The sequence below is a fragment of the Kogia breviceps genome, chromosome 19 (genome assembly GCF_026419965.1).
Source record: "Kogia breviceps isolate mKogBre1 chromosome 19, mKogBre1 haplotype 1, whole genome shotgun sequence".
Classification (NCBI taxonomy): domain Eukaryota; kingdom Metazoa; phylum Chordata; class Mammalia; order Artiodactyla; family Physeteridae; genus Kogia; species Kogia breviceps.
The window spans coordinates 45773263-46286051 of record NC_081328.1 but is presented as its reverse complement, the minus strand read 5'-3'; the positions used below and the strand labels follow the sequence as shown (position 1 = coordinate 46286051).

General features: G+C 54.9%; 30 protein-coding genes, 3 long non-coding RNA genes, 2 other non-coding genes and 1 pseudogene across 76 annotated transcripts; 13 read left to right on the top strand and 23 right to left on the bottom strand.

Annotated features, from left to right (window-relative positions):
- Positions 1-11290: 11290 nt before the first annotated feature.
- On the top strand, positions 11291-21891 carry GCGR (glucagon receptor). 3 transcript variants are annotated; one of them, XM_067020527.1, is made up of 15 exons: positions 11291-11465; positions 12708-12826; positions 15584-15753; positions 15849-15951; positions 16694-16801; positions 16884-17005; positions 17091-17197; positions 17271-17427; positions 17515-17674; positions 17747-17807; positions 18093-18162; positions 18491-18579; positions 18728-18866; positions 18945-18986; positions 19350-21891. In XM_067020527.1, the coding sequence occupies exons 3-15, from the start codon at positions 15694-15696 to the stop codon at positions 19569-19571; spliced, it is 1440 nt and encodes a 479-aa protein (XP_066876628.1). In that variant the 5' UTR covers positions 11291-11465; positions 12708-12826; positions 15584-15693; the 3' UTR covers positions 19572-21891. The 3 variants fall into 3 exon arrangements, with proteins under 3 accessions (XP_066876628.1, XP_058903602.1, XP_058903601.1); XM_059047619.2 differs by lacking the exon at positions 12708-12826; XM_059047618.2 differs by having other exon boundaries at positions 11292-11465; positions 17271-17674; positions 19350-19858.
- Positions 21892-25020: 3129 nt separating this feature from the next.
- MCRIP1 (MAPK regulated corepressor interacting protein 1) lies at positions 25021-33134 on the bottom strand. 3 transcript variants are annotated; one of them, XM_059047652.2, is made up of 6 exons: positions 32681-32793; positions 32549-32576; positions 27074-27129; positions 26876-26994; positions 26122-26223; positions 25021-25927 (listed from the first exon to the last, which is right to left on the bottom strand). In XM_059047652.2, exons 1-6 carry the CDS (start codon positions 32689-32691, stop codon positions 25863-25865), a joined length of 381 nt encoding a protein of 126 aa, XP_058903635.1. In that variant the 5' UTR covers positions 32692-32793; the 3' UTR covers positions 25021-25862. The 3 variants fall into 3 exon arrangements, with proteins under 3 accessions (XP_058903635.1, XP_058903637.1, XP_066877799.1); XM_059047654.2 differs by lacking the exons at positions 32549-32576; positions 32681-32793 and adding an exon at positions 33055-33134; XM_067021698.1 differs by lacking the exon at positions 32549-32576 and having other exon boundaries at positions 32681-32917.
- Positions 33135-33497: 363 nt separating this feature from the next.
- Positions 33498-34799, bottom strand: PPP1R27 (protein phosphatase 1 regulatory subunit 27). Its single transcript, XM_059047641.1, has 3 exons — positions 34340-34799; positions 34110-34260; positions 33498-33844 (listed from the first exon to the last, which is right to left on the bottom strand). Exons 1-3 carry the CDS (start codon positions 34782-34784, stop codon positions 33721-33723), a joined length of 720 nt encoding a protein of 239 aa, XP_058903624.1. The 5' UTR covers positions 34785-34799; the 3' UTR covers positions 33498-33720.
- A 4568-nt stretch (positions 34800-39367) lies between these two features.
- P4HB (prolyl 4-hydroxylase subunit beta) lies at positions 39368-50355 on the bottom strand. Its single transcript, XM_059047617.2, has 11 exons — positions 49735-50355; positions 48446-48652; positions 46456-46589; positions 46184-46321; positions 42459-42563; positions 42137-42262; positions 41756-41956; positions 41466-41586; positions 41202-41383; positions 41017-41103; positions 39368-40263 (listed from the first exon to the last, which is right to left on the bottom strand). The coding sequence occupies exons 1-11, from the start codon at positions 50048-50050 to the stop codon at positions 40183-40185; spliced, it is 1698 nt and encodes a 565-aa protein (XP_058903600.2). The 5' UTR covers positions 50051-50355; the 3' UTR covers positions 39368-40182.
- Positions 50356-51197: 842 nt separating this feature from the next.
- ARHGDIA (Rho GDP dissociation inhibitor alpha) lies at positions 51198-59370 on the bottom strand. Of its 4 annotated transcripts, none has more exons than XM_067021383.1 (7): positions 59281-59369; positions 57540-57756; positions 57354-57437; positions 57009-57085; positions 56865-56928; positions 56524-56737; positions 51198-51397 (listed from the first exon to the last, which is right to left on the bottom strand). In XM_067021383.1, the coding sequence occupies exons 2-6, from the start codon at positions 57727-57729 to the stop codon at positions 56538-56540; spliced, it is 615 nt and encodes a 204-aa protein (XP_066877484.1). In that variant the 5' UTR covers positions 57730-57756; positions 59281-59369; the 3' UTR covers positions 51198-51397; positions 56524-56537. The 4 variants fall into 4 exon arrangements, with proteins under 4 accessions (XP_066877484.1, XP_066877483.1, XP_066877481.1 ...); XM_067021382.1 differs by lacking the exon at positions 51198-51397 and adding an exon at positions 55376-55569; XM_067021380.1 differs by lacking the exon at positions 51198-51397 and having other exon boundaries at positions 55376-56737; positions 59250-59370.
- Positions 59371-75854: 16484 nt separating this feature from the next.
- Positions 75855-79500, bottom strand: ALYREF (Aly/REF export factor). The gene is made up of 6 exons (XM_059047651.2): positions 79219-79500; positions 78628-78759; positions 77009-77156; positions 76373-76436; positions 76100-76277; positions 75855-76006 (listed from the first exon to the last, which is right to left on the bottom strand). The coding sequence occupies exons 1-6, from the start codon at positions 79453-79455 to the stop codon at positions 75992-75994; spliced, it is 774 nt and encodes a 257-aa protein (XP_058903634.1). The 5' UTR covers positions 79456-79500; the 3' UTR covers positions 75855-75991.
- A 66-nt stretch (positions 79501-79566) lies between these two features.
- Positions 79567-83954, top strand: ANAPC11 (anaphase promoting complex subunit 11). Of its 4 annotated transcripts, none has more exons than XM_059047657.2 (3): positions 79567-79712; positions 80234-80354; positions 83585-83954. In XM_059047657.2, the coding sequence occupies exons 2-3, from the start codon at positions 80246-80248 to the stop codon at positions 83728-83730; spliced, it is 255 nt and encodes an 84-aa protein (XP_058903640.1). In that variant the 5' UTR covers positions 79567-79712; positions 80234-80245; the 3' UTR covers positions 83731-83954. The 4 variants fall into 4 exon arrangements, with proteins under 4 accessions (XP_058903640.1, XP_058903639.1, XP_066876632.1 ...); XM_059047656.2 differs by having other exon boundaries at positions 79588-79736; XM_067020531.1 differs by having other exon boundaries at positions 79600-79746.
- A 1237-nt stretch (positions 83955-85191) lies between these two features.
- NPB (neuropeptide B) lies at positions 85192-86657 on the top strand. Its single transcript, XM_059047476.2, is given in 4 exon segments — positions 85192-85254; positions 86060-86415; positions 86417-86450; positions 86507-86657. Coding segments are annotated over 4 exon segments (582 nt in total). The 3' UTR covers positions 86636-86657.
- Positions 86658-88966: 2309 nt separating this feature from the next.
- PCYT2 (phosphate cytidylyltransferase 2, ethanolamine) lies at positions 88967-96621 on the bottom strand. 4 transcript variants are annotated; one of them, XM_059047621.2, is made up of 14 exons: positions 96413-96594; positions 94445-94533; positions 93722-93883; positions 93398-93464; positions 92431-92515; positions 92217-92261; positions 91927-91980; positions 91327-91465; positions 90992-91074; positions 90665-90742; positions 90421-90486; positions 90190-90255; positions 89828-89916; positions 88967-89743 (listed from the first exon to the last, which is right to left on the bottom strand). In XM_059047621.2, exons 1-14 carry the CDS (start codon positions 96499-96501, stop codon positions 89632-89634), a joined length of 1224 nt encoding a protein of 407 aa, XP_058903604.1. In that variant the 5' UTR covers positions 96502-96594; the 3' UTR covers positions 88967-89631. The 4 variants fall into 4 exon arrangements, with proteins under 4 accessions (XP_058903604.1, XP_058903606.1, XP_066876629.1 ...); XM_059047623.2 differs by lacking the exon at positions 91927-91980 and having other exon boundaries at positions 96413-96621; XM_067020528.1 differs by lacking the exon at positions 91927-91980 and having other exon boundaries at positions 94445-94701; positions 96413-96565.
- Positions 96622-96860: 239 nt separating this feature from the next.
- Positions 96861-103423, bottom strand: SIRT7 (sirtuin 7). 4 transcript variants are annotated; one of them, XR_010838372.1, is made up of 11 exons: positions 103278-103405; positions 103070-103207; positions 102884-102988; positions 101131-101201; positions 100969-101041; positions 99490-99588; positions 99179-99415; positions 98967-99096; positions 98681-98787; positions 98149-98234; positions 96861-97562 (listed from the first exon to the last, which is right to left on the bottom strand). XR_010838372.1 is itself a non-coding variant. In XM_059047624.2 (10 exons), exons 1-10 carry the CDS (start codon positions 103368-103370, stop codon positions 97364-97366), a joined length of 1203 nt encoding a protein of 400 aa, XP_058903607.1. In that variant the 5' UTR covers positions 103371-103423; the 3' UTR covers positions 96861-97363. The 4 variants fall into 4 exon arrangements, 1 of the variants encoding a protein (XP_058903607.1); XR_009332561.2 differs by having other exon boundaries at positions 98967-99047; XR_010838371.1 differs by lacking the exon at positions 98149-98234.
- A 3453-nt stretch (positions 103424-106876) lies between these two features.
- MAFG (MAF bZIP transcription factor G) lies at positions 106877-112609 on the bottom strand. 3 transcript variants are annotated; one of them, XM_059047637.2, is made up of 3 exons: positions 111903-112236; positions 108442-108504; positions 106877-108344 (listed from the first exon to the last, which is right to left on the bottom strand). In XM_059047637.2, exons 1-3 carry the CDS (start codon positions 111960-111962, stop codon positions 107892-107894), a joined length of 576 nt encoding a protein of 191 aa, XP_058903620.1. In that variant the 5' UTR covers positions 111963-112236; the 3' UTR covers positions 106877-107891. The 3 variants fall into 3 exon arrangements, with proteins under 3 accessions (XP_058903620.1, XP_058903622.1, XP_058903621.1); XM_059047639.2 differs by lacking the exon at positions 111903-112236 and adding an exon at positions 108654-108877; XM_059047638.2 differs by lacking the exon at positions 111903-112236 and adding an exon at positions 112549-112609 and having other exon boundaries at positions 107113-108344.
- A 337-nt stretch (positions 112610-112946) lies between these two features.
- On the top strand, positions 112947-115151 carry LOC136793164 (uncharacterized). The gene is made up of 3 exons (XR_010838050.1): positions 112947-113388; positions 113463-113653; positions 114878-115151. It is a non-coding gene; the product is annotated as an uncharacterized lncRNA (long non-coding RNA).
- Positions 115152-116094: 943 nt separating this feature from the next.
- On the bottom strand, positions 116095-124936 carry PYCR1 (pyrroline-5-carboxylate reductase 1). Of its 6 annotated transcripts, none has more exons than XM_067021302.1 (8): positions 124877-124936; positions 120029-120153; positions 119706-119776; positions 118803-118982; positions 118342-118563; positions 118070-118162; positions 117751-117914; positions 116095-116924 (listed from the first exon to the last, which is right to left on the bottom strand). In XM_067021302.1, the coding sequence occupies exons 2-8, from the start codon at positions 120093-120095 to the stop codon at positions 116759-116761; spliced, it is 963 nt and encodes a 320-aa protein (XP_066877403.1). In that variant the 5' UTR covers positions 120096-120153; positions 124877-124936; the 3' UTR covers positions 116095-116758. The 6 variants fall into 6 exon arrangements, with proteins under 6 accessions (XP_066877403.1, XP_066877401.1, XP_066877402.1 ...); XM_067021300.1 differs by lacking the exon at positions 124877-124936 and adding an exon at positions 120543-120724; XM_067021301.1 differs by lacking the exon at positions 124877-124936 and adding an exon at positions 120299-120582.
- On the bottom strand, positions 121855-125036 carry MYADML2 (myeloid associated differentiation marker like 2). The gene is made up of 2 exons (XM_059047632.2): positions 123917-125036; positions 121855-123614 (listed from the first exon to the last, which is right to left on the bottom strand). The coding sequence occupies exon 1, from the start codon at positions 124902-124904 to the stop codon at positions 123981-123983; it is 924 nt and encodes a 307-aa protein (XP_058903615.1). The 5' UTR covers positions 124905-125036; the 3' UTR covers positions 121855-123614; positions 123917-123980.
- Positions 123872-131212, top strand: LOC131745911 (uncharacterized). Its single transcript, XR_009332476.2, has 3 exons — positions 123872-125224; positions 129470-129625; positions 130374-131212. It is a non-coding gene; the product is annotated as an uncharacterized lncRNA (long non-coding RNA).
- A 57-nt stretch (positions 131213-131269) lies between these two features.
- On the bottom strand, positions 131270-138009 carry NOTUM (notum, palmitoleoyl-protein carboxylesterase). The gene is made up of 11 exons (XM_059046852.2): positions 137678-138009; positions 136500-136552; positions 136324-136419; positions 135751-135811; positions 135443-135501; positions 134917-135019; positions 134059-134250; positions 133844-133944; positions 133156-133303; positions 132123-132170; positions 131270-131892 (listed from the first exon to the last, which is right to left on the bottom strand). Exons 1-11 carry the CDS (start codon positions 138007-138009, stop codon positions 131586-131588), a joined length of 1500 nt encoding a protein of 499 aa, XP_058902835.1. The 3' UTR covers positions 131270-131585.
- A 3203-nt stretch (positions 138010-141212) lies between these two features.
- On the top strand, positions 141213-141285 carry TRNAE-UUC (transfer RNA glutamic acid (anticodon UUC)). The gene has a single exon. It is a non-coding gene; the product is annotated as a tRNA-Glu (tRNA).
- A 733-nt stretch (positions 141286-142018) lies between these two features.
- On the top strand, positions 142019-142091 carry TRNAG-UCC (transfer RNA glycine (anticodon UCC)). The gene has a single exon. It is a non-coding gene; the product is annotated as a tRNA-Gly (tRNA).
- A 9801-nt stretch (positions 142092-151892) lies between these two features.
- ASPSCR1 (ASPSCR1 tether for SLC2A4, UBX domain containing) lies at positions 151893-182109 on the top strand. Of its 3 annotated transcripts, none has more exons than XM_059047049.2 (16): positions 151913-152147; positions 153044-153099; positions 156058-156172; positions 157452-157552; positions 165235-165292; positions 166240-166313; positions 166669-167104; positions 175929-176068; positions 176307-176388; positions 176752-176818; positions 177264-177326; positions 177883-177935; positions 181326-181377; positions 181604-181673; positions 181749-181924; positions 182009-182109. In XM_059047049.2, exons 1-16 carry the CDS (start codon positions 152046-152048, stop codon positions 182020-182022), a joined length of 1659 nt encoding a protein of 552 aa, XP_058903032.1. In that variant the 5' UTR covers positions 151913-152045; the 3' UTR covers positions 182023-182109. The 3 variants fall into 3 exon arrangements, with proteins under 3 accessions (XP_066877396.1, XP_058903032.1, XP_066877397.1); XM_067021296.1 differs by lacking the exon at positions 151913-152147 and adding an exon at positions 152304-152912; XM_067021295.1 differs by lacking the exon at positions 153044-153099 and having other exon boundaries at positions 151893-152147.
- Positions 182110-183280: 1171 nt separating this feature from the next.
- Positions 183281-187259, bottom strand: CENPX (centromere protein X). Of its 3 annotated transcripts, none has more exons than XM_059047028.2 (5): positions 187195-187259; positions 184548-184599; positions 184279-184332; positions 183894-183982; positions 183281-183792 (listed from the first exon to the last, which is right to left on the bottom strand). In XM_059047028.2, exons 1-5 carry the CDS (start codon positions 187222-187224, stop codon positions 183778-183780), a joined length of 240 nt encoding a protein of 79 aa, XP_058903011.1. In that variant the 5' UTR covers positions 187225-187259; the 3' UTR covers positions 183281-183777. The 3 variants fall into 3 exon arrangements, with proteins under 3 accessions (XP_058903011.1, XP_058903010.1, XP_066876923.1); XM_059047027.2 differs by lacking the exon at positions 187195-187259 and adding an exon at positions 186890-187089; XM_067020822.1 differs by lacking the exon at positions 184548-184599 and having other exon boundaries at positions 187195-187226.
- Positions 187260-187457: 198 nt separating this feature from the next.
- On the top strand, positions 187458-195296 carry LRRC45 (leucine rich repeat containing 45). Of its 2 annotated transcripts, XM_059046916.2 has the most exons (17): positions 187458-188135; positions 188616-188677; positions 189050-189120; positions 189397-189575; positions 189857-189985; positions 190822-190934; positions 191305-191363; positions 191655-191732; positions 192004-192139; positions 192241-192318; positions 192416-192527; positions 192614-192684; positions 193109-193201; positions 193312-193404; positions 193954-194127; positions 194210-194357; positions 194632-195296. In XM_059046916.2, the coding sequence occupies exons 1-17, from the start codon at positions 187916-187918 to the stop codon at positions 194826-194828; spliced, it is 2013 nt and encodes a 670-aa protein (XP_058902899.1). In that variant the 5' UTR covers positions 187458-187915; the 3' UTR covers positions 194829-195296. The 2 variants fall into 2 exon arrangements, with proteins under 2 accessions (XP_058902899.1, XP_066876922.1); XM_067020821.1 differs by lacking the exon at positions 194210-194357 and having other exon boundaries at positions 194632-194717.
- A 484-nt stretch (positions 195297-195780) lies between these two features.
- Positions 195781-198444, top strand: RAC3 (Rac family small GTPase 3). 2 transcript variants are annotated; one of them, XM_059047019.2, is made up of 6 exons: positions 195781-195979; positions 196556-196627; positions 196832-196949; positions 197167-197229; positions 197659-197818; positions 197923-198444. In XM_059047019.2, exons 1-6 carry the CDS (start codon positions 195945-195947, stop codon positions 198051-198053), a joined length of 579 nt encoding a protein of 192 aa, XP_058903002.1. In that variant the 5' UTR covers positions 195781-195944; the 3' UTR covers positions 198054-198444. The 2 variants fall into 2 exon arrangements, with proteins under 2 accessions (XP_058903002.1, XP_058903003.1); XM_059047020.2 differs by having other exon boundaries at positions 195869-195979; positions 197659-197822; positions 197923-198076.
- A 1340-nt stretch (positions 198445-199784) lies between these two features.
- LOC131746061 (L-xylulose reductase) lies at positions 199785-201785 on the bottom strand. Its single transcript, XM_059047012.2, has 8 exons — positions 201657-201785; positions 201476-201573; positions 200802-200956; positions 200661-200703; positions 200485-200584; positions 200314-200378; positions 200104-200221; positions 199785-199984 (listed from the first exon to the last, which is right to left on the bottom strand). The coding sequence occupies exons 1-8, from the start codon at positions 201706-201708 to the stop codon at positions 199881-199883; spliced, it is 735 nt and encodes a 244-aa protein (XP_058902995.1). The 5' UTR covers positions 201709-201785; the 3' UTR covers positions 199785-199880.
- A 2249-nt stretch (positions 201786-204034) lies between these two features.
- On the top strand, positions 204035-229512 carry GPS1 (G protein pathway suppressor 1). 6 transcript variants are annotated; one of them, XM_067021459.1, is made up of 16 exons: positions 204035-204110; positions 219871-219960; positions 222540-222714; positions 225189-225281; positions 225790-225971; positions 226411-226575; positions 226747-226882; positions 226984-227061; positions 227241-227301; positions 227746-227831; positions 228046-228140; positions 228249-228354; positions 228434-228514; positions 228598-228735; positions 228807-228941; positions 229024-229512. In XM_067021459.1, the coding sequence occupies exons 4-16, from the start codon at positions 225204-225206 to the stop codon at positions 229096-229098; spliced, it is 1416 nt and encodes a 471-aa protein (XP_066877560.1). In that variant the 5' UTR covers positions 204035-204110; positions 219871-219960; positions 222540-222714; positions 225189-225203; the 3' UTR covers positions 229099-229512. The 6 variants fall into 6 exon arrangements, with proteins under 6 accessions (XP_066877560.1, XP_066877561.1, XP_058902910.1 ...); XM_067021460.1 differs by having other exon boundaries at positions 204049-204110; positions 227244-227301; XM_059046926.2 differs by lacking the exons at positions 204035-204110; positions 219871-219960; positions 222540-222714 and adding exons at positions 224264-224311; positions 224488-224691 and having other exon boundaries at positions 227244-227301.
- Positions 204234-206153, bottom strand: LOC131746060 (carbonyl reductase [NADPH] 2-like). Its single transcript, XM_059047011.1, is given in 9 exon segments — positions 204234-204337; positions 204434-204551; positions 204777-204841; positions 204964-205063; positions 205153-205174; positions 205176-205193; positions 205278-205432; positions 205537-205632; positions 206097-206153. Coding segments are annotated over 9 exon segments (735 nt in total).
- On the bottom strand, positions 219839-224151 carry RFNG (RFNG O-fucosylpeptide 3-beta-N-acetylglucosaminyltransferase). The gene is made up of 8 exons (XM_059046994.2): positions 223864-224151; positions 223156-223204; positions 222492-222594; positions 222206-222359; positions 221793-221881; positions 221538-221703; positions 220887-220972; positions 219839-220814 (listed from the first exon to the last, which is right to left on the bottom strand). Exons 1-8 carry the CDS (start codon positions 224137-224139, stop codon positions 220733-220735), a joined length of 1005 nt encoding a protein of 334 aa, XP_058902977.1. The 5' UTR covers positions 224140-224151; the 3' UTR covers positions 219839-220732.
- Positions 229513-229752: 240 nt separating the features above from the next.
- On the bottom strand, positions 229753-237082 carry DUS1L (dihydrouridine synthase 1 like). Of its 4 annotated transcripts, none has more exons than XM_067021463.1 (14): positions 236841-237082; positions 235696-235776; positions 235120-235228; positions 234554-234604; positions 234027-234139; positions 233456-233538; positions 233147-233250; positions 232775-232919; positions 231851-231947; positions 231683-231771; positions 231088-231233; positions 230566-230603; positions 230237-230312; positions 229753-230135 (listed from the first exon to the last, which is right to left on the bottom strand). In XM_067021463.1, exons 3-14 carry the CDS (start codon positions 235133-235135, stop codon positions 229996-229998), a joined length of 1098 nt encoding a protein of 365 aa, XP_066877564.1. In that variant the 5' UTR covers positions 235136-235228; positions 235696-235776; positions 236841-237082; the 3' UTR covers positions 229753-229995. The 4 variants fall into 4 exon arrangements, with proteins under 4 accessions (XP_066877564.1, XP_058902928.1, XP_066877563.1 ...); XM_059046945.2 differs by having other exon boundaries at positions 235696-235942; positions 236841-237072; XM_067021462.1 differs by having other exon boundaries at positions 234027-234079; positions 235696-235942; positions 236841-237071.
- Positions 237083-242015: 4933 nt separating this feature from the next.
- LOC131747087 (large ribosomal subunit protein uL11-like) lies at positions 242016-242616 on the top strand (annotated as a pseudogene).
- A 9864-nt stretch (positions 242617-252480) lies between these two features.
- Positions 252481-271454, bottom strand: FASN (fatty acid synthase). Its single transcript, XM_059046884.2, has 42 exons — positions 271184-271454; positions 269095-269232; positions 268162-268314; positions 266765-266938; positions 266349-266549; positions 266112-266234; positions 265912-266027; positions 265686-265820; positions 264568-265030; positions 264295-264482; positions 264002-264191; positions 263243-263337; positions 262976-263110; positions 262668-262871; positions 262406-262521; positions 261984-262156; positions 261713-261904; positions 261551-261631; positions 261249-261434; positions 260884-261063; positions 260604-260807; positions 259673-259977; positions 258969-259361; positions 258722-258886; positions 258507-258625; positions 258269-258423; positions 257911-258114; positions 257581-257731; positions 257316-257494; positions 257111-257230; positions 256789-256911; positions 256455-256678; positions 256175-256376; positions 255888-256039; positions 255683-255774; positions 255323-255474; positions 254984-255229; positions 254548-254736; positions 254038-254268; positions 253705-253925; positions 253519-253617; positions 252481-253429 (listed from the first exon to the last, which is right to left on the bottom strand). The coding sequence occupies exons 2-42, from the start codon at positions 269219-269221 to the stop codon at positions 253040-253042; spliced, it is 7548 nt and encodes a 2515-aa protein (XP_058902867.1). The 5' UTR covers positions 269222-269232; positions 271184-271454; the 3' UTR covers positions 252481-253039.
- A 3594-nt stretch (positions 271455-275048) lies between these two features.
- On the bottom strand, positions 275049-384137 carry CCDC57 (coiled-coil domain containing 57). The gene is made up of 21 exons (XM_067021008.1): positions 383877-384137; positions 383631-383746; positions 382539-382664; positions 371409-371823; positions 370126-370234; positions 361964-362065; positions 360383-360540; positions 360144-360218; positions 358641-358841; positions 351419-351577; positions 349259-349421; positions 348725-348859; positions 342574-342796; positions 341780-341932; positions 336327-336430; positions 333154-333354; positions 327494-327680; positions 310554-310654; positions 303937-304056; positions 303303-303519; positions 275049-275642 (listed from the first exon to the last, which is right to left on the bottom strand). Exons 4-21 carry the CDS (start codon positions 371813-371815, stop codon positions 275440-275442), a joined length of 3018 nt encoding a protein of 1005 aa, XP_066877109.1. The 5' UTR covers positions 371816-371823; positions 382539-382664; positions 383631-383746; positions 383877-384137; the 3' UTR covers positions 275049-275439.
- Positions 384138-397044: 12907 nt separating this feature from the next.
- On the top strand, positions 397045-409108 carry SLC16A3 (solute carrier family 16 member 3). 2 transcript variants are annotated; one of them, XM_059046946.2, is made up of 6 exons: positions 397045-397324; positions 403944-404081; positions 405185-405432; positions 405900-406043; positions 406335-407099; positions 408022-409108. In XM_059046946.2, the coding sequence occupies exons 3-6, from the start codon at positions 405210-405212 to the stop codon at positions 408273-408275; spliced, it is 1386 nt and encodes a 461-aa protein (XP_058902929.1). In that variant the 5' UTR covers positions 397045-397324; positions 403944-404081; positions 405185-405209; the 3' UTR covers positions 408276-409108. The 2 variants fall into 2 exon arrangements, with proteins under 2 accessions (XP_058902929.1, XP_058902930.1); XM_059046947.2 differs by lacking the exon at positions 397045-397324 and having other exon boundaries at positions 403828-404081.
- Positions 408314-446178, bottom strand: CSNK1D (casein kinase 1 delta). 4 transcript variants are annotated; one of them, XM_059046970.2, is made up of 10 exons: positions 445736-446141; positions 439264-439374; positions 423006-423154; positions 422508-422736; positions 422015-422185; positions 421393-421541; positions 419222-419393; positions 418508-418647; positions 409234-409387; positions 408314-408464 (listed from the first exon to the last, which is right to left on the bottom strand). In XM_059046970.2, exons 1-9 carry the CDS (start codon positions 445809-445811, stop codon positions 409298-409300), a joined length of 1287 nt encoding a protein of 428 aa, XP_058902953.1. In that variant the 5' UTR covers positions 445812-446141; the 3' UTR covers positions 408314-408464; positions 409234-409297. The 4 variants fall into 4 exon arrangements, with proteins under 4 accessions (XP_058902953.1, XP_058902955.1, XP_058902954.1 ...); XM_059046972.2 differs by lacking the exons at positions 408314-408464; positions 409234-409387 and adding exons at positions 412138-414277; positions 415413-415477 and having other exon boundaries at positions 445736-446178; XM_059046971.2 differs by lacking the exons at positions 408314-408464; positions 409234-409387 and adding an exon at positions 412138-414277 and having other exon boundaries at positions 445736-446167.
- Positions 446179-458970: 12792 nt separating this feature from the next.
- Positions 458971-461119, bottom strand: LOC131746075 (uncharacterized). The gene is made up of 3 exons (XR_010838224.1): positions 460968-461119; positions 460534-460653; positions 458971-459118 (listed from the first exon to the last, which is right to left on the bottom strand). It is a non-coding gene; the product is annotated as an uncharacterized lncRNA (long non-coding RNA).
- Positions 461120-481401: 20282 nt separating this feature from the next.
- Positions 481402-484788, bottom strand: CD7 (CD7 molecule). Its single transcript, XM_059047018.2, has 4 exons — positions 484586-484788; positions 483031-483345; positions 482660-482793; positions 481402-481863 (listed from the first exon to the last, which is right to left on the bottom strand). The coding sequence occupies exons 1-4, from the start codon at positions 484653-484655 to the stop codon at positions 481756-481758; spliced, it is 627 nt and encodes a 208-aa protein (XP_058903001.1). The 5' UTR covers positions 484656-484788; the 3' UTR covers positions 481402-481755.
- Positions 484789-486923: 2135 nt separating this feature from the next.
- On the bottom strand, positions 486924-499726 carry SECTM1 (secreted and transmembrane 1). Its single transcript, XM_067020745.1, has 5 exons — positions 499644-499726; positions 490054-490207; positions 489554-489868; positions 488946-488978; positions 486924-488693 (listed from the first exon to the last, which is right to left on the bottom strand). The coding sequence occupies exons 2-5, from the start codon at positions 490103-490105 to the stop codon at positions 488473-488475; spliced, it is 621 nt and encodes a 206-aa protein (XP_066876846.1). The 5' UTR covers positions 490106-490207; positions 499644-499726; the 3' UTR covers positions 486924-488472.
- Positions 499727-507962: 8236 nt separating this feature from the next.
- TEX19 (testis expressed 19) lies at positions 507963-508541 on the bottom strand. Its single transcript, XM_059048993.1, has one exon. The coding sequence runs from the start codon at positions 508539-508541 to the stop codon at positions 507963-507965; it is 579 nt and encodes a 192-aa protein (XP_058904976.1).
- Between the last annotated feature and the right edge of the window lie 4248 nt (positions 508542-512789).

Genomic DNA, 512789 nt, shown 5'->3' with positions numbered 1-512789 from the left:
AAAGAAAATACTGGCAGTTCCCTGGTGGCCTAGTAGTTAGGATACCAGGTTTTCATGGCTGTAGCTTGGGTTCAATCCCTGGTCAGGGAACTGAGATCCCGAAAGGGTAGAGTCCTAACCACTAGACCACCAGGGAATTCCCGCAGCAGAAAACCTTAAATCCTGCTACTGGTACTAAAAATCGGCAAAATAATTTCAAATAGCAATGGGCCAATATCTAGGGAAATAGCACTATGTCTATTTTAAAAATTGAATGTGTAGTTAAAAGTCTTCCTACAAAAAGACAGCTCCAGGCCCAGATGCTTCACCAGTGAATTCCACCAACATCTAAGGAAGTAATAATGCCAATTCTATACAGACTTCCAGAAAACAGAAGAGGAAGGAGTCCTTTCCAGCTCATTTTATGAGGCCAGTATCATCCTGATACCAAAGCCAGACAACTTTCTTATTACAAGAAAATAAAATTACTCACTAAAATCCTTAATGAACACAGATGCAAAAATCCTTAATAAAATGTTAGCAAATCTAACCCAGAAATATATAAAAAGGATAATATTTTTGACCAACTGAAATGCATCCCAGGAATGCAAGGTTGGTAAACATTTGAAAATCAGTATAATTCAGCAGAGCAATAGACTAAGAAAGACAAATCAAAAGATAATCTAAAAAATAAAAAATAAAAAAGATAATCTAATAAAAAAGAAAAGACATCTGATAAAATTCAACATCCATTCATGATTTTAAAAAAGACTCAGCAAACTAGGAGTTGATGGAAACATTCTCAGATTGATAAAAAGCAACTCTGAAAAACCTGTGAACATCATACTTACTGGTGGGAAGTTGAATGCTTTTCCCCCAAAGATTGGGAATAAGGCAAGAATATGAGCTCTGGCCACTTATACTGAATGTTGTACTACAGGTCACGGCCCATACAATAAGTTACCAAAAAATAAATAAAAGGCACACAGATTATAAAGGAAGAAAACGTCCTTTCTCACAGACTGCACAGTCATCTCCATAGAAAAACCCAAGGAATCCACACACACCAGTAGAACTAATAAGTGAGTTTAGCAAGGTCGTAGGATACAAAATCACCATACAAAAAATCAATTGTATTTCTATATACTAGCAATGAGCAACTGGAAATGGAAATTTTACAAAATCACCATTGACTATAGCATCAAAAATAATGAAATACTTCCCTAACAAAAAAAATATATATATAAGATCTGGGTACTGGAAATGACCAAACATTGCTGAGAGAAGTTAAAGAAGACCCAAATAAACGAAGAGATACAAATTGTTCATGGATGAGAAGATGCAGTGTTAAGATGTCCTTTCTCCCCAAATTAATGCATAGATTCAAATGAATCTCAATCAAAATCTTAGTAAGCTTTTTTGTAGCAACTGACAACCTGATTTTATATTATTTTTTTAATATTTATTTTTATTTATTTGACTGTGCCGGGTCTTAGTTTTGGCACGCAGGATCTTTTAGCTGCAACACGCAAACTCTTAGTTGAGGCCTGTGGGTTCTAATTCCCTGACCAGGGATCGAACCCGGGCCCCCTGTATTGGGAGCACAGAGTCTTAGCCATGGGACCACCGGGGAAGTCCCGACAACCTGATTTTAATATTCAAATGAAAACGCAATGAACCTGTATTACCAAAACATCTTTGAAAAGATGAATAGTGGGATAGGGACGGTGGGAGGGAGGGAGACGCAAGAGGGAAGAGATATGGGAACATATGTATATGTATAAATGATTCACTTTGTTGTAAAGCAGAAACTAACACACCACTGTAAAACAGTTATACTCCAATAAAGATGTTATTAAAAAACTTTTTTAAAAAAGACTAATTTTAAAAATAATCTCAAGAAATGGTAAAGTTAATTTTCCTCTACAACTTTAAAGAGAGCTTAAAGTTTTATATTATCTTGGTAGCTGCCTATACATTAAGACACTGAAAAAAAAAAAAAAGACACAGAAAAATAATGCATATCACCTTCTATTTGTTGTAACTCTTTTTCTTCCTTTTTGTCAAAATAAAAAGCCTTCCATATACAAAATGAGTGACTATTCATTTAGCACTTATCATAGACTAGGGTGTTTGAAAATATTACATCAAAATGACCACGGTCCTGGGGCTTCCCTGGTGGCGCAGTGGTTGAGAGTCCGCCTGCCGATGCAGGGGACGCGGGTTCGTGCTCTGGTCCGGGAGGATCCCATGTGCCGCGGAGCGGCTGGGCCCGTGAGCCGTGGCCGCTGGGCCTGCGCGTCCGGAGCCTGCGCTCCGCAACGGGAGAGGCCACAACAGTGAGAGGCCCGTGTACCACAAAAAAAAAAAAAGAAAAAAATGACCACGGTCCTATAAGGTGAGAATTATGATGTCTATTTCACAGATGAGGAGCATTTTATAGTTAGCTGCCTAAGGTCACACAACTAGGAGCTGGCTGAGCCAAAACATGAAACGACGTCTTTGTGCTTAAAGAGCCTGTGCCTTTTCCATACTCCCAAGAGCCAGAGTTCCTCTGTTTTTGCTGTGGAACTGGTTCAATTCTATACACGGTAACAGCGAGCATCCTTCTGTGGGGAGAAGCCTGGGAAAGTCCAGGAGAATTTCCATGGCGACTCTCAATTAGACACGGCCTGGAACTGTGTCTGACCTCCTGGATCACAGTGAGTCAAGCCAGCATTGGTCTCATGAAAAATTCACAATAAATTAAGTTTATGAAAAAAAAAAGAAAAGATGAATAAAGTTGGAGAAGTCACAGTACGCAGTTTCAAGACATGCTACAAAGCTATGGTAACGAAGAGAGTGTAGTATTGACATAAACATGGACATACGTATCAATGAAATAGAAGAGAGAGGTCCAGAAAGAGACCCACAACAATGGCCAAGAGATTCTCCACAAAGGTGCCGAGGTAACTCAGTGAAGAAAGGATACTCTTTTCAGTAAATGGTGTTGGAGCAACTGGATGTATCTGCCAAACAAATAAACAAACTCACATTGTGCCACACGCCAGATTAGCCCGTCGTAAATCATAGACCGAAGTGTTAAGAGCTGAAACGACAAAACTTGAAGAGAAAACCTAGGAGAAAGTCTTAGCCACCTTGGATTAGGCAAAGATGTCGCAGACGGGGCACAAAAAGCACAAGTCCTGAAACAAAAATGTGATATTTGGATTTCATCAAAATTCAAAACTTCTGATCTCTGAAAAACTAATAAGAAAGTAGGAGAGTGACTTCCCTGGTGGCGCAGTGGTTAAGAATCTGCCTGCCAATGCAGGGGACACGGGTTCAAGCCCTGGTCCAGGAAGATCCCACATGCCGCGGAGCAACTAAGCCCATACACCACAACTACTGAGCCTGCGCTCTAGAGCCCGTGAGCCACAACTACTGAGCCCACGTGCCACAACTACTGAGCCTGCGTGCCTAGAGCCCGTGCTCTGCAACAAGAGAAGCCACCGCAATGAGAAGCCCGCGCACTGCAATGAGTAGCCCCCGCTCGCCACAACTAGAGAAAGCCCACGCACAGCAGCAAAGACCCAACACAGCCAAATATAAATAAATAAATAAATTTATAAAATTAAAAAAAAAAAAGAAAGTAGGAGAGCAAGCCATTGAAAGGGAGAAAATGTTTACAAAACATGTATCTGGTGAAGGTCTTGTATTGGAATGTATAAGTAATTTCTTAAAAAGCTTATTTCTAATCAGCAATAGATTTGAACAGGTGATTCATAAAAGAAGACACATAGACAGCAAAGAACCACATGAAGAGATGCTGACCATCATTAGTTGTTGGAGAAATGCAAACCAAAACCACAATGAGATCCCACTATATACGTAGTGGAATGGCTAAAAAATCAGAATCAACAACCAAAACTCCTGAAGATCCCGAGAGAGCTGAGGGGCTGGGGTGGGGAGGGGGGACACAGGACGGTGCAGCTGCTCAGAACAAGGGCTTGGCGGTTTCTTATAAAGTTAGTCAAGGTCCTGGGAACCACAGCCCCACTCTGAGGTGTTTCCTCAGGAGAAAGGAAAACACGTGTCCACACAAAGTTCTGCACACAACCGTTCAGAGCAGCAGAATTCACAACGCCAGAAACTGGGAACAACCCAAATGTCCACCAACTGGACGAATAACCAAACCTCGGGCCACCCATCTGGTGGAGCAGGACTCAGCAATGAACAGAAGGAGCCATTATTACAAGCTGCATCATGGCTGGATCTCAGAAGCTTTGCAATAAGTGAGAAGCCAGGTTCAAAAGGCTACATAATCCATTTATATGTATTCTTGGAAAGGCAGATCTATGGGCAGAGAAATCAGGTGGCTGATGGCCAGGGGCCTGCGGGGGGGGGGGACGGACTACAGGGGGTCCTGAGGGAATGTGGGGGTAACAAAAATGTTCTATATCTTGACTGTGGTGGTCACATGACTATATATTTGTCAAAATTCATTCAACTGTACATTTTTCAAGAGTGTATTATGTCTCAATAAACCTGACTTTTTTTTTTTTTTTTGCAGTACGGGGGCCTCTCACTGTTGTGGCCTCTCCCGTTGCAGAGCACAGGCTCCGGACGCGCAGGCTCAGCGGCCATGGCTCACGGGCCCAGCCGCTCCACGGCACGTGGGATCCTCCCCGACCGGGGCACGAACCCGTGTCCCCTGCATCGACAGGCGGACTCCCAACCACTGCGCCACCAGGGAAGCCCAATAAACCTGACTTTTAACACATGCTATGAAATTAATACATATGTGTATTTGAAAATAAAATACGGTGTTAGTGAGTGTATGTACGGGAACTCTTAAACCCTGCTGGTGGGACCGTGAATGGGCTCATCATTTCCAAAAACAATTGGTCAATATCTAGTGAGGCTGAAGACGTGAAGATGTGCACCCCCTGATAGCACAGCAGTTCACAGTCCCCCACCCCGGGAGAGACCCTGCCCCCTGCATACACCAAAGGCTTGTCCTGCAATGTTCCTTGCAGCTCTATTGTCATGGTCAAAAAAAGAAAGGAAAAGAGGGACAGGGAGGACGAAAGCCAAATGTCCTCCAACAGAAACATGAACAAAGCAGGTGGGTTTTCCCTAGACGCTGGAATATCATGCAGTTAAATAATCAAAGAAGCAGGGTGGTGAGGGATAAATTTAGGAGTTTGGGATCAACAGTACTACATATGGAAAAGATACTATATATAAAAAAGATAAACTATATATTAAAAAGATAAACAATGAGGGCCTACTGTATAGCACAGGGAGCTATATTCAGTATCTTGTGATAACTGACAATGGAAAAGAATCTGAAAAAGAATACAGATATAGATATAACTGAATCACTTTGCTGTATACCTGAAACTAGCACAACATTGTAAACCAACTATACTTCAAAAAAACTTTTTTTTTAAATCAACAAACCAGAGCCACCTGGGTCAGCATAAACGCAGCCCGAAAGCATATTGCTGAGCAGAAGAGCAGATATATCAGACCTGGCGCTTTAAGAACATGCCACGGAATTGTAAACCAACTACACTTCAATTAAAAAAGGAAAAAAAAGAACATGCCATGGATATCATGAATCATTCCTATATTCGTGTAACAGAAGTATGAAAAACTGAGAGCGAAACACCCAATTCAGAGCAGTGGGAGTTTTGCGGGGAGGGTTGGGCAAGGCCTTGGAACATCCGGGACTTTAAGAAGAAAATGTCTACAGTAGCCACATTCTTCACTCTATCTCCTCACCTGCTGTATTTTCTTCACAGCCCTTATCAGAACCTCACATTGCAGTAGGAATACACCGATCTGTCGGGTTGTGTTTCGTCTGCCTTCTTCTGCTAAGATGTCAGCTGCCCTCTGTCTCCCAGCATCCAGAACAGTGCCTGTCACATTGCAGGGGCTCAGTCGATGTTTGAATCAGTCTTTTTTGTTTGTTTGTTTGTTTGTTTTGGGCGCTGGCCTCTCACTGTCGCGGCCTCTCTTGTTGCGGAGCACAGGCTCCGGACGCGCAGGCTCAGTAGTTGTGGCTCACGGGCCTAGTTGCTCTGCGGCATGTGGGATCTTCCCAGACCAGGGCTCGAACCCGTGTTCCCTGCATTGGCAGGCAGATTCTCAATCACTAGCACCACCAGGGAAGCCCCTGAATCAGTCTTGATTTGCACTGTTCAGCATTATCCCAACTTCCTGGTACCCCAACCAGAGAAGGGCCCTCCCACCTGCTTCTGACCCCTTCCTCCCCCCTTCAATCCAGAGGCATAATGATCTGCATTCACACCGCAACTGTGTAAATTTTGTTGGTGGAAGGGTCGGTGGGCAGCCTGGGGAAGGGGGGTTGGGGACTATTATTACATTTCCTTCTTTATACAGTCTCTTGGCGCTTTTAGAGGGCGCCGCCCAACAGAAATATTACGCAGCACAACTGTGAACCAACGAGCCATTTCAAATATTTTGTATCCACATTTAAAAAGGAAAGGGGGGACTTCTCTGGTGGCACAGTGGTTAAGAATCCACCTGCCAATGTAGGGGACACGAGTTTGAGCCCTGGCCCGGGAAGATCCCGCATGCCGTGGAGCAAGTAAGCCCAGGTTCCACAACTACTGAGGCTGCGCTCTAGAGCCCACAAGCCACAATTACTGAGCCCATGTGCCACAACTACTGAAGCCTGCGTGCCTAGAGCCCGTGCTCCACAACAAGAGAAGCCACCGCAGTGAGAAGCCCACGCACCGCAACAAAGAGTAGCCCCTGCTCACCGCAACTAGAGAAAGCCCAAGCGCAGCAATGAAGACCCAATGTAGCCAAAAATAAATAAATAAAATAAATTATTTTTAAAAAGGAAAAGGAACAGGTGAAATTAACTTTAGTAATACCTTTTATTTAAACCAATTTGTCAGGAAGAGGATCCCTTCAACATGTGACCAGCACATACAATTCATGATACTTTACGTTCTGTTTTTGTACTAAGCCTTCAAAATCCAGTATCTTCTTGACTGGCATGGCACCCCGCTCCATGCTGGGTGGCTCAACCTCAGAGCTTCTTAAGAAGAGCTGCGTGGGAAGTAAGAGTCCTCTGGTGTCTGGAAATGTCCTATTCTGCCCTAGCACCTGCAGCACGACCTGGAGGATGGTGGGCCTGGAGAGAGGATGTGAGGTGAGAAGTCCTGTCCCTGGGAACGTGTCTCGCTTGGCTGCTGGCGACAGGTCTTATGCCACGCTGAGCAGTGCCCTCTCCGGGAGACCTACGTTCACACTCTAGAAACTTACAATATCTTCTCTTTATTCTGATGACTTTGAAACTTCATGATGATGCAACGTGGTGGAGTTTTTGAATCCGTTAGCTGGTTTGCTGTTTTTACTGTGCTGGCCGCTTGGCGGCTTTTCCGCTACAGAGGTTCTGGGAAGAGCTTTGTATTATTTGTTCACAGTTGTCTCCTCCTCCTCTGATCTCGTTTTGGAAACTCTGTCCCGCAAGTGCTAGACTTTCTGCATAGATCCTCCACCATCTCTTATCTTCTCTTTCCTAGTTTCTGTCTCTCAGATGTTTGTTCTTTCTTCTGTGAGATTTCCTCAACTCATTCTTTCAATCCTTCTATTAAATTTTTAAGTTTTTAGATTCTTTTTTGTCATTTCACAAGGTCTCTTTCTTGTTCTCTGCCTGTTTTCCAAAGTGCCCTGTCCTAGTCGCAGGGGTGCCTTGTCTTTTCCTATCTGAGGATGATCACCTAAAGTTTTCTTCTGGTCTCTGCATTAGCTCTGTTTCATCCAGTGTCCTCTTTTCCATTGGTTCTCAGTCTCTCAAGAATGTCTGAGCGAGGCACCAGGATGCAGCTTAGCGCCCATTCGCTGGGGCTTTGGGTTGTTCCCTTTTCTGATTCCTATAGCCTGTGAATGGTTGAGTAAAGTCTGACAGATCCACACAATAGAATGCCAAGTGCCCAAGTACCATCGTGTTGAGAAGGCCTCTTATTAAGATGGGGAAATGCTTATGTTACCAGCTATGCTGGGAAAGCTGGATACAAAATTCTATCAAAAGCAACAGTAGGGTACTTCCCTGGTGGCGCAGTGGTTAAGAATAGACCTGCCAACGCAGGATACATGGGTTCGAGCCCTGGTCCAGGAAAATCCCACATGCTGCGCAGCAACTAAGCCTGTGTGCCACAACTACTGAGCCTGCTCTCTAAAGCCCACGAGCCACAACTACTGAAGCCCATGCGCCTAGAGCCCATGCTCCGCAAAAAGACAAGCCACTGCAATGAGAAGCCTGTGCACCGCAACAAAGAGTAGCCCCAGCTCTCAGCAACTAGAGAAAACCTGTGTGCAGCAGCGAAGACCTAATGCAGCCAAAAACTAAATAAATGAATAAAAAATAAAATAAAATAAAGAATCTGCCTGCCAGTGCAGGCGACACGGGTTCGAGCCCTGGTCCAGGAAGATCCCACGTGCCATGGAGCAAATAAGCCTATGCGCCACAACTACTGAAGCCCTCGCACCTAGAGCCCGTGCTCCGCAACAAGAGAAGCCACCGCAATAAGAAGCCTGCGCACCGCAACGAAGAGTAGCCCCCGCTCACCACAACTTGAGAAAGCACACACGCAGCAACGAAGACCCAACGCAGACAAAAACAATTGATTAATTAATTATTTTTTTTAAAAAAGCAACAGTAAGAGACCTGAAAGGAACCACCCTGTGACATTAACAGCAGCTCTGTCTAGGGACACCATCTCTTTTCCCCCCGCATCCTTTCCTGCAGCTCCACATTTTCTGGGTCCTGATGAGCTGGGGGGTCCCTCTGCCCTGGGTTTCTGCCCAGCACCACCCAATCTGGCCACCTCTTTCTTGGCCACTTATCATCATCTCCCACCCAGAACTCGATGATGGGGTGTCTGGTTCTCCCTGCCAGGCTTTGTGGGCAGTACCAGTTCACAACATTCAGCCAAATGCCTGAATTGAGCTCTGCTGGTGTACTCTCCGGAGCCCACAGCAAAGACAGACGGAACAGCACTCCTGTGGCTGTGGAGGGCAGCCCCCAACCCCGGCCTGCCCTGGCACACTGGAGCCAGCACACCTCCAGGGTGCCACCCCCATCGGGACCCTCAGGGACTCAGTGATGGACAGACCCCTTCCTCACTCCCCAGGCCTCCAATGCTCCCTGGGAAGGCCCAGCCCCCTTCATTCCCAGTTTCTGCTCTATTTATGTCTTATGAATTCTGTTACGTAAATAAAGGTGGCCCAGCCCAGGAAGGCACCCCCTCCCCCATCTCTTCCCTCTCCCTCCCCCTTCTGCTCCCCACTGTGTCCACACATTTCAGGTATGCCCCCCCATTTCATACATTTATGAATAAACTCTACATTTATTCTTTCACACCTCTTCCTGCTAGAACCCAACTCAGGCCACCCAGCCCCTCCCCCAGACTGCTGGGCCTCCACCCAACCAGAATTTCCTCAGGAAAATAAGTTCCAGAGAGGAAAGGGCCTCTCTGAAGGTCACACAGCAGGGATGACCTTCCCAGCTCCTCAGATTTATCCCACCTCCAGGGAGAACCTGTAGCTTCTCCCCTGAGCCTCACAGCCACCCAGAGTGGTGCCAGTGACCCTGCTCACAGGCAGGAGCCCACCAAGATCACAAGCAAGATCCCAAGATCACAGCTGTAGGGAGACGAGGGGGCACCTACGCAGATCTCTGTTGCCCGCGCAGGCGCCCTGCCCCAAGACAAGTGGAAGGAGAATTGGAAGAGGGGTGCAAAGGGAGAGGAGGATGGGGGGTGGGGGTTTGGGGGCACCGATCTCAGAAAGCTCCTCTCCCCCAGCACCTGCATCCAGCACTTGCACATTCAGCCCTATGCAAGCAGAGCCAGACTTTCTGACCTTTGCCTCTGACCTTTGCCTTCTGGCCACTGCCTGAACCAAAACAGGCTGCTCTGGGGACAGGGTTCCAGGTGAGCTGGTAAGAATGGGGGTCTGGAGGGCACCCCCAGAAATGCCCCTCCTCCTGAGCCTTCAGACAGTGGCAGGGCAGGTGTGTGGAGGTCAGGTTACCAAGCACCAGCTACCTGTGGGTATGTCACAGGGCGCTGGGACCAGCTTCAGCTCTGCTCTGGGGGCTGGAAGGAGGGGGGAGCCAGGGGTAGGGGAGAACCACGGGTTCCAGTGTCCCCCAAAACAGAAGTAGGGATAAGGGCCCCAAAGACAAAAGACACCATCTAACAAAAGAGCTGACCCAGTGGGCCAGGGAGGGCATCCCAGGGTGATGGTGGCCAGACAGTGGTTGACAGTGGAGAGGCAGCCCAGACAGATTCCAGAGAAATGCGAGAGGGAGAATCAGGATTTGGTGATGCACTGGAGACCTCAGGATCCCTGCCAGGAGTCCAGCAGGTGGGTGGGCAGAGGAAGTACATTCAGGAGATGGGAGCGGGTCAGGGGAGAGGGGTTCTGGTGGGGTCCTGGGCATCTGGCAGTGGGAACATTAGGAAGTGTCCAAGGGAAGGTGGAGGGGAATGCAGAGAGAAGGAGGTGGGAACGCCAGCCTGGAAGCCAGAGCCATGGGAGAACTTTCCAGAAGGAGGGCATGACCGTCAATATCCCCAGATACTGAAAGGCCAGGAAAGAGGAGGCCCCAAAGTGTGCATGGGGTTTGGTGACCCGGCGGTCACTGGGGGCTGACTGCTGGGGTTGGGGGTGCCCGGAGGGAGGGGTTGTGCTGTTGGATGAACGGTGCTGGAGGGTGCTTAAGGGACATGGCACAGGACCCTTGGGCTTAAAGAGGCACCCCAGGGGCCGCCCTTCCCCGCCTTGGCCCCCCACTGCAGTCCCGCCTGGTCTGGGCGCGGTGGGAGGGCCGCCTAGGAGCCACGGTGCGGGGTAAGTGGGGGGGTCAGTTCTTTCGACAGTCAGTACCCGGGAAAGAAGCTGTGAGGGCCCGGGAACGCGGAGGAGAAGAGAGGAAGGGGCTTGAAGTCACAGCCCCCACCCCCGGCCGCGCGCCCGCCACACACCGCACCTGTCCATCCACCGCTGCTGTCCCCGCGGGGAGCTGCCGTCTGCCGGCCCGGGTCGCCCGGGTGGGGGTCTGCCGAGTGAGCTCTGGGTTGGGGGTTCTGCGGGGAAGGCCTCGTGAGGTAGGAGTGCGCAAGGCAGGAGTCGGGCACAGGCGCGCGGGGAGGGGTCTGCGGGCAGGGGCTCCCGGGCCCGCAGTCGCTCTCCGAAGCGCGGCAGGAGGGCGGAGGCGCGGGCGGGGACCCTCGGGCCGCTCCCGCCCCCGCCCCCGCCCCCGCCCCCGCCCACTCCTCCTCTCAGTCCGCCGCCGCCGAGCGTAGCCGCCGGAAAGTTTGCTAGTGGCTGGCGCGAGGCGCGGGCGCGGAACCGGCGCCGACCCTAATCTGCAGCGCCGTGGAGAGGAGCGGCGGCCGGCGCCTGAACAGTGCGCGCGGAGGGCTGCGGGGATCGCCGAGCGGCCGGAGCGGCGCGCGGTGAGCACCTGGGCCAGGCTCGAGGACACGTTCCCGGCCAGGGGCCGAAGGCGGGAGCGCGGGACTGGCCGGCGCAAACCCCTATCTTAGGTGGGAGGTTTCGGGCCCCAGGTGTCGCTGTCCTCATCCCCGTCAGACACCCCGTTCCCAACCCCAGGATGCGTCCTTCCAGCTCGGACGGTCAACCTGGTTCCGCACTATCGAGAAGGTTGGGGGTCTCAGCGCTTCCCCCGTCCTCTCCTCCCTGGGGAGCGCGTCTCGGGGGGGAAAAGGGTGGGGTGTCTGTGAGCACCAGGCGCTCTGTCCTGCTGCCCCTCTCCGCTCCCGACTCCTCCCTCCAGCACCCCCGCTTCCCCGCCACCCCCCCGCCCCGCGCATACACGGAACCTCGGAGACACCCCCAGAGGCGCGAGGGGCAGCCCGGCTTCCCTTCAGCGGGCCCCTGCTTCCCAAAGCTCCCCAGCAGTATCTTGGTTACCCGGGTTTTCCCGAGGGGCCAAGGGGCGTCATCCGCGGAGCCTACACTTGTCACTTTGATCCGCAGGGAGGGCAGGTCACTGGCCTGACTGACTGCTCCTTCCTCTCCGGCGGCCCCCACTCACACTTCTGGGCCGCAGGATTTCTGCCCCCACCAGAAACGGACTGACTCCTGAGGTCTGGGCGCCCGCATCCTCCGAGGACCTGTCCGGGCTGTTTTCGGCCCTTCTGTGCTGGGGGATGAGGGTTGGTGGGGGAGTAGCACCCTGGCCCACATCCAGGCCCGCCCTGCCCCCACAGAGTGGGAGGAGGACGCAGGAATCGGGCTTTGTCAACAACCTGTGGCCCCTGATCCCGCCCTGGGGCCATGACCCTCCGCTACTTGCTCTGGTTTCACAAACACCCCCCACCCCCATACCCATCAGAGGCTGGCAGGCCTCAACCACACCCATTCAGATCCTGGGAGGAGCTGGGGTGACCAGCACCCCACTCTCCATGGAGATCCACCCATCCTGGGCGCCCCTCCCCCAGCTGCAGGTCTGGGAGTCCTGGGGCATCCCCAGGGGGAAACTGGGGAAACAGCTGAGCTTTGAGCACCCAGGAGTGGTGCGTTCTGCCAGGCGGGGAGACAGAACACTGGCCAGCCAGCCCGTGGTGTAGAGAGGGGGCTGGGAAAGAGAGGAGGGGGTGAGCTGGGGCCGGGAGAAAGCTGGCCCTCCTTCCCACTCCACCAGTCTCTGATCCTGAGCTATCTGTGCTGGGCAGGTGCAGTCCAGGGCCGGAGAGGGAGCGAAGCCTCCAGGTCCATGAAGGGAGGAGACTTGGTCCCTGACCGGTAGTCCCCCGCCTCCACCGGCCACCGGCTCCCGTGCTGTGCCAGGAGGGTAATAAGGTGGAAAACAGCAGCCCCGACGCCAAGGCCAGTGGGAGGCTTGGAGCGGCACCTGCACATCCCAGTCTCGGCCCCCATTCATTCAACAAATATTTATCCCTGGGGCTGGCAGGCTGCCTCTGGGGTTGCAGTGTCCCCCACGGAAGGGAGGGGGCCTGCACGTGCTAATCTGTCCTTCCCTTCAAGTGGCAAATCTCATTGCCCTCCACGGTGTTGAGGAGGCAGGGACTTTCCAAGTAGGGAAACTGAGGCTCTGAGAAGTTGAATTATTTACCTTGGTCCCGGGACCAGAACCGGGCCTTGCAATGTCACCCTCTCCTGTGGCGGCAGCCTCACACCTGGGTGCTCAGGGCAGGAACCTCAGACCCTCAGCCTTAAACAGCTGAAAGTCGTTACACAGCCCCACACTGCCCAGTCCTCATTCAGAGAAGCGTCTAGATATCTTGCCCATATTCCCTTGACAGGCAAGGGAGCCTCATCCACTTCTGCCCGTTCTTGTGTTTCTATCAGAGACTTAGTGAGAGGTATCATCCTCTGCCTCTTGTATTGGTGGGGGGGTGCTGAGGCCCTGATCCCTAGGGACGTGGGGCCACCGGTGCTCTGAGCTGGGGTACCAGCCTGTGATCTGTAGGTGCTGAACCGTGTGGGGTGAATCTTCAAGGATTCCCAGCCCCACACACCAGACCAGGGATGGGAGTAGGGGTTATGGAAAGGCCTCCCTACTCCTCTGCTCTGGCTGCCATTGGAGGGGCAGTGAAGGAGGAGCCCCAGGGCAGCCCATCCCTCTCTCCCCTCTACCCCGGGGCTCAGCTCCTCTCTGTGGTTCCCAGACTAACTGATCCCTAGCTGGAAGGCAGGCTGCCTGGGTGTGGCCCCGCCTACCTTGGGTTCTCCTAACAGCCCTGGGAGGTCAGCAAGGTGAACTCCCACTTTTCAGATGGGAAAGTTGAGGCACAGCCTGGCCACCGCACCCCAGCTGGACTCTGAGGGGCCGACATTTTGCCTTGGAACTCCTCACTGGACTATCCCCGCAGCTTCATCCTCCCTTCACCACCGGCTGCAGGGCCTCTGGGCAGGGGGCAGTATCCTTCCTCCCCATGTTCCCTGCCTGCATCTCCACTGTCTACTCCACCCCAGCCATCCCTTGTCACTCTCCCCTTGCCCTGCCCCCAGAGCCTCTAGCCGTTCAGGCGGCCCCTGTCTCCCTGAGCCTTCCCAGCCACCTCCCCTCCTCCAGCAGCCGGTCGCAGTGCCCCTCACCCACCTGGCTCCGTGGCCTCGGTGGGCAAGGGCAGAAGACTGGGCTGTTTGATAAGAATCAGGAGATAAGGCCCCTCGGGCTGGGGACACCTGAACTGCCCCTTGCCCTCCACCCGCCTGGGGGCTGCTCCCCTGAGAAGGCCCGCTGCTCTGGCTCCTCCACCTGGGCCAGGGCCTGGGGACCAGCGACTCCTGGGCCCTGCCTCACCAGGCCTGACCTGCGCTGGTGGCCCAAGGGCCAGGGCGAGGAGCCCCACGGCAGGCTATGGTCCGGGCGCCCACCCCGTGGGGTGGCATCTCAGGGTCCCGTTAGGGGTGCAGAGTGAATCACAGAGGATCCCACGTGAGTTGGCCCCGTGAGGGCCCATCTGGACTCTGATGGCAGGAGGCTGAGATCCAGAGTTGTCCAGGAACCCTCCACCTTCAGTCACAGCCTGTATCCCTCCTCCCCACCTTCTCCCTGGCTTCTCCCAGGCACTGCCTTCCAGCCAGCCAGTTTCGTCCATCTGTCCATCCATCGGTCCATCACATGCTCACTCTGTGGCAGGACGCCATCCACAGCCCTAAGGGGGCTTGCATGAGCAGTTCCTAGGGGCCCCACCCCTAGGCCCAAAGGGAAGCCCCTCCCTACTGCCCTTGTGGAATTCAGTGGATCAGAAGACGGGCTCTGGAAGCAGTGACACGATGACCTACGGGGCTGCTGATGCCCCAAATGCAGGCTCTGGAGAGGACCAGGAACCTCAGGTCCCCCCTGCAGGCACCACGAGGGCAGGGGTCCTGTGTCTGAGCCCCTGGCAGCTGGCAGTGCTAATCTCAAAGGAATGCGCTGCAGCTGCCTGTGTGCTATGGCCCACGGGACCCAGGAAGCCCGGCCGGAGTCTTGGGCGGGGCCCAAGGGAGCACCTAGACACCCCAGTCCTGGGCAAGGGGGCATGAATGTGACAGGGACCACCCTAAGCATATGCTTGGCACTCCTGGCCCCTGCCGAGTCTGGGAGCTGGCCCAGGGCCACCTTGATAGCCATGCCCCTGGGGACCACGTGATGGATGGTCCTGGTACCCTGCCCCAGCCTGCCGTGCGGACTTTCCCAGGAGCTAAGAATAGGTGGGAAAAATAGCCAGAGCCCAAGGGAGGAGTTGGGCAGCTAGGGAGGCTGCTCCCTCCTCTGACATCTTGGTACCAGGCAGGACTGGGGCCGCTTAACCAACATGTAGGAGAGGGGCTCTGGGACTGTCAGAGCCGTCACACAGACAGTCACGGGCTGTGAGATGGAGCAGCCCCCAGGACCCTGAGCAGAACCCCCAGGCGCAGGGCCAGACCCCCAACCTGCCACTGGCAGAGTGACCACTTCTGGCATCCCCTCCCTCCCAGCTCCCACTTCGTTAGTAGGGTTCGGGGACTCAGAGGGATGGTTTTAGGGGAGCAGGACACCCTGCTGATCACAACGGAGACCAGCTGGGCCTCTTCACTCCTGGGTGTCCCTGCACAGACGCTGCTGCTCTGATACTCAGCAGCCCCCAGAGGAGAGTGCACCCACGAGGACCTCTTTGCCCCAGCCGTGCAACCCCAGCCAGATGTGGGGGGCAGCTGCCCAGAGGCATGCCCCCCATCCTGCCGCGCTGCCCCCACCTCCTCCTGCTTCTGCTGCTGGGCTGCCAGGTGAGCGCTGCTGCCAGTCCCCCTGTCCCACCAGCCTGCCTGCCCCTCATGCAGACGCCAGCCTCTCCCCTCCGTCCGTCCATCTGTACCCCCAGCCGCAGGCCCCCTCCGCTCAGGTGATGGACTTCCTGTTTGAGAAGTGGAAGCTCTATGGCGACCAGTGTCTCCACAACCTGAGCCTGCTGCCCCCCCCAACTGGTGAGCCCCGCCTTCGGCCTGAGTCCAGTCCCCCCAACCCCCACAGGTGAGGAACTTGAGCCGTAGAGAAGCTGGTGACTAGCCCAGGGCCACAGACCAGGACGTTTAAGAAATGGTAGAACTGCCCCCGAACTGGGGTGTTTCGTGACCCTCCCCTGCTGCTGGGCACCCCTCAGGCCCAGGCCCTGGACACCGTCTTTCCTCCCACGGAGCAAAGCCTCGTGGCCCAGGAGGCAGACAGTGTGTGGGGGAGGTGGACCGAGAGGGGCAGGCAGAGGGCACCAGGGCTGGTGAGCGGGAAGGAGATGGGCCATTATCTGGAGTGCTCAGGCAGACTTGGGTACAGCGTTCTGGACAAGTTTTGAAGATCACTCAGGTGCAAAGAGAGAGACTGGGGCGGGAGGAGCTGCCTGGGAGGCCGAGCCATTGTTTGGGGGAGGGAGGGGGCCGGTGCTGGGTCCAGAAGGATGCCAACAGAATTGGGGTTCAGCCTCCAGAGATGGAAGTGCTGCTAGAAGGGCACTAGGAAGAGGGAAGACCCTGGGTGGAGATGCGGAGTATCTGAGGGGAGGTGGCTGGGCAGAGCTGGAGCTCAGGACCAGGCTGGACAGAGGCGTCCAGGGCAGGCAGGATGGTCAGGGAGACTTGGGAGGCTGCCTCCGGGGTGGGGGAAGAGAGCGTGCAACAGGGGGCTGTGCAGGCCAGGCCCTGCTGAGGAGCAACCCTGTCCCCGCCTCTGCAGAGCTGGTCTGTAATAGAACCTTTGACAAATATTCCTGCTGGCCGGACACCCCTCCCAACACCACAGCCAACATCTCCTGCCCCTGGTACCTGCCCTGGCACCACAAAGGTAACCACAGCAGGGATGTGGGGGGTTTGGCAGAGCGGGCCCAGCCCAGGGGCGGGGCGCTGACCAGAGCCTGCCCCCGCAGTGCAACACCGCCTCGTCTTCAAGAGGTGTGGGCCTGATGGGCAGTGGGTACGTGGGCCGCGGGGGCAGCCGTGGCGAAATGCCTCCCAGTGCCAGATGGACGACAAGGAGCTTGAGGTCCAGGTCAGCCCATGGCAGGTGCAGTGGGGGCTTGTGGGGAGGGGCAAGATGGCCCTCTCCAGCCCTGACTGGCCACTGCGATTTGCAGAAGGAGGTGGCCAAGATGTACAGCAGCTTCCAGGTGATGTACACTGTGGGCTACTCCCTGTCCCTGGGGGCCCTGCTCCTGGCCCTGACCATCCTGCTGGGCCTCAGGTATGCCGACCGCCCTGCTCGTGGGGGGCCCCAGTGGGCGGGGAGGGTGGGGACTGACTCGCTGTCGCCACAGCAAGCTGCACTGCACCCGAAACTACATCCACGTGAACCTGTTCGCGTCCTTCGTGCTCAAGGCCAGCTCTGTGCTGGTGATCGACACGCTGCTCAAGACCCGCTACAGCCAGAGGATTGGGGACGACTTCAGCGTGAGCGTCTGGCTGAGTGACGGGGTGAGCTCCCAGATCCGGCCTCTTGGCCTCCGGGCCCTGGGCGGCAGGCAGCTGGGAGGCCCGCACTCATGCTGCCCCCGCGGCCAGGCAGTGGCCGGCTGCCGGGTGGCCGCGGTGTTCATGCAGTACGGTGTTGTGGCCAACTACTGCTGGCTGCTGGTGGAGGGCGTGTACTTGCACAGCCTGCTGAGCTTCGCCACCATCCCTGAAAGGAGCTGCTTCCCCCTCTACCTGGGCATCGGCTGGGGTGAGTGGGCCGGTGCGCGGGGGGCCGGCGGGCTGGCCGGGGCCACGGGACCACAACTGTTCTCCCCCACAGGGGCCCCCATGCTGTTTGTCACCCCCTGGGTGGTGGTCAAGTGTCTGTTTGAGAACATCCAGTGAGTATCTGACTGGAGGGTGCGCCAGCAGGGGGCTTCGCCTCTCCTGGCCGGGAGGTGCTGGGCTGGCCCTGTGGGGAAGGGCCATGTGGTTCAGAGTGTGGGAGTGGCTCAGGGGCTCTCTGGCCAGAGGCAGTGGGGGGCACTAAGCAAACCTGGTTCCCCGGGGGCGGAGGTCATTGGTAATTATCTCCCTTCTTTTCCTGAGGCACTAATTAGATCCCAAGGAATCAGGGGGAGGGGGGCTGCGAGGCTGCCAGGACACAAGCAGGACCCACCCTGCAGGTGCTGGACCAGCAATGACAACATGGGCTTCTGGTGGATCCTGCGCTTCCCCGTCTTCCTGGCCATCCTGGTGAGGAAATGAGGCACCTGCTGGCACCGCAGGGAGGGCTGGGAGGCTGCTGGACTTGGCCCCCCAGCCCCTTCCTTCCTCATCGGCCCGCAGCAGCCCGAAGAGACAGACAGCATCCTGCCTGGGTGGACAGGGAGGGAGGCCTGGCACTCACCCAGGACACTGGCTGGTGCCCTGGGCCTTGGGCCAGGTTGTCCATCCTTGACTGGGTGCCCACAGCCCCAGGGCCCCAGGAGCCAGAGTCTGTCTGGCTGCTAGGCCCACATCCAGGAGGGACAGGTGGGGGCCAAGAGCTGCCCTGAGCTGTGTCCCCCCCCCACACACACAGATCAACTTCTTCATCTTCATCCGCATCCTTCTCCTCCTGGTGGCCAAGCTGCGAGCCCACCAGATGCGCTATACTGACTACAAATTCCGGTGGGTGTGGGCGTTGAGAGTGGAGGGCGCCAGCCGGCTTGCGGACCTGCACACCCCCTGGGGGCCAGAGGGAGTGTAGGTGGGGGTGGGGGCACCGGACCCCCCGGGGGGCGGGGCTGGGCCGGTGGCTCAGTCTCTGCCCCCGCAGGCTGGCCAAGTCCACGCTGACCCTCATCCCCCTGTTGGGGGTCCACGAGGTGGTGTTTGCCTTTGTGACTGATGAGCATGCCCAGGGAACCCTGCGCTCCGCCAAGCTCTTCTTCGACCTCTTCCTCAGCTCCTTCCAGGTGCCTGCCCACCCCTTAACCAACCGCCCAACCCCCAGGCCAGCCTGGGTGCAGCCCTGACCTCCCCCATCTCTCCAGGGACTGCTGGTGGCTATTCTCTACTGTTTCCTCAACAAGGAGGTAGGTGGGGGGGGGGGTGTCTGGAACCAGCCCTGGGGTTGGGGTCAGGGGGAGTGTAGACACCCCGGCCCCACCCCTCAGGGGTGTGAGCCCTTTGTGTACACCTGCACTTACCGGGCTGTTTCCAGGACACTGGGTATCAGGCCTGCTGAGATGGGTCAGCCTCAGCCCGTCCTCAGGGAGTGCACCTGAGGGTGAGGGGGTCCGCAGGTGTTCCCAGACCCCAGCGTTCTGTGGTGACAGAGCCTTGCCTGGCTCCACACCCAGGGCGCCACACAGCCCTTGAAGGCCAGGGGGTTGGGGATCCTGAGAGGGTGGCACGGGCAGGCCCTGGGACTGGCCCGACCCGCCTGCCCACCCCAGGTGCAGTCGGAGTTGCTACGGCGCTGGCACCGCTGGCGTGAGGGCAAAGCACTGCAGGAGGAGCGTCATGTCGGCAGCCACAGAGCCAGGCCCACTGGTGGCCCCCCCAGTGAGAAGCTGCTGCTCTCAAGGGGCGGTGGCAGCAACAGGACTAGCCAGGACCCCTCTGTGGAGACCAACTGGGCTGGCGGCCTCCCTGGATTGGCTGAGAACCCCTTCTGAAGCCCCCCGAACTCCAGCTGTGGCTGGAATCAGGTGCCCAGAGAGGGCATCACTGGACAGTCCATAACCGATGCCCAACAGAGGCGAGAGCGTGGGAGCCAGACAGTGCCCCGCTGTCCACGTGTTCCCCAGTGTGGTGGTCTGAGGGGCACCTGCTCTGTGCCGAGGGGTGGGGGAGGGGGTGTGGCGGGGAAGCTGTTCTGTGAATGCATGCCCGTGTGTCCCCGTGTGTGTCAGTGTGTCTGAGAGAAAACATGTGTCCTCCAACAATAAAGAGCTCTGTGCTCACCATGGGTGGAGAGCTGGGCTGGAGGAGAGGGGCCGGCTGGGCCCAGGGCCTCCCCGTGAGAAGGGAGCAGCCGTGGACGGCCCGTGCTGGCTTGCTCCTTCTAGACTTCTCCTTGTTGCCCCATCATACAGGTGAATTGGAGCTGGAACCCGAGGGTGTGCGTGAGTGGTGGCTGGTGGTACCCCACCAGCACGTGCCGTCCCCAGCCCAGTTCAGGTGGGCTCACCCCCACCCCAGGCCAGAGTGGACGAGCCCCACTCAGTCTTGGCCCCTCAACCCCCGAAGTGTCACCATTCACCCGCAGAGGGGCATGAAGGGCGTCAATGGCCGAAGGAAGCCACCGACATCGCAGCCCTTCTACCAACCCCACTTGAACAGCCCTGGCTCCCTGCTAGAGCCGAAGCCGGGGCTGGACTCAGGCCCAGCAAGGGCATCAATGGATAATCCAGAACTAGATAATCCAGAACTGGATGTCCTCTACTGGCCTCTGCTTCATCCCAACTCTAGCCACCCCACCAATCGCAGCCCTTGTAGCCGACTGAAGCGGGGAGAGATGGACCCCCCAAATCGAGACTGTCCAAGTGCAGATGCAGCAGTTTTCCAAAGACTGCGGCACAGCCCAACACAGCCACTTCACAGAGAATCACTGCAGTCCTTGCTGCTCCAAGCGCATGCGGAAGGGCAGCCGTGTGTGAGGGTGCTGCCCATTGCCTGGTGGGTGGGTACCCTGCTTGGCAGTCAACGAGGGCTGGCACTCACGCAGGAAGAGCCAGGTGGTGCGCCCTGAGTCCAAGCTGCCCCCCGGGGCGCGGTGCATCTGATGCAGAGGGTGGAGGCAAGTGCAGGAGCAGTGCGAGGACTGTAGTCACCCCTCAAGAGCGCCCCTTGTGTCCGGTGCCATGATGCCTGTTGGGGGGTGTGCGTGGAGCGGGGGAGGAGCAGGGGCTCTGTCAAAAGAGGAAGGGGACACGGAAGCCAAGAGCACAAGCCAAATGGGCGAGCCAGGTGGCCCTCATCCTAGGAGCTGGTGGGGGGTGACAGCCGGGACCTGTGGGGGCGGGAGTGTCCATAGTCCCTGCCCAGCCATGTGGGCTGGAGCTGCTCAGGCAGAGCTGAGCTAATTGCAGCAAATGAAAGGACAGGAGGCCTCTCAGGAAAGGTAAATAGAATTACTCACCTGCCAGGCACTGGGGCCCTCCTGAGGGGGTCCTCACCTCGTGCCACCGGATATGGCAGGGAGGGAGGGGCAGGAGGTGAGTTAAGGTAGATTGGGCTCTCCTGCGGCCCAGGTGGGATGCGATGTTACTATGATCCGTGGGGACTGCAGGGCAGGGAGGCAGTGTGGCTGGCTGCACCTTTGAGGACCTGAGACCCCTGACCTTGAGGCTTCAGGTCACTTCTCATCTCAGGCTCCCCAAGCCCTAGTGCTCCTTTGAGCCCCTGCCCACAGGGACACCCCTGCCAGACCTCCATGCCCAGAAGCCGCACAGGGAGGGCACAAGTTCTCCTTCACACCGGCTGAGCTTGGGGTTGGTGACTGCCCTGCAGGTGTGCCGCTCACCTAGGGGCCTCCTGACAGCCCTCCCCAACCTGACTCCCTCTGCCCTTGTCCTCTTTCACCCTGTCCCTGTCCCCAAGGGAACTGGAACAGGCCGGTGGAGTCAGGAGTGGAGGTGGAGGCCTGGAAGGGGCTGGGCTCATCCAGCCAATAAACACTGGCTCTGACCAGGCTGTCCTGCAGGTGGGATGGTGGGGAACCTGACTTTCTAACGCAGGACTCAGCACCCACACAGCATCACCCTCCATTCAGGAAGACGAACACTCCAGGCCCTCTAACCCTTCCCCATCTCTACTTCCCTTCCCACTTCCACCCCAGTCCAAATCTCAGGCCCTTCCCCTAAAAGAATGCATGGGAACCACCCAGCACGTACGTGTGTGTGTGTGTGTGTGTCCCCACATGCATGCTACTAAAATGAGTGTGAAGACCAAGAAAGAGGAAAACATGGACTACAATAAACACTGATGAAACCTAGGAGAGTTGAGGGGCATCCCCAGGATGGCAGCTGTGTGCCAGGCAGAGTGGGTCACTGCGGGGAGGGAGCCTCAAGCAGGCCAAAAGTACAGGAGAGACACCCTCAAGGGGATCAAAGTGACTGAACACATTGAGAGGAGATTTAGATGACCTGGTGAAGAGTTCAGGACTTAGTACATAGAAAACAGCAAATGAAAAAAGAACACAATAACTTCAAGGAAAACAAAAAGTTGGGCAGAAAAAAAAAAAATCACAATTTACCACAAGGCTCATCTCTAAATATATAGACATCATAATGTAAATACTCAACACTGATGTAACCAAAGTTATGAGAGAAAAATCTAGGGAGGATAGCGGATGGTAAGATCACGTGTGTAGTGGGAGTGGGGGACAGAATGAAATGGGAAAACCAAGAAGTAACAGTACATGTATGCTATTTAGAAATAGAAATAAAAACGAAAGAATCAGCAGAAAAGTTGAAAATGGCTGCCTCTAGGTGAGAGGGTGGGAGGAGAAGTCTTGAGGGCTGCAACTAGCCAGAACTCTGACTGCCTCGGCCTCCTCCTGGACACTATGGCAGCCTTCAGCCCCAGGTCGTCCCCCACCTAACCTTTCTCTGACTTTGCTCTCTACTGCTCTCAGTACCTGGTCCTGCTTCCTCCTCCTCTCCCTGAGTGCAGTGCCCAGGAATCAGGTCCCACCCTCCTCCCTTCTTTATCAACCTTAAAAAAAACACCAATATTCAAAGTACTCCCAAACTATATCTCCAACCTCTGTGGCCCTCCCAAATCCACTCTAGACTCAGCTTCCCTCTTGGCACCTCCACTCAGACATCCAATGGCAACTTAAATTCCACAGTCCATATCCAACTCCTTACCTGCCCCCTCACCCAGCTTCTTCCTCCCACGATTCACTTGAGGTGGCCCTCCTGAAAGGTCTCCCCGCTTCTACCCTGAACCCTGCAGCCTATTCTCAACACAGCAACCAGAGCAATCCCTTTACATCCAAAGTTTCCTCCAGTGAATCCCACAAGCATCCACATCTCACCTCAGTTTACAGAAATGCAGGGGACAAAGGAGTCTGTTAACACTACAAAGATGCAACCGGTGAAAAACAGAGTTTGGGAAGCTCCAACATCAAGTATCCAGCAGGTCTTCAATCATAAACGGGGGGAAATGTGGGAGAAGGTACTGTGACTAAGAAAGACTTAAAGGACATATCAAGCAGAATCAGCCGATGCACTTGGCCTTTCTATTCTGAGTCTATAACCCATGTGGAATATATTATTTTAGATACTAGGAGACTATGGACTGGGTTAGATGACATTAGGGAATTGTTGTTCATGCTTAATATACATGAACATGCTCAGGAAGTATTTACTAAATTCAGATTTTGACAACAGTAAAAGCTTAAAAATCAGATTAAGGCCAATCTCCTATAAGAGGTCACCATTTCCACATATGTAAGATCAGTAATAAAATCTACTCTCCGCCCCCCGCGTTGTCAGCACTAAATGAAAGCAGACAGTAATATGAGCGCCACCAAGGGTAGAACATGATGGAGGACTGGGCACTCCTGTTCCACCAGGAAGCTCCCCTCATCTCCTCTACCCTCACTGTCTGAGAGGGAAAGAGTTGTCTCCAGCCACTCATGGTCAGCCAGGCAGCCCACTGTGCTGGTGAGGGTTCCGTCTCCAGTGCCCCCATCCGAGTTCCTCACCCCCAACCCCAGCACAGTCTGTTAACCACATTCCCACCTCCAAGGTGTTCTTGGCAAAGACGCCAAGTCCAGGGCCTCTGTTTCAGAAAATCTAAGTTGGCGGGGAAAGCGGGAATGAAAAGGCCTTGAGGGGTGTCCCATGGGCCCATCCACACAGGGGCAAGGTACCACTGCTAGCGGGAGGGTGGCTGTGGGCAGGGGAGACCCAGATGCTGGGACCCAGTGTGGCCCCATTCCCACCTTCCAGCCCCACAGGAGGGAGGAATGACCTAGAGAGGGCTGGGAGCAAAGTTAAGTCAATTTTTAACCAACACAGCAAGAATACTAGACATTCCCCGGTGTGCTGCCAGAGGGCTCCAGCACCCCTTCGGAGAGAGGCCTTTGAACCACCACAGCCATACCCTCACTTTACATGGGGAAACTGAGGTGGGACAGGAGAGTGACATGCCCCTGGGCTCACAGCAAGGCCATGACTACAGTCGCCAGAATGCAGATGTCCAGGCCCTGCTGAAGTCTCGTGACTGAGTGCCCTGTCAAGTGCATCCACAAGGTGACTAACAGTGACAGCAAGCACTAGCACTGGGCAGCACCCAGGAGGCAGGTGCTGACCTCCACTTGAGGAAACGGATGCTTGCAGACTCAGCAACTTGCCCAATGCCACAAGTGCAGCAGTGGCCTGGCTGGACATCACCCCATCCTTCGTGGTCTAGGACACGCTGGGTGGAGGGCATGTGTGCCTGTGTGCCCTCAGCCTCTGGCCACAGGTCCCTGCACCCCAGCCAGGCCACGCCCACCCCCTTCCAGCCACAGACGGGGGTGCTGCTTGGGTAACCCAGCCCAGCAGGCAAACCCTTGGCAGGATGCCCCACAGGTCCCTGGGGAGCAGACAGGCCAGTGCGGTTACAGAAACTTGGCTCAGGGCCTGGCACCAGCCAGCACCCACTGGCAGCAAGCCGTGGCTGCTGCTTATTCCATGAACCATCCTTCCTGCACCCCCACCCCTGGGGAATTCCCCCCAGGAAAAGAAACCTCCCAGAGCCACCTGTGGGGCTGCTGGAGCCCCAGAATACTCTAACAGGAAAGGGTGTTCCCGAAATAAATTCCGGTTTGTCTTGTCTGCCTGGGCTATGTCCAGGTTTGAAGGCTGAGTGCACTTGGGGCGCTCTGAGCCCAGCAGCCACTCCTCCATCCAGACAGCAGAGGAGCCGCTCCCCAAGGAGCTAGTGCCGCGGAAGGATGTGGGATGTGTTACCTTCCAGGGCCCCCACCTCCACCTCCCACTGCCCCCCAGGAGGCCCAAGCCCCCTGGTGGAGCCCAGGGATCAGACAGAACTTCTGGGCCTGGACCATGACCTTGGATTCCCAGCCCTGTGTGGGCAGCCGAGACAGGGGCCTCACAGACCAAGTGGTCAAGCCAATGCCACCCCGCCTTTATTCACTCATCCTCAGGTTCCAGTCAGACACTTGGATTTGGAGGGCACAAGAAGAAAAAATGGCCCTGAAGACCCTCCCAACTCACTGCACAGGGCAGGACCCACTGGACAGCCTCACCAGCTCAGGCCAGCCCCGTGCCCCATCCCAAGGGGGGGCCAGGCCTGGTTGCCCAAGACCCTTGGAGGGGGCACCCAGCAGTGTCCCAGGCCCAGACAGCTGGTGCCATCCTGAAGCTGACACAGGGAAGGAAGGGGCCAGGTTGGAGAGTGGGGTAAGGGGTCAGACACTCCCTGTGTTCAGGCCAGAGACGCAGCAGGGGTCGGTGGGGGACCCGTGCTGGGCATGGGTGGGCTCACCCTTGTCCTGCCTCCTGGCCACCTCCGGAGCTAACCCAGCCCAATCCCACCAGCACAGGAGACAACAAAGGCCCCCTCGTCTCCCTCCTGATCCTGGAAGTGGCCGGGGGTAGGGGGGGTGGGGGCAGAGGAAAGTGAAGGGAGTTAGGGTCAAGGCGCTGGGGAGCAGGCAGGGCCAGGCAGCTCGAAAGAGCCACCTAGGCCCACGGGAGGGCAGGGGCTGGCAGGGCCCAAGCCCTCCTAGTGTCGGGGGTAGCTTGAGATCCCCCAAGAGGAAAGGAGGGGGCTCAGGGAGAAGGGGCAGGCCTCGGCCATCAATCATGTCCTGGTTCTGGGGTTTTCAGCCTACTGGAAGCAAGGCCCCCTCGCCCTCCCAGGAGGTGGGCCCACAGGAGAGGAGGAGGCCAGCAGCAGGCTGCACCCAGATCTCCCAGAGGCCAAGGGAGGGGCACCGGCGCGCCTTAGGACTTCTTGGCGTCCTGCGTGTTCCGGCGTTTCAGGTCGCTTAGGTCGATGGGCTTGAAGGCTGCCAGGGGACAGAGCGGTCAGCGGTGGGCGCAGGTGGAGAGGCAGGGTCTGTCCCTCGTCCTGCCCGTCTCTGAAAGCCCTGGGACCCAGCCCACCCTGCCAGGCTGTCTTGGAAGCAGGAAGCAGGTGGGCCTTCCTGCCCCCAGCTCAACCCCCTGGCTGGCCCCTCCCTCCCAGGCCAGCCCCACTCACTCTTCAGGCTGGGGTTAGGGACCTTCTCCACATACTCCTCCACCAGGCCCCGCTCGCTGCCCGACATCTGGCTGCGCAGGTCCCGTTCCACGCCCTGCCAGGCTGCAGGAAGCAGGGGTGGTCAGGGGCTCTAGACCCCCAGGCCTGCAGCATCAGGCAGTCTGGCCCAGTCAGTGTCCAAGCTGGAGGACACCCTCTCCTGACCTTTCTCCCCCAATCAGAGTGGCCCCGCAGGGCCCCTGCCCCCAACTCCCAATTCACAGCTTTTGGCCCCTTGGCCTAGCCTGCTCTTGACTTGACGTTGTCCCCAACACATCCTCATTCCCTTGGGGAGCCCTGCCCAGACCATGCCCCTTTCAGCCTCATGGTACCATGACCAGAGCTGCAGTCACAGAGGCATATGAGACCCACTGGGGTACAGCATTTCCTCCAGGCAGGCCCCCCATCTTTCCCGCCTCCTCCATCCCCCACCTCCTGGCACAAATGTTGTGCACACACGCTCACACACCCCCTGCCACACCACTTCCAGGATGCCTCAGGTTCCCCAGGGTGCACTGTCTTCCACGGCACCCCTCTCCTCGAGCAAACACCACTGGCTCCAAATACTGCCTCTTCTGGGGTGCTCCCTGTCAGGAACACCATAGCGCTGACCACCTCCCGTGACCAGAGCTGGGTCCTCCCACCTGCCTGGGGCGGAGTGAGGGTACAGGGGCAGGAGGGGCTCAGGGGACCTGGCTGGGGGCACCCCGTGTACCTTCGTAAATGAAGCGCACATTCTCCTCGTGGGCCGGGGTGAAGATCTCGCTGCTGTTAGGGGGAGAGCGGGGGCTACTGTTCCTCTTGCCGTTGTAGACGACTCTGGAGACAGGGGAACTGGGGGAGCCCGGCCAGTGAGGAGGGGCTGGGGGCAGGCCCCTCCCACCTGGAGGCCACTCCACTGCCCAAGACCCACCTGGTCATCGCTAGGGCGTGTGGTCCTCGCACTCCGTTGCCCGATCCCCTCGGCCTCTGGAAGGGAAGCCCACGACACAGGAATGGGATGGAGACCACCCTCTCCAGAAGGGCTCCAGAGATGGGAAGGGCGTGGGGTGCATCTGCCTCTTCCCTTTAGCTGTGGCCTCCCTGCCTTCCAGGAGACAGGGTGTAGCCACAATCCAGCTGACTAAGGGTGCGGCAGGGTCAGCCAGATGGGGCTGGGCCGGCGACATGCACGAGTCAGGGCAGCATGAGTTCCGAGTGGCCCCGGCACTTGGACCACTGCTGCCTGGGAGCACCCTCCCCAGAGTCAGGCAGCTCTGTTGACATTCCCAGTTCACGTCTCAGAACACCAGTGCCGGCAGAGTGTGGGTCTGTGGGGAAAGCCTGCGGTTGTCCCAGTGCCCTCACTGCCTGCAGGGCCTAGTGTGTCATTTCTGCTGAGCCTCAGTTTCCCATCTGTAAAATGGGGATGTGCTTCCCAATGGTGAGAAGCCCAGCAGAGGCTGCCCAGCTTCCTGGTCCCTGGGGTGTGACGGGAGGGCTGTGAGCCTGGAGGAAGTCGCCAGGCCCAACCTAGTGACTGAGACGCTGGGGTGTGTGCTGTTTACAGCCTCTGTCTCAGCCCAGGGGACTACACAGCCCTGGATGGGGGTCTGTTTTTAGGCTCACTCTCAAACCGGCCAGTTGGATAATGTGCTCTCTCTGGCTGAGGACACACACCACAGGGTGAGGAAGCTGGCTGCACAGGGCCAGTCCCAGGCCTGGCCTTGCCCCAGAGCAGGGCAACCCCAGGTGCTGGGGCTGTGGGGGGAAGCCTGGGAAGGGCCTTTGAGAACAAGTGCCTCCCCCACCCACCCCTGGAGCTGAGGGGCCCCAGAATGCTTAGAGCATGTAGCCACAGCCCCTCCTGAAGGGCCAGGAGGATGAGACATGGTGGGTACTTCTTCTCTGGCTCCCTTGGCCTTTAAACACCCGCACAGGGGGACTTCCCTAGCAGTCCAGTGGTTCAGACACTGTGCTTCCACTGCAGGGGCCTCAGGTTCAATTCCTGGTCGGGGAACTAAGATCACACATGCTGCACAGTGCGGCCGGAAAAAACAAACAAAACACCTGCACAGGTAAACACAGCCCAAAGGATGAGGCAACAACAACAACAACAAAAGCATAAAGCCAGTTTCCGGGGGGGGTGGGCACGTGGAACCCTGTGCCCTCCCAGGGGAGAGGCCCAGCTCCTCACAAAGTGACTTCTTTCTTGGACTCGGGGTATCTCGCTGCCCATGGTTCTCCTGCCCAGGCGCCAGCCCCATGAACACCAGAGCACAGAGGGAAAGCCCTCTCTGGCCTGAGGGTGCCGTGGGGACACTCAAAGGGCTCAAGAACACTCAAGTCCCAAGGGGCTGTCGGCAGCAGGATGAGGTGGGAGGCTCCAATTATGCAACAGGAGGGAGGTGCCTGAAGGATCAGCCAGCCCCTGACCACTCTAGGCTGGCCCCTCCTGCCCAGGCCCCCTCAGCCCTCCTGCAGTCTGTCCTCTCGGACCTGAGTGGCCACTTCTTCAGGGTACCTGCCTTCCCAGCCTTGCCCATCCCTGGGGCCTCTCCTTCCAGGGCGGCCTCGGCCTCTTCTGGTCACAGCCTCTGGGGGCTGCCGGGCCTTTATGGGCACATGCCTTTGGCCTAGGGCCCCCTGGCTCAGTCTCAGGCCTAACTCAGCTCACAGCTCCTGTCGCCCTGCCTGCACACATGCACGTGCACGCGTGGCTCTGGGGTTCTCTGGGCATCTACCTGCTCCCCTTGGTCACTGAAGTCCCGAGGCCTGTGCCCCGGACCCCTGGAGCATTCACTCTCCACAGTGGGCACCCACCCCTCGCTGCCGCCACTGGCTGGGCTTCCCGACCAGAGGCTAGTGTCCCCCATAAACCATGGAGCTGTGCACCTGTCACTGGGCGCCTGCCCACACAGATGTGCTACTTGAGTTACAAGGTTTCTGGTGCCCTGGACAGAGTGGCCCGGAAGCACCTCGGCCAGGTGCTGGACACCCTCTCACATCCTTGGGACTTGAAGGACGAGTAAAATGACTCTTTAAAAAGGAGTCATCGTCTGCCTCCTCTCAATGGGGGAGGTCACACCTAACCAGGTCCATCTTTAATGGCCTATGTCCTACCAGCTGGCCTTCCTAGATGTGAGGAGCCCTTGAGTCCTCCGTCTTCTCCCAGCAGTTCAGCATCCCTCCAGGGGCCTTTCTCCTCAGAACCTGTGCTGGCCCTACCCTGCCCCCGCTGAGATCCTGCCACCTGGCGGGACGCAGAGACACCAAGGCTTCTCCCGAGTGTACCAGCAGCTTCCCGAGAGGCCAGGTCCCTGCTGCTCCCCTGAAGACAGAGGGACAGTGAGCTGCATTCGCTCACCTTCATCACCTCCTGGGGCTCCTCCAGGGAGCTGGGCCCCCATGCTGACCCCAAAGGAAATTTCCATGAAAAGCCTAACAAATATGCACGTCCCATGACAGCTATTCCAGTCCTAAATGTGTATCCAAGGGAAAGGGCCACGTGGCCGCTGAGAGGTGCACCGGAGTGACCAGAGAAGCCGTACTTGTCAGCGCCCAGAGGGAAGAGCCACTGAAAGGGACCAATATACACGGGGCCTGTTTCCACTACAGAAGGTGACAGCCGCAAGCACGAGCCACAGCAACAGTGGGCAAATCATACCACTGATGTCAAAGACAGAAGCCTGGGGACACACAGCTGCTCCAACAGAGAGGGCTGAGCCGCAAAGGCATGGATGGGGGAGGGAGAACAAGATCAGGCAAGAGATGACCAACAGGGCAGCTGGACTCAAGCAAGACCTGGACAAAGAGGTCACCGCTGGACCAGCATGACAAAATCTCCATCGACCTAGTACAAAGGGTCTCAGTGGAGCGAGGGGAGGAAGTGGGACCATCAGCCAAGACTGCCTGTCCCTGGCTGTGAAAGGAGGTGCGAGGCCTGGGCTGACAGTGGCGTGTGGGGTGAACCCGAGCACGTTTACCGCCCAGGGAAAGTGCTGAGCAGGGCCACTACAGAGGTCGGTATGGAGGGGCCAGGTGACCAGCAGGCTGGGGAGAATGGCATGCCTGGAAAAGTGCCAGGGACACCTAAACAGGCCCAGCAGGTCACAAGAGTCCCACTGAGGTTGGAGCCTCAAGTCCATCTGGCCAGCAGGGAGGGAGCATCCACTTCCGCAAACATCTCCCTCCCTTTGTTTTCTTTCCGACTTTTGCTCACAGTGATTATCAGGCACAATTATTTCCTCAAGACTGGAGCTCAAAACCTCATCACATTTCCTATATCCCATCAACTCTGAGAAACTTTTTTTCCTATTTTAATAGCTTTGAAATTGGGCTGCCTCTGGCAATCACCAGCACAAAGGTTAGCAGCATTTTTCCATTCTCAGTGGACCACTGAGGCCCAGCTCACACCACTGAGGTCTTAGATCTGATGATGCAGCGAGTCTCTCCTTGGCCCACAGATCTCAAGCCTCCACCCATGTGCTCTTCAGTTACTTCTTCCCATTCCCACCCACCCCTGGTCCAACATCCACTGCTCACCCTCCAACCCCTGTGTCGGGACAGTATCTTGCACTATTCTTCTCCATCCCTGGTACACGCCATGCCAGCACGATCTTCCCAAGACCCACCCTGCCAAGTCACTCCCCACCTGGACACTACCACGGTCTTCTACTGCCATCAAGCCCTCAGTCTGGCCACAATCTATCTCATCAGGTGTCAACAGCTACTGGGCCCCCCCTCAAACACAGTCTGTGCCTCAGAGCCACCTCTGCTGCTGCCGGCGCCACGGAGAACCATACACTGCCCCCCAGTATGCTCTGCAGGCCTGGACTGTTGTCCACGGCTGACTAGCCCATAGCGGCCAGCGGGCTGCATGCTCGGCACCAGGCAGGGTCCAGAACCACTCTGTGAGTGGCGGTTGTCCATCCCTGCTCTGTTGCCCCTGGGCAAATCTCTTCCCTCTATGGGCCTCAGAATCCCCATCTCAGCCAAAATATTCCCAAGACTGTTCACCAGGCCTTCCTGCTCAACAGGGACCCAAGTATAGCCACACGAAGCTACCATCTCAAACAAGATCTCCGTGACTGCTTATCCAATATGATGGTGGACAGGGCAATCACAGAAGGAATGTATTGTCCAGCTGGGCACTTCTGAGAGTAAAAGGGCTGCTGTTGATTACGAAGCGTGAGCCAGGATACCCCTGAGCAAACTGAATGCAGAGACAGCCCACTCAGGCGTGGCGGAGACCCACAAACGTAGAGCACACTGTGAAGGGGCAGCAGCGCCGCTGGCCACAGCAAACATTTGCCAAGGGCTGATTGTAGGGCAGCCACTGCACTGAGCGAGGTAGGACCCAGATAACCCCCATTTTGTAGGTCTGACAGGTGAAGCAACCTTCCACCCAGCAGAATGGGGTCTGGACCCCAAGGGCCTCCCAACCTCTGGGCCTCCAGGGCCACAGCAGTCAGGGCTAGGTCAAGATGGCTCAGCTGGCTTGAGCACCTGAGAGCCTGCCCCCACCCCTGCCTGTACTCCTGGCAGGTTCCTGACCCCTGGCACTGATGTGGTTCTGCTCAGAGACAGGGAGGGAGTCCTTCTGGATGGATCTATGTAGCACCTTGCTCTTCCATGGGAACAAAGGGCTTCAGAGACCTCCTGGGAGGAGGCATGGGGGGTGGGGGGTGCCAAAGCCCAGTCTCCAGGCCCCCAGTCTTGAACTCCACCCCCCCCACAGCCATCTGCCTAAGGACGGGGCGAGATGACACTCTGTAGTCTGGGAAAGTGACAGTGGACATTCTAGAATTAGAATCAATGATGCAATTGCAGCCACTCTGTGTTCCTTTAGAATTTTTGATAGGTACTCTAATTTTCTCAGACTCCACTTCCCCTTTATATTCGGTGTCTTTAGGGCTCTCAACAGCCCAGTTTCTACCAATGAGACTTCTAGAAAACCATCTACCACCCAAGCAAGTGCCAGCAGGACACTGTCGTATTAGATGCCAAATGGGCCTGGCAGTCTTTTGAAGTCCCCCAGGCAAAGCCTCTAAGCACTGCACCACCCCTCCCCGACTTTCCTGGTTGTCAACAGCAGCTTCCCTCCCGAGCAACAAACCCCAGTGTGTGCATCCCCCTCCCTCCTCACGTGGAAATCTCGCTAGCCCTTCCACTCACCCCAAATCAAGCCTCCTCCTTCAGGACTCAGCTCCTGCCCCCTTCCCTCCCCACCTGCACGCCTCTCTAAAAGCTCTGGACACTCCCCACTGACATCTCAAAGCCTTTGCTCAAAATGTCCTGCCTACCCAAAACTATCGCGCTGGTCCCTGGGGGCCCGGCTAACGACCACCTTCTCTGGGAAGTCTCCCTGGGACAGGTCAGGGACATGACTTGTGCGCCTCCACGTTACCTGAAGTTTCTCACAACCTGGGCTGCTTCTGTAATTGGAAATCTGATGTCTGCGGCCTCCCCGCTGCGGCTCCAGCCCACCCCGGCAGCCCCCGGGGCCCGGTGAGCTCCCCGACAGCGGGCAGCCTCTTACCCCCTTCCCATCCCGCACCCGGCACCGCCCCTCCTGGCTCAGAGGCCAGGAGCTTGGGACAGGCTGGACGGCGGCGGAAGGCGAACCGCGGGAGCCCGGCCAGCCGCGCTCAGGGGTCAGGAAGCATCATCAGGGCTGCTCCCCGGCGACAGGTCGGCTGCAGCTTCAGGGGCGGAAAAGGGCGGCCCGCTGCCCCCTCTGAGCCCCGTGCCCGGCGGGCCCTCCCCGCCCCACCGCGCCCCTCCCTATCCTCCGCCATGGCGGGCCGGGCGCCCCACGACCCCGCCCGGGGCCCTCCCCTAGCGGCCGCCGCGCCAGGGCGGGTCCCGGCCGCGCCCGCCCCGCCCCCGCCCCCGTCGCCGCCGCCGCCTCACCTCGCCCTCTCGGCCGCCGCCACAGCTGCCAGGGGCCCGGCCGGAAGTGACGCGCGCCGCCGCGCACGCGCACGCGCGAGGGCGCCGGGCACGTGACCGCCGGCGCGCGGGGTAGGGGCGGAGCCTGAGGGGCTGGTGTCTGTTGGGTGTGGAGTTGGCGGCCGCGGGGGACGGGGGATGGTGGGGTCGGGCTGTCGAGGCAGCGGGATTCTGGGGGGTCCGGGCCGTCGGGGTCGGGGTCCTGGGACAGATAGGGCCGGGGGGCAGCAGGGTCGACGAACTGCAGGGACTGGCGGTCGGGAGTCGCGGGGCTCTGGTTCCTTGCTCCGGTACTGCCGGACCCCTAGACCAGAGTGGAGGGCGGGGTCCGCTGACCACCGGAGCAGCCGGAGCCGAAGGACTGGGACGGGCCGGTCCCCAGTAATCAGGCCATCACCACGGGCTTGGGAATCAGGTTTATTGAAAAAGTAGAAAGTGTCGCAATAAAAAATTCACCTGGAGGAAAAGCCAGGCCGGGGTCGGTGGGCGAGGGTTGTGCCCAAGTATGGGGTCCTGGCCAGCCTGGGCGGCCCCCAGCCCGGCTGGTGGGGCACTCCTGGCACTTGGGGGAGGTGGGCACCTGACGTCTCCAGGGAAGGCTAGAGCCCTAGGAGGGCGGGGCTGGACTCAGTCCATCTTAGTCCCTTTGAATAACTCCACCAAGTCCTTGAAGTCAGGGTCAATGAGGTCCGAGGGCAGATCACCATCGTCGTTGGCTGCTTCTCTGTCTGCCCCCAGGGAAATGAGGTACCTGGGGTGCAAAGGGCAGCCCTGGTTGAGGAAGGGAGGTGGCCTGCAGGATGCTCACCCCTGCCCCAGGGTAGCACCTGTTTTTTATTTTTCCAGGTGAGGTGAGGAGGAAGAAACCAGACCCTTTGGAAACTACGGCTGACATTTGCAGTTTTCTCTTGAGAGGGCAACAGGGCAGAAAGGAGATTCCAGAAGCCCTTAGGGTTCTAAGCTACACCAGCAGGGCCACCTTTTGGGGGACCACATCCTGGAGGCTACCCTCTCACCTGGCTATGTCAGGGTACCCATCGCTGCAAGCGATGTGCAGGGGTGTCCAGCCTGTCTCATCTCGCTGATGAATGTCCGCCCCGTATTTGACTAGCAGCTTCACGCACTCCAGGTTTCCAGAAAGCACTGCTTCGTGAAGGGCAGCCAGACCTGGACAGGACAGGAGGGGTCAAGGCTCAGGTCTTCCCCTGTCGCCCCACAGACCCTCACTGGCCCCACAGGCACTCACCTGAGGGGTGGATGGTGTCCAGGGAGACTTTCCGAGCCCGGATGAAGCGCCCCACCTGCTCCAGGTCGCCCTGGCGGATGTGGTCCAAGAACAGGACATCGTTAGGGAAGCGCACACTGCGATCAGCCAGTAGCCTCCGGCGCCGCTGCCTCGGGCTGTAGCGGGCATAGCGGACTGTTCTGCTGGGCATCCTGGCAGCTATGGTGTGGGCCACCCCTGTGGGGACCCTACTGCTTGGGGGAGGAAGGTGCCCAGACCAGAGTGGCGTGCAGGCTCTTCTGGCTGATGATAACCTCCAGTACAGCCACCTCAGTGTTCTCCGTGCTTCCGCTGGCCAGGGCACCTCCTGCTTATATAGGGCCCGCAGAGCTATATAAAGCTGCGCAGTCATGCTTACACCCGAGGGGCTGAAACTGAGCCGCTCCAGCCGTGCCCTGAGGATCATGTTTAGTGGTTCATCTTTCAGCCCACCTGTCACTGTTCCTGGCCAAAGGGGTCAGATCCTTTCTGGCCACTGCTCCCTGCCCCTCAGCTGGACCTCGAAGGTGCCTGACAGAGGGCAGGAGAAGGGCTAGAAGGGCAGGGCCCATAAGGAAGGCAAACAGGCACCAAGGTCAGGGTCTCCTACAGTCCCGGAAACTTGGGGAGAAGGGCATGATGTGTGGTGAGCACAGCTGCCTCTGCCTCCTGGGAAGGCAAGGGGGCCACCCACACCTGAGGAAGCACAGGACAGGGTCCTGCTGTGGAGAAGGCCCATCCCTACTCATCTCCCTGTCACTTGTCACCTTCCATCATGGGTTGTATCACTCTCAGGGCAGTTTTCCCAAAACATGGGCTTCAGTGGCACTGCCCTTCTGCTTGGAAACCTCCCAAATTAGAATCTAAGTGCCTCAGCTCCCACTCAACCCATCTGACCTTACTTTGGGACCCCCCAGCCCCCTCCACCCCCAGGTCCTCATTCCCCTCCTTCCCATTCCCCTACATTCCTCCTGGTTCCAGGCTCCTGCTGCTTCCTGCCAAGAACACAGGTGCTCACACTTAACATGGTATCTAGTCTGCTACACAGGGACCGTGATGCCATAGCTGTCACGTCCTTGTCGGTGTGTGCACCTGACCTAGAGCATACTTACCTGTAGGAGTACAACCAGTGGAATTGTGAGATATCCCAGCAGGCTGGGCCAGCACTGGCTGCCTTCAGTGTGGCGGCCAAGGTCCGAGGTGGGGCTTAGGCTTCAGTTCGAGACAAGATCCAATGGATGGACGTGCACAGGGGACACCCTGGGAGCAGAGCTGGGCCTGTGGGGTTCACACAGTCCCCACAGCATCTGAAGCTGGCTGTATTGCTCTTCCAGGGCTGCTGTAACGAAGTACCAGACTGGGAGTCAACAGTTCTGGAGATCAAGATCAAGGTGCTGGCAGGGCTGTTTCCTTCCCAGGGAGAATCTGCTCCAGGCCTATCTCCTGGCTTCTGGTGGCAAGTCCTTAATGTTCACTGGCCTGTAGATGTATCACCCGTCTCCACCTTCGTGTTCACATGGTGCTGTCCCTGAGTAGGTGTCTATGTCCAAATTTCCCCTTTTAATGAGATCAGCCATTGGATTAGGGCCCACTCTAGTGTGACCTCATCTTAAGCAGTTATATCTGCAACAACTCCACTTCCAAATAAGGTCACACACTGGGGTATTGGGGGTTAACACTTCAAAACATGAATATTGGAGGGTGCGGTTCAGCCCCTAACATTGGCAAGATCCTCTGGGCAGTCACTGAAGGCCTGGATGCTGACAGAACCACGGTTAGTCAGCGCTCTGTAGGGGGCAGGGACTTGGGCACCAGAAGTCCTTGTATCACCAGGCTGATCTTGATCCAACAAAATCAAATCAACAAATGCATCAGCACCCTAGGTGCAAAGCCTTGGGCCAAATGCTGCAGAGTATAGGCCACTGCCCACGGTGGGCTCCCTGCCCTGACAGGGTTTCTGTGCCTGCCTTGTTGCCACTAATGTTCCATGGGAAACTCCACCCGACTCAGGCCCTGCAGGGGCCCTGAAGGAGGGGTGGTTCCCAGTGCTCCTGCATTTAGGGCTCAGAGTATGGTGCTGGGTGGTCCTAACTCTTGGTCACTTGGGAGGAACTGGGTACAGTTTCTTCCGGCTTGTTTACACGAAGCCCAGAGACAAAGTCCTATGCTGTACACAGAGACAGAACTTTCCTTTGATGTGAAGATTGCCTTTTCTGATGTTGTGGAAAGTTCTTTCTGCCTGCCCTCCTCAGAGGATCAAATGAAAGAACTCCGATGAAGCTGCCACTAACAGCATGTTTTTTCCCACCAGTGACAGGCCTCAGGCCAGGTGGGGCAAACCGTCAGGGTGGGTCTATTGGTGACCCCAAGAGTGACCCTCCCGCTCTATCCTGCTAGAGGCAAGCTGAGAGAGCTCAGGATCTGGGCTTTGGGGTTTCTGTTTGGATATTTGGATCAAAGAAGGGACAGATGCCTGAAAGTCATTCTGTTCAGGACATGGGCAGCACATCCTCAAAGCCATGGACACGGCCTGCAGCAAGTCACTCAGAAGCCTTTCGGCAGAAGCCAGCGGTGAGCTGTCTAACCTGCTCTTCACACAACCACACCAGCACCAAACCTGTATTTACACAGCTTTGCCCCTGAGCCTCTGCCCGTGTGAACTTGTCAAGTGACCTGGTTTGCACAATTTTAAGGTTCTGCCTTCTGGAGAACTAAAGCAAGTGAAACATTCAGGGCAAAACTCTTACTTTGAAAAGTCCGAGGAAACTCAACTAGCAAAGCTTTGCATCCAGCAGAAAACAAGCCAGGGTCCTGGAGGGGAGTCTGTGCAGGGCCCACTCAGCTGCCTCCTGGCAGGTGCAGAAGCCAGACCTCGAGGGTCCAGTACACAGGCCCAGCAGTTGCTTTTTAGTTCCAGGCCAATAGCTTCCTACCAGCTGGACAGAGGAAGAGAGAGATTGGGACACCCCAGGCTGTTAAGCCTTGACTGCCTACCCCATAGCCTGCAAAGTTACTTTGCTAATCCACCAGCGCTGCCGGGTTTGGGACTCCAACCACCACGTCCGAGCAAACCCAGACCCAGGAATGTGCTAATCAGCTGCCTGGGCAAAAGGGGAAAGGTATCGGTGACTCACTCCCCCTCCCAGGAGCACATGACGGCCCTGTTCCGGGCAGCGATACCTGGTCCCAAGCTTTCTATGCGGAGGGCCAGGCTCCACACAGCTGGTCTGCAGGGTCACCCACGCCTGTCACGGGGCATAGCCCACCCCTCGCAGCTGTGACTCCTGACAGCCCTGCTCTCAGCGCACCCTGGGTTCCCTCCTCTGGAAACCACACGCATACCTCTGGGGAACCCGCGAGCTCACTCTTTCACGGATACACGTCTCATTGTGTCAGCACAGCCGAGGCACAACACACACAGACCCTGGAGCAGCCCTGGCACAGACCTGAGAACCAGGGAAGGGAGTCCGGCCATGGGCTGAGCTGGGGAGCGGTACCTGGATGCCAGAGCATGTGGACAAGCCGGGGCTTGGTTGGTGCTGCCTAGGGCACTAACACCAGGTTCTCCGTGGACACCAGCTGTATACCACACGCCCAGGTGAGAGGCAGGAGCAGTCCTGGGGTTTGTGAGGGCAAGAGCAGATACCTGGGCCTCTGGCTGGAGCATAGCTGTGGTCATAGGGGAAATGACACACCCACCTCCCCATGGGCCGAGACCACCAAGGGAACCGCATTCATAGCAAGTCTCATGGTCACGTCTGCTGGACCTGCCCCTGCCACCTCCAAGGTCCCAGCAGCATCAGAGCTGGGGGCTGGGAATCAGGTAATGCATGCACACTTCCTACTCCAGGCAGCAAGTTGGAGGGACTGATGGAGCATGTGGAGTGACAGGCCGGGCTCCTCGGGGACCTAGGCACATTTGGTCTGTCCTTGACCCCCCAAAGTGGACTGGATCTCCACCTGTTCCCTCCAATAACGTCATCAACAGCCCTGCTGTCCTACCTGTGGCTACAGATGTGTGCACAGAGCAACAGACAGGAAGCCCCAGGCTGGGCAGGGCTGTCCTGGCCAGGGACGGACACCCACCTGAGCCCGGCTGGACCCCTGTGGGTCTCCCACTCAGAGCTCTCTCCAAGGCCCAAGAGGTGCCATCAGCCCAACACTGCAGCCAGGCTGGCAGCTTTGAGTTTGTGGGGAAAAATATCAATCGAAATACTCTTCCCTATGTAAACTATGAGTAAGCAGAGGTTCTAGAAGTCAAATTACATTTTAAAAACTAGAGATTTGCTACCTTAACTCCAGATTCTTTTTTACATGAAGGTTTGGTGATGAGCACAGCATTCTTTTTTTTTTTTTTTTTTTTTTGCGTCACGCAGGCCTCTCACTGTTGTGGCCTCTCCCATTTCAGAGCACAGATTCCGGACGCGCAGGCTCAGCGGCCATGGCTCATGGGCCCAGCAGCTCCACGGCATGTGGGATCTTCCCAGACCGGGGCACGAACCCGTGTCCCCTGCATCGGCAGGTGGATTCTCAACCACTGCGCCACCAGGGAAGCCCATACAGCATTCTTGAAGTCTGAACGCCCCTGATTTCTCATCAGAAGCTGCAGTGGTTCCAGGCAGTGGTGGGGAGGGGCCACTCCCCACCCTAGGGTTAAGGTTAGAGCCACGCATCCCTGACCATCATGTCCTGACATGGCACATGGGCAGAATCCATGTTGTGACCACTGGATGCCCACGGCGGGTAAAGGCACCGAACTGCATCACAGGTGAGCCAGCCTGACGGCACAGGAACAGGACCAAGAGGCAACCCTCACCCGCAGTCGTGACGGTGACAGCTCCGCACACTGTGCCCACAGGATTTGTGCACGCTTCTGCATCTCTGCTGCATTCCACGAATGAGATGTCTCAACAGCGGCCCCCACCAAGACCACCTCCTCTCCCGAGAAACTTGGAATTCCAGCCCCACTCCCCGTGCCTGGAGGTTGTAAGGCAGAGGCGACAACAGGCAGAAAATTTCAACTTTATTTGGCCAATGTGTCCAATTCCAATATTGTGGTAGAAATGCCTGAAGAACTGTCAACATGTGATTCGGCTCAAGCAAGCATCCTTGGCCGTCTCCCAGCCTGGAAACGGAGGGTCCTGGTTCTGCCTGGTGCAGGCCTCAGGCCACCCTGGAAGTCACAGAGCAACGAGGACCCTGGCTTGGGGAAGGAGGGGACTGCAGCTGCACCCTCCAGTCTTGGGGGGGGCCCTGTGACAGAAACCTGAAGTCACCACTTAACCAAATGATGCAGGAGCCACGCTCCACCATGGCAACACCGCATGAGGTGAGGGACCTGTCCAGACCGGCCTGGTCCTGCCCCACACAGGGGACAGGAGTCCCAGGAAGGCCTGGCCAAGGTGGAACAAACACCCTGACTTCCAAAAACACCTAAAAATCCCACAGATGGAATTTGTTTTTTTAAGTAATAGTATAAACCTAACAGGAATGAGACATTGCCAGCGTGAGATTCCAAAACATTTTAGCGAGCACTCTGGACAGAATCATGTACAAAAAAGTACATCACAATTTAAAAAAAAAGGCCCACCAAGATGGGCTGGGCTGGCCTGGAAATAAACCCCTTTCCAAAAGTTGAAAAGCAAAGGAAGACGGGTTTAGATTTACACGTGTGTTAGAGTGAAGTGTGGCTTCAAAAAAGTTCCCTGCATTTCTGATCGACGCTCCCTCTCCGGGAGGGTCTGCAGACATCCAGAGGCTGTGCTGTTGGGTGTGCAGCCCACTGGGAGGTGCCGGGTTTGGGTGCCCAGGTCTGGTTTTCTGTGTTACAGTTCATCTTTCACAGCTTTTTGATCATCGTCTTCCTCCAGATCAGGCTCTTCTGCTTCTTCAAGATCTTCTAGATCCTGGGACGGAGGATGAAAAGGAAGGGAAATGAGAGGTCCAGGCCAAGCTAGCATGCTGAGGCCCCCACACCCATGCCAAGTACGCCAGGGACCAGCTGGCCACTCGGACACGAGCAGCCAACTTTGGTGTCTGTGAGCAGATGTATGTATATGTGGGGTGGGCTTCCCGAGGAGAGCGAGGCATGGGGACTTCTGCCCACGAGACAGGGTGGAAGCAGAGCTGGTGCTGTGGGAGCCCAGCCCACGCCCTCCAGCAGGTGAGCGCAGGGGCCGCGCCAGCACGAAGACCAAGCAGGGAACTGCTGGTGTGTAACATCCACCCCTGTAGCCCTGGAGTTTGAGAGGCCAGTGACAGCCCCTCAACCACAGCAGCACAAACGGCCCTGGCACCCCTCACCTGCCCCGTCCCCCCGCAAGGACGTCTGCCCCCTTGTCCTACATCCCCGCACTTCCAGGCAGGCCCTGCGGCCTCAGCTGACCATTCCCTCCACCACGCCCACCCTGCCACACCCTCTTGGCCTGGCACTTCTGACGTCCCCTCCACTACCCCCAGCTGACCCTAGCTGACGTGGACAGGCCTGAGCTCACACCCAGCAGAGCACCTCAGCGCGACAGGGAACGTGCCAGACGAGCCTGAGAGGATTCCTCAGCAAACACCGGCACCGAGAAACCCTTCCAACACCCCCAGGTAGCGCTGCTCGGCAGCACTGAGAAAGCACGTCCCGTGGGCCGCGGGGTCCGGTGACCACCTACATCGTCATCCCCGGCTCCGTCCTGGCCGCCGCTCTCCAGGAACTTTTTAAAACCGTCCAGTGTCCGCTCCCCGTTGTAGTCGATGACCTGTGGGGAGGGGGATGAGATGCGGGAAGCGGTGCTACCTGACAGCCCCCCACTGCCCCTGCACACCCTTCCCACCCAGCCCTCGATGGCGGGCGCACCATCCTGTCGGCGCTGGCGGGGAAGAACTTGAGCGTGGGGAAGCTGTGCACTTTCACCGCCTCCACCTCGTTGGCTGTGGAGTCCATCTTGGCAATGACGACGTTCTCGTGGTCCTTATACGTCTCGCCCAGCTTATCCCAGATGGGGGCCAGCTGCTTGCAGTGACCGCACCACGGGGCGTCTGAAAGAGAGCCGTTGAGTCTTGCTCGGCCGGAAAGTGCCCTGCCCCACCGAGCCCCGAGGAGCTAGAGGGCCTCACTTACAGAACTCCACAAAGACGTTCTTTTTCTCATCAAAAGCGACCTCTTCGAAGTTCTTCCCGACAAGCACTTTGACAGGCTGCTTGTCCCAGTCATCAGGCAGCTCCTGGCTCATCAGGTGGGGCTAGAGGGCAGGTAGAGCAGGGTCAGGCATGCGCGGTCACCCAGGGACCCCTCCGCTGCCTAGCTGCTTCCAGAGCCTCGGGAGGAGGTGAGCCTGTGAGGCCGGGCTGCTCCACGCGCCACCAGGATCCTCAGCAGTACCCCAACCCAGCCCCAGACACGGCCTGTACCTTGATCTTGCCTTCCAAGAAGCGGTGGCAGAACTCGGTGATCTTCTCTGCCGTCAGCTCGTCCGACTCTGGCTTGTACTTGGTCATCTCCTCCTCCAGCGTGATGAGGCGCACGGCCGGGCACTCTTCCTTCTTCAGGCCGAAGAACTCCAGGATGCGCTGGTTGTCGGCGTGGTCGCTGTCGATGAAGATAAACAGGATCTTGGGGGAGAAAAGGCACGTTGATGGCACTGCAGGACGAGGGCTCCCTCTGCCTCCCTGCTGCCCACTGCCAACAGCTGGGACCCTGAGGCTAAACAGGCTGTCTTGAGGCAGGAAGAACACTCTGGACCAGCCTTCAACCTGGGGCCGAGCCGCCCGCAGCCGCCCGGGAGTGCTCACCTTGCCCTTGAGGCTCTCGGCAGCTTTTTTGAAGTTGCTCAGCTTGCCCTCGTAGTCAGACACGCTCTTCGGCAGGAACAGCAGGATGTGAGTCTTGATTTCCCCCCCGAAGATCTTCGGGGCTGTCTGTGTTAGAAACGCAAGTTACTTGGTCTGAGTCACAAACCAAACTGTTGACACAGGCTATTCTCTCAATGGCCCCAATGCCACCACATGCCTGGACAACAGCACGGGCTCTGCAAGTGGGGGTCCCCATGACCGAACATCATGACCCCCTGAACCTCCCCCCACCAGGGGCAGGACCAGCAGCACAGAGCCACACCTGCTCAGTGAACTCGATGACCAGGGGTAACTGGTTGTGCTTGACGAAGTCCAGAAGTTTCTCCTTGGTGACCTCCCCCACAAAGTTGTTCCGGCCTTCGTCAAACTGCGGAGAGAGAAAGGTGTGGATGCCGAGGCTCTCCACAAAGCCCCCTATGGCTCCCGCTGGCCAGACTTGGCCAGAACACGGTCTGCAGCATTTTCCTGTCTGGGTTTTGAGCACAACTGGGGGCAGGACCCACGTGCCTCCGTCCAAAGCAAAACCAGGTGACGGCTACAGGGACATATCCTCTGGGCACCAGGCAACAGTGAGGTCACTAGGAGCACACGCAGGCTCCCCACGAACACCAGCAGGCAGCCTCCCACGTGCCAGGATGGCGGCAGCTGACCCAGACCCTGCCCGACATGTTCCTGACGAGCCACAAGAACCCCACATCCTGGGTGCCAGGGGACTTCCTCATTGCCAAGTCCCTAAAACTGCAGCTCTCCAAGTTCAGGCCTCACCCCTGTGGGTCCAAGGCCCTCCCAGGGTGGATGCAAGGTCAGAGTGATTTTCACAATCATGCTCAGACGGCAGGTGCCTTGTCACCCTTTCCCCCCGGGGTGTGCAGTACGGCGTGAGATTACGTCAGACTAAAGGCAAACAGGAGAACCCAGCTGTCTTCTGTTTGGGCAGACATTAGAGACCAGCAGAAATCTAAAATACCATTCTTACCCCTAAAATGTTGTTGCCTGGGAAAAATTAATTTTCACAAAAATATCTTTTTTTTTTTGGTCACACCATCTAGCTTGTGGGATCTTAGTTCCCCAACCAGAGATTGAACCCAGGCCCTCTGCAGTGAAAGTGCAAATTCCTAACCACTAGACCGCCAGGGAATTCCCCCCAAATGTCGTTATTGATAACATGTAACATTTATTATTGTTACTTCAGAATGAACAAGTTATTTGGTTTTTTTTAAATTTCTCAGTTCTAACTTCTAACACTTCTAACACAATAAAAATAGATAGGTGTAATCCACAAAAACAAAAGCTCTTTGGGAACTCCAGTAGTTTCAAAGTCCTGGGGCCACGAAGGGCGAGGGAGCCAAGAGGTGCGGCCCTGCTCTGGATGGGGATGGCAGACACAGCTCCTTGTGAGGAAGGATGAGCTGTACCTTGGCCTGTCCAGCAGGTCAGTGAGCCTCCCATCACCCCTGTGAACTCAAACAGGACTTGGAGAGAAAAACCACTCACCTTCCCTTCCTGGTCATTTCCCTCTACGTTTTCCTAAAGTAACTTCCAGAAAAGCAGGTGGCCACTTCCCACTCCCACCGCACTTATGTAGAGCCTGACACATGGCTTGATCACAACATGTGCTGCTATGTAGGACCACATGGAGGGCCAGGCCAAGGGAGCTGAAGCCTGCTCTGCTCTGCCTTCCCCACACCCGCAAAGGGAAGGTGCAGAGAAATAGGAAGGAAATGGAGGCGAGAGGCTGGCCTGGCCATAGCTGGGCACCATCAGGCATAATGCGGAGCCCCCATTAGAGGCAAGTAGGCCGCCATCCCCACTCCTCCACAACTGCCGTGCCTCTGTCGGGACACAGTCTTCGAGGTAATGTTGCCATGTTACACTATGTTCGGTGTCTGCTTTGGTAAAAACCAAACAGCCAGCCCTCGTTTATGTGGGGATAGCTGCAGGAGGCCTGGGGTCCTGGGCAAAGGCCACCCCTCCAGACCACAATGAGAATGTCACAAAAAGGCCCCACACCCACTCTTAAGCCCCCAGCTTCAAAGATGAAAAAGAAAAACAAAGTAAACACCAAACAAAGACACAGGATGATCAGCTCTCAAACCAGTGGTCCAAGTTCCAACGACCTGGAACCCAGCTGACCTGGGACCCAAGTTCTGCTGGAGCCCCACCCTCGCCATCCTCCCTCTCAAGTGGCAGCTGGCCGTTCCTGGGAGCCCCGTCCCACTCTTGAGGCTGCCCACTTGAAGACCCAGCTAACTTTGAGGAACTAGGCGGCGAACAGCCTGAAGGAAGGGGAACAAGTAAAGGCGGAGAATGGGGACCACAGGCCGGGCGGGAATCTGCATCTTCTTCCTCTCATCCGTGGAGCTCTCTGACTGCAGTTGTGACCCCTACTGACCGCCCAACACAAAGCCTGTGGGCTCTGCCAGGCTCTTGCTCACAGCTGCCCAAGGAAGCCATGCCATTCCAGCACAGTCACCGGAAGCAAACGAGTGGAAGAGGGGAGGCCCCGCCCACTGGCACCAGACCTGAGGGGGTCGGCTGTGCCCAGCCTGCGTGAACACAAAAGACTCGAGGCCAAGAACAGATGAGCTACCGTGACTACAGTCTTTGCAGAACAAGGAACAATCGTGCTAACCTTCAAGGACATATGATCACCAAAACCATCGATCCAGTGTGACAAATGCCACTCCAGATCTCAAGGATGATGGAAAAGAACTGTGTGGCCCAAGCTCACGAAAGGGGATTTGCAAGCTCCACAGGCCTGAGTCTCCCAGTCCCTCACCCAGAACTGCAGGGTGAGCCCAGGACCTTCGTTCCACTCAATTCCATCCAACTCGGCAGGGTTTTTTCCTAATCAGCTGTTAATTACAGTTTCCTGGGCACTTTTGGGAAGACAACTGACTAATTTAGCAATTCTTTTCCCTTTAGGGAACATCACGAGGATGTCTACTAAGGAAAGAGAGTATACATAATGCCTTGAATTCTTTCGAAGAAGGGGCTTCAGATAGAGCTGAAAGCAAGCTGCCCCAAAACCCTGTGCAGCTGGGAGGCCTGCCCCCGCCCCATGCTACCCACCCCCAGGTGCTAGAGGCTCAGCAGTGCCCCACCGGGAGTGCACACACAGGGGGGATCGGCCCCCCAAAACACTGCGTCCTTTCTAACCACTCGATTTACAACTTTGCTGTAACACTACTTCTAACTACCTTCTAACCCTGGGGACAAAACAGGACAGGAGTCAAAGGCCTAGCCCCACCCCCTGAAGACATGCCTCCAGTCCCAGCCCTTCCCCGACAGCCTTCCCTCCTCCTCCATCAGCACCCAATGCAGGGACAGCTGTGTCCCAAGAGCATGGGTGCTCAGCCGGCCCCAGGCCCACTGTCTGCTGGCTAAGATGAAAGAGAGACCCCCATCGCCCACTTGGGTAATGCCATGCACACACCAATCTCCGCTGTGTCCTAGCAAGAGCACAGAGTGGTTAAAAGACACACGGAAGGAATAACAGACACGGGGCCGGGCGAGCCTGGAGGAGCCCGAGGGAGCCCTGGGGCCAGGCTCTACCAACAGGGTGGGAACACATGCCACTAATACTCCAGAGTGGAAACCAACAGGAGTGACAGCTGCACAACATCACAAATGTAATTAATGCCGCTGAATCCTATACTTAAAAGTGGTTAAAATGCCAAGCTTTGTTACACGTCTCACCACAGCTTTCCTTTAACAAGCTAACACTCCGAAGCTGCCTGGCTTCCACAGAACACTGCACCAGAGCCACCACAGAAGCTGGAACAAAGGGCCCACAGCTGAAGGGCTGAAGGCCACTGTCTAAGAGGCTCCTACAATCTGACGTTGCAAAATGGGCCCTGATAACAGGTGGGCCTGTTGCCAGCGCCGCCCGGGCAAGGTCCTTGAAGGCGACACCAGCCCTGCGGCACAGCTCCGCAACTACCCCCCCGGGATGGGGGGTGGGGGGCTGCCCCGAGGGCCACTCACCTTCTTAAAGAGGACAACCCCGTCCTCGTCCAGCTGGTATTGGGAGAACATGTCACTGTTGGATGTGATCCCGAAGGGGATGTCATCAGTGGCCTCTGCTGCCAGCAAGAACTGCTTGGCAGAGTCTGACTCCACGTCCTGGAGAGGAGAACCAGAGGTGGCCGCCGCCGCAACACTGAGAACCCCTGCCCTGGACAGCAGCAGGGCAGAATGCGGTGCCCAGGCCACGGCAGGAGGAAGGAAGACCCGGGATGAAGTTCCAAAGCCTCTACCTTGAAGAAGCCGATGACTGCCACCTCGCTGGACTCCACCAAGGCCTCCGCGGCAGCGCCGTCAGGCAGCGTGCTGGCGGCAGGACCTGTGCGCTTCTTCAGCCAGTTCACGATATCGTCGGCTTCTCTGCCAGCTGCACCCAAACACACGCAGGGTCCACTTGAAACCAGGGGCGCGCCCACCCTCCCCACCCATCCTTATCCGACCTCTCTGCCAAAACCAGAGCAAAACATCCTCTTGCCACAGAAAAGGCATCTTGTCTACATACCTGCCCAAATTCCAGGGCTAAAAAGGGTTTTCTGGGTGACTATGGTTGTGTTTAAAGGAGGGAAAGGCAGTGGTTACCTCTGGGTAATAGATTACAAGTCATTTTTTCCCCACTAATTCATTAAACACACGTGCACTTTCCCCCCAGTGGTCTCACACTAGGCTTCGTCTTAATCAGAGGTGTGGCAGGATTGGAAGAAAGGGCTGGTTAGCAAGTCAGCCTCAAGGCCAGCTTTCCCCTGCGAAAGCGGGCTGGGCTCTACCACCTCGTGCGCCAAGGCTGGTCAGGTATCCTCGCCCCACATGCCTCCTGGACTGGCAGGAGGAAGAGATCAGCCCATGCACGCCACCCAAACAGATAAAATGAAAAGGAAGAAAACTGCTCCTCCTGAGACTGAGGCTAGTTACCCTTTTTCCCCTCATAGGATGCGACTACCTAGTCCAACCTGGAAAGGGTTGCCAAATCTCATGTTTAAAAGGACTCTGCCTTAGAGACTTCCCTAGTGGTCCAATGGGTAAAACTCCACGCTCCCAACGCAGGGGGCCCGAGTTCGATCCCAGGTCAGGGAACTGGTTCCCGCATGCCACAGCGAAGATCCCGCGTGTCACAACTAAGACCCGGCACAGCCAAAATAGATAAATATATTTTTTAAAAATAGCTTTAGGACTTCCCTGGTGGCGCAGTGTTTAAGAATCTGCCTGCTGATGCAGGGGACATGGGTTTGATCCCTGGTCCGGGAAGATACCACATGCCGTGGAGCCACTAAGCCCACGAGCCACAACTACTAAAGCCCGTGTGCCTAGAGCCCGTGCTCCACAACAAGAACCATGAGAAGCCTGCGCACTGCAACGAAGAGTAGCCCCCACTTGCTGCAACTAGAGAAAGCCCATACACAGCAACGAACACCCAACGCAGCCACAAATAAATAATAAATAAATAAATAAATAAATAACCAAAAACAAACAGGAAAAAAAAAACACTTAGGATAAATCTTTTTTAAAAATAGCTTAAAAAAAAAAAAAGCATTCTGCAGACAGTTACTGAAAGCTGTGCTGTCAGTTACAGGTGGAATCAGGAAGAGTTGTCTCATCTACAAAGCCTCAGTGTTAGTGACAGGATCATGGTAACTCTGCACTAGGCACTTCCATTCCAAAAGTGAACATAAGTAAAAGTGGGAGCAATAAAAGAGCAGCCTACTGAGAAGACCAGAGCTGCTGTCATCAGAACAAGATGGGCTGCTCTAAAGGATTCTAGCAGATAAGCCATGGAACCTGTTTCTCCGCTGTCACTGGTACCAACCAGGCTACACAGGGGAGGCGGCCGAGCAGCGACTGAGGGCCTGTGCCGCAGACGAAGCCGGGCATGGATTCAAGCTCTGCCACGACCGGCACCCACTGATCTCCACTTGCCCCTCCTCTGTGAAAGGCCCTTGCGCCCGCCTTGGTGGCAGGCACACCAGAGAGCTAGCAAAGACTGACGTGTTGCTCCGTTTGCTCAGTCTCCCTCCCCTTACTGGTCAACGTTAGGACAAGCCTCAGCCTACTAGCCACGCCCCTGGGATGACCCTCTCCACTTGAGAGGTTCAGGAATGAGAGAATGTTCCCCACACAACCCTCAGAGTCTGAACTAGACCTAGAACCCAGTCCAAGAATGGGTTCTCCTCCACGCCTCTGTTATCTTCAAGAACTGCAGGCAATGAAAAGACAGTGCCGCGGTCACACCTGTGTACTCTTTGGGGGAAGCCGTGTCTCCGTTCTTGAAGAACTTGATGGTAGGATAGCCACGGACGCCATACTGCTGGGCCAAGTCAGACTCTTCAGTGGCATCCACCTTGGCCAGTCTGATCTCGGAACCTTCTGCCTTCAGCTTCCCAGCTGCTTTGGCATACTCCGGGGCCAGAGCCTTGCAGTGGCCACACCATGGGGCATCTGGGAGAGAAAGCAAGACCTAGAAGGCAGCACCGACCCACTCCACTGCCTCCCTTTCTCCTTTGGTACTTCCCTCCATAAAATCCTTATCTTTGCACCACGATTACCCCTCTGAACCAACGCATAGGTTGAGCTAATAGCTTGGTTCTCTTGGGCAATATCGGATAGAGGCCATGAATGACAAACCACCAGCCCCACTCTGCTTTGTCTTCAATGATTAGTAACTTCCTACTACCTGCAGGCGATCAGGGCAGTTGAGTCCCTGTAATTTCCCTTTAGGAACCAAAGAAGTTAGGCAGCTAAAGCCACAGCAGCCGTATACTCAGTGAGACAAATCATGAGTACAAGACTCACTCATATCTAACACGAGTTCTTTAGACTCTCTCTGGACTCAGGTTAGCAGCTGTGTTGGGCCTAAGATTTCCCCCTGAGATAATCAGGGCTCAAACACTTATGGACAAACAAAGGTTTTGGATTCTGGTTGGCAACACTGTTAATCAGAAGACAGCTGTTCCTGGTGGAAGGTGGTGTGGGCAGGGGCAGTGTTCTCTGGGAACTGGTCCAGGCGAGCAATTAGGGGACTGGACCCTGCGTGGTCTTTCGTGTTTGTAGCAGCTTACACAGTCGACCCTGTTTTACTTAGGTTAACAGAGACATCCTGCTATGTGGACCTCAGGCATAAAAGCACATCCAAGCTGTCTGCTCTTGGTCACCCTCAGGGTCCAGCTGGGCAGGAGGGATGCCCCCAGGACACGGGCAGCGCACGGACGCTGACAGCAGGTCTGTGAGCTGTTTCCGCTTAAGGATGCGCCTCTCCAGGGGCTAGGAGTCAGCGCATCCATGGGGTGGCCGGAAAGCTGACAGCTCTTTAGACCCCCAACCCACCTCTGGCGGGGCCGGGGGAGGGAGGGTGGGGAGGGGCGCCCAGGACCCCAGCGCCTCCCCACCCTCCAGCCCCCCTCCGTCCCTCTGTCCCCCCGGTGCTCCTGCACCCCTGGCCCCTCCTCTGTCCCCGCTCCGTCCCCACGCCGCGGTGACGGCGAGGCCCGGCCCGGACGAACGATCGAGCAGGCGGCACTCACAGAACTCCACCAGCAGGTACTTGTGGGCCGCCAGCGCCTCGTCGAAGTTGCCCTTATGGAGCACCAGGACGTGGTCCTCCTCGTCGGGGGCGCCGGCGCCCGCGCGGACTAGCGCGGCCAGGGCCAGGCAGAGCAGAGCACGGCGTAGCATGTCGGTACGGTCTCGGCGCTCCTGTAGGCGCCGCCAGGACAGCAGGCCACGAGAGCGCGCGCTGCCCGCCCCGCCCTTATAACTCAGGTCGCCGAGCGCGCGCCCGCCCGCGCCCACCTCCGATTGGCCAGTGGGCTCAAGGGCCCGCCTCCGCCGCTCCCGCATTGGGCGTCCACACAGGCCACGGCCCCGGATTCGGAATCGCTACGGGCACCTCCCACTCCCTCGTCCAGGATTGGCCGAGGAGCTCGCGCTCGCACTCTTTCCCGGCCTCTCATTGGCTCCTGGAGGAGAACTTTCTCTCCCTGGCCTTGTGACTGGTGGCTTTCTTCTACACCTTCAGCGGGTCTGGAATGGCGGCTACCTTCGGGGGCCTGGGCTCTGCGACTCCTGATTGGCCGAGACATGCGCGCACCCCGCGCGATCCTTCGTCGAACGTGGCAGTGGGGCGGAGTCCCCAGCTGAGGGGCGGAGCCGCGCATGCGCCTCCGAAACCCCTCGTGTTGCTTTCTGACTGGACCGCGTATCCCCAATTGACACCGCCCCCTAGCTCTGCAGGGTGGAAACTGAGCTGACGCGCTTCCGGCGCGCGTGAGGCCCGTGCGGCCCCTGCAGTGGCGGTGGGGCTGTGGCACGGGCGTCGCCCCGGGGGCCTTGGCGGGCGGCTAGGGCGCTCCCGGTGGCGGCGTAGCGAGGCGTAGGGGCAGCGCGCGGGGGGCGCGGGGAGGACCGAGGCGGGTCGCGATGGGGCTGGCAAGACTTGGCTGGGCCCGGAATGGGGCCGCCCGCCCGGTGAGAGGGTCAGGGCCGGCCCCGTCTCTTGCGGCACCTTCCCTCCCTCCCACCGGCTGCCAGTCCCACGAAGCAGCCTCTGGGTCGCTTTCAGGCGCCCGGGTAGACCCGCGCCGTCCACCAGGGGGGTCGCTAGCGGCCACCGAGTTCTAAAATGCGTCCGGGCAGCGTGACTGGGAGTGAACGTAACACGCACCGGACGTCAAGACTGAGGACGGGAGGGGAGTGTACGATATTCCCTTGATGCCTTTTTATATTGACATGTTGGGATATTTTGTATACGATGACTTAAGTAAAAGTATCAAAGCTTTTTTTCCCCAGTTTTTTTCTTTAACGTGGCTTTAGAACATTTAAAATAACATGCGTGGCCCAAATGTTGCTCCTGTCGGGCGGCGCAGCTCTGGACGGAGCAGCTCCTTTTCTTTCACAGCTCAAAGCCTAACTCTAACCCCACCCCCGTCTACACTCCCTTCGTTTGTGTTCACTTCCTCCGTTGTGAAATGCCAACCCCACTGATTTTCACTCATCATCGATTTAATAACTTGACAGGAAAAAGGAGGACACTCCCACATAAAATGTACACGTTGGCTATATAATAAGATCCTGATCTCGGAAATGGTAAAACAGAAAAAATGATGTTTTTGTACTTCTGAGAGTTTGCATTTATTGACACGTAGCTCCTGAGGGCCTGTCTTCTCATCTCTTGTGGTACTTCCTCACCTAGAATATAAATTCCTGAAGGTCAAGACCAGGTTCTCTGTGCCCCTCCCCCAGGGCCAGTAGAACAAAGAGACAGAGGTGGTTGTAGCTCCTGAGATGCCTGTCTACCTCACAGCAGGCACTGTACAGGAGCTGGGCCTCAGGCAACGAAAGGCTATGAACGTGTCTGCAGCTGCGGCCTCCACCCCAGTTCAGTGGGGTCCTGGCCCGGGTGCTGGCCTGCTGAGCGGCAGGGCTTCAAAATAAGCCATCACAGGCACCCTCTGCTCTCTGGGAAAGGGTGGGAATTGCCTCATACCTCCTGCCCTGTCTCCCAACATTTTTGTGATTGCCATGACCGCGATTTACAGACCACAATTTGGGTCTGAGACAAGGGACATTTGTACCAAGTCTAGATTTCAGAGGCACCCATGAAATCAGAGTTTAGATGCCTAAATTTTTGGACTTTGGTTTTTTCATCTGATAGGGACAGAGTGAAGAGATACCAAGGTGTTGATTAGTTTGTGACGGTTTGGCGGCAGCTTAGCCTCACAGCATACGGTAAAGTAGTTACAAAAGATTAGAATACTGGGACCAAGGGGAGAACAGACCAGACGCAGAACAGCAACGATCTGAGTTGCTGGCTGTGGTTCACTCACTCTGGTTCAGTCTGGGCCTCCATGGCCAAAGCCAAGGGTAATTGGGACACACGTTGATGCAGGTGATGACAGGCCACTGTTCTGCAGCCCAGGTGGACCCAGCCAAGGCATCGTTCTGTGAAAACCAGGGCTCTGGCCTGGACAGGGCATGGTATTTTCATGCCTTGCCTGCATTGATGCACCTTCTCAAAGCACGTCCGCAGGGAAGTGGGGTTCCCAGAAAGCTGGAGGGAGGCCAGGTTTGGGGATGCCCCAGGTCTCCAGTCTCTGGGGTTGGTCAGTAGTTGGGTGAGGTGCAGGGGTGCATGCTTCCCCCCAGGACACAGGCCAGGTTCACTGTACACCTCTGCAGGCCTTGGCCCTGAGGGGAGGGCCAGCATCTGTCTTTTTCCTAAGGCCACTCACATGCCTTTCATGGGCAACTCTAGGAAGAGGCGATGGAGCCGTGTTCACTCTCATACCAGTGCCCGGAACTGGAGTGCACCTTTGGAGGACACAGCCCCAGTGGCTGTGGCTCTGGCATCTCTCTGAACCCAGCACAGCTGCTTCAGGATGTCCTCCAGGGATCTCTCATGCCCAGAGAAGGTGCTCATTAAACACTGGTTGAACAACTGAGTGATAAAACATTTTGATAAAGACTACTCTCAAAAATAGAGTTCTTGGCGACTTCCCTGGTGGTGCAGTGTTTAAGAATCCACCTGCCAATGCAGGGGACACGGGTTCGAGCCCTGGTGCAGGAAGAACCCACATGCCGTGGAGCAACTAAGCCCGCGAGCCACAACTACTGAGCCAGCGCTCTACAGCCTACGAGCCACTACTACTGAAGCCCGTGCGCCTAGAGCCCGTGCTCTGCAACAAGAGGAGCTACCCAATGAGATGCCTGCGCACTGCAACGAAGAGTAGCTGCCGCTCGCCGCAACTCAAGAAAGCCTGCGCCGCAGCAACGAAGACCCAATGCAGCCCCCAAACTTAATTAATTAAATTAATTTTTAAAAAAAGATTCCACGCTTCCACGGCAGGGGGTGCGGGTTTGATCCCTGGTCAGGGAACTAAGATCCTGCCTCCCGCCTGGTGTGGCCAAAAATTAAAAAAAAATGTTCTCAGAATAAAACAACTCCCTTTCAACCCAATTGGAGGCATTGAGGGAGTTAACAGCAGGCTCGTGGACACCCAGGAAGTCCTCGACTGCAGGTTTCCACTGTGGAGCAGCAGCAGGGGAGCGAGGGCTGTGCCATGGGCCACACAGCCCTGCACATGGGTGAGTTGGGAAGGAGGTGCAGTGGTGAGTGTGGCCCTGGTGGACTGAAGTGGATGCTGATTGTAAAGCATGACAGTGCCAGGCATGGAGAAGGTTCTAGCAAACTACAATAACTGGTGAGTAGTCACAATAAAGGTGCTGACCTGGTGTCCACTGCCACTCTCCTCAGTGGAAGAAGGGTCCACCTAGGGGATGGCTGAGGAGGCAGAAGCTTGGGGATGACTAGGGCCATGGACAGAGGGAGGGAGTGGAGAAGAAAGGTCACAGGCACTGGCTCACTGGGGCAGGGAGCCCAGGCCCAGCAGCACTGAGCTGTACAGACAGGTTTGGGTTTGGGGTGGAACCAGAAGGATCAGGTTAGACTTGGGACCTGAGAGACACGTCATGCAGGTCCTGCAGGTGCCACCTCATGTAATCCTTCACCAGAGGAGGAACCAGAACAAAGTCCTGGCTGTTGGCAGTGTGTCTGTACTACTTAGCACTTGGGGTCTGAGTTCACATATCAAAGCAAAGCTTGGAAAATCCAAGAGCAAAAATAGTAGGCCTTCTGGCTTGCCGGAGCCTCAGAAGGCCCTTGCCCAATAAATCAAACTGCTGCCAGCACAGGCTGACCCTAGGTTTGAAGATTTTTCACCGGACCTCTTAGGAGATGGACAGGGAGAGCTAGAGCGGCTGTGGCTGGCCTGCAGACTGAAACCTGTAGCCACCACCTGGGAGCCTTTCCCCTCCAAAGGTAGAGCTGTTTCAGAGGTAGCTGTGTCCGAGTTTAGTGGGAAAAGCCTTGGGCCTCGGAACCCAGAGCTGTGCAGTCTCACTGCCTCCTCCTGCCTCCAGCAGGCAGTCCTGGGAAAGGCTGGTTAGGGTCCTTGACCCCAGTGAATTCCAGAGCTGGGGGCTATGGCTCTTGGATTTATGTCTGGGCCAGCTGCTGCACGATGTGGCATTTTATCCCATTACCCAGCCCAGCTCTCAGACTCCAGAATTCCACCAGGGCCCTAGTAAGGCAGGCCAGGAGACAACCAGCCCTGTGGGTGCCATCCTGGCATGACATGTGGTCATGACCTGCGGGTGGAGGTGAAAGGGTACCTCCGAGTCCACCCCAGCTGGTGATAAGGTCCTGGGAGGGCTCGCCCGACTGATAAGCACTGGGAAGAGTGGCAAGCTCTGGGAGGTGCAGCCAAGGCGGTTCAGGGAAGCAGCTGCCTAGGTGTGACACATACCACTCTTCTCACCAACTCAGAGCACAAAGGGAGATTTTGCAACCAGCAGTGAGCCATAAAAGGGAGTTTCTGGAACTGACACTCTGGAGCTGGGGATTCCTAGCTGCCCTTTCCTGACTCAGGGCTGGTAAAGTGCATCTTAGGTACTGGGTGCCCTTGGGGGTGATGCTCTGAGGCAGCATAGTCCCTGCTACCCCAAGGTCCTAAGGAGACCCTGATGCTCAGCAGGACTGGCTGTGGAGCATGCATGCCCCTTGGCAGTCCTTCAGGGCTCCCTAGGTGCTCTTTTGTACCTCCATGCAGCGAGGGTCCCCATCTCCCATTCACCCCACCTCACCAATCCCACCTTTGGACCTCTGGCCCTGCCTGGCCCTACAGGGCACAGGGGCTTGGCCAGCCTTCCATGTCACCCTCCATTGGCCCTGCTGCCCATGGTGCCAACTTCTCCACCCTCCTACCTAGCTTGGAGTCCTCAGCCCAAGTCCCTTGTGACCCAGTTATCCCATTTGTTCCCAAGTCCTCAGAAAGATTGCTCTTCTCTAAGGCTGAAAGCGTTCCCTTCCAGAGGCTCAGACAGGGCCCATGAGTGGGGTGCGGGAGCCACTCTGGACACCCCATCGGGCCCAGGGCCTGACGGTGCCCCACCCTTTCCCTGCAGGACCCACAAGAGCCAAAAGGGTAGCACTGGCCTCGCAGGCTGACATGACTAAGAAAGGGCTTTAAACCCATTCTCCTTCAATAGCCACAGGAGCAGTGGCGACTGCACCTGGCCCCTGGCCTGGCTCTGGGTGCCCTGGGGTAGCAGAGGAATGGGGCCCCACTTCCCCTTTCCCACCAGGAGACGACCAGCAGACACCCTGGCTCCTTAGGGGGAGTTTATTTCCCGGTCAGAAAAGGAGAAGCAGGACAGGCTCTTGTGCGTTCTAGGCCCGGGTCTGACCGGGGAGGGGCAGGGTGGGGTGGGGGGCACAGGGGACGGCTCCAGCTGTGCAAGCTTGGTCCCACAGTTGTCCTGGCTGGGTCCTGGTCGGCCTGCTGGGGATGGTGGAACCGAGCCTGGGGGCAGAGGCAGCAGGCCAGTGGGCCCAGAGGACGGCACATATGGAGGCAATAAATACTGACAGGCCAGGCACATGACTCCAGGCCGGCAGGCCCAGGCGGGACAGGTAAGGCTTGGCCACTGGTTTTGTCTGCTGAGGGCTCTCTCTTGGGGCCGTGGGCTCTAGGCACTGCCCACCGGGACAGAGAAGGCAGAGGTGTGAGGACACCCAGCCTCCCAGATGGGACTGGAGGCCGCTCAAGGTTTGGCATTTGGCTTTCCCAAGCCCCTGGAGCCGTCCCCGCAGCCCTGGCCAGGGGGAGGGGGACTGGCCAGGCCCAGGCAAACTGGGGAGCAGCAGCAGCACATCCCACACACCTTCTCGGGCCACTGGGATCACAGATGGGGCAGGGACTGGGGGAGACCACATGCTCATGCAGACACGGGGTTAGGAGATTAGTGACGCCCCCTCAGCACACGTTCCACATGTTAAGGCATCATGGTTAGACGGTTACTGACAGTGATGGATGGACTGACCAGGGAGAAGTGAAAGCTGGAGGACGACCGGCCCAACGAGGCCCCACATGGTACACCCCACCCCCACCAGGAGGGCGTGCCAGACATGAGGTGGGGCAACAGAGAAGGCCCAGCGTACCTGAGCCCCTCTGCAATGCCTGGCTCCCTTGCCAGGACTTCAGGTCGGGTTAGGACGGTGGGGGAACCTCAAGGGATACAGAAGGGGAGGTGTAGACCTCCCTCCCCACAGCACAGGCGGAAGCAGCAACAACACTAGACCACCGAGGAGGCTGGGGCCAGCAGGCTGGAAGGGTGGAGGAGGGACAGACAGGCCTGCCAGGAGGCAGGCCAGGGGCAGTGGCGGCAGCGTGGGCGGGCCCTGTCAGCACTTTGGTCTGGGGGCGGGAGGGGTGGGGAGGGGCATGTCCGTCCTTCCGTCCGCCCGCCCTGCCCACCTCCCAGCCACGGCTCAGTCCTTCCACTCCTTCTTGATGGTGAGGTTCCACTCCCAGGACAGGTGGTCAGTCCTGTCGTCGTCTGTGAAGCGGGACTTGATGTTGTAGCTGCCTCGAGCCAGCATGCCCTTGGGGGCCTCCTCCATGGGGGTTAGGAACTCGTATTCCTCTGCCCGAGGCCCATAGCTCCCCACCATGTAGTCAGTCTTGTCAACTGCGATGCAGAAACGGTGTCGGTCAGGGAGCAGAGCTGGGCATTTCCTCTCTCCCTCCCGATCCCTGAGCCCCTGGGTGGCCACCTCCCTCCTGGGAGCTCGGGCCTGGCGCCCACCCCCACTCACTCTTAACGCCTTTCCTGTATGTGTGCTGGATGTACTTCATGCCGGACACGATCTCTCGGTTCACCTACAAGGAGGCACCCCAAGCAGGGCTCAGCCAGGATCCCCAGTCCCAGCCCCTGGCACCTCCCTGAGCCTCCTCCTTACCCGGAAGGAGATTTTTATCCTGTATTCCACACCCTCCTTCAGCACAAAAGACTGCTTCTTAAAGCTCTCCAGATCACCTGCATTTGAGAAGAATGCCACACTAGGAGGTTCAGCCAGCCAGAGGAAGCCTCTGGCCCTGGTGGGGTGCCCCTTCCACCTGCCCCCCCCAACATAACCCTTGGCAACCCAGACCAAGACAACACCAAAACCAGAGCCTTTTAAGACCACTTGGCTACACTTCTTGTGCTGCCCACAAGAGGGCGCCAACACCCCAACAAACTATCTTTAGGGGAAGCAGCAGGGTGCCAGGCAGCCCCAGCCAGGAACCTCAGAGATACCACTCACCTGTCAGGTCCAGCTCCAAGGGGCCCGGGGCCGTGCTACAAACCAGGATCAGTCGGGTCACCACAACATTGGGGACGTTGGGGTCTGCAAAGTGACAGCAAATTAGAGTTTCACCAGTGGGGGAAACAGTAGCAAACATCCAGAAAAGCGACAGGTGTCCACACCCACCCACCAGGGCCCACTCACCGGCAGACACGGCCACACGGCCCAGCAGGGCCTCCTTGTACTTGCGCAGACTCTCGTCGTCCTTGTCCAGCTCCTGGATCTCCTGGATGCTCTTCTGGGCCGGGGGCTTGTAGTTGACGGAGTGCTCATCCTCCTCGTTCTCAGCTGCAATCTGTGCCAACTGCTCGGCTGTGGGCTCCTGCTCAGCCATGCTCACCTCTAGCTAGATCTGGGACACCTGTGGACAGGGTAGCATGGGCTGTGGCATCTCGGAGGGACCCAGTGTTCCCCCTCCTGCCCCTTTGCAGGTCCCCCAGGTGATCTGCGTCAGATCTCTGCAGGTGGCCAAGCCCCCACCTGGGCCCAAGAAGAGGTGTATCTTCTGTAACAGGAAAGCAACGACAATCAGAACTTTGAAAAGGACCCAGACACTGGCTCCTGAGGCCCAGAGGGGCCACACTCACCTCCTTGCCCTGCCCACCTCAGGGGACCCCACCCCAGGTCCAGCACCCAGAGCTAAGTGGAATCTGCACCCTGCTCCTAGGGGAGACCAGGCACACAGCTCCCTTGCTGCCCAGGAAGCAGCAGCAACCTGGTCCCACCAGGCAACATCAGGACCAAGTCCTGCTGCTTTTTCTGAACTTTCCAGGCCCTTGCCTCAAGGGACCCCTCCTGCTGGGTCCTCTCTAACCACAGGGTTCCTTCGGACACGTCCTAGCTGCAAACCAAAGCCTTCGTGCAAGACACGACTCAGTTCTCTCTCACCCTTCAAACACAGGACTCTCCTAAGGCTCAGATAACAGGGCCAACCTCAGTCTCACAGGTTAAGTCCTAAAATGGCATGAGAGGCCCTAAGTGTCTGCCAATCATATCTCCAATTGTGAGGGTCTGCGACCTAGAATTTGCGAACCACTGCAAACATGTGGTAGTCAGGACCCTCCTTCCGCACCCTGCCCCAGAAGAGCCCACAGCAGTGCTGACAAAGCGAGGAGCAGCGATGGGGCAGCCACTGGGCTTCCTTCGCTGAGGATGACCGTCGCACCCCCTAGAATCCCTGAGAAATATCTGAAACCCACTCAGATCTGACCTGGCGGTGCAGGAGATGGGTCAGGGCCACCAGCTGCCAGTAAAGATAGCCAAGGCCGGGACCCGCGCGAGGATCAGATCTTACAAAGGGCCGCTAGGGACGCGGAACCGCCCGGTCGCCGCAGGCGGGGTGGGGCCGTCCCGCTTTTCCAGACCTTCTTGCTGCTTCCTCTGGAATTCCTCTAGAAGACTCACGCCCTAACGCCACTCAATCTCGGCCGCAGGCAACAAAATCCTTTAAGTGCGAAAGCGCGGCCCGCACTTCCGCAGGGCCTGCAATCTGGGCCGGGCCCCGCCCGGCGCGTGAGGTGGGGCGCGGGGACCTCACCGCCCAAGGGAAGGGGCGTCCGGCCTGGCCCGGGCCCGCGCACACCAGCGGGGAGGGGGCCCTGGGCACGAGCGGCGACCACAAAAGAGGCCTGCACAGCCCCCGGATCCCGCCCCCAGCACCCAAGCCCCCGCCTCCAGATCCCAGCGCCCCCGACCCGCACGTGGGCCCGCCCTACGCCTGGACCACCGCCCGCTGTCAATGCGGCCCCCGCCCGGCGCAGACCCCTCGGCGGGGCTAGCGGGCGGGGCGGGCGGCGAGAACAAAGGCGCGGCCCCGGCCTCCTCCCCCGCGGCCGCCCCGCCTGCCGCACCCACCGCGCTTGCCAGCCCCGCCGCCGGCGCTCACCAGAGGATCGTCTTCGCAGTTCTTGCGCGCCCTCAGGCACAGAATGACGAACCTTTGCCGCCCCGCCCGCGCGCGCCCGCCCGGCCACTTCCGGGGCACGCGACTTCCGCTCGCGACGGGAGGGCTGCGGAGAGCGCATGCGCGCGGGGCCTGGCGTCAGCGCGCCGCCGCCATCTTCTGGGCACGGCCTCGTGGGCGCATCCAGCGTGGGCGGTGCGACGGTGGGGACGTTTGCGGAGGCTTATCCCGTTGGGGGTTCTGCGCCCTTTCCCCCAGGTATTTTTTGGACCCGGGCATCCCCAGGGGTCAGCCCGCAAACTGAAGGGGCGGGGCAGTGTCACAGTCTCGCTGATCCCCACGCGGAACGTGGGCGCGGCGTGGCATTTCCGCGAGGTGCTGGAACGCGCGTCTGTCAGTCAACGGGCGCGTCTCCCTCCACGGCCACGCCTCCCTCTGTGGGTACGCAGCCGTCATTCTGCGAGGCCCGGCCAGTCCCCTCTAGGAGCCGGGGTCAGCGGATGGCCGCCGTCCAGCCTGAGGCGGCCTTCGCGCCCAGTCGCCGCTGTTCGGCCTCCTGGAAGTTACCGCCGGAAGTTCAACCGCGGGTGTCGGCCTCGCGCTCCCTTCCCGGAGAGGGGTCGGTGCTCCTGTCGAGCCTTTCGCTCCTTCCAGACCAAGTCAACATGTGGTCGCCCTGCCAAGAGCTCCTGGCCCAGACGCCACGGCCGACCCGGGTTCTCCAGCCGCGTGGCGAGTGTCGGACACTTGCCCATGCGCTCAACCCGGGAGCATTTTGCAGCTCCAGGCGGGGCCCATGATTTGTGACCAATGTGGCGGGACTGGCGGAGCTTGCGCCGCCAGTGCCCGCCAAGCACCCCGCTTCCTCCTCCTCCTCGCGGGGTCTGAGCCCCCAAATGCTCAACACCAGAATCATCACAAACACACACCCCTAGATTGCGCGTAGGAGGGCCTTTTAGGCCATAGAACTTAATGCGAAATACTGACCTTTGGTATCTTTTCGAAATGTCTTTAACTTTTGAGGAGTATTTGCGAGTTTTCTGTATCTAAGAGTCTCACTGTCCCCTTTACGTGTAGGAAGTTGAGTTGGCCAAAGACAGAGCATTCCAGTATGGTATTTATTCGGTGTGTGCTTCTGAGGCTTCCTGCCACTGAAAACCGCGATGCTACAGCCAGCCGTCCTGCTGCACTGCTGAATCGCTGGTTGAGCAAGTTTGCTTTCCCATAACCCAAGTGCTTTTTGAAAAATACCAGACTTGTTATGTTAGTTACCTATTGCTGGATAAAAACGTATCCTGGAATTTAGCAGCTTAAAACGACCAACATTTACTATCTTGAACGAGGATCAGGGAGCTGCTCTGCGGGGTGATTCCGGCTCCAATCTTGTGAGGTTGTGGTCAACTGTGAGCGTGGGGCCTGGTCTCAAGGATCTGCAGTGGGTTGTTGGCTGGAGGGTTTAGTTCCCCGCTGCCAACAGCTTCTGGCCTCTCTATAAGGCAGTTGGCGGCCCCCAAGTGAGGCCTCAGAAACAGAAACAGAGGGCCTTCCCTGGTGGTCCAGTGGGCAAGACTGCACTCCCAATGCAGGGGGCCAGGGTTCAATCCCTGGTTGGGGAACTAGATCCTGCATGCCACAACTAAGAGTCCACATGCAGCAACGAAGATCCTGCATGCAGCAAGAGAACGCAAGCCAGGGAAACAGCAAGTGCCAAAAACAAAGCTGCAGTGTCCCTCATAACCTAGTGTCAGAAGTGCCATCGCTTCTGCTCTCTTCTGCTGGTCACACGGACCTTCCCCAGAACAGCGCCGGAGGAGAGCACAGGAGCATGAGGACAAGGAGGCGGCCCACCACATGGACCAAGGTAGAAAGAATGGGATTATGAAGCCCAGGGGACCGATCACCAGCTTCAACAGGTACCCACCAGCTCGTGTCCAATCCTGTGTCACATGTGCCCTCATTTCCTTAACACATGCAGCAAGTTTGAAGCAAACGTCAAATATCATAAATATTTCAGCGTGTATTTATTTCTAAGAAAAAGGATCCAGACTTCCCTGGCAGCACAGTGGTTAAGAATCTGCCTGCCAATGCAGGGGATATGGGTTCGATCCCTGATCTGGGAAGATCCCACATGCTGCGGAGCAACTAAGCCTGTGTGCCACAATTACTGAGCCTGTGCTCCTAGAGCCCATGCTCTACAATAAGAGAAGACTACGATGCGGTGAGAAGCCCGCACACCGTGACGAAGAGTAGCCCCTACTCGCGACAGCTAGAGAAAGCTCGCGCACAGCAACGAAGACCCAACGCAGCCAAAATAAATTAATTAATTATATTTTAAAAAGAAAAAAAAGGATCCTTTGGGAGTAAATAATAGCAGTACAGTCATCCCACAAACCACTCCAGGACTTCCCTGAAGGTCCAGTGGTTAAGACTTTGTGCTTCCACTGCATGGGACATGGGTTCAATCCCTGGTCGGGGAACTAAGATCCCATATTCCCACATGCCACATGGTGCAGCCTAAAAACAGACAAACCACTCCAAACCTAGTGGCCTGGAGCAGCGGTTTATGGTTCTCTCCTATTCTGTGGGCTGAGAGCTGGGCTTTTTTTCATGCAGTTGTAATCATTTCGGTCGTGCTGCAGCCACAAAGACTGGCCATCAAGATGGCCCCATTTCAACAGCCTGGGCTGTTGGCCCGAGGACCACCCATACAACTCCCATGGGATTTTGGCCGCTGGACTCCAAGAGCAAATGTTCGAAGAGGCCTGTCTACTGTGAAGGAAGGGCACGGCCTAGCAGTAAGGGCAGGTGAGAATCAGGAATGGAGATGTAGGGAACAGTAGTCAACATTCAATTCACGAATCGCTCAGTTTATTACACACGGTTACAAAGTAGGGAAAAGGGGGTAATGAACCACTCCAAGGAGAAGTCTGAGAAGGAGGCGTCTCAGCACGAGCAGCATCTCTGGTCTGGCCACAGGTCTTGAGACAGGTGTGAGTGGGAAGTTGCCTTCTGCTCTGACAGGGCCTCTGGCAACGTTCAAAAAGCTGGAACAGCTCTCAGCAACGTGGAGTCGCGTCCTTCAGGGAAGAGTCTTCAAGTCACTGGGCTTGGTGGTCTCTTCTTAAGGAGCAACAGTTACCCTCTGGGGGAGGGGTCTTCACTCTATCAGTTGTTCCTTCTCTTCCAGTGACATATATCCATCAAACTTCTTATCTAAAGTAACACTCTTAGTTTATCACTTAAGATACTCCCAGTGCTACAACAGACATTTCAAAACAACTAACATGGACGTTCAGGTTGGCCAGTGTGACTCCATTTTGAACTACATAACATGTCTTAACATAGCTTAAATCCTACAAGTTTCACACAGATGAGTAGGAATCATAACAGAAAAGAACTCACATCATAACAGAGCTAGATTCCACCTCTCAACGGGAATAGAAGCAAATGATGTGTGACCCTCTCGTGTAATACACACTCTCTGCCTCCCAGGACCCCCAGAAGTCTCATCCCATCATGGCTTCTGATCAAGACTGGTGAGGGTGAGGCTGGGGTGTGTGGCTTCTCTTAATCTGAAAATTGGGGCTGAGGACCCAGAAGACCTGTTTTGTGGCACCAGACGAAACAACTGTCTCACTCCCTGACCTTCAGAATCTGTGACCATAGTAAAATGTGTTTGTTTCACACCACATTTTGGAGTAATTTAAAGAGCAGTAGCGACCTGGAATACCAACCAAGAAAATATAACAAATTCTTAAATATCATTAAAGATCTAGCCAATAGTTTCCTTGATTGTACTGAGTTCTTTTTGTTAGAGCTTCATACATTGCATTAGTTGTGTTAGGGTCTTCTTTAATAGGATCATCCTCTCTGCTCTGTGCAGTGTCCTGTTGAAGGACCAGGATCACTGGTCCTAGGAGTCTCCCACAACTGGGACTGGCTGGCAACACCATACCCAGTGCTGACATTGTGTCCCTGCCCTTCATCCTTTCCATAGGTGCAGGTTGGACCTGCAGGAGCTGGACCCCTTGGAATGTGACATGTTTCTGCACCATCACAAGAGAGGAATGACGCTGTTTGGAACCTTCTATCAAATTAGCAAAGAACCTAAGAGATGTGACATGCGTGGCTACACCCGGAACGCCCAGCGGGGCTGGGGAGGGCTATGAAAGTACACCTTGAACCTTAACAGTATTCTGAGGAAAGAACTATGGCTGTGTGCAAAGGTTTAGTTGCAAGGACATTTATTTCGGTACTTTTACAACATCAAACATTTTCATTAACAGGGATCTGAAGAGCAGAGCAGATCACTGAGCAGCCCCAGAACATCTACACTGTAGTAAATATTAATATATATTAATTTAAAAACCCTGTGATTAATTAAAACTTTTTACATTATTCAAATAAAAATATTTAATGACATAGAAAGGCAGCTTTACTGAGGTATAATTTACAAAATCCACCCATTGAAAGTTTACAATACAAGAATTTTTTAGTGAATTTGTAGAGGTGCATAATCCTCATGCCAAGAAAGTTTCCCTTGAGCTATTCGTAGTTGATGCCCACTCTAGCCCCCCTTCTCCCCCAGACCCTGGCAACCACTGTTCTGCTTTGTGCATCTGTAAAGTTGTCTTTCCTGGACATTTCTTGTAAGTGGAATCACACAATATATAGTCTTCTGGTGTCTTGTGATTTCACCTAATGTTTTGCAGGCCATCTACAGCGTAGAATGCACATTTTTGTCCTCTTTATTGTATAAGTATAGCATATTCTGTTTGTATTCACTTGTCAGTTGATGCACTTTTGGTTTCCTTTTTGTCTGTTGTGAACATATGCTGTCTTTGCATGAACGTTTGTTCATTTGTCTTGGGTAGATTGCCAAGTGTGAAATTCCCAAGTTTTCCAAGGTGGGGATGTACCTTTTCACATTTCAGCAATGTGAAAAGGTTCCAGTTGGGCACACCCTGCCAACATTTGGCATTGTCTTTTTTTTGGCTACATTGGGTCTTCATTGCTGCACGCGGGCTTTCTCTATTTGCGGCGAGCGGTGGCTACTCTTCGTTGCGGCAGGTGGGCTTTTCATTGCGGTGGCTTCTCTTGTTGTGGAGCACGGGCTCTAGGCGTGCAGGCTTCAGTAGTTGTGGCACGTGCGCTCCGTAGTCTCAGTAGTTGTGGCGCACGGGCTTACTTGCTCCACGGCATGTGGGATCTTCCTGGACCGGGGCTCGAACCTGTGTCCCCTGCATTGGCAGGTGGATTCTTAGCTACTGCGCCACCAGGGAAATCCCTGTCTTTTTGATTAAAGCTGTCCTAGTGGATGTGACATGGTGTCTCTTTGTGGCTTTGATTTGCTTTTCCCTGTTGAAGAGTCCTCTTTGGTAAAACATCTATTCAAGTTTTTTGTCCACTTTTAAGTTTGGTTGTTCTATTCAGTTGTAAGACTATTGATGGGTCCTGGATGGGAGTCCTTTGTCAGATATATTTTCTGTGACTTTGTTTTTCTTAATGATGTCTTTTGAAGGGCAAAACCTTTTAAGTGAATTCTAACATCAATTTTTTTTTTCATGACTCATGCTTTTGATGTTGTGTCTAAGAACTCTTTGCATAAGCCAAAGTTGTAAAGATTTTCTCCTATATTTTCTTCTGTTATGTGTATAATTTCAGCTTCCATTTAGGTCTGCACTCCATTTTGAGTTAACTTTTGTGTATAACACGAGTCAAAAGTTGAAAAGACTAATAATTTTCCCCACTGAACTGTCTTTGCACGTTTGTTGAAATTTTATTCACCATAAACTTAAGGGTTTATTTATAGACTCAATTCTGTTCCTTAATCTATATGCCACAACCTCTTGATTGCTGTAGCTTTGTAGTAAGTTTTGAAATTTGGTAGTGTAGGTTCTCCAACTTTATTATTCTTTTCAGAATTGTTTTGGCTATTCTAGGTCCTTTGAATTTCCATATAAATCTTAAAAATTTGTTCTCAATTTCTACAAAAGCACCTATTGATAGGGATTACATTGACTCTATAGAGCAATCTGGGGAGAACTGCCATTTTAACAATATTGAATGTTCCAACCCAAAGCATGAGATTTCTACGCATCTATCTATTTATTAAAAAAAAATTGGGGGACTTCCCTGGTGGCACAGTGGTTGAGAGTCCGCCTGCCGATGCAGGGGATACGGGTTCGTGCCCCGGTCTGGGAGGATCCCACAGGCCGCGGAGCAGCTGGGCCCGTGAGCCATGACCGCTAAGCCTGCACGTCCGGAGCCTGTGCTCCGCAACGGGAGAGGCCACAACAGTGAGAGGCCCGCGTACTGCAAAAAAAAAAGAAAAAAAAAAATTTTTGACCATGCCTGGCAGCATGTGGGATCTTAGTTCCCTGACCAGGGATTGAACCCGTGCCCCCTGCAGTGGAAGCAGGGAGTCTTAACCATTGGACCACCATGGAAGTCCTTTTTAAATTGAAGTATAGTTGATTTACAATGTGTTTATTTCTGCTGTACAACACAGTGACTCAGTTATACACATATATACATTCTTTTTAATATACTTTTCTATTAAGGTTTATCCCAGGATATTGAATATACTTCCCTGTGCTATGCAGTAGGACCTAGTTTATCCATTCTGTAAGTTAACCCCAAACTCCCAGTCTGTCCCTTCTCCACCCCCACACATCTATTTAATCTTTAGTTTCTCTCAGCAGTATTTCATAGTTCTCAGTGTGCAGGTCTGGCACTTCTGTTGTTAAACTTGTTCCTTTTTTTTTTTTTTTTAGCTACATGGAGTGGCATGTGGGATCTTAGTTCCCTGACCAGGGATTGAACCCATGCCTCCTGCATTGGCAGCAGTCTTAACCACTGGACCGCCAGGGAAGTCCCAATTTTATTCTTTTTTGTATTGACATAAATAGAATTTTAATTTCATTTTTGAATTGTTGATTTTTGTGTATTGATGTTATATTCTTATATTCTGCAACCTTACTAAGCTCATTTACTAGTTCTTTTTTCAAAAATTAATTAATTTGTTTATGGCTGCATTGGGTCTTCGTTGCTGTGTGCAGGCTTCCCATTGTGGTGGCTTCTTGTGTTGCACAGCACGGGCTTTAGGCATGCAGGCTTCAGTAGATGTGGCTTGAAGGCTCTAGAGCTCAGACTCAGTAGTGTGGCGCACGGGCTTAGTTGCTCCGCGGCACGTGGGATCTTCCTGGACCAGGGCTCGAACCCGTGTCCCTTGCATTGGCACCGTGTCCCTTGCATTGGCAGGCGGATTCTTAACCACTGCGCCACCAGGGAAGCCCTCATTTACTAGTTCTTAAAGTTTGTGTAATTCCTTAAGATTTTGTACCTGTAGGATCATGTCATCTCTATGAAAATCCCTGGTTTTACCCTTCCCCAGAAAAGCTTGTGTTAATCTTTTAAAAGAACATATCTTTGCCAATTTGATGTCCTAAAATGATGGCATCATATAGTTTTTTTTGGCTGCCTTCGGGTCTTCATTGCTGTGTGCAGGCTTTCTCTAGTTGCAGCGAGCGGGCGCTACTCTTCGTTGCAGTGCATGGGGCTTCTTATTGCAGTGGCTTCTCTTACTGTGGAGCACGGGCTCTAGGCGAGAGGGCTTCAGTAGTTGCAGCACGCAGGCTCAGTAGTTGTGGCTCTCGGGTTCCAGAGTGCAGGCTCAGTAGTTGTGACGCACAGGCTTAGTTGCTCCATGGCATGTGGGATCTTCCTGGACCAGGGCTCAAACCGTGTCCCCTGCATTGGCAGGTGGATTCTTATATTAAATAACTGAATGTTGGTGATTAACTCAATCTCCAGCCCCTCTCCCCTCCCCAGAGGTCACGGGATAGTGAGTGGGTGGGGCTGAGAGTTCCAACCCAATAATCAAGTCTTGGTCTTTCTGGTGACCAGCATCCAGCCTGAAACTATCCAGGGGCCCACCAAGTCATTCATTAACATAAATTGAAAGGGCCTTGTTATGAATAACAAATGATCCTATCATTCAGGAAATTCCAAGGGATTTAGGAGCTCTGTCCCAGGAACCAGGGACAAAGATCAATTTACTACATATTTATTATACCACAGTCACTTTTGACTCCTTTTCTATGCTTGTGGCACTTAGGTGGGGAGGAAGCCAGGACACCTGTGGTGAGAACTTCCCGTGGGCACTTCTGGATTTGCTAGGTGAATCCTCTAGGTGTGGTGTAGTGTGGTGTGGTCTTCTATTCCCCTTACACCTCAGGGAGGATGAGCCCCAAGTCAATTTCAGGAGGTGCTGTGGGCTTCCCAATGCTTCATCTCAGGGGACTCTCTGCTGGCCCCACCTGCAGGGAGGTGCAGTAGGCTCCAGGAGCTGCCTGGCCCACCATCAGCCAGCACCACATCAGCTGCTGAGGACTCTTCCCAACATGCATCATTTTATCAGGCATCACAAAATGGTGATTTTTCTAACATTTCTGCATTTCTTAGCTGGAATTCTTTTAAAAGAACCTCCAGTCATCAGCTATTTAATCCCTTCAAATTACAGTTTGTATAGAAAAAAACAGATTACATGTTTGTTCCTTTGCATTTATTTGCCAATTTTTAGAATGAATTAGTGCCCAAGTAATCTCCAAAGGTGAACATTAGATTTTTTTTTAAGTATCATCATCAACTCTTGGATGTTTATATATTTGACAAGGACCAAAGAAAAGAAAACAACCCAGAAAGAAATATTAACTCTATGAAATCATTAATGGTAACTTGAATGGCTTGTTTATGATGGCTTTGTACATTTAAAATAACTTGAATGCTCACATTGATTTTTATATACAGATATTAATTTACAATTAATTAACGTGCTAAAACATTTTATAAGTTGTTTGTACAACCCACATAGATAACATAAAAATTAACTCTGGCCTAGCTTAGACAAGCTGATGTATTTAAAACTAATGAGAACTGGGCTTCGCTGGTGGTGCAGTGGTTAAGAATCCACCTGCCAATGCAGGGAACATGGGTTTGAGTCCTGGTCCCGGAAGATCCCACATGCTGCGAGCAACTAAGCCCATGCGTCACAACCACTGAGCCTGCGCTCTAGAGCCCGAGAGCCACAACTACTGAGTCTGTGTGCCACAACTACTGAAGCCTGCACGCCTAGAGCCCATGCTCCACAAGAGAAACCACCGCAAAGAGAAGCCCGTGCACTGCAACAAAGTAGCCCCCGCTCGCCGCAACTAGAGATAGCCTGCGAGCAGCAACAAAGATCCAATGCAGCCAAAAATAAATAAAATAAATTTAAAAATAACAATCAATTTAAAAAATAAAATTAATGAGATTACCTTCTGGTACTTTGATGGTTTGTTTTTATATTAAAATGTTTAAGGATGTATATTATTTATTGCTATTTTCCCCTAAATGGTCAGTTGATCCTAGGGTGACTCACTAATAACAGCTGGCCTTCCCTGGTGGCGCAGTGGTTGAGAGTCCGCCTGCTGATGCAGGGGACATGGGTTCGTGCCCCGGTCCGGGAAGATCCCACATGCCGTGGAGCGGCTGGGCCCATGAGCCATGGCCGCTGAGCCTGCGCGTCTGGAGCCTGTGCTCTGCAACAGGAGAGGCCACAACAGTGAGAGGCCCGCGTACCGAAAAAAAACAAAAACAAAATCAAAAAACAGCTAATTAATGTAAGCCATATAAACATTTATGAAAATTATACAATCACATGTAATTCCATAAACAAGTAATATATGTAAATTACCAAAAAAAAAAAATCAACAAGGGTATGTGAGGAAGCCACAATGGAATGCAAAGTGTAACAAAAGAAACTAACTACAGTACAAATTACACTGAAGGGGGTGGAAGAGAAGGACTCGCATAAGCAACTTTGGAAACCAGTACTTTCATTGGATACTCTTCTATGCGTTGAGCTCAACTCACAGAACCCAATTCTGTACCCTAGTTAGTAAATGCTTCTCACAGGGCTATATGTTAGAGTTCGAAAATCAGGTTAGGTGGACACTTAAAGGATTTACATTATATAAGCAAATATGTTGATAATGAGAGCCAGGTTTCTGTCAGGGAAAGAATTTACGAATAAGGGGAGGTGAGAAGGAATCCTATGGAATTGGGTTGGAATCAAGAGATATCAGTATGAACTCATGGTTTTAAAAAATGCATATATACAGCTAAATAGATACAGAAATGAATATAGATGTGTATGCAAGAATTAGTATATACAGTTCCTAGCTCCGTCCTGAGAGGGCTCAGAAGCAACTGCTCAGTAGCAATGAGCACACCCAATATCCAGATCTTGGTTGCTAAATACCAGTCTCCATGAAAGGAGCCAGGGACTAGAAGGTGAGCCTGGAGCCTCTCCTGGGGCCAGAAAGTCAGGAAGTGTTTTAAAAAGGACATGGCGGGGCTTCCCTGGTGGCACAGTGGTTGAGAGTCCGCCTGCCGATGCAGGGGACGCGGGTTCGTGCCCCGGTCCGGGAAGATCCCACGTGCCGCGGAGCGGCTGGGCCCGTGAGCCGTGGCTGCTGAGCCTGCGCATAAAAAATAAAAATAAAATAAAAAAAAATAAAAAGGACATGGCGGTCTTGCCTGGCAGTGCAGCGGTTAAGACTCTGCACTTCCACTGCAAGGGGGTACAGGTTCGATCCCTGGTTGGGGAACTAAGATCCCACATGCTGCGTATAACGCAGCCAAAAAAAAAAAAAAAAGGACATGGCATGTCAAAAGGGCACAGGACGAATCCTAACAGTCTGAGCAACAGAGTTAACAGTTACCAGATTATGACTCATAGAATCAAATAAATACCCTCAAGTCCATACTGATATATATAAGCGAATAAATGGTGAAGGGACTGCTCTTTCTTAGAAAAGAATTCCAATTAATGTTGAAAGAATGGGAAATGTAAAAAACTCACCATTAAACACCGTAATAATAATTATTGCATCATAGGATGCTAAAATCAGCAGGCAAAATGAGGTGAGAAACAAGTATTCATTTAGTCTCAAAGTTCTCCTCCAATAAATTTATAGATTATAAAGGAGAGAAGGATAACGCTACAGTCCAGAAACCCGGCAGCTCCTACTGAAGCACACAAGCAAGGTCATAGCATGGGTAATGAGACAGACAGACCACCATGCTGTACCCCATGGGAAACCCTTTCAGTGGTATTCTTGTCTGGAATACATCACCCTGGACTAATCATAACGAAGCAGAACAATCCCCAATGAGACTGATCTTCAAAAAGCGTCAAGGTCGTGAAAGACACAAAAAGGCTAAGTACTACCAGTTACAGACGACTACAGACATCTTTAGCTCAAGGCAGTGGCCCAGGCATTCCTCTTCCATGTGAAACAGGGAAAGCATTTACAACAGAGGCTATGAGGTCAGCTGGCTAAACTTGAATAAGGTCTGTGGTTCAGATAATGGTATTGCTATCAAGTGTTAAGATCTGATTATGTAAGATGATGTCCTTGTTTTTAAAGACAGACACGTGGAAGGATTTAGGAGTATAGTGGCATCACACTGCAACTTACTCTCCATCAGTTAAGAAAATAACAGAGAATGAAAAGGAACGGGGTTCCACCTGGGGGTCTGGGTAAGGATCCAGGAATTCTTTGTATGATTCTCACTTCTTTTCTATAAATCTGAATATCAAAATTACAAAATGACACTTAAGAACATGCACAGTTAAATGGAGAAATAGGCTGACTTTAATAGAAATGATTAGGGAAGACGCTATGTCAATTTCAAGAAGATCGCATCATTTCTGATTGAGCACTTCTATAAAATCTAAAGAATACAGATAATATAGAGATCTTTGTATTCATCTTTGTAAAACTGGAGTACAGGCACTCATCGTGTTCAACTAAATCAACCTTTTACGATTTTATTTGTTGAATGTGATGGATGTTGGTGATAATAACAGGACATTCAATTCCATTTAGGCTATGAGTGTTTGCAAGGAAAGGCCTCCAAATTGTCCAGGGAGGAACGTGTTATCCATGATAACTATTATTCAATCCAGACATTTAAAAAAGAAAGATTATAAAGAAAAGAAACTGCAAATCAAAACCACAATGAGATCCCACTTCACACCCTATAGATGGTTAAAATTTAAAAAAATAGACAGCAACTACTGGCAAGGAAGTGGGGAAATTGGAGCCCTGATCTCTGCTGTCTGGAATGGAAGATGGTGCAGCTGCTGTGGAAAGATCCACGACTCCTCATAAAGTTAAACTTAGTTGCTTTATGACCCAGCAATTCCACTCCATAGGAACTGAAAACTACCTCCACATGAAAATATGTACATAGATGCTCACAGCAGCATTATTTCAATAGCGAAAAAGTAGATACAACCCAAATATCTATCAACTGATGAATGGATAAAATAAAATGTGAAATAACCATAGGATATTTGGCAAGAAAAAGAACTGGATACTAACACAGGTTATAACAAGGATGAACCTCAAAGACATTATGCTGAGTAAAGAAGCCAGACACTGAGGTCACATATTGTATAAAAAATGCATTTGTATGAAATGTCCAGAACAGGCAAATCCACAGAGATGAAAAGTGGACAAGTGGAGGCTGAGAGGGGAACTGAGGCATGACTGACAGCTAATGGTTTTCTTTTTGGGGTAATGAGAATATTCTGTAATTTGAATGTGGTGGTGGATTTGTGACTCTGTGAATGTAGTAAAATTACTGTAAATGGGTTAACTCTATGGTATGTCAATTACATGTTAATAAAGCTCTCATTAAAAAAAAAAATCCTGCAGTAACAAGGGTCTTGTCTGGACAATGCTGGGAAGGTGACTGTTTACATCATTACCTTTTTGTACTGACTGAATGTGTTATTTTTTCAGTTAAAAAACTACTGCTCTTAAGAGTACTTCACATTCCATACCCATTGAAACAAAAACACAAAAGCCCACTCCATCATCTCTGCTTTTTCAGTCATTGTCTATGGAAATCACCCATGTCAGTCTCCAAATGCTAGGCCCTGGCAGCCCCTCCCCAGGCCAGGCTGCACCTCTGGTAGATGCCCCCACAGGGGTACTTCCTTCAAAGCCCAGCACAGAAGCCAGTAGTGAGGCCCCACGACCTCTGCCCCCTCCACCCAGCCATGCTTAGGCTCTGGCTTGTCCTGGCGTTCTCACCCCAGGACCTTTGCACTTGCTCTTCTCTCTGCCAGCAAGGCTCCCCTCCAAAAATCCAGGTGCTCACACCTCCACCTCATCAGCAAAGGTCTCTCCCTACTCCTTACCACCCTCTACTCTGTTTTCCTACACAGCCTTGTCACCGCCTGACATCCTGTATTTCACTTTTCCCACTTTTCCTCCATTGGAATGTACGTTCCAGCAGAACAGAAATGCTCTATGTTCTGCTTCACTTATTTCTATTGTAGTTGTTAGACTACTGTAATTTCTCGTTTTTGTTTCCTGTATTAGAGCCTCAGCTCCCTGCATGCAAGAACAAAACCCTTGTTTAGAGAACTGTTGCTGAGCACAGACACAGCAACGTTCCTCTTCTGGTATTTCAAATCATGTATGAGTGTGACAGCCATTCAACGACTCTGGCACCTTGGCTCCTGCTGGGTCTCACATCACCTGCCAAGGGACAGGGCTGTTCCTTCTTATCCACATTGCTCTGTAAACCACATGTATCTTTTCTCAACTAAGCAAACGTCAGGAACGCACCCAGGAGCTGAGTGGCTCCTCTCCACCTGAGCGTCCCATCAGAGCCCAGAAGCCCCAGTCCCTGTGGGTGTGCCATCCTACCTGGCGCTGGCTTTCTTCTCAACACCTTTGAAAATCCTGAAGACTAACTGACCAGCCAAGCGAGGCATGTTGCCACTCCTGGACCAATCACTGAGCTTTCCACTCAGACCACATGGTGGGAGGTGGCCTGGGGCGCATCCCAGTGGGGGCCTGACCCAGCAAGAGGGGCAGCCCAATCCACCCGGTCTGCGAGACTGCAGTCCAGCGTCTGAGCAAAGAACGTGAAGGAGAAAACGTGCAAGAGCACCAAGTCTATTTCATCCTTTCACTCATTCGACCGGTATTTTCAGGGATGAAGTGCTAGCTATCACAGGACACCCAGCACTGCCCTTAGGTGACAGAAGCCTGATTTGCCTTGGAGCACAGAAGCTGGCCATGCACACTCACCAGTCCCTTCTTTCCAAGAGTATTCCTACGTGAACAGCAAAGCACATGGTCCTCCAGCCCTTGAAGTAATGTGAGGTTTCCCATCTCACAAATCAAAAGACAGGATTAAAGTGATGGGGAGGCTTCTCTCAGCTCCCTGCCAAAACACAGGGTTGTTTTTTTGTTTGTTTGTTTGTTTGTGGTACGCGGGCCTCTCACTGTTGTGGCCCCTCCCGTTGTGGAGCACAGGCTCCGGACACGCAGGCCCAGTGGCCACGGCCCAGGCGCCCAGCCGCTCCGCGGCATGCGGGATCCTCACAGACCAGGGCACGAACCCGCGTCCCCTGCATCGGCAGGCAGACTCTCAACCACTGCGCCACCAGCGAAGCCCCAACACAGGCTTTTTTTTGACTCAGTCGCCTCCCCACCACAGGCCTCCAGCAACCATAATGTCACCCCCTCCCTACTCCTGTCGCCTCCAGCTAGTGTCCCCAAGCCAACTTCCAGGTCAGAGACATCCAGCTCAAAGCAACCCTCATTTGGGTCCACATCTGGACACCTACCCACATCTGGTGTTTCTGCCCACCTGGACCCCCCACTGAGCACAGCCCCTGTCCTTGGCCTGCTTTCTTCCTGGAACTTTCTCTTCACTAACAACATCCTCCTCCAATGCAACACCCCTTGGCCACTCCTCACGATGCCCCACAAGCCCCTAAATCCTGGCCATCACTAGCTCCAAACACCTGAGCCAACAGGCCGCAGCTCCCCATCCCAGAGGCCACTAGTCCCACCATTTACAGCCTCTGGCCTGGGCCCAGCCCACCCCTCAATCGGGTGCTCTTCAGCTTCCAGGCGGGGCAGAGCAAGATGTCCTACTGCCTCTCCCAACATCCAGAAAGCAGTCTCCTTGCCTGGAACGTGCCTGCTTAGCCCAAGGCCACCTCCTCAGGGATGCTGTCCAGCTCTGCCCACATGCTCCGACCTCTACCACACCCACCCCTCACGACCACGGCTACTAAAGCCAGGCCCTGGATGATCCCTTTCCATTAGACTCGGCTCCTCTGAGGGCAGGGATGAGTCACCTCATCCATCTTTCCATTCAGTGCCTGACATGGCTCAGGCAGCTCAAGTGGCAGCCACTAGCTCTGCAGTGACAGCTTAGTAACTGACAGTTAAAGGGCCACCCCTTAATCACACCCCTTCCTCGTGACTCCAGCCCCATCCCAAACATGGAAGCCTGGAAGCCTCCTGAGCTGCGGGCCATGGCAGCTGCCTCCGGAAGAGCCAATGGTTGCCATAAGGCTGCGGTGACTCTGAGCTCCATTCTGCAGGCCCCCACACCCATCCCTCCCCACAGTCTCTATTCTCAAAAAGCTGTCACATGTTCTAACCAACCCAGCATCAGGTGATAAAGGATCCCCCTCCCAGGCCACCCTGGAATGTACCTGTGAGCCACAAAACCAGGACCCTGTGAGTAGCTCACAGACATGCCCTCAGGAGAGGGGGCACAAAGGGGTGTCCGTGCCCTGCATCCCACAGGGATCTCGGCCCGTCCTGAACCACAGAAACTGCATGGCAGGTCACTGGTGTTCGAGTGTGTGACATCACTGTCCAGCTCTCTATTCTGTCCCAGGAGTGGTCCAGATGGGCACCCATGTCTGCCAGCCCCTCCAGTTCTCTGCAGATCAAATTATATTCTTCCGCAGCTCCCACTAGCTACATCACCAAGTACGTAACTAAAAAAACACCCTAACACAGTGCTCCTTCCTTGACGACACAAAAGACAAGAAACACGAGGGGATTATGTTGCAAAGTCAGAACTGCTAAATCACATTTCTGAGAACCAGAGCATCAGAAAAAAAGGAACAGTTCAAGCCAGAAGCCATCTGAAATCTGGCAGAAACACAGGACACCCCACCCCACCCCACCCCACCCCTCACCTGGCAGTGCAGGCAGTGCAGAGGCAGCTGCAGGCGGAGGACCACTGCTCCACATCCTCCCACCTACCAGGGCTGGGGGTGGAGAGAAAGGAGTTCGGATCTGCGGGAACAGAGATGGGAGAGTGGCAGCCACCATCCTCCTGCAGGACTAACTCTCCAACTTGCAGGCCAAGTGCCATGTGCCTGGCAGGCCTGCCCCATTTCCTCCTCAGATCCTGTGTCCCTCCTGTCCGCCAGACCACACCAGAGTTCTGGCCCAGGTGAGGACTCCAAGAGTGAGATAAATTAAGCAGTTCCAGTTCTACACACATTTCTATTTTATTATGGCAAAGGTGAAAACACCACCTTCTCCACAACAGCAACCAGTAAAATTTATCCCAAAAATAACTCAGTACAAAACAGGTCTGTTTCAGAATTTAAAAAAAAAAAAAAAAAAAAAAAAAAAGGGAAAAAAAAAAAAAAAAAGAAACCTTTACATGAATTTTAAATCCTATTTTAAACCATAAAAGAAACAAATCCATCATTGGCCACACAGCCCCAGTCTGTCACCCCTCCCACCAGGGAGCACGGACGAGACTTCCGGGTCCTGGTCCACGCACGGATTTGCCGGTCTGTTTAACTGGTGTCCATCTGAAACAGAGGAAGTGAGGTTCTCACTCAAAATGAGGTCCTCATCCAGTTGGTCTTTGACTGGCCCCCACCCAGTCTTCCTCTGGGACTTACTCTTGCATTATAAGCATCCAGCTGGGCGTCCAATTCCTCTGCAGAAAGCTGCTGCTTTGAACTCCTGCCAGTTCCTCTGCCTCTGCCCCGGCTGCCTCCACGGGTGCCTCTCCGGGTGCCACCGCCACCACCAAAACCTCCCGAACCACGGTTTCTAGTCATCCCGCCTCTGTTTACACTAGCAAAAAAAGGGAACTTGCTCACGTGCCTGGAAAGGCCTGTGGGGTGAGTGGACACCCACAGGCCACCTCTGCCCAGAGGCCCCAAACTCACCTCTGTGCAGGTCTCCGCTGTGTGTCAATCTGTGAGGTGACGAGCTGAATGTTCATGGGGCGGCCTGTGGCAGAGAACACAAGAGGGCCAGCTCCTGTTAGAGGGCTCTGAGGCCTGCTGGCGGCACACACCCTGGCCTCCTTGAAAGCACTAGAAAGGGGCGCTGTGCATCTCAATGCTCCCAACAAGAGCAAGAGCCTGGAGATGCTGGTGGGAGAACAGAATGTTGGCAACAACAGCCCCACCAGAGCCTCCTTGCTCCTTCTCACCCAGTGTAGGTGGGTGTTTGTCAGGTGTCTGGGGTGCTCACAAGCGGAAAAGTACCTTTGTCTTTATGACTACAGCCCCATACTCAGAAGTGTACTATGGTGGTTCTGAGAAAGCTTCACAGAAGTGAATCTTCTGGAAGGAGCTGAAGGAGGGGAGGGATGTAGCTTGCTGGATGGGGGTTCACAAGAGGTTGGTCCAGATGTACGGGGCAGCATGAGAAATGGCAGAATGGAAGAGAGAGACAAAGGGGCAAATGCAAAGTGTCCTCAGGTAGAGGGGGTCCTACTCCTGCAGGGCTGGGGCCAGCCCCAGGCTCCACAAACTGGCTACAGTGTTGTAGCCTTTCTGGGCCAACCCCAAACGCACCATCCAAAGGGACACCGTTGTACTGTTTCATAGCTTTTAGTGCATCTGCCTTCCGCTCAAAGTGCACATCAGCTGTTCCTAAACTGCGGCCGGATCGGTCGTAGTGCACAGCTGCCTTCTTCAGAGTTCCAAATTCAGCAAAGAGTTCCTGAGAGTCAGAAAGAGCAGTTGTCAGCAAAGCAGTTTTTCTTCTGGCGCCCGAGGGACACTCCCTGGAAGTATGAACTGCTTTGGGGTTATTTCCCTGGGAGGCAGACATACATGTTGGGGGTAGGGCAGTGGTAGTGGGATCTGGGGTATGGGATGGGACAGGTGGGACAACAATTTCCAAGAGCAGCTGGGCCCGAGGGCTCCTGCCCACTTGGGGACCTGACATCTGCACCACGATGCAGGTAAAGGATCACAAAGCCCACCAGTGAAGGGCACAAGATTAAGTCGCTATCTTCTTCAACAAAGGAAAATTTACAACACACCCAAGGACTGTGCCAAGAAGCAGCAAAGGTCAAGATCACAGAGCAAGGGGCTCTATCCACTTGTGGACCAGCTCCAAGGACCCGCTGACTGGGAGCCCTGACCCAGCCCCTCCCCCAGGGCAGATTCTGGCTCACCTTTCCCTCTCCTCCTACTCAAGCCTGCCGCAAAGCCTGAAGTCAAGCGCTGCCATGGAAACTGCCCTGACCTCAGGCAGGCTGGGAGTTGGAGAGGGAACCCAGAGTGTGGGGCTACTCCGGCCGCAGGCACACAGCGGGAAGTGGAGTTCACCAAAAGCGGTTTCCAGTGGATGCCAGAAACCACCTTAAAAAAAGTGTTGAGACACTGTGAGTGCTCACCGGCCTTGCTCTGTCCTCCCACGGTAAAGTAAAGTGGCTGGGCTCTGGGAAATTGAACCCAGGAAGGCCCAGTACCCTGACCCAGCCATGTCCTGGACTGACCCCCACGATGTCCTTATAGAAAGCAAATTTAAATGCTTTTGGAATTCAATCAAAGAAAAAAAGAAAGAAAGAAAAAGAAAAGAAAAAGGAAATAGAGACTTCAACCACAGATGAGTTCGAGAATCATGCCACTAACAAAACCCAGGGGGTGAAAGTTAAGTGAGAATAAGACAGGGAACAAAATTCCATATAAGACATAGGCCTTAAAGCAAATGGAGCCAGAGTGACGCTGGCACCATCCTGCTTCTGTGATTTGTCAGTTCTACAAACGAAAAGCTTTCTCCTCCCAACAAACCGTTAAAACAGGCACAAAGTAGAGAAAGCAAATAGCCTCGTTTTTTCAATAACACAGAAACGACACACATTCAACCAAGCTTCTGTTAGAAAAGCTCAGGCAAAGGGCCTTCATCCACATAACACGTTTTAGTAACGAAGAGCAGCAGCTCCTCAGAGTAAGCTGGGGACCTGTCTTACAGCACAAACTGACACACTAGTCAGACTTTCAAATCTAACTTGACCTCTGCTCTGCATTCCTGAAGCCCCTTCCAGGGGACAGTGGCTACTAGCCCTTGGGTGCCTGGGAGGGCTCACTGTCCTAAGGTAGATGGTGATTCAAGGCTACGTCCCAAACACCACAATCAATTCCGTGCGGAGTGACCTGCCCACCGAGAAGCTCCAGTCCCTTACCTGAATATCAGCGTCAGACACTCCAAAATCCAGATTTGACACCAGCAGTTTCCCACCGGTCTCCACGCCGGCACCACCCCCAAAACCGCTATCGAAAAGATCATGTTGCCATTTGTCAGGAAGTTGTTTCGGCTAAAGAAAAAGGAAACACAAGAACAGAAAGAGACCCGTGAGTCTCACTCCACGGCTGGCCCTCGACCTCACGGTTATAGCAAGACCCTCCCCCATCACGGCAGAGAGAAAAGCGCGTAGAGGGACCCGCAGCCCCCGCTTCCCGCCCACTCCAGGCCGCGGCCGACCGTCGGGGCCACACGTCCCGCAACTTCTCGCTTCCCTCCACCTAACTTCCCGTCTCCCGGGCGGTCGCGCCAACGGCCCTTCGGCCCCCGGCGCCATGAGGCCAGGCGCCCAGCCAAGACAAAGGCCGCCAGGGTCTCCACCTTGGAGCCCGGCCGGCGCGCGACCTCCCCGTCCGCTCGGCCGGCCGGCGCCCGCGCCCCCCAGCCCGGTTAGCCGGCTGGTCGCCCGCCCCTGCGCCGCGCCGCTGGCCCGTTTCCCTGCCGCAGCCCGCCGCCCGGCCTCCGCACTCACCCTGCTGTAGGGCGCCGGCCGGTTTCTGCCGCCGCCGCCCGCCGCGCCGCGGGCGATGGCCGGCCGGTTCCGAATGGGTCCGCCGCCTCGGTTCACTCGCGCGGCGGCCTGCGCCCCGCCTCCGCGGCCGCCCTGGGAGCCGGCCCGGCCGCGGCCCCTGCCCCCGCCGCGGCCGCCTCGCTGGCTCCGGTTCAGTTTAATGATGTCGTCCAGAGACATATCCATTTTGTCGGCCATGGCGGGCGCGGAATCGGCCTCGGCTGGAGCCCGCGCGTCAGCACGTCGGCGCGTCACTTCCTGCGCCGCGCGGGGTTTTCCGGTGCCGCGTCCTCGGAGCGGCCGTGGATTGGCTGTGGGTCGGTGGCGTCGGCGAGGGGCGAGGCGGCGCGTGCGCGCTGGGCCAAGGGGCTCGGCGGGCACCGCTGAGAATTGCCGGGCCGCGGCCGCAGTCGTTTACATACCTTCCCGCGCGGCGCCGGCGCTGCCAACTGAAGGCGGGTGGGGCAGCGCGCGATTAGGTCGGCGGGGGTGAGGCCGTTGGGGCGGGGCCGGGCGTGTCGACCCTCCCTTGGTCCTCCCTTGCCCCTCCCCCACCTCACCCAGACCCTGCACCACAGTCCCGCGGCGCGGAGGGGATGCGGCTCGCGCGACCTGGCCCGGGGTTGTTCCGGCGTGACCTCGTAGGGAGGTGGCGTGGTTCCTCATCTCTCATCCCGTCAGTCGTGTCCCTTTCAGAAGTTGCGCAGAGCACGTTTTTGCAATTGTTAACGGAATCCGACGCGCCTTTCTCTGGACGCCCGCGCAGAAGTGGGGTGTTGGCAGACGCCTTGAGCGTCCCGGTCTCCCGAGGAGTCGGTCCCAGCCCCAGCCTCCTTGTAGACAGCTTGTGCTGCCCTTCGGCGGCGACTCTTGCCTGCGCTGACCCTGTGGCTCGGGGCGGCACTTCTTCTTTGGCTCCCAAGTGCTGTAGCTCTGCAGATTCAACGGAGCCTGGTGGTCTCTTTCCTCCCCGCAGGCTTCCCGCGCCATGAAGGTAAAGATCAAGTGCTGGAACGGCGTGGCCACTTGGCTCTGGGTGGCCAACGACGAGAACTGCGGCATCTGCCGGATGGCCTTCAATGGCTGTTGCCCGGACTGTGAGTGCCCCCTGCCCGCTCTCTCTCGAGCTTTGCCTACCATCTGGCCTTGGCGTGTCCCCAGAAATACCTGCACAGCATCCCTGGGGTTTGGTTTCCTTTCCCCAGGAAAAGTTAACAGAGAAAAGCCAGGCTATTTGGGCCCATATTTGTACAAAGACCCCGTCAAAAGTTTTGTTTGTTTGTTTGTTTTTTTCTTTGCGGTACGCGGGCCTCTCACGTTGCGGAGCACAGGCTCCGGATGCGCAGGCCCAGCGGCCATGGCTCACGCGCCTAGCCGCTCCGTGGCATGTGGGATCTTCCCGGACCCGGGGCACGAACCCGCGTCCCCTGCATCGGCAGGCGGACTCTCAACCACTGCGCCACCAGGGGAGCCCCCGTCAAAAGTTTTGTAAGAAAAAGAGCACAGCTTTCTATCCTAATGAAAGTCGCTATAAGACACGTGGAACAAAAAGATGTGTTAGGGGGCTTCCCTGGTGGCGCAGTGGTTGAGAATCCGCCTGCCGATGCAGGAGACACGGGTTCGTGCCCTGGTCCGGGAAGATCCCACATGCCGCGGAGCAACTAAGCCCGTGAGCCATGGCCGCTGAGCCTGTGCGTCCGGAGCCTGTGCTCCGCAACGGGAGAGGCCACAACAGTGAGAGGCCCGCATACCGCAAAAAGAAAAAAAAAAAAAAAAAAAAAAAAAAAAGATGTGTTAGGGCTTTTAACACAAACTCCTGAGAGATTAACCCAGGGGCTGATCTATCCTGATTTAATCAAACAGGTGGGAGATAATCTTAGGAAATCAGTGATTGGCTCTACTTGATGAGGTTTTACGTAACAGGAAAGGAAAGTAGAAGCACAAGGTCTGGCTTGGTTTAATCCATTTAAAACCACCCTTCCTAAGGGTACAGCACAGGCTGTGGGTAGGTACTTGCAACTTTCTCAGCAGCAGATTGTGGCCTCTGAACAGAAAAGTCCTCGGAAGCGTTTATGTGGCCATGCCCTTGGCCTAATGTGGGCCAGTGAGCCTTTGTGTCAGAGATGGCACCAGGGGCCGCATCCCAGTGTGCGGTGCTTGCTCACGAGTGCTGGCTGCTTGGAAGAGGGGGTTTAGAGTATGAAATTTGGACCTGCTGGTTATGAGGTTAGAGTGAGCTAGTTGTAATGAGCAAAGTGTTTGGCTAGCCCAGGGCGCTTTCTATACAAATCAAGTAACGCTGGGTTTCTCTGCTGAAATGGAACTCCTATAGAGAATCCCGAGTGACTCAGGCTGTCATAAATCTGCTCCTTGTCCCTGGGCTTTGGGAGTGAAAGTCTTGTTAAGATTCCACCGGCACTGGTATGAGTCACTGTCGGCTTGCACTTGTGCTGTCAGATGCCCCGGCGGGCTGCCTACAGGAGCCCTGCCTCAAACGGAGAGGATGGCTGGGTACCCCCACCAATGGGCTGGCTGGCCCCTGCTCACCCTCTTCCACACTCTGTTTGTAAGGACTCTAATGTGTTAGGGGTGATTCCAAGCATAGTTCTGCTGAGGTTGGAAAGACCCTGGGTGGGTGAGAACCAATATAAATCAGGTGTCACACCCTGTGGGCTCCTGGCACAGAGTCCTACTCACCCCACACCCCTGGTCTGGGAAGCAGAGTGAGTTAGATCGTTTTGTATTTGCCAAGTAAATTATTTTCTGGTTGTTTTGTCATAAAAGTTTCAGAAAGGGCCTGGCGTTTCGTCATTGAAAGGATTTTTTTAAAAGATTGAGGAACACTACCCCAAACAAAAGAGTAGAAAGATGGAAGTGCTCATCCCTTCTGACTCCATGGGGTGTAGGTACCACTGTGGGGCAGGGGCTGCTTGGGAATTCGGAAGGAGCTGCATGTTTTCAGCAGACATTGAAGGATACTTAAGACCTGGCACCCATACCAGCCTCCTGGTCGGCCTGCTCCCTTCAGGCAGTGGCATCTGCCTTCATGAGTCGTGTGGCTCTGGCCTCCTGTCTGTTAGGTCGGGTGACGGAGGCTGCGGAGGCACTGTGAGGTTGGATGAGAGCACAGGCCAGGTTCCCAGCCCCTTGTGCAGCTCCGAGCAGGTGCTACATGAGGTTTTGAGAGCATTGTCATGTGGCTCAGCCGTAGTGTTATCTCTTTAACGCATTGTATAGTCAACCGTCCCTGTGTTTGGTGTCAAGAGTGAGGACCAGGACCACAGGTGACCAGCCCAGCCCTGTGGTAACAGGGGTTCAGACCTGCACTTAGGAACCACTTCGTGGACAAGATGTACCCTGTTCACCCTGGCTTGTCTGGCTGGTCCACTGTGTTTATGCACTAGTGACATCTGGATACAGCTCGTGCTTGATAGGCGTGAAGGGCCCCCAGGGCAATGGTTTGGGGGAATGAAACCCCTAAGAGAGGGTGGAGGAAGCAAGCTGTAGCTCCTCAATGCCCGTGGGGACCTGACTCGAGGCTGGGGGAGGTCATTGTGCTCTGCTGGCACCAGCTGCATGATGGGGTTTTCTAGATTCTTGAAAATCAGAGAGAGGCTAGTTTCTCTTGATGACAGGCAGTGTAGCGTGTTCTCTCTGTGCCAGGCCCTCTCCACGGAGGTAGCATTTCCAGCTGTGTGGGGTGGAGTGCCAGCAGCAGGTACTCTGGGCCTTGGAGGTAGGAGCGTTCTAGGCTAGAAATGGAAAGGAAATGGAAGGTAGTGCTTTGTCACTCCCAGCTGCCACCAGCCTGGGCCATAAGCACCTCAGTGTCCCCAGCCCACTCCCTGGTACTGCACTGGGTCCCTGCCGCCTAGGGAAGGAGCCGTCTAGGTCACAAGGCCCCAGCCCACCTCACCTTGATCAAGAGGAATAGTTCACCGCTCAGAGGCGGGTCACCTCTGCGGGCTCCTTGACACACTGATGTAACCTTCTTGGCATCACAGTTGCCAGGTGATAGTGGCAGGGCTGTGGTGTGTCTGCAGATGGGCCCAGCCCCTGGGAGGCCAGCGGGTGGGGATGTGGGCCAGGCCAGAGCTCTTCCTGCTGCTGAGCTCCCTGAGCTGCTCCCCCTTGGGAGGGGAGAGTGGAAACAGGAGCAGCCTGGGTGGGTTTTGCAGATGTTTACCTGGGGCAGCTGCACGGCAGAATCCGTGCTTTCACTCCTGAAACCTGTCCTCTCTGAGACACAAGGCCACCCTGGGTGCACATCCCCCACCTGGCTTGTCCCTAACTCTGTGACTCACTGGTCCTCTCATCCCTCCCGCAGGCAAGGTGCCAGGTGACGACTGCCCACTGGTGTGGGGCCAGTGCTCGCACTGCTTCCACATGCACTGCATCCTCAAGTGGCTGAATGCGCAGCAGGTGCAGCAGCACTGCCCCATGTGCCGCCAGGAGTGGAAGTTCAAGGAGTGAGGCTGCACTGCCCTACTCCCCCCTCGCCCTGAGATGGCCCCACCCCCACAGTGGCTCTGGTTGGCCATGGTCTCCACTGGGACAGTCCCCTTTGGGCTGTGACAGGGTTGAAACGAGGACTGAAGCTGTTTTGTTTGTTTTTGTTTTTTTGTTTTTGTTGTTTTCCATCACAACATTGACACTTTAATCCAATAAGTAAAACTCATTAAACCACCTGAGCCTGGCCGGAGTCCTCCCGTTGCTTGTTTTCTTGGTGCTGAGGCTGCCTTGGTGTGCGCGGAAATGAAAACTCTCCTGAATGAACATCTCGATGTGTTTCCACAAGGCCCTGAGTCACTTCCCCTGGAGGAGAAGGAGCTTGGGATCAGCCGGAGGAGCCGGGGCAGGAGGGACGGGCTCAGGGGCTTGAAGAGCCTAGCTGTGCGGAGGCCTGGGGACCACTCTTCAGGCTGGTCGTTAGGACCCTGGCTGGACACAGCTTGTGGCCACTGCTTTGGTTCCTCCCACCGGTGGGCTGTCCCTGAGCAGGTGCTGGTGGTGCTGAACCGGCTCTGCCAAGGCAGTTTTGATGAGTTGTCTTGATCCCTTTCTCCCCTGCTCCAACTGAAGGCCAGCTCCTTGTCAGGGCTGATGTCCTTGACATTAGGATGTGTGTCCACAGGTGTCTGAGGGTCTCCCTTCCTAGGGAAGGACAGCCCTTGGGACATCTTTGAGCACTTCTGTTCCACCACAGCTCCCATGAGGTGGTGGCCCCTGGGGTGTGGCAGTCCCAGACCTAATGGTCTTGTGCAGCCTCTGGATGGAGACCACTGCAGGCTGCATGTCTTGTGAGCACTGGCTCCTTCCAGTCTATTCTCGATGACCTCCCCCCTTGGGGCCACTGTCCTGTAGCTGGTTGCTGAGCATGTTTATACTACTCTACCTGTCCCCAGTCCCCAGGCGAGAAGACTGGGCAGTGCAGGTCACCCATGTGGTACCACGCTTCCCATCTGAACGTTGTGCCCAGAGGAAAGGAAGCCCTCACAGAACCTGGAGGTCATGTGCTCCTTGCCCAGAAGCCCAACTGCCAGGGCCCTTGTGCTGGTGTCTGTCCTGGGAAAGCACGTGGCCAGGATGTTTGGGAAGTGTGAGCAGGAGGATGGGCGGCTGAGCAGGCTTAACGGCTGACATCACCTGCCATGTGACCTCCATCTTGGACCCTTGGGCTCAGCCTCCTGGGTGCTCCTATTTAGCTGCCAGGTTCTAGGCAGCAACTCTACTCTAGGGGTCTGTCTACACTGTATCTGGATCCAGGGTCACCAAGGAGTTCACAGACCAGTAGGAAGACCAGCCCTCACTGGGAAGTGGGCTGTGGCAACTGTAGAGGATCCCACTGGGAGGCCTGGCCTACCCCAGTCTGCCTCCCCTCCCTGGAGTTCTTCCTTCCCTGGGGAATGTTCTCCTGTGACAGGAAGTACCCACATGACTGGGGTGCCAGACCCTGAGCCCAGCCTCCAGGCTTTTAGCCTTCGTGCACTGGGACAGGTGCACTCACCCCAGAGGGGTCCACAGCTTGCCACAGGTCACATGGTCCTCCTGGCAGGCCACTGCCACTTCCCTGCCAGGTGGCCTCCTCTCCACTCTTTCCTGGGTTCCAGCCCAGTCCTCCCAGGGCCTGTGTGGTCCCGTTGAGCTGGACGTACAGCTGCCTGCCAGGCCCTGCACACACCCAGAGTCCAGCCATCTGCCCCCTCCCGGTAAGCTCAGGGGCCACACCAGGTCCTCTCAGGATCTCATAACCTCAGCTCTCTCTCCACCATGGTAGCACAGGATCACAGCACCTGCCTTTGCAAATGCTCTCCCCTGGCTTCCTCTCCTCATCTCTCCTGTGAACCATTCTGTCTGTCCTGCCATCAGCTCTACGGACCAGACCAGTTGTTGAAACTGACTTCTGCCCCCAGGCCCTCCCAGACTTCCATGCCTCCTCAAGAAGCCCTTGTTCTCTGGTCAGTTCCCCTTTAGGGTGGGAATTGCTCGTTTGTCCCCTGGGCACAGTGCAGTCAGTGGCTCTCTCTCCAGCCTCATGAGTGCTGGGGACCTCCGGGGGTGACTCGGGGCTGGGGCGCCATCGGACTGGTTGAGGGTTCAGTGCAGCACTGCTGCCCCTGCTCCCACCGAGGCCAGACCCAGGAGGGACCAAGGTTGGTGGGAGTGGCCTGGGGGCCGCCTCCCAGTAAGAGCAGGCAGGGTCAGAAACGGGGAGGTGGGCCGGGGTGGGGGAGAAGGGGGCGTCTCATCACCAACAAGCTCTCGACCATCTGTTCCTCCAGCGCGCCTCTGTGCCCAATAGGCGCTGACCCCATGGGGCTTCTCCCTCTGGGATGGGGAGGCCCCTGCGTCCCGGCGTCTGCCCTCGCGCCTCGCCCCGCCCGGCCGCAGATATAAGGCGCCGGTGCTGCTGTTTCGCGCCCCGCCGCCCGCCGCCATCCGCGTCCCTAGGGCCGGGCTCGCGATGCTGGTGGCCGCCGCCCTGGCGCTGTGCCTGCTGCTGGAGCCCCCCGGCCTCGCTTGGTACAAGCAGGCGGCGGGGCCGGGCTACTACCCTGTGGGCCACGCCGCGGAGCTGTTGTCCGGCTTCCCCAGGTCGCCGTACGCGCGGCGCCCCGAGCCCCTCGTGGGCAGGGGACCCCCCGGAACGGGCCGGCACCTTCCTGGAGCTGTGCCCCAGCCTGCGGAGCGTCGTGAGTACTGGGCGCTGGAGGGTGCGGGCGCCCCCTCATCCTCCCCCCGCCCCCAGGCCGTGTGCGTCGAGGACGTCACCCCGAACCTACAGAGCTGCGAGCGGCTCCCCGACGGCCGCGCCATCTTCCAGTGCAAGGCCGACGTCTTCCTGTCACTCCGCGCCGCGGACTGTCGCAGCACGTGAACCCCCGACCCCGGAACGTGGACCTGGCCTGGCTCCCGCGGGCACACCCTTGCCCTGGCGCCAGATGGCACCCAGTACCGGCCACCCGTCCCCATAGTAAATGGCTTAATGAATAAATGAGACTCGCAGCCTCTGGGGGTGGGGGGTGGGCCCAGCAGACGGAGTGGGCAAGTACCTGTGAATCTCCAAACCCGGACTCTGGCCACCTAGGAGCACAGACAGCAACTAGGGCCCTTAGGCCAACAGGCTTCACCCAAACACCTGCACAGGAGCTCCCAAACCCCACTGCTGTCAAAATGCTGCTGGGCCTCCAGCTGTATCGGCCCCAGACATCTTCTGGAGCCCCACATCTGGCTCTGCAAGGCTTCTCTCCATGTCCCCCACGTCCAGTCCCTGCCCGACACCTCCCTGCCTTTGTCCACGCAGCTCCTGGATCCTCCTGGCAGGTGATGCCTGGGTCGCCCACTAGCCATCAGTCTAGCTCAAATGTCCTGCCTTATAAGAGCTTCCCCTGAACACTCCACACCGGGAGGCCCTCCTGCCTCAAATCCTGTTTCTTGAGACCAAAGATCTCCCTTACCATAGGGGCGCCTCTGGGGTCACTCTTCTTGGAGCCTCCCAAAATTCCTCAAAGTACACAGCACGGGACAATACTTGTGCCAAGTGAATTAATGAACAGGCTGGGCCCAGGAGTGGGAAGGCAGCCAGATGTGCAGCTCCAGGACCAGGAGGGGCTGCACCAGGGGGATGACAAAGCTGGGCCCCACCCCAGCTGAATCCTGAATCTGATGTCAGGCAGCTGGCTCCTCCCAGGCCTGGGAGCTCTTTGTTCAGCCCTCCCTAGACCCACAGGGAAGCAGATAACCCCAAAGCGATGGGTGCTGCCCCACCTTGAGGAGGGAGGGGCTGTGTAGGGCCAAATCTCCTGAGCACAGCTGCCTTGTGCCAACCTCCCCCCACCTCCCCCCACCCCACACTCAGGCTAATTCCCTAATTCACTTGTGGGGATCTTAGCAGATTAATTTGCCCTCCCCACCCCCAATGAAGTTGACTTGAGTCCTTGGCCTGAGCCCTGGTCCCAGAGGTCTGCAGCCTGTCTCAGTGGTGTCCCCCACTCCCTGGGGCCTTGCCAGCTGGGCCTCAGGGGGCCCAAGGGAGCTGGACCCACCGGCCCTCCACTTAGGCTGGGGGTGGGACCCTCAATCCTGCTGCACCTGGGTGGACCAGTCTCGGGAGGCGCCCACCTCCTGGACCCCCAGGCCCTGAATCTCCTCCAACCGTGGCTCATCTGGGGCTTCCTGACTGCTGCTGTGGACTGTCCCCCAGTCCTCACTTTTCAGTGCCACCCAGCAGGGGGTTCTCAGCAGGCCTGTGGCTGACTCATCTCAAGAGGAGGAACCCTTCGGCTGCTCCTGTGTCCCACCCTCACATCAGAGTCTACAGGGGACTGGCTGATCCCTGCCGCCCAGGGATCTGAGCGTGGGAAGGTCTGGCATCACCAGGCTCCTGAAATTGGGGGCCCAGGTGGGGCGGGGATGCAGGGAGGGCCCTGTGCCTCTCACAGCTTAGTGAGCTCCCCGCACTCGAGGAGGGAAAAAAGGAAGTAGGGCAGCAGCTGCCCGGACAGGGTGCGTGCACCACAGTCCCCCACTGCAGCTTCCTGCACGGGTTCTAGGCTGGACCTTAAGGACCAAAAGAAAGGACAGGTCCACCTTCCAGAAGGAGTGAATGCTGGCCAGGGGCTCCCATGGGGCCAGGCCACAGGGTACTCCAGCCCCATCTGGCTCAGCAGCTGCAGGGCAGAGGCCATTCTGGAGGAAACTGGCAGTGGACTGAAAAAACATCACAGTCCTCACTCTTGAACCATAAACAGAACCAACTCACAGAACCATAAACCACTGCTACTGTTCCCCCACCACCACCCCATCAAGAGGTGACCGGGGTCAGCACCCTGTAGCCAATGCACTACTCCAAGTGTACCCTGACTTGGGTGCAGAAGACCCTGAGATTCTGTGGATTGGGCCAGGGAGCAGCCCCTAATTCCTTCATGGATCAGGTAGCCCTATGTGGGCTGCGGGGTGTCAGCCTCTCATTTTCCCCATGACAAACCCTGGGGCCAAAGGTACTCTGTTGGTCCTTGCCTCCCTCCCCTCTTTTTTTGTCACCTGCCATGTGGGAAACAGCTGGAGGTGTCTGGGGGCCCAGATCTGGGGGGTTCCTTGCTGCCGTCATGCTGCCTGCTGCCCCCGTCGCTGGGTGGGCAGCGGGGAGCAGGGCCAAGGTGGTAGGTTTCCTGGTCCTGCCCTGCAGGGTGGAGAGCCTGAGGCAGAGCACCTCCCAGCAGGTTTATTCGGTTGCACACCAGCTGGTCAGGTACAAAACCAAGAACAGTCTGTGGGGAGGCTGGCCCGGGAAGCAGGGGGCGCAGCGTCTGGGCATCAGGCCCCGGGGCACCAGGGCAGGGACACACTGCAGGGCAGAGGCCGCTCACATGGGAGGCGGCATGGTGTGCACTCTGAGGAGGAAAGGGGCTGGGCCCCTGGGTCATTGCTCCCTGAAGCTGGCTCCCACGGAGGCCGGGCTGGCAGGAAGGCCACCGCCTCGAGCTGGGCAGTGGGGGGCATCCAGGGTCTGCAGGAGCTTCCTGGGGGCAGAATGGGGAGCAGCAGCAGAGCCGGAAGGATGGAAACTGGGCCTTCCCTGGCGCGCAGGGTGGCACCCCTCTGTTGAAGGTGCCCCCTGCTCATCCTGCCTGTTAGGCTGCTCCACTGTGCTGGATCCCCTCACTGTGCAGCTCGGCAGGAAGGGCAGGAGGGCCTGCTGCAAGACGGACACCTCACGGGCAGGGTGAAAGGCAGTGTCCTCCACACCAGCCCTTCCACAGCCGGGTGGTTGGAAAGGGCACCGCAGCTTTGTTAAAAACCGAGCCAAGCTCTCGAGGCAGGGCTGGGACAGGGCAAGCACTCGGTGGGCCCTTGGCGACCTCTCCCCTCTGGTCAGAAGTCACAGGCTCTCTCCCTCTCGGGCCGCGCCTCCTGCTGCCTCATGGCCTCCAGGAAGGCCAGCTCCTTGGCCTCCTTCTTCTGGTTCCGGGCCTCATACTCCAGCCTGGGGGCCAGGTGGGGGTGAGTGGTGCACCCAGACCCAGGGCTCAGTGGCTCCCCGTGCCCCAGCAGCCTGGCTGAGACTCACCTGTTCTTGATGATACGCTGGACAATGAGATCCGTGGTGAGGTCATTCCCACTGTCGATCTGACAGAAAATACCCCTTCTTTTGGGCTCCTGGAGGCCAGGAGGAGGAGGAGGTGAGAGCCCTCCTTTGGACCCCAAGGAGACTGCCCTGCTGCCCCGGCTCAGAGTCCCCACCCCACTATGGTGGGGGCAGTTATTCTCATCTGTTAGCAACCTGCCTCCTTAAGCCATGAGGCCGTCAGCGTGGCAGCTGTCACCCCGCCCATTTCCCAGACAGGCATGATGAGGTGTGGGGGTGTTAGGTGGCTGGGAAGCATCAGACAGTGGCCACCTCATGTCTGTCGAGGGCCCAGCATGACCCACCTCATACGGGTCGGAGCCATCCTTGTCAGGCACGATTTCCGTCTTCCCATGACACACCAGGTCCACCTGGGGAGGAGGCGAAGGTCAGGGCGCCCTCCCAGCATCTCCCCACATGGTCCCCTGCCCCCAGAAGGCCCTCTCCAGGGAAGCAGCCTGGGCTCAGAGAGCTGGCCTGGCCCCACTCAGTCAAGACCCTCCCTGGAAGCCGCCTGCCAGGAGCCCCGTCCTCACCTTGAAGTGATCCAGGAGCTCTGCTGTGACCGAGTACGGGGCCCCAATCACCACTTCGGACACATACTGGGCAGAAAGGGAGCACAGCTGGTTAGATGGGCCTCACCAGGCTGCAGGGTAGGGGCTGAGAGGCAGCATGGTGAAGCCCCGGACTCCTGTACCCCAGGGAGAGTCCTGGGGAGGAGCAGCTCCAGCTTGGGAAGGAGACACCACTGGGCCTGCCCATCTGCCCGCCTGCACTCACCCGGCAGGCCAGCACGCTCAGGGTCCGCTCATGCAGGTTCATGATGGGGTAGTTCTTCCCCTTGTAGTGGTTGACCTCCTAGAGCCAGAGCAAGGCTGGGTCAGCTGGTGACCTCGGGGGTGGGCTGGGGTGGGAGTGAGGCTGTGCTCCCTCCCAACAATCCCTCGTGGGGCATCTGCCAGTGTGGGGAAGCCCTGGATGGGAGGCTCTCCCTGGGCTCCTCCCTGGGAAGAGGCCCAAGTTTGCCACCTCTGACTCGCCTGTGCCCAACCCCAACCCTAGGAGCCCCTCCACAGCCCCCATGCTACCAGCTGCCAGGGGTGAGACCTGGTCAAAGTGCAAGCCAGCGATGACGTAGGGCCTCTCCGCCAGGCCATGTACCTTCTCCAGGAAGTCCACGTGCCCGATGTCTGCACCCAGGTTAAGGACCGAGGAAGCAACGAGGAGCGGCCGCCCACAGAAGCAGGGGCTGACAGGTACCTTCCCACCCACCTGCTCATGCCTCTCCACGCTGATAGCAGTGCCCCTGCACCCCACCCCAATCCTGGGCCTCCGAGAGTCAGGGAGGCCCCTCTAGCCCCCACAGCCCACTGGGGCAGATGTGGAAACGCACAGAAAAGGCCTGGGGCAGGGACAACCCCCCAGCCAGTCCCAAAGGATACGGAACAAGTCAAAAGCACCAGCCACGTAAATGACCGTCTCCCCTGGCTGGGGCTCCTTCCCCGAAGCAAACTGGATGATCTTCTGGGATGTCTGTAAAAACTGGGACACCCCTGTCCAAGGGTTCCGCCCCCCAGGACACTGTAAGCCGAGAACAATCTGGTCAGCAACAGAGGCCTCGCAGGCACGTCCATTGCCTGTGCCCATCCTTGGGCCTGCCCGTGCCCATCCTTGGGCCTGCCCGCATCCGCCTGTCAGTCTGCTCTGGGAGGCACAGGTGTGAGATGGCGGGGGCAGGTATGGGGGCTATAGGCTGGGACTCCAAAGCCCTAGCCACAGCCTGCCACTCGCTTGTCGCTCTGCTGTAGTTTCCAGGCAGACATCTCAGGCAGGGATGCTGAGGGCTGGCTGGCAGGTGCCTGGTTCACACCACGACCAGGCTGGGCGGGGCCGCTATGGCCGGTGGGACTGGGGTTCTGCCCCATGGCCACAGCAGGCGCTGCAGCCAACACCACCTTGGCCTTGCAACGAACCCGCTAGGAAGAGGCCAGCGGACACGGCCCTCGTGGGGACCTGGCACCCTGAGGCCACCGTCTGGTCACCTGGGAGGAGCCTCCTGAGGAAAGTGTCTCCCTGGAGGGTGTCGGGTGAGAGAGCTACAGAGGGAGAGAGAACCAGGCCACCTGGTTAGAGACCCCTCGTTCGCGGGCAGTCCTCACTCCTCCTCCACGCAGTGGCTGCTGGGACCAGCCAGCCAGCAAGACTGGTGGTCAGTACCCAGTCAGTGTCCAGAAAGCAGGGAGCAGGGTAGAGGGCAAGGCTCCAGGCCAGCCTTTCCCCAGGGGTGGCCTGGGGGTTGGGCAGCAGCCCGGACAGCACAGGCGACACTCACCTTGCCAAAGCTGTCTGCATACTCCCGGTACTCGGAGGACATCTCCTGCACGGAAGGGCAGGGGGTTGAGGGGCCTTGCCCTCCAGACGCAACCAACCCCAGGACACCGAAGCTTGCTGTCCTAGTGCCCACTGAGGGGCAAGGGTGGGGTAGGCGACCCCTCCCTCCCAGCCCTGGGACCTCGGGGATTCTGCTCTGGCCCCCAAAGACACACCTGGCTGCTGTGATGGGCCTTGGTCACGAGCAGCATGCGGCCAACGAGGTCTGTGGTGGACACCCCCTGGGTGCGCTTGCATTCTCTGGGAAAAGAGGTGGGGTTGGGGCTCTCATCCTGGGACACACCTGCAAGGCTGCACCTCCTACGGGCACCTAAGTTGCCCCACCTAAGGGCAACTCTGTTTGTGGCTGAGTCTACCGTGGTCCAGCCCCCAGCCATGCTGTGCACAGACCCGGGTGTCTCCTTGCCACTCTCAGCCACAACAAAAAACCAAGACCAGGTGAGTGGAGGGACCACCGAAATTTTATCAACCAAAGGAAATGACTGGACAGAAGAACGCTGTCACCAAGCCCCAAGTTCGCAGTGTCGGGGTGAGCAGGCCATAAAGGGGTGGCTCTGGTCCTGTTCTGTCCACTGATGCCCAGGTCCTGCCTCACCGCACACTCCCTGCCAAGGGAACCCCAGGCTTCACTGCCCCACTCGAGCCGCTGGCCACACTGGCCTTTTCAATTAAAGTAACTCAAATAGGGCTTCCCTGGTGGCGCAGTGGTTGAGTCCGCCTGCCGATGCAGGGGACGCGGGTTCGTGCCCCGGTCCGGGAGGATCCCACATGCCGCGGAGCGGCTGGGCCCGTGAGCCGTGGCCGCTGAGCCTGCGCGTCTGGAGCCTGTGCTCCGCGACAGGAGAGGCCACAGCAGGCAGAGGCTCGCGTACCGCAAAAAAAAGTAACTCAAATAAAAGCCAGTTCCCCAGTCATACCCCATGTTTCTCCTGCTTAGCAGCCGCCCGTAACCAGTGACTACCGTACTGGGTGGTGCAGATGTATGGCACCCGCCCCCAGCTCCAGTCCAGGCCACGAGAAAAAGGCCAAGGCCCGGACGCTGCCCTCACAGGCAGAAGGGGCTTGATGGGAGCTGGGAGCCCCGCTCCTCGAAAAGTGGGGCACTCGGCAAGTAGAGCTTACCTATACCTCCCAGCCTGCTTCACTTCCTCGTAGGTGTCCCGGCCATCTACAGTCAGTGTGATGTCATCTAAGGGGTGACACGCACACGAGAACAAGGATCTTAATCCAAAGCCATGAAGACCTCCAGGCTCACACCCCAGCTCCAGGCCTGCCCTGATGTGCGTGCACTCCTCTCTGGGGAAGGACCCAGAGCTTCCTCAGACCCTCAAAGGGCTCTGTGCTCCCCAAAGTGTGAGGAGGCCGGCACCTCTGGATGCCCCTCTGATGGTCAGGTCTGGAGCTGCCCAAGTCCCTTGCCCCGGGGGCTCTGCCCTGCCGACTCACTGCCGTGGACACAGAAGTCGCAGCTGTACTTGTCCAGCGTCTCCAGCGTGGTGACATAGGGGGCTGCTGGTACCACCTCGTCCACCCACTTGATGGCCTGCACCATCTTGTATCTTTCCTCCTGAGTGAACACTGGGGGCCCCTTGTGCTTGGCGATCTCCTCTAGGGCAAGAGAAGAGGGCAAAGGACAAGGTGGGTGACCCCTGGAAGGCTGGCCACAGGCTCACTGGCTCTTCCTCATAAGTCCCTTCCCAGAATTGAGCAGGGTCTGCGGCCACATGAGGGCTCACGGCGGGAGGCTGTCTCTCATGGGGCCCTCAGCCCACGAGGCAGGAGCACAAGGAGCAGCCCTGCTCTGTCCTCTGTGAGCCGGTCAGTACAGGCGCTGCGGATGCACTTCCTGGGTAACTGCACGTCCCTCACCCCCAGCCAACCAGAGTTCCAGGTACGGTCCGGGGTTCCCTTTGATGGCTGGGTGCTCTGTCCTCAAAGGCCTTGCGAACCAGGAAGGGGGTAGGAAGTGGGCAGCATACCTGAACTGATCCACTGGACCACCTCTGCCCCCCAAGCTCATGACAGGATGCAAGACGGCCTGGGGTTGGGGCGAGCCTGTGGAGCTGCACTTCTGGGGAGGACGGCTGGGCCTGGCCCTACCCACCACGGGGACCTGTGGCGTCTGTCATGGGCGTCGGGGAGGATGGTGGGCCTGGCAGCCCGACTTACCGTCCGTGTGTACCCCCACGATGAGGTGGTCACCCATGGCCCGTGCCTGGCGCAGCTGGTTGGAGTGGCCATAATGGACCATGTCATAGCTGTGGAGAGGGCGGGGCCATCATCCCAGTGTTGGGGGTGCAGTCTTGCTCCTCTGCAGTGTCCTTAGGAAGCCCTCTGAGAAGCCACCATGGGGAACTGCTCCCAGGGTCCAGTTGGGCCTGGGCTTTCAGAAGGGCGGGGTGCTCAGCTCTCCACATTACTGGTCCCTGGGCTCAAGGTCAGACTGAGTGAGCATGGCTGTGCCCGGGGGGCGGACCTGAGGGCTGATGAGTGCACAGAACAGTCCCTGCTCCCCACACCTGGGACAGCACTCTGCTCTCAGCCCCTCCCCTTCCCAAATGCAATCTGTCACGGGCAGTCCCTTTGAGATGTAATAGAAACCAATGTTAGTTCAGGGATGGACTGGGCTCTGTACTACTGTGAAACAGCCAGACAGTCCCAGGGGCCAACACGAAACAAAGTCCAGCCAATGAACAAGGGCAGTCAGTGGCTTTAGAAATCCTGCCTGCTCCCCAAGCCCTCTGGAGTTTCCAGAGGGCTTGGGGAGCAGGCAGGATTTGCTCTCTGGGGCCAACAACCACCTCCCTATCGCCTGGTTCTAGAGCTTTCATCCTCAAATCCAGGCCTGGTTAAGGGTGAACTCTCAGCTGAAGGCCACACACAGCACCACAGCTCCACTCGGGTTGCCACGTGGTGTGACGGAGGGGCCCTCCACTTCTCTGTGGGCCCTGAGGGGGGCCCTCATGCTCACTCTGCTTCTTCCCAGCCTTGTATTGCTCTCTGAGTAGGTGGAGCTGTCCCTGCTTCTCCAGGTGACCCAGGTGTACAAAACCATTCTACGCAGCGCCACCTGCTAGCCCCACCCCAGCACATCAGGCCCCAGCAGACAAGCCTGTGGGGCACAGGGCTCTGGTCCTGGGCTAAGGGAAGAGGGAAGTCCAAATTCAGGAGCCTGGCAGGCCCTTGTGCCCACTGGGCAGACTGGGCAGAAGGAGGGTGCACGGCACAGAATGCAGGGTGGATCTGGGTCCAGGCTGTATCCCTGTCACTGTGGCCTGTGGCTGTGGCCTGCTGGGGCAGGGGCCAGGCCTGGTCAGGGCCAAGGTCAGAGTCAACGGACAGGAAGCCACGCCCCCTCCACAAGGTGACTCAGGTGCAGGCCCAAGAGTATGGCAGCCCCGCTTGCTGGACGCTGAAGCCCTGGGCTAGCCAGATGTTTTTCTTCCTCTGCTTCCATCAAATACGGTCTGAGGAAGCATCCAAGACGTCAAGTTACCACTAGAGGTTCACTTTCCTCCTGTCTGCTGACAACCTCAAACCTATCTCAACACCACTCCAGCTGTCTGGCTTGCCAGAAGAGAGAACAGTTGGGCACTGTAGGAGCCAGTGCTGGACCGTGGAGCCTGGGGGCTTCACTAGGGTCTTACGTAGATCGGGCAATGCCTGCGCTGACGCTTGTCCAGGTACCTAGGAGAACCTTCCTGGTTTTGTGCCGGCAAGCTGGGAGCCGGACAGAGAGAACTCTGGGAAGACATTTTGGGTGCACGGCTCCTTCGGAGAAAGAGAGCTCCTATGGCACTGAAATGATTAAACTCATCAAGGTTAGACACGCAACTTTGGCCACTATCGTGCACGAGTTAGGCAGGTGGGACCGCCTGGCTGTTCTCCGGCTTAAAAGCAAACGTGAGAGAAGGAGCGTCCGGGGAAGGCGCTCATGTAGGGATCCGCAGAGATTCCTCCAACCCTCCCTCAGCCGCGCTGCCCGCGCCGACGCGGTGGCCCGGGTTCCAGGCGTCCTACGCGGCCGAGACGCCGCCCGCCCCGCGCTAGCCGGCCGTCCGACCCCGGCCAAGGCGACCAGAGCTGTCACCGCGGTCCCGCCCGCGGCCCCCGACCCCCGACCCCCGCCGCGCTCACCAGCCGTCGCACCACACCCGCACGGCGCGCCTGCCCCCTGGGCCCGGCCGCTCGGCGCCGCCTGCCTCCCCGTGCCCGTTCCGGATCATGGCCCCGAAACCGCGGCGCGGCACAACCGGCTCCCCACTCCCAGTCGCCGCAGCTCGCGCACGCACGCGCCGTCACGCGGGCCTCACCCGCCTCTCACGGCCAATGCCGAGCGCCGCCCCGCCCCGCGCGCGGAGCCCCGCCCCCTCACCTCCCTCGCGCGGCCAATGGCGAGCCCAGGCCGGGCAGGGCCCCGCCCCTCCGCCCCGGCCAATGGCCTGCGCCCACCAGCCCTCAGCTCCCACCTGGAGCGGCGGTTGGGGCGGGACCACGTGGGGCGCACCCGCCCCTCCAGGAGTCTCGCCAGGCGCCCGCTCCCACCCACCGCTTCAGAAATGCAGTCACTCGGTGACACGAGGAAGACAGTGCAGAGATGTTTAATAACAATAAAAAGGCTTGCTGAGAGCCAAGGCTCAAAAACCACTCCTTTGCAGCATACCCAATACAGAAAAAGGCTTCTATAAATTTAACATTTTTAGTAAGAAGTGGTAGAAATAGAGTTGAGGCCCCTGAGACTAGCCTAGTGAATGAGGTAAGGCAGCCGTGTGCTTCCTCTTAGCTGGCCAGGTGTGAAATAACCCGAGTCCTGTTTTCACAGAGGGTGTGGCTGCCACCTCTTTAGAAGAGGCTGCTTGGGCGAGGTGTCTTCCATCATTAGGCCCATGCGGGGGGGGGGGGGGGGGGGGGCAACCACAGCAGTGCAAGGGAGCTTTCCACAAGGACAAATGGCTAAACATGTCAGGGTGAAAATGTCACCCCCAGAGAATTCCAGGGGCAGTCCTGGCCTTAACAGTGCCACTTGCCCCTGAACAAGAGTCCCGGCCATTTGCAAAGTGCCATCATTGTTCTCGGTCAAGCACCAGGTTAAGTTACTTTCTTCCTTTTTGTGCGCTTGGTGCAGCCCCTGCCAAACCAGCCGCCCAGGACAGGGGCTGAGCTAAGTGGTGCACCCCGGTCCCCAGGCCCAGGTTCTTCTCGACTTCTGCACAGCGACTTCCGACTGTGGCTGCCTTCTTCACCCGCACGCAGGGGAGTGGCCAGCGAGAAGATGGGGTCCTGCCACCTACGCAAAGGGAAAGCTGGGTCAGGCGTGCCTGGGAGCCCCTCACAATCACAACCCGCCCCAGGACGGGAAAGCTGACTGAGGTCACCCTGCGTCCCTCCCACGTCTTAACCATAGCTGGGCTTTGCTCAGTGGTAGCTCCAGAACATCTGCGAGAGGGGTAAGCTCCGCGAGTAACTCAAAGGCCAGCACCCAGGCTAGCCCAGCCTCTGCAGAACTCAGTCCTCGTCGGTGATTGAGGGGGCTGTGCACACATGGGGTAGGGTGGCAGTAGCCCCAGGAGGGGTGAGTCACTAGCCAACTCTGGGCCCCACCTTTCACTTGTACGGCCAGGGACAGGTACACCAGACCCTCTTCCCCTTCCCAGACTGCAGGACTTGACTGGAGGGAAGCTGACTAGGGAGGCGTGGCCTAAACACTACACCGTGAAGAGATCATGTGTCTGACTGAGATGTAGAACCACATATCATAAACTTAATATACAGATAAGCACTGATAAAGCAAATGAGCTAAGTTAATGTGAAAAAAAAAAAAAAGTACAGTACACAATAGGCCCACATTACAGAACACCACAAACATAACATACAAGAATTGCCAGGCCCAGAAGGTGAAGGGATCCTTAATTCTCCAACCCTTTGATTAAAAGAAGTTATTGATTTCCCCTATAAGACCCTGAAAATTCACAGAGAAAGAAAGTGTAAACTTTTCACTCAATACACACACCACATCTAAATTATCACAAATTCTGTATTAAGGCACAATTTGTTTAAGCTTCCCCAAAGTATTCCAGCTCCCCAAGCCAAGTGCACCCAGATCCTGATGAGCAGAGTTGCTGAGAGCACATCCCTTCAAGGCACCTTCCCGTCCAGGCTGCCTGAGGTGAAGGGGGACATCCAGGCGTACCCTGGCAGATTCCCTCTCCCCGCAGGATCACGCCAGCCAGGACACCTCAGCCAATGCTGGGGCTGGTCCCTGCAGAGGCCACCACACTGCAGTCACGCCTCAGATGCCATCTGCCACAGCTCAGAGCTTTCTCTACACTCAGCTCACAAAAGACAACAGACACAACCCATCCACACAGGGGCAGGGAAGTGGGGGATGTGCCTGTGCCCCCTCACCTGCTGTAGCGGGGGATCTCCAGGCCCAGCTCATCCATGAGGAGCCGCATGACGTCATCACACTTTCCGTGCAGCTTCAGGGCAGCCCAGTCATCCTTCGGGGTCCACTGGGGACAGGAGAAGGTTAAGTGAGGACAACACCTCACTCCTTCCCAATGGCCTGCTGGCCTTGGCCCCTACTCAGCCAGACCTCCATGGTGCATTGGTGTGGGACATAAATGTCCCAGGGATTGCTGGCTCTCCTAAGGCCCAGGTCTAAGGAGGCACCTCTGAGCACCTGAGTTACCTGCAAGTTCACAATGTAGAGCTTGGGCCGCCGGCTGGGGGGCTTGGTCATGCACCAGAGGTGTGGATACTTCTTTAGAACCTGCAGGAATGGACGGATGGACAGACAGACCACACACCAGGGAAGGAGGCTACAGGAAGCTGGGGTCTAAGGCTGAGCTGGCCAGCTGTGGGCTGGTTCACCCGTTCCCATCCACGGTGCCATTCGCATACCTTTAAGCTGGAGCCTAAGCACAGGATTGTGTCTGCTCTGCTGGCAGCCTGGGTGGCCGCCTCCCAATTCAGAGGCTGTCCCAGTGTCCCCCTCTCCCCAAAGTGCACGATGGTGTCCCGGAGCTGGGCCCCGCACTTATGGCAGGTGCGGCCAGTCTGGTGTCGGTGTAGGGCGGTGCGCTCCGTCACATCAAACACCCGCACATACTCCCTGTTGGGAGTGCAGGCTGTGCAGACCTGAGGAGAGTAGCGCCCTGTGAGCAGGAGCCACTGGCCTGCCCAGGCCCCCGAGTCCCAGAGGGACCGCTCACTTCGATATACATGTTCCCGTGGAGCTCCGACATGGCTGTGCGAGGCAGCCCGCTCCGCAGGTGGAGCCCGTCACAGTTCTGAGACACCACGTGCTGCACCTGGAAGGGCGACAGTGGCAGTCAGCAGGAGGAAGGAGGAGGGAAGCAGTACTCAGGAGTGAAACCATACCGAGCCCTGCCCGCCCCAGAGCCCCCAAACCAGCGGCAACTCCGACCCTGCACAAAGCATCGAAGGCAAACCCAGGGCAGCAGGCTGGTCCCAGCAGGACTCAGGAGGCTCCGGTGGGGAGGGCACTGGGCCCGCCCCCAACGACTCAGAAGCCCTAGGAGCCCCCAGCAGGGCAAATGTTTGCACCGCCCCCTCTTGGCTGGAAAGTAGCTTGGGGCCCAAACTGATGCTCTCTTGGGTCATCATGCTTCAGGTCCTTGAAGGCCCAGGAGGCTCGACCCCTTCCCCACTCGGTTGCAGGTGCTTAGCAGAGGATCTCCAGGTTTCCTACTAGCCTCCCCTGTATCTAGGTGGCTCCTGAGGTCTGTGGGAAAAATGCAAGAGAAACACAAGGGGAAGGGGCTACCCTCATGAGCTCTGGGCCCGTGTGGACCCTCTATGTGATGATTCAGTGGAGAGGCTGCCCTCTACTCTTGGAGAGGAAACACAGAAGGAGTAGAGGAAGGCTCAAACCAGGAATCTAAACTGCTTGGTGGACACTCATCACAGGGTCCACTGGCTGATGGAAGTAGGATGCAGTTATCACCTGGGCACCAAGGTGGCCCTCCCGGTCCTCGCTGTGGACCCAGTGAGTACAATCAGCCCTCTGTATCCGACGGTTCTACTTCCGCAGATTTAACCAACCAAAGATCAAAAATATTCAGGGAAAAAAAAAATCCAGCAAGTTCCAAAAAGCAAAACTTAAATTTGCTACATGCTGGCAACTACCTGTGTAGCATTTACACTGTATTTATACTGGTTTAAGTAGCACTGACATTTTATTAGGTATTACAAGTAATTCAGCGGTGATTTAAAGTATGGGGGTGGGGAGGACTTCCCTGGTGGCAAGTGGTTAAGAATCCGCCTGCCAATGCAGGGGACATGGGTTCGAGCCCAGGTCTGGGAAGATTCCACATGCTGCGGAGCCACTAAGCCTGTGTGCCACAACTTCTGAGCCTGTGCACCTAGAGCCTGAACTCCGCAACAAGAGAAGGCACCACAGTGAGAAGCCCGCGCACCACAACAAAGAGTAGCCCCTGGTCGTCGCAACTAGAGAAAAGCCCACTCGCAGCAACGAAGACCCAACGCAGCCAAAAATAAAATAAATTTATTTTAAAAATAAATAAATAATAATAAAGTATGGGGGGGAGGTGTGCAGGTTATATACAAACACTACGCCATTTTATACAAGGGACCTGAGTACCCTCAGCTTTTGGTATCCAAGGGGGATACCGAAGGATGGCTGTACACCAGCCACCCTGGGCTCTTACCAGCTTCTGCTCGTGTAAGCAGGTGATGCTCATGTGGGTGAGGGTCGGCTCGGCCTCACTCAGGTCAGCAGCACTGCCAGGTAGAAGGGAAATGAAGGTGAGGAGAGCTTCAGGGTCAGGTCCCTGCTCAACTAGGTGGGAAGGCTGTGCTAGGCTGCTTACCTAATGCTTCTTCCTTTCTGAAGCAGTGTCCACACTCCATTAGGACCCCGGTAATCTGGGATAGAAGCTGCCTGCAGGTTCAGAAAGGAGATAAGCCCAGTGAAAAGATATCACTCTAGGCACTGGCAGAATTCCCAATAATTTCCCCCAGCACTTTGAGAAGTGCTGGCCCACAGACTGGCCTCAATTCATTCCTCAGGCTGAGCATTTCCTAGTCTAACCTGTCCTCCCAAATGGAGTGCACCCCCTGTGGCTCCTTCCCTCTGCCAGGACCCCTGCACCCAAACCTGGTGCAGCTCATCCTTCTAGGCTCCAAGGAGCCCTGCCCGCCCTGGGAGCCTCTCTAGTATGTAGTACAGCCTGGGCTCTGTGGCCATGTCTGTCCTCATACTGAGAGGGAGGACTGGTTAGGCTCACTGCACGCCTCCCTCCACGTTCTCACATCCTGATGCTGTAAGTGTTTCCTGGCCTACCTTCACACAGACCGACCTCTTCAATGAGATAAATATTACTGAATTTCCCAACTTCCCAATCCAGTGAAACAGAGCCACCCCGAGAGAAGAAAACAGAGTGTGCCAGGATCAAGGTGCCCTGTGCTTCCTGAGGTGTGAGTGACCTCCCTTGTAGGGAGCCCTGTCTCTTCCCTGCTGCTAAAGCTCAGAAAAATGCCCACCTGACCAGTGGGTCTGACTCACATGGAAAAAGGAAACCTCAAACAGTAACACTCAGAGCAAATTAATGAACAGCATATGGCTTTAGTAGCTGCTTACAGTTCTTTAAAAGGTGGTATTACTGCTTTTACATAATCTAATGACAAGAGTTCACATGTGCCAGGGCTCCAGGAGTTGATAAGTTAAAGCAGTTAACATACCTCACACATTCTCGATACTGGGCTTCTTCAGTCATCCCTGTACGGAGTGTCTTACTTCGTAAGTGTCTGTAAAATCTTACCCACCCTTCAAGGCCCAGACTGAATGCCACCTCTCACAAAAAAACAACCAGATGTGTTTCCCAGCTCTCAGAGACCACAGAGGGCGTATCTGGATTTCTATTCTAGCAGCCAGCCCAGCCAGCTTCACGTTACAGTCATTCGTTTATATGGTTTATTATTATCACCTACGGACCTCTACACAGAAATCCTTGCTATTCACCTCTGCTAGGCCTACATGTAGGTCACACTCAGCTTGCACCCAGCAATTAAACAACGTGCTATCCACAGTGTCAAACTTAGTCACATTCCACCAACCAGGTAGCTTCCTAATAAAACTTATCAAAAGCCAAAGCATTTCTCTTCCTTACCTGGTGCACTCTAATGCATACTGCCTTGTATTCCACTTACCTTACTTCAACATTCAAGACACACAACGAATGGGGAATCAGAAGGTAGTCTGGGGCTTAGCTCTGCCCATATAACCTTGGGACAAGCACCAAACTATTACATCCCGTTTTTAACCCTCTTACTTTCCTGTCTCTAACTGGATACAATACAAAATTCAAGCATTTAAGGATGTTATCTACTTAGTGAAGTTCCAAATACAGTCATTCTGAGTTTCCCTAAAAAAAAAAAAAACCTTCAAGAGGTGCTTTTAAGGCGAGCTTTTGCGAATCGGTACTGTTTCTTAACAAAATACAGTGCTCGGTGCTGGGGTCTGACACCCAGAAGGGGGCGCCCCACGCCCGCCCCCGGCAGTCCGTGTTTCGCACAACCTGGGAACCGACCCGGGGCGCGGCCGTCCCCGCCTCGTCTTCTTACCGTGCTGATCCCCGCGCCCGTGTAGACGACCAGGTGCTTGGCATTGCGGACGGCGCTAGCCAGCTCCCGGACTTTCCTCTGCAGCTCCTCCGGGTCGTCGCACACCTGCCGAGACGCCGAGGCCGGTCGTGAGCCGGCCCCGGCCCGCCCGCGCCCCCGCCCGGCCCGCCCGCACCCAGGACTCGCCTCCTCCTGCCGCCGCTTCAGGCCCTCGCGCCGCCTGCTCCGGCCCTGCAGCTCGGTAACCAGGTCCTCGCTCTCGGCCAGGAGCCGGCCCTCCTCCGCGCTGCGCTCTGCCGCCGCCTTCCTCAGGATGCGCGACACCTGCGGGCGCGGGGCAGGCGGTGAGGGCGGCGCGGACTGGGGGCGCGGCGCGGGGCGGGCAACGCCGTACCTGGCGGAGGCGCTCCCTCTGCTGCTCCTCCCGCAGCCTCCGGACCCGCTCCGCCGCCTTGCGCTCCGACCGGCTCAGACCCCCGGCGGCCATCTCTCCCGGGGAGACTCGCGCTTCCGCTTCCGCCTCCCGTCAGGCCGCGCGCCGACACATGCGCACGAGGCCCACCCCGCCCTTCCGCCCCGCCCTTGCGTCGCACCAAGGAAGCACCTGCCAGTCTCTTTAAAAGGTGTTTATTGATCATATACAAAATAAAGAAAACCTTATATATCACAAACATACACTATGTACAGCAATAAATACCCGGGGCCCGGCCCAGTGCCGCCCCTCCTGGACAATAATTTAGCAATAAATACTGCACAGGGCAGGGAGGGCGCGAGGCCGCCGCCACCCAGGTCAGCCAGAGTGCTCCAGTGGGGCCTCTCCCCACCTGGATCTTCAACAACCCCCGCCCACCCCGGCAGATCCCAGCGTACCCACCCCATCTCCTGTCTTCAGCCCTAGGCAGGGCAGGCAGGGTCTGATCAACTCTGCTCCGCCCACCTCTCAGCGCCAGGAGAGCAGCAGAGCTGGACACACTGGACAGCCCTTGTCCTGCTGCCCTAAGATGCCAGGAGAAGGCTTTCTGTACCCACTCCCGTTTGGTTAAAGGCTTCAGATTGAGGGGATGTGGGGAAGGGTGGGGCTGGGACATGAGGCTGTTAGAGGGGTCCCCCTTCACAGGTCATCGGGAACGAGCTCTCCTACACTCCAGCTCAGACTGAAGGGACACCCACGTACCAAGGCTGCTGCTGCAGAGTGGGGTGGAAATGTGTGCGACTGGTCCAACAGGTACAGCACATGCTCAGGACACACAGGCCAGAGCAGGACAAGCCATCAGTCTCGAGGGCACACCCCTGCCTCTTCCCATCTGCTTCAAAACCAGACAGCCAAAAGGAAGGCGAAAACCAGCCAGCAAGAATTATTCAGTGGCTTCTGGGGAAAAAAATCGTTAATGTGTTGGTTCCTTTCACCAAACCACAGCCTAAAAAAGTAACTTAAAAGATCCTAGAGCGGAAACAGTGTTGCAGGCTGTGGCTTCCCAGCTGTGGACGGAAGCTTTGGCCAACCGGCCACCCCAGAGAGGGAAGTTGCAGGGACAAGATGGGGCTCGACCACCCATCCCAAAGCAGGCTGCAGCTGATCAGAGCCGTGGGCCCAGCCACTGACCATCAAGGCTGCTGACGATGATCAGGGTTGTGCCCAGACCTGAAGCCTGGACCAAGAGTAGAAAAGCCTCCAGGGAGGCCTGGCACCCGGCAGAAACCAGCACACCACACAGCAGCCACGACTTCTCACCTGCACAAACGCAGTGCCACCTGGAGCAGCAGCCAAGAGCCATGGGGAGGGCTCCCTGGGGCCATACTCTGGGCAGGAGCTGACCTGTTCTCAAAGGGTTCTCCTCTGAAATCTGAGTGTCCATGTTGAGATAGGGAGGAGTTGGGCAAGGGCAAGGGCAAGGTGTGAAGGAAGGTGCACATTATGGTTTACTTAGCGGACAAGTTTGGGAGACTTGGCCTCGGCCAAAGCCCTCAATTCGCTGTGTCAAAAAGTTGAGGAGAGAGAACACAACACGCTCACAGTAGGAAAAACGAATTAACGAGAATCAGAAAGACGCCAAACAGTCACATGTGGACACAGGATCTACTGTCAATAACCAAAGTGAAGGGGAGAAGGGGCAGAGCAGCCCCAAGAGACTGGCTTGATGGGAGCAGGATGCTCTCCCAGACCCAAGGAACAGTTGCTCCAAATCCAAAAACCTCGAAAGGAAGTATAGCTTCACTAACTCCAGAAGTGTCTGTAAACCAAATGAAGGACCTGCAATTTCTGTTCAGCACATGCCCACCCTCAAACCCTCCTCTCTCTAGGTCTACAGCATGGCAGGGGTGCACAGAGATGGAGGACCACCTCCCAGCCAGGATAAAAGTGGGAACCATACTTGGACACGGGGAGCCTGTCCCTCCCCCTGTCCAGGACAGGGCATGACCTCTCTTTAGGGATTCTTATGATGTGATTCCAACTTGCTGCTACAAGAAACATCAACTACTCTCGTCTGGACCTTAGGTAGACAAAACCAGACTGCAGGGAGGCAAAGGAAGCCACTAAGTGATTCAGAGTCAATGGTCAAAATCTCCATTGCAGGCCAACCTGGGTACAGCCAGGAATGTCTCTGAATATCTAGGGCCAAGATCAGCCCATCAAGACAACAGAAGTTGACAGCACATCCCCCCTCCTATCCCACAGGCACACTGTAAACTCCGGGATGAAGATTCTGCTGTCCACAAGGTTAAACCCTGCCTGGCCACATTGTTTTTCTTTTCATTAGCCCACTTGTCTGTGCTTTTTCAGGGGTTTAGGGCCCCCAGAGAAGCGAACCAGCAACCCCAAGGAGTAGCCAAGCCCCACACGGCCAGAGCCAGGGCAGTAGCCTCTTGGGGGGCAGGCACCACAGGCAGCCCCATCACATGCCTACGAGCAGCTGCCTGAGCCAAGTCTGGGAGACTTGGCTGCCTCACCAAGTGGCCAGGACGGGGAAGTGGGCTCAGCCCCGGGGAAGCACCTCCACAAGCCGAGCAGTGGATCCCTGGAAGACACAGACCCCAAAGGGAGTTGAAAGAAGGCCCATAGCCAAGAGCTGCCAGCATGTTCAGGGGGAGAGGGGGGACAGGACCTGGCCCTGGAGACCGTAGCCCTTGTCTGGCACTGGTGGAGACCCCCAGGCCCTCAGGCAAGGAGAAGGGGCTGCCCCAGGTGGGCCCCGAAACCACCTGGTTCTGCCTGGGAAGCACCGTCCCGCAGCATGGAAACAGTTCTGGGATGAGTGGGCCGCGGGCCCCTGGGGTTCCCCTGCTGAGGCCCACACAAAACCCACCGGAACAAACCCCAGATTGGTGGCTGGAGCCCAAACACATTGACTGGAGGCCAGAAGGAAGACAGTCGGGGGCAGCTTGGCCCTGGCCTGGCGGGCACCCACAGTGACTCCTTGGTCCCCGCAAGCCCCCACCCAGGGCCAGAGATGGTGGGCAAGGAAGTAGTGAGGGGGCGGGAGGGGGGCCCAGGATGACCCCCAGTTTCACCTACCCTGCCACTGGATCAGCCCAAGCCTGAGACACACATGCGAAGCCAAGGGTCAGCAGAGGGGTGTGGCAGAGCCCTGCATCTGACCCCCCCGGGGCTCGGGGTGGGCACCAAAGCAGAAGAAGCTGGGCTGGAGGCACAGACACCCCAAGCTCCACTGGAGCAGGCGCAGCCTGGCACTACAGCCCAGGCCTGACAAGCCAGCAGAAGCAAAACCACAACCAAATCCAAAAAACAAACACGGGAGAACAGACACAAGAAGTGACACCCACAGGTCAAAGGTCACCAGAATCACCAGCACGTGACGCTGCACAAGACCTCACCAGGCACAGACAACACCACGGCACTGGCAAGAGACGGAAGCAGGAAGGGCAAAGGAGTAAGTCACTTTCGGTACAATTGCAAAAGAGATAATAGCAAAGAGGACGTCAGGACGCGCCTTCTGGTCGCTCACGGCTTGGCTTTTTTTTTTGTCTTTTTTTAACTAAGTTTTATAAATAACGTCTGATAACTCTGTGTATATAAAAACTAAACTTCAACAGCCACAAAGACTTGTCTGTAAGTTTACAAGAAAGGATTTTTTTTTCTTTTTTTAAACTAGCAAAGTTTCTATTATACTTTCTTCCCTTTTCTGCTTATACGGTCAAATGTTCTCGCTTTTTTTTTTTTTTTTTTAAAAAGACAGTTTTATAAATACTCTGCAGCTTTTTTTTTCTTTAGCTTTTAAACATATAATTTAATAACTTCGTAAAAGGAACTTCTCTCTTTTAAATAAAGGGCTATGTAACCACACAAATAGGTCATGTAAACAGTGACACGGGACCCATCGCAGGACACTGGACACACCCTTCACGTACGCTCACAACCAGTGATTTGGTCTTGTTCAGTGCAACACGTCAGGTGTGAGTGCCAAGGCCCCCGGCCCACAGCCACACGACACCCCATCCCCCCCAGCGCCAGACCGGTGGCCCACCTGTCCAGGGCACTCAGGGACAGCCTAATCTGCAGAGCAGTGCCCGTCTATGCCTGCAGGCCGAGCTGAGAGTGAACTGCCCAGCCCCCCGCTAGCCTGGCGGCTGTCAGAGCCTGTGGGCCATTCTGCAGCAAGAACAGCCTCTCTCCTGCCCTGCAGCCCTTGCTGCTCAGGGACACATGTGCCCCAGAGCACCTGGTCAATCTTTCTCTCTGTCCACTCCCACAGGCCGACTCTGGACTCCAAGCCCACCTGCCCACGATACAAAGGGGGCGGGGGCGACCCCACGTCACTACCAAACTGACCAATCCCAACGTACAAAACACACGATGACAACGACGAGATCAAAGGGGCTCAGCCCGGCGCCCCTGGGGTGCAGGTTGTGCTTTGCAGGGAAGGGAGGAGGTAGGAGAGGAGGAAAAGAAGAGAAGAGGAGGAAGAGAAGGGAGGGAGAAGGGGACAGGGCTGCTGAATTTGCCATGCGCCTACTGGCCCCTTGCAGACCCGCCTGGGCAAGCGCGTCCCTACGACCGGGCGTCCGTCTTGGACTTTACTATCGTGATGACGCTGGTGGCGGCCACCTTGCCGGGGACGAGGGGCCCCAAGCCAGCAGCAAGGGGACCCCGAGCTGGCGCCACAGGGCTTCGGGCCACGGTCCTGGCGAAGTTCTGCAGGGCCTCGTACTTGGAGCGCAGGGCATCGAGCTCCAGCTTCATGCTGGCGTTCTCCGAGGCCAGCTTCTCTACCTCCTGCTGCAGCTCTGCCTTCTGCTTCTCCAGCTCCTCCTTCTGGGTCACCCGCTTCACGCGGCAGCTGGCGGCATAGCCGCGGTTCTTGAGCGTGCGCCGGCGCTGCTTCAGCTGGATGATCTCCTCCTTGGACAGGCCCCGCAGGTGCTGGTTCAGCTCCCGCACTGACATGGTCACCAGCTCCTCATCTGTCAAGCTGGTGCCATTCTCTCCCGGCTCCCGCTTCACCTGGGGAGGGCATAGCGCACGAGGTCACAGACCAAGTGGGGGCAGTCTGCCCCTGTGCCACCCCAGCCCTGAGACACTGCCCACCCTATCTGCTCACCTTCAAGGCCTTGTTTCCTTTATTGGGGGTCGTCATAACCCGAGGGCACAGCAAGCAGGCACTCTGTGAGACAGGGAGCGCAGGTCAGGACCCTGGAGACCCTTCCCCTCCCCAGTCCACACAGAGCCCTGAGCCCCCTTACACCCTCTGCCCACTCAGGGGAAGGCACCCAGTCCTCAGCCTCACCCCTTGGCTGCCCATTCCCCTGATACCTGGCCTCAAGGACCGCCCTTCAGCCTCGCCTCTCCCAAGCTGGGCTGCTCCCTGTCCACCCTGCCCCTAGGGAACCAAGTGGGAGACCCGGAGGGTCTGATGGGGGAAGGGGAACTGAAGGGCTATTAGGGAGGCAGAGGCAAGAAAAGGGGCCAGGGGAGAGATTAGAAGGATGAGGGAGGGGCCAGCCTAGAAGGAAGCCGGGAGCTTTAAAAATAACCCCAGTGCGCCCCAGAGCACGGCTGTTCCTGGCGAGTCATGCTGACTCAGCACATCGCTCCCGCTCTCTCACCAGCCTGGCACTCCCCAAGGCCGCCAGCCAACACAGCTCCAGGGGACTGGCAGCAGCAAGCTGCTGGGGCAACAAAGGCCAGCCTGGCCAACAGCAGGTGAGGGCCGGGGCCAGCGCCCCTGTGAGTGTGTACTCTAGGGCTCTACCTCCCCTAAGCTGGCCTGGGGCAAAGCCCTGCTCCCATGAAGGCTCACTGGGCATCCCCACTGGGGACTCGGGCAGAGGGGAGGATGCAGGAGAGCACCAATTCTCCCAGACTGCTCACTTTGAAGAGCAGCAAACGGAGCTGTCCAACCAGCTCTGACTCTGTCTTTAACACTGGTGGGAGGTTCCCCAAACCTACTGGTGGCAGACACTCCAGCCGGGAAAGGCTGGGCCCCAGGCCCCTTGGCCCTCTCTGTCCACCTCTGCTGCTGATGGAGTAACCATCCTGTGGCTTTGGGTTGCAGCCTTTTGTACTCTGCCCCACCCCATCCAGGGTATTTCACAAGAGTGCCCACAATCGACCCCCCAGCGGCCTGCTCAGCCCTCTCTGGCCATTGACTACTCTCCAGCTCCCCACTCAGGGTCCACACCCACAGGGCGAGGAACAAAAACCAGAGGCCCCCTCCCACCCACTTGGTCATCTTTTCTGCAGCCCTGCCAAGGACATTTTTACCCACCTAGTCCTGCGGTTCCTGGCTCAGCTGGACCCCCTCTGCCCCCACCCTCCACTCCCTCCATGACCTTCCAGGTTAGATGCAGGGAGGTAAACGGAGGCCTAACAAGCACTGTGGTGCCCTCCTGGAGAAGCTACAAGCACTCAGGCAATTTGGGGCTGCAGGGTCTTCTCAGCCCTATCAGGTCACTAAAGTATGGCTGGGGAGGTGGAGGCAAACACTCACTCAGGGTAGAGACCCCTCCTCATCCAGCCCTGCACCAGGATGCGAGGCTGCAGGCAAGGGGGCCAGAGATGCCTCCCCACAGCCATGCCCTGAGGCTTCAGCCCCACTGTTCTTCCAGAACAGAGGAGCTGGAGGCCAGAAGGTCCTCAGGGCCCCATGCGTACCCCGGGAGTCAAGTACTCAAGGCAGACCACCTCAGGTCCAGGTACAGTGTCACTGCACTGGTCCTGCCGCTGTCAGTCCAAAGGAAAAGCCCTGGCACCAGCTTTTCCCACCCGCCATCCTCCCTCCACCCCACGAATGCTGAGCACACGGTGACTTCCTGAAGAGATCACACAGAAAAGTGCCGAGCGTGGCGGCTGGGAGCTGAAAAGTGCCTCCTCGGCAGATTTCACCCTCCACAGAAGCCCTGAACTCAGCACAAGTGAAGCCAATCGCCTCCTAATCAAAGGTGTGCTTGTGCTCGGGTGGGGGAGGGGTGGGTCTCAGCAAAGCCCATGCTTCCAGACTCCTGGCCTTGTCTCCACTACCTGGGGACACACACTGACGGAACAGAGACAGCTTCTGGGGATGTGCTGGGATTGATGGCTCAGGGCACCTCTAGAAACCAGAGGGAGAGGATCCCAGAGACCGGATCAAGGAGAACCCTCAGCCCTCCTCCCGCCTCTGCTCCCCCTGAGGCTGAGCACATTTTGTGGAGAAGGCATGGGCGGTCCCAAGGGCACCGATCCACCAAGGTACCCAGGGCCACCCACTCAAGGTGAGAGCCAGCCGGAAAGGGGAAAGAACTCCATCCCCTTCCCCTGGGCCCAAACTCCAGGGCATGGACAGTAGACAAGAGGCCAGCCCGCCCCTGCTCCTTCTCCTGTCCTGCAAACCCCAGTGGCCAAACCTCCCAAGCCAAGACAGGTGTGGCCTTGGTCACTTTGGCTCCCCACCTAGCCCGCTACACTCCCACCCTGCCCTTTAGACCCACCTTCTCCAGAAGCCCTCTGAAAAAAGTCTAAAACTTAATTCCCACCAAAGCATAAGTAGCTGAGAAGATTTGAAGAAACATCCCTCCAGGAATCTGCATTTTCCTGGGGCATAAAATTCCAGCCAAAAGATCAGCTGAAGTGTTAAAACATCTGGCATCTATAAGCTCAGGGGAGGGGGAGAGGGCGGCGGCAGGGAATGCCTGAGGACAAACTACAAGGTCAGCCTTACCTAGCCATGAACCCATGGGCAAGAAGGGTCAGCTCTGGTCTAGACGAAACAATCCCCCACCCCTGAAGACCAGGAATCATTCATACACCCAGGAAAAGTGGCTCAAGTCACACCACCCTGAGGATGTCACTCCCCAGAAGTCCCTACCACCTGGCCTGACACCCATCAGGGCCACGTTCTTTGCTAACATGCAAAATATTGTGCCCCAACCTCAAGTGAAACAACTTTGGGGTGACTGGGATTCTTCAACTCATGCCATCCACACCAGTCCACCTGCTGGGTGCCCTCAAGTTACCACCACCCGCAGCCTCAACCCGGACCCCAAGGCCAGGCTGCGAAGAGAGCCACAGCCTGCTCACCAGACACCTCGCTCCCCTGATCAGAGTCTAAGTCCCGCTGCCTCCTCTCATTTGCAACTTCCTGGTAGAACTGCGCCTACTCGCCCTCTGCCCTGTCCACTGTCACCCAGAACTCTAGTACAGGCACCCCTCCTTCTCCCACTGCCTCGGCCTCTTCCCACCGGGAGACTTCCCAGCCTGGCCAACCAGACCAGTCATAGGGAAAGCCAACTTCCCAGCCCGCAAGCACGGCCCCCCTAAGCTCCTCCCCTCTTCTCACTCAGAACTATTTCCCAGTTTGGGGAGCTGTCCCAGAGGCGAGTCAGGGACCAGCAGCCTGAAAAGAGCCTGCCTGGGAGGGGATGGACAGGCCAGGGGCTTCACCCTCTACCCCGGGATAACCTGCACCGTGACCTCTCCATTTACTCCTCACCCACCCTACCTTAAACTCCCACATCAGCCCAAACTTAAGCAGGCGCCCCAACCCGGGGCCTGGCCCCTTCTCACTCCCCACGATTTCCCTCTTACCCCTGTTTCCCGGCCTCTCAGGCCCGTAGCTCTAATCTCCCCAGGCATCAGGACGAGCATCGAGTGACCTCATGCTGATGACTCAGCAAGTCTCCTTCTGGGCTCTGGCAAGCGTGTGACGGAGCGAAGCCGGAGCGTGCAGGGTCTTCCCAGCCCCCCCCCCATGTGCCGCTTCCTCCCCCTAGCCAGCCGAGGACCCCGCGCCTGGGAGGCGTTGACACAGACACCTGATGAATCAGCAGCTCAGGCTGGGGCCGCCGAGCTCTTCCACGGAGCCCTGGGCGCCCCGCTCGACCCCACCCTTTCCTCCCGCCACCCCGGCCGTCCCTCCCTCCAGGACTCCCCGGCTTCACCGAGCAAGACCAGCGCACGCCCCACCCCGCCCCTGCGGGCCCGCGCGCCCACCCCAGCACCCCTGGAGGAGGGACCAGGAGCCGCTCCGGACCGGTGGGGGAAATCGAGGCATGGGCCGCCAGCAGGGCACAGGGCAGACCCAAAGCCCGGAGCACCCGGACCACGCCGCCACAGGCCGCCGGAAGGAGCAGCGGCCCCGCGAGCACCCGCCCCCGGATAGGAGCACCCGCCCGTCCCCCGCTCGGCTCCGGCCCCCGGCCCCCGGCCCCGGCCCGGTCGCCGCCGCACTCACCCACCACACTGCGGGCCCGGCGGGCCGAGGCCGGGGCGGGGCGGGGCGGGCGCTCCGAGGCCGCGCGGGGCTGGCCGCGCGGGGGCTCCGGGCCCAGAGTGGGGGCTCGCCGCCTGCGCGGGCCGGGCCGAACGCGCTGGGAAGGCCGGGCCGGACCAGGCTTGGGGCTCCGGATCCTCCTCCGCCGCCGCCGCCGCCGCCGCCGCCGCTCCACAGACGTCACATGATGTTTGGTCACGTGGGCTCCATTCATGAAGCGGCGACGCGACCGGCTGGGGCTTAAAGGGGAAGGCGCGGCGGCGGCGGCGGCGGCGGCGGCGGGGGCGGGGCAGGCCCGCACTGCGCCTGCGCGCCCGGGGCGCCGTCGCCCGGGCAACGCAAAGCCGCGCCCGGTGAGTGTGGTCTCGCGGGACTGGCCCGGCGCGCGCCTCCGACGGGCCACGCCCCCTTCGAGGCGGGGCCTTGTGGTCCTGCCCAAATGCTCTCCTGAGCCTTCTGTGTAGACGTTTCAAAGGCCACGTGTCCAGGGTGCAGGTGCGGACCCAAGGTCCCCACACATTATGGAGAAGATTCTCATGGTGTTTCTGATGCCGCCTGTCAGACTGCATGCGCTGCCTCCGTAACTGGAGCGGGTCTCATCCCTGCCAGGAACAGTGGCCTGGCACTCAGGAGACCCATAAGCTCCCGGAGGTGAAGGGCTTGTCCAGGATTCAAAACTTAGGTCTGCTCAAGGCCGCCTCCAAGATCCTCTGTGCAGTGTGGTCTGTCTTCATTCAACATCCCGAGAGCTCACATGAGTGACAAGGACTCAGGCGGTTCCTGGAATGAGTCCGGCTCAGGGTGAGTGTGTGGTAAACATCTGTTGAATTAATAGTTGATGTAGAAATTGCACCTTTCCTTTCCTGTTTCATCAGCATCTGCCTGGAACTCAGGTCACTGGTCCATGTCTGCTCCTGCACTTTCTGTAAGGAGTTCTCACTGCTGTTCAAAATTCCCAGAGAAAGAGGTGACGAAAGGAAGAAGGGAAATTGAAGGGATCCAATTTCTACTTTGACTTACCTTCTCAAGTGTAAAGCCAGGAAGGGTGCCCTACCCTGCCAGGCAGGTCAGTAGAAATCAGGTGAGCTGAAAGAGGGATGAGTGAGGGACAGGCTGCTGGGTCCTCAAGGGAATTCAGTGCCACCGAATGAATGATGGAGGCCAACCCAGGAGGCCCTCAGAGCCAGGGGACATCAAGGTGTCAGCAGCTCTTCCTGCCAGACTCCAGTAGCTTCCCTCTGAACCCCACAGCACCTTGTCACCTTCTGCTTTGCAGGGTTGCATGTGGTTGTCTTATCATCCTGTGCTCTTTAAGGGCAGGGCATGTCCCGCTGCAGTGGGTGAAGCCCGCTGCAGTGGGTGAAGCCCGAGTCTCACAGACTATAGGGCCTTAACATGCCCAGGGCAAGACTTCTAAAGCCCTCAACTTTTATTGTACTAAATCACAAAGACTTGCCCCTGAGGTCAAGAAAGAGGTCCTTTTGGACCTCTAGCATCCTCACTACCAGCTGCCGGCTCCTTCTAGCCTGCTCTGTTCAGGTCTGTGCTCACACTTGCAGGGGTTTCCCCAGGTGTCAGTCCCTGCAGAACACCAGAGACCTCATAGCTTTCTCCCCGCATCACACCCCTTCTCAGGCCCGTGTGGCTCTGCCTCACTTCCCCACATCTGGCCTTTGGTGGTTGGGACCAAGGCTCACATTCCTGCCTGCTGAAACCCAGTGTGTTTTTCATAGGGTGGCACAAAGCCCGCCACAAAGCTCATCTGGACTCCTGTGCCTCCTTCCCAGGCTGTGACGTGTAATTCTTCACTTTAGAGCCACCTGCTGGCTTCCTCCAGACCCCAGACCCAGGGCACATGTGGGAGCAGCATGCCCCCCTTGTCTTATTGGTCAGCACCTGGCACACCCAGCAGGCACTCAAACAGTGAGACTGGCCTTGACTTAAGCAAACAGTTACGGGGAAGCTTTGGTCCTGGGCAGATGGGTGGCCTTTGGGACAATCTCTTCTGGGACATCTTTTCCCCAGAGGGAGGGTGCCAGGGTCTCCCTGCACTGCCAAGTACTTTGCCAGAGGAGGCCCACAGCCCACCTCATGCCAGCTTCTACCCACCAGCATGGTGGCCTGTGCCAGGGGTTTATGCCTTAGGAGGGCTCTGTGGGGACTCTAGGCCCTGTGAGGGTCTTGGGCAGTCGGTACATGGGGTGTGACCTGGACTCTGGAGGCCACCCTGGCAGGGACAAGGGTATGTGGTCTTGCCCCTCACTTGCTCTGTTTTTCCTGTCTCCTGTAGATTTGGAAGGCCGGGTCCTTGTCTGCAGAGTTCTCCCTCCACCTACCCCGCTTGCATCAGGCCTTGGTTCTAAGTGGGCCCAGGGGAAGGAAATGAACTGGAATTGAGACCTTGCAATGTAGTTCCTGGAAAACCTCTGCCCAGGGCCTCTCCTGGTCCCCTCCCCTGCCCCTCCTGGGACCCATCGCTTCACCTGGGTGCCTCCTGCCAACACCCTACAGACACCCAGCCCTGCTCCTCTGATATACTCACCCGGGTGTGTGTGTGTGTGTGTGTGTGTGTGTGTGTGTGTCTTACTGTTTCTATGCTCAGTAACTGTTGATCAAACAAATGTGAGCCCTCCTGGCCCCATAAAGAGTTCTGACCCTCAGCAGCTCCTTTGATCTTGTGGGCCTCATGTGATGGTTAATTTTACATCAACCTGTGGGCCATGGGGTGACTAGATATTATTCTGTTTCTGTGAGGGTGTTTTTGCATGAAATTAACATGTAAATCGGTAGACTTCAACATTAGACCAAATTAACTTTTAACCAATAAAGCACATTGCCCTCCGTATGTGGGTGGGCATCACTCAAGCAGTTGAAGGCCTAAATAGAACAAAAGACCAACCCTCTGCAGAGTAAGACAGAATTCTCCATCAGTCTGCCTCAGACATCACCTACATCAGCTCTCCCTGCCTGATGGCCTGAATCGAAATATTGGCTCTCTCCAGGTCTCCAGCCTGCCTGCTAGCCTCCATAATTGTGTGAGCTAACTCCTTAAAATAAATCTCTTTGTTTCTGTATTCCCTGTTTTATATATATAAGCCATCTCCTAGTGGTTGTTTCTCAGGAGAACCCTAATACACTTTTCTAGGAAGCTTCTTCCTCACCTGCCCTTGGCCTCACCTGGGTGAGTTGGGGAGATACCTGCCCCCACCAAACCAGGAGGCACAGAGGGTGCTGAGGCTGATGCCCCTCCCACAGCAGGGCCTGCCAAGCCCAACCTACAGTGCCAGCTTCCAGTCATGCCTCTAGTGACTGAGGCCCCAGAAGCCCCCTCCCCCTCTGCTCATTGGAGACTCAGCCCCACCAGCCAGACTGGCTGCCTTGGAAAGCAGGGCTCTGGGCCTGTGGGCTGCTGGCTCAGCCTTCAATGTTACATCGGACAGCAACGACCCTCTGGCACAGGTCTGGGCCTCCCTCCACATTTGGTGACAAAGTTAGAAGTCAGGACACTGGGGCGGGAAACCAATTTATTTAACCTAAAAAGTCAGAGACAGAAATGACAGTTTCTGTTGGTCGGACCAGGAATGGGAGATGATGGCCTGAGTGTATTGGGGCCTCAGGAGTTCAACCATCTGAGGAGCCCTTTTCTCAAATGTCATGCTGGCCAAGAACCATGGGCCCTTCTGTTGGATTCCAGGAACCCTCCGGCCCTTCCCACACTGAGGAAGGAGTGGAGAGTGGAGAAAGGGCAGGAGTGGGATCAGGCTCTCTCCTTGGCTGGGCCTTCATGGTTGGGGCGGGGGGGTGGGGGGAGACCTTGACCTTTGTACTCAAGCCCAAGCCAGCTGACACTGGGTGCTGAAGCCCCCCAAGCCTCCTGAGCTCTGGAGGAAGGTGGTCCTGACCTGGTTTGGGGGCAGAGGAAGGGGGAGGCTGAGGTCAGAGAATCCTTCCTTGTTCCGGACCAGGACACACTTGGGGACCACGGAGGTTCCCACTGGGAAGAGATGTGCCCCCTCCCTGGCTACAACTCCACTGACCCAAGTGGACCAGAGCCACAGGCAGTGGGCCAATGTGAGGACATCCTGTGAGGCCTGGGGCTAGACACTCGCAGCACAGAGCTCTGAGCCCAGGAGGAAGAGGCAGAGAGTGGCCTGCGAGCAGGTTGGACACCTCAGTCCTTCTTGCCTGCCGGGGCCATGCTGCGGGGCAGCAGCTTGGAGTGGCCAGAAGGGGCCAGTGAGGTGCCAGGAGGGGAGTCCAGCTTCACCTTGTCCAGGATGGTCTTCTTGATGGCAGCTGGTGAAACCTTCTCCCTGTCGGCCATGGACTGCAGCTCTCTGGGGAGACAGCGAGGAGGGCTGTGTCCAGGGCTCCGCCTCCTTCCGAGCCCAGGGGTCCAAGTGGGAAGTGGGAAGAAGCCCATAGCTCCCAGCACCTGCCAGCCTAGGGTGCTGCTGTGCTGTCACTCCCACCTCAAGGCCTTTGCCCCTGCAGTTCCCACTGCCAGCCACCCTTCCCCTAGACTGCCGTTCAGCTGCCTCTCACCTCATTCAAGCCAGCTCAGGGTCACCGAATCTACCAGCAGCCCCCCAGACACTGAGCCCTCATGACCCTCAGCACGGGACACATGCCTCATCTGTCTCCCCTGCAGGTTGGTGCCAGGAGAGCAGTACTGCGTTCTAGCCTCACTGTCAGGCAGTGGCAGAGAAGCCTGTGGGCTTGGACTGGAGGGCAGGTAGGGTGGTGAGCAAGAGCCCTGTCCATCCTGGAGGCCTGTCCGTCCCCTGCTCTTTGGATTTCTTTCAGCTCTCGAGTGCTGTCGTTGTGCCAGCGCATCCTGTGCTTCTAACTCTCTCAGTCTCCCCGGCAAGGCCAAGAGGAAGGTGTTATCATCAGCCCCACAGAGGTTCCCCCTGGTCTGCCTCCCTGGCTTGGATGACCACCCCAGTCTGAAGGCCACAAGTGATGAAATCACGTGCGGAGCCCAGAGTGAGCCCAGAGGGCAGCCCCTCTTCACAGGATGATGGAGAGTGGTGAGGGATGCTGCACACCGCCACCCCAGGGAACCTCAGGGCTCCCCGCGCCCTACCCGCTGCTAGGCCAGAGCTTGATAAACATCTGGTGAGTGAATGACTGAGTGGGCAGCCAGCAGCGGGGGCCCACCGTGTACGGATGCAAGAGGCCTCCACGGCATTGATGAGCAGGGAGCGAAAGCCCCCGCTCTCTAGCACATGCAAGGCGTGGATGGTGGCCCCTCCGGGAGAGCAGACGTTGTCCTTGAGCTGGCCTGGGTGCTCTTCGGAGTCCAGTAGCATCTTGGCGGCCCCCTGAAGCCAGAGAGGGGGGCTGAAGGTTGTGAGGGTACCGCTCCCAGCCCCAACCAATGCAGCACCCACTGACTCTCCACCCATCCACCCCAGAGCACCAGTCTTGGTCCTGGTAAGGAGTGGTCCCCCACCAGAGGGTCAGGAAGAACACTAACCAGCAAAGCCTGGGCCCCGAGGCGGACTGCCAGGCGCCTTGGAAGCCCCATCTTCACGCCCCCATCAGCCAGTGCATCCAGGGCTGTGAATGCCTGCAGAGAGAAAGCACCTAAGCTGCTGTCCCAGGCCTTTTCTCTATTTCCTCTAGACAGTGGTTAGTCCAGCAGCTCTGCCCGCAGGGGCCCAGAGCAAGGAGGAGGGTGGAAGATTGGCAGACATGCCCTGAGGTCCTGGGGACTGCCTATTGCCCCTGCCCCTCCTCAATCCTCACATAAGCTGGGCCGCTGCCGCTGAGTCCCGTGACAGCATCAATCAGGTCCTCTTCTACCTCCGTGCAGAAGCCCACACTGCCCATGAGCTGCTCCAGAAGCCTGCCATCCTCCACCTGGGCATGGGTGCCCGTGGCATACACAGTGGCTCCTTCCCGCACCACGACTGGCGTGTTGGTCATGCAGCGGATGACTTTGGGGGCCGGTAGGAACGCTGTCAGCTTCTGGGGGAGAAACTGGCTGTTGTGTCCATCCCAGTCCCTTGCCCAGCATGCTGTGCTGGGTGTGGGTGTGAACATGCTCCCCCAAACTGAGCACTTCCTGAATTCTGTGAGGTGTGCAAACACACCCGTTCCACAGATGGAGAACCGGGTGTGGAGCACGCCAGGGCTCCTGAGCCCTCTGCAGGGCCCACTTCCACCCCATCTCCAGACCCCGCCGGACCCCGACCTGCAGTGCCCACCTTCTCGATGGAGCTGATGGTAACACCAGCTGCACAGGACACCACGATGTGCCGATCCTCAATGTCGGCGGCAATCTCATCCAGGATGAAGGGGATAATGTGCGGTTTCACCGCCAGGAAGAGCACGTCACTGTGCTGCACGGTCTCCTTGTTGTGGGGCGTCAGGTTCACACCCATCTTCTGCAGGGAGTGCCAAGGCGAGCTCAGCCTGCCGTTTGTGGCTGGCTGGCCCCCTTAGTATCCCCACAGGCCGAGAGCCCCTCGTGTAGAACAGCACTGAGGATGATGGGAATGTGGGCATGACAGGGCTGGGGGCTCAAGGCACGGGGCTCTGACACCCTCTAACTGCCCTTCCCACCCCAAAGTGGAGGAAGCATCCTGCTCTGAAGGTATTTTTTTTGTGGGCGGACAAGGGAAACTGCATCTGAACCACACTCCCAGCCCATCCCACCTAGGGCTGCAGCCCCCAAACCCCTGACCACCTCGTCAAGTGCGAGTGGTAGTGTGGATAATGGTCTCAAGCTGGTAGCCTGCCCCCACCCTTGGACCTGGTGCCCTCACTCAGCTATGGCAAACTAAAACTGTATTCAGCCCCCAGGTGGTCTTTCCTGGCCCCCATACTGTGATCCCCTGTGGTGGCTTCACTTGGGGAACCCCATTCCTGACCACTGGCTGCACATGTGCCGGTCACCAAGTTCCCAAGAGCTTAGGGAGGGGACCCATCTGCAGACCAGGAGGCAGGGTCTTTTAGATACTCCAGCCCAGGGACCCTCTTCTCATTGGCGTGGGGGACTGTGGCATGGTGCCTCCCTCTGGGGCCCCTACTCCTGGCCTTCCAGGGTCAAGGCTGTCACACACTGGCCTCTAGAAACACTGACCGGTCACCCTCCACCCTGCACCTACCCTGAGGGCAGAAACAGTGGCCAGGTCCACGTCTGGGGAGCTGGCCATTATCTTGTGGGCAGCCAGGACGCCTGTGAGAGACAGAGTTCCTCCCTCAAAGCCAGTCTTGGCATCCGTTCACCACATCCTCAGTAAGAACAGAAATCGTACTACCCAGGGTAAGACAGCAACCCCTGCCTTACCCGAAAACCTTCCAAGGCTACGGTATCCCACAGCGCTCAAATGAGGCACGTTAATTCAGACTCCACCCTCACCTCCCAGCCTGGGGAAGAGTAACTGGCCCACCCTCTCACGCTTGGCCCCTTCCTGGCCGCAGCGCCTACCTGCTGCTGTGAAGCCCTTGGCCAGGGCAAAGGCCAGCTGGCCAGCCCCGATGAAGCCCACGCTCATGGTGTCTGGAGGCCTGCGCCCACTGCCCTCACAGCTGGCACCGTCTCCGCAGGAGCAGCTGCGGGAAGATGGGGCAGAATCCAGAACAAGAAGTTAGGCGGGCAGTGCCAGGCCTGGCCACTCCACCGCCGACCGGTGACCCCCATCCCAGCGGGTCTAACTCTCCCCCGCTCCAGTGCCCCCGCCCACCGCGGCGTCCCGACCTGCTCCTGAGGGTTCCAGACAGGGGGCAGGGAGCGGCGAGCCAGCCTCTGGAAAGGGTCGGGAAGAGGCATGGGGCAGGGGGACGCCCCCACACCCGAGTCCCCTCCCCACGCCCACGCTCCCCTAGGTCCGAGCCCCCCCGACGCCGGAGACGAGGGCGCGGACGACGCCCATTTCCCTCTGCCCGGCGGCACCACCGCCCGCCCGCGCCGAACCCCGACCCCCAGCTTGGATCCCAATTACCCAGTTACTCGGCGCGGGTCGCCCCATGTCCGCAGCTGCACGCCCGCCACGCGGCACCCAGCGCCGGGGGGCCCCCCGCCCCAGCCAACCGCGGCGCGGCCGCCCTGGAGCCAGCCAATCCGGGGGCGCGGGAGGCGCCGAAGAGCAGTTGCATCATCCGCTCACCCCCGCCCCCTCCCGCTGGGCCCAGTCGTCCCCGCGCTCCCGAACCTGCGCGTTCAGTCCCGGCCCCAGCGCACCGAAACCCTCGCCCCACCACCCCCAACCCCATCCCCCAACCCCACCCCCGTGACCTAGCCTGAGGACTGAGGGCGCCGGGAGAGGGGCGGCAGGAGCCGGGCCCTCAAAGAGCGGCCTTGGGCTGGGGATCCTCTCTCGGGGCCCTGTCGTTGGACACGGACACGGACACGGCAGGCTGGCGTCCCTGACGGCATGGCCCTCACTCGGGTTTGGAAACTGGAGAGATAGCCCGGACCTTCTCAGGATCTCAAAACGGGGAGGCACCTGGGAGGTCTAGGTCGGTCCCCCTGAGATCTGGACCCCCTCCTTCCCACCTGGGGTTTCTGCTCTCCAGGTCGCTTCTAAGGCTCAGGCGCCCTTTGAAAACTGCATGACACTGGGGGCCACTGGCCTGTTACCACGTGAACCTCCTCAAACAGGCTCTCAGGGTGGGTGGTGGTCAACCAGTAGATAGAGGAAGATGATCCCTTAGTGCCCCCAGTTCCCACGGAGCACCCATGTCTCCTGACATCTCGTCTGAAGGGTCTGTGGAATTTTTTGACCCTGGGTTTTCCGAAGAACAAAGCTCTAGTCATCTCCCCCTGGGGACGTGCTCAGGGCTCATCTGAGCTGAGTCTGCATTTGGGTTTCAGGATAGTCTGGGGTCCCAGTCAGCAGCAGGGTTAAGAGCAAAGTAAGAAGCATCATCATCCCCCCACCAGGGGAGGGGGTGAGCTGCTTTATTTTTTCTGTTCTGTATCTTAAATGATGACAGACTGTTCTGAAATGTAATTTCAGTGTTACTTGGATAATTGCGCCCCAGAAGCAGGGCTGTGAGTTCTCCTTGACATAATAATGACTGGCATCGGCACCACCAGACCACTGTATAGTGAGCGTGTGTACACGGCAGATGTCCAGGCCTCCTCGTATGTCTATTCTGGTGTTCAGTCCTCACCCTCTGAGGGAGGATCTATAGTAAGATCCAGTCCGAAGTGGACTGTTCAGGGAGTGGCCCAGACTCAAACCCATAGATGCAAACCTGGGGGTCCCACTCCATTTTAACTGACTGTATATAATCAGAGAACAGAGTCCATCCTTTCAAAAGTATTGTTTCTCAAGTGACAATGACAAATAACTCCTTTCTCCAAAAAGCAGGAGTTCTCTGATCCAGGGAGAGAATAGCATGAAGACAATCCCCAGGGCAGCCTCCCGGAGGCCGGACGACATCTGCCATGCTTATCTTGAGCCCTGGAACCCCTTCCCTCCTCTCTCTCCCCCTCAGGATCTTTGAAACTTAGGGGGCGTGGAGCTCTGGGGGCAGGAGGCCATAGGACAGTGAGGAAATTGGGAGTTGGTGACAGATAATTCATTTCAGAAATTTGATTAGAAAAGGAAGACTGTCTAGGCCTCCCTGTGAGCTGGTTAGGGTGCGGCCCATATGCTCCTTTGTCCCCTGGTAACACACCCTCAACCCCCTCATCCCTCAGCCAGCAGGGCCCTCAGGACACCTCAGGACACAGGGGTCCCCTGCCCCCTCAGGGATCTGCTGCTGAAGACGGGCCTCTCCAGGTAAAGGACCCCTGTGCGTGTGCCCTCCCCAGCGGGCGGGCAGGCCAGCCACTTCTCTCACACTGTGCATGGCGCCAGCACAGGGGGCCCTTGGACCCCCATGCCTAACAGCTGCTTGGGCTCTGCTGCCACGGGTGTAGCAGCCCCTCTGCCCACTGCTTTGCCCAGGGCCCTTGGAAACCCTGGCGGTGGTGGTGAGTGCCGAGAGCTCCCCGCCCCCATCCTCCCCTCGCTGTCACCCACCTGGGGAGAGGACGCTGCTTCCTCAGGAGACCACTCTTACCCCCAGAGTGCCCCAGCCCTCCTACAGCTACCTCCTTCCTCAGCCAAGCCCAGTCTAAGCTCTTCTCTGGGAACATGCTGGTGGATGGCCCAGGAGATACAGCTGGCCACCACCTCCTCTGCTTACCACCCCCTAAGCAGAAACGTCTCCGTGCAAATCAGCGTTGGTGTTTATTTCCTGCTCAAGGCCAGGGGCCAGTCTATGGGCTGAGCGGCTGCTGTGCTTCGGCAGCTAGTGGGCTGCTCTGGGCTGGCCCAGTCTGGGTTCTTGAGCGGGAGAAGCTGCCAGGAGTGCGGAGAGCGATGGCCCCAGCAGGCCCTCGTGGTTGGCAGCCAGGCAAATGAGCACTTGAACAGAGGTGGTGGGTCTGTGAGCAGCAGGGTGATACCTGGTGCCCAGGCTCCATGCCCCAGTGGCTGCCCCAGGCTGGTCCTCTCCTGGGTCAGAGCTGCCCTAGGCCAGCCCCCCGGGGCCCATGGCAGGCACTGCAGAAGCTGCCACATCGGGGCAGACAGCAGGGGCCCGGTGGTGGCTCCCTGCCTGGGTGGGAATCCAGCTTCTCCTTAGCATGCTCTGCTCTTGTCAGTGTTGCCGGCCCCATGGGTCCCTCCAAGCCTGCACTGTCTCCAGCTTGATGAGGCTGCCCTGTGTGACCACACCAGAGTCCTTGCTCAGCTTCCAAAGCTGTGGCTGCTCAGAGGCGGCAAGGCAGGGTCCTGATTCCCACCTCCTCCTCGAGTTGTCACAGATGCCCCAGCAGGGCCCTGCTTGGATAGCTGTCCTTCCAGGGTTCCAGGAACTGCTCCTTCAAGGCTGGAGGAAGCGCAGGCTCACCACGCTCCTTTTCCGCACTACTTAGTTTACTCAGCCCAGATGTGGTCTCCAGATGTTTATGGACGCTTGGGGCCAACTTCTTAATCCTAGCCTCAGGGTCCCCATCTGCAAAGTGGGTCACAACAGCGCCTGCTTCAAAGTCTTCTCACATGTCACAGTGGCCAGCACTGAGGCAGGGTGTGCCAGCAGCAAATGAAGAGAGATGGAGAGAGAGAGAGAGAGAGAGAGAGAGAGAGAGAGAGAGAGAGAGAGAGAGAGAGAGAGACAAAGACAGAGAGATAGAGAGGGAGAGAGAGGGGCTGGGAGTTGCCTGGCAGAGACTCCTTCCCTGTGACCTGTTCAGGGCTCCGTGACCTGTTCTGTCCCCCCTCCGCCCCTCCCTGAGCTGAGCTGCTGAGCACTGCCAGAAGCCCAGCCATGGCTCTACTGGCTGCCTCCCTCTGGCTTGTCCCTGGAGGTCTGGGTTCACCTGGGTCCCCTCATGGTGACTGAGCCCCTGGAGAGCAGAGGTGGGTGGGCCGCTGCGTGTCGGGCTACAAGGTAGGCACGAAGCGGATCCTCTGGGAGTAGGCCAGGTCGGCGACGTAGAGGAGCAGGTTGACATAGGTGAAGGTGGCCACCACCAGCTGGCTGTCCCAGGGGCAGCTGCCCCTCACGCAGTCGGGGGGGCGCCCAGGCTCACCGTACTTGGGGTCGAAGCAGAAGACGGGCCAGATCACTGCAGCGCTGAGGTAGAGGAGCACAGCCAGGAAGGTATACACCACCACTACACGGTCGAAGGGGCAGCCCAGGCCCCCCGTGTGGCCCATCACGCTCAGGGCCACCACGGCCACTGTGGCCAGGAAGCACAGGCTGTAGACGGCCACACACCACTGGGTGGCCACGTAGCGCCCGTAGCGGCTGTCGTGGACCAGCGCCCCAAATATGATGCAGGCCACAAAGGCCTGGACGATCTTGAGGAGTCCCGACACCGTGGCCATGTAGCTGGCCATCTGGCCTGGCCGGGCCCGGGTCAGGGCCACCTCCGTGGCATAGGCCAGGAAAAGGAGCCCGGCGAAGATGCTGGCTGCTAGGCGGAAGTCCCTGGCTGTGCAGCCCGCGGGCTCAGGTGGGCACTCCAGCTGGGTGAAGTACAGTGGGTAGATGACCGCAGCTGTGGCGGACAGCAGCGTGGCCAGCATGGCAAAGGCTGCTGTGAAGTTTCCCCAGGACAGGCGCAGGCAGCTGTGCAGCTGGGTGAACTCACAAGCCACCACTAGGACCGAGAGCGCGAAGCAGAAGCCCCAGGCGGCCATGCAGAAGGTGCCCTGGACGCCATCGAAACCGCCCCGGTGGGCCACCAGGCTGAAGGTGGTACAGCCAAAGGCCAGCTGCAGCACGCGGGCCGTGCCCACCGGCGATGTCACAGCACCCAGGTACAGGTACCCACCCCCGGGGGGCTCCATGGTGCTGCCCATGTGGCCAGCCGCGTCTCTGCTTCACACAGTGCCTGGTGGCTCCGGAGCCTGTGGCAGCGGCAGATGCCAGCAGCCTGCAGTGGCAGTGACGCTGGTGACATTGCAGCAGAGCAGCCTCTCCACCGCCTGTGTGGGGAGGGCCGAGGCCCCCCCCAGCTCTATAAATAGGTGACCGTGATCAGAGCCCTGGAATAGCAGCTTGCGTGCCTGTGCCTGTCCCTATCCAGGAGGGACATCTGACCCTTGTGATCCACCGAGCCGGACCATTAACCCCTTGGCTGCTGGCACCGCCCCCACCTCCAAAGCACCTGCTTCTGTCGGTCAGTCGGCGCTACTGCCCATGGGGGAGGGGCAGGGAGAAGAGCAGAGAGGACCAGGCAACCCAGCTCCAGCAGCTTCCAGGCCGGCCTTGCTGCGGGAGGGGCACAGGGAGGAGAGGGTGGCAGTGGGGGATCTAGGAGGCCTGCAGGGCTCGGTTCAGAGCTGGGATGGTTTCCGGACCCCATTGTCATTGTCCCTTGGCCCACACTCAGCTCTGATTCCTGGGAGGCGGTGGGAAAGTGGAGTGGAGATGCTGTGCCCCACCCGCAAAGGCACCCACCCTCACTCTTCTCACAGCCCCCAGCCTGACCTGGGGGAGTTAAGTTTTAGTTATTATTTGGGGGGATCATAATAGAGCACTTTACTTGTCCCTCCTAGACATGTAAACACCCAGGAAAAACTCAACTCTCCCATTTTTAGTCTAAGGTATTAAAAATATATGAAATGTTTTTGAAAAGGAAAAGAAATTTTTCTGACTGTAAAAGTAGTACATGCTCAGGCCCAATCAGCACAGAAAAAGAGAAGGAAAGATTGCCAGCAATTAATCTGCCTGTAATTCTATCTCCTAGATTTAACCTCTATGAACATCCCGTGTGTACAGTTGGCCCTCTGTATCCACAGGTTCCCTATCCACGGATTCAACCAACAGCAGACTGAAAATATTGGGGGAAAAAAATTCCAGAAAGTTCCAAAAACCAAAACTTCAATTTGGCACGAGCCAGGAACTATTGACAAAGCATTGACTTTCTATTAGGTATTATAAGTCATCTAGAGATGAGTTAAAGTATATGGGAGGGGAATTCCCTGGCGGTCCAGTGGTTAGGACTTGGGACTTCACTGCCGTGTCCCTAGGTTCAACCCCTGGTCGGGTGACTAAGATCCCGCAAGCCGAGCAATTCGACCAATAAATAAATAAAAATAAAATAAAGTATACGGGAGGATGTGCATAAATTGTACACAAATACTATGCCATTTTATACAAGGGACTTGGGCATCAGTGGATTTTGGTATCCTAGGGGGTCCTGGAACCAATCCCCTCTGACACTATATATACAGCCTTATGTGTTTTTCCCCCAACTTTTCATTTAGGAAAATTTCAAACTTACAGAAGAGTTGCAAAATAGCACAATGAAAACTCATATATCTTTCACCCAGATTCAAGAATTATTAATATTTTGGGACTTCCCTGGTGGTCCAGTGTTTAAGACTCTGTGCTTCCACTGCAGGGGGCACAGGGTTCAATCCCTGGTCAGGAGAGTTCTGCATGCCGCGGGCTGCAGCCAAAAAAAAAAAAAAAATTATTAATACTTTGCCTGTTTGTGCTCTCTCTCCCCCCGTTAATAATTAATAATAACATTAATTAATTCTGGAGATATGACAATTCTCCTCTAGATACTTCCACGGACACCTCCTAAGAGCAAGACAGTTTTCCTACAGAACCTAAACACAGCGACCACACTTGGGAAGTTGAAGAATGATCACCTAATACACAGTCCTGAGTTTCTCCCACCTGCCCCCAAACTATACTTTATAGCATTTTTAATTTTTGCACCAGGATCTGATTGGAATTATACATTGCATTTGGCTGTCATGTCTCTCATTTTCCTTTATTCTGGAATAATCTCTGCTTTTTAAATATTTCATAACACTGATTTTTATGAAGTATCCCAGCCAGCGGCCTCTAGAGCCCGCGAGCCACAGCTACTGAGCCCGTGTGCCACAGCTACTGAAGCCCGCGCACCTAGAGCCCATGCTATGCAACAAGAGAAGCCACGCAATGAGAAGCCTGTGGACCACAACGAAGAGGAGCCCCCGCTCGCCACAACTAGAGAAAGCCCATGCACAGCAACAAAGACCCAACGCAACCAAAAATAAATAAAATTAATTCTTTTTTTTTTTTTTTTTTTTGAGGTACGCGGGCCTCTCACTGTTGTGCCCTCTTCCGTTGCAGAGCACAGGCTCCAGACACGCAGGCTCAGCGGCCATGGCTCACGGGCCCAGCTGCTCCGCGGCATGTGGGATCTTCCCGGACCGGGGCACGAACCCGTGTCCCCTGCATCGGCAGGCAGACTCTCAACCACTGCGCCACCAGGGAAGCCTAACATTTATTTTATACTTTGAGTTATAGTCCAAAACTACATTTTTTAATTCTGTTGCTCAAAGCCTTCCATGTGTCCCCTTACATACCCCCATCAATGGGGGTGGCGTTTGTTTTTTGGCACCTCCTCACTGCAGGCACTGCGAGGTGCTCGGGGCTCATCCTGCACGTTTCCCACTAGGTGTTTTCCAAGGAGCCCTGGTTGCTGTTACTGGAGATGGTGCAAGAGACTAAGATCTGGGTGCCAAGTGTGCTCATTGTTGCTGGAGTGAACTTTCACGCATCGTAACAAGTATTTGTATGTACAAATAAAAGAATGTTATTCAAAATTAAAGAATTTTCCTAAAAGGGACTGCAAAGGTCACTAAAACTAGGTAGTACACATATATCAGGTTTTACCAAAACGTCTAGGTTTCTTCTCTTCACGTCTCCCTGTGGCTTTAAAATTTCCAGGAGTGTTATTACTTTTTTTTTCTATTCTTACTGATTAATATTTTCATTCACTAAACAAGTTCTTCTGCAGTAGCTGCTGAGTGCCAGCCCTCGTTCTAGGCACTGAGAAACAGCAACGAACAAGGGAGACCAGAGTCTTTGTCCTCTTGGAGCTGCTGTTTTCATCACGTCATGTCAAGGGTCCTTGCTCTCAACATGGCTCATATCAAAACTGAGCAGAGGGCTTCCCTGGTGGCGCAGTGGTTGAGAATCCGCCTGCCGATTCAGGGGACGCGGGTTCGTGCCCCGGTCTGGGAAGATCCCACATGCCGCGGAGCGGCTGGGCCCGTGAGCCATGGCCGCTGAGCCTGCGCGTCCGGAGCCCGTGCTCCGCAACGGGAGAGGCCACAACAGTGAGAGGCCCGCGTACCACAAAAAAAAAAAAAAAAAACTGAGCAGAAAGCACTGAGAGTCCTATATACTCCCTGCCCTTAACCAGGCACAGCCTCCCCATTATCTACATCCCCACCAGAGTAATGTACCATTGATTTTTTACCATCGGTGAACCTACACCGATCTGTCATCATCACCCAGAGTCTACAGTTTACATCAGGATTCACTCTTGGTTTTGTACATGCTATAAGTTTGGACAAATGTGTAATGACATGTACCCACCATATTGTGGGACCATACAGAGTTGTTTCTCTGCCCTAAGAATCCTCTGTGCTCCACCTGTTTATCCCATCCTCACCCCCAGCAACGAGTGATCTTTCTTTTTTTTTCTTTTTTTTTTTTTTTTTGCGGTACGTGGGCCTCTCACTATTGTGGCCTCTCCCATTGCGGAGCACAGGCTCCCGACGCACAGGCTCAGCGGCCATGGTTCACAGGCCCAGCCACTCCGCAGCATATGGGATCCTCCCAGACCGGGGCACAAATCCATGTCCCCTGCATCGGCAGGCGGACTCTCAACCGCTGCGCCACCAGGGAAGCCCCGAGTGATCTTTTTACTGTCCCCATAGTTTTGCCTTTTCTAGAGTGTCGTAGAGTTGGAATCACACCATATGTAGCCTTTTCTGATAGGCTTCCTTCACTTAATAACATGCATTTAAGGTTCCTCCCGTCTTTTCATGGCTTGATAGCTCATTGCTTCTTAGCGCTGAGTAACAGTCCATTGTCTGGATGGACTGCAGTTTATTTACCCATTCATCTACTGAAAAGAAATCTTGGTTGCTTCTGTCCTGAGCATTTTTGCTGCTACGGGAAGCCTGTGATGTGGAAAATGTAAAGCAGCAACATTTCTAGAAAAGTTGGAGACTTCCTGGTGGTCCAATGGTTAAGAATTCAAGCTTCCACTGCAGGGGCACAAGTTTGATCCCTGGTCAGGGAACTTATCCCGCATGCTGCGTGGCACGGACAAAAATTAGAAAAAGAAAAGTCAGGAAGTCAGTGTGTCACATCGATGGCTCGCTGAGCACTGCAGGTTTGGTGTCACCCGCTGTCCTTACGGGTCCTGGGCTCATTTTGCCACTAGTTCCCGCAGTAAAGCACAGAGGCCAGAGGTAGGCCTTTCTCCCCATGCTCCTTCTTTGTCAGGAACGTGGGGAGCAGGGATTTATTCATTTGGTGAAATCCCATTGGGCCTAACCCACAAGTATAACATTCAGTGGGCCTGGCATGCCTGAGACACACAAAGCTACCCTCTGACTCTTTTCAGCCCACTTCAAACAGAGCAAGACCTCTGTCTGTGCTGATGTCACTGCCTGCCGCCCTTCTCCACACAAGGAACTGGTCTTGCGCCAGCACCTCCGGAGTCCCCGCCACCCAGCTCTGACCAAAGCGTGGGCCCCTCCCTCCAAACAAGTCTCCCCAGGTAGGTGAAGGCCAGGCTCCTTTCAGGTCCTCCCAGCCCCCTCTCCCGCTGGGAGCCCACTGTCACATGGGGAGACCTGTCCATGGCCCTCCAGGGAGGCCAAGGATGGGGCTGCTCCCCCAATCCAGCAGCTGCTCCTGGGGACCCCTTCTTTCATCTCCAGCCTTTTGCCACCCCCCTCCCTGACCTCACTGTTTCCCTTGGCCACTGGGACTCCGTGGCTTCCCACAAGAATGGTCCACAGAGGAAACCATGATTGGGCCACTTAGCTCCCCCTGGGGAAGCTGACATTGGTGATGAGTGGGTCGCAGGTGGGCCCAGAGCTGATAAGGCCTCAGGGGACACCCCCAGTCTTGGCACAGGTGAGATGATGGGGTCTCCGTGATTCTCCCCACTCTGGGAATGGGGCTGCAGACTCCCTGAGAGAGGCTGGGTGGTCGGAGGCTGGGAGCAGAGCCCAGGCATGAATCCTCCCTCTGTCCCTTCAACCCTTCACATAGCCTCTTTGGGCCTCAGTTTCTTTATCTGTAAATTGGGGTTTTATAATAAGACCTACTTGCCCGGCGCCTGGAGGAATCAGGGTGCCATGTGCGTGGAGCACTTAATGCAGGGAGTGCTGAGGAAGCCACGTCTGTTGGAGGGTCATGACCTGGCCACCTGGGGGTGGGGCTTATCAGTGTGTCACTGAAACCACAGGTGCTTGCCTACTGTCTTTGCCCCACATGCCACTTATGGGTGCCTCCCATAGAGCCGACGGCCACGTGCAGTGATGCTAACACAGGCCAGCCATGCTGCACCCTTCGTACCTGAAGAGGGTATGAAGCAGAGAGCTCATTGCTCCCTGGGAATGTCCCGCCAGCATGGAGCTCTCCACAGCCCCGAGATGCAACGGGAAGTAGAAACCAAGCGACAACTGTATGGCATGCAGTCACATGTGGAAGGAAAAGTAGTGTGTGTGTGTGTGTGTGTGTGTGTGTGTGAGTGTGTGTACACGTGTTTATGGGAGGCCAGGTCCTCTGGGACTAGCCACAGATGCAGAGCCAAGGTCTGGTCAGAGGGAGAATTTTCACCCTCCAAAGCTTTGCTTCTTTCAAATTCTGGACCATGTGCATGTGTGACATAGTGAAAATAAATACAGTACAAACTTCTAAGAAAGTGTTAGCTGGGTAGGGAGTATTTTGTGATAAAGTTTTGAAAGTGGAGGTTGCTGGTGGAGACAAACATTGTGGACGTACAAATACTGCGTCATGCACTTAGAAACGGCGGGGTTGTGGTGTGAATGTCACCCCAAGAACAAAATAAAGAGGAAAGGGAGTTTAAAACCTTGCTGGGGGCTCGCCTGAAACAAGCCCATTACTGCTGTTTGCTGAAACGATGAACAGGAGGAGCAGGGGTTGAAGGGCAAGAGGCCCCGTGGTCGCCCCCAGTCTCTCTGCCGCCCTGGGGTGGGGGGAGTCAGGGTTGGGGGAGGGGTGTGAAGTGGGCAAAGTGCCCCCTCAAATAAACACATCTACAGGGTGAGGCTCTTTTGTTATCTTTTTTCTTCATTATTTAAAAAAAATATGTTACAAAACAATATCATTCACTATATATTTCTTACTTATTTTTCTTTTTAAAAAAATTAAAGTAATAAAAAAAGTCACTTTATAAAATAATACAAAAGGGCAGGCGAGGCTGGGGGCTGGGCTGGGGGGGGCCTTCTGGGCTGGGGGCTGAGGAATCCAGTGCTTCTGACTCCCCAATGTGGGCTGGAGGCGGGGGTCAGGAGGGAGGGATGGGAGGGGGCCCAGGGCCACAGCTGGGCTGACGGTGGGTCCGCCTCAGGCTGGGCCTCCCAGAGGCAGTGGGAAAGAGGCAGTGAAGGCTGCCAGGGGAGGGCATCCAGGCCCAGGATGGGGATGGCCGGGGCCCTGCTGCCCTAGGAGGGCAGGAGGGCCTCGGGGGGGCCCTGGCCGAGGCCCTAGCTCCCGCTGCTCAGCATCCCCAGCAGTTTACTGGGCTCCAGGCCCTGCTGCTGCGCCACTGTCTGCACGTCGAAGCCCATGTGCATCAGGAACTGGGCCACATTCATCTCCTGCCCCGTGAACTGGTCCCGGATGGTGGGGCAAGAGGGGTTGCAGTGGGGCCAGGGACAGCTGTCCACCAGGTGGATGGGGCAGCCCTTCAGGGGCGCTTTGCTGGCCTTGTGGCTGTCGTGGAGGCTTCTGTCCCAGCAGTGCAGTGCCCGGGGCAGTGAGGTCCCCTTTACCTGGACGTCTGTCCAGTGGCTGCAGACAGAAACCCAGGTGGCGGTCACTCAGGTGTGGTCAAAGCAGAGGACGGCATTGCTACCACCGAATTCTTGCCACAAAGTGGGTTGTCTAAGTGATTTTGAAAGTCCCCCAAATAAGCCAGAGCCGGGGAGGCCAGTGGGCAGGCCTGCTGGGGATGGGGGCACTGCAGATGCTTGGAGTGAGAGCCATAGATGCGAGCTGTCCTGGGGCTTGGCGACACTGACCTTCGGATGATGATCTCGTGGGAGAGGCAGGCAGGGGCAAAGCTGGCCCTGTTGGGGAGAAGACAACCTGTGAGCAACCATGTCCCACCTCAGCCCTTCCCCACCCCCAAAGCCCACAGGTCACAGCAGCTCCAGCCTCCTCTACTGGGAGGTTGTCCCCTGCCTGGCTCCTACTTCCCTCCTGCCGCTGTGCCAGCCAGTGGCTCCCCCAGGCCCTGTCCCCCCCAGCACACATGCTCTCTACTAACCCCTGTCCCTTCCAGCCTCCAAATCCTGCTTGGAGTGGGGCCTGTCCTGGACAGGTCAATATTTTGTTTTTCTTTCTTTTTTTTCTTAATATACTTTAGCTTTTAATCGAAGTTTTAGGTTCACATCAAAATTGAATGGAAGGCATAGAGAGCTGCCATTTATCCCCTGCTCTTATACACGCACAGCATCCCCCATCATCAACAACCCCCACCAGTTGGTACATTTGTTACAATCAATGAACCTACACTGACACATCATTACCACCCAGAGTCTGTACGTCAGGGTTCACATCAGGGTTCACTCTTACATCGGCATTCACTCCTGGTGGTGTACATTCTATGAGTTTGGACAAATGTATAATGCCATGTATCCACCATTGTGGTACCATACAGAGTGGTTGCTCAGGCCTAAAAATCCTGTTCTCCACCTAGTCATACCTCTCTCCCCCAACCCCTCGCAACCACTGATCTTTTTACTGTGTCCGTAGTTTTGCCTTTTCCAGGATGACATAGACTTGGAATCACACAGCATGTAGCCTTTTAAGATTGGCTTCTTTCACTTGGTAACACACCTTTAAGGTTCCTCCTGTCTTTTTGCAGCTCGATCGCTCACTTCTTTCTAGCGCTGGGTAAAATCCCCTTGCCTACGTGGACCACAGTTTATCACGTACTCAAGGACCCCTTGGCTGCTTCCTGTTTTCCATCTTTGAGGCCTCTCTTTTTAAGTCAAGTGGTTTACTGTATATTTGGGGGTGGGGGCTGAGTGGGGTCCCCAACACACTCACGGCACGTCCTTGAGTGTGTTCCGCAGCTCACGGCCCAGGTTTTGGATGTACAGCCACTGGCCCTCCTGCACCGGCTGCCCCGTGAGGTGCACATTGTCCACAGTCAGCTGGGCCTCGTCAAACAGCCACTGTACCACGAACACCGGGCCTGGGGGGACGGCTCAGATGGGCCTCGCCTCGGTGCTCTGCCCCCCACTCCAGGCTCAGGGGCCCGAGGCCGCAGTCAGCTCCATAGCAGGCTCACAGGCCAACCGGGCTCTCTGTGCAGGGTGCCGGCCGCCAGCATCCCCAGCACCCTTCCTTGAAGAGATGGCTTGTTCCCTCCCCGCACCTTGGCCTGGCTCCCAGGGACTCCACTTTGACCAAAACATGATGATGATGTCCCTTCAAGTGTGGGGCTGGGGGGACAGCCAAGGCCCCACACAGGGGCAGCACTGGGATCCAGCTCCAAAGCACGTTCCTCACCGTGGATGTGGAAAGCATGACTAACCATCCTGGTTTGCCTCGAACCAAGTGGACTTCTAGTGCTAAGACCAGGAAAGTCCCAGCCGAGCCCAGATGACTTTGTCACCCATCCTAGGTGGGACAGTGGTCTCTGGGCCTAGCCTCTGAGGGCTGGACTCCAGGCTGGGTTTCCAGCAGGCACAGAGTGTCTAAACACCTCCCGCCGCCCCATATGCCCACTCACAGCGCAGGGTTGGGTAGACTTTGTAGCCAAAGAAGCAGTTCCACTCCTCGCCCTCCTTGAACTGGCGCCTACAGCGCTCCGGGACCACCCCATTCCAGTACCTAGGCCACATACTGCAGGTTAGGCTGCCCCTGGCCCCCCATCAGCTTCTCCACCCACAGATGCCACCACACCCCAGGCCCTCTGCACAGGATGGGCCCTCCCTCCCAGGGCACCTGATGCCCCGGCGGATGGCCTCCGTGGGCGCGCAGGTGATGGTGTCAATGCAGTCTGTGCGGCGGTACTGCTTGTTGTCCAGGAACCAGCCAGAGTCAGCCAGGCCCCGCACCTGGATGGCTGGATAGCCCAGCTCCTCCAGCTGCTCGGCCACGCGGTCCACGTTCAGCAGCACTCCTGTGCCCCCCGCGCTGCAGGGAAGGCGGGATGTCAGGCCAGGCAGATGAGGAGGACACTCACCCACCAGCGCCCACCCAGCCCCAAGCCCATCCCCAAGCGGGCAGGGATCTGAGGGCATTCTGAGCTGCCAACACGTTCTGTGTTCACGTGTAAGTCCCCTGGGCCCTTCGAGGTCTTGGAGGCAGAGAAGGGCTGGCAGAGCTCCCGGCACTGACCCAGTGCTAAGTGTCAGGTCTTCCCACTTCCTCCCACCCCTCCTTCCCTTCCTCTCTCTCTTTCTCTCTGACTCAGTTTCCTTTTCTGAAAATTAAGATGAACTAGGTGGCCCAGGCCCCTCCGTCCATTCCTTGGATGTCCCCTGGGTCCCTTACATGCCTGCTGGGATACAGTGACCAGCAAGTGTGATCCTTCCTACAGGGACCCCAGCCTTGGTGGTACATGGGTTCACAGCTAACCCCTAACCAACTGCCTAGGTCACTGCAGTCCAAGGCTTCCCTCACACCCAACAACCATGGACTCAGAAGCATCCTCTGGACAGCTTCCAGCTACATGACACCTGGGAGCCGAACCTCTGAGATGCCCCACGATGCTGAGCCTCCCGGTCATGCATCTGCCCTGGTTCAGCCCCATCTTCTCCCTGCCAGCCACACTCCCACCCCAGCCCCTGCCCAGCCCACCTGCTCCCTGCCAGCAGCAGCACCTTGGCCCCGCTCAACCCTTTGCCCAGGAGCTCTCGCACAACCTCCTGGATGATGAGGGCGCCCATGAAGGCGTACTCGTCTGCACAGAGAAAGAGGGTGGCTTCAAGTGGGGGCCTGGACACAGAGCAAGGCCTCCCACCCCCAGGTTGGCAGAAGGAGGGGTATAGCTGGGGGTCTGGAGGGTCTTAGAGGGGATGGGAACAGGGGCTGGGTAGACTAGAGGGAGGTGGGTTAGGTGCACAAGGCTGGGAGGTGAGTTAGGTGCACAAGGCTGTGCTGGGGGCCCTCCCGCAGAGAACACCCAGGAGCGAGGACCCCCTGGGGCCAGGCCAGCCATGGACAAGCCAGGCAATGGGTGCTGAGGGCAGGCACCCTGGGACACACTATCAAAGGGTTAGAGGGAGTTACAAGGCTGGAAATCTGTATTTCTCCAGAAGCTCCGTCTTCCCTGCCCTGCCTCTGTTGGGGGTGGGGGGGAGTTGGGGGAAGGCAGGGGACTCACTCTTCTCAGACTTGGATGAAGCCCCACTCCAGACATCGCTGGAGCAGTAGGGGATGAAGCTGTGACACAGGGATGGTGTGAGCCCGCCATGCTTCTCTGTTGCCCGAGGACCCCAGGAAGGACCACCCTCCTCAGGAAGGACTCCTGAGGACAGGAACCCCCTAGGAAGACCTCTCCCAGGACCAGACCCCCTCAAGGATGGGATCCCCAAGGATGGACTCCCCCCTAAGAACCTCTTAGGAAAGATCCTCCAGGAAGGACCCCCAAGGACAGGACCCCCAAGGAAAGACCTTCTGGCCCCCTCTTACACCATGTTGGCGTTCCACCAGTGGGGGTTCTCCTCTGGCTGGGAGGACAGGATCCCCGTGCCTGTGGAGGACAGAGGCAGTGGGTCTTTCTGGTGGGAGGGGGGCATGCAGGGGTGAGGACTACAGGAAGGTGTGGGGCTGTGGGGGCATCCTACTCGGCCACAGCAAGGAGGTGGGTGGTGACACCCACCTGAACCAAGATGGCTGGGGAAGTGGGGAATGAATGGATGGGTTTAGTTACTCCACGGAGTCCCCATGGCCAGGATGACCAGCCAAGCTGTGACATCTGGACATGGCCCTCAACCTCCCCCCTTCCACCAGATACTTTGACCTAGGGACCAGCTGTGTACTGCACAAGCAGGGTGAGCCCTGGGAAGTTACCTGTGGAAGAAGAATGACAGGTGAGAATAAATGAACCTTAACTTTGGGGGGGATGGATAGGGTGGGGCCTCTCTGGGCCTCTAGGGAGTGAAGGAGGAGGAGCTTCTTCCAGGACTTCCAACTCTGAGCCTCTTCCCACGCTACCCCCCCACCCCCTGCTGGGGGCTCCTGGTCAGTCCCTGGCACGCTGACCTGTTCGAGTGAGCGGCCAGTCCTTGGAGCTCATGAGGCGCCGCATGGTGTCATATCGGGAGTCGCAGTTCTCCCGATTGAAGCAGTACCAGCCTCCTGCGGGCACAGCCACCACCTCAGGGTCCAGGGCCGAGTGGACCCCCGCACACCCCGCCACCTCCGCACCTAGGACGCACCTTCCAGAAACAGTAGCCATCGCCGGCTGCCCTTGGATTCCTTCAGGTAGTAGCTGCAATGGATGTCGGCGGAGCGGGCGGTCAGCTGGGGCTGCAGGGCCCAGCTCCAGGGAGGAAGGGGTCATTCCACCTGTCGCCGGGAGCGCGCGGACCGCACGGGGGCGCCAGCGGCCAGGCCCCAGTAGAGCGCGCCCGGCCCGGCCAGCCAGTCCCGGGAGGTGGCGCTCGCGGGGCGGGGAAGGGCGGCGAGGGGTTGTGCGGTCCGTGGAAAATCCCCACGGCCCGCCCCGCGAGAGACCCGCTGTAACCTCGGCGCCGGCGGCTGGGAGGGGGTGGGGGGGTCTTTGCTGGGGCTCAGGATCCTCCTGGGACGCGCAGTGGCGCTTGGAGAGTGAAAACCACTCTCGCTGGAGAAGTGTGCGTGGGGCAGGGGCACTGGGGTAGGACAGGCGCGCGTGGAGGGGCAAGGGCGCCACCGAGGCAGGGTCGCAGCCTTCCTTCCGAGGCCCGACCTAACGTCCAGCTCCTTGGGCTGTGGAGTCGCTGAGGGCATGGGCGCCCCCAATCCCTCCCCAACCCTTAGCGTCGCATCCTTTTTTATCTGCTTCCGTCTGGAGACGGGTGAATGCTGCACCCCAGGGCTTTCTGTCCCACCTGCGCCCCCTGCCTGTTCCTCTGGCTGGCTGGGCTCCCTGGAAGTCCCGGCAGCAGCAGGGAGCAGACGGGGCGCGTAGAGCTGGGGTGGGGGTGGGGGTACGGCAGGACTCTCCCCGCCCCCCTGTGTCGCCTCCTCCTGCTGGAGCCAGGGCCACTCGCGGACTACCATCTCCCCGCCCAGGGAACGAAGGACGCGAGCACAGGGGCTGGGTACCGGTGGCCGAGGGGTCAGTGCCCGGGCTGGCCGGCGACCAGCGCTGCCAGCGCTGCCCCACCCCCCGCGCGGCAAGCCTCCGAGCAGGGCCCTCCCCGGGGCCAGCGCCTCCGAGACCCGACGGGAGCCCTTTCCCCTGTGGGCGAGCACCGCTGCGGCCAGCAGGGAGGGTCCAGTGCAGAGACTCCGTGCGTCTGAGCGGGGACGGGGAGGCGGGTGGTGCGAACCCGCCGGCAACGAGGCGGCCCGCGGCCCCGAGGCCAGCGGCGGGGGCGCGCCGTTCGCGGCGGGCGGGTGCGGGCCTTACCCGGCCGAGCTGCCGTCGTTGCAAGTCACCGACGTGTTGAGCAGGAGGTGCAAGCGCAGGTCCTCGTTGAGCTGCTGCGCCGAGCAGGGGTACAGGGACTGCGCCAGGCTCTTGACCTGCGCCATGAAGCTGTCCATGTTGCCTTCCACGGCCGTGAAGTCCAGCGGGAAGCTCTCCACCGGCTGCCCGGCCGCCGTCGCCGCCTCGGCCCGCGGCGGGGGCGGCGGCGGGGGTGGCTGCTGGCCGCGGCGCCGCCAGGTCTTCCTGCCCTCGCCGCCCCCGGCCCAGTGCAGCAGGCCCAGCAGCAGCAGCACGCGCACCCCTCGGCCCATGGCCGCGCTGCTCGGGCCCGCGGCCACCTGCGGAGAGCGGGCGGCCTTGAGGCGGCGCGGCGGCGAGGGCGCCGGGCCGGGGGTGCCCGGGCCGCGGGGCGCCAGCCGCGCCTGCTCGTTCGCCCCGCTCTCCGCGTTGGGCCCGGCAGAGGAGGCGAGGGCGGCTCGGCGTCGAGGCTCTCGGGCCGGGCGCCGTCGGCCTGGGCAGCTGGGGCTCCGCGCGCGGCCGGCCGAGGGCAGCGCAGGGTCTGGGTGCGCTGGCTCCGGCCCGCGCCAATGAGCGGCGGGGGCCGAGCCTGGGCGTAGTTTGCGGGGGCCGCGGCGGCCCGGGTGCCCGCGCGTTAGAAGTGCCGCCGCCGCCGCCGCCGCCCGGGCTCGGCGGAGGGGGAGGGGGCCGCGCTCGCTCTTTTCTTGGCGGAGGCATCGCCTTTTCTTCCCAAACCGCAAGCCTGACGGAGGGGCCTGGACTATCCCGCCGCGGCCGCCGGAGGCGCTCCCGGCCCGGCTCCGTGGGGGGCAGCGCGGCCCGGCGGCCCCGGCGGCTCATTCATCGCGGCCAGCCCGGCGCCGCCGCCCCCGCCCCCGGGAGACTGGAAGGGGCGGCGCGGGGGGGGCCGGTGGGGAAGGAGCGGGGCTTTTCCGCGCGAGGGGGAGCTCCGTCGCCACGCGGCGGGTCGGCCCGACGGGCTGGGGGCACAGGGGGAGCGCTCACCTGAGCCGCCGGGGTCCCCTCGCCCCCGCCGCCCAGGCCCACAGCAACCCACGGGCGGCCAGGACCCCGCTCCGCAACCCCCACCCCGAACCGGCCCGGAGCCCCGCGCTCACCGCGGCCGGCGAGGGCGGCCCCGCGGCCCCGGCTCCTCGGCGTCGCTCGCCCAGCGCCAGCCTGCTGGTACGCCCGGCTCCGCTGCCTCCCCTCTGGCGCTGGCGCGGAGCCTCCCGGGACTTTTATCCAGCGGGGCCCCCGGGATCAAAGCGACGGCGGACACAGGGCTCCGCGCCGAGGGGCCGGCAGCAGAGGCGCCGGGGCCTCCCGGAGGAGCGGACAGGTGTGGTGCGAGGCCCCGGCGCCCTCGGCGACCTGCGGGAGGGACTGGGCGCCGCGGCACGGCGCCACGGGGGAGTCGCCCTGTCCCGCGCCTGGGTGGACAGATTCTGGGCGGCCCTCAGAGGGCAGTGGGGGCAGAGGGGGCGCTGCCACTTATCGAGGTCTGTGGGCCTCGGGGCGGGGTCCTGGAACCTTCCCCGCGTGTGCCCTCGCTTTGCGCCCCATGCCAAGGACCCCCAAGAACTTCTCCCACAGTCCCAGCCGCCAATGGGGTGGTCGAGGATGGAAGAACTGCCGGCTTGGTTTCTGTTCAGTGACCTCCAAGCAACGTAGTGCATCTGCCCCATCACCTCACCTTCCCAGCGCACCTCATTGGGGACAGAAGGAGATTCCTCCTCAGAAATCAAAATGGGGTGAGGGGGCAACTGTTTACTTAGGAGGCTTCCTCCCGGCTAGGTGAGCAGACAAAAGAAAAAAAAGGGCGTTTATTTGCCCTCCACACACACACAAAGTGCCATAGACAGCTTGGTAGACCTCTCATTCCCCTCCCAGCCACAGCTCCATGGATGTCATTACGCCATTGTAAAGACATGAAACAGACTTTGCCTTTTGGGTCTAGAGCTGGGGCAGAGCTTCCTGAACTCCCTCCTAATTTGGGGCAGTGGGGAAGCTCTGTCCCCTGGCAGGCACCTGCAGCCCCTCTGGGGCAGGAGAATAGAGGTTGCCAGAGCCTCTGGCAGCACCGGGGACCCTGCCCCTGCCTTTGCCTCCTGAGCTGTCCTCCTCACCAGTCCCTGGGCTGAGTAATGGGCTGAGGGTTAAAAAAGTTACAACACCCACCCCGTGCACACACACAGCAGGCTGCTCTGGCCAGGCTCTCAGAAGACAAAGTGGGAGAACCGACAGGGTTCTTGAGAGCTGCTGTGTGAGTTTTAAGCGGTAACTTAAACCTCGAAGCCTAACATCAGGCTGAGGTGCCCCAGAGGTCGGCCTTGGTTGGGGTCACTCAGTGAAGGAGAGAGCAGGCTGTGACAAAAAGAGGTCCTCCCCACAAGCTCCTGTGGTGCAGCTGGGTACCCATCCCATTTTCCTGATGAGGGGAACTGAGACTCAGACATGCTAGTTGAAGAGCTGAGAGTGAGCTCTGTTCACTTGGAAATCCACACTTGCCACCCTCCAGTCTTCAGGTCAGTATATAGGCCCTGCGTGGGACTGGCCAGAGGCAGGCATTTCAAACACAGGTCCCTCACGCGAAGGTGATCCTAGGCGTGGGGGAGAACACGCCCCAGGAACCCTCTACGTCTAGGAGCCTGTTATTCCAAGTCCCAGGCAGGGAAATGCTGCTTCCAGCCGGATGGCAAGACTGCATAGGGTTGTACTTAACACGGACCTGGCTCTGAGGCATTTCCTGGCAGGAGATCCTGGGCAAGGCCCGTGACCTCTCTGTGTGCCTCTGTTTCCTCTTCTTTAAAGCAGGGCAATGACCGTACCTCCATCAGAGGGCTGTTGTGGGATTACGGGAGCCCATGCATGAAAGTGCTCGGTGCTGTGGGAATGGCAGTTACAATTGCCAATGAAATTCCGGTGGGAGGCGGGAGCATGCATGTTGGACTCCCTAGTATTGCTGTAATGAGATTTAGCCTGCACTTTGACCGAGATGAATTCGTTTGATTTATTCAACGCTACTAGCAGAAGTGAAGAGTCTTCCCCAGAACTTCCCTGTTCTTCTGTGTCTCTGCCTTCCCCACACCCTCTCCTTTAAGCTTTAGACCCCCAACTCAGACTCTTGTTGGTGACAGCCCCTGAGAGAGCCTTCCTTGGCTGTTCATACTGCACCCTCCTCTTGACTCAGACAGACTGGCTCTGTCCTTGGGCTCCCTCCCCTCAAGGGCCAGCTTTACCTTCTGCACTTCAGACTCCCCCATCTCAGAGTTTTCAGCTCCCAAAATCTGGGAGGGGGTTCCTAGGACAGCAGGTTCTGGGAGCCACTCAGCTCAGCTCCGGGCCTCTGCTTCCAGGCTGCCTGCACTCAACCCAGAGGCCACTGTGGCCTTGACACATGGGAGGAAGGGGACCCTGGTTGAACAGCAGCAGTTCAGATAACACCTCACATCCACTAGGATGGCTGTGATCAAAAACATGGAAAACAGTGAATTCCCTGGTGGTCCAGTGGTTAGGACTCGGCACTTTCACTGCTGAGGGCCCAGGTTCAATCCCTGGTCAGGGAACTAAGATCCTGCAAGCCATGTGGTGTGGCCAAAAACAAAAACAAAAACAAATGGAAAACAGCAAGCATTGGTGAGGATGTGGAGAAACCGGAGCCCGTGCATTGCTGGCAGGAACATAAAATGGTACAGCCACTATGGAAACAGTTTGGTGGCTGCTCAATAAATTACATGTATAATTATCACATGACTCAGCAATTCCACTCCTAGGTATAATCCCAAAAGAGATGAAAGCAGGTGTTCAGACAAAAACTTGACCATCAACGTTCACAGCAGCAGTACTCACTATAGCCAAAAGGGGGAAACAACCCAAACGTCCATAATGAATAAAATGGGTAAATAAAATGTGGTCCATTCATACAATGGACTATTATTTAGCCATAAAAAGGAACAAAGTACTGACACATGCTATGACACAGACGAACCTTAAAAACATTAAGGTAAGTGAAATAAGCCAGAAACAAAAGGCCACATATCTTATGATTCCATTTACATGAAATATGCAGAATAGGCAAATCTATAGAGATAGAAAAGCAGACTTTTGGTTGCCAGGGGACAGGGAGGAACAGGGAGTGACTGCTAATGGGTACAGGGTTTCTTTTTGGGGTGACAAAAATGTTCTGAAATTGACCATGTTGATGGTTGCATAACATTGTGAATGTACTAAATGCCATGGAATTGTACACCTTGAAGTGGTTTTATGTTATGAATTTTACCTAAAAAACCCCAAGGGACTTCCCTGGTGGTCCAGTGGTTAAGACAATGCACTTCCAATGCAGGGGGTGCAGGTTCGATCCCTGCTCAGGGAGCTAAGATCCCACATGCCACATGGTGTGTCAAAAAAAACAACAAACCCCAAACACCAATGGGTCTAAGCAATAATGGTCAGCAGGCTGGGCCTGAGGCACCAGGTGACTGGCAGGGATGCGGGGCAGGTGAATGAACATGGTGGGCTGGTCCCACCCTGGAGATTCTGCTGGGACATGGGATGTGCATGCCTCCATTCACTCATTAGACAGATGTCTATGGGGCCTACACACTGAGGGATGTAGCTGCGGGGCTGAGAGCCTATCTCTGCATTCAGGGCGTGGTTCTGCTGCTGCTGGGCCTGCAGCTGGCTCTCTGAACCTCAGGCTTGTTATGTGTAAGGTGGAGACGAGAATAGTATCTGCCTTCCAGGGTCATGAGAGCATGAAATGAGGCAGGACTTGTTTGATAGTTATTGCTCCCTGGTGGATGCTGGCCATCCTTCAGGGACCAAGGTAGACTGAGGTCCTGGGCACAGGGGGCTCGTGGAATGTCTGGAAGGTCAACATTCAAGCTTGAGGAGGAGAAACAGGAACAATGTCCCAAACTGCCTTGTTGCAGTGGTCCCATGGGCCACGGACACCACATATGCTGGACATGGGACCCATCCTTCTGCTTACCAGCCCCCCCCCCCCCATTGCCATGTCCAGGGTGGGTTCTATATCATTCCTGCTTCTTGGCTTCCTGGCTCCCATTCAGGTAGGCTGCAGGTGCTTCTGGTCAAGCTTAGATCTCATGCATGTCCAGGTGCAAGGAGGCCTGGGAAAATGAGAGCCCAGAGTGGGGCCTCGGCCTATTTCGGAGGGGCATCCCCAGGTATAGGATGGGGGTTCAGGGGATGGTCCCTTGGGGAGGAAGATATAGGGGAGGGAGCACAGAGGGGGCCAATGAGACTTGTGGTCCATACATGGACATGTGCCCAATTCCTGGGAAGGGGGCATCAGAGATGGCACATTTCAGGAAACAAGAGCTAGGGCCCGAGTTGAGGCAGGCTTGGGGCCCAGGCTGGCAGGCAGGCCCTGGGGAGGAAGGTATGGTGGGGACAGTCAGTGGTGCAGGGGATCCCACCTGGGACTGGGCCTTCAGGTCCTCAGGATGTCCAGGAGCTCCAGACCCAGTGCCCTTGCCTCGACTTAGGACAGCCTCATATCACACAGCCAGCTCCCTCCTGCGGATCCCCGAGGGCCCTGAGCCCAGGACTCCAAGAGCACAAGGCTGTTCTGTGCTGCAGCTGCTGCCTGCCGTCTGGGGCCCAGCTGTTGCCTGCGGGCCTCAGCCGCCCCGCCTCACACAACCACCTGGGCGGCTCTGCATCCCAGCTGCTGGCCTCTGAGGCCCAAGAGGGCAGGGAAGTGGGCCAGACCACTGCACTCCCCCCAGTGGCTTGCCCTGAATGGAGACCCTGCTCCACAGCCAGGCAAGAGCCCACTGCCAGGCTCTGAGCTGGGGGAGGGGCCTCAAGCTCAGGCCATGCAATTACAGAGCTTGGACCCTTTTGGTTTCCCCAAGCCCCCCCATTCATCAGCAGGAACCCCCCTTGCCTCACATCCTGGGGCCTTGATGAGAAAAGTCCATTGGAGCCATCTGGTGCAGTGGTGGGGGAAGGTGGGGCTGGGACCACCTGGTCAGTTACAGGCTTTAATAGACAGCTCCTAGGCATGATGCCAGAAGAAGTCCTCTCCTGGGAATCGGTGGCCATTTGCAGTCCTGGCCTGAGCAGCCTTGGGGTCACCTGCAGAAGAGACCCACACACACCTCACCCTAGGACTGGGAGCATGTGGGAGTCAGAGCCCCCTTTACTTACAGGTGAGAGTGGGAGGAAGCTGAGTCCCAGATGCTCCTGTCACTCTGCTGCAAAACCCACCCTCCGGTGCCTGGTGAACAGAGGACAAGTAGCGTCTTCTGGCCCCAGGCTCGACCCCTGGGAGCCAGCTTCTGAGAGCCCCTGCCCCAGCCCACCCCCCTCACACAGCCACACCTGGCTTGTGGGGAGTCCTGGCTGAAGAACCCTCCTGGATGCCAACCACAGCTGACCTCAGCTAACTGTGGAGTGTCAGGATCCACCTGGGTCCACCTGGAACCGGCCATATTCCAAAGCTGGGGGGAGGAAGGTCATGGGGATGGGAGGGGCTTCCTATACATCTGTGGAGATGGGGCTTCTTGGGGTGTCACCAGAACATCTCCAAAGTGCCAGCGCATGCTCCTCACTGTGTAGGTGAGAGGGCATTGGGGAAGTCAGGCTGCCCCAGGCCCACGGGGAGGGCGGGAGACAGCTCCTCCTTAGCTCTCCCAGCTGCTGGCTCTGCTGAGCCCTAATGAGCTCCAGCCGCCTGGTCCCCATCCATGCAGCCTGCTGGTCCTCAGTGCTTGCTGCAATACCGGCTGCAGGCCAGGGAGGCCTGGCCGGCCTTGTGACCTTCGGCCCTCCCTCCCTCCCACCCTGTGATCCGCACGTGGCCTCTGGGGAGGCAGAAACAAACCCTCAGATCTGCCACTGGGAACCTTTCAGCGCCAGGGACTTCAAAGGGGGCAGCAGGGCAGCGGGGGTGGCGGATGCTTTTCTTAAAGGGCCACACCACTTTTTAATTCAAAGCAGAGCCTGGGAACAGCTGTCAAGCCGCTGCCTGGGAGGGAGGAAGACGAGGTGAGGAGGAGCAGGAAGGTGGCCTTCCCCGACCTCTCCAGACCCCAGTGTGTCTGCTTACAGAACTAGTTAGAGGGCTGTGGGGAGTTTGCTGAGCACTTTCTTTATACCATCTTGCAGAAGCACCACCACCCTCCACCTAGGAGTCAGGATCCATTTCCCAGAGGAGAACGCTGAGGGCCCAGAAAGCTCCTGAGTCAAGGGCATTGATTATTCTGCCAGCGGGTCAGGTGGCAACGTAGAAACGCAGCTCATTTCGTGAAATCGATAGAGTGCTCTCTCTTGCATGTGTGAGAACGAGCCGAGGTTCTTACCTGTCCAGGTGTCTGCCCTGCCTGGAGGCCACCGACTGAGACCAGACGTAGGGCAGCTCCATGCACGGGGGAAGGGTCCCTGACGATCTCACACTCACTCACCGGAGCCCTGGCCCAGACTTGTCTGCTGCGGGTGAGGGGGCAGATGATGGAAAACAGCTGCCCAAGGGGCTCCACAATGTGATGTCAGGAGGGGAGAGAAAACGAGAAAACCAGGCAGAGGGTGGCAGGCGGGATGCGGTCAGGGAAGCCCCCCAGCAGGTGACACGTGGGCATAGCCCTCATGACATGAGGGAGCCGAGGAAAGGCTTGGGGAACGGGCTGAGTGAGGCTGTGAGTGGAGAGTGGTAAGAGGGAGCAGCAGGCAGCCACCCGGAAGTTACATTTTTTTCTTTGGCAATGGAAAGCCACTGCCTTGTTGATAATACAGATAAACTCCCAAAGGATCTATGCTGGAAAGTAGATTTTTAAGGGACTTCCCTGCTGGCACAGTGATTAAGATCCGCCTGCCAATGCAGGGGACACAGGTTCAAGCCTGGTCCAGGAACATCCCACATGCCGTGGAGCAACTGAACCCGTGCGCCACAACTACTGAGGCTGCTCTCTAGAGCCCGTGCTCCACAACAAGAGAAGCCACCGCAATGAGAAGCCCGCGCACCACAAGGAAGAGTAGCCGCTGCTCGCCGCAACTAGAGAAAGTGTGCACGAAGCAACGAAGACCCAACGCAGCCAAAAATAAATAAATAAATTTATTTTAAAAAATATCTATTTTAAGCTGATTAAATTTAAACTGCAATTTTACCACAATTATATATATCTTTACATACATTTTTTAAAATGCATTCGGCTGGACCGTAAGCACAGCGTGGAGTAGGGCTGTGCCTCCGTGGGCCCAGCTCAGAAGAGCCTCAGAAGCCACTTGCTCTGAGAACGAGCCGCAACTTTCCCAAAGAGACAGGTTCGAGGCGCTTCGGTTCCCAGGTCAGCCCAGCCATGGGCTTTTTAACTTTAACCTATGAACTGAAGTCCTAATAGAACCACAGTTTGGGACATTGTTTCTTTGGAAAATACAGCCTTGGTCCCACCAGGGGCACCCCACCCCAGCATTCAGGTGGGACCCAGGCCAACCTTGAAAGGATTCTGTGCAGCCTGGAGTGAGGACCCCAGCCTCACCTTCTGACTGGGCTCAGGGCTTCCCATAGCTACTGGGGGGAACTGATGCCTGTGATGTTCTGTCTGGCTCACCTGCGCTGACCTACACCTCCCTGGGTCGAGTTTTACAGATGCAGAACAGAGGCCCAGGCAGCCAAGAGGTGTCAAAGCTCTGCTTGGTGCAGGTAGGGGAGCCTGGACCCCATGCCCTAACCACTCCCTAGGCTGCCTGGATGCTGTGACAGCCTATATGACGTCCAGGACTTTGTGCTCTGGATGTACTGCACTGTGGAGGGGAGCGGAGTTAGACGTGGTCCCAGAGTGGGTCATGTAGGCTGCAGAGAAAAGAACAAATGAGGGTATGTTCTGTGTCACCTGCTGTGTAAGAAGGAAGGAGAGGAAGAATCCGCATCTGTGTCCACTTAGCCTCTGATACACGTGTGTGCTCATCTTTGCAAAGAGACAGGAAAGCTACCCAAGAACCAGAAGATTAGTTCTTATGGGGGTGAGTGGGAGTGGATGAAGAAGGAGGACCCTTTTCTGGCTATGTGTCGTTTTATACTTATAACTCTTGAATCAGATAATATTCAAATCAAATAATAAATAAATATTTTGCATAATCAAAATATAATATTAAATCAAAAAAGAGTGAAAAAGACCCTAAAATTCAGTAATAAATGAACATGTGTATCCAATTAACATAACCACACAGAAAAAAAAAGAATTAATTTAAATAATTTTGAACACAAAACTCTGTATTTCCTTTGTGCGATATATTCTGAGGACAAAAATAACTACAAAGGAATCTTGAGATTTCCTTAGTAGGTCTGGTTACTAGCAGGATTGTTGTAGTAATTCCAAAGCTATTTGGAGGGTTGTTGTTGTTTAAATATTTATTTATTTGGCTGTGCTGGGTCTTAGTTGCAGCATGTGGGATCTTTTAGTTGCAGCATGCCTGCGGGAGCTAGTTCCCTGACCAGGGATCAAACCCAGGCCCCTTCTATTGGGAGTGCGGAGTCTTAACCACTGGACCAACAGGGAAGTCCCTGAAAGGTATTTTGGAACAGAGCAAATTAATAAATATATTGATGCTGCTGAAAACAAGGGTTCTCACTGTGGATAAGGTGATATTTGGTTGTGCCTTTTTTTGTAGATTGAAAATGGTTGAATATTGGCAATTTCATACAATTCAACCAAATATAAATATGGAAGGAGGGAAGAAGAAGACGACTGAGGGGTGGTGAATTCAGGATGCTAGTTCTGTCCCCCGAGAGGGCCTACAAGGCAGAGGCACACCAGTAACAATGAACATGCTCGGCTCCAGACCTCGGTTTCTAAATCTCATTCCCCTCAAAAAGGGCCTAGGGCTTCCCTGAGAAATGGCATTCAGGGCTGGGGCAGGGACATCCTGGGTGAGCCTAAAATACTTTCTTGTGGCTGAAGTAGTGAATTACTCAGAGAACAACACAAACATCGAAAAGATGCAGGAAAGATGTGAGTGCTACAGGTGACTGTAGAGTAGCTCAGAGTGTGGTATCAATGACAGATCTCCCAGTGTTGTATCACAGTTCGGTGGTGAAGTAAGAGAGTGGCCTTGCTCTTGAGAAACACACACTGAATTATTTAGTGGCAGAGGTGTACAATGTCTCCACTTACTCTCAGATGGTTCAGAACATATATACATATATATGGAGAGAGAGAGAGAGATAATAATGATGAAGCAAATGGGCGACATGTAAACAACTGGAGAGTCTGTCTAAGAGGTATGCAGGAGTTCCTTTTACTGTTCTGGCAACTTCTACGTTTGAAATAATATGAAAATAAAAAGTCACTGCCCCCCCACCCAAGGGAGCACAGGAGCCAGCTTAAAGGGGTGTGTGTCTCACTGGCCAAATTTGGATCAAATTTGAGCATCAAAAAAATAACTGAATGAAGAAAAAGAATCCATGAGTTCATATTCATATTTAGGAATTTAAAAAAATTCTTGACCAAAAAATGCCTATTAAATGTAGAGGGAATGATAAAGTTGGAAGGTTGTGATTTTGCACCATAAATGTAATGATGGATTCGGGCAAGGACCGTCAACTGATGCTAAACATCATATTTGTGCTCTCAAAGAATTACCCCCCCCCCTTGGGCTTCCCTGGTGGCGCAGCGGTTGAGAATCCGCCTGCCGATGCAGGAGACACGGGTTCGTGCCCTGGTCCGGGAAGATCCCACATGCCGCGGAGCAACTAAGCCCGTGAGCCATGGCCACTAGGCCTGCGCGTCCGGAGCCTGTGCTCCACAATGGGAGAGGCCACAATAGTGAGAGGCCCGCATACCGCAAAAAAAAAAAAAAAAAAAAAAAAAAAGAATTACCCCACACATAGCTTATTCAGTCTACACGGGACCTGGAACATGGAGGTTCAGTCTGCACGTCCCCACTAATGGGACAAACTGATATCCTGCACCTCCTGAGGGGCTGTCATCTATGTTGCCTCACTGCGCTGAATGTTTAACTCCAGGAAAAGATCAGGCAGATCCAGCCTTGGGCTCTAAAAAATGCAAATGTCATGAAAAATTAAAACGAAACAAAAAATAGAGGGACTGTGGTAGGGTTTTTTTTTTTTTTTTTTTTCTGGCCTCACCACACAGCTTGCAGGATCTTAGTTCCCCAACCAGGAATCGAACCCATGCCCTCAGCAGCGGAAGTGCAGAGTCCTAACTACTGGACCGCCAGCGAATTCCCAGGACTGTGGTAGATTAAAGGAGTGTAAACAGACCCAACAACCAAATGCAATGTGACAATCAGCTATAAAGGACCATTTGGGGACAACAAGGGAAAGTCTAAAGCAGGCTATGTAGCCATGGTTGTTGGGGGTGGTGATGGGTTGTGATTAAAAAGGAGAAGGTCCTGGTTCTTAGGAGGAGCTGCCGCATTATTTGAGGGGAAAGTGCCTGGATGTCATCAGCTTACTTTCAAATATAAATACATATATTAATGCAGAGAGAAAAGGCAAATGCTGTCATTTCCATAATGCTATATAAATGGAATGGTACAGTATGCAGTCTTCGGGGACCAGCTCTTTTCACTCAGCATGTTTCCCTGGAGACTCACCCAGGCTGCGGTGTCAGTAGTTCATTCTCTTGATTTCTGAGCAGTGTTCCATGTGTGGATGTGCCACATTGTTTAACTGCTCAACGTGTTGAAGGCCATCCGGGTTCATTCCAGCTTTTGACTATTAGATAAAGCTGCTGTGAAAGTTAATGTACAGATCTGTCTTTCTTTTATTTATTTATTTATTTATTTTTGCGGTACGCGGGCCTCTCACTGTTGTGGCCTCTCCTGTTGCGGAGCACAGGCTCCGGATGCGCAGGCTCAGCAGCCATGACTCATGGGCCCAGCTGCTCCGCGGCATGTGGGATCTTCCTGGACCGGGGCACGAGCCCGTGTCCCCTGCGTCGGCAGGCAGACTCCCAACCACTGTGCCACTAGGGAAGCCCCAGATCTGTCATTTTTTAAAACGGCAAATTTGGAAAGAAAAATATGAGCTGCAGAGAGAGACTGAACTGTGAGCACGAAGAAAAGGCTCCCCTTTGGGGCCTTGAATGCCTCCCAGAGATGATTTTTTTTTTTTCCTAAAGATTTATGATTTAATTATTTATTTATTTATTTTTGGGCTGCATTGGGTCTTAGTTGCAGCACGTGGGATCTTTCACTGCAGCACACGGGTTTCTCTCTAGTTGTGGTGTTCAGGTTTTCTCTTCTCTAGTTGTGGTGTGAGGGCTCCAGAGCGCATGGGCTCTAGTTGAGGCTCGTGAGCTCAGTCGTTGGGGCATGCAGAATTAGTTGCCCCGCAGCATGTGGGATCTTAGTTCCCTGACCAGGGATCGAACCCGCATCCCCTGCACTGTAAGGCGGATTCTTTACCACTGGGCCACCAGGGAAGTCCCTCTAGATGATCTTTGACCCTACAGTCAACTCTGTGACCTCTGCTGTGATCACGCCCTTAAGGCTGTGCCTGGACCACCCGCAGGAGGTAATGGGGCCTTGAGGATAGGTGCCAAGTTGCAGTGAGGAACTGAGGAAGGTAAACAAAAGGAGGCAGCCTCCCCACAGAGCAAATGGAGGGCCAGGTGTGTGGGTCCTAATCTATGGCAAACTTGCCATGGGGCAGGTAAGGGTCCTTCCTGCTGTGGTGTGGAGCTGGTGTGTTAACCTGGAATTTTTGCGTCCAGCCTGAAATAATCCCCTGTACTGGGGGAGCCTCTGCTGGGCATTTCCAGCCTCTGGAGGCTTCTTAAGCTGAGGTCCAGAATCCAGGGGTCGGCTCTGGGGCTTGCTTCATGGGAGCTTCACGGGGCCTGGTCTATCCTGCTTGGTCTTCACCAGGTCTGGCCCAGCCAGGCCACTAAGGGAGGCGGGTCTGCTCTGCCTCTCCCACCTCCTAGTGCCAGTGCCAGGACACAGACCCCACTGAGCCTGGGGCACCCTGCCCCTGCCAGGTGAGTGGTAGCAGGAGGAGAAGGCACATGTGGGGGGACTGTGCATTCGTTTGTCCCCCCATTGATAGTCATTCCTCTCACAGATGTTTGCAGAGCACCCACCCCATGCCAGGCTCTGCTCTGCGTGCCTGCCAGCGGAGGGCCTGACAGACGGGGCTGCCCTGGGACAGCCAGTAAACAAGTGAGCAGGCACGAAAGGCCTGTCCCAGTGCAGATGAGGCTCTGAGGAAACCCCACAGTGCTGAAGAGGCCAGGTTGGGGGCAACCTGGGGCCTCGCTGCCGCAGAACTGCATGTGGGGCCCTGCTGGGCTGAAGAGAGCTGCTGGGTTTGAGAGCTTGCAGGCAGTGGTCACAAATGCCCCACAGGTGTCTGCTCCAAGGCCTCATGTGCTCGGCTACACATAGATGATGAGACCCATGTGAGCAGGTAGGAAGGGGTGAGGCAGGTCAGCAGAAGCTGTCTCTGAGCCAGGAAACTTCTCTGTCCTGTGTCCTGTGGTGCTCCCCAGCCTCAGGAGAGGGGACTGGCCGATGGTGACCAGGCAGTGTGTATGGCTCGGTGAGGCACTGAGGTTGCATAGAGTGCTAGACAGGCCCTCTGGACTATGAGGCAAACTGTGAGGGGTGGCCGTGGAGCTGTGGCTACCCTGAGGCTTTCCCGTTTTCTCGCATAAGCATGCAGTCGTCCGTTTGTCAGTATGAAGCTGCTTGTGAGACAGATGTGTCAGCTACACGAAGGCGTGACAGCACCCACACCAGAGGGGTGGAAGGATCCCACACGCCCCTCCTCCCGGCCCTTCCACTGACTTGGGCGGGTGGAATTGGGGGACAAGTTCTGTCACAGAGTTTAGCTGCTGGCAGAGTGAGAGCACGGACATGCAGAATGCTCGTCACAGACTTTCATTGAATCTGCTCTCTGGTTTGGAGTTTCAGGCCGGCCTTTCCTGGCAGCTGCTCCCCGACCTTGACACCATCCCGTGGCCGACAGGCATTCACTCCGCAGGAGTACCGGGCCTGACCTACCCCTCGGGACCAGAGGGGGCAGGAAGCGGGGGCAGTGCGACCCAGGACGGGCCGGCGGGGACAGGGAGCCGAGGCCACGGCGCACTCGCTGCCCGCACCGCCGGCCCAGAACCAGGGCCACGTGGCCACGCTGGAGTGACCGCGCCTATCTAACGTCAGGCGTGCGCTCGCGGGCCCAGCGAAAGCACCGGGGGCGTGGCCAGGCAGGGGCGAGCCTGGAGGCGCGCTGGCCCCGTCCCCGAGGCCCCGCCTCCGAAGCTGCGAGGCTGTGCGTCCGGCTGTTGCGGATAAAGTTTGACGCTGGGCGGGCGGCAGTGGGTCACGTGAGCGGAAGATGGCGGCTCCGGCGGGCAGCGGGGGCTCTGCGGTGTCGGTGCTGGCCCCGAACGGGCGGCGCCACACGGTGAAGGTGACGCCGAGCACAGTGCTACTGCAGGTGCGGCCGCAGGCGGGCTGTGGGCGGCAAGCGGGGACGCGGCGGCGGCGACTTGGCGCCGGCCGCTCTTGCGGTTGCTGCGAGAGTCGCGGGGGCGGGGCCGGGCGGGACCCTCGGGGCGGGGTCTGCGACGGCCAATGAGCGGCCTCCTGGCGCGGCGGGCCCGCTCACTTCCGCGCCGGGCTCCGGGTCCATGGGGCCGGGGGTGCCGCACTCAGGGGCTGGCGGGGGTCGCGGCCTCTGCCCCCCACCCGAGCCCGCGGAGCCCCGAGCCCGCCTCCGAGGGCCCCCGAAACTTGTCCCCACCCCGGGGTCGCCCTTCGGCTCGGTGTGCTGTGGCCGGGTGTGCTGAGTCACTCGCAGCACTTCACCGGGCAGCTGGCGGACGTCGATTGCATTACGTTGGAAATGCTTGTTGGGCCCTGATGTGTAGGGGACGGTGCACACACACGGTGGTGCAGGGGGCTGAGACGATGAATGTTAACTCAGTGTGTGCAGGGTAGGGACTGGGGCTCCCGCCCAGGGGGCCACCTAGGACCCACTCGAGCTGGCTCTCTGTGGAGTTTGAACTTTATTCTCTGTGGGCGGGGGTCCCCGAGTGTAGGAAGATGTCTGTGGTGACGGTTTTGTTGGGGACCCGGTTTGTGGGGTCCCACAGAGCTGGGTTGACAAAGCAGGCCCAGTGAGGAGGAGGAGAGAGCAGGATTTGCAGGTGAGGCGTGTGGAGCTGTTGAGTGGACGGTCCATTACCTGGCTTGTATTAAGGTTAGTCTTACAGAGCCAACCGGCTCTCCAAGAGGTGGACTCTACCCTTGGCTGCCTCAGTGGCACTTGCCTACCCCCGCCGGGGCCCACCAGGCCAGATACAGTGGCTCATGCCCTCATCTCACCCCTAGGTCTTGGAGGACACGTGCCATCGGCAGGACTTCAACCCCAACGAGTACGACCTGAAGTGAGTTTGCTTTGGCCGGGCCTCGGACACCAAATCCATCCACCCTTCCCGCAGGGCCCTGTTGAGGCTTAAACCCACAAGGTTTATTCTCTCACTCTCTGGAGGCTAGAATCCCCTAATGATGGTGTTGGTGGGGCCGCACTACCTCCAGAGGTCTAGGGGAGGAACCTGTCTTGCCTCTTCCAGCTTTGGGGGGCTCCAGGCGTCCCTGGGCTTGTGGCCGCCTCCCTCCAGTCTCTGCCTCCCTGCTTCCTGTGTGTTTGTGTCTCTCCTCTTTTGTCTCTTATAAGGCTACTTGTCTTTGAATTTAGGGCCTACCATATAATCCAAGATGACCTCATCTCAAGATCCTTAATTACTTCTGCAAAGGCATTGTTTCTAAATAAGGCACATTCATGAGTTCTGGGTGTTAGCATGTGGATATATCTCTTTAGGGGCCACCATTCTACCCACTGCAGAGGGCTTTTGTGCATTTGGTTGTGTAAGTTCCTGGTGGAGCTCTGAGGGCAAGAGGAGGTGGTCATGGAGAAATGGGAAGAAACCTGCAAACTGTAGGTGGGTTCTGGTGGCCTCACCGCCCCTGGAGTTGTGTGCATGGGTCTTTGTGTGCAGGCATTTTTCCAAAGAGAGGGCTTTTACCAGATTCTTGTGGGGTCTAAGGCAATGAAAGGGTCAAAACCCCGCACCGGTGGGTATGGATTTCTATCCCGTATGGGGAGCTTCCCATCTTAGCAGCGGCATGTCCTTCACGGTTTGGCTGTCCTCACATTCAGGGGTAGAGAGGAGCCCAAGGAGTGCGAGCCTGCTCTGCTAGACCTGGCCCGTGCTGCCTCTCATGTAGGGCTCTGCAGAGGAGGTGTGAACGGAGATGCCCTCACGTCATCCCAGATCTCTGCCTCTTGCCACCGAGAATCCCAGGGCCAGTGCTGGGCTGTCCCCTGGCATCCTGTCACAGAGCTGTGTGCCCTTTCTTTGCTCTCCCTGAACCTGCCTGAGACCTCCACGTGGTGCCTGGTTGGACTGTTACAACATGTATTGATTTTTTTCTTCTCTCCTTTGTATCCACCGACTGCGTAATTTGTTTAAAAACTGTTGTCACTGCCACTGAAGGCAGCGTTTTGCACACGCATGTGTGTGCACTTGTGTGAGACCCCTTCCTCTCATCTCCAGGGCTCTGAGCCCCCACTTCTCGGATTTTCCTTAGGTCTTCTGTCCTGTCTCGCACTTGATGTTGAGGTTGTTATAAGGCAATTTCCAGCCAGTGTTGAGATGGATATCAAAGTTGTTTCTTTCCCAAGTCTTCTAAGCACCCTATTCATGTTCAGAAAACCATTGTTTCCAAAGGCATCTTGGCATTCATGACATCGGGTGACCACTTTGTGTGTATTCAAAGCTCACATTCACTCACTAGTGCTGTCGTTTTCCCCCTAAACTGTCACTGAAAATAGAACTCACAGTCTGATTTCTGAGAGGCATAAATAAGTTCTCTTTTTCACTTTCCTGGTGATTTATTCTGGCCACTGTCTGTCTCTTGTAAAATCAAGGCCACACGGCAGAACTATTTTCTGCTGTGGGCAGGAGCTTTTCTGAGACCCAAGTGATCTATAGGGTTAACAGTGGTGGTTCTCCTTCCCGTAGGGTTCCTGGGAGCTAAGGGGGTCAGGAGGAGAGGGCCCAGGGTCACTCAGGCTCCAGGGCCACCTGGCTGCCACCCTCCCTGCCCACGGGTGAGGCAGTGTCCAGGCCTCCAAGGCCCACACGCCTTCCTCTCTCTCCTTTTCTCAGGAGTGAGTATCTGACTCCTTGTCAGTCCACCAAAGAGGTATGATCTGAGCTGGATATCAGGAGCTGCAGATTGTGGTCCCAGCACTGCCTTTGGGTGGCCTAGGCTGCCTACTGGCACTTCTCATCTGAGTTTCCAGTTTGTGAAGTAGGGTGACCACGACCCTGACTATGCTTCTCGGGAGGGCAGGCTGTCAATAGAGAGCAGCAGGCGTCTCGGAGGTCCCTGGATTCTCCACCTGCCCTCCTCTCCTGGCTGTGGATATTTCCACCCTGACTCACCAGTTCACTTTGCTCCCCTCAGTTCCTTCCAAGAACCATCCCTCCTTGGATCCAGGAGCTCTATGCATGAGGGTCAGAGGGGGCTGCAGGCCCGTGGGGGCCTCTTCCTCATCTGTTGGAAGCTCTAAGCTGCCAGGTCCCTGTGCAGCGGCTAAAACATGCAGGACACAGGCAGAGAGACTGAAGGGCTGCTCCAGGGTTGGAGGACCTGGCTTTGTGAGCTAGGAATGGCGGGCTCAGCCCTTCATCTGTGACTCTCAGCCACCGTGAAGGCCTGGCTCTCCATGGAGACTTTAGGCCCGGTCATTCCATTTGTGGTTCTCTAGAACTTTTGCCTCTGTCACTGGTTTGGGGGTGTGTGGCCCTGCTTCCAAGGGTAGCAGGAAGCAGGAGTGACAGGAGCGGGTCATTTTGGCTGATGGCCAGCAGCACAGGGAGAGTGGCCGCAGTGGCCAGACTGCTGCAGCTCCGAGCAGTGGCGACAGGGCATCGTTCTGTTAGAACTTTGCTGCACAGAGCACGGTGCACACCCCTTAGTCATGCCCACGTGTGCTTTTATCTTCTGAGTTTGTACTTGGGCTGGTTGCTGCTTCACAGTCTGAAAGAGCAGGCCCTCGGTTTGCCCCAGGGGTGACCTGTCTGTGTTCTCTCTGTTCTTGCCCGACCTGTATCAATGCTCACTTTCTCTTTCTTTTGGAAGACCCACTGCTGGAGTCAGGGACCCACCCTGTCTCTGCAGGCTTGCTGGCCATCACTCTGTTCCTGCAACCTTGGCGCCGTGGGCTGTGGAATTGCTAGCCAGACGTGGGCGTCACTCTGCTTGTACCGTGCTCCCGGCAGGGCTGTGCTGTGTTCAGGTCGGCAGGCAGCCTGTGGCTTTGGTCTGTTTTGCAGGTTTCAGAGGAATGTGCTTGACCTCTCTCTCCAGTGGAGATTTGCCAATCTGCCCAATAACGCCAAGCTGGAGATGGTGCCCATCTCCCGGAGCCGCGAGGGGCCCGAGAACATGGTAGGTGGCTCTCAAGGAGGGACTGGCGGCGCTGCTCCTCCAGGCTCTTCCATTGAGACCATTTGGGCCGCAGGGTGTATCAGCAGGCTGAGCACACGGGGTGGGGAGCATGGGCTGTTGCAGAGGGCTGTGCAGGCGAGGCACTTGTCCTCGTCCTCGGGTGAGACTGCCTTCTCTAGGTTAGGCCAGAGCCACTTTTCTACTCCAAAAGCTGATGATTGGAAATGAGACTTTTCATTCTTTGTGCTGAATGTTTTTTGGGGGTGGGGGGTGGAGAGGTGGTTAATTGTGCTGTGTCCGTATCAGCGTGCTAGCAGCATCCACCATACGACCTGATGTTTCTGGTCAGAAAATCACCAAGAGTCTTAGAGCCCACAGGACTCTGTGCGGTGTCCAGTGCAGCCTCACTTCTGGGATGAGGACACCCAGCTCAGGGGTGCAGGCTTCCTCTGACCATCCTCGGCTAGACCACAGCCTGAGTCTTCTGACTGCAGCCCACTGCTTTCTACCAAATCAGTAACTTTTATGTCCTAGGGATTTAGCGAATGACACTAGGGTTACCGTGGATAGAGACAAGAATCATGGTGATAGCTGCTCTCTTGTGCACAAGCGGGTCCTTTACATACGAAACTGCAAATTCTTCCAACACGGCAGGGAAGTAGTTTTCATCTGTGTCGAGAGGCAAGGAGGCTCAGGCCCTGGGGTGTTAGTTCTCTGTCCAGAGCCCACCAGGAGTCAGGCGCCTGGGGCTGAGCTTATTAATGCACCTTTTTCCATTACAGTTGTGGTTCTCAGCCATTCGCATGGAAGCACCCTGACTTCCCTTGTGCGTTCTTTGGGTGTGTTGGAGACCCCCTCGCAGTTTCCCACAGAACAGTTCCTCCTCTGTTTGTTATTGGGATTTAATGTAAATAAACGTGCCCTTGAGGAGTCCCTTGGCCAGAAGGGCAGGAGTAGCAATGACCTAGAGAGTCACGCGCTGGGCTGTAACAGGTGGGGCTGTGCAAGGTCCTTACCTAGGGTCTCTGCACTCGTGCTTTAGTGTGTCTGTTGTTCAACAGAGGGACCAGAGGAGAATTTCCCCCCTTGTGGGTTGTAGACTTGTGTCACTATTTAGGGAGATAATTGTTAAAATTATCCTGTAAAGCAGTGTGCTCACTTACTAAAATTCAGCAAACACAATGCCCTCCGCCTGTGCCCTAAGGATCAGACCTGGTCTGGGGTCCAGCTGGGATAGCTGCTCCTCTTCCTGACTTGGTTCCTGTATCTCGCCCCTCAGGTGCGCATTGCTCTGCAGTTGGATGATGGCTCCAGGTTGCAAGACACTTTCTGCTCAGGCCAGACACTCTGGGAGCTTCTCTGCCGTTTTGCCCAGATCAAGTAAGTGTCAGTGAGCAGGTTTGGGGCTCTGTCTCCCTCGGCCCTGGGGATGCTGCCACGGTCACTGGGGCTGGTCCAGAGCCACAAGCCTGAGCTTTGCTTTGGCCTCATACCGGCAGGTGCTGGTCACCAGTAGCTCATCTTTTTTACTCGGTGTCCTGGTATGACAGCCAGGCTGTGCCCTCCTGGAAGAGCTTGCGGGGAACCCAAGAGGTCCCCACCTGTGTGGTGAGCAGTGAGGGGAGAAGTGGGGTGCTGGGCTTCTCAGCTGACAAATGCTGCAGGTGTAAAACTTCCTTGTCATGAGAATGGGCTGTATTTAAAGAAAACATCTTGATGACAGTTGACATGTGTCAGTTTCTATCTGGTGATTAATGGTTTAAACTTTATTTCTGAGTGTGTCAGAATGGTAGTTTTCTAAGTTTTGGTTTTTCATTGTGGGATGGAAGACTTTGTCCACTTTTAAACGTCTCAACCAACAGAGTGGAAGGGACCATGGGCGGGTATAGTGGTTGCTGTGTGGCTGTGGGCAAGTTGCTTGCTCTCTCTGGGCCTCCCAGGGGTGATATGAGGATGAGATGAGTTAATGTGTCTCAAGTGTCGAGAACAGGACCTGGCCCATGGTTTGTCTGTGCAGAAGAGGGGACTCTGGGTAGGGCCATCACGGTGACAGGGCCTCGCTCTAGGAAAGCCTGCTCTGATCTGATGTGGCACCACTGCCTCTGCTGTCCCAGCATCCAGATTCCTGCTCCCCCACCTCAGCCGCTCCCATGGAACTCCTCTCCCCGTATCTGATGTGCTGGTGTCCCCCTGTTGCCAGTTCTTTGTATGACGAGGCCACGGTGGGCTGCTGTGCCAAGACTGGATGGCCCCTCCGCCTCCTACGAGCCTGGTCCTGGGCAGCTGGGGATGCTGCCCCTGCAGCCAGCTTCTGCTTCCTACCCGGATGCTCTCCTGAGAATTCTGTGCCCCCACTCAGGTGGCCTCTGACAGTATTAGTGCTTCTAAGATGAGTACACAGGCTGCCACCTCACTCTACTGCTCTTGGCACCTATTGTCTGACTGGTTCCTCTGTCAGCTGGGGGCGGGGTCAGGCTGCTGTTGCCCTTGTTTTCAGAAGAAGAAACAGAGACCCAGGGGAGGAGGGGGTGCCTCAAAGCCCAGGGCCTGGGATGCCAGCACCTGCCTTCTCAGCTGCTGAAAAGATGGGGCTTCTGCCTCTGTTTCTACTTCATTCTTTCATTTATTCAGCACAGGCTGGGCTGGGGCTCTAGTAGGAAGTTGGTCCTGCTCTCCCATAGCTAATAGGCAGGTATACAGAGCTACCAGAAGAGACTATCCAGAAGCTATCACAAAGAAGAAGGGAAGACGCCTTGGGAGGTGGTGGGGAAGGTCGTGGAGGAGCCAGCTGCACTAGGATCTGAGAAGGAGCCATCTGGGCCAAAGGGGCACCAAGTGCAAAGGCCCTGGGGCAGAAATAAGGAGAGGAGAAACACATGGAACACAGCGTGTGATTCTTCTCCCTCCCAAAAGGCAACTAAAATGCCATTAAAGGACTTTACAGAGATACAGCCTGGAGGATGGAGAGAGCAGGAGCTGAGGCAGTAACAGCACTTGGACGTGGGTGGGAAGGGTGACAAGGGGCCAGGGCAGGTGCTGGATGATGTGGGGTCCTAGATCCCCTCGCACTCCATGCTGCTGGTGCCGGAGGTAGTTCCCTGAGTAGGGTGGGGCTCTCTGGACTGGGGATGCCCTTGCTGTCCCGAGAATCGGGGTAGGTGAGTGTGATCCCCCCATGTGGCTCCCAAAATGGTGGAAGCTCCCAATGTTGGGGGCATGGGTGGGTGGCTCCCCAGATCACCACATGGATGCTGATAGCCAGCTGCACTGCGGCCAGAGCCCTGGGCGTAAACAGGAGCCCACAGCCAAGGGTGCCCAGACATTTGAGCAAGGCTGACATGAGAGGCCAATGCAGACAGACAGGAAGAGATGGCAGCTGTCAGGACGGGTGACAGCATTTGTTCCTGTTCTCTGAGGATGGAGAGGCTGTTGGAACTGGAGCTGGATGCTATTAAAAAGGAACATTCAAAGATAAGGAGGGCTTCCCTGGTGGCGCAGCGGTTGAGAGTCCGCCTGCCGATGCAGGGGACACGGGTTCGTGCTCCGGTGCGGGAAGATTCCATATGCCGCGGAGCTGCTGGGCCCATGAGCCATGGCCGCTGAGCCTGCGTGTCCGGAGCCTGTGCTCCGCAACGGGGAGAGGCCACAACAGTGAGAGGTCCACGTACCGCAAAAAAAAAAAAAAAAAAAAAAAAGATAAGGAAGAGCCCTTGGAAGCAGATCGGAAAGCTGCAGTAGAAGGTGCAGGGGTCAGCCACAGCTATGGATCAAACGGCACAATCCCCGTCTCACAGGACAAGGCCTCACATGACAAGGCGCCGCTTGTCTGGGAGTGGCTGGTGGCCTGAGGATATGCCATTCTACTCATGCGCCTGAGGGTTAGCCAGTGTGATTGGCTGGTCTTAGGCCTGACTGAGCGCATTCTTTCTGAGGTGGCAAATGCCTGAGGGCATGTGGGGTTGGCCACTCGAGGCTTGGGAGCCGATTCTTGGACCTGGGGTGCAGGGTCCCTGCCATCCCTCCTCCTGGGAGGAGCCACAGAGCCAGGCAGCCAAGCACAAGGATGGAGGCCGGAGGAAGGGGACTCAGGACAGACCAGGCCGCTGGCTCCTAATACTGCATCTCTAGAAAGAAAACAGAAGCACAGGAGGAAGCTGGTGAAGATGATGGGAAACCGTCCTGGAACTGAAGGGCATGTGTTTCCAGAGTGACAGGCCAGCTATGCCTGTACCAGTGGGGCCTCATCTGGTGGCATTACTGTAACTCATCAGGAGCTGGAGACGATGGGATGGTTCCCCACGCTCAGTGAGGCACAGCAGGCCTGCACAAAGGCCACAGGCTCCCCATGGCACCACCAGGAAGGTGGCCAAGCAGTGCCTTCAGAATACTGTAGGAAATTCATTTGTTCTAGAATTCTCTATTTTGCTAGATTATTGAGGGGTGAGGATGAGACAAAGCCATTTTTAGACACACAGGTCACCCATTTACCGCACACACCCTCTGAGCAAGCTGCTAACTGCTCCACCGAAGGGCAGGCAGGCAGGCAGGTCCACCCGGAAGCAGGCAGACGAGGGCCTCCTGAGTGGCGGCCCCAGACACAGGCGCGGCGGGAGCCGTGTCGCCAGGCCCCCAGCTTAGGCTGTGACCACCAAAAGGAGGAGTAACCCAGAGGGAGGAGACGGGGCTCCATGGTACGGGGTCCATCCACCCGGGAAGGCTGGGTGTTTCCTCAGCTCTTGGCCTGGGGAGCCAGGGTTTCCTTGTCACGATGAAGCCTGATGCTCCCATCTGGCCCCCAAGTTGTTGGCGGTCTGGGGGCTGCCTCTGGGGAGGGGCCGAGGTGCTGGAACACTGGTTCACATGAGCCTCTCAGGACTGACTGACTCCGTAACCTGGGTTTAAGATACAAGAAACAGAACGTGGGGGCAGTGGGGACAGCTGCATAAGAAACGAGGTGACATCAGGAGGAGGTGGGCCCTGGGAGGGGTCATTGCGCAGGGACGAGTTCTTAACTCTCATGCAGCGTTGAGCACGGCATGGCACGCACGCTCTTTTTCTTGCTGTGACTGTTTCGTGTTTTCTTGGAAATGCCCTCAGCATCGTTTCCATGGCTGTGCAGTCCTGTTTTGTGTGCGCGTGTGCCCGCATGCGTGCCTAGCCCATCCTGTGGACAGCTGGAGGTCTGTACCCGACTCCGCCCTGAGCATTTACTCTGGAGGCAAAATTGCTGGCCCAGCAAATGGGGACTTGTCTAGGCTTCATCTCCAGAAGTGCAGGTCTGGGCCTTTCCTTGGAAGCTGGCACTCCCTAACTGTGAAGCAAGGTTCAGACGAGGGAGGGAGGGCAGCGTCTTCAGCCCCAAAGTCGTGGCCAGATGCCCAGTGAGCTGGCGAAACCATGCTGGAGCTGTGCAGGGGCTGCAGTCAGCTGCCCACCACTGCAAGGGCCTGGCAACGTGTGGGGCAGCCGCCTGACGGGTCCGATGAGGCAAGGGAGCTCCGGCTGGCACACAGCAGCTCCCTTGCTGGCAGGGGGCGGGAAGCTCTGGGAATTCCAAGTGTCCCAAGTCCCCACAGAGTGGGGCAAGTAGGAAGCTGGTTTTTGTCACTTGATGCTTTTGGGGATGGTAAGCGTCCCAAGCAACTGGTGCCGTGCATGGCTGGGAGCTGTGGGAGACGAGCACAGCGCCCTGGGTCCACTGTTGGTCAGGTGGCAGGTCCTTTGCATGGGGATCAGGGTGGATGGTGGCCCAGCCCTGACCCTAGCGTCTGGAGCAACGAACTGTCCACTGGACATGCCATGTGGGCCACATGTGCGGGACACGGAGGTAATTCAGAATTTTTTGGTAGCCACATCAAAGGAAAGTAAAAACAGGTGTAATTAATTTTAGGAATATAATTAACTTGACTCAATATATCCAGAATATTCTCTGAACACGTAATCAACAGGAAAAAGGAGATATTTTACATTCTTTGTTGGTAGGAGGTCTTTGAAATCCGGTGTGTCTCACACTTGGAGCTGGCCTCCTTCTGGGCCAGCTGCCCTGCGCGTGTTCAGCACCCGTGTGGACGGGTAGCCGCCACGGATGGCACCAGCTCCATGTGGGCTGGCCTGTCCTCCTCTCTACTTCTCGGGCGTCTGCTGCAGGGAGGGCTCCAGGCATGCCATGCCAGGCTGGATTCTTCCCTAAAGCCCGTTGCCCATCTACACCTGGCCTGATTTCACAGCCAAGCCCACTGGTCCATCTCAGCCATGTTCATCCTGTGGGTAGTAAAAGCAGGGAGTCGAGCGTCCCTGGGAAAGGCAGGTGTCTGCCTGTTCTCTCAGGGTTGTAGGGCCCCCAGGGCACAGCGGGCTGCAGGGAGGGGCAGCCCCTGAGGTTGGTGGCCGGCCTGTGGTCACGCTGTGCCCAGACCCAGAGCCTTGTGGGTGGGCAGCCAGAGGCCTAGATTCAGGGCTCTCGCGCAGCACCTCCCCATGCCCCCCGTCTTGTTTGGGAGGGCCAGGGGCTGCCTTCCCCCTGCAACTCCCAACTCCGTCTGCTCTGGAGGAGGAGTCTCTGTGATTCGGCCGAGCCTTGGCCTCCTTGCTCCCTCCGGCCACAACCTCATCTCTTTGTGGGCTGGGCTGCTGGGTGGTGGTGGATGTGAGTCACCTGGCCCCTTGGGATGTGGCCTCATCCACTCTGGGCTTCCTTGTGGCAGCAGGGACCCCTCTGAGCCTGAAGTCACAGCTCTGTTAGTTTCAGTTGGTTTTTGTCAGTTTCGGTTGTTCTTGTGTGGGAGCGCTGTGGTGTCACGCTTGTGTCGGTGACACCTGAGTTTGTACCAGCCCAACTTGGTCAGGCCCAAACAGGTGACAAAAACAGAAGGGGTTCCAGATGCCTGCCTTGCCCCCAGTTCACAGCTTCACCTCCCCGTGAGCCCTGCCAGGAGCCATCTCGGTGGGCGGATGGCCCGTGTCTGTGGGGTGACACTCTCCATGGTGGTTGAAGAACACAGCAGCAGCAGCAGCAGCGCCTTTGCCCTGCCTGGCTGACCCTGCTGGCCCCAGGCCTGGCCCCGAGAGCAGGTGTGCCGGCCTTAGGTAGAGTGAGATCCTGCCACTCCTCCCCAGCATCATCCCTTTGGGCCAAGTGGCGTCCAGTGGCTCTGCCTGGGCTGGGGGGTGGGAGCAGGTCCAGGGGCACAAGGGTCCCCAGGAGGTCCCCTCTAGACTCCCTCTGAGACGCGTGGAGCTTTAGCAATGTCTGTTGCAGGGAGTGGTGGCTTCGACTCTCCGTTGAGCTCGAACCTCCTGGTCCACTGTCCTCGGCCGGATGGGAGAGCGCTGTTAATTGGCTAGGAAGGTCTGGAAGTGATCTCGGCTGCCCCTCCCCTCGGCGTGTTTACAGGCCTCTCCTCAGATCCCACACGCGGGAATCCGATCTCTCTGGAGGAGCCGACATCAAAGCTGAGCTGCTGTTTGATGTCCAGGGGCCTCCGAGGGCAGCAGGCAGGCAGGCCTTCCCGGGTGCTGCTGTGCTCTCGTCCCTGTTTGTGATTGGTGGTCCCCACGCTGGCATCGGGTGCCCTGGACAAGGATTTTGAGGGAGGACGCCTGGCCAGAGCCCCTGCGAGCAGAGGGGACTCTGCCTGTCTTGTGGTGGGCAGTCAGCTTGCTTTCTGAGCCCAGGCAGCTGCTGTCTCTGTTGCCGTTGAAAGGGGCAGGACCCCTGTGTCTCCCCACCGCCTTCCTCCTCTCTTGCCCTGGGATCTTGTTTGCTGGAGTATCTTCCCTCACTCTTTCTCTGTTTTGGTTTCAGGATGAAGAGCGTGTAGGCCTGGTCAGGGTTGTCTCTCTGGCACTTTGGGGTCTTGTGTTTTCCTGAGGCCTGGCCACACTGTGTGTGCGGGGTCACACCCGCCATGGCCGGCCCCCATGTGGCTCTGGTCGAGGGCTGGAAGCCTTCCCTGGGGAGCGGCTTCTTTGTGAGCACAGCCTTGGGGAGAGCCGGGGGTGAGCTCCATGGGGACCGGCAACCTGTGGGAGGTGGCCAGGGACCTCTTCCAGGGGCCCCCACGGCAAGCTCTGGATTAGCTTGAGTGTCTCAGCCCTGGGGAATATGCAAAAGCATAAACTGAAAGCAAACAAGAGAGATGGGAGAAAACATGCTGAACCTGAGCAGAGGACAGCGTCACGGGTCTCGGGGACGGGCCCAGGCAGCCGAGTGTCTGTGTACAGTCACCAGCTCAGCCTCTGTGTCTCCCATCCCAGCCACCTCCTTGTCTGAGCCCTGGGCTCGGCAGGGCAGCACTGCACGGCCTGAGGGCGCTCCAGGTCTCCTACTCGGGCAGGCGCAACGCCTTGTGTCACCCTTCCTGGAGGAGAGGGTCAGGCCTGGGGCACTGCCTATAGGTCTGGGACACGCGTTTATTTGGGGGCTAGTTCTATGGGTATGTGTCAGGAAATGCAGGAATGAACTTCCCTTGGTCGTCACAGGCCTGTGTGAGTGGCGTCGGCCATCCTGAGGGTGTGTGCGCGACTGTGCGCCTGACCGCCGGCCATCCTCCAGCCCGCCCAGCTGTGCTTCCTGGGGGCCCTTCCCTCCCATCTCAGGGTCTGGTTTATAGGGGAGGGGAGTTGGTGGCCGGGCCTGCTGCCCACCTCCGTGTTTGTCCTGGAGTTGCCCCGCTCTCTCCTCGGAGTCTGTGTGATAGATCCGTGCCAAGTGCTCCTGGTGCTTCTGGGGACAGCAGCCTTCTCAGGGGACAGCTTCGGATAAAAGCCCAGATCATGCCCTCCCAGGACTTTCTCATCACCGACCCTGGGCACAGTTGACAGCAACCCACGGCACGTCCAGGAGGTGGCTGGTGCCGCCTGTCCCCGTGTTCTGTGTCCTCCCTTTGCTCTGAGCCGGGAGGCCGTCGGCAGGTGGGAGACACCCCCAGGCCGTGGGCTGATGGCCAGCTGTGGGGTGGCCAGGGTGGGCCCCCCACAGTGGCTGGCCAGGGTGCTGTCCCCAGGGCAGCAGTGTCCCCAGGCAGTGGCTACCTGTGATGCTTTCTTCCCTCCCCTCTCAGGGAGTGTCTGGACCGGCCGTGTGAGGCCAGCCCCGTCTGCGTGTACATGAGAGATGAGGTAGGTGAGCTGTGGGCCCACCCGCCTGGCCCGCGCCGTGCCGCCCACTCCCAGCCGCCACGCAGGCCCAGCCTCACTTTCCAATCTGGAAAATTCACTCCTTTAGACCTTTCAAAGCAGCGATGGGCAGACTTGGGCCCTGAAAGCATGATGTGTTTCATGGAAAAAAGGCAGGACGCCGGCTCTGCTGGAACCAACTGTGGGCCGCCCGGGCTGCTCCCAAACCTCCCTCAGAGCCCTGTTTGTTTTCTCAGCTTCTCTCAAAGCCCAAGAGTCACAAAAGTGGTTTCATTTTAATAAATATTTGCTTTGCTCAAAGTTTTGATCTTTTTCAAAACCGAGTGTGGTGTGGTGCAGGCTTGGCCTGGCACTGAGGCCCTGCCTGTCCCCGCCCGCCCGCCCGTGACGGGGGACCCTCTTGGCGCTTGTCCCCTGGCTCACAGGGGCTTTTTTGTTTCAACCCTGGCCAAGCGCCCTTTCCTGGCCTGGGGTGGCCACTGTCCCCGAGGGGCCCCTGGTGTAGACGGGGCACACCCACCTATTTATCCCAGTTTGAGGTTCCTGACCCAGGGCTCAGCGGGGCAGGGGTTCCAGGGCTGTGAGCGGGAGGGACCTGGGGGGATGGGTCCTCCCCTGGAGGAGACAGACCACTGGGCCTCAGGCACCTGGGCCTGGATCAGCTCCAGCCCTCAGAGGGCTGGTCAGCTGGCCAGATGTGCCTAACCCAGGCCTGAGCCCTTCCCACCCAGACCTCGGATGGGGTGGGGTTGGGGAGATAGACATGGACCAGCGAAAAAATGCTCGGGTATAGATTGGGGTGCAGGGGGCTGGACCCATGCCTTTTGGGAGCTGTGGCTGGCTGGGGGACCCCACGGTGCTGGTGACACAGTGCCCAGGCTGGGGGAGGCAGCGAGGGGTCAGCAGGATGTCCTGTTCCCTCCTCACAGGTGACCGGCAGAGCCGCCTTGCAGAGCACGACGCTGCAGTCACTGGGCCTCACCGGGGGCAGTGCCATCATCAGGTGGGGGGGGGTCTCTGAGTCTCGTTTAGTGAAGAAAACTGTGGTCTCAAGGGAGAGGAAACAGAAAATGTGGGGAAGCCCAGACCCTTGCTGGTCTCTTCTCCTGCCGGCAGTCTGGCGGGGCTGGGCACCATGGGGTGCAGCGTCAGGTGGGGGATCTGCCCTCAGCCGGGCTGGCGTGGCAGCCCCACGCACGCTTCTTCCCCCGTGAGGTGAGGCGGGTCGGGAAGGGCTGTGGGGTGCTTTCAGGGGGTTGGATTTGGTTTGGTAGTCACCAGAACATACGATGCTGGCACTGTGAGACCTGGGGCTCCGTGTATGGCATTTCATTTGCTTTCCGGGCCTACCCACTCAGGTTTTCCATGAAGCGACATGATTCCACTGGCAAGCAGGAGCCTGGGGTCTCCTGGAGCAAAAGCCCAGGAAGCCCGACCCTTTCCTTGTCGGCCGACCAGGCAGCCAGCAGCCCTCTGTTTCCACTGAATTCAGCGGGCCTCAGCCAGGGCGATGAGAGCCATCAGGATGGGACAGCGAGCCCGGGGGCCGGCCGCGTGGATGGCCTGGGCCCGAAGCCAGTGGATGCTCAGGAGAAGCAGATCTCGAAGGAGCCCACACCAGCCCCCTTTGTTCCTTTCTCGGGTGGGGGACAGCGACTGGGGGGCCCCTCCGGGTCCGTGAGGCCTCTGATGTCATCTTCAGCCAAACTGCCAAAGTCCTTCTCCAGCCCTGCAGGCCCCTCCCAGCCAAAGAAGTCAAGGCCTGGCCAGGAGCCCCAGCCGGAGCCGGAGCTGGTAAGGGGTGAGCTGGGCGCTGGGGTCCTTTCTCTTGACTGCACCTGACCTCGTGGCTGGTCAGCCCAGGGTGCAGCAGGGTTGCTGGGTGCGGTTTCATCTTCCCAGGGAAGCGATTTTTTTGGTTTTGCTTTACCTGAAATCAGCTTTCTTGAGGCACCATTTTAGATGTACAATTGATGAGTTTTGACAAACCTGCATGTCTTGGCTGGCCATGTCACAGCCAAGAGAGCCATCCTTCCCAGAGCCTTGGACCCGGCACCTCCACCTTCTCCTGGGCTGGTGGGTTTGACTGGCTTTTGACGTGAAGGTGGTTTGGCCTTGACTGTCCCACGCCACATTGACTCCTGAGCCAGGCATGCTGCAGCTCACGTGCTACGTCCCACCGCTGGCCAGTGGGCGTGTGGGGCACATGCCAAACAGGCAGAAGAGGGTGAGTTTGCTCACTCTTCGCAAGCTTGTGGGTGGGGCCTCGGGCGTTTCTGGTGGGGACTTCTTGGAAGTTCCTGGCGGCCATCTGAGCCACAGCTGGGAGGAGGGCATGCAGCCCTCATGGAGCTGTGATGAAACGGCCCAGGCCCTGGGTTGCCTCTGTGACGCTGTCTTCTAGTCTGATCAGCTCTATTGAGGTACGACTTACTATATAGACACCTACCATCAGGGCAGCGTTAGGCTTTTTGTCTTCTCGATGTTGAATCTGTCTTTGGGCACCTTTGAGCTGTGCCCTAGTCTCACATCCTCCCCCACAGTGATGCCTGTCCCTGTCCCCTGCTCTGACCACACACAAACATGAGGGGTGTAAGGGGCCTTGCATCTTGGATCACGCTGAGCAAGAGGACCCCCAGGTGGGCGGCACCTCTGCAGAAGTCAGGCATGTGGCCAGTGTCTGCCTCCCCACTGTCTGATGGAGGCCATCTCTGGTCTTCTGTGGGTCAGGCCAGCCTCGCCCTGGGCAGTGGCAGCTGTGTTGGAGCTCCTAAGAGGGAGGACAGGCGTGGCCCCTGTCGGGTTGGTGCTCAAGCTTGGCACCAGGGCAGGATGGAGCGCCTCTGGGACTTTCTCCAGTAGGGCTTTCATGAGTTGTACGGCAGAGCTTCCGTAGGCTTCTTTGTGTCCCTCTGTGTGACTGCTCCCTCAGCAGCGTTCACAGACTGTTTTCAGGAAAGGCGTGTTGTAGTAGATTTCCCAACGTCTTGGGCTCCTGGGCTGTGCCAGGCCCCCTGCCTCTTGGGCTTGGCCCCTGGGGAGGCTCAGGCATTCATCCAGAGTCCAGCTTAGGTCTCTGGCTTGTGGCTGGAGAGGGTCTTTCCAGATAAAGAAACCTTACAGTGGGGCCAGCCTGGGTTTCCAGCCTGGGCTGCACGTTGTCACCTGTGGAGCCCTTGAGGCTGCACAGGTGCATGTGGGCGCCTTCTGAGTGAGGGCTCCAGGTTCTCTGTTCTCTTCTGCCCTTCCTTCCAGCCAGAGCGGCTCCATGTGCCAACACTCAGGGTCCACTTGAGGTTTTATGAGACGAGAAGGATACCACTGCTGAAATGAATTCCTTTTTACAAATCACCTTTCCAGACGATGGAGAGCCATTGCAGGATTCCCTGCCTGGAGCAGGAGCTTGTGGAGTGAGGATGGCGAGGCTCCACCCGGGCAGTGGATGCTGCTGGTTTTTATACCCAGCAGCCTTGCTCACTTGCTTTACTGGTTCCAGCAGTTCCTAATTTTCAATTGGAGTCTGCAAATAATGTCAGTTTATCTTTTTCCTTGATGTCCTTACTTCTCTTTTTTTTTTTTTTTTTTTTTTTTTTTTTTTTGTTGTTGTTGTTGTATTGCAGTGATTGGATCTCTGGTATCTGTTGAATATAGCAAATTTAGTGGGCATCCTTGTCTTGACCTTGATCTCACACGGAGTAATCTTAGTTTATCTATGAAAGATGCTGCAGGCTGTGAAAAGTCTTTATCAAATCAAGAGTTTCTATTCCTAATACTCTGAGAATTTTTCTTTATCAAAAGTAAGAGTGGTGCTTTATGAACTGCTTTTCCTGCATTGAGGTGATTCCATACCTTCGCTCTCATTTAGTTTGTTTGCATGCTGAGGTTTTGGATAGATTTCCCCCATGAAGCTATGCTTGCATTCCAGGGGTCAGTCCAGTTTCAGTGATGTGTTTAGCTACACTCTGAGTTGCTGTTAACTAATATTTTAGTGCTGGAGCACCCTCCTCACTCTTGCTTTCAGGTCACACACCTGAAGGGGAGGGTGGAGGGGCAGGGGCACCTGTGCCTGCGCAGGGTGGGCCGTGCAGAGGCTCAGCGGTGGGTCAGAGCCCAAGTTCCTGCAGAGAGGAAGGTGGCGGGGGCTTGCTTCTGCTTCCTGAACCATGCTTTGTGTGTCCTTGCTGAATGGATGGGGGAGGGGAGGAGAGGGGAACTGAGCCAGTCCCAAGCCCCGTGAATGTCCATCCTGGGGAGGTGGTGGTGGTGCCCTGGCTCTTCAGGGACCCCACTGGCTTCTACGCTGATGTCTGAGCTGCATTAGACACTAGTACGAAGCCCCCAGTCTCACAGGCTCGTCACCTGGGCCCAGAATCAGCTTTCAAAAGCAGAGCCTTGTGGTTAGGGTGAGCCAGGGCCGGGGGCCCGGCTGTCTTTGGGCCTGCTCTTTCTGGGGACCTCTAGGTTTGGGGGCCAGAAAACTAGTACCGGGGCTGGCTGTCTCCTTCTCCCACCCTAAAGGCTGTGGCTCTCTGCACCTCTCGGGAACCTGCTGACTCCCCAGGGCTGTGTGGGGAGTGGCCTGGTCTTGGTGCCAGCCTAATAGGTGGTTGCTGTCAGGCGCAGGATCCCAGTGCATCCCCGAGCACTGACCCCAGGGGCCCCAGGAAGGAGGAGTCCTGGGGAGGGTCCGCCTGGCCGCCAGCAGTGCGTGTCTTTGATCTGGGAGCCCCAGCAGCTGGTTGATTGTGGAGCGTCCCCCGCCCGCCTGCCTCGCGCCTCCTGTCACACTGACAGCCGTGCACCCGGCTGGCCACATGCTGTCTGCTTTGTGTCCCCTCGAGTCCTGGGGGAGGGGAGAAGGGAAGAAATCAGAACTTTTGGGGGAACTTCAAAGGTACGCTTTAGTAATCAAAAAGAGTTTCCAAGTTTCCCATTAATGTTTTGCCTGTGTGTGGTTTTGGATTTGAATGAAGAGTCAGAAGAGACAGGATGAAATACAGGCAGGTCCTCGGCTGAGGCCCAGGATGGTTTACAGACCCGGGCGGCTCCTGCCTTTGATGTCAGAACATTAATTATTAGAAGGTAGTTTTACTGGCCGTCAGAACCGAGTGCGGAGAGAGGCTGGGGCTGCCCGGCGGCCCCTGGCCTGTCCTTTGAAGTCCTTCCGCTGGCCCAGGAGGCTGCCCCGCAGCTCTTTGTGCTGCTGGGCCGTGCTCCCAGCCGGCGTCCCCCCACGCAGCTGGCACAGGGGTTCGTGATCAAAGGCCCCAACCCCCTGGGAAGGGCGGGCTGACTGCAGTCTCCCCTGCCTGCCCCTCACCCTCCAGGGGATGGTCTCAGCTTCTGAAGATGTGGCCCCGGGGGCTTACTCCGCACCTTGCACCCATGTCTCAGGGCAGGCGTCAGCTTCGCCTCTGGCTGTCCCTGGTTTACGGGAAGGTTTAGAACACGCAGGGCTGGGGGGAGCCTGGCCAGGACCTGGGGCCTGGGGTGGACCGAGAGCAGTGCCCCTTGCTGCCCTGCCACCCTCATCCTCTTGGCCCGGGGTACCTGTCCATGACATGCTCCCAAGAGCACAGCCCGCTGTCCCCCCGTGTGTGGGTCCAGGGCGTGGTGTGAGCCTGTCCCTGCCCTGCCAGTGTTTGTGGACAGTCCCAGGGCTCTGGCCTTGGCCTTAACTTGGGATGCCCTTTGAGGTTTTCTGGCAGATGGGTCAGCAACTTTGAAGGCCCCAATTGAGTCTTGAGGCAGTTTTTAAAGCCTGGTGACAGGCAAGTGCCTCCAGCTGTCCCTGTCATGCTGTGTCTCAACCATGACTGGACTTGGGGGAGAGACAGATGCCCAGCCTGCAAAGCCATGGAGAACCGGTGGGCAGGGCGCCCCGGTGGCCAGAGTACCCCCTGGAACTCCAGAGCTGCCCGCAGGGCCAGGCAGCCTCGTTTGCAGGCCCCCATCCTGATCGGGCTCAAGGGGCTCCCTCTGCGGGGTTTCTCCTGGCCCTTTGGTCTGCTGTGTGCATCCACCCCTGGGTTTGCTGGCCTGGAGCAGGTGTCTTCCCCTGTGCATGTGGAGAGCCACCCCATGCCTTACATTTGCTTATTTCAGTCCTCTGGGGGTTCACGCACTGCGTGCACAGACAGGTGGGGCCACACCAGGGCACTGGAGCCACCGGGTTTCAAAGTGTGCCTGCGTCACTGTCGCGGCCCAGTGTTTCTCTTCTTAAAGATGCTCTCATTTTTCCTGCTTGGAAGGTGGGCAGGCCCAGGTGTGGACGTTGGCCCAGGGTTGGGGCAGGCGCGGCCTCCGCCTGTGCTGCTGGCAGGCCCAGCGGATGAGGGGCTGGAGTTCAGTGCAGCCTTGCCGGTCAGGCCCAGCCTCGTGCTGGCACGTTGCTCCCTCCAGAGGGCGGCCGGCTCTGAGAGTGACGGAGGCTTGGCCCGCGTTCCTCCCGAGTAGTGTTTCATTTCAGCTCCAAGCCTCAAGGGGAAACGCTTCACATTCCCTGTTACCAAAAACCATTGTCAGAGGACAGTCTGGGTAAGAGGGAGGCGGGAGGGCGGGAGGCAAACAAGAGCCCTCACAGGGAAGCTGGAAAATCTGGGGTTGAGGTCACCTCCGAATAGTTTTTACATTTTTTCTCCCTGTGTCATCATGTGCTGGAAAATTACTGTCAAGAAAATGAAACCTCAGCAGGCAGTGAGGCCGCTTTTGACATGAGGAGACCCCTGTGTGCCCAAGTGGGTTCTCAGCCACTCGTGTGGCGGCCACTGGAGCATGTCCACTGGCTGTTGGGGGAAGCCGTGGGCCCATGTCTCAGCCCAGAGCCCCGTCCCCTGGTCCCCTCCAGGCCTGGCCTCTGACTGCCCTTGGCATGGGGCTGAGGGTAGGCTGTGAGTGCCCTCACACCTTCCTCCCCTCGGTCCCTCGAAGGGTCCATCCCGGTGTGACAGAGGCTCTTTCTGAAGGCACTGGTGGCCATCCACAGCTGGTGGCTGGTCCCCAAGTCCCCATGGCTGAGTGGCCCAGGTGTCAGTCGAGTGTCTTTGCAGCCTCAGGCCGTCACCCAGGGCCTCCTCTGAACATCACCCTCAGAGGGTGCTCCTGTTCCCCCACCTCTGGAGGGTCCTTTCCCTCCCAAGTGCCCTCTGGGCCCCTTGCCAGTATCCTCCAGTTCGCAGACAGCCTGACTCGTCTGCTCCCTCCGTCCACCTCCCTCCTTTCTGGTCTTCTGGGTGTTCTCTTGTCTTAATACCCTCGGTGGAGGCTGGGACGGGGGAGTCTTTGCTAGGGTCGTGTGCTTGCAGGAAATGAGAGACCCCTGCTGGGCATTCCACCAGAAGGATCGGGTCTCTTGTGGCCCCTCTCTTGGAGCCTGCAGACACCTGCCGCTCCTCCCCTCAGGATCATGGCCGTGCCTGTTTTCTCATCTGTCATGCGCTGTCATGTAGACCCCCCACCCCGTGGGCTCAGACCCCAGGCTCTGGCTGCCTCATCATTCTGCTCATCTTCTAGCCGATAGTGACATGCCCACAGCGTCGGGGCCACCGGGGGAGGGACCGGCTCCTCTGGCGTTCCTGAGGTTAAGGGGTGGGGGCGGCGGGAGACGGGGCCGGGGCTGTGCTCTGGGCACTGACAGCGTTCAGGAGCTGGACCTTGAGCTGATGATGGAAAACCTGCGACTTTGGCAGGATGACCCAAGCCTGGTGACATTGGGTTCTTAGTGGAGGCGTGTCCTCTGAGTGGCTCCCTGGTAGGATCTGGAGGAGTAGACCTGGAGATTTGGGCTGTGAGGGCCAGCTGTCGGGTGCGCTGAGAAGGTTCTAGGCCTGCCACCCCACCAGCATCCTCGGGTACCAACTGGGAGGTTCATCTTGGAGGCCCATCCTGGACCCTGGGGCTGTGTCCCTCGGCCAGCACACAGGAACCCAGTCCCCATGGTGAGGGCGCTGAGGCCCTCTGACAGTGGCCACTGTATGTGTTTTTTTTTTTTTTCTTAATGGTGTCTCATCCTAGATCTCTATTCTCCATCCAAAAACATCTCCATGAATCCACCTAGGATGGGAGCTGTTCATAATAACTGCCCATGACCAAGGAGCGGCGGGTAAAGGAACAGCAAATGAGGGCTAGATTGCTGGCAGAGCATTGGAAGTGAGCAGGGCCAGGGCTTGGCCTCCGCGGGTGCCGTGTCTGTCCTGCTTCCTCCCACGTGGAGCGGTCAGACCCACTCCTCCTTTCCTGGTCTCTCTCCCCTTTGCGGTGGAAATATCTGCTGGGCAGGCTACGTGGAGGTGTGTGAAGCCCCCGGCTTCTCCCTCGGTCATTTGGTAGGACAGGGTGTCCTACCGGCCCAGCCACGGACATCCACTGTTCTTATGGGACAGGGACCGCCTGGGGTCTGGTCGTGGCAGCAGCTCTGGGACTTGTGTGGTCTGGCCCCTGGGCTCTGATGGGCAGCAGAGGCTGCTCGGAACCCTGGCTCCTCTGCCCAGGAGCACGGAGGTCCCCAAGACGCAGGGCGGTGCAGGAGAATGAGAGAGTGGCATCTCGAGGTGGCTCTCTCCCAGTGCTCTGGTTCCCGTGTGGGACCCCGGCTCCTGGCTGCTCTTGGACAGACAAACGGGCTCCTGGAGCAGAGCTGAGGCATGGGAGGAGGGGTGTGAATCGAGGGTAGATCCAGCACACAGAGAGATTTTTGTCTGCTCACTTTCTGACTGAAAGTCAGTGGCCCCTGAGCAGCATGAAGCCAGCAGCTGGTGTCACCTGCGTCCCTGTTCTGGAAGTTGTGGGAGAGTTGTAGGAAGTGCTAGCAGTCTGCAGTCCTCCAGCTTACCCCTGGGCTGTGCACTGGAGGTACCCAGGAGGACAAGGAGGCCGGAGTGGCCCCGTGCACTCAGGGTCGGACTTCCCCAGCCATGACCCCTGGGGATCAGGGGGCCTGTCTGATGGGCAGGCTCAGCTCCAGGCCATGGATCACAAGTCACCCAGTTGCTGGATTCTTGGGGTGACTTGTGTGCCCAGAACTGGGTCCTCGGAGGGCGGGACTGGGACAGGGAGGTCCCAGAACTTGCTCGTTGGCTTCTGGGCTTTGTGCTCGAGCGCCGGGGGGCCTGACACTCATGGACACTGTGGTGCCCAGCTCAGGCACATCCACATCTGCCTTCGCCCTTCCCCAGGAGCCCAGGCGAGTGCTCGGCCCTTCTGGAATGCAGGCGCCATGGCTGTGGGGGGCAGCCTGGCGCCTGGCATCTTGTTGTAGAAAGCTCTGGCATGGACAGCCTGTGGGCTGCAGGAGGCTTGTGGCTTTGAGGGGGCAGCCCCCAGGGGCCTCGGTCAGCCACCTACGGACCCCACTTCCCGGGCCTCAGCCAGCCTTTCCTGGCCACCCTGCCACAGTGCCTTGAGATCGGGGGGCTTCCTGGCGAGAACCAACCTCCCTTCATTACGAGGAGTGACACAGCTGTGCACTCAGGAAGGGCAGAGACCTGCCGGCCTGGGCAGTCAAGGCCTCGGGTGTGGCTGGGGGAGCAGCCCTGGGACACCTGGCAGGTACACTGAGCAGCTTCAGCCCTCGACCAGCCCCAGGTTAGTGAGTCTGACCTCTAGAGTGGGTGGGGCTGTGGTCAGGCCGGAGCGTAGGAAGGGATGATCGGAGAAGCCTGCTGAGCCCGGCTCTGAGTGTTGAAGGCAGGAGGTGGGATTTCGGTGCCAGGCTGGGGCGGGGAGGAGGGGGCAGGCGTGAGCAGAAGGCAGAGAAGTGACCTCACCCCAGACGGCTTGTGGATGTTCTGCGCGAGGGAGGGCAGGACCTGGCGTGGGCCCTGCCGGCCCAGCTGGACACCTCTGTCAGGCCCGGCTCCACGGGCGGCCTCAGCGCCGTGAAGGTGTCTCCCCACATAGTCACATGGGCTACACTCGCTACAGTTACCCTCCCGGAGGCGCTGCGAGCAGAGCAGGCCCTGCCTTATAATTTCCCTCTCCGTTGCTGCCAATTAGGAGAGACGCTGTCCCTTCCTGTGTCCCCACGGTGGGCAGAGGGTGGGGCCGGCTGCTCCCCCAGAGAAGGGAGGAGGGGTCAGCCTGGCCATGGGGCCAGCAGCTGGCAGGTTTTTGCCAAATCTCTAATTTGGGGGCTGTCACTTCTCCTGCCCCTCTGGTGGAACCGCTGACATGGCCGTGACCAGGGCACTGCTCCCCAAGTTTGTTCCCCACTTGGGAGACCCTGATAACAGGTAGCTCCCTGGGGCTCGTGGGGAGCCCCCAAGGAGACAGGAAGTGAACAGAGATGCTGCTGTTCACCCACTGCCCAAGTACCCCCCCAGCTGTCAGGGTGCCAGCTGACCCGGCTAAGCCAAGACCCCAGGGCCATGTGCCCTCTTGGTGAGTGAGGGTCTCAGCGTCAGTGTTGCTAAGCAGGCAGGCATGGTGGGAGGGGCTCCAGTCCTGGACAGGCTCGGCTGTCCCGTGCCCCATCCTGGAGCCCCGGCCCTGGCCACGGGCTGGCAGGCAGGGCCGGCAGCACATGGCTCAGCCGGGGTCTGCACGGCCACCCCAGCCCCCTGGGGTCGGGAGCCTGGGCCCTTCCTGGGACCTGCATCAGCTGAGCCCTCTGCCCGCCCAGCCAGTGGACCGAGACCCCGTGGTGTGCCACCCAGACCTGGAGGTGCTGCTCCAGGCCTGGCCTGCGGAGCTGCCTGACGAGTTCTTCGAAGTGACCGTGGATGACGTCAGAAGACGCTTGGCCCAGCTCAAGGGTGAACGGTGGGTGTGCACCTGGCCCCTTCAGAGACACCTGTGCCCTCGGCAGCACCTCGGAGGGTGAGGGGGCCCAGGCAGGGGGCTTCTAGTCCTGTCTGGCCCTATGTTGGGGAGCAGCTCACCAAGTCCAGGGGGACGAGGGAGAAACCCAGAGTCCAGCTGGTGTGGGGCCTCTGCTCTGGTTGGGGATACCTGGGACCTTCACCACTGCCACCCCCCACCCCCCCACCCCCTGCCCCAGGAAGCGCCTGGAAGAAGCCCCCTTGGTGACCAAGGCCTTCAGAGAGGCTCAGATGAAGGAGAAGCTGCAGCGCTACCCTAAGGTACCCTGGGGCGGGAGGTGGTCTGCACATGGCTCTGCACTGGGGCCTCCCGCGGCTCCTGCAGCCCACAAGCCACTGGCCATGGTCTCCTGTACTTCAGCCCAGGCCTACACGGCCGCGGTTCGTTAATGAGCCAGGCAGCCCCATTCTAAGATGCAAAACATCAGTGTGTTTTCACAAGTGCACATGGGTACTTGACTGGTCCTTGTGTCCAGCCCATGGGGCCAGGAGCGTCGGGGCAGCCAAGGTGAGGGGGTGCTGGCCCGGCATGGCTGGGGGGCCTAGCCATTGTGGGCCCGGGGGTGCGGACGCCTGGATTGGACTTCAGCTGTCTTGTTGACCAGCTGGCTTGTCCTGGCCTAGGTGGTCTTGAGGGTCCTGTTTCCTGACCGCTACATCCTGCAGGGCTTCTTCCGCCCCAGCGAGACTGGTGAGCAACCCCGTCTGGGCGTCCGGGAGGGCGGGGGGCCCTATGAGCTCCTCCAGGCTCCTTCCCTCTAGGCCATGGGGCAGGCAGCGGGTGCAAGGCTGGGGGCCGGCTCAACGTTGGAGGCTCGGCAGACCAGCCGGGCAGTACCCGTGGGACTGGGTGGCCCCATGCACCCATCTGTTCTGAATGTGGGCGGGACGGAGGGGCACCCAGAGAAGGGTGGACCCAGGGCTCCCCCACACCCAGTAGCGGGGTCTTTGGCCTGGGGCTGCAGCTTACTTGGAAGGAAGGCAGCAAGGCCACCAGTTCTGAGTGGGGTTCTTGGTGACCTTGGGGAGCGGATCTGCACGCAGGTTGGACCTCGCTCATCCCATTACAGAGGGGGCCCGGCCCTGGAGTGTGTCTGAGTTTGGGATCCCTGCTCACCCCACCCTTCCTCCTACAGTGGGGGATTTGCGGGACTTTGTGAGGAGCCACCTGGGCAACCCCAAGCTGCCGTTCTACCTGTGTAAGTGCTTTGCTGGGACCTCCTGCTCAGCAGCCCTGGCATCTCCCAGTTGGGGCTTGAAGCAGCTTTTCCCACAGCAACAGCATCATGGGGCAGGCGGGTCCTGCACTGGTGTCCGAGCATGAGTCCGGGACTGGGGAAGCTGGGGAGGGAGGCTGACCCTGCTCAGCGTCCCTGTGCCCTTTGCTTCCCACCTGGCCAGGAGCTGTAGGGGCTGGGGGCACAGGGGCGAGCTGCTGGCCTCCTCTGGAGGGCGTCTGGGTAGTGAAGGGTCAGGCCGCAGGGCTGCACGGGGAACTGTGCAGGGCAGGTGTCCCCTTGCAGGTGAGTCTGCCCGAGGCCCTCTCTCCAGCTTCTTGCTGGGTTTTTGCTGCAGTAGAGTGATGGACGGGGATGTGAGCCGAGGGGTACTTCAGAAATCCCTCGGCTGAGGCCTATGGCCCAGGCCTCCGGCTGACTCTCAGGCCTGTCCTGGGGCGGGGGGTGCATGGGCAAGGGATGGGGGGGTGATGGGGGGACAAGGCGTTTCCTGGTGCAGACAACCATCTTTCCGCAGTCATCGCTCCTCCAAAAACCATCCTGGACGACCACACGCTGACCCTCTTTCAGGTACTTCCTGCCTGCCTGCCTGCCTGGCTGGTGGGTGCTGCTGGTGGGTGCAGCACCCACCCGGTGCTGCCCGGGAGGGGCACCTGCCCAGGAGGGTGCGTGAGGCCACAGTCGGGAGTATGCTAAGGCCTTTTAGAGGGGTGGACTAGGAGGGAGCAGAGTGCCTCTGAAGTCAGTTTTGGGGCTTTCCAGCCTCCTCTGCATTCTGCCCCGGTGGGGATGGGCCTGCCCGGCTGGCTGCCACCATCCTGAGCCAGGACTGCCCCTGGGTCTGGGTGAGAAGGGGCTGGCAGGTGGGGCTGCTTAGGGGAACCCCTTAAGGGCCAAGGGTCAGAGGCCTCGGCTGCAGGTGGCCAGCTGCCCAGACTGGAGGGGCTGCTGCCAGGCCTGCTGTCCTGTCCCTGCCTTTCCCCTGGGCCCTGTGGCCTCCTCTGGGAATGCCATGGTGGGCCCTCCCTGCTAGCTGGAGGCCCCTAGAGCTCCCAGGGTGAGGAGCGTTGATCCGGTGCCCTGCTGGGCCGCAGTCCAGAGCAAGAAGGAATGTCCTGTCCCTTCACCCCAGGAGAGCAGCCTGAGGCCTCCCCAGCCCTCTAGCCTAATGGTTTCCTCTTAAAGTGTCTTCAGATATTTTAATTAGTAACAGGCTGGCCTTTGTTAAGTGGCCAGCAGGCCCTGCAGAGGTCTGAGTTGGGGCAAGGGGGTCTGCTTGTTGCTCAGGGCTGCCACCGTCAGGGGGGGATGGGGCCAGACCAGCAGAGAGGCTGGAAGCCCACCAAGGAAAGGAGTCAAGGTTGGTGCGAGCAGGGTGCTTCCCCCACCCCCACTCCCCCTTCTCAGCCCCCTTCTGCAGCCCTCCGGGAGCCCCAGAGGCACTGGGCCTCCTTCCTCTATCCCCACCCTCCCTCCCCACTCTGCCTCGCTGGCCAGCCTGTTGATAAACATTGAATTTGGAAGATGCTTTGGGATGGAGAGGGGCCAGCGTCCAGGCACCCCCCTCCAATTAGGAACCCTGGGGTGCCGCCTGTCCCGCCCACGTGGCCTGATTCCTGGTGACACTCTGCCCCCGCTACCAGCAGCCGTCTCCTTTCATCCGTCAGCTCTCCCTGGAGCCGTGGGGCCTCTGCTCGGAGTGGCGTCCCTGCCCGCCCGCGATCAGAGAGCTGGCAGGGCTCAGGGAAGGAAGGCTTCCTCCCTCCTGCGGGTGAGCAGGCGCGGGCGCGGAAGCTGCTGGCTTTCATGTCCCTGGCAGGGCCGCGTTCTGGCTGCCGGCTGCCCTGGAGTCTGCCCGGGGGCCGGTCCTGCGCCCCAGAAAGTGACAGCTCAGGGTGGGTGTGTGGGGGATGGCAGCCCAGCGCCCTTTTTGGCCACTGGATCAGGAGAGTGACTATTCGTTGGGAGAGGCCAAGGATGGGAGGATGCAGAGGACCCAGTCCTTGGACTCAAAGGTCCCCAACACCCCACATCATGCCTGCTTCCTGGGACTGAGCCCCCTTAATGCTGGTGCTGCCCCAAGCCTCAGGGACCTCACTCGGCTCCCGTCTCAGCCACCCTCCCCCCAACTGCCTCACCCAGAGCCCCTCCATCACCCTTAGTGATGCCCTTAGTGGGCCCTGAAGACCACCACGATCCATGTAGACCTCGTCAGCCTGAGCAGAGGGGTACACCCTCCGTCCTGGTGGTCATGCTGGTCTTCTGTGCTGTCCACTCACCCCTTTTCCAATGGGATTCCCTGAGACACAAGCTGGCAGGTAGGAGGCTTCCAGCAGGCGCTGAGGAAAGGCAGGGAGGCCAGGTTCAAGAGGAGCTGCCTCGAGGGGCCCAAATGGGTCCTTCAAGGCTTCAAGCTCTGCAGCTCCCATATGGCCCAGCTGGGTGGGTGGCCCCAGTGCCTGGCGGGTTGGCCGGGTCAGGGTCTGGCTTCACTGTGCTACCCTAGAAAGGTTGAGGCACTGTCCTACCTGTGTCTCTCCCCCCACGCCCCCAGCTTCCAGTGCCTCCAGGGCCCTGGGGCTGCCCTCGTGCACCCTGCAGCCCATCTCTCTGCACCAGGCTATGATCCCAGGCATCACAGTGGGATTTCAGAGCGTTCACAGCCCTTCTCTGTCCCTCAGCTTCGACTGCAATCTCAGCGTTCCTAGGCCTGGCCTTTGAAGCTTCCTCTTATTAATACTCCCCACCCAGACACCAAGAGCTCAGAGCTGGGCAGAGAGGATGCGGTCAGCTGGCAGCGGTGGCGGCCCTTCCGCCAGGGCTAAGGACACAGAGCCTTGGGCGGTGGCCTCCCTGCTGCCTCAGGCCAGCTTTGGGGCTTACAGCCATGCTCCTCCTCGGGTGCAGAGGCGGGAATAGAGGCAGGTTATGACACTGGAGGGCTTCGGGATCCTCTGCAACAGCCCTGACTGCACCAGTCCAGCCCCCTACCTGGGAGGCCTCTGGGGGTGTTTCGGGGGCCACGTGATGTGTCCTTGTCCCACACCTGTGCAGGTGGAGCCAGTCCTGAGCAGAAGTCTTGCACCACCACCCCCATGGACAGGCCTCCAGGAGGGGTGTGGGGACCCCAGTGCAACAGCCACCCTGCAGGACAGGTGGCACTGGCTTTTCCTTATCAAGCGAGGCCCAGTGTCGAGTCAGGGAACCCACCTATGGGCTTTTGGGTCAAGGCAGTAGGCCTGGAGACACCTCTCAGCCTGGGACTCCCAAAGCAACTTGGCTCCCAGAGTCCCCACCCGCTTCCCCTTGTGCCGGGGCCCACTGAGGGTCCCTCCCCTGGTGCTCCTGTCTCCCGTCCCGCTGCTCCCAGTGGATCTGGGCTCATATGTCAGTCCCTACAAAGTGTCCCTGACTCCCGCACACTCTGTTCTTTGGGCAGCACAGGTGAGGGAGGGGAGTGGGGGGCATGGCGGGCTGTGCCCCGTGCCCCCACCCATGCAGTTCTGTGTGGTGCAGTTTTGTGTGCATCTGCATCTCCTCTGACCTGACCTCCTGTAGTCTCTGCTGAGAGCAGGGGCTTCCAAGCTTAGTTCCCACCTTCAGAATGTCAGCTGTTCACCCTGGGAACTGGGCAGGAAGGGGAGGTAGTTAAAAATGCCAGAGTGCACACACCACAGAGAACGAACTTTTCAGCTGGTGCTTGGGGCTGGCCCTAGGATTCTATGGTCTGATGCCCTGGCCTGGCTTGCACTGGAGTTGGTGCCAGAGGAGGAAGAGGTGAAGCTGGGCAGCGGACTGCGCGGTGGGAGGGGCCTGGTAGGGCCGTAGCCCTCCTCAGTGGAGCCCTGGGCCGTATGGGTGCAACACCCATGAGGCCAGCACGGAAGTGCAGTGTAGCCCTCTCCGCCATCCTCCACGGTGCCCACTTGGTCCCTGAGCTCTCCTCTGCTCCCCCTGCAGGCAAACCTCTTCCCTGCTGCCCTTGTGCACTTTGGACCTGAGGAGCCAACAGGTGGGTGGGGCCCCCCCTGCTGACCAGCCCTGGGCCGCACACCCCAGCGCATCAGACGCCCCAGAGCAGGGGACTTCAGGGCTGGGAGGGAGACCTGTGGCCCCAATACCCCCATACCCTTCTCCTGGGGGCTTCAGGCTGGGCCACGCCCCCTTCCAGAGCAGAGCAGCAGTAGGCAGGGGCACCCCCTTCTCTGTGGCCTGAGGGTAGGCTGGGCCTCCTGCAGGCATCTACCTGGAGCCCACGCTGCTGGAACACACTGTTTCCCCGTCTGCAGCGGACGTGCTGGTGGCCAGGTGAGTGTCCACAGAGGGTGGGGAGAGCCCGCTGCCGCAGTGCCTGCCATCTGGCACCTCGGCCTTCGTTCTCAGGTCCATGTCCAGGGCCGCTGGAACCCCACCCCCGCCGCCAGCCCCTGACCCTGTGCCCGTTGAGTTAGAGCCAACTGCTGAGGAAGGGGCAGCGGGCCCCCCTGAGCCCAGCCCTGGGACGGCCCAGCCAGTGAGGAGGGGTCTGGGCAAGGTGCCCAAGTGGCTGAAGCTGCCAGGTACTATGGGGGGTGGCTGGGCAGGGAGGGGCTGCTGGGCGGGAGCCCAGGGCCCAGAGGTCATCCCATGTGTTTGCGCTGCAGCCAGCAAGAGGTGAGAGCCGCCAGCCCAGAGGTGCCACTCTGCCAGCCACAGGACCCCTGCCCACCCTGAGCAGGAATAAACACGCAAGCCTCTCTTGAGACCCTCCTGTCGTCCTTTCCAGGGCAGGGGCCCTCGGTCCTCTGACCCACTGCCCTTTTCCCGCTGCTGCCCCTGCACCGAGTTCCCAGCAATGGGCCTCCAGCCTGGCTGGACGGTGATGTGGGCCTGGGAGGTTGCTTGCTGGGGCTTGTTCTTGTTAACGAGGGCACAGGTGTCTTCCCTGAACCGCCTGCCCCTTGGTTTTTACTTCACTGATGTTGTTAATGATGCCTCCTCTAGGGAGGACATGAGTTGGGGGAGAAGGACCTCTAGGCATCGCCTGCCTGGCTGCATCTCAGGCTGGGCCCCCAGCCCTTGGCAGGAGAGGGGCGGACGCAGCCCCCACCCTGCGGTGGGACCGGGCAGGGCTGGCCTGGGGTTTCCCAGTGCCCCGCCCGCCCCACCATCTGAGCGCACTTCAAAGTGGCTGTGGGGCACGGGCTCTGGCACTTGTCGCCAGCCTCTCCCCTCAGGTCTAATGACTTCCACATGCGCCCAGAGCTTTGAAGCCCTGAGACTCCCTGCAGGAGGGGGGAGAGGGAAGTCGGGGGCAGGGGCCGGGAATGGGTGCAAGAAGGGGCCAGCGGGGCTAAACTAGGGAGGGAGGGCTGGCCCCCCACCCATGCCATCCTTGGGTGTAGGGGTGGGGTTCCTGGGTGCCCGTGGCAGCACGGCCCTCCCCAGCGGACTAGGTCCTTCAGCTCTGTTGAGAGTCCTGACCCCATGGTCACTGGGCCCAGGGCCCTCTGGGTGTTCCTGTCCTGGGCTGATGAGTCCCAGCAGCTTTCAGAACTGATGGAAGGTGTGTGCTGTGTTGGGGGGGAGGGTGGCTGGGCCGCAGAGGGCAGCCAGGCCTCCCGACTGGGCTTCTAGCGGTTCCCAAGCAGCTCTGAGATGCCTGGCTGTGGCCCTGGGACCGGTGGTCCTTCCCACTGGCGTGGCTTGCCCTGCCCCAGCAGCACCCCTGCCGGGCCGGTGGCACACCACACTCACGGCGGCCCTGTGGCAGAGGCACCGTCCCAGGCGAGCAGCCACACGTGCGAGGGCTCCGATTTCACAGCCTCTTGAGCCTGGCCCACAGCAGGGCACTCACACATGCTGTTTGTTATTCTGTCCTCTCCCAGCTTTGAAGCAACTTGACTTTGGGTGATTAATGGCAACAGGAGGCTGTGCCTGGGGAGGTGGCTCTGATTTACTGACATTGCTTTGTGGGAACCAATATATAGCTCAGGCAAGCATCTTTTAAGGGGAATATCAGACGGCTAGAAGGTGACACACAAGCTTTGATGTCAGTGGAAGAACCACACCGTTCTGCTTGTTTGTGGAGGACACACAGGCTACCTGCTCAGGCGGGCAGGTCTTCCGCACCTGCTTCCCAGTGACCAGGTGCTTCTCCCACACCGGTGGGTGCTCGGCTGTCCTGAGGGTGGGGGGCATGAGGGGAGGGCACCAACTCGGGTGCCAGGACCCTCATCGTGTCAGCGACCCTCTATCTGCTGCATCCTGGCCATCAGCAGCAGGCAGAAGGGACAACAGGGGGAAGAGAGTGATGGTTTGCTGGCACCGGGCCAATCCTGGGAGCTGGAGAACTTGGGGACCAGCAGCTCCTGTCCTGTCTGAAGCCAGAGGCTGTGACTTGGACCAGTAGCCACAGTGAGGGTGGAAACCCCTAGAAGTCCAGAAGCTGTGGGGGAGAGGAGCGCTCAGAGCCTTGTGGGTGTAGACCCCCCTGCCCCCCCCACCCCGATCTCCTGGGCCAGGCCCTGTTCCTGGAGGCCCACCTACCAGCTGAGGCAGCACCTTCTCCAGCTGCTCCACGTCCACTTGGGCCAGGTCCTCTGCCTGGGCCTGCCGGATGCTGCGGATGGCCGCTTCTGCCGTGATGCAGGAGGGAAGTGAGGCAGAGGAGGCTTGGGGGGTCTTGAACCCCAAACCCCGTGGGCCTCGGCCCTGGCTGCTGGCCCAACCCCGTGCCAGCCGACAGCTCAGAAGGCTGAGGTTGGGGCCTCTGAAACACGGAGCTTTTCAGGGACAGGGAGTTTAGGTGCTTGTGGAAAAAACAGGAAAAATGTGTCTTGGTGAGCCCACTGAAAAATGAAATGCAAAGGGATCGTGTGGTCTGGATGGGCCTGGGTGGGAACGAGAGAACGCTGCTGGGCCCTCTGCTCACCCACGACGAAGATCTTGAGCAGCTCGGCCATGAGCTGCAGCGCATCCCCGCTGACTGCAAAGTGAAGGGAGAAGGTTACAGACACAGCCCCTCTCCCTGCCGCCCCACTCTGCCCTCACCGCTTCTGAGCTCGCTCACACTCGCACCGGTGACCTCAGCCCTCTGTCTGGCCCAGTCCTCCCTGAGGCTCTGGCCCCTGCAGAGGTGCAGTGCAGCAGGCCCCGGCCACCTCCCCTCGGCACCCCCACACACACACCCCGTTCACACACCTTTGGTCTTGTCGTCTTTAAAATGCAAGTGCAGCAGCTTGCTGACCAGCTCCTGAGGGACGGGGCGGGGAGGGGGGGGGTGCGTCAGTGAGCCACCGCCCCCGCCCCTTTGCTGCAGACCCCTTAGGCATTTAGTTCTGGATGGGATGGGGCTGTAATTTCTGGCTGGAAATGCTGTCTGTGGGGCTCTCCCAGGGTGGGGGATTAGGCAGTGGGGAGAAACCTCCCTGTGAGTGCCTCCAGGAGGGCCAGAAAGTAGACGCAAGTGGCAGACCGGTGGGAGCAGCCCAGGTGCCTGCCTGCCGCTCTCTGGGGCTCCAGTCCTCATGGTATCCAGAGCAGTCCTGTGCTCCTGCCCCCAGGGACGAGGTGCTCTCCCCACACTGGGCTCCTTTACAGGCCTGTCCACACCACCACCACCGCCCGGCTTTGCCAGACCCTGCTCTGGACACTGGGTCAGCTCCATCCCAGGTTCCTCCCTGGAGCCTACGACGGGACACGTGGAAAGGGATCTTCCTGTAATGGGGAAGGGCACTGTGGGAACCGCAGAGCTGGGGAGGGGTCAGGCTTCTCGGTCAATGGGCAGTCAAGGTAGGGGACAGAGCCCAGACTATCTGCAGAACTTCCTGACCAATGAGGATGGGACAAGGGCGGGTCCAGGCCAAGACTCCTCAAGGGAGAGGCTTGAGCACCAAAGTATGGCACCACTAAGCGGAGATAGTTTCTGGGGATCAGCAAGTCAGGAGCTCAGCTTGGAACATGTTGCATGAGGGACACGCGTGAGGTGCCCAAGCAGAGCAGCCAGCGGGTGGCTGGAACTCAGAGATGGTCGAAGCTGGCGATGAGGATCTGAGAGGTGGCAGCACGTGGGTGGACCAAGGGAGGTTGCTGAGGGCAGGGACCAGCCAGAAGAGGCTGCGAATGAGGAGCCAGCAGAGCACCTGGGGGGGGCGGGAGGACAGCAGCAGTGGGTGCCCAGGAGCCCGGAAACTGGGTGTCGTGCAGGGAAGGTGAGCTGGGTACCCACCAGACCTCCAGCCTTAGCCACGGAGATGGCACTGCCTCGCCCAGCGCAGCTCAGCAAAGCTGGAGAGCGGAGTGGAGGGAGCGGACCCTGACGGAGCAGTGGCTCAGGAGGGTAAGAGCTCACCACCAGTCACTTGCGGCAGCACCAAAGAAGCAGCCTCATCCTCCCAGCAGTGACCACGTGAGCTTGGCGCCACCTGCTGGCCCTTCTTGCTGTGTACCTGAAAGGTACCAGGAAAGGCACAGAAGGCTCTACTGCTCCGCCAGCTCCCACACCCTGGGGAAGAGCTAAATCAGCCAGGCTGCTGCTGGCGGGCAGCTGCATGGGGTTGCCATGATAACTAAAGTAGTCAGCACCAGCTGGGAGCGGAGGTTCCCTAAACTTGCAGAGGGTAGGATGGGAACTGGGATGTGGTCAGCCTTTGCCCCACTGTGTGGAGGCACCCCTCCCCCTTCCCCTCCCCGGGGACAGCCCTGCTCATGGGTAATGACCATAACCCCAGCTCTGGCCAGAGCCCTATGAGGGTGAGGACTCCAGAGCTGCCCAGGACCGCATGAAGGAGGCCCAGCTCAGTGCTCCTCTCTGCAGCTATTACAGTGGAGGGTTCCTACAACCCCCTACCTCGGTGGTTTTCCCTTTGACACCATTTACCCCTTGTAGGCCAGGGCAGAGTGACGATTCTGGGTGATAGAGAACACCCACTGGGGACTGGCTGGACAAGTACTCATGAGGGGCTGAGACTCTCCCTCCTGCCCACAAAGGCCTGATATCAAGAGCTCAATGTCACCTAACCTTAAGACAGAGCAACAATGCAAGACTCAGCCCACTTACAGCCTGCGGGGTGTTGGAGGCAGCAAACCTCACTACCCACCCACCCAGAGCCCCATTCGCCAGGTGCAGAACAAAGGGGCTGACCCTAGAGGCGGATGGCCTGGGTTTGACCCTAGTTCTGTTTCCCGCTGGCAAGTGGCGGTTAGTACCAGTACCCATCTCCTATGGTGTTGAGCATTACACGGGCTAATCCATTTCAAGTGCATGTAACAGTGCCTGACTGTGCTGGGTGTGCTGCTAAGAAAAGCACTTGTAGAGCCACGTACACACCAGGCAACGGAGCCAGCCTGGCTCAAGTGAGACGCAAAGCACAGGGCTGGCGTGATAGGGAACAGGCCAAAAGGAAGCTTTAGAATACGCAGGCGAGCTGGGCCGCACGGTGCTCTACGCTCAACTCTTCAGGGTGAGTCCTGCGGATTCCGGAGCCGCGGGGCGGGAGCCCAGGCTCCTCTCTGAGCCTCCCTTCATTTGTGCTGGCACTTACCCCTGCCCGATTTCTGCAGACCCTCTCCCTCTTGCCGCAGACCAGGCTGCCTACCAAACCTTCCGCTACCCGGCCGCGAGATCCCATCCACGGAGGACGAAAGGTGTGCGGGACGAGGATCATTGCAGAATTCTGGGAATGGGCTCACCCTATAAGGCCACCCGACGGCAGCGCAGTGGCTGACCCGCACGTGGGTCACTCAGGGGACCGGGCCGCAGCGTCCCTGCCGGACCCGCGCGCGCCCCCCCGCCCCGGCGGCCTCGCCCCGCGCCCCCAACCCGCCCCGCCAGCAGGCCCTCTCTCACTTTCCGGAAGCCGGTGCCGATTTCCTCCATGACCGCCACCAAGGTGCGCGCCCTCCGGAGCCCCGCCCCCGCGTCCCCAGCCAATGAACCTTGAGCGCGCCCTCCGGAGACCCTCCCTCGCGACTCCAGCCAATCGACAAAGAGCGCGCCTTCCATAGCCGCGCCCCCGAGCCTCCAGCCAATGGACCCTCCGCGCGCGCCCGCTCCTTCGCCTTCACTGGCCCGCGGTGAGCGCCCCTCCTCCGCAAAGCCTCCTGGGAGTCGTAGTTTCCGCTAGGTCTTCCCGGCGCTCCCTGCTCTTCCTGGATACTGAGGCGCGCGGCGGCCGAGACGAGCGAGCCGGGGTCAGCGGCGCGAGGGCTGGGGCATCGGGGCCGGAGCCCATGGGTACGGGCGACGTCCGGACGGACCGGCCCCGCCGCTGGAGGCCCCGCCTCCGAGGACGCCCCACCTCCTCGGTCCCAGGCTTCAGCGGTCCGCTGAGAATCACCTACCCCTGCCCTCCTGGGGCCTCCCGCCTGTTGGAACAACTCAGTTTGCGCCTCGTTCCTTGGCTACTGAAGATTTAGAGTCTTTTTGCCCCCACTGAGCTGCCGGGGGCTCTCTGAAGGCCCCCAGGGGAGAAGCCCTGCCGTACTGCCCTCCCGGCTTCCTTCCCACCTGGCTCCTGGTGAGGCCTGTCTAGGCGCTTTCCGGGAAGCCCTTCCTGCACCCCAGGGACATGGAGGAGTTCCGGCGCACCTACAGCCGGCTGTGCAAGGAGAGTGGGGCCGAGCCCCAGGAGACTGTTCTGCAGCAAATGCACCAGCTGCCGCAGGGCCGGCTGGACCTGGCCACACAGAGCCTGACAGTGGACACCTGCAGGGTTCTGGGCAAGCTGCTACAGAAGGAGGCACTGCTGACGGAGCTCGTCCTGAGTGACTGCATGCTGAGTGAGGAAGGTGGGCACCAAGGGCCGGCGGCCCAGGGCAGCCCTTCCAACTTCAGAGTTGCAGCCGGGCTCCCCTGGCTTCTTTTGCTCTGCTGCTCATTAGCTGCACATGCTGCAGTCCTTGGTGCTTGGCATCTCTAGCAGAGAACTCTGTCTCACGTGATCTCTTCTTTGTGAGGTTACTCCCTTTTACTGTTATAAAGCAAGCAGCAGCATTCTCTCTGGAAACCCGGGAGCAGAAGGCAATTTCTCTTTGTAATGGGCAAGCCTTAGTGTCCCCTGGCTTAGGAGAGTCCCGCTGTGCTGGTGAGCCGCCTGACTCCACACCTGGCGGATTTTTCAAACCTGACGCAGGAGTGGGGTGTCTCTTTTTTGGCATGAACCTTGGCTGGTGGGGGCCACTGGGACAGCCGTCTCTCTCCTACGTGTGGGGAGCTGACCCAAGATGGAGCCACCAGGGGTGGAGAGTGACTGCCCTGCTCTCTTATAGGGGCTGTGCTGCTGCTGCAGGGGCTGTGTGTCAACACCATCGTGCGGTTTCTGGATCTCAAGGTGGGTGGATCTGCACTCAGGGGCGTGCCACCTGAGAGCAGGAGTAGAGAAGATGCAGGTGTCCTGGCGACCAGGGTCTGCATGGTGGCCGGAGAGCGTGTCTGTAAGCGCTCTTGGCACACAGGCTCCGCACCATTTGCTCATGGTCTCACGCACGCGTGTCGGTGTTCTGAGGGCAGAACATGAGTTCCAGAACGTTCTCACAAGCAAACTGAAATAGCCTGCATTAGGAGGCCACTGCGGGCAGAGAAAGCAGAATCTGAAAGGAGCCACACCTTCTGTTCGCCATGGCCTTGCCCACCGCCTGACCAGGGTATTCAGAGCCCAGCTCAGGATGCCGGGGAGTGACTGGCTGGCCTCTTCCTGTCCTAGGGCAATAACCTTCGAGCCGCAGGGGCCGAGGCACTGGCAAAACTCCTCCGACAGAACAAGTCCATTCAGAGGTAGGGTGGCGGTCCCAGCCCCTGCTCTCCCCCGAGCCCCCGCTCTCTCTCTGTGTGGTTCTGGGTTGGCTCCAGAGGACACGGTTCTGCAACATGAGAGTTCACGCCTTCATGCCGGTCTTCCGTGGTGGGGAGTAGGCGGGTATGAGTTACTCACGTGCCTCCAGCCTTTCTGCCAGAGACCCCCCAAGCCTGTGCCCCTCCTCAAGCCCGCTGGACCCCATGGGAGCAGGGTGCCCTTCGGGGCCACGCACCTCATGTCCACCCTTTCTGCAGCCTCACCCTGGAGTGGAACAGCCTGGGCACGTGGGAAGAAGCCTTCGCGGCCTTCTGCGGGGCCCTGGCAGCCAATGGCGCCCTGCAGCAGTTGGACCTCCGCAACAACCAGATCAGCCACAAGGGTGCCGAGGAGCTGGCTCTGGCCCTGAAGAGCAACACCAGCCTTCAGCAGCTTGGTGAGGCCGCCAGCACTGGCCCTCTTCGTCCTCAGACCAGGCCAGGAGGTCTTGATCTGGGGGGGAAAGGGGAGGGGTTGCATCTCATTGCTTCCTCAGCCCTCCCACTGCTTCCTTTGTCCTCTCCCAGAAGGGTGGGGGTGGGGGTGGGAGAGGAGGGGCACGCCGAGCTGGGCTCCTGGTCTGTGGCTGGTCACAGGGAGTACCAGTGTTCCAGGCTGGGCCAGCCCTCCCACCCCCACCCCGTGCTTTCCATCTGGCAACACCAGATTTCCTTCCAGACCTGCGCTGGAATCACATCGGCCTCCTGGGGGGCCGCGCCCTGGTAAACTGTCTCCCCAGCAACAGAACCCTGTGGAAGCTGGAGCTGGCTGGGAACAGCATCCCCGGCGACATCCTCAGAGCCGTGGGTACGGGCACATGGGGCCGCTGGTGGCTTGCACTGTTTGGAGCAGGGCATAGAGCTGATTCCCTGTGACAGAGACTCAGCCACTGAGGGAGGAGGGGTGGCTTGGGCCAGAACAAGTAAACACGGCATCACGATGGCAGCATGTTAAAAACAGAGGAAGTGAGAGCAGGCGCCAGGGAAGAAAAGGCAGCGCAGGAGCCTGCAGAGCGCTGGCTGCCTGTGCTGCCCCTCACCCGCCTCACACCGCGGTCTCCACCTGTCGTGACCCTGACTCCTCAGCCCCAAGCCCGCTGAGCACTCTGCCACTCCCCACGGTTCGCTGTCCCACCAGCAGCGCCAGCCACCCAAGGGCCCGAGCCTTGGGTGGAATCTAGTGTGGCGTCACCACCTGCTGGGCCTGCCCACCACCTGCCGCGTTTCCCACTTCTTAGTTCTTGGACTTGCCTCTGAGTCACCCCAGTTGGCACCATGGCCGCTTCTGGCTGGCCTCTCTCCAGATGCTGCCTGGATCTTTCCAGAGCATGGGAGCTGAGCACACCATTCACCTCTTACAAGTCACACACTGGCCTTTGGGGCGGAGCCCAAACGCCCACCTTTTTTGGCAGTTGAGCAGCCTTCCCACCTCTCCCCGTGCGTGTGCCTGTTCCCCCTCCCAGGCTCCTGGCTTCACTGTTGTCCCCACCCCGACCCCCACTGAGCCCCTCACTTGCTAGTGCACTGAGGGGTCTGATCTGTGGGGTGAGATACCACCTCACGCAGTGTCTTATGGGGCTGGGCTGGCCATTGGCCACTCCTGGGGCTCGGCCTCCCGGTGGACAACTTGGCTCTTTCCAACAGAGCAAGCCATGGATCACAACCAGGACCGGCAGACCGCCTTCCGGGAAAGCCAGGCCCGCGCCCACGTGCTCAGCAAGGAGGTGCGGCACCTCCGGGAAGAGAAGTCCAAACAGGTGAGGATAGTGCTGCCTCCACCTGCAGGGCCTCGCCCCATCCCCAGCCCCGCCCTGGCTGTGTGAACAAAGGGCCCTCCTCAGCCCCCATGCCATGGCCTTGTTCCTTCCTTCTGGGCCCTGGAGCCTCTCCAAGCAGCCAATACCCAGGCCTGGGAGGCAGCCTCTTGTTCTGATGCCCTCTGGCTGGGTGGGCGGGTAGGTGGGCTTCCCTTCTGGGCCTCCCCGCGTGGGAGCCACTCTCCCTTTGGATGAGGCCGAGCCTTTTCGTGTCCTGCCGCCTCAGTGGATGTCTGCCCTCCTTTCCGCTGACTGTGGGGAGTGGGCAGGCTCTGGGCCCTGACAGGGCTCTGGCTGGCTCTGTCCCCAGTTTCTGGACTTGATGGAGACGATCGACAGACAGAGAGAAGAGATGGTCAGGAGCAGCAAGTGAGTGTGGCCCCAGGGCCAGGGGGCAGGGAGGTGGTGCAGTGGGTGTACCTGGGGTTCGGGTCCTCACCCTGGCCTTGGAGCGACCTAACGCGAGCCTCGTTGCCTGCCCGTGGACAAGGTTGTGGGGTGTGTTTACTGAGGGAGTTGGATGGAGGATTAGAGGCTGCACTGAGACTTTCTCAGGCCACATCCGGAGGTGGCGTGAGCGTGCAGAGCAGCAGCTGCTGCAGGGAGGGGCCCAGGGGGCTCCGGGGTTTGGGTTTCTTGAACCCTCCTCTCTGCCCACAGGGCATCGGCAGCACGCGTGGGGCAGCTTCAGGAAGCCCTGAACGAGAGGCATTCCATCATCAATGCTCTCAAGGCCAAGTAAGGAGAAGCAGAGGGTAGGATGGGGTTGTGCGGAGGCTTCAGAACACTTTAGAGACCTGCCCACAGGGCAGAGGAGGACTGTCCAGACAAGGACTCGAGTCCCCAGTGTACAAAGGAGGTGGAGGGACCGCTGGGGTGGTAATCTGGGAATGCTTCGTGGAGGAGGTGGGCGCTAGCTGGGGTAATAGTCTGGCAGGAGTGAGACCAGCAAGGCGTCAGCAGAGGCTAGAGGTGGGATGGGGTGGGGCTGGCCCTTTCCTCCTTGCAGGCTGCAGATGGCTGAGGCCGCCCTGGCTCTGTCAGAGCAGAAGGCCCAGGACTTGGGGGAACTCCTGGCCACCGCAGAGCAGGAACAGCGGAGCCTGGTGCAGAGGCAGGCAAAGGAGCACAGGCTGGAGCGGCAGGTGGGCAGGGAGGGCTGATGGGCAGGTGGTTGGGTGTGGGGTAGGCAGGCGGTGCGTGGTGGCAGGTGTCCAGTGGTGCCCTTTCCCCATCTGACCCCCAGGAAGCTGCAGAGCGGGAGTCTAAGCTCCTCAGAGACTTGTCTGCTGCCAATGAAAAGAACTTGCTTTTGCAAAACCAGGTATGGGGGCAGGGTGTGGGGGCAGGTCCCTGGAAGGCCTGGGGCAGGGCTTCAGGGAAGGGGCCAAAGCTTCCCTCCCTTGGTGCCGGTTTTCCAGGTGGACGAGTTGGAGCGGAAGGTGAAATCTCAGCAGGATCAGCTCTTCCTGACCAGGCAGGAGCTGACCAACACGACAGCTGAGCTGAAGATGCGGGCTGTCCAGGCTGAAGGTGGGCACACACAGGCCTGCCACTGGGTCCTGGAAACCAAGGGCCCCCAGAGGAGTGCTGCCCACGCTCTTCCCCTGTGCTTCCAGAACGCCTGGAACTGGAGAAGAAGAGGTCCCGGCAGAGCTTGGAGGGCGCGGAACACCTGCGCTTCAAGGAGGTGCCTCATTAGTTGTGTCGTCTGGCCTTTGCTCTCCCTGCTTCATCGGGGCCTGCAGACACCTCGGTGTGGCATGGTGTCCCCAAAGCGCACCCCTGACCGGGCTTCCCTTGACAACCTTGGGGTGCTGGTGGCACTTCTCCGACAGCCCTGTTAGATGTCAGACCCAGAACCTCCCCACCAGTTTCTAGAAGGGACCCTGACTGCTGGGGCCACAGCACAGGCTTCCATTTGCTCTGTGCCACCTGGGGTGCAGCACTGGGACGTGCCCTCCATCCTCACTTCCTGTGAGGCCACTTGGGGCAGCCCTCACTCAGAAGTAACAGGTCCCCAAGATTCACCTGCCCCCCAGGGTGGGGAATCCCATGAGGGGAAGGCTGGGGAGCCAGCGTGCCAGCCCTGTCCCCACCCCACACCTGGGCAGGTGGAGCACATGACTCGCCACCTGGAGGAGAGCGAGAGGGCCATGCAGGAGAGGGTGCAGAGGCTGGAGGCTGCGCGGCTGTCCCTGGAGGAGGTGAGCTGGGCGCCAGGCTCTGCCCTCCCCTAGGGAGGCTGGGTGTGGCCAGAAGGGGGTCTCTGGGCAGGGGCAGAGGACAGGCCTAGCGGTCACTGTCTGCGGTGTAGGAGCTGAGCCGGGCGAAGGCCGCAGCACTCAGTGAGCGCAGCCAAGCTGAGGAGGAGCTCATCAAGGCCAAGAACCAAGTCCGTCTGGAGGAGGTGAGCCCAGGGCCACGGTCTGCTGCTTGAAGCGCCTACTGGGGAGAGAGGTCTGAGGGGTTGGCATGAGCCGCCTGGGTTGCACAGCCCTTTGGGCTTAAGTGGGCCAGACCAAGGCTGTCTTCTGGCTCTGTAGGGAGGGACAAGGGAACAGGAGACCTGGGGTGCAGAAAACTTAGACGAGGACACTCATCCCATCAGCACCACATCCAGCCCCCCACCACCACCCTCCCATGCAAAGAGCCAGTGTCCTCCAGCCCCAAGGTGGGGAAGGGGTTTGGCCCAAATGTGCAGCCGCTGACTACATGGTGGAAGTAGGGGACCAGAGGCCAGAGGGCAGGATGGGGTCAGCCTGGGACATGGGGGAGGCTCCTCATTCAAGTTGATCCCAGAGCAACATATGCAATAACTTTAGTGACAAGGCAGTTTCCACATTGCAAATATACACTTCTCTCTGTCTGAAGGTGGGGCTGGTGGGGTTCACCCCTCCCATGAGCTCAGGGCCATAGGCCAGAAAGCAGCTCACCAGCCCCTCTCCCGGGCCCACAGCAACAGCGCCTGGTTCACCTGGAGGAGAAGCTGCGGTTGCTGGCGGAGGCTCGGGACGAGGCTCAGAGCACCTGCCTGCAGCAGAAGCAGGCGGTAACCGATGCCCAGGCGCGGGCCAGCCAGCTTGGCCGGCAGGTGGAGGGCCTGAGGCGGCGCCTGGAGGAGCTGCAGCAGGTAGCCGGGACGTCGAGGGCTCCCGGGGTGCCCCTGGTGTCCCCAGCTGCCACCCCACCCCCCCCACCCCCTTGCCTGGCAGGAGTTGAGCAACAAGGACCAAGAAAAGGCAGCTGAGGTGACCAGGGTGCGGCTGGAGCTGCAGGAGCAGAATGGCCGCCTGCAAGCCGAGCTGACAGCCCAGGAAGCGTTGAAGGAGAAGGCAGCGGCCCTGGAACGCCAGCTGAAAGGCTAGCTGAGCCCCACCCCCCGCCCCCCTGTGGCTTCTCTGCAGGGCCTTTCTTACTGGGTCATCCCTCAGGAGAAGGAGGAGGCTGGCCTGGAGAGCTGAGCTTGGCCTAGGTCTTATTAGCTCCAGGAGGTGCTGGTAGGGGAGGCTGTGTATGTGTTCGCCCAGGGGACCCCGAGCAAACCCCACCCTGCCGGCCCCCTGCGGACCTCTGGATTGGCAGGAGCCCAGGCAGTCCCCAGAGACCCTTCCTCACTGAGCTTCCTCCCTTGCAGTGATCGCAAGTGACCACCGGGAGGCACTGCTGGACAGGGAGAGCGAGAATGCCTCTCTCCGTGAAAAGCTTCGCCTTAAGCAGGCCGAGATTGCCCGGATCCGGGATGAGGAGGCCCAAAGGGCCAGCTTCCTGCAAAATGCTGTTCTGGCTTATGTGCAGGGGTCCCCCCTGAGGACCTTGAGCCCCCCAAAGTGAGGGGAGGCAGGAAAAGTCTGAAAGTGGCAGGAAGGTGGCATCTGTTGGACATCTTTGTCTCATGCCTGCTCTTCCCTTCATTACAAGGGCCAGGCCATCGGTAGGTAGGTCCTGGCTCTTTAGGCAGGGTCTACAGCCGGTGACTTGGAAATTCAGTGCTGGAATGGATGTGAGAGCAGGACGGCTGCATCTTACGACCAGAGTGCCCGCCTGTGGGGGGTCCAGAACCTGGCTGGTCAAGAGGGCTGGAGAGGGTCCCAGCCCCAAACCCACTCCTTCATCCCAATCTCAAGGAATGATGCGCCTGAGAACGCAGACCCATGTTGGAAGGAGATCTGGGGCGGCAGGCCCGAGCTCTGCTGGCCCCACCCACCACAGTTCAGTCACCTTTCACAACCATGAGCTCCGCAGGCCCCACCGCTCACTCCAGGGTGTTCTGAAATACAGACTTTTGCAATTTGTGATACATTTTGGCTCCAGTATCAGTCTTTTCTTCAAGCTTGGGCCCTTCAGGAAAGGCCCTCCAGGTGTGGCTGGGTCACCCTTTATAACTGCTACCAGGTAGGGATTGGTCCAGCTACTGCAGCAGACAGGTGGGGATGGGGGCAGCCCGGTAGGAGGCTGCCTGCCTCGGGAATCTCTAGTGACTGGAAACACCTGAGTTTTCACCAACTGTCTCATGGTTAGAGGGTGGGTGGGCCTCAGCCCCTCCCTCGGTGGGCCCTGGGAATCCTCTCCCTAGAAGAAACCCTGTGTGCACCGACCACAACCTGTTCAGGTGGGTGAGAACAGCCTGTCTGCGCTGCCCTCGCCCCTTGGTGTGGGTCACAGGGGATCTGGGGAGGGCCTGCCCAAGCTCGACACGGGTTGCGGGGTGCCCTGTGACCCCGCCCCCAACCAGATTTCTCTGGAAGGCGCGTCGGCCCGGGTTCGGGGCGGGTCCGCGCCCCCCGCCCTCCATGCCGGCCGCGTTCGGCTGTCTCCGCGCCCGGCGCTCGGTGGCGCTCGGCTGTCTCCGGCCGCTCGGCTCGGCGCTCGGCTCGGGTCCGCGGCCGCTGCGGCGCCGGGCATTTCTCCGCAGCTCGGCTCGCGGCCGCGCCCGCCCGGCCCGCGCCCATGCAGGCCATCAAGTGCGTGGTGGTCGGCGACGGGTGAGTGCGCGAGGCGGAGGCCGCTCGGCCTGGCGCGCCAGGCGCGCTGGGAGGGGTTGGCCCCGGGGACCCTCCTGGGCAGGGCGCGGGGCTCCGGGGCGCGGCCGGGACGGAAGGGGCGGCGCGCGGTCCGGGGATCCCGGCTTGGGGTCCAGGCGGGGCGGCCTCGACCGGCCCGTGGGCGTCGGGGGACCGGGCAGGGGCGGGAGGACGCGGTGGGGCGGGGTCCCGGCTGGTCGCGGGGCGCAGGCCTCCAGCCCAGGCCCACCTGATGCTGCCGGCAGCCTGCGGCCCCTCCTGGCCTCCCGGTGGGTGGGTCCAGGCCTCTCACCTGGGCTGAACCCTCAGCCGGTGCCACCTTCCCGGCATCTGCCTGGGGCTCTGAGGTAGCTCGCCCCAGCCCTCACCCACCACTCTGCCACCCCGGAGGCCGTCCTGCCCTGGTCCTCTATCACTGCGGATCTGCTGGGCAGGCACCCCTGTTCCCTCCCTGGGCACCGTGGGAGGGGGCTGCCCTTGGTGGGCAGAGGGCTGAGGTGGGTCTGGGAGCAGCGTGGGCTTGCCCTCTCTCCGTAGCGCCGTGGGGAAGACCTGCTTGCTGATCAGCTACACGACCAACGCCTTCCCTGGAGAGTACATCCCCACCGTGTGAGCAGGCGGGCGGGTCCAGAGTTGGCAAGGGGAGGGTATGAGGGCCTGTGCGCGGGGCTCCCCTGGGCTTCGAGGTCGGGCCCAAGTGGCCCTGGTCTGGGGTCCGGGGTGGGGAGAGGTGCTGACAGAGCTCCAGGTCTGTGCAGGCCTGAGAACCCAGATACGGGGGGCGGGGGGGGAATCTCTCTCTGTTTTCTGCAGTTTTGACAACTATTCTGCGAATGTGATGGTGGACGGGAAGCCTGTCAACCTGGGGCTGTGGGACACCGCTGGGCAGGAGGACTACGACCGGCTTCGGCCACTCTCCTACCCCCAAACTGTAGGGGACCACAGGGCTGCCTGCAGGGGCCGGGTGGCTTGGGTGGAGGCCCAGAGGGCCTGGTGTGCGTGCATGCGTGTGTGTGTGTGTGTGTGTGTGTGTGTGTGTGTATGTGTACGTGTGTGTGTTGGGGGTGAACAGAGGCCATTCGGAGCCTCTTTGACCATTCCTACATGGTACCCTCCCTTCTTCCCTTCTTGCCTCTCTTTCTCCCAAGGACGTCTTTCTGATCTGCTTCTCCCTGGTGAGCCCAGCCTCCTTTGAGAATGTTCGAGCCAAGGTAGGACGGACAGGGCCAGAAGCAGAGTTGTCTTCCTGGGAGGGGAGGAAGCTGCCCAGAGGACTTGCCCTTAGAGGGCAGGGGTCTCTTGCTTGAGGGCCTTACAGAGACAAATCGTCCTTTGGAGAGTGCCGGGTGTGAGGTCTTAAGGTGGCCCAGGGGGTGATGAAGGGCCAGGGGTGGTGAGTGAGGCTCTCAGAGAAGGAAGGGTCCTGACTGAGAGGATCTGACGGGCCTGGAAGTGTCTTGGCTAGGTATTTTTGTTCTTGGTCATTTCCATACCAGACCCAGTGGCCACCCCGTGAAACAAGGAGGGCTAAGTGTGGGTCTTGGCACAAGGAAGGGGCCCTTGGGAGCCATGGCCTGCTCTGGGCCAGGCTGATGGTAAAGCTCCCAAGGGGTAGGGATCAGAGCTTCCCATCCCCACAGTGGTACCCAGAGGTTCGGCACCACTGCCCCCACACGCCCATCCTCCTGGTGGGCACCAAGCTGGACCTTCGTGACGATAAGGACACCATTGAGCGGCTACGGGATAAGAAGCTAGCACCTATCACTTACCCCCAGGGCCTGGCCATGGCCCGGGAGATCGGTGAGTGGGCACGGACAGGCCTGCCAGTGCAGGGAGGAGAAGTTTCCTCGAGGGGCACAGTGCTGCCCCCCACCCTCACTGTTCCCTTTCTTTGCTGCCCCCAGGCTCTGTCAAGTACCTGGAGTGCTCAGCCCTGACCCAGCGGGGCTTGAAGACTGTGTTTGATGAGGCCATCCGGGCTGTGCTCTGCCCGCCTCCTGTGAAGAAGCCGGGGAAGAAGTGCACGGTCTTCTAGAGCCCTCACTTCTGGAGGAGCAGCTCCCAGCCGCCCGCGCCTGTATCTGTTGTGTTGAGATGTCTGGTGTCCCTGAGTCTGCTGTGGGGAAGTTGTGTGGGTGGGGAGGGGGAAGAGTCACGGGGACAAGGCTGCTGCTTCTGGGTTGGTGTTGGGGCCGTGGGGTCCTGTCCACTCTGCCTCCTCTACCTGGGGGTACAGCTCCAGCCTTCCCTGGCCCCCAGGGAGTCCAGAAGGGAGCAGGGTCTCCCTCAGGCTGCAGGGGCAGGTCCAGGGCAGCCCCAGGATGGGCTTCCCTGATGGGGGAGTTTGTGGGGTGGGTTCTGTCCTTGTGCCCCAGGATGGGGCAGCCCCTTTTCATTTTATACAATAAACGTTCTTCATCATCTTCTGCTGTCTTGCTACCTGCCCTGCTCCTGTCTCCCATTGCCTGCTCCTGCACCCTGAGGGCGCCAGGCCCCCAACCCCCACCATCCACGGGTACAGAGTGGGTGACACACGCACACACGCACGCACGCCAGAGGAGAGGAGAAAAGCTTGCTGAGCCCTCTCAGTCTCCAAAGGAGGGATCCAGATCAAAGTGGGGGCAAGTGCATTTGGCCCCTTCTGGATGAAGAAAGCCCTTCTCATGCTGACTTCAGGCCTCTGGGAGGGCACAGCCAGGGGAGCGAAGGGCAGGATGGTCTGCAAGTCAGGCCCCATGGGGCTCCACGGAGACAGGCCGTCAAGAGGGAGGACGTCCAGGCAGAGGGACCCTGCAGCCATGGAGGTAGAACAAACGTGGTGTGGAGAAGACAGGAGGGGTTGCAGGTGGGCCAACAGCCTGGCATTGCTGGGCAGACAACGGTGGGAGGTGAGGGGCAGGCCTGGCCTGGAGCTAGGACTTCACCCCTGAGGCCACAAGGCACTATTCTGGCATGATGAGAAGCCACATTGCTCCCCCACAATGGTGTGCAGAGGGTGGACTGCTGAATTTCAGGAATTTTGCTAGCCAGTTTTTAAACAGCTATTGTTAATAATTATATAAATTTACATTAATTGTATTTAAAAATGAAATTAACAAATAGTCAAAACACATCGCTTCCTAAATATTTTTGTACATATTACTATTATCTGTGCTATCGGGTGTAAGGCTTTTGTATCTGTGTGGTGGGGACACCACACAAAGGTGGGGGACACGCATCTCTCCCCAGCTCCACCTCAAGGACAGTAAACAGGTGGGAGTATTTTACCATGGAAGTTGGCAAATTCTACAGCTGGAGCTTGTGCTCTGTACGTGGTGAATAACTCACAAAGTTGAGGGAATGAAAATTGAAAACCGTCATCTGATTCAGCAAAGAAGTCGCTTAAGTCATCAACGAAGTAATGAAGTCCCAACACAGAGCATCCTCAGTTCACTTTTGTCTTATGCCTGGACTTCAGGAATGCCAACCAACATTCATGTTAAAAACACCACTGCTTCCACACCAGAGACCTCTGGACAGGGAGGCCAAAGGCCATCCTCGGTCAAATTCACCACCCTCATTAGGAGCTGGCCTTCTGGAAGGTTCTGCCTCCCAGTCCTGCCAGGGACTTAGCCAGGCCTGAAAATCTCTCGCAGGAGGGACAGGCTGCCACTGTCCCAGGATGTGAGTTGAATGGTTGCCTCTACCTGGGACTCATCCCCACACCCAGCCCTGAGCGCTACATCTTCCGGCCACTTGACTGCAGCCTAGGAATGAGTGTGCAGGCTGGGCAGACGAATCATGTTTATTGGAGGGATGGGGAAGGGGGCTGGGGGTAAAAGTGGGCTCAGCATGGAACACGAGTGTGTGTGGGTGGAGGGGCTCAGGTAGCCAGGAAGCCTCCATCCACCGGCACAGTGGAGCCCGTGGTCATGCTGCTGCGGTCACTCAGCAGGAAGAGGATGGTGTCTACCACGTTCTCCACCTCTGTGGGTGGGGTGGGGTTCAGGATGTGGTTGAAAGGAGCTGCCCTTCATCCTTCCCTCCCACCCCTCACCTGAGCAAGCCACTGATGCAACTCGCAGCTGGGCTCCCACCCGACTCACCGGCAAACTTGCCAAGCGGGATCCGATCCAGCATGGTCTTGGCCTTCTGGGGGTCACTCCAGTTGGCTTGGCCCATGGGTGTCATCACCACTGTGGGGTTGAGGGCATTCACACGGATCTGCACTGGGACAGGCAGGGGGTCAGCTGGGTGGGCTGAGGCTCTCTGGGCACGTGGGCTGGGTGATGGGAAGGCATGCCAGTGGGGCTCACCTGGTGTGGCCCAAGCTCCAGAGCCATCACCTTGGTCAGCATGTCCAAGGCACCCTTGGTGGAGCCTGTGAGGAGAGACAGCCTGTGTGGAGCCTGAGCTAGCTGCTCAGGCTGCGGGGGGGGGGGGGGGGGGGGGGGGAGGCCCGCAGGGCACAGCCGGGGCTTGCTCACAGTAGACGCTGTGGTTAGTCAGTGCACGCTGGGAGGCCTGGCTAGAGACATTCACGATGGACCCTGGGGCTCGCCGAGCTATTAAGCCTCGGGCCACGATCTGGAATTGCAGAGGAAGCATGAGGCAGAACTGGTGTCACCCCCCAGTTCCCACTCCTGCCCTGAAGGCAGCTCACCTGGGACACCTGGATGACAGCCCGAAGGTTCACGTCGAAAGACCTGGAAGCAGATGGACAGACCATGGTCAGGGACTGGGACTGCTGCAGCAGGAGACAGCCCTTCCCCCCCGGCAGTTCCTCCACCCCACCCTGGCTCACGTGTCACACGCCTCCTTGGTGACCTCCAGGAAGGGCTGCAGCAGGGCCACGGCGGCATTATTCACCAGCAGGTCCACAGGGCCCACGCCGCCCAGCGCTCGCTCCGTGGCCTCCCAGTCACCCAGGTCCACACACACGGGCTCTACCCCAGGGCACTGTGTGTATTAGGTGGTAAGGGGGCACATCTACCAGAGGATCCATGCCCAAGAAAGGGTACAGCTGGGCCTCTGCCATGTGAGGGAGAAGAGCTGGGTTTGCATGGCCTTTCAGTTCGACAGGGGGAGGGGTTAGGGGTTCCAGAGGAGCCAGTCACCTTCTTGGGGCTCAGAATCTCAGGCTGCTGCAGGAGGAGGGTAGTTAACTCGGCCTCTGGGCCACTGGGCAACTCGGGGCTTTGGGAACGGGAGCGTGGCCCCGCCTCCGGCCAGTCTATTTCCTCCCAGCGCCCGAACGCCTCTGGCCCCGGGCCTGCAAGGCAGCCATTTCTGCCTCCTCCTAAGCCCAGGGGGAATCGTCGTTCTCCTGACCCGTCGGCCCCCAACAGAGGCCGTGCGCCCGGCGTGGGGGAGGGTGTGCAAGAGTCCTTGGCGAACCCTAGCGCCCAGCGGCCGCGTGTCCCGGCCTGCCCTCAGCCTCGCCCGCCGCCCGCTGGGCTGGGACAGGGAGACGCCTACCTCGCGGACCAGGCTGTCCAGGTCGGCCTGGGTCCGGCTCACAGCTACCACTTGTGCACCCGCCGCATGCAGCGCCTGTACAGTGCTGCGCCCGATGCCTGCGAGGAGCGCGGCTCAGTGCGGGCGACCCTCCCCGGCCGCCCCCTCCCAGGCCCACCTTTGGCCGCCGCCCCGGGCCCACCTTTGCCCGCCCCAGTGACGAGCGCCCGGCGCCCCGCGAAGCTCAGCTCCATGAGGGTAGAACCGGCCCTGTGCACTGCTGAGGCCCAACTGCGTCCTGGGTCCAGCTGCGCGCGACGGTCCGGGAGGGCGCGGGGCGGGGCGGGACGGGACGCGGCGGGCCAATCGCAGGGCGGTGTCCTGGGGAGGGAGGGAATATTCAAATAGAGGCTTCCCCGCGGGGGCGATTGGCCGAAAGGAGTGGGCGAGGCCGAGGCGGGGCAGGCTGGGTCCCCGCAGGACTCTTGGGCGGGGTTTTTCAAACTGCCCTGTGGTGACCCTTCGACCCTGAGTGAAATAGGTATAGCGGGCCCCGCTAGCATATTTCCCCTGCCAAGATGATTATTACAAAAAACCAGATGTGGTAATTAATACGTGAAATTAATACGTGGTAATTAATACGTAATTATACGTAGCTGTACGTGAAAGATCTCAGGGCTAACATTTTTTTCTTTTGTTTCTGAGAAGAAAAGTTTGGCAAAAAGGATCACATGCTCCCCTCCCCCAGACCTGGGAGTAGCTCATGCAGGCTCACTTGTGCTTAGAGGGAAAGGCTTTGGACAACCCAATAAGCCTGAAGGAGGCCAAGGCCAACAAAGGTGCGCTTAGCCTCAAAGGGAGTTGAAATGCCAAGGCCAACAAAGGTGCGCTTTAGCCTCAAAGGGAGTTGAAACGCTGACTCACCCGACCAACCCACAGAAGGCCACCAGGACTTTAAAAACTTGGATAGGATGGGAAGGGATAGGCTTGGGGTCATGGGGTACCCAGGGGCCAGCAAGGGCAAGCATTGCTTCCTGCAGCTTTAGGGTCAGAGATATATGTGTGCTCACATGTCCACGTGTGCATTGGATCCTCCTGTAAAAGCTACTTTGTTCTGTGGGTCATGGTGGGAAAGTCTAGAAGCCCTGCCCTAGAGGACCTTCTGTGGACAGGAGTAAGGAAGTGGTGATTGCAGGGCCTCTGGGTCACTGTGGCTTTGGGCCCAGAGAGGTGGACAGTCTGGAGGAGAGGGTGGCTGGGGACAGCAGGAGGCACAGGTTTGAGAAGCCCCCGGAGGATAGCCAAGTGAGTCCTCCCTACCAGATCTGGCACTGTGGTGCAGCCGACACCCTCTAGGCACTGGACAAACACTGCCTTCTGCTCCTAACCTTGGACCCTGCCGTCTGCCTGCAAGAAGCCAAGGGGAGGGGGGGAACAGCCCCCAGCCTGTCCTTCCTGAAGGGGACATCTGCTTAGGTCCCTTCACTGGCTTTACCTGGCCCCCAGAATGGTGTCCAAATCCTTTCACTTGCCCCATGATCCTCGGTGGACCAGCTGGACTGAGCCAAGCCTGCTTTGGCACAAACCTTGCTCTGGGAGGCCCTGAGGCTGGCTAGAAGTGGCCTCAGCACTCCCTATCCCTGCAATGTGCCTTTTGCTCTCTCAACCCAGTGGTACCATTGCCTGGAGGGCCCCACCCTAGCCCCTCATCCCTTGCCCCCTTGCCCAGAGTTGGACACTGCACCAGTCCAGCTGACTGACCACCTCAGGCCTCATCACACCCACACTCAGAAGGCATGGGTCATGTGGAACCTGACCCAGGTAAGCACAGCTGAATCCAGCAGGGCCTGCAAAACCCTCTAGCTGCCCCAACTGCAGGGCTGTTTTGTCTGGAGTCAGGCCAGGGACAGTAGGTAGAGCAGCAGCTGTGGACCCTTCCCCAGCTGGGGCTGCCCTCTCACGGGTAGTCTTGTGGGGGAAGGTGTGCCCCAAGGTGGAGCTGGTTGCTCAGGGTTGGATAAGCTTTAATGGTCCAGCACCCCGCCCCTCACGCCGGGGGGACTGAGCGCTCAGTCCCAACTTCCCTAGGGATAGCCTATGGTCCAGAGCATCTCCCCGCAGCTCCTCAGACCCTCTACCCTCTCCGGCCGGCGGTAGTGGGGGCGGGGGGGGGGCATGCTGGGCTAAAGGGCGGAGCCAGAGCCTCAGGGAAGGAAAGGTGGCTGCACGCTGCCCTCAGCCCTCGGCCCAGAGAAGGTTGGGTGTTGCGGTAAGGGCGTGGACACGAGGAATCTTGCAAGGAATCTCGGCCCTTCAGCTCAAGGGCAGGGTCAGCGGTGGAATCCGGCGGGCTTCGGATCTGCCCTCTCTTTACTTCTTCGAAGGTTAACCGGTCCCTGATCCTCCCCTCCCCAGCCTCGCGGCGTGCCCAGCCAGAGCCCGGGAACGGCTAGCTGCAGGAGAAAGGCCTCCATCTAATTAGGCAAATCTACTCCAGCACAGCTGAGGACACAGTGGGTGGGGACGACAGGGGCGGGGTCTCCTGGCCACGTGGGTGTGGATGCAGAATGGGCTGGTGGGGCGGAGCCGCGGCGTGGTGTGGAGGTGGGGCCAAGCCGCGGGGCGGGGGCGGCAGGCCGGGCCGTGGGAGATGCAGGTAAGGTCGGGGCGTGGGCGTGTATGGGGCCGGGGCGTGGTGGGCTGGTGGCCTTGGCTGTCTTGGGGCGGGGCGGTGGGGCGTGGAAGCGGGCCTGGCGGGGCCGCCCAAAGCACCGCGCTCTTAGGAGGCCAGGTACCCGGCATCCACAAAGATTCCCGAGCCGCTGGTGGAGGCGCTGCGGTCGCTGAGCAGGAAGAGAATGCTGTTGACCACGTCTTCCACCTCTGCGGCGGGTGGTGGGCGGGGTCAGCACGGCTCGGCCCGGCTGTCTGGGCCCGGCCGCCCCAGCCGCGCCCGCCACTCCACGAAGCCCAGCTGACCTGCAAACGGCCTCAGCGGGTGGCGCTCCTTTAGCTTCCGGGCGAACTCGGGGTCAGACGAGGCTTGCTGGCCCATGGCGGTCAGCACCACCGTGGGGTTTACCGAGTTCACCCGGATCTGGGGCCGAGGGGCCGGAGGGGTGGTCTCAGCCGGCGCACGAACCCCGCCCTCACAGACCCCACTGAGCTTGCTTACTCACCCCCTGGCGCCCCCTACCCCCGTTTTCATCCCCAGCCGCCGCCTTGCCCACCACCCGCCTGCCCCCACCTCACCCCTACCCTGCGCCTACCTCGTGCCTTCCCAGGCCGGGGCCCCTGGCACCCCCAGCTCCCCCATGCCTACCTTGTGCGGCCCCAGCTCCATGGCCATGGCTTTGGTCAGGATGGTCATTGCACCCTTGGTGGAGCCTGTGGGAAGAGGGCAGCACCGAGGACCCTTAAGGATTCAGCCCACTTTGCATGAGGCCCAGCCTGGGAGCCCAGCTGCTCCTGCATGGAACGGGGGCTCAAGGTCGGGCATAGGGACTCACTGTAGGCAGCTAGGCTGGGAAGGGTGACATGGGCTGCCATGCTGGAGACATTCACGCTGGAGCCAGGCACTCCGTGGCTGATCATGCCCTGGGCCACAATCTGGAAGCCAAGAGACGGGGCAGCCTGACCCCACTGCACCCCCCCCTTGGGCCATGTCTGCACTGGGCCACATCCTCCCACTGGCTCACCTGAGACACCTGGAACACAGTGCAGTTTCACACTGAAGGACCTGGGGGGAGAGGGGACAGTCAGACAGACCATGGCCATGCCCGGTCCACTTCCTCAGCAGCCCATCTCCTCTCCTACTCCTCACCTGTCGAAGTCCTCCTTGGTGGTCTCCAGGAAGGGCTGCAGCAGCGCCACAGCGGCATTGTTCATCAGCACGTCCACAGGGCCCACACCGCCCAGCTTCTGCTCCGTGGCATCCCAGTCACCCAGATCCGTGCACACGGGCTCTACCCCGGGGCCCTGGGGGAAGGCATTGGCCAGTGACCAAAGGGGACATCCTGGCAAGTTGGTGAGGCATCCTGGAGGGTCACAGGACTGGCCCATGGTGGAGCTGCACACCTCACCTCCTTGGAGAGGCTGACCAGGTCAGCACTGGTACGGCTCACAGCCACCACTCTGGCTCTTGAGGCGTGCAGGGCCTTCATGGTGTCCCACCCGATCTCTGCAGGGGTGCACGGGGCAGCCAGATGGTGCAATATGTCTGGGCCAAGGCTGTGGGTGGGGGCAGCAGATTTGCTGCTCAGGAGAGAGCGGTGAGACAGTGCTGGCCAGAGAGTGGTGGCCTGGGGGTCAGGGGTCCGGCCATTCAGGATCTGGCCAAGGGAGGCCCAGAGGGCAGCCCCTTCCTGCTGGGCCGAGGGAAGAGGCCTTGGCTGGGTCCCCCCCATCTGCCCAGACTGATTCTGAGGGCCTCCCTCACAGGAGGGCTCTTGCATTGACCAGGGAGAGGCTAGCATCCTGTCCCAATGGGGCCTGCTGGGTGGTAGGGAGCAATCCAGGCCCAGATCAGCCAGCTCGGGCACAAAGGGACTTGCAGGCCCCAGCATGGGCCTGTGAGGCTCTGGGTCTGGTCACCTTGCTCTCTAACCTCGGTCCGTCACACACCCCCACCTGCCTCGCTCACACTCATCTTTCCCTGCCCTGTCACCAGGGCCTGAAGGCCACTGAAATTCAGCAGCATGGTGCCAACTCCCAGCCTCTGTACAATAGGAGGCGAGGCCGTGGGGGGTTTATAGACCTAGGCTGGGGCAGGCTGGGTGGCCAGGCAGGTTTGTGTGTGATGGGGGGGGCGGGGCTGGCTGGAGGGGGGAAGACTGGGGGCACTAGGTGGGGCCAGGCATCAGTGCAGCTTCTGCTTCCTTGTTCGCAGAAACCTGTCTCCTTAGAAGGGGCCACCGTCCTCACCCACAGCCCAAAGGTGCCAGCCAGAAGCACCATCCTGGGTTTTGGAAAGGAAACTAAAAATAAACCCTGGGGTGGGGAACGTGCCCCTTCCTGGCTGGTTGGGGGCAGATGGCCTGGAACTGGTCCCTGCAAGCCCTGGGCCTGATGCCCCTGGGTGATGGCCAAGGCCACACAGATGTCCCTCTGGGGAGTGTTCTCCCAAACACCCACAGCTTAAAAAATCTCCCTACCTCCATCAACCCTCACCCAAATCTAAACCCAGCAGCACTTGCTACACTCAGCCAAGGCCATCACTACACTCCAGACACATTTTCAAATGCCAAAGATAATTTTTATTTTGAAATAAAAGTTTCACAGTTGCAAGGATAGTAAGAATTCTTTTCCCCTGAACCATTTGAGAGTAATTTGCAAAACTAACACTCCATCACCCCTAAATAGCTTAGTGTCTGTTTCCTTGGAATAAAGACATTGTCCTACGCAACCACAAAAGCACACAATACATACAACACAACCACAACATAACACATACCATCACGACACAGCACAACTGTCGGAGTCAGAAGAGTAACACCATGCGTTCCTACCACATGATCCTTAGCTCCCATTCAACTTTCATAAGTTGTCCCAATGATGTTCTTTAAAAAAAAACAAGAAAAAGCTGTATCAAGGTTTAATTGCTATATAGGACTATGCATATTTAATGTATACAGTTTGATGAGTTTGGACATATGCAAACATCTGTGTCAAACCATCACCATAGTCAAGGTCATGAGCATATCCATCACCCCCAAGTTTCCTCATACCCATTGATTTTGTGTTTGTGGTGAGGGCACCTCTCACACAGAGTCCCAGTGAACTACAGGTCTCTACAACCCGCTTGTCTGGCACAGCTGAGACTTCACTCCAGTTCTTTATGGCCAAAGGGTCCAGTCCAGGGTCACATGTTGCCTTTGGAGGTCCCGTCTCTCTGTCTCCCTCACTCTGGAACACTCCTTAGTCTTTCCTTGACCTTTATGACCTTGATACTTTTGACAAATATAGATCAGTTATTTTGTAGAAAGTCCCTCAATTTGGCTTTCCCAGTGTTTCCTTGTAATTAGATGCAGGCTGTGCATCTCTGTCTTGAGCACCATGGAAGTGACACTGCATCCTCACAGCATCCCATCAGCTGGCACCATTTTGATCGGTCCCATCACTGGTGATGTTAACTCTGATCATGGGATGGAAGCGGACATCACTAGGACACCACTTCAATCACTGCATCGCCCTTCCAGGTGCAAAAAGAACATGGCTGCAAATCCTGGGCGAAATGTCCCCTGTGTTCCACACCAACTCAGAACTGTGTGGAGAAAGGAGTCTGGGACCCTAGGTTCAGCCTTGCACAATTTACATTGACCAATACAAATCCACCCCAGTCCGTCTAACTTCACTTCCAAGTAAAGGCAATAGCAAAGTCGGCCTGACATAATTCAACCAACAACACACAACCAAATACATGCTACCCTCTCCCCAGAAGGTGATGTAAAGTCCTTTTATCCATCTCTGGGTGATGTTCAGTCCTCTTCCAACTGAGTCACACCCCCCTTATGTATCCTGTAACTTCTATGCTGACGTAGAAAGATAACCACTATTAACACATATTATGATAGATGGTGAGTGAGAGGGAGAAGAGAAGAGAAAACAAATCGGTTAATATGTACACAAATATATTTGTGTAAAAATGAGGATGAAAATATTATAGTTCTCTTTTCTGCAACTGGTCACATGGTCACATGGCCATAACTACTGCTTATCTTCTTACACTGCCCATATTATTATTTTGTCCTCCACTGCCAGATGGAGTCAGATCTCTGAGGGTACACATTTTGATTACTGCTTTGAATCTGCTACCATTGTGGCAGGTGTGACCAAGTTGTCTTTGGGGATTAAGTGTGTGGAATCGGGACTTCCCTGGTGGTGCAGTGGTTAAGAATCCGCCTGCCAATGCAGGGGACATGGGTTCAATCCCTGGTCTGGGAAGATCCCACATACCGTGGAGCAACTAAGCTTGTGCGCCACAACTACTGAGCCTGCGCTCTAGAGCCCGTGAACCACAACTGCTGAGCCCGTGAGCCACAACTACTGAAGCCCGCACGCCTAGAGCCTGTGTTCTGCAACAAGAGAAGCCACCACAGTGAGAAGCCCGTGTACCGCAGCGAAGGGTAGGCCCAGCTCGCCGCAACTAGAGAAAGCCCGCATGCAGCAACGAAGACCCAATGCAGCCAAAATATAAATCAATAAAAATTTTTTTAAAAGTGTGTGGAATCGAAATGGAGCAGGACCCCTATGGTCCCTGCCCCCCATATCCTCAACCTGCCTTTTGTCTGTGGAAAAACTTTAGCCAAAGAATAAGTTTAATCAGAGAATTGAGAAAATGCAGAAACAAAGGAAAACAGTCCAACAAAACTAAATAATAATAGTTTAGTCATTAAGCAAAGTCAAGGACCTTTAGTTCCCCCTCAAGGGCTATAGATAATATACTGAGCTGTATCCTTTGAGCTGTCTTCTAGATACTAAAACCCCCACCAGGTAGAAGAAGAAAACTACATGATGACCAGACTGTAGCCATGTCATAAGCTGCCACAATTCTGAAAGCTGGCCTCAAAGTAATGGGAACAGAACTTCCCAGGTGGCACAGTGGATAAGAATCTGCTGGCCAATGCAGGGGACACAGGTTCGATCCCTGGTCAGGGAAGATCCCACATGCCGCGGAGCAACTAAGCCCGTGCACCACAACTACTGAGCCTGTGCTCTAGAGCCTGCGAGCCACAACTACTGAAGCCTACACGCCTAGAGCCCGTGCTCTTCAACAAGAGAAGCCACCGCGATGAGAAGCCCACACACTGCAATGAAGAGTAGCCCCCGCTCACCGCAACTAGAGAAAGCCCACGCGCATCAACGAAGACCCAACGCAGCCAAATAAATAAATAAATAAATAAAAGAAATGGGAACAAACTGACCCTGGAACTGGAGATTTTTTTTTTTTTTTTTTTTTTTTTTTTTTTGCGGTACGCGGACCTCTCACTGTTGTGGCCTCTCCCATTGCAGAGCACGGGCTCCGGACGTGCAGGCTCAGTGGCCATGGCTCACGGGCCCAGCTGCTCCGCGGCATGTGGGATCTTCCCGGACCGGGGCACGAACCCATGTCCCCTACATCGGCAGGCGGACTCTCAACCACTGCGCCACCAGGGAAGCCCCCTGAAGATTTTTTTTTAAGTGGGGTATAGTTGCTTTACAATGTTGTGTTAGTTTCTGCTGTACAATGAAGTGAATCAGCTATATGTATACATGTATCCCCTCCCTCTGGCACCTCTCCCCCCCGCCCATCCCAGGTCACCACAGAGCACCGAGTTGAGCTTCCTATGCTATACAGCAGGTTCCCACTAGCTATCTGTTTTACACAGGGTAGTGTGCGTGCTTGGGCACATGCAAATGTGAACACATGCGCACAGGCACACACATGGGGACACACACCGGGAGACACATGGATACATATAGGTGTAGGCACACGTGCTCACGCACACGAGCACACATTCATCCGGCCGGCACAGTGAAGAGGACCCTGGACATCAGCAGGTTCATTCTTTTTTTTTTTCGGCATGTTTACTCTTGACGCTGGGCTGACCCAGTAGCCAGGCTGGGCTTGTCTTTATCACTGTGCTTAGGGTCCTCTTGCAGGACAGCCATGCTAAGGAGGGGACAGAACCCTGGCACTCCCTGGGGCTGGTCACACGGGCCGGATCTCGGGGGAGGATGGCTAATGGCCGTGGTGAGGGCCCCTAGGTTGGCTGTTGCTCCCTGGTCTTGGGGAGGCTCCTGGGGGTCCTGCTGGGCCAGATTCACGCCAGGTGCTGAGAGCTGGGTCCAGTCCTGTGGCCTCGGAAGGTCACTATAGGTGGGGGCTGGGGAAATACTCGTCCTCCTGGAGAGAAGCCAAGGGCCACCTCAAGGACATAGTTCGTTTTCTTCTGGGCAATGAAGGGATTGAAAGGACCTAAGGCCTTCTGGCCCCCACTTTCCTGGACATTGTGCTGGTCCTTCTGGCTCTCAGGACACTCCTTGCCTGGCCAGCAGCTGGCAAGGACCAAGGTGCCAAGCTGACCGTGCAGGAGCAGAGCACTCAGGTCAGATCACAGCCCCAGGCCTCTGTGCTCCATGCGGGGAGTGGGGTCCAGGGCTCAGGCCACTCCAGGAGCCCAGCTGGGGGCCCTCTGCCTCCAGGAGTGTCTGTGGGCTCAACGCCAGGCCCTTCCTGCCGCAAGCAACCCCTCTGTAGGGGGGGCGTTCAAGCCCACAGACGCCACAGAGACAGCGCTTCCTGCAGGCCTCCTTTGAGGACCTCAGGCCAGCAGCTGCGGTCACCTCCAACGAGGCAGACAGTCACCACCAGACCATGGGCTTTCTGGTCCTTCCCACGTCGGCTTGGTGGCTCTTTTCTTCACCCGCAGGGGTGAGTCCCTCCTGTGCTGTCGGGGCTGAGCGTCTCAGAGGGGACAGGGACATGCAGGGAGGGGGCCCCACAGCGCAGGCACCGGGTGGAGGGGTCGTGCCTGGCACTGGCCAAGGTGGCAGGATCGGGGAGGATCACTCACTGCTGAGTCTCAGTCTTTCTCAGGACGTCCCACCCCCCAACACCTGCCGTCTCCTGAAAGCTCCGACCCTACTCTGGGGGCTCTGCCCTCCAGGAAGCTGACTTGCTCCTAGCTCAGTACCAGGGTTTTGGAGAAATAAGAGGGAGGCTTGAGTGCCAGGGTTATTGGGCCAGGAGGCCCACTCCCCAGAGGCTCCCGGGTTCCTGGGATCCACAGTAGCTTCTCTAGTGGGAAAGGGTCTGAGGTCCGTGCCCCCAGTATAATGGGATTATAGCCTGAGCAACTGTGTGGACTGGGAGAGTGTGGACTGAGAGAGGTCCAGCTCTCCCAAGAGACTTGCCAAGAGACTAAGCTCTTCCTGGTAGGGAAGTGCTCCTGGGAGAGGAGAGCACCAGAAGTGGAAAAGTCCCCCTGGCCATTCTGAGGACTAGCCCTGAGTGGCAGAGGCCACAGAGCTAGGGAGGGGACATCAAGCTCCCTGTGGGCAAGCTGCCTTCCCACAGAGGCCCCATACTCTTCTGGAGTCATTAGTTCACGGCGGAGCTGATCCCCGCCTGGAGGCACAGGGCCCCAGGTACTGTGAATCTGGAGCTGAGGACCCTGCAATCCCGTCCGGGAGAACTTTCTGGGGTGAGGAGAGGTTTCTCATACTACAGGTCAAATCACTCAGTCCTCGGCAGTTCTGCCTGCTCTCTACACACCCCTGGTCTCTCCCAGCCACTTGGAAAGGATGAGCCCTTCCTCCAGGTGATGGTGTCCCTGGGAGTGGCCCAGCTCAGATGCATATCTGCCTTCCTAGGCCCCACCAGACCCTCCCACCAGCTGCTGCCTCCTCAGGAACTGCTGTAACTTGCCCCTCAGAGCAGAGGAACAAGTCAGAAATTGACCGGGTTGTACAACCCACTGTCCTCTCCATAAACCAAAATTATGCGCTCAGACATTTGCTTCCATTGGTAATGTTGTAACTGGTACCCACACTAGCCCTCCTGCTGTAAATAACCATGAATCGTGACAACAGAGGCCTAGTTATTGTTTTCAGGAAATGGATAACAAGCAGCACAAGACTTCTCTCTCTGGACGGTGGGACCCCTGAGATGAGACCCACAGATGACACCGCACCTCCTCCGAGGGGTGGGGAGCTGGAGTCCAAGCAGATGCGTGGTCCTGCCAAGCAGAGAAAGCCGATCAGGACTCGAGGAGTTGAAGGAGCTGAAATCCTCAGGGCACAGCAGCAGAGAGCATGGCTGTGCCCAGAGGTCTGTGTGTCAGTTCCTTTTGAGTCAGTGGCTGAGGGCCGGGCTGTGTGTACACAGGGCGAGATCACCCAAGAGAGGTTAAGCGCCCAACAGAGCTACTAGGAGTGAAGCAGTGCCGGAGGTCTGCGAGTTGTGGTCCTGCCAGAGTGGACACAGCTCACTAATATCTAGTCCACTCCCTGGGCATCCAGCTGAGGCCTGCAAAGTCTGATCCTTACCAGTCAGGACCAGTAGAGGGAGACTTACTCCAGTCCCAGTCCTGGAGACCTTGATAAAATGCACAGAGACAAAGAGCTTGGAGGCCAAATCCCACTAAGTTAGAGGCCCTTGGGAAATACCATAGGTTTTCCACAGATGACGGTAAAGAAGCCCAAACAAGTGCAGAGTGATTTCTCAGTAAATAAACTGCCTGCCAGAACAAACACCAACACTTCAGTGGAAAATAACAAAATCCAGACTCTCTATGGAATGTCATTCACAATGAAGATTGTCTAGACATGAAGAGAAACAGGAAAATGTTACTCAAAGTCAAGGAAAAAAAAAAGCGACCAATTAAAAAATTGTCTGGCTTTACCAAGCAAGACTTTGGAGTAGCTATTATAACTATATTCAAAGAATGAAAGGGAAAGCCACCTCAGAGGTAGGTGGGGCCAGACCCCTAGCTCAGGTGGGAGGGAAGAAAACTTTCGGCTCCAGTCAGAACCTGTGCCGCCAGCGGAGGCTCTGCTGCGGAGATGAGACACAGCATGTGTAGCAGGGCAAGCCCTGTGCCCAGCACATATCAGCGAAATTATTTGGAGGTGACAACTCTGGACGAGATTTGGAAGCCAACCCACATGGAGAACAGAGTCACCCTGATTCAACACCTCCCAGCCTGTCAAGCTTCCAAAGGCTCTTCTGCCCCCGCTGAGATTCAAAGTGCAGGTGCTTCTCCTCCCTCCTCTTAAAAGACATAAGAATTAAAAAAAAAAAAAAAAAAAAAAAAAAAGACATAAGAATGATGGGACTTCCCTAGTGGCGCAGTGATTAAGAATCCGCCTGCCAGTGCAGGGGACACAGGTTCGATCCCTGGTCCGGGAAGATCCCACATGCCGTGGAGCAACTAAGCCCATGCGCCACAACTACTGAGCCTGTGTGCCACAACTACTGAAGCCCGTGTGCCTAGAGCCTGTGCTTGGCAACAAAGAGAAGCCACCGCAATGAGAAGCCCGTGCACCGCAAGGAAGAGTAGCCCCTGCTCGCCGCAACTAGAGAGAGCCCGTGCAGCAATGAAGACCCAACACAGCCAAAAATAATAAATAAATTTATAAAAAAAGAATGATGACTTTCCCTTATAACTGTGTGTAGCACCCAGGAGCTGTAATAGAGAAGAGCCTTGTATTCTCTGACAAGGTAATTACTAAAGGGATGCTGCCTATTAGCTTAAATGACACAAAATGGCCCATCACTGGGAACCCTGCCTCCCAGGTGAAGAGCGTGAAGCTAAAATACCTTTGTTTAGCTGACATGAAATATCCCAACCAGGCCCACCTGTGAATGGCTGTAGGAAGGACGAAATTAACACATCCCTTCCAGAGTCTGGCCAGAACCAGAACTTTCCCCCCTCCCCTTTTAGTATAAGAAGCCTGAGTTCTAACTAGGGGAAGATGGTTCTTTGGAAAACTAGTCCACCATCCTCTTGATCTGCTGGCTTTCTGAAGAGTCGCTGTTCCTTTGCCCCAACACCTCGTCTCTCAATTTATTGGCCTGTCGTGCAGTGAGCAGTTCGAACTTGGACTCGGTAACAGAGCCGCCCTCTCGAGCTGAGGGGCCTTCCTTCCATATCTCCTCTATTTTTTATAGTCCTCCTGTGTGTCAGGACACTCAAGATGGCTGTCCTCTTGCTCTCCGTACATCCCCCACAGAACCAGTGCCTGCTTCACTTACACCCTACTCACATGACTGACCTCCCTACATACTCGCGCTAGGCCCCAGCTAGAGATCCTTCTTATCAAAGGGGTGGTGAGGGGCGTGCCCCTCTAATGGTTTCCCTGGTAACTAATGAGCCCACCTGATGTCAATTCCCACTATCACTGGTAATCTCCCCGCCCTGCCCCATCACCACACCCCCCCCCACCCCCTACACACACACACACCCCGGCCTGGGAAGGCTGCTGCCATGTCCTGCTTGCCGCCCGGCTGCACACGGTAGGGTGTTGTTCTAGGACGTTGTCTCGTCTCGGACACGTAAGCTCCCCCACCCATTAAACCACTGATACGTCTGTGCTGACTCTGGGCTCTCTCTTCGATCTTGAAGCTGGGCAAGCACAGGCCTTGTAGGTCTGTGGGGTGCAGCCCAACACCTCTTTTATTTCATTTTTCTTCCCCTTACTACTCCTTCCAAAAACGATTTGTACTTATGGACTTTGCTTCACATTCCATATGAGTTAGGAGTGCTTCTAGCTGCAAACAAGGTGATTAAACCTGGCTGACATGTTTCTCTCATAATAACAAATGCATGATGAGAATGTGGCACCAGCAACATCAGAGACCCAGGATCTTTCTCTCTGTCCACTCGGTGAGAGGAGCAGGACCCTGAGGGCCCTCCCGAGTACAAATCCTTTCCCTGTCCCCTGTTTCTTGTTTGTAGGAAATAGGTTTCATTCAGCCTCCTTGGCCTTCCCTGAGTTCCAAAGGGCAGATTCAAAGAGCTGCTAATCAGGGAAGGGAGGAAATGCAGAAACAAAGGAGGAGCAGTCAAGAAACAATAGTGCAGCCTTGGGGCAGGGTCCTGGTTCCTCCTCAAGGAATATAGGTAACAATATCTTTGAGCTCTTCTGCAGGAACTAGGGCCCCCACCGAGGAAGAGGATTGTAACCTCAGGCTGAGCCAAGATTCCTGGAACACCGCCCTGCTATCTCACCACCAACCAATCAGAAGAAAGTCACACCCTGCAGCCTTCACCCCAAGTTTCACCTATTAAAATCTTCTCCTGGAAAACCATCGGGGAGTTCAGGATTTTTTGAGCATGAGCCACCCTTTCTTGTTCTCCTTGCTTGGCCCTGCAATCAACCTTTCTCTGCTCCAAACTCCGATGTTTTGGTATGTTTGGCCTCACTCATCGGGCACATGAATTTGCATTCAGTAACATCGATGCCACAGCATTCTTTACCTGTTCTAGCTTCCCTGGCTGTTATGGTGGCCATGTGACTTCAAGCCAGTGACATATGGGAAATTAACATCCCTACCGGGCTCAGATGGTGTGTATCTAGTATGCCTTCATCCCGCTTTCCCCTCCGTTTCACCTGGACGATCCAGGGATGCTGGGCCCCAAGGATATAAGCAACCTGAGTTCCTGACTCACCACCCATGCATGTCACAGTGTGGTTTATGCAGCACAGCCTAGCGCATCCTGACATACTTTCTCCAGGTAGGCTTCGGCTTTTTTTTTTGGTACGCAGGCCTCTCACTGTCATGGCCTCTCCTGTTACGGAGCACAGGCTCTGGACGTGCAGGCTCAGCGGCCATGGCTCACGGGCCCAGCTGCTCCGCGGCATGTGGGATCTTCCCGGACCGGGGCACGAACCCGCGTCCCCTGCATCGGCAGGCGGACTCTCAACCACTGCGCCACTAGGGAAGCCCTTTTTATTTTTTTAAGTATAAAAAATTAATTAGTAAACTAATTCTGGCATCATTTGTTGGAAAGACTTTTCCCCCTTGAATTGCTCTGGTGACTTTGTTGGGAACACTGATAGTAGAAGCGTGTATCTGTGGCTGGGCTCTGCTGTGTGTCTCACGCGTCCAGCTCTTGGTCCCAGTGCCAGCGTCACAGTCTCCATACTGTAGTTTTGTGAAATGAAAGTCATATTTTTATGGCAAGACAAGAGATATCCAAACAAAAAATCTCTGCTCGTTGACCTCCCTTCTCCCCTCACTGTGCATTGTGTATCTGCATTAGGCATCAAACAAACCTCCCCCATCAGCAGCAATACCTGCTCAACTGTGAAGACCAACATTCTCCCAGCATCAACAAGACAACTCCTTAAGGGATAGCATTTCTTTTTTTTACAATGTATTTTAAAAATTATTTAATTTAATTTATTTATTTTTGCCTGTGTTGGATCTTTGTTGCCATACGCGGGCTTTCTCTAGTTGTGGCAAGTGGGGGCTACTATTCGTTGCAATGTGTGGGCTTCTTATTGCAGTGGCTTCTCTTGTTGCGGAGCATGGGCTTTAGGCGCGTGGGCTTCAGTAGTTGTGGTTTACAAGCTCTAGAGTGCAGACTCAGTAGTTGGGGCTCATGGGCTTAGTTGTTCTGTGGCATTTGGGATCTTCCCGGACCAGGGCTTGAACCCGTGTCCCCTGCATTGGCAGGTGGATTCTTAACCGCTGCGCCACCAGGGAAGCCCAGGGACAGCATTACTTCCTGATCTTGTACTGGGCCACATGACCCACCAGGATGACTCTTAGATCAGGATCATGTAAATTGTCTATAATATGTCATTTGATGTACAGCCTTCTGTCTCAAAAAACTTAACACAACTGTGCCTTGACTTCTAATGGGTGGAACAGTTCTCAGAGCTTTCTGAGATGCTCTTTCTGGGTTATAATCCTCAAATTTGGCTCAAATAAAACTTTCCATTTATTTCTTAGATCGACAGATTAATTTTTTATTTTTTTTTAATATTTAAAAAAATTTTGGCTGCCTTTGGTCTTTATTGCTGCACACGGGCTGGGCTTTATCTAGTGGCGAGCGGGGACTACTCTCTGCTGTGAAGTGCGGGCTTCTCCTTGCACTGGCTTCTCTTGCTGTGGAGCAGGGGCTCTAGGAGCATGGGCTTCAGTAGTTGTGGCATGAGGGCTCAGTAGTTGTGGTTCTTGGGCTCTAGAGTGCACGCTCAGTAGTTACGGCACACAGGCTTCGTTGCTCCATGGCATGTGGTATCTCCCTGGACCAGGGCTCGAACCCGTGTCCTTTGCACTGGCAGGCGGGTTCTTAACCACTGCACCACTAGGGAAGTCCCTACAGATTAATTTTTTGGCACTTCATAGTAGGTCTTGAAGTCAGGCTGTGTATGTAAGTCCTTCAACTTTGTTCTTTTTCAAGGTTGCTTTTTATATTCTATGTGTTTAGCATTTCCATGTAAAGTCTAGATTCAACTGGTCAGTTTTTTTGGTAATGTGTTTGTCTGATTTTGGTACCGGAGTAATGCTGGCCTCATAAAACACATTGGGAAATGTCCTCATCTATTTTCTGGAAGACTGTGTGTAATATTGATGTTATCCCTTCCCTACATGTTTGATAGAATTCACCAATGAAACCGTCTGATCCTGGAGATTTCTTTATGGGACTGTTTTTGTTCAATTCAAATTATGTAATAAATATAGGGCTATTTCAATTTTTAATTTCATCTTGGCTACTTTTTTTTTTTTTTTTTTGTGGGGTACGCGGCCCTCTCACTGTTGTGGCCTCTCCCGTTGCGGAGCACAGGCTCCGGACGTTCAGTCTTAGCGGCCATGGCTCACGGGCCCAGCTGCTCTGCGGCATGTGGGATCTTCCCGGACCGGGGCACGAACCCGTGTCCCCTGAATCGGCAGGCGGACTCTCAACCACTGCTTGGCTACTTTTTAAAATAACATCTTTATTGAGACATCACTCACACATCAAAAAGTGTAGTTTTGAAGTGTGTAATTCACTAGTTTTTTTTTTTTATTACATTCACAGAATTGTGTAACCATCACCATAATCTAATTCCAGAATGAAATTAATTCCCATTGGGTTTCTTGCTTTACTCTGCACTGCCCCCTACTGTTTCCATGTTCTCGGAGTCTCTGGGGCCAAGCCTCACCTAGTTAAGCCTCAGCTGGGGATGGGCACGTCTGGCAACTCAATTTTTTTCACCGTTGTTCGCGTGTCTGAGAATGACCGGGGAAGTAGGTGTTGATTTTGGGGTTACAAATAAGTTTTATCATGTGGGTGAATTTGGAAACACAGAATCTGCAAATAACGAGGATTGACTTTTGATGCCCTCAAAGTAAGCCCATACCCATCAGTGGTTATGCCCCATACACCCCAGCTCTCCCCAGCCCTGGGGAGTTGGTCCATTTTGCAGGTCACCATTCCTCTGTGATTGCTCAGTGCCTGGCATGCAATGACATGGGATGGACTGATGCTGAGTAAATAGTTGTCCAAAAAAAAGTTAAATGGAGGACCAAGTACACACAATTTAATTTTGAACCTTAATTAACAATATTTTAACTTTGATTATACATCTATTATATGTCTACTATACGACATATTTTGTTATTTGTAAAATAAAAAGTGGGGGGCTTCCCTGGTGGCGCAGTGGTTGGGAGTCTGCCTGCCGGTGCGGGGGACGCGGGTTCGTGCCCCGGTCCGGGAGGATCCCACGTGCCGCGGAGCGGCTGGGCCCGTGGGCCGTGGCCGCTGGGCCTGTGCGTCCGGAGCCTGTGCTCCGCAGCGGGAGAGGCCGCGGCGGAGAGGGGCCCGCGTACCACAAAAACCAAAAAAAAAAAAAAAAAAAAAAAAAAGTGGGAAGAGAAAAAAACATTTTCACCAATTTTTGCACTTTTCAGGGACAATCACAGAAACATTTTGGCGTGTTTCCTTCCAGGTTTTTTTCTCTCTGAACAATAAATGGACCGCCCACTTGGGCAGATCATGAAGCCTCAGGGTGCTAGCCAGTCCCACCTCCCCTTAGAGGGTGCTGGGGGGATGGGGGTGACTACTCCTCTGGACCTGGTGAGGGAGGAGTCTGTTGCCTCTGAGGTGGTCGAGGCTGGAGGTCCAGACCTGAGGTGGCTCCAGCTGGGGGAGGGGCAATTTGGTCCAACTGATGCTGTCCTGGGTCTGTGCTGTGTGGATGCCCCAATGGGCTGCGGTCTTGGAGGTTCAGTGTGTGTCTAGGTCTCGGGGGCTGTCACACATTCACATCTGGGAATGTGAGGGGAGGTAACTGCTGAGCATGGACAGCTACCTGCCATAAACCCCTCTCCAAGGGACCTCGGACCACTCAGCCCATGCTGACTCCAACCTGCTTACTGGGTATTGCTGGCCTGCCCACCCTCCCCCACATGTCACACACGTTTGTACCCACATGCATACGTTTACACAGCAATTCGCTCACGTGCTCACGCACGCTCACGTGCTCACGCACGCTCACGTGCTCACGCACGCTCACGTGCTCACGCACGCTCACGTGCTCACGCACGCTCACGTGCTCACGCACGCGCTGGCGTCTGCATGCGCGCGCACACACGCTAGTTCCACAGTGTGCTGAAAAAGCAAGCATGAAACTCGGGCCGTCTGCCTCCTGGGGTAAGTTCTATCACGTTTCCATCATTCCCTGCAGGCCCCCCCCCCCCCCCCCCCCGCCACATACTCCAACTCACACTGAAGAGCCCAGTGGGCAGCTTAACGCTTGACTGTGTTAGCGGTGCAGTAAGGAGCACAGATCTGCCTGGCACAGAGCTGGTCTGGGGCAGAGCCTTCAGGGGGAGGAGCTGGATGCTGCGTGGCCCTATCTGGAGCTGAGCTGCCAGGTGCCACTGGTTAATTAAGACAACGACCGACAGAGAGTAACAAGGCTTTATTCACTCGTTGCAGTTGCAATAGCAGAGCAAGAGACCAGAAGGCAGGCGCTGGCTCCCCTTGTTCTGTTTCCTCCTCCCATGGAAAGGCACCGTCAAGATCAAGGTGGGTCAGCTGGTGGGATGGGGATGCCTTATTGCAGAGACGGCCCCACACAAAAGGCTCCTGCTATTTCAGGGACTTGGGGCCCAGGGTGGAGGAAGGGAGGACAAGTACTGAGCAATGAGTCAGAGTGGAGAAAAGTTCTTCAAGTTCCCTCAGTAAGAACCCCTTGGCCGACGGCCCCCAAGAATGTGGCCTCTGAATGGAGATGCCCTGGCTAGCAGTAAGCTGTGCCCAAGAGCACAGCCAGCCAGAGGGCCTGCATCCTTGAGTGCGGCTCCCGTCGGAAACAGAGAGACCCTGTCTGGGCTCCAAAGCCTGGTGTGGGGAGGGTGGCTTCCCAAGAGAACGGAGGGTGAAGCATCTACAGTCACCTTTGCTAAGCTGCAGCATCTCACACATGACCCTGGCCTGCAGTCCCCTCTCCAACAGGTGAGGGCAGCAGGACGGAGCCCTTGGAGTCAGATATCAGCCCCCTCCCAGGCCCCCAGACCCTAGGGTGAGACCTTTCCTGTGAGAGCTGGGGCTGGGTCCCTGGGCAGGCACACAGCGCTGTCCCCCTCTCCCACAGTGCCAGGTCACCCGGGCCTGCCCGGGGCTGTGGGGAGGCCTCCAAGCCAGCTGGAGTATTTGCTGGGCGCCCTTATCTCCCTGGATGAGGCCGTGGCCGCCTGGAGCCCAGGAGGGGAGAGCACTGTTTCTGCTCCCTCAGGCAGGCGTCGCCCACTTGCACCTGGGGCAGAGCCAGAGGCACATTTGGGTCGGAGGTCGAGGGTCACCGAGAGGCGAGGTCACTCTGCTTCTGCATAGGACACCAGTCCGTGTCCGGGTAAAGAAGGCAGTGGACGGACTTAAACCTGGGAGAGAAATGGGAGTCAGGCTGCAAGGCAGGCAGGCTGGCCCAGCACTCCTCCCCACTGCCGGCTCACCGCGTGGGGTCCTGCTGCAGGCTGAAGCCTCCGGCCACGTTCACCACATTATGTGGGTTCTCAGGACCCCCGTAGCTCAAGGTGACCTGGGAGAGAAGAGGAAGGAGAGTCACTCTCCGGGCCAGTGCCTCCCAGCCCGTCCTTCACAGGAGGTACCACTCGGCCTCCTGGTTCCCTAGCGCCCCCACTCAGCGCTCTCAGGGCAGGCTCAGGAACAGCACTGAAAAGTGATGGGGGCTGAGAGGCGTGGCCAGCACAGAAGACACCTCAGGGAGGTGGCTGGCGCACGTATAGGGGCAAGAGGTCCCCAACCCCCTGCCCAAAGCTGATCCCCCCTCCCTGGGCCGGGTCTGTGACTCCTGTTGCCCGTGAACCACTGCCCATGGCCCGGGTGCCGTGGGCCCGCCTGCCTGGGAAGGCGCAGCAGCTGTTCTTTACAAAAGAGCCGCCACGTGAGCCTGGGAGCCCCCTACAGCCAGGACCCTGGGTCACAGCAGCCAGGGTCCAGGGTCCATGGCAACTTTGCCGCAGCGCTGGAACCCACCCCTGCCCTGAGCCCTTGTTCAGCCGGGAGCCCATCTGGGAGCCAGGTGGGGGCAGGGGCCCGAGGCAGGGACACCTGTGGAGGCAGCAGGGGCCCAGAGCGCCTACCTGCTGGAGCAGGGTGTCGGGCGGCAGCCTCTGCAGGCTCTCCAGGTGGGAGTGGAACAGTGAGCTGTGCAGCAGGCGGGCACCCAGCAGCCCCTCCACAATGTAGCCCACCGTGCAGTCATCCGGCAGCCGCACCCGCTCGGCTGTGCTCATGAAACTGCCCAGGCTGGGGAGCGGAGGGGGAAGAGGTCAGCGCCTCCCCAGCCCTGGGCAGCTCCACCTGAGGCAGCCAGCGCCTGCCTGGCCCCCACTCACCTGGCCCATGGGCTCATCTTGAGTGCAAGGCCTCTGCTCAAGCAGAACCCGGCCCCTCCAGTAGCAAACCAGAACTTGACCGTGGTCACCTGAAGAGAAGGGAGCCACCAATCAGGTCTCTTCACCCCAACTCTTCATCTGGTCCTTAAGCTTCATAAGGTCCTTAAGGACCTTAAACGGTCTTTAAGCTGCTCCTTAATGACTCCCCGATCAATTGGCAGAAACTTCCCAGGGCACAAGGGTACCAGGGCTTCCACAGTCCAGTTGCCTGTGGCCCCAGCCCCTCCCGCAGCCCCACCTCACTTACCCCAGTTCCTGAAACACTGCATCTGGGTGGATCAGGCACCTGTCCCAGCCCTTCCCTGCTGGGGTCTCCATGTTCTCAGCTGCCCCTCCCCGGCCCCAGAACTCACGGTTCCACCTCCTTGGACCCTCTCGGTAGCCTCGATGGGGTGGTCCAGGCTGGGCCGCCCCAGGTAGACGTCCTGGCTCGGTGAGAAGGTGGACAGCAGCTGCAGCAGGCCTTCGGGGTTCACGTAGTTGTCGTCGTCCACATGGCAGAACCACCTGGGAACGTGCAGTCTCTGGAGTGAGCCCGGCCCAGAGGGTGGGGGTGGGGGAGCCCCTGGCCCAGGTGGGGGCCCGGACTCTCACTCAGCCCTGGGGTCTCTAGGGGGCATGGGCGTGGCCACCACATACTTGCGTCCAGACTCAATGAACTTGTCGTATTCCACTGACATCTTGCAGCACAGCGCCTGGCGTGTGTGCACGGCTGAGCAGTTGGTGTTGACGACGTGGCTGCCTGCCCAGTGGAGAGACGGAAGCATGAGGGCTGGGGTGAGGCCTGCTGCCAGCCCACCCCACTGAAGTCGGTCAAAATGCGGTTGGCTGGTCGGCACAGCACCTGTCCTGTTCAAGGCCCGTAAGTCGGACCCAATCACAGCTCTGTCTTGACCTCCTTCAACTGATCCTGTTGCTGCCCTCCGAGGTCCGGGCAGATGACAACCACTTGCAATCTCACAGGAGAAAACCCACCAGGAAATAGGACTGGGGCGGGACCACACTGCTCTGAGCAGGACTGGAAAGGATGGTTCCCTGCTGGTCTATCTTCAGGGGACATGACTCCCGCCAGAGGCCCTGAGAAGTCAGCCAGTGGCTGAGGGAGGCAGAGCATGGCTGGCAGGGTGGGGCCCTGGACTCCAGGCTCTGTCCTCTACTAGCTGTGTAACCTTGGGCAGGTGCCTTAACACCCCCCACCCCGGCCTTTGTACACAGCAGGGGTCCATGTGGCACTGAACCAAGGGATAGCTGAGAAGGAGGCCCTCGGACACGCCAGCAGGGCTGGGCTGGGGAGGGCACTCACCTTCCTGGAGCTGTAGCTCAGGGTCATCCCCGTCGGTAAAGATGAACGTCTATAGAGAAATAGCTTGTGGGGTTTCAAGAGGCACCTCCCAGGGACTCTGGGCCTGGCAGAGCCTTGGCCCTGTGAGCAAGGGTGAAGCTGGAGAGGCAAGGGTGGGCTTGGACGGGATGGGGTCCAGGAGAAGGGAGGGCGGTGTTCCAGACAGCCTGCTAGTACTCTCAGCATCCCCAGTGCTGCTGGGGCCAGGCTTGCTCTTGCTGGAGGAGTTTCTGTGGTCTCAGCCCAGTGTCAGCTGGGAAAACCCACCCAAGTCTGAAGCCCGAGAAAGGACAGGAAAGTGTGGGCACTGAGGGTCCTGAGTCCCTGCATACTCAGGCCTGGGGCCTGACTGCCATGCTAAGGACACAGCGGTGGGTAGGGGGTCCTGGGGTGGGGATCCCGGGTGGGGTCCAGGGCGGGGTTGCCAGTTTGGGGATGAGGGAGTGGGGTCCCAAGGCAAGGATGCCAGGGTAGGAGTCCCGGGTAGATCCCAGCGGTGGAGGTCCTGAGGGCGGAGTCCGGGGGCACGGCTGTGCTGGGACTAGGGATGGGGGAGGTGCCGGGGCCGGGGTCCCAAGGTCAGGAATCCGGGGAGCTGGGATCTCGGGGCATGGGAGGGTTCCGGGGGCGGGAGTCCCGGGGTCCGCGGGGTCTCGGGACGGGGCCCACCTGCCGTCGGGCCCGGGAGATCCAGGTGCGCAGCAGCAGCCCCAGGCGCGGCCCGTGATTCTTACGGGTGGTCTTGACCGCAATGAAGACGTCGTCGGGCCGCAGGCGGGGGGCGGGTCGGGCAGGGGGAGCGCGTGGGCCGGGGCCGGGGGCCGCGGCCTGGGTCGGGGCCGGCGCGGGAGCGCGGGGTAGCGGCAGTGGCAGCAGCAGCAGCGCGGCCAGGGCCGCGGCCAGCGCGAGGCAGGCCCGGCACAGCGCCCCCCGCGCGCGGCTCATACGGCCGCGGAATCCGCGGGCACCGCCCGGCCAGGCGCGCCGCGGCCCCTTTAAGAGCCGCCCCGCCCACGCCACGACCCGGAAGCGGCGGCTGCGCTGCCCCGGAAGTGAACGGTGCGCCGCGGCGGGGTGGGCGAAGATGCCGCTGCCGGTTCAGGTGTTTAACTTGCAGGTAACGAGCCGCGGCCGGCGGCCCCCTCGCGCTCCCGCCTTTGGGCCGGAGCGGGGCTGGCCGTGCGCACCCCCCCGCGCGGCGTCCTCCCTGCGCCCGGGCTCCGGCCGCAGCGTCCCGCCCGTCGGCCCCGGCAGCTCGGCAGGCCCGGCGCGCTAACGCTCTCTCTCCTTCAGCAGCCAGCCAGCTCTGTGTCAGGGTCGGGGGGTGCAGAGAGTCAGGACAGAATGCGGGGTGGCCCGGCCCCCCGCGCGGCCGCGTCGTCAGTGGCAGATGTGCACTGCGCCCCTCCCAGCGGTAGGTCAGAACTCTTCCTGCCGGGCACGGCCGGGGACTTCAGCCTGAGCGCCAGCCTGTCGGCCTGTACGCTGCTTTATGAGGTACCTTCCAGGACAGGGGCCGGGACCAGCCCGCACGCCCGCCGGGCCGCGCAGGGCTCCCTGGCGCCCCCCTCCCGCCTCCCGGTCCATCGGCGTTACTCGCCCGGCGCTGCGGCTCCGGCTGCTCAGCCGCGCCTGGGTCGAGGCCGTCCGTGTTTTCCCTGTGGCTCGGAGGAGGCTGCGTCAGGACGGTGGCTGGGAGCACGTAGGGACCCTCTGGGGTCTCTGGGTAGTGGTCTTTCGGCTCTGGTTCCCGCCCCACAGATGGGCCGTCACGGTTGGGCTGAGCGTTCTGCTGTTAAGCCAATAGTCTCGCTAGGAGCCCCCTCCCTGATGTGGCGGCGCTGGACTTGGCGGGCAGTGGGGAGGGGCTCGGGGGACAGGATCCCACCCGCCCGGGAGATGGAGGGCAGAGCTGAGCTGGGGCACAGTGAGGGTCACTCGCCCTCCCTGGGCGTCCCCTGCTCGAGGTGCCAAGATGCTGTTCCGTGTTGCAGGGGGCCGTGGAGCCTATGCAGATTGATGTGGACCCCCAGGAGGACCCGCAGAACACGCCCGATGTCAACTACGTTGTGGAGAACCCCACCCTGGTACGGAGCCTGGCGGGTACTCCTGGGGCATCGGGGACTGCTTGGGGGTGTCAGTCCTGCTGGGAGGTCCAGGCTAGGCTCCCCAGTCCCATCACATCTTTTTCTGATTCAGAAACTTCTAGCGTTTCTAGTTGTGCGCTTATAATGGGTTGCTAGTCGGTTCCAGACCCTGCACCTGCTTCTCGCTCACACGGAGGAGCCCTGTGTGCCAGGTCACCCTCCCTGCAGGTCGAGTCTCACTTCAAGGACAGGTCTTCCTTGGGACCCAGCCTGGGAAGCACTGTCTCCTTACTCAGCTTGATGACTGGCTGCCCATGTGGCTCTGGCTGTTCACCTCCCAGGGCATAGATTTCCTCCAGAGACCCTTGCACTGGCTTATCTCGAGTGGCCTTTCGTCAGCCCCTGGACAGTGGTTTATTTGGTGCCCACATGCCACTACTCCTGACTCACTGGCTGGGGGGGCTTGAGGTCTAGTGTCCCAGCTTGCACAATCCACCCCTGCCCCCAGGATCTGGAGCAGTACGCGGCCAGCTACAGTGGCCTGATGCGCATCGAACGACTGCAGTTCATTGCTGACCACTGCCCCCCGCTGCGGGTGGAGGCCCTGAAGATGGCCCTGTCCTTCGTGCAGAGGACCTTCAACGTGGACATGTACGAGGAGATCCACCGCAAGCTCCTGGAGGCTGCCAGGTGAGGCCGGGGCTCAGTGAGGTGGGGCAGGGTTTGCGTGTGCTATATGGCCAGCCTGGGCAAAGGCCTTCCCTGTGCTCCTGCAGTGCCTGGGCCCATGACACAGTGATCTGGCTTTCTTGTTGAAAAGTCAGGAGGGGCAGAAACGGCCCAACGGGCTAGGCTCTCACTCTGCTCGCTGAGAATTCAAGCTCCCTCCCCACTTGCATGCGTGTGCCGTTCCAACACTGAGCAGAGCCTGTGGAGACAGCAACGTGCTTTTTGCTTCTCAGCACAGCTGTGTGACTTATTTCTCGTTGGGCTCTCCCGCCAGGCCGCGGGCTCCTGCTGTCACAACTGCCCCTGTGCCAACTGGGCACCCTCCCGATGGGGGTGAGGGTCGCTGGGAGGCAGCTGCCTCCCCTGCACATGGCCCCCTAACGGCCAGGTCCTCCCTCAGGGAGCTGCAGAACGCACCCGATGCCATCCCTGAGAGCGGTGTGGAGCCCCCACCCTTGGACACGGCCTGGGTGGAAGCCACGCGGAAGAAGGCCTTGCTGAAGCTGGAGAAGCTGGACACAGATCTGAAGAACTACAAGGGCAATTCTATCAAGGAGAGCATCAGGTGTGCCCAGGAGCGGGGCCGGGGTGGGCTCCATCAAGGAGAGCATCAGGTGTGCCCAGGGGGCTGGGAGGCAGGCTCCGTCAGAGGGAGCATCAGGTGCACCCTTGGGGTGGGGGGTTGGGCAGCCAGGCCCATGGACCGACCGGTGTCCACTTGCGGCTGGACCCACAGGCGTGGCCATGACGACCTGGGTGACCACTATCTGGACTGTGGGGACCTCAGCAACGCCCTCAAGTGTTACTCCCGGGCCCGGGACTACTGCACCAGCGCCAAGCACGTCATTAACATGTGCCTCAACGTCATCAAGGTGGGCCCTCAGGTGGGTGGCACGGGAGGGGGGCATAGAGCGCAATGCCCGTGGGCCAGGAGGGGGCGCCCCAGGCTGAGTGCATTCCACCTGCCCACCAGGTCAGCGTCTACTTGCAGAATTGGTCTCACGTGCTGAGCTACGTCAGCAAGGCCGAGTCCACCCCGGAAATTGCCGAGGTAATGATGGCTCTGTGCCCCTTGGAACTTGCCCCAGGATCCCTGACCACTCCTGGCCCTGGTGGGCTTTGTCCTCCTGGAGTCTGCCTCTGCTGCTCTTAGGCTGGGGCCGGGTGCCTGGCGGTTGATGAAGGTATGGAGGATGGGGGGTTGCTCACATGTGCGACCTTCTCCTGCAGCAGCGTGGGGAGCGTGACACCCAGACTCAGGCCATCCTCACCAAGCTCAAGTGTGCAGCAGGTGAGGGCCCTGGGGCACAGGGGCAGGAGGGCACCCCAGGTGACCTCATCCCGGCCAGGAAAACTTCCACAAGCCCCACACCTATTCTGTACCTGACGCCTACCCGGCTCAAGTGCCCCTTGGGGAGGCTAGGGAGTGATGACCAGTGGTTGGGAGTAGAGGCAGTGCCTCCTGACAGCTGCTGTCGTGGCTGGTTACCCCTGCTTCCACCCCTACCCCGTCAGCTGAACAGCTCGGGTGCCATTTGCAACAGGAATAGCAGCTAGCTGCTCAGCCTCCCTGGGCGCCTGGCTCACGGAGGGTGTTGCCGGCGCTCACTGGCGAGGTTACTTCTCACTTGCCAGCGTTTCTGTCCCAGGTGCGCGCCCGTTGATGGCCCCACGGGGCCCTGGCAGCTTCCTCTCGATGCCGGGCTTCATCCTTTTTCCCCCTGCCCCCCTCCAGGCCTGGCTGAGTTGGCTGCACGCAAGTACAAGCAGGCTGCCAAGTGCTTCCTGCTGGCTTCCTTCGATCACTGCGACTTCCCCGAGGTGAGGGGCGTGAGGGTCTCTGGGAAGAACTTCACTGGGGCTTGGGAAGCAGGGTGAGGGCTCAAGAGTTGGGCTCTCTGTTGGGTGGTCACCCCCATGGGGTCCTAGACATTCTGAGTGGGTGGTGGGTGAAGTAGGGTGGACCCAGCCCACATTTCTGTACTGACTGCCAGTGACCCCAGGACTCTGACCCATCTCCCTTCTTGCTCCTCAGCTGCTCTCCCCCAGCAATGTGGCCGTGTACGGTGGCCTGTGCGCCTTGGCCACCTTTGACCGGCAGGAGCTGCAGCGCAATGTCATCTCCAGCAGGTGGGTGGAAGGTGGGGTACTGGGCACTGCGGCCCTGCTCCTGTGCCCCCAGCCACCTTCAGGTGGGTGGGCAGGCAGGGCCGGCTCTGAGAAGTTTGGCATCTGCAGCTCCTTCAAGTTGTTCTTGGAGCTGGAACCACAGGTTCGGGACATTATCTTCAAATTCTATGAGTCCAAGTATGCCTCGTGCCTGAAGATGCTGGACGAGATGAAGGTGAGGGGCCTGGCCTGGCTTGGAGGTGGGTGAGTGCGGAAGGCCTTGGCAGCTGTCCCTGACTGGCTCTCCTCGCCAGGACAACCTGCTCCTAGACATGTACCTGGCCCCCCACGTCAGGACCCTGTACACGCAGATTCGCAACCGGGCCCTCATCCAGGTAAATGCAGGGGCAGAGGCTGAGGCCGAGGCAGGGTGCTACGGATGTGTCTGCGGGTAGCTCACGTCCCCTTTGCTCTGCAGTATTTCAGCCCTTATGTGTCAGCTGACATGCGCAAGATGGCCACGGCCTTCAACACCACAGTGGCGGCGCTGGAAGATGAGCTGACGCAGCTCATCCTGGAGGGGCTCATCAACGCCCGCATCGACTCCCACAGCAAGGTGGCCAGCCTCAGGGCTGTGGGCTGTGGGCGGGGAGACCCTGGGCCCCACTGAGCCCTGCACCTCCACAGATCCTATATGCCCGGGACGTGGATCAACGCAGCACCACCTTCGAGAAGTCTCTGCTGATGGGCAAGGAGTTCCAGCGCCGTGCCAAAGCCATGATCCTGAGGGCGGCTGTGCTACGCAACCAGATCCATGTCAAGGTGCGGGCAGGGGCGCCCTGGGGTTGGGGGGATGGGATGGGCACACGCGCCCCTCTGGGCTAAGTGGCTGTCTCCACTGCAGTCCCCTCCCCGGGAAGGGAGCCAAGGGGAGCTGACGCCGGCCAACAGCCAGTCCCGGATGAGCACCAACATGTGAGGGCACCCCCGGCCTCCAGGATGGTCTGCACACCCCCCACCCTGCCCCGCCCCCCACCCTCGGCCTCCTGGCCCTCCCATCTGCTCCAGCAGCACTTCCAGAGGTGTTGCGTGTGGCCCACTTGTAGGGGCCTGGCTGCTGGCTGACGCTAGCCCTCAGCCCCCTGCCTGGGCTTCCATGTGCCCAGATTCTTCTGCCCCCCAGATTCTTGTGCCCCCCTCCCCCTTGCTGCACCCTGTGCTGGGGGTGCTGGGGAGGAGGTGGGCTTTCCTGGAAGGAGAGACCTGCTGGGCTCACCCACATGGTGCCCGGGGCCCCCACCCGGCAGCACTGTCTCCCAGCCTCCATGTTGATGTGTCATTTGGGGTTGTAGCATTATTGAATCTTAGTCCATTAAAGGGCAGCCTGAGAACAGCCCCTTGCACCACTCCTTCCTGTCTCCATGGGGCCCCCGGCCCAGTCCCCACCTCCTTGGGCGCCCCTTACTCACACTCCACTTGGCTTTGCAGGGCTGAGGCCAGTGCATGGCCCTCCAAGCAGGTCTCCTTGGTTAAGAAAATGAAGATAGGAGGTGCCTTGCTCATTTCCCTTGTTCTGAGGTTCCTGTTGACACCAACGACACTCAGGTCTCAGAGAACCTGAGTGGGAACGTCGTGTCTTTGAAATGATTTTATTGTTCATCTTGAACACATGTGGGCTGTGAGGACGGGGCAGGTCCAGCCTGGGAGCCTGCTCCCTGGCGCAGCATCTCCGGGCCCCCAGCATGGGCTGAAGGGAAGACCAGCTTGTCCTTCCGTGTGAAGTAGCAGGAGGTTCCCTGAGTAGTTTCCTTAAGTGGGACGTTGCAAGGCTTCAGCAGCGGGCCTGGGGGGTGGCACATGGGCCTGCAGCTGCCCTTCAGGCCAGGGCACTGCCCACAACCTCCGGGAAGCCACCTGGTTCTCCAGGCCTGGCCTGCTGTGGTTCCTGCAGCCGCGGCTGGGCCCCCTTCCAGGCCAGAGACTTCTCCAGTTTGGTTTTAAAAAGCAGTCCATGACCTGGCAGAGGGGCAAGAGGAGGGAAATGGGGCTCAGGAGGCTGAGGGTCTGCTGCCCACTACGGTGGTGGCGGGCACCTGGTGGCAGTGGGCACACCTCACCTGGACAGTCAGCCGTCTCTTTGAAAGCTCGCTTCTTGCAGCAGCCCCGGCACAGGTTAAACACACACCTGTTGCCCTGGACACGGGAAAGCTTGTGAGCCTGGGGCTAATGCTCCTCCCCTGGCCGGGCTGCAGCCTGAGTGAGTGGGCCCTGAGCACAAGTGGGGCTCTCCTGAAGATAGGCAGAGCCCCTTACACGACAGAAGCCAACCCACCTTGGGCTGTGCCCAGGCTGCCCCCAAAACAGACAAGAAGAGGACCTCTTGCGCAGGTCCCCACCCCTCCCGGGCTGAGCTCTGCCCTGGGCCGTGTGGCTAGGACGGACTCACCTTTGGGTTTCCACACTGATCACACTTTGCATATTTTGCTGGGAAAAGAGCAAAAGGAGGTGACGGTTGAACTAGGTGAGCCCACCCACCACAGCCATCTCCTACATGTGGCCCCTGGCAGGTATCCCTGCTCCCTGTGGCTGGCCAGGCCAGGTGGCCGGCAGAGGACGGAGTACTCACGATTGCGCTGGGAAACCTCATCGCATCTGCCCGAGATGCACGGGCTCCATGCCCACCACCTCCCACTTGAAGGTCCTTCTTGGGAAAGCCACCCCAGGCCCCACTCCCTTCCTCTCCAGCTGCCTCAGGGCAGCAGCTCAGGGACCGCAGCAGGCAGGGAGGCTGGCTGGCTGTGGCCTTGTGGGACCCGCCAGTCTCCTTGGGGGCACGTGGAAGGGTCACAGGGCCCTTCTTAGTGGACTCCCCATGGCTTAGGAAGCAGCAGAGCCACCTGACCCTGGGGGACCTGGCGGGGGGGTGGGTTGGCTGCCTCCCAGGTTTCCAGTGGTGGGGGCGTCTTACGCTTCAGTGAGGGGTCAAAGGTCTTGTGGGGGTTCCTCAGTTTCTTCTTCTGCTTGTTCTTGGACAAGACGTCTGTACTGCCCTCCTCCTCCTCCAGGGCCCGCTTGCTACGGGCACCCTCGCTCTCCTTGCTCCCCTCCCTGGGCCTGAAAGGGAGAAGCAGCGGGCAGAGCTGAGGGACACTCATGGGGGGCAGCCCGCCAACTGCAGTCCCCGGGTGAGGATGTGTGTGCAACTCAGCTGAGGCCCCAGCAGCCGGCACGGAGGCTGGGACACCAGTGTCTGAGCCCCTGAGTCCTGGGTGGGGCTGTGGCTACAGATGACAGCCTAGCCTCACTTCAGAAAAGCCAGAGGAAGCTAGGGAGGATCAACCTCTTAACCCCAGGACAAATCCATTCAGGATCAGAGAAGCTTAGAGAAGCATCTTATGAAAAAACCCATTTAAAACCTAAGCATAGGCTGATAAGGAAGAGGCCCCTGGCCCCTGAGGGATGAAGCACCCCAGCCAAGGGGGGCAGCAGGTAGAACAGCCCCCTCCTCCATGTAACCGCCTCGCACCCCCCCCACCCCGCCAGCCCACATGCGGGAGGCTCACCCTGGCCGGAAGTAGGGCTGGCAGATCCAGTGGAAGAAAAGCAAGCCACCTGAAGGCTTCTCTCCCTCCTTCTGCCTGGATATATCTTCCTGCAAAAGCCCAAAGGGCCCTCGGTCAGAGGCTCAAGGCCCAAGCCTCTGTCCCACTACACAGTGGCCCAGCACCTACCTGACACCGCAGCTTTAGCTCCTGGCTCACCGCGGCAATGCCCTCCAGGGTCTTCACTTTGGCGAGCTCCTCTCGAAGCTGCTGATGCACCTGCAGCCTGATGCAGATGGCCCATCAGAGAGCCAGCCCAGCACCCAGCTCCCAACCACCAACCCTGAGCCCTGGGCACAGAGGAGCATGGTCTCTCCTCCCACCCAACCTCACCGTGTCACCGCGGCCCTCCCAGACTCGGTGGCAGGTGGTTTTGTAAATGTTTGTGGAGAGCTCGTCTTAAAAACCCCAATGCAGGGCTTCCCTGGTGGCACACTGGTTAAGAATCCTCCTGCCAATGCAGGGGACAAGAGTTCGAGCCCTGGTCCGGGAAAATCCCACATGCCGCGGAGCAACTAAGCCCGTATGCCACAACTACTGAGCCTGCGCTCTAGAGCCCGTGAGCCACAACTACTGAACCCACGTGCCACAACTACTGAAGCCCGCGTACCTAGAGCCCATGCTCCACAACAAGAGAAGCCTGCGCACCTCAACAAAGTGTAGCACCCGCTTGCCTCAACTAGAGAAAGCCCACACGCAGCAACGAAGACCCAATGCAGCCACAAATAAATCAATAAAGTTTTTTAAAAATTTAGGAAATTGGGCTTCCCTGGTGGCACAGCGGTTGAGAGTCCGCCTGCCGATGCAGGGGACACGGGTTTGTGCCCCGGTCCGGGAAGATCCCACATGCCGCGGAGCGGCTGGGCCCGTGAGCCATGGCCACTGAGCCTGTGCGTCCGGAGCCTGGGCTCCACAATGGCAGAGGCCACAACAGTGAGAGGCCCGCGTACCGCAAAAAAAAAAAAAAAAAATTTAGGAAAAAAACACAAATCCCAATGCCCCAGGCAGGCCTCAGACCAGACAGTGTTTGCCCTGGTGGTGGGGGCAACTCACGTGTGGTGCCACAGCTTAAAGAGATGGGCCCGGACGTAGGACAGAGGGCAGGGGTGCTGCCGCACGATGTCCAGGTACTCCTCGGCCAGCTCCCACACGGCAGGACTGCGGCCCTCGAACAGGGCAGGGTTGTGCAGGTTTCCCTCTGCAGGAAGAAGGTAATGTGAGGCTCGGGCCCCCGTGCCTCGCCACTCCAAGGGCAAGGCTGGCCACTGGCCTGACAGCTCTGGCCTATCCGGCAGATGGAGACTTCAGTGATGACAGCGTGAAGCCTGAGGCTCTTCAGCTGGGCCGATGGTGCCACATGATGCAAACAGGCCCTGCCAGCATCTGCCAGTGGTGGCCCAGCTGTGGGCAAGGGCACAGCCTCACCTGCACTCATAACCCCTTGCACCCCTGTGTCCTGGATGCAGCGTTCCACGTCCCGCAGGCACTGGATGTTCCCATTGGCAAACACGGGGATGGCCACTGCCTTCCTGTCGCGGAACAGGATGGGCAGACGCTCAGAAGGATGCCGTTTCCCCCCACAACCCTGGGGGGAGGGCCAGGCCCCCGAACTCCATCTTCCCACTGTGCTGTTCACCCCCAGGCCCAGCACCCCTCCTGCTGCCCAAAGGGCTGACGGCCTTGCCTTGGGGCTGGGCTGTCTCCCTGCCCTGGGTTCACCCCATGTCCACTCACCGCACAGCCTTGATGTGCTCCCAGGACGCGGTGCCCGACAAAGGCCCCTTCTGCTCCTTGGTGCGCCCGTGGACAGTCAGCAACTAGGACACAGCAGCGCCTGGCTCAGCCCCACTCTCAACTGCGGCCCCCAAACCAACTCCAGGGGACCCTCTGCCTTGGGCTTTTGGGGTATCAGCTTCCCATGCAGAGCAGAGGAAAGGCCGCCCTGTGCCTCGCTCACTCAGTGCTGCACTTGAGGCCAGCTGACACCCTGGGGGTGCTGCCTGGGGCTTGCACGTCAGAGCCAGCCTACAACGCCACCCAGGATGTGGAGGTGAGAGGCCCAGACCCTTTCAAGGGCCAGTCCTCTCTGTAGTGGCAGCACCCCCGCTGCCCAAGGCCAAGGCACCAGCCTGACCCCAGGGCTGGTGGGGGTGGGTGGGAAGAAGGTGGTTGAGGCCCAGCACCTTCCCTCGTCAGGCCTCACCTAAAGGTCACTGATTCCTGCCCTCCCCAGAGGGTAAACCCTCAAGGGGCACTCCTGGAGGCGGGGGAACAGTGCAGGGCCCTGGAAGCCCACAGCCCTCACCTGGCAGCCAGCCTTTTCCAGCATCTGGGCGTACCTTACGGTCTTGTCAATCTCTGGGAAGACACGGATCTTGCATGTGACAGGGACAGAAAGTTTTTCGTGGGCTAGCAGAACTAGGGAAAGGCAGAGTCAGCTCCTGAGAGAACTGTGGTGCCACCTTCAGGCAGGCTGTGGGGACCCATGGCTAAGCCCCCAAAGGAGCACAGGCCCTGCAGACGCCCTGCGCTGGCTCCCTCTCGATGGCAGCTGAGAGTTGCACCTCTGACCCCAGGGCACTGGAGAGGCCAGGACCGGGCGGGCGAGGACGCGGCCCTCCAGCCCCTACTACCTGGTTTGACAGGGGGTTGGCAGGAGCGGGACAGGTGACTTCACAGCCACCTTCTACAGTGGAAAGGCGTGGGGGTTGCCACAGCCAAGAGGACTCTGCCAGCCACTGTCCTCTCCTGAACCCTGCCAGGCTGTCTCAGGCTTGCCACCCAACCACAACGCGGCCCCAAATCCCTGCACATAGCGTGTGGCAAACTCACTCATTCTTTGGAGAAGGTCCCACTCCTCCTGCAGAAAGGCGCCATAGTGACCTGCGAAGAACAAGCACGCCCTCTGCACCCCCCTCTTGAGTCCACATGGGCCTCGAGTTGCCTGGCCAGGTTCTATTAGCCTGGCGGCCTGAGCTCAAGGGTGCTGAATGGAATGCCCACCCCACACGGTCTCTGACCAACCAGCAACTCCCCAGGCCCAGTGAGGGAGAAAGGCTGAAATGCCAGGGCAGCAGCCACTGGTCCCTGAGGCAGCACGAGGGTGTGGTGGGGACTTTTCAGCAAAACACATTTATCCAGAGGGAGCCCAACAACTTCCCAGGACGTGATGAGCCCCTGACAGCCAGCTGAACCCTGCCCCCCGCCCTCAGTGCCTGAGAAGGGCCACCCTCCAGAAGGAGGAGCAAAGAAAGGGCCGGTGGCCCCATGAGCTGCTGCCATCAGAGGCAGGGCCAGGCCCCTGGCCAGCTCACCCACACACTGGGCACCTCTGGGCTTGGAGCCCGCCCCAGCCAAAAGCTTGTGCAGTGACACAGAACCCCAGAACGGGAACTCACCTCGCTTGGCTATCATCTGCGGGCAGCCCAAATTCAGGTCGATGGCGTCGCAGTAGTCCTGAGCCAGGAGAGCTGCCTGGACAAACACCTCTGGGTCATTGGCACAGAACTGAAAGAGACATGAAAGTCACCATGAGCCCAAGCCAGTCCCACACGGGTTCATAGGTGACCAGTGGGGGTGTTGCCCGAGGATGACCACAGGATGGCATCCTATCTTAGATGTTTACAATTTAACCAAGCTAGGATGTGTTCCCATGCCACCAGGAGAGCAAGTTACGAATTCACACAGTTCTCCCAGTTGTAGCAGAAAGCCAATATCACTGACTTTGAGAAGAGCAGAGCCATTCTCTCTAACTGTTCTGATAAAGAGGGAGCACCTGGGGTGATGCTGGGAAGGGGGCTGCGAATCCTCCATCACACCCAGGTCGTCCATTCACCGAAAGCCTGAGGCAGCTCCCAGGAAGAGGTCAATCTCTGGGAGAACTGGCCCACCCCCGCCCCTCCAATCTCAGGAAGCCTTTTCCGGAAAGGCCCAGGGAGAGGTGCTCGGCCAGCATTCTTGGCCGGGCCGCCCACCTGCACAATGAGAGGCCGGTCCTCGGGGCACACGTCGCAGTACAGGTTCTCCTTGCGGTAGTTGGCATCTCGAATGAAGACCTGGGCGTGCAGCATGGGTGTGTAGCACAGCTGGGCCCCGTGGCGGCGGCTCAGCAGCCTCCAGGCCAGCTCGCTTTGGTCCACCATGGGGGCCACCACGTGGCGGGCCCCCCCCAGGGTACAGCTCCAAAACTCGAAGCCCTGTAGCTTTGGCATCGTCTCCACACTGAGGGGTAAGACCAGGGGCTCAGCCGCGGCCAATGGAGCGCAGGTGTAGAAGCCGACCCTCCTCGAGGCCGCTCCAGTGCTGCCCGATGGTCACAAATGTGGACACTAAGCGTATCAGCTGGTGCAGGCCAGGAACTGAAACCCCAGTGCCGGTCGCCTTCCAGTGGAAACCCTGGGCAGGTCACTCAACCTCTCTGAGCTTTAACCCCTTACTTCTTAGAGGGATTAAGATGTCTGCCTGGCAGGACTGGCGTGAAGAGTAAATGGAACAGTACGTCCTGTCAGTGCCTAGCCCAGAGGAGGCTACCTTAAAAGGCAGCTACACAAAAAAAAAAAAAAAAAAAAAAAAAAGGCAGCTACAACCCAGAAGACTCGGGGACCCCCACCAAAGCAGGACCACCCAGTGGCGACACTGCTGGAAACTTGCAAAATGCCTGCCCTCCCTGCCCACCAAGGGGCCCAGGGCAGTCACTTGGACACTCTGTGCTCTCCTCTGGGTGCCAGATGTATAAAAACACTAAGAGTACTTTCCCCTCTATCTTATCTTACCTATGCCCGGCCAACCTTGTAGGAGCCATCGTTTCCTACAGAGGCTTAACAGGTGGTAGCCTAGAAATGATTACAATCCGAAACACCGGAGAACGGACTACGAGCGGGGCTTACTTTCAGAGAACACTCACCTCCTGTACCTAATCTGGGAATTATTAATCATGGTCATAGGCTTAACAACTGCCTAAGTGCCCAGCTGTGAGTTTGAGAATTTCGGAAATTGTCAAGTTACATGTAAAAATCACCTAGGTCGCCAATGTGTTGCCCAGCGGGGCACCCTCCACCCCCACCCGAAGGAAGAACCCCAGGAACCCGAGAAACGCGGGTAAAATCCGCAGGGAACCTACTTGGGCGGACCCGGGCCACCTGAGCCTCCGAGCCAGGCTGAGGGTCCTCCCGACGCAGCTACGCCCTTCGGAGCCGGGGGCGGGGCGGCCTGGAGCTCCGGGGGTGCGGTCGGTGTCCGGCGGGGTGCGGCTTCTGTGCTCGCGTCGCGTCCTGAGGCCGCCAAACCTGGGTTGCCGCCGGACCGCAGCCGAGCCCAGGGCTCCGCGCTGGGTCCGCCGGAAGGTGCTCCGCAAGGGCGGTCCGGGCGGCCCGCGGTGCGGCGAGAAATGCGTCCCCGGGAAACCGCACCCGGCGGCGGAGGGGCGGTGCGCGGGGTTGGGGGTTGCAGGCCGGAGGTTGGCTCCGCCCAGCACGGTGGGGCGGGTTCGCGGGGGTCGGGTCGGGTCGGGCCGGGTCGGGCCGGGATCGCCGAGAGTCGCCCCTCGCTCGCGGCGGGTACCGCGCGACTTGAGCTCCCGCATTTCCCCGTAGAGGAGCTCGGGGCTAAAGTCCTGGTCTCGGCCCTAAAGTCCTCGCCTCGGCCCCGCACGTGGAACCTCGTAAAAACCTTCGAAGGGCCGAAATCGCTGTTTTATCGCGGAAAGCAAACACTGCGCGAAATCCCTGGCCCCCATAGCGCGGCGCTTGGCTGCCCAGACCTACAGAATTCTTCGTTTTAAACCTAAGACATGCGAATCACCTGCTTAGCAAATATGATCACAAACGTACCTCCTGCTTGTTCCCCTAAACACCCGCTTCTCTTTCCTAAAGAAACCGATTGGTCTTCTCTGTCCCCTCCCTCCCTTTCTCCTATTACCTTAGGTACAGAAACCCCTACCTCTGATTACTGCGTGCACGTCTTCTGTACCCGCCAGCGGGTGTGAATACACTTTGCTTTCTTCCTGTTCACCTGTCTTTTGTCACTTTAATTTTCAGGACCTCCAAGCGCAGTCCCAAAAGGGAAGAGGGAAAGTTTTTCCTTTGGCAGAACCAAGTTTCATTGTATCATTTCATCCTTAAGTATTTCAACATCCCCAAAGGACAGGAATTTTTAGAGAAACAACCACAATATCATTAACACACCTAAAAAATAACAATTTCCTAATATCAAATATCCATCCTTGTGTGTCCAATATGGCAGCCAGCTGTCATATCTTGAGTGCTGGAATGAGACTGGTCTGAATTAAGACGTGCTGTAACAGTAAAAAGACACACCAGATTTCAAAGATTTAGTAGGAAACAAAAAAAGTAAAAGAATTCATAATTTAAAGAATATTGATGACATGCTGAAATAATATTTTTATATTAGGTTAAATACATTATTGAAAATAATTTTATCTTTCTCAGTGTGGCTACTAGAAAATTTATATTTATGTATGTGGGTGGGATTTCTGGAATAGCAGGTTGAGGAGCTCACCAAATCTCTTCCCCAAAAAGCAGTGATAAAACTGGGCAGAACTGTTAAAAGAAACCATTCCAGGACTCTGGAAGTTGACCAAAGGCATACAATATTTGAAAAGCACTTATTTTAAAAAAAGTACTGGGCTTCCCTGGTGGCACAGTAGTTGAGAGTCCGCCTGCCAATGCAGGGGACACGGGTTCATGCCCTGGTCTGGGAATATCCCACGTGCCACAGAGCAGCTAGGCCTGTGAGCCATGGCTGCTGAGCCTGCGCGTCTGGAGCCTGTGCTCTGCAACAGGAGAGGCCACAACAGTGAGAGGCCTGCATACAGCAAAAAAAAAAAAAAAGTACTGAACATCTGTGAGAAGAACAGTGGGAGTCTGTGGAGTTTTTGTATTGAACTACTTTTATTTCCTCCCTCCCCATGGTAATTCCACCAGAGCCAGGTAGACCATGAGGACCTCAAGTTCCTACAGACACTGGAGAGAGCTGGCTTGCCTGAGGGAGGGGGAAAGCCCCAAAGAACAATTGCAATCACAGTAGCAAACAACTGGGTAGAGGCCTGTATCTCAGCTGCCTGAGGCCATGATAATGGTTGGAGCAAGCAATAATCCAGCCAGAAATTTAACAAGGAAATTCAGTAAATGAGATAGCCATGGTGGGCCTTGATAAGATAGTAGTCTGCAAGGCTGTGCATGTAATAAGGAAAGACCAGAGATGCCCCAGGTATATACTCCTCTCTGGCTGAATGTGAGGCTTTGTGCAAGGAAAAAGCCAGGTCCAAATTGTAAACTGCTTAAACCAACCCATACACATAGCTGTCAGCAAAGGGTGGAGGCCTTACTGGTTCAATAGACTGAAGCATAATCTCTAACCAATAACTGGCTGGCCATTAAACTATAATGACCCAGGGGCAAGTCTTGGGAAGCCAAGCTTACATACAAAAAAAAAAAAGAATTTTTGGGGGGCTTCCCTGGTGTTGCGAGTCCACCTGCCGATGCAGGGGACACGGGTTCGTGCCCCGGTCCGGGAGGATCCCACATGCCGCGGAGCAGCTGGGCCCATGAGCCATGGCCAGTGAGCCTGCGCGTCTGGAGCCTGTGGTCCGCAATGGGAGAGGCCGCAGCAGTGAGAGGCCCGCATACATCCCCCCACCCACCCCCCAATTTTTTTTTTTGGCCACGCCACATGGCTTGTGGGATCTTAGTTCCCCAACCAGGGATTGAACCTGGGCCCTCCGCAGTGAGAGTACAGAGTCCTAACCAGTGGACTGACAGGGAATTCCCTAAAAAAAAAAAGATAAAAAAAATATCTAGTAGAGGACTTCCCTGGCGGTCCAGTGGTTAAGACTCTGCACTTCCAACGCAGGGGGTGAGCAGGTGAGCGTTCGATCTCTGGTCGAGGAACTAAGACCCCACATGCCGTGCAGCGTGTCCAAAGAGAAAAAAAATCTAGTAGAGTTATCAGTGACCACACACTGCAGCAGGGACAGGCTCTACAGAATTCATCCAGGCCAGGTGCTGAGCAAACAAATACTAGCATCAATAAAAATATCCAGTAAGGTAGGAAAGGGATCAGAATCTAGAGTTTCTACAACATATTATAAATGCCCAGTATTTAATAAGAAAGTATGAGACAGTCAAAGAAACAGAAATTTAGGCCATACACAGGAAAAAAAGTGGTTTCTAGAAACTGTCCCTGAGGGGGCTTAGATGATGGTTTTAGCAGACAATGAATTCAGGCAGCTATTGTAAATATGTTCAAAGGACAAAAAGAAACCATGTTTAAAGGTTAAAAAAATATATATGACAATGACTCATCAAGTTAAGATTATCAATAAAAAGATAGAAATGATTTTAAAAAGCCAATGGAGGGACTTCCCTGGTGGTGCAGTGGATAAGACTCCATGTTCCCAATACAGGGGGCCTGGGTTTGATCCCTGGTCAGGGAACTAGATCCCACATGCATGCCACAACTAAGAATTTGCATGCCACAGCTAAGGAGCCCTGGAGCTGCAACTAAGGAGCCCACCCGCCGCAACTAAGACCAGGCGCAACCAAATAAATAAATAAATAAATACTTTAAAAAAATAAAGTATAAAAAAATCCAATGGAAATTAAGAGTGGAAAAACACAATAACTACAATGAAAATTTCACTAGAGAGCCTCAACAGCAGATATGAACTGGCAAAAGGAAGAATTAGTGAACTTGAAGATAGATCAGTAAATATTATCCAATCTGAAGGACAGAAAGGAAAAAGCATAAAGAAAAATGAACAGTACCTCAGAGACCCACGGGATACCATCAAGCATACACATGCAATACATTCACATCCAGAAGAAAAAGAGAAAGAGAAAGAGGAGCAGGAAAAAGGTTTTTGAAAAAGTAACGGTCCCACACTTTCCAAATTTGATGAAAAACATTAACTTACCAATCCAAATCTTAATAGGATAAATACAAATATATTCACACCTAGACACATAACAGTCAAACTGCTAAAAGACAAACAAAATCTGGAAAGTAGTAGGAGAAAGCGGCTCATCAGATACAAGAGAACTGCAGTACGATAAAAGATGACTTCTTGTAAAATAATGGATATCAAAGAGCAGAGGAGTAATTAAAATTCTGAAAGAAAAAAAGTCAACCAATAATTCTACATCCAGCAAAATTATCTTTCAAAAATGAAGGCAAAATAAAGATATTCCCAGTTAAACAGAGATGGAGAGAATGTGTTGCTAGCAGACCTGCCTTACATAAAATACTAAAGGAAGTCTTTTAGGATAAAGGAAATGACATCAGATGGTGCCATGAATCCACATGAAGATAAAAGGAACACCAGTAAAGATAATTACATAGATAATTATCTTAAAATGGGATAGGGACTTCCCTGGTGGCGCAGTGGTTAAGAATCTGCCTGCCAATGCAGGGGACATGGGTTTGAACCCTGGCTGGGGAAGATCCCACATGCCACGGAGCAACTAAGCCCGTGCACCACAACTACTGAGCCTGTGCTGTAGAACCCACGAGCCACAACTACTGAGCCCACGCACCACAGCTACTGGAGCCCGTGTACCTAGAGCCTGTGCTCTGCAACAAGAGAAGCCACTGCAATGGGAAGCCTGCGCACCGCAACAAAGAGTAGCCCCTGCTCACCACAGCTAGAGAAAGCCCGCACACAGCAGCGAAGAACCAACACAGCCAAAAATAAATAAATAAATTTATTTTAAAAAAACCCCACCACAATGTGGGGACTTCCCTGGTGGTCCAGTGGTTGAGAATCCACCTTCCAATGCAGGAGACACAGGTTCGATCCCTGGTCAGGGAACTAAGATCCCACATGCTGCAGGGCAACTAAGCCCGCGTGCTGCAACTACTGAGCCCACACTCTCTGGAGCCCACACCACAACTAGAGAGAAGCCTGTGTGCCACAATGAAAGATCCTGTGTGCCACAATTAAGACCCAATGCAGCCAAATAAGTAAATATTAAAAATAATAAAATGGTATAAATATACAAAAATGGTACCAAAAATAGTATAAAACTACATACTCATATCTTTCATGAGCACAGTCACAAAAATCCTCAAGACATTAGCAAACTTAATCCAGCAACATATAGAAAGACATGTACCATGACCAAGTGGCATGTATCCCAGGAATGCAAAGTTGGCTTGTTATCTGAAAATCAATTAATATAATACACCATATTAATATAATGAAGTCCAAAAAACACATGATCATGTCAATAGATGCAGATGACAAAATCCAAAACCTACTCATGATTTAAAAAACACAAACAGCTTTCAGCTTTCCGCTCGGAGGAGGCCAAGGTGCAACTTTCTTTGGTCACCCCGAATCCGGGTTCATCCGACACCAGCCACCTCCACCATGCTGTCTAAACTGACCCCAACAAGATCAAAGTCGTGTACTTGAGGTGCACCAGAGGGGAGGTCAGTTCCACATCTGCCCTGGCCCCCAAGATTGGTCCCCTGGGTCTGTCTCCAAGAAAGGCTGGTGATGACATTGCCAAGGCAACTGGTGATTGGAAGGGCCTGAGGGTTACAGTGAAACTGACCATTCAGAAAAGACAGGCCCAGATTGAGGTGGTACCTTCTGCCTCTGCCCTGATCTCAAAGCCCTCAAGGAACCTCCAAGAGACAGAAAGAAGCAGAAAAACAGTAAGCACAGTGGAAACATCACTTTTGATGAGATTGTCAACATTGCCCCACAGAGGCGGCATTGATCTTTAGCTAGAGAGCTCTCTGGAACCATTAAAGACATCCTGGGGACTGCCCAGTCTGTGGGCTGCAAACTTGATGGCCGCCACCCTCACGACATCATAGATGACATCAACAGTGGCATGGTGGAGGGACTTCCCTGGTGGCACAGGGGTTAAAAATCTGCCTACAAATGCAGGGGACACAGGTTTGAGCCTTGGTCCGGGAAGATCCCACATGCCGCAGAGCAACTAAGCCCGTGTGCCACAACTACTGAGCCTGCTCTCTAGAGCCCACGAGCCACAACTACTGAGCCCACATGCTGCAACTTCCTAGAGCCCGTGCTCCTCAACAAGAGAAGCCACTGCAACAAGAGGCCTGCACCCCACAATGAAGAGTAGCCCCCGCTTGCTGCAACTAGAGAAAGCTCGCATGCAACAGTGAAGACCCAACACAGCCAAAAATAAATTAATAATTTTTTTAAAACCCCTAAAAACCAACCAAACATAAAAACCAAACAACAACAACAACAACAAAAAAAAACAGTGGTGTGGCAGAATGCCCAGCTAGTTACGAATTGCAAAGAAAAATAATAAATGGTTATTTGACAATCAATGGAAAAAACAAAACAAAAACAAACCTCAATAAACTAGGAATAGAGGGAGAATTTCCTCAACTTGATACAAGTATCTACAAAAATACTTACAACTAACATCATACTCAGTGATGACAATGTTTTTCCCTTAAGATCAGAAACAAGGCAAGCATGCCCACACTCACCACACTTATTCAAAATAGTACTGGGTATTCTAACCAGAACAATAAGGCAAGAAAAAGAAATAAAAGGCATTGTGGTTTCAAGTTGTCTTTCCCTAATGACATTTCATCCATGTTAGGTTCTTTGCATTTCCACTTAAATTTTAGTGTTAGCTTTTCAATTTCTACGTTAAAAAAAGAAAGCCTGTTAGGACTTTGATTAGGATTACACTGAAGTTATAGATGAAGTTGGGGAGAGCAGAAATAGGAACATTAGACTCTTTGAAGACACGGATCGGGCACATCTTCCCCTTTATTTAGATTTTCTTTAATTCCCTTCAGTAGTGCTTTGTGACTTTCCTGTGAGCCTTTGCAGGTTTTCCTAAATAAATGTTCCTCCATGTGCTGTGTGCCCTCAGAGACTTTCAGTGATTATTTCGTGAGTAGTTTCCAGCAGTTATGGTATTTTCACCAGGTAGAGAGTCCACAGAGGTCCTCCTCGCTCCACCATTCCAAAAGCGTGGACTCTTTTCCATGCAGTGTAATATTTATAACACATGATCATCGTTACTCATTTTGATGCTAAGTTGTCCCCAGATTGGCCAGTGCAGCCCCTCAGTCTGGCCTGTGCCCTTTGCTGTCACCATTGCTGAGCCCAGGGACTCACCCTGCCCTGGCTCTAAAGCCAGCCCTGTTCTTCCAGGAACCCTGGGGTTTTCAGTGAGGAATGCTATTTAGAAAACAAGATCTTGGTTCCAGTCATCCTCCTTGCTTTGGGGATATCATTGCTTTCAGGCCCTTTCTGCAGACCAAACTGAAGATTATATACATATGTGCTTGTGCACGTGTGTGCACGTGTGTGTGGGTTTTAAAGCATGGGTCTGTATGATGTCTCCCACCCACCATATAGATAAGCCACCTTCTCCCTGCACCTGTATTTCTCTTCTCCCTCAGTAACAAGCTCTCTTACAGAGAAGGTCAAGATTCGTTGTGGTCCCTTTGTCTTTAGAATATGCCCCACTAAAGGTGGTTCAATTTTTTCTCTTCTGTGTGGTAATTTTATCCATTTGCTACGCATGTGGATCTATTTGTTTCTGTTTGCATCCAACTTTAATTTTGTCCTCATCTTTGTAGATTCAAATTTACTCTTTGAATATATAAAGTATTAATGTAATTCCCCAAATAAAAACTAAACAGAAAATCTTGCTCAGAGAAATGTCCTTTTTACCACGATTCCTACCACCCCTTTCCCACCTGCCCCTGGGCTTACTTTATCCTTCCTGCTTCTTTCTGAAAAAATAAGCACAGATACACATATGTATTCTTATTTCTCCTTCTCTAATATACAGATATATCATCCTTTTACACTTTCTTTTTTTCACTTAATTCTGTGTCTTGAATATCACAGCAGTCTTCCTTATTTTCCATGGGAACGGGCTGTCGCTTAGTATGTCAATCACCTCTTATGGACATGTAAGTGATCTCTGATATTTTGCAACTTCAAATAATGCTGCAATGAGGGACTTCCCTGGTGGCGCAGTGGTTGGGAGTCCGCCTGCCAATGCAGGGGACACGGGTTCGAGTCCCGTTCTGGGAGGATCCCACGTGCCGTGAAGCAACTAAGCCCGTGCGCCACAACTATTGAGCCTGCGCTCTAGAGCCCGCGAGCCACAACTACTGAGCCCGCGTGCCACCACTGCTGAAGCCCGCATGCCTGGAGCCTGTGCTCTGCAACGGGAGAAGCCACCACAATGAGAAGCCCGCCCACCTCAACAAAGAGTAGCCCCCACTCGCCACAACTAGAGAAGGCCTGTGCGCAGCAACGAAGACCCAACACAGCCCCCCAAAATAAATAAAAATGAAATAATAATAATGCTGCAATGAATCTGCTTGTGTATGTGTTGTTTGGTTTTTTTATAAAAATTGCTGTAGGTATACATTTAGGATAAACTACAAGACATGGGAATGCATAGGTAATCTTTCTGCAGATCGCCACATTCCTTCCAGAGGATTTGTGCTCTTTTGCACTGCCACCAGCAGCACACGCGTCCCTGTCTCCCCATGGCCTCACCATCAGAGGATGTAGGCGGTGTTCTCAATTTGTGTCCGTCTGATGGGTAAGTAAGGCATGAGATAGCTCAGTGTGGTCGTCATTTGCATTTCTCTTAGAATGAGAGAAGTGTCTTATTATATGTTAGGTGTCTAAGTGATCTAAGTGACTTATTTGGTATGTATATATATATATAAACTTTTTAACAGCTTTACTGAGGTATAATTAACAGTTTAAAATGGCACATAAGGTGACAATGAAATAAGTTTTTACATGTATGTGAACAGTAAAACTACCACAATCAAAATAATGGAAATATTTATTATCCCCCTTGCTTCCTCTACCCCTTTGTAAGTCCTCCCCCCCACCCCTCCTATCCCTAGCAAGCACTGATCCATTTTCCGTTGCAGATTAGTTTGCCTTTCTAGAACTTTGTATAAATGGAGTCATATTACATAGACAGATGGTCCCCAACTTATGATGGTTCAACTTATGATTTTTTTACTTTATGATGGTGTGAAAGCAATACACATTTAGTAGGAACCATATTTCAAATTTTGAATGTTGCTCTTTTCCAGGCTAGCAATATGCAGTCTGGTCCTCTCCCGTGATGCAGCGGCAGCGAGTGCAGTCCCCGGTCAGCCCGCGATACGAGCGTGAACAAGCATCCTGGACCCAGACAACCATTCTGATTTTCACTGTCAGTACGGTATTTAATCCGCTACGCGAGGCAGTCAACACTTTATTATAAAACAGAGCTTGTGTTGGATGATTTTGCCTCACTGCCCACTGATGTTGGTGTTCTGAGCACATTTGAGGTGGGCGAGGCTCAGCTGTGATGTTCAGTAGTTTAGGTGTAGCAAATGCATTTTCAGCTCACGGTATTTTCAACTTATGATGGGTTTATTGGGCATAATCCCATCGTAAGTCAAGGAAAAGCTGTCCTCTTCTCTGGTCTGGTGTCTTTCGCTCAGCATTATTTTGAGATTCATCCGAGCTTCTGTGTGTATCAGTAGTTCATTGCTTTTTATTGTGGAGTGGTATTCCATTTCAGAAATGAACCACAATTTGTCTGCCTATTCACCTGTGAAGGATTGTTGTTTCTAGTTTTTGGCTATTCCAAATAAAGCTGCAGGAAACATTCATGGACAAGTCTTTGTGTGGACATATGCTCCGTTTCTCTCGGGTAAATGCCTAGGAGTGGAATGGCTGGGGCATATGGTAGGTACGTGTTTAACCTTTCAAAGAAATTGCCAGGGCTTCCCTGGTGGCGCAGTGGTTGAGAGCCTGCCTGCCGATGCAGGGGACACGGGTTCGTGCCCCGGTCCGGGAAGATCCCACGTGCCGTGGAGCGGCTGGGCCTGTGAACTGTGGTCGCTGAGCCTGTGCGTCCGGAGCCTGTGCTCCGCAACGGGAGAGGCCACAACAGTGAGAGGCCCATGTACAGAAAAAAAAAAAAAAAAGAAATTGCCGAACTGTTTTCCAGTGTGGTTCCACCATTTTGCATTCCCACCAGCAACGCAGAAAAGTTCCAGTTTCTCCACATCCTCACCAACACTTGGTATTCCTAATTTTAGCCATGCAAATACGTGTGCGATATCTCAATGTGCATTTTAAAAAATATATATATATATATTTATTTATTTGGCTGCGCCATTTCTTAGTTGCGGCTGGTGGGATCTTTTAGTTGCGGCATGCGGGATCTAGTTCTCTAACCAGGGATCCAACCTGGGTCCCCTGCATTGGGAGCGCGGAGTCTTAACCACTGGGCCACCAAGGAAGTCCCTCAATGTGCTTTTTGGTTTTGTTTTTTTTGGCTTCATCAGGTCTTAGTTGCGGCTCGCAGGATCTTTCGCTGAGGCACACAGGCTCTCTAGAGTTGCCCTGTGGCCTGTGGGATCTAAGTTCCCCAACCAGGTATCGAGTCAGCGTCCCCTGCGTTGCAAGACGGATTCTTAACCACTGGACCACCAGGGAAGTTCCACTCAACATGCTTTTAATTTTCATTTCTCTATGACTAATAATGCCATCCCTTTATGTGCTTATTTGCTCTCTGTATACCTTCATTGCTAAAATGTCTGTTTCAAATCTTCTGCCCATTAAAAAAAAATTAAACTGTTCTCTTTATGTTGAATTTTGAGAGTCCTTTATCAGATATGTCATTTGCAAATACTTTCTAACAATCTGTGACTTATTTTTAATTCTTTTAACAGTGTCTTTCAAAGAGTAGAAATGATCAGACTTGGATGAAATCCAACCTAACAATTTACTCTCCTATTTATTGTGCTTTCAGTGCCATATCTAAGAAATCTTTGCCTAACCCAAGTTAACAAAGATTTTTTTCCTATATTTGCTTCTAGAAGTTTTATAGTTTTAAGATTCACATTTAAGTCTATGATCCATTTTGAATTAACTTTTGTATGTGTTGTGATGGACTGACCTAAGTTCTTTTTCCTTTCTTTCTTACTTTTTTTTTTTTTTAACGTATGGATAGCCAATTCCAGAACCATTTGTTGAAAAGACAATCCTTTCTACATGGAATTGCCTTTGCATCTTTGTTGAAAATCGGTTTTCCATACATGTGTGAATCTATCCCTTGACTGCTTTGTTCCATTGATCTACTTATGTAACTTGATATCTATAACACAGACTTGATTATTGTAGCTTTATAACAAATCTTGAAAAACCTTGAAATCAATCAATGCAATGTCTCCAGATTTGTTGCTCTACATCAAATTGTATTGTCCATCCTAGGTCCTTTGTATTGCCGTAGGGATTTTAGAATCAGCTTGTCAGTTCCTACAGAAAGCCCGCTGGGAACTCGATAGAGATTGCATTGAATCTATAGATCAATTTGGGAAGAATCTACATCTTAATATTGAATTTTCATTTTTTAAAAATCAATTTTTATCAATTTCTGGGCTGTTATTTATTTTTAAAGATTTATTATTATTATTTATTTTTGGCTGCGTCAGGTCTTAGTTGCAGCACGTGGGATCTTTGTTGAGGCATGCGGGCTCTTTGTTGTGTCACGTGGGCTTCTCTCTAGTTGTGGTGTGCTGTTTTTTCTCTTCTCTAGTTGTGGCGCGCAGGCTCCAGGGCGCGTGGGCTCTGTAGTTGTGGTGCGCATGTTCCAGAGCACATGGGCTCTGTAGTTTGTGGCATGCAGGCTCTCTAGTTGAGGCGCGTGAGCTCAGTAGTTGCGGCGTGTGGGCTTAGTTGCCCCACAGCATGTGGGATCTTAGTTCCCTGACCAGGGATTGAACCTAAATCCTCTGCACTGTAAGGCGGATTCTTTACCACTGGACCACCAGAGAAGTCCCAATATTGAATTTTCTAATCCATGAATACAGTGTATCTATTTACTTGGGCCTTCTTTAACTTTTTTCAGTGATGTATTATAGTTTTCAGTGTAGTCTTACACATCTTTTATCCTATTTATCCCTATTTCTTATTTTTTGTTGATGTTGTAAATGGTGTTGATTTTTTAAATATCAATTTCTGCTTGTTCATTCCCTGCACATAACTATGTAATTGGGTTTTATATTTTGATCTCTCCTGCAATCTTCCTAAACACACTCATTAGTTCTAGTAGACTTTGTAGATTTCATCAGCTTTTCTACAATTATGTCATTTGCAAATAGGGGAAGTTTTATTTCTTCCTTTCTCATCTGTATGCCTTTTATTTCCTTTCTTGGGTTTACTGCACTGGCTAGAACTTCTGATACAATGTTGAGTAGAAATGGTGACACTGGAAATCTCTGTTTTGTTCCTGATCTTGGACAACATGTCATCTTTCACCATTAAGTTTGATGATAGCTGTATGTTTTTTATAGAAGTCTTATCAGGTTGAGGGAGTTTCCTTCTATTCCTAGTTGGTTGAGAGTTTTTCTCATAAATGGGTGGTGGATTTTGTGTATCTGTGTTCAATAGATGCTGCTTTCTACATCCACTGAGATGATCATTTTTTTAAAAAAATTTTTTCTGCGTTGGGTCTTCATTGCTGCGCGTGGGCTTTCTCTAGTTGCAGCAAGCAGGGGCTAGTCTTCGTTGCGGTGCATGGCTTCTCACTGCGGTGGCTTCTCGTTGTGGAGCACAGGCTCTAGGTGTGCAGGCTTCAGTAGTTGTGCCTCATGGGCTCTAGAGTGCAGGCTAAGTAGTTGTGGCACATGGGCTTAGTTGCTCGTGGCATGCGGGGTCTTCCTGGACCAGGGCTTGAACCCGTGTCCCCTGCATTGGCTGGCAGATTCTTAACCACTGTGCCACCAGGGAAGTCCCAAGATGATCATTTTTTAAATTACTAATATGGTGAGTTATATTGATTTTTGAATGTTAAACCAGCCTTGCATTCCTAGGAAAACCCCATTTTGTCATGTTTTATACTATATGATTCTATTTGCTAAAAATTTTTTTGAATTTTTGTACATATCATCATGATAGATATTGGTAGTTTTCTTGTAATGTCTTTGTCAGGTTTTGGCATCAAAAGTAATGCTGATCTCACAGAAGAGTGGTAAATTATCCCCTTGCTATGGACTGAATTGCATCCCCCTCCCCATTCATGTGGAGATGAGGCCTATCAGGAGGTAAAAAGGTTAAATGAGGTCAAAATGTCATAAGGGTGGGGTCCTGACCCAGTATGATGGACGTCCTTACAAGAGGGAGAGACACTAGGGCTTGTGCTCACTCTGCCAAAGGACACAGCGAGGCAAAAGGGCAGCCGTCTGCAGACCAGGAAGAGGTGCTCTCACCAGGAATCAGATGGGCAGGAACCTTGATTTTGGACTTCCCAGGCTCTAGAACTGTGAGAAAACAAATTCCTGTTGTTTAAGCCACTCAGTCTATGGTATTTTGTTATGGCTGTCTGAGCAGGCGAAGACATCCCAAAAATATTTTATATAACTTGAATTCTTTGAACTTACTGAGACTCATTTCCTTTCTAAACTTCTGAGAGTTTGAGTAGAATTGGTAACATTTTCCTGGAAAACAGTGGGTAGAATTTGCCATTCAGGACTGGAGTTTTCTTTGTGGAAAGGTTTTTAACTACAAATTCATTTTCTTCAATAGATGTAGGGTTATTTGGGTTGTCTATTTCTTCTTGACTTTGTGTTTTGTGTGGGATTTGTTCATTTCTAAGTTGTCCAATTGTTTGGTATAAAGCTCATAATATTCCCTTACTAGCCTTTTAATATATGTAGAATCTTAGTGATGTCACCTCTGTCATTCCTGATTCTATTGGTAATTTGTATTTTTTCATTTTTTCCCCAGCTCAGTCTGTTTTAAGGTTTATGAATTATTGGTCTTCTCAAAGATTTTAAATTCACTTTCTGCTTTTGTTTCCTATTTGACTTTCACTCTGATATGTATTATTTCCTCTATTCTGCTTAGTTTGGGTTTCATTTGGTCTTCTTGTTTCTTAAGGAAGAATTTGAAGTCATTAAACTTCTTTTTTTGACATAGGCCTTTATTGTTATGTATTTCCCCTACACTGCTTTGGCTGTATACTACAAATTTTGGCATGCCATCTTCATTTTCAGTCAGTTCAAAAGAGCTTCTGATTTCTCTTCTGATTTCTTCTTCAACCCATGGGTTATTGGAAGTATGTTATTTGGTTTCTAAATATTTGAGGATATTCTAGATATCTTTTTGCTATTGATTCTAATTTTATTCAATTGTGGTCAAAGAAAATATTTTATAGAAGCTGAGTTCAACTTATTGAGACTGGTTTTACGACACAGAATGTAAACCATTTAGTAGATGTTCTATGTGAATCTGAAAAGAATGTACATTCTATTGTTGGCTGGTCTATAAATGTCAGCTGGTCGATTGTATTGCTCAAGTCTTACATATCCTTACTGATTTTCTACTTGTTCAGTTGTTGAGAAGGGTTTTGAAAATCTCCAACTGTAATTGTAGATTGCCTGATTTTTTTTTTTTGGCCGCACCACGCAGCAGGCAGGATCTTAGTTCCCCGATCGGGGATTGAACCCCACACCCCCTGCGGTGGAAGCACAGAATCCTAATTGCTGGACTGCCAGGGAATTCCAATTCTTCTTCCAGATCTTTCGCTTTCTGTAATTTGGAGCTCTGTTATAGGAGCACGAGTTCTCATGCTCTTTGGATTAGTTGACACTTTTATCGTTACGAAATGATCCTTTATATCTGACCTATTCTTTGCTCTGAAACCTACTTTTTCTGATATTAACATACGTGCTCCAGAAACCCACTATGTTCTGATACATGTTGTAGCATGTATCAGAACTTCATTCCTTTTAAAGGCTGAATAATATCCATTATGTGGGTAGACCACATTTGTATATTCATTCATCTGTTCACAGACTCTTGGATTATTTCTACCTTTCAGCTGTCGTAGACGAGTAACACTGCTTGTTATGAGCATTGGTGTACAAGTATCTGAGTCCGTTTCTGATTCCTTAGAGTTATATACCTAGGAGTGGAATTACTGGCTCACATGGTAATTCTACGTTGAACTTTCTGAGGAACATATAAGGGCCCCCGGATGTTCTGGGTTCAACACATCCTTCTAGAAGTCTAGCAGTGGGCCTGCCTGCTCCCCTGGCCCCAGATTCAGTCCTGGCCCATTGCAGGGCCCACCTCTCTCCCTGCTCCAGCTCACCTCAGCTGTTGGCCCAGAAGCTTCCAGCCCAGCACGTCCACCTCATCCCTTGGCCTGGCGAGGGTCAGACGGTCAGGGGCCTGCCTCCCCGCCCCCCTACTTCCTTCCACGCAGCCTTCACTCCTTCTGCCTAAACCTGTGTGATGGTCAGTCTTCCGCTGGACTAGGCCAGTTACGCAAACACTCACCTAGGTGTCGCTGTGAAGGTACTTGGTCCGTGTGCTTCACGTCTATGATCAGGTGACTTCAAATAAAGTTTACTCTCAATAATGTGGGTGGGCATCCTCCACTCAGCTGAGGCCCAGGAGAGAAAACCTGAGGTTTCCCTGAGGGATAAGGAAATCTGGCAAGGGTACCCTAGGGGGTACCCCACAATTATGCCAGTGGATTATCAGACTGCATACCTGTCTCCTCCTGGTCAAGCTTCCTTGGTAGAGGGGCCCCTGCCTCAAGGTGTCCAGCCTGCTTTCAGGAGCCAGGCATTGCCCCCTCCCTCCTGCAGGGAGCAGAGGGTGGTCCCCTCCAGGCCACCAGGACTTGGCCAGGACAGCGCAGGCTCACAGGGCTGGTCAGGGAGGAGGGAAGAAAGGAGGCCCAGAGGCCAGAGCGCACGTGCGGTTTAATCGTGGGGAGGCTCCAGAGGAGACAACATTTCTACCAGGTTGGTGTAAAAATGAAACAGGGTCCAGACATGGTTCTTTACACAGACAATTACAGTAAATTTCAAAATCCAAGCAGCAGTGTGAATGTTGTTTCGTGAAAAATGAACACAGACGAATAGGGTGGGTGCCCAGTGCCCGGGGCTGCTCCGCTCCGCTGGCGGCATCATGGGGCCCCGGCCTGGCTCCCGTGCGCCGGCCGCACAGGTGGACCAACCGGCGTCTCCCTGGCGACCCAATAAATAGGAGAATCCAAACGGAGAAACGACAAATGGACCCGCGTGGCAGAGCCCGCGCGATTCAGGAAGTTTGGCCTGGCTGGCGGCTCAGCCGACTCTTCACAGACCAGGCAGGTCTCCGAGTCGGCGGCGCGGGTCCCAGCCCCGCGCCCAGGGCAGCCGGGGTGGGGGGTGGGAGAGGGGAGGGCGCTGGTCCTACTGGTGGCTGCACGTGGGGTGCGGGGGCCGGCGGGGTGGGTCCCACATGCAGGACCCTCTGGCCTAGCCCTCCCGCACGCTGACACGTGGCTCGGCCAGGGAGCTGTGGATGATGCTGAGGATGGATTCCAGGCCGCTGCCCTCCAGCAGCGTGCGGTGGTCACCCTCAATGACATGCACGGACACCTTGCCGTCGCACACCTGGGAGAGGTTGTAGTCAGCGCCCAGGTCCTCGCCATAGGTGCCGCCTGTCTTGGCGCGCAGCAGTGTCACGTTGCCATGGTAGGTGGCCTGCGGCGTGTACTTCTCGGCCGCCCGCAGCTTCTGGTAGAAGGAGCGCGCCGCGAAGCGGACGGCATGGCGGTCCAGGCCCGCATGGCTCTGTGCGATCAGCTCCACGGCAGCCGCCACGCGCTCCTCCAGGCCCTCGAGGGGCAGTAGCGCCTCCAGCACCTGGAGGACAGGACAATGAGTGGCGCCAGGCACGGGAATGGGGGGCAGGGGTGTTGGGAGGCCCGGCCACGCGGTATCTGCAGACTCACCCTGCCGTGCTCCGCATCAGTGAACTGCTGTACGAAGAAGCACATGGCCTCGGCCTCGGCCTCCGCCTCGCAGCCAGGGGTCATCTTGGCGCGGTAGCTCTGCAAAGGGAGGGGGGGCTGCTGCAGTGGCGACACAAGGGGCTGGGACTCCAGACCTGACCCCAGGGGCACCGTTGCCGCCCTCACCTGCGTGTAGGCCAGCACGTAGGTGTGCGAGCCATCGAACAGGAAGAGGCTATTGTTCGTGGGGCCGGCGCTCTGCTGTGCCTGCAGCTGTGAGCACATCTCGAAGGCCACGCAGGCCCCATAGGAGTAGCCAGCGATGCGGTAGGGCCCCTCTGGTTGCACCTGCCTGATGCACTCAATGTAGTAGGCGGCCAGGCTCTGGATGCTGTCCAGGGGTGCAGCTGCAGAGACAGCACGAGGCTTAGCCCTTGTCTGGACGTGCACGTCACCCCCAACCCACTGGGGGACGGAGGAGGCCCACTGTGGGGACAGCCCCGCAGGACCCTGACACACCTCCCGTGCACTGCAGGCCGTAGGTGGGAATGCTGAGCTTGGCAGCCAGGCTGTGGAACACCGTGATGGAGCCCTCGATGGGGTGCACTAGGAACAGGGGTCGCTCGGAGCTCTGCACAGAGTTGAGCGGAGCCAAAGTCGGGCCCTCAGGGTTCACCAGCAGGGCGCTCAGGTTCAGCTGGGCCTGCTGCCGGGCAGGGCTGTCCTCCTTGGGTGTGGGGGCCGCCAGCTCTGCAAAGAGGGGCAGATGCCAGGGAAGGCTGGGGCCACATGGGGTCCCCTGCTACAATCCCCCAGCATGCACACATATACACGCATGCACCTGACTGGGGCTGCTGGTGGCTAGGGCAGGAAGTGGGTGGGGGCACTGGGCTCCCAATGAGGGCTCTCAGGACGGGGCCAGATGGACGAGTCCTGACCTGGGGGGGAGGGGGGCGGTCCAGGCTGCTCACAGGCCAGCAGCACCGAGAGGACCTGTGCTGCTTCGGGGATACCCCCCTCCACACCTACCATCAGCTGTGCCAGCCTGCAAGGAAAGTTCCTGCAGCTTCCGGAGTGTGAGCTGCTGGATTTCCCGCATGGACAGCACCCGGTCGTGCTCTCGCTCGAGCATCTGGCGCACCTCCACGCCCATGAGTGAGTCTAGGCCCAGGTCTGCCAGTGAGCTGTCCAAGTTGACAGTGGCCAAGTCACGGATGCCTGGGGAGAGGCACTCAGTTGGCAATGGGGGATGGGCCTTGGTGGGTACTCTGCACCCCGACGGCTGGGTCTTCCCGAACCATCAGCACTACTATGGTCATGGCACACAGCGCCCACCCAGCTCTGCATGGACCACCTGTGTCTCTCCTTCCGTGAGCAAGCCGGCATGCCCCCTTCCGCAGCCAGCGAGACCAGACTCAGGGGAGCCGCGTGTCTGCCAGCTGGGGGGTGCGGGGTGCCCCCTCACCCAGGATGTGAGCCACAGCCTTCACCAGGTCCTGCTGGCTGCTGCCGTCACCATGGGCTGCGGCCTTCTTCTCCGCCAGCACAAAGCTGCTCAGGACGGGGTGGGGCTGGTTCAGGAAGAGGTCCAGCACCTCCATGCAGGAGATGATGCGCTGGGGCAGCGTCCCGCCAATGACTATGTCGTTGTTACCCATGGTCTCCAGCACGACGCCCACATCGCCAATCGCGCCCCACTGCACGGCCAGGCCTGCGGGTGAGGGAGGGTGGGGGGCTGGGGTGAGAAGGGGCACAAGTGAGGGTGGCACCGCACGAGTGGAGGAGGAGGGGCGGGCAGGCCCACCTGGGAGGCCGTCATGCCGGCGCTTCTCACATATGCGCTCCATGGCAGAGTTGGCGAACCCGTAGTTGGTCTGGCTGGCGTTGCCACGCCCGCAGCTCACCGAGGAGAAGACCACGAAGTAGTCCAGCTCGGGGCATGCCTCCCGGGTCACCCTGTGGGTTCTTGAGTCACCCCCAGCCGGCATCCCCAGCCCACCGGCCGACACGCCCAGGATCCCTGGCTCGCCTGCCAAACCGCCTCCACTGCCCCGGACCCTTGGTTCAGACCCCGGCAGAGGCCTGTGGCCTGGTCTCTGGACAGCAGTGTGAGGGCCGTGCGGGGGAGGGCTGGGAGAAGGAGAGAGGGAAGGGAGGAGCCCACCTGTCCAAGTTCAGGGTGCCACTGTACTTGGGTTTGTTGACGTCCTGGAAGAACTCAGGGGTCTGGTTCTCCAGCATGGCATCTCTCAGGACCTGGGGTGAGGGGATCTTAGCACCTACCTTTGCCCCAGGGCTTTGGGGGGCTTGCTTAGGGCGGGGGGGCTTCCCTGGGCAGCTGGCTCCAGCCCCTTTAGAGCCGTCCTCACCATGGCCAAGTTGAAGACGCCGCCTACAGGCCCAAGCTGGGTGGCCTCACTGATAAGGCTCCGGGCACCATCCAGCGAGCTGACGTTGCTGGTGGACACAAGGACCTGCACACCCTGGCGTCTCCACTCACGGACCTGCCTGGCCTGGTAGCCTGTGGGACACAGACAGTGGGGATGGGCAAATCGGGGCTCTGGCCCTAAGCCCAGGTGCCCGGAGAGCAACATGAGCGGGAGCTGACTGAGGCCTCTCCCACCACCCCACCCTCGTGCTCCCTGGGGCCGGTCACCTGTGCGGATCCCCGAGCGGGAGGTCAGCACCAGCTTCTGGGCCCCTCGCAGCATGAGCCACTGGGACAGCTCTAGGCCGAAGCCACCCAGGCCCCCTGTGATGATGTAGGTCTTGTGGGCTGGGCAGTAGGTCTTGGACAAGGCCGCCGTCAGGGTGGGCTTGGTCCCTCGCGGCACCGCCTCCTGCTCCTCCTCGCGTACCTGCAGCCCAAGTGGCATTGCTGTTCACACACTGCCGGCAGGGGCCGGAGCTGGGGGTGCCTGGGGTCCCCTACTCACCTGGAGGACCACTTTGCCGATGTGTCTGCCCTGGGCCATGTAGCGGAAGGCGCCCTCCACCTGGGTCTTGGGGAACACGGTGCGCTTGAGGGGCTGCACCACGCCGTCCCGGATGCCCGCCTGCAGCAGCGCCGACACCTCCCGCCAGGTGGCGCTGTCTTCATCAAAGATTGCGTCCAGCAGGATCCCGTGGAAAGTCACGTTCTTCAGGAAGATGGCCATGCCTGGACAGGTGGGCAGGTGGGGGGCCTCACCACTCAGCTGGCAGCCCACCCTGTGGACCCCCACTCTGCCCAACAGCCCCCTGCCCACCCGGCCTGCTGCCCAGCCTCACCCAGGGGGTGGTTGTTGGAAAGGTCAAATTTGCCAATTTCCAGGAATCGACCATGCTGGGCCAGGCACCGCACGCTGGCCTGCAGCTTCTCTTCCGCCAGGGAATTCAGGACGAGGTCAACACCTTGGGGTGGGGGGGCAAGAGGGGTCCTCACAGTCAAGACCACTGCCCAGCCAACGTGGCCCAAGTCCGGAAGGCCAGACGCTGTCCCCGCCTGGGCCGGTGTCTCCTCCAGCTTGGCCGGAGGGGGGCGGAGGATGGGAGGAAGCGAGGGCTGGGAATATGGGTGGATGGCGGTTGTCTAGTGATGGGAGCCACTCACCCTTCCCGGCCGTGTGCCAAAGCACGTGCTGCTCGAAGGACGTGTCCCGGGAGTTGGCAAAGCTGGCTTCGTTGAGCTGTGGGAACCTGGCCTGGAGGTATGCCCGCTTTTCAGCTGACCCTGGTGGGGAGAGGCGCTGCTGCTAAGTCTGGGCTTCAGGCGTTGGAGGGGCGGTCCTGGGCTCTGGGAAGGGCTGTAGGCTTACCCACAGTGGTGAAGACGCGGCAGCCCAGGCTGAGAGCGATGGCGATGGCGGCCTGACCCACACCACCCGAGCCCGAGTGGATGAGCACTGTCTCCCCGGGCTGCATGCGTCCGCGCACTACCAACGCGTAATAGGCTGTGGTATAGACGACGGGCACTGAAGCTGCCTCCTCCAGGGTCCTATGGGCACAGTGCAGGGGTCAGCTCTGGCCTGACCCCTGGACACATTCATGTTGGGCCCCAGGTCACAGCCCTGACCGACTCACCAGTTGGAAGGCACGTCCCACAGGAAGTCCTGAGACACCAGAATGGAGGTGGCCAGGCCTTCAGCGGGCACCAGCCCCATCACACGCCTGCCTCTGGCATCTCGGCCGGAGAACTCCATGCCCAGCATGCAGTCTCGCGCGACCCATTTTCCTGGGGGCAGATGGTGGGTGAGCCCCTTATCTCCCGAGGAGGACCCCAGCGTGTGAGCTTGGGTTCGAGGAGCCTCCCAGGTTCCTGAGCATTGTGGGGTGAGGATCCCCTCTTCCCAGGTCCTGGCCCCGAGGGTCTTTGTTTTGGTTCTCCGCACCCACCCCGTGGGCCGCCTGTACCTGGGATGGCGTCGGGGGACAGCTTGCCCGTGGCCAGCATGACGTCTCGGAAGTTGAGGGAGGCATAATAGATGGTGCAGAGCTGGACTCCAGGGCCAGTGGGCTGGGCGTGGCGCAGAGGAGAGCAGACCCAGCGGATGGAGGAGAGGTCCCCTCGGGTGAGGATGTTTACGAAGGCGTGCTCTGTCTGCTCCTCTGGCCGGTCTGCGGGTGACAGAAAGTGGAGCTGCCACAGGGTCACGCGCAGCCCTGGGCTGGGCAGGGCTTCCGGCCAGGGTCCCCCTGCCCTCTCCTTCTCAGCCCACCCAGCTGCGAGGTGAGGAGCCTGGGGGGGCAGGGTGGCACGTTGGGGGCTCACCCTTTTCCAGTGGGAAGTGGCGGAACGCCCCCCAGGCCCCGTCCCGGTAGACGTTCATCACCAGGTCCCCCTGCAGCACCTTCTGCAGCTCCAAGGAGTTTGGGTTCATCTCAGGGATGGGGGACGCGCTACTGAGGTTGGACACCAGGACGCACCTATGGGCAGCCAGACAGGTGAGAGGAAGCTGGGGGGGTTGGAGGGGAGGAGCAAGGGGCATGCAGCTCAGTGGGCATCTCACCGAATCTGGTGCCCGCCGGGCTCTTTTCGGAGACAGTTCACCATGCCCACGACTCCTGAGGTGGTGCAGCCAACGGCCATGAGCCACACGGGCCGGGAGGAGGAGTCAGCCAGGATGTTCTGTAGAACGAGGGAGGGGTTGGCTTCTGGGGGCTCCGCAGGCCCCAGTGTTGGAGCTGCGTCAGCCAGGCCTGGCCAGGGCTGGGAGGGACTGACCTTCAGTGAGTCGACCCATCCGAAGCTGGCATCCTCCACAGACAGGAAGACTGGGCTGTCTTGCGGGGCCAGCCGGCGGCACAGGAAGAGCACAGAGCCGTAGAAGGACCTCTTCAGGGCCACCAGGTGCAGGGATGCCCCGGTAAATAGGCTCTCCCACTCGTCCTGTGCGTTGGGGGGTCAGTGCTTGGCAGCCTCCTGGCTCCTCCCCATCCCAGCCCCTCCCCATCCCGGCCCCGCCCCGCACCTGGCTCAGGAGGTGCTGCCCCCCTTGATGTGGCTCGGAGCAGGTGAGAAAGGCGACAGTCTCCCCCAGGGAGTAACCTCCGAGCAGCGTGTGCAGCAGCAGGAAGCCTCCCTCCTTCAGGGTAGCCGCCATGTTGCCGACGGCCGTGGCCGGGTCACCAAAGGTGGCCAGGGCACAGTTGCACACCAGGAGGTCAGCCCTGCCCAGGCTGCTGGGGGCCGGGTCCACAGGGTCCCACTGGCCCTGGGTCAGATTGAGCTGGTGCAGCTTGGCTTGGGCAGCCTCCAGGGCCTGGGCGTGGCGGTCAGTGGCTATGTAGTCCAGCTGCATCAAGGGCTGGGTGTTCAGCAGCGCCGGGATGCGGGAATACAGTCGGCCGTCACCAGCCAGCACCTGGGGTGGAACAGCTTCTTGGATCAGCTGCCATGGGGCAGGCACACCCACCCCCTCAGCTAGGTGTCTCCCAGAAAGACCCACCCACCAACTCCGCTGAGGCCACTGGCCAGCGCTGCCCTGTCCACAGCACCCGCAGAGCCCACCTCCAGTCCCTTCTCTGTGCCCCTTCCCCTTCAGTGTGTGGGCAGCCTCAGCACCATCGCAGGTTGGGTGACCTCGCGTCAGAGGGGCCCCGGCCCTCCTGACGTTTGGGGCTGCCTGCGTCTGGGTCCACATGCACAGTGCCTGCCTCTGTGCTCGGCACCCACCTCCACCACCTTCATTTTGAGGCTGGCCGTGTTCTCCAGGGCGGTGTCCACGCACGCCTTGAGTGCTGGGGAGTCGAGGAGGCCGCTGAGCAGGGGGTCGTCACACAGCAGGGGCCTCTCCTGGGCCAGGACCTGGCCCAGTTCCTGCTGTAGGTTCCCATTGAGTTGCAGTTGGCAGGCGGCGGCCAGCAGCCGAGGCAGGCCCTGCTGCGGCGCCTCCCGGGGAGCCTGGGCACTTTCCAGCCCGGGCACAACCATCTTCATCCCCTGCTGGGCGACCTTCATCTGCAGTGCCTGTGCCAGCCCTGGGGAGGAGAGAGACGGGTGCTAGGGAAGAGCCTCAGCTGGGTTGGGGTTCCTGAAGGTCCCCCAGCAACTGGTGTCTCCCTGGAGCAGGGACTCGGAGGTAAGCAGGACACACTGCCCGGCTCTGCCCACTGACAGCAAATAGAGGGACGGAGTGGGCAGTCCAGTCCTCCAGGGCTAGAAACTGGCATCAACCATCGGGACCACTGGGTGGGTGAAAGGCTGCTCTGCCTCCCACCCAGGTGTGAGCCCCACAGAGGGTGGGTTCAGTGCTCTAACGGCCCTGCTGCCCCTCCCCAGAGCCCCCCACCCTCAGCTTGGGTGTGAGCCCTGTGTGGGGGGCTGTCTCATGGCATTACACCTACACAGCTGGCTGGGGGCACAGACAGGAGGGGACAAATCTGTCACCTATGCATGCTAGGCCTCCTCTGAAGACATCAGCTCTGGGTGGGGGGAGCCAGGCCTGGGGGCACTTACGAGGGGAAGGCAGACTTGGGCTCCACGTGAAGGAGGGGCTGTGACGGGGCGATGAGGGGAGGTGATGAACTCCCCTTTGCCAGACTGGGCACAGGGACTGGGAGCTGGGCCCTGGGACGAGGCGGGGGGGCGGGGGGGGTGGCCTCACCCCTGCACAGCTGCAGCTCCTCCTGCAGGGCCAGGCTCCCAGCCAGGCACCCGCTCTCCACGTGCGGCGTGAAGCAGAACTTCTCCAGGATGGGTGCCAGCTGCTCCTGCTGTCGCCGAGGGGCCACCGAGGCATGGAGCCTCGAGATGTGGACGCTGCCGGCCACTATGCTGTTCAGATACCTGTTCACTACCACGTCGGCCACTGCGGGGACACGCTGGGTAAGTGCGGGCGGCGCCTGGCGCGGGGACGCAAGTGTGTGGGGCCGGGGCACGGCTACCTTGTGTCTCGCCTCGCAGCGCGTACAGCTTCTGCCGGTGGGTGGTGGGGTCGATGCGGATGGCGGTGATGCGCGTGGGCAGGCGCAGGTCGCGGTGGCCCGGGACCAGGAGGGACATCTGCAGCATGGTGTCCAGGAAGGTCACCCAGTTGTCCTTCCACAGCAGCCGGCCTGTGTTACCTGGGGTGGAGGGACCGTCAGCTCGGCCAGGTTGGGTCTCTCCCCCAGTGGACCCTCTCCTCCACGCGGCCCCCTCACACCAACAACTGCCCTCCCTTCACCCGGCTTGGGCATCTAACGCCGGGCAGCAGGAGTTAGCCCCAAAGCACGTTCCTGAGTATAAAGTGGGGCCCCCTTGCACCCACCTTCGAGGTTGGCCTCGAGGATGCCCTGGAAGTGGGGGCCGTAGTTGTAGCCCCGCAGCCGCAGCTCCTTGTACACATCGCCCTGGCTCAGGTGGAACGCAGCAGTGGGGTCTACAGGTGTGGGGTCTGTGCCGTACTGGTTGTCAAAGAGCCTGGGATCGGGGTCCTTCCACTGGTGTATCTGCCCTGTGGGCGGGGGTGGCAGAAGGGCCTGAGGGCAGGGCCGGGCTGAGCTGGCAGCCAGGGTCCACCCAGAGACCCCCACCAGGGACTCTGCAGCTGGGGCGGGTGCCCCTGCTCACCGCTCACGATCAGGTTGCCGTTCTCAGACACCTCGAAGGTGCACGAAGCCTCCAGAAGCCGCACTTCCAAGGGCACGGTCCCTGCAGGCGGCAGGGTCAGAGGTCAGCAGCAGGGGTCAGCAGGCAGCACTCCCGCCCCGCATCCCGAGCCGCCTGCCTCACCTGTCTTGGGCAGGATGGTGGCTTGGTGGAGCGTCACGTCCTCGAACACCACAGGCACCTGCTCCATGTTTTGGTCCAGGGCTCGTGCCAGCGTCTTCCAGACCAGGAATAGGTAGCCAGTGGCGGGGAAGATCACGCGGCCGTCGATGCAGTGATCCAGCAGGTAGTGGTCAGGGGTCTCAGGGCTGGCATCTGTGGGGCATGGGCCTTAGTGCCAGCGACCAGGAGGAAGGAGCCGCCCCCCCCCCCCGCCTGCCCGCACCTCACTCACCGATCTTATAGACAGTGACAGAGGAGCCGCTGGAGCCGTTGGGGAAGTCCTCCACGGCGGGCACATCCCAAGTCTGGCTGTGGTCCCACTTGATGTGGGGGGAAATGAGGGGGGTCCCCCGGGGAGCCGGGAACTCCACGGGTGGGAACAGACCGTTGGGGTTGATGTCAATGCTGGAGAGTGGAGAGGGGAGATGTGAGCAGCACACCTGCCCCCAGGACCACCCTGCTATACACCCACTGCCGACCCATTGCCAACCGTTCTCCCCTAAGACCCCAGGGATGACCGAGACGGGGTGGGGTGGGGGCCGCAGTGAGGGTGTGACGGTGGCCCAGCACCCACAGGCCCGCTTCCTGGGGACGATCTCAAGGCCAGCCCGTGGCTGAGGGGCTCCCAGGGTCAAGCAGGGAGAGGGGACGCACCCCATCAGGTGGAGCCTGCCCACGTTGCCGAGGAAGAACTCCAGGTTGTCCCTGTGGTCCTTCTTCATCAGCGGGATGACGGTGCAGCTGGGCTTGAGGCCTCGCTTCAGGATGGCCTGGGAGGCAGAGACAGGTTGGGCCTCCCCGACTAGCTCCCCCCCCCCACCACACAAGGCCACGCAGAGCCCGGCCAGCCTGCCTCCCTGCCATGCCCCCACCGCCACCCCTCCCGGACCTGACCGTGCTGCCCCCAAGCGCGCACCTGCAGCAGGGCATGGGGGGCGATCTCCAGCACCACGGCGTGCTCAGGCACGTGCCTCAGTGCCTCCTGGAAGAGCACGGGGCTCACCAAGTTGTTAACGTTGTACTCAGCTGAGAACGTGCGGGCCAGGCGGCCCTGCCACTGGGCCTCGGGGATGGAGGTGCTGAGCCAGCACACGGAGCGGGGCCGCGGCTCCCGGATCACCTGCGCACATGGCCAGGCTGGGTCGGCGTGAGGGAGCTTGGGCCCGCCTGCCCGCCCGTCCTCCGGGAGGCCCCCGCCAGGCAGCCCGTGGGGCAGCAACCCACCTTCTTGAGCGCCTGCAGCAGCGCAGGGGCGATGGAGTCCATGAAGTAGGAGTGGAACGCTATGCCACCTGTCCGCACCTCCTTGGCAAACACACCCTCCTGCTTCAGCTGCTGCACGAACTCGGACATTGCGGCCTGGGGTGGGGGCGGGGAGGGGGCAGGGGCGCTGGACGAGCAGTCCTAGGCCTGTGCCCGGCTCCCCATGCAGAGCTCACCCCGAGGGATAGGAGGGGACTTGGGGATGAGGCCTCGCCTCCCAGGGCCCACCTGAGGTCCGGAGATGGTCACAGAGTCCTCGGAGTTGTGGCAGGCAGGCACGATACCAGGGGGGCAGCGCCGCTTACACTCTTCCCAGGACAAGCCTGGGGGCAGAGACGGCCTCAGGAAGTGGCCACAGGGAGCCAGCACCCTCACTCGGCCCCTCCCCAGGGGGAGGAAGATGCTGCCGGGGTGGCCCGAACGACAGAGGTGGTGATGACAGCTGCAGAGCGGCACCTTTACGAGGCACTTTCACCCCTGTCGTGTCTGATCTCAGGCAGAGGTGTCGTTAATGCTACCCCCCAGGCGGGAGCCAGTTTCGGCTCAGTATTGACGCCAAAGGCTCCTACGTCTGACCAACCACAGAGGACCTCGGCCTCACTCTCCTGCCAGCCCCTCAGGCTTTCTCGGGTGTCCTCCCATCTCCAGCCCTGCCTGTCCGGAGTGCGAACAGGCCCATTCCTTCTGCAGCCCCCCAGGGGTTTAGCTCAGGCTCATGGGAAAACCATGCAGGCCTCTACTGACGCCCATGGGCGAGCACGCCGAGCACCAAGGCCATCAGGCTCGGGGAGCACATCCGGGGCACACTGAGCAGGCCGCCAGGGTCGCTCTCACCCTGAAGCGAGGAGGACGGTGGCCGGCGAGTCACCCCACGGCCTCGCCCCCGCCCAGCACCAATGTTGAAGGTGCCAGCGTAGACGTCCCCTCCCACGGAGACCCTCAGGCCCATGGGTGGAGTGGGATGGGGGAGCACAGGGCAACACCTACCCACAGCTGCCATGGCCCCGGGTGGGATGTTGGCCTCCTTGATGCACTGGGCCCTCCAGTAGGCAGCGAGGACAGCCTCCTCCTGAGAGAGGCAGCCGTCGGCGTAGCCGCAGGCCACCTCGCCCAGGGAGTGCCCGATGATGCCGTCAGGCCGCAGGCCCATGGAGGTCAGCAGGTCTATGAGGGCAATCTGGGGAACAGGGTGCGTGACGCGGTCACAGACTGCGGCCAGTCCAGGGGACGCCAGGCTGACCGCCCTACCGGCCCACTCGCCCCAGGCCCCAGGGGTGCACCTGGATGGCAGTGAGGCTCACGAAGGACTGGACGGTGTCGTCGAAGGTGGTCTCATCTGTGCTCATCAACAGGTGCGACACTTGCAGCCCCAAAGGCTTCACGGCCTCGTCTGAGCGCAGGATGGAGTCGCGGAAGCTGCCCAGGCGCATGAGGCTCAGCCCCATCCCGCGCCACTGTGCGCCCATCCCTGTCCCAGTGAGAGGCGTCAGGGCAGGGCTGCGCGGCCCTGTCCCCACTGCCCTCGGGGACAACCTGGGGAGCCAGGGGCTCACCGGAGCAGATGAACCAGAGCGGGCGCTTGCCAGCTGGCACCTGGTGCACCTCCTGGTCGCCGCCCTGGCCGCCCAGCACAGCGTAGCCACGGAAGGGCATGGTGGCCGTGGGGGCGGCCGCGATGTCGTTGAGCATGCTCACGAAGGCCAGGTCCTGGCTGTGCTGCAGGCCCTGCTCCAGCAGGCCCTGCACAGCCTCAAGGGTGCGCCCGCTGGCCCGCAGCAGACGGGGCAGGGCAGAGTGCGGGGCCGGCGGCGGGGGCGGCTGGGAGTTGGGCCGGAGGATGACGTGCACGTTGGAGCCGCCGAAGCCGAAGGAGTTGATGCCCACGTCGCCCCCGAGAACGGGCAGAGGCCGGTCCACTACCTGCAGCTGCCCGTCTTGCAGCGCTGGGATCTTGGGGTTTGGGCTGTGGAAGTGCAGGTTGGGGGCCCAGACCCCGTGCTCCAGGGACAGCAGCACCTATGGGTGCCTAATGGTCAGTGGGGTGGCCAGCCCCGGGCTCCTTGCCCTGCTGGTCAGGGTGGGCTTCAGGTACTTCCCTTCCTGAGGACACTCTGAGGCCACCTGCCCACTGCAGCTGACTTCCTTCCCCCGAACCTTGCCCAGCCCCAGTGCAGTGGTCTGGTGACCAAGCCGCAGGCCCCTTCCCCTCTCGGCCTTGGGCCTCACTGAGGGCCCCTGCTACCTCCGGACTAATGGCCATGGGTCTAGACACAAAGGTCCCTCAGCCAGACCCCACCCCAGGTCCCGATCTAAGAGTTGCAGACAGGTGGCTACAGTGGCCCGGGAAGCCCAGAGCACCAGGGAGCCTGAGCAGTGGTGACCTGGATGCTCTGGGCTACCAGTTGGTCAGCAGGCCATGGGGAAGGGCAACCCTGGAGAGGCGGGGCCACCCCGCTGCTTCTGCACCCTCTGGCTTGGTCTCTTGTGGAGCAGTATTGGGCAAGATACCTGGCCCAGTGAACTAGGGCAGGGAATGGCTACATGCTGGCACCCTGCTGTCTGGGTCTCAGTGGCCCACACCCCACAGCACACCGTGTGGGGATCCTCCCCCGACCGGGCAGCAGGAAACTGAGGAGGCAGGGACAGGATGGCCCCAGACCCGCCCGCCTACCTTGACCAGTGCTGCGAGCCCCGAGGCGGGCTCCGCGTGCCCCATGTTTGACTTGGTGGACCCGATCAGCAGGGGGTCCTGGCGGGTGGCACACAGGGCCCGCGTGATGCTGTTCAGCTCCTGGGGGTCGCCCACCTGTGGGGGACTCAGGGAGGTCAGGACTCCACCCCGGCGCCTCTCCGGCGTGGGGGTGTCGGGTGTGCACAGGGCCAGGCAGGGCTCTTACCTTGGTGCCAGTGCCATGGGCTTCGATATACTCCAGGGACTCGGGGCTCAGCCCGGCCGACTCGTACAGGGAGCGGATGAGCTGCTCCTGCACCTCTCCGGAGGGGAAGGTGACGCCTGTGGGCGGGGCCAGGCCTCAGCACACCACCAATCACCTAACCGCCTGCAGCCCCACCCTCACCCTGCCCGGGCCGCTCCCACCTTGCTCTTTGAAGCCATCAGTGTTGGTGCCGGCATTGAGGATGGTGGCGTACACCCGTCGGGCCAGGGACTTCTTGGTCAGCAAGACGGCCACCACAGCCTCTGCACGGCAGTAGCCATCCCCTGGGGGCAGAGGGCACCTCAGGCCTAGGAGCTCAGGGCAGAGCTCAGGGGCTGGTGTAGGGTGAAATGGGGGCTGGGGGTGCTATCCTGCACTCCCATGCCCTCCGCCCTCACCTGCTGCATCGAAGGATTTGCAGGAGCCCTCAGGGCTGAGCATGCCCAACTTCATGAACTGCACCGAGGTGTTGGGCTTCAGCAGGATGTTGATGCCACCCACAACGGCCGCGGGGCACTCCCCACTGCGGATGGCCTGGTAGGCGCTCTGCAGGGCCAGGAGGCTGGAGGAGCAGGCTGTGTCCAGGGCAACGCTGGGCCCTGCAGGCAAGGGCACAGTGCAGCTGTGGGACTCCCCGAGTGTTGGGGCCCTGGCAGCTTTAGCAGGTGCCCTCCACGTGGAGCCTATGACACCGGGACCTCACCCCTGCAGGCCTTCCTCGGAGAGGGGAGGTCAGAGTCTGGAAGGGGCTCAGCTGCCGTCCGGCCCCACCCTGCCCCAGTCCGAGGCCCGGAGGAGCTGTGTGTGCACCCACCTTTGAAGTCGAAGAAGAAGGAGAGGCGGTTGGCCATCATGGCGCGCTGGCAGCCCACCATACTGTAGCCCATGAGGGTCTCAGGGTCTCGACTCAGAGCCTCTGAGGCCTCAGAGCTGCTCACACCCACCCAGACACCGGTGTTCGTCCCACGAAGGGAAGCTGGGTTGATGCCTGTAGGAGACAGAGGTCAGCCCTAGCTACTGTGACGCGCCCAGCCCACCACCCAGCTCTGGGAGGTGAGGCCTCGCCTCTCAGCCTGACTCTGGAGGGGACGAGGTGGGCCAGGGAAGAGAGAGCAGAGCCACAATGGGGCGGCCAGCCCAGGTAGGGCTGAGAACGGATAACCAGGTCACAAGGAACCAGGGCCCAGGCACGGGCAGGGTGCCAGGTGGGGCTCCAGGCTCTGGGTCAGGCAGTGGTCAGAGACAGCCGGAGGTGGGGACAGAGGGCAGCATTGTCCCTAGGCTACTCCCCTGGCCCCTGGTGTTGCTGGCAGGGTCTGGTGAGCCCTGAGGGGCGGTCTGCCCTGGGCGGGCCAAGATAAGAAAACAGCGAGAGACAAAGGCCGAGTGTCCAGGCTTGGGAAGGAGGGAGGGACACTGGCCAGCCCCTGGGGAGAAGCATCCAAGGTCTCTGGGTGGGGCCTAGGCAGTGGAAAGGCCTCCACTTTCCCCTACCAGGGTCCTCTCACCTCCCCTCCACTCCACCCCAGGCAGCACATGTCCATGACCCCGTCACGCTCGGTGTCAACCCCAGAGACTACTTAGCATCTGCTGCAGGACAAGAGACTGCAAGGCCAGGATACCCACCCTGTCAACCACAGGTGGGAGCAGGCAGGCCCCAGGTGCCCCCTCAGAGCTAAGCTCTCACCGCTCACCTACTGAGAGGCCTCACCCACATGGCAGCCTCCCCTCTCCCACCTGGCAGGACTTCCATGTCCCTGGTGTCCCTGGGACAAGTCTGTGCCCCAGGACAAGGGGCAGCTGGCCTCGAGGCCCTTGTCCAAGGCCAGACAAAACCCGGCGGAGGAGAATGTGGAGGGCAAGAGTCCTGGGGCCAGATCTCGCCTCCTACTCTGCCTGGCGCCCTGCCCTCGCCCCCAAGATCAGCCATGCAACGGGGAGCGAGGAAACTGGGGCATCAGGGCATGCCTGGGACACCTCTGGTGTGCAGTTATGAAGCGTGACCTGCCCAAGGCCCATGCCTCCCCAGCCCAACTGCCCCAGACCAGGACTCCGCTCCCTCCTCAACAGCTTCTATGTTTTGGATGTTTTGTTATGAACACGTGTTGCTCTTAGAAGCAAAATGGAGGAACGCTTTCGGAGGGGTGGCAGGAACCTCAGGGATGGGCCCTCAGAAGTCCCAGGTTGGCTGTCAGCCTCCTGATGACCCACCTCCGTCCACAATGGCCTCGTAGGTGACCTCCAGAAGCAAGCGCAGCTGGGGATCCATTGTGTTTGCCTGCTTGGGGTGGACCCCGAAGAAGGAAGCGTCAAACCGGGACAGGTCCTTCAGCTTGCCTAACCGCCTGGGCAGGCCATACAGTCCTGTGGAACACACGCAGATGGAGGGGCCAGCCACGGAACCTCACAGCCCCGAGTGACCGACAGTGGCGTCCCTGTGGCAACAGGGAGCCAAGGCTCCCTGGGATGGGTGGGCCCACTTCTGAGAGGGGGCCCCAGGGGGGGCCTCATGGGTGGTGTCCCAGAGCACAGCACTGGGGGGGGTGCCCCCTCCTCCTACCCACCACTGTCCTGTCCTGCTGGAGACCCCCTGCCTGGCCTGACACTGGCCCCAGAGGCTGAGGCCAGGTCAGGCTCCACCACACTGACTCACATCCCGTAGATCAGGTAGAGCCACTCTGCAGAAGAACCTACTGGGCGTGAGAGAGTCAAACCAGCTTCCTGGGAGAGCCTGATGTCTTATCTGACAGTTTGGGACACGTGGGCCAGCAGTGCCTGGCCAGGCTCTGCAGGGACCAGGTGGTGGGCAGTGGGGCCAGAGGTGCTCACCCACCTGGCCTGGCCCTGGATCTGCCCCCTAGCAGCTTACCTAGCTCATCTGGGCAAAGACCATGCCCAGGGCCAGCCCTCAGTCTCCTGCGGACTGGAGTTCAGTCCCTAGCCCACTGGCCAGAGGCCCCAGTTTCTCCCTTGCCCTGAGCCTTCTCCTGGTGCCATCTCGCAGGAAGAGCCTGCAGCATGGCCTCACCTCAGGTGACCGTTGGCTCTGCAGGTGGGACGGGAGCTCAGGCCAGAGCGGGCCTGTCCTGGTAGCTTGGAGACTGTGTACCAGCGGCAGTGAGAGGTGAACCCAGGCCCACTTACCTGCCTTCCACCGCCTGTCATCATCTGTCACCATGTCCACACCGCCGATGAGATTGGCCCAGAACTCCTCCAAGTTCTCCGACTCAGGCAGCTTCCCGGACATGCCAGCGATCACCACCTCCTCCATGGCTGCTCTCTCTGCAGGGAGGGTGGTGTGGGGGCCCGGACACTGGTCAACCTCAGCTCCCACAATTGCCAGACTGCAGCCTCACTGGAGGCCCAGCTGCTGCTCCCCTGGCCCCAGCTTCCTGACCCCCCTCCTCCATCTGGCCCACCCAAGGGTCTGAGAGCAGCAGCTCAGAAAGCCCCACAGCAAAGATCCACATGGCCAGCTCCTGTGCTGTGTGCCAGCCGGAATGGATGCCCTGGGTGAAGTATGTGAACGGTGGTTGGGAGGTGGAGAGTCCACTCTGGTCCAGCCTGCCTGCACCTCTCACTGGGAGTATTGGGCTCTCTGGGCATTGGCCCTGGCCTGGGGTGACCCCAAAACGGCCCTGCTGCAACTCCCTGCAGCAGTGGTCCCAGGAGGGGGCCTCACAGTGGGAGGCAGGCAGGGCCAACCCAGAGAAGGGCCCAAACCCTTCCTAGGAAGAGGCTGCCTGGCCGTCAGCCTATTAAGAGCTGGCCAAGCGAATTTAGCAGGCGAAGGAGAAAGGGCTAACATGGGGGTGAGAAGCACCCACGCTGACTGGCTGGCTCTGCACTCAGCACCCCACGTTGTCCTCCATGCTGGGGCCAACGGCTCGGGCACTGAGAGTGCCAAGGCCTGGTGGGGCTCTGGGGCAAAACTGGTCCCTGCCCCACGGTGGACAGACCCAGTCTGTATGGCTGCTCCAGTGAGCTCCAACCTGGAGAACAACTCCTGGTCAGGGGCCAGGCAAGTGCTACCCAGACCCACACACCTGCACAGGTTGAGGCCTCAGAGTCCTGCTTGCCAACCTCCACGCAGCCTGCCTGGCCACCCAGACCCAGGTCCCCAAGGCGCCAACGAGGGAGCCTAGGCTACCCTGAGACTGTGGGTCCAGGATGGGGACTCCTGTACAGCCCCTGAGGAAGGGGGCAAGGCCAGGGTTGATCCTGCACGCTTCCGCCAAGGCTCCAGGGCCTCATGGCGCTAATGACCGCTGGACTCGCCAACCAGCGGCCCTCCAGCGTCTCTCTGAACAAGGGAAAGCACAAGCAAGTGGAGAGAGCGTCTTCCTTGGGTGCCCTGATCGCCCTGCTGTCCCGGCAGAGAGGGAGCCCCCTCCCCCAGCGTTAAATAAAGAGCCCTTTGCCGGCCCAGAGACACCAGCTCCCGGGGCGGCTGCTTCTCCAGAAAGCGCCCGCTCTGTTCTCCCCCTACTTGCTATTCACGCGGAGTCCGGCGGGACTAGGCAAGGGGGTGGAGACCCCTGCAGAGTGCACTGCTTCGCATGCGCCGCCGCGAGGCTGTACGGGGCAGGAGCCGCTCTCCCCCCAGAACTTCGGGGGCTCCAAACGGAGCCCACGTGGTGGGGAAGCCGTCCTCATCCGGCCCCGCGCCTCCTCCACCCACCACCCTCCCTTCTTTTTAGGCCCTCCGGTCGACTGAGACTCTGCTATCCCGCACCCGGAGGTGGGGGGACGCCGCGGATGGAGGGGCTCGGCGGCCCGGCCCGAAACGAGGCCCTTGTGGGCGGCCGGAGCTGGGCGCACACCGGACGGCTGGGGGCTCCTAAAGGCCCTCGAGGGTCCGCAGCCGCCCGGCCCAGCCCAAGACCAAAATGGCTGTTCGCGGCGCTCCTGGGCGTCCGCCCCTCGCCATCCGCCCACCTGCCCCGCCGGGCCTGGGGCATACAGCGAGGGCCTTTCGCCGCCCGGCCTCGGGCGCCCCATGGGGCTCGAACATCCATACCGGGGGCTCGGACCACGAGACCAGGGCAGGCTGTGCGGGGCGACCCCTCGCCACTGGCGCACCGGACGACGCGCGCCCAAGGCCGGAAGATGCGGGCCGGCGGCGCCCCCCTCGAGCCTGACCGCACCACCCCCGCCCCGGCCCCTGCCCGGCCCCAGGACTCCGGTCCCCGGCAACCAACTCCCGACCCCGGCCCGGCCTGGCCGCTCGTACCTGGTCTGGGCGCGGGTGGTGGCGTGGGCGGCGGAGGGAGAGCGAGGATGGAGCGCGCGGCGGAGGGGAGGCCGGGCCGCTTCCGTCTCTCTGGCTCCCTCTAGGCCCGCGCCGGCGCTATTTAACCGCTGCCGTCCCCGCGCGGACACGCCACATGGGCTGACAGCTTGGCTGCGCCGCCCAGGCCAATGAGCGTCAGGGCTGCGCCCCGGGACCAGGCGCGCCGCCGCCAGTGGGGTGATGCCGCGCGCCGCCGCCGGACGCCGGGACTCTGCGCGGGGGCGCGCCAGGGGGGCGCCGGGCTGGGTGCCCCGGGACTCGGGGGGCGTTGGGGCGGGGCGCAGCGTCACCCCCGCCCCACGACTTCTCTTCCGCGCCCCACGCCTCCCGGGGCCGCCCCCACCCACGGGGCCTCGGGGGCCACGTGTGCAAGGCGCGCAGTGGAAACGGGATGGGGCTTGCTTGGGTCACTCTGGAGGTTATACTGGGGCCACACTGGGGGCCGGCCGGACCCCGGGGCGTAAGGACTGAAGGGCCGGCGTCCGGGCCGAGCAAAGCCGGGCCGGGGGCGTGGCTCGCTCTGCAGCCGCAGCCAGTCGGGGGCCGGAGGCGTGCGCGCTGGACCAATGGCGGCGCGCGAGTGGGCGTTGCTAGGCGATAGGGTGATGGGCCGGGCGGCCCCTGGCGCTGCGCGGGCCGCAGCGGGCGAGCGCGGTCGTTGACCCGGCCGAGGGTGCCCCGCGCGGGGTTACTGCCGGTCACCGCAGCGCAACACGGCTGGTCCTCCCTGCGTCGCCTCCCAAATTCGCAAGGCGGGCGCGGGAACCCGGGGGACGCTCCCGAGGCCGGGCCGGGGCTCCCCGCAGCCGACCGCGGGGACGGGGCGCGGCCATCTGGCGAACGGTCTCTGTACGGACACCTCTTGGTGTGATTTGAACAAAGGAGTCTCCCTGGGCAGAGGCACTCGCGCGCGCACGTGGCCATTCTCACCCGCGGGCGCGCACACGCACCGGCGGAACTCAGCGTCTCCGCTCACCGGCGCGCCCTCCTTTGTAATTCCCCTGCTCAAATGTTTACTGAATTTACAAAAAACCCTTAACTTCCAGACCAAAAAGAAACAGACATCCCGTCTTGGGGTCAAGTGAGAGTCCAGGAAGACGGCCCTCACGGCCTGGTGGCCACGCCCTGCACCACCCTGGCTACCTTCTGGGGCCACAGACAGACCCTTGTTAGGCCAGAGGAGCCCTGGCAGTTCTCTGGGGCTGGTGCCCCACAGCCTCATTGTCTTGAAATCAAACGCCGCTGCGCTCCTCGCCTGGCTCCTTGGCAACCCATCTTGCCTTGCCCTCGTAAGCTCAGGGGCTGTCAGTGGAGTGTTGCACTGTCCGCGGTTGCTCAGGGACAACACAGAACAGGACAGGCACGTCAAACCAGACAACCTGGCTTCACGTGGCCACACGCCCCCCAGGTAGTCCCAGGGCAGCTCCACACTCCCTGCTCTATTCTTCCCCTTGGCTTCAACATTGGGGGGCTTCTGGTTCGCACACTGTGGAATAAAGGGCAGGACAGGAAAAGGGGAGAGAGGGCCCCGAGATCCCGCAGCTGAATTGCCGTCCTGAACAACTTTTCTGTGGGATTTTCTTTTCCTTCCTACTTAAGAGCTTTTCAGGCACCTGGTAACCTGGACCAGGAGTGGCTGGTCCGTGCTGCACAAACACCCTCAAATCTTGGTGTCTTTTTTTTTTTTTTTAAAGACCATGTCTTATTTATTTTAAAATATTTATTTAGGCTGTGTAGGGTGTCAGTTGTGGCCCTTGGGATCTTTGTTGTGGCATGTGGAATCGGCATGCAGGATCTAGTCCCCCCACCAGGGGTCGAACCCAGGGCCCCTGCACTGGGAGCATGGAGTCTTACCCACTAGACCACCAGGGAAGTCCCCAACTCTTGGTATCTTAAGCTATCCTAGTCTCACTTCCTGCTGGTCAGTGGGGCTTTGCTTACTGCAGCCTGCCAGGAGCCCAGGTGATGGGACGATTACAGGCTGGGTGGCTGGGACTGAGTCTCCGGTTTGTACCACAGAGGTTTGGAGACTCATGGGCTTTGAAGTGCTTCTAGGGAAAGCGACAGGGCATCTCTCCTCACTTTTTCATCTAAAGGAAGTCATATGGCAACACCTCACTTAAAGGGCCACATGCCAGACACAGCAGAGCATAGAGACCTCTACCACCCGGCAGCAAAGCTGTTCCCAGCGTGCTCCTTCCTGACACATCAGAAGTGACCTGCCATTGCCTCCGCAGCTCCCCAAGCACTGCGCCCAGGATGAGCAGTGCATCTGTGGTTAGGACATCAATATGCCTGTGTAAATTTTGATCTTCCTTCATTCCACAGAGATCAAAGCCTGAAAACCTGATAAACAAGATGACATTCATGAAAGGTACACTTTCAAAGGGACCCGTGGGGGCTCTGCCCCCAGGTGGGCCAGGCCGGGCACCCAAGCATCGCTGAAGATCCTCATGTGGAGGGGCTGCCCACCTCTGCACCCAGCCAGGGTGCAGACCAGCAGGCCACACGCCTCGAAGGGCTGCCCTCTGCTCCTTCTTGGCGGGGGGACAGCTGTGAGTGAGGCAACGCTCTCCTCTTCCACAGAAACGTGCCCCCTCGGGAGGGCCGCCAATTGGCCACAAGCACCCTGGCTGCTTGTCTTGTTCCAGGCCCCACTGAGTCTGGACCAGGTCCCAGGCGATGAACCTGAGGACCCAGTGGGCTGCTTTGGGTCCCCACTCCCACAAACACCACAACCCACCCCCTTCGGGACGAGAGGCCAGCAACAGACATGCCCTGCAGGGCAGGCAGCCAGCGGGAGTGAGCTCTGTGCAGACCTACTGCGTGCCCAGTAGCTCCCCACAGCTTCTCCGCTGCTCCCTGTCTGATTTCAGCCCAAGTGGGAGGCCTGAGGCTGGCAAGGAGGCCAGGAGGCCTCTCCAGGGGTCTGGGCCGCCGGAACGACTGACCGTGTGAGCAGAAGTGTGGCATTTGCCGAGTGCCGCCACGGTGCCAGGCCTGGCTCCAGGCGAAGCTTCCTGGGCACACACCGGCCTCACGCCCGTCCCTACACGGGGGCTGCGGGACCCCTGTCCTGACACAGAGGTGGTGCAGCTGGGCCAAGAGCAAAAGTCCAGGACCGTCAACCTGCAGCCGCTGGGCTGGAAGCAAGAATGCAGCTCTTGCCCCTCTGTCAGGCCTCCCTTGGGCACTGCCAAGAGGAGGGCGCCCGTGCAGCTCTGAACGCCTGACCCACGTCCCACCCCATGAATTGGGAGCCCCTTCTGTAGATGGCTGGGCTTTTCTGCGCATCTGAAGAGTTCCCTCAGTCCCCACGTGGACCAGGGAGGCTCAGCCCTGGTCCTAGAGTGAACCCTGAAACCCACATGTTTGTAGCAGGGTCTGTGGAGAGCTAAACAACAGAATTTTACGCTACGAGATTTCCTGCTCACTTGTGTGTGCCATCTGTAGTTCAGGATTGTAACTGGCTCTCTATTTTACACTAAAATATAAACGGAGTAGCGGACTTCCCTGGTGGCGCAGTGGTTGAGAGTCCGCCTGCTGAGGCAGGGGACGTGGGTTTGTGTCCTGGTCCAGGAAGATCCCACATGCCGTGGAGCGGCTGGGCCCCTGGGCCCGTGGGCCATGGCCGCTGAGCCTGTGCGTCCGGAGCCTGTGTTCCGCAATGGGAGAGGCCACAACAGTGAGGCCTGCGTATCGCAAAAACAAAAAAAAACAAAAAAAAACGGAGTAGCGTGTGTAATGATGCCAAAGCACTCACAGTCGAACCTTCAAATCACAAGAAACCTGGCCACGAAAACCATACATGCAAAGCCCAGGAAATCTTTTACTGTCCTTCCCAAGTTAAAAGAACAATTTGGGCCTCTGCAGTCGGTCCATGAGATGCCTTAGCAGCACTAGGGAGGCTGCTCTTCAGTTCACTGTTCCCACCCATGCGCGTGCGCACAACCCAGCCCCCACACACATACACCTGATATGGAGATAAAGCCACCAAGGAGGAGGAGGGGGAAGAGACCTAGATGGATTGTAAGGGAGGAGGAGGGGGAAAAGGGGAAGGGGGAAGGGGGAGGAGGAGGAAGGAGGGGATGAGAAGAAGGGAGAGGGGGAGGGGAGGGGGGAGGGGAGGGAGTAGGGAATGAGAAGAAGGAGGGGAGGGAGGGGGAGGAGGAAGGGGGAGGGGCGGTTCAAGGAGGTCAGTCCTTGGAGTTGTAGTTACGAATCTTGGGGGGCCGCTGGCAGCCTTTAGGTTTTGCAGGATGAGCCCTGGGGGGTCTGGCAGGCTTGCCCCTTGCTTGGGCTTCCATCTTCATCCCTTCAACGGCAAAGGCTGCCCATGGCGCCACAGGGCTCCCCTCGGGGTGTTGGAGGCTGTAGGCTGCTGGAGGTGCTGGGTGCTCTAACAGGTGAAGAGAAAAGAGAAAGGAGGGTGCGTCATCATGGGGCAGGAAGGGGCAGGAGGCGGTGTGTACAGAGAGCTGGGTTCACTGAGTGTGAGTGGCCGAGCTGCTCGCCAGCAGGAACCAGAGACCCCATGCCTGCCCTGGTTCTTTGCTGGAGCCCATGCAGGCCAGTGTCCTGCCGGGGCAACAGCTGTTCCTGGGGGTCTTGGCCCTGGTGTCCCCGCACAGAAGGTCTGTGTGGGCACGTGCTCTCCATATGCTCTGCAGGGCCTGGGCCTGCTCCTCCACTGGGCACTCAGGACATTTGGCCCTGAAAACGACATCTCCTGTTGCGCTCATTTCGCAATAGGTCCCACGGAGGTACCAAGGTTAATGGTTGACTCACACTTCCCAGGCATTTCCCAGGCTGTCAACCACCCCCTGCCCTCTGGCCATGCTTGCCGGGCATCTCCAACCGTGCAGCAACCCCAACACGCGTGGCCAGGCACAGACCAAGGAGCCGGGAGCTGCACCACATGTCACAGGTATGGGCCAATGCTCTAGGACAGCCCTTCCAAAATATTAGCAACAAGTGTCTCTGCATTAGGGCACCATAGGTGATTTTTTTAAAAGTTCTTTGAGCTCTTCTCTATTTTCCTAGTTTTTAGAACTAAGAATGTATTTCTTTTTTAAAAGTACCAAGAAGATGTACAAGCATGGGGAATAGGGACAATATTTTATAATAACTGTAAATGGAGTGTAACCCTTTAAAAACTGTATAAAAAATAAAAAATAAAAATAAATAAAAAGCAACTGTGAGATGCAAGGTCAGGGGTGGCTCTCCTTCCTGTACTGGCCCAGCAGGCAGGGCCGGGGGCTGGAGCTCCAGGAGGGTCTGCACTAAGAATGCTGGGACTTCCCTGGTGGTCCAGTGGTTAAGACTCCACGCTTCCACTGCAGGGGCATAGGTGCTATCCCTGGTTGGGAACTAAGATCCCACATACCACGTGGTGTGGCCAAAAAATAAATAAAAGAGAATGCTGCCCCAGGGTGTAAAGACATGGTAGGTGGGGCCTGGCCAACTGGCATTGAAATCTCACACACGTGACACACACTGCAGTGATGCACACTGTCTACCCAGTGTCACCGAGCCCACCCCCCTGGGTCTGGTGGTGGGACGCTGTGGGAGAGGTCTGGAAGGCCTGCCCAGTGCATGGCCGCATGCTGTACGGGTGGACGACAGGAACCAACCCGGGCAAGACTTGAGGCCGAGGACAGGCCAGCTGCACAGCCTCTGGAGGAAAAGAACAGCGCTGGTGTGGAGCTGGGAGATGGGAAAGGCCTGGGCTTTGAAAGCACACACACATAGGGCTGCGTGCTGGGCTTCTTGCAGCGACTCCAGCACCACGAGCTTGGGGTCTGCCAGGAGCACCCAGGCCCTGGCCCCCTCTCCAGCGCTTTCTGCTCCTCTGGCCTCTGGAGACATCTGGAGCCATTCCTCCTTTCCCCGAGCCCCCAGGGGTCACACCCAGTGGCCTCCCCAGAGCCCTCAGCCCCAAAGCTGGGCCAGGTTCCGCCCTCCTCCTGCCCAGTGCCTCCGTGCGCCGGGTCCTGGAGTGGGGTGAGGATGTGCGTCCCTAGTCATCCCCAGGCTCCCTTCTGCTTCCTCTGGCCATGGCTGCTTCTCCCTCTCTGGGAAAGCGCCTGTGTCTTTGGTTCTTAAACCCCAGACGAATTCCTCCTCTCTACACAGAGACACTCCCACCCCAGAAGGCTTTACAAGTACTTATAAAGGGATCTCAGGTCAACTCCATGCTGCTCACTTGGTTTCCTTCTGGAATGCAGCTGCCACTGGGGAAGGGCGGGGTCAGGACCCTGACCACTGTGATGCTGGGGTTCCTTCCCTATAACTCGAGGGAGTAGCCCCTTCAGGGGTTCTGTGGGCATGACCTGAGTCCATCCCAGAGTCTCCACCTGGAGGCTCCTGGACAAAGCGAGGTGTAGGGAGAAGGGCCAGCCCAGGCCCCAAGACCTTTGCTTGGGAGGCCAAGCTCCCTGTGACCGGCTGTCAGGAGCTGTTTGCCAGTTCAGCCGGATGCCAGGCAGGTGGTTCCACTGTATGCTGGGAGCACAGGCCAGGCAGACCCATGTATCTGCCTGGGGGCAGGGCCTCTGAGCCGAGGGTGAGAAAAGGCTGGGAGGATGGCACAGCTGGCCTTGCAGGCTCTGGTTTTTGTCCCTCTCCTTGCAGTGTCGCCCTGAGGGGGTGACTGGCTCCTCCAGGACAGGCTTCCAGGGCAGGGCAGTCCTGGCTCAGGCATGAAGCAGGACATGTCAGGCCTGTTCTCCTCAGGACACTCCCTGTGCCCAAGCCGTGGTCTCTGCTTGATTAATCTGCGTCCTCACTCAGACCAGGAGCTGGTGTGTGGAAGCGAGGCTCCCACCGTGCTCTCTGCCTTCTCTCCCTTGTCTGACCTGTTCTGCTGTCTTTCTGCGCTGGTTCTGATCAGGCTTCAGGGAAATTTGGGGGCACAGCACTTGCCTCTCATGGCCTGCTGGTCCAGCTCCAGGTATCAGGAAGTTTCAGCGAGATGCCGAAGACCTCCCAGTATGAATCCGGGAGCAGGACGGGGGGCCCTGCAGGGGCTGACAGTGCCGAGGGGGGTGTGGGCCTGCACTTTTGGTGGATGGCCTTCCCCGCAACCTTCCTGGCACCTGTAATGACCTTGAGCCTAGAAGTTCTCCTGGACCAGCGCCCCCGGGGAAGTGGGCTGGTCTCCTGCCTCAGGGCCTCCTAGGGCTCTGATCGCAGCTCTCTGGAGGCTTGGAGCTATGCAACTCCCTTCGGAGGTGGCTTCTAGGCTGCCTGGCTTTCAGGGTGACCCTGAGCACGCCTGCCAGGCCTCTAAGGGCAGCTGGAAGGGCTGGGGACTCAGCTGCACTCCTGAGAAAGGGGATATGGAGCCATGTCTGCCCTGGCTCTCCAGAGCCTTCCCTGGAGCTGGGTGGCTGCTCTAGACGCAGGTACCAGTTGTGGCCTTGGCCACAGGGGACAAGGCCTTCTCAGGCTCACTTCAGCCTCAGCTGCTCTAGCCAGTCCTTCCCTCTCGTCTCTGGGTGACCACCTCTGCATGCCAACGGCCCCTCGTTTCTGTCGAGACTTCTCTCTTGCTTCCCTGGGAGCCCCGTAAGCCCCCAAGTTCAACATTTCTCAAACTGGGGGAATCACACCCCCAGGTCTCCTCACCCTCACCCTGGGCCTCCTTGTGGATCAGTGGTTAAAACTTAGATTCTGGGGCCTCCCTGGTGGCGCAGTTGTTGAGAGTCCGCCTGCCAATACAGGGGACACGGGTTCGTAACCCGGTCCGGGAAGATCCCACATGCCGCGGAGCGGCTGGGCCCGTGAGCCACGGCCGCTGAGCCTGCGTGTCCGGAGCCTGTGCTCCGCAACAAGAGAGGCCACAGCAGTGAGAGGCCCGCGTACCGCAAAAAAAAAAAAAAAAGTTAGATTCTGTTACACTCCCCACCCCCAAATCCTTCCAAGGCTTCCCACCACTGTTGGGACAGAGCCCCAAGCCTTCTGTGTATGACAGGTGTGGATGGTGGGCGTGACCTGGACCCCGAGCAGCCCTGCCCTGCCGGGAGCTGCTGCTGGCCCCTAGTGCAGAGGCTCCGGGAGGACACTCCCAGGCCCGACTCTACTCAGCAGGGTGGAGGACGGGCAGGCAGGAAACGCCAGATCCTTCAGGGCCCTGTAGCCACTCCCAGCCTTGGGCTGGGGACGCTGCCCAGACCAACCTGGTTAACAGACGAGCATCACCACTCCTCCCTCTCCCTTCCTGAAGTTAACGCCTGACACTAACCCCTAACGGCTCCTCGTACTGTCATTTTGGGGGGTACCTCCTCCCTGGCTCTGGGCTCATCCAGGACTGTCTGCTAGCGCCCCTCAGTGTGGCCCAGTGTGGATTCCATCTTGGGCTTTGGGAAGGGCTGCCGGGCCGCAGGGTTCCAGGACTTGGGCATGGGACTTAGCAGAAATACTCTGTGGCAGAGGATGTGAGGAGAGCCGGTACCGCCTCCATGGTGACTCTACGCCTTTTCAGGGCCTGTCTGAGCCCCAGCTCCCCAGACGAGAGGGGCTGGCAGAGGCCAGGTCAGGTGGGCAGGCGGCAGGCGCATGGGTGCAGGCGTGGGGAAGGAGGAAATGGCGCCAGGACAGAGGTCAGGACAGTGGGGGCTGGGGTCAGGTGGCAGAAAGCAGAGGCTGGGCCACCAAGCCTGGCTGGGTCCCCTCTTTGGAGGGAAGAGGGCTGGTAGGGCTGCCTGGCAGGGGGTGGGGGAGCCGAGTGCCCAGGCTGCACCCAGAGAGCCTGTGTCCTCTGTAAGGCATGTGTGGGGACAGCAGGGAGGGCACAGATGAGCACATGGGGCAGGGTAGATTCTGATCTGCCTCTTTCCACAGGGATCAAAGCCTGAAAACCTGATAAACAAGATGACATTCATGAAAGGTACACTTTCAAAGGGACCCGTGGGGGCTCTGCCCCCAGGTGGGCCAGGCCGGGCACCCAAGCATCGCTGAAGATCCTCATGTGGAGGGGCTGCCCACCTCTGCACCCAGCCAGGGTGCAGACCAGCAGGCCACACGCCTCGAAGGGCTGCCCTCTGCTCCTTCTTGGCGGGGGGACAGCTGTGAGTGAGGCAACGCTCTCCTCTTCCACAGAAACGTGCCCCCTCGGGAGGGCCGCCAATTGGCCACAAGCACCCTGGTTGCTTGTCTTGTTCCAGGCCCCACTGAGTCTGGACCAGGTCCCAGGCGATGAACCTGAGGACCCAGTGGGCTGCTTTGGGTCCCCACTCCCACAAACACCACAACCCACCCCCTTCGGGACGAGAGGCCAGCAACAGACATGCCCTGCAGGGCAGGCAGCCAGCGGGAGTGAGCTCTGCGCAGACCTACTGCGTGCCCAGTAGCTCCCCACAGCTTCTCCGCTGCTCCCTGTCTGATTTCAGCCCAAGTGGGAGGCCTGAGGCTGGCAAGGAGGCCAGGAGGCCTCTCCAGGGGTCTGGGCCGCCGGAACGACTGACCGTGTGAGCAGAAGTGTGGCATTTGCCGAGTGCCGCCACGGTGCCAGGCCTGGCTCCAGGCGAAGCTTCCTGGGCACACACCGGCCTCACGCTCGTCCCTACACGGGGGCTGCGGGACCCCTGTCCTGACACAGAGGTGGTGCAGCTGGGCCAAGAGCAAAAGTCCAGGACCGTCAACCTGCAGCCGCTGGGCTGGAAGCAAGAATGCAGCTCTTGCCCCTCTGTCAGGCCTCCCTTGGGCACTGCCAAGAGGAGGGCGCCCGTGCAGCTCTGAACGCCTGACCCACGTCCCACCCCATGAATTGGGAGCCCCTTCTGTAGATGGCTGGGCTTTTCTGTGCATCTGAAGAGTTCCCTCAGTCCCCACGTGGACCAGGGAGGCTCAGCCCTGGTCGTAGAGTGAACCCCGAAACCCACATGTTTGTAGCAGGGTCTGTGGAGAGCTAAACAACAGAATTTTATGCTACAAGATTTCCTGCTCACTTGTGTGTGCCATCTGTAGTTCAGGATTGTAACTGGCTCTCTATTTTACACTAAAATATAAACGGAGTAGCATGTGTAATGATGCCAAAATCACTCACGGTCGAACCTTCGAATCACAAGAAACCTGGCCACGAGAGCCACACATGCAAAGCCCAGGAAATCTTTTACTGTCTTTCCCAAGTTAAGAAACAAATCCCTCATTTCGCAGGATTAGTTACATTGTTATTATGCTTACTTGAGGACGGAACAGCATTCTTACAGGATGTTGATGGAGGACAGAATTTGGATGAGTCCAAACTTACACAAAAACTTCTACAATTTTGTACTGAATTCTGTCAAACACAAACTTTAAATCCCTACAGGGATACAGGCAGGAGGGGCTCTCAAACAAGTGGGATAAAAATTCTGGTTCAATATAAGGGTCCACATTGATAATACTCTTGGGAGGAGTGCTTACAGAAGGAGAAAAATCCAGAAGACGCTGCCAGAGACGTTAGAAATAGAGAAATCAAACCCATACAGACCCACAATGACCCCAAATGAGAATTCCAGACACTGTGGCTGTGATGGGGTGGGGCAGCTGGTCATGGGGAGGAGGGGAGTGTGTAAAGAACGTGCCTATGGTGGGGGAACAGGAAAGTGGTAACAAGTGTGAGAAATCAGTGGGGCTGTGTGAACATGGGTGTGAGTGAGTGAAATTATCCCAGGGTAAAAGTAGAATATGTAACTTACAGTGCAGCAGAAGAAAACTTGATTTCTCCAATGAAAGGCAGGAATGTAGAAAAAAGAAACAGAAAGTAAATAAATGGGAAGTAAATAATATGTAGAATTAAGCCCAAGGATAAGAACTAAATAAACATAAATGAGTTAAGCTCAGCAACGAAGAAAAAAATTCTCAAATTGGATTAAAAAAAACAAACAGGACTTCCCCGGTGGCACAGTGCTTAAGAATCTGCTTGCCAATGCAGGGGACACAGGCTTGATCCCTGCTCCGGGACGATCCCACATGCCGTGGAGCAACCAAACCCGTGTGCCACAACTACTGAGCCTGCCTTCTAAAGCCTGCGAGCCATAACTACTGAGCCCATGTGCCACAACTACTGAAGCCTGCGCACCTAGAGACCGTGCTCCGCAACAAGAGAAGCCACCGCAATAAGAAGTCCACACACCGCAACGAAGAGTAGCCCCCCGCTCACCGCAACTAGAGAAAGCCTGCGTGCAGCAACGAAGACCCAACGCAGCCAAAAATAAATAAATTTATATTTTTTAAAAAAAACAAGATCCAACAAGATGTTGTATAAAAGACCCATTTAAAACAAAAGACAGGGAATTCCCTGGCAGTCCAGTGTCCAGTGTTTAGGACTCTGTGCTTCCACTGCTGGGGGCCTGGGTTTGATTGATCCCGGGTTGAGGAACTAAGATGTCCCAAGCCATGTGGTGAGGCCAAAAAAAAAAACAAACATAAAAATTGAAAACAAAACAAAACAAAAAATAGAATTAGGCACAAAGTGTCATAAGGGGCAAAGAAGAACTCTGTGTTCTGGTGCAGGGACGACTTCAAAACATATCAAATGACATCTGACAGAGCTGCAGAGCAAAACAGATAATCCAAAACAGGTAGGTGAAGGTTTTAATCACCCCTGTTGATCACAAACCCACACAGAGATGGCAAAGACTTAGTCAATGGAATTAATTACCTTGAGTTATTAGACACAGAGACATCTAAACTAATAGGCAGATAACACACTTTTTTTTTTTTTTTTGCCGAACACAGATCACACACAGAATCAGACCACATATCAGGTCACAGAACAAGTCTCAATTCATTCCAAATAAAATACAATAAAATTAGAAACCAACATCTAAATCCCCCCAAATTTCTTCTGCTTTGAAACTGACTAATGTATTACTGAATAATCCTTGAGTTATACAGGAAATCAAATAGTGAATTAAAAAATATTTAGAGTGGAATCTCAGAATTTGTAGGACAGAGCTGAAACAGCTTTAAATACACTTATCTGGAAATACTAACAGTTAAAACTACCAGGAGATGAGCTAGCCTCCAATGGGAGAAGTGCGAGAGTAAGAAACAGAACAAACTTGGGAACAGGAAAAAGGATGTCATAGCGTTAAAGGCAAGTTTCAGTGACATAGAATCTCCAAGAAAACAAACAGCACAGAGTATCAACAGAACCCAAACTGCTATCTGCAGAGATTGATAAGATTAACCTCTGCCAAGACTGATCCGAAAAAGGGAGAGAAAATGAACATGGCAGGGGAATAACTGGGTAAAAGTGAATGTTATAAAGACCTATTCACGAGTAAGTTAATAAAATCCAGATGAAATGGAAAGTTACAAAACCATTTGAAATGTCCAATAATTATTAAGAAAATTGAAATGATGATCAAAAAATTCCCTCCCCAAAGACCTGTGGCTCAGATGGCTTTACAGGAGGTTCTACTGAATTTTCAAAAAAACCAAAATTTCAAGGAATAGTCAGTTTCTATCTTATTCCAATTATTCAGAAAAGTAGAAAAAGAGTGAAAGCTACCAGGCTCATTTTATAAGTAATCTACATTCCCAAAGCAGATAAGGACAACCCAAGAAAAAATTATAGGCCCATTTAACTCATAAATGTAGCTATAAAAACTGTATATAAACATTAGCAAATCAAATCAAATAAGTATTAAAAATATATCATTATCTAGTTTATCCCAGTAATGCAAAGCTGTTTCAATATCAGAAAATCTACATTTCACCACAATAAGAAAAAAAATATGATTATCATAATCAATGCAGAAAAACAGCTGGAGGTTTAACACTTACTTATGATGAAAACTCTTAGTAAATCAAGAATGTAGGGGCTTCCCTAGTGGCTCAGTGGTTAAGAATCCGCCTGCCAATGCAAGGGACATGGGTTTGATCCCTGGTCCGGGAAGATCCCACATACCGTGGAGCAACTAAGCCTGTGCACCACAACTACTGAGCCTGCGTGCCGCAACTACTGAGGCTGCACTCTAGAGCCTGCAAGCCACAGCTACTGAAGCCCACACGCATAGAGCCCATGCTCTGCAACAAGAGAAGCCACCGCAATGAGAACCCCTGCACACTGCAAGGAAGAGTAGCCCCTGCTCGCTGCAACTAGAGAAAGCCCACGTACAGCAACAAAGACCCAACTCAGCCAAAAATAAATAAATAAATAAATAAATAAATAAAGTTATAAAAAAGAAAAAGAATGTAAGGGAAGGGATTTCTGTGGTGGCGTAGTGGTTAGGACTCCACACTCCCAATGCAGGGGGCCAATCCCTGGTCCAGGAACTAGATTTCACATGCATGCCGCAACTAAGAGTTCACATGCCACAACTAAGGAGCCAGTGAGCTGCAACTAAGGAGCCGGCAAGCTGCAACTAAGAAGCCTGCCTGCCTGCTGCAACTAAGACCCAACGCAACCAAAAAAAAAAAAAAGGAAAAATTTTAACTTGATAGAGGTTATATCTTAAAAACACACAGCAATCACTTTATTTAGTGGAAAACTACCCTCAATCTCTTCAAGTCAGAGAATGAGACAAGATGTCCATCATGACACTCCTGTTAATATGATTCCAGGGCCCCAACCAGCTCTGTAAGGAAAGCAAACTAAATAAGACTATAAGTACTGAAGGGAAGAAACACTCACTATTTGAAGACAGCAAGATCATCCACTTAGGGAAAAAAGCACCAAAGACAAACTATTAGTGTCAATGTGGAAGGTCAGCAAGGCGGGTGGACAGATCAGCCTGCTCTACAGAGCACTTCTCGACAGAACTGTAACCATCTAGCAAATAGGATAAAGTACTGGAAATAGCAAGAAAACTCTAAATCAGCCTGCCACCTGTTTTGTAAATGAAGTCTCACTGGGATGCAGCCGGATGCCTTGTCATCGTTGTCTGTGGCCAGAGGGTGGCCACTGTTTCCACTGCTGCTTCTGCCACCAGCACCTGGGGGCCTTCCCTCAGCAAAGGAGGATCTAGGCCACTCTGTCTTTACAAAGTGAGTGTGAAATCTGCAGTGTTCTCCAGAGAGCAAATGACCGCTTATGAATCAAGAAACCAGAAGTGCGTTTGTTCTATACACTGATTCTAATGGTTTTTAAAGTTGAGGTGCTATTTCTTTTTTTTTTTTCTTTTTTCTTTTTTTTTTTTTTGCGGTATGCGGGCCTCTCACTGTTGTGGCCTCTCCCGTTGCAGAGCACAGGCTCCGGACGCGCAGGCCTAGCGGCCATGGCTCACGGGCTTAGTTGCTCCGCGGCATGTGGGATCTTCCCGGACCGGGGCACGAACCCCTGTCCCCTGCATCGGCAGGCGGACTCTCAACCACTGCGCCAACAGGGAAGCTCAAACGTACCCATTTTAAGTGTGCATTTCAATGGGTTGTAGAAAATGTATACATCCATGTATGTGGAACATTTCCATCACCCCAAACATTCCTACCCCCGGCCCTAAGCAACCACCAATCTGCTTTCTGTCGTTACTGACTCTATGGGTCTTTTCTAGAATTTCACATAAAAAGAGTACACTAGGTACTGGTTTGATGTCTGGTTCTTCCAGAGATCAAAGAAATGTTTGAGTTGCTGTTGTCATATGTATCGGTAGTTCTTTTGCTTGTGGAGTAGTAGTACACCATATGGCTACATAGTAATTTGCTTTTCCATTTATGTGTTGATGGACATTTGTGTTGTTCCCAGTCTGACATTCGTGTTAAGGCCTTCCCGTGCGTGCATGTTTCTATTTCTCTCCCACGGTTACCATGGAATTGAATGGCTAGGTTGTGTAGTAAGAAAGTTTTTTTTTTTTTAAGAAACTGCCAAGCTATTTTCGAAAGCAGTTGACCATCCTGTGTTCCCTCGGGCAGTGTGAGTTCCAGCTCCTCCACATCCTGGCTACCACTTGATATTGTCATGTTTTTGTATGTTTTCGGTTATCTGAGTGAATGTGTAGTGGCACCTCGCTGTGGTTTACATTTGCATTTCCCTGATGACTAACAATGAGTATCTTTCATGGGCCTGCTGGCCATTTGTATCTCTTCTATTGTAAAGTGTCTTTTCTAGTATTCTGGCTATTTTAAAAATTGGGCTATTTATTTACTACTGAGTTGTAAAGTTCTTTGAATATTCTGGACACAAGTCCTTGATATGTGTTCAAATATTTTTTCCCAGCCTGTGGCTTATCTTTCCATCTTCTTGACAGTGTCATTGGAGATGTAGAACTTTAACATTTTGATGAAGTCCAATCTATCAACTATTTTTTCATTTATGGTTGGAACTTTTATTAATCCTAAGAAATTTTTGCCTATCCCAAAGTCACAAAGATTTTCTCCTATGCTTTCTTCTAGAAGTTTTATAGTTTTAACTTTAAATTTAGGTTTATGATAGATTTTGATTTAATTTTTGTATTTGGTAAAAGAGTTGAGATTTGTTTTTTCCCCACATGGATATCTAGTTGTTCCAGCACAATTAATTGCATAAACAATCCATTCCTCTTAAGTTACATTAATTAAAAAATCAGTCACGGGCTTCCCTGGTGGCGCAGTGGTTGAGAATCCGCCCGCCGATGCAGGAGACACGGGTTCGTGCCCTGGTCCGGGAAGATCCCACATGCCGCGGAGCAACTGAGCCCGTGAGCCATGGCCGCTGAGCCTGCGCGTCCGGAGCCTGTGCTCCGCAACGGGAGAGGCCACAGCAGTGAGAGGCCCGCATACCGCAAAAAAAAAAAAAAAAAAAAAAAAATCAGTCACCATATATGTGTGTGTGTGTGTCTATTTTTTCTGTCCTTATGCCAACAACACACTGTCATGTTTACTAGAGCTTTATAGTAAGTCTTACAATTAGGTAGTTTAAGTGACTTCAACTGTTCTTTTTCAGGATTGCTTTGGATGTTCTGTATCTTTTGCATTTCCATGTAAATTTTAATTTTCAATTTCAATTTTAAAAGCCTGCTGGGATTTTAATTCAGATTGTGTTAAATCTACAGATAAATTTTATAAGGAATGACATCTTAACATTGAGTCTTCTGATCCATGAATATGCTATATCTCTCCATTATTTGGGTTTTAATTTCCTCTGCAATGATTTTTTTTTTTCAGTGTACAGATATTTGGTTTAGTATGTCCCTAAGTATTTCATGGTTCTGGATGCTATTGTTAATGGTATTTTTATTGCAATTTCCAGTTTTTCATTGCTAGATATATAATTGATTTGGTATATTGATCTCATATCCTGGGGCTTTGCTAAAGTCACTCTTTAGGTCTAGTAGGTTTTTTTTTTGGTAGGTTATTTACAATTTTTATGTACTAGATAACGCAGTTATCTTAATCTGTGTCTTTATATTGAAAGTGGGTTTCGGAACTTCCCTGGTGGCACAGTGGTTAAGAATCGCCTGCCAATGCAGGGGACATGGGTTCAAGCCGTGGTCTGGGAAGATCCCGCATGCTGTGGAGCAACTAAGCTCGTGCACCACAGCTACTGAGCCTGCGTTCTAAAGCCCTCGCGCCACAACTTCTGAAGCCTGCATGCCTAGAGCCCGTGCTCTGCAACAAGAGAAGCCACTGCAATGAGAAGCCCGCACACTGGAACGAAGAGCAGCCCCTGCTTGCCACAACTAGAGAAAGCCTGCGCACAGCAACAAAGACCCAACACAGCCAAAAATAAATAAATAATTTATTTAAAAAATAAAAAAAATTAAAAAATAAAGTGGGTTTCCTGTACACAGTACATAGACAAGGCTTTCCTTTTTCCCCCAGTTGGCGTTTTAATGGAATGTTTAGAACATTACATTTAATGTTATCATTAACATGGCTGGTTTTAAATGTATCTTCTTGCTAAATTGTTTTCTATTTATCTGATCTGTCCTTTGTTCCTCTTTTCCTGCCTACATTTTTTTTTTTTTTTTTTGTGGTACGTGGGCCTCTCACTGTTGTGGCCTCTCCCGTTGTGGAGCACAGGCTCCGGACGCATAGGCTCAGCGGCCATGGCTCACGGGCCCAGCTGCTCCACGGCATGTGGGATCTTCCCGGACCGGGGCACGAACACATGTCCCCTGCATTGGCAGGCGGGCTCTCAACCACTGTGCCACCAAGGAAGCCCCTACTTTTTTAAAAAAATTAATTTATTTATTTTTAAAGTTTTTGGCTGCATTGGGTCTTCATTGCTGAGCATGGGCTTTCTCTAGTTGTGGCGAGCAGGGGCTACTCTGTTGCAGCACATGGGTTTCTCATTGCGGTGGCTTCTCTTGTTGTAGAGTATGGGCTCTAGGTGTGCGGGCTTCAGTAGTTGTGGCACTCGGGCTCAGTAGCTGTGGCTCAGGGGTCTAGATCATAGGCTCAGTAGTTGTGGTGCATGGGCTTGGTTGCTCTGAGGCATGTGGGATCTTCCCGGACCAGGGCTCGAACCCGTGTCCCCTGCATTGACAGGCGGATTCTTAACCACTGCACCACCAGGGAAGTCCCTTCCTGCCTACTTTTGAATTTATGTTTTTTATCCCATTTTATCAATATCTGCACTACTGCTCTATTAGCTATACTTCTTTGTGGGTTTTGTTTGTTTGTTTTTGAATGGTTGCACTATGGTTTATGCATTAACTTATCACATTCTACTCTGAAGTAATATTAGACAACTTCACGTATGAGAGCCCTACAGGAGTGTACTTCCTTTTCCCTTTCCCACCATTTATGCCATTTTGTCATACATTTTACTTGTACATGTATCACAAACGCCATCAAACACTGTTATCATGTGTGCTTTAAATAGCCAGTGATCTTTCAAAGAAAAACATAAGCCTATCTCCGTCATTTACCCACAAACCCACGCTGCTGCCTCTACATTTCTGATGACCCCAGTTTTCATCTGCTGCCATTTCCTTTGCCTGAAGAACATCCTTTACTAGTTCTTGTAGCATAGGTCGGTTGGTGATTAATTCTATCTGATTTGTTTGTGAACATTTTAATTTTGCTCCATTTTTGAAGGATACTTCTGCTAGATATAGAATTCTATTATGGCAGCTCCTTTTTCTTTTGGCTTAGAGACGATGATCCCTTGTCTTCTGGCATGTACAGTTTCTGAAGAGAAGCCTGTCATAATTTTTATCTTCATTCATCTCCATATAATGTGTCTTTTATTTTTCTTTGACTGCTTTTAAGATTTTACTTTATCACTGATTTTCAGAAACTTGATTATGATATTCCCTGGGTTGCATTTGTGCCCATGTGTCTATCCTGATGCTTGGGGTAGACAAATTTCTCAGATCTGTGAGTTAAGAGTTTTCGTCAAATTTAGAAAAAAATAGCCATTATTTCTTCAAACACTTTTTCTGCCCATCCTTCTCTCCTCTCTGTTAAGACTAATGGATGCTATCTTCCAGGTTGCTGGGGCTGTTTTCTATCCCCCATGTTTTCTTTCTGTGTGTCATTTTGGGTTGATTCTATTGCTGTCTTCAAGTTGCCTGTTTTTTCTTCTGCCATCTCTATTCTACTGTTAATCCCATCCGATGTATTTTCTTTATCAAGTATTGTATTTTTCATCTCGAAGTTTTGATTGGTTCTTTTTTATATTTTCAGTTCTTCTCATTATGTATGTATCTTCCTTTAAATACCTGAAAATAGTCATTAACAGTCCTTTTAACGTCTTTGCTTGTTTCCTCATTTCTGTCATTTCTGGACCTCTTTCTATTGAATGGTTTTCCTCTTGGCTTTGGATCACATTTTCCTGTTTTTTCAAAAGTCTTATAATTTTTTTTTTTTTTTTTTTTTTTTTTTTTTTTTTTTTTTTTTTTTTTGCGGTATGCGGGCCTCTCACTGTTGTGGCCTCTCCCGTTGCGGAGCACAGGCTCCGGACGCACAGGCTCAGCGGCCATGGCTCACGGGCTTAGTTGCTCCGCGGCATGTGGGATCTTCCCGGACCAGGGCACGAACCCGTGTCTCCTGCATCGGCAGGCGGATTCTCAACCACTGCACCACCAGGGAAGCCCAAAAGTCTTATAATTTTTAACTGGCTGTTGGACATTTTAAGTATTGTGTTGAAATTTCGACTTTTTTTTTTTTTTTTTAGAGTGTTGGGCTTTGTTTTGTAGGCAGTTAGGTTCCTCATTTGGTCATTTCAAATATTGTTTTTAAGCTTTTCTGGGGTAAGTCTAGATGGGCCTGCACTTCTGAGACAGTGAGCTCTACAACCAAGGTGTAACTTCTCTGGGTCTCCACTGAATGAAGGCTGGAGCTTGAATATCTACCCACCCCATGAGAACTCTGGAAATGGTTGCATTTATAAGCTGTCTTTCCTTTGCCTGGATTTGTGGAGTTTTATTCTGTACATCTATGGGCTAGTACACAGTAAGGACTCAAGACAATCCCTATTCAGACTTCTGGAGCTCTCTTCTGCATATCCCTCCCCCAGCTTCTTTGGACTCTTCCCTGCAACTTCCAGCCCCTCTGCCTCCCCAAACTCCAATTCCTGTTTCCTCCACCCAGGAAGGCACTGAACCCTTCCTGGTGCTCCCCTCCCTGTGCCTGCAGCAGAAAGCCAGGGGGACCAGAAAGGTGCCTCATTTGTTTTCCTTCTTACAAGAAGCACACTCCTGTGCTACTTATTTTCCAACGTCTGAAAACAGTTGTTTCATATATTTCGTTTATGGAGGGATGTTAATGTCTAGTTCTTAGCCTGGCCAGAAGCAGGAGTGACTGCTGGTCATGCTGTGGCCCCAGAATAAACATCACTAAAGTATAAGCTGATTTGGCTATATCTTAAAGTATTTACTGTGTTTTGAAAGCTATTTCAACACAAGTTTTTTCCTAAGTGGCAGGAAAAGTTGTTTCATCATAACAACTTCAAAAAAAGAGCTAACAAAGATCTATTTGACTATCTGCTTCTCAAAAAGTTTAGAGGATACTCTGTACTTCCTAAAATGTCTCAGGTTATAATAATCAGTAAAGGCAGGAAGCTGGAGTTGCTCACCTAATTCAAGATACTGCACTGCTCCCTCCTTTGACCAGAACACTGGTTCTTAGATTTCTTTGGCTGCAGTTACAGAGGATGCTGACAGGGGGTGCACGCTGGTGAACCTGGCTCTCATTCAGTCCCATCTTGGGAGTAGTAATGGGCAGAGCTGAAAGGACAAACGTGATGCTGGCAAAACAGGGCAGGACCCCTTAGTCCCTCCCGGATCCTGGAACAGTTCTGGTCACGTTGCTCAGTGAGCCTCTGGCTGTGCTCCCTTGGGCAGTTCCCATTACCATCCACCCCAAGAGGCCGCTGTGACAGTGGCTGCTGAGAGTGTGGGCTGAGCCTTTCTGATGGCTCGTGTTCCACCCTCGCACGTGTCTGGTGTGGAGGATGGCCCCTCCCCGGGCTCATGCTGGCCTCCCTCCCCATGGGTCAGGCTTGCCAGTCTCCAAGCTGGGTCTGCCATCTCACTGTGAGGCACCAGGAGCCTGGTGCCCACCTTCTAGGACAGAGTCTCAGACCCAGGGAGAATTCTCTGGTTTGCACACAGGTTTGAGGACCACAGATGGGGAGAAGAGAATGTAATATTCCAGGTGTGCTTACCCTGGAGTCACAGACTGTTCTCTGAGGTGAGGTTTCACCTTTTCTTTTCACAAGTCCAACCACAAGCGGCTGTTCCTTCCATCTTTCACTCAATGCGGCGCTGGGGCATCTGAATCTGCTCTCCTGTGCTTAGCCCCTGGGTTTACTGAGAAACACAAAGCATGTGTGGGGAGGCCAGATGGTGATACTCCTGGTCTTGAGGGCGTGCAGACTAGGTGACTCTAAGGTCCTGTATTCAGAGTATGTTTCTACGTCCTCAGAGCACAGCTGGGCTGGCAGAGCCGTGGCTGAATCACAATTTGCCTTCAGAGAAAGGCCCCAAATGCATCCTTCAGGGAAGGTCCGGAACAGTCTCCACTCAAAAACACACAAGACCAGGGTGAGCTGGTGTCCTGGGGGCCCACTTAGCCCTATGCATAGGCTGGTGACACCCTGCAGAATGGCCTACTAACCAAGAAGACGAGACTGGGGGACTTGGCGCGTTTGCTCTGCAGTCAATCATGTGTGACTTTCAGAATAGGAGGATCTCAGTTTACCTGGCAGTCATTTTATTCCTGGTCTGGGAAGGTGCTTTGCTGGAGGAAGTCCCCTGGAGCTGGAGGCCACACAGACCACGTACCACTAGGCATGGCTGGATCTGGCTCCCAGGGGTCTGTAGCTCACAGACTGAGCTGCAATTTGGCCCTACTTTGATTTTTAAATTAGTTGCCAATATTCAAAAACTGAAACATTCTATATAAAAAACAAGATTTCTATCATCTTAAAAAACTGGGGGCTTCCCTGGTGGCGCAGTGGTTGGGAGTCCGCCTGCCGATGTGGGAGACACGGGTTCGTGCCCTGGTCCGGGAGGATCCCACATGCCACGGAGCGGCTGGGCCCGTGAGCCATGGCCGCTGGGCCTGAGCGTCCGGAGCCTGCGCTCCGCAACGGGAGAGGCCACGGCAGTGAGAGGCCCGCATACCGCAAAAAAACAAACAAACAAACAAAAAAACTGGAAGATCTGGCTTGTTGGACCCACACTGCCATGGAATGGCAGCCATGGAGTGGAGTCATCAACTGCCTCTGCCGGACAGGCCAGATGGCCGGGCCGCCAACCCCCTCCACCGAGCACTGCCCTGCAGTCTGCACGGCTCTGCCGCCTTCACTCAGCCACACGCTGCCTGGTGCCCGGGGCCCTGGTGTCTGGGCCCCTTCTCAGCCAGGTAGGCTCATGGGCTACAGTCGGACAGCTTGGATTCTGATCCTGATCCGTGAACTGGGGGCTATGTGACCTTGGGCAAGCAGCCTAGCATCTCTGGGCCTGGGTCTCTTCATCTGGATGTCGAGCCCTGGCCTCCAGGAGCTGCTGGGAGAGGAATCCATCGTGGCGGGCAGAGTGAGATCGGGGCTAGTGGCGATACCGGGCACTATGTGAGCAAACACTGGGCTGAGAACAGGTGGTGGTTGTTTGTGGGTTTCCTGGATCCTCAGAACAGCCTGGCAACTATGATTTAGGTGTGTCATCTCTACAGTGAGATCTGCATAGAAATGTTCTCACTCTACAGGGCTTAAAAATAATTTTGGATTAGCAACCAGTTAACAGGCTCATGCAGGCTCCATCTTAAAATCTTAGGCAACCCTCGTTAAAGGAAAAATTTTTGATTTCAGGAGAAACTAATATGATTTTCAGAAGGATAAAAATTTAAAGAAAAAAACCTCAACACTAACATCGTACCCTTTAAAAACTTTATCCCCTTTCACTCCCTCATCCTCAGTGGGTGGGGAGCACCCAGGGGAAGAGCTTCCACCCAGGAGGAAGCAGCGTGCACGGCCGGACTGCTCAGGGCCTTCTCGGACCCCACAGCACAAACCTAGGGACCTCGCTTCATGGCAGCCCCAGCCCCAGCCGGGCCACAGGGGTGCTGGGCCGTGCTCAGAACACTGACATGGGGGAAGGTGTGTCCGGCCCCCAGGGCAGGGCCCGGCGGGTGCCTCTCTTTCTGCAGGAGTGCCCGCATTCCTCAGGAGCTTCTGCCCATTATCTGTGTGACCCCAGGGACAACCTTGGCCCCCCCCGCTGACCTTCTGCCCTGAGGATGAAGTCAGGCCTCTTCCCTCTGGGACTCCAGGCGGTGGAATGAGGGCTGGAACTTGGGAACTCCCCGCCTTGGGCGGTGAGGCTTCCTCTTTTGAAAACAGGACCCAGTGGCTGGATGGCATTGGTTTACTGTGGGAGTGGCTGCCTTAGCACAGGTGGGCACTCAACAAATACTAGCTTCTAGCTGGACTCCTCTTTTTTAAAAAACCCATTCAGGCTGCATTTATTTGTAAAAGTCATGTCCAGCCCCTCCCCGCTTCCCACGCCCAGCCCTCTTCCCACAGCAGGGGCCACAGCCCCCTCTAGAGCACTTTTCTGCCCTCTGTGTTCTGACTTCAAGACCACAGCGAACATGCATTTTCTTCTGTTGCTACCTTTCACAGTCACCTTAAAAAAGGGTACAAACCTGAACGACATACAAACCACACATAACATGGCCAATCTTACCCATCATTTAAAAACTGCAAATTAAAACCCATATTTTCACCTATTAGATTGGCAAAAAAAAGAAAATGCTTGATAAAAATCCACCAGTATTGGAGTGAGGAAAGATGCTTTACACCCTGTGGCCGTGAACATGAATCGCGCCAACTCTTTGAGGGTGATTTGGTTAACACCTCCCAGAGCTCAGACCACTCACATCTCTGACCCAGCGATTTTCACTCCGAGACACTTATCTGACCACACACTCCCACAAGCAACCACCCACACCAGCAGACTCGCTGAAGTACTGCAAACGACAAGCGACCCGAGTGTCTGTGAATGTGAGACAGGCGAAAGGAAGCACTTGAGCAGAGGACCACTGAACTACTGAAAAGATCTGTGAGCTCTGTGTCAACCAAAATGGAGAAACACCGCAGACAGCACTTTACACAGCAGGAAGAGGATACGCACACACATTTAAATACACGCTTCCATAGCCATGGAGTGCAGAGCATGTCCGGAGAAGAGCAGGGGACAGGTGGCCAGGTGGGCAGGGGAGCGGAGACAGAGGAGAAGCCTGACTTTCACTGAAAACCCTCTGCGCTGTTTCAGTTTATTTCTTAGCCACAAGGAGGTATCACTCAGGCTGCACGAGGTCTGGAGCCCCTCTGCTCCAGTGGATGCGCCATGTCGTGCCAACCTGGGCCGCCTGCACACGCAGCACGGACGCTAGGGAGGCTGATGACTCCAACCACCCCTGGGGCAGATTCACCAATAAATGCCCTCCAAGAAGGCCAAGCGGCTGGGCCGCCCCCTCTAGGCCCAGGATCAGCTCTCCAAGGGCTGCTTTGCTGGCAGGTCAAACACCCATATTTTCCGGTTCTGCCCTGGCTGAGTGTTTCCGCTCCTATACATCTGGTCAGCCTGGATGAGTTATTTCTATATGACTGACCTTTGTCATGTTGCTTCAAAATATCTTTCTAGCTGGGTTATTTTTGAGGTTAAGAAAGAATACCTTAGAAATCTGTGATTTTTAAGTCACATCTAAGGTTATAACCTTCTAGTCATTTGTAAATATTTCCAAATTCTGCACATTTTTAGGTTTGATTTTAAGGCATTTAACTGTGCCTGGGCTGCGTTTTAGCGTGTGGTCTGGCTGTGGGCAGTGAGGATGGAAGCGTGCTGTGTCCCCACCTTGCCGTGTCTGGGCTCTGATTTGCAGGCTCTGCTGGGGAAGGGTTTCTGCTCTGTGCCTGCCACCCAGCCATGAGGCTGGGTCTTGCTATTCCCCCTTCCCCATGCATTTTATTGCTCTAGAACTTGAAAATCCACTTATTTTAGCTTCCAGAGAAACTCTGTCCATATTTTGTTAGAATTATACTAACTGGTTACTTCAATTTGGAGAAAACAGCTGTCTTTATAATATTTAATACTCCATCCAGGAAGAGTCTGTCTTTCAAATCTTATACTTTTTAGACAGTGCTTGGTAGTTTCTCTAATCACATGCACTTCCTGAGCCTCTAGATCCTTGAGCTGCGGACCCAAGGCCTTGCTGGGCTCCCATTCTTCCCAGTTATCTTCTTGCACATCCTGATTGAGCACCTATTGTGTACCTGTCTGTGCTGGCCAGGGGTCAAGGATCAAGGAAGTTGCCCCCACCCTACATTCTTCCAGCAGACAGAACAGAATCAAGATAAATGAGAAAAATAGCACGTGGTCTGGAGGCTAGTGCTAAGGGGGAAGAAAGCCAGGTAGGGAGTGAACTTTGGCAAGGGAGGGATTCAAGGAACAGGCAGGTACTGGGGAGAGGAAGGTAGAGGGTGCCCACACGTGCACAGGGGTCCGCATGTATAGGGTGGGGGTGGGGGTGTGTCCACAGTCCACAGGTGCAGGAGGGAGCTGGGCTGCACGTGTCTGGGGAGGAGGGGAGATGGGGTCGGAGTCCTTGAGCCACTGCTGCCAGGAAATGGGGGGGGGAAGGGAAGGGAGGGGAGAAGAGGGACCGGGTACTGTCCGGATGCAGCAAGAATTAGGGTGAGAGGAGGCTGGGCATGGAGAGGCCACACCCTGCGAACCACAGATCCAGGAGGATGGAGGAGGGGGCTATAGTGACCCTGGGATCTGGGGTGCGGTGGGGCCGAGGGTGTCAGGCTGCGGCCCTGCCTTGAGACCAGGTTGCAGCAGGACTCGGTAAGGCCAGCAAAGTGGCAGCTCTGTGTGCATGTGGAAGGAAGGGGGAGGATGTCAGGGAGGGGCGGGGCAAAGGTAGGAGGGGCGGGGCATGAGTAGGAGGGGCAGGGACAGGTGTGTGGGGGGGGTCAGGGCAGAGGTGAGAGGGGCGGCCCTGGCCCCACCTCAAAACCATGAGTGTGGCCTTTCAGCAGGAGAACCTCCCTCCATCCTGAGAAATACCACGTAGGTATTCATGTTATTAATGCAGATGCCACAAATTGTTAAACTCTCTCGTTATCACTTTTAACTCAGTTCATGACTGCTAGGTCTCACAGTTTGCTACTCAAAATGTGCCGAAAATGTAAAAAAAATGCAGAGGACAAGACATCCCACCTTCCAGAATGGAGCTTCCAGACTGCTTGACTGTGGACTGAAGCCCACGCAATCCTTTATCATAAATACGAACATGCTTACATCTTAACCAGAGTTGTGGTTATCATTTAAGTCACCAATAAAGTTTTAAAAAGTACTCTTACAGGGCTTCCCTGATGGCGCAGTGGTTGAGAATTTGCCTGCCGACGCAGGAGACACGGGTTCATGCCCCGGTCCGGGAAGATCCCACGTGCCGCGGAGCAGCTGGGCCCGTGAGCCATGGCCGCTGAGCCTGTGTGTCCGGAGCCTGTGCCTCGCAACAGGAGAGGCCCGCATACCACAAAAAAAAAAAAAAAAAAAAAAAAAAAGTACTCTTACACAAAACAGAAATACCAGACAGGTAGTTCAGTTATGCATGCTCAAATATTCAAGATACAAGGAGAGCATAAAGAAGCTCTGTGGGAACTTTAAACTGCATTAATTTCAACCTTTCTTCCCAACCAAATCTTTCATGGGGAGAACCAAAAGCCTAGGCAGCAATGTATCATTCCTATTTTTTTACTGCAAAGTGCTGCTGAGAAGCAGCAGCTTCAACCCCTCTGTATGGGTGTCTCAGTACCTTCCCCTGCATAGACTCTGCTGCAGGCCCACCCACAGCACAGCCCTTCCCCAGCTTTCTTGCCAAGGAACCCCAACACCATTTAGTTTCAGGCAGCAGGTTCCCAGGGTCTAAGACAATCTCCCAGTGACTGGTCAAGGGATGCCATGTGACCCTGGCAGCCAGTGAGATGGAAAAGGGAGTCTGGGAGCTCTGGGGAAACATTTCCCTTTCCAATGAAAAGAAACCAAAGCAGGAGGAGAGAAGTACGCCTTCCATCTCTGGCCTTCTGACGTGATGCTTGGAGCTGCTGCAGCCATCTTGGAACCTTTAGGAGGAAAGAGTCCCAGAGGAGCTAGCCATAAGCTCATTTACCTCAGCTTTGACATACAAGCTCTTGGTCAGCGTGTCCTGCTGCTGTGCATGCACACTGTGTGTTGGGAAGGCTACCATGATGCTGGCCACCTTGGCTCTCTCCTCCTCATTCAGTGACCATGTGTGATTTTCTATGGGTGTCATGATGAGATAAAGGTTGGGAAGCTCCCGTATGTTACTTTCATCAGGCTGTGCTGTGACTTGTAGCCAAAAGCATTTAAACTAATACAAACCACCTCCACCTCTCCCCCAAGCCAATTCCACTGCTGGGGGCGGTGTTTGCAGTGACCCTTCCCTCCCCCAGCAGCACGGTCCCCACTTCCACCTCCAGCCACCAGTGGGCTGTTCTTGCCCTGACCCAGGCCCTGCTATCCATGGGGACCTGCATGGCTGATGGCACCACCCACCACTACTTGTCCCTGCTTCCTCATATACCAGATGACCATTTCACACTTCTCTTTCGACCTCTTCCTCCACCTCCTCCTCTCAGAGTCCACCACTTTGCCTCATACTTGAAAGGAGGAAATAAAGGGAACCGATCGGCATCTGTTTTCCCACCACCAGACCTACTGTTGGGACAGTTCTCCTCAGGCCACTGAAGGCTTCTGCTCCTGACTCTCCTGCCTGGGTGTTTCCATGGCCAACAGCCTCAGAAGAAGACAGCACGATTCCCTTGGGGGCAAAGGGCAGATATGCCTGCAGCCCACTATGAAAGATTTGGGTTCTGCCCGTTTGGGGTCACTCAGCTGAGACTCCTGCCCTGGCCTGTGGGACAGGGGTCGAGGAGAGCCTTGGCTGCCTGCTGTGCTTCGAGTGGCGAGTCCTCTGTGTCTTCTACCGGTGCCTGTAAGGCTGTGGCAGCTTGCTTGTCAGGTGTGGCCAGTAAGCTCCCAGTTCTCGCTTCCCATCCCTCCCTGCCTCTGGCCTGTGCTATCAAACCCCAGCCCCTTGAGGCCCCCCACCCCCTTCTCTCCTGGGTTTGCCCTCCTCCCCAGCCACAAGCATCACATCTCGCCAATCTTCCCAACCTGCATATAGGCAGGCTGCACTTCCACAACTTCCTCCAATATCGCTCTTTTTTAAAAAGTATTTTAGGGCTTCCCTGGTGGCGCAGTGGTTGAGAATCTGCCTGCCAATGCAGGGGCGACGGGTTTCCCACGTGCCGCAGAGCAACTAGGCCCTTGAGCCACAACTACTGAGCCTGCGTGTCTGGAGCCTGTGCTCCGCCAACAAGAGAGGCCGCGATAGTGAGAGGCCCGCGCACTGTGATGAAGAGTGGCCCCCACTTGCTGCAACTAGAGAAAAGCACTTGCACAGAAATGAAGACCCAACACAGCCAAAAATAAAAAATAAATAAATTTTTTAAAAAAAGAATTCATTAAAAAAGTATTTTAAATGTAAATTTATTTATTTGTTTGTTTATTTTTGGCTGCATTGTGTCTTCACTGCTGCTCACGGGCTTTCTCTAGTTGTGGTGAGCAGGGGCTACTCTTCGTTGCAGTGTGTGGGCTTCTCATCACGGTGGCTTCTCTTGTTGCAGAGCACGGGCTCTAGGCACGTCGGCTTCAGTAGTTGTGGCACACGGGCTCAGCAGTTGTGGCTCTCAGGCTCTAGAGCGCAGGCTCCATAGCTGTGGTGCATGGGCTTAGTTGCTCCACAGCATGTGGGATCTTCCCAGACCAGGGCTCGAACCTGTGTCCCATGCGTTGGCAGGTGGATTCTTAACCACTGCATCACCAGGGAAGTCCCCAGTCGCTCTTTTAACTGCTGCCTTTCAGAGCAAGACATCTTGACTAAGCTGTCCACCCGTTCTTCTCCAGCCCCTTTAACTGGGAAGGCTGGATGACAAGTCCACCACTCCACTGAGACAGCCAGAAGGCCAGAGTGATGCAGAGCACTTTTCTGCCCTGACCTTCCCTGACTTCTTTGCAGCATTCCACCCAGTTGAACACTCCCTCCCTCTAAAATCTTTTCATTATAAAAGATACCCAAACTATATCAAGCACATATAACATACATGTATCGTTTAAAGAATAAAACAGAAACCTGTATACTCAGCTTGAGAAACAGCATCACTAGTGCCTGTGTTTGTCAATAAAGTTTTATTGGTGCACAGCCACACCGATCACTTACACATTGTCTGCGGCTGCTTTTGAGCTGCAGGCAGAAATGAGTAGTTGCAAGAGAGACCATTGGGCCACAAAGCCGAAAATACTGAGTATTCGGCCCTTCACAGAAAAGTTTGCCGACACCTACTCTGGAATTTTTTTTTAGTGAGGGATGGGTGGGGCACAGTTGCTCAGTTTTTTTGCTAAAGCAAAGCAGAGCTGGAGGAGAGTGCATTTATCAGGAAATAAGATGGACATGTGGCCTGAAGAAGGCATCATAGAGTCAGCATTTCTCCCCTACTCTTCCTGTAAATCATCCCCCAAAAGAGAAAATTTTCATGAAAACTAGAGATAAAATTCCAGATGGGAAAAATGGTGGTTCTGTCAAAGGCAGTGGAAATGAGCAGGGGTGTGTGGAAGGACAGGCACGGTGGGAGGCCTCAGGAGGAGCCAGGAGGTGGAAGCACAACCCCCTGGATACAGCGTGCCTGGATGGCAGGGGAGAGAAGCTGGGCTTTGTGAAAACGGGCAGAGATAAGTCAAGGTTGGACTTAGTTAAAAACCGCCAACAGGGCTTCCCTGGTGGCACAGTGGTTGAGAGTCCGCCTGCCGATGCAGGGGACGCGGGTTCGTGCCCTGGTCCAGGAAGATCCCACGTGCCGCAGAGCGGCTGGCCCGTGAGCCATGGCCGCTGAGCCTGCGCGTCCGGAGCCTGTGCTCCGCAACGGGAGAGGCCACAACAGTGAGAGGCCCGCGTACCGCAAAAAAAAAAAAAAAAACCCCAAAAAACCCACCAACAAAACTGCTAGACTGGACAATGGCCCTGGCCTCATTTCCCTTATAAGTTTCCTACAAATACCTGGTCAAGGAAAAATCACCTCTTTTAAAGATGAGGGGGAACAAAGGAACAAAAGTGCTAAGAGAAAAAAGGAAGGAAACCAGCAAAATGACAATGAACATTCACCAAAAACTTCCGATAGAGTCGATGAAAAATACAGCAAAACGTTCCGGAATTTAAAATGTACTGAAGCAGTAGCTTCTCAGATTAATGAGCTCAAGCAGGAGGTGTGAGGAGACCAGACCAGTCTGCATGGGAGGGGACGGCTTGGAGGCATCACAGGGGCGATGCTGCCGCCAGAGGGGACGGAATGCGGGCCACTGGGAGGGTGCGGCTCCCTCCGGGGGCAGAACCCAAGTTTAACAAATCCTGAGAAAAGCCACAACAGAGTTTTGGGGCTGGGCCTAAACACTGTATGGGAAAAAAATAAATAAACAAATGAGAATTACCAGGAAAACTCTGAGAAAGAAGCATAATTGGAGATCCTAAGTCAGTAGACATTACAAGGGACCAGGAAGCAGTAACAATTCAAACAGCACCGCACGCGGACAGACCAAGACCAATAAACCAAGGCAGAGGTCCCCACCTCCCGGGCCACTGACTGGTACCGATCTGCGGCCCGTTGGGAACCAGGCCGCCCAGCAGGAGGTGAGCGGCAGGCGAGCCAGCAAAGCTTCATCTGCCCCTCCCCAACGCTCACATCACCGCCTGAGCCATCTGCGACCCCACGCACCCCGTCTGCGGAAAGGCTGCGACTGCCGAACCGAGGGACAGAACAAGAGCTCCAGACCCAGACTCAAGTACACACAGAACATCTCACATGATAGTGAAAGCGGGATTTCAAACAAGTGGGGAAATGTGAGTTATTCAATAACGGGTATGGGGAGGGGACTTCCCTGGTGGTCCAGCAGTTGAGAATACGTCACGCGATGCAGGGGACCCTGGTTCCATCCCTGGTTGCGGAACTAAGATCCCACATGTTGTGGGGCAACTAAGCCCAGGCGCTGCAACTACTGAGCCCACGTGCCACAACTAGAGAGAAGGCTACGCACCTCAACAAAGAGCCCGTGCGCCGCAACTAAAGATTCTGCATGCCACGACTAAGACCTGACGCAGCCAATAAATAAATAAAATAAGTATTTTTAAAAAAACTGGTGTGGGGACATTTGGATGGCCACCTGGGGTTAAAAAAAAGTTTGGTTCCTATTTCATAACCTACACAGTGATAAATTCCAAATGGATCCTGGATTTAAATATGAAAAAAAGGAAACCATAACTGTATTAGAAGACATCATGGCAGAATAATCTTCAATCTTGGAGTGGAAAAAACCCAAGTATGGCACAAAACCCAGAAAGGATTAAAAACAAGAACATTAATTAAATTACATAAAAATAAAAAATACGTGCATGACAAAAACCACCATAGGCAAAGTCAAAAAACAAATGAAAAACTGTGGGCAAAAAAACCCCACAAAAAACAAAAAACTGTGGGAAAATATTTGCAATTCATATCTCAGAAAAGCTCTGATTTCCATTATATATAATAAGCTCATACAAATCAATAAGAAAAAGATTATAAACCCAATATACAAATGGGCAGAGAATTGAAGAAAAGGAAAAGGAAATGACTCAAACATGTGAAAAGAGGTACAACCTCCTAACAGGAGAAATACGAATTAAAATGACACCTAACAGACTGGCAAAGATTATAGTTCGATGACACTGCTGGAGAGGGTCAGGGGAAAGACTCCCTCTCAGCCTTTGCTGGGTGGGTGTGAACTGGTACCATCTGATGGAACCCAACTAACATCTTCCCAAACTGGACATGCACATACCTTTGGACAAAACAATACCCCCTCTGGGAATTTACATTTACGCTTTTATGCGTGCACTACAGCATGCACAAGGTAATTCACTGTAACATTATTGGTGACGGCAAAAGATTGGAAATAACCTAAAATGCCCATTGGCACACCAGGAAGCTGTGCATTGAGGCTGAGAGCCGAGAATGAGGGAGCCTGCTGTGAGCTGGTCCGGAAGGGGGTCCAAGTTCATTCCCCCAACCCCAGTCTTCAAACAGCCTCCCCTCCGCCCACGCTGTTTACTACATCTTGGTCTCACACAGTTCCCCCAAAGGTGGCCCTTCAAATGAACTTTCCTGAGAACCTCAGTGAGTGAGTTTCCCGGGGGCCGAGGACACGCACTGCGTGGGCTGCCCTGGCCTTGTGAGGCTCAGCAGAACACAGAACACCCGCCTGCCCCGGAGTCACGGACTGACCACAGTGCCCCCACCATTGTGGAGTGATGGTCCTCGTGACCTGTGGGCTCTACTCTGGGTAGACATGGTGACGTGGTCAGCTGGGCGTGGGGCTGGGAGACACCCTCTGTCCCTGGGGGACGGTCAGGCACCAAATCAGAGGACAGGACCGCAGAATTTACAGATTCCGTAACCACAGCAGGAAGAACGCCGTGCTCACTCTGTGTGTCGGCCTGCGTGTGGCCACCACAGCCGTCCTCGTGGCCAGCACCCAGACCAATGGGGCAACGGCCTTGGGATGTATACGTCTTCCCCTACCTGGAGGCGAGTCGTCCTGCGAAGTGAGGCCAGAAGGGCTGGATCCCAGGTCCAGTAACTTCCATGTGTCCTGGAGGGAACTGCTGGCAAGTGATGAGGACCTTTGGGTGTGGCGGCCATTTTCCTCCTGGAATTCTTGAGCCAGGCGTGGCTTTGGGGACTGGTTTTCTTTCTGAGGAGCTGATCTGCAAGTCACTGTGGAGATTCTGTGTTGCCTCTGTGAAAGAGAGAAAAGAGAATTATCCTTGAAAGGCACCCTCTCTCCCTGCCCCCCTGGGGTGATAAGACAGTGGACGTGGCCCGAGGAGGGGCTCTGTACATTTAAACATGAAACACGGGGAATTCCCTGGCGAACCAGTGGTTAGGACTCTGTGCTTTCACTGCCGAGCACCCGGGTTCAATCGGGTTCAATCCCTGGTCGGGGAACTAAGATTACACAAGCTGCGTGGTGCGGCCAAAAAAACCCCATGAAACACAATCCCGAGGGAGGCGAGGGAGGTGGGATTGGGGACCAGGGCCAACGCCCTGTCACTCTGGGCAGCGGCCACCCTCTCTGACACCAAGCGCTCTGGTTCCATGTGCTTCCTCGGCCGGGATGGGGCATGAGGACCCGGCCCTGGTGGATCCTGCATACCAGCCCCGGCCCCGCTGTGCAGCCTGGCTCAGCATCCCTCCTGCAGACTGTCTGTGCCAGGCGGGCTTGGCTCTTTCCTGAGCGTTCGGAGAAACATGCTTTCTTGGCATTCTTAGAGTCCTGTGGTGGAGATTTAAATAAAAGAAATTCAGTGCTCGTGGGTCATTGATGGGGTACCTTACTGAGTTTTCCCTCAAGATCAGGGAGAAACGCTCTCCCCAGATTTCTGATATGAGGGACTTACTCGGCTCTGTGGCAAGCCAAAGTGGGGAACCTGCTTGGGTTCACCGGCCAGGACGATTTTAACAGGCCTCATCACGGCAATCTGAGTACCTCTCCGCCCTCGAGGGCCACCAAGCACCTGGAAGTCACACAACCTTTCTGTGGGGCCCAGGGAGGGCACCCTGGGCCCCGCCAGGCACACAAGGGGCCCTGCAGCCCTTGCTTGTGACCCATCTTCAGTGCACAGCTGAGGCCACTCTGGCCCCCTGCAGCCTCTGAGGGGAAGCCTGTGGAAGAGCAGTCAGGAGGGCCGTGGAGGAGAACCGAAGCCCTGGACTGTGCAGAGCACTGCACGGAGGGCCACCTGCTGCTGCCGCTTCTCCTGCTCAGGTTTAATTAAGGTTTGCATTTTCAGCCAAGTAACGCACTCGTACATTTTCGTTTTAACTTTCAGTGCCTGTGTGGCAGTGACAATGACCGTCTTCTCACGTTTGTTGACTGACACAACGAGTTTCTTCCTCAATGGCTTCTGATAGTATCCTTTGCTTATTTTTCTACTGGTTATCCGTCTTTTTCTTCTTGATCTATACGTGTTCTTTTATGTATGTTCTTCCTGTTTCTTCCTATGTAGCACCATTTACTACTGGAAATAGAGAAGAACCAAAAAGGGGGCCCCATGGAGTCTTCTTTTCTTGTTTTCAGATGAGTTATCTCACTGGATATAATGAATACATGATAGTTTTGTAGTTTGAAAGTGACTGATAAAGTTTAATACATTATTTAATATACTAGAAAGAAGTGGAGGTCTAGGTAACAATATGTGTTTTACCACAACAGGTAACAGGCACATTTATTTGATGATTTGGGAGAGATTTCTTCTAATAACACACATTTAGAAGTTTAAGCAATTAATGAAGATGACTTGAAAGTTATTGGTCTTCCCTGGTGGCGCGGTGGTTAAGAATCCGCCCGACAATGCGGGGGACACGCGTTCGAGCCCTGGGCCGGGAAGATCCCACATGTCACGGAGCAACTAAGCCCGTGGGCCACAACTACTGAGCCCGTGCTCCAGAGCCCACGTGCCACAACTACTGAAGCCCACGTGCCTAGAGCCCGTGCTCCGCAACAAGAGAAGCCACCGCGATGAGAAGCCTGTGCACCACGATGAAGAGTAGCCCCTGCTCGCCGCAACTAGAGAAAGCCCACGTGCGGCAATGAGGACCCAGTGCAGCCGAAAATAAATAAATTTATTTTTTAAAAAAAGAAAGTTATGAGCAGCTCAGAGAGACAGCTCCTTCGATGCTTTAACACCACTTCCCACAAGCGGCCAAGAGGGAAGGACTCTAAGTTATCTGTGTGCGTGTGTGCACATGCACACATGTGAGAGGAGTCTGGAACAAAGCCTACCGGGTTCCAGCAGGCCCATGCATTTGAGGCCCAAGCCATGGCGCCTGGGGCTCAACTGATCCCTCATTTCTTCCTTCTGGGTTCTTTCCTTCTGCCCAAATACATCCTCCACAGGCTCCTCTCAGGGGAGGGGTCTGTTGGTTGAACCACGGTTCCTGGGCCCCTCGCAGGGTCAGCCTTTCTCAGTTTCTCAGGCCAGTGTCTCCTGGTCTGGCACACAGACCTCCACAGGCCTCTCTCTCCCCAGGGCCCATTCCTGGCTGACCCTGTGCTGTCCTGTAGCTCAGACTCCTGCCCTTTGCTGAAGACTCCCATCCGGCTTCTCCCTCAAACCCCACGTCTAGATGTGCAAGTTCAGACTGGATGTCGGCATGGTAATGGGGAACAGGCATCTCAAATCTAAGCCTGTCCGTCGAGTCTCCACGCCCATCCAACTGCCCAGGCCTCAAATCCTTTAGGGAATCCCGGCTCCCAATGTCTCCAGATCTGATGCTTTTCCTCAGTGCCCTCCCAACCCCCCGCCTGTCCTGATCCAGTCCCCACCCAGCCTCACTCCTCCTCCCCAGCCCCTGCTCCCACCCTCACCCACCTGTGCCTCTCACCCGGGATGCAGCTTGTCGCTAAGAGCTAACTTTGAACTCATGTCACCTCGCCGCACGACAGACAGTCCATCTCTTACTGACTCTCTATTAACTTACTTTAAATAAACTGAAAAGACAAACTACACACTGGGAGACTATATTTGCAAATCATCCAACAGATAAGGATTAGTATACAGACTTTAGAAAACTCCCATATCCTTTAAAGAAACGGAACATTAGTCATTTAAAACAACACACAGACACACAAGCACAGCTATAAGGCACACATGTGATACATTTCATCAAATAACCAAGCTGGTGGAAGTTTCCTGTTGTATTGAAACTCTTGTGAAGAACAGAAAAGTAAGAATGTTCCCCAAGGCAGAAACACAGGCTAAACCCCAGCCAAGACCAGCGTGCACACCCGCTCAGAGTGTGACTTGGCGGGAGGACCGTCAACGTCCAAGCAGCCAGGAGTGGGGTCTCCACACGTGGTTGTCAGGGTAGAGCCAGAAGTAGCGCTGGACAGAATTCAACACCTACTCTGAGTAAAACTCAGGAGAGTAGGAGGAGGAAGAACTCCTCTAGGAGTTCCGTGGTGGTCTAGTGGTTAGGATTCGGTGCTTTCACTGCCTGTGGCCTGGGTTCAATACCTGGTCAGGGAACTGAGATCCCACAAGCCACACAGTGTGGCCAAACAAACAAACAAACTTATCTAAACTGATGGAGAGTCTGTATTAGGTCAAATTATATGAAATTGCTGGTATCTGACCACTTTTGACCTACAAAATGGCAATTTTGTGTGATTCAACATAATACTAAAGCCTACAGCAAACATACTACCTGAAGATAAAAAATGGGAAAAGCATTCTCTCTAAACCAGGACAAATGTGTGGGTGTCAGCCACTCAGTTTTCCTCCACGCTGTGTGGGGTCCTGCCCAGGACAGTGGGGTGAGAAAAGATGAATGGTGTGAGGCCAGAAAAGGAAGCAGCCCAGTCCTTACCCCAGATGCTACGTCCATCAACACACAAAAGCAAAGAGAAATACTGACACATGTGTTGGCATCAATCAGTTCAGAAGAGTTAATAGACACAAAATCATTTTACAAAAGTCAACTCTATTCCAAATGACCAGCAACAGTAGGAAAGTGTAAGTTTAAAGGGATGTTGAAGAGAAACAGACTGGTACAGCTATTAGACAGACTATTATTCATCAATAGAAAGATGAGCTCTCAAGCCACGAAGAGACATGGAGGAACCTTACATGCATGTTGCTAAGTGAAGGACGCCCATCTGAGAAGGCTACTTGTTGTTTGATTCCAACTCTGTGACATCCTGGAAAAGGCAAAACCATGAACACAGGAACAAGACCAGTGGTTGCCAGGGGTTAAGGGTGATGAATAGTGGAGCACAGAGGGGTTTTAGGGCCGTGAAACTACTCTGAGTGATGCTATAATGATGAGCACACGCCATTATACGCTAGTCCAAACCCATAGAAAGTATGCCAAGAGTGACCCCTGATGTAAACTGTGGACTGTGGTGATGATGATGTGTCAGGGCAGGCTCATTGATTCCAACAAATTAACCACTTCGTTGGGGGTTGCTGATGACACGGGAGGCTGTGCACATGTGGGGGCAGGAGGTACACGGGAACTCTCTATACCTTCTGCTCAATTTTGCTGTGAATCTGAACTGCTCTGAAAAATGAAGCCTATTTATTAAAAATAATTTGATAGCAACAAAAACAGATGACTATATTTTGTTGACCTCTGAAATACCTATATGTGACACACTATAAAGGATCTTCATGCACTGTCTGAAGGTATAGGTCAGTATAACAACTTGACTGTCATTCAACAGTGTCTAAGGAAGATAAAATGTACACAGCCTAGAACACAGCAATTCTCATCCTAGGTCCATGCCCGAGAAACTTCTGCACATGAGGACATCTGTAACAATGTTCACACCAAAGAAATGGTAACTGACTTAAATGCCCATCAATAGAAGAATGGATAAGTAAATGCTTGTGTATTCACAAAATAGAAAGAAAATACACCAACTTGTGTCTAGACCTGGGGTCGGCAAAGCACAACTTGTAGACCAAATCCTGCCCACCACATTTTTTGGTACAGCCTATAAACTAAAAATAGTTTTTACATTTTTAAATAGTTGAAAAAAATCAAAAAAGAAGAAAAATATTTCATGACATGAAAATTATGAAATTAAAGTTACAAGGTCCATAAACTTTTACTGGAGGACATCCATGCCCACCTGTTTACATATCTCCTGTGCTGGCATTCAGGACAAATGCAGAGTTGAGAAGTTGCAACAGAGACTCTGGCCCTTACAGGGCAGAATATTCACTATTTGGTCCTTTACAGAAAAGGTCTGCCAATTCCTGAACTAGAGCTACATGTACCAACATATATACAGTTGACTCTTGAACAACATGTGTTTGAACTGGGCGGGTCCCCTTATATGCAGAGTTTTTTCAATAAATATGCAGTACAGGACTACATGATCCATAGTTGGCTGAATCCACGGATGCAGAACCACGGATACAGAGGGACGACTGTAAAGTTAAACGTGGATTTTCGACCACTGGTGGGGGGTCCGTGCCCCTAACCCCCATGATGTTCAAGGGTCAACTGTGTACATCAGAAACACAGTGCTGAATGAGAGCATGTGTACAGAACGATGTACACACAGCTGGGTGTGATTTACATAGATTCTTCAAATATCTGGTGAGAGAGAGAAACACCAGACTCGGGAAAGTCTGAAGGGACCATGGGTATCGGGGGCAGAACACTCAAAGGGGTTTTAACTTACAACATTTTGCTTATTAAGTTGGATGGTGTACACACAGGTTTCATTATATTAGTCTTTTTATCTTAGAAGTCTAAAAATACTTAAAATAAAAATAAATACATAAATAACAATATCCACCCAACAGAGAATAAATGGGAAAGAACAACCAAGAAAATTTTGTGCAGGAACAGAAACAAGGGCAAGCTGTTATATGTATTTGTAACTTATTAAAACATTACGAAGCTACGGGATTCAGAGGACAGCACCCGCTCAGGAGCAGACAATTCACTGGAACTGTACAGAAAGTAAATGCAGAACCCGAACCTAACAATGCTGCAGCATCAGGCCCATCGCCTACAAAGCACTGGCCTAACTTCTCAAAAATGCCAATGTTGTGAGAGACAAAGAAGGGCCGAGAAGTCGTCCAGGCTGAAGGAGACATGTGCACGTGCACGCGTGGGCTGCATGCCACACAGGTCCTGGACGGCCCGCTTGGTGGAGGAGGATGGCTGAAAAGAGGTGACTGGCAAAGTCTGAACACAGAATATGTATAAAATTCTAGGACTGCATTAATGTTATGTTTCCTGATTTTGAGCATTTATATTTTACTGCAGCTATATGTCAGGGAGTGTCCTTGTATTCTGACATACAGGGGCTCGATGTCTGCAACTTAGATAGATCTACCTATTTCTCTAAAATGTGGAGGAAGCAGAGGGAGGGAAGAGAAAGAATGACAAAGCAAATGTAGCAAAAAGTTAACAATTGGTTAATCTAAGTGAAGGGTATATGTGCTATTCTTGCAACTTTGTGTAAATCAGAAGTTATTTCAAAATAAAAAACACAAACATAAGCAAGAGTATAGATTTTTAGTACATGATAAAAATGTCAATTCAAAATCAGTGAGAAAAAGGAGGATAATTACTTACAGGGTACTATGACAATTAGTAAAATAGAAAAATTAGAGAAACAGGTGAATATTTACCTAAACTCAAAATACAGAAAAAAACCCCTAAGCCAGAAAAAAGTGAAATAAAAAACCTTTAAAGTAGACTGACAGGGTTCATTAGATGAATAAAAAGTTATCTGTGGATTTTTTTAAAAAAGAAAAATTAAAAGGCAAATGACACGTTTGAGAAACATGTGTAACAGAGAAGGAACAATTTCCTTAACACATAAAGAACCCCTACAAACTAACAAGAAAAATACAAACACACAAGTAGAAAAATTAGCTAAAAACATGCATAAATAACCCACAAAAGAAATATAAATGGCTAATAGATTAAAAAAATTAACATTGCTCGGAATATAAGACATTTTTAAAAGATGCAATTTTTAAACTATTATGTTGGTAAAGATTTAGAAAATAATACCTAGGTAGGTAAAGCTATATAATAAAACATACATATATTATACTTTGTAATTTTGAAAAATAGCAGGAAACACACTGATATGTTACTGGCAACTACACTGAAATGCTAAAAGTTGGAAACTTTAAAAATTGTGTTTACTGTATTTTGAAGTTTCTGTTATGCAATGAAGTATTTAAGCAATCAGTAAAAAGTTGTTAAAAATAAGTTTCTTACGTAAAGGAGTGTTACCTGAGTTGTGAGACGGGGTTGCAACGGTCCCAAGCATGCATCAGGTGCCTCACCTGAGCCCTGGGCCTCAGGGGTAGGAAGGGGGTGATGAGGCAGCTTCCCTATAAATGAGATGAGGGAAATGGTTTGTCCTCTGTGTGCACATCACTTGGGTTTCTCTCGTGCTGAATACAAATACTCAAGAAGAACAGTATGTACCTCTTCAAAATCAAAGTCACTTCTCTTTCAAGAGAACTTGGGGGGTGGACACCTGTGACTTGTACAACACACACCAGCATTTCAGCAGACTTCAGAACACGCAGAAGCCTTCCACAGCAGCACATACCCCTTAAGCAGCTTCTCAAAGTGGCAGTCATGAGCCAGCCATTAAGAGACCCAAAGACATACCCTCTCCGCAGCAGAGAAAAATAAGAAGCAAAAGTTTAAGTATATACACTTGAGGATTATTCTTGTAATCAATGCTTCAGCAGTCTTCTTTGAAAATGGGCGTAAACATCTTAGATTAACTTTATCTAAAACTTTTTTTTGCGGGTGGGGGGGTGGGGACTAACTTTGTTTTGCATGACACAGAAACAACCAACTGTAACTTCTCAGTTGCACTATTCCTGTTATGAACTCTCAACAGATCTTTTACTTTTGAAAATTATTAGTAAGTTAACCATGGCCATGTTAAGTCTTTGTCATCTCCATGGACAAAAAAAATGTTGTCTGCCATTTCAGTAAACAAAGAATGTTGCCTGCCACCAAGCTATCAGCCTCTGCAGCCACCCCAACTGTGCACCCTGAGGGGATTTGGGATGGAGAAAAACAGGATACTGTCCCTACATAGTTAAGATGCATATCAAAGGAATGATTTCAATGGGCCCAAGGTCTTGCATCTTCCCATATGTAGAAAGGCACTAAAATCCTCGAGATGTCTGCTTTTCGTGATTAGTAGTAATCTTTTGATGTCTGACTACATATATATTGTTTCAGCAAAAACTCCTACATATTCTGTCTCTTCCCTGACCTCTTTGGAACAGTCTCTCAGAGCCATCTGACAGGCTACCTTCCTGGACTACAGTCCTCAGTAATGTTCTTGAATAAAACATAATTCTCAGCTTTTAGGTTGTGCATTTTTTCTTCAGTGAACATCTACAAAGAGTTTGTTTACTTTAATGGAAAAAAAATGAAAGAAAGAAAGAGAAGAAAAAGGAGAGAAAGCTTTATAGTCAGGTCAGCACAGTGGGAAAAGACTGTGCTACAGGCATTGCTTAGACCACCGTGAGGCCATCCCAGTGGACTGACTCAGGATTTCCAGAACTCTAGTCAAGAAGCAGATGGACTGTTGAGACCTCGGAACCAAGATTAACCACCTAGGATTGAAGGAACCAATGAGGGACGATGCAGCTGTGTTGGGAACACTATAGATGTGATTTTAATGTTCTCCTTTCTAGATATGCAAGGAACTCTTTCTTTTTCCCCTTAAGCTGTCTGTAGTCCATACACATTTAGTGGTCTCTGGTTTTGCAAACTGAAATGAAACATTTCTAAGTGGTATCTTGTTCTCCCTGCCCGAGTCCTCCAGAACTCAGAAACTCCTGTTGAGTATTCTTACTTGCCTGGAAATATAGTAATCTGCATAGGTTCAAAGAGAATCTGTCCTTGTTTTTACCAGGATTTGACTGGAAATGTGGATTATGCAGCCAAGGCCCTGCCTGGGTGGCCAGAGCTCAGAATGATACTCATTTAATCATCAGGACCCATTGTCTATAAGGATCTGTGGTTGACTTCATGGAGCAATGCTCACAAAGCCCTCCCAGGAAAACTGCCAGGTGCCAGGCTCACAGAGGGTTAAGGAAGGTCATCTCCTGGCAGGTCCAGGAACCTCAGAATATTTTGGAAACCTCAAGAAAAAAGTAATTTTCTTAAAATCACCAAGCAGGTGAAACATGGTGAGTTCTTGGCTTCCTGGACAGGACAACAAACGAGAAGCTTTCAAAAGTCCAATCTGAAATCATGATGGAAAGTTCCAGCAAAGCAAACTCAAGAAGGCTAACACCGTGAATTAACACTCTTGCTGCACCTATGGAAACGATCAGGCCAAATGATACTAGCCTTGTTTTGTGTTCAAGAATAGTCTTTGAGATTATTTTTCTTTTTTTCTTTTTTCTTTTGACCATACTGTGCGACTTGTGGGATCTTAGTTCCCTGACCAGGAATTGAACCTAAGCCCTCAGCAGTGAAAGCGCATAGTCCTAACCATTGGACCACCAGGGAATTCCTCGAGATTATTTTTTTATCAAAAGCTGAGAAACTGTAGGGAGGGACTTCTCTGGTGGCACAGTGGTTAAGAATCCGCCTGCCAAAACAAGGGATACGGGTTCGAGCCCTGGGCCGGGAAGATCCCACATGCCGCGGAGCACCTAAGCTCGAGCGCCATGACTCCTGAGCCTGTGCTCCAGAGCCCACAAGCCACAGCTACTGAGCCCGCGTGCCACAACTACTGAAGCCTGTGCGCCTAGAGCCCGTGCTCTGTATCAAGAGAAGCCACCGCAGTGAGACGCCTGTGCACTGCAATGAAGAGTAGCCCCCTGCTCGCCACAACTAGAGAAAGACCACACGCAGCAACAAAGACCCAATGCAGCCAAAAATAAATTAATTAATAAAAAAAAAAAGAAACTGTAGGGGAAAAAATGTGTTCCAGTGGAAACTGCATTGCCTACTGCGTACCCTGAGAAGCTATCAGGTTCTTGCCTCTCATTGTGCCTGAACTACTTTAAAACTCTGGAAGTTGACAGACAGCAAACTACACCTTGTCCCTTGGAGTTTTCATGGGCTCCCCCTCCCCCCTTTAGAGAAACCAGTTCTGCCTCCATTTGCAATTTAATTCCTTTACTCCATATAAATTTGTGCTCTTTTGATTTTTCCTTGGAATTGCTTATAACATGTGACTGGTTTCCTCACTGTTTAATAAATAGAAGAAAATTCTAACATGGGATCATTTTCATATCTGTTTGAGGGCCATATTTTACTTCTTTCTGAAAATTACTTTTTAAAACCTGGTTAAAGAAATATTATTAAATGTTATTAAACATCAGAAAGGGCACTGAATAATATGAACCATGATGAGCTGTTAACTGTCACGAACACTTCTGCTCTAAGTAACAGGGCATGAAAATTGATACAACACAATGGTGAGGAGGAGAAATGGACAGAAATACAAGAGCAGTGCAAGATTTTAACACAGAGATCATGGTTCTTGGCATTTCAAGTTGACGAGTATAAAGAAGTTTAGACCGAATGTTAATAATTATATTTAAGCTGAGGCGTCCCAGCACTGGAGCCTACAGGCTGTTGGGTGGGGCTGGGTCTTCGTGCCAGGGTGGTGGCCTCCAGGAGAGCTCACGCTAGTGGGTGTTCCCTGGTATCTCCGCCACCAGTGTCCTTGTCCCCACAGTGAACTGCAGCTGCCTCCCACCTCCTCGGAGACCCCCCAAGACCAGCAGGATAGTCTTCAGTATCTTGCTCATTTGTTCATCCATGTGAACATAAAATCCAGTTTGTCCAGCTCCTTGAAAAAACATGCTGGAATTTTGATCAGTTTGAGAACTGACGTCCTCAAAAAAGTAAACTCTCTGTATCAGTGGACATACTGTATCTCTGTTTATCTAGGTCTTCTGTAGCATCTTTAATAAAACTGTAATTTTTTTCCAATAAGAAAAAAATATATTTAATAAGGCTGCTTAACAGAATCAAAAGTAGACTTCAACTCATGCTTAAAAATAACTGATGGAATTCTTTTTTTTTTTTTGCGGTATGCAGGCCTCTCACTGTTGTGGCCTCTCCCGTTGCGGAGCACAGCCTCCGGACGCGCAGGCTCAGTGGCCATGGCTCACAGGCCCAGCCACTCCACGGCATGTGGGATCTTCCTGGACCGGGGCACGAACCCGTGTCTCCTGCATCGGCAGGCGGACTCTCAACCACTGCGCCACCAGGGAAGCCCAGGAATGCTTTTTAAAATAAATTAATTTATTTATATTTTGGCTGGGTTGGGTCTTCGTTGCTGCACACGGGCTTTCTCTCGTTGCGGCAAGTGGGGGCTACTCTTTGTTGCAATGTGCGGGCTTCTCATTGCGGTGGCTTCTCTTGTTGCGGAGCACGGGCTCTAGGTGAACAGGCTTCAGTAGTTGTGGCTCGTGGGTTTAGCTGCTCCGCGGCATGTGGGATCTTCCTGCACCAGGGCTCAAACCCACATCCCCTGCATTGGCAGCTGGATTCTTATAACCACTGCGCCACCAGGGAAGCCCATTAAAGGAATTCTGAAACTCTCTCTTGTGAAAATTAACCAAGGGAATCTCACGAAGATGGAGTGGGAGACCAGAAGGGGAGCCCTTATGCACATCCCACTCACATTAATACAGATCCTAACAGAAGAGACGACCTTGCATCTCCAGATGGAAGTGACACTGCTTTACTGCTGCCTGTGGGAGGAAGATATTCTCCTTGCCTGGCAGCAGCCCAACCAATGAGAGATCATTACAGCTCAGCCAATGAAAAACCACTACACTTTGAACCCCCAGTTTCCTCCAATGGACTGTTTATATTGGCTCCCCACAATGTCCCCTTCTCCTCTATAAAAGAGTTTCCTCTCTTTTGCTTTACCCGACTTGCATGTGGTTCACCATAGTTGTATGTTCTGAACTGCAATTCTTTGCTGCTCCTTAATAAACTCGTTTTGCTGGTAAAAATAACTGTTTTAGGTTAACATTACATGGAGGTCCGACCGAGATCCAGAGCAGACCCCTGACAGCCCCAAGGCTGGTGAGCAAACAGATGTGGTACCAACAGAGCCCACCGAGCTCACTGTTTTTCTAGTCACTCCTGGAGTTTGAGGGTAAGTTTTTCTCCTGGATCTGAGCTCCACTCTTTTTGCATTTGGAAGCTCTCTAGGCTTTATCTGGGATCTGTTCAAAGGCTTCATCCTTTTTTGTTAAGGCCTTGTTTTGTCTGTGAGTACTCATTTGGCACTTCAGCCTGACTTGAAATCAGGCTGTCCCTAATGGAACTGTGCTGGCATTTGGTCCAATTCCTTTTGGAACTGGGCTGTTCCTATTTGGAACTGTGCCATTCAGCCTCTGGCCTGATTCTGTTGGGATCAGGCTGTCCCTACTGGAACTGTGCTGCTATTTGGCCTGCAGGCTGTTTAAGAATTACCCTTTTGCTTTAAAGAAAAAAAAAAAAAAAAAAAAACTCTTGAAAATGGGATCCCAGTTATCTAAATGTCTTGAGAGCACCCCACATTCAAGGACCCTGTCTGATTTTATGTTTACAAACCACAGCCCCTCCTCCTGCACATTTCTATGGGGAAATTTCAGGCTCCCCAAACTTACCTTTCTTAAAACTATATTAGCCATAGCTCTGAAATCATCAAAATTAAACTGGGTGCCTCTTTTGGTTGCTATTTTGAGGCTTCCAAACATTATCAGGAATTTAAAATTGCTTCCCTGCAAATACAATAATTACATTGACTGAGGCAAACAAACAATTAAAGAAAGACAAAATGGCTCTGAAGTCTCATGCTCAACTCCCCCACCTTCTTTGTCCCTGGTGTCATCTTGTTCATCCTCCTACCCACCCCTGCTTCTTTGTCTCAGGCTCTGCCACCCTCTGAACCTATCAGAACCTGCCCTTTAAAGTGAAATATTCTGAGGGTCCAAAGAGACCCCAGATTGCTTATGTTCCCCTGAGGAAGGGTGAATTGCCAGACGCAGTTAAAGACTCTTAAAGTAACTGAGGGCCCCCGTAGGTTTGCTGGAGAATTTAGCATAGTTATTCAAACCTACCAGTCTGGTTTCTCAGATTTATATCAGTTAGTTTACATGCTTTTTGAGGGGCAAGCCAAACACTGGATGAAATTAGCCCAACGGAAATACCCTGGAGGGGATTTAGAAAAACAAACCCCTAGCTTCTGGCAAGAGGTCAGAACGCATTGAAAACCTCCACCAGCAATTACAGTCGTCTTTCCTAAACCTGTTGATGGGAATAAAACTTAGGTTTTCACACAAAAATCTGATGAACCTGTTCATGACTATTATAATTGACTTCACATTGTTATGTGGTTTTTTTTCACATTGTTTTTAAAGAAAATTCTGGTCTTCCTTCAGATGTTGAAACAACTCAGATACCCCTTATCTCCATACTTATGAATGGGCTGAACCAGGATCTTTCTCTTTTTCTCTTTTAAAAGGACAAGGGGACTTCCCTGGTGGTGCAGTGGTTGAGAGTCTGCCTGCCGATGCAGGGGACGCGGGTTCGTGCCCCGGTCTGGGAAGATCCCACATGCCACGGAGCGGCTGGGCCTGTGAGCCATGGCCGCCGAGCCTGCGCGTCCAGACCCTGTGCTCCGCAACGGGAGAGGCCACAGCAGTGAGAGGCCCGCGTACCGGGGAAAATAAAATAAAATAAAATAAAAGGACAAGGGTGGAATGGGAAATTACGTCCACTCTAGATTTACTTAACTTGGCAAATTAGCTCACTCGAATCCTAGATGAGTCACCTCAAAGAAAGACCACTAAAATTCTTAATCCTCAACTCCCCAAAATGAAGGCCCCTTAACGAAACCCAAAACCTTCTAGTTTCTGCTATTACTGTAAAGAGCCAGGACACTGGAAAGACTGTTAACAACTTTAAGCATTTTGGGCATCTTCAACCCTCTAACCAGCCTCTCCAATATCCTCTTAACTCCCAATGAGGGGCTCCAAGGAATGACAGAGGCTCTCCCAATCCTCTCCTTGAATCAGCTTGGAGAAACCACTCTCCAGATTGGGAACGAATCTCTCCCTGTCCTTACACACACCAGCACACTCTCAGTGCTCAGCCCCACTGCTAGAAAGGAGCCCCTGCCTCAAAATACTAAAATGGTCCAAATAGTGGGGGATCTCTAATGAACCTCAACAGGGTCCTGTTTCTGAACCTATTCCCTTTTGCTTAGACCCTTTGAGGGACACACACCCTCTTCTCCTTAGCTCCTCCGTCCCTGTTCATTTAGGGACGGAGAGCCCGTGCTCTGCAAGGCTGAGACTTCTTGGAAAAGTGTCATGCCCGAACTTTTTTCTCCCAAGAGGGGGAAATAGTTCTAAAATTTGACAGTTGCCATCAAAAGAGCCAACCAGGTGAATTAAATGACCCTTTGACATCTTTTATTTGCTCTGGCTCTAACAGTTCTGGAACTGATTCTGGAAACACTGATCATTTGTCCCTATTGAATCAGCTACCACCCTCCTTATGGGCAAACTCTCCAATTGGTATTGGCAAAATCCACAGTGTAGCTCCCATCAAGATTCAAACAGATCCCTCAAAACCTCTCCCCAAGTGAAAAAGCCCTTCAAGGTATAAAGTCCATAATAGAAGACTTTGAGGCTCATGGCCTCATTATCCCCTACAGTAGTTCCTGTGGTACTCCTATTTCACCTGTGAGAAAACCCAAGTTTCCTCTCTTGTGTTACTGGACTTACTTGTGGTTCACCATAGCTGCATGTGCAAATGGCAATTCTTTGCTGTTCCCAAATAAACCCATTTTGCTGGAAAAATAACTAGCCGTTTTTTTGTTTTAGGTGAACACTCCTAATCTAACTTGAGTGAAACAGAAAACCTGAGCCCACAGGGGCAGAACATCTGGCAACTAATCACCCTGATAATATCATCCCTCAAAATCCCTGGGACATGGCCAAAGCGATACTCAGATGGGAAATTCACACCTTAAAAAATGCAATTGCTGGGCTTCCTTGATGGCACAGTGGTTAGGAATCTGCCTGCCAATTCAGGGGACACGGGTTCGAGCCCTGGTCCAAGAAGATCCCACAGGCCACGGAGCAACTAAGCCCGTGAGCCACAACTACTGAGTCTGCACTCTAGAGTCCATGAGCCACAACTACTGAGCCTGTGTGCCACAACTACTGAAGCCCGCATGCTTAGAGCCTGTGCTCCACAACAAGAGAGGCCACCGCAATGAGAAGCCTGCACACCACAACGAAGAGAAGCCCCCGCTCGTCACAACTAGAGAAAGACCGCACACAGCAATGAAGACCCAACGCAGCTAAAAATAAATAAATAAATAAATAAATTTATATATATATATATAAATGCAATTACTAAACAAGGAAGAATGAAATAAATGTTTAAGAAATCAGGGAAAGAACAATAAAATAAACCCAAGGAAAGGAATGAATAAAGATGAAATGGAAACTTCTGGTAAAGACACAGGAATCTACCCATTGTCTCCAAGCAGTCACCTTTGAGGAAACCCCCTGGAAGGTAGCAGAGAAATTTTAAAACACACACACACACACACACACACACACACACACACGTAAATAAACACATCTAACATGCTCCAGAAGAGATTAGAAAGAAATAGGAAGAAGTGGTATTTAAAGAAATGATGGGTGAATGGATAAAGAAAATGTGGCACATATATACAATGGAATATTACTCAGCCATAAAAAGAAACAAAATTGAGTTATCTGTAGTGAGGTGGATGGACCTAGAGACTGTCATACAGAGTGAAGTAAGTCAGAGAGTGAAAAAAAATACCATATGCTAACACATATATATGGAATCTAAAAAAAAAATGGTTCTGAAGAACCTAGGGGCAGGACAGGAATAAAGATGCAGATGTAGAGAATGGACTTGAGGACACGGGGAGGGGGAAGGGTAAGCTGGGACGAAGTGAGAGAGTGGCAATGACATATATACACTACAAATGTAAAATAGATAGCTAGTGGGAAGCAGCCACATAGCACAGGGCGATCAGCTCGGTGCTTTGTGACCATCTAGAGGGATGGGATGGGGAGTGTGGGAGGGAGACACAAGAGGGAGGAGATATGGGGATGTATGTCAATGTATAGCTGATCCACTTTGTTATACAGCAGAAACTAACACACCATAGTAAAGCAATTATACTCCAATAAAGATGATTAAAAAAATAATAATAAACAATGGGGACTTCCCTGGTGGTGCAGTGGTTAAGAATCCACCTACCAATGCAGGGGACACAGGTTTGAGCCCTGGTCTGGGAAGATACCACATGCCGTGGAGCAACTAAGCCTGTGTGCCACAACTACTGAGCCTGAGCTCTAGAGCCCACTAGCCACAACTACTGAACCCCCGTGCCACAACTACTGAAGCCTGTGTGCCTAGAGCCCGTGCTCTGCAACAAAGAGAAGCCACTGCAATGAGAAGCCCATGCAACACAACGAAGAGTAGCCCCCAGTCGCCACAACTAGAGAAAGCCCACGTGCAGCAATGAATACCCAATGCAGCCAAAAATAAATAAATAAATATATTTTTAAAAATAAAACAACAATGGCTGAGAATTTTAAAGAATGGAAAAAAAAAACCCAACCAACCACAAGACTTAAGATTTAAAAAACATACTGATTCCATTCCAGAGCAGGTTAAATTAAAGCAGAGCCACACTCACGTAGACACAGGATGGTAAAACAGGAGCACAAATGGATTAGATGAAAAAAATCTGACAGCAGCCAGAGAGGAAAGGGAGGCTACCCACAAGGAAGGGGCTTGTACTAATGCTGGCTTCTCAGAAGACAGCAGGGTATTGTCTGTTTTTTTTTTTTTTTTGGCTACATTCGGTCTTCGTTGCTGCACGCGGGCTTTCTCTAGTTGTGGCAAGCGGGTCTTCTCTTGGTTGCGGTGCGCGGGCTTCTTACTGCAGTGTCTTCTCTTGCTGTGGAGCACAGGCTCTAGGCGCACGGGCTCAGTAGTTGTGGCGCACGGGCTTAGTTGCTCCGCGGCATGTGGGATCTTCCCGGACCAGGGCTCGAACCCATGTCCCCTGCATCGGCAGGCGGATTCTTAACTACTGCACCACCAGGGAAGTTGCTACCGTCTTTAAAAAAGTTGTAAGAAAATGCTAATCAGAGGTCTCTTTCCAGCTACACCATCATTCTAGAAACTGGTCAAAATAAAATCATTTTATGAAGACAAAGAGTTTATTGCCCACAGGCTCTTCTTAAAGGAAAGACTAGATTCCTGAATGTCAGCTCCTTTCCCTCCCAGGTCCTAAGAAGAGATGTGTGAAACTGTGCATGACCCAGGGCTCCTGAGGGTCCTAGAGAAGCAGAGTGTGGCAGGTTGTTGACAGCGAGAGGCAAACATGCCAAGAGTTCATAAGATGTGACTGAAAATCACTGCTTCTAAATTAATATCATTTACAGTAGGATTGGAGGTGCTTATGTATGATCATAATTAATTAACTAAATGTAAAGAGATATTTTACTATTTATGTAAGTGTGCCCAATAAACAGCATTGGGTCAGCCAGTTAACCACTTAGGAAAAGATACAGATAGATCCCTAATTTGTTCTTTTTTTGTACTAAATCATTTCTAGATGAATCAAAAATTCAGCAGGAAGAAAGTTGGGGAAGGGACAAAAGAAATTCAGCAGGAAAACTACATGATAATGAGATACAAATGGGCAAAACACACACACACCAAGAAATACAAATTAAAATAATGAACTATTTTAATCTAACTAAATTGGCAAAAACCATTTTCTAATGAATTTTTAGTTTCTGTGACGCTGTGGTCAAATAGGCACTTCACTGTTGTAAAAATGCCCGAGTTGCGCTTTGGTGTGGGGTAGGGGCGGACCTGGGGCACGACCATGCCCTCCTGAGAGGCCGGCTACAGCATGACTGCCGAGCTGCAGGACAGACATGTGATTCCAGCGTGGAGGCTCCTCCCGGCGGGGCCAGCGAGGGAATGAGTGCAGAGCGAGGCAGGGGCCACGTGGAGCTCCAACGTGAGGGTGCGTGTGACAGTGTGAACACACACCCCAACAGACAGACAGATAGGCACCAAAATGCGGATGAGTTCTAGTCAGTAATTTGTGCTTTCCAGTATAAGTTAGCAATTTCTCAGCATTCATTTATATTTTTATAGTGAGCAAACAGCCTTTTCGTAATCAGAATAAAAAATGAGCTTTTAAGAAGTGCTGGCTATGGGACTTCCCTGGTGACACAGTGGTTAAGAATCCACCTGCCAATGCAGGGGACACGGGTTCGAGCCCTGGTCCGGGAAGATCCCACATGCCGCGGAGCAACTAAACCCTTGTGCCACAACTACTGGGCCTGTGCTCTAGAGCCGGTGAGCCACAACTACTGAGCCCACGTGCCACAACTACCGAAGCCTGTGCACCTAGAGCCCGTGCTCCACAACAAGAGTAGCCACCGCAATGAGAAGCCCACGCACCACAACGAAGAGTAGCCCCCGCTCACCGAAACTAGAGAAAGCCCACATGCAGCAACAAAGACCCAACGCAGCCAAACATAATAATAATAAAAATAACTAAAAAAAAAAAAAGAAATGCTGGCTAGCAAAGGCTATATACTGCGTGATTCCAACTCTGTGACATTCTGGAAAAGGCTGAACTATGGAGACAGTGAAAAGATGAGTGGTTGTCAGAAGTCAGGAGGGACGGAGGATGACCAGGTGGAGCACAGAGGGGCCAAACCCACAGAACATACACCACCAAGGTGAACCCTGATGTAAACTACGGACTCCGGGTGACGCTGTGTCAAAGCAGTTTCGCTGATTACGACAAATGTACCGCCTAGAGCAGATGTGGATCACGAGGGAAGAGTGCGTGTGCGGGGTCAGGGAGTGGATGGGAAATCTGTGTCTTCTGCTCAGTTTTGCTGTGAACCTAAAACTACCCCCCCGAAATAAAGTCTTTCAAAACTGTTAGATGTTAAGATCCTTAGAACCAACACTTTAAGGAATCCCAGCTCTATACTATAGATCAGGAAAACATCATGTGCAGTTCCAATTTCTGGCAAAAGCTGAATTGGCAGCAGGAGGAAGAACAAAGTAGGAGAGAGGTGGGCCAAGTTGAAGTCCACTCAGTTTGGCTGCATGACCTGCCCTTTTCTGGCCCTCCACCATGCAGGCCTGCCCAGGCTGTGCTGGCATCCCTCATGGGCTTGGCCTCACCCACAGCAGCTGGTGTGATGGCCTCTCAGGAGTGAGGGGTGAGCACTCAGAGCTGGGCTGACAGGAGTGCAACTGGGGACGGGGCACCTGGGGACAGGTGACTCCCCAGCACTGCCACCCACCCACTCGCCTGGAGAAGAGGTGGGGGAGTGAAGGGCGGAATCAAGGGCCACCTGGGCAGCTCTGGGCCACACGCCCAACCACGTGAGTCTGCCTGTCTGTAAATGCGGATCCGAAGGCCCAGACCTGAGAGGGAGGGACGTGGTTGGCACAGGAGACTGACCCCGGGCCGCGGAGGATGCAGGATGCAGCCAGGGCCAGTGACGGGGCTGCTCTGCTAGCTCCCTGCGGGGATGAGGTCCCTTCCCAGAGGCACACAGGCGAGGACAAGCCTTGGGTCAGGGGCAGGTGTACCCTAGGGTCGACCCTGCCTGGTGGCGCCGAAACCAGAGGGAGCCAGAGTGGGTGTGGCTCTGCCTTGGCTGTACCGTCTCACATTTTCAATATTGTCAAGTGATGATAGGATACTTGTGTCACAGCTGGTCATTCTGTACCACTTAATGATCGCAGTCACATGATTGATGACCCGGATAAATCATCTTTGTAAAAAAATGCGGACAGACCAGTCTTGCTCACAGCCTTTGCTATATCCCTATGTGGGACAGTAGAAACCTACCATCGCACGGTGTTGGGGGAGGGTGGCCTTCCCAAAAGGGAACCAACGGAGTGTGCTGGACATTCTTACAAACCACCAGTGACACAGAAGTTCACAGAGCAAACCCCAAACCCTTCACCCCTCTCTTCTCACCCCACTATCCTCCTCAAAGTGCTGGATGTGCTTCCTTCCAGTCCGTCCTGTGTGTGCACGTGTGCACACACACACACTCTGTATGTTCACCTGGGGCTCCAAGCACACTGTTCGGCGGGCTGCTCCTCTCACAGGTTGACGTGTCTGGGCTGGCACACACAGTGTGTGGTCAGCAGGCTGAGCTGGTCCTTACGGTGTCCAGGCCCGTGAGGAAAGGACACAAAGTGAGAATATGCGTTAGGACGTCAGCAGCTTTGAAGTAATTTGGAAGGGCCACATTTTTATTGTACTTGACAAAAGAATCATCTACAGTGGACTGGAGCTGAATGGGAAAAGCGGGCTGTCTGTCCCTCTTGTTTGAGAAGCGCTGTGCAGAGATGGCGCCAGGTGGGGATGCGGGCGCCTTTTGTTCTCCTGAGGGCTGAGCAGCGTCCAAGTTCCGACTCTGATGTCCCACGGATAAACACCTGGACCTTCCCAATTACTTTCTTACTGTAATAAAAACGTTGTCCAAAATATCCTTGTATGTACATCTTTTCCAGATCTGTGAGAAAATCTTTTAAAAGGATCTCTAGGGGAAGAGTAGCTTATTCAAAGGCTATGAGCATGAAAAAATTTGAGATACAGCCAAACTGCCTTCCAAAAAGGCTTCACCAGGGAAAGTTCCTGTGGAGGCACGGTGTCCCCCACACTCTCCTGGACAAGGAGGGTGGGACTTTTTAGTCTGGGCGTGAACTTGATGCTGACTTACTTGCCCTCCTCAGACTCCTGCAGAGGCGCGTGGCGTCCATACCCTTGTCAGTTCTGTGGATTTTCTCCTGGATGTGCCATCCAGCATTTTGCCTGTGATCTGCAGATGCCCATTTTGGGTACTGACTCTTTTTACCTGTCAGGTATGTTGCAAACATTTCCCCAGTCTGCTATTTGTCTTTTATCTTTGCTTATGATGTCTTTTCCTTAGAGATATACTAAGATGTAATGAGGGGCTTCCCTGGTGCCACGGTGGTTGAGAGTCCGCCTGCTAATGCAGGGGACACGGGTTTGTGCCCCGGTCCGGGAAGATCCCACACGCCATGGAGTGGCTAGGCCCATGAGCCATGGCTGCTGAGCCTGTGTGTCCAGAGCCTGTGCTCTGCAACGGGAGAGGCCAGAACAGTGAGAGGCTTGCATACCGCAAAAAAAAAAAAAAAAAAAAAAAAAAAAGAATCCGCCTGCCAATGCAGGGGACACAGGTTTGAGCGCTGGCCCAGGAACATCTCACATGCCGCGGAGCAACTAAGCCCGTGCACCACAACTACTGAGCCTGCGCTCTAGAGCTCGTGAGCCACAACTACTGAAGCCCACATGCCTAGAGTCTGTGCTCCGCAACAAGAGAAGCCACTGCAATGAGAAGCCTGTGCACCACAACGAAGAGCACCCCCGCTCGCTGCAACTAGAGAAAGCCCGTGCACAGCAATGAAAACCCAACGCAGCCAAAAAACTAAAAAATAAATTAAAAGAAAAAGATGTACTGACATCAAATCTGTTGACTTTTGACTTTTCCGTGTCTACATGGTTTTAAACTTTTTAAGGGGAGCCTTCCTCATGCTTGGGATTGTTGCAAAGATGCACTGACTGAGTCAATGTGTGCATAGCCAATGGGCGAAGGGCAGTTAGAGCTGAATGCCGCATCTCTGCACATATGGAAGTCTTAGAAAGTGAAGGAGATAACAAGCACTGTTGCAGAAGAAAGTAGAGAGTTATGGGCCACTATGTGCCACTCTACGGTAGTACTTTAAAGGCTAGGAACTCTGGATAGATTTCCAGCAAAATGTAAATGTCCAAAATTGATCCAAGAAGAGGCAGAAAATCCATACAGACAAATCACCAGAGAAGAAAATGAAAGGTAGTTAAAAGTCTACCACTAATGAAAACACCAGGCATGGAAAGTTCTACCGCTGAGGTCGCTCCAACTTTCAGAGAAGGCTGCAAACTTGGTCACTAGGGATTTGCTGCTTTCTCTGACACTGGGAGGCATAGGGACCAGGCCTGGGGAGAGGAGTTCAGTCAGATGTGGGCCTGGAGATGGAGGGTCTGCACCGATCAGGGGCTCCTCTACTGGATGGATGGATGATGGATGAGTGATGGATGGGTGGGTAGATGGGTAAACAGATGGGTGACTGGGTGGGTGGATGATGGATGGATAGGCAGGTGGAGACTCACATATCTGGCCGTGAGGCCAGATGACTACAGGAAGCCACAATGAGGGGGAAAGACAAGTTCACTGGAACAAAAGGTCAGAGGGAGAGGGAGGCATGGCTGTGATCAAAAAGGCCTGGGGCCTCAAGGGCTGGGAGAGGGAACCCTGGCAGTGGCAGGGCTTGGCACGGAGGCTGAGGTTAAGGAGCAGGAAGGTTCAGATGTGGGAGGGAATGGGGCAGAATTAAGAAATGGATCCATAAGGGCTAAAGGCCGTAAAATGACAGGGGTGTGCGGAGGGGAGCACAAGTAGTTGTCATGGCCTTTAAAAGAAACGGCGTTTTTGGTGAACTTGGCAGAAGATGGTCTAGAAGTGCCCCCGAGGAACAAGTAAAGCCAATCTTTCCCCCTCGACCTGTGAAACAGAAGGAGGACTGAACAGAAGGAGGGCTTCATCAAGCGAGTCCTGAGAGACGGAGCCAGTTCCCTGCGAAAGATGCCCACTCCTGCTGTTTGCACACTGACGGTATCTAGACATACACTGAGCGCTGCTCACCCTTCTTCTTTCGGGGGTGGGTTCTTAGAAGGACAAAGCCTCTGAGGTAAGTCTCTCCCAAGTCCCCTGTGTGCAAAGGCGGATGTTTACAGCAGTCTCAAAATAAGACAGGGGCTAATTTTACAGTAAGGTTTGGTTTACCTCTGCATCTCAGGTGCCTGGCACACAGCAGCCACTCAGCAAGATGTGTGTTGAAAACACAAGTGACCTGTCTGCTCCTCCTTAGATTTTCTAGGGTCTCTCGCACCCTCTCCCCTTAGCTCTGCTGTTCCCTAGGTTCTCCCAAGTCCCACTTCCAATCACTCGGTAATGTCAGGTGGCTAAATATCAATGTATTAAAGGCTACTATCATCGTACACACAGCTCAGTGCTAGGAAGAGACCGGGGATGGATGTTCCGCCCGACCTCCTTCCCCTTCAGTGGGAAATGCTTTCTGGTCACTGCAGTGGTTGGGGGGTGAGGAGGACCCTTGAGGGAAGCCAAGACTCTAGTTAGCCAAGAGGAAGCATCTTGCAGACACCCCATGGCTCCGAGCTCCTTAGAGGCACACTGGGGTGCTCTGCTTCCAGTAGGAAACACAAGCCCGGGGCCTTGCTCCTCAAGGAGGTGGGCTGTCACGGAGAGCGGGGATGGCCTAGTTTCAAGTCGACAACAGGGTAGAAGCCCAAAGCTCCCAGATTCTGGGATCATCACAGTGACTCAAAGCTCTTGCTGGAAAAGGACAGACAAGCAGAAGCCACAGAAGTTGAGGAGTAAAAGCTGTGAGAAAGCGGCCTGTGCCCCGGCTGCAGGAAAACCGAGGGGCTTAAGGCAGAGGCAGCAAGAGCGCCACTCAGCCAGGCTGGGTGACCCGGGGGGTGCTCGTGAGAACTGGATGATGCCAAGGCGCCAGGAGAGGCCCAATGCGTGGTGGCTCTGGTGGGTTCCATGGGCTCCTTTCTCAGGAACCAGCACCCAAGACCGCCACGGGCAGCCTGGGTGTCTGCGGCCCACAGCCCCGGCCTCGGCTGCACCGCACACACTGTTGCCTTTATCCCGAGGAAGCCGAGGCCCGAGCCGGCCTGGGAACCCGGCAGCCTTTGCCGTCACCACAAAGCCGCATAGAAACACCAGCTGCTTTGCTAACCTGCGGTATTTTTCTCACAGATGCTGCCAGAGGAGTGGGTTCACGGAACTCCACTGCAGAGATGAAGCCGAGCTCTGTGCCTGACTCCTGACCTGGCCGCTCCACAGGGAGGCTCTGTTCTCCCTTCTGAACCCCACACCCCCCACCCCGCCAGCCTGGCTGGCCCTCCTCCCTCTGGCCCTCTTCCGGTCCCCCCACCGCAGCTCTTCTGTTGCCAGCATCCCCAACCACACTGCGCAGGCGATGCTGGGCCGGGGGCAGGGGGCGGGGTGACCCACCAGTGAGGTGGCCCAGCTCTGCACGCAGCCGGTTCCCCAGCTCCAGGAGCTGTTCCTTCTCCAGGCGCAGCCGCAGGATTTTCCTGGCTGCCTCCTTGAGCTTCCTCTGGAGTCGGGGCACAGACAGGGCCTGAGAGGGCTGTGCCGCCTCGTCCTCGGTCCCTGTGGGTCCTCCGTGTGCCGGGCCCTGTGAACAAACCCACACAGCAGAGGCCATCAGATGAGTCCTGGAGGGGAACGGGAAGTGGAAGTGAGGGTGCGGATGGTGGGCGCCACCGCCCGAACGACTGTCCCAGAACCCACATCGCTGGGTGACATCCCTCCAACATGATGCATCCACGCCCGCCTTCTCTCTCGGGGGCGGGGCGGGGCTGAGGGCGGGCTCTGAATGAAGGCCCTCGAGGCTCCCAGGCCGAGGCCTGCCTGCGCTTGGTTACTCCGCGCCCTGCCCCAGTGCCTTTGTCTTTCCAGTGATGACAGTGAGGAGCCAGCTGGCAGTGAGGCCTGGGCTCCCTCCAAAGGTGCCCCCAGGACCCAGGAAGGCTACACGTGTGATCGGACCCCCTCCGAGGGCCCCATGGTCATAGGCTGGGTGCCTGCTGCCTGCCTGGTGTGGAAGGGGGCTAGCAGAGACCCAAAAAGTGGCCTGGGACGGGAACCCAGCCTTCATTACTCTCTTCCCCTTGCCCTGGACGTCTGAACTGCTGGGCCCCTCTGCCCTGGGCCCTTCTCCAACGCCTCCCCTGACCTCATTCACTCAGTCCCTTGCCTTCCCTGCCTCCTCTCCGGCTCCATCCGTGCATACTCCCATCTCCGTCATTTCTCTACCGGCCATTCAGACTCCCCTGCACCACCTGCAGGCCGGCCCAGGTTTCCCACCATCCTGACCCTGACGAAGGTGCCAGAGAGAAAGCAAAGGAGGCCAAGGGAGGGAGCAGTGGCCGTCTGGGGCCTCCGCTTCTGGGCCCGGAGGCTGCCTTGGGCCAACACCCCAGGTCTGAACCCCATTGCTCGGGCAGCACCACGTGGCCCTACATCCTCCCACTGCCCCCGCTATCCCAGTCTGGACTCACGGTCCAACCCTGTGGCTCCTACACAGATGTGTGGTCCCACCCAGAGGGGTGTTTAGAATGCGGTGGGTGTGGGGAAAGGAGAAAGGGAAAAAGGAGAATGTGTGTGGCTGCCTCTGTGCCAGGCAGGGGCCCAGGAGGAGCCAGTGGTGTCCAAGGCCCCAAAGGAAGCAGGTGGCCTACTTAGGCATGGCTGCTCCTGACACCTATGAAAAACTGCATTGTGCTGTCCCAGCCACTTGAGCTGGCGCCAGAACAAGGAATCTGCTCTACATCCCTGGAAAAGACCAGCACACCCTGTCCTGGCCCTGTTTCTTGGTGTGCCTTTCCAGGGCTGGCGAGCACCTGTGCCCTCCTGTGGCCTGGGAGCTACGGTGACTGCACACTGGTGCCTCCAGCACTGACGTATTGGCGTGAAGCGGGGTGTGGAGGTGATATGGCAAAGGGACCATCAGAGAAGGGCCTCCGCCCTGCAGCCCCGGCTCGGGGTCTCTCGAGTATACAGGACCAGGGCCGGTGGGGGGCTGTGTCTTAGACACCTGTAGCGTGGATTCACACACAGGGCTGCACAGGCCCAAGGCGGCTGACCCGACCCGTTGGGAAAGGTACACAACCTCCAGGGATGTAGCCCTGGGACTGGGGACTGGCCGGGCCACTCCTTCTCCAAGCTTTGTGCTCTACAAGGATATGCTGTGGGATTCTCTTGTGTGTGTGTTTTTTTTTTTTTTTTTTTTTTTTTCGGTACGCTGGCCTCTCACTGTTGTGGCCTCTCCCGTTGCGGAGCACAGGCTCCGGACGCGCAGGCTCAGCGGCCATGGCTCACGGGCCCAGCCGCTCTGCGGCATGTGGGATCTTCCCAGATCGGGGCATGAACCCGCGTCCCCTGCATCTGCAGGCGGATTCTCAACCACTGCGCCACCAGGGAAGCCCTCTTGTGTTATTTTAAGTAAGGAAAGAACAATCCTGAAAACAGAGACTGTGCAAAACTCAGAACACTTAGAGATTTAAAAATCTCTTCAAAAGCAGGACCCCACCCTGCAAAGATGGCCCCTGGCCTGAGCTGAGGAACGATGCTGCCTGAGGCGTGGCTGGGCTTGGGGATGGGGAGTCCTGATCTTGAGTGGCCCATGTTCTTGTCACACAGTGACTGCACGTGATGAGTGGGTGCTGCAGCTGGGCCCTACCTCTCTTAAGCTCAGTTCCTGGTAAGATGAAGCTTATTTTGATGACTCTAAAGTCTCACCCCACAATGACACAATGCTGATAATGACCTGAGATGCCCAGGAGCTTCTGCACTGCTGCGTTCAGGGCCCAAGGTCCCACCCTGTGATGGCCCCATCCACCTGCCCTCCCCTGCTCTGGTGCAGGTCCCAACATCCTGGCTAGAAGGGAAACATCCACACAGCAAAGGGAAAGCTTGAGGCATCCTAATGACTCCTTTCCAAGGGAAGGGAGTGCCTGGGCTCCTTGGAGAAGCCCTGTGGGGAGGCTGAGGCCCAGGGAGAGGCAGCTCGGGCTCCCTCGGGGCAGGTTCCCAAGCTTCCAGGCAGAGCCAGAGGGATCGCCGGCCAACACTGCCCCCCAGCGGTCTGAGGTGCCCGGTGGGGAGGCCTGGGGAAACCGAGCATCCGTGTGTTGGGGGCCTGGGCAGGGCAGCCTGCAGGAGGGAGGGGCCTGGGTGAGCCGAGAGAACCGTGGTGGAAGTGTGACAATGCAGCCCCCTGCCCCACAGGGTCTCCCGTGACTGCGGGGAGCTCCAGGGTCTGCAGGTCCCTTCTGGGCTGGGGTGCTGGCTTTTGTGTGGCAGGGCCCCACCCCCACAGAGCAGCTGCAGGGATGGCCCGAGGTCCACGCCCCTGTCTCACTGCTGGTGGTTCCTCCCCTCTCCACACACATCTCTCTCTGAACCATCTGAGGGTGAGCTGGAGACGTCGCACCCCTTTATGCCCCAATACTTCACTTTGTACTTTCTGAAAACAAGGACATTCTCTTAATAACCAGTTATTAGAACCAGAAATTTCACAGGGACATGGCATTATGACCTAACGCACAGATCCCAGGCACCTCCATCAGCTGTCCAGAGGACATCCTTTATGGCCTGTTTCTCCTGCCCGGGGTCCAGGATCCTGCATGGCTTCTGCATCCTGGGTCCCCTAAGTCCCCAGCAAAATGTTCTCAACAGGACAGGCTGTGGGTCTAGTGCCCCTCGGTCTGGGTCTGTCCTTGGAGTCAGGAGGTCTTGTGCTTGGAGCCAGGAGCGAGGCTGTGTCCCTCTCCTGTCCGGAGGCTCATGATGTCTGTCTGCCCCAGTGCTGGCGATGGGAGCTGATCTCTCGGAAGTGGTGTCCACAGGCTGCAGCACCAGAAAGCTACTGTTTCCCCTTTCCAGTAAGAACAACTTCTGGGGAGATTCCACATAAACAGCTTGTCCAGAAGTTCCGCATCCGATGACAAGCCCCTGGCTGTGTCATTCCCTTCATGTCCTTGGTTGATGTTCTAAGTAAGGAAGAGTTTTCCTCTCTCCTTCCTTTCCTTGTCAGTTGATTTGCATCAGAGTGAATGCGACTCCCTGTTTTAGTAGGTAGATGATAACCTGGGCTTCATGATTGACTGGCCTGGGTCCGGTCAGTGGGAGCCCTTTATGCTGGCTCCTGCATCCCTGTCATGAATCCGTGGTTGAACTGGCCACTTACCCTGGTTCCTCTCAGCAGAGCAGGAAGTTCGGGAATGCGATCTAGGCACTGGGTGCGCTCACCCACCCTGGGGAGCCACTGCCCCTTGGCTCCTGGTGGATGGAGCCGGGATAGGTACACACCTCTCTAAGTAACCCACGAGTTTCCTGTGGTGACTCCAACCCCAACCTGAGCCCCAGAGGCATCCTAGCCCTCCCGACCACTTCTTCCCCAGCCTCAGAAGCCTGGGGCCCACATCCTCTTCTCTGGGCACCCAACACACAGCTGGGCAATTACGAGCAGAGCCTGGGTGGGCCTGGCCGGCCTGGGCAAAGGGTTTTCTGTGCCTCCAATTTCTCACCCTGGGAGTGACCTCACCAAGGTCACAGGATGCCTAGACCTGGAAGGAGGTGGGACCCTGATAGCCATGCAGAAACTAAGGCCCAGGGAGCTCACTCAACACCCACCTAGGGAGAGCGGCCTTGGGCCTCAAGTTGCTTCAGCTCCCAGGCTGTCTGCCAAGGGATTAAATACCTCGATTTTAATTTCCACTCATTTGCATGGTCTCTTCCCCCTTCACTCTAAACAAGGGGATCAGAGTTATGCGAGGGCTGCTAACAGGAGAGCTGCAAGGGTCCCTGGGCTGCAGTGAGCCCCTGGCAGCACCTGGAACAGCCATGGCGGGAGAGCAGACACATCACCAATGGCATTTGCTGCCCAGCTGGGCCTGGAGCCTCTGGACTTAACTCCTAGATTACAGGACTGTGGGGACGTCTGGGGCTCTTGGGGACAGCATCCACCTACCGATGACACAGAGGGTTCAGGATCCCACTTCTAGTGTCCCCTCGGGGCTCAGGTTCCCTCAGCTTCCCCCTCACCAGCCCATATCCCTCTGCAGGCACTCCTCATATGTTCGCCCCCGCCAAGGCACGGCTGGCCCCCCTCATGTTCCTTAAGCCAGAGAGTGTCCTGGGTTGCATCTTCTCCATTCCAGGTCCTTCACAGTCCCCGAGAGTAGGTCCTGGAGCCTGGTCCCTCTTGTGTCCTTAAGTATCACTCTCAAAACTTGGCCCATGGGATGAGAACCACTGGGGGGCATATGATCGATGCTACTTCTGCCTGAGGACTCCTGACGCCTTCCAGACATCATTTGACTGTCCTTAAAACCTTCTGCTTATGAATAGGTCACGATGTGCAACCACAGGTCATCACAGGTCACTGCAGGTAATGCAGGTAATCACAGGTAACTGCAGGTCACCATCTGTGACTGCAAATAACCGTAGGTAACTGACAGGTCTCGGGAGGCACGTCACACGATGCCCTGTGAAGAAAGCCCATTCTCTGCATCATCTCCATCACGGTGTTCAGGAAGCAGGAAGGTGGCCTGTCTGGCAGACATGTGGGGACAACGTGCTGCTGCAGAGCTCTTGCCCTGGCCTGGGACCTTGGCTTAAACCCAGCCACGGAACTGGAGGGGAACTGGGTGCCAAGGGCCTGACCAGGACCAGGACGCCAGTGGCCTGGTGGCCCGTGCTCCGGACAGCATCTCAAACACTCTGAGACGCATGAGAACCACAGGCTCCATCCCTGAGGGTCCTCTGGAAGGAAAACCCACCATGTTGCATCTATTTCAGGGCTTCCCAGGCCCTTGAAGCACACAGTCAAGGACTCCTGTATTAGAGGACACAGAACAGTCCTCTTCACATGTGCAGCCTCCCTACATGCTTTTAAAGGGATCTCAGCGACCTGGAGGAAGAGGGGCTTGGCAGCCCTTGACAGCGTCTGTGGAGAACAGCACTGACAGAGCCAGCCTAGTCAAGGAAGAAGAGGGAGGGTGGGGCGGGCGGGCCCCTCACTGGTCAAGACTGCACCCCAGACCAGTTCCGCATAGGACGCAGAGCACCCACAGGGCACCCACCTCTCCCCCGACAGCCTTGGGGTCTGAGGTGTGCGGTTGCTGCCTGCCTGAAGCACCCCTGCCTTCCTTCCGGGCTGACCTGAGATGCTTCTCAATCTCAGTCACCTGCTTCCACAGCTGCAAAACCTCCAGGTGCACCTGGTCCAGCTTGTGGGGAAGGTCTTGCTGGATGGCGTCCATGTCCAGGGGTTCCCGCAGCACCTGGGAGGCCGTTTTAGAGACAATGTTAGGAAGGTGGCCAGCTCTGGGAAGGGGTCTGGAACAGATCTGCAGGGAGGACAGGGAAGCAAGAGAAGGGCAGCAGTAGATGGTAGAACGCCCAGAAAGATCGGAAGGACACATGCCGGTCAGCTTCCCCTCTGGCCGAATTCCATCACCCACAAGCCTGCAGCCGCACTGCCAAGCTGCCGCTCTTCCCGTCCCACCTAACCAGGCTCCCAGGCGGCTCCACTTGTCTCCCCCAGAGTGGGGATGCAGGTACCTGCAGCCTACACTGGACCCAAGGTTGGTTGGGCAGAGTCCCTGCACGGAGGTGTCTGGACAGTGGGCCTTAAAACCCTCCTCCTGGGCCCTAGTCCCAGGTGGAGACAAAGGGCACGTAGCCGCGGGCAGGGGTGGGGAGGCCCAAGCCTATCAAAAGGCAGAGGTGGATGAAGGCGTAGGAAGGGGCAGGAAGGGAAGTCCTGGCTGCACGAACAACCTGGGACAGCTGTGGGGTGGCCAGGAGGTGCCCGAGTAGAGTCCTGGCCAGAACTCCAAGGCCGCCCCGTCCTTCAGCTACCGCTCTCGACAACGTCTGCTCTCCCAACATAGGGAGGGGAAAAGAACAGGCAGAAAGAAAGACACACCTCTCTACACCCTCAACTTGCCAATTTTATTCTCAGGAAGATAAAATATCTTCCTATTCCAGGGCCTCCTACAAAGAATTCATAATGAATATTTTATTCTATTTATTTATTCACATACACTAAAAAAGGTGACCATTTGATAAATGTACACTGTTAACTAAAAAACAAACAAAAACCACTTCAAGGTAGACTTTTTTCCTCAGGATAATCAAACCATCTATCATTATCAAGACAGGATTAAAAGCTCTTATTTACATGTTTATTTCCTGTTTCTAGCATGTGGGGGGATGTAACATCCCAATGGTGGGGCAGAACTGGGAAAGGGCAAGCATCTGAAGACCCCCTCCTCTCATATGTGACATAGGTCTGTAATCCCAGAAATAGAAAAGTGGTCCAGTTCATCTCCACTGCAACAGCAAAAATGAACTTTCAGCCAAGACAAGGCATCTGATTTCTGGGCATTGCCTGCTCCCCACAAAAGACAGAAATTGCCAAGCAATGTCTGTCACCAGCCAGGTGTTCTGTTCCATGGAAGATGCAGAGTCTGCAGGACGGTGTAACCTATGTACTTATGGACTTGAAAGGGCACATGAAAACGTCCTCATGGGAAAGAAATGTCACAAGGCAACAGAGTGGCGTGACACCACCAGCACCAGCAGTAAGAACTGTGTTCCCAGGGACATTGTCAAGACCATGAAAAGACAAGCTAGAGAATGGGAGAAAAAGTTGCAAATCATATATCTGGGGGACTTCCCTGGCGGTCCAGTAGTTAAGACTCTGCACTTCCAATGCAGAGGGAGTGGGTTCGACCCCTGGTCGGGGAACTAAGATCCCACATGCTGCGGCGTGGCAAAAAAAAAAAAAAAAAAAAAAATCATATATCTGACAAAAGACTTGTATCCAGAACATACAAAGAACTCTGACAATTCAACAACAAGACAATAAACAACCCGATTAAAAATGGGCAGAGGATATTCATGGACATTTCTCCAAAGAAAACATACAAATGGCCGATAAGCACATGAAAACATGCTCAACATCATTTTTCATCAGGAAAATGCAAACCAAAACCACAGGTCAGGTCCACCTCACACCCACCAGAACGGCTAGAGTCAAAAAGACAGAAAAAGCACCTGCTGCTGGTGAGGACGTGAGACATGGGGACCCTCGTGCACCTGCTGGGGGTGGAAAGTGTGCAGCTTCTGTGGAAACATTAGTGGCTCTCCAAAAAGTTAAATATAGAATTACCCTGTGACCAAGCAATTCTACTCCTTCATGCATACCCCGAAGAACTGAAACAGGGACTTGGACAGACCACATTCACAGCAGCCAAACAGTAGAAGCAACCCAAGTGTCCAGCAGATGAATGGGTACACTAAATACTGGGATACTCTCCAGTTACTAAGAGGAAAGAAGTTCTGACACCTGCTACAACATGGATGAACACTGAGGACATTATGCTGAGTGAAATGAACAAGTCACAGAAGGACAAGTACTGCATGATTCCACTGATATGAGGCTCCCCAAGGACTCAGGCCCATAGAAACAGAAAGAGTAGAGTTTACCAGGGGCTGGGGGTGGGGAACAGGGAGTTAGTGTTTAATGGGGACAGAGTTTCTGTTCAAATGATGAAAGAGTTCTGGGAACAGACCCTGGTGATGGTTACACAATACTGTGAATATACGTAATGTCACTGAATTGTACACACAAAAATGGTAAACTTTATGTTATGTATATTTTACCAGAATTTAATTAAAAAACACTAAAAAAAAAAGAGATATCATGAATTAATAGCAATAAAGCACAGTTTGTGACACCAGCACCATCATGCCAGGGCGGAACGGCACTGGAGTTTGCCCAGCTGTCCTGCCTCCTCAGGAAGCAGTGGGTCGGCCGAGCACCTGGTGACAACCTGTCCCCCAGGAAGGCAGGGCCAGGGGACTGAAAGGGTCGGCACTGGCCAAGGCATCTAGAGTCACAGACAGTGATGACAAGCACACGTTCTTGCCACAGCTTGGTGCCTGGGTTTAACACGGGTCCCGGGACTCGCCCAGCACATCCTGGGAGGGCAGAGACGGGGCTCTGCGCATGGACGGCCAGCACTGCCCCTCATGCCCTGGACTCTCCTCTCTCATCTACCAGGTCCTCACTGCGTGCCTTCTAGGGACACACGAGAGGTGAGCCAGCTGCTCCTCACAACAACCCCTTCCTTGCACCGAGCTTGAGGCACAGAGAGGCCACAGCAGGTTCCTGGGGTTCACAGCCACCCCAGGAGTGCCTTCAGTCGGAAGACGTACACAGTCTAACATCAGAGGGCGGCCATACCTTCTGTCTGATCTGTGCCACCAGCAAGCTCAGGAGATGTGCCCTGTCTCCAAGCCTCCTGAACGCCAGTCCTGTGGATGGATCATCGACCGGCACAGCTCCTCCTGCAGAGAGAGTGATTTTTGTCAGACTCCCATGTCCTAAAGCCCTGGGAACTTCCAACTGCCTGTCCTCCCTTTGAGGAGATGGACATCCGAGGCGTCCAGGGCAGAGGTGTGTTCTTCTCTGCCCTCCCCTAAGGATGCCTACTGTCACTGCTGGTCTGCTGTGATGTTAAGATGTTCCAAAGCTGAGTGGATGCAGCTGGGTGCCCCCAAAGACTGAGATGAGCTGCACATGAAGAACAATCCTTATGCCAAGAAAGCAGGAGTCTTCGTGGAGAAAAAAATCCAACCTTATCAGCTAGTGTCTGGTAGAGGCCAACCTGCGTAGCCTCCTAGTCATTTGGCTGGGAATTAAGAAAATGTCCACGAATCCACAGGTCAAAGAAGAAATCACAATGGACATTAGAAATTACTTTGAACTGAATTATCATAAAAGCACTGCTTATCAAAACTTAAGGAATGCATCTAATGCTGTCCTTTCAAAAGTATTTATAGCCATACAAGCTTATTTTAGAAAAGAAGGATGAAAGATAAATGAACTGAACATCCATTTCAAAAATGAGGGGAAAAAAAGCAAATAAAGTAGAAGGAAGGACAGAACAAAGTCAGTATTAGATGCCGAGGAAACAGAAAACAACGTGCAATAGAGGGTGAACAAGACCAGAGGAGGTTCTTTGAAAAAGTTAAGTCCCTGGTGAGATTAAGCAGGAAAAATGGACAGAGACAATATAGCAAATGGAAAGGCTGTTACTTTAGATCCTGGGGGCTGTGAAAACTTGTGGAGAATACACTCCCATTGGCAAAAATTTATGCCAAATTTTTGAAAATTTAAATGAAATAGACAATTTTCTAGCAAATTATAATATCAAAAAATGACACAGAAAAAGGAAAATCTAGATAGTCCTTTAACTGAAAAAAGCCTAAACTAAAAATTTAAAACTTTCCCACAAGGAAAACTCTATGCCCAGGTGGTTTCAAAGTTGAAGTCTATCCATTGGTTAAGGAAAAATTAACATAAGTTTAATATAAACTTTTTCAGAAAACAGAGAGATAGTGAACATATTCCAAATTATTTATGAGGCCAGAATAATCCTGATTCCAAAACCTGATGTGAACATCAAGAGGAAGGAAAATTATAGGTCAATCCTACCCATAACATAAATGTGATAATTCTCAATAAAATATTAGCAAAAGAATATATCACATGTTGAGTTTATTCCAGAAATGCAGGGTTGGTTTAACATTCAAAGACCAATTTAAGCTTCTCATTTTGAACAAAATGAGTGTGTGCATTCCACCCCACTCCTCTCCCTGATTACAGTTGAGAGCCCTGGACACCACACACCAAGCCAGATGAGGAGAGTCTGAACAGGGAGGAAAAGCAGGCAGAGAGGCTGGGGACCTTGGGAATCAAAGGATGACCCACAGTGAGTTCCTGGAGTTTTTTTCCTTCCTGTTTTTCCCAACTTTGGTGCTGGAGCAGCCATGACTCAGAGACACCACTAAGCTCAGACCAGGAACCAAGGCCCAGGAAAAGGGAGACCTGTACGGCTGCTGGTAAAACAGAAGCAGAATTAAAACAGACTCAATGACAATCAGGATTTCATGACATGACACTCAAAATGTCCATGACAGAATCCAAAATTACTCATTATATCAAAAAGGAAAACCTGACCTTGAATGGAAAAAGACAAAAACAAGATGACAGATTAAAGCAACTCCAACAGGCAATCTGATACACTCTCAAAACAAATGAATATTGGAAGTTTCAGCAAAGGGATAAAAAATACAAAGAAAAACAAAATGGAAATTTTAGAACTGAAACAATAATAAAAATCTCACTGTATGGGCTCGATAGGAGAATGGAGACAACAGAAGAAAGAACTGGTGAACTTGAAGATATAATAGAAATTCTCCAATCTGAACAATAGAGAAAACAGACTGGAAACAGACAGATAGACAGAGCCTCAGTGACCTGTGGGAGAATAACAAAAGATCTAACACTCTTGCCATTGGAATCCCAAAAGGAAAAACAGTGTGGAGCTGAAAAAAATACTTGAAGAAATAATAGTTGAAAACTTCTCAAATTTGGCAAAAGACGTACCTTCAGATTGAATGTCAAAAGGATAAGCCACGGAAATCTATGCACGGACCATCATAATCAGATTTCTGAAACTAAAGACAAACTCTGAAAGCAGGCAGAGAGAAATGATTCACAGGCAATGGACTGCTCATCAGAAATGATCACCTGATTTCTCACCAGAAGAAAATGGTATATTTTAAGTGCTGAAAGCAAAGAACTGTCAACTCATAATTTTATACCAGTGGATATATTCTTTTTTTTTTTTTGCGGTACACGGGCCTCTCACTGTTGTGGCCTCTCCCGTTGCGGAGCACAGGCTCCGGATGCACAGGCTCCGGACGCACAGGCTCAGAGGCCGTGGCTCACGGGCCCAGCCGCTCTGCGACATGTGGGATCTTCCTGGACAGGGGCACGAACCCGTGTCCCCTGCATCGGCAGGCGGATTCTCAACCACTGCGCCACCAGGGAAGCCCTGGATATATTCTTCAGGGATGAAGGTGAGATAAAGACATCTCAGATGAAGAAAAACCAAGAGTTTGTCACCAGCAGTCTTGCTGTAAAGGAACTGCTGAAGGAAGTGCTTCAGACAGAAGGAACCTGGAATCAAGAGTAATGGAAAGGGGAAGGATCCGGGAAAAGAATGGACCATACCTTTCCTCCTGAGTTTTTAAAATTATGTTTGAGAGTTGAAAGCAAAAACGAGGATCCTGTCTGATGTGGTTCTCAATGTACAGAGGGGTGGTATTTGCGACAATAAAGGGGGTGATGGGGCCTGACTGGTGGTAAGATCCCCACATTCCACTTGAAATTGCAGTGTTGACATGAGTTGACTGTAATAAGTAAGGATATTGTAATACCTAGAGCAAACACTAGAAAGAGTACCCAAAAGAGATACACTGAAAAGCTAGATTAAAGTGGAACACTAAAAAATGTTCAAGTAACCCAGTGGAGGCAGGAAAGAGGAAACCGATGGATAGAAAACAAATGTGAAATGGCAGGCTTGGCTCCTGACACAGCAACAATTACATCAAGTGCAAACACGCTAAACCCACTGGCTAAAGTATCACAAAATGGATTTCAAAACTGCCTAGCTACATGCTGCCTACAAGAAATTCACTTCAAATGCAATGATGGAGGTGGGTTAAAAGAAAATGGACGATAGGGCTTCCCTGGTGGCTCAGTGGTTGAGAGTTTGCCTGCCGATGCAGGGGACGTAGGTTCGTGCCCTGATCCGGGAAGATCCCACATGCCGTGGAGTGGCTGGGCCTGTGGGCCAAGGCCGCTGAGCCTGCGCGTCCGGAACCTGTGCTCAGCAACGGGAGAGGCCACAACAGTGAGAGGCCTGCGTACCGCAAAAAGAAAAAAAAAAAGAAAATGGACGATAATAAAGATACACATGCAAACGACAAACAGAAGCAGGACTGGGACTTCCCTGGCGGTCCAGTGGTTAAGACTCTGTGCTTCCAATGCAGGGGGCTAGGATTCTATCCTTGGTCAGGGAACGAAGACCACACATGCTGCACAGCATGGCCAAAAAAAAAAAAAAAAAAAAGAAGAAAACTGGACTGGCTGAATTAGCATCAGACAGTAGACCTGAGAGGAAAGGAAATTACCAGGATGAAGAGGAACACCACATAATGGTATACAGGTGAATTCACCAAGAAAACATAAACGTATATACACTGAACAACAAAGCTTCAAAATACATTAAACAAAACCTGATAGAATCATGACAAAAAAATACAGATTTGTATTACCATAGGAATAGGAAGAAACCTTCTTAATCTGACAAAAAAAAGGTAAATATTAAACTTTAAGGTGTTGAAAGTTTTTCTCTGGGATCAGGAAGAAAGCCAGCTATGATCAATATCATACTAGAGATTCTACTCAGGGGAAACAATACAAGAGAAAAAAGTAAAAGCTATCAGCACTGGAAAAGACAAAACTAAAACGTCCACTATTTGGGACAAGATGACTAGGTAGGCAGAGTGTCCTGCCTGCCCTTTCCTTTACTTCCTGAACAATGGACCCCATAAACGATCAGATGGGCGGTGGCAGGAGGTTACCCTCTGTGGGCAATCTGCCTGGGGGCTGGCGGCCCAGCAGGCGAGGGTGTCAGGGTGGAGGGCAGCCTGGTTTGGCTGTCAGAGCCCAGGAGGGCCTGGGTAAAAGGGTGGGGCCTCCATGTGAGGAAAGGCCTCCGTGCTAGGGAGGCTGCTCACACCCAGGAACTGGATAGAAGAAGTAATGTACTGAGGAGGTCGGGAGTCAGGCTTCTCGTTGTTGGAAAAGGAAGTTAAGAGTAATGAAAGTGGAGACTAGAACAAGCCTGTGATCCTGGACCAACCACAGAGGAACAGACTGACGGATAAGTTTGTCTTAAATTAAGACCTTCTAATGCTTCAGGAGATGGATCCAAAAAAATATTGCTAAGATTTATGGCAGGGTGTTGCTGCCTATGTTTTCTTCTAGGACTTTTATGACTTCTGATCTCACATTTAGGTCTCTAATCCATTTTGAGTTTATTGCTGTATACGGTGTTAGGGAGTGTTCTAATTTCATTCTTTTACATGTAGCTGTCCAGTTTTCCCAGCACCACTTATTGAAGAGGCTGTCCTTTCTCTATTGTATATTCTTGCCTCCTTGGTCATGGAATGAAATTTTGCCATTTGTAACAACATGGATGGACCAGGAGGGCATTATGCTAAATGAAAGAAGTCAGACAGAGAAAGACAAATACTGTATAACACTTATATGTGGAATCTAAAAAATACAACAAACTAGTGAATATAACAAAAAAAGAAACAGACTCACAGATACAGAGAACAAACTAGTAGTTACCAGCACGGAGAGGGAAGGGGGAAGGGGCAAGATAGGGGTGGGGGATTAAGAAGTACAAACTATTATGTACAACATAAATAAGATTCAATGATATATTGTACAGGAGATGGCCCACTGTGCTGGGTCAGCAGGAGCCAGAGCAACGGCTCTCACGACTGCTATTGGAAGAGGAAATGGTGTGAATAGTCTGGAGACAGTCTGACAATCAACCAAAACATACTGCAGCTCAAAAGAAGCCAGACAAGAGTACACACGTGTAATTCCACTTATATGAAAAGTCAGCCACAGGGTGAGGAGTCAGGACAGTGGCTGGCTCAGGAGGAGGACAAGGGGCTCCTGGGGTAGCACATTTGTAACAGCTCCTTGGGCTGTGTTACTGGACAGTCCACTGGACGGAGCACATGACACGACACAAGGATTCTCACCGGTGGTGTCTGTGGAGGCCAGGACACTGGGTTGAATGCCAGCACAGGACGAGGTCGTCTTCGAAGGATCTAACACATCTTCTAGTTGTTCCTCCAATGTTTTAAATTTATGCTTTAGAGTTCGCATTTCTGCTTCAAGGGCCAGAACATAATCTTCCAAAAAACCCAATAAACACACAGGCACATGCGTTTACACTCTCACCCTTTATCTACCACCCTCGCCCTCCCCTGCCTGACCCTCATGACTGTCCCGTGCTGTCCGTGTGATACCTTCCATGCTCTCTGAGGGGGCCCCACGGTGAGAAGCAAACACTCATCCTCCTTCAGTCCTGCAACCCTTGACGCACCGACACAACCATCTCATTCTGCGTGCAGCCGTCTCAGGCGCTGCCCCTCCACTCACCACCCCTCGAGACCCTGCTCCAAACAGCATGGGGCTGGGCGACCTTTGGGGCTTGGATGGTCCCCTGAGGAAGGGCCTGCTCCCCTAGCCCCACCAGCCCACTCCAGGAGAGCACAGCGCCAACCCAGCCCCTGGTCCAAGTCTGGCTCTGGTTTTTAAGTGTGTCAAGTGTGTATCCTTCACTTTTTCCTTCCACTTACCAATAAAAAGTTTTTACTGTATATAATTTGACTTAAGATCCCTTCCCTTGGAGGAAAAGCAGCTGTCATACTTTGAAGTAATCTATCAGAGGGGATGTTCATTTGTAAGACTCCAAGTGAAGCCTATTTTGGACCCAGTAGAGATGGTTCCTCATCCTCCCTCCCCCTCTCTCCCCCTCCCCCTCGCTCACCAGGTACAGCTGAATCAGCGGCTGCCTTTGGGTCAGGCTGGTTTGTTTGTGAGGTCTCCCCTCCTAACTGGGCAGAAGGAAGAATCCGATCACTTAGACTTTCCATTTCTTTCCTCATTTGTGCAATAACATTCCGCAAGCTTGTGTTCTGCTCTTGTAGCTGCTGGATCACAGTAGATGGAAAACTTTTACTTATTTCTTCTTCTTGATGCCTTACAAGCATCTGTCAAATACGGAAAAAAAAGAAAAAGAAAAAGAAAATGGTTACAGCCAAGAACCAATGATTCCCTGTGCACTGAGGCCAGCTGCATCTGCATCCACCTGCCCCCGTCCCTGCTCCCCGTCATCTGTCCTGGAGGTGGGTAATGTTGACAGAAGTATGAAAAAACTTTTTCTTCTGTGTTTCATACAGACAAGACCACTGTTTTTCAAAGATAACTTTTACTGAGAAATTTGGGGACCCTTCCTTTTTAGTCAGAAACTCATCATTCACCCATTAGAGTGGCAGTTATAAAAAAGACAGACGATAACAAGTGTTGCTGAGGATGTGGAGAAAATGGAATCCTTGTGCACTGTAAAAGGTAAAGGTATGCAGTGGCTTGTAAATGTAAAATGGTACAGGTGCTGTGGAAAACAGTCTGGCTGTTCCTCAACAAAGTCAACACAGAGCTATTATACGACCCAGCAATTCCACTCCTAGGTATAGACCTAAGAGAATTGAAAACATACATACACACAGAAACCTGTACACGTTTGGAGCAGCATTATTCATAGTAGCCAAAATGGAAATACTCAAATGTCTACTAACAGATGATGGATAAACAAAGGGTGTTTCACAGTGTTACTGTAAAACATTACTCAGCCATAAAAAGGAACGATGTTCTGACACATGCTACAACATGGAAGGACCATGAAGACATCATGCTAAGTGGCAGTCAAGGACTTTAAAGCAGTTCCCATGAATATACTCCAGGATTTAAAGAAAAACATGAACATAAAAAGAGAAATGGAAGATATCAAAAAAGAACCAAATAGCATCTACAGAGATGGAAAATATACTGTCTGAGGGAAAAATTCAGTGGCTAGGATGGGATTAAGAGCAGATCAGGCACTACAGGAGAAAAGATGAGGGAACATAAACACATAGCAGTAGAAAGTATTCAAACTCAAGTACAGAGTGAAAGAGACCAAAAAGAACAAATAACAACAGAGCTCTAGTGACCACGGAATAATGTGAAGCAGACACACACTAACCCAGATCATTGATGGGGACAGAAAAGGATTCAGAACTTGTTGGCAAAAAAATTTCCAATTTGATGAAAACATAAGTTTACAGATCCAAGAAGTTCAAGAAACCTGAAGCAAGATAAACACAAAAAAAGTCACACCGAAGAGCACATCATGGTCAAATTGCTAAAAAAACAATGATAAAGAAAACCTCTTAAAAGCAACCAGAGGAAAAAAAGACACATTATGTTCCTGCAGAAGAAAAAATACAAGAAACTGACAACTTCTCATGAGAACCAATGAAATCTAGAAGACAATAGAACTATATGCAGAAAGAAAAAAATCCTGTCACCCTGAGTGAAAATCTCCTTTGCAAATGATGGCAAGAGAGACTTCTGTCTTTGACCATGAGGGATTTGCTGCTACAGGACTTGTCTTCTGGCTGTAAACAACTAGAAAACCAGAAAAATTCTATGAAACCACTGTCTTCAGACACTGCCTGTACAGAACTGGGTGCCAGAGAGGAGGGGACAGAGGAAGGGAGCCTCTGGTGTGCCTAGTTCTCTGTGTCTGGGCCCAGCACAACCCAGCCCTCTGTGGATGTTTGCTTGCAGAAAGCACCAGGCTCCTCTCCTCCACGGCTGCCCCATCAGCACACTAACCTCCAAATGGGCAGGAAGGAAGGTCCTCCCCTAGGAAGCAGCACATGCTCACTCCCCACTCAAGGCCCAGGTCCCATTCCGAGACTTTCTGACTTTCCGACTGGTTGCTGGATCCTGCTTACCAGCAAAGCAAACCAGCCGGGCTCGTGAGGATCTCTGACCAGTCCTGCTGACAGAGACCAAGACTATGTGAACACAACGCGAACTTCTAACAAGTTCAGATATGCACAAACATGCCCATGCAGCATTACAAGAATCTGTGCAAATGATCCCAATGGCCATTAGTGACAGAATGATGAAGTAAACCATGGCATGGTCATACAATAAAGTACATAACCATTTAAGTTGCATTTTTGAAGAATTTTATTTTTTATTTTTTCTCTTTTTGGCAGCGTTGGGTCTTTGTTGCTGCATGCGGGCTTTCTCTAGTTGTGGCGAGCGGCGGCTACTCTTTGTCATGGTGTGTGGGCTTCTCATTGCAGTGGCTTCTCTTGTTGCAGAGCATGGGCTCTAGGTTCGTGGGCTTCAGTAGTTGCAGCACACAGGTCCTAGAGCACACGGGCTTCAGTAGTTGTGGCACATGGGCTCAGTAGTTGCAGCTCATGAGTCTAGAACACATGTTCAGTAGTTGTGGCACACAGGCTTAGCTGCTGCGTGGCATGTGGGATCTTCCCAGACCAGGGCTCAAACCCGTGTCCCCTGCATTGACAGGCGGATTCTTAACCACTGCGCCACCAGGGAAGTCCTGCATTTTTGAAGAATTTTAATGATATGAGAAATATTTATGGAAACTTTAAAAAAGAATTAATGTTATATAGCATGACCTGAGCTATATGAACACAGTATGGGCACAGGAACATACATGAGATATGAAGATACAGGTGGCTGGAAGGAAATACACTAAAACGTCTGAACGTCGGACAGACACGATATGTTCTCTTCTCTGTTCCAAGAAATGCTGGCTCACATCTGCAGAGCTCACATCCACCCACAGCAGGCCAAGTGTTCCCAGGGGTACCCTTCACACAGATGAGGAAACAGAGACGTGAGCTCTCGGGGGCCACCCGACCACACACAGCCACACCCTGATGACAGACACGGACATGACCTCCACGGGTCTGACCCGGCCACAACGCTCAGCCCTGGCATTGAGCAAGCACATGATACACGCTGTCACCAACTTCCCACTAAGGTACCACAGGGGACCCAAGAGGTCCGGCCAAGGAGGAGTTGAGCTGGGGTGAACCTTGGGCCCACTTGACTCCAGAGAACAGTGTGCTGAACTAAAATTGTAAAATTTCTGCAGTGGCCACATATAACTTTTACTTTCAGGATGAAGCTATTTCTTCTGTTACTCACAGTTCCCAGCTTTTCAAGCCACCACTGGCTCTGCTATGCACCTGCTCTGTCTCCTTCCAGCCACTGCTCTGGCCCCACTGCTCCTGCTGCAAACACGTGACCTCCCTCTCTGTGCCCACTGGGACATTTCCCACCTTCTCCATGGCAGAGCCTCGGGCTGCTCCCACTCAGGCAGACAGCAGTGTGGTCGGGGCCGTGAGTGTGCAGCTGGCTGGTGCTACTCCCATTCTCCCTCCGCCTCCTGTGGGGCAGGGACCACTCCTCTCAGGTCCTCAGTTTCCTTGGACTGAACAACAGGATCCACCTCCAAGCCACAGTGCTGCCCAGCTGCAAGGCGAATCCTCTGTCCCTGCGGCCGTGGCTGCGTCTCTGCCCCGGTAGTGCCTGGCCGACGGTGGTGCCTTGGTCTCCGTGTGGTGATCACCACGGTTCTGCTGAGGCTCCGTGCTCGGAACTAGTACCAAGCGAGGGAGAAGATGTGGCCAAAGCCAAGAGCCTGCCCATCTGAACAGTGGAATCTGTGATGGGCTCATCGCTCCCCAAGAAGCACAGTGTGTCACTCCCTGGCGGCCTCTATATCTGACTTCAGTGTATGACAGATTCCCTCACTGCTCTTACCTTAGTGTTTGCCAGGGGCTCACCCCTGCAGAACTCAGCACCAACTGCTGCCCGCCCACACCTGCCGCTTTACCAGGTGGTCACATCCTTAACCTGTTCCCAGGATGAAGGCCCTGTAGGGGGAGCACAGGTGTTTTGCTATTATATGCAGGATTCAGAAAACTTCATTCCATTGGGTCAGCCAGGAACCTGTGCAGCACTCTGCCCGACCCTGGGCCCTGGCTTGGAAGCCACATCTCTCTGGCAAGACTGCCACGCCAGCTCGCATTGGCAGGTGCCTGGGATGCTGCTCTGCCGCGCCCCACTCGCTTTGTCTCCGGGGTCCCATGGCCGGGCCCCTCCGGACAGGACAAAGGTGCGCATCTGCCCACTCTGCATGGGATGGGAGGGGCACTTGTTTCTGACCCCTAGACCATTTCTAAAGCCCCTGTTTACTTAACAAGGCAACGAGCCATGAGAGGCCTCCCTGACCAGCTGAGCTGGTGCTTGGAGACAAATGTCTTCTTTTAATTGCCAGCCTGGGGGGGAAATACAACAAAGAAAAATTGGGGTGGGGGCTCATTGATTAAAAAAAAAAGAGGCATTTGTTTTCTCTATGTGTCCTAGGGAAGGCAACCATGCAGAGACCACCTGCTGTGAGCCCCCAGGACCACAGGTGACTCTGGACGCTGGGGTCGGCCCCACCTCTCCTCCTGGGAACACCGGTGTTCCCAAACCTGACCACTGGCTGACGGTGAATCTCTCCGGGGGCTTGTTAACAGACTTGTCTTTCGGAGCTCAACCCCTAAGGCATCGGGCCTAGTAGGTCCTGCTGGGACTCAGAGGGTGTGTTTTGGAAGCTCCTGAGGTTTCTGAGGGTGGCCAGATTGGGGGCTGAGCAGTCACCTGTGCAGAGAGGACAGTCACTGCCCACATAGCATGGCTGGCAGGAGCCCACCTCCGTCAGGTGAACGCTAGGTCAACCCAGCACCAACTGCGGGCAAGTGCCAGCCACAGAGGTCGCAGAGAGGCCCCAGGGCCACCTTCCACCCGCAGTGAGCACGAATCCTCCCAGCAAGGACACACGAGCTACAACCTGCACTCCCGACAGTCCGGCTGAGCGCACACAGGCACGAGCAGGGCTGGGTGGACGCCTGGAGACACAGCTTGTGCCATATCCATCCTCCCTCTGCAGGTGGACAGCTGGACAGGTGGGAAGAGGCCAGCACCCCTGGAAACATCCTAAGGAGTTCAGTGGCTCCATTATCCTGGACGACCGGGTAAGTGACTTTCCACAAATGGACAGAGGTCAGACTACTGAAACAATGGGCCATTGAACCAGGAAGGTCATGTCTGAGACAGGCTCGGGCTAAGCTCTGCTGGTGCAGCTCTGGAAGGCACTTCTCCTTGCAGGTTGCCCAGATGTCCTAGCAGCCCGGTGACAGGGCTTCCCTCCGGAGCCCTGGATGGACGGGGGACAAGGCAAGAGGCAAGGCAAGACATGGGCTGTGTTCACTGCAATGCCAAACTCTAGGCATGCGCCAAGGGCCCCCCTCAGTGGAAGCAAATGCCCCCTCTGCAACTCTGAGTCAAATCCTGCCACTTCTGGCTTCAGGTTTTACTGGCGCTAGTCCTTGGCACCCCTCGGCCCGCAGACACAAGGCTCCGCTCTCTGCCTCTGTCATCACATGGCCTTCCTCCTGTGTCTGTCTTCACGTGTGTTCTTTTCTAAGAACACCAGTCCTATTGGGTTAGGCCCACCCTGCTCCCATGTGACCTCATCTTAACTAATTCCATCCACAGAGACTCTATTTCCAAGGAAGGTCCCATCCTGAGGCACTGAGACCGGAACATGTCTTTGGGGGCCACCATTCAACCCGCAGGCATCCCATAGTCAGTGTCAGGCTCGGGCCAGTGCAAAGCAGTACGGAAGTCTGTGCCTTATGAGAGGAACGGCCATCATCGCATGTTGAATGGCTTACTCACCACGTGTGAAGAAGTGTGTTTTGGAATAAAGCTCTAACCTCTTGGTTCTTTGTGTTACTGTCTGCCACGGTGCAATATCTGAATTTGGGGGTTTTTGATATTTCAGATGCTGAAGATACAAAGATTGAGTGTAGAATTCTGTTAACTGGTTGAGGCTCAGCCTCACCCTTGTTTGTGCAAACAGTTATTTTAAAAGAAATAGGGCTGAAAAGACCTGCCTCCAGTGCTGGCTCTATTTGGCATATTTTCCCTCTGGCTGGGGGAGTGGGTGTCTCCAAGGGGCTTGGGAGGAAGAGCCGTGGGGGCGCTCTGCCTCTCACCTGTGCCTCCTCCTCAGGGTGGAGCCCGCGTGTCCGCAGCGCCTGCACAGCCTGGTCTCTCTCTCGAGTCACAGCCTTCAGCACCACCTCCTGGCTACACAGCACCCGCTCTGTCTCCTGCAGCTTGGCAGCAACCTGGGGAAAACAGAGATTCAGTTCATCCTGGGAGGATTACAAGGAAGCAGTGCCACCTTCCTTCAGGGTCCAGACCAGCTCCCCATCCTGTGGGGAAGCAGACAGCAGACACTCGGGTGAGAAACCCCAGGAAATACGTGGCCGTCAGAGCCGGCAGAGCACAGCAAGCGCTGATTCAGCTCCAGAGGCAGCTGCACTGGCCATTAGAGAAAGGCTATGGGCAGGGACTCATCTTATCACTTTAAGTCCTGTTGTTACAAATCAAACTGCTTGCTCAGTGAGGCGGAGTGTTTTCAAATGCAAAGGATGAGGGCCCAAGCCGGGCTCCATGCACCTCAGTGGACGTTCCCAGCCCTTCCTTCCGCAGAAAGAAGTCAGACAGCCCTGGGGAGCAGAGACCTGGTCTCTGGCCGTGGTTAGGCCCTGAATCAAGTCCTCAGCCTGCTGGTACTGCGCGCGCTCGACACCCTCACAGCGGCGCTGCCAGTCCAGCTCCAACTGCACCTTGTCACGCTCCAGGCTCTGCTCCCTCTCTACTGCCAGAGACAGCTGCTGTTTGTACCTGCGGGAGTGAAAACCACCAACTTGAATGTTTTCCTGAGGTCCCTTTGGGCTGTGACGTAGCTGAGGTGGGAGGCGCCCCTCCGGGGCCCCCAGGTCAGCCGTGTTCATGGGCTTGGCTTACACCTTCACACAGGCCCAGGTTCAGAGAGGAGCAGGCGGCCGAATCTCCCAATACCGAGAAACCCAGCACTGTGGGAGAGGAGGTCAAACTCAGTAAGAGGAGACAGGAAGAAAGCCAGCAAACTCAGACAAACAAGAAAATGGTTGCACTAGAGAAACGTGAGAGGGTTCACAGCAGAGCAGACAGAGCTGGATAGTCAACAGTGAGCTGAAAGGTCAAACAGAGCTCAGAAGACCTGCGTCCATTCTACCAGGGGGTTGGGAGAAATCAGAATGGAAGGAGGAAATAACCACGGAAATAGGAGGGAATCCACCATGGCTGGAGAGGGATGCGCACCTTCTTCCTGAAAGCTTCCGAGTGCTGAACAGGCGGGGCTTCAGACGCCACGGGGAAGGTACAGACCGCCGGCTGGGATGGAAGAGAGGTGCATGGGGGAGAGAACCGGACCTGCGCGAGGCTTCTCGTCAGCCACACAGAGCAACGCAGGGTGAAGATCGCTGGAAAGCCTCTCCCCCGGTGGACAGGGCTGTGACCAGGGCGGGATGGCAACACCTTCTACAGGGGACACCGAGTAAGGCTCCGTCCTGCCCACTGCAGGGAGATTCTCCTGCTGGCCATGCTGAGAGGACCACGTGGCCAGGACAACCCCGGCTGACAGCCGGCAAGAAACAGAGACATCAGACCCACAGCTGCTGGAACTGACCTCTGCCGACAACCTAGATGAGCTGGTAAGGGGAGCCTGAGCCTCAGAAGAGAGGGCAGCCCGGCCAGCACCTTGATTCCAGCAGAGTGAGACCCACTTACTTGGGGGACCTGGCTGCCACAGAAACAGACCCTCAACAGAGGTGATGTAGTTAGCAGAAAAATACTTTAAAACAGCTACTGTAAATATGTTCAGAGATTAAAGGCAACCACACACACAACGAGAAGAGAAATGAAAAGTGAAATGTCTGAAATAAAAAACCCACCAGCCTTCCTGGTAGATGAGATCTTGTGGGGAAAGCCTTAAAGGCTATCAAAAGAACATCAAATTAAAGCAAAGGAAACAGAAGAAAGACAATAGTAAGGATAAGAGCAGGTATCAATGAACCTGAAAACAGAAAATCAACTGAGAAAAATCAATGAAACCAAACGCTAGCTCTTTGGAAAGATGTGTAAAATGGATAAATCTCTAGCGAGACTGATGGAGAAAAAAAGAGGCAGCACAAGTCACCAGTATCAAGAAGGAGAGAGGACACTGTTACAGATTTTACACATATTAGAGGGACAATAAAGAAATACTATAAACAATTTTATGCCAATAAAGTCAACAATTCGATGAAATGGACAAACTCATTGAAAGATACAAATTACCAAAAGTGACACACACACACAAAATAGAAAACCTGAATATTCAAATAAATATCCAAAGAAACCAGACAAAAAAGACTATAAACGGATTCCACACAGATGAAATTCCAGATCAAGAGAAACCCACAGTGACAGAAAGCATCCCGGCAGGTGCCAAGGTGTGAGGGGACTTCGGGCAATGGAAGGGTTTTATATCCTGACTGTAGTAGTGATTATACTGCATATTTATGTACATATTTGTCTAGATTCATCAATTGTACAGTTAAAATTGGTACATTTATTATATTTCAATGATTTCTCAAGAAAGAGAATATTACCTTTAGCCAAGTGCTTATTCCAACTGATAGGAAAAGACACTAACAGTCAGACAAAAGACCTCCGAGGTGATTCCTGACACAGGACCAAATGGCACACACACTTTTAAAGCCCTGGTGCAGACAGAGAACTGCGCTCTGTGGGAAAGGCCTCCTCTGACCACCCACCCCGCCACCCCGTCTTCATCCCCTTCCCCCACCACATGGTACCTTCCAATGTCCTGCTGGCATCTGGCCAGCTGTGCCTTCAGCTTCATCTCTTCTTCCTGCAGCGAATGAACCTGAAGGTCTTTAGAGATCATCTCCTTGGAAAGTTGAGCAATTTGGGCATCCCAGCCGGATTTTAGAGCTGATGCATCTTCCCTAAGTCTAAACAAAGAAGGGGAAGCTATGTGACTGTGGGCGTGGTTCTCACTTGAGCTCTCTTTTACAACAAATACACACACACACATGCACGCAGCCCTCAAAGGAAACGCTACAGATCAGGGTCTCTTTCACACTCATCGGGGCAGAGACTTCCTTGCCCTAGATTAAGAAATGGTCCTACCCAAGAAGAAATATACACCCATCCCTCCCACCAACCCAAGCATCGACTAACACCTGCAGAATGCCAAGCCTATGCCAGGTGCACAGGGAAATGTGTGCCAGGGCGTGTCTCTCAGAGCCAACGGTTTTGAACCAGTGCCATCTGACTCACCTGGGCACCCCTTGCCATGCCTGCCACAGCCCTTCCACACAGAGACATTCAACACATATCTCCAAATTGAACAGTAAGATAAGGTTCTACAGAAACCCTTTACATCCCTTGGTAGAATCACCAAAAATTTGATAAATCTCCCAAGAAGGGCTTCCCTGGTGGCGCAGTGATTGAGAATCCGCCTGCCGATGTGGGGGACGCGGGTTCGTGTCCCGGTCCGGGAAGATCCCACATGCCGCGGAGTGGCTGGGCCCGTGAGCCATGGCCGCTGAGCCTGCGTGTCCGGAGCCTGTGCTCCGCAACGGGAGAGGCCACAACAGTGAGGCCCGCGTACCGAGAAAAAAAAAAAAAAATCTCCCAAGAAGAAAAACTTTAGAAAAAACACCTAAAGATATTGACTAGAGTAGCCATGATATTAACCACACAAAGCTCGCAGGGTGGTCACCCTATTTGCAGCCCTGGCCTGTTTCCCTCCTAATCTGCACTCAGCATGCTGTGGGGTAAATGCTGTGGTCGCTCACTGGCCACTGCCCAGAGCCACAGGCCCACACGTGGGCCACGGAGTGCAATGCAGAGGTGGACGAGCCGTGGTAAGGCAAATGGCTGTCAGCCGATAAGGCCTTGGATCAAAGTCCCGAGTGCAGCTGCCCTGAGCCTCAGACAAAGCTCCATCCAAACATGGGCAGAGATGGGAAGGAGAAGGGAGCAGGTTCCCTCGTGGGAAGCTTCTTTAAACATTTCAGTTTAAACAGGCCTGAACGCCAAGGCTGGTGTGCTGGGGTTATTTTTTAATAATTTAAAAATATATTTTTATTTTATTTATTTATTTGGTTGCACCAGGTCTTAGTTATGGCTCATGGGCTCCTTAGTTGTGGCACGTGAACTCTTAGTTGGGGCATGCATGTGGGATCTAGTTCCCTGACCAGGGATTGAACCCGGGCCCCCTGCACTGGGAGCGTGGAGTCTTAACTACTGAGCCACCAGGGAAGTCCCTGCTGTGCTGGTTACCCTGGTCTGTTAGGAACCGGGCCGCACAGCAGGAGGTGAGTGGCGGGCAAGCCAGCAAAGCTTCATCTGCCGCTCCCCATCGCTCGCGTTACCGCCTGAACCATCACCCCCCCACACACCCCACTCCCATCCATGGAAAAACTGTCTTCCACGAAAATGGTCCCTGGTGCCAAAAAGGTTGGGGACTGCTGGGTTAAAATGCCCTCGGCAAACGGTCAGCTGACTCCACAGGAACAAGATGGCTCTGCTCTGCTCTTCCTGCCCCTGCCTGTGACCCCCAGGCCCGAGTCCCTGCCTGAGGAGCCCTGTGCTCTCCTCTCTCGGGCACCCCAGCGCCCTCGCAACGCCCGGCACAGACATGCGGTGGCAGGGTGGGGCTCTCTGCTCACAGGCCAACTCCGCTGCAGCGGGCAGGGGATGGCTCACGGTGGAGCCAGGATTACTATCATTCTGAGTAGCAGAGTTCTCTTTTCACAAAAGACTGCAGCGAAACCCATTTGGGAAAACGCTTTGAAGACCAAGGTGGGAATGAAGAAGGGGAATGACTATGGGAAAATGTACAAAACCTCACAGCCTAGAAAAATGCCGTGCTGCTCAGTAAAGCATTAGGATTCTTCAGCTCTATTGCTAACTTAGGAAAATGCATCCTCTTTGAACCTGTCTGGAAACATCATGTAATAAAAGTGTCACATTTTCAAAGGTTTAAGACATTTCAAGTATGAAATTTCCAGCATTAGTCTTAGCTATGGGAAAAGGTCATTTTTCTTAATATAATTTATTTTTTAAAGCTTTTAAAAATTTTATTTATTTTTATTTATTATTTTTGGCTGTGTTGGGTCTTCGTTGCTGCGCGTGGGCTTTCTCTAGTTGCGGCGAGGGGGGCTACTCTTCGTTGCGGTGTGCAGGCTTCTCACTGCAGTGGCTTGTCTTGTTGCGAAGCACGGGCTCTAGAGCGTGTGGGCTTCAGTAGATGCAGTGCATGGGCTCAGTAGTTGTGGCTCGTGGGTTCCAGAATGCAGGCTCAGTAGTTGTGGCTCACGGGCTTAGTTGCTCCGTGGCATGTGGGATCATCCTTGACCAGAGCTCGAACCCGTGTCCCCTGCATTGGCAGGCGGATTCTTAACCACCGCGCCACCAGGGAAGCCCATATAATTTAAACAAATTACTTCTAGCACAATATGTCCAGAGTCATACTGACTCTTACCTAAAATAAAATAGCTCGTCCTAATATCACAAGGGGCCACAAAAAGTTGGAAACTGCAGAACTCATCCAGCTAAGACACAGTGCTGGTGTCAGAATGGGGGCTGGAGCTGCTCCCCTCCGGGTCTGCTCAGCACCCTCTCTCTGGGGCAGCACCTGCTCTGGTCCCATGTAGTTGTCGGGGTGAGAAAGTAGCAGGTGGGGGCCCAGGAACCCGTGACAAAGCTGGCCCCGACCCCAGGCACCGACCTGGAGCCAAGTCCACGCGGGGAGGTGTGTGCGGGCGGGCTGGTTGCTCACAGCATCTGGGCTTCACCCTGGCTGTGCCTCACCAGACACTTAGCCCTGGAGCCTCGAGTGCCCCATGTCTGACGTGACAGAGGGAAATGAAAGGCTCTCCTCCGATCTGTGTGTCACTGTAAGATGAAAGGACACGAGATGCCTGGCCTGCCCTGGAATTCCAAAGCACTCCTTCCCCTCTACCTACTCATTGGCATCTCTGCTCCGAGGCGGAAGGACATCGGCTAGGAGGTACTTTGTAACTGGACCTTATCTGATTTTCCCAGTGGGAAAGGGGAGCAGCTGGCGGCCCTGGGAAGTCGACTGCCCAGGCCTCACACATCAAGCAGGACATCCATTCTGAGCTTCCCATTACAGTCCCTGATCTGATCCTTCGTGATTCCACGTGTGTTGGGTTTCCCCAACTATAAGAGAAAGTGCTGGAGCTAAAGAACCATATTTTAAATTCTAACGAATTCCCACGAGATGATCTGCACAATAGCAGGGACTTTGCATGTGTCCATGAATGGGATCCTGGTTCCAAAAAGGCTCCACTTTGCCAAGGCCAAGCCAGCACAAGCAGGCCTGTGTTCTGGAGAGCAGAGAGCTCGCCCTCACTGAGTCCTGGCCTCCAACCAGCATTTGGACCAGCGATGCCCAGCACTGGGCCATGGGCCACATGGGGCTCCCAGGCATGTGGCCAATCTGAATTGAGATGTGCCTTCAAAACTTAGCACCAAACAATGCAAAATATCTCAATAATATTTTTTTCAGGCAAGTTTAGTCATCCTCCTTCATTAATAACTTTATATCAATTACTTATTAAGGATATGCAACAAGATGGCATTTTGGTTAAAGTAAGTCCCCTACATATGAACCTTCAAGTTGCAAAGTTTCAAAGATGTGAACGTAGAGCTTACTAATGAAGACCTGATGGAATTGGAGACCAGAGAAAGGATGAAGAGAGACACGAAGGTGAAGAAGTAACTGAAGAACTGAAGAGACTCACGATGCAGGAAATGGCAAGGGATTTTCTTTATTTGAGGAGGCACTGTTAGTATTTGAGGCACAGGACCCAAACGTAGAACGGTGCACGAAGGTTGCAGCAGCCGTTCAGAATGCAATCCAGTGCTACCATGTCATCTATGACGAGAAAAGAAGAGCTACTACCCAGACATCACTGGATCGTTTCTTTAAGAAGGTAGATAGAATTGAATCCAGCAAGGAACCAGAACCTGTGCCATTAAGGTCAGGTGTGGATGAAATTGCAGCTTGCCCTCCATCTCCAATTGCTGACGATCCTTCAGCTCTACCGCCTCCCACCTCATCTCCCTCCTACAGTCAGTAACTGTTCTTGCCTGTTCACTGGATGCCAGCCCCTGTATGCCAGCTGTTGTACTGTACTACTGTACTTTTCAAGGTACCGTACTATAAGATTAAAAATGTTTTATTTTTTGTGTTTGTGGTTTTTTAATGTATTATTTGTGTGAAAAGTATTATAAACCTATTACAGTACAGTACTATAGAGCCTATTGTGTTAGTTGGGTACCTAGGTTAACTTTGTTGGACTCATGAACAAACTGGACTTAGGAACGTGTACTCGGAATGGAACTCATCCATATGTAGGGGACTTACTGTATACTGGGTTAGATATAATGTTATTGGAGTTAATTTCTTTTTTTTTTCTTAAAATATTTATTTATTTATTTGGTTGTGCCGGGTCTTAGCTGTAGCATGCGGGATCTTTTTAGTTGCGCCACGGAAGACCTTTAGTTGCATCATGTGAACTCTTAGTTGCAGTAAGTGGGATCTAGTTCCCTGACCAGGAATTGAAGCTGATCATTGGAGCATGGAATCTCAACCACTGGACCACCAGGGAAGTCCCCTGGAGTTAATTTCACCTATTTCTTTTTGCACCTTACCTCCGGGTACTAGGAGGTTAAAGTGCCATGTGGCCCCATCACATTCCATGTGATAGGTTATACACCTGCACGGACACACAGTGTTCTCACAACACTGTCTCAGGTCATCATTTCTCTACTCCGCCATCCATGAATCAATGATCTCAGGAAAACTATCACAAATAGGCCCAAAGAGACAGCAAGCTCACAGTATGGGCCGTTTTGTTGCTGATTTGTAAAGAGTAATGTTTGGGTATGAAAAGGTACTGATACAGACACTAAGACTTCTCCTGGGAACCCAATGATACTGCTTGTCATGGCCACTTGACTGGTCCCACGGAAGAACAGGAAGGAACGCGAGGGTGGACATGCCAAGAGGTGAGAGCAGAGGAAGGAGGCCTGCCCGCAGGAAGCTCTGTGCACCCGGATATTGGGCTCTGAGTCGCCATCCGTGAGAAGGGCCCAGGGAGAGCCTGTCCAAACGGAGGAGAGGCTGGGGAAACACACGCCCGTCAGACTGAGCTGCCTCACCCCTCCAGCTACCGCTGCCTGTGTTTAACAGATCAAACAATAAAACGTGTGACTCTAAGGAAGTTATCTTGAATAAACTTTAACTTCCTGGTATTTTATAGTTTAAGAGCCATTTTCCCCTTAAATAGAAATATAACTTGGCAGAGAATTCTCTGTAAAAAAAAAAAAAAAAGAGACAGAAGTATTTTCCAAACAAAGGAGAAAAGCCAGTTGCTAAACAGTAGGCTCTACAAATGACTTATTTGTCTTAATCATCTTCTGTAAACACAGCTTCTCTAAAGATCACTTCCTTACTGGCAGCCAAAAGGCTGAGTTCAATTATGACTTCAGTTACAGTGGTCCTTGGCAGATACCAGGCACAGTGGGACAGAGTGGCTTACATGTCAAGGCCTGGTTAAGATGCCGAAAAAGAAAACTGGGTTTAAAAAGAAACTAGTTGGGAGTTCCCTGCAGTCCAGTGGTTAGGACTCTGTGCTTTCACTGCCGAGGGCCCGGGTTCAGTCTCTGGTTGGGGAACTGATCCTGCAAGCTGCACAGTGTGGCCAAAAAAATAAAAAATAATTGTAAAGAATGGTTTTTGATTTAAAAAAATAAAAAAGAAACTAGTTTATGGAGAAACTGGAACCTTTGTGAAAAATGGTGCATCCACTGTAGAAAACAGTTTGGCAGTTCCTCAGAAAGTTAAACATAGAGTTACCGTATGATCCACAACTCCACTTCTGCGTACGTACCCAAGAGAACTGAGAAGAGACTTGAACAGATATTTGCTCACCCACAGTCATAGTAGAACTAGTCACAGCAGCCAAAAGGTGGAAACAACCAAAATGGCCATCAGCGGATGAACTGATAAACAAAATGTACTATACGAACAATGCAACGTTATTCAGCCTTAAAAAGGAAGGAAATTCTGACACCCGCTACAACATGGATGAACCTTGAAGCCATCACACTGAGTGGAATAAGCCAGTCACAGAAGGACAGACACTGTAGGATTCCACTCACGTGAGGTCCTTAGGGTAGTCAAATTCACAGAGACAGAAGGTAGGATGGTGGGTGCCAGGGACTGGGAGAGGGGGATGGGGAGTTGCTGTTTAATGGGCAGTTTTAGTTTTACAGAGAAAAGAGTTTTGGAGATGAATGGGGTGATGGTTGCACAACTGTGAATGTACTTAATGCCACTGAACTTAAAAATGGCTAAGATGGTAAATTTTATGCTATGTGTATTTACCACAAATAAATAAATGCACACATTCATACATACATCCACACACTTTCAAATAAAAGGAAAAAAGAGAATGGTTAAAAACAGTGACGGCGGGGGGCTTCCCTGGTGGTGCAGTGGTTAAGAATCTCCCTGCCGATGCAGGGGACACGGGTCTGTGCCCCGGTCCGGGAAGATCCCAAATGCCGCGAAGCAACTAAGCCCGTGTGCCACAACTACTGCACCTGCTCTCTAGAGCCCGTGCGCCACAACTACTGAGCGTGTGCTCGAGCCCACAAGCCACAACTACTGAGCCCGTAGTGCTCAGTAGTAGGCTCAACTAAGCCCGCGCACCCCAGAGCCCGTGCTCTGCAACAAGAGAAGCCACCGCAGTGAGAAGCCCTCGCACCACAACGAAGAGTAGCCCCCGCTCGCCGCAACTAGAGGAAGCCCGCGCGCAGCAACGAAGACCCAACGCAGCCATAAATAAATAAATAAAAACAACACAACAACAACAGTGACGGGAGCTGCAGGAGTGACTCCCAACAGCCTGTGCCCACTTCCCTTCATCGGAAACAGGTAACTAGGCAGCCAGGCCCTCAGCCGCAGCTCACTTGTCAATGGCGGCGTCCTTATCCTTGGTGGTGTCCGCCTGCCTCCACTCAGCCCTGCGGAGCTGCACCTTGAGGTTCTCGCAGTGCACCTGCAGCTCCAGGGCCCTGGCCTCTACCGCCTGCAGCTGTTCTGCATGGGCGCTCTTCGCTGCCATCAGCACCATGTCCCTCTCCCTGGCCAGACGGTCCAGCTCCTCATGCCTGAAACACAGTGAGGTCCCCAGTGGCTCACACAGGCCCTGCTCAGGACCCCTGAGCCTAGAACCTTCCTCGTTCTGCAGGAGTGCTGCACACATGTCCTCCCGAAGGGCACTTCTGCCCACTTCTCTCTGCTCCCTACTCCTCACACGAAAACACCGACTGGGAGATTCTCAGACGCCGGGCCCCAGCCCTCCCAAGCTCAGAGTCCATGGGAGAAAGACCCCAGAACATGTGCTTCAGTGAAGGGCCACCAGCAGAACCCGTACCGACTCGGAAAGCAGAAGGCAGGTGTAAACTGCCCTCGCCTTGCAGCTACCCCATTTGCTGGGCTGCTTTCAACCCAGAATCGGAGGCTTTCCAGAACTGGGGGCCGTGGGATGCAGGCTGCATGTCTGTCTCTGCTAGAGATGCCAAACTTATTGGAACTCTGTCAACAGAACATTCGTCTTGAAAATACACTGTTGGGTGTCGCTGACAGCTGACGTGATGTCCATGATGTTTTATGCTTTTATTCTATTTGGTTTCGATGAAGAGTAAAAAGCCCTAAAAAATGTAATTCTACATGACTTCTTTCAGATTCCATCAGCATTGTTCAATGAGATGGTTAAGCCTTATTTAATCAAGTCACATGCTGTACTTTTCATTCCAATTACAATCAATCTTCATCTTACCTTGCAAACTGTTCAGTGTTTTCCACCTTCTAGTAGCAAAAAAACTATACTCATGCCAGTTGCTGTACCCATTAGTTTCTGGCAAGGATATACCTTTCTTTTTCACCAAATCACAACAAAAGTTTGATCATGACAGCTAGTGAAGGGAGGGAGTTATTTCTGCACTGCATTATTCTGTGACCATTGGTTAGTTACTTTCAAAAGGCAAACACCAAGACTCCAGGGCATGGACACCCCAGCCCACACCAAGGAACCAAGGAACACAGGTTTCTTGTCACCTTGGCTCCGTAAATAACGCCACCTGGGCTGCACATGACTCTGCGGGGTCATGCAGTGTGTGAGGACACAGAGCAACTGTGTGCCCCCTGCTCCCAAGACTTGTTTCAACAGTCTCTACGCGTCAATCTGGATGGCTTTCAGCAATTCATTTTACAAGGCGTGTTCTGTAATTCTCAGTGTTTTGATGATATTCCTCCAAACACACACAAATATACTAATTTGAACTGAAAAGTGAGGGGAGACCCTGGAAGAGCAGGCCTGAGCCAGCTAACAGTCCCACAGAAGGGCTGGGTCTGCCCCCCAGGGGATCAGGGAACGTTTTCCCTATGACACTGGAGCCAGAAACACTCACTTCCTCCTAAACGTCTCCTCTTCTTTTTTCCTGGTGAGCTGCACAGAGTGAAGTCTACCCTCTAAGTCTTTTATCCTGAAAGAATCAAGTATGAGTGGCAAAAGCAGGTAAGGGGCTACAGCAAAGCCGGCCTGGAAGAAGCCAGAACAGGCAGATGCCTCCAGGCTGGAGTCCAGACCATGCCAAACATCGGGCGCACTGGCCACATCCGCCCACAGGGAGATGGGGAGACTCCGCACCGGGCGTCCTTCACGGCAGCCAGGTCCCTGAGCTCCCAGTCTCTGTGCCGCAGCCTATCCTCCAGCTCTGCATTCACCGCCTCGGCGCCCTGCAGGGACTCCGCAGCCTTCACCCCGGCCTCTCTCAGGGCCATGAGCTCTTTGTTCAGCAGTTTAATCTTTGAAAGAGAAGAATTCAAAATAAGGATGTAAGTGGAACAAACAGGTGTTAGAGGTAAGCCTCACCATTTTATCAGAACTGGGAGAGAAGGAAAACTGGAATTTGAGAAGCAATAAACCAGTGAGTCTCCTCACATGCTCCCACAACCTTGAGAGCACGGGCCCCGTGTGAGTCCCTGTCGTACCCCAGCACCCGACTCGGGCATGGTTTGAATACTGGAATCACACAGCCAGATGGAGGCTGTAAGAACGTGGCTCCCTGCTGAGTGACCCCATTCAAACCCTAGCCACACACTCAATTTTTAAATAGCTTCTCCAGGCCTCAGCTTCCTCGACTATAATGCAGAGGTGATGGTACTGCTGCCCCCAAATCAGTTCTGTGTATAACCTGTGATGCCCTCAAGGGGCAGGTGTTCAGGGGACCAGAACCGACTCACGGCAGCTGGAGATGGGAGTGGGGCATGCCCTGGCCCACCCACCCCTATCCCCCGCTCCTCTGACAGGAGTGCCCACTGCACTGTGAGGCACAGGTTGGCCCTGCACGTCCCGCCTGCCCTCTCTCCCTCCTGGTGCTCAGAAGTCCTCAAAGTGGCCTCGGTGGTGGTGGGGGTGTCACTGTGAGGCAGCCCCAGCCTCAAGGTCCTACTGGCCCTGGGTGCATTCCTCCAGGGGAAAGTCAGGGAGATTCCCGCAGAGGGGTCAGGCAGGGCCTGGTACTGCCCTCTGGACTGCAGCCCTGTGGAGAGGCTGGCGACCTAGAGGAGGGACCTTGCTGACCACTAAGGCAGGGTGTCGATCTTACTACTAACACCTGGCTGGACGCTGCCCAGATGTGACCAGCTGGGGCGGCAGGGCCAGGCCAGGGGTCAACCTGCTTCCTTGTCCCCGGCACAACTCCCCCTCCCCTCCAGGCTGCTCCCTGTCTCGGTGCTAAAGGCCGGGCACGTGTGCTCCTCATGCGTGCCCTGGCCACGCCGGGGCTAGTGCTTTAGAGAAGTCCTGTTCACGGAGGGGAGCCAGCACCACGGCTGGGAGCGCCAACTGCAGATGGGCCTCCTCCTGAAAACAGGGGTGAGTGGCACCTCTTCACAGGCCCATTCCAAGGTGTCACGGGAGTACACGGGCCAAGCACAGAGTTTGCGGGGTGGCAGTGTCTCCCGGGGGAGGCACTTCCTCAAGGTCAGGTAACTAGACCCCGACTGGTAGCACCAGCGTTCCTCTGGCTGGGGGGAGGGGCCATCACTCCTGACCGGGGCCCTGGCAGGCACAGTGGCAAGCATGTCACTTGCATGTCACCCCCAACTCTGTGTGGCAGAGACCGAGGCCCACGTACAAAGCGGGAGGCCTTCATGTGAACCCTAACTCATAAGGGGCTTCTCACGTCTGCTGAGGAAATTATCACAGTCCGAGGACGCCCTCTACCTTGAGCTCGTGTGCTAGGACCACACTGCTCATGCTGTCAGCCTGCAGGCGGAACGCGTGCTCCCGCTTTTGCATTTCAGATTCAAACTCCTGTTGCAGCTCCTGGAACAAAAAGAGCTGGTGGTGAAAAGAGCACGGAGGGGCCAGCAGAGACCCGCAGGCACGCTGAGGGCAGGAGGGGTGCAGAGGACCTAGTGGAGGACGAGGTCAAGAGTGGGACTGGGACCTGTAACACTGCATGAAGGACATAGGAGGGCTCGTGTTCCCACCGTGGGCCCGGGTTTGTCCCTCTCCCCTGTGGTCCTGTGGGGTTTTGCTCTGCACAGACAGAGCTGCTAGCAGACCCACAAGGAGAGACACTTGGCCCATGAGCTCAGAAGCAACCCCCCCAGAAGTTTTGTTGTTGGTTCCGTCTATGTCTCTAAACAACACGCCACTCTTCCCTCCGCACTACCTGCCGGCTTTCTGAGCAGCCCCACTCCACACCCCCGACGGGGCTCACGGCTCCACTCCCCTGGCTGTGTAAGCCTCACCCACGAGCTGAACCCAAAAGTCCATCAACTATTACAACAATAATGTAAGTGATTCACAGCTCACCCAACAGCGAACGATTATGACGGTTCCCATCTCATCACTTCTCCCGGTGTTTTCACTTCTGTGTCTCTCTCCCCGCCCTTTCTCTCTCTGGTTCTCTCCTGTTTCCTAAGTGGTGTCTGCTTCCCAGGACACACCCCATAATGTGACCCTTTCTTCTCCTGGGGTGTGGTCCCTCCAGGGCCCTCAGTCTCCACGCCCATCTGGTCTCTCCCTGGGCTGCCTCACAGCCAGCATCCAGGCCCGAGACTCACAGCTCCCCCAGGCAGTCCTCGGTATTCCTGGATGCCCTCTTCCTCTCTCCGGGTTTACTCCTGCTGGAAAGGACCTCCTTCCCCACCTCAAGAGCTCCCATCAGGGTGAGAGTCCCACGATCTCCTGCCCCACTTGGCCTTCTGCCAGCGGGTTGGAGCGGGAGCTGCCCTCGGTTTCCCTGCCCCACCTCTCTCAGACTCACGGGCTTCCAGGTGAGGCTGCCAGCTCAGCCCTGTGACTGGGGCCACCCAGTCCTGGGGACCCGCCCAGCTCAGGCCCCCATTCTCCTGGCAGCATCCTCCACTCCATATCTTGGTTCTCAATGTTCTGAACTCAGAAGGGAAACACAGGCAGCTAAAGGCTGACCCCTCGGCACCGACACACAGCCATGCTGCACAGGGCTCGCTCAGTAGTTACACTCCAGTAACTTCCTGAGAGGCTGTCACCTAGCCAGAGGCATCCATCCACACCCTCACACCCCAGGGCCCCGGGCTTACATCTCTTCCCCCAACAGCTGAAGACCTTGTCACGTGTGTTCTCTCCCAAGCTGAGGTTGAGGAGTTTGGGCCAGGCTCTGCCTCTACAGGTTTTCTGGACGTTTGTAGCATCTCCTCTTTGTTCCTCTGAAACCCCTTTTGCTTATGGCTCTGGGGGCCTTTCAGTCTGAAGTCCCCACCCTGAGACGTGGCTATGTTTACTTGATAATCTGACACCTTCCTGTTCTCTGCTGTATGTTTCTGGAATTTGTATTGTTAGATGAATCCTGGATTTATCCTCCATGTCTCTTAAATTCTCTCTTGGATTTTCTGTGTCTTTTTTCCATTTTATGAATTAATTTCTTTATATATACTTTTATTTTTTGATTTAAAATATTTATTTATTTATTTGGCTGCGCTGGGGCTTAGTTGCGGCACGCGGGATCCCCGTTGCTGCATACGGGCTCTTAGTCATGGCATGGGGGAATCTAATTCCCTGACCAGGGATTGAACCCGGGCCCCCTCATTGGAAGTGTGGAGTCTTAACCACTGGACGGCCAGGGAAGGCTCTATACATACTTATAATTGTCAAAATTCTTTCTTGTTATGATTGGCCCTTCCTCCTGGCATCCTGAGTTATGGATGCAAAATACACCCCTGGGGGCACTGATCTCAGGAAGTCCCCACAATGTGCCCTTAGACACTGAAAATGAAGATATAATGGGATGAGTGGCTGGCTCTGTCCCCACCCCATTCCCAAGAGGCTCAAGTTCTCACCTTGGGGGAACGACACAGGAAGAGCCTCATGGGAAGGGGGGAAATAGCCAGCCCCTGCCCTGGGAGCAGGAAGGTGGCTACTCTCCCGGCCCATCCTCCAGGAGTTGCAGGATCACTGGCACCGCCTGTGGGGCCCAGGAGGCCACAGCACCAGAGCCGCCCACGCAGACAGCTAGACCAACACGGACAACCAGACGCCATGCCCGGGCAAGCCTAGCACGGGCAGGGCCACACGGCCCACCGTGCTGCCTCACACCTGAGCTGATCACACAGCAGCGGGTTTTAGGATCACTGTCTCGGGAATCATCTCTGTCCTACCCAGGGTCATTTTCCCTGTTCCTCTGGGCCTCTTCTTGTGTTGCCGACATTTCTCTGTCTTGTAATCCCGGCCTCAGTTATATGCTCCTACTCAGGAATGAGGCAATAAAAAGTTCACTGGGATGTTGAAATTAAAAACACCTGCTATTCATAAGCAACTGTTACAAAAAGCAAAAGGCACAGAATGGGAGAAAAAACATTTTTTTTTTTTGGCCACACCGCGTGGCATGCAGGATCCTAGTTCCCCGACCACAGATCAAACCCATGCCCCCTGCAGTGGAAGCGTGGAGTCTTAACCGCTGGACTGCCAGGGAAGTCCTGGAAGAAAACATTTGAAATATATATACCTAAGAACTTGTTTCTGGAATATATATGCAGAACTCTTACATATCAGTAATGTGAAGACAAATAACCCAATTTTTTTAAGTACAAGAAAGCTGAACAGACACTTCACAAAGGATATATGAATGGCCAGTAAGCATGTGAAAAGATGCTTAATCTTTGATCATCAGGGATAAGCACATTAAAACCACAGTAAGAAGACACTACTACACACCCACTGGACTGGCTAAAGAGAAAAAGACTGACAACACTAAGTGCTAGCAAGGACAGGGAGCGACTTGAACTCTAATCTGCTGCTGGTGGAATGTGACGCTACAACCATCTTGGAGGACAGCTCGGCAGTTTCTTAAAAAGTTACTCACAGCCATAGTACACATCGCAGAAATTGCACTCCTGGTCATATAGCCTGTGTCCATTCAAAGACGGCCAAGAATGCTCACAGCAGCCTCATTCGAAATGGCCCCAAACTGGAAACGACCCAAGTGTCCAAAATGTGCATTGACAGAGAACGGAAAGAGACTGGCACCTCCACACAACACAGCACTGGCACCGAGAAGGAACAAGCTGCCAACTACATGACAACTATGTGTCTCAGACATGTCATGCTGAGAGAGAAGCCAGACAAGAAAGGGCACAGGGCGTGGCTCCACTCTCACAGGACTCTCCGAAAGACAGATCTCACCACAAGCGGCAGGAAGCAGGCCAGTGGGGCCGGTGCCAGGGGTGCTGCTCCCTGACTGCAAAGAAGCACGTGGAACTTTGGGTGGCAGGAAAGTTCTGTCTTGGTTGTTACTCAAGTACCTGTGTTAAACCTTGTTGAACTGCACGCTTAACATGGGTGCATGGACTGTAGGAAATTACATCTCAATTAAGTTGAATCTTCGCAGAGCCGACTGAGGGCGCTGCTTCCCTAATGTCAGATCTGCGCTGCGGACACCAGGGCCTACGCAGCCGCCTTCCTTCTCCCCATGGGTAGTTCAATTTCTGTAAAGAAAACTGTGCTGAGCTTCTGCCTGGGGAAGGAGCTTCTGGCTGCTGGGCACTCCATCTGCACATGAGGGGGGTGGTTCATGGCCCCAAATACAGACATCCACCTGCACGTGCATGGCCCCTGGTGTCCCAAGGCCTAACCTCTCTGAGTCTGTAGGCCCACTGGCTGCGTTTCCCACAGGCCCGCTCCCCAGCTGCTGCCCCCGCCCTCCCCGGGAAGGCGCAGGCTCACTCATCCATGTGCTGAGGCCCTTCTCCTGCTCCCGTCACTGCTGTGGCTTCTCACTGTCCTTAGTCCTTTATCGTCTTGTTTACAGTGGTGACAGGAGAGCAGACACTCGTGGCTGATGTGCCCTATGGACGGGAGGTCTGGATACAGATGCAGAGATCACACACTGAGGGACAGAGTCAAACTGAAATGCACGTCCTGGAAAGCACAGCGCATGGAGAGCCCAGCACACTTAGCAGGATTCCAGGTTTCTGACCAAGTAATGAGGCCCCTGCTTTTGAAGAGACTTGGACAGACTCAGCTACCTGAAAGAAAGAGTTGGGGAAGGCTGAACGCAGCCTGAGAGCGCCGGCAAGAATGGGCTCGCCTGCCTCCGCCCTGCAATAAACTCCATAGCAGCCTCCCTCCCCTCCTCGGAAGGTGGGGGGCCTCAGAGACACCATGCAGAAGTACAACTGAAAACATACTTTTTTTATCCTCTGAGAAGCAAGACGAAGTATAAGGGGTCACACGAGTAACCCTTGTTGGGATCAGAATATGAAAATCATTGAGATTCACTCCTAATGCTACAAAATACTGAATCACTTGGTTTCTGCTCAAAGTTCTGCAGTCTGTGGCCGCCAGGGGGCAGGAAGCCCTCACACAGGCAGAGCCTGGCCCAGACCAGGGGGCAAGCATTTAGTGTCCTTGGTGAGGAAACAAGAAACCCACCACCCCTGCAACGCGCTGCTGCGTCCAAGTCCACTCCCCGTCCCCACGTCACCCCAGAGACACGCGGCTCAGGCCCGCCTCCCGACCACCCTCTCCTCCTGCTCCTGGGGGGCCCCTCTCCTGCTAGTCCCCCACCCATGCCCCTGCCCTGTGCCCATGTCCCCGGCTCAGCCTGGATGGCTCCTCTGTCTACAGTCACCCTTTGGGGGTGCCCCAGGTTCCCAGCTCTGTACCCTGTGGCCCACCCGCTCCATCCTGACCTACCAGTTTGTCCACCTGGGAGCGCAGGAGCCACTTCCTACGCAGCCCGACCAAGCGCCCTCCCCATCCTCCCTGCACGGTTCCCCCATCTCCAAACAGGGCAAGTCATCTCGCCAGGCACTCCCCCCAACCAGGTGTGTCCTCGGCACCTGCCTCTCACCCCGTCTGATCTATCAGCGTGTGCACTGGCTCTGCCGTCTAGGTGTATCCAGAACCTGCCAGTGGCTCAAGCCCCCCACCTTCTCACCTGGGGCTGCGGCAGCCTCCTCGTGTCTCCCTGTCTCCCCAGTCCCACAGGCTGTCCTCAACCCAACAACAGAGGATCTTTTAAAAACTCAACTTGGCTCACAAGCCCCCAAGAGTTTTTCACCTCACCTGGAGCAAAGGCCATCCTCACGAGGGCCTGGGAGGCCTACACTGCCGCTATCTCAGCCCCCTTGAACTTGAACTCTGATGCCAACTGAAGGCGGGCTCACAAGTCCTCTTCTCAGGGTGCCCTTCCTGACCTGCCTATTAAAAGATCAGCCCCATCCACCCTGCCTCCCTGTGTCATGCAGGTGATGTCCCTAGGATGCTACAGCCAAAGCCTGTAATGTTTGGGGGTCCACTGTGCCCCCACAAGGGCCAGTTCACTCCCAGGGCAGGTGGGGCCCCTGCTCAGCCCTAACCCCAGGGCCCAGGATGGTTCTGGCAAAATCTATTTGTTAAATGAATGAATAAATCAATAAATCATTGTTTCTCCTCCAGTGGCTTCTAATCCTGTGACTGCTAACCAACAGTGAAAAACCTTAAGTCCACAGTCTACAGCTTGCAGACATAATAAACATTAAACAAACTCAGCTCCCGTCATCTTATACTTCTTTTTTGAAAATAAAAATCACTATTACCATTGAATCAATTCTACCTTTGACAAGTCAATAATGAACACAGAGATCTTCAGAAAAAGGAGACGGGAAACCAGCCCAAAGGAAGCCCTCAAAGCTGATGAGCACATAAGGGCCTTTCTTCAGTCACAGAGAGTCGGACGTGGGCAGCAGAGCCCTGAGGCTGGCGTGAGCCCCAGCTGTCCCTGAACCACACTAGGCAGCAAAGGCTGCCCAAGTTCCTGGCAGCAGCTCTGGATGGAGCCCAGAGCTGGAGAGTCCAGACGTCAAGTTTCCTTCCTTCCAGAGACAGGGCTGGTATAAAAACTCCCATCTGGAGGTGCCCTCCTTGTGGACAGGGGGCTCAAAGCCTGAACAAGCCCGAGTCACAGCAAGGGCTCTGAGTGTGGACAGGCTGGGAAGCCACCCACAGACCCAGCCCAGCGACCACAACTCCCACCAGGGCACTGCTGCCTCCAAGTGCCACTGACTGTCCTGCTAACTGGGACACTCCCACCGCTGCCCAGAGCCCTTCCAAAACTCCTTCTTTGGAAGGGCCTCCAATGCCACTTGAGGAAACCTCATGACTTAGATGAGTCATACCTGGTCTTGATCACTCAGCTCAGGCCCCAATGACCTTAGACTGTTTCCAAAAGTCAAACCCGCCCATAATGGAAAAAGTTCTTTGGTCCCTGAGGACTCCAAAAGAAAGTCCTCTGCAGGAAATTTCAAATGTTCTAAGCGATGATGGCATCATGGACAGTAAAATTCAAGCTTCCAAGAGGGGAAGGAAAGGGCAGGGCCCCCTCCTCCACCAGCCGTGGTTGGTAGATGCAGCCGTGCCTGAAAGCTCGGTCACAAGGACAGTTGTGTCCATGGGCACCTTCCATCCTGATGGGTACAGCACATCAGGATGCCGTCCTATCTCAGGGCGCTGACGCTATGCTGTGGGACAGAGGGCCCAGCAGTCAGGCCTCAGTCCGCCAGCTGACAGGTCTGTCCTCCTTGAGAACCGCTGACCCCAGTGCCCGAAAAGGAGCCAGCACAGGCAGGCACACCATTCACATCTGCCCAGTGGCACATCCACTGGGGAGACTAGGGGCCAAGTTCAGAGCTCAATGGCTCAGTCAGCATCACTCCAAGGAGGGCAGAAGTGAGGACACAGACAGGTTGACTTCTAGATCCAGCTCCTCTCCAATATCGCAGACACAAGTCTAAAAATAAGGCATGGACTTCCTTGGTGGTGCAGTGGTTAAGAATCTGCCTGCCAATGCAGGGGACACGGGTTCAAGCCGTGGTCCGGGAAGATCCCACATGCCGTGGAGCAATTAAGCCCGTGCGCCACGACTACTGAGCCTGTGGCCCACAACTACTGAGCCTGCATGCCTAGAGCCCATGCTCGGCAACAAGAGAAGCCACCACAATGAGAAGCCGGCGCACCACAATGAAGAGTAGCCCCTGCTTGCCGCAACTAGAGAGAGCCTGCGCGCAGCAACAAGGACCCAGTGCAGCCAAAGATAAACAACTAAAATAAATCCATTTATAAAAATAAGGCGTGAGTTGTTATCCTGTGGCAGGATGACAGTCCCTAAGAGTTCTCGCGCTGGAAGTGTCTTGGACTCAAATTACGGCTCTGCCGCTTACTGAGGGGGATCTTGGGCAGGTTACTGAATGTCTCCCCTATCTGGAAAACGTAGAACAAAATTGTGTCTCTGTTGTGTTGAGCGGATAAATTCTCACACACGCACAAGGAGCTCCATGAGGCAGTTTCCATAAACACCAGTCACTGCTACGATGACACAAGCTTGGCACATCATGGAAGGAGATCAAGGGTACCCATGTCCTTGCATACACACAGCCCTGCCAGACATGGACTTCGGCCATAAGTGTGAAGGATATCCTTCACACAGCTGAGTCTCTCAGACGTGTAGGCTGAGTTTCAATGACACCAAGGAGAAATTCTGGTGACAGGTTTAAGTGCCACCTGTCAGTTGATACAACTATATTTAAACTTATTTACTGCTTTGTTCAAAGAAGTACAATTATCACAACTTGAGCTCCCAGCTCTTTTCTACATAAATAACTCAAACTTTAACTTCATAACTAAGATAAATAAAGGGGGAAATGTTTATTCTGTTTCCAAGGAAAGAGAACCCTGGGGGAGTTACTACAGAGGAAGATTTAGACACCCCATCACACTTCCCCACAGATCACCATCAAGTGGAAATCTGTGACCCCAGCATACCATACGGCTAACAAAATGGTCTTCTCCACCTGGTACAATTTTGGTTTCAGAGACGGCGGGCAGGGTGGGCACCTGAGGAGGACCTGGACCCCACACCCTACCTGCCGCTGCAGGGCAAGTTCGCTGTCCAGCTCCTCCAGCCTCCTTTCCAGCTTCCACTTCAGGTTCCCACATTGCTCCCGCTGCTGGTCCAGCTCGCCGTTCCTGTCGCTGTGTGAAAAATGCAGAGTGTTAAGAAAAGTAACACTGAATGGTCTCCAGACTACACATTTGCAGGGTCACCTTTGCAAACATGAGGTGACAGGGGATGCTTCACTTCTGCGGGGGTGGCTTTGGCAGGACCCAGGGGACCTACATGCTGCACCTGGATAGGTGACTGCCTGCAGAAGAGTACATGACGTGGGATCCAGGCTCTCACAACACAATTCCCAAAGTGCCTAAGATGCAATCAAAAGTCACCAGTCATACCAAGAACCAGGAAAGTCTCTACCTGAATGAGAAAACACAATCCACAGATGTTAACACCAAGATGACGCAGATGAAATGATCTAACAAGGATTTTAAAGCAGCCGTCATAAAAATGCTTCAACAAGCAATTTTGCAGTTTTAGGACAAATGGAAACCGAAACTCGCAGCAAGAAAAAGTAACAAAGAATCAAATGGAAATGTGAGAACTGAGAAGTACAGTAACCACAACAAAGGACACCCTGGTTGGGCTCAAAGGCCAGAGAAAAGAACCAGTGAAAAACAAAAGGTACCTGACCTGTTAATAGAAAGAAATAGACTAAAAAAAATGAGCAGAGCCTCAGAGACCTGTGGGATAACAAAAGATTAACACTCACATCGTCATCACTGAAGTCCCAGAATGGAAGGAAAAAGAGGGTGGGGCCAAAAATTTACTTGAAGAAATAATGGTTGAAAATGTCCCCAATTTGGTGAAAAAGAACGGGCAGAAGACCTGAGGAGACACCTCACAAAACAGTGTACAGCACTTCAAGGTTGCAGCAGAGCGCGCAGCTGAGGCCTGTCCTTCCTTCTCACCGTGAGTGGAGCCCACAAGCCTGACGGCAGCTTCAGGGTCTCAGTCGACTTGCCTCAAGTCAGCTCACTTAGTTTTGGATTTAATATATATTTCACACCATTAAAATAATCATAAGCTCAAATATGTTTTATTATAATGATATAGATTTGTAAATCATGGGGAAAAATTCCAAATAGTTGAACCAATCTCCACTAATTTCAGCCGCACTGGGACCCAGAAAAAGACATCCAGGTGTGGCCCTGCCTGACTTCCCTTGACAAACACTGGACAGGTGGGCGCCGGGCAGCGCTGCGGGGCGGGAGGCGTGTGGAGGGTCGGGGAGTGGTGTCCGCTGGCCCTCACCTGTGGACCCGCTCCAGCTCCAGGCGGTGTTCCCGCAGCCTCTGCTGGGACTGCTGCTGCAGATCCTCCACCCGCCGGGTCTCGCCGGCCAGCGCCTGCTTCAGCTTGGCCACCTCGATCTTCAGCTCGCTCACCTCGGCCTGCCTGGCCTCCTCCAGCCCGCGGGCCTGGGCAAACGCAGCATCGTAGCGCTCCAGCTCCCGGTCCCGCTCCTCCAGCACCTGCAGGTTGTAGACAAAGTCCTCCCGCAGGCGTCGCAGCTTCCCCTGAGCCTCCTCCAGCTGGCGCTGAGCGTCCTGCAGGGCTGCCTCCTGCATCTGGGAGTGCTGGGCCTGCAGTGCTCGCCACTCCTCCTCCTTGCGAGCCAGCAGGGCATTCAGGGCCTGCTCTGTGGGCGGGGGCAGCATGTCGGCAGCTGCAGCAAAGAGGAGGCAGGCAACGGGTTCACTGTTAGGGACCCTGTCTTCCACAACATACACCTCAGATCCCCAACTAAGTGATCGCTGTCACCAAAGCAGGAGGATGCTCTGGCCAGTTACTGGCTTTCTGGTCACACCCTGAGTTCTGGAGAGCCAAAGTCACCTCCCCTAGGGTCCAGCAGGGCCAGGGGCATACTAGGCCCAGACCCCAAAGGCTCCTTCTACCCTATCCTCACCCTATAGCAGAGGGAACAGACAGTAAGTGCAGGATCACCGAGGTAAGAGAGGAAGGAAAGACAGAGAGTGTTGTTTGCTCACCTACAAAAGCTAGGTAGGTTCTTTAAAATAGTTTCATAAAGTACTCTCTCCATTTTGCAAATAAAAAAATGAGGCCGCTCAGTAGCTGAGCTGTGACTGGCCCCAGGTGGCCCCTGAGCCAATGCCCCTTCCCACCCCCATGCTCTACTCCTGAAGCTGGAATGCAGGCTCCCGGAGATTCACCACCCAGGAGCAGGCTCCTCTGTTCTTGTGTTTCCAGTCCATCATGCACTGATACTTTTGTAAAACACAATAAAGTGCTAGAAAAAAAAATGAAAATTAAAAAAATGAAGATAGGGCTTCCCTGGTGGCGCAGTGGTTGAGAGTCCGCCTGCCGATGCAGGGGACACGGGTCTGTGCCCCGGTCCGGGAAGATCCCACATGCTGCGGAGCGGCTGGGCCTGTGAGCCATGGCCGCTGAGCCTGCGCGTCCGGAGCCTGTGCTCCGCAACGGGAGAGGCCACGACAGAGGCCTGTGTACCGCAAAAAAAAAAAAACCAACAACAAAAAAACGAAGATATATAATACACAACTCTGATTTTTTAATTATTAGATTCAACAGCATAAAACTACTTTGTCAAATTGCCAACAACTGTCTGAAGACCTCTTGCTTTCCATGTCCACTGAGGATGGCCCACGAGGGGCAGGGCTGGTGAGGGTTGCTCCCCACCAGGGCACCTCCACCACTGTCCTGGTCCCATCACCTGGCAGAGGTGGGGTGGATTCTGATATGCAAAACCGCTGGTGGGGGCAGGGGGGGGGAATCTCCTGGGCTTGACTTATGCAGTGGGTCCGAGGCCGTGGGTCAGGCCCTGCCAGCTACACAGCAGGCCCAGAAGGCATAAAGGCTGGCACAGGTGCCACTGGCATCTTCTGGGGCAGAGGGTGGCATGTGAATGATGTCCGGCTCTGAGAGTGCTTTTCCAGGAAGGCCAGGTGGGGTCTGAGGCAGGCATCCAGCACTGACTTTTGTGTATCATTGTCCCTAAAGAGTCTGAAATGTCTGATTCTTTTTTTTTTTTTTTTGCGTTACACGGGCCTCTCACTGTTGTGGCCTCTCCCTCTGCGGAGCAACAGGCTCTGAATGCGCAGGCTCAGCGGCCATGGCTCACAGGCCCAGCCGCTCCGCGGCATGTGGGATCTTCCCAGACTGGGGCACAAACCCATGTCCCCTGCATTGGCAGGCGGACTCTCAACCACTGCGCCACCAGGGAAGCCCCTCTGATTCATTTTAAGTGGGTCTTTTTTAAGGTGAAAAAGACAAACTGTCCCAGGCCATCTCAACCCACAGGGTCAACACACATTCATGGAAACCCTCTTGGACAGAAGAACAAGATTTCAGGGGCCTGTGAAGACACCCTGCAGGTTGTGGAGGTTCCATGCAGCCCCTCCCAAGGGGCACGAGCAGCATCAATACTGGTCCCCCTTGGTCAATGTAATGCAAATATCCACAAACTAACTCAGAAACAGGAACGGGAGAACCCGAGGGTCTTTTTTAAAATTTATTTTTAACATTACATTTATAGCAAACACTCTCTAAACCAGAAAGAGCACTACTTTTTTAGAGACATGAAGTTCATTTCACTCCTGAAATTACTGATAACAAAAACCAACAACAGGGGGACTTCCCTGGTGGTCCAGTGGCTAAGAATCTGCCTAGCAATGCGGGGGACACCGGTTCAATCTCTGGTCAGGGAACTAAGATCCCGCATGCTGCGGGGCAACTAAGCCCACGTGCCACAACCAGAGAGCCTGCGTGACGCAACTACAGAGCCTGCGCGCTCTGGAGCCCACGCACCACAACAAAGAGCCCGTGTGCCGCAATGAAAGATCCTGCACATCGCAAGTAAGACCCAACGCAGCCAATAAATAAATAAATAAATATTAAAAGAAAAACAAACCAACAAAGAACCTTACTTTCTAAAACCCAGTGGAGGTAAGAAATGAACAAATTTTTCATTTTACACAACGTTTAGATGGCGTCAGGTTTACTGTGATTGAACTCTTCGTAGGACCTCAACTCAAACATCTGCAGAGTTGCTACCACCAGCACTGCTGTCCTCAGACAGCCCAAGTCTTGCTTAGCTTATGATTTGTGGACTATTTGCCCTGTGAAAGGTGATCACTGATAACAGAACACATAAAACTCTAGAGAAAAGCAACAAAAAAACAAAAAACAAACACACACAGCAACCAAAAAATTATCTATGTAATCAAAATTATTACTATTAACATCTTGGAAACAAAATGAAAAAAAAAGTAAAGTAGAAATCATCCAAGTGGTCTGGGTTAGTATTTAGAGACTCCCAAAATATTCTGTCAGGACTAAAGAAACAATAAGGGTGCATTTTCTGGAAGAAGATGCGTGTTATGTGCTGGGCTACCCCAGTGGACAGTGGGAACATTAAGCAAGCTTTTTAGACATTTGTTTCTCACAGCTCAGCAGAAGAGTGCTCAGAACACAGAAAGTAAAATAAGAAACACACGATGAAGGACTTCCCTGGTGGCACAGTGGTTAAGAATCTGCCTGCCAATGCAGGGGACACGGGTTCGAGCCCTGGTCCGGGAAGATCCCACATGTCACGGAGCAACTAAGCCCGTGAGCTTAGTGTGCCACAACTGCTGAGCTCACAACTACAAAGCCTGTGTGCCACAACTACTGAAGCCCGCACGCCTAAAGCCTGTGCTCCGCAACAAGAGAAGCCACTGCAGTGAGAAGCCCGTGCACTGCAACGAAGAGTAGCCCCCGCTCGCCGCCAACTACAGAAAGCCTGTGTGCAGCAACGAAGACCCAACGCAACCAATAGGAACGGGCAATAAAGGCCAGGTAATTATTAAGTATTGAGCAATGCATCTGACTAAGGGCTTGCTGGAAAGCAAAGCACAAAGGAAAACAGGATCCATCATAAGATTTGCATCTTTCATAAGGAAAAAGTAAGGCAATTTCCCAGGTGAAGGTGTCGGCATTTAGATCTAAATGAATTCCTTACGTAGTTTTTCCTGTAAGGGAAACAAATTGTGCAGGACAGGGCCTGGCAAGCTTTCTCCCTTTCCCGGCCAGTCAGTAAATATCGAGGGCTTGGTGGGTCACAGGGTCTCTACTGAAGCCCCTCAACTCTGTGAAAGCAGCCACCAGAGGACAGAAAAAGTATAGGCTGAGTCTCTCCCACAGGCCTGCTGTGCCGACTCCCAGAAACTAGTGCAGGGGATGCTTTTATCAGCACCTGTGTGACAAATACTATCATTTCTTAAGGCTGGTCCTCGCAGCCCCTAATCCTCAGGGGTCCGCGAAGATCTCAATCTGGACACAGACATCTGTCCACAACTCCCCGGTGTCCACTGGGGGTGCAGGCCGGCCTCATGGAGGGGAGGAGGCACATGCACTTCCAGCCCAGCCCGTCTCGGGGTGGCTGCACCAGAGAAGTAGAGGGGGAGGGCACAGGCACAAGAGGCTGAGAGAGAAGGAGGAGACAGAAGGGCCTTGTGGGGTTGTGATACAGTATCATCCACGGTTTCTGGCACAAAGCTCCTAAAACCCTTATTTCCTGAGTGACAGAAGCTACAGGGGCATCTTTAGTTTTTGTTTCTAGTTCCTGAAATAACTCCAGGTGAAAGGATGTCTCCCATTATTCATAACAAACCTCTTTCAACCACACCTATGTTAATGAGGTGATTTTGGAAAGCCCCTAGATAACCAGTAGTTGGGGGCTGGTTGCCAGGGGAACCAGAGGGTTGGAACTTGCAACTCCACCTCCCAACTTTCAGGGAAAGGAGAGGAGCTGGAGGCTGAATCAATCACCAGTGGCTAATGGTTTAATCAATCAGGTTTAAAAATCCTGCCAGGTGTGCCTCCAACCCACAATCTGGACAGAATTGGCAAACAATCTAGGCATGTTGCAGCAAAAATAGAAATGAAGTTTTTCCTCTCCTGAGAACAAGAAAAATAAAGGGAACAGTGAACAGGCTAGAGAAGAAACATAACCTGACCTGAAAGAGTTAATCACTCCTAGTTTTAACTGTTACTAATCTGTAGTGTCTGTAACTAGATATGTACTTCACAAAGCTAACCTATCACTCTTTAACACTATGTGAATGACATCCTGCACTCCCTTGTAGCATCTGCATTTCAGAAAGAAGGTCGCAGGCCGATAACCAAGAGACAAACGACCCAACAACCCAATTACCAGGCTGCCTGATGCCAGCTGTGACTGTTTTGAAATAATGCAGAAGAAGAATGCAAGACCTTCACTACTTTTGATCCTTATCATACAGGCAGGACTGTAAGCCCCACATGTAAAATCTTCTCTGATTCCCCGAGGAGCAGGGGCACAGTTCTTGAGGTGCCAGCATTCCCTGTCTCTCCTTTGCCTGGCAGAGAAATAAAAGCCTCTCTATTTCTTTTCCTCCAAGTCTGTCTCTGTATTTCTATTCGGCATTGGTGCGCAGGGAGCCAAGGTTTTTGGCAACAGGCACAGGTGCGTTTCTTTAAGGATGTTACTCACCCAAGACATCTTCCAAACACAAAAACTCAAAACCCAAATCCTGTCTCTTTGCTGCAAAATGAAACTAAGCACCGAAGGTCAGCAACACCTCCCTAGGGAAATCCAGGGGACGGTCCCTGGAACAAACAGACCAGGCAGCTGCTCAGACTCGTCCACAGGCCTTCAGTACTGGCAAGGGGCCGACGAGGCACAGGCAAAAGGTCTCTCTGGACTTACCTCGTGGCTGGCGACCAGGTTCACTTTGCCCCCTACACAACAAACCTCGCTTAGACACCGAGGTTGCAGCAAAGAGGGCGTTTATTTGCAAGATAATCAAGCGAAGAAAATGGATCTCAAATCCACCTCCCCAGAGGCAAGGGGCTCGGGGTATTTATGGGTTCAGGAATAAAGAAGCAGGGCGGTCAGAGGCAAGTTCATAAGGAAAGGTGATTGAAAAAAGGTTTGGTAATTGGTCTGCACAGGTATAACTAGGCTACAGGCCTCTGCACGTTTTGAGGGTGGAGTTTTCGACCCTCCAGTGTTAAAAGGTCACCAAGCAGACACTCCTACAGGCCCAGCTGGAGGGTTGGTGGTCCTATCCAGTCTTAACTGGCTCAGCTTGAACTAGACACAGCTGACTCCAAGTTCCTGGAAACAACTCAGGCAAACATCTGACTGTTCAGGCTGCGTGCTGCTCGGAGGACATGCAAGTCTTAAAACTACCTTGATTAGTGAAGGCAGGTGAATGGGTTTGACTAATTATTATGCACGGTTTCAAAAGCATCCATAAAAATCCCTGAACTACCAGGTTTGGAGAGCTGCTGGGCTGGTGAAGACGTGGCGACGTGGAGGGCAGTGTGCTGGGGGCGAGCTCCTCCCACCCACCGTACCCTGTGTCTTCCATCTGGCAGCTCAGAGTTGTATCCGCTTATAATAAACTGGTGATCTAGTAAGTAAAGCGCTTCCCAGAGTTCTGTGAGCTGCTCTAGCACATTACTGAACCTGAGGAGAGGGGTCATAGGAACCCTGATTTACAGCAGTCGGGCAGAAGCGTAAGTGACAACCTGGACTTGCAACTGGCATCCAGAAGGGGGGCATCTTGTGGGATCAGCACTAACCCCAGGCAGTTAGTGTGGGAACTGAGTTAAAGGTAGGACACCCACTCGGTGTCCACCTAGAATCTGAGAATGCTTGATTGGTGGAGGAAGCGCCCCCTGACGTGTGGCATCGGACAGGAAGCAAGCATTCTGAGTGTGAGGGCAGGGAGCGAGGACGAACTCGGAAACAGGGTCCTAATCAGAAGGGACGGCCGAACTCCACAAGTGTCCTGATAGAGCTGTCCTAACCAGGGACAGCGTGGTGGCCTCCCCGCAGGGCTCTGGGGCAGAGCAGAGCTCTGCCGGGACAGACCTTGGGCACAGCCCCGGTCTCCACCACCTCTCCTGCTAGGCAGTCGCACCCTGCCTCGCCCAGCACCCACAGGCCCAGTGCGGCCATGTCAGCCTCTCCTTAGCTGCATCCATCCAGGGTCTGTGTGCCATCTCAAGTTAACAGGGTGCTGACAGAAACCCTGAGCACGCCCCTGCCCCCGTTGCCCTCAGCTCGCTGATGGCACCCCTCTCCACCCAGCTGCCCAAGCTGAACACCTGGAACTAGCCTGGATTTCCTGCTCTCTCTCATCCCCGCACCACGCCTCAGCCACCATCATCCCTCACCCGGAGTCTCGCTGACTCCAGACCCTGAACTGGCCCCTCTGCTCCACACTTGCCCTTTCAGAGCCACCAAAGGAATCTTAAAAAAAAAAAAGAAAGAAAGAAAGCCTAACTGCCCCCCTCCCAGCAGGGCTTCCCATTCCTTGGTCCACTTACAACACCTGGATCGCTACATTCAGGGCTGGGATGTGCAGAATGGTTCCCCCTCCCACCCCATCAGTCAGTCTCAATCCAGCTGCCCCTCTGCTTGGAATGCTCCTCCCAACCCACATGCAGCCTCCTTCCTGTCACTGAGACCAACTCAAGGATCACTCCAGGAAATCCCCCCTAAACTTCGACCAAAACTGGTGCAGTGCCGTAGACCTATCCAAATTCTCTGCGCGGCACTTATCAGGAGCGGGTGGATTACTGCTTATGTTATGATTCTTCCCTACACCTTCCACATGGTATCCCATACTTGGAACTCCAGCACACAGGAGGCGCTCAAAAGTATGTACTAAATAACTAAATGGTAAAAACTATCACATGACAACACATAAACATGGGGCTCTGGGGCTACAGCAGAGGAACTGGGGAGGCAGGTATCTTTGTTCCCCCAGGGCCCTTCCAAACTACTCCTCCTCCTCCTCCAAAGGCTCGGCTTCGTTAAAGTACCCACAACCCTGTGTGCTAGGTGGTCTCAGAGCCCAGGTGGCTCTACCACAGAGGATGGCCCTGCGTCCGCTGAGGTGCCTGGCCCACCTCTGCTACCCCGTCCATGGCTCCCCCTCTCCAAAATACCCAAGCAGCCCACACTCTGATCGCCAGCCCTCTCCCTTCAGATTCGGTCACTCTAGATCAACAATAACTTGATCTGTAAGTGTGTTATTGGATGTATCAATGAACTACAGGAAAACTAAGGACATTCACTTTAAAAAGTTTTGAATTCAGTAAAAACTGGAGTTATTGGCTTCCAATTCAGTCAGTTGCCAAGTATTTCCCCCAGGCAGACAGCCGAGGGGATTCCCCAGGTATGTCCTGAGGTCACCACACTCTGTTCTGTACCCCAATCCCTGGCATCTTGAAGGAGATAACAAATGTTTGTTACTACTCTATTTAGGATGTATATCATTGTAGCCCGAAAAAAAATGATACTAAGTAATGTAAAATTCTCATAAACATAGCAAACTTTCTTAAATTCATTCATTTATTCATTTAACAAGTATTTATTTAGCACTTACTACATGTCAGGTGCCGTTTCACCTGCTGGAGACATAGGGGCCAGGTTCCCACACCAACGGGTTGTCATCCTTACTGGGACAAGACAGAGATGCACGGAAACAAAGGGGCAGAGGAGGTAACTTCCCACATCACTAGCGTGGCCGGAGACGCAGGGCTGCTCGGGTCCGAGGTCAGGGAGGCCCTGCCCAAGGCAGGAAGGGGTTCTGCTCAGCCTTCAGGAGGCTTACACATCCTGCTCAGCCCGTGGCCCCTGCCCTGGCTGCAAGCCTCCCAGGACCACTGGGAAACCAGGGTTCCAGCAGGTCAGCCTGGCCACCAAGCTCAAGAAAAGCCCAGAGTGGAATAACAAGGCGACTCGGTGACCTCCACAGTTGGGTGTTCACACACACTAACTGACGTCTAATGGCTGGCCCCTCAAACCCCAACATATGCACAAAGCCAGCTGACTACAGTGGGGCTGCGCGAGTGTGAGCTGGTGCGTGGCCTAGTGAGTTCTGGGGTCTGGCATAGTCTTGTCAACAGAAATCGGCGTACACACAGACTACCCGCATGCCTGTGCACACTCACAGGCAAAGAATCAGGATTTCAGCAAATACACAACTTTAAATGATGCCGATGCTACTGTGATCTTTGATGAAATGCCTATGAGTCATCACTGCGGTTCTTTAGAGAGAGAGCACACAGAGGTCTGTGACGTCAACGGGCCTCCCTCCTCCTAGGACCGTCCATAGGCTCGCCTCTTAAATGCATCGGTCACACAGCCACTCATGGAAATTACTCTTCTAGTACAGAAATCTGACCACGTGATACCGTGCCCATGGCACGTGGCCTTTTCAAAAGAAAGTTCAACCTGTTTGGCACAGTATATGAAGACCCCTAGGATGGGGCCTGGTCCATCTCGCCCACCACAGCTCCCTCTGGGCCTCCAGCTGGTCCCCAGAGGAAACCAGCTTCTACTGTGTACGCTCCGTTGGACCTCGACATGCCCAGTGCCCACGCTCCTTTCCCTCCCACCCCATCACAGATAGCCTGCCCTGCATCCGTCACAAATCCTAAAAGCCCCAAGGCTGAGAAGAATCAGCTTTTATTAAAGGTCACAGATTCAAAATCTGTGACCCAATCTGTCTGTCAGCCAACAGGCATCCCCAGCAAGCACCCAGTTTTCAGGAGGGACCACACAAAACTCCTGGGGCAACTGGAGAAATCTCCGGGAAGGGCGGGGGGAGCGCACTGTCAACTCGTCGTGGCCCACGGCATTCACAGTCTTCTAAGAGAAGCAGTGGGGTCAGCGGTGGATGGACCAGGACTGTGCTAGGTCATCTCATCACTCTGATGTTCTCATCTGTAAAATGCTGAGCTTTCTAAAGTTGTTTTTTTTTTTTTAATCTAAGGGGGATATTTACCTGTTAGTTCTGAAAGGCACTTGGAAATTCTGGGTCTTAGGAAGATGGAAATTACTCCTCATGAAAGCCATGGTTTCCCAAACATGGAAAATTTGCAGGCTGCAAACAGACACAAGCAGCAGAGGCCCTATCTGAAGACCACCTCAGTCATGAGTGAGCTGGAATGCACCCCTGGTGTCAAGATGCCACCACAGACTATACAGTGAGGTGTGGAGAGCTCAGGCACTCACTTACTCTCTCACCCAAAACCCAGCAGTGGTCTGCAGCAGTTGACCCTGACCATGCAGGCCCAGCCTTGTCAGATCAAACAGAGCATTGAGAAAGAGGCTCAGAAACTGGCACGTCCAAGCAGCGAGAGACTCTGAGGTGTCTCTTCACAGATTACAACAGAGCCGGGGCTGCAAGGAGGATCTATAGCCAAGCATCTCCTAACAGCCAACATCATACTTAAAAGAGTCTGGGGCAAAGGATGAGGCCTAAGAAACCATATATGAAAAGGAGGTCCATGGAAGAGAAAGAGCTTTCCAAGCCAAGTGGGCTCTGCAGAGGGGCTTGCCCCGCCCTGGCAGGGCCCCACCTTTCCAGCAAGCTGGCTGCAGCGACTATGGGCTGGATATACAGAAGGAGCCTGGGAGGATGATTTCATCCTTGCCAATCTCACCCCTTGCCAAGATGACCAAATCAAAGAGGAACCCACAGGCTACCCAACTGCAGATGTGACAGTAGAACTAATCACACTTTTGTTTGTCTGACCAAAAACTTGGAGCAATTGTTTTAGAATAAACACTTGACAAGTACTTTACTGAAAAAACGTTGCATGACCTCAGTGAAACATAAGCAGCTGCAAACTCTAAAATGTACAAAAAAGGACCATTTGTAAAGACTAAAAGTCAGTCCCTAGACGCTCACAAACAAGCCATTTAGGCACAATGGCTGGGCAAAGAGACACCTAAAGCAGAGGTTTCTTTTTATCTCCTTCCTCTGAAGGGCTGTGGCTCCAGATACATTTGGCTTTCCACCCAACCACCATTCCTAATGCAGAAAACCCAAATCTACTTTGGTAAGGCATCTTATCTTACTGGTGCTCTGTAAATATATTCAATAAACTGAATTTATAAAACATTTTTGTGGAACTTGAAAGAAAGTCCAGAGGTGGCTCATCTCTGCACTCAGGACAGGGGACTCAGTGCTGGCACCCTCTGGAATCCCAGCATGAACTAAACTCGGTACAGACAAGTTTTAAGGGGACCGAGGGGATGAAAATTAGGGGCCTATGACCCAAGCCTTTTCTCCTGTCCTTCACTGACTGCCAAACAGTACCCATGACCATTTGTAAAACCTGAGAGAGATGAGCAGCAGATAGATCTTAATTCAATCACTGGAACGTGCTTGGGGTGAGGGATACTGCTACAGTGAGGGGGAACAGAGTGCTTTTTAATTTGAATTTACAGCTGCCAAATTCCCTTGCCTCTCCCCCCAAAAAAGCGAATAAATGATAAAATAGAAGTTTGAATAGTCTTGTAGTTAAGAGCTGATACTGTGCTCACTTTTAGAACCACATAAAAGTTTCACATACCAAAACTTAAAATCAATAAGGACTTGGGAATTCCCTGGCGGTCCAGTGGTTAGGACTCAGTGCTTTCACTGCCAAGGACCTGGGTTCAATCCCTGGTTGGGGAACTAAGATCCCACAAGCCACACACTGCAGCACAAAAAAAAAAAAAAAAAAAAAAAAAAATCAATAAGGACTCAAAGTGAAATATAATCAGAAACAAATGAACCTCACTTTATTACAAATAACATAAACACACTAAGACAACTTTGTAAAACAGCATTTTAACTATATATTCTAAGAAAAAAAACAAAAACAACCACATGCAAATATTATACTTTAGTAGGTTTGTTTTTCACAGAAATATGGATTGGCAATACTGAAATTACTTTATATGTGGTCTAGGATTGAGCAAAAAGGTAAATGTACTGAGGACAATAGGAGCCAGCGTTAGAAGAAAAGGAATGTAGAATGAACCCTGTGATGGATTGGAATTGGAAGTATCAATATAAGCTCAGTTTTTAATATGTACAGATATACGGATACAGAAATAGATACGGATGTATATAGTGTACACAAATATATGTTTCCCGGCTCACCCTTTGAGAAAGCCAAAAAGCAGTGACACTCCAGTAGCAATGAGCATACCTCCCCCAGAACTTGGTTTCTAAAAAAAACATCTAAACTAAAAGGAACCAACACTCCTTAGAGAAATGACTGACTCCAGGATAGGTCAAGGAAAGCACAAAATGAGTCCAGAATATCTTGTGGTGTCAGAAAATAAGTAAGTGCTCAAAAATGTTGAGGACAGGCTAAGAGGACAGAGGCCAACTTGAATGGGCCAAATCTGGACGACAGTGCAACAAAATAAATGATAGTAATGGATTATAACCTATGAAATAAAAATAAAATTAAAATGCCTATACCAAGATAAATAACTGAACAAATTAAAATATGAAAAGTTCTTCCTTACAGTACAATTCCAACTTATAAAAGCAGAAATAATGGAAATGGAAAAATTACCATGTGGCAAATGCAACACTTTGTTTCAGAAAATGCTCACTTTTGGATGCTAAAATTACTCGTTGGCAGTATGGTTATAAACAAGATACTTACTATTTAGAAAGGGAAAAATGGTAACTTGATGAGGGAAATACCTTGTAGACATCACCTAAAACACACGACCGAAGTTAGCATCAGCAGTAATGGGACAAATCAGCATCAGATGACTCCTGATAAGATGCAGAGAAAAACGCAATTTCACTGGTAAGGTTTTTCTTAATAAAAATGCGTAACTTAAAAGTAATCATAAAGGAACATCAGATAAACCCAAACTGAGGGGCATTCTGCAAAATAACTTACTCATAAAAGTCAAGGAAAGACAGAGGAAGTGCTCCAGATTAACGAATAAGAAGACAAAACACGGATGGTGCTGGATTGGATCTTGTAAAAGAGTAAAGTCATTCGTGGGATAATTGCTGAGTGAATAAATCCTATACATTAGACCATGGTTTTGTATTAGTGTTAGTTTCCTCAGTTTGCTAAAATGAACTATGGTAACACAGGAGGTTAACATTTGGGGGTATCCCTGCAAAAGGTACAGAGGCAATCTTTGTACTCCTTTTGCAACTCTTTTGTAAGTCTCTAATAATTAAAAAAAAAAAAAAAAACCAACACTCTGGACCAGGCTGCCTGGGTTTGAGCCCGTCCTCACTGGCTGTGGAACCGGGGTAAACTCTCTCATCTCTGCAGCGCCCACCTCGTCAGGTTCCTGGAGGGGGCGAAAAAACACTAGAGCACTCGAAACAAAGCGTGCCGACAGCGAACGCCCCCGGCCCTCCCACCCAGCGCACTGCGTCTGGCAGGACTTGAACGTCTCGGGTTTTTCCAAGGAAAGCGACGACGCCCGTGAAAGGTGAGCCGACAGGCCGTTTCCTTCCGCGCTGCTGGCCCCTGAGGCCCCTCGGCGGCCCCCCTCGCCACCCCCGCGTAAGCGCCTCACCCAGAACGCCTGCTACGAGCAGCCTCCGGTCCCGCCGCGTTGCCATGGTGACCCGAGTCCGTCAGCCGCTATCCGGGCGCGCTCGGTGCACTGCTCGGATCCCGCCGGCTGGAAACGCGAGCCGCGACGCCAGGTTCCGGGTTCCTCCCGCCCTGCCCGCGCGCAGGTGCCGCCGAGGGAGGAACGCCTAGGACTATCAGTGGGTGGCGGGTGTACGGGAGGCGGCCGGGGCTTCCCGGCGCGACAGCACCCCCTAGTCCACCTGGGCTCCGCGATCCCGCCCGTCTCGCAGCCCCGAAGCTGTTGGCGGCTCCGACGGGTCGGGATGTGGGACTGCACGGAGCTGGGGCAGTACTGTACCTGGGAGGGGAGGGGCCGGGGCTGCACAGGGGCAATGATGGGCACAGAGGCGGGGGGACATAGTCTTTGGTCCAGCCTGTCCCCTCCATCTGTGTTTTCTCCACCGTGATGGCTTTCTGGCTGCCCAGGGCCAGTCGCCAAGCTGTTCCTGCCAGTGCTGGACAAAAGTCCCAACCCTCTGTTTTAGGAGGCAGCTCTTGGAGGGAGGTCCAGGGGTTATTAAATATAAGGCAGATCAATAATTCAAGCCTCATGGAAAATGAAAGATGTGATCCTATCAGTGCACAGAAATCACGTGAAAATAGTCCTGCCTGCCTGGAGGAGCCACAGAGGGTCCCCATGACCTTTAACCTACATCCCATAGGCCCTGGGCAGCCTCACTGCCTCCAGACCAGGGTAACCTGCTTGACAGTCCAGCTTGAAATCCCAATTCCGCTCCTCTTGTTACAGCTTTCTAGGACTCTGTTTGCTTCTCCATAAACTAGGGATGACACTCTCCATTCCTCATAGATTTGAGGATCAGAAACAACATGTGAACTACATGGGTGCTAGTTCAGCCCCAGTAAGGGTCTCTGGGGTGTATCTCTGTAAACCCAAAGGGCGAAGAGGATACACCCCTTTGAATGAAGACAAATCCTAACAATAAATATGAGCTCTGCACCTCACCATCTATGCCCTGAAACCTGACTCACCCCACCATAACCATATCCCTGCAATTACCCCAACAGCAACCCTAACCCCAGCCCTGATCCTGACCCCAACACTAAACCTAACCCCAACCCTCACCCTGACCCTAATCCCTAACCCTGTGACACCCCCAACACTAATCCTAACCCCTAATCCTGACCCACCCAACCGTAACCCTATCCCTGCAATAACCCCAACCCTGACCCTGACCCTAGCACTAACCCTAAGGGTGGCCCAGGAGCAGCATGGCCTTGATTCCTGTGGCAGGGCCAGCTTCTACCACTTCAATCGCCCAACATTCCAGAACTTCTGATTTCCTCACCTGAGCCCCAGTTAAGGCTTCTGGGGTGCTGGGCCCAGAGAGGTATGGTACTCACCTGCCCCTGCACATCACACAGCCCACAAAATGATGGAGGCCAGCAGTGGGCCCTGCTGAGAGCTCAGGCCCTCACCACCCCGCGAGGGGCCTTGTCACTCCTGGTGGGCCCCACAGGCCCTCTAAGGTCTGCAAATTTGTCCACTTGGGCTCCGGAGCTCGGCCCCTTATCTGTGCCCCACGTCTGGAAGCCCAGTAGATGTCCATGGAGGGGAGGAGGGACATGTTGACTACTCTCTACCCAGCTCTGCCTGGTCTCCCCACAGGTCAGGCCAGACCCCACGTTCTCCCAGTCTGTCTCCCCCAACCTGCCCACCATCCTGTCCAGACCCCCTCCTCCACCCAGAATGCCCTCTGCGCACACTGCAAGGCAGGTGACCCTTCGGCCAGCCTGCTGCATCCCCACTGTTGCCAATGCTGACTGACCGTGTGTCTGTCCTGGGGCCACTATAACAATGACCACAAACGGGGCTTGAGACAGCAGCTCTGGAGGCCACAAGCCGAAATCAAGGTGTCTGTAGGGCTTTGCTCCCTCCAAAAGCCCTGGATAGAATCCTGACCCACCTTTTCCAGCTTCAGGTGACCACTGGTGCGAGTCCTTGGTGCCCCTCAGCCCATTGACGCATCGCTCCGCTCTCTGCCTCCTTCGTCACACGGCCTTCCTCCCGTGTCTGTCTTCACGTGTGTTCTTTTCTAAGGACACCAGTCCTATTGGGTTAGACCCACCCTTCTCCCATGTGACCTCATCTTAACTAATTACATCTATAAAGACCTTATTTCCAAGGAAGGTCGCATCCTAAGGTACTGGGACCGGAACACGTCTTTTTGGGGCCACCATTCAACCTGCTACAGACTGCTTTCCCTGGGCTGATATCTGCCCAGGGCCAGCTCCCCACAGGCCACCCTGTGGTCACCCCTCACAGATGTGGTAACAGAACAGTGGAGGGTAAGGGACCCCGCCCAGCCCCTTCGTGACTAGAATAGCCAGGATCAAACTGCCCTCTCACCCCAAGCATACAGTTGGAGCTTGTGAGGGTACAATGCGTGTGGGATAATAACAACATTGCAGGGACACCAAAGGGCCAGCAAAGGGCTAGTGCTGGGCCTTCCTGAGAAGCCAGGCTCTGAGGGGGCCCTGCTTCCTGGCCTGTCATGTGGGGTGGCCCCTATACTGCATGAAGCCCTTAAAGCCACACTTCGGGTGATTCTAGAACTCTCTCCACTTTACAGATGGGGAAACTGAGGCCAGGGGGCTCAGGAGTGGGCCAAGTCTGCCTGCCTGGGTGCGGTCAGCCGTCCTGCTCCCACTGGCGCCCCCAGCACCTAAGCTTAGAGCAGATGTCAGCACTGGGTGGCAGGCTGGCTCGCTGTGGGGTGGTATAAACCAGGATGGCCACGCATCAAAGGGCTGGGCTTGGGCTGTGGCTCCCAGACCCCAGAATACAGCCTGACCTCGGTGATCATCAAGTGACCCCTGTGTGGGCAGCCTGGCCTGGCAGCTGGATGCCCTCCCAGGACAGTGCCCCCCAGGGGCGTACCAGGGGCTGCCCGGCGAGGCCCCCATTCTGACTGCCCATGACTCCAGGTCCTTCCTCCAATTTTTGCCCGTGGGGCTCCTAGTGCTGGAAGCTGACCTCACAGCAGGGCCCTGCTGCAGGCCTCTCATGGGGTCCCAAAAGCACAGGGATCTGGCTGGGGCCAGCTTAGGCACCAACCTGCATGGCCTTGAGCATGTCACTTCCCCCTCGGATTAGGAAGGTGCCTGTGTTAGGCTGCAATGACCTATGCACTTGCTCACAGGCCCCAGGGCAGGAAAGGCCAGGCTGCCACCTGCTGCCTGGGCCTCTGTGTGCCCCTCTGCACCACCAGAAGCAGGTGGGCAAATTCCCTGGTGGGGTCCTGAGGAAACAGGGACCAGCTGGGAGGCTTCAGTGGGAGAGATGTTCCCCCCGGCTACCAGTACGCGCCAGGCCACGCACAGCCAGCTGGATGGTCCCTGCCCCCGCTGAACAAGGGGTGTCCTGTGAACCGGGCGGCAGGCTGGGGCAGGGGAGGGCGTCCTCATGGCGCCACAACCAGGAAGGGACTCTGGTGGGAAGTACAGCGCCCCTGGAAGGGACAAGAGAACCAGGGGGCCCAACATAGCCATTTCCTAGAGGTTGAGGCCTGGAGGCAGAGGCAGGGCTATGGACATGGATGGGACAGAGAGGCCGTGGTCAAAAGCACAAGCTGCCCGACAAGTGGGCACCAAGAGGGGGTGCACCTCGCCAGGTCAACCGACCCCCACAGCCGTCTTGCCTGGAGGTCTGATGTCCACCTCACTTTGCTGCCCACTGCGGCCTCTGAGGGGGCTTCGGGGGTGCTGAGGGATTCCAGTAACCGAATCCCCAGAGACCGTGAGATCCATCCTCTGGAGTGAAAGTGAGGAAACCAGGGTGAGGGAAGACGCGGGCTCGAGTGGCCAAGCAGAGCAGGGACAGGACCCACCCTCATGCCTCCCTGGAAACCACCCGTGAGCTGGCGCTTGACGGGCAAGGGACTGGCTTCGTTCCAGCCTCTCCTGAGTGCCCCCAGACATTCGCCGAGCTGTGCTGAGTCACCGGGAAGAGGACTGCGGTCAGCACAGGAAGGTTGGGCAAGGCCTCGCCTTCCCGGTGGCTGCAGGGACGCTTAGAGCTTGGCACGCAGCCCAGCCCACTCTCTTGGCCCCCTCGGTGGCTCCCGGGCCTGGTTTCTTGCCAAGGCCTGGCTGCGTCCTCCAGCTGGCCATTCTGGCCTGGTGAAGGCCAAGGGCAGGCTCGGGATGAGACTTCCATCCTCCACCTCAGGAGTACTTTCCGGGCCTCCGTGTGCCAGGCTGGGTCATGACCTCTGTCCCCTGGGGCTGAGATGCTCCAAGTTGAGATTAGGGGGATTAGTGGAAAGCTGTAAATCCGGGTTATCACCTGGGAGGGGGGCAGCCCAGAGTTTGAGCCCTAGAGAGCAAAATCAAGTAACAAGGTGGGCCCACACCCAGCTCAACCCCCAGAAGGTACGCAGATCCCCGGTGAGTGTAAGGTCGGGAGAGGCAGCCAAAGCAAGGTCAGGTGCTGAGTGCATGGCTAGGGCTAAGTTACCTGGCCCACCAGGCAACCCACCTGAGCAGGTGAGACCTGAATGGTAGCCAAGGAAGAGAGACAGAGGCCTGGGCCAGGGGTGCTTTGGGAGTCTGCCTCTGGCCGCATGTGAGGAATGGGCTGCAGGGGTGGAGAGGAGGCTGGATGGTGTGTGAAGGTGCCCTTTCCCGAATGTCCTCACTCACCTGCATTCCTGGAGTTCCTACTCTGTTCCAGGCACCCGGGTGGGCAAAGGCTCTCCCAGGCTTGGGGGTCCACGGTCTAGGGCATGAGGAATTGCAGGACTTGCCCAGGCCTGGATGTGGGAGTGAGGGAAAGAGAGGACCCCAGAGGAAGGTCCCCCGTGCAGGGGGCAGCAGCAGGGAGTTCCAACTGGCCCAGGGAATTGAGGGTCCTCAGGGAGTCTGGGCTGCAGGGTTGCCTTGGGGTCACCAACACAAGGATTGTCTTGAGGGCCCTGAGAGGGGAGAGGCTACCCCCACCCCAGATGGACAGAGAGAGAAGAGGGGGCCTGGAGGCTTGTGGCCTGAGAAACGGCCACTGCACTTGGGGGTTCGGGACCTGGACAGGGAGTGTGGGACGGTGACGTTTGCCAGATGCCCCCTGGGAAAGATACCTAACTGAGCGGGAGTCTGGGCAGTGTTGGGCTCAGCCAGCCTCCTCAGCTGCCCCGGACTGTGAAGGGGCACCTCGCCGCACCTGGAGAGCAGGTGAGGTTGCAGGTATAGCCCGGCCGCCCTCAGGCTATGCACAGGCCGTGGGAGCAGCCACTGCCACCAGAGGTTGTGTGGCTGCCAGCTCTGTTCCAGGCCCCCGTCTCAGGAGGCTGTGCCAGACCCGACAGCAGGGAGGCTCCCACCGCCAGCCCCCAGTGGTCTTCTGGCCACCAGTCCTTCCCTGGCTGGCCACTCCACTGCTCTCAGCGACATCTCACTCAGGCCACAGGTGGGGGCAAACAGCGACAGGCAAGGCAGAGCGGGGCACAGGGAGGTAGCATCCCACAGCAGCAGCCCCCAAGCCTGCGGGACCCAGAGGGAGAACAGGGCTGCGGGCAGCAGCCAGAGGAGCCGTATGTTGGGTGCCTGGACTGTGCGGCCTCCAGGAGGAGGGGAGGGAGGAATGGGTAGTAGGGACCACAGGGAGCAAGGCTGGAAGGGCTGCCTGTGGGGCCTGGAGGGCACAGGTGTGGGAGGACCCAGGGAGAGGAGGGGGTGTGGACCCAAGGAGCAAAGAGGGCGTTGGGGGGCTCTAGCCAGTGTAAAGCACGAAGTGACAATTCCAACCCTGACCCAATCCCACCCCCAGGACCTAGATTGGCTCTGAGGAGGGGCAGAGAGAGACCTGACCCTCCTCCTGCCCCCAGCCCGCAGCTCAGGGTGGGGCAGAGATGGCAGATCCCCAAGTGGCCACCTGTGGGACCAAGGGCAGGTGGAATGAAGCAAGTGGGAGGAAAAGTTGGGGGGACTGGATCCAAAGGGCCTGGGGCAGCAGGTGGGGGCAGGGAAAGTCCAAACCCTAGGGGCCATGCCCTATCCAGACTCCAGGCTGAAAGGTTGAGCTGAGAGGGGAGGGCTGTGTCCCCACCTGCCTAGCCTGATCCCAGGGAGAGATGGGTCTCTCTGAAGGCCTGACCCGATCTGGCCCGGCTTCCCCAGGCCAGGTCAGCTCCGCAGAGCCAGTGGCCTTTGCTGCAGCCAAGGCTCCAGACACCTCACGCCCTTTATGTCAGGGTGGGCTGCTCCTCCCCCAACACCCAGGTGAGCCTGCCTCCTACTCCATGCCCATCACTAAGGCCTCTGGCTTGAGGCTGGTGATCTGCCCACTGACGTGTGAGTGCTGGAGGGGACAAGGGTCTAGGGCAGGGCTTTGCTGCCCCAGGAGTAGGAAGGAGAGACCAGGGCAGCCTCTAGACCCAAAAGGTGGCCCATGCCGAGCAATGCCTACTTCAATTTAAACACAGGAACAGGCTTATATTTTACCTATTTTTGTAATTATGAAAGTAAGAGATCAACAAGTGGTGCTGGGACAACTGGATCTTCAAATGCAAAAGAATGAAGTCTGATCCCCGCCTCACACCATACACAAAAATCCGCTCAAAACTCAACAGTCTACAAGTAAGAGCTAAAACCATAAAATTCTTGGAAGAAAACATAGGGGTACATCTTCATGGCAATGGATTATTAGATATGACACCAAAAGCACAGCAACCAAAGAAACAAATGTAAAACTTTTCTGTATCAAAGGACAATGTAAGAGAGTGAAAAGACAACCTGGGAAATAGGAGAAGCATATATCTGATTAGGCTCCAGAACACATAAAGCACTCTTAAAACTCAACTAAGGGACTTTCCTGGTGGTCCAGTGGCTAAGACTCCAAGCTCCCAATGCAGGGGCCCAGGGTTTGATCCCTGGTCAGGGAACTAGATCCCACATGCCATAACTAAGAGCCCGCATGCTGCAGCTAAGACCCCACACAGCTAAAAACAAACAAACAAACAAAAAAACTCAACCAAAAAAAGAGAATCCACTTTAAAAAATGGTACAGGACTTGAATAAATATTTCTCTAAAGAAGATACACAAATGGCTAATAAACTCATGAAAAGGTGCTCATTGTCATTAGTCATAAGGGAAATACAAATCAAAATGACAGTATGATACCATTTCTATAAGATATCACTTCACACCTATGAGGATGACTTTGATTTTTAAAAAACAGAAACTAACACGTGTTGGTAAGGATGTGGATAAACAGGAACTCTTATACATTGCTGGTGGGAATGTAAAAGTGGTGCAGGTGGAAAACAGAAAAGAGTTTGGCAGTTCCTTAAATACTTAAACATAGAATTATCATGATCCAGCAATTCCACTCCTTGGTATATGACCTAGAGAAATGAAAACTATGTCCACAGAGAGACCTTATAGGAATGTTCATAGTGGCATTCCTCACAATCTCTAAGAGGTAAAAATGACCCAAATGTCCATTGACAGATCAATGGACAACCAAATGCAGGATATTATTCAGTCATAAAAGGGAATGAAGTTATAAAGACAACAACATGGATGGACCTTGAAAACATTGTGCTGTGTGAAAGCAGCCAGACACAAAGGCCACATACCATGTGATGCTTTTTATGTGATATATCCGGAACAGGCAAATTCACAGAAACACAACGCAGGTTAGCAGTTCCCAGAGGATGCGGGAGGAAGAAATGGGGAATGATGACTTAATGAGTACAGGGTGGTATTTTTATGGGGTTTTATGGGGTGATGAAAAAGTTTTGAAACTAGAGAGAACTGGTGTTTGCACAATATTATGAATAAACTAAATGCCACTGAGTTGTACACGTTACATATCCGTTGCATGTTATGTGAATATCACCTCAACTGAAAACAAAAAAAAGAAGTCAACTAATAGATATTCCTTGCAGGAAAACTGGGAAATTCTAGAAAAATGTAAAGGAGAAATTGAATGTAGCCTTACCTAATCCCACTTGGGGCGTGTACCTCTCCCGAAGCATTTGTATATTTCTAAGAGCAAACACGTGACCTACTTTGATTCATTCGACTTTGCACACTGCTTTCCACCTCAGAGTCTGTCAGAAACCTTACTGCAATCATCGCCTTCAGAAACATAACTGGCTAGGTAAAACGAGGATGACTGCAGCGTCCTTCATCCTTCAGGCTATTCTCAGTGGCCGAGGGTACGAGAACCGTCACACCTGAACCCCCAGGGCCCAGGAGAAGAGGTGAAGGGGCAGACCTGTAGCTGAGTCCTGTACCCCAACATCAGGGCTGAGCAGCTGCGGGGTGGGGGCAGTCTGCATAGCCCTCAGGTCCAAATAGCAAGTCTACTCACCCTGCTGAGACCTACCTGGAAAGGGCCCTGCCTGGAGACGTCTGGGCTAGGGGTGGGGAGGGGGGAGTAGCAGCCCCTTCCCTAGGGGAGCAGTGGTCATAGCTCTGACAGCAATTCTGGTCTGGCTCCACACCTGCCCCCAACCCCTTCCTTCCAGGGTCAAGGGTTGGTGTCCTCTGGGGCATCTACATTCTTTAATCTTCCTTCAAAAAGTGGAGCCAAATTCCCCACCTTTTGAGTGTGGGCTGGACAGAGTGACTTTGACAGTGGAAGCTGCAGGAGGGATGATGCTGGATTTCCAGGACTGGGTCCGCAAAGCCCCCGGCTGCCTTGGACCACTCACTCAGGGGAGGCCAGCTGCCATGGTCTGAGACACTCAGCAACCCTCCCAAGAGGCCTATCTGCAGACGACCTGAGATCCCCTGCCAACAGCTGCATCCTGGAAGCGGGTCCTCCTGAAACCTTGACCACCCAGCTCGGGCGCCCCCAGATTCCTGACCCTCAGACACAGGGCGAGTAATAAATGCTTACTGTTTTAAGTGGCTAAGTTTGGGGGGGTGATTTCTTGTGTAGCAAGAGAGAACGAATACCTCTCTCGCCTGTGGGGGGTGAGAGGGGGCCCCGATACCAGGCACCTTGTCTTCTCCTGGTGGGGCCTCCCCTGGAGCCGAGGCCCCACACCTATAGATGTGGGCAGGGGGAGGCAGGACATTTGGACACCAGTGTTTTGACAGGATCCTGCAGAAGGGACATCGTGGCTGAGCACCGGGCACTTTCGGACAGCCCAGGCCCGCCTCCACCTGCCTGGGATCCTCCCGCACTCACCTGGCCCCTGAGCTCTGGCCCCCAGTCTCACCTGGGGAGGAGCCGCAATCCAGGTAACAAAGCCACAGCACAGGCTCACTGGCCACCCCCGGGAAGAGGGCATAGCTCGTGCAAAGGCACAGAGGCCTGGCGGAGAGCTGACGGGAGTCCCAGGAGCCTCTCAGCCTGCTGGGGTCGGGGCGGGCGCTGCTCTGCTGCACCCCCAGTCTCCAGCCTCCACAGCCGTGTCATCCACACCTGGCCAGGCCAGCGGCCTTCTGCCCGCTCCCCATGCCCTGCCTCTGCCTGTGCCCTCCCACATCTAAGCTCAGGTCTGCACTTGAGTCCCTCCTCCTCCAGGCCAGGCCCATTTCATCTATGGGGGGGGGGGCGGAGAGGAGAGCTCCTGAGGGCGTCACAGGGTGCCAGAGGGTGTGACAGCAGCCTCAGGACGGAGGCTACCTGTCCTCAGAGCCTGTGGCCCTAAGAAGTTCCCCCTTTTGCCCCTTGCAGGTGCCCCACCCTCGATGCCCTCACTGGCTGTCCAAGCAGAGCTCGGTTGAGGACGGGGGTGGGTGTGAGGGGTGCAGGGTGATGGGTGACTTTGGGAAGGTGGAGGGCGATGCCGAGCTGGGGCAGGCCTCAATCTGAAGCCCAGCGGATGGATGTTGGCGTGGGCGGGGCGGGGGTGCTTGTCCATATGGGAGGCCCCCCGACCAGTCTGGCTGGACCATGAGGCAGGGGCGACACCCCTAATAGGTGAGCTGGGTGAGCTTTCAAACCCTCCCAAGAGTGGTCAGGAGGGCTTCACTGCCACTTCATGGATAGGACACCGAGGCCAGAGCGCGTCAGGGTTGACTAGGGCTGCGGCATGACTTCCTCTCTGCTGGGCCCTTTCACCCCACCTCGACAAGGGTCTTGGGCACGCCTGCCCAGCAGCCCCACTGACCTTGGGTGCTGAATGTTTCGGCAGCAGCACCGACCCTGTCTCAGTCCTGCCTCTTTGTGGCATGGGTGAGGTCACTGCAGCCACCGAGGAGAGGGGCCGTTGGCTCAAGTCTGCTGCCCCCACCTGGACCCAGCCTCCCATGCTGGGTTGCTGTTCCTCACCTCCCAGGTGAGACCCTTCCTTCAGGACTGCCGCAGGGTCAGGAGGAGTGGGCAGCTGGGGAGGCCGCCCTTGTGACTGACCTTGGCCCGAGGGGCAGCAGCCAGCCGGGTTCCGCAGGGGAAAGCCAACGGCTTTCATAGGGATCACCCACCAGGGCCCATGCCAGAGCCCCCCACCCCCAGTCCCAGCCACACTTCAAACGCCTGCCACGGACACCCCAATATCCACACAGAACCCCACCCCAGACACTCCCAACCCCACAGACACCCCCAAACCCCACCCATACCCTCACCCCCGTGCCCAACACCAGCCTTGGGTGGGGAAGGCAGGTGAATCAGGCTGGGCTGGGCAGGGGTCTGGCCTCTGCCGCCTGTTTCTACCTCCACCCACAGCCTGGGCCAGCCAAGTGGTCAATGTTTATTTTTCAGGGCTCCTGAACTGACTTCGAGGAAAAGCCAAGAGGCAAGCAGGGAGGAAGGGGAGTGGCCTACCTTGGGGAGGGGCCTGTGTACCGCTGGCCTCAGTCTTCCGGAAAGGCAGCCTCTCCACCCAGAATCATGGGAGGTGTGGCCCAGCTGTGGTGTGAGTGAGGACCGGCTGCGACAGTCCTGCCTGTCTCCAGGTCCCTAAGGACGGTGGGGTCAGGAGCCGGACCCCAGGGCAGCGGGGCCCGGGCTCAGCCAGAGTGTCCGTCCCATGACTTGGCTTTCTTCGACCGACCCAGCCTGTGCTGGCCCCGAACCTGTCCATCAGCTGGCAGCCGATGCTGAGTGGCACAGGCAGTCCACGGGCAGGATGAATGGCCCGGCTGGGGCCTGGAGCCCAGTGGGGGTGCCCAGGGCTCAAGGAAGGGGCCTCTGCATGGCCCCATCAGACCCTGGAAGGTTCCCTGATGCCCGAGATCTGGCCCTGCGTAGGAGCAGGAGGCCTGTCCCACCATCCTCCTCGGGGGGCTGCCACTGAGACCCTCTGAAGTCTCTCCAGGTTTCCAAGATCATTCTCAGAGACAGTGGCACAGCGGAGTCTGGCTCCCATCCACCATCTGGGTGGAGAATGGAGATCGGACTCTGAGGAGGTGATGGGCCCAGCAGACACTCTGCTCCATATCCATCTTCTCTCCTTGGGAAGGTGGAGCACAGTCCCCACCCAGGAGCTGCAGCGGCCGGGGAGAGGGTGCAGGCAGGCCTGGAGGCCCCTCAGAGCACATGCTAGGGCTCTTCTGACAGGGGGTGGGGGTGGGGGCGGTCTCCCAGCATCTGAAAAAAAAAGCAGAAGGCCTCAGTGGACTTGGTGTCTCAGAAGGGGTGGTCGGATGGTGAACTCTGGGCCAGGAGGCCAACACCACCACCATTCTGCCTACCCCTCTGTACCGTGCCAAGGGGCGTGGGCCACCCCACAGGCCTCTGGAGGGGGGTAATTCTCCAGGGATGCTCACTCTGTCACCGTCCAGGATGAGCTGGAATCTTTGCCATAAATCCCAGAGACACCAATGCCTGGCCTCCTGTAGTCCCAGAAGACTCGGGTGTCATTTTGAAGTAGGTTCAATGGAAAGTGGTCCTGTGGCTCGGGGGCAGCCACCAAGTGGTGTCCTGGGCCCAGACCACCAATGGCCACACTCCCTGGTGCCTCCTCAAACCTTAGTTCTTTCCATCTTGCAGATGAGAAAACCGGGGGTTTGAAGCACCTTGCCTAGGATCAGCCAGGATCAACGCTCCCCTTAGATGAGTGTCTGTGGGGCGTGGGGATGTGGAGTACGCCTTGGGGCCCTCGCCATAGCCCCAGCACAGCCCAGTTCTGGGAGCGCAAGAGGAGGGGCAGCGGCTGTTATCTGGCTCAGCAGTGCGCAAAGCCACAGGGGGAAACGGAAGTCAGAGAGGACGGAGGCCTTGCCCAAGATCACCCAGGCAGCGCGGGGTGGGGGCTGAGGGGCCGGGGCGGGTGTCGGTCCGGAGGTTTGGATGGGGGCGCAGATCCCAGGGGCCTTGGCCAGGGAGGCCTGCAAAGCCCCAAAGCTGAGCCGAGAGGCGGGAACCCCACGGGGTCCGCGGGCACTTCGCGGCGTGGGGTGCGCCTGGATGCGGCGCTCACCTTTCAGAGGGCGCGGCCCGGGGCGTGGGGGGCGACGGGGGTCACTGCGGGACCCTGTCGGGCTCCCATTAAGCCCAGGCAGAGGGAAGCGAGCGAGCGCGCACAGAGTGGGAGATGGAGGGGCGGAAGGGAACTGCGCGCCGGGGATCCCAGCCCAGCGCCAGGGGATGGCGAGGCTGGGGGGCCGGTCTGAGCGGGACTGGCCGGGCGAGAAGGCGCAACCCGCGCCGGTGTCCGCGCCGTCGGGGAGCACTGGGGCGCCCCTCCCGCGGGGTCCAGGCAGGGCGGCGCCAGGCGGCGGTGACGTACACTGGGGAAGTGCCGCGCGAGCGGCCTGAGCACTGAGTCGCCCCCGGCACCGCGCCCGGCAGCTAGGCGAGCAGAGGCACGCGGCGGCCGAACTGCAGCAGGTAGGCACAGCCTGGGTGCTTCCGCGGCTCCGGGACTGGGACCCTCTGAGTCGCCCCCGCTCTGAGTCTGCACCCGGCGTGGGAGCGGTCTCGGGGTCCGCGCTTTTACCTTTCGCCCTCCTGGTCCGGGGGCGCCCCGGGCACAGACGAGACTCCCCCTGGGCGGCCCCCATTGAGGGCCCCGGGGAGCCAGCCGCACCCCTCCGCGCCCTCGGACCCGAGTCACTCGACCTCGACTTCCCCGACTCATCTGGGCGCCCGTCCGTCGGGCAACCCTCGGGCTGCAGCTCCCGTTCCGGTATAAATAGATCGGTTCGCGGTGAGCAACCGGGGCTCGCCGGCTATATTTGGTAGGGCTAACGCCTCCTTGCCGCGGCCCGTGCCCCCTTGCCGGGGGATTGGGAAGCACGTGCGCTCCAGGCCGGGGCGCCCGGGGTGGTGGTGCCCGAGGGCCTGTCCTCTCTCTCACCTCCTTCCTGTTCTCACCGCCGCCCTAAACACTCACCAACCCAAACCCGCCCTCAGGCAAAGGCTTCTGATCCAGACCCTGGGCAGAGAGACGGGGACCCCCCTCCAGGATCAGACTGGAGTCCCTGAGCTCGCCTCACCCCCCTCCCAGGCCCCTAGCCCTGGGAAAACCAGGTGGGGCCTCAGGGGCCTTGGTTTACTTACCTAAAAAATGGGTTGACAACTTACCTGCATGGGTGCTGGCCCAGGCCCGTGGCTGGCAGGCCTGTGAGTGGAAGGGGGAGCAGTTGGGGTCATGGCCGTTGGGGGTGTGTGTGTGTGTGCCTGGATTCTGGGTGAGGGACAAAGGGGCAGCCCAGGGCGCAGAGTGCTTCTCTGTCCCAGATGCACTAAGTTGCACACCCAGAGGTGCCTGGGCTGACAGGATCACTCTGTGTGACGGCCATGGCCAGGCTGAATGATCTGAGGGACAGGAGATGGCAGCTGGACCAACGGCCATCATGCAGCCGAGGTCAGAGGGGCTTATCCAAAGCCAAGGGTGGGTGTAGGTGCTGTGTGGGTTAGTGGGTTCAGGGGTCCATTGCCTCATTCTGAAGGCCCAAACGTCTTCAGGGGTCAGATGGGCGCTGGGAGGGACAGGGACAGATGCAGGAGTGTGTCCTGGAGGATGGACTGGGCCCTTTGGGCTCAGCTGTTAAGGAGTTGCTCCCGTGGTGGGAGGTCTGCCCCCAAGGGGCTCTGAGGGCATGGGTGGCAGTGCCCAGACAGGTGTGGAGCCTTCCTGCCCAGCAGTCTGTGGTGTAGACAGTGCCTGGGGTGGACTTTGGGAGGCCTGATCCCAAGACAGGCTCTGTAACAACCCCATGTGACCTTGGGCAGGACCTGATACCCAGGAGGCAACCCAGCTCTCACCCACTCCAGCTGGACACCTCAGTTTGAAGGGCAGAAGGGGCGGGAGGTGTTCATGCTCCTCAGGACACCGGCCAGGGAGTGTGTGGAGCGGGCTCTGTGGGGTTCCACTCACTGGCTGGTGGTGTCCGTATGACAAGGCTGACTTGCTCCAGGGCGGTCCTCGCAGAGACCTGGCAGGTGTGGAGGGGGCCAGTTCAGCCCCCTTGAGGTGAGAAGCCCATCAGAGCGACCCCAGGGCCCCGGGCTGGCCCTTCTGGGAGGTGACCAGTGGAGAAGACAGCCACGCAGGGCGATCAGTCCATTGGAGACACCTCCGGATGAGGCAGGATCAGGTCTGGGGCGCACTGGGCCCCGACACAGGGGCGGGGCGGGGAGTGGACAAGGCATGGGGCTCCTCATGGCTTCGCCTCAGCGAGTGCAGACCTCCCGGCTTCAGTCTCCATCTGTGAAACGGTTTGTGCGGGGAAGTGGGTCCCGGAGACCCGGAGTTCTCAGTCAGTGTTGCTAGCTCCAACTCGCGCCCACCTGGCCCAGCCCCAACGAGGGGACAGTGAGGCGGGCCCCTCTCTGTGGGACCCTCGGGGTCCCCTTTGGCGCTCGGGGACGCCCAGTGTGGCTCCGGGGCTCGCTGACCCGGGCAGCCCCGCGCCTTGGCTGTGCGCTCTGGCCAATACGGTAGCGGGCGGGAGGGCGCCTACTCCAGGCAATACGGCGGCGGCTCCTCCCTTTGCGCGGTCACGTCCCCCACGTCCCGCGCGCGGCCAAGCAGCGGGGCTGGGGCGGAGCCGTGGAGAGCATCCTCTCTCCTTCCCCCTCCCAGCCCCCCGCTGCCGGCGAGGTCGGCCTGACCCCCACCTGCCCAGCCAGAAGCTGGAACGGGAAGGAGCGTCCGTTGTCCGTCCTGCTCCCTCGGGTTGGGTGGGGGTGGGGGTGGGGGTGGGTGGAGCTCAGGGTCCCTCCACATCCCCCTCCCCAGCCGTTCTCCCCTCCTCAGCCACCTCCCCTCTCCTACTTGTTCCAAAGGCCCTATGTGGTGGTGGTGGGAGCTGGAGACCCAGGTTTGCTGGAAGCGGCCCCTCTTGGCTGGTGGGGCTTTGCAGACACAGAGACCACCTTCTGGGCCTTGGCCTTAGGTTACAGGCTTTCGGGTTGGGGGGCTGTAGCGAGTTGAGGAATGGGACAAGGTGGCCACATGGATGGGCAGACCAGGCACCCCCAGGCTGGGCAGGGTTGAGTCCAGGCCTGGAGGGGGGCAGCTTGGGCCTGCTCAACTACCTCCTGGCCCCTCCTCATTGACCACTGAGCTCTCTAGAGGAGGGGGCTCCAGCAGGGTAAGCACAAAAACATCCCCAGGGCCACGCTCGAATGGCCTCCTCCTGTCATAACGGGGTGATGGTGGTGGAGCGATGAATGATTCAGAGCTGGGGGTTGGCCTGGGGCGCAGTGTCTAATCTGGTGAATGAGGCCACTGTTTCCACCCCACCGGCCCCTGCAAGAGGACGTGAGCCTACCTGAGAGTTTGCGGGGGCACTGGGCATGCAGTGGAGAGCTGAGTGGTCAGTGGAGGTGGGGTGGAGGGCTCAGGCCAAGCTGAGGAGGCCTGGATCAGACCTTCACCCACTGCCCAGCTCCCACCTCCCCAGAAAAAGCCCCAGTCACCTCCCTCCAGTCACAGCTCCAAACACAGGTGAGGGCAGGGCTGAGGTGGGAATCTGGGGTCCTTTCCCCCATCTTGGGAGGGAGACAGGCACTCTGACCAGTGGTGGATGGGTGAGAGTGTTCTGGATCTTCTGGTTAACCTGCTTGCACGACAGGGCCAGTGGGGGAAGGAAGAAGGGGAGGTCCTCCTCCTCCTGAGTGTGGAGCACCCTCTTGCCTGTCAGCTACCCCCATGGGCTTCAGGGGCCTTGGGGCTCGAGGAGCCAGGTGCTAGCCACACTGGCCCGCTTCCCTGTTGCTCAGGCATGTCTCCCAAGCCTCCTGGTGCGGGAAGAGTCAGGAAGAAACGTAATTTCCCCTTTCCTGCCCTGCCCACCTGGAGCTAGTCTCCAAGGAATAGAAGTCCAGTTAGGTAACTGGCCAGCCTAGAAACTGCACCGACTAAGCACCTGGGACAGGCCACAGGCTCTAGGGCTGGGCCCCCCCGCCACTGAACCCCGCTCCCTGGGTTCATGGCCAGCCCTGGGGACTGATGGGCCACAGACCTAGGACCCAAGGTGGGTGAGGGGACTGCCAGTACAGAGGCCTAAGGAGCAGCAGCAAGCTGTGGCTGGACTGGAGTGGTAGAGGGGCCTGGGAGGCGGTGAGGCCAACAGGATGTGAGTTCAGGGCTGGCTCTGAGGTAGGCGTGTGGGCTCGGGTTGGGAACACATTGGTATGAGGTTTGCAGTAGCTCTCCGGGTGGATATGTGGGGGTGGGGGTGAGGCTGGGCACTGTCACCACCAAGATGGCATTTAAAGCCGGTGCGTGTAGGCAGAGAAGGGGGGCACTGGGGAGAGGGGTAATGCAGGAGCTGGAGCCTGACCCCAGCTGGGACCCTCACCCAGATAGCCAGTGGGCCCCTGAGGGAGCAGCTGGTGGGAGCCCTTGATTTCGGAGGGCACAATGGAGAGGTCATTCTGAGGGACCTCTGTGTACATTCCTCTTTGGGCTGGGACCTGGGGGCAGCCCCTGGAGCCTCACCTGACCCAGAAGCGGGCACATACACCCCACCTGGGAGATCAGCTTTCTGAGGCCCAGAGGGCGGGTTATTTCTGGGCTGCGTACGTGGTTTGCATGCTTCTGTGGGAGACTAAATGTCACTGAAAGGACAGCCAGCCGGCATGTGCTCACAGATGTGCTGGTGCCACCTCCCTCTGCGCTGCACTGAGGGTCTCCGACCGGCCCCCCAAGGGGGCTGCTTCTCCCACCCTGGGTTTTCCTTGGAACATCAGCCAGCCTGTACCCAAGCCTGCCTCTTCAACATGACGGGCTGGGCTGATGAGGACCTTTTGCTCTTGGAAATCCCAGCCCCTTCTCCACCCACCCCATAAATACACAGAGCACTGCTGAGCGAAATCTTCGTTTGCCCCCAACCTAGAGCCCCGCAGCCCTCCATCATCTTCCCTGCTTGCTCGCCACCACCTCCACCTCCGTTGGCAAACTGAAATTCACTAGAAACCTCAGTCTGAGGACCATCTGGTGTGGGGAACAGGGTGGGGGTCATTTCAGTGTGGCTGGCACCCTGGGCTGGGGGGTTAGCTGGGAGAAAGTAGTGTCTGAAGAGCTTCTGGGGCATTTAGGGGTTGGTGGGAGCGATGACCACACTGGGCCTTGGTCCAGGCACAAAAGATGGCCCCCTCCCCACTTGAGCTTCACGTGGCAGCCCCTTGGCCCACGCAGGTCCCAGAACACGCTGAACCCTCCTGCCTCTGGGCCTTGGCAGCCGTCCATCTGCCTCCTCACCCTCCCAGATGCTAGTTCTCCTGAGGATCCTGGGGGCCTCCAGGGAGGACCCAGCCCTGGCGGGCAGAGAATGGGGCCTCAAAGAATGGGGTGCCCATGATCCCCATGGTGCATCAGGCATGGCTGGTGGAACCACGGAAATCTCAAGAGGGAGGCCCTCCTTTGTTCTGTTTTGGAACCTTGGGTTATTCCTAATTGCTCGGCCCAGAAACACTCCCCTCCTTGGCCTCTACATGGCCCGCTTGATTTACTTTAAAAAGCCCATAACCCCAAACATGCCAGGATTCTGAGGACAACCAGCCCCTCAGTGGCCCCATGACCATGACCACTGTCCTGAGTCCGGGTCTGGGGTTCCTGTGCTTTCTGCCTTAAACAGTGTCACTGCATCAATAAGTATTGCTTAAGATAAGTATATCTTAGGAATGTTCCCATTCCTAAGATATACTTATTAGTTTTTTGTTTTTTTTTAATATCACTCAGATGCACGTACCTTTGAGACCTTTTAAACTTAACGCTGTCAAGGGGAAGGGACAGCAGCTCGGTACCCCCACCCGGGAAGTTTGGCTGCAGATGACCTTTGTCCATCTGTCCCGTTCCAGGCTCAGGCACCCGGCTGTGTTGTCAAAGGCAGGGCTCTGGAGGAGAACCCAGGGGTGGGCCACACCAAAGCTGCGCTCAGACTGTCCCGTCCCAGGTTCTGTGTAGCCTCATATGTGGAGGTGGCCACCCAGGGGGCTATGCCAGATCACGGGTCTGTGCACACATCTGCAGGAGGATGGGGGGCTCCCTTGGCTGGGGTGCCCCCATGCACCCTTCAGCTGTGTCCCCAGACGGCTGCGCAGCCCCTGGCCTTGGACGCACCCTTCATCCTGCTCACTGAAGCCCAGGAGCCTTCCAAGCACCGGGGCAAAGTGCTTGAAAGAGCACTGGGGTCTGAGTGCCGGAAGAGGTGAAGGCTTCTCCTAGGTTTCCCAAAAGTGGCGCCTGTGGCCCTGGCCCAGCTGAGAACCAGCAGAGGCTTTGAAGGTGGACCTCTGGCCCAGTCTGGGGTAGGGGGCAGGGTCACTGTTCTGCTCTGGTGGGCTGTGTCTGCCTTGTCATCACCCTGACAGCCAGCTGGCTCCTGGAGGTCTGGTCATCAAAGGGTGGTGCCCACGGACAGCAGCTACTTCTTAGAATCACCTAGGATGCCCTTAAAAAACAATCCCCCACAACACCCTTTGAATCAAAGCCCAGGACCTCCCTCCACTGCTGAATCAGAACCTGGATACCCACCCGTCCACCGAATCAGAGCCCACCCCCCAAACTGAATCAGATCTCAGACGCCCCACCACCACTAAATCAGAGCCCAGATCCCCCCAGACTACTGAATCAGGGCCCCCAGAGGGCACAGCACCTGTGGCTGGGGTGCTGGGGGGCAGGCGGGGGGTGGGGTGGGGGGGAGCAGGGAGTGTGTCTTATTTTCCACATTCCTTTCCCGCCACACTGAAGCTGTGCTCAGACTGTCCGGGCACAGAAGCCCTTGTCCTCATTCCAGAGTCCAGTCCCAGGTTCTGTGTAGCCTCAGAAGAAAGAGTGGCCACCCAGAGGGCTGTGCCAGGTCAAGAAGGATTCATAGAAAAGGGGCAAGGGGTGGAGTCAGGACAGATTATGAAACCCAGGAAGGCGGGCTGATAAGAAGGGGGCTGTGGTGCTGCGTGTGCAGCTCGTGCAGGAAGTGCTCAGGCATCGTGCAGGTGGAGTGTTTACACCACTAAGTCGGCAGATACTACACATCAGTGCTTCCCCCACCAGGGAGCTGGTTTATAGCTCGCCGCTGGTGGGGAGACACAGAGCTTCAGTGGGCAGCAAGCGGCTGGATCCAACACACCCTCCCTTCCCCACGCCTGCAGCAAGGCCTACTCTGTCTGTCCTTGGAACAGCTTTTGTCAGGTGAGGTGGGGGAACTAGGCCACCAGGCTGATCTCTGGGATTAGGGGGTTTCTGGAGCGAGGATCGGGGGGGGGGGAGGGGATAAAGATGGGAGGGGAGGGGAGGATCTCCAGGTGGAAATCTGGCTGCCATGTTTCAACTTACTGGGCCTCAAACGAGCTTAGTTCCTGGGTTTAAAAGAGGAAAGTTGACCCTGAGCTGCTTTGGGTTTTGGGCTGGCAAGTGGGTGCGGCCAGCTCCCTCCTTGGCAGCCTGGAGGCTAGAATGGTTTGCTCTGGTAGAGGCTGGATGGAAGCGTGTCCCTCCCGCCCTTCCCTCGCCAGAAGGGTTAAACTCCAGCAGCAACAGGCACCTTCCACCTAGGCTGGCCCTGCTGCCCTCGGGCTCCCAAAAGAGCTGCGGCAGGTGGATGATAATGAGATGGGACTCATCTGGGCCAGCACAGCGACCCCCGCCCTCCCCGCCTGCTCTTCCCTGCACAGCACAGCCTGTGGGAGTCTCTTCTTCAGACTCTCACTTCTCGTGCAGTGTGATCAGAGTGGAAAGGATCGGGGAGCCCTGTCCCCCTGGGGGTGGCGGAGCAAGGCTGGCCACATCTAGATTGAGGTCTCAAGGGACTGCAGCCTAGATTGGGCCCCAGGTCCTCACCAGGGCTGGCTTCACTGCCCGAGGTGCTGGCTGCTAAAACCACACTGCTTCCCAACACAGGGTCAAGGTGGGAGGCCAGAGCACGGCTGACTTCCCCACTGGGCTCTGCCTTCCTCAGGAGGTAACTTGAGACCTGGCTGAGACCAAAAAAGCCACTGCCCTTTAGAGCCAGCTGTATAGGAGCAGGCCAGGCCTGAGCGGGGGAGGGAGGAGGAGCTGCAGCTGCTGGTCACCCCAGACCTTCCTGCCCTGCACCCAGCACAGGTGAGGGTCAGAGGCAGGGCTCTCAGGTAACATGGGGCAGGTGGCCTGGCCCAGAGCTGAGCTCCTGCTGGGGGCTGAGGCCTGAAGGGAGGGGTGGCCGGCCCGGGTGCCAGCGTCTCTGTCCCCACACTGCAGGGCTGCAGCTGGGTGACTGCCTGACAACCGAGTCAGCCTGGCTTCCTCTTTCTCAGGGACACGGAACCAGCCCTCCTGACCATGGGAGGGGCAGTGGTCGACGAGGGCCCGACAAGTGTCAAGGCCCCAGATGGGGGCTGGGGCTGGGCCATCCTTTGGGGCTGTTTTGTCATCACAGGCTTCTCCTACGCCTTCCCCAAGGCGGTCAGCGTCTTCTTCAAAGAGCTCATACGAGAGTTTGGGATAGGCTACAGTGACACCGCCTGGATCTCCTCCATCCTGTTGGCCATGCTGTACGGGACAGGTGAGGGGCCGTCATGCCAGGTAGCTGCCTCTGGGAGTTCAGCAAGTTCAGTTCTGGACAAAAAGGCCTGGGGGTCGGAGGTTGGGTAGTGCGCCCAGCGTCTTCAGCCCCGGTCCCCAGGGCCACCTGGTGGGAAGCCCTCGGGGATGCTGTGGTCTAGAGTGCAGACGGGCGCAGGCCAAGGCTGTCTGGGACCCTGTCCAAAGGGCTGTGTCTGCACAGCTGTGCTGGATCCCGGAGCCATTCTTGCTGCCTGCACAGACCAACCAGAGAAGACCCCTCTAACGGGGACCGTTCCTTGTGAGCCATGCTTTGCTTAAAAGATGGGCGAGCGTGACCTGCATGCTGGGCACCTGATGCCCCTGTGTATCCTGAGCCAGGGGCAAGGGGGCATCAGGGAAGGGCAGGTCTCTCTGGGCATGGAGAGCCTCGGTCCCGCCCCTCAGCTGCTGTCCCCCACCCACCAGGCCCGCTCTGCAGCGTGTGTGTGAATCGCTTTGGCTGCCGGCCGGTCATGTTCACAGGTGGCCTCTTGGCGTCCCTGGGCATGGTGTCTGCATCCTTCTGTGGAAGCATCATCCAGCTCTACCTCACCACTGGGGTCATTACCGGTGAGTGAGGCCCCGCCAGAAGTGGGGCGGCCGGGTGGCGATGGCTCATGTTGACAGAAGAGAAAGGACCTCCCCGGGGTGGGCCGCTGTGGGGTGTACCCACCGGGAGCCATCCTGTCCCTCGTTCCCTGTCTCTCCCGGGCACGTGGGTTGACAACAGGGGCTCTGAACACACGCCGAGTCTCCTCAGGTCGACGTCTGTCAGACCCACACGTAGAATCATTCAGGCGGGAGCGCGTGCTGGGGAGAACTGGGGCCGCCACCCGCGCTCACCCGCCCACTCCCCTCCAGGCTTGGGTTTGGCGCTCAACTTCCAGCCCTCACTCATCATGCTCAACCGCTACTTCAACAAGCGGCGCCCCATGGCCAACGGGTTGGCGGCAGCGGGCAGCCCGGTGTTCCTGTGCGCCCTGTCCCCGCTGGGGCAGGTGCTGCAGGACCACTATGGCTGGCGGGGCGGCTTCCTCATCCTGGGTGGCCTGCTGCTCAACTGCTGCGTCTGTGCTGCACTCATGCGGCCCCTGGAGGCGCCCCGGCTGGGTTCAGGTTCGGGGCCTGGGCCCCAGCGGCCGTCCCGGCGGCTGCTGGACCTGAGCGTCTTCAGGGACCGCGGCTTTGTCATCTATGCCCTGGCCGCCTCCATCATGGTGCTGGGGCTCTTCGTGCCGCCCGTGTTCGTGGTGAGCTACGCCAAGGACCTGGGTGTGCCCGACACCCAGGCGGCCTTCCTGCTCACCATTCTGGGCTTCATTGACATCTTCGCGAGGCCCACCGCCGGCTTCATCACAGGGCTCAAGAAGGTGCGGCCCTACTCTGTCTACCTCTTCAGCTTCGCCATGTTCTTCAACGGCTTCACCGACCTCACGGGATCCACAGCCAGCGACTATGGTGGCCTGGTGGTCTTCTGCATCTTCTTCGGCATCTCCTACGGCATGGTGGGGGCCCTGCAGTTCGAGGTACTCATGGCCATCGTGGGCACCCAGAAGTTCTCCAGTGCCATTGGCCTCGTGCTGCTGCTGGAGGCCATAGCTGTGCTCATTGGGCCCCCGTCGGGAGGTGAGTGCTGGGGTAGGGTGGGGAGCGAAGTGCCTCCCCTCCCTGAGGCCTGGCCAGGCCTCCGGGCAGTTCCCACACCTGCTCTTCCTGGGGAGGGTACTCACCATGGAGGGCTCTTAGCTGGAGGGACACACCCCCCCCCACTGCTCCCAGCCTTTTCTAGCCAGGCCACCGTGTACCTCAGCACATAGCCAGCCAGTGTCAGGAGAGAACATGGCCTCTCACACACCCTGGGTCCCCCTTGGTTCATTGTGGGAGGAGGCCGTGGGCTTGAGTCGTGGGGACAGGTGATGGCTCCAGGGTGGAGTGCTGGTCCTCCTTTCTGGCTGTCCCCACATGCCGGGGAGGCTCAGAGCTGAAGGTCGGGCCGGCTTCTGTTACATTGGGCTTTTGCTTTAGTTTTTTGATAACTGAGAAAATAATGGTGTGCGACTAAAATGGTGTGGACGGTGGGAGCAGTGTGGCCAAGGCCCCACCAAGCCTCTGCACCTGGGTTTGGGTCTCTCCAGCCAACCCTGTAGTCCCCCTACCTCCCACTTGGCCTTGGGCCTCTGGCTCTTCCTGCCTGGAGAGGTCTGGGGCAAGGGTGAGGAGGTGCCTGAATCGTCACTGTCTCGGGGTCCCAGGGTCCTTCTGGGGCCCAGGTGGTTCCTATGAGGGCCACCACAGTGACAGGCAGCAGGGCCAGATCCCTCCAGGTGCCTCCACCTGGCGGGGGATGAGGCTCCACCGGAGGCTCTGCTCCAAACCCTCATCAAAGCCAGTCTGCTGTAGCCTCTGGGTCTGCGCTGCCTGGGGGAAGGTGGTGGGGGTGAGGGGGGCTGCCTCAAGAGCCCTGGGCTGTCCCCGGCAGGGCACTGGTGACTGGGGGGATCGGGTGGAAGCTTCAGCCCTGGGCTGACCCTGTCCCCCCGCACTGCAGGCAAGCTGCTGGATGCGACGCACGTGTACCAGTATGTGTTTGTCCTGGCGGGGGCTGAGGTGCTGGCCTCCTCCCTCGTGCTGGTGCTGGGCAACTTCTTCTGCATTGGGAAGATGCCCGAGGCGGCCACGGAGGAGGAGCATCACAAGCCCCCCGAGGACGTGAGGGTGGACTCCCGGGAGGTGGAGCACTTCCTGAAGACAGAGCCTGAGAAGAACGGGGAGCTCGTTCACACCCCAGAAACGAGCGTCTGAGTGGGGGGAGGCCAGCAGGGGTGGCAGGGAACTGGACAGAAACCATCAACGCTCGTATTTATTTCACAAACAGGACTAGCTTGGGCGGGGCCGTTGGCTCCACGCCGGCCGCCCGGGCAGCGGATCATCGCCCGATCAGTGTTTTTCAGGGGAGGTGGCAGGGTGGGAACGTGTCATTCCAAGGTGGATCTGTGGTGAAGCCAAACCGTGAGGTTATGAGCCGTCTGCACCAGGGACCCCACGTGCTGACCCCAGGGAGCCCGGTGCCCACCGCTGGGCTCAAGGACCCAGAGACCCATGCTTTGGAGACAACATGATTTTAATCAGGGGGTGGGGCCGGGGACAGCTGTGGAGCGGGCACTGCCACGACAGGCCTCCCTGCCTGCCCGTGAGCGCCCCATCCTGCCGGGTCTCCCCATGCGCCCCAGCCCACCCGTCTTTGAGCATCCAGTGGACAAAGCTCCCTCCTTCACCTCTGAACTAAACCTGCATGTGGGAGGCACCTTCTCAGAAGGAATATCTTCCAGGAGCTGCAGGAGTCTTGCTCTATGTAGGGGCAGTAGTCTAACTGTTCACCCCAAATCTCACTTTCTCAACAAAGAGCCTGGTTATTTTTACAAAGTGGTTCTGGTCCTTGTCAGCCACATCAGCCTTCTAAGCACTGCTGGTTCTGGACCCTGCCCTGATGGACCCCAAACGGCTCGGAGTGTTCACACAGCACCCTGGTGGCTGGCAGGGAAGGGGCCACGCTGCAGGGGTGTGTCCGCTGAAGCTGAGATATACATGTGGTTTCTGTTCACTGGTGTGTGTTTAAAGAAAATGATCTGCCTGCTTTTTGTTTATTCGCTCCTCAGTTAGCTGACAGTCACCGCATGTGGTCAGCACCCTGGGCTGGTATCTGCTCCCCATCCTCCTCGAACAGCCCCACTCAGCCTCACCCCAGGTACTTCACACCCACCTGCCCTTGTGGCCAGCGGCGGCCTGTGTGGCTGGGAGCCCGGTCAGAGGCCGCTGGGGCCGCCTCAGTAGGTGGTGCGTCGAGGGCGCTGGGGACGGCAGCAGGCACCCTGGCGGGCCGCGTGCAGCCGGAGAGATGCCACGTCCCTGCTCCTCTGCAACGAAAAGCAAGCGAGAGCTCACATCTTGGGTCCACCCCAGAGATGTCGCCCCAAAGGGGCTGCTGTCTCCCTCCTCCATCTGCCCCTTGAGCTCTATGAGGGAGCCAGGCACCTGCCCGCAGCCCCCTGCCCTGTCTGTAATCCTTTCTGTCCTTCCTTCCCCTCTGCCATGGGCTGTGGGCGGTGCTAGCAGTCACAGGGGTCAAGTGGTAGCCCTGCATCCGCTGACCTCACCCCATAATAAGGTGGGCCAGGCAGGGCCCCCGGGCCAGCGCCTGTGCAAAGCTGAGCCATAAGCGCCCCACTTGTCAGGTCTTAAAGGGCGAGCCCCACCTGTGGTCTCTGCAACCACCTACCTGAGGCAGGAAAAAGGATGCAACTGGGCGGCCTGCTTGTGCCCCTCCCCCAGCCACCTCCCAGCCCTCATCACACCGCCCCCTTCTCTCCTGATATGAGCTTGGCCTGGCTGTCGCCAGTCATTCAGTTAGCCTGGGTCTCCTGGAACCAGCTGTGGTGGTGACCAGGGCCCCAGTATCCCACGCTAGTACCCCCTCACTCTCACCCGAAGCTGCCTCATGCGTCCCTACTCGAGGACTGGCGACTCTCTACAGGCATGCTCTGGGGACACTGTTCACTGATTCTGAGATGGTCAACGTGTGGGAGGTGCTCCACTGGGGGTGGGACCCACAGACGGTCTGGGGCTGGACCCATGCACCCCAGGGTGGACCTGAGGCCCCCTGCCCGCACGGCAGCGACAGCAGCTGGTTAAAGCACCCAGGGGCTCTGCCAAGATTGGAGACTGATCTGCAGGGCCCTGGGGGAGAAGGTGACCAGACCATCTTGACTGTCTAGTTTTCTGGTTCCAGACATTTCCAACTGTGCCCAAGACACAGAGAAAAAAAACTTCCTGTCCTCAAAGTTGTGGCTGCCAAGAGCCCTAAGAGCAGTTAACGACAGTTGTCATCAGTGCTCTGGCGTGGACGGGGCTGCCCCTAACCCTCTAGACGTCCCACTAAAGGAGACTCACACCCAGCATCCTGTGAAGACCCAGATGCCTGTGCTGAGCCCACTCTCATGGGCCCTTCAGCACCTTCTTGGAGGACACATACACAATCAGCCTAAATTGGGGGGTGGGGTACACAAGCCAGGCACCCTTGGCTGCTACCCCCACCCTGGCCAGACATCGGGGCACCTGCCACCCTGTGCAGAGAACACCTCAGGACATGTGTGCAGGCCCCACACCAGGAGAGCCTGGCAGGAGGGCAGATCCCACCGTCAGTGGCTGCCTAAGGGTCCTGCCAATGGTGGTCTGGAAGGCAGCCGCCTACACCTGCAGGGCCCCCTCATGGTTCCCTAAACGACACTCCCCTGTAACCCTAAACACCCTTACAGGTAATGATGCCGAGAGGCGTGCTACTTCCAGAGCTCCCAGCAGATGGAGGTGGGGTGGGGGGTGGCGGCAGGCAGCGGGAAGGGCAGGAGGGGTCCCCTCCCCCAACACAGGGGTTTCCAGGAGGGGCTCCAAGCGCCACTCTCAGTGGTGATGGGGCCTGGGGGAGAGTGGGAGGTGGAGGCATGGGCCTGCAGCTTGCTCTCCTGAGCATGGAGCCTGCCAGGCGGGTCAGGGGGCGAAGCTCTCTGTGTCAGGCAGACAGAGGTGGTGAGGGGGCTGGGGAGCAGGACAGGCAGGCTCTGAGCGAAAGATGACAGGGTCCCTGTCCTGCCTGTGGTCCACCTCCTAGCAAGAAAACAAGAGGTGGCTCAGGGCTTGCCTCGTCACCATTTCAGCTGGGTCCAAATGTCAGCAGGCTGGGGTGGGGAACCCGCAAAGAGCTCAGGCCCTTTTGGAACCTCAGGGACCACTGGCATAGCCATGTTGGCTTAGGAGGAGCAAAAGCAAGCCAGCAGCAGGTGGGAGATCCACCTGCCCCACCTGTTCCCCATGCATGTGGGTGAGGCCGCCAAGCTTTCCCTGCAACACACGCAAGGCCAGCATGCTCAGCTCCAGGACAAGTGGGTGTGGACCAGGAAGTGGCTGATTACCACACATCCGTGGGAGCATATCTGTGGTCCCAGGTCAAGAGGGACGGACCTTCCCACCCGGCCAGCCCTGCAAGTCACTGTGGGCAGGAGAGCCTGCTGGGGGCCATGCTTTCTCACTTAGCGCCGTCTGGAGCTCCCAGGGGTAGGAACGTCTTGGGCTCCAACAACTCCAGGGGGAGAGGGAAGCGGAGGCCATGAGCCCAACAGATGGACGGATGATGTCCCCTTGCAGACGCTGCCTTGATTAGAAAGGACAACACCCGGGGCACGGGGCATGCAGGGTGGTATTCTCACTGGGATGGCGACTGCCAGGTCCAAGCCCCTGGGTCCCAGCAGGGGCCCAACTCAGCAGCCACTTCAAGCACCCACCATGGGCAGCAGGAACATGGCTATGTGTCAGCTACAGTGCTCTTCACTCCCCAGAAAACCCAAGGTGGGTGGAAGCACTTCCTTCCCATAAAGGTGGTTAAGGCAGGGGACTGGTATGTGCACATGGCCTGCACCGGCGACAACTCAGCCACATCCCTGCCATGTCCCACAGCCTCATTCCACCTACTCCTGATCAGCTTACAAAGTACACCAACAGGCTTCAAAAGGACAGACACGAACGCCCAGTCTCAGAAAATTAGTTTCAAATAGTTAATCTAAACAAATCAAAAGTCAAACTGATGAAATAAAGACCACATGGCAGGGGCAGGAAATAAAGGTAGAAGTCGTCATGAATTTATTATTTACACGGTAGTTAAGGACACAAATACAGTGGTCATACAAAAGCGCAGTTCAGAGACTTGGCAACGGATACACAGGTTGATACAGACATTCCAACTATGTTTCCTGCAAGTCAGGATGGGGAGTTAAATAAAGGGGGGACACAACTGTCCACAACCACACTGCTGAGGACTCGGGGTCAGAGTCCACTTCTCAAATGCCATCTGGCAATTTCAGGTGGAAACCTGGATGCAGAATGTTGGGGCTGTGGCTGCTAACACCTTGCTGGGAAGGGGAAGCCCACCTCTGCAGAAGGCACTGGGCCACAATGAAAGCCCCCAACTCGCTCTGACCCACGCAAGCTCCCTCTGCACTCCCAGAAACACAGCCCGACCTGGCCAAGTGCCCACACCCCAAAACACTTACAGAGTAGCCAGCTCAGGAATCAGAAAGAAGTCAACAGCTGCTTTCTGTGCCATCAACACAGCAGTCAGGGCGTCCTAGGACCAGCCAGCATCCCTGTGCTGGGACTTTGGGGGCAGGAAGGGAAAACACAGACATGGACACCTTTTAGGTCCCTATCTTCCTACGAGCGTCCCAGTTTCCAAACAGAACACACTGCAGGGGGATGATGCGAAGAAATGTGAAAGTACCTATGAACATATATATTGCACCTCGTTTCCAGAGACGGGGGCTCCTGTCTACCGGCCACCACTACTACCTGGTGCCTCTGCTACTGCAAAGTGAGGGAGAGCGTCTCAGGAAACCACCTGGAGCTGGGCTGCCCAGAAGGTCTTTCTGGGGAGACTCAGCCCTGCTCTGCCTCTTGGCCTCTGTGGGTCACCATGTCCCAGGGAAAGTCACAAAAGCGGGTGACCCTTCACCCTCCTGGACAATCAGGTCATCAGAGTCACCTGCTTCTTGGCACTTCAGAGTGGATTTCCTTGGGCTTGCTGGCCTTTCTGGGCAAAGCTGGCACCCAGGGCAGATACCATGGCCCTTGGTTTCGAGCACATAGATATTAACACAGATTGAGGGCCAATCTGCACTGGTAATATTGACAGCCTATTTAGAAAATCTCCCAGATTCAAAAGCATTGAGGCAACCATCACCAAAATAATCACACACGACTCCACGGAGGGGCCCAAGTCTCTCAGTCTGAAATCCTCTCCCGAGGGATCAGTGACACGACGCGAAGCCACAGCTTCTGCAGTCTTCAGGCTCAGCTTCCTTCTCGCTGCGTCTGGGAAGGTCAGATCGGCGGGCTGCTCTGTGGGGAAGCACCCGCTGCGCCCATGCGTGTGCCAGCACTTTCTAACTGCTCTGATGATTCAAGAATCCCAGCGGGTCTGCAGTGAGCAGGCATTTCAGTTTACGGTGGGGAAAGGAGCATGACAGCCAAAACCAGGTTAATGAGGTCACGAGACACACGGCACACACGGACACACACGCTACTTACACACGCATATACACGTGATAGAACTTCTGATGAGAAAATCCCTTCTCCACAGTGACCACACAACAAACCACGAGACGCAGACCAAGGAAACCCACGTGCTCTGCTCCCTGCCTCACTCCTTCTACACGAACTCCACACCAGCGCCTGCTTTAGAATTCTTTAAAGTCAGCATCTTCAAGACCGCAAAAACAGACATGAAAGAAACAATAAAGACAGATTTCTTTACACAGATTTAAGCCAATAATTTTTAGCAAAATGATACAAAACTGTCTTAACCAAGTAGAAGATCGGTAGTTACAGTAGACTCGGCAGGGACATGGGTGCGCCACCACGGAGGGGACTGAAAGGCTCTTGAATGGGAGTTTGATTCTCTCTGCAACCGTCTCACTGCTTTCGTCCCAGCCCCGCTAGAACCAAGTTCATGGGGGCTCAGTGCAGCCCCTGGCGATGGCAGCGCTTGGAGTCTGTCCGGCTGGGTTTGTGTTTTGTTTCCCCCATGGGCGTCGCTGGGTGGGTGGCCTGGAGAGGTCCCGGTGTTAACATTTCGGTTCTAGACCGGGGGTGTGTCACTAGTAAGAGTAGATCAGCCATGCATTGTCTGCACTCAGCAAAAAGAAGAGTTCTCATCGGTGCACGACAGACTGCAGACCACTGGACGCCACCCGACCGGGAATCTGTCGGAGCCAAAGCACAGGAGAAGGTCAGCGTGAGGCCAGAGGAACGGAGCTGGTCGGGCTTGGGCACGAAACACCAGTGACAGTGCCCTGGTGGGGAGGGGGACAGATGCCGCCTAGCCCCTCTGGACACGCACACCCCCAGCTGCTCTGGAAGGTCCCTCAAGTCCAGGATACGTGCAGCAGAAAGAGTGACAGGAAGACGGGGAAGGAAGAGCCATGCAGGCAAGGAGGCTGTGGGGCCGCGAGCTCATGATCAGTCAGACCAGAGTCCAAGCGGGCAAGAGATGCTTGCTCCCAGCCCCCCTTCCTGGAAAGTAGCCTGGTGTTCCAAGAACAGGGACCAGGCCCCAAGCGGGCACTGGGACTCCACATGGGGCAAGACGTGAAAAGCATTTCCCATCAAGATGTCCCCAAGAGTGCAGTCACGTTACAACTGCAGCTGGTCTCCCACCGCAGTGCCGAGTGGACAGAAGCTGCAAGCCCTCTGCCGGGAGGAGCCACAAGAGTCGCCACCAAGAGGGGAGCCTGGCTTGGATGCCCAGCCATGCACCAATGGCAGGGAGTGGGTGGCTGTGGCTGATGGGTGAATACAGATGAGAGCGTGGTGGACAAGATGCTAGGCAGAGACCAAGTTCAAAAAGAAAAACAAACGAGGAGGACAGAAATCAGTGCTAAAGGAAGAGAGATGACAAAGCCGGGACAGCAGGGACCATCAGGAGTGTCTCACGCAGCAAGAGTGCAAGAGCCCCTGCCAAGCGCGGCCCCCACAGCCAGCACAACATGACACACGTCCAGCGACCGACCTGGAACCACGCGGCCCCGAACCTTCTGAGGCCCCTGGGGCCACTGGAGCCGAGATTGGGCTCCTGCTCCCAACGCCGGCTCCCGACTGGAGACCACAGAAAAGGCCAAAGGCCAACAGACAGGATTCTGGGGTCACCCCAGACTGGACAGCCCACCACAGCTGCTCTAGAATCCACGTGAGGAGAGGACCTGGGCCAGGGGCCTTGCTCTACCTGGGGCACCTGGCATGCAAGCCCGACCCCCTGCGTGCTCCCTCGAGTCGGCGAGCGGGCGGCAGCTCCCACCCCGCCCGGCGCCTGCTGAGGAGCCCCGCCGTGAGCACACTCACCCAGTGCTGCCTTCCGACGGGGAGACGTGCAGCTACTTGCCGTGATGTTCGAAAGGAATGCTATTCTGAGGTGGGGGGAAAAGACAGCTGTTGGTAAGGGTTACGCTGGCCGGACCAGCACGTGAGGTCCTCCTGTTTCTGCAAGCACTGCCTCGCCTTGCCTCAACCAGGTCCATGACCACTGGCCAGGGCCGCTCGAGGAGACCCAGGGACCACACAGGAGCTCAGTCTCGGCTCTCGAGAGTGGCCCCTGGACATGCAGCCGCTGCTGCTCCTTGAGGATGGATATGTCAATGCGGCCAACAAGGGAGACCCTTCCCAACTCTCACGTAGTAAGACAACTGGATGCCCAGACGGTAGCCCCTCCATCAGCTCTCGGCACCAGTGGCTCCCCAAGGCCTGTGCTTGGCAGGTGGAGAGGACACCACCTCCCTGTGACAAAAGGACTGGACACATTTCCTCACTGACACATGGAAGAGGACACGGTTGTGGACCTTACTTGGGGAGTAGGGATTAAAACAAGTAAGCCTGAAGGAAAAACTGGCACCACGGACCAGCATCACGTTCTACCAATAGCACTGGATGGAGGAGGCCCTCATCACAAAGAGAAACACTACAAACAGGTTCATCCACCAGGAGCCCTTCACTCTCCACATTATTCCAGCTGGAGAGGCCAGATTCGCAGGCTGGGGTCAGGGATGTGGGGACTGTGGTCCCTGGAGAAGCACGTGGGGGCGAGGAGGAACGGCCAGGACAAGCTACACATGTCATGCCCTCCCACCTCCAGCTGGAGAGGGTCGGCAGGGCCCTCCCCCAAGCAGGCGGGCGGCGCTGGGCACTTTTGCGCTGAGGATGAGCTACTCCTTTGCACTCGGTGCATTGGCACAGGACGCAACCTCTCCTCTTCGAGGGGCAAAGAGGAAGCTGGTAGGAAGCAGCCCCCGCTGGGCCACAGAGAGGCCAGGGTCTGTGCACACGCAGTGCCGCCCCCTGGACTGGTGTGTCACTGCCCCTACCGCAGCTCGCATCTTTGCGTGGGGGGGAGGGTGATGAATGGAGGCCATAGAGTTGTAAAAGCTGGAGCAACTGTGACCATGCCCTTGGTGGACAAGAGCCTTTCAGAGTCTCTTAGGAAGAGCGCCTGGGGGATGACCAGAAAAACCCAAAGGACTGAGCTGTCCCCAGTATGGAGGCCACCAGGGACATGCCCTCAGGGGCTTTGTCCTCAACATGAAGATCCTAAGGAAACCCCCAGGGTGACTAGGGTGCTTCTTTGGGGACAGGATACCCCCAAATCAAATCTCTTCAGAGACTCCCCCCAGTGCTCAGGCCCGCATGACACTTCTTCGTATGGAAAGCAGAGAGAACCAGAGAACAAAGACATGTGATTGTGAGGATAGACCCTGGAGCTACGTGTGGTCAACGCTCATGGGTCGGTGGCTGGAGGGGTAGACACAAGCTGGAGAAGAGGCTGGACTAAGACCCATAACTACCTGGCACCCTCAGAACCCTCTGCCTCTTCCGTTTCCCTCAACGATCCTCAAAGCAAAAGACGTTTTCTTGTGTTGAAAAAAAAAGTTAAGCCTGTCCTTTCCTTGGTCCTTGATGGCTGAGGTGTTCCAGGGCCCTCAGCCAGGCCCACTTGGCCAAGGGCGGCAAAACACCTCCCAGGACCTGCTGCCAGCTGCTGGCTCATGCATTCCAGGGCTCGTGGAAGAAACGTGTTAAGCCCTTTCCGTGTCTTGTGTTCACAGAGGAGGGGTGTGGGGCCGGAAGCCCTAAGAGGCCCAATCTCATCACTCTGGCCAGACCCGCTGAGCCCCACAATTCAAACGACCTGCGTATTCAGCCTCTTTGAGAGAAAATTACCATATAAGAACCCATTTCTAGTAGAATTACTAGTAAATTAGAAGTGTTTGGTAAAAATACTATTTCACTTGATTAAAGAAAAATGGTCAGGAGCACTTCCTCTGCCTGGGCACACCTTGTTCCTCTGCCAGAAGACCAGCTCAACACCACAGGACCGAGGTTCTGGGCAATTCTCACAGACCCTGTGCCCTCCTGATCAACGTGCTCAATCCACCACATCCAGCAACAAGCTACACCTACTGCCCAGCAAGCACAGGGGAAGGGCAGGGCGCTAAATGAAAACCTGAGGCATCGTGGTGAAGCAGACGGATGCTGCCCTAGTACATGGCCAGGACCTGGGCTTCAGTCATTCCTGAACTCACCACCTGCCCACCCAGCAGACACCACCGGGTAGTCCCGGCCCCCACAGGACCCCTGCCCACCCCCACTGCCCACAGTATGAGACCCTGAAAGCTAGTTGAGGAAAAACGTCCGCAAGCAGGTAAACAACTGCTCTGCTGAGGGAGGCACATTAGTGAGAACAGAAAAACGGCGAGGAAAGCCAGATGGGGAAGACGACGTGGGTGGAGGCGGCCCCAGGGCCAGGCCCTGAACCTCTGAGCACACTCGCCTCGCCAGAGAGAAGACAAACGTCAGAAGGGGCGTCAGAAGACAGGAACCCTCAGCCCACAGCATGTCGCCAAGCGCTGGGCATGACACTGCAGAGTGACCGCCGGCAATACGCCACCCCCCACCCCCCCGGGTCCTCTGCTGGGGGAGCACCTGGCCAACGAGAACGAGGACAGAGTCCCGAAGGCTGGAGGTGCCCACGACAAACGGCGTGAGCGGGCTGGCGCTTCCAGTCTGCCCGGGAAGATGGCCAAGGCTCCAAAGCTGGCCGGGGGCTGGGGGCCACATGGACGGCAGCCGGAGAGAAAAGGTCCCGTGGCACATCCCAGCACAACTGCGGCGGGGGGGCGGGGGGGGCCTGGGTGTAGAGCCCTTACCCCACAAAGCTTGTCACAGAGGCTCTCAACCAACGGGCCAAACTGCGAGGGGCACAACATTCCCCCAATGGTTAAAACACCCAAAAATGGGGAGAAAGGGAAGGCAGAAAAGAAGGAAAGCCTTCGAAACTATCATCCCACTCTGCTTGGAGCCCGTAAGAACAGACCAAACATGGAGAAGCCAGAGGCCTGCAGCGCCCAGCCTGGGTGAGATCAGGCGCCGGCCCACCGGGCGCGTACCTGTGAGGTGGACATGCGGGAGGTATCTTGCCGGCCCGTGAGGTCGGACGAGGAGATGTTGACCGGGGCACCGCGGTGCAGCCGCATACTCACTTTCCGCTCTCTTTCCATGCCGGACACGGGCCTAGGAGAGGTGTTCGCTGGAGGAGAGGGAGACAGGGGCGAACGTGAGGCCTCGGAATGCAGCCCCACACTCCAGCACGGGGTCTCTCCTCAGGAACCACGTCTAACAAGGACCCTCAGGTGCCTCGGTGTCGGGCACAGGTCAGGCTATTGCACCCTAAGACTAGGCCGGCACCACAGGCTCTGCTGACGCCCTGGGAGCAAAGCACCAGGTGTCCAGTGGGAGGGCAGCCAGGGCCTCTGCCTACAACGCTTGTCTCGACAGGCAAGGAAGAGGCCGGAGAGGTTCGTGGTGGAGGATGTCATGCAACGAGAAGAATATGAGGCAAAGCAACAGAGCTCGCAGGGAGCACAATCCTTCAAGAGGCCAACCTCTGGGAAACACATTCCCGAATGCACTGCCCTGGCCTAACTTCGGAAATAAGAACTGAGCAGAATAAGGATGCACGTGTCTTCACCCACCAGGCACTCCTGACCAGACCCCATGAGGTCACACACTGCAATGTCCAGAGCAAGTGACACTCAAAACAGAACCCCCACTGCCTGCAGAGCAGGGGCCGGGGTGCAAGCTGCAGCCCCGGGACCACTCACCAGTGTGTGAGGTAGGGGTGAGGGGGGTGGGAGGAGCCACCTCCTGTGTCCCCCTCAGCCGGCCCGAGGCCGTGGAAGGGAGGCCGCGTGTGGCTGGATTTCGGGAGTGTCTCAACCGTTCCTCTCGGTCCCGGCGTTCCCGCTCAGCATCGTCAGCTGCCCGGCTGGCTCCCTACAGAGGAAAGAGGGCGAGACGAGAACTGAACTGGGTTTGGTGAAAAACCACCTGAGGCCCATGGCTGCCACTCGAGAAAACACTGGGGCGTGTGGGACAGTCTGCCTGCAAAGCCATCCACAGCCTTGCAGCAAGCTGGGCGCTCTTCCCTCTGGGTCCCATCTTGGCCTGTCCCACGACCGTGGGCGAGCAGAACCAGGCTTCTCAGTCTCCTCTTCCCAGCACAGCAGAGGAAACCCCCACCCCATCGCCTCAGCACCTCCTCAGAACCCAGACACCAACGGCACCTGGCGGCCCTCTTCTCTGCGACCATTCACACGGGGATGGGAACCAGCCCAGGTCAGAGGTGGCCCAATGTGGCAACAGTTGGAGGAGTCCACAAGGCAGGTGGGAGGGACAGCATTTGGTTGGCTGATGGGTCCAACTGGAGCCCAGATGCCCGGGCCAGGCCCATGTCCTGTTGGTGCACTTGAAATAAGGAGGCTGGCAGCCAGGCTCATCCCAGGGGGCCACGCAGTGGGCACCGCCTAAGCTAAGCTAGTTGCTCCCAGAACAAACAGCTAGTTACACTTTCAGTGAATATCAAACCAGAAACACGGGGACATTTGATTTTAAGCGGTGATGCTAAGATACCTGCCCTAGTAGAGGTCACGTCCTAATTACCAGTGCTGTAAGGCAAGAGTCTGAAAACTGCAGCCCACGGGCCAAATGCAGCCATACCCGTTCCTGCAAATACGGTTTTCTTGGCACAATCACGCCCACTCACTGCCGCACTGCTTGGGCGGCTCTCCAGTTACAACACAGAGTTGAGTGGTCGCACCGCTGTGCAGACGGCAAAGTTAAAATTATTGATTGTCTGGTCCTTTACAGAAGAGGTTTGCCGAGCCCCTGGGAGGGATGACAATGTTAGAACAAAGAAATTATTAAAGTGGCTCTGGCAGGAGGCCCACCCTGATGTCCAGACTCCAGGTAACCTGCGGCACCACTCCCAAAGGCTGTCCTTCGAGGGCCATCCTAACCGAGGGGCCTGGCACCAGGATGGCATGGGCGAGGTCCAGGGCAGGCTGGCTCTGCGGGCTGGCCCCCTCTCTGGGAGGCTGCAGTCCCCTCTACCCCTACCTGGTCCCTGTGTGAACACCCCTGCACCTGTGAGGCCATGGGATAAGGCTTCCTGTTTTGCACCCTCTGAAAAGGAGGTTCTGTTTCTCCATCAGATTTTGTCACTCTAGAAACAAGCCCATTTTTGTTTTAAGCTCATAGAACACATTTTTAATGAAAGAGAAAGTGGAAATTTAAAAAAAAACTGGAATTCTGGCCGTAGTGTTGGAGATTAAACAAACTCATACAACAGATTCAGGGACAGGCGGCCTGTTTTAGAGAGGAAAACAAATTAAAGTTCAAGCCCCCCCCCCCCCCCCCACTCAGCACCGGCAGCATGCGTGCACACAACACAGGCTCACACTTAATGAACGAACTGGGTGACAAAGGAAATCAAATGTAAGTCTAGCTCATCCCAAGGCCAAACGCAGACCTAACACACAGCACCTCCCAGGCCACCCACCCCCTCAGAGGCCCGGCCTCCGCACGCACGGCCTGGTAGGGAAAGGAGTAGGGAAGTCTTCACCCAACCCAGCGGCAGCCACACCCCATTGACAAGGAACTCACAGGCCATAGCAGCCACAATGTCCTTAGGATGGATGATGATGATGATAAAATGACCTCAGCGTTCCAAGTAAGAGCCTTGGTCTGGGCAGACCTACACTGCTGACATACCTCAGGCCCTGGAAACCCACAGCCCCGTTGCAGCCTTGCGGTGCCTTCTTCACTTACCAACAGGCATCTGGCTTCTCAGAACCCCTTGTGCTCCCCGTGTGGCAGACATGCCTCCTGAAGCCCCACCCCGTGTAGCTCCCAGGAAGGGACAGCAGCAGCTAGTGGCCTTCTGCTGACCGGCATGGCCCTTCCACACCGAGCTGTGAGCTGGGGGCGCACTTACGAATTTGAGCATGTTCCAGTCAAACACGTAGTCATAGGAGAAACCCTGGCGATGGAACAGGTTCCTGAAGAGCTGTCTCAGGTATGAGTAGTCAGGCTTATCGTCAAAACGCAAGGAACGGCAGAAATTCAGGTACGTGGCAAATTCAGCTGTAAAACACCAGGAAACTCAGAGGTAACCAGCAGTACCCCGACTGGGAGTCAGCATGGTGTCTGTCCACATAACCCTTGACCACTCCCAGCCACCCAAACAGAGGGTGTGAAAGCTGGAACCTGAAACACCGAGCATGCTTTGAGGAAAGAGGCTGCGAAAACTGAGCGTACAGAGCATAACAGAGTTTCATCTGAGGCATTTATCACAGGGGCAGTCCCACAAAAACAAAAGGAAAACTCCCTGGGTTACGGCTCAGGAAGGTAGAGGAGCGCCAGGGACAGAAGGCTGAGGCCAGTTAAAGGGCAGGCCACCTGCTCACTCTTCACCTCCCCAACCATGCAGGACATCAGTGGGGCCTCAGCAGCCAGCCTCTGGGGGGGCTTCCCTGGTCCCCTTCCCAGAGCCTCACAGGCCCCCATCCTCCCACAGAACCACAGGGTTGGCTCGTTGTCCACCTGAGGACACTCACAAGGGTAGCCTTTACACAACACCTCAATGGGAGTGGACATCTTCTTCTCACTGATCCTCTCATACTTCTGCCTCTTGGTAGCAGCCTTCAGGCCCTGCCAGGGCAGCGAGCCCAGGTTGAAGTACATGAGCACATAGCCCAGAGACTCCAGGTCGTCCCTCCGAGATTGTTCTGGGAAGAGAGGACAGCGGGTCAAAGCGGCAAACACCCCGCTTCCTGGGGATGAACTCAGAGCCACAGGTAAGGACACCTGGATTCCTTATTTCAGCACAAGTGCCCCTGCTGTGCTGTTCAGAGATGCACCGCCACCCATCACGAAGCCCCAACACATGCCTGTCTCCCCACGCCCCACAAGGTAAGGTCTCCAGGCCCGGGTACCAGCCTCTGCTACAAAGGTTTGACGCCAGCCTCCACACCCAACATGCTGACCACCCTCAGGGCCCCCAGGAGGCTGTAGGACAGCCGGGCCTGTGGCCGGGGCAGGAGGGCTCACCGATGCCGAGGTGTGTGTTGATGGAGGCGTACCGCGCCGTCCCGGTGAGGTTCTTGTTCTCGCGGTAGGGGATGTGCTGGTGGGTGCGGGCGTCCCGGTACTTCTTGGCCAGCCCGAAGTCGATGATGTAGACCAGGTTGCCCTTCTTGCCTAGCCCCATGAGGAAGTTGTCCGGCTTCACGTCTCGGTGGATGAAGTTCTTCGAGTGAATGTACTCAATACGACTAATCTGCAGGTGGAGAAGCAGGGGTAAGAGGCTGAACCCCAGGCAGTAGCCTAGCGGAGGGAACCCAGGGAACTCAGGCCCACATGCAGACGCACCCTGCCAGCCAAGGGTCACTATCTTTCACAGAGTTAACGAGCTTCCATTTTCTCCCTGTGCATTAACAGAACAATAAGGAAGCAAACAGCCCTGAAGGCCTCATCAGACTGATGAATCAAACCGAGCTTATGCTGAGCACGCAGGCTGCCCTTCGCTTGAGAAAAATGAAGTCTTACCATTTGGTCAGCAAGGAGCAGGACGGTTTTGAGACTGAACTTCCTGGAGCAAAAGTTGAAGAGGTCTTCCAGGCTGGGTCCCAACAGCTCCATCACCATGACGTTGTAGTCCCCCTCAGCCCCGCACCACCGGATGGTGGGGATGCCCACTGCAAGAGAGCCCGCGTCAGCCTGCCTCCCGCGCACCTGCACTGAGGACACCTGTGCCCACGACGCCAGCAGAGGGCTGGGCAGGAGCAGTCAGAAGTGACGTGCGGAGAGGGTGGGAGGCCAACCGACTTCACGGAAGGGGTGGGACGAGGGGCTCAGGAGGAGGGGCCGCGCTCCCTCCCATAGCACCAGTCTTCCCGTAACTGGCATCCTGCACCAGTGTGACACTTAATGCCTAATTAGTGCTGATACACTGTCATTAACTAAGGTCCACACTATTCAGGTTTCCTCAGTTTTAATCTCATGCCCTCCTGCTGCTCCAGGACCTGTCTCGGACCCCACATGACATTTACTCAACACATCTCCTCTGGCTGCTCTTGGCCAGGACGGTCTCTTAGACTTTCCTGGTTTGAACGACCCCAGTGGTTTGGAGGAGGGCTGGGCAGGGGTGTGCAGACTGTCCCTCTGCTGGTTTGTCTGATTTTTTTCTCGTTACTACTCTGGGCTTGGGGGAGGGAGACCACAGAGGGAAAGTGTCCTTCCCACCACATCCTGTCCGGGTCTGTGCTCTCAACACAACTCCTCACCATGGCTGTGCACTTGGTCACCTGGCTGAGGTGTGCCTGTCAGGTGTCTCTGCTGGGGAGGTCCTCTTTCTCCCCTTTCCATCCTGTTCTCTCTGGGGGGACACGTCCCCACGTGCAGCCCACACTTATGGGGGGTGTTTGGGCCCCCTCCCGGAGGGCACAGCCATCTATATATATGACTTGGAATGCTTCCACACAGATTTGTCTCTTCTCCCCACTTACTTATTCGGTATTTTTTCCCTATCAGTATGGACCCATGAGTGTCTATTTTATACTCTGGTCTGTACTCCAACACTATCACTTATTCTGTTGCTCCAAGCATCCCAGGCTTCGTTGCTCCTCCGTGGCTCCTGTGGCCCTTTAACACCCCATCACTGCAGGCTCTGTTTGTTTTGAGCACTGCCTTCCTTTCTGGCACTATAAGATCCTAAACAGTTTTAGTTTTGATATCAATGGGGCAACTTTTCATTTTTACAATTAAATATTTTAAAAATACATTTGCATGTTACGTGAGAACAAATTTAACAAATCCATAGGCTATAAGGCATAATGTAACAGAAGCCTGCGGCCCACCACACAGACCAGGGACGTTTCCAGTAATTGCATCTACTTTCACTCCCCTTTCCTCCCACACCTGTGCCCCCCAGACAACAAATGCACAGGACTGTACCCATTCCTTGCTTTTAGTAAAGTGAGAGTATGAGCTGTGAAATACTCCACTTGGAGAAGACAGCACACTTCATCTATTCTTCCCTCATCCGCACTGTTTAGGGTTGCTTTCCCCATTATAAACAGTGCTGCTAAATACATTCTTATGTATGTCCGCTGGTGAAAATTCTCACATGTGAAATTCTTGTTCTTAGCTAGTTTCCCCAGGTATAGACCTAGAAACACAGAGTACAAATTATCTGACTGTACAAGATAATGTCAAACTGCTTTCCAAAATAAATAACCCACTTTACAACCCCACCACAAATGAATGAGTCCCTGCTGGACGCAGGGTCTCGTCAGAGCTCTTAATTTCTATCAATCAAATGGTAGATGTAAAATGGTGTCTCACTGAACTCTCAATCTGGATCTTTTTCATTATTTATTGGCATTACATGTTTCCTCTTCTCTAAAATGTCTATGCATATCTTTGTCAATTTTTTTCTATTAGGGTGTTTTTTTTCCTATTTATAGCAGTTCTTTTATAAATTCTGGATATTAAACTATTATCTTTTTTATGTGAGGAAAATACCTTTTCTCAGTTAATGGCATGTTTTTTATTTTCTTTTGGAGTCTTTTGATGAGAAGAGATGCTAAATTTTAACAAACATGAATGTATCAATCTTTTCCTTTATGAGTAATGTTTTTGGTATCTTACATAAGACACCCTTCCCAAACTCAGAGTCAGAAAGACATGCTTATTATTTTAAAAGTACTTCTACTTCCAGCCAAGATGGAGTAATGGGGACCCAATTTACCCTCACATCCACAATAACCAAGAAGAGAAAAGAGAACAAAGAACATACAGAAAGACATAGGTTTTCTAAGACACTGAACATAAGGCAATGAATGACACCGACACCTGAGACACGATGAGCCCAGACTGCCCAAGTCCTGCCTGAGAGTGTGAGCAGAGAAGCAAAAACTGTGAGCAGATGAAAGTACCATCATCTCATAACTAAGCTGAGGAAGAATTTGAAGAACATTAAAATACCCAGCACACAAGAGGGTAAAATTTCACATACCAGATATGCCAGGAAGCAGAAAACGTGATCCACATTGAGATCAACAGAAACTGAGTTAGAATCATTAGAGAAGGGCAATAAAAGTTACTATAAACTATAACTGTATTCCATGTCAAAAGAAGTTAAACAAAGGCACAACATGACAGAGTTATAAAAGACCCAAATCTAGGGACCTCCCTGGCGGTCCAGTGGTTAACAGTCCACGCTTCCAATGCAGGGGGTGCGGGTTTGATCCCTGGTCGGAGAACTAAAATTCTACATGCCGCGTGGTGCAGCCAAAAAAAAAAAAGACAAGACCCAAATTTACCTTTCAAAGATGAAACTACAAAGTCTAAGAGGAAAACTACACTGGGTGTGTGATTAACAGCAGACCAGACACTGTAGGAGAAAACACTCGTGAACTTGAAGGCACAGCAGTTTTCCAAACTACTGGAAAAGCCAACACGAGCTTCAGAGCTGTGGGACAACTTCAAGGTACCCGCCATCTGTAACTGGAGGAGAGAGGGGAGAAGGGGGACAGAGGACACACTAAAAGAAAGAGCTGAGGAAAATGACCCACAGATTCAGGAAACTCAACAGGCCCCAAGCACAAGTACCATAAAGAACACAGCATTGACATAGCTGACAGTCAAATTGCTCACTAGTGATAATCAGAACACCGTGAAAGCAGCCAGAGAAAAAAGACATGTTAAGAGCACAGTGGAGGAACATCTTCCAAGTGCTGAGAAAAGAACTGGCAATCTGCCGAAAAACACCTCAGCAGAGACAAAATGAAGACATTTTCAGATACAAAAAGTGGGACGAATCAATCACCAGCACTGTGACCTTCAGGCAGGAGGCAAATGATGCCACATGGAAGTCTGGGCCTACAAAAAGGAATGAAAAGCAATGAAAATAACAACATAAGTACATACAAAATTATTTAAATTTAAAAGTTATGACTGCTTAAACAAAAATAACAATGCACTGCAATATTTGCAACGTGTAAACATAAACACACGACACCATCACGCAGGCAGGTGGGCAGGTGGAAGCCTGCAAGGTCAGGTTCCTCTGCATCCTGCTAGAGATGATAGACCCTAACTCAACCACTAAAGTAACAACACAGAGATAGTGACAGAATTCAACAAAGGAGATCATCACAAGAAAAATCATTAAAAAATGTAAAAAATACTTGATTAATCCAAAACAAGGTAAAAAAGGAGGGAAATGAAACAAAGACCAGATGAGACAAAAACTAACAGCAAACCCTATCCTGTCATTAATCACACTGAATGTAAACACCACAGGTAAGGCACACTTTCTCAGATTAGACAGAAAAGAAAGGACCAGCTGTACTGCCCTGCCCACACCAAACTCCCTTCAGATACAACTAGGTCACAAGGAGGACAGTGTATCACACCAACATCAGACAAGAGAGCAGAAGGGCTATGTCAGCATCAGACACAGTAGACTGTGCAGAAGAATATTTCCAGGGATATTACCAGTCATCTCACCGTGATAAAGGCATTGACTGATCAAGAAAACATAATTCTAAACATTCACGCAGCTAACAAGAGAGCTTCAAAATACATGAGGCAATACTGCAAGGAGACAGAGACAAATCCACAATCTTACTAGAGATGTCAATCATCCCTCTCAGCAGCAGATCACAGTTTTTTTCTCAGGTACGCAGGGGGCATTTATCAAGACAAAGCACATTCTTGACATAAAACAATAAAGCTAAAAAGGATTCAAGTTATACAATGTATGTTCTCAGAAGACAGTGGAATTCAATTAGAAGTAAACAACAGCTCTCTGTAAAATCCCCAAATATATGGAAGCTAAATAATACAGTTCAAAATAACCCATGGATCAAGGAAGAAATCAAAAGGGGAATCAGCATTTGAACTACATGAAAATGAAAACTCATCAGGATTTGAGATGCTGCTATGGTAGGGGGAAAATTTATAGCCAGGAAATGTCTATACTACAGAAAACAGATCAATGATCTCAGCTTCCACCTTAAGAAAATACTTAATTAAACCCTAAGCAAACAGAAATGAAATAAAAGATCACAGCAGAAACCAATGAAACAGAAAACAGAGAAACAACAGCGAAAATGACTGAGACCAAAGCTGTTTCTTTGAGAACATTGTTGATAAATCTCTAATCAGACTGATCAGAGAAGGCACAAATTACCAACATCAAGAATGACAGGGAATTCCCTGGCGGTCCAGTGGTTAGGACTCTGAGCTTTCACTGCCAACGGCCCAGGTTTGATCGCTGGTCGGGGGAACTAAGATCCCACAAGCCGCATGGCACGGCCAGAAAAAAAAAAAAAAACGAGAGGTAACATCACTGGATTCTACAAATGTGAGAAGTCTAGTAGGAAAATATTATAAACAGCTTTATGCCAATACATTCGATAACTTAGATAAAACAAACAAGTTATCTGAAAGACTCAAACCACCAAAGCCCTTGTATGCTGCTGGTGGGAACATAAGTACAAGCAGTCTGGCAGTTTCTTAAAGAGGAAAAACATTTGCTTACTTTTGGTTCAGCCATTCCACTCCAAGTCACTTACTCAGGAGAAAAAGAAATGAACGTCCATATGAATATCTACACAAAAGTTCATAGCAGCTTTGTTTGGAGTACCTGAAACCTGGAACCAACCCAAATGAACAGGTGCAGGGACAAAGAAACTACCCACAGAAGGGAGTACTTCTCAGCAATACAAAGCAGTAGCCATTGATACACACACAACATTTCAAAGAAAGAACACACAGTACTACTCCCTGCACAGGAAACTTTGGGAAATGCAAACCTATAGCAACAGAAGCAGATGACAGACGGTGGGGGTTGAAGAACCACAAAAGGACCCAACAAACTTTGAAGGGCGATGGATGTGTTCGCCGCCTTGATTTTATGGCAATGGTTTCATGAGAGGACACAGGCAAAACTTCTCAAATCACACACTCAAAACACATGCAGTTTGATTCTCCTCAATAACGCAGATTTAAACAAATCAAAATGTTTTAGTCTTCCTCTCCACACTGAAGTCACCTGATCCACCTGAAAGTGGAGTTTGGGGTGAGGGGAGGCAGGACTCCCAGAGACCTCAGCACCGTGTGTTCACAAGGCTCCCCTCACTGACCATTAACACCTCTTCTGTTGAAGTCAGAATTCTGTGCCCACGAGGGTCTTTCTGTGTCTGGAGTGTGGGTGGCACAACACTGCAGGTAACCACACGTGTCACTCCAAAGATGGACACAGTCCCCGCTCACATCTTCCCAACTGCATGTTCAGTAGCGTCCTTCAGGCTTGTCCCCCTGCCCAGGGTACAATCTAGGACCATGCACTGCCATGTTTAAGTCTAGAACAGTTTTTAAATCTTTCATCACAGAGACATATTTGAAGAGTTCAGGTCAATTTTGAACGGTCCTAAATTTGATTTGCCTGATTGCTGGTTCTGATCACCTGTCAGATGGAAATCTGCCAGATTTCTGCACCAAAAGGTACTTTTCTCTTTGTTATTGTACGGTTTTTTTGGCCGCAATGCAGGGGACGTAGGATCTCAGTTCCCCAACCAGGGATTGAACCTGGGCCCTCAACAGTGAAAGCACAGAGTCCTAACCACTAGACCGCCAGGGAATTCCCATCTTTGTTATTAATAAGTAATCTGTGGATGAAGCTTTGAGGGTAGTGTCAGTACTTGAAGTTGTATATTTGCATCCACCTTTGATTACCGTCTAAACCATCAATAATAAGTGCCCACAAAGTGGTGACTTTCCATTTCTGATTGTTCCTTCTGCCTCTCTGTGAAGCTTAACGTGTGTGTGTGTGTGTGTGTGTGTGTGTGTGTGTGTGTGTGTGTGTGATCGTGGACTCATGAATTCTCCTCCCCTCCTCCATTTGTTATGTAAATTTAAGGATTATTTGTTCTAGTTCTGTGAAAAATGTCATGGGTAATTTGATAGGGACCATATTCACTCTGTAGATTGCTTTGGGTAGTATGGCCATTTTAATGATATTCATTCTTCCAATCTAAGAGCATGGTATCCTTCCATTTCTTTAAATCATCTTCAATTTCCTTTATCAATGTTTTACAGTTCTCAGCATATAAGTCTTTCATCCTCCTTGGTTAGGTTTATTCCTAAGTATTTTATACTTTTTGATGCAATTTTAAAAGGGATTGTCTTTTTATCTTCCCTTTCTGATATTTCATTGTTGGTGTAAAGAAATGCAACAGATTTCTGTATGTTACTCTTACATCCTGCTACCTTGCTGAATTTGTTATCATTTCTAGTAGTCTTTGTGTGGAGTCCATATATAGATAGGGTTTTATATATATATAGTATCATGTCATCTGCATATAATGACAATTTGACCTCCTCCCTATCAATTTGTATCCCTTTTCTTTCTTCTTCTTGTCCGACTACCATGGCTAGGACTTCCAATACTATATTGAACAGAAATGGTGAGTTTCTTCCACGTGTTATAATCCGTTGTTCATTTTGAGGCTTCACCTGTCCCAAATTGGGGCAACAGATGCCCCTTCAAGCTCTCTCCTGTGTCCTGTGGACTCATGCCTGTCAGTGTCCGAGCACTTCTTTCCTTTCAGCCACATGGTCCAGATTTGCCTTCCTTCTTCCTGCCTCGCCCTGGAATCTGGGCTCCTCTCGGTGGGGAATGATACTAGAAGCCCAGCACCCAACTGGGCGCTGGGTCGTCACTAGCGCTTTCTGTGAGTGTGGCATTTAGACCTCAGTCAACCTGGCCCTTCACTGCTCTGTGGATCTGTCAGCCTGTCCCTGGGAGGAGAGCCCTGCTGGACTGTGACTGGAATCCTCTGAGCCCTCTGAGCAGCTCTGGGAGACATCTTGCCAAGTCCTCCTCTCCATGAAGAGAACATCTCCACCTGCTTGAGTCCTCATCAGCGGTCTCCAATGAAGTTTAAAAATTTTCTGCCTGCAGGTCACACCTGGCTTACAATTTATTCCTCTATACTTACAGTACTTTAAGAATGAAACTCTGGGGCTTCCCTGGTGGCGCAGTGGTTGAGAGTCCGCCTGCCGATGCAGGGGACACAGGTTCATGCCCCGGTCTGGGAAGATCCCACATGCCACGGAGCGGCTGGGCCCATAAGCCATGGCCGCTGAGCCTGCACGTCTGGAGCCTGTGCTCTGCAACGGGAGAGGCCACAACAGTGAGAATGAAACTTTGGCCTCTGGACTCCTCTGGGGCCAGCAGCCACCTGACCAGGGATCTGGGCTCCACTACTGCGGGCTCTGTGTCCAACAGCTGCTTGCAGGAAGCTGTTCCAAGGAGCCAGCAGAGCTGCTGTGCGGTACTGGCACCTCAAAGTGGGTCACCATGCACCTGGTTCAGCTTCCTATCCACGACCACTGGGGTCACACTTGGCCTCCAAGTGGATGTCTTTGAGCCCCCGAGTCAGCTGCACACAAAGGGCTTCCAGAGCTTGAAGGAGGGAGAAGAAGTGGAGTTGACCTTTCAGAAGTCCCCCAAGGGCCTACAGTCTCTCCAGTTACCAGTACTGGTGGGTGTTCTGTGCGGGGAGTGAGAAGCACCAGAGGGCAGAATTGAGCCACAGTGGGTGGCGCTTTCTGCGATCACAAGGTTTGAGGAACATAGTGGCAAAAGCAGGGAGAGGGCGGGTAGGGGCACTGCCACCACGGCATCCACCCACTTCCCTCTTGGCATGGGGAGGGGGTGAGACAGAGGAACGCCAACCATGCTCCGTGCAAGTACTCGAGGGCATGGGGGAAATCCCTCCAGAATCTGCATACTTATTGGTCTCCATCCCCAAATTTCCAGCTTTTGAAAGTGGCCAGGATAGGGAAGTGTTTTCCTTTTAAAGGCTATGTAATAATAACACTTCCTGTGTCGGAGTGAGAAGACTGAGCACAAGACCAAAGCACAAACCACTGCTCTCTGGGAGAGTTTCTCAGGGCTGAGGCAGGGTTTCCCCTCCTCCTGACCCACTCTTGGGACAGGACGCCAGGCTGAGAGCACAGGCAAAGGGGTGGCTGGCAACAGCTGCGGACCTGCTACCCACCCCCCTCCCCCCTGCAGCCAGCACCACTTGTTTACTGCTCCTTGGGGTCCCACTTTCTCAGGATGCCAACTGCACTAGCTGTGTGCAAGTGACCCATCTCCGGCATTTTAACTTTCTCCTTGATAGAAACGTTCTGTGTGTTTTAGTCTCGGGCAGTGCACTCTCAAGCCCTTGAGCAATCCCAGGCAGGAGGCAGCGGCTCCAGGACTGCACAGCAGGAGTATCTTTTGATGTTCTGTTACCAAGGAGAACAATGTTTTGGAGGGCAGAGCCTACTGAACCACCTCACTTTTCCTGATCAGAGGTGGCTTGTGTGTGTGTCCTCTTGAACCCCTCCACCTTTAATGTTCCACAGTAGATGAGGTTTTAACTGCTGCCCCATGACTTGATCTCCTCCTACTGGAAGGCTGGAAATCAGCCTGAACAGGAAACATGGTGTGGACAGGTCAGGACAGGCAGACCCAGGTGTCGGCGCCAAGAGGAAGGCACGGCTGGGTGAGGAACTCCAGTGCCGGATCTCCAACCCCAGGCATAGACTTGCTTCGAACCCTGATCCTTCATTAGGGTTCCTGTGTATCCATAAAAAAAGGGTTCAAAGGGTACCTCTGCACCCACCCCAAGCTGCCAGCTGGCCAGATGAAGCAAAGACCAAAATCCTTAAGCTTTAACAGAGGGTTTCTTGCCCTGGCTTCTCAAGACCATAGGCAAGGGCTTCTCCCTAGTGCCTGGTGCCAGCATCCTGCCCGCACTAGCAATGGTCAGTGTTGCAGCAGCTGAAGGACAAAGGGCTCAGTTCACAGGCTGGGACTTGTGGTGTTGGAAGGGGGTGGATGCACTGGAGCACACGGGTTGGGGGGACGTATGTCTGATGCCGGGTTCTATCACCCCAGCTGCTGCCCTTCTAGTTACTGGAGGCTTCACAGGACTTCATGAGCCACTGATCTGAAAATGAATGCTAGGTAGCCTAGTTGGTGTAAATATAATGTGTTGGTCTTTTTCGGGGAGGGCCCCACTCAAAACAGGGGTCCTGAGCCATCCTTTCTTTCGTGCCCCCTTCCCCCATTTCAGACCAAATCTTCTGTCCTAAAACTTGACTCCTACTCTACTCCCTCCTCCACCCCCAACTCCCCAGAAGCCCACACACCTGTACAATTAGCTTGTGGGGTGTCTCTACAACTCTTAAATGATTTGTGCAAAAGTGCTGAAGCAGCTAGAAACACTCCATCCCTTGTTCCCAACTCCAAGTCGAGACTGGAAGTTCTGTGACATGATTCATGACAAACACAGTGCTGTAACTGGGTGGATCAAACCTACTTTAATCTCAAGTCCCAGGGCAGGGATTTCCCTCGCGGCCCAGTGGTTAAGAATCCGCGCTCCCAATGCAGGAGGCCTGGGCTCTATCCCTGGTTAGGGAACTAGATCCCGCACACCGCAACTAAAAGATCCCACACGCCGCAACTAGAAGATCCCGCACGCGGCATTAAGGATCCCATGTGCCACAACTAAGACCCAGAGCAGCCAAATAAATAAATAAAATAAGTATTTAAAAAAAAATCCTTGGGTAGAGAAAAGCAAGGGGGCCCTTCTATGTAGAAAGTGAGGTTGGGAGACCAAGCAGGGGAAAATGAATGTATCTCGAAGTCACTCAGGAGCTTTTGTGCAAGTGCAAGAAATTTCTGTCAAAGTGGTCACATGATTGTTTAACAGGAAACAGAAATATAGCTCCATGCTCACAGCTAGACACCAAAGCTTTGCTTGAAATGTTGAATTTATGAGGAAGGAGGAGTCTGTCCTCTCCTGTTCCCCTCCCCTTGCTCCCTAACTACAGGAGACTAAGCCCTGGGGCCTGAAGAACAAAGACTCAGTGGCTGACTCTGCCATGCCAGCACTTCCTTTCCCACTCGCCAAGTCCTGTCACACATGTTGGCCCTTTCCCTCCCTTTTCCCTGTCAAATGCAATGAATAACGACTTACTTATACTGAGGGGAAAAAAGAATTACATTTCCTAACTGACCATTATTGGTGTAATGAAAGGAACTGATTTTATCCTTTGATCTTAAGCTATCTGGCTCAATGCTCTAACTTGTCTTGCGGGTTTCCTATGCAGGAAGTTAAACCATGTACAAATAAGTTTTATTTCTTCCTTCTCCACCCTTTAAATTTTAGAATTCTTTAAAATTTCTCCCTTCTGTGCTAGCTTCTATGCTAGCTGAGACACCCCATGACACACTGGAGAGAAATGGTAATGGTGAGGCTGAAGATCATGTGGATGCAACAGGAGCTCCGAGGCTGTACAGGCAGGAAGGTAAATGTGCCACACCACCTGGGAACACATCCCTGTGGCCCGGGTGCCACCCTGCAGGCCAAGCGCCTGACTGCTTCACGGAAAGCACTTCCACTAACAGGCTTTGCACCAGATGTGGGTGAGGGAGTCACTGCGGCACCATCCTTAAGAGCAAAACACTAGAAGCCAGCCAGGGCTCCTCAACATAGGGAGGACTGTTTATGGAGACACAAGAGTCTATAAAGAACAACGAAACCCATCAAACCACAACTGTGTCAAACATGGAAGAACCTCAGGAACACAGTGGATCAAAAACGAAAGTCGTAAACACACACGGCAAGATTGTATTACTCATATTCAAAAGCATATGAACTGGGATGACATGGGGCGTGGACTTGCCACTCATCTGCTCTGATGGTCTGTTTCACTGGCAGCACCTTCCTTCTTACCGGCAACACCAACGCACCTCATCACCCTAAGATAAGACATAATAGAAGCACGGTGCTCCTATTGTCAGTTCTCTGGCCAGGAGGATGCTGTGTAGCCTGCTTCATCCTAAGCAGACTGTCTGTAAACTAAGTGCTGAGGTCCCAGGCAGAAATCAGCTCAAAAGCCATTCACAAGAACAATCCCGCCACCTGTGCACAGACTGCTGCTCTGTAACCTCAGACATCTGATGCAGCGAGACCAGAAAGCTAAAAATGCACCTGTGCCGCCAGAGTGCTGTTCCCGGGGCTGGGGAAGGACAAGCGAGGCTGCAGGTCAGACATACAGCCACCACAGTGCTGCCCTGTGCCCAGGCGACCAGTCATGCCAGGGACACCAAGCTGCCCCTGCCCACATGCCCTTAATATGGGAAATGGGTCACTTGGACTCTTATGTGCAGCTCTGAACACTTGATACTTTTTCCCCTCATCGAGTCCAAAGATACCAAAACATATGCTTGGGGGTGAAAAATGAGGGAGTGCTAGCTAAATGCTTTCCATTTGATTTGCGGGAAGTTTCAATATAAATATGGGGACTCAGTATTAACACAAATACAATTTTTCATAAAGTGTTTGGCAATTCAACCTTAAAACAATTGTAAATACAATGGCCAAATGTTTCTGGACAATGTCATTAGATTTTTAAAAACCAATTTCTTGCAGGATGACGAGGAATCAAAACTTTAAAAACAAACTAGGTGGGACTTCCCTGGTGGTCAAGTGGCTAAGACTCTGTGTTCCCAATGCAGGGGGCTCGGGTCTGATTGCTGGTCAGGGAACTAGACCCCATACACTGCAACTAAAGACCTTGCGCACCGAAACTAAAAGATCTTGCATACTGCAACAAAGACCCCACCTGCTGCAACTAAAACTCGGCACAACCAAATAAATAAATAAATATTAAAAAAATAAAAATAAAAACAAACTAGGCAAAGGCATGTGGAGACAGTCTTTGGGCAGCTGCAGAGAGGGTGCCCTGGGGTGTGCACACAGGTGCCAAGGGCTGTCTTACTCCCTCTTTCAAGAAGGTGGGAGTTCTGGGGGTTCACTTTAGTATTCTTGATAGCCACGAGCTACATATGTTCTTAAGTACTGTAAAACATTTCATAGCAAAAAGACCGTGATTGTCTGAAATACACTGCGGGAACTGGACAGGCAAATGAGATGAGAGAGAGTGAACTCGGGTGAAGCTGCCTGTTTCTACTCACTGGTGGCCCCACAGACACATGCTGGCGGCATCCACCCACCCTCACCCCTGGCCTGGATTCTCTGATACAAAGGGCCCACACTCCTGTCCCACATCTGCCATGAACCTTGACCAGAAGCAGCTGTGAACTAAACACAGGTTCTCCACTTGGAGTTTCCCGAAGGAGGACATGGTCTAAACATACTTTGTGGGGTTATCAGGATTGGGAAGCATAGCCTCAGCCTTAGCCTTAGCCTCTAGGTTCTGCCCTGGCAGTCCACTCTGTTTTGATAAAAACCTGGTGTCCACCCATGTCCTTCACTAACATAATTAACTTAAAATTATTTCTGCTATTTCAGGTTTTTTTTAATCTATTGCTCCAACTAGACCTGGGGCACTTTCTTCTTCTTTTTTTAAAGGTTTGTTGTTTTGTTTATTTATTTATTTATTTATTATTTTATTTTATTTTATTTTTGGCTGCGTTGGGTCTTTGTTGCTGTGCACAGGCTTCTCATTGAGGTGGCTTCTCCTATTGCAGAGCACAGGCTCTAGGTACCTGGGCTTCAGTAGCTGTGGCTTGTGGGCTGTGGAGCACAGGATCAGTATTTGTGGCACACGGGCTTAGTTGCTCCACGGCACGTGGGATCTTCCCGGACCAGGGCTCGAACCTGTGTCCTCTGCACTGGCAGGTGGATTCTTAACCACCGCTCCACCGGGGAAGCCCTGGGGCACGTTCTTGATCGCTGACCTCCAGGGAGGGCAGCCGTGCAGGAGTGGCCTGGGACCTACAATGCTCAAGTTCAAATCTGTGTCCTTTAGACACAGCCTCAGTTTCCTCATTTGTTACATGAGGCTGATGATACCTACTGCACATGACTGTGTGGCGGAGAACGTGCCTGCATGTTTAAAAACGCTCTTAACAATACCTGACGCTACCGTGTGTTTGTTTTTGTTTTTATTCAGGTAAAATTGGTATATAACATATCAGTTTCAAGTGTACGACACAATTCAACCTTTGTATTCACTAATAAAAGGTGATCATCACAATAAGTCTGGTTATCAAATGTCACCATACAACTGAACCCCTTCACCCATTTCATCCACCCCCAAAACATGTTTTTGTTTTTAATGCTAACCCTTCCCCTAGGGGACCTGAGTGACCCAGCACAGCAGCTGTCTCTAGCCAAGCACTGCAAGGCCACCCTCATGAGGCAGCATCCCGGGCAACCCTGTACTATGAGCTAGAGAGGGCAAGGCAGCCCTGGGCTTTGAGCTTTCTCCTACGATGCCGTCAATATCAACCACCTGCAACAAAGCCCAGAACTTAACATAAAAAGAGCCACGATCAGAGATGCACCCACATGAGATGGATGCAGAAGGCTGGTCAACAGCAGAGCTATGATGTTTCTGGGCAGAGCCAACCTCTATCTACTCTGCCATCCCAGCTTTATCTTGGCTAGGACGAGCTCACAGAACAGTAGCAAGATGGTGCTCTCTGCTTTCCTGGACAGAATCAGTTTTCTAAAACAGAAATTTACACCCTGATAGTATTCACCAAGTGTGTATCTGAAACAGAAGTAAAACCTGACCTATGTGTGGGGAAGGGCCAGACAGGAGAAGATCTATTTCTGGAATCCCAGTGGGTTTCCAGGATCCTAGAGAAGGGGCATGGGAAGACCAGGAGAGCAAGTGATCCTTTACGTCCTAAAGCAGGGGGTCAAAACAGGAAGCGACAGTGCACCCAGGGGCATTTAGCAGCGTCTGGAGACATTTCTGATCATCCTAACTTGGGGGCGGGGGGGCTACTGGCACCTAGGATGCTGCTCCCTGTCCTCCATGCAGTAGACAGCTTCCACAACAAACGGCTATGCTTCTGAGGAGAGACCTTGTTCTAAACCAAATAAACTCCTTTCTGTTGTTTTTTTTTGTTTTTGGCTGCGCCATAGGGCTTGCAGGATCTTAGTTCCCTGACCAGGGACTGAACCCATGCCCCTGGTAGTGAAAGCACAGAGTCCTAACCACTGGACTGTCAGGGAATTCCTGCCATTGAGTCGTTTAAAAAAGTTATTCATTCATTTATTTCTTTTTGGCTGCGCTGGGTCTTCGTTGCTGCGTGCGGGCTTTCTCTAGTTGCGGCGAGCAGGGGCTACTACTCTTCGTTGCAGTGCTAGGGCTTCTCGTTGCAGTGGCTTCTCTTGTTGCGGAGCACGGGCTCTAGGCACGCGGGCTTCAGCAGTTGTGGCACATGGGCTCAGTAGTTGTAGTTCGCGGGCTCTAGAACGCAGGCTCAGTAGTTGTGGCGCTCAGGCTTAGTTGCTCCGTGGCATGTGGGATCTTCCTGGACCAGGGCTCGAACCCCTGTGCCCTGCTTTGGCAGGCAGATTCTTAATCACTGAGCCACCAGGGAAGTCCCCCTCTGTTGAGTCTCAATCTACTACACCAGCTCCTCCCTGGGTGTCAGCTCTTCTTCCCTCCATCCTGGGGGCCCAGCTTCCGAGTTCTCAGAGATGCTCCTCAAACACACAAGCTTTTCAGTCAGAAGGTTTCATCCAACCCCGAGCACCAAGCTCCTCCCACCACTAAGGCCACAAACCAAGTCACCTCTTCCTACTCATCACCACCTTAAAAGCTGTGTAGACCATCCCTGATGCCTGAGAAGCCTGCTGAGGGCCGCCAGAGGACAGACACACTGGCAGGGTCCTCTGCCAACGTCTCCTTGGGCACAGGAGGGGCCAGGGAGTTTCCTCCCTATGTGCCATCTGAGAACCCACAGCCTCCTCTGGTCCCATAATGCCCGGGACGAGCGGCACTGGACACTCCCTTCTGCAGTCATCTTATAGGACTGTTTGTGTTGCTTTAAGATATATCTGCTGCTAAAGAGACACCCTGTGCTATGTCAACTGAGATATGCTGTTTTCTGGTAGTAGTAACACAGATTAAACTGCTTTGTGAAGCAAAGATGTCAAGAAGTCACATCACCAGTCCTCCCTTTCCACCTGACCAAAGGACCAACACAGACTTTCTTTTGGCAAGGTGCCAAGAGCCTTCCCTACCCCACCCCCGCAACTATGAAAGTATCATGGGGGCTTCTGCTTCCGAGGGTATCCAAAAGGAAATAACACAGCTATTCTTCACACACGAAGCCCTGTCCCCAGAGAAAGCTCAAGACATTCAGGGCTGTGCCTGGGCTTCCTGAGCTCCTTGGGAAGCAGCACAGGCACAGCCTTCAAAATGCTGCGGTGTCTTCAGGACTCTGAGACCCCCAATAAAACCCCCTCCTGCTTCATTAGCCAAACAATCTCAAAGTCCAGAGAATTCTAAAAGGTAGTCTCTGAAATCGGATGGGCACTCTGATATCTGGTACCCTCAGGCCCAAGGGGAGGTTTCACAGAATGGGGACAGTAACTGAGCTAGAAGGGGTCTCACTCAGGAGAGTCTGCAGGGACCATCCCAAAGCTGCGGGCATGACCAAGGCGGCACAGGAGGACCAGCAGCAAGCTCCAGGTCAGCGTTCACACAAGTCTGCATCCAAAGACACCAGTATGTAATATGAAACTAAGGAAGGGTTTATGCAAAAAGCATAAAATGATGTTTCTTTTTGTCGAGTGAGGCCCTCTACAGGCCTCTCAGACAGTATCTGAAGGAAGCCACAGGATGGGGTCAAGGGTATGAACGCTTCTGCCCCTTTTCCTAATTAACCAGACTGTGATTCATGACATCTGCATTCTACCTCATCAAACACCACCTTGGTTTTCTTAACAGGTAAAGACCATACCTCCTCCCTGCATCATTTTGTAGATTTTGCTCTCAATGTGGAGCTGAGGGTGTTTGGTTTTGACACATTCAAGCTTGATGGCAACTTCTTCTCCTGCAGCAATGTCCGTACCTTGGCAAAGAAAGAAAATCACAAACGTTAATCGTCTGGTGTCTACCACCTCACCCAATGTTAAAACATGCTGGAGAAACAATGAGTGCTATCTGAATCTTCCAAGGAGGACCAGGTGATGGATGCACTCCACTTTCTACTACAAGATGGTGTCAGTGGTAGATAAACCCCTGTGGGAAAATATCTTTATTTTCACTTTTTAAAACAGGAATATTTGATACGTATAGAAAAGTCTTATTTGGTATTACATCACCCACTTCCATATAGCTCTACTATGATCACCAGGGGACCGAGAGACAGGGTATGCAGTTCCCTCTATAGGACCCCCATCTGGTCTGAACCTTCTCATCCAGCCTGTTGGTCAGCCCTGTATTCACCCACCCAAAGACAGACTGTGGGGAGTCCCAGGGCAACCATTCCGTGTGGGCCCCATTTCTCCATGCTGCCTTGACAGGTCTCGGGTGTGTGCGAGCCTCTCTCCAGAGCGGTGGCTGGGTTTCCACTGAACTCCCACATGGCCTCAGCCCATCCCAGTCCATATGGCCCAGGTACCAAGCTGCATACAGCAGGGCGCTTTCTCAAGGGGACTCGGTTCCCACGACACGGCAGGAGCCATCACTCAGCCATCACAGGCCAGGCCAGGCCCAGGGAGGCCCAGCACACCTCTCCCCTCCCAGGGACCAGGACATACTGTGCGTCTCCTGTGGACACTGGAACAGGACTGGGCTCTGTTTTCAAAGCCCTAATCACATCTATGCAACGTGTACTTGTCACTCACCTTTTGCTAGTTTTGTGCTAAAACCGGCAATACATCTGCTCACACCTCCTGGTTACCAGATCGTGATTAAAGATTAGAGTTTTAACCTCAAGATGCCGTCTTCTTCTTTACTATAATATGGACCTGCAAATGTGACAACCACTACCCCTCCAAGCTTCACACACGAATGCTCCTGAGTTCCAATCTGACCCAAAGCTATGCTACAAGCCCTCCCTCAAGGAGCATTCACTGGAGATAATGGGAAAAGCAGTCTTTAGAAAACACATACCTAGCTCTCCCCCTGCTTTCCTCACCAGTTCCTTCTAAGTATAAAGCACTTTAATCCTTCCCAGTAGTATGGTTATTCGTGAAGGAATTAACACTGGCTCCAGCAGCCCAGACCCATCCTGCTGGGCAAAGCAATGTTGCCAGTCCCTGGCGACTCAGTTTCCCTCACCATTTGAGTTCAGCAGGGAGACCAGCAGTCTGTTTCATGAGCAAGTTGTGGGATGAATGGGTTACTGGTTACAGATAATGTTAAGACTCCCGGATAAACGGCAGAGTAAGGTCAGCAAGCATTAGAACAATCATGACCTGCAGGAGAGCTGTCTGCTGATATTCATGAACCCAGTAACTGCCCAAGGACAGAGAAACTTTCTCCTCTAGTCTGCTCAGACAGCTGCTTGAGATGCGACTGCTTCTAGGGGGACTGGATCCAAAACCGGTCACCAATGCTGGGGTTCCATGGGAATAACCACCATCTGATCACTGCCAGTGACCATTCTAAATTTAAGAATTCCATTTATCATTCCACAAAGACTCCTGGGCACTCAGAAGAAAAACAGGTAATACATTTTGTTCTTCCTCCTTGAGGCTGTGATAATCTATCTAGCTACAAGAGAAATTACTTCATTGTAAAACGTACTGTGCAAACGAAAAATGAACTCTGAGTTCCTGTGAGGACCTGGCACTCTCAACTGAACTCACCAGCCCATGAGGAATGGATGACTCACCTTACTAGTTCCATCAGTAACTCCCCCTACCCCAAAGCAGGAGCAGAGAAGCCTCTGATGATAGCACTCTTGCTCCTCCAACTATGTCAGCCCTGTCACCTTTGCCAGGAGGCAGGTTCTCAGTGACAACACAGCCTGGGCCCACACAGGCTACCTACTGAACTAGCACCTTCAAGAAGGCTGAGAACACTTCTGGTTGCACTGTACTGTGGCTGGTAAAGCTAACATCTGAGTCACCCTGCAATACTGATAGTCTTGGGGACAAATGACCACAGGCAACTCTGGAACACAATATGAATTCCAGCCTCCCCCAGGATCACACCAGCAACAGAACCAACCTTCCCTAAGATCACACCAGCAACAGAACCAACCTTCCCTAATATCACACCAGCAACAGAGCCAACTTCCCCTAAGATCATACCAGCAACAGAGCCAACCTTCCCTAAGATCACACCAGCAAAGGAGCCCACTTCCCCCAGGATGACACAAGCAACGGAGCCAACTTCCCCTAAGATCACACCTGGAAACACAGACCACTTCTCCTAAGATCACACCAGCAACAGAGCCAAGTTCCCCTAAGATCACACCTGGAAACACAGACCACTTCTCCTAAGATCACACCAGCAACAGAGCCAACCTCTCCCAGGATCACACCTGGAAACAGAGCCCACCTCCCCCAGGATCACACCTGGAAACAGAACCAACCCTCTAGAGCATCACAGTTGTGAAGGTTGCCCTGAGTCTGATGACTCAAAGAGGAGAGGCTGGGTTCTCTGCCAAACAGACTTGAGGGCAGCACACATGCAGGCTGCCTCCTCTGAGAGGTCTTCACCACTGGGTGAAGCAGCAGCGCTTCAAGTTCTGGGTTTTCCATGGGAACCAAACATAAGAGACCACTGAGCAAAACTGAGGTGGTCCACCACTGTAGCCCTGCAGTCCTGTCCTACCTCCCCCGGCTGACAGCAGCCCTTGTGCTCAACTGGCAGTGCTGCTCCAAGTCTTGTCCTCAAACTGCCACCAGTCCACAAGGGGACAAATACAGGACAGCGAGGAAGCACCCAGGATCTCTGATAGCAACATGACATTGCTGCAACATTTTAATCCTATTTTACAAAAGTGCTGATCTGCCACAGAATGGAAATTACAAAATCTGGTCCTTCACAACAGGTAACTTTTAGAAGTACTTCTAGATGGGGAACAAAAATCTGAAAAATTACAAAATCTGGTCCTTCACAACAGGTAACTTTTAGAAGTACTTCTAGATGGGGAACAAAAATCTGAAAGATACTATTGAGCTCTGGGTTCCAGATTCAGAGCAAGTCAAAACCAACTGGCACATCACGTTTACTCAGTGTCTGTTTATAGTGAGGTCTTTCATCACCCAACAACTTCAGCTCTTTTGTGCAGCTCCAGTGCCAGACAGGAGTTCCCCCTCACCAGATGAAGATGTTAGTCTATGTTTAGACACAGATTAATGCTGGTCCTAGGAAAACAAAATTATGCCCCTCAAATTGAGCAAAGACAGATGATAAATGAACTTAACCCCAAGACTGACCCTGTCCTGGGACAAAAAGGTAACTCCCATTGATGACTGTCTTATCGACAAAGAAATAGGGAGAGGCCTCTGAACAGCAGGGCAAAGGGCACTCTCGCAGGACAATCACTGACAAGGCAGCTGATGCGGTATCTAGAAACACTCAAGCCATCACCCTAAAGGACACAGGTACGTGACTACGAAAGCTGCGTACAGGCAACTGCTTTCCTCTCCTGGCCAGCCAGCCACCATTTTGGAACCCCTACTGTATGCCAGACACCCTGCTAGGTGCCACTGAAAAGAAATGAAAGTCAGCGAGGGGAAAAACATGAAAATCAAAAATATGAAGAGGTTACTAAGCTTTAGCTCCCCAAAAGCATTTGTGTATGTGATGAAGCCAAACCACACAGTCCACCTGGGTAACAGCTGGACAGATGAGGTCACCCTCTGATAAACTGACAGAGCAAAAGGATCAAGTAAAAATGCCAACAGCTGGCAGGAAGAAAACCTCCATTCTACCAATCATGAATGGGGGGCAGAGAGGAGGGTCCAAGGTACTGCCACCACCTACAGAAGACAGACATGGGACAAGAACAGAACTCCATGAGAACAGGGGGCTCACGCTGTTTGGGAAGGACTGGAATTAACTGCAGGGCACACTGCCACATGCTCATGTCAGCACAGCAGGCTGCTGGAAAGGGAGGCTAGCACTGGGCCTTCTTGGTCCATAAGGTACTCGGCAAGCTGAAGGACAGCTCTCTCTCCCCCGCCCCCCCGGCTTCGAACGTCTGAAAGCACTAGAAAGTCCCAGGTGGAAATCCAAGACCCCAAACCCCACATTTAAACCAAGGTGAAGAAGGAGGAGTTAAGAGCGTTCTGACCTATAGCACAATGACAGTAGTAGGAACGACTTTAACTGCTGTCACACTAGAATATGTAGAACATAACGATTTTTAAGATGAGGACCGAATTCCTCAACTAATGACTAGTTGCCTAACGTAGAAAAAAAAAATGGTACAGAAGACTCAATTCATCCCATGGTCTTTGGATCGGTCATCTGTGACCCTTAAATTCAGTATATAGTGAGCTTCCTCTGACCCACCTTTCCAGTCACATCTCAATCTAACAAGACCACTTCACATTTCCTCAGTGCGGTAGCATGTAGCCTGAAGGGACCACCACATGGGCCAAGAGTCAACACCAAATCGGTTGTACCCAACCCCACACAAGTAACTCTAAGTGTACTCCAGTGGGTAGGCCATGTGGGTACTCATAACTAGGGCACGAGAGCCACAGTCTATCCATTTTAGGATAAACATGAAGGAGGAAACTGAGGACAGACCCCTCTGGGACCGGTCAGCCGGTGTCTAGCTGGATCAAGCACCACTGGTATGCCCAGCACAAGGTGAGGCCCAAAGGACACAGTTGTGAATAAGCTTTCAGGGTCTCCCACAAAACTCTCAACTTCTTTGTGAATGACTTGGTGACAACGTTCCACAATTTGATTGTCTGAACGGAGCTTCGGAAAGCAGAAAACTGTCTGGCAAGGTTTCAGACCAGAGAACGAAAAGGTTCAAAATATCTACTTTTTCATTTCTGTGTAAGGGTGGCTAATAGATTGGTTTTTCAGTACAGCTCCTAGACCTTAAGTTAAAACTTTTGCCAAAATCTATTGTTCTATAAATAAGGCAAACAGCTTGCATTTACCCAGCACTTCGCCTCCCAAAACACTGCTGAGAAGGCAACTGCTGACTACTGGACATAAATATTTAAATAGTAAAATGCACGTATCTCTAAAGTGTGTTTTACTCAGCAGGGCAGTAAAGCACATACTGATGTGACAGGATTACACTGTAGGGTTAAGGGTACCAAAAGCAGTTATGAACTACCCTAAGTGTGGAATCCTCTTACACTGTTAGCCCAGGAGGTCGTGCATCCTCTCCAGGTAACAAGAGGCAAGGATGGGGCAGTGAGCACACACACTTGGGACCATCTGAAAGGCATAATCAGAAGCATTACTGACATACAAATCTATTCCTGACCCTCCCTGACAAGTACACCAGCCAAACAGAAACATCAGAGCGGGCTGCGCAAGCAGAGCATGTTCACCCCCAAACTTGCACGATGACAGTCCCTCTCTGCACATACAGAGAGGCTGGATGCCAGGCTGGATGTCCCCAAATGCGTAGGAGTAACTTACACACAATTTCTCTGAGAAACGCTTATATTTTTAAAACTTCCAACTTTAAGACTCAAGCCAACCTTTTATCACACACGTGCATGTGCGCATTCTTTCACTGTAAATCTGAGACAATCCAGAACATTCTAATCCCATTTTTTTCCAGTCTACCTGGAGAATTTTCATAGCAAAAGGACAAGCTCATGAGCAGAGCTTTGCCACTTTATTTGCCTCTAATTCTCCCAACACCCTAGCGCTGACTTTGTCCCGAATCACCTGAATGTCATTCTCGTTTAAGCCGAGGTACTTAGTACAGAACTTGGAGGCGCAACATGTTCTCAACGACCACTCTACTGGCCCCCAGGCGACCCTGCGCGCCACCTGCGGTCCACGGCCCAGACTCAGGGCCAGAGGGGCTGGTCAGCCGGGGCTGCATCGTCGCGAGGAGCGCCGAAGAAGCCTCGGCCAGCCCCGGACTCTACTCGTGCCCACCGCACGCGCGCAGAACGCGGGGGCCGCACTCGCCGACGGCCCTTTGTCTGCATGGAGGGACACCGGGAGCGGACACAAGGCGGGCGGGCCGAGCGGGTAGCGAGGGCCTAACCGAGGCTCCCGGCCGCTCCCCAAAGGCCGCGAGCGCACGTTGGTCAGGTGCCCTCGAGGGCGCGGGTCGGAAAGGCCGCAAGTTCCTGCCTGGGGAACTGGGAGGCCCGAACCGACGCGGACGCAGCTTACCGCCGCGGGCCAGAGGGGATGCCCGGGGCGGGGGCTGGGGTTGGGGCCGCCGGGGGCGGGGTCGCCGGGGAGGGGGCCGGAGCGGAACCGGGGCCGGGGGACGCCGGATTGGGGCTGCCCATCCGCGGGGAAGGGAGCCTCACCGAGATAGATGTCTCCAAAGGAGCCGCTGCCGATCTTCCGGCCCAGCCGGTACCTGTTCCCCACTCTGAGCTCCATGGCGGTGGCGGCGGCGCGACCGGTTCACTCCTGCCCTCCCGGCCGCTTCCTGGGTCTGAGCTCGGGGAGGCGGCGCCGCTGCTGCCGCTACTGCGGGTCCGGCTGCCGGCTCCGCCCCCCTCACGGCCCCGCTTTCACCATCGCTTTCCGGCCGCCCCGCCGCTCCCAACGCCTCAATACGGGACGGATGGGGCAGTCCGAGCGCCGCCGCCCCTGCTCCAGCCCCTGCCCACCCCGCTTGCCCTCTCCCCGCCGCGGATGGACTCGGATCTCCCGGGCCTAAACCCTCTTCAGCTGCCGGAAGGAGCCACCGCCATCGCGCTGTGACGTCACTTCCCCTAGCAACCCGGTGGGGCGGGGCCGCGCTGACCGAGGGGCGGGGCCGCGGCTTCGGCAACTGGCCGGCGGCGGGACCTCACAGCTCTAGGGGCGGGGCTGGGGCGGGGCTAGGGCGGGGCCGGGGCCTCGGAAGACAGGCTGGGGAGGGACGGGGAGGGGCGGGGCCGAGCAGGGCAAGGCGGGGGGGCGGGGCCCGGCCCCCGGCCCCCGCCCCCCCCAGCCTAGCGTTTTCTTTCATCCTCGCGACCCTCGGACGTCCAGGCCAGGCCAGACCTACTTCTCTCCTTGCCCCCTGTTCTCCGCAGCAGTCCCGGGTCGATAGCCCCCTGCCTGGCCCCCTTCCGCATGCAGGACCCACATGCTCTCGCAGGGTCTTCGTTTGTTCCCGCAGGTGTCTGGGAAGCCAGCGTCTCCTCGCGACAGGCCTGGGACAAGCACACAGGCAGTGCCTTTTGATGGAGGGAGAGAGAAGAGAGAGCTTGTCCCTCCAGGCCCCAGACCCGCACATTCGGGACTCTCCAGGAGGGGGCCGCCCTCCCTGCACCGGCGCCTGTGGGAAGTGACACAGGCCAGGCTACAGGGGACATAAGTGTGCACAGGTCTCTTGGGCTGGCCAGGGCGTGCACTGTGTGGTTCCCTTCCTACCCTATGAGCTAAGTCCAGGGCCTACAGCACTCTCAAGCCCAGGACTGAAGGAGGATCCATCCTAGGGCCTGGTGTCAGACTGAAAGGTGAGGGTGACACTACCACCTTTCAGAGGGTGAGGCCTGCATTGCCTGCCTCTCAAGTTCCATTGCCTGGAGACTGGATCAGTGTTTTCATCTAGTCTGCCTTGGGTCTTCAGAGAGGTGCCTGAACCAAGAAGGAATGACTTGCGTGTCGATGCTTCTCTAGGCCTATCTCCCACCCCAGCCAAAAAGAAAGAACCATAAAACAGGCTGTTAATACATATTTTTGGACAGCTAACAAACATACTACTCTGAGCACAGGGGTTACATAGAGGTGTGGGTGAGATAGCTGCCAGGGCCACCATTCAGGATCATCTTCCCTGGTTGCAGAGAAGGAAAGTGCCTGGTCTCTCCATTCACAAGTCTTCCCTCTCCACCACTCAGTAGTGCAGCCCCTGTTTGAAAACAGTTGGAGGTCAATTTGGGCAAGCGGGCATCAATTCCTGAGCATTACATAGCAGTGCAAAGACAGAAGGAGAGGCTGCAAGGCAAACCATGATCAGCTGCTAATGAGTGGTGGGCAATTAGGAACACCCCATGTCCATGCACAGTGGTTAGCCTAGTTTCTCAGTCTTCGGGTGTTGGGAAGATTTTTGCCAAACTAGTAAAACTAGCCTTGCTGGCAGAATATGCTAAGTGTCCAGTTTCCCCACGAGAGAAAGCCATGAGTGGAGACTGGAAACAGAAAGGGGCTTGGCACCAGCTCCCTGGAAATACTGGACTGGCGACTTCCTTAGCTGCCCTGGGCTGATCGCTGATCAGCAGTCCCCTACTGGGGCCTCGATGTCCTTTCTCAAAAAGAAGCTGCAACTCTTTGGGCTACCCCCAGGTTCCAGGGTTCTGCCTGCTTCTTTTTTTTCTCAGAATTGGTCAGGATAATCACATAGTCGTCCCTTGTGTGTGCCTCAGTTTCCCATTTGTGAAGCACCCTTGCAGGGCTAGGGCTTGTAGAGGCTGTACTATGACAGCTGCTTCCCCACTTCTGGCCACCAGAGTGGGGGCCTGGTACACTCTCCAGAATTGCAATCCTCTCTGTGCTCATGTTCTGCTCTCTAGCCCTGCTCTTGTGTGACCTTGAGAAGGTGAAAGTCAGTGTCTTAGACCCACCCTTGGAGCATGGTGTTAGGACTAGGAATAACACGGCCAGAAGGCTGGTGTGGCATGAAGGCTCCCACATAGGTGAGTGGTCTTTTTGTTGGAAATGGCCTCATTAGTGTCCCAGCTCACACTGACTCCAAGCTGACACCCAGCCTGCGCCTGGCACATAGTAGACGCTCAGTAAATGCTGGCTTCATGAATGACTCACATGGATGAACTCCCAGCTCCTAGCCCAGGCCATTCCCAAGCAGAACTGCCAGGCTCAGACCCCCACCTTTGCAGCCAGAGTGGGTTTCACGCTGCCCCCTCCAAGGCTCATGATTCTGCTTCCAGCAGGGACACTGGCTTATGCCAGCTCCCCCTCAAAACTCACTCACACTTAGGATGCCCCAGGTGTGTTCCCAACTGAGCTGGGGGCCTATACACCCCTGCCCAGGGTCTTTTTATTTTAATCTGAAACCACAGAAGGTAAGTCTTACCCAAAAGCCTGTGGGGTGGGGGCTGGAGGGCTGGGGGCCTTTCACCCAATCCCATCCCTGCAGGCCCCTCCCCATTGCCTGGACTCCCAGCTGGTCCCTGCTACCTCTTTCCATCCCCTGTGCGTTGCTGTCAGGGCCCCACTCTCTGTCCACAGACCATCCCCACTCCACCTGGCATCGCAGTATTAATGCAGTTCCAAATACATGGTGCCCTTTGCTTCAACCCAAACCCCCTCTGACCTCCTGGGCAGGTGAGGAAGCTTCGGAGGGGAGGGGATGCCCAGCCTGTCCTCTGCCCTCGTGTGAAAGCAGAGCGCAAAGGAAGCAAGCTGAGACTGCATGTGTCCTGGTGTGCAGGGCTTGTGCCGTGTGTGATTGTGTGCCTGTGTGAGTGGCTTTATCAAGATAAGAGTTCACAAACCACACAATTCACCCAATTAGAGTGTACAGTTCAATGGTTTTTAGTATATAGCAACCATTGTCACAGTCAATTTTACATTCTCATCACCCCAAAAAGAAGCCCATACCCCACACCTATGCCCGAACGCCCCAGGCAGGAACGAAGCCCTTGTGCTTGCTTTTTTTTTTTTAATACTTAAAAAAAAAAAATTATTTATTTATCCATTTTTGGCTGTGTTGGGTCTTCGTTTCTGTGTGAGGGGTTTCTCCAGTTGCGGTGAGCAGGGGCCACTCCTCATCGTGGTACGCGGGCCTCTCACTATCGCGGCCTCTCATTGCGGAGCACAGGCTCAGTAGTTGTGGCTCATGGGCCCAGTTGCTCCACGGCATGTGGGATCTTCCCAGACCAGGGCTCGAACCCATGTCCCCTGCATCGGCAGGCAGACTCTCAACCACTGCACCACCAGGGAAGCCCCAGCACTTGTGCTTTCTGAGGTCAGGCCAGGGCTGGCATCAGGCTGCAGAGGTTTGCATTTTCCTGTCCCCTGAGAGCACACACCTCCCTTCTCCCATCCTGACCTCACCTCAATCCTGCAAGGGTTGTCAGACTCTTTGGGGGAGAGGGATAGATACACACTCCAATCTCCAGAAACAAGAGGCATGTGCATGTGCCCATATCCTTGGAAGGACACCGGACCTGGGGCTGGGCAGGGGGTGGGAGCTGCTCTGGGTCCCCTGGCTGCAGTCTCTCATGGTGACCCCACACCTCCCAGCCCCTCCTCTGCTCTCCTTCCTCCTCTGGCTGGCTACTCTGGCTTCCAGAAGTTTCTGCCCCTGAGCTCCCCTGACCTCCCTGTTGTGCCTCCTTCAGCTACTGGCTGGTCTTGGTCACTTGTTCTTTTTCTGCCCCAGGTCACAGGTCACTGGCAAGCGCCAATTAATGGGTCAGGGGCCGGGCTCATTTACAAATTGTGTCTACCTGTGGCTTCCCCTTGACCAGAGCTTGGGGCAGCCCAGGGTCACCAAGGAGGGGCTTTGTGGCCCAGGCTCACACCCTGGAGGGAAGGTCGACCCCCATGACTACCATCCTCAGCTGGCTCCCACGTGAGCACCCAGGGGCTGAGTCTCCTCCTTTCTGCTCCTGCTACATGTTGACAAACCATAGGAATGCTAACTTGCATTGTTCCCTTAGAGATCATCAATACGTCATTGTGAGATGCAGAAACAGGCCCAGAGAGGCTATCCGATTCTAGATTTCCCAGGGAACCCGCAATTTCAAATACTCTATGATTTCAGCAAAAGCCAACGGGGACTTCCCTGGTGGCGCAGTAGTTAAGAATCCACCTGCCAATGCAGGGGACACGGGTTCAATCCGTGATCCAGGAAGATCTCACATGCCGCAAAGCAGCTAAGCCCGTGCAGCACAACTACTGAGACTGCGCTCTAGAGCCCACAAGACACAATTACTGAGCCCACGTGCCTAGAGCCTATGCTCTGCAACACGAGAAGCCAGCACAATGAGAAGCCTGCACACCGCAGTGAAGAGTAGTAGCCCCTGCTCACCACAACTAGAGAAAGCCTGCATGCAGCAACAAAGACCCAACACAGCCAAAAAATAAATAAGATTTTAAAAATAAATAAATAGTTTAAAAAACAACAAAAAAAACAAATGTTGATGAAGATGTGGAGAAAAGGGAACCCCTGTACACTGTTGGTGGGAATGTAAATTGGTGCAGCCACTGTGGAGAACAGTATGGAGGTTTCTCAAAAAGCTAAAAATAGAACTACTACATGACCCAGCAGTTCCACTCCTGGGTATATGTTCAAAGAATACAAAAACACTAATTCAAAAAGATACATGGACCCCAATGTTCATAGCACTATTTACAATTGCCAAGATATGGAAGTAACCTAAGTGTCCATCAACAGATGAATGGACAAAGAAGATGTGGTGTATATATATATATAATGGAATATTACTCAGCCATAAAAAAGAAATCTTGCCATTTGCAACAACATGGATGATTTGGAGGGTATCATGCTAAGTGAAATAAGTAAGACAGAGAAAGACAAATACTCTATGATATCACTTATATGTGGAATCTAAAAGATACAACAAACTAGGGAATACAACAAAAAAGAAACAGACTCACAGAAATAGAGAGTGAACTAGTGGTTACCAGTGGCGGGGGGAATAAAAATATAGGGCTAGGGGAGTAAGAAGTACAAACTATTATGTATAAAATAAGCTATAAGGATATACTATACAACACAGGGAATATAGGCAATATTTTATAATAACTACAAACGGAGTATAACTTTTAAAAGTTGTGAATCACTATATTGTACACTTGTAAAATATAACATTGTATATCAACTATCCTTCAATAAAAAAAGTTTTACCGTGCTCCCAATGCAGCGGGCATTGGTTCAATCCCTGGTCGGGGAACTCAGATCCCACATGCTGCATGGCCAAAAAAAAAAAAAGAAAAGTTATGTTTACACTATACTATAGTCTATTAAGTGTGCAAAGGCATTATGTCTTAAAAAAAAAACAACCCAGTGTATATACCTTAATTTTAAAATAATCCTGGGATTTCCCTGGTAGAGCAGTGGTTAAGACTCTGCCTGCCAATGCAGCGGACATGGGTTCAAGCCCTGGTCTGGGAAGATCCCACATGCTGTGGAGCAACTAAGCCCGTGAGCCACAACTACTGAGTCTGTGTTCTAGAGCTCACGAGCTAAAACTACTGAGCCCTTATGCCATAACTGCTGAAGTCTGCATGCCTAGAGCCCGTGCTCGGCAACGAGATGCCTCTGCAATGAGAAGCACGCACACTGCAATGAAGAGTAGCCCCCACTCGCCACAACTAGAGAAAGCCCGCGTGCAGCAACGAAGACCCAATGCAGCCAAAAATGAATAAATAAATAAAATTTTTAAAATAATAAAATAATGCTGTTGGAAACTGGTGCCAATAGACTTTCTTGACACAGGGCACAAATGTTCAGTTTGTAAAGAATGCAATATCTGCAAAGCACAATAAAGCGAAGTGTGCCTGTACATACAATAGAATATCATTCAGCCTTTAAAAAGTAAGGAAATTCTGACAAGTGCTAAACATGGATGAACCTTGCAGACATTATACTAAGTGAAATAAGCTAGTCACAAAAGGACAAAGACTGATTCCACTTACATGAGGTCTGGAGCAGGCAAATTCATAGAGACAGAAAGTCGAGTAGAAGTTACCAGGGGAGGGGGAGGGGAATGGGGAGTTAATGTTTAATGGGAACAGAGTTTCCATTTAAGAAGATGAAAAGAGTCTGGAGATGGACCGTGGTAATGGTTGCACAACAGCATGAATGTACTTAATGCCATTGAACTGTACATTTAATGGTTAAAATGGCAGTTGTATGTTATGTATATTTTAACACAATTTTTAAAAAATCCATGGATTGAAAAAGAGAGAGAGGGGAGGAGAGGCAGTGGGGCAGCTGGTGTAGACATCTTTCTGTCCTAAAAGTTTTGGCAGCAGGTGACTTGGGACCCTTCCTCCTAGAAGACTTGCCCTCCCTTCCCGTCAGCATCCGCTCTTTCTTGAGGCCCCCGTGACTCTGATGGCTTCATTTTTCTTGCTTTCCTCGCCCGGGTGCCAAGAGCTTCAGACAGCTGCAACAGTACTGTGCTGTCTGCCTGGGTCTTGGTTGTTTGTTTGTGTCTTGACTCTGTAACCCAGACAGTGGATGAGGCCACAGGTGCAGTGGAGATGGTGCTGGGAAGGTGCCGGGTGGGCCAGCCTGGGGCAGCAGCCATCCCAGGGCAGCCACTAGTCCAGGGCAGGATGATGGCTTTGTCCTCACCCCTGTGGGGGTAGGGGGGCACAGATGTCGAGGTCAGCATCCTCTTCCACCAGACCTGGCACCAACAAACTGACAAAGGAAGGGGACACGGACCAGAGCCCAGGAGTCAAAAGAGGAAGATCTTCCAGAGGATGTTGTGCAAACATCCCACCCCTCTGACCCAACAGAGAAAACCCATGCTCATACACTTGAACACACACACACACACACACACACACACATCAGTGTGCTCTCTTGCAGAGAGGACTCCCTGCAACTGAACTAGAAAAATTTCAGCTAGTGAACTGAAGGAGAGGCAGCTGTCAATGAACACCTAGATGTCCAGGTAGAAGCAACACCTTATATCACAGAGGGAAAATGCGAGGAGATGCAAAGCACACAGGAAAAATGAGAGGCTTAGACCTCAGTTGTGGATGGAGTCCCCGAGGAGCAAAAGCAACAGGTGGTTAGTGTGACCAGGACCATTGGACAGATATAAAAGAACATCTCCAGGAAGATCCAGGGAGGTAGGCGTGCGAGGCCCAGAGAGCTCCAGGCAGGAGGCCAAGACAGGCCCCGCCCAGGCCCATCCTGATAAATCTCCTAAACCCCACGGGTAAGGAAGAGATTTTCAAAGCTTCATTGAGAAAGTGGTTGCTGACAAAGGAAAAAGATTCAGACTGACATTGGGCTCCTTGTGTGACCCGAAGCCTGCATAGGCTGGGGAAAAGCATCTTTGGACAGCCTAGACTGCTCCCTGGACTCATGTGCCAGCACCTGATTTGGACACGCTGCGCCCAGCCAGGAAGGGGCCCAGAAAGGCCTCCTAGTAAACAAGAATGAGACAGAACCCAGTTCTCAGGGCAGAGAAGTAAAGGGACCAGGAGAGCAGTGGTGAGCTGTCTTCCCCCACCTCCTATCTGTACGTATGCATGTGTACACGCCCACACACAGAGATGTGTACAATGTGCATGCCTGCATGTGTGCACGTGTACATATGTATGTGTGCACTCACATGTGCATTTATGCACACCACATGCACGGATGCACTTGTGAGTTCCTGTGCATACATGCATGCATATCTGTGCACAGACACACATGCAGATGTGTGCCCAGAAACACGTGCACATACAGGTGGTTTGTGTGCATATACTTGCATGCATGCTGACATGTAGTGGAAAATAGGTAGTGATAATCTCTCTGGAACTGGGGGAAGTAAGTGTTGAATAAAAATCCTTGATATGGAAGGGGCTGCTGCCAGGAAGTCTGTCAGTAGGCTAGCGCTAAAAGATCGGAAGTTGGGGGTAGCGAATCAGGGGATAGAATCCTTCCTGAGGTCTCATGATAGGTGGGCAGGAGGCAAGAAAACAGGAATAAATTTTCCGTAGATTTCATCTTGTTATGGGGGGGAAGGTGAGGAGTAGAGCGTCTTGGTGGGAAAAATAGTTTGTGTCTTGTTTTCAAATAACAGCAGAAAAAAAACTGCTTATTAACATCAGGTAGGGGAAGGAACATCAGGGATGAATGCAAAGTGCTGCGGGGCTTCCAGGGCAGCAGCAGGGCACGCGGGGTGGAGATCCCATGAAGGGAGAGGAAGGAGCAGGGAGGGCTGGGCCGTGGCTGGGCAGCCTGAACCTGGGGGCCTGGGCAGGGAGCAGTTACAGCTTTCTCCCCACCATCCTGAGCCTGCCCTGATAAAACTGCCCTTCCAGGCCTGATGGGTTTCCTGGGCGGTCCATGGTTTCCGGTCTCTTCATTTATTAAAATCCAAGTCCCTGGTAGGTAGCTTCCAGAGATCTCGGGTCCAGCCTCTCACTAGCCCAGGTCGTGTGCAGCTCCCAGGGGCTGGAGGGGACAGTCCCTTCATCTCCTGATCCTTTTTTACCCTAGTGTTGGAGCCGGAGGAAGGATAAGGATAAGTGGGCAAACTTCTGGACCCTCAGTGCCCTCTGTGGGGCTCTCCCATGGGGCTGGGTATGCCCCCCCCCCCACCAAACACATGCTCTCTGACTGACCTTCTCCTAGGCCCCTGCAGGGAGCCAGTGCTTCTTGCCCAGCAGGTGACCACCCTGGAGCGGGGCACCCTTGAGTCCCCAGCCCCACACCTTCCAGGTGCCCACGTTCAGCGCTGGATACTTTGGGATCAAATAGGTACAGACTGTCTCGGTCAGGCTGGGATGGGTAAGCCACATAACAAATAGCTCCTAGAACCCAAGGACTGAAAACAAGAGTTTTTGTCTTGCTTATGCCCCACATCCATCGTGGCTGGGAGGGGACTCTGCTTATTGGTCACTTACAGGCCCAGAGAGATGAAGCAGCTGGCCCCTTAGATGTTGAAGGAAGAGAGAGCACCTGGAGGGGCTTCTGTGGGCTGGCAGGGGTGGGAGTGCACTTCTGCGCACAATTCACTGTGACCCCTCCCCACTCAGGGGCCTGACATAAGGACTGAGAGCTGGAAACTCTCTCTGGGGCCTCTGAGCAGGTGGAAGAGCAGAGACTCTTGTTGGTCTTTTGAGTAGGGAGGAGAAACACCCCATTAAGGTCCCCTTGGGCTGGGTGGGGGCATAACGGGTCCAGGGTTCCACTGCCATCAGGACAAACACAACCAACCTTCCTTTTGCTCCCAGGGTAGAGGGGGAGGGGGAGGTCAGCCCACACAGGCTGTCCCACAGGAAGTGCACACTCCCTTACCCCTCCCTGAGCCAAAGGTGAGGCTCCGCTTCCTTCATGGGGAGCAAATGCCCTTGGCTGATGGAAACCACCTTTGACCTTTAAACAGTAGCCCCACACATCAGCCCTCTCACTCTCTGCTCCAAGTCCACTAGCCTCCCACTGTCCCCGGGGTGAGGCCCAGAGCCTGCTCTCAGCACCCGCCCCCCCACTTTTAGAACTTTGCTTACTGTTACTGAAAGGCATGTCTTCTCTCCCAACAACCTCCCCGTGGAAGCAGGAAGAGACTCTGGGGTTAGGGAGTGATTCCAGGGCCAGCACAGGGCCTGCGGGGACCACAGCAGGGCCTGCCTCAGGGGACACAGACCAGGCCCACTCCGCTTGTGCTTTGGGCCTGAGTCCTCCAGCTGCGTCCTCTGCTCCTGACCTTCCAGGGGCAGCTCTGGAAGCACAGTGCCCTCCAGGCTGTGCACCGGGATTCTTTTCTCACCTCAGCCCAGAGCCGGGCCCCACCTCAGGAGCCTTCGGCTCCCATCCAGGGGCAGTCAGGACCGTGCCCACCCCTTGCCACCAGTACTAAGGATCATCCCCACTTAATTAACAAAATTCACCCAGTGAGTCCTTTTCTGGGGGATTGAGGATGCATGAGCCAACCATTGGGAAGTGAACAAGGACTGTGGAGCTCCCGGACAGGCTCCAGGTGGACACGGGGCCGTGGTGCTGTGGTCTGTGGCTCCGGCAGCTTGTATGTGCATGTGAGTGTTTCCCACACAGCTAGTACCCAGCCACTGGCCAAGGAAAACTCCAGGAAATGCTGGGGACACCCAGGGCCCTGGCCAGACAGAGCACCCGTGGGACTGGGCCGAGCAGCCCTCCAGGCTCTGGGTGCTCCGTGCCAACCCCATGACTCATCGGGTAGAGGCACGGAGCCCCGACCCCCGCCAGGAGGGTAATGGAAGTGAGTTCATGCCCCCAACCACATTCCCGGGCACAGGCCAGACTGGAGTGGAGGCCAGAGTTGGGCTAGGATTCCAGTACTGACAGGAGTTTGCTGCAAAGGTAGCCACTAGCCATGCATGGCTCTTTAGCTTAATTAAAATGAAGTAAAGACCTACTTCCTCAGTCTCACTAGACACGTTCTACATGCTCAGTGATGCCTGGATTGGACAGCACAGAACAGAGTATTTCCATCATCCCAGAGAGCTCTCTTGGGCAGGGCTGCTGGAGACCAGGGGTCTCAACTGGGGTGGGGGTGTGGAGGGGCATTTGGCAATGTTAGGTTATCACAATCAGGGGGTCCCTGGCATCTTGCGGGTGGAGGGCAGGGATGCTCTCAATGTCCTACAGTGCACAGGGTGCCCCCCCACAGAGAACGATCCGGCCCCCAGTGTCATTGGGGCCAAGGTGGAGACCCCCTTGCCTTAGATGGAGCCCAGTGCGTGATTAGCGTCTCTGCCTACTGGATAGAGGCTTTGATGAGCCTGATTCCCAGACAGGTCTTTTACCTCCGTCAGGTGAGGGTGTGAGCTTGGAGGAGGCCAGGTAGATGGATGGCTCTGCTGCACCAGCCCCCAGGGCAGTGCTAAAGAACATCCACAAGTGTGAGTGTCGCCTGTCCCTCTGTAAGGCAGAGGATCTGACATTTGGAGTCCTGAGCCTCAGAGCTGCAGGGGCAGGGGGCCGGGGCCCAGGGGCCCATTCGAGAGGCTACTGGCCACCTGGGCTAGGTACAAGTCAGGTCTTTGGTCTTTGTGTTACCAGTCCCAGCTCGGGAGCACCCCACCCTGCCCCAGCCCCAGGAAGGGAGAGGCTCTGTTGCACAGCCCCAGGAGGTCCTCAGTACTTAGACTGGACAGACAGAGGGCCAGCAGGGGCTGAGGCAGTCTCACTCCGAAAGCAAGTCAACACTGAACTTTGAGCCCAAACTCCCCACCCCCTCTTTGTGGTTCCCTGTTTACTTCCCAGCCTCAGGGAGCTGGATTCCAGCCTGAATCCCTGGCTCAGGAGGGACCAGTAAAGAGCAGATGCTTGGGACTTCCCTGGTGGCGCAGTGGTTAAGAATATGCCTGCTAATGTAGGGAACATGGGTTCAAGCCCTGGTCTGGGAAGATCCCACATGCCGCAGAGCAACTAAGCCTTCGAGACACAGCTACTGAGCTTGTGTGCCACAGCTATTGAAGCCCGTGTGCTTAGAGTCCGTGCTCTGCAGCAAGAGAAGCCAGTGCAATGAGAAGCTCACACACTGCAATGAAGAGTAGCCCCTGCTCGCCGCAACTAGAGAAAGCCCACGCTCAGCAATGAAGACCCAACGCAGCCAAAAAATAAATAAATTTTTTAAAAAAGAAAAAAAGAGCAGGTGCTTTCTGGAGCTTGCCCTACTGTCACCTATGGTCAGTGGATGCAAGAGGGCCCCAAAGGGGTCCCAAGCCCTATTCCTGGACAGGAAGCAGATCCCTGCAGCCTCTTTTGGAGTCTGAGGGCAGCACCCCTTTGGTCCCCCCAACCCTGCCCTGGCATGAGTGGAAGGACCTCTGGTGGTAGCCCCTCCCGCAGGAGGCCTTTCTCCTGATCTCTCACCTCTGCCTCTGGCCACAAGCCCGAGCCCCACCCCTCTCTGTCCACCGTCATCTCCTGCAGGCAGGGTGGGGGTAGTCAGGGTCTAGACCTGCTCCTGCCCCTCCTCGCCCGCAGAGCTCCCTAGAGAGCCCCTTCTCCTGGCCCTGGGGATGGGCAGGGCTATAGATGCCATCCCAGGAGCCAGAGACGGCAGCCTGTGGGCAGGGAGTGATGCCTACACGGCTGGGGCACCTGTGGTTCTGGCCTGGCCAGAAGGAAGTTGGGGTGACCTCCACATCCCCCTCTCTGATGGGCTGCAGCTGTTGGCCTGTCTCTGGCCTCGGGTGGTCTCCCCTTTCTCGTGGCCACCCTGTGTGGCCTGCAGCCAGGCCAGCTGGGAGAGCCCAGATCCCTCGCCCGCTTACCTCTGCATCTCCAGTTGTGCTGCGCGACTGGGCAGTGAGTCACCGGGCCGAGCTTCCACCCCAGGTGGGCAGGGCCTCTACAGGTGCCACCCAGTGAGCTGGCAGCCATGGGCACTTCCATAAAACCCCTTCCCCTGGGGACCTCACACACCTGGAAGGTCCCATGGTAAAGTCCCTGACAGGGAGGGGGCTGGGGCCTCTGAGAGCAGAGAGACCCTGCAGCAGCCTGCTCCAGCCAGGACACCCCATCATCTCAGCCGGCAGAGGGCATCTGGTTGAGCGACCCAGCCCTGCGCAGCCCGAAGCCTGATCCCTCGGGAGGCCTCCAGGTGGGGTGCCCTGGGCGCTGCGGCAGGAGCTGAGGATTCCCGGGTCAGATCAAGGTTAGACTTGGAATGCTCTCAAATGGGGCTCATGACACCTGCCTGGGAGCGTGGGGCAGGGGTGGAGGGGGGCTGTGCTACAGGGTCTTGCGGTGCGCCGGACGCACAAACACTGGGAAAGGTCAGCCATCACCGTTGTTGAAAACAATCTCAGTGACATAGAGAGAGGGATGGGCCGGCAAAGGCAGCTGACTCAAGACCAGCTCTGCTCCAACTAAGCATGGATTCCAGAAATGCAGTTTAATTCCAAGCCAACCCAAAGAAACAAGAAGGAGAAAATACAAAAAGAAATTTAAAAGGGCAGAGATCAATGGAGGAGGGAGAGAGAGGGCAGAGCGGAGATGAACAAAACCCAAAGCTGGTTCATTGGAAGAACAGTCAGATGAAAACACTCTGGCAAGGAAGAAGGAAAAAGCAAGTCACTGCAAATAAAACATACAAAGAGGAAATATCTGCAGACACAGCACAGATTTTAAATAATAGAATTAGGAATTCCTCACTTATAAACTAATAAAACTGAAAAACTAAATGAAGTAGATAAATTTCTGGAAAAATATAAAATGACAGAAAGAAGGTCAAAATGAAGTAATAAACAGGAATAGACTAAAAAGTGTTTGTCCAAGCCCTCTCATCCCCCAGCCTGAAGCCCGGGATTTATGAGTGAGTCCCACCCTGATTCCAGGGACCAGTTAATTCCTGTCTTGGACAAAATGTTCCAGAAAGTGGAAGAGAGTGGGATGTGTCCAGCTCACTGTGTTTGGCTCCGAAGCAGACAAATGCGAAGAGAATATGAGAGGCCCATTTCACTTAGGAACTTGGGTACAAAACATCTGAAATAAAACCCAATCATAGGGGACTTCCCTGGCAGTCCAGTGGTTAAGAATCCGTGCTTCCTCTGCAGGGGGCACAGGTTCGATCCCTGGTCGGGGAACTAGGTTCCCACAGGCCACGAGCTGTGGCCAAAAAAAAAAGACCCATTACAAGTGAGAAATAGACCTCATGGTCTGGGTTTCTCTAGTTTAACATCAAACACAGCAACGCAATTCATCCCATACATAAAGGAGAAAGAGCCTATGATTAAGTCGATAGGTACAGAAAAGCGTGTCTTGAATACAACGGATCTAGTCTATTTTGTTACCGATTGAAAAGCCCTCAGCACAGTAGAAACAGAAGAGCGTTTCCTTCACCTGTGGGGGTTACACCCCCAAGCCTACAGCACTGGTGGGTGCAAAGGAGAATGTGCAGTGGCTCAGACCAAGACCAGGATGAGCTGCTGGGTTTGTTATATAACAAACTGGAACATCCATACAATGGAATATTATTAAGCAATAAAAAGCTGTCAAGCCACACAAAGCAGGGATGAATCATAAATGCACATTACATTGAAAGAAGCCAGTGTGAAAAGGCTACATACTGTATGATTCCACTTATTAGACATTCTGGAAAGTAAAACTATGGAGACAGTAAATAGATGAATGGTTACCCGGGGTGGGGGTGGGGGGAAGGACGAACAGGTGAAGCACAGAAGATTTTGGGGGCAGTGAAACTACTCTGTATTGTACTGTAATGGTGGACACATGAACGTACACGTTTGTTAAAACCCAGAGACTGTATGAAGCTTAATGTATGCAAATGTAAGAGAATCATTTAGGAGATGGGGATCTCCAGATGGAATGACAAAAGAATCCAGCTGCATTACAAATAGATGAGACCATCTCACTGTAGGGGGTGGGGGGAAGGTGCTTACCTAAGTAACTTTGGGAATGAGCGGGTCCCTAAGACGAAAGGCAAAATAACAGCACACAGACCTGTACTGTAGTTGGTAATGTTGCTTCCCACTGGGACCAGTTAATTCTGAAACCGCTGTGCAGGCACACTGGAACTGAACAACTGAGTGCATGATGGTGGACGCTGTGAGCCACTTCTCTCTGTTGGAGTGGGAGTTTACAGATAAGCAAGGGAAAAGGCTAGAATGATCCATGAGGTAATAGAATTAGAGACACCAATAGGAATTCATGCTTATTATGGATACTTGTGGAAACATGTAGAAATATTTATAGATACGTGTATATACACAGGTTAGTACACTGAATTGTGGCCACCTCCCCCCCCAGAAAAATCATAGGTTGCAGCCCTAACCTCCCATGCAATTATATTTGGAGACGGGGCCTTTAAATAGGTAATTGAGGTTAAATTAGGACATAAGGGTGGGTTCCTGATCCTACAGGACTGGTATCCTTACAAGAAGAGAAAGAGACATCAGGACTGAGTAAACGCATAGAGGAAAGGCCGTGTGAGGACTTGGGAAGGAGATGGCCGTCTAAGTGCCAAGGAGAGAGGCCTCAGAAGAAACCAAGCTGCAGGCACCTTAATCTCGAACTTCCAGCCTCCAGATCTGTGAGAAAACAAAATTCTGTTGTTTAAGCCTCCCAGTCTTCAGTGCTTTGTTATGGTATCCCTAGCAGACAAATATAGCTAGAAAGGAAAGAAGTGCTCAAAAACAAAACAACAACCCACAACAAAGGGGTTCTGTTAAAGGGACACAAAGTAAAAGAGTTCCCAAGGCTAAGGCTGGAATAACTTGAGCAACAAAGCATTAGATTAAAACACAAAGTATAAAAATAGGTATCATGAGTCCATACTGATATAAAAATGATTAAATAAATACATGAACGGGGAGAAGAGACAAATCTGTGTAGAAGCATTCCAAGTCATATATATAGACGGCTGTGCCCTCCGGGAGGGACGCCAACCCCCCCTTAAGTGTGGGCTGCATGTGGTGACGTCCCCCCAGAGAGAACAGGATGGAAAGGGAAGAAAGAGGAACTCTGAAGTGGTGACACCTGACAGACATACCTCAGCCAGGTGACCAAGTGCACAGCCATGGTGAGGAGTTGTGTTGAGAACACAGACCCTGACAGGATGTGATGGGAAGGACACTTTCCCTCTGTGGTCTCCTCCCCCAAACCCACAAGCCCAGAGTAACAATGAGGAAAACATCAGACAGAGGAACATTTGCTGAAAACATCAGCAGAGGGACAGTCTGCACATCCCTGCCCAGCCCTCCTCCAAACCGTCAGTGTCATTCAAACCAGGAAAGTCTGAGAGACCGTCCTGGCCAAGAGCAGCCAGAGGAGAATGTGATGACTAAATGTCCCACGTGGGGTCTTGGACGGTCCTGGAGCAGCAGGAGGGCATGAGGTTAAAACTGAGGAAACCTGAATAGCATGGACCTTAGTTAAAAAAAAAAACACATATCAATAGCGGCTCATGAATTGTGAGAAACCCATCACAGTCATGTAAGATGTTAATAATAGGTGAAAACTGGTTGTGGGGTATATGGGAACTCTGTACTATTTTCACAGCTTTTCTATAAGCATACATGTGTACTAAAATAAAAAGTTTAGGGAGTTCCCTGGTGGCCTAGTGGTTAGGATTCCAGTCTTTCACTGCTGTGGCCTGGGTTCATCCCTGGTCGGGGAACTGAGATCCTGCAAGCCACACAGTGTGGCCACATAAAATAAGTTTATTTAAAAGTTAAAAAAAAAAGGTATTTGCTGTAGGCTCCTGATTGTTACCATAGCAAGTTAAAGATCTTCCCCATTATTCCTAGCTTGCTAATAATTGTAGTAAGAATTACTATTTAAATCTATTATCTCTTGAGATGAAAAAGATACATGCACACATAACACATCTGAAGGGCTATCTATGGGGTCAGGCAAATGAGAGCAGGGAATGAATGAGTAAAATATAAATAGATGAAACAAGAGAGGGCCTTGCACTTAGGAAACACTATCATATTCTGTGACCTGAGGTAGGTGATGAACTTGACCCTCAGAGGAAGAAGGAAACTGGCTGTGAAATTGGAAGGCTAGCCTGCAAGCAAGCTGCAGAGCCTTACTTTCTGGTGAGCTTGGTGAGGCCTCCCAGCCTCAGTTTACTCTGCTGTGAAGGGGGGCAGGGATGGGAGGCACCAGCCACAGTCCCCACCAGCAGGGCCTTCCAGGTGAAAGGAAGGGTCACTGAGCTGCTCAGAGAGACCAATGTTGCATCGCAAAATAGTGGGAAATGGTCAAAAACAACAACAAAGTTGAAACATGATTTAAGAAGCACACAACCAGGACTATTTTTAAATATACGGAGAACTAGAAAATATGGAAGGAGGGTCATTGCAGAAAAAATATATTCATGAAAGACCTTTAGGGCCTGTGAGACCTGAAAGCACCCTCACTAACTGTTCCTCTCCATGAGCCCCTGTACCTTCCATGCAGGGTGTACCCGGGATAGTCCCAGAGGACCATGCACAGCCAGGGATTGGCTTGATGTCTGTCTGCCTGCTTCTTTGGAGTTCCATTTTCTTGGAAACCATACTCTGTGGAAGTATGTCCTATGGGCAGATCTTACACTCCAGACAGTGCGTTGGTCCCCCTCAGGTGAGGGTGCTTGAGTACTCCCCCCTTTGGGGGCCAAATTTAGCGAACAAAAATACAAGACACCCAGTTAAACTTGTACTTCAGATGAACAAGGAATTAATTCTTTAGTATGTGCAATATAGGTAAATCTATATGAACCAAAAGTAGATGAGTGGTTACCTAGGGCTGGAGGGACTGGGACGGAGAATGACTGCTAGATGGGTACAGGGTTTCCAACTGGGGAAATTCGATAGAGGGGACGGTTGCACAACTCTGAATATACTGACAACCACTGAACCTCGCACTTTAAATAAGTGAATTTTTCAGTAAGTGTACTGTTAACTCAATAAAGGCCCGGCATTTAATCCGGAGCCCCCTGTGCTCCTTATAGCGGCGCGTCCTTGTCATGTTGTGGGGACCCCAACGCGGTGGGCCTGCGGGAGAGGCCTGACGTCCACACCGCCTATCTATGGGCCGGTCCTCTGGGCCAGGCTTTCAGAACTGGCGTCAGGACCTCAGAACCACATGTGACCAAGCAGCCCGGGGCTGACCACGCGGAAGACCCCGCTCCGGTCCCGACCCCGGGAGACTCATCCCACGTCACCCTTCTGGGAGATGCAGCAGGGGGCCCCGTCGTCCAAGCGGGCGCCTTTCGCGTCTCGGCAGCTCTCTGGGGTCTTCCAAGCCCCCTCAACAGTCGAAGCCGCACCACAGCGCTGCAAATGCCAGGGGGCCGGTCTGAGAGAACGAGGACTGCTCCGCCTTAAAGAGACATCCTTGGACTCTGATTGGTCACTTAGGATCATGTGTCCATCCCTGGCCCAATCATAGAGGCCAAGGCTTGTTGTACTGTGACTGGTCAGGCCCGGTCATGTGCTGGGGAGGCTGTGTTCGGTTGTGGCTGGTATTTACGGCTATGACGCTCGGAGGGCCTGGCCGGCGGGACCGTTAGGAGGACCGGGGTTACGGGGCTGGGGTCGCGGGGGCGGGGTTCCCAGCAGTTTCCGGAGACTTGGTCCTGCGGGCCAGCTCCGAGCGCTCGAAGCACAGCCCCCCGGGCCCCTCTCCCCAGGCAAAGTGCTCGTCCAGGTTGGATAGCCCAAAGATGAGACCATTGCCTCACGCCAACCTGCACTTAAGCGTTTTGTGCAATGGATAATTTCAAACTCAGCAAAGTCTGTTTTCCAGTGAACACCACCCAAATTCTGCCATTAGCATTTACATCCAGCAGTCCGTCTATTGTTAGGCATATAAACGTCTTATAAGCACATAAAACATATAATAGAATACGAACTTTGGGGGGAACCCTTTAAAGCAAGAAAATGCTAAATATCTTGGGGAGCGGGAAGGGGAGAAGCACACGAATAGATAGATGCAAGTTACTGGAAATGCTCTAGTTTTAGGTAGATTTGCAACTGGTTGTTATGTTATTAAACCATTATAGTAAAAACTATATATTTATAAAATTAGATTGCAAATATAAGCACAATTCCCCCCACATACTGCAGCACGCATACCATTAACGTGTAGTATTTGCTTATAGATTTTTAACGTTAAATTTACCATGAAGTACATAAATCCTAATCATACGTTTGCTGAGCTTTAGCAAATACACACCACTGTGTGAGCCAAGATGCTATCCAGACAAACACAACATATTCATCACTCCCAGAAAGTTCCCTCTGGCCTTTCCCATTCCATGTCCTCCCCTACTGTGCAGAGGCACCCATGATTCTGATTTTTTCCACCGTAGTTTTGCCCATTGAAAGAGTCATATAAACGAAGCACAGAGTACACACTCTTGTGTAAGGCTTCTTCACTTAGCATAATGTTTTTGAGATCCATCCATGTTGTTTCGTGCACTGATCGTTTGTCATTTTGATTGCTGAGTAGTGCCCCATTGTAAACATCCTGTTGATGGACACTTGGGCTGGCTCCAGTTTTTGGCTATTGTGAATAAAGCTGCTGCAAACATTCTTTTTGCAGTCTTCGCATGGACATATGTTTCTGTTTCTCTGGGCAGATACCCAGGACTGGGTCAAAGGATAGGAGTTTGTTTATTTTCACCAGAAGCTGACAGATCTTCTTCCATCATGGCTTTCAATTTGCACGCCACTAACAGGGTTCCAATTTCTCTACATCCTCATCAGCGCTTTAAAAAAAATTGTAGCCATTCTAATAGATCTGAAATGGTATCTCAGTGTGGTTCTTTTGTTGTTGTTGTTTTTAAAAATATTTATCTTTGGCTGTATTAGGTCTTTGTTGCTGTGTACGGGCTTTCTCTAGTTGCAGCGAGTGGGGGCTACTCTTCCTTGTGGTGTGCGGGCACAGGCTCTAGGGGTGTGGGCTCCAGTAGCTGTGGCACAAGGGCTCAGTAGTTGTGGCGCACGGGCTTAGTTGCTCCGTGGCATGTGGGATCTTCCCAGACCAGGGCTCGAACCCGTGTTCCCTGCATTGGCAGGAGGATTCTTAACCACTGCTCCAACATAGAAGCCCCCTCAGTGTGGTTTTAATTTGCATTGTTCTGATGATGAATGACACTAAGCACTTTTTTCTTCTTTTGAGAAGAACAAATCTTTTGTCCATTTATTTTTAAAAAATTGGGGGCTTCCCTGGTGGCGCAGTGGTTGAGAGTCCGTCTGCCGATGCAGGGGACACGGGTTCGTGCCCCGGTTCCGGGAAGATCCCACATGCCGCGGAGCGGCTAGGCCTGTGAGCCATGGCCACTGAGTCTGCGCATCTGGAGCCTGGGCTCTGCAACGGGAGAGGCCACAACGGTGAGAGGCCTGCGTACCGCAAAAAAAAAAAAAAAAAAAATTGGGTTGTTTAACTTAAAAAATTTTGTTTTCCAACAGTGGCATTTTATTAGAAATGCATTATCACAGGTAACTTCCAGGAGGGCATTTAAAAGGGGAAAAGGAATTTTCAAACACCCCTCCCTGTGTTTAAACACCTGTTTAAGATAGCAAAAATGTAGTTAGTTTAATGGGACCACTTAAACTTCTCTTTTTTTTTTTTTTGCGGTACGCAGGCCTCCCACCGCTGCGGTCCCTCCCGCCGGACACACAGGCCCAGCCGCGGCATGTGGGATCCTCCCGGACCGAGGCACGAACCCGCGTCCCCTGCATCGGCAGGCGGACTCCCAACCACTGCGCCACCAGGGAAGCCCCACTTAAATTTCTGTGTTGCAAATAGTGTTGCAAAAGAGGACTTTCAGGCCTCTGGTAATTCTGGGCAGGCACACCTCATTCTGCCAGCTTCAGTCACATTGCAGGGAGGGTATTTGATAACTGAAGAGTAACAAGGTTAGTGTACATTTTATTTAACTTTCTATCATGTAGGCAGTTAAATTGTTACATCTGAAAAAGCACATATTCCAATTTCTGCCTGTGATATAATACATTAACTTACATCTGGTCACTTTTGTTTTGTGTCCTTCAGTTAATGACAGCTCCCAATTTACTTTCTTGGGCTGGTTGGCTCTCCTCCTCAAGGTGCAATGGAAATAAACCCCAAACCATGGACTTGATTCCATAAAAGACAGTTGTATTCATGTCCACTCTTTGGCTGGCCCTTTTTCAAATGTGGTCAAAAAAGAAAAAGTGAGATAGGATGGAGTTTTCCAAGTGGGTTGTTTGACTTTGTATTTGGAGCAGTGGGAGTTCTATATAGTTTGGAGACCAGTCTTTGTCAGGTATTAGTTTTGCAAATATTTTCTCCCATCCTCTGGATTGCTGATTGTCTTAAGTGTCTTTTCAAGAACAGACATTTTGAATTTCAATGAAGTCGAATTTCTCTATTTATTTTCTTAGAACTAAGAAGCCTTTGCCTGTCCCAAGGTCAGAAGATATTTTCCTCTAAAACTTCACGGTTTCAGCTTTCACATTTAAATCTATTGTGCATTGTAAATTAATTTTTGTACATGACGTAACATAGGATTCATTTTTGCCACGTGGATGTCTGTTTATGTAACATCATTTGTTGAAAAGATTTTCCTTTGTTTGTTGAGTTGCTTCGGCAACTTTGTAAAAAGTCAGATGGCATATAAAGTGCGTAGTTGACTTGTGCCTCTCTCGGAGAAAGCAGCGTTGGCGCAGACCCTCGGTGGGGGTTTGGCATTGGGCCGTGCAAAGAGCCCCTTCACCCCAGGACTGACTCCTGGGCTCTGGCCCACCAAGGCGGGGATGCGCCGCGGCCCGGCGCCCCTGGGGCTTCTCATTCAGACCAAGACAAGGAGGGCCTCCGGCCGGGGGGTCTCCCCCCAGGTATGCTTAGCTGCCTGGGTCGCTGTCCACCTGAGGCCGCGCTGACAAACCCGGCCGGAGGATCTGGCCTGGTCCCCAGCCGGCCTCCTGGCCCTCCCGCGATCCTCAGTGGTCCCCGAAGAGCGGAGCGGAATCCCCCAGCTCAGCAGGCTCCCCCACTTCAGGGGCGCCCCCAGAACCCTCCGGTCCGGAGTGGCCCGGGCACTTGGCCCTCCCCACCGCCTCCGTCCCCTGAGCACCCGCAGGTGGGCGGGTGTTGGGCTCCGAGCCTGCGCCCCTCCCCCTCCCTCTCCCTGCCCCTCCCTTTCCCGCCCCCACCCTTCCCTTCCCGTCCTCCTCCCTGCCTTGCCCCTTCCCCCTCCCCGCGATCTCCCTCCCCGACACCGCCTCCTCCGCGTCTAGCGACCCCCGTCTCGCCCTCTTCCCCTTCCTGCACCCTCTCTCCGCCCCTCCAGGCAGCGCCCCGACGCACCTTTGCCGCACCTTCCCGGGCCGGGGCCAAGTTCGGTCTCGGTTGCCTCTTAAAGCACCTCAAGTAGTGGGCAGTTCTAACTCTTGTGAGACTTTAATTTTTACAGGTCTTCAAAGCACAAAGGGAACACAAGTTTACTTTTGTTTCTAAATAGAGTAAAGCGCCTCCTGGCTTGCACTTAACCACTGTGGCCCACTGACCCCTGTCTTGTTTTTCCTGTATCTTGAGACATTTTGCTACTTCTTCATCCTAGGAATGTTACCCAACCAAACTTGGGTCCGTCGGCAGGCTCGCAGTAAAGACAATCTACTGACATCCGGTGGTGAAGGAAAGTGCAGCATTTATTGTCAGGCGCCATACAAGGAGTCTGGGACAGCGGGTGCTGAAAGAGCCCGAACTCCCAGTGGGCTTCAGGGAAGCCTTTTTAGAGGCCAGGTGAGGGAGGGGAGTCCCAGGGTGTGTGATCAGCTCATGCACAGTTCTCTGATTGGTTGATGGTGGGGTAACAGGGTGGTGTCACAGGGGTTAACAGTATTCTTAGGCTCCAGGAGTCCTGGGGCTCATGGTCATCAAGTAGTTAAAGTCTGCCTTTTGGTGGGGGGTTTAGCATCTGTCAGACTACTCTGGAAATGTGTGTCAGATACTGTGATCTAGGTACTTCAGAGAGGAGCTAAAGCAGAGGATATGGGGGAAGGCACCATAGGGTCCTGCTTGGTTACAGGAATTATTTCGTCATAACTCATCAACTATTACCAACTAGCCCCACAATGACTAAAGTAGTAAGAAAACGGAAGAATGGTGGCATCACCTGGAAGGATGACGCTGCTTCTTCAGTTTCCCACGGGGCCTCGGAAGTATCAGCCTCTTTCTGCAGACACTGCTCTGTGGCTGCAGTTTGCTCTACTGAGCACAGTGGAGGGTCCGGAATCTCTCATTTGCTGCCCTCAGTGCAAAGAGAAGAAACAGTGGAAGCAAGTGCATCAGAAGATGAAAAGGGATAGAGCAGTCCTGGGCCCCAGCAATGGTGGGAGGAATGGTCATCAGGTGACCACATCCCAGTATTTTGCCACCAGCACCCGGACCATCTCACGTGACTGAAAGGACCCAGGACAGTACTGTTTCATCTTTAGTGATGTCTGTGCCTTTTAAAAAAAAAAAAAAAAAAATTATTTATTTATTTTGGCTGCACTGGGTCTTAGCTGAGGCACGTGGGATCTTCATTGCGGCATGTGAGCTCTTAGTTGAGGCATGCATGCGGGATCTAGTTCCCCAGGGATCAAACCTGAGCCACCTGCATTGGAAGTGCAGAGTCTTACCCACTGGACTGCCAGGGAAGTTCTGATGTCTGTGCTTTAAAACCACTTGATAAAAGTACAAAGAGGCTTTCTATGTTTAAATTCCTATTAAAATTTCTAAAAAAGAATTTTATTATCCTTTTATTTTTACTTTTGTGAATTATTTGTGTTGACTAAAAAATTATTCACAACCTAAAAGTTGAGAGTTATGTTTTATTCTATGGGAATTTTTAGGACTTCAAGCCCGGAGGCAGCATCTCAAGTAACCGTGAGAGAATTGCTCCGAAGAGGCAAGGGGGGCAGCCAGGTTATATAGGAGTTTTGCAACAAAGGGCAGGTAGTAGGAACAAAAGATTACTATTAATTAAAGAAAACTAGATACCTCAAGTTCAGGAATTTAGCGCTTTTCTATGTATGGGAAGATGCAAGAGTCTGGGCTCACTGAAATCATTTCTTTGATATGCATCTTAGCTTTTGGGGGCCAGTATCCTGCGTTTTCATAACCTGGGTTTCCTTAGGGCTCACCGGCTCTCGTTGGAGGGCTGCAATTGCTGATGACTGTGACATCCTTTGTTTACTGATATGACAGGTAATATTCCATTTATCACTTGTAATCTGAATTAAAATACAAAAAGTAAAAGGGGAGCATTCTATGTTTCCTGTCATACTGGGGTGAGGACTGCCTTCAGCTCCCAGGGCTGTGCTGGGTGGGTGGAATCCCAGCCCTCCAGATCCTTTCCCTCTGAGGCCACAGGGTGGGAAATGGAGGTGGGAGACAGGAGGATGAGAGAGTGGTGAGAAGGATGGGGAGGAGGTGTTTTCCTGAAAAAGCTGAGAGGGGTGAGGTTGGGGGGAAGAGTCCAGGGCCGGGCTGGAGCGGGGGGGCGCATCATAGGAGGGGGACCAGGTGCACGTGTGTAGCAGTTGTATGTGAGGGAGGAGCACACTGTGTGTTTTTGTTTGGGGGCAGACTGGGCAGGCGTCCCTGGGCCTGAGACCGTTCCAGGAACCAGCATGTGTGCTGGGAGGTGGGGCTCCTGCCTCCACAAGAGCTTCCTTTCCTATATTTCCGGTGTGCTCTGAATCATCATCCCAGGATGCTTATTTTGACAAGTAGCTTCCCATGAAATGCCTGACTCAGCGGATCTGTCTTCAGAAGCCAGGCCAGCATCCACCAGGAAGGTGGGGTGGGGAGCTTCTCTGAGTGTGCCCCCAGCTGTTATCCCCAGATAACAGGGCACTGTGCACCCCCCAGGGCAGGGAGCAGTGTGTAGACTGGTCTAGGGGCAGGAGTGAAGGGAGTGGAATGAGCAGTACCTTTGAGGCCCTGTGAGCGTGGCAGAGGCTCCCGGACGCTGGTCAAAGTGGTGAAAAAAGATTTGATTCTGTAACTCTGCCAGTAGGGAAGGAGCTGAGCTCCATTCCAGATCTGCGCAGAGGGCTTCCCTGGTAGCACAGTGGTTGAGAGTCTGCCTGCCGATGCAGGGGACACGAGTTTGTGCCCCGGTCCAGGAAGATCCCACATGTTGCAGAGCGGCTGGGCCCGTGAGCCATGGCTGCTGAGCCTGCGCGTCCGGAGCCTGTGCTAGGGGAGGGACTTCCCTGGTGGCCCAGTGGTTAAGATTCCACACTTCCAATGCAGGGGGAATGGGTTTGATCCCTGCTCAGGGAACAAAGATCCCACATGCCATGCGGCATGGCCAAAAGATTAAAAACAAAACCAAAAAAACAGATCTGTGCAGAGATGATGGGATGTTTTAAAGGGAAAATGAGGAAGTAGGGAGGGGAATGGCTCAGTAGAGTCAGAGAAGTGAAAAATTGCAAAAGTGGGAAGGGGCTTGGTCCACGTGAAGCCTATCTGGGCTTGCTAACTGGTGCTTATCAGAGCTAGACTCCTGCGCTCCCACAGACGCTGGGAGACGGGGCTCTGTCTTAAGGTGTTGGCCAGAAGCCCCCTCCACGGTCAGATGAAGAGGAGAGGTCAAAGGCAAGGGTCTGGAGCCCTGGAGCAGGATGTCTGAGAAGGAACAGTGAAAAGTCCATTCTGCAGAACACTTGCTGCAGCCACCGTGGGGAAAGGTCTTTATTTCACTCATGAAGGGTGATGGGCCTAGAGGTCTGGGAGTTGGCACTGAAAGAGAGAGGCCCCCCCGTGCTGTTGTAAGACCCTTGACGTTGTGACAGGCCTTAGCTCAGGACTTCACAATTATAGAAGTTTTCGTGCCTAGACCCGTGCCCAGGGCAAGGAAGCCCTGGGCGACCTCAGACCCTCTCAACTTCGGGGACATTAAAATCCCCAAATGCCATTCAAGGAACCAAGCTGAGGGGTGGTTCAGAGGAGCAGATGCTCCAGGAGGAGGCAGTTAGAGGTTTAGAGGAAAGGAGGGGCCCAAAGGGCAGGCCGGCAGAAGGGCAGGTAGAGATCAAGGGCACAGGAGCCGCTGGATTCCATGAGGGCAGCCTCTAGCCTGGATGACGTAGGTGTCCTGGGAAAGAAGCAGACGCCCCTCATCATGGAGCCAAACACGCCTTGCCGGTCCCTCCTTTCAGGCTGGTCTGGGGGCCACCAGTCGGCAAAGCTGCAGTCACAAATTGTGGCACCGTCCCTGAGCCCGGAGCCTGGAGCCCGGAGCCCGGTGCAGGCTGGGCTCGGGCCCCTGCAGAGATTTTGGTGAAATGAACAAACAGTGTTGCCCATGCCCCATACCCCCAGACCTCGACATCAGCTGCAGTTGGACCGTCCAGCCAGTCTGAGGACTGAGGTGCCCCCCACCTGGCTGGTTGCGTCCTCACGCCTCTCCTGGTAGGCAGTGGTGGCCACAGGTCCTGTGCTGACGGCCACGGGTCTTGGCTGCTGGGAGCTGTGGTCCCCCTTGCCTGTTTTTCTTGCTGAGTTCATCTCTGTAAACAATACGTCATGTGTGAGGGGTCTGATCTGCACAGCATTGCCAACCCTGTATTATAGATTTCTGAGACTTGCTAAGTCACAGGTGAAAAATTGCACTTGACAGCTGCCCTTTGCTTTTCTTTAATTGTGGGTGAGCGTTTTCATGTGTGTCTACGTCAGCTGTTACCTCGTTTGCGAACTGCCTGCCCCTTCCTCTCGTTCTTAACCATTTCTGGAGAGCTCTTTCCCACGAAGAAAACTGGCTCCTTGCCCTCTGTCCCTCTAGCTCTCCAAATCATTGACTTGGGGTGTGAGCCCCGCTGGTCCGGATAACCCCAGCCTCTCGGGTTGATTGTTAAAGTTCCTAAACCCTAGACCCCAAACCATCAGGAACGTTGTGGGGATGCTCCTTCCTCGGGGATAGGGTGACAGTCTGGTGAGAACAGACTGGTTCGTGACCAGCGCTCAGCCCACTAGGGAAGTCATCTTGAGGCTGGGGGGCTCCATCTCTTGTCAAAGGCACCTGCCACCTCTGGGCCTCAGTTTCCCCATCTGTCAATGAGGAGCTGAACTCTAGGAACTTGGTGCTCCCTTCCAGGCCTGGTGTGTCAAGCCAGGAACACTAGCTGGGCTGGCTCCCTGCCCTGTCCCCGTCCTGCCGCCAGAGGGCAGGAGGCTCTGCTCTCTGCATCTCTCCGAGGGGTGGCAGCTGTCGCTGCTTGGACCCAGGTCGGTTATGGCTCCACGGGCTCCACAGCGCCCACAGGGCCTGGGGACCCCGCTTAGAACCTGCCTGACCGCCATGCTGTGCCAGGCTGGGTGCTGGGACACCATCTGGGAGCTCGTCACCTGCAGGCAGTAAAGGCCCTTGAAGGCAGCCAGGGTCCAGCTCTCAGGATTCCAGCAGACAGCGAAGAGGGTGGGTCGCAGGCAGGCCAGGGGCCGGTGAAGGTGTGGGTGTGTGTGCAGGCTGTGCCATGGACACAGCAGCTCCTCCGGGCCCCACTCCTTGCTCAGACCCTGCCTTTGGCTCCAGAGGAAGTGGATAGAGAAGCCTTAGGTCTCACAGAACCAGCAAGGGGTTCTGGGTGCAATGGGAGGATAGCCAGCTGAGATGATGGGAAGGGAGGGGCCAGGACATGCAGGCCCAGCTGGACCTCCCAGCTACAGGCACACAGAATGGACTGGGTGGGGCCATCAGGGTTCGGCTCAGACACCAGGGGGCAGAGATGGGGACATCTTGGGGGCAGATCTGAGCTCAGAGCAGGCTCTCTGGGTGAAGAGGGAGGAGCTGACAGCCGCAGGGAACCAGAAGAGAAATGGACGAGTTGGGAGGGGCAGTGCAAGCTGGCGGGTCTTGGAGCCCTGGCGGTGGAATGGACAAAGGGGTCCAGGCAGGGGTCAAGCATCCTTGAGGTTGACCTGGGGGACATACAATGTCCTGGGAGGGGATGAGAGAGGCAGCCCCCCTTCTAAGTGGCCCGGCTACAGACAAGAGGATGTGACCGACCATGTTACAAGAGAGCCCTCCCAAGCTCAGTGACCAGGACCAGATGTTCTTTCTGATGATGCTGATGAGGTCCGAGTGAGGGGCATCAGTGGGTCCCCAGGACACCATGGCTAGAGGATCATAGGAAGACAGCCAGTTTGGGGGGCTGACCACTGTTCTCCAGCCCTGTGGCTTGACAAGTGACAGCCCCTTGGCAGGGACCCAAGGAGATGGGAGACTGGGCAGGGGATCTTCCCAGCCTCTGCCTGGTCTCCCAGGAGAACCCCCACCTCTGGTGTGTGAAGACCAAAGCCTCAAGCCCAGGTGAAGAGAGACCCACTCGGGCAGAAGGTGTGTGTATGTGGGGAAGGCAGGTAGAAGACTCTGAGGCCAAGGTAGTCGTTCTCTGGACGTGCTGAGAATAGCCTGGAACTTCTTGCTATGATGACCAGACTGCAGCCATGACAGAAGCTGCTCCAACTTGAGCAGTACTGAGTCTATGGCTAACACAATTGCAAGAACTGGCCTCAAGAGAATGGGATTAATATTATTGCTCATAATAATCTATATCTTTGAGGGCATCAGAATACTTGTAGCTTGCTCTGCCCATATATGTAAGCGGGCAATTAAAATTGTCAGTAAAGAGATCTACAGGCCCATGTTGACATCTTCCACTCTAAGAATACAGTGCCTTATATCAGCATGAAGAAGTTACAGAAGATGGACCTTCACCCATGATCTCATAGAAATGGAATGATGTTTGACAGTGGGGAATTGAAAGCAGCTCTTTTGCCCCTTTCCTGTTTGCCCATTTCTGTTCCCCTCCACCTTAAAAGAACCTAATTATCGGAACAAGATCACCAGGCAATTTAACCAAACTCCTGACTTATGCTCTCCTGAATGCACACCATGTCTTGCCTAATCTGTTGATTTGTTTCCTAGGTAAAAAGAATGAAGAATTGAGCAGTTAGGGACTTCCCTGGTGGTCCAGTGGTAAAGAATCTGCCTTACAATGCATGGGGCACGGGTTCGATCCCTGGTCAGGGAACTAAGATACCACATGCCGTGGGGCAACTAAGCCCGTGCGCCACAACTACTGAGCTCATGTGCCTCGACTGGAGAGTCCATGTGCCGCAAACTATAGAGCCCATGCACCCTGGAGCCTGCCCGCCATAACTGGAGAGGAGCCCGTGTGCCACAACGAAATATCCCACATGCCTCAACAAAGATCCCACATGCCACGACTAAGACCCAATGCAGCCAAAAATAAAATAAAATAAATAAATAATAAATAAATCTTAAGGGGGAGAAAAAAAAGGAATTGAGCAGTTAAAAATGACTAGCTCTCAACCTGCAACAGTCCCCTTAGCAATCCTACAAGCAGACCACGCAGGCAAAATAATGTCTGAAGCGTCACACAATGGAGAATGATGTAGAACCCAACATCCTCCCTCAATGGTTCACTGATATTCTTTCCCTTTTATCCCCTTTAAAAACTGTCATGGCTGGGCTTCCCTGGTGGCGCAGTGGTTGGGAGTCCGCCTGCCGATGCAGGGGACGCAGGTTCGTGCCCCAGTCCGGGAGGATCCCAGGTGCCGCGGAGTGGCTGGACCCGTGAGCCATGGCCGCGGAGCCTGTGCTCTGCAATGGGAGAAGCCGCAACAGTGAGAGGCCCACGTACCACAAAAAAACTAACAAACAAACCAAAAAAACTGTCATGGCTGAGCAGAATCTTCAGAGCTGGTCTTGGGACATGAATCCACTTCTCTCCAGATTGCTGGCTTTTGTGATTAAAGCAACTTTCCTTTCCATTGACACTTGCCTCTTGAATTATTGGCTTTTGAGCGGCGAGCAGCTGAACCTGAGTTCCGTAATAACCTGAAGGGAGCCCTCCTTCCTTCCTGGCCATCCATCAGGGTGGGGGCTGAGGTGGGGGCCAGTCACCCACCCTGGCTTGGTTTTGTCCCCGGGGGGTGGGGCAGGGCATGGCCTTGTGAGGACTGAATGTCTGAAGGCCAGGGCTTGAGTCTGAGAGAGGCAGATGCCATGCATGTGTCGGGGGCCAGGTCCAAGGAACTGAGGGAGCTCTAGGCTGAGGAGACAGGCCACCTGCCCATGGCTGTCCATCCACAGGGAGACCAGGGAGGCTCAGGAGGCCCTGAACGCCATCTACTAGAGGGCAGAATGGTCAGAGTCTGCAAAGGGGTGACATCCCTCGGCCAGAGGACTGAGAAGGGGGAGGAGGAAGAGGGGAGGGGGAGGGGACCCAAGAGGGGGAGGGGGAAAGGGGGACTGGGAAGGGTAGGAGGCAGAGGGGAGGGCAGGAGGGTGGAAGGAGCCTCCAGGAGCTGGGGACAGGTGGGGCCGGCCGGCCAAGGGCTCCAGAGGAGGTGGGAGCAGTGCCCAGCTGGTGGGGGGGCTGGACCCACCAGGACTGTGGCTGCCCCGGTTGCTGGGTGGGGGCAGGGGCTCAGGGCAAGGTGCGCAAGCATCCTTGGCCCATGTTGGGGCTGTGGGTTTTCATTTGCCAAGGTGGTGATGGGGGGACATTTTATTAGCCGCTGGTTCCCTGGTTTAGGTGTGAAAGACAGTTGCCTGGATACGGACACCACTTGTGCTATTGCCCTTGTGGGTGTTGGGGGCTGGGGAGGATGGGGGACTGCAGGACTGAGCAGGGCTGGGGGCGGATGTGAGGCCGGTGGGGGAGTGAGAACTTGGTGGGGGGCACCGCAGGCCTCGCCTCTCCTTCCTGCACCCAGACAGCAGCTCCCGTCGCGGCAACCACAGCCTCTGCTGGCCAGGCTGACAGGTGCCTGTGGGCAGACTGACATTTCTATGGCTGCTCACCTCTGTGCCTGTGGGGGCGGGTCTCCTCCTGTTTACCCTTCCCCCTCGCCCAGGCCTGCAGAGCTGAGAGTCCTCCATAGGGGCAGTGAGGGCAGCAGAGGCACTTATCTACAGCCCTGACCCTCGGCGTGGTGTCAGGCTGAGGCGCTCCCCTGGTGTCCCCACGCTGGCCCCATGGAGCATTGCCGCCCTCCCCCGCCCCTGGCTCCCCGCATCCCCCTCCTGCAGTATTTCTCACCAGCACCCAGGTGCCTCTTTCCAGATCTCTCTCCTGCCACCTAGGAGTGCTGACTCCTTGGGGGAAGGACCCCTAGTTTGTTTACCGCTGTACCCACAGCACCTAGACCTGTGCTCTGTGCAGAATGGCCACTCTGTCAGTATTTGTTGGATGAACATAAAAATTGTTCCTTTAGAAGAACAAGAACTGCCCCTGGCTCCACCTTTGGACCCCAACCTGGTTACATCACACGGACATCTATAGGGCACAGCCGGCGTGTTCTTCAGGGGCTGAGCACCCACTGCCCCTTAATTGCGTGTCCCCTACTTGGGGAGCCAAGAGCTGACCCTACAGCAATGTGGTGTATGGCAGGGCTGGAAAGTTCCTCAGTGGGGTAGGGGCTTGGGGTGGCCTCAGGCCTGATGGTCCAAGAGGCCCACAGGAGACCCTCAGGGAAGCTTCAGGATGTGGGGCTGCGTCGGGTCTGCGACCTGGGATTGGTGCTGCTCCTCAAGTACCTGGACCCCATCTCGCCTGCCGTACGGAAATGACCACCCACTCTGTGACATCTAGAAGCTGTGTGTAGGCGGCTTGAGCTGGAGCTCAGGGTGGACGTGTTTTCCAGAACCGCCCTGGCCGGTGGGCCCAGGCAGGTTTGCTATGTGGTTCTGACACTCAGGCCTCAGTCCCTCCCAAGGCCTGGAGGGTCAGGTGTGATGTAAAACTTGGTAAAGGTGTGTAACCGCGGTGGTTCAGACCCCTGTCTCTTTCCACTGTGCTTGTGTGTCAGGTGGCCTCAGGCTGGCCCAGAGCATCTCTGGGGCCTGGCTAAGAGGAAGTTGGGCTGGGGACTCATTTAGTTGGTTATCGGGTCTACTTATGAGTGTGCAGTGGCTTCACGATCCATGAAGATTTTGCTATCTATCTGGGAGAGGGATGGTGCACTGAGGGTGAATGGTACCCCCCAAAATTCATGTCCATCCAGGACCTGTGAATGGGACCTTATTTGGAGACAGGGTCTTTGCAGATGTAGTCAAGTTAAAAGGAGACCATCCTGAATGGCCTTAATCCCATTATGACTGGTGTCCTTATAAGAAGAGAGAAATTTGGATACAGGGAGAAGGCCATGTGGTAATGATCTTGGATAGGCAGCAGTGAGAGGTGGCTTGAAGCGAGATCTTAGTTCCCTGCGCAGGAATTGAACCTGGGTAGCCTGTATGAAAACCCCAGCCACTATACCACCAGGGGCTAGAGGCTAAGAAGCAAAACTCCCCCGGCCCTTGCCCCCATTGAGAAAATGCATTTCTCAAGGAGGCAAAAACTATAAAAACAGGTACAAAGTTTACTATTAAAGACACAGTACAGGTCTTCCCTGGTGGCGCAGTGGTTGAGAGTCCGCCTGCCGATGCAGGGGACACGGGATCTTGCCCCGGTCGGGGAGGATCCCACATGCCGCAGAGCGGCTGGGCCTGTGAGCCATGGCCGCTGAGCCTGCGCGTCCGGAGTCTGTGCTCCACGACGGGAGAGGCCACAACAGTGAGAGACCCGCGTACTGCAAAATAAATAAGAATAATAAAAGACACAGTACTACAAGTGGGAGAGCACACAGGTAAGCAGTTTGTTTAGTTAAGACAGAAGCAAGGCAGAGATACACACCCGGAGAAAAAGGGTAAGGGCATCCCCTCTAATGAAGAGGAGCACAATAAAGAGGCGGTTAAATCATTTATATAGGGCAGTTCTTCCCGGTCTTTGTTTACCTTTGACCAATCATCTGGTTGCCTTTTCCACACCTGACACCCTAGGATCCTCCCCAGCATACGTGTGCAACATTTTTCCAAGATGGATTCCAGCCCAGAGGCCTATGGGGGGCCTTGGCATCACCTATTCTGGGGTGGTGCCCCCTCCTTTTTGACCCCCAAGGAGCCTTTCTGCACATATGCAATGTCTCCGTTGCCCCAAGGATGGGAAATATATGACCTCTTGATCTTTCGCTTAAACAGGGTTTAGCCCCTCTCTGTTCCTGCCGTGACTGTTGTCTTAAAGTGTCCTGGCTATTTACCCTGTTTCTGTTGTTACTAGTGTCCGGCCTGAAGCCCATCTTTTTCTCGCCCCAAGGAATGTAAACAGGAGGCCAGCTGTAAATGCCTAGCCTGAAGCCCATCGATCTCCTGTCTCAGTGACAGGGGCAGAGAGCGGAGTGATGGGGCCACAAGCCCAGCAAGCATACATCGCTGGCACCGCCAGGAGCTGGGAGAAGCCTGGAGCAGATTCTCCCTCGGAGCCTCCAGAAGGAACCAACCTTACCTTGGTTTTGTACTTCTGGCCTCCAGAACTGTGAAAAAATTAATTTCAGTTGTTTTAAACCACCAAATTTGTAATTCATTACGGACTCCACTGGAAACTCAGACAGGTTTCTTCCCTGCACACCCCCCCCACCCCCGCCCCTGGCTCCTGGGCCAGCTCTCCGGCTTCATGACCGGAAGGTTTGGGGCAAGGGGTGGAGTATGGAGGGAGCCTGTGACTTTCCGTGCCTGGCAGTGCCAGGTGAGGTGTGTAAAACATGAGGTTGTTGGCAGAGGCCTTGGTGCTCGTCCACGCCAGTCAAAACCTGTTTCCCCTCCAGGACTGCCCTCCGTGATGCAGCCTGACACCATTACAACAGCACCGCCCCCCCTCCCTTTTTCTTCTGGTACGAGACTCCTGAAAATAGAATTTTCTGAAATCCCTGTGTTTGCAGGGAGCCAAGGCACTCGTTCTGCAGCTCCAGCTGGCCAAGCACATCCTGATCCACCAGTGTTTTCAGAAGAATGGTATTTCTCTGTGTTGTTGTTGTTGTTTTTAATATTTATTTATTTATTTGGCTGAGCTGGGTCTTAGTTGCTGCACGTGGGATCTTTAGTTGCGCCATGCAGGCTCTTAGTTGTGGCATGTGCAATCTAGTTCCCTGACCAAGGATCAAACCTGGGCCCCCTGCCTTAACCACTGGACCACCAGGGAATTCCCTCTCTGGGCTATTCTGTGGTCATATCAAGAGGCCACCAAAGAGTAGGCAGTGAAATTATGGAGCATAAAATAGAATTGTTAATGATGTTCATTAATTTTAAAGTATTGTTATTTCCTGGATCTTTTGGATGCTTTTTAAAATGTGTGGTTTCCTTTTTTGGTTCTAAATAAACATTGGCTTTTGTACCTGGTTTTGCACTGGTGATTTCGTGTTTATTTCCTTAGAGAGCCCCTCTTGGTGTGCATGAGCTCAGGCTCTCCTGGGCTGCACCTCTGCCCACACCTTGGAGTGAGCCTCTCTGCCACACCCTGGGGCGAGCCTGAGGTGGTACAGGGGGGTGGCCACATGGCCTTCAGGCTGGGTCCCTGACAGAGGCCCCTCCAGATCATCCAGGATAACTCACAAGCTGCCCCTCTTCAGAAGCCCAAGGCTGAGTTTGTCACAGGTGTGCTTAGTTAGGATAAAATGTGCACTACTGTTTTGTGTGTGTGTGTTTGTAGCTCATGTCAACAGCATTGGGCCTGCAGACCTCATTCTGTTTCTATTTTTGCTCAGCTCCTCTTGATAGTAAATGAACATTTTTAAAAGTTTCACATATGGTGTACAGTCATGTCTATTTTCTGTTCGATGAGTGTGGGATTTCACATTAACTAACAGCATGATTCAGATCTGAAGGAGCAAATTGAAATCTCAGGCTCTGTAGGGTGGCCTCCCTTTCCTCAGGGCCCTGGGAGGTGGGGGAGTACAGGGGCGCTGTGTTCCTTGCCTTTGCCTCTGGTACCCGTTTGGGTCCCAGCTGCAGGGTCCCGGTACCCTCCACGAGAACAGCTGAGATCACGTCCTGAGCTGCCCAACCCAAGCCCAGGGTGTCCCAGTGACTCCCTGCCCCGGTGACACACACCCCACAGTGACAGAACCAGTGTCAACACCCCATTTGTTCTTCCATTATGTCACCCATGTAGACATAAAAGTACGTCATGTGTTTAAACAACTACATACACCCATCTGTGCTTTATAAATGTGGGATCATACACACACTCTGCACCAGCTTGTATCGTTATGGCATCTTGCAAAGGTCCTAGCGTGATGTTTCAGATTCTTCATGGTGCCCTTTTAATGCCTGCTGCATGTGCAAACCATAATCGATATAGCGGTTCTCTTATTTGGACATTTAGGTAATTTCTCAGTTGTTGATTTTTGTATTGAAAGCAACACTGCCATGGATATCACTGTAATCTTGTTTCTACGCCCAAAGATCATTTCCCAAAGATATAATTCCAGCTAAAACAAACATCATTCGCTAATGACACTTTAATCTTTGCAAACCCTGTGGATGAAGGGTTATCTCATCTCAGTTGGTGGGCAGCACGGTCTACTGTTTCTTGGCCCCGAGTCCAGGAGGACGCGGCCACGGTTCACATCCACTCTGGGCGCACCTGTTTCCCCAAGGTCGGTTCCCCAAGGTCCCATCGCACCCCAACATGAGCGCACACTGGGAGTGGCCCTCTATTAAGACTCCCAGACCACTGCTGCTAGCTCCCCTTCTTCCATCCACCCACGTCACCCCATGGTGGAGGCTAGTGAGGCCAGGAGGACGCTGGTTGATTCACCCCTTCTGCAGCCTGAACAGGGGCTGGAGTGAGTGTGTGTCCCCTTGCCCCTGCCTCCTTCCTGAAAGTCTCACACATAATCCCTTAGGCTGTCAAAGTCCTTGGAGACTCTAGGGAGGGTGTCAGGCAAGCCTCCCCTCCTTGACTCTAAGCTGGCTGAGAAATAGACACTGGAGTTGGAAAGGGGAGAAGAGAAGCCCTTTATTTCTGGCAAGGCTGGGCTGGGGTCAGCGCTCAGCCCCCAGCCTCCCCAGCACCCCCAGCTGCCCACTGCCCCAGGCACAAGTCCCTCCTTCAGAGCAGCCTCTTCTGCCATGGAAGGGACAGGGCAGCAGGATGACAGAAAAGCTTCCTTCCCGGTGGCTCCAAGGTGCCAGGAGCAGCCTCAAGGGTGGGAGGCAGGCAAGGAGGGCTGCCTGGAGGAGGCAGCAGGAGCCTGACTGCTGTGGGGAGCTGCCTGTGTGTCTGCGCTGGGTTGGATGGTCTGCCCAGAGCTCTGCTGGACAGAGGGAGGTCTGGGGTCCTGCCAGGCTCACTGGTACTGGTTGGGGATGGACATGGTGTTACAGCGGCTGTGGGACATGTCCTCGTAGATCACGCACACCGAGTTCTTATCCCTCGCACAGCAAAGTTTCTGGATCTGAAAGAAAGCCTGTCATCTACCACTGGGGGCAGCTGCTCAGGGGCACCCTCTATCTTCAAGGCTCCTCCCCTCAGGAAGCTTTTAGATTTGGGGGCCTGCGTGAACCCTTTTTAGGAGGGTCCTCGGCCAGACCCCCAGTTCTCCAGAGCTGCGCAGGCCTGGGCAAGGGTGGACGAGGCAGGGCCGTCAGGCAGCGGCGGGGAGGTGGAGGTGGAAGTGACCTTGCTCCCTGGCCCTGGACAGGGAGGGGTCTGGCTGTTGCAGGGGACATGGAGTTGGAGGCGCTAGGTGAAGGTGGGGGCAAAAGCTGGTGGACCAGGGACAAAGCGGATCACTTCCTGGCCCCGTCTCTGTTGCCCCCTCCCCTCCTGCCTCCAGCCCATGACCGCACATGGATTTCACACACCCACAGGCCTGACGCTCACATACGCATACCCATGCATGCGTGCGCACACGCGTGCACACTCTCACAGTCACGCGCAGCATCCCCATGCTCTCCGAAAGGGTCTCTCTGGACCCTCTTCTCGCTCCCCCGTAAACGCCTGACCAGGACGTGTCTTCCTGGCCCCACGCCCGTCCTTGCTGGAGGCTCTAGTTCTTGGGTTTCCTCCCACCTTGGACCTTGCCGTCCAAACCCTCTGAGCTCCAGGAGACCCTGACGGAGGGAGTGGGTGGGTGCTGAAGTTTCCCATGTGGGCAACTCCCTGGGGCTTAACCACTCTCCTTCCCTCCCTGCTCTCTGAGAGAAGTGGGCTTACAGGGACGCAGATGACATCTGAGGGTCCACACTGACCTGTGTCCTTCTCAGCACACACACTGCTCCCAGCCCCAGCCCGACGAGGAAGAAGCCCACAGCCAGGGCCGTGGGAAGGGCAAAGTGTATCAGCTGAGTCTCCTGGCATGTGTTCACTGTTTGGGGCAGTTTTTCTGGGAGAAAGGAACAGAGAGAGACATTTGGCAGGTGAGGGAGTCCACAAGAGCCTCTGTGGTTCAGGGCAAGGACGGGGCTCTGGAGTGTGTGGGGGAATCCAGGAGGCTTCCTGGAGGAGGTGGGCTTGTGGTAGTTCAAGCAAAGGTAGAGGGAAGATCCTCAGACGGGGGCAGATGGAGCCTGGGCTGGCCAGCAGGTAGGTGGAGTGGTCCCCGCGGTGGCACACCCCTTACCTGTCACCACGACCAACGTCCCGGGGCCCCAGACCTCGCTATTCATGATGGCCTGGCAGGCGTAGTCACCAGTGTCGGCCAGCTGCATGTGGTGCATGCTGATGGTCAGATTGTGCTGCAGCCCTGAGAAGGTGACGCGGCCCTGGAACCGCTGGTCCACGGTGGGCTCCCTTCCGTTTTCATAGTAAATCACGTTGCTGAGCTTCGGCCACCTTTGCTTCAGGTAGATGCCAAGCAGTGGCCCCCGGGTGGAACAGGTGATGTTGACAGAGTCCCCCTCTAAAGCGATCGTGTAGGTGGGGGACTGCCACACCTCTGCAAGGAGGACCTGCCACCGTCACCACCAGCCTGGCCAGAGGGGCAGGGACCCACCTCTCTGCCGGGGATGGTGGCAGGGCAGAGGTGCCTGGGTCAGCCCGCTGGGTTTTTTCTGTTTTTGTTTTTGTTTTTTAATTTAAAGAAGGCTTTAATCTCTCTTTTTTTTGGCCACACCGTGTGGCATACAGAATCTTAGTTCCCTGACCAGGGATCGAACCCGTGCCCGCTGCAGTGGAAGCATGGATTCTTAATCACTGGACCACCAGGGAAGTCCTGGACAGCCGGCTGTTGTCAAGGACGAGGCAACTTTCGGAAGCCTTGGAGCAGCTCATGGCATCAGCACCCTGGGCTGTACTCAAGTTCCAAAGGGGCCCCAGCGGGCTGGGCAGCCTGTGATCTCTCCCCACCCTGAGGGTCGGGGGACGTCGGAGCTGGGGCCTCTTCCTTCCAAAGCGGCAGGCCGTCCGCTGAGACCTCCAACCACTCTCCCAGGCTCTACACCTTCTCCCTCTCTTAAATGACAGTTCCCGAGAGAGCCGGGGGCACTGTCCTGTCTCCCTGTCTCTTTCCAATGCCTACGGCCTCAGTTTCTCCACCATTTCCAGGCACCTGAAGCCAGTAGCTCCATGGGATGGGCATATCCTGGCTTGTCCATGGGACACCCAGAAAGCTCCTTCATCTGCCCAGCGAGGCCCAGCAGGACCCACTTCTAGGTGCAAACATAATCCAAATACGAGCTCTCCACAAACTAAATTCTGCAGCTCTTTTTGGGAGAGAGAACACAAGAATTGCACCTGCCGGGTCCCCCATCCCACCTTGAGGAATTAATCTCTCCTTCTTACTGCAGAACTTCGCACAAAAGGTAAACTGAAGGACAATGTTCTCTCAGGACAAAGGCAGCCTTGCTGGTTGTAGGAGAGAAAGTCCCCAGACATTCAGGTAAAGAGAAAGAAGAGATTCAACCATAGTGATTCTGCACCCAGATATCAGCGTCTTGGTGCCTATTGTTTTTTGTCTAAGTGCCAAAGCTGGACCTTACCCTCTGGAGGGGCTGCCAAGGCTTCAAGGGAAGGTCACACTCAGCATCCCCAGCATCCCCAGGGAGGGGGAGCACCCCCTTCCCAGAAGGAGAGTCAGGGGCAGGAGGGGAGGGCTGCAAGGGTAGCTGGGTGGGAGCACTGAGCCCACTGATGGGTGCCGTGGGAGATGGGGGGATGGATGGTTGGGAAGTGCTTACCTTGGGCAGCCAGGTTGCAGGGGAGCACAAGGAGCATGGGGAACAGCTGGAGCCCCAGGAGCCCAGCCATGCTCACTGCAGTGGGAGAAGAGCAGGGCCCCGCTTACAGGGCTGTCTGTCGAGACTTCCTGTCTGCAGCACCCAACTGCGTGCCACCACCTCACAGAGAACTGCTTCCAGGGGCAGTCGGGGCAGGATGGAGCAGGAGGTAGGCAGGGGGACTGCACACAGTGACTGTAGGTTGGGCACTCCAGGAGGGCTTCCTGGAGGCGGTGCCATGAGTGAGAGGAGGCGCTGTGGGCAAGGCTGGGAGGGGTGGCCCTCATCCCCCCCTCTAAACTGCTGAGTGCCCCCAGTAGACCCATGGTCCTGGTCCTCTGCCCCTGCTTCACAACAGGGAGAGGAGAAAGGAGGGTGAGGCAGGGGCAGGCCCAGGAGAAAGATAAGGGGGTCCCCACGTGGGGACCTGATGTATGCCCAGAAACTTATGCCCAGAAACTTGGAGTATTATGTCAGTCACACCCGCAGCGTGGAGGCTTGGTGTGGCTGTAGGGACGGGGCCAGGGCATGTGCCCAAGGCTACGGCTGCCCTGGTGGCTTGCGATTCTGCTCCCTGTGGGTGCAGGGGCTGGAGGCATCTCAGCTGGACTAGCATCCTATGTTGGTGCACCAGGCCCTGGTGATCAGCCCCCAGGGCAGAGGGAGACCCATGCCTGGCCCCTGACCCTGAGGACACAGAGGCAGACTCTAGGCAACCAGGGGGTCATTTTTCTGTGGGCCACGGGCCAGAGGGCCAGGCCTCAACTGTTGGGCCCAAAGCCACCTGTGCATGTACACAGGTGTGTGTGCATGGCTCACATGTGGTCTGACAGCCTTAAGCTGTTTCCTCCCTGGAAGCTCCCTCCACCGGCCAGATGCTCCTGTCTGTTGATGGCTCAGGGTCCTGAGTGGGGTTTGTGGGTGGGGGCAGAGTAAGTCTGCTGGGCTGACCCACAGATGCTCCTTGCACGAGGGGTATCTATTTCGGGGGCAGAATCTCGCCAAAGGCCTCTAGGAACCTAGCAAGTTGTTTGCAGGAGGTCATGAAAGCGTAGGGCTTGGCAAAACAAGACCCCTCCGAATCTCATTCTGCCTTTGTTTATCACCAACACTCACTGGACGCCCGTACGTGCCCGTGCCTGCCAGAAGCAGAGGGCAAAATGGACAAGAGGCCTGTGGCCCGGAGCTGACCTCCAGGGATAGATAAGCAGACCTGCAGCAGGACACACAGCCTGTGTCGGGAGAGGGGGCCAAACCTCAAGGGGCCATAGGAGTAAAGGACTGAGGAGATGAGGGAGGGTCATGTGGTGTCTGGGAACAGCATTCCAAGAAGAAGGATCAGTAGTGCATGATCCCTGAGGCCAGAAAGCGCCTGGTGTGTCTGAGGGTCTGCAAGAGGGCCAGTGTGGCTGCAGAGGGGGAGGGGGAATCAGGAGGAAGGGTTTCTAGAGCATTGCAAGGACTCAGAACTAAACTTCCTTTAGAGAAATCCTTGAAAATACAGACAAGCAACAAGTAGAAAATGAAAATTAGTCAAAGACCCAGATGCAGTATTTCCTTCTAGATTCCCTGCCTTGGGTGTGCAGGGGCTGAATGACTTACGTGAGCCCTTCCCACCATAATACCAATGTTAAAATAACCTTTGAATGACTTCAAATGCATCAACACTTTTTGTCTGTTTCACGCAAAGTGGAACAGATTTCCATGGCCCCCAAAGCACGGAGGTCCCAGGTGCCGTGTACACTGTGTCCCATGGGCTTGGCCCTGTGGTGGCACAAACCCAGTATTTCTTGTGTGAACCTTACTTTAACCTGAGAGATGCAAATGCAGCCCATTCTAGACCTGGACTCTGGGTGCCAGCAAAGCTGCTCTGGGATCATCATCCTCCTGCAAGGCCACAGTCAGGTACCGCGCCGGGTCTCCAGTTTTGGATTCTTCATGGTGAGTGAGAACTCCCAGATGTCTGGTCTTTTGGATGCCTCGGGACTTTTTAGTTTTTAAGACTTGAAGCAGCTTGTTTCAGATATTTATTTTCTCCACTTAAAAATGTGTTTCTCGGGCTTCCCTGGTGGCGCAGTGGTTGAGAATCCGCCTGCCGATGCAGGGGACACGGGTTCGTGCCCCAGTCCGGGAAGATCCCACATGCCGCGGAGCAGCTGGGCCCGTGAGCCATGGCCGCTGAGCCTGTGCGTCCGGAGCCTGTGCTCCGCAATGGGAGAGGCCACAACAGTGAGAGGCCCACGTACCACAAAAAAAAAAAAAAAAAAAAAAAAAAAAAAATGTGTTTCTCAGCTCATTTGATGATTTGCTATTTTGTTTAGTTTATTCATCTTGAGGGTTACCAATGCGGATGTTTTGCAAAGCACTGAATGCAGTATTTCTAGAAAAACCTTCTTTTATCGCCTTATATGTACCTTTTAAGAATACACTAAACCCACCACCAAACCAGCTCTACAACAAATACTAAAGGAACTTCTCTAGGCGGAAAAGAAAAAGCCACAACTAGAAACAAGAAAATTATGAAACGGGAAAGCTCACCAGTGAAGGCAAACACAGTAAAGGTAGCAAATCATCCACACACAAATATGATATCAAAACCAGTACTCATGAGAGGAGGAGAGTGCAAATGCAGGATATTTGAAATGCATTTGAAATTAAGAGATCAGCAACTTAAAACAATCATGCATATGTATAGACTGCTATATCAAAATCTCATGGTAACCACAAACCAAAAATCTATAATAGATATACACACAAAAAAGAAAAAGGAATTCAAACACAACGCTAAAGACAGTCATCAAATCATAAGAGAACAAAAGAGGAAAGGAAGAAAAAAGACCTATCCCCCCAACCCCCACCAAAAAAACCCCACATTCAGTGGAGTTACACAGTTTTGATCATGAAGACATCTGGCATAAATGGGTTTGGGACCTAGAAGAGCCAGCAGGTGGGGCAGATGCGGGGGAGGGGAGCCCCAGGACTAGGGGAGACCAGGGGGTTGGACACAGGTCCCCAGCAGCCACCTGTCCTGCTTCCCTTCCAGAGGGGCTACTCTACCCCCTGGTGGTGGAGAAGGGGCCCACGCGCCATCTCAGGCCCCTGATCCCCGCATCCTGGTGCCACAACTGCTGGCAGGAGGGTCTCCAAAACTTGCTCTTGTTCATAGTCCAAAGACAGGAGGGTGTCCACGAACAACACAGGACCCCAGGCTGGGGTGTCTCCGAGGTGACAGCAGCATGGCCCTCCTGCCCCAGGGAGGAGCCCAGGCCAAGAGGCCTGGATGGAGCAGAGGCAGGGGAGGGTCCTGCTGGTCAAGTGCGTTGGAACTTGAGACTTTTGCACTTTTGGCCACAGGAGCTGCTGAAGAGCCCTCCCTGGCTTGCATGTCAGGGAGAGGCCAGGACGCTGCCAGGCTTCCTAGTCCTCCTCTCACTTTCCCGCTGTGCAGTGCAGCGTGTGGTGCACAGAGCTCCCCACCCTGGCTCAGAGCCTCCTTATTTGGGGAGAGAGGGAGGGAGGGAGGGAGGGAGGGATGAGAGCCAGCGGCAGACACCTGCACCTACAGGCACACCTGAGGACACACCAATTGCCCGCACGTCGTCGTAGGTCTCCTGGAAGGAGCAGGAAGTCCAGCTCTCCCCATGCCATCCTCCAGGGTGTACTGGGGACAGTGGGGACCCGGTGGTCTGGCTGGGAGTGGGGCATCTGTGTTCTCGGCCTGGAACTGCCAGAGTGGGCTGGGGTCCTCTGGGGGAGGGGTACCAGCTCTCTGGGACCCTGCACGCACCCCACTCTCCCACTAGCCCCGGTGGGTACCAGGCCATGGGGCCGAGTGTCCATGCTGAGTCTCAGAAGGCCCCATCCAAGACCCCCTGCCTGGCCCGCAGACCAGGCACAGGGGCCCATACTTGCCGGAGCTTGGAGAACTTTGGGGAGCCAGACCTGCACCAGGCCAGCAAGCAGACCAGCAGGACGGAGAGGGCGGCCAGGGCGAGGATGGGCAGGACCACCTGGACCTGGCTCTTGTCTTCGGGGTCAGGCTCGAGATTGGGGAGCAGCATCTCCAGGCCTGTGGGGAGGGGGCGGGACCTCCACCCTTTGTTCACTGGTGCAGGAGCCACTGCCTGCTTTGGGGGCACCCTCGAGGGGGACATCACCTCCATCCAGGAAGCCCATAGGTGGGAGAGTGGCAGGGAGATGGGGTGCATGGGATGGGCAGGGTGCCAGGCACAGAGGGTGGGGGTGTCTGATGGGGGGAGACCCAAGGGGGCTTCCTTGAGGTTCCCCTCCTGTACCCCAGGATGAAGATAGAAATACCTACCCCAGGAAGGTGTGAAGAGTGTGTCTTGGGGCTCTGCCAAAAAGAGATCCCAGATAGGTTGGTGGGGACCTGCCCAGGGCCAGCCCTTATGCAGCTCCTCCACCCCAGGTCTCAGATGAGCTCTGGATACAGGAGTCCATGAGGGCCTCACTGGCTTCCCTTCCCAGGGCCCGGCTAGGCTGGGGGGTCCCATTCTCAGCCCCTCCCACTGTACCTGGTCGGGGGCAAAGCTGAACCCCTGCTCCCTGTCCCCAGAGCTCGGGGTGACCATGACTGCATTACAACCAGGTGTGGGGGGGTGAGAGTGAGGGGTGGTGACTTGGGGAGTTTTGCAGCAAAGGAAGGGGGTGGGTAGGAGGTTTTTAGGGAGGGAAGGGACCAGCTCCCTGTGCAGACAGGGGATGGTGTCCGGGGCATGCGTGCACGGGCTGCCCTGGGGAGAAGCTCGGAGGGGGCACAGATGTGGGGTGGGTGGAGCAGAGGGGAGCCCTCTTTAGGCCCCACTCCTGTGGCTCTGGGCACCTCAGGTGGGCAGGAATTGCTCCTCCCTGGTTGCTGCCCCTCCCCCACAGGAAAGCACCTGGGGGTCAAGGCACTCCTCCCCTCACCTGAGACGTTCAGGGTGGTGGTTCTGAAGTTTCTCTGGAGCCCCACAAGACTCCACCTGTACTGCCCTGCCTGGGCGTCCTGGGCTTTTTCAATCACCAGGTGCGCCTCGCCCCCTTGAACCCAGAGCTGCCATCCATCCTGGCAGAAGTTTCCTGGGGCCTTTACACTGAAGATGAGCTGCCAGCTCTCCCCGTGGTAGGTTCGCAGGGAGACGTTGATGTGGGAGAAGAGGTTGGTGATGCTGCAGGCCATCACGGCTGGCCTGCCCCTGAACACGGAAACCACGTCCTCGGTGCAGCTGGGCTTGTCCCAGTCTGTGTGGGGATACAGTCCAACATGTGGGTCACGGCTGGGCCTCAGGAATGCCACTGATTGCCCTCCCTGGGGTCACTGACACTACCTGGCACCTGGGCCCTCCCGGCCTGACCTAGGTCTCCCCTTCCACCCCTGTCTCACCCCCGGGGGGGCCCCCCTAGCAGACTGGGACCATGAAGTTTACCTCTACTCTGAGCACCCCCAGAGGTGGCCAAGAGCAGGAGGGCCCAGAGCATCCTGTGAGTGGGAAGGGGAGATGCCGAGGTCAGCACGGCCCGCAGGATGGGGAGCAGGACTCAGGGGTCCCTCGTCTTCCTCAGTGGTTTTTGGGACACTCCCTGGAGGAAGGAAAGCCGATGAGTCAGAGGCCCCCTGGCCTCCTTCAGAAGCCGGTGGGAGCGGCCACAGCCTGGCCAGGGCGGGTGGGGATCCCCAAGTTCCTCCCTGACCGCTGTGCCTCAACCCTTCTCTGTACCTTTATGATGTGTGCAGTGGGGCCACTGTCAGACAGATGAGAAACATGGATGAGACAGGCAACAAGTCCCTGCGAGACAACCCCATTGACATCGCAGGGGTTATCCTTCCATTTTATATAAAACATACAAAACTGCCTGAGCCGTGTGTCCTGTAGAGACGGGTCATGACACACAGAATCTCACGTAGCCGCATGAACCTGACACCAACCTAAGACCACCTTGGAAGCCCCCAGCCCCTCTCCCGCTCTTGCATTCCACAGCTGGGCATTTGGGGACATTTGGCCCGCTTGTCAGATTTATTAACAAAAAGAGTCTTCCTGTGGAACTCGTGAGTTCTCTGATCTGGAAAACTGAACTTTCACTTCCTCTGAAACAAGTGCCCATCTCAGGCTTCAGCCTCCAGTAACAGTGACATTTATCCTGATTAGTTTAAGCTATTTAAACTATTGACCCTTTGATTAAAATAATAATAATAATAATAGACTTTTTGGTTTTGTCTTTGAGCAGTTTTAGGCTTACACAAAAATTGGGCAGGAAGTGCAGACAATTCCCACACCCTCCATTACTGGCATCTCCAGTCAGTGGGGCATTCATTACATCTGATGAGCCTATAGTGCTTTGTTCTCACTGACTGAAGTCTACGCTTTACATCAGGGTTCGCTCTCGGTGTTGGACGTTTAACGGGTTTGGACATGCATCCACCATTAGGTAACGTACAGAGTAGTTTCACTGCCCTAAACACCCTCTGTGTTCCATCTAGTCATCCCTCCTTCCCCCCAACTCTTGGCAACCACTGCCTTTCCCAGAACGTCAGAGAGTTGGGACCCTTCTGTTTTGAATTCAGCCTTTCTGATTCTTTTCCGCTTTGCGGGGAATTGGGCAGGAGGGCCAGGAGCAAAGGGAACTGTGAACGCAATCGCTTCCAGGAGCTTGGGGCCGTCGGTGAACAGGCTCGGTCCTGACCTCAGCAGGCTCTGGGCCGAGCAAGGATAATGACATTGGGAGGGACCATCTCAGTCCCCCCCACCACTGTGGCCACATCGCACCCCCATTTCTAGCACTGCGTGTGTGGAAACTCGTCAAATCCATGGGACTTTGACCAGGTGGGGCCTGTGGTCCTCCCTGTTGTCCCATCTCCCCATTCTGCCCCAACCCTCACTGGGTTCCTGCCTCAGAGCCGAGCTGACAGCTGACCGCCTGTAGCCTTGCCCCCTCTACCTGCCTCACCCCTGGGACTCCTGTTGGGCTAGTGGTCTTTGGACCAGCAGGTCCTGGCCGGTGTACTGGTGGCCCTGGGAGTTCCTGGTGGGAGTGGGACAGCGTGCACAGCCCTGCTGACCTGGGGGCCTCAGAGCAGCGGGAGAGGGAGGCCCACTCTACCCTGGAAGGAAGATGGCTCTATCCAGCTTTTGAAAGAAACATCTAATTTGAGTCAGGAAGGGTTTTAAGAACATAAAATGCAAACCAACCCATGCTCTCCTGTCCTCCTCCTGAATGGCTGGGTCTGCAGGGGCTCTGGGTTGGCGGCCACACTCCTGGGGAGGGCGGGGGTGGACCCTAGCATGGGTGTGCCCATGGGCCCAGGGCTGGTCCCAGAAGGCTCACCCTCGAGGGGGATGGACCAGGCAGAGCAGACAGACAGATGGCCAGGCTGATGGATGGGTGGTGCTTTCTTTTTCACTCAATCCACATGGGATTCTGGAGTCCCGGCCCGGGGTGGGGTGTGTACAGGGTATGGTGTACGGGTGACAACGCCTCCCCCTGCTCTTAGGAGTCTCGGTGCTCTGGTCTCTAGTAGATGCTGCTGACCCTGGGTGCATCCTGGATGGGACCCCGTGGCAAACCCAGAATGGACTCTACGTGGTATGTGCCTATTCTCCTAAGAACAGGGACCCTGAATCTCCCTGAGGTTTGATTAATCGCTGTGCTGCATGTGCCCAGGCATCTTATGACAGTGCTAGCAGCAGTGTTCCTAAACTTCATAGATCAGAGGCAATTGCTATACCCTGGATGCCAGTTTTCCATCTATGCATGGATACCTGTTTAATCTAAGAGCACACATGGCCCAGAGCTGCGTTACTGTGATTCCAGGTATGTGTCTTCCTACCACTGGTCCAGTTCATTCATTCATTCACTCACAATAATCAGCACCCATGAATGAGCCCATCTCCCACATGAGGCTCTGGCTGACCTTGCCCCTAAACTGCACCCACCAGGCGGCTCCACCAGCCCACCCGCTGCCTCCCCCTCCCAACCCTCCACATCACTCCCTTGCTTTTTATGCATTGTTTTGCGCCTCTACATTCCTTAAAAATAGAGAAGCTTTATTTTAGCTGTTTTTAATAGTATGATAGGCTATTGGCCAGTTTCCACTGGGGAGCCTCCCTTTGCCATCCTTCCAGGTTTAGCTGGTGGACCCAGTTGCCAGGAGGCAGTGGCAGGTCCTGAGGCAGCGGAGGTGTAGGCCACCCTGGAAGCTGAGTCGCCAGGCCCCACCAGCTGTGGTCCCTTCCAGTGGTTCTGAGCTTCACGGGGACGGGGTCGGGTTCCAGAGTGGTCAGTGGGCCAGAGTCTGAACTCGTGTGACCGGTGCTGCTGTTTCCCAGCTTCCTTTGTTTGATTTTCTAAACTTGTTTCTATTCCTAATTCACCGTCAGAAGGACAGCCTTCTTTTCTCATATATGTACCATATCTGGAGCTGAGGAAGAAAGCAGCACTGAAAGATGTCAACTGAGAGACATGTATTCTCGTGCACACGTGTGCACACACACGCGAGTAATTTTACATACGTGGAATCATATTAGACGAGCTTCATCAGAGATGTCCACTGCCCGTCCTCTCTCCTTTCTCCCTTCATACTGTATGTAGTGGGGTGAATGGTGACCCCTGCAAACACATGTCCATCCAGAACCTGTGAAGGTGGCCTTACTTGGAAACAGGGCCTTTGCAGCTATAATTAAAGATGAGGTCGGGGACTACAGGGGGCAGACCGGCTCATCCTGTTTTTGGCCCTTTGGGTTTCTGCACTGCCACTGCCTTTGCAAACCCTTTGCTCATTTTCCTGGGATTGTCTGTCTTCTCCTTACAGGTTTATAAGACTTTCACGCCTTACAGAAACAAACCACCATTCACGGCAAGTGCCTCCCCATCAGCATTTCTCCCCTGATTGTTTCTGGAATAAAGACTCCACATGTTTATGTCGTCCTATCTGTCTTTTCCTTGAAAGTTTCAAGATTTTGTTTTAAAGTGGTTTTTGTTTGTTTCAAGTATCCGTTTATTTTTCTAAAATTTAATTTATTTTTGTTTTTGCGGTACACGGGCCTCTCACTGTTGTGGCCTCTCCCGTTGCGGACCACAGGCTCCGGACGCGCAGGCTCAGCGGCCATGGCTCACGGGCCCAGCTGCTCCGCGGCATGTGGGATCTTCCCAGACTGGGGCACGAACCTGTGTCCCCTGCAACGGCAGGCGGACTCTCAACCACTGCGCCACCAGGGAAGCCCTAAAGTATCCTTTTAAAAAGGCCTCCCAGGACTTCCCTGGTGGCACAGTGGTTAAGAATCCACCTGCCAATGTAGGGGACACGGGTTCGAGCCCAGGTCCGGGAAGATCCCACATGCTGCGGAGCAACTAAGCCCGTGTGCCACAACTACTGCGCCCGCGCTCTAGAGCCTGTGCTCCGCAACAAGAGAAGCCACCACGATGAGAAGCCTGCGCACCGCAATGAAGAGTAGCCCCCGCTCGCCGCAACTAGTGAAAGCCTGCATGCACAGCAATGAAGACCCAATGCAGCCAAAAATAAAATAAATAAATTTAAAAGAAAATAAAAATAAAAAGGCTTCCTAGACTGTTGAGAATCCATCAGGGCCAAATTTTGTCTATTTTTATGTTCAAATCTTAAATCCACCTCAAGGTCTTTTTGCAAGTGGCATGTGACAGGGTCTAATTTTGCTTCTTCCAGGAGGGCAGGTGGTTCCTGAGGCACTGAAGAGTGAAGCACCCTGTCCCCTCTGGCCAAGGGACCCCCCCGCCAAGCAGGGCCACTCAGAGCCTGCCAAGCCATGCGGTCCAAGCCACTGTCATCCATCGTGTGTTTTCACCCCTGGGATGGCAGGCTCTCTCTACTGCTCTGTTTATCTTTCCTTGGACTTTTGTCTTCCATGAGAACATTAACATAATTTTAATCAATTTTTTTTTTTTTAGAACAAAGTTTTTGATGATTGAGTGGAGAGGGGCCGTTGTCCCAATCCTGCCCAAACCTGCTCAGCATATCACAAAAGAGGCTGAGATTTCACAGTTGGACACAATCCAGAGGCTACCTTTCTGATTTCACTGCCAGTCAGCAATTGCCAGGATGGGTATAAATAGCTCATCACCATTACATGTTGCTGAGAGCCTTATGTGATAGAAGGTTCTAGAAAGAGGTTTTGCAACTTTCTGTGCTGGGGCTTTTCTTGGCACCTCAGATAAGATCTGCTCACTCCTTTTCCTGAGTATTTTTGCAAAACAAGTTTTCTTGAATTGGAATACACAGAATGGTGCCTAGCAACACATGGGGTCCAAAGGCATCCTTGCTGGTGGTACACAGTGACTCTGGCCCCCTGGCCAGAGCCCTCACGGCTACCTGGAGGGAGACCCCTGCACAGGTGTGTCCTACCCCGAGCCTGGCTGAGCAGACAGGAAACTCATCATGTGTGGTCATCTCTGGCCACTGGCCCTCCCTAGAGGAAGCCTTGGGCAGGACTGCCAGCATTTCCAGTCTCCTCAAGGTCTCTGCACACCCCCCCCCGCTCCCACTCTGCTGCCTCCACTGACCTCAGAACAGTCTTTGGTCCCCACACTTCCCCGGCCATCCAACGTGGGTCTGGGTGCCCCATCGACGGGGAGGCAGGCCAAGTCTCCCCAGGCTGGAGATGCGGGAGGACACGCTCCCAGGGAGGCCTGCCCGCTGACCCCCAAGGCTGGAGCGGGCAGGTGTCCTCAGGGCCACGTGAAGGATTCACCCCCAGGGGACCAAAACATGAACACCACCTAAGCCCATGCTCTGGGAGCCTGGCCCTTCAGCGACAATGAGTGGTGGAGCCCCCTGCTGGTGGCCTGGTGTATCCACCAAATGCCCAGTGCACAGACTTGACACCCGGAGTCCTCTGAACGTGAATTTATTTCTACCATGTTCCTTCTGTGGAACTTTGAGACTTAGCAGGCGTGGTCTTTCTGGGAGGGAGATACCCAGGGGTCTGTAGTATCCAGAAGGAAACCCTCCCCCTCAAAACCTTTCCTCATCACATGTTTTCCTGATTGTTGTCCAGCGTTTATCCTTCCTATAAATTTAAGAGTCGTGTTTCAAGTTCCAAGTACACTTTCTGGGATGTTGATTGAGAATAAATGAATGGGTGGGTTAGTTCACAATCCTGGGCTGTGCAGGGCCTCAACAGCCTGGAGAAACCACCTCCTTTTCAGAGGCTTCCTTGATCTTACTCCCACCCCCTGCGAGGCCCACCCCTCCACCTGCAAGCAAGCATACAGGGCACACGTGCACACACACACACAGAGTGCTGGGGGAAGGGCCCCTCAGGGCCTCCCACTTGCTCTGCATACAGTAGGTGCTCAATCCCTGCAGACCTGCTCAGCCTCCCCTGCAGGGCCGTTCCCATGAAGGGTGCAGTCAGTCCCCCATGGTGGGCCCTGGGCAGGGGCCTCAGCTGAGCTGGGAGGGTAAAGGTCAGCCTTGGTTGGCACCTGGATCAGGTGACATGGAGAGGGGGTGACCTCACCAAAAGTGTGTTTACATAACAGAGGCTGACCTGCCTGGCTGGACTTTGGGAGGGAGCATGTATGTTGACAAGTAAAAGGAAAGCAAAAGGAAGCAGCAGGCTGAGGTCCAGAGGTTGGCTGGGAGGACAGCCGGGGACCTCCAGCAATGAGGACGGGGCCCTCTGAGAGGTGTGCGGGGGTTCCCTGAGCCTGAGTCAGGTCTGCCAGGCCACCCTTTGCCTTCAGTATTGGTATGTTCTACTTCACCTTCCTGCCAGGGCACAGGCCTCACCCTAGTGAGGCTAGCCCACCGGTCTCCTGACCCCGCCAGCCTCCCGCCCCAAACTCTGTGGTTTTCACGACACTACATACCCCAGTATCTTAACAATTATTTTATTTATATTTTTATACGTCTTCATTGGTGTATAATTGCTTCACAATGCTGTGCTAGTTTCTGTTGTACAACAAAGTGAATCAGCCACAAGCATACATATATCCCCATATCCCCTCCCCATCCCACCCCTCTAGGGGGTCACAAAGCACCGAGCTGATCTCCCTGTGTGATGTGGCTGCTTCCCACTAGCCACCTATTTTACATTTGCTAGTGTATATATGTCCATGCCACTCTCACTTCACCCCAGCTTCCCCTTTCCCCACCCCCACTCCATGTCCTCAAGTCCATTCTCTACGTCTGTGTCTTTGTTCCTGCACTGCCACTAGGTTCATCAGTACCATTTTTTTACATTGACTCATTTTTTTTAAACATTAGTATCTATTTTAGCCTCACCTTAAGAAACACCCATCTGTAGCCATTAGATGTGCTATTTATAGGTATGTTGTCATACACAATGAAATGACCAGAAGACTATTACACCAGGAAGTGTCACAGACCTCCTACCACCACCTGGTGTCCTCCTGAGGGGGTATGACCTGTGTAAAGGTGACCCCTGGCCATGCTGTGTCATATTGTCTGAGGGAAGCCAGAGGCTGCTGAAGGTGTGGGCTCCCAGGCAGGCCCTGGTTAGGACTCCAGGCTGCTTTTCCCACGGTCCAAAGCCTCCAGTCTCCTCTGAGCTTTCCTCAGGCCATGGGGGGGGCTCTGCCCTCACACACAGGAACCTCTCCGTCAAATTTTATGTGCTCCCTGAGGTTTTCCTCACCAGGAAAGCCCCTGGATGGTTCCAGAATCCAGATAAGAGAACACCTGGGTCGCATCCATCTCTGCCCCCAAACCACAGCCACCTTGGGCCTGGCTCCTCACCATCAGAGGATACAGCCTAAGAGCTGGGCAGACCTCCAGCTTGGGGCAGACCCCCCAAACTGGACAACTCTTAACTGAACAACATCTATAAAATTGGAGACACAAACTTCCACCTTATAGAGCACAGAGGGCTGTCTGCAAAGAGCTACACTGGGGATGGAGGAGCTGGACTGGGCATGGAGGGAGATCCCCATGTCCTCAGGAATATTCTGCTGCCCTGATCTGTCTGGGGCTCCACTGCTGTCTTATTTTTAAACCTAGGTATATTCTATGCAACATTTGCGACATACTTGTATTTCAAAGTGATTCATTATCTGAAATTCAGATGGGTTTTTACCTTTGGCAGCTCCACGCCCCTGCCTGAGTCTCCCCTCTTTTCTCCAATGCTGCAAAGGACAGAAAAATGGGAGAGAGGGAGGCCAGGGCACAACAGGGAAAGTGAGGGGTGAGAAGGCAGAGGCTCAGGTGTGGTACAGGAAGACTGCATGCATGGGGCAAGGACTGGAGGGGTCCGAAGACTTCTGGGATTGGGAAAAGCGAGGCAACAATTCAGATTTCTCTCAAATCATGGACACCGGTGCTGGCATCTGCACATATCAAGATGAGGCAACACAGCTGGGATTTGTGCAGTCACTTGGGAGCTGTTCACATTTGGGAGTCAGTGAAACACCTTGGGAAGTGCACGCCATTGCCAGCGCCTTGTCCTGCCACAGGATCTTGGGGAAACTGAGGCAGCAGGTTTGTGGAATCAAGGGTGTCGGCTGGCCAGGTGCACAGGGGTCCTCGGTCAGTGGGGATCTCCATTCGCACGGCACCTGAGAGCAGCTGGAACAGCTTTCCCCGCCTACCACAGAGGCTCTGGTAACACCCACTTGTATGCACTTGGATGTTTACATGGGAAGGTAAGCGCAAAGCTGCCCCCGCCGGCTTTTCACCAACACTGTGGAGGGAGGCGACCGACCACCTCCAGAAGATAGCTGACAAGGCGCACAGCCCCAATCCTGGCTCAGAGGGAGGATATGCCCCAGTCCAGGGCACTACTGCCCATGTCCTGTCCCTGCTGCTGTGGCCTGGAGGGAATCCCCACTGGGCATGAAAGTCCTCCAAGCCTAGGGGCCAAGCCTGAAAACCCTTCCCACCTCAGCCTCAGCACATGCTTTCCCTTCTGCCTGGCTGCTTCTCACTCTCATTCACAAGGTACTTCCTGGGGACTTCCCTGGTGGTCCAGTGGATAAGACTCTGTGCTCCCACTGGAGGGGGCCCGGGTTCTATCTCTGGCTGGGGAACTAGATCCCACATGCATGCCGCAACTAAGGATCCTGCATGCCACAACTAAAGACACAGTGTGAGCCAAAAATAAACAATATTTTAAATAAACAAACAAACAAATAAATAAATACATTTGGATATCCCATAAGACGTTATAAAATAATAATAAAAAAAACCCCACAAGGCACTTCCTCTGAGAACCCTTCTCCCCCTGCACCTACTGGCCGTACCCTCCCGGGACCTCGGCACCTCCCCTCCACCTTCACAATCACTATCACTATGTCCCTGGGGATGAAGGCCTCTCAGGGGCTCTGGCACCACAGGCATGGAAAGTGGTTTTCAAACTGCAGATCATTAACCAGTAGTGGGTGGTGAATTAAATTTAGTGATTGCTGCTGCAGTTAAACCAAAAATGAAAGGGAAGCATGGAAAGGGGCAGTTGAGCACCCCACACCACCTTAGGGGAAGTCTCTGGGGGGGGGGTTTCATTCTGTTTTACGAGTGTTTGTGAGTGAATGAGCTGAGTGCCTGTGAGTGTGCGTGTGCGCCCCTGGGAGTGCACACAAGTGTGAATGTGTGCACGAAAGTGTGTGTGCGCGAGTGGGAGAGCCGCCATGCTGGGCCTGGACGTGAATGCGTTTCGCCACAGACGTGGTCGGGGGCAGGAGGGGCTCTGTCCGGATGGGTGGACGCCAGGGAGCCCCAGATGCCACCTTTCTGCCCCTCCAAAAGCCGAGCCTGGGGACGCCCGGCAGAGACGCAGTTCCCCACCTCGACGCGAAGTCCCTGTCCCCTCCCTCGGCGTGCAACCTGCGCCCCCGGTCGCTGGCTCACGGACCCCGGCCCGGCGCTCTGGGCGCATCTCTGTGGCAAGAGGCGGCCGGCGTGAGTGAAGGCAGGGAGCTCCGCGCCCCGCCGTCTCCGTCCCAGCGCGTACCTGAGTGCACCAAGCTGTCCGACACCCGGAGCACCACCCCGCCCCTCTGGGCCTCCCCTCCCGGCCCGCGAGCCCCTCACCTGAGTCCAGGGTCCTGGTGCGCCCGGCTCCTCCACGCCCGCAGCTGGAGCTCGTCTGTGCGCGCTGTGGGCCGGATAAAACTGAGAGATCCTGGGGCGGAGCCAGGCGAGGAGGCAGCGGGAAGGAGGATCCAGAATCCGCTTGAGGTTGGTTGGGCACCCAGTCCTATATTCAGGAAGGAAACCCAAGTAATGGGAAGTCACTCGAGTTTCAGGAACTGCCCTGAGTTCACGGGAAAAGTTGATGATTTTCTTGGTAGTGATTTCCTACACTGCATTAGATGATCATTCTAAAGCAAAAAGCAGGTGGTTGTTTTCCTGGAGAGCCAATCCCTCGAGTTCTCCATCCTCAAGCTTCCTCAGAACAGATGCTTGTTTGGGGAGCTGGGTGGGTTCACTGCCCTTCGTGGATCAGGGGACCTGCCAGTCCCCTCCTGTGTGCACCCCCCCACACACACACACACACAGGGTCGCACCCAAGGGGCAGAACACTGCCTATTGAGACTCCTCAGAACCTGATTCCAACTTGTCAGAAATGCAAGGTGGGTCCACTTGGAAGTAGGACTGGGGGCGCAGACAGGGATAAGGAGCCATAATAAATAGGAGCAGTGGTAAAGAGTTAAAAGGTTAAACTGCCCTTTATTAGCCCTTGAACAGAAAGAGCTCCTCCTCCCAGCTCCCTCCCCACTGAGGGTCATACCCAGGGTGGGTGTGGAGACACATCGTGGGCAAACGAAGGTGACCTAGGGGCATACTTGTGTGAGATCGTTCCCAGAGGGTGGAGGCCGATAGGTGCTGACCTTGGAGAAACATTGGAAGCTAGGCATTCATTACAGGGGTTTGTACGTTTCTCATGTACAGATGGGTTTTGTGCTTATTATAAAAATCACTAAGATAAAAGTTTCTCTTTGAGACTCTGAAAGTGGGGAATAAGGGAAATATGTGAGCGTTACATGGGTGGGGAAGGGCAGAGGTGTTTGAGTCATTCTTTGTTCACTCTAGGCTCCGTTTTTCAAATCGCTGGAGGGAAGCAGCTGTTGTGGACTTGAATCCCGAGTCCTTGGTCCATGTCCAGCTTTGCCAGCTTTCGGGGGCTCGTCAGCAAGGCCCAGCTTTACTGCAGACCAGGAGGCAGCTGCTGACCCTTCATCCACTCGTTGTCACTCCCCACTGACCAACCTGCTTAAACTCGCCAAGCTTCATCTTCCTTGTGACAGAGGGGCAGGTGTACAGATGCAGCTTCAGGCAGTCTGTGTCCTGTGAACTTACACCTGGGCAGTGGAGTCATGAGTCAATGGCTATGAGAAATAAGGGGGCGTGTGCAGGGCTGTGTCAGGGGATGGGGGGCAGGAGAAGGGGTTTGTCTCCATCCAGAGTGGGACGTCCCTCATCAGACCTGAGCTTCCAAAATCCCTCCGGAAGGCAGGGGTGGGGTGGAGGCAGCGAGTCTGGAGGTGCTTGCAGTGGTTCCATGGGGGTGGGGAAGGCTCGGAGGTGTACGGAGAAGGGAGAGCCCACAGATATTGGTGGTTTGGAGGTGGGGTGAGGAAGCCTGGAAGTCCCCAGTGCCAGCTGGGTGGCACGTGGACTGCCCCCTTCCACTAGAACCCAAGGTGACCTGCTGGCAGGGCGGAGTAGGGACAAAGACGTGTTTCTAGGCCACCAGGGGAGAGGTCCCACAGGCTGTGGACCCATGGGTGGGAAAGTCCTTGTCAGGCAGGCAGTGAGAGGTGCCAGAGTAGGTGATGCCCCACTTGCATGAAAAGAGAGGAGTATGCAGAGCTGAGTTCTGGGGGACCCTTGAATTTTGCGGGTGGCAGAGGAGGGGCCCAGACTGGACAGGACAGAACATTCCAGCTGTCCAAGAGGTGGAGCATCTCGGCCTTCAAGGAGGTCAGAGGGCAAAAGGGCCACCTCTTCAGCTGGACTTGGGCCTGAAGGTTGACCAACAACCTGGCATCTGAGCTAGGCGGAACAGGACAAAGTCCTAGACGTGCCAAAGGAGTAACCTTTGTCTAGTGGGCAGATAAACCTCAAAGCCAGTCGTCCTCATGTGAAGGTGGCACCAAGGTCAGTGTGAAATTCAGACCCCCCCACAGAGGGGCACTGAGATTGGGGTCCCCAGCCCCATCCCGAGGGCCAACGAGGCACTAGAGGAAGGCCTCACAAATAACCTGGCCTGGGGACCAAAGTGCCACACGCCATCCCCTTTACCCATCATGCCCACCTGGGCTGGCAGGAGCATCTGATCCCTAAAGCGACCTCCCAAATCAGTCCTTCCTTCCTCTCCCATCCAGCCCTGCCTAGGGTCTCTCAGCTCAACGGGGGGTCCTGGGCAGGGGCTGTTCGAGCAGGAGGGGAGAAGGTCCTACGCACTGAGGGGTCTTGAGCACCAGCTGAGGGCTTAGAGTCTCATCCCTACGAAATGAGATCCACTGGGACTTTGATGAACATGGGTGTCCTGATAAAGCATTTACACTTTGGAAATGAAACTAGTTTGTTTGTATTGAAAGTAAATAAACCAGTCATATGTCATAAGAAGATAAGCTAAAACGAACTGTGCTGTATCTCGCTGGGACTCCTGTTTACTTCCCAGAGGTAACGCTTGTGGACACTTCCTCATATAACTTTCTAGAAGTTTTCTGTGTCTGCACAAACACACATGCTTGTTCAAGGTGTGCATCTTTCACGTTTTTAGACAATCCTGGGACCCCGTCTTTGGAGGGCACTGGGCTCCCTCGTTGTCTTCTCTTCTCTCAGAAGTTTCACTCTAGAATCTCAGCCTCTGCTGAGAGGTGGAGTTTCATTTTCCCTCGGTTCTAGGAATTTGTAGATTTCAGTTCTGATTTCCTATCTAACTAAAAAAAAAACATTCAGCAGCATGTTCTTTATATTCCAGAAGTGCTGTGATGTTTATCTTTTTGTTGCCAATTTGTAACTTCCTTCTAACTTCTGTCCTCATTCTCTGGGCTCCCTCACTTTGACACCTTGCCATTTTGTGCCTCAGGTGAGACACACACAGGCACACACACATCAATTGTTGTAAATGCCTCGGGGTCCTTGAGACATCCTTGTATCCTCTGTGGTCCCTCCGGTCAAGGTGATCGGTGGGGTAGTACAGATCTTTTATATACTTGCCGAATTTTATCAGCTTGAGCTGATTTGTCAGTGATTGGGAGAGGTGGGTTGGAATCGCTCAGATGATGGGGAATCATCCATTTCTCCCTGTAGTTCTAGCAATCTTTCATCATATATTTGAAAGCTATTTTATTAGATGTAAAAATATTTAAATTGCTGTATCTTCTTGGTAAGTTGAGTCTTTGTCATCAGATAGTGACCCTTTTCACACTAATCATCCAATTTATTTTAGTCTCTTTTGTTTGATATCAGTACAGCAAGACCAACTGTCTTTGGTTAAAATATTCCTGATAGACCATTTTCCAGATTTTACTTTCAGCCATTGTATGTCCACATGCTAGGTGCGTCTCTTGTAAGCAGAAACTATCTAGACTTTTATCCAACCTGACAATCTCTGGTAGTTGAGTCCACTTTCCATGCATCAGGATCATTGTGGACCAGCCAACACCCATCCTACGCTGACACGTGTAGATTTCAATTCTCTCATTCTGGATGAGCAGCTTCCCCGAGGCGTGCGGCCACCTTCATGCCACACCCGTCTGCTGGTGTCTCGGATGCTCGGCTCTCCTGTGTCAGGGCAGGCGTCTGAGTGCAGAGCGTCTGCAGGCTCATGGGCCTGAGAGTGTGTTTAAACACACCTTTGTGTTTGGATGCCTTGGGGCTGGGTGCACAGTCCCAGAATCCTGGCTTCTCATTTCCTCCATACTTTGAAAACCCTGGTCCAGTATCATCTTATTTCTAGAGCAGCTGAGGAAGAATGGAATGGTTCTCATTTCTTTATACAACATCCTTTTGCGGAAGTAAACTTTCCCTCTGAAAGTGTTTGGTTAGGGGAGAGGAGTATTTTTCTTACTCCTCTCCCTGGTGCCTGTGGCCCCTTTCAAACCGAGATCTTTCACTTTTTAAAAATATTTATTTATTTTGGCCACGCTGGGTCTTAGTTGTAGCATGCAGACACGTACGGCGGCACGTGGACTCTTAGTTGCGGCATGCATGCGGGATCTAGTTCCCCGACCAGGGATCAAGCCCGGGCCCCCTGCATTGGGAGCTCAGAGTCTTACCCACTGGACCGCCGGGGGAAGTCGCACTTTATTTTTTTTTAACTCCAAGAAATGCACTTCCTGCCTCTTCATTTTCAGTGCTCTCCCTGGGGCTCCTGCCATCCAGATGTCAGCACACATGTCACAGCCATTTCACTCCCAGGGCCAGGAGGTTTTCAGCCAAGCTCTTCCAACCCGTGACCTCACCCCTCAGTGGCACCCATGCGCCGTTTATCCCAGCGCTTGTGTTCTTTAATTCTGCTCTTTGTTTTGTTTTAGCTAAGATTTTTGCTTAGTTCTGTTCTTGTTTTTTATTCTTATTCTTCTAACTTAATCTAATTCTATCTGTTTTAGATTTTTTTTTTTAGCCAAGCCACACGGCTTGCAGGATCTCAGTTCCTGCCCCAGGGATTGAACCCCCAGCCACGCACAGCAGTGAAAGCACCAAATCGTAACCACTAGACCACTAGGGAACTCCCGTGTTTAAGAAATTTTTAAAGTTTTAATATTTAAGACTAATTTAAAATTCTTGACCCATTAATATTTCTCTTTCTGATAGAGTCACAAGCAGTATGATGTTTGCTTTCCGAAATGGCTGTGTTCCTCAAACATCTGGTTATTTTGTCCCAAGCTGACCCACCTTTCAACGCTCTTGGGATCTTATTGTATTTATAGCTTCATTTTAGAAAGAATCACATTTTTAATATTAATCCTTCCTCACCGAGACCCAGCTATGCCTTTCCATTTATCCGAAAGCTCGTTTATTTTCTTCGGAATATTATAATATTTTATTTATAGGAGTGCTTCTCATCCTTTATTGAGTTGGGTGCTTTGTTGCCGCTTCAGGGAATGTGAAGTAGCCCCACCTCTGCCCCTGCACGTGAGTTGGGTAACACCATCCTTAAGGTCTTGCTCCTGCAGTGGCCTCCCAAGAATGAGTGGGGAAGGGGGCTCTGGATGGGCCACACTGCGCTCACAGCTCCTCCCAGGGTTCCTGCTGCTTCCACGCCTCCCGGGCCCTGGCGGATCGTCCACAGCTGATTGGATGCTCTCCTCTCCTCTCTGGGGACGAGCCAGGCCAGTGCACCTTGATGTCACCTTGCTGATATGGCACCAGGAACGGAGACGCAGTGGCTGCAGTAGCAGAGGGGCAGCTCTGCCTGGAAGGGGAAGGGCAGGCTCTCCTGTGCGCCACCTCTGTTAGGTGATGTTAGAGCACTGTCTCCCCCTTATCAGGACAACGTGTTCATTGTAGAATATTTACAAAACGTAGGTAAACAGAAAATAAATCTCCTGGGATGGCATTCCTAGAGGGAACCCTCTGGTGTGCTCCCGAGTGTAGTGGTTTAATGTACTCGCTGCACGGAGCAGTGAGGGGGTTGGTGGCTCCGTCCCTCCGTGGGCCCTGACTGAGGCCACCTCCCACTCCCTTTCCTCCATTAAACGCTCATCCTGCTACTGCCCCCCATATCCCCTCACGCTTGCTGGCCTTGGGCTCCTTCTGGTCCCCAAACAGCAAGTCCCTCCTTGTTCCAGTGCCTCTGAGCTCAGAATCCGTGTCCTGCCCCCGGTGGGGCCCAGCTGGACGTTTTCCTGGGAGGGCAAGTCATGTGTAAGTGTGACGAGCTCCCTGGCATCACCCCTGGTGTGTGGCAGACAAGTCAGGCGTGGGACTGCAGGCGCAGGATCGGCAGACACAGGAGGTAAGTCCCGCGCCAACTTGGCCCTTCCTGGGGGCTGGCCTGGAGCCTGGCTACTCTGGGCCCTGGGGATGCACCCCCGGGCCCTGCCAGCATGCCAGGTGACCTGGAGTGTCCAGACCTGCTCCCTACAGAATCCTCACCTGCAAGGTGGTGGGCATCCCCACACGGGTTTTTTTCTGGGGCAGAATAAATCCTTTTTTTTTTTTTTTTTTCGCGGTACACGGGCCTCTCACTGCTGTGGCCTCTCCCGTTGCGGAGCACAGGCTCCAGACGCGCAGGCTCAGCGGCCATGGCTCACGGGCCCAGCCGCTCCGCAGCATGTGGGATCCTCCCGGGCCGGGGCACGAACCCGTTTCCCCTGCATAGGCAGGCGGACTCTCAACCACTGCACCACCAGGGAAGCCCTGGAGGTTATTTTTTAAAGGACAGTCTCTCAGTGCATGACGACCAGAGCGTGAGAAGACGGACTACGGAGGTTCCCGGTCTCACAGAGCTCTGGTGAGAGACGTGACCAGGGCACGTGGATATGCTTCCACACTGCAGTGTCCTGGTCCCCCGGAACGAGAGAGGCAACAAAAGGTCAGTAGGTGGGCAAAGCAAATAAGACAAGGAGGGGTGGGCTGGAAGGGATAGGAGGCTCTCTGGACAGTGCGTCCCTTGGCACATCTGACTCTCCTCATTCACCACATTCTCCATTCTCAGGTACGTCTTTTTATCACCCATCTCCTTCCTAGAGTGGAAACTCCATCCCATGGAACCCTCCTCCATCTGTTTTCTGTACTGACATATCCCTTGTGCCTGGAACAGTGCCTGGTGCACAGTAGGGCTCATTAAATGTCTAGAGATTGATGGCTTCCAGTACCAATCACAGAATAGTCATCACACAGATGTGAAATGTTGACCCCAGAATTTACTGACATTCTATTCACCCAAAGGTCTGCATGGCACGTGCCTATGTCACAAGGTCATTGGTGTGAGTTAGTGTGAACGTGAATGTGTTCGTGTGTGCCGGATCCAAAGTTCCATAAACCATGCCTGGGATTTTGACTGGATATTCATTTGGTTATCAGAGTATCTGGGGGAAGAAGGGAAAACAGGCACTGCTCACCATTGCTTCCACTCTTCCAGGAATACTTTCTCTGGGCCAATCCTCTGTCCTTCCCAGGGATTGAAATAGGTAAGGCCCAGCCAGACAGGGCTACCCTCAGGCTTCCGAACCATCACTCACCTGGAAGCTACAGATTTTCTTAGTCATCCTGGTCAACTGTGACTGGTGAAGCAGGATTTGCCAGGATTGATCTATTTCTGAGAGGGAGAGGAAAGGAGAACCAAGAAAGACTTTCTGAGGAAGAGCTCTGGACAACACTTGATGCAAAACTCTATGACTTTATTGAGTTAAAAACGACATGCAAAGAAACAGGAACTAAATAGGCAAACTGCATAAAACTGCCAATATTTGAAACAAGGTCTCTCCCACTGCAGAGTCCCCAGTGTTGATAACTGGATCCTGTGGAACCCACAGGCCAGTGGGTAAAGGCAGGCACATGTCCCCGTGGTCCCCAAACTCCAGTGTGTTCCTGGGAGTGTGTCACACTTGAGACATCCCTCCCCACAGCCAGGGCAGGGCTGGTGCACATATCTGTGTGCTGTTCCCCACTTCACACACTGCACGGCAACCATTCACCCAGCACATCCTGAATAGCCTCAAATTCCTAACTCCATGACATTTGACACAGAACTTCTCTCCCGGTTACAGGTGTTTGGGTCCCTTCTACCTGAAGCTGTGGTGGGTCCTGTTTCTCAGTCTCTGGGCCACTCACCATTCTTCCTCCCCAGGCCCAAGTCTCCAACCTCTGCTAATTGCTAATAACAGCCCTGGCTGTTGTGGAGGGGTCAGTCCTTCCCAGCCTCTGGTGTCCCGGGGAGGCCAGGACAATGGTGACCACTTGGGCCTCAGTTCCTCAGTTCAGGGGCCCTGGGCTGAGGGTCTGGAAACATCACAGCTCCCCCAGGGCTGAGGCTCCCATGACAGCCAGGCTCTCCCCAGGCCCTCTGGGCCCACTGGTGCTGGGATCCCGTCCGTGGGTGGAGGACTGTGGCCTGGAAGCCGAGTCCCCTCCTCTGCCTCCCTCTTGGTCCAGGGTGAATAAGAGAGGATGGTGAATCCCCTCTAAAGCAGGGCTGAGTCCGCAGGGACCAGCTCTTCATTCTGCCCTGGAGGAGAGGATTCCAGAATGCTTAGCCTCCACGGGTGCAGGTCCTGCTTCTGGGGTGCATCTTGGAGTCTCACCACCCTCACCTCATCAGGCTCCAGCAGCAGTTTCCAACACTGGCCTGGGGTCCTCAGGGCCCATCCTGGCTTCATCTTCCGGAGGCAGATGGCATCATAGCAGCCCACCATAAAGATGACCTGCAGGTCCAGTAACGAGGCCTTGGCCTCAACAGGGTCCGTGGCCCGGCTGGTGCCCAGCTCCAATACCATGGGCTCCCGCCGGGGGCAGGTCCACTTTGAAAAACTCCTGCCATGGAGGAGAGGGGCTTGGCCAGTGTGAGCAGATAGGGAGTCCCCCAAATCTCCAGGGAAGGCTTTGGGTCCAGTCAGCATCCTCAGCACCCAGGCCCAGGGGTGTGGCATCCTGAGGCTCCAGCTCGGTGGGCACAAGGTGATCATCCAGGCCCACCTCTTCTGACCCCACAGGGCCTGACGCCAGGGTGCCCGACCCCCAGTCCACAGACCCACCCTGTGCAGGCTGCCCTTGGCCCTGCCCCCAGCTTGGTCCCATCCCCGGGGATGCCCCCTGCTCAGACCCTGCCTCAGTGTGGCCCATCAGCTCAGGGACCCAATCTTCATCTTCCCAGTCTTCCGACTCCAGCAACTGTCTAAGGTCCAGAAAGGCAGCCTTGAAGCAAGCAAAGCAGACCCTTAGCTGGCTGCCATGTTGAAGCTGGTACATCCAGGACGTGCGGAGGTAGGACATGCCCTCCGCCTCACACCGCATGCTGACTGGGGGGCACATGGCCACGCCGCCTACAGGACTTGCTGGGATCTTAGGGGGTCTGGCCCACAGGTGGGGGGCACAGTGAAGCGCTGGGGGGGGGGGGGCAGGGAGGAGGGGGTGTGAGAACGAGGAGGAGAACGGCGAGGATCGGGAGGAGGGCAAAGGTGTTTCCTGTGTGGGGATTTGGGGTGGGGGTGGATGAACTGGGTCCTAATCCAACAGGGACCTTGCAGAGGTTGGGAGGGACAAACTTCTGGAATTATCTTCAGCTGATGCAAGTGTTCTGTCCTCTGGGAACTGCAAAGGAAAGCAGTGAGGTTAGGGCCTCCCAGCAGCCAGGTGGGAGCAGGTCCCTACGCAGGGACGAGTTGGGCGCAAGGACCTTTGGGGTCAGACCCGGCCCTTTCGCTCTGCCTCTGCTCAGTTTAGCTCATCTGGGGCCCGTGGGCCACACAGCCTCTCCCCCACCCAACCCCCTACCCTCCCACCTCAGGGATCCCCATACCCAATCCGCCTTGCCTGATGGCACTGAGGGAAACTGAGGCAACCTGTCACAGCCTGAGGGAACCTGAGAGAACCTGACTGAACCTGATAAAACCTGAGGGAAACTGTCAGAACCTGAACAAATCTGACTGAATCTGACAGAACCTAAGAGAGCCTGACCAAATCTGACTGAATTTGACAGAACCTGACAGAACCTGACTGAATCTGAGAGAAGCTATTGGAACCTGACTGAACCTGGGAACCTGAAGAAACCTGTCAGAACATGACAGAACCTGGGAGAAACTGCCAGAAACTGAGGGAACCTGTCAGAACCTCAATAAATCTCACAGAACCTGTCAGAACTTTATGGAACCTCACAGAGCTGTCAGAACCTGATGAAACCTGAGGGAACCTGACAGAACCTGAGAGAATCGGTCAGAACCAGAGGAAGCCTCACGGAACCTGAGAGAACCTGACTAAACCTGAGAGAACCTGAGGGAATCGGTCAGAACCTGAGGGAACCAGTCAGAACCTGACCAAACCTGACCGAACCTGACAGAAGCACCCCCACCTGAGCTAGCCCGTCTGGCCTGAGGCCACGTTGGACCACGTGGGCTCCTCAGCCTCCAAGCCCCACACTCCACCAGCCCGCAGGTCCCAGACCCTCTCCTCAGTCCCAGAGGCTCTCTCCTGGCCTGACACCTTCCTCCTGTGGGCCCCTGGGGGGAAAGGAGGGGACACAGCCTGCCTGGGTATATAAAGGGCCATTTCCCATGATGTTCTGGGCTCATCTGCATATCTCCCATGAGCCTCAGCCCACCAGGAAATGAAACTGCTGAGTCATTCCTCTCCTCTCCTCCCCTCCCCCCCAACCCCGCCCCGCCCCGGAGAGCCTGTGCAGCCCCCATGGAGGGCAGGGCAGTTTCCCCAGCACTGTCCGAAGGGTGTGCCTGTGATATTTGCTCCTCTGTGGGCTGAGAAGACTGTTTCCATCCCTATTTCAATCTGCAGGTTTCTGAAATTCTGTGGGCGTCTCTCTTATGGTCATTGTTCTATCCCTGGGTCCCCTGGGTGACCTGCTTGGTCAAGGGTCCTAGCCTTCTGTGGTTATAATAGATTCCTTCTTTGTACCTCTTGGTTAAAGTTTCTTTATGAATTTCAGAAACTGATCGATTGCCAGTTATTTACACTTTAAGCACATGTCTGTCTCTTTGGCTCTTCTCACTTTTAAAATAAAGGCTCTTTAAATGAGCCTTTAAGCCTCTTTCACTTTTTTGAAAATACCTTTTAACTACATTTTACACTTCTGTGGTTCACCTTTTCACTTTGTTTTAAGTCTGTAGGTATGGTCAAATGTATCAATCTCTTTTTTGAGAAAATATTTTTTTGGTCTTTGTAAAGAACATCTTCAGTTCTCCAAGACCACAATGTTAGTTTCTTGTATCTTCGTATTATTCTGTCACATTTTTTTGTTTCTTTTGCTTCATAATTTTTAATTTAAATGTAAGTTGCTTTTGTAAAAAAAAAAAAGTTATACAAGAGAATAGGTACAGGTATCCCTCGCTTTTCAAAAGTTCTCTTTACGCCACTTCTTTTTTATGAAAGACCCACATTAATACCTGTTTTCGCTAGCCAATAGAAATCCCAAGATAATTTTTGCTTTTACGAAAAAGGTGATTGTTTCATCGCTTTATGCCATTTCGGCTTATGAAAGATTTCATAGGTAGACTCTGCTTGGATAGTGGGGGACACCTGTAGATGGCTTTTTAAATAGTTTGCTAAATTAATCACATCATTCAGCCCTTCCTTGCAAATTGCCAACCAGTGCATCCAACTGCATCTGCCACATCTCCCCAAGGACATCTGACAAGTGTTCCCAAGTGAACAAGTTTGCATCTAGGCTCCTGATCAGCATCTGGGTCTGCAGGGAAGACCCACCTGACTCTGGCATTAGATGACAGTAAAGTTCCTTGGACCAGTGGTTCCCCAATTTTGCTGCATGTTAAAATTGTCTTAGGAGTTTGAAAAATCCCATGTCACAGCATGTGGCAGATACCCTGAGATGACCCCCAGGCAGTCATGCCCTCCTCATGATTGGAGGGGAAAATGTGAGTTGCTTCTAACCAACAAAAGTGACAAGGTGATGGATGTCGCCCTCTTGATTACATTATTTTATATATATGTACATTATTGCATATATTATATATTACACATTATTTTCTATACATACATACACTATCAAATATTTATATCTTTATACAGATTTACATCATCTACATGTACATGGGCAGATGTGCACTTGCTCTCCCATGGTCTTAAGGAAGGAAAGCTCTGTGCTGTGACTGGTTAGAGGCTGGAGCTGTGGGGGCCCTGGCCCTCGCCTGCCGGGCAGGGACTGTGAGGGACAGGTGGCTGCCTCGGGTGCTTTGGAAGAGCTGTGGACTTGGAGGTGGAGGGACATTCTGTGACCTGCAGGGACACGAGGTTCCCCTTCTGTGGTCCCTCCCAGTGCTGGGACACTAACAAATAGCAGTGACCCTCCTGGTGACTTCTCACTTGTCTTCTGAGCCCGGCAAGCCATTGCCTCCCCAGCATTAGTCTGTCCTCTATACGTGCCTTTATCACCACCTCTGGGCCAAGCACCCAGAGCAGAGGACTGACTTTGCCTCAGGGTTCTGGATTCGTATTCAGAGAGGAAACTCGGACGCACACGTATTCAGAGAGGAAACTCGGACGCACAACGTGATCATTTGGAGAGATATTCTCCCATTACCTTCTGAATGCCCAGGGTTGCCTGGGCTCCACCCAGGACATCTCTGTGGCAGAGCCTGTGCCCCCAACCCCTTACCTGACCCCAGCTGTCCCCTCCAGCAGATGAGCAGTGCTGAGGCCTGGGGGGCTATGCCCCCACAGCAAGGAGGTCAAGAGTGGGCATCTGAACCCTGGCCTGTCGAACCTTCTCCTGCCACCCAACACCGGCTCACCATCGAGGGGCTTGCCCTCAGCCGTGAGCTCTCATGGACTCCAGCATTCAAGGTGACAGTCTCGGCTCGTGCACCCTGAGCCTGGGTGGGAATGGGCTGCCCACCCTGGCTCTCCTGGCTGTGTGTGTGTGTGTATGTGTGTGTGTGTGTGACGTAGGGGAGTGAAGGCACTTAGACAACTGGTGGGGGCAGCCCCCATCCTCCCATTCCCTCCCCCTCCCAGCATTAGGGATCCACTCCAGATCCACTCCAGATCAGCACGGAGGATCCGAGGACAGTCTCGCTTCCTGTGGATCCGGTCCTTGATTTTTTTTTTTTCAAAATGGTAAAAAGTTTAATCATGTGTTCATATACTAAACCCAGTGCTTTAATATTATAATTTCTTCAAAGAATAATCACTTCTTAGATGACAATGATTAAACTTGCTCTTGATCCGTGTGAATTCAATAATAATTTAAATATGTTTTGTTATAAAAATCTTATCATTCCTGACGACAGAGTTAGGGTTACTCAAGAGAAACAATATCCTCAACATTTCAATCAATTTTTCTTCAGTGAATTCAGACATGATTAACTAAGGTCTCTCTTTATGAGGACTAGTTTTTTAAATGCCATTTTTTAGATTATTTGGTTTTATTTTTACATCTGTAAAATCCTGGTCATTGGTTTTTCAATGATCCATCCACACATCTGTTCAACAGGCTCTAACTGCCCCTGCCCTGTGCTGAGCGCTTGTCCTCACAGAACGCACAATCGTCCAAAGACAGGCCGGAACAAATGGCCAGCACGGTGCCAGGAC

What these genes read in the sequence shown, in the direction of transcription:
- NOTUM (XM_059046852.2), bottom strand. Translation starts at nt 138,009, where the DNA reads ATGGGCCGAGGGGTGCGCGTGCTGCTGCTGCTGGGCCTGCTGCACTGG. An exon ending in ATGGCTACTGTTTCTGGAAG is followed by an intron (nt 136,420 to 136,499) that starts GTGCGTCCTAGG and finishes CTGTGCCCGCAG; the next exon opens with GAGGCTGGTACTGCTTCAAT. An exon ending in TGGTGGAACGCCAACATGGT is followed by an intron (nt 135,502 to 135,750) that starts GTAAGAGGGGGC and finishes CCTGTGTCACAG; the next exon opens with CTTCATCCCCTACTGCTCCA.
- PCYT2 (XM_059047621.2), bottom strand. Translation starts at nt 96,501, where the DNA reads ATGATCCGGAACGGGCACGGGGAGGCAGGCGGCGCCGAGCGGCCGGGC. An exon ending in CGACTTCTGTGTCCACGGCA is followed by an intron (nt 93,465 to 93,721) that starts GTGAGTCGGCAG and finishes GTCACCCCTTAG; the next exon opens with ATGACATCACACTGACTGTA. An exon ending in CAGCGTATCATCAAGAACAG is followed by an intron (nt 89,744 to 89,827) that starts GTGAGTCTCAGC and finishes CCTGGCCCCCAG; the next exon opens with GCTGGAGTATGAGGCCCGGA.
- GPS1 (XM_059046925.2), top strand. Translation starts at nt 224,279, where the DNA reads ATGCCGCTGCCGGTTCAGGTGTTTAACTTGCAG. An exon ending in TTCAGGTGTTTAACTTGCAG is followed by an intron (nt 224,312 to 224,487) that starts GTAACGAGCCGC and finishes TCTCTCCTTCAG; the next exon opens with CAGCCAGCCAGCTCTGTGTC. An exon ending in ATCACTGCGACTTCCCCGAG is followed by an intron (nt 227,832 to 228,045) that starts GTGAGGGGCGTG and finishes CTTGCTCCTCAG; the next exon opens with CTGCTCTCCCCCAGCAATGT.
- ANAPC11 (XM_059047657.2), top strand. Translation starts at nt 80,246, where the DNA reads ATGAAGGTAAAGATCAAGTGCTGGAACGGCGTGGCCACTTGGCTCTGG. An exon ending in CAATGGCTGTTGCCCGGACT is followed by an intron (nt 80,355 to 83,584) that starts GTGAGTGCCCCC and finishes TCCCTCCCGCAG; the next exon opens with GCAAGGTGCCAGGTGACGAC.
- ALYREF (XM_059047651.2), bottom strand. Translation starts at nt 79,455, where the DNA reads ATGGCCGACAAAATGGATATGTCTCTGGACGACATCATTAAACTGAAC. An exon ending in GGCCGGCGCCCTACAGCAGG is followed by an intron (nt 78,760 to 79,218) that starts GTGAGTGCGGAG and finishes CTTTTTCTTTAG; the next exon opens with CCGAAACAACTTCCTGACAA. An exon ending in CAACGGTGTCCCTTTGGATG is followed by an intron (nt 76,437 to 77,008) that starts GTGCGTTTGGGG and finishes TCTCTGCCACAG; the next exon opens with GCCGCCCCATGAACATTCAG.
- PPP1R27 (XM_059047641.1), bottom strand. Translation starts at nt 34,784, where the DNA reads ATGATCCTCAGGGCACGGCTGGAGCGGCTCAGTTTCAGCCCCTCGGGT. An exon ending in GGACACCATCCACCCCTCAG is followed by an intron (nt 34,261 to 34,339) that starts GTGAGTGCCTGT and finishes TGTCCTGTCCAG; the next exon opens with GTCTGGCTGCCCTTCACGAA. An exon ending in GGGTACCCTGACATAGCCAG is followed by an intron (nt 33,845 to 34,109) that starts GTGAGAGGGTAG and finishes TTTGCACCCCAG; the next exon opens with GTACCTCATTTCCCTGGGGG.
- MCRIP1 (XM_059047652.2), bottom strand. An exon ending in CAGGTTGTGAGAAACTTCAG is followed by an intron (nt 27,130 to 32,548) that starts GTAACGTGGAGG and finishes CTTCCCTTCCAG; the next exon opens with AGGCCGAGGGGATCGGGCAA. An exon ending in TGTGCGCTTCATTTACGAAG is followed by an intron (nt 26,224 to 26,875) that starts GTACACGGGGTG and finishes TGCTTCCTGCAG; the next exon opens with CCTGGCAGGGCGTGGAACGG.
- SECTM1 (XM_067020745.1), bottom strand. Translation starts at nt 490,105, where the DNA reads ATGCTCTGGGCCCTCCTGCTCTTGGCCACCTCTGGGGGTGCTCAGAGT. An exon ending in TGGGGGTGCTCAGAGTAGAG is followed by an intron (nt 489,869 to 490,053) that starts GTAAACTTCATG and finishes ATCCCCACACAG; the next exon opens with ACTGGGACAAGCCCAGCTGC. An exon ending in CACCACCCTGAACGTCTCAG is followed by an intron (nt 488,979 to 489,553) that starts GTGAGGGGAGGA and finishes TCTTTTTGGCAG; the next exon opens with AGCCCCAAGACACACTCTTC.
- P4HB (XM_059047617.2), bottom strand. Translation starts at nt 50,050, where the DNA reads ATGCGGGAGCGGCGGAGGCGGGCCCTTGAGCCCACTGGCCAATCGGAG. An exon ending in CAGTCATCGGCTTCTTCAAG is followed by an intron (nt 46,322 to 46,455) that starts GTAGAGGCTTTG and finishes TCTCCTCTCCAG; the next exon opens with GACGTGGAGTCAGACTCTGC. An exon ending in CCGAGAGCCTCAAGGGCAAG is followed by an intron (nt 41,957 to 42,136) that starts GTGAGCACTCCC and finishes TTCTCCCCCAAG; the next exon opens with ATCCTGTTTATCTTCATCGA.
- CSNK1D (XM_059046970.2), bottom strand. Translation starts at nt 445,811, where the DNA reads ATGGAGCTCAGAGTGGGGAACAGGTACCGGCTGGGCCGGAAGATCGGC. An exon ending in CTTTGGAGACATCTATCTCG is followed by an intron (nt 439,375 to 445,735) that starts GTGAGGCTCCCT and finishes TTCTTTGCCAAG; the next exon opens with GTACGGACATTGCTGCAGGA. An exon ending in CCCGCATGTCCACCTCACAG is followed by an intron (nt 409,388 to 418,507) that starts GTACGCGCCCGG and finishes TTTTCGTTGCAG; the next exon opens with AGGAGCAGGGACGTGGCATC.
- CD7 (XM_059047018.2), bottom strand. Translation starts at nt 484,655, where the DNA reads ATGGCTGGGCTCCTGGGGCTCCAGCTGTTCCCCATGCTCCTTGTGCTC. An exon ending in CTGCAACCTGGCTGCCCAAG is followed by an intron (nt 483,346 to 484,585) that starts GTAAGCACTTCC and finishes TCCTCCTTGCAG; the next exon opens with AGGTGTGGCAGTCCCCCACC. An exon ending in GACGTTGGTCGTGGTGACAG is followed by an intron (nt 482,794 to 483,030) that starts GTAAGGGGTGTG and finishes CCTTTCTCCCAG; the next exon opens with AAAAACTGCCCCAAACAGTG.
- TEX19 (XM_059048993.1), bottom strand. Translation starts at nt 508,541, where the DNA reads ATGTGCCCCCCAGTCAGCATGCGGTGTGAGGCGGAGGGCATGTCCTAC.
- ARHGDIA (XM_067021380.1), bottom strand. Translation starts at nt 57,729, where the DNA reads ATGGCTGAGCAGGAGCCCACAGCCGAGCAGTTGGCACAGATTGCAGCT. An exon ending in CCGTGTGGCCGTGTCTGCCG is followed by an intron (nt 57,438 to 57,539) that starts GTGAGTGGGCCC and finishes GTCACTTTGCAG; the next exon opens with ACCCCAACGTCCCCAATGTT. An exon ending in CTTGGAGCTGGACCTGACAG is followed by an intron (nt 57,086 to 57,353) that starts GTGAGTGGTATC and finishes TCTCAAATGCAG; the next exon opens with GTGATCTGGAGAGCTTTAAG.
- CCDC57 (XM_067021008.1), bottom strand. Translation starts at nt 371,815, where the DNA reads ATGCTGCCCCCGCCCACAGAGCAGGCCCTGAATGCCCTGCTGGCTCGC. An exon ending in ACCCTGAGGAGGAGGCACAG is followed by an intron (nt 342,797 to 348,724) that starts GTGAGAGGCAGA and finishes CGTATTTGACAG; the next exon opens with ATGCTTGTAAGGCATCAAGA. An exon ending in GCAGGACGACTCGCCTCCAG is followed by an intron (nt 275,643 to 303,302) that starts GTAGGGGAAGAC and finishes TTCACCTGTTAG; the next exon opens with AGCACCCAGCACCTCCAGCA.
- ASPSCR1 (XM_059047049.2), top strand. Translation starts at nt 152,046, where the DNA reads ATGGCGGCTCCGGCGGGCAGCGGGGGCTCTGCGGTGTCGGTGCTGGCC. An exon ending in CCCAGCCGGAGCCGGAGCTG is followed by an intron (nt 167,105 to 175,928) that starts GTAAGGGGTGAG and finishes CTGCCCGCCCAG; the next exon opens with CCAGTGGACCGAGACCCCGT. An exon ending in GCCCAGCTCAAGGGTGAACG is followed by an intron (nt 176,069 to 176,306) that starts GTGGGTGTGCAC and finishes CCCCTGCCCCAG; the next exon opens with GAAGCGCCTGGAAGAAGCCC.
- GCGR (XM_059047618.2), top strand. Translation starts at nt 15,694, where the DNA reads ATGCCCCCCATCCTGCCGCGCTGCCCCCACCTCCTCCTGCTTCTGCTG. An exon ending in TCTTCCTCAGCTCCTTCCAG is followed by an intron (nt 18,867 to 18,944) that starts GTGCCTGCCCAC and finishes CCATCTCTCCAG; the next exon opens with GGACTGCTGGTGGCTATTCT. An exon ending in ACTGTTTCCTCAACAAGGAG is followed by an intron (nt 18,987 to 19,349) that starts GTAGGTGGGGGG and finishes TGCCCACCCCAG; the next exon opens with GTGCAGTCGGAGTTGCTACG.
- PYCR1 (XM_067021297.1), bottom strand. Translation starts at nt 120,095, where the DNA reads ATGAGCGTGGGCTTCATCGGGGCTGGCCAGCTGGCCTTTGCCCTGGCC. An exon ending in CAAGGGCTTCACAGCAGCAG is followed by an intron (nt 119,777 to 120,028) that starts GTAGGCGCTGCG and finishes TGTCTCTCACAG; the next exon opens with GCGTCCTGGCTGCCCACAAG. An exon ending in GCGGCAGCGGCCCAGCTTAT is followed by an intron (nt 118,163 to 118,341) that starts GTGAGGATTGAG and finishes TTCTCTCTGCAG; the next exon opens with GCATTCACAGCCCTGGATGC.
- RAC3 (XM_059047019.2), top strand. Translation starts at nt 195,945, where the DNA reads ATGCAGGCCATCAAGTGCGTGGTGGTCGGCGACGG. An exon ending in TGCGTGGTGGTCGGCGACGG is followed by an intron (nt 195,980 to 196,555) that starts GTGAGTGCGCGA and finishes CTCTCTCCGTAG; the next exon opens with CGCCGTGGGGAAGACCTGCT. An exon ending in GGCCATGGCCCGGGAGATCG is followed by an intron (nt 197,819 to 197,922) that starts GTGAGTGGGCAC and finishes TGCTGCCCCCAG; the next exon opens with GCTCTGTCAAGTACCTGGAG.
- LRRC45 (XM_059046916.2), top strand. Translation starts at nt 187,916, where the DNA reads ATGGAGGAGTTCCGGCGCACCTACAGCCGGCTGTGCAAGGAGAGTGGG. An exon ending in CTGCATGCTGAGTGAGGAAG is followed by an intron (nt 188,136 to 188,615) that starts GTGGGCACCAAG and finishes GCTCTCTTATAG; the next exon opens with GGGCTGTGCTGCTGCTGCAG. An exon ending in CGACATCCTCAGAGCCGTGG is followed by an intron (nt 189,986 to 190,821) that starts GTACGGGCACAT and finishes TCTTTCCAACAG; the next exon opens with AGCAAGCCATGGATCACAAC.
- CENPX (XM_067020822.1), bottom strand. Translation starts at nt 187,224, where the DNA reads ATGGAGGAAATCGGCACCGGCTTCCGGAAA. An exon ending in TCGGCACCGGCTTCCGGAAA is followed by an intron (nt 184,333 to 187,194) that starts GTGAGAGAGGGC and finishes TTCACTTTGCAG; the next exon opens with TCAGCGGGGATGCGCTGCAG. An exon ending in GCTCAAGATCTTCGTCGTGG is followed by an intron (nt 183,983 to 184,278) that starts GTGAGCAGAGGG and finishes GCATCACGGCAG; the next exon opens with AAGCGGCCATCCGCAGCATC.
- MAFG (XM_059047637.2), bottom strand. Translation starts at nt 111,962, where the DNA reads ATGCTCGTCCTGATGCCTGGGGAGATTAGAGCTACGGGCCTGAGAGGC. An exon ending in TGAGAGGCCGGGAAACAGGG is followed by an intron (nt 108,505 to 111,902) that starts GTAAGAGGGAAA and finishes CCTGTCTCACAG; the next exon opens with AGTGCCTGCTTGCTGTGCCC. An exon ending in AAGGAAACAAGGCCTTGAAG is followed by an intron (nt 108,345 to 108,441) that starts GTGAGCAGATAG and finishes TGCCCTCCCCAG; the next exon opens with GTGAAGCGGGAGCCGGGAGA.
- RFNG (XM_059046994.2), bottom strand. Translation starts at nt 224,139, where the DNA reads ATGAGCCGCGCGCGGGGGGCGCTGTGCCGGGCCTGCCTCGCGCTGGCC. An exon ending in TGAGCTACAGCTCCAGGAAG is followed by an intron (nt 222,595 to 223,155) that starts GTGAGTGCCCTC and finishes TCCACTGGGCAG; the next exon opens with GCAGCCACGTCGTCAACACC. An exon ending in CCGACACCCTGCTCCAGCAG is followed by an intron (nt 220,973 to 221,537) that starts GTAGGCGCTCTG and finishes CTTCTCTCCCAG; the next exon opens with GTCACCTTGAGCTACGGGGG.
- LOC131746061 (XM_059047012.2), bottom strand. Translation starts at nt 201,708, where the DNA reads ATGGAGCTGAGCTTCGCGGGGCGCCGGGCGCTCGTCACTGGGGCGGGC. An exon ending in ACCAAGGAGGCGTGTGACAC is followed by an intron (nt 200,704 to 200,801) that starts GTGAGCCAGGGT and finishes ATCTGCTTCCAG; the next exon opens with GTCTTTCGACGTGAACCTTC. An exon ending in TGGAGCTTGGGCCACACCAG is followed by an intron (nt 200,222 to 200,313) that starts GTGAGCCCCACT and finishes GTCCCAGTGCAG; the next exon opens with ATCCGTGTGAATGCCCTCAA.
- DUS1L (XM_059046945.2), bottom strand. Translation starts at nt 235,932, where the DNA reads ATGCCAAAGCTACAGGGCTTCGAGTTTTGGAGCTGTACCCTGGGGGGG. An exon ending in TGGAAAAGGCTGGCTGCCAG is followed by an intron (nt 233,539 to 234,026) that starts GTGAGGGCTGTG and finishes GCTGTGTCCTAG; the next exon opens with TTGCTGACTGTCCACGGGCG. An exon ending in CTTTGACCCCTCACTGAAGC is followed by an intron (nt 230,604 to 231,087) that starts GTAAGACGCCCC and finishes CTCTTTTCCCAG; the next exon opens with CAAAATATGCAAAGTGTGAT.
- FASN (XM_059046884.2), bottom strand. Translation starts at nt 269,221, where the DNA reads ATGGAGGAGGTGGTGATCGCTGGCATGTCCGGGAAGCTGCCTGAGTCG. An exon ending in GGCAGGCTCCACCTGATGGG is followed by an intron (nt 262,157 to 262,405) that starts GTGCGTCCCCTC and finishes TCCACTCTCCAG; the next exon opens with CATTGACATCAACCCCAACG. An exon ending in GGAGCTGCAGCTGTGCAGGG is followed by an intron (nt 259,978 to 260,603) that starts GTGAGGCCACCC and finishes TCTCCTCCCCAG; the next exon opens with GGCTGGCACAGGCACTGCAG.
- SLC16A3 (XM_059046946.2), top strand. Translation starts at nt 405,210, where the DNA reads ATGGGAGGGGCAGTGGTCGACGAGGGCCCGACAAGTGTCAAGGCCCCA. An exon ending in CACCACTGGGGTCATTACCG is followed by an intron (nt 406,044 to 406,334) that starts GTGAGTGAGGCC and finishes ACTCCCCTCCAG; the next exon opens with GCTTGGGTTTGGCGCTCAAC. An exon ending in CATTGGGCCCCCGTCGGGAG is followed by an intron (nt 407,100 to 408,021) that starts GTGAGTGCTGGG and finishes CCCGCACTGCAG; the next exon opens with GCAAGCTGCTGGATGCGACG.
- SIRT7 (XM_059047624.2), bottom strand. Translation starts at nt 103,370, where the DNA reads ATGGCCGCCGGGGGTCTGAGCCGGTCGGAGCGCAAGGCGGCGGAGCGG. An exon ending in CGGGCGCGGGGATCAGCACG is followed by an intron (nt 101,202 to 102,883) that starts GTAAGAAGACGA and finishes CTGAACCTGCAG; the next exon opens with GCAGCTTCTATCCCAGATTA. An exon ending in GCTTACACGAGCAGAAGCTG is followed by an intron (nt 99,589 to 100,968) that starts GTAAGAGCCCAG and finishes TCGCCCTTCCAG; the next exon opens with GTGCAGCACGTGGTGTCTCA.
- MYADML2 (XM_059047632.2), bottom strand. Translation starts at nt 124,904, where the DNA reads ATGGGCAGCACCATGGAGCCCCCCGGGGGTGGGTACCTGTACCTGGGT.